General features: G+C 42.3%; 3 protein-coding genes and 1 long non-coding RNA gene across 19 annotated transcripts; 2 read left to right on the forward strand and 2 right to left on the reverse strand.

The window, feature by feature from the left end:
• Window positions 1–7,029: 7,029 nt before the first annotated feature.
• SRSF11 (serine and arginine rich splicing factor 11) lies at window positions 7,030–41,633 on the reverse strand. Of its 3 annotated transcripts, none has more exons than XM_030574142.1 (12): window positions 41,261–41,633; window positions 30,302–30,435; window positions 26,217–26,326; window positions 24,597–24,689; window positions 22,323–22,372; window positions 21,489–21,616; window positions 20,284–20,365; window positions 11,704–11,835; window positions 10,941–11,030; window positions 9,868–9,963; window positions 9,197–9,335; window positions 7,030–9,086 (listed from the first exon to the last, which is right to left on the reverse strand). In XM_030574142.1, the coding sequence occupies exons 1-12, from the start codon at window positions 41,386–41,388 to the stop codon at window positions 8,892–8,894; spliced, it is 1,377 nt and encodes a 458-aa protein (XP_030430002.1). In that variant the 5' UTR covers window positions 41,389–41,633; the 3' UTR covers window positions 7,030–8,891. The 3 variants fall into 3 exon arrangements, with proteins under 3 accessions (XP_030430002.1, XP_030430001.1, XP_030430003.1); XM_030574141.1 differs by having other exon boundaries at window positions 7,030–9,089; XM_030574143.1 differs by lacking the exon at window positions 41,261–41,633 and adding an exon at window positions 40,997–41,015 and having other exon boundaries at window positions 7,030–9,089.
• A 6,169-nt stretch (window positions 41,634–47,802) lies between these two features.
• Window positions 47,803–81,718, forward strand: LRRC40 (leucine rich repeat containing 40). Of its 2 annotated transcripts, none has more exons than XM_030571834.1 (15): window positions 47,803–47,954; window positions 50,275–50,456; window positions 51,797–51,870; window positions 53,759–53,888; window positions 54,553–54,676; window positions 55,796–55,938; window positions 58,943–59,115; window positions 59,469–59,559; window positions 63,880–63,925; window positions 66,531–66,639; window positions 68,295–68,402; window positions 70,922–71,032; window positions 73,808–73,885; window positions 76,705–76,890; window positions 80,960–81,718. In XM_030571834.1, exons 1-15 carry the CDS (start codon window positions 47,804–47,806, stop codon window positions 81,063–81,065), a joined length of 1,812 nt encoding a protein of 603 aa, XP_030427694.1. In that variant the 5' UTR covers window position 47,803; the 3' UTR covers window positions 81,066–81,718. The 2 variants fall into 2 exon arrangements, with proteins under 2 accessions (XP_030427694.1, XP_030427695.1); XM_030571835.1 differs by lacking the exon at window positions 47,803–47,954 and adding an exon at window positions 48,022–48,135.
• A 6,047-nt stretch (window positions 81,719–87,765) lies between these two features.
• Window positions 87,766–457,108, reverse strand: LRRC7 (leucine rich repeat containing 7). Of its 13 annotated transcripts, XM_030571833.1 has the most exons (27): window positions 455,744–456,680; window positions 330,236–330,438; window positions 298,244–298,361; window positions 292,147–292,225; window positions 278,192–278,281; window positions 271,958–272,014; window positions 226,582–226,645; window positions 222,151–222,225; window positions 208,398–208,542; window positions 205,901–205,973; window positions 198,538–198,667; window positions 197,433–197,548; window positions 180,597–180,666; window positions 176,757–176,856; window positions 175,764–175,888; window positions 164,380–164,580; window positions 158,065–158,176; window positions 157,640–157,820; window positions 155,069–156,746; window positions 148,344–148,493; window positions 143,266–143,385; window positions 131,031–131,249; window positions 129,059–129,151; window positions 121,998–122,072; window positions 115,529–115,535; window positions 95,935–95,984; window positions 95,016–95,836 (listed from the first exon to the last, which is right to left on the reverse strand). In XM_030571833.1, the coding sequence occupies exons 1-27, from the start codon at window positions 455,766–455,768 to the stop codon at window positions 95,798–95,800; spliced, it is 4,395 nt and encodes a 1,464-aa protein (XP_030427693.1). In that variant the 5' UTR covers window positions 455,769–456,680; the 3' UTR covers window positions 95,016–95,797. The 13 variants fall into 13 exon arrangements, with proteins under 13 accessions (XP_030427684.1, XP_030427682.1, XP_030427686.1 ...); XM_030571824.1 differs by lacking the exons at window positions 95,016–95,836; window positions 95,935–95,984; window positions 115,529–115,535; window positions 148,344–148,493; window positions 455,744–456,680 and adding exons at window positions 87,766–88,291; window positions 371,373–371,447; window positions 457,039–457,108; XM_030571822.1 differs by lacking the exons at window positions 95,016–95,836; window positions 95,935–95,984; window positions 115,529–115,535; window positions 148,344–148,493 and adding exons at window positions 87,766–88,291; window positions 371,373–371,447 and having other exon boundaries at window positions 456,149–456,679.
• Window positions 196,556–207,510, forward strand: LOC115655870. The gene is made up of 3 exons (XR_004001529.1): window positions 196,556–196,642; window positions 203,485–203,490; window positions 207,501–207,510. It is a non-coding gene; the product is annotated as an uncharacterized LOC115655870 (long non-coding RNA).
• Window positions 457,109–576,716: the final 119,608 nt, after the last annotated feature.

Genomic DNA, 576,716 nt, shown 5'->3' on the forward strand with positions numbered 1-576,716 from the left:
TATAGGCTTTGAGTTGAAGGCAAAACATGAGTCTTTTCAGACCCACAGTAAAGATTTAGAGCTTAAGCCTAGTGAAGTGGAAACAATTTTATTGTAAGACTAGAGTGGTGACAGTGCCTGAGGAAGAAAATTATTTTTAGTCACACTGCTTAACTTTTTATAGAAGTAAATTTTAACACTTTGGAGAAAGGCAAGCTCAGGGGTCGGCAACCTTTCAGAAGTGATGTGCTGAGTCTTCATTTATTCATTCTAATTAAAGGTTTTGCATGCTGGTAATACATTTTATTGTTTTTAAAGATCTCTTTCTATAAGTCTATAATATAATTAAACCTATTGTTGTATGTAAAGTAAATAAGGTTTTTAAAATGTTTAAGAAGTTTCATTTAAAATTAAATTAAAATGTAGAGCCCCCCAGACCAGTGGCCAGGACCCAGGCAGTGTGAGTGCCACTGAAAATCAGCATGTGTGCCGCAAGTTGCCTACCCCTGGGCTAGCTGATTCCTTAACGTCTTAAAGGAGCCAGAGGCATTACCTCACACAGAGAGAGAGCAGGCAATTTACAAGCTTTACATCAAAGCAGCAAAAGCAGGGACCAAGACAATCCTCTGAAGGCCAAACACTACAGTAAAATGCTGGAATGTTAATTATGAGAAGTATTTTTTAAAATAGTGAAAAGCGCAACTGTAACTATCCTGAAATTCTTGAAGTTGGATCTTAATCTGAATATTTTACTAGTTTGTGCAAGGTTAGTAAATAGCTCCCTTACATGTTGGCTATCTGTAATAAGCATTTTTATTAACTAGTGAATCCATTTACAGTTTTTCAGCACAGCACTGATAGTTGATTATTGGGAGGGGCAGAACATTTTACCTTAGAATGTGGGCACTGTCAGTTACACATCAGTTCCTGGTGGTGAATTATATTTAATTCAGAATTAGAGCTGTGCAAGAACTAGTTCATAATGTTTGGCTTTGTTTTGAAGCTGAATGGAAACAATTTCCCACAAAATCAAGTGTTTCATTTCAAGAGTTTGAAACAATTTGACTGGCTAATGCTTCCACCACCCCCAACCAAAACTGCTGAAATCAAAATGTTCTAAGTTTTGTTTTCAATGAAATGGCACTTACAGACGTTCTAGTGGAAAATTCAATCAGTGCTATTCAGAATGTCTCAGGTATGCAGCGAACAACTTGACTGTATTAAATATGAGTTAAAGTTGATATTACTGCAATTTTTTGTATTACTAAATGTAAATTTAAGTATATACACTCTTGAGGTCAAGAAGTAAGAATCCATTTATACCATTTTCTTCTACTGAGGTGCATTCAATTTAACTGCAAGCAGCAGCTACTGAAATATCTCCATGCTGTCCAGATAAGGACTGCAAAGGTGTCAAAGTGACATGAAAGCCTGCCATTAATCTAACTCTTATTACAACTGGAGCATTTTGCAAAGCTACCAAGAGGAATAACTGCACGTCTTTATTTATACTATATGCTTTCTTTTAAGCAGAAGACTGCATTTTACTTAGTGCAATGGCATGTGACTTTTGGCACCATGAGGAGGATGCCTCTCCAGTCTTGTGGACAGGAATAGAAGGGATTTTTTCGGGGGGGGGGGGGTGAAAGAGGGGTTACTTATCTTACAAGTAACAAGTTCTTAGAGCTGTTTTGGTCCTATGGGTGCTCTACAGTAGGATATATGCGCACCCATGCTCGGTCAACCAGAGAATGCAAAGCAGCATCCACAGACTTGCAAGTTTGCAGAGCAGCACTTTGTGCCTCCAAACAAGGGCATATAATGAGGCACAGAGCTGCTTCCACTCAGTTACTTCACTACTGCAAAGCAGAGCCTCCAGAGCTAAAAGGGAAAGAGGGTAGGACACATTTCAAAGAATGCAAGGTTACTGTAAGGTATGTAACCTCTCTTCTTGAGTACATGTCCCTGTGGGTGCTTCACCACAGAAGATGCCCAAGCAGTAAATTGCTGAGGAGGTAAGTCTGAGACAGTTCAGAGGACTGCACCACCAAAGATGGTAGTATCCCTGGGCACAGGTAAGATTGTGTAATTCTTGGCAAAGGTATAAATGGGAAACCAAGTTGCAGGCCTACAAATTTATGTTATGGGAACACCTTCAGTAGAGAGAGAGATGTGGACAGCTCTAGTGGAATGTGCTGTCACTCTGTGAGGGAGGTCCACATCCCAGTTTTTTAGCAGGTTAAAATGCAACCTGAAATCTAATTTGATAGTATGAGTGGAAATAGGTCAACCCTTCATCCTCTCCCCTAATAATACAAATAGCATAGGAGGTGCCTGGCAGGTCTTATTCCTGTCAAGGTAGAAGGCAACAGCCCTTCTGGCATCTATTTTATGTAGGCTGGTCTCCTCTCCAGAGGCCTGAGGTTTTGGGTAAAATACTGGCAGATGAATCTCTTGAACAATGTGGTATTCTGAAGACAGCTTTGAGAACAAGTGAGAATGATGATGCACTGTAACCTTGTCCTTATACAAAGTGGTATATGGCAGCTCAGCCATAAGAACACTGAGCTCTGTCGTCTAACTGAAGTGATAGCTATGAGGAATAAAGTCTTAGGAGAGGCTGACGAGAGAACAGGTAGCGCTGGTTCAAATGGAGATTTCCTCAGGGCACTGAGATCCAAACTGAGGTCCCAGTGGAGGGGCTGCTTTCTGTACAGCAGGCAACCTATAGGAATCTAGCTGTAATATGGTGGGCAAAGACTGAAGCCTTTAATGGGGGAGCAGAAAGCTGTTATAGCAGCCAGATGTATTCTAAGCTCATGAATTTAACAAAAAGGCTTATCTAAGAGGTAGTCCAGGATTTTGGAGCACGGAACCACTGAGGCTTCAGAAAAGTGAATGGACAACCAAGGCGTAAAAGCATTTCCTCTTCTGAATGTAAATTTTGCTAGATTTCCTGCTAGAGGATAACTGACTGAACTCCTCCGAACAGGTTAGTTCCATGCTCTCAGGTTCAAAGAGAACGTTGGGATGGATCATGGTCCCTGAGTTCTGTGACAGGAGATCCTTCCGGAGAAGTCTGGGCTGGAGGTTCAAGTACCACACTTGTTTTGGACTGGATGATGCTATGAGGATAACCCTCACTCTTTCCTGACTCAATCTAAGATCTTCAGGATTAGAAAAAGGCAGGTAAGCATCCAGGAGGATAAACGGGGGTAGGTACAATGTCGAGAGTATCTTCCAATGAGTTGCAGACATTTTCTCTTGGAGCAGGACAGAATTTCATGTTGTTCAGATGGCAAAGAGGTCTGCTTCTGGGGAGCCCCAAGTCTGGCAGATGCTAAGGAAGACAGCATTACTGAGCTTCCATTTGTGGTCCTGAAGGTCCTGGACACAATGGGTATTCTGGAGTTCTGGAAGATAGCCAATTCCAAAGCTTAAACAATGCACACACAGACTGGGATCTTGCTCTGACTGTAGCTATGTCTGAAGGCACTTGAAGGGCAGCCTTGAATGAGGCATGATAAATGTGGAGGCATACAAGCTGTAGGCAAGTTCTTGCACTTGTTTGCAAGCTATGTTGTATTGCCAAGACTAAGCTGGATAGAGTAGAAAATCTCTCTTTGGTGAGAGCTCTGGCAGTTAAGAGCCTAGAATGGCTCCAATAAAGTCTAGTCTTTGGATGTCAATGTAGATTTCTTTTTATTGATGCTGATGCCTAGAGATTGAAATAGGGAGTCCTGGAGGTTGCAGACTGGGTCTCTACAGCTGATCAGTCCCTGAGGAGCCAATCAACCAGGTAATGGCTGCTATGCCCCACTGATGTAGGTGGGCCACACTGCTGAAAGGTTTGTAAAGACCATAGAGGTTGGGAAGAGTCTGAAAAAAAGGACTCAGTACTGGCAAGTCTTCTGAACTCAAATCCCATAAATTGAAGTGTAGGAACTGTTTGTGGGATGAGTGGATCGCTACATGAAAGCAGGCATCATAGAGGTCGACGGTGACCAACCAGTCTTCTGAATCTATGAACAGGATTATTGTGACTAGCATCACCATCTGAAATGCTGGGAAAGGAGGTTCAGATTTCTTAGGTTGAGGATTAGTCTCCACCCCTTTTGGGAAGTAGGAAATAGTTGGAATAGAACTTTCTTCTGATGAATTCCGGGGCAACTGGCTTAATCATCCCCAACAGTGAGATTGGACTTTTTGTTTCAAGAGATCTTTGAGAGATGAGTTCCTGAAAAGGGATAAGGATGAAGGGACAGTGTGGATGGAGCATCCCATATTGTTCACCTTCAAAATCCATCTGTCTGAGGTTCTTCGTGCCCAGGCAGGGAGGAAGGGGAGGTGAATAGAATCATTCAACACAGGATCCACATGGGTATATTTGGTTGAGGCCCTCAAATCAGATACCAAATTTATTTCTTAAAGAGAGGTGCAGGTACTGCTGTAGAAAGGGGTAGTCCCCTATTCTGAGGCACAGATCTCCTCCTTTGAAAGTAGGAAGGTCTCAGAAAGCCTGTTGCTGGGTGTACGGGAACAGCCTAGATGGCGGTTATATTTAGACTTACCAAACCATCTTTTTGTTGCAGTAACTCAGATACTCTGACTGTAAGGTAGCTCTTGAATCCTTCACAGTGCATAGGGAGGAGTCCATGTGAGAGCTGAAGAGCTAGGCCCTTTGAAGGAGAGGGGGGGAAGAAGAGGACCTTCAACTGTAACCTGCACCTCTCTTGGGTGCCTGTGAATGATGTGGTATGGGGGTGTGTGTGTGTGTGTGTGTGTCTCTTTCTGGTTAGAACCCTTATAAAATTGTTCCCTGAGGTGACCCAGGAATTCTAGTAAACCCACTGAGGGGATGGAGGGGGGGAAGTGTCCCTCCCCATGGATTGGCATAAGCCCTGTCTCCAGGATGACTGGAGGGGTCTGAATACTGGCTTATTAGGGTGTGGTAGCAAGGTGATGAAAGAGCCCTCTATGAAGGCCTTCAGACTCTGAGAAGTATCATCCCCTGGGCTGAAGGAGGGAGCATCAGACATGGGTACTGAAGGCTGGAGGTCTGACTAACGTTCAATCTAAGCAGTACCAGTAAAGGACCATAACAGATGAGATTCTGGTACCTCTGGTATAAACAATTCCTCTGAGAAAAGAAATCTGGAGGCCTATGATGGCCAGAAGACTGAGCTGGTATTGTGCCTGGCATTGTACCAGTGAGGCTTGTAGAAAAGCTTCTCTGATCCTGAAGCCCTGGTGTAAGAGAGGTAATGGTCCTGTGGCATGCATTGGAGGCCTGTGTCAAGACTTATCTATATGCTGCTTGTTGTGCAGTACCAGTGGCTTGGTACCCAGGCTCAGATAGAGCCTTAGTTGCACCCCTTGAGGGATGTGAGGTCTTAGAGTGGGGTTTGAGATGACCTACCCTCTTAAATTCTCTGGAAGGAGAAAGTCATCTTCTTACATGTCCTATCCTTTGAAGGTGCTGCTGCTGTCATGGGACAGTCCAGGAATTTGAGGCTGATGTACACAAGGGGAAAACAGAGTCCCCCTAAGGCTAGTGAGCACTCCCGTAGAAGGAGCTTCAGTCTAGCCTCTTTCTGAGACTCATCTTTAAACTCCATACAGACATTAGATGCAGATGGGTTATAGGTGCTTCTGAGGCAGGGGAGTGCTTGAACTCCTATCACTACAAGGCAAAAACCAGTGGGCAGGTCTGTCAGGGCTTGAACCCTGGGTCTTTGGCATAAACCAGAGTGGTAGAGGACTGAAGGGGAGAAGAGTAACCCTTTCTAAACAAAACCATGTAACATTAAAGAAATAAAGAAAAAATAAATGGAATACAAAGCAAGGCAGGAAGTTGAGAATCAATAGACAAGCAATTGCTTCATCTCAAGCCGCAGGCAGTAAAGGAGGAACTGAGTGATATGGGGACATGCCTCATTTGGAGGCCTGAGGTGCTGCTCTGCACAGGACTGAGAAAGAACATACAAGCATCCAGGCTATGTTAGAGCACCCATACAGACATATACTTGAAGAATCTATGTTTTCCTATTAACAACAGAAGCACAGTAACTGATTTTGCTAAAATGCTGAATGTTAGCATTTCTCAGTCTTCAAAGCTGGCACTCCATCAAAAGGAGTGGGGGCAATTCATATGTGGCAGAGCTACCAGTGTAGGCTCAGGGAGTTAAAATAATCATTTAGAATTGGTCCACTATACAACTATAAGATCCAATATTCTAAAAATGAGAACTTGGATTCTGCAGCAAATTCCAAAACCTTGGAAAAAACAGAGCCCTGCACAATGAACACTCAACTGATTACATTTTAGTAGTTAATTAAATGTTTTTGTTTTTATTTGAAGCTGCTGCAAAAAAAAAAAATCAGAAGCAGCTGATACCAATCACAGACCTAGTGTACCTCTGAATACATGGGGCTCATTAAAAGCTTGCTAGGCCACATCTCATTTATATTTGTCCCCAGCTGATGAAGGGACATCCACCCCACCCCACACACTAAGATATGATCTAAGCTAATTTCCAAGTATTCTACATTTAAAAGTGAAGATTTGCCAAAATGATCCCACAGTTGTCTGCTAGTGAAAAAATGAACTTAGCACCTGCTGACTTCTGAAAGGCAACTAGGGCTTCTGTGTTCAATTTTATAACAGGTAGAAGCATTCACTCATTGCACTGGTGAACAAATGTGAATTAGTAAATGGTAGTTTGTAAACCATTTTTGTTACTTCTTCTGTGTCTTCAGGCACCTGCACTTGAGTTTTAAAATAAAATAAATATATAGCGTGTGTGTGTTATATACACACACACACCCCCAATTTCAACACACAATGCTCCTATTTCAGAAAATAGTGTAAAATTAATTTATGTAGCGTTTTTCCAAGACTGTACCCACCACACTTGTTGGTTATCAGAGGACTGGATTCTCCTCATTGTTCAGTGCTTATGCAATAGTGTTAATGTCTTTTTTCTTGATTAATGAGATCATCAGCTTGTTTCACTCAACTAGAAAGAAAAGGCTAGGAGAACTCTGTAGTGACATATACCTCTCTGTATTGACAAAATATGCAACAGTTTTTTAAAAGTTACATTTCTACAAATTCTAAAAATGACACTGCATATCTAAATGGCAAGTTTCATTTTAAAACATCTGTGGAAAAGTGACAATTTAAAAAAACAGACTCAAAAATTATAAGCACTTGTGCTAGTTTTAGTTTCATTCCAATACCTACTCATTTAAACCACTGAATTGTTCTGTCATTTCAGGACCTTCTTTAATAGGTTAGCTTTTAGAGTTGTATAGCTGATGCAAACCCTTGCATTTCATTATCCTGTTCCTGCTAATCTTCCATCACCATTCTAGAGAAGATAAAAGGTGAAAGTGTTTATATTTCAATGAAAATACACACTTAATGAGAAAAATATATCTGAAAAGTACTTAACACTTCAGGTTCTCATTCAGGTCTATTACTTTTATCCCCAGTTAAGGTAAAATACGTACTGTACTGAGGGGGAAAAAGGCTTAACTCAGAGCTGAAAGATAGGTTGGCTTAACAGTTTTCTTCACCACATTTACTAGTAAGAGATATGGATTTAAACTGTGATTCTGTTAAAGGAGGTGGATGAGGGGGGAAAAAAGACAACTCTAAATGAATGAGGTAATTTCATACATTCAATAGTGTAAATAAATACAAGTACAGTTTTACAGGAACATAAGCATAAGTTTAAGGGTTTTATTATCAAAGTCTTGTAAAACAATTTCAGAAACTGTACATCAACATGGCACAGACTGTGGCCCACTTTTGTTTTTACCTTGCACAAAAGTAAAAGCTCTGAAACGTCTTTAACTAAGAAAACAGCTCGTCTAACTACTTTGCATAACATGGAATCACTGTATGCATAAGATTACTATTGCAGTGACAGTAAACACAAATGTATTAGTTTATACAACTTGAGATCAAGTAAAAAGTACATTATCAAGTAGACTTGCTTTTAAAAGCATACAAAGGTCAATTTTAAAATGCACTACCTCTTTTTGCAACATGCTCAGCTCATGAACAAATATAAAATAAAAAACTGGGTGACGAAAACTGCACAAAGCAACTTCTACTCATTGGGCACTGGGCAAGTCAGGAGACTTTGCATTACTACATCAGAAAATTTGACCTCCCCAGACCCAAGAGAAGAAGTTAGGAGTTAAACTATACCTCTCTCCACTGCCTGAGATGGATTTTAAATTGACTGAGTAAAAAACCATCAAAAATTAGCCATCAAAAAAGGTTAGTGCATTTTAACCTTGTCAAAATGAAACAAAGCCCACCCTCCAACCCACCCCCAAAATAGCCACATGGCTAAAAAGATTATCTACTTATATCAGAATGCTTATTTCCAGATGTAACTATGAATATTAATTTTGTGTAGCCACACTTAAGACCCTTAAAAAGATCCATCATACACTGTAAAATTTTCTTTGAACATTTAAGATGTTTCTGCCACAATTAACATGCAATCAGTGCATTCCCTATACTGCTCTATTACTGCAATGAATCAAACTCTAGAAACACTATCATAAGTGAGTCAATTTACTAAAGGAGATCATACAACATAAACAACCCATGTCTGCTGTAGATGCATGCAGCTTTTCACTTTTGCTTGAAGCAGCACCAAGTTAGTAAGACCTACTTGGCTACTCAAACCAATGTGGCCATAGCAAGAATGGCAACCAAAGTACCTCTCACTATAAAGCTTTTGATGTAAATTAATATCAGGAGCTTTACAACCATTTATAGGTTAGAGCTGTATACATCTAGATTTAGGATTAACAAGTACAGCATAAAAGAATCACACAGGAATGACACTGATGCATGTCCACAGCTGCATTCACTGCAAAGGCAATATTCAGTCACTCATATCCATGTCTTCTTCATGATGATCATCCCCATTTACTTTGGATTCTCTTGCTGAATCTCCACTTCCCTTATCCACTGGTGATTCCTTTATTTTGGGGGAAGCAGAATCTGCTACCTTCTTTTCTTCCTTTTTCTCTTTCTCGCTGTCATATCCTTGTTCTTCTTCATCATAATCCCTTGTGACCTGCTTTGCCGAGATGAAAAAGTAAAAGTAAAACTTGCCACATGGTTCTTATGGGTTTAAGGTTAATACTACACCAAAGGCAGTGAAACTAAACAAGTTTTTAAACATACTTTTACGTCTTTGTCACTCTCGGATTTTCTTTCCCGATCCTTCTCTTTGTCTTTGCTTTTTTTCTTCTTGCTCGTTGACCGCTCTCTCTCATCTCTGCTTCTCTCTTTGTCTTTATCCTTCTTCTTTTCCTTTTTATGTCTAAAGATTACAGTAAAGGACCTTGCTCAATCTTCGCACATTGCAAAAACTAAGGTTAAGACTTTACTGTAATTCCCTCACAAAGAACTAGCCCCTCATGCTAAAATCCTAGTTTAAACCAGAAGCCACCAAACTCACAAAACATCAGTTCAGCCAAGGTTAACTATTTCTTTAGAATACAGTCACAACCAGGCAACTCCTATCACATCTCAAAGCAAGAACGGGAAGTGAAAAGACAGCGTAGGAAATTTTCTAAACAGGGCAAGGCAGGACATTACGTTTATTTTCAGAATGCAATACAACCTCCCACACATTTATTAGTACCAGATCAATCATCATCAAAAAATCAGGATTTCCCTCTCATGGAGAATTTACAGCAGAGTTCAAGAGATTCCTTGGTTGAAAAGGATAAAACTATACCCTCTACTATAGCTCAAACATTCCAGGTACCAGGACTGTTTCCTCCCCAGATACCCCTTGGAAAATTAGAGCTACAAAGCAACTGAACTCAGAGGCCTGCTAGCACACTGACCTTCTTGGAGATGGGGACCGAGACAGTTTTCTTTTAGGGGACCTGGGCTTTTTAGGTGACCTTGTTCCACTCCTGCTTCTTCTGCGCCGTCGTTCTCTGTAGATATTAAAAGGTAACAGTCCAAAAACATCTCAAAAGTCAGAAGTGTTTAAACTACAGAGTTTATATTAACTTAAATATACTTGTACTGGCACATATCTACAATCTAAAGGACCATTGCTCTACAGAGGCACTCCTCCTTGTTTTACCAAAAAGACATTTACTATTAGCAGCACTGCAAAGCAAATGCAGCTGTTGATATGCAGCATAAGCTGCCCTCTATTCTACATCCACTATCATGAAATAAATTGCCATAAGTTCCTATTACACTAATGTTATAGCAGTCAGGCAAAACAGCTTGATTTTCAGAGACCAGCTAATACCTTCTTAGCATTTAAAATGTCTTTGAGGCACTTCATTTTCCCCTTCATAAGTCCAGGGACATCTCTCTCTCTCTCTCTCACACGTTAATTTAAGAGATGCTTTATTTGAAAGTACATTTTCTCCTATTATTCTTTTATATGTGGACAAAATAAACGCAGATATGTTCCTGTAGTTTTCAAGCTGTCACAGTAAACAATCTCTGAATTGTGATCTTTTCAAGAGTCCAGAAAGACACTGAGTGTGCTAATTTAAGGTTGGTATTTTTTCCTTGTGTATGAGATTTACAGTAAAAAAAACCAAACAAACAAACCCCAAACAAATGAAGAGATGTGCCTAGATCAATAATGCGTTGCACAGATTTCTTTAAATGCTCCAGGTGAGACCGAGTCTCTGTTTCACTTTCCTTGAAGTGGGAGCTGCAGGTATTTTGATAAACGGGCTGTGGTGGTCTTGCTGAAACAGCTCCTGTAAGTCTCTGTAACCCTAGTTGAAGTGCTAATTCATAACCTATAGCAACACACTGCAGCAAATAACTGATTTCTTCAGAGGTGAAAGAGGATAATTGTCACACACCAGGTTAGAACCTTTTACACCAATACCACTATATTATAATCCTTGAAACACAGACTAAGTGACCCAAATTCTGGTACCTGCTTGTGCTTCTAGATCGTCTAGTTGTGCTGTAGCTTTTTGGTGGAGTTTTAGAACGTTTCTTTTCTTTCTCTTCCTTCTTTTTATCCCTTGAAAGGCAATGAAATGTTACATATTCAAAATCAGTCAGTTTTAGGAGACAAATATTTGCATGTCACAAGAATAGGAAATAATACCAGATAATCACAACTCTCAAGACATTTTACAGTACAAACTGATTGTCCCTCTCCAGTGTGAAACTCATTAGTGAGAAAGAGAAAGCAAAGAAGGACAATTACTGAAACAGCAGAACAGCTATTTTAATTCTTCCTGAGACATCCAAGAAGAAATTACCAAGCTTAGATGCTAAAAGTTACATTTAAAAATCAGTTGTAATAAGCATCTGCTGCTCCCATTGCAACTAATGGGAGATGCATGTTTTCAGCATTTATGACAATGAGGCCACATTTAAGTGCCTAAATACATATTCAGAGATGTCTTAACTTCGGGCATCACAGTGGAACACAAACCTACTCTTATAAAGATACTTCCTCAAAGACATTAAAAGTTAAATTCTACAAAAATGCTATTTGTTTAAACCTTGTAGGTTCTATGCTTCAGTATCTAGTACAGTTAAGATCTCCATTTTGTGGCACAGTAATAAAAACTACTTGGTAGTATTTGATGACCTGGTTATTTTCTTTAACAGACGTTAAATTACATATATTTCAGAATTAACATCTGGATTTCTAGCAAATTTTAGGAGTAGCAAGAGGGAATTACTTGGTTTTGGATGCACTCCTAGACCTTCTACCTCTCTCTCTGGAATGAGATCTTCTCCTTCTTGGACTTTTAGATCGCCGCCTGCTTCTTGACTTTGAATGTGACCTCCTCCTTGATCTGCTTCTTGATCGTCTATCAAACAACGCATTAGCCACAGGATTACAAAAATATATTTGACCTAGACATACTAGACTATTGGTTAAACGCGGTTAGCGCATACAGAAAAAATGAAGATGATGGACCCCATAAAGTCATGCCCAGAAAGGCCACAACAGAAAAGCAAGTGCCACAAAGTACAGGTGATGAGTGAGTGATGGAAAACTATCGGCTATGCAACATTATCTATTTTGGTATGTGAGTACACACTTATGGTGGCAGAAGAAAACTGATAGGGTGGCATGGAAGTTTTGGAGGAATTATTTGAAATGGAGAAAGTAAATGCATACTACATACTGATCAGTTGTAGGAGCAACATAGAAGGCATGGCAATGACCACCAGAGGAAAACATATTGGGTAAAGCATGTTGGCAGGCAGATCAGAGATGCAAGCAGCAGTGGAACACTGCAGATCTGAAGGTGGGAACAAGCTGAAACTTGATGCAGAAGATTTAGGAGACCCAGTAGAGTAGTATGAAGACAGGAGGGACATAATTAGCATGATCTAATTGTGGACAGACTATTGGGTGCAAGGTAAGAACTAAGAGGCCAGAGAGATTGTACTGGAACACCTAAAAATATCCTGGTTTTCCATTTAATCAGTCAAAACATTCTTTAAAAAAAAAACCCAAAGTGTTTAAGCCACTAGTATATGGAGTAAAATTTGCTGTTTACCAGGAGCAAACAGCCCAGTGGAATATGCATTCAGTATAAGAAACTGTGTTTCTGGAGTCAGGACAGAGTCAAATGAGTATTTTTTTTTTTTAAACTAAAAGTGAATGTTCTGAAAATATCATCCACTTTGAGATCATAGAATCTAGTCCAGTCCCCTGCACTCATGGCAGAACTAAGTATTATCTAAACTATTCCTGACCTGTCTAACCTGCTCTTAAAAAAATCTCCACTAATGGAGATTCCACAACCTCCCTGGCAATTTACTCTGATGCTTAAATATCCTGACAGTTAGGAAGTTTTTCCTAATGTCCAATCCAAACCTCCCTTGCTGCAATTTAAGCCCACTGCTTTTTGTCCTAGCCTCAGAGGTTAAGAACAATTTTTCTCCTTCCTCCTTGTAACAACCTTTTATGTACTTGAAAATTGTTATGTCCCTTCTCAGTCTTCTCTTTTCCAGACTAAAGAAACCCAGTTTTTTCAATCTTCCCTCATAGGTCATGGTTTCTAGACCTTTAATCATTTTTGTTGCTCTTCTCTGGACATTCCGCAATTTGCCCACATCTTTCCTTAAGTGTGGTGCCCAGAACTGGACACAATACTCCAGTTGAGGCCTAATCAGCACAGAGTAGAGCAGAAGAATTACTTTTTGTATCTTGTTTATAACACTCCTACTAATACATGGCAGAATGATGTTTGCATTTTTGCAACAGTGTTACACCGTTCACTCATATTTAGCTTGTAGTCCAGTATGACCCCCAGATCCCTTTCCACAGTACTCCTTCCTAGGCAGTCATTTCCCATTTTGTATGTGTGCAACTGATTGTTCCTTCCTAAATGGAGTACTTTGCATTTGTCCTAATGGAATTTCATCCTTTTTACTTCAGACCATTTCTCCAGTTTGTCCAGATCATTTTGAATTTTAATCCTAGCATCCAAAGCACTTGCAACCCCTCTCATCTTTGTATCATCTGCAAACTTTGTAAGTGCACTCTCTATGCCATTATCTAAATCATTGATGAAGATATTGAACAGAACCAGACCCAGAACTGATCCCTGCGGGCCCCATTTGTTATGCCCATCTAACAATGACTGTGAACCACTGATAACTACTCTCTGGGAACGGTTTTCCAACCGGTTTTGCACCCACCTTATAGTAGCTTAATCTAGGTTGCATTTCCCTAGTTTATTTATGAGGTGGTCATGTGAGACAGTATCAAATATGTATGTGTCATTGTTGAATCAGAAGCTGGCAGTAGGGCACCAGCACATATAATTGTGTGTGTCTAAATATTTCATAACCCAAATATATGTTGTAACCAAAAAGTTTCCCAGTGTTTGATTTTGAAAACATGGTCAACCTTAAAGAGAATGCTGCAAAATCTAGACATGTGATCACCAAGGCACAGATTATATAACTAAGGATGAAAAATGAAAGGACAGATTTAAAGAAGTACAAATACTTCTTGACATTACTTTGCAGTATAGAGCGGGGATCAGCAACCTTTGGCATGCGGCTAGCCAGGATAAGCACCCTGGCGGGCTGGGCCAATTTGTTTACCTGCCGTGTCTGCAGATTCGGCAGATCGCGGCTCCTACTGGCCGTGGTTCGCAGTCCCAGGCCAACGGGGGCTGCTGGAAGTGGTGCGGGCCAAGGGATGTGCTGACCACTGCTTCCCGGAGCCCCCATTGGCCTGGAGCAGTGAACCACGGCCAGTGGGAGCCGCTATCGGCCGAACCAGCGGACGCAGCAGGTAAACAAACCTGCCCGGCCTGCCAGGGGGCTTACCCTGGCGTGCTGTGTGCCAAAGATTGCCTATCCCTGGTGTAGGTGATGCAGTGGTAGGATGAGTAAAAACATCAAGATTAGCCAAACGATAAAACAGGTTTATTTGTTGAATAAGTTATTTGTTTGAGGAAGGTTAATGCAATCAATTTTTAAGTTGCATTGATAGGAGGTAAAATAACTTGGAATTAGATTATAAATGTTGTGTAACAGTGTGGCAGGAGCAGCATCCCCATGGATGGGGACCTTTCAAGTGCCCTAACTTGGGTCTCCCAGGCAGAGAAATGAGTCCCCCGTTCTGGTGACACTGTAGTAGGGCTCTGGCCCAGGAATTAATTGTCCCTTCAGTCTTAGCCCACTGGAGGTGGGGGGGGGAGAGCAGGGGGAAGGGCATTGAGGCCCAAAACACTTCCAAATAAAAAAGCAAACGCAAGTCAATTGTGGGCCATCCCCCAGTCTTCCAGTGGGGCACCTCACCCTTCCCTTCAGGCCTGTCTCCCAGTCTCTTACTCATGCATGGCCTATTTAAGGTTAAATGCTCCTCCAGTTAGCAGACCTGTTCTCCCACAGCTCTTCAGGCTGCAAGGCAGAGTTCCATCTTTCTTGCTGACCAGCCAGCTCTCAACAGCCAGGCTCTGTCCTTTTATTCCTCCTTCAGGTTTGGCACTGGGTGCAGATATAGCGCAGGGGGAGCTAGCTGAGCCCACAGACTCTCCTTAACTCTTTCTCTGATGGTGTGGGCCTATCTATCCCATCCCACCTCATACCCCCCCAATACTATCTTGGGTACCTCCCTCCCCCACCAGCTCTCCCCCTCCAAAGAAAAACAATCAGAATTTGGTGCTGGATGTGGAAGGCGAAGGGATTGAGAGATAGATACCATCTCAATTTGGGGCCGGGCGTCTTTCATGGCGTGGAGGCAACATAGTGGGGCATGGTTGCTAACAAAAGTGAAATTATTGTCAAGGTAGTATAACAGCGAGTCCATGGTCCACTTCACTGACTACGTCTATTTCTTGATTATGGAATAGGCTCTCTCCACTGGGAATAATTTCCAACTAAGGTAGAGGATGGGAGTGTTCTTTACATTCCACCAGCTGGGATAAGAGAGCCTCTAGTCCCACAGAGGTGTTGCTCTGTAGTGGGAATTTCCTGGTGAAGTTGCAGCTATACGAGACAGGCTCTCAGAAGAGATGAGCCCTATGAGTTTGAAAGGCCTTTTCACAAAATGTTGGTCCACTAGAATTTCTTCGGGCTATTCGTTTTAATGAGATCCATGAGGGAGGCTGCAATGGCCAAGAAGCCAGTCTTAGGAAACAGTGTACCTGTTTCTTGGAGGTTGATGAGAGGCATGTCTGCAGGGCCTGGACCTTATTCACAAGGGTTGCACCTTGCCCTTTCCCAGTGTGCACTCGATGTAGGTTCTCATTTTTGCCAGACAGCATGTAGTAGGGTTTGCAGAAAGGCCAGCCACCCTCAGGGACAGGAACAGGGCAGTTACATGTTTCAGATGGTCTTCACAAGTATGACTACAGATTACAATGTCATCCAGGTATGCAGCAGCATGTTATAGGGCTGGAGGACCTGGTCCTTTAACCTTCTGAATGTGGCTGGGGGCTCATGGAATCCAAACAGCAAATCCAGAATTGAAAAGAAGCAGCAAGGCTGTTTTTTCTCCAGGTCTCGGACATGAGGTAATGTACTCCACCTCATCTAACCAATCAAGAATTAGTCAACATATGGCAGAGGGTAGGCATCAACTTTCAATATGCTGACTTTCCTGAAATCTATGCAAAAGTAAGTGGTCCTAACTGGCTAAGGGACCAGCGTTATTGGGCTCTCCAGTCAGTAAACTCCTCGATTATTCTCAGCACTAGCACTGTGAAGCAGGAGCACGAGTCAGTTTCTCTCATCCTCTGGGTATGGGGTTGTAGACTTTCTTGGATTTAGTGTTCTGGTTTAGTCTGGATGTGATGGGCAATCAGATGAGTTCATCTGGGCTGCATAGAAAAAATGGTGGAGAAGAAGGCAGTGATCAACTGGTGGGGCTGGACCCTCTGTTCTGGAGTGACATTACTCCTAATTTTGATCATCTCAGTCCTCAAGACTGCAGTGGCTTGTGGGACTAATTTGGTTTCCAGCAGGTAGTGGGCTATGAACAAGGCTTTCCATAGCTTTAAAAGATTCATGAGGCAAACTGTGAATTTCTGTCTGCTTGCTGGATCTCAAAATTCACAGGCTCCACTTGTATTACTTCATAAGGCCCCCGAGAGCAGCTTTGATTTCACACTGGAAATAACACAAGAACTTGATCCTCAGGGTGAAACACCTGGAGATGGATTCCTTTATGACAAGACGCTTCCTGCTTGATCTGGGCACCTTGAAGGTTCTTGCTGGCAAATGAGCCTAGAACTTCAGGCTTCTCCTGAAGGCTAAGGACACACTGTACCACAATGTCAGCTTGAGATGACCGTTCTCCCCACATTTTCTGAATGAGATCCAAAATCCCTCATGCTTGTCTCTCACATAATAGTTCAAATGTTGGGAAGCCGGTGGAGGATTGTGGCACTTCACATGGTCCCAGAGGCAGATATTCATAGCTACGAACCTTCTCAGCATATATTTTAGCAACTTGTTAAAGTGTTCCATTAGCCCATCTCTGTGGGGACAGTAGACAGACATTCAGAGAGTCTTCATTTTCACAACTGACACACTTGCTTCATGGTCTGGGAAAAGAGGTTTGTACCCAAGTCCATTATACTTTCCCATGGAACCTAAACCCAGGCAAAGATCTTCAAAAGTTCAGAAGCAGCTACTCTGGCATTCATGAAGCACACAGGTATGAGGTTCAGGATACCAGGTGGCATAGTCTACAAGCACCAGAATTTACTGGTAGCCTGCAGCGCACTTACCAGGGCCAACTACGTTCATTCCTATACATTCAAAGGGTATGCTCATGAGTGGCAGGGGAACCACTGTCTAGAGTGCTGTGAGCTGGCACAGGAAGCACAAGAGTTGGGGAAGTCCGTATACACTGCAGGCCAAAACAAAAAAAACCCCACAAACACCCCAAAAGACTCAGGCTAGAATTTGAGCCAGTGTTTTCTCCATCCCACGGTGCCCATGAAGGGTCTGGTGTGGGCCAGCCGTATGACCTCCCTCTGGTAGGATCTAGACACCAGAAGCTGGTTTCTGATTTCCTTGGTCTGGTAGTCTCTCTCAAGGTGGAATAGGTGGTTTGCCTTCTCTCAAAATGAGGAAAGCTTCATCTTGTCAAGGTTCCACCAATGCCACACTGAAAACCATCACTTGGGTATAGGGTCAGCTCAGCATGTCATCAGTTTTCCGCTCTTCAATGAGGCTGAAAATTTTGTTATGATCTCATACACAGGGGAAGGAAGGTTCTCCGAGATGGGATCATATTGGGCCTTGCTCTGTTTGGCTCTTGCCAATTTGGGTGGAAGTCTCTTCTCCAGGAGCAGGAACATCTCCCACATCAGGTTGACTGGGGTGTGTGGAATTGGGGAGACCTGTTGCTCAGAAAAAGGTCCCAAAGATTCCTTCATCAGATCCCTGAAATATTCCCAATCTCAACCATTAATAACTGGACAGGCAAGTGATGGGGCCAGGCCAACCATTATGCTCTCCCAAAATTAGATTAACTTGGACACGAGGGTACAGTTTCATGTCCCCGTGTACACACTGTAGAAGGAGAGTTCCCCAGGGTGACCCAGGATTTGGGACCACCAAGCTCAACATCAGGATTGAGAATATGCAGAGTCCAAAAGACTCACCACTTCTGTCCCATTCACTCTTATGAGGGTGATCAACTTCATAAGGCTTTGATCTTCAAGCATAGGCTCCCACTATCCAGATATGCCAAAGCTGTCATCTTGGGACCAATGCCCAGGACAGCCATATCAAAACGCAAACGTTTTGGGCTTTGTTGCTGTGATCAGCACCACCTGGGATCCCTGAAAGGTCCCCTCTGAGTTAGGTCCACCTACTTCAGTTTCCATGGTTGTTCCCTTCTTAAGCCCAGGCAGGCTGGTGGTTTCTTGAACTGGGACCCAGGTCAACAGCTCCAGATCTTTGGTCCAGGCTATCCAAGGTCCCTGCAACACACAGGACCTCACCTCATGAGTCCTGGTAAGGGGTCAGCAGGGTGGAACCCCTGCCAAGACATCAACCTCTGTGGCCAGCTCTCTGTGCTTGTCCCTTGGCTTCAGCAGCCCCGTAGCAGATCATCATGGGGATCTTGGTTGTCAGACAGTATTCCGTGAGGCAAAGGGTGTCAGTCATTGCCTCAGGTTGATGCTGTAGGATCCAGTCTTTTCCCTTGGGGGAGGGTTGGGAGAGGGGGAGTATCTGAGTGAACTGAGTAAAATTATCTCTAGCACCTGGGCTCATGTCTTCATCTAGGTCTGAGCCATCTCCAACACATCTCATAGCTTTTGGGCAACTGGAAGGAGCCATGTTCTCAGAGGATACTACTCCTCCAGGAAATGTCATAACACCTCTTCTGAGACATCAAGAGCATTGTGGATGGCCATTCTGACATGCGCACAATCTCAGGCAGTAAAAGGGTCTAAAGTATATAAGCCATTTGCACACTCCAATTTAAGTACAGGGCAAGCAAATCTGCCTGCTGCTCAAGGGGCCAACAAGCTGCTGTGACTATCTGTTCAAAGATTTTGAGGAACGCATTGGTATCACTATTAGGCCCTATCTTTGCTCCTGACAGGAACAGAGTCTGCCACTGGGTCTAGGCCTGCTGGTACCACTGTAGTGGCTGGCTGTATTAGGGTGACCAATTGTTGTACCAGCTGCTGCTGTTGGGCTGCTAGATCGCAGGATTAACTGCTCCTCCTGGTTGGCCATTTGCAGGAAGAGTTGCTGTTGAGCATTCTGCTCAGCCATTCACTTCAGCAGCTAATCCATATTCATCCAGCTACAGGGGCTGGTGGCATTTGTTTAGGGTCCCTCCTTTTTTTAAGGTCTGACCAGCTCCGTTCCACAGAAGAAGGTCGTTGCCTGCATTCTTCATCAATCCATATAGCATGGTGAGAGCAGCATCCTCTGGGGACCTTCTAGGCACCGTAACACAGCCGCAGGTCTTAGGGGAGGTCTCCAACTCCGCGTCTACTGTCACAGGGCTCCAGCACACCAGCTAATTGTCCTTTCTGTCTTATACCCCTTGGGGCACACCTGGGGGGGGCAGGGGGTGGCGGGGAGAGGAAGGAAGGAAAGCACTCAGGCACCAAAAGTGCCCAAACAAAAAGAAAGCCTAACTCAATACTGGGCATCCCCCAGGCTTCCAGTGGGCACCCCATCCTTCCCTTCAGACTTATCTCCCACAGTCTCTTACTTGTGTGCTGCTCACTCCTGGAGTCTAACTGCTCCTCTCCAGCGACTGCCTCATCTAGCAGGCCTGTCCTGCTACAGCTCTGCCCGCAAAGCTCCTCCAGGTGGAGCTCTGTCCCTCCTTCCTGATCAACCAGCCCCAAACAGAGAGAGTCTGGCTCATTTTATTCCCCCTCCAGGCATGGCACTGGCTAAAGGTATAGCAGGGCGGGGCTAGATGAGACCATAAGCTCTCCTTTAGCCCTTTTTCTGCTGGTGTGGGGCATCTGCCCCACCATACAGGGTGAGAAAAAAAAATGTTTCAGTGGACACTTCTAAGGCTACGAAAAAGTTGCCAGTGCAACTCTTGGTGCTGTAAAGTACAGCACTGTCTGTGCTACAACCAGTCCATGGTCCCAAGCCCTCTACATGAACAGGGCTTCACCCACTTTCGTGCTCTGCACTGGTCCTAGTGCTTAACTTAACTGCCCTAAGAAGATTTGCTTTTTTCTCTATTTATACCTAACAGCTGGCATTGCCAAGCTTAACATTTTAAACAAATTTTTGAAGGAACTGTGTAAGGCACTTATTTCTGTTAATATTTATGGAGTGAGAAATCTAACCTGTGCCTAGAAGTAGAAGGAGTTCTCCTCCTTCTTGATCGTGATCTTGATCTTGAATGCCTTCGTTTTTCATCTTTTTTATCTGAAATTAAGAAGGGGAAAGATTAAGTACAAGGACAAAAGTGGTATCTATCTTTAGGAAGACCCATAAAAGAAATTAAGTATGTGTTTGCACCCTCTTCAGACATCATAAAGAAGCAAAAGCAAGCCTGAAAAGTTGTTTTTTGGTGGTGGTAACTTGGTTTTGTTTTAAATATCAGAAATTCAAGTCTGGTTTAGCCTGTTCTTGGAAGATGCTATGGAGAACTGGAAGATTATGACATAACATGAAACTTGATTTAGAGGGGAAGTGATTTTTATTCATACTAGTGAAAACTTTTGTTCACACCTGCTTAACTCAAGCATTTAGCTGTGGGAAGAAAAACTTGTTATGTTAAGGTTTCCGCATTCCCACTCTTTCATATAAGGGCTGAGAAACCCAACTCACTGCACTGGATCCTTAAAAGAGAGTCCTAGAACAGAAATCAAGATGACTAGAGTTAACATTTCTGATCAGTGGAGCTTCTCTGAAGTTCCCTTCTCTCCCAAAATACTTTTAAAGCATTCAGACTTCTTTAACTATCATAAAGCAACAAAATGAAAAAATTAGAATTTGAAAGTGAAAGTGAATTTGCCCAACTCTCCCCAAAACAGAATTTTAATCCCAAATTATGACAAAAATGGACTCCTCTCATTTTTTTGCTACTTTCTAATCTGGTCACATAAACACTAGCAATCAATGAGAATAGCACACTTTACTGACAACCAAGTGATCTGACCACCTGATATTTTCAACAAAAAACTTGAAGCAGAGGTGTCTATAGCAACTTTTCTAGAATTCATTCTGAGGGCGATTTAGGCATTTCATCATCTTCAATTTAATGCACTTTCATAAATGTTATGTCTCATTCACTAATTCATTCTCCAGAGCACTCTTCCAGAATTTACATAACATAGAATAATAATTGTGTGGTCTAACTGAGCTCCAGGAGAATCATTCAGCCACTCTGAAGGATCTTCTGCAGTAAGTGAGACGCTTTGCAACTAAAAATGAACCCATACATAAGGAAGTATGAAAACTACGTTTTACAGTGGATAAGCCCTTTTTAGTGGCTACATTGCCAAAAATTGTGTTTAACCAAAAAATTTTAAAGTAGTTCAATTACCTGGCTCTATGGCTGCAGAAATCAGTGATTGTGCTTCTCTTACTCTTTTCATAGCTTCTTCTATTTCTTTACTGGAGGTATCCGATTTCAGACTTGGCGAGACAAGACCTGCAGCTACATGGTTCAACCTGGAACAAGCCATTAAGTGAAGTGAAAATGAAACTTCAAATTCAAAAAAATTTAGCAAGCTCCACAATGCTGCTCTGTGCTGGAAGTGGTGATACAGAGTACCAGAACATGGGACAACTTGCATCCTCTTAGTCCCTTGGCCCAGTGTACACTATCCAGCCCACAAGTAGCAAGGGGTCCATCTATTGTCTTGTACAGATACCTGTTGCCAATGTTACTTCTCAAATATTTTTGAAAAGGCAGAAATTTTTATTCTGTTCAGCTAAAATGGTAAATCCTTAGAGGAAAAAGTAAACTAATTCAGATTGATTTAACCTCTAGAACACAGGATTCCACTTTAACTTCTTGTTTTTAGAAGTCAATTTGTTCCAGTGCAAGGTGTACACTAACAGACTTGCTCGTAGCTAATGGTTTAAAAGGATTAAAGTGAGTGCACCACAAGTTTCTTTACATAAAGGGCATGAAGTAATGAAAAAACTGAATTCCTCTCGCCACCAAATTAGGAGAGAAAGTCTTTGATGCCTACGGTGAACCACCTTTCCCCCTTCCCCTCACCCCAGGTGGTTTCCACAGGAAGCCAGTTTCCTTCCTTTATTTGGCCAGGTGTGGGAAATGTGTCAGTATTGAGTGACATAAGACATTACCCTCAAGATTAAGTGCACCCCAATATAAACCTAAGTACTGAAAGCTATCACTTCCACTTACTTTGGATCCACTGTGCTCATAAGCTTTAGTAGCTGATCTGCCGCAAGAGACTGTGAAGAGACATTTTAAAACATGTTGAAAAGCATTAAATTTGCTTGAACACATTAACAGGTTAACCACCATGCCTGAATACACATGGAATATAGCTAAAAACAAAAAGCACAGAGTGCTTACAGTTGAGAAATACTAAAGGGTTAATCAGCCACAGCGCCTGCATTGTTTTTAATCCTTGTTTTTGTGAAATCTGTTGACTGCCTGCCCATCCTAGAAGGTGAACTGTTTTTCACTCAGAAGCACGTGAATCTAAATGTTCTCCTTTTAATATATCCCAGTCAATAGCATCTTTCCTGAAAAGGAATAAGGCACTTTCTTTTTTGACAATTCATAGTGCTTACAATTTATCTCCTAATTGTCTTAGGCAGAGGGCTCACCCACCCACCTGTCCATTCAGAGTGCCTATTTTTACATTTGCAGTACAATACTCACAATCCTTCAAGCAGAAGCACTAACGAAGAGTCTTTCTTCCTATAGATTTTCTCTAACCCACCCATAAATTTCAATTTTCCTGCTCTTACTTAAGAAAATCCAGAAGATACTACAGTCAAACCTGTACATAAGGCCACTTGCTACCTACTATCACAGACAGCAAATCTCCTCCATAATAACTCACTATTTCGTAGGTGGCCTCTTGCAGAACTATCCAACTTGTTTTGTAATCAAACTGCTAAGCAGCCAGAAAGGACAGCTACTTAAAAATGAAAGATTTTTCCAGGGTCTAGTTAAATTGTTTATATTTTTCATGTTAAATTGCTTGTTTTAGTTATAAGACACAGTGCCTAGCCAATGCATAAGACAAGTTTGTCCAAATGGTATGTTTCTTATGATGCATTAAAAGGACACTTGCTATAATAGCCAAGGAATGTGGAGTCTGCACGATCACCATTACTTAAGTGGTTCATGTACTAACAGATTATTGTAACTATTTCACTCTGATTTAAGACAGTGTCTAAGAAATCCTACGGTGTATTATAAAAAAAATTAAGATGGAAAGATTATTTCTAAATCTATGGATTTAAAAAGCTGTCTTTAATCTTTGCTTGGGATGTTTAGCACTGAACATGTTTTGTAGTGGTCTATCAACTCAATGCTTTTTTCAAACTATATTTTACATATGATTTCAGCATCTGATCTCTCAAAATATGATAGAGTTGTATATGAGACCTTACTATGGGGGAATTCTGTGCCACTGTGCAATGCAAAATTTTGCAGAAATTAATGCTGTGTGCGCATAATTTCTTTTCCCCCCACAGAAATGGACTGTAGTCCTGCTGGCCACCACTAAGGGCCGCTGGACCCAGCGGAGCCCACCTTGCACATAGAAAACAAGCCCTAGGGGAAGGTGAGAGAGCTAGAGGGTTCCTGGCAGTTGCAGTTCCCCGCATGCCCTGAGGGAAGGAGAGGACAGAGTGCAGGAAATGCCACAGAAGCCTGAGACTGAATTTCAGGTTGTTTCTTCCTCTGGATCCTTGGGCTCCAGGAGGGCAGGGGGGGGTGGATGGCTGGGCTGGAGGGGCAGGTATCCAGGTTGGGGGGGGGGAAAGAGGGGCACTGCTGGGCTCTGGGGGGCAAAGAAAACAGGAATTAGGTTGTCATAGTAGTTTCTTTAACATTTTACTCCTGGGGGAACTTTTGTGTGTGTCTGTATTGTTACAGACATTCTTGCTGACAGATATTTTGAAATAAAATTACCAAAATAATTGAAAATGACATGATTATAAAGTGTTATTTTGACAAATAAAATTTGAAGCATTGTAAAATATTTTGTGCTGAATGTTTAATTTTTTGGCACAGAATTCCCCCAGGAGTCTGACCACTTGAACGCTGGTGTTCCAAGTCTTCAATTGGAATCAAACACTGGGGTTTAGAAACAATAATTCTTTAGTATGCATTATCTCAAGTGGTAGGATTAAATTAAAAAAGAAGCAAGATTGCAAAAGGATTTTTAAAGTGTACTACCACACTGCTAGGTCCATAAACAAATGCACTATATCATATGAAAGATGGGATTAATTTCTACAAATTATTGGACCTTAAAATTATGTCAAATGCTGGTCCCTTGCTACAGCAGTATTCTTTTTAGTATTGGTTCAGGAATAAATATAGCAAGTCCTAGACCTTCAATCAGTCAATTAATATACTGGTGGATCACAATCTACTGATCACAGTCTAAAAGTCTGCCAGAGATGGGAAAAGAATAAAAAGTCATGTATATACCTGAGAGTTTAAGTTTGCTCCAGGAAGCCCAAGAGCAGCTAGGGCAGGATCAAGAGCAGGAGCTCCCAAAGCAGCTAAAGGAACAGCACCAATCTATAACACAGATGATAATTAAAAAACAGGCATTGACACAGTACAATTCCTTTAACACTACCACATCACCTCCTAATTTAAACCCAGTCTAACGAACATGTACATTAATATATCCTTTAGCAAAAAATGCCAGTAAGAGCACTTCGCCTCTCTTACTTGTATATTTGCAAACTGAAGCACATAGAAGATTATACTACAGGAATTCTAAGGGGCGAGGAAGATTCCATCCCACCTACCCCCGGCCCAAGGGAGCAAGAGGCAAACAACCAACCAAAAAGACTTTCCCACTATATTCCATACAAACAACTTAAAAGGACATTCTTTTCCAAAGAAAAGAAAAGAAAAAGTGACTAAAAATATCACTGTATGGTTCTGTGTTTATTGCCCTATTTTCTATATCAAGTATGCTCAGATTACAATTAAAAAGGCAATTTTAACAGCCAGACTACAAACTCTACCAGGATTCTTTCTGTCCCTTTCATCATGCCTAACAAGAGGTTCTGAAGGTGATATTATACCTTCAGTAATACCTGTGCAAACTGACTTATCAGATGTAAGCCATTAGAATTTAGTAAACAACTGCAGATGCTGAAAAGGAAGGAACAGAATCCATCTCACTATTTTAGTTGCAGTGGGTCTGCAATGCTAACCAAAAGGCAGTTTTTAAAATACATAACTCCTCCCCTGCATTTTTCTCACTGAAGTGAGCAATTATGACTGAATACACATGAAAACAGATTTGCACAGTAAGTATGTACCTCCCCTCCTCCTTTAAAGGCATACAAGGATACTCAAACAGATTCTATGAAAACAATAATGGAATTCTGAAACATGCTTGCTGAAGTTATATACCCAACTCCCACTGAATGTGAATGGAAGCCAGGCACCTAACTCCTTTAGATGCTTTTGAAAATCCATATCAGCCATTATAGTTTCTGAAAAAGCCTAAACAGGCATACAAGAAAAGCTATTAAATAAATTCCAAAGTAAAATGCATTTCAGACTGGCACAAGTAAAGTTAAGGATTTGTGTACAATATACACATTTTCAAGAATGTACACAAACCATTTTAAGAGAACTAACCCTTCAAACAAGAACTGTATTTAAAGCCAGTTCAGGACCAAGTTATTTAACGCTTTTAATATAAAGAGATAGAACTGAGAACTTGCTCCAACAGAATAAGGTAAGATCTTCTGAATAATTCAATCCCAAACTCTTCCTTCTTGTGGTTAGGAGTCATTAAAGAAATTATACAGGCTACCAGAAGCACTAATTAAATTTCTGAGCATGCTTGTAAAAACCCTGTCTCCCCACTAACAACCTACAACTGTTATACCATACAGTTCATGGCACATGATTGATTTGCAGTGTGGTTACACTGTTTAACTAAATCACTACAATGATCAATACACAGTCAAATCTCTTCTTGCCATCCAATCCCATTTGCCCAAGTGCATTAATATAGCAAATGAAAGTGTAGCAAAATATGGACAGTATTTCTTTCACTCCAAGCAAATGAAAACCTACCTGAGAAAGTGGGTTGGGAGTAGGCAGGAGACCACCTCCAGGCAGCAGACCTGCCACAGCATTAGCTGGTGCCAAAAGAGATAAAGCCTTAGTCTCATCAGGAATAATTCCTGCAGAGAAACAGCCTTGCATTAGAATATATTCTCTCTCAAGGTCAGAAAACACACAAATACACCCAGAAAATGTCTCCCTGATACACCACCTGAGTTTGTTGAAAGTACTTATGTTGGCTAAAATATAAAGCTTGATTTCTATTAATATTTATCATTAAATTTTATGTCAGAACGAAACTTCAATGTGTGAAAATTTGACTGTTCCTTTTTCTCTACAAATGGTTAAGTTTCTAGCGTAAAAAATAGCACAATACACACTACTTTTTTGTTAACACTGCCAAGATTTCATCACCTGTACTCGATTTTTAAGTCATGAACCAAACGTAAGCAAGCACAGTCGGTTCTCCAGGGGTGTGCTCTCAACTTTCAAAAGCTGTTTTATGAACAACGACTCGTGTCGGCTGCTTCACTATAAAGCACACAGAAAAATCAAGATACACAAGACAAAAAAAGTTTGATTTAGGGGTTAATAATATGGTACAGTTCACTATGATTTTTTACACCTACCATACAAATTTTGTAAAAAATTAAGAGAAGGTAAGGAAATATTTTGTTGAATAAAGCGTAGGGCTTTTGCTGACTCATCAAATGAATATGAAAGTGTCTGCAGATCTCCAAATACACCCTGTGTGTGTATATACAATATATTGTGGCACATTCCTTACCTGTCCAGTAAAATGCGTATGTTCCATTATGTGTCATGCTTACTGTACCAAGAATGCTGCAACATATTGCCATTTCAGAAAAAACTTCTGGCCCAAACTCTTGTAGCCAACTAAGACAAGTGTGGTTGATTTTATTGCCTATTCTGCACACAGAACAATCTTATTAAGGGTCCTACTTTGAAACAAATATGTATGTAGGTAATTTTTATTCTATCCAACAGCAAAAGCCCTATACAGATGGATTAAACTGTTAATGTGCCCAAGCCCCCAAAATGAGAGTTCAATAATACAATTTTACTATATATTTGCAAATACCAGTAGTGTTTATGTAATACATATTGAGAAACTGCATCTCATCATAAAACATACAATATGTACAGGGCACTTAAGAGAAACTGGATAAGCTGCAGAAGAAAACTGTTGGGTGGTATTTTCAGCAGGGCCTGGTATATAGTTCAGGCTGAACCAGGGAAAAGAACTGTAAAACACAACAACAAAAAAGAAAAACCACTGTTAAATAAAGGTAATGGTTCCTTCCACCTATACTGAGAAGTGCCGATAATATAAACAAATGTATAATACACAGCACTGTTATCTTGCTTGTGTCATTGAGCGGTCATCAATTTAGATACCAAAAGTTATGGAGGGAGAGGGGGGGGGGAAAGGTCATTTAGGTATAGGGCATTAATGCATCAATATATTAACATACCTATAAAGATTAGGGGTAATTTTGCATGCAAAATTATGTCTCAGAGGATATTATAAATTATATCTACACATATTTCAAATTAGTGCAAATACAACATTTCCGGCATCTAAATACAACTCCTCTGACTTGAGACACCTCATAGAAGATCTGCATCCATTAAAAAAAAAAGTCATGCATCTGATCCTCTTTTTTTTTTTTTTTTAAAGTATTTAGAAATAAATAAAACTACAATTTAAAAAAAAAAGCAATGAGGCCCCTCACCAGTTAATTTTCATGCGGCAAAGTTTTTTTTTACTGCTGCTTTGTTAGAACCAAGAAATACTGCTTGAATGTGTAGAAATGAAAGAAAAAGAAACAGACAAAAGAAACAAACATTAACCAAAGAACCTACATAACCCCCCAACCATCTTTAATATTACCATTCCTTCCAAATCTAGGAATATCACAGTGAAAATTAAAATTAATACTATGCCTTACCGTAGACTTTGTGTATAGGTCTAACACACAAAGCAACAGCCAACACCAAAAATGTCAGTAAAAGCTAAAACTGGACTCTGTTTGTGATATAGGGGACTATTATCTGTGCAGTGTAATAATTAACATTTACTTTAGCGATGAACAACATTAATACAGAATATCACAATAGAAAGTATAAAGTACTGGGCTCCAGTTCAGCAGACTACTTAAGCATGCGTCTAGCTTTAAGCACTGAGTAGTCTTGCTGATTTCAAGTACCTTCCTGTACTGTGCTTAAGTACCTTGTTGAATTGGGGCCTTACTGATAAATATTAAGAGAAAACTGTGTATTCCAAGTAGAAAACCAACATTTTACAAAAATAAAGGATTTAAATTTCACTTGAAAACAGCAGACTGTACTGTGATATGCCATATCATGTCCAGAATTCTGAATCTCCAGAACTACACACAAGATGCTGCTCATCCCACAAGAAACTTCTTGTTCAAAATAGGCCCACTAAAATGGTAGTATTTGTTTAACTTGTAACATATCATCTTTAGTACATTCTGAACTGAAACTATTGGGCAGATTTCTCTAAATGCCAAGTTTATCCACCATCAAGCAAATCGGTCAGTCATACTGACAAACAGAATCCTATTACCCATCCTAATTCAAATGCTGAGTTTAAAGTTCTTAAACAAGGGCCTATGAAATATTTAGATGCTACTGACAGAGATACTGTTATTATAGCATGCTTTAATAATGTATAAACAAGAATAAGGAAGAAATTCCTTAAGATACATTTTTACCCAGATTAGTGTAAACAAAAGTAACTACTTAGAAAGTGTTCTGTATTCTGAAAAATGACTCAATTACAGATCATGCTACAAATTTTAATTAAGTCTTAAATGTTTAATTTATTTTTTTTTAATTTTCTTTTAACAAGAACCTATGACTGCTCACCAGCCCTGGAAGACAGCTGACAAAATTAAATTGCCTTGTCAAAAGTCTGAACAACATAGGCCTTATTTTAAATTTGATACTGTAATAGGACTTAATCCACAGAGATTTTACTCTATTTCAAAAGGATTTTAAGTAAAAAATTTAAGAGTAAACCAATAATCAGTATATTTGAAATAAATTGCTTCTAAAGCCTAGTAAAGTTTAATGAGACATCTGTAATAAGTGTGGTCTTCTCAGCATATTGTTTTAAAATAAGTTCCAAAAAGCCTGCTCACTGTCTTTCAAATTACTGTAACACCCTAAAATGTAAAAGAAGAAGAGAAAATGTAGTTAACAAGTGGTTACACCAGGAAAACACTTGGGGACTTGAGTGCTTGCTGGCCTTTAGTTAATGTCTAGAATCCCCTGTAGCTGCAGAGGACCCACTGTGTTTCAGTCATCTGGAAGGGCTTTGCATTTGCCTTCTCCACTACAAAAATCACACACACAAATAACAGAGAGAAGAGTTTATTATTCAGTGAAATTCTATAAAATATAGCAAGCCTGAACAAGAAAACTTGGAATAAAATTTAATGCCCAGTGCCCATTTGGCACCTCTTGGAAGATCTCACTTTCATCTTAAAGCATAATCATTCAAACCCTTGGTATACTGGAATTTACAGGGAGGGTGAATTTTTTTTTCAGAGAAGTTGTCAACTAAACAAAGTATCAAGGACATGGCAAAATAACTGCTAATCCACTCCCCCATTCACTCTCAAAGAGGGAGAAAAAACTTGCATGAGGAGATTATATAAAAATACATATCCTGAATAATTCATCTTTAAGGCAATGTTTCTTATGCATATAAGTCAGCATTTTTAAGTTTGGTTAGAAACATGTCTTAGGAACTCTGATGAATTAAGAGCATAATTTTCATATAATTCTGCTTAAAAATATTCACACCTTAAACGTAAGATTTTCTAATATAAAAGATTAACAGGAAAACTTCCAGCTTTCATCGTGTGTTAACAAAACACAAAAATTTGCTTTAATGAAAGACCTAACGACAGTGTACCAAGGGTTTCAAAACGTTAATATCTTAGATATTTTACAGGTTACTAAACCTCACTCTACTGAACTATACTGGGGTAGACTACCATTTTACTGTGGCTTCATAGGTCATTAAACAAATCACAAACCTTCTGCATATGGTACGACTATCAACGCTCTGTCAACGAACACAGTGTTTGTCAGATGCTGGGCCACAACTGCTGAGTCAGGATCATGGAACTTTACAAAACAGACCCGTGATGAAACAGGCAAAGGAGAATCACTAAAAAAAATATATATATAAAAAAAAATTAGATAAGATTAACAATAAAAAGCAGACAAATTCCTTAAAAACAATTAAACATTTGCAATCTGTTCACTGTATTAAGTCTAAAGACTATGTATTTGAATACAAAGCACAATTTTTAAAAAAGTGTTGCAGTGTGGTTTCAATTTTGTACCAGTTCTTACTATTAAACTTTCCTTATCAATCATCGTTAATGACATGTACATAAGAATTAAATGATACTGAACGAAGTTGCTTTGCCGGATCACCAGAGGTCTAACTACAAAATAGGAAATTACTTTTATTCCCCCATTTACAACAGATAAATAAATGCTAATTCTACCACACACAATCATCTCTAAATTAGCAAGTTATCTGAATACAAACTGGTAAGTATGCTTCAAGAGAGTGATCCAGTGGATAAGGGGGAGGGATAGCTCAGTGGTTTGAGCATTGGCCTGCTAAACCCAGGGTTGTGAGTTCAATCCTTGAGCAGGTCCATTTAGGGATCTGGGGGGGAAAAAACAAAACAAAACACACACACTCTCAGGGACAGTATTTGGTCCTGCTAGTGAAGGCAAGGGCCTGGACTCAATGACCTTTCAAGGTCCCTTCCAGCTCTATGAGATAGGGGTGTGTGTGTGTGTCTCTCTCTCTATACATATAATTAAGATGTGAAGTGGTGGTGGCGGGGGTTTCCTCAGGAAAAATACAGAAAGAAGGTATATGCCCCCACAGAAATTCCAAACATAGCGATTTCTACACCCTTTGCTTTTGGGCCAAAATTTGAATATTAATAATTTTTGAAGTTATATTAAGCACAGAGTAAAGATGAAAATAGCACCTTCACTTAGCTATAATTAGAATTTGCAACAACACAGACCCTGCAATAGATTAAACAGAAAGTCATGAAATTCAAGTGGAACGCAATGGGTTTTAAAACTCACCAATTGCATCATCAAGAGTTTTTGAACTCTTATGTGGTGAACTTGAAGGAGATTAGAATGTTCCTTATAGGGGGATCCAGGTCTATGTCTATGCCACAGTTCAGCTGCAGCAACTGTTAGTGGAGCTGCAATTAGAGATGAATGACTACCCAAAGGAAATCCACATGGGCATCATGTAGAACTGTCTGTTGCGGGATCCGAGGGAGGGTGAAGAACCCTGGAATTTCTGGCAGAGAATGGGAAGATCTTTTCCATTCCTCTGTGACAAGGGGTGAAGAGTTGAAGGTTGTAGGGATACCTTGAAGCTGATGGCCCCAAGAGGATGTGTAAAGGTTTGGAATTTGTGTTTTCAGTTACCCTAGGAGGAATGGAGTTTTTCATTTACGCAGAGGAATAAACTACCCAGCCAGTGAGGGAGTCTGAGGCAGCAACCATACTTGCATGGCAGATGAGGCAACACCCCTATCAAAGTTAGGGACACAACCCCCCACAAATTAAAAATATCTCGCAGTTCTGAGAAATAGAAACACTGTGGATGGAAAATAGTCTAGCAAATGAAGGTTTTCTTCATTTAGATACCTGAAAACATGGAGCATATTTTACCTGTCCACAATAGATTACTGGTGCAATTCAAGGTGTTTGAAATAATCTATAAAGGGTTCATAATTTGGAATTAATGTTTTCAAAACAGAGTGGCTAAAAACTGATATTAATTTTTTTTAAACTTCTGATTTCTTTATTTAATAAACCTATTTAAAATTATGATAACTTATGTCAAGGCCTTCATTTACTACAATCTTAAAATCATTAAATAAAAAAATAAGCAGTATCTTTCAAAGTCAAATCACTGGTGCAAGTCACTTGCTAAGCACTGGGAACCAGAATTTGTTGAAGTGCTAAACCCAGCTTCTAACAGCAGTAGCCTCTTCTGCAGGTTCAGAGAGACTATCTTCTTCATTTCAATTCATTCAACTAGTTCAGTTCAATGACTAGTTCATTTAAAGCTAAGAATCTGATTGAGAGTTGAAAAAGCAGGACAGCTTGTTTTCCCCTTCCATCTACAAATAAAAACTAAGCACGAGAGAATGAGACCTTTTAGTTCTACAATCTTGAGAGACATGGTGACCAGAAAGAAATCAGTTCAATTTACTAACGAGACACAACACTTGCTTTGTTTAATAAATCAGTTCATTTTAAATGAAAAATATGTTGCATTTAAACTTTTTTCTTATGTATCCAGCACATTTAAGCTAGTTTTATTTAATAAAAAAATTTAGAATGCACTTGTGCATTTTTCCAAATAGATCTCGACAAACCACAGGTAAAATGTCAATCAGTAATGCATCATTCACCATTTTCTAACATAAAATAAAAGTAAGGAATCTGAATATATGTATGTTAAGGTATACAACTGCTTAAATTAATGCGTATACAGATAGCTTTCTGGTTAACAAAGAGAAGCACCAAATTTAGTATAAAGGCTAAATTTAGTTGCAAGTGAACATGTAATGGTTACTAGCCAGTAAGAATCAACTTATCTTTTGGAAAAGAAGTACAAATACAAAACAAGATTAAAATAGTTTTAAATAAAAGGTTTCCTGCTTGATGATGTAAACGGAGATTAAAATCAGTGATTTAAAGCAATCTACACTGATCAGAAAGTACTACTTCTTATCTTACTTCATTTTTGTCTCACCAACTGAAATCATCCTGAATGTACAATCCCAATCTAACAAAGCAAGGTCTAATCTTCAAGAACTGAGAATATGTCTACACTACTCGCCGCGCTCCCCGCAGCTTGGCCTTAAGTACTTGAGGCATAAATAACCTTGACAGAATCTAACAGCAATAATACAATCACAATTCAGTAGGTTTTAAGACAAAGCCATTCAAGAGTTGCTTTTGACCGCATTCCTCTTTTAAATAAATAGGTAACCTTAGCAGCTCTGCAATACCACCCCCACCCCGGTCATGTCTTCAGTAGTGTCTGCTATTTTCACTCTAGTTTTGCCATGAAGTGATTCTGGCACTTTTTTCAGCAGCCTTTACCTTTTCGGTGCACTCAATTTTGATAAGGAACTTACTAAGCTGGAAAATCACAAGAACTCTACCTACTATTATTCCAAACGTAAATTCGGTAATTCTCAATACCGTTGAATCTGTATTCAAACCCAATGACTTAAATAAGTTACAAAACTAATGTTGTTTAGTTTAAATAGAATTGGTAGAACTGTATAAAGAAAGCCAATAATTCCTGCTGCAAGAAAATGTAGAATGCCGTTGTCAAAGATTTTTAATCTTTTTCCGAAAAGGATTCTTCTATGGAGCCAGAATCTGTTTACATAAATATATCTCCTCTCATCAACCTACCCATTTTACCTGATTCATATCAATAGTTTGATTCCAGGTATTTGTAAAGTTTTCACATCACACAGGCAACACAAACACTAAAGCTCTGATACTCCACAATGACTGGATAGCACATGCTAATTTAATGAAATTTTAGTAAATTATTAGACTGGTAGCAGCCAACAGTTAATTTCATATCCACGTTCAGTCACACAGATTTCTGAAACTCATCTAATGAATCTAAATTTTCCCAGCTTGGTCACCACCTCAAGGTACTTTTCTTTTTTGAACATTTGGGTAAACAGTAATGCTTAAAATTAGAGTGAAAAGTATATATTTTTCCTCTAAAACTTTAAAATTCATCTACACTCAACAGTGCAAAAACCTGAAGTTTGGTACAGAAGATCATCCTCAATAAGTGCTTTTTATTAGTAAGGTGAATATAGATTTATTTCAATGTCATATGAGCCTTTTGACAGTGGTGTTTTTCACTAAAGTTATAATTGTTCCACTAGGAAAATATGTTGTACATGCCATGTAGCTATTCTAACTGCAAACTCAATTTTAGTTCCCCTATCCCTCTTGTCCATCATTGTAGTATCTAAATATATTTAAGTGCTGAAAGAGAACCAACCAGAAGCCCACTATTCAGAAGCAGGACTCTCTGCAGCAAATTGCCTCAAAAAGATTAAACAGTGTGGCTATTCAGCATATTCCATTAAGGATGGATTGGATAAAAATGGCTTCTTGTGCCATAAAGATAGCAAGGTGTAGTTCTGACAGGATCAGATTTCAGAGGTGAGGACCTGACACAGAATGCTTTGTCCCTAATTCTTTCCTCGCTTCATCATGAGGAATCTATCGTAAGTATTCCCCTCCAAGTAGGTGGTCTAAGTTGCCTAGGACAGGCCATTTATGGCTTTGTAGGTCACGTATTTTGCCCAAAAGTGAATTAGCAGATTGTGAAGAGTATGAAACACTGCTAAGATTCTTACTAGTTTACCCCATCTGAAAGGGGTGGTATGTGTTGGCCCTCAAGTGACTGAGATATGACAAGATCTGCATCTGGGAGGAGTGTTCACCAGGCTAGAAATGACAGGTGTCATGCATGGCAACTGGCATCTAAGAGTGTTGAGGAAAACCAGTTTTTTTAAGTACTTCTATCTGCCAACCAATGTCATTTTTCTTATTAGGGCTGAATATAAGCCAGCTAAGTTTTCAACCAGGTCCCTGCTCTTCCAATTACCAGGAGAGTAGGGTAATAGCTCTGTCAGATTCCAGGGAAAAGGAGACAGAGTTCAACACCAGCATATTAACAATACTGTAATGCTTTTACCACTGTATGATTCCTTTAACAGTTTATGGTAAATACAAACGCCAAAGTCTACCACGCTCAAGAATATCCTACCTCAGCCATCAAAGACAGAGGGTTCAGTGTCAGCCCAAGCTTTTCATTCCAAAATTACGTACAGTCAGAAATACTCTCTACAATACACTGCCTTAGCATTCCGTATACAGTATATTAAATCTGAGAGGGGGAAGGTAGAGTGGGAATATTTTCCCAATGGAATCCTGGTTTTTCAGCTATTTCTGCAGCTACAACATTGCTATGAGCAATGGGTCCTTGACAAGTCTAGTTTTAAAATCCCTGAATTGAAAAACAAAAAAAGCATACTTTCACAGATACTTATTAACTGCAGGCAATCTCACTAGGTCATAAATTGGATCTTACTACTGGATAAAGACTAGTTTTCTCAAAGTTTTGTATTGGTATTATGACACTTATTTGACTTCTAAACACAAATATAAATAAGATTACTAGTAAACTTCATAGTCAAATTTTATTAACCAAAGGTATGTATTTGTTATAATTTAATATAGTTTATGTTGACTTGGAGAGACCCACTGTGAATTACTAATACTACAAAATGTACTTTGTCTATTTGACAAGCATGATATAGAATGAAATTGACAATTCATAGCACATCTTACAAAAATAACTGAATCGGTAATTTTGGTTTTAGCCCACGAAAGCTTATGCCCAAATACATTTGTTAGTCTCTAAGGTGCCACAAGGACTCCTCATTGTTTTTGCTGATACAGACTAACACGGCTACCACTCTGAAACCTGACTCAGTAAGGAAACCTTACCACAGAACTCTTAAGATTTGGGTGAGAAATATGGAGAAACCACTATTTGTATCCGTGAATTAAATTCTGAATTATACTACTGAAAGTTTTTGAAACAGCAATCAATTGGGTAAGTAAAATACAACTTTTATCCTTAAGCATAAATTATTATATTTGCTCATACCATTTATAAGCACATTTGTCACAAAGCAGGAAGTGAACCTATTAGATACACAGAACCTGATTACTGTGATAAGAAGAAATTAACAGAAATACATTATGAGAGTATTCTTCATGAGGGTGCAATTTTAAAAAGTTAGACATCAAATGCATCAACTCACATTAAAAACTATTATCTTCTAACCCTATGTTTCTCAATGACCGGTCCATGGACTGGTGCCAGTCCCTGAGATTTCCCTGACACAGTTGAGGAAGGCAGCAAGTTGGTGCCTGATATCAAAAAGATTAAGAAACACTGTTCTAACTGGTCACAGATTTACACAAATTAAATCTGGGTTTGGAACCCACTTTCTGAAGAATAGGAAGGTCACAAAAGCCACCAGCACAGCAAACCTGCATTCTTGATGATGTCTCAGCAGAAGCTGTACTGCACTGACAGAAAAATTTATCCTCTCACTCATAAAGATCAGTCTAGAACAGGGGTAGGCCACCTATAGCACGGGTGCCGAAGGCGGCATGCAAGGCGATTTTCAGTGGCACTCACACTGCCCGGGTCCTGGCCACGGGTCCGGGGGGGGCAGGGGGAGGGGCTCTGCATTTTAATTTAATTTTAAATGAAGCTTCTTAAACGTTTTAAAAACTTTATAAAAACCTTATTTACTTTGCAGACAACAGTAGTTTAGTTATACATTATAGACTTATAGACCTTCCCAAAATGTTAAAATGTATTACTGGCATGCGAAACCTTAAATCTGAGTTAATAAATGAAGACTCGGCACAACACTTCTGAAAGGCTGCCGACCCCTGGTCTAGAATAAAGCGGAGGCACAGTGATAACAGGGTACATAAGCTTGTATTGGGCCCATGACATACAAGTTTCTGTGGGTAAGGTACATATTGTAACCATTAAATGCACTCAATCCCTAAAATAGCCCAGTAGCTCCTTTGCCCTGCCTTCTACTTCTTGAAGATTAATTTAATGCACGGATATCCTCCCTGTATAAAAACAGTTAATGAATCAAAATTGGGATAGATTCAATATACAAAGTTATATGATTCATACCTTCCCTTTTCCAGAGTCTGAAAATCTCTACCATTCTTTTGTCAATTAAAAGGGTGTAGTAGAATGGAATTAAAAAAAAAAAAAGTTTTTTAACAAAAAAAAAAACCAAAAACAATTTTTTTAAAATCAGTCTGTCCATTTTGGGGGGCAGGGAAGGAGATGGGGAAGAGAACGAATGGTAAAAAATCTGAGATTTCCTCGACAGAAATGGTGGACTAAGCCTAAGAAGAAACTCTGTATTCTGTTGTGCCCTCAAAATAATCTTCATTGCCTTGCCTAGAAATACTGCAATTAGCACCACCAATTATTAGGGTTACTCAAAACTTTCCATTATAGTTAGGCAAGAGTTAAATGAAAAGTTAACAGTGAAAAAGAAATCCAGGTAACTAACAAGCAAAAACACGGGAAGCCCAAGGACACTGACAACTGTAAACACTTGATAAACTTGTATGGTCAAGCATCTGCCCAGTAACTCGGCTCTTAGAACACAGCAAACCTTCCCTTCACAGCCCTTCAGATATCTGTAAACACTCACCCCCACCTGACCCCTTTGCTTTAAGATAGTCATGAATAATTGATATAATCAAAACAGTTTGATGCATATGTTCTGTTCCTGCCACTGTCATGCTAAGTACATTCTCTGTCTCTGAAACAAATGTTTGCCTTTGTAAGAACAAGATAAATGCAAATAAAGTGATAAGAAAAAAGGTATATAATTAGTCATTATAACCCCCCACCTTTGAAGCTGCTTGTCATTCTTCCTGGTACCATAAATAAACCCCCTTCAGTATTGTCTGTGCCTGCCTGATTCTTGGGGACAAGAATCTTTTTGCCTAACAATAAAAAACCTGCTTTCAGATGCCAATAGATTTGCCAAACTTTAACTAGGATGAAATTTTCAACGTCAAGTGTCTTCCTCTGGCTGAAGTACTTTTGGAAAACTTGTGCCAAAATGGTTCAGACATTGCTGAGAATTGGGTTAGGGATGAATACTTTGCTTTATCCACGTTAAAAAAATTCTAGTGATCTATATGTCCCATCCACCCCTAGTGCTGTTCCACAGAACATGACAAACAGCTACTGCTATCAGTTACTCTGTTGGCTCAAGGAGCAGAGGTTAATGCACTGATCTAAATGATCCAATTCTGCTGATGCTACGTGCTGGTGTCAATACAGTACCACATGATGGAATTTGTCTTCTGAGCTTGCTTTTTTAAATACTTAGGAAACTACACACAAACAAAATTAAAAGAATGCCAAGGTGACAACCTTAATTCACACACTAAAAAGTCAGGAAACGTTAGTATTCAGTTTACTTGTGCAACCTTAGTTTTTTGTGCATTACGATACAATTTTAATTACTTGATCACATAGTATTTTTTCCACAGAAGCCCTACCTCATTCAGTGCATAGTGTGGATCTGCTCTGGGGATTAATCAGGGTTGGAGAGAGAATGAGAGGGTTACCCGTAGGACCACTTAACCATGAGATCATCGTTTCTATTTCTGCAACCCCATGCCTCTATCACTACACACCTTCCAACTTCTGCAATAAATAAAGATGGAGTCCTATAGACAAAAGTTTCCTTTCATTACAGAATGATGATTCATTCCCAGAGCATATCCTAACTTGAGTGCTTACTTTGCAGTCTTAATAAATATTCTTTCAAAGTCTACTTGTGTACAATGTGCAACTTAAACAGTACATGCCAGAACTGGATTTTAACTATGAAATCAATCTTAAAATGGACAAAATACAGCTGAAACATAGACTGCCAAACTAAACACATTACACACTTCTACTGTAGTAAAGTGCAAATATTCGCTTTTGCAATCTTTCATTTCTTCAAAAAGAAGGCAATGTGTCCCCTAGTGATAGTGCTCTGTCTGGGGCAGATTTTTATCTACCTCTGACAAAGACATAAATATACTGTCTCTAACAATTTGCCAAAACTTGTATAGTTTGTTGTGATAATAATGTACTCTTGAACTGAATTTGGGTGCCTGTGTGAATGAGTGGGGATCAATTAAGAACACATAGAGCCGTATAAAAACCAAACAAACAAGTGAATAGATGCGCTCACCGGTAGGAAAAGGTGGAGCTTCAGGAGTTATTTTAGAAGCAACTACTGTCAGCAGCCCTATCCACAGAAGTAGTAAAAGCTTTAGATTGGTATTTGGGAGACCTAATTTAATATTCAATACCCAGTTCAACCACACTCCCTTGGGAAAGTCACTAAATCTACCCTATACCTTAGGTTCTCATCACTAGAGTGATGGTAACATCCACCTCATACAGATGTTACATATAAATATAAAATATAAAAAGACAGGACTCTTTTTTTAAATGATTGTGAGATGCTCAAATACAGTGAACAGGACCATAACACAGCCTAAACACATTTTTCTTGTTAAAGACAACTAACTCTTTGTTACTTGGTAGAAATGAACTTTTCTGGCACTTAAATATGATTTTCCCACATGTACAAATTTAAACATTCATATTTGACATTATTCAAATAACAAAAATCTGTCACCAACTTTAATGCAATTGTATTCAGTTAGTTTTCCTCTACACTACAAATTCCAAAACAAAAATTGCATTAACATGGGATTCAGATTGCAAATGTCCATTTGAAAATAAACACTAAGACCACAGAAAACCCTGTGTTGGAATATAAGTACATATCCATTTAAGAGCGGTGGAGGATTTTCCTTTTTTTTTTTTTTTTTTTGGAGGCAGAGGGTGGGGGAGGCGAGAAAGAGGTGACAGGATGAAAGAAGCTTTGTGGTGATTTCCCCCACCCCAGCAACTATTTGAAACTAGGTGAAGAAATTGGTATGTTAGAAACCATCTGAGGGGAGACTAAAACAGGCACAGTCAAAATCAAGGTAGTTTGTCACAACTGAAAAAAAAACATATCATATAGACATTACATATTATAGTTACACACCCAAAATTCCATGTGGTGGTGATATCCATGATCTATGTGACATTTATTTTGACCTCACTTATTATATAAGCCACTTTTCTGAGTAACAAAGGCAACCCTGATTCACAAACAACAAAAAAAGGAGTACAAACCGAAGCTTGCAGTTTTCAGTCCTTTAAAAATAGCTTTTCATTCAGTGTTGCACAAAAAAAAAAAATCACAGTGCTGCACAAAAAAAATCACCTGTAATAGTTTATAGATTTTCCTTGCATGGATTTGGGATTACCATTTATGAGTTGGGCAGATTTTGTGCACGTTAACAAGAACATGCAAATATATCATGGACTGTTTAAAACCTTTTGTAAAAAAATTAAAAATTGTTATGAGTTATATTTTCATATAGCTGAGGCCCTTTTAAAAATAACTGCAATCCATTAAAAGTAGATTGGAGGGGTTGAGGAATTACTCCCAGCAACGCAAAGCACTGTTTACTAAAACTATTATTATTGTTCTTATTTTGGATGTATGACCATAAATCAATCACTGGTTCAAGATTTACTATCCACCTTGCACCTTCTCTGTGTATTAAGGAGAAAAAAAATCCCAACTTGGTAAAGAGAAAAGCAAAACCCTCCTTTTTTTTTAAATGGCAGCTGTCCAACAGGTGTGCGGTGCTTCTGTATGTGAGGAACAATCCCACCACAGAGGGGCTATCAGTTGGAGGCCCCTAGAACAGCCAGCATGCAAGATGATGTGCATTTAGCAGTGATAAGGGCACACAGGTTCGGGTCCTTCCCTCACGCGCTAGTATCACGTATGCTTTGAAAACTATTCCTGGAACATAAACCCAGCTGTGAACTAATCCGGCGCGTTGCTAGTCGAGGAGAAGCCGTGGGTGGGAGCCGACACACACAGCTCTCAAGAGCCCCCAGTACCACGCCGCTAGCTAACGCTTACGGTGACTCGCCTACACCAGAGACAGGGTGAGGCAGGCTTCCTGCGCTGCGGGGGAGGTTAAAGCTTCGCCGGGAAGCCAGGTCCCGCCGCACCACCAGCAGCAGGCCCCACGGCCTACAGCTTCACGGCCCAGCGGGTCTCTCAGCACTAGGCGGCGAGGCGCGGGGCATGATGGGAAAGAGGCGGGACGTTGCCCAGGAATGGGGGAGGGGAAGCCTGTATGGCGCGGGGGAGGAAGCGGCGAGGGGGGGCGGGTGAACTCACTCGGGAGGGAAGAGGCGCAGCTCCTCGATCTTGCCCAGGAAACCGAAGAGTGTCCGCATCTGCTCGGAGCTGGCGCTTGGAGAGACGTTGGTGACCTGAATCACGTCGGTGCCGCTGCTTGAAGCCATCGCGCTGCCGCCCACTCCAGTGTGCTACAAACACATCAGGGAGAGGGAAGAGCGCGTTAGGAACGGGGTAGCTTTTTGTTATGTCCCCTGCCGCTTCCCGTCCGGGCACAAGCACGAGCCCCGCGCACAAAACAATCGTTGTCGGGCAATAACTGCCACCAGCTGCCCGCTCCACCAGCTTGCCCGGGCCGCAGACTAGTATCCCACAATCCTTTACTGGTCTTCTCTACGCAGGCGCGAGCTGCGTACTTTGGTGGTCCTGCGCAGACTCACAAGTCGCCTCTCCCACAGAAGCCTTATTCGCGCATGTGCATTATGTGTACCTCTCCCAAGGACTTGCGGCTCTTGCACGTGCGTACCAGTCAACTACGTCTTGCAGCTCTTGCTGCCGCTCCTGCGCACGCCTCATCCTGGTGCCGTGCTAGACCCGCGCATGTGCAGTATGGGGAGCTACTCCGGAGACTTGGCAGGCGAGGCGGTGTCTGGGGGCGGGAGGGATTATCTCCGTTTCTCACTCCGAGCTCGCTACAACTGAATCCCCAGGAGACGGAGAAAGTTCAGCCAGAGCGGAAGGCGTGGGGCCTAGTCTGAGGCCTGCCCGGGGCTATCGGCACAGAGCTTTTAGCTGACGAGGCTGTAGCCTGGGTGGGCGCCCCCTCCCCATCCTTGAGGGTCTACGAGCCCTAGAGCTGCAGGGCGCCTCCTCTGATCGTCCAGGACCAGCAGACCCTGCATTAGCACGGTGCTGAGCGACCCGTTTCTCCAGATGGCTCCAGTGGGACTTGAGTGTGATCAGCAGCTGGCAAAGGCTGCGCCTAATTATTTTACTGTTGTCAATTTAAAGTAGACTTCCCAGGGTAGATATTGAACTGCGAGCAACGCGTGCACCGTACACGAGAAGTAGACTACAGTGTTTCATCTCAAATTTAAAAGACCTGAATAATAATAATTTCCCAGTCGTTTTTCAGTTCTAGAGTAATTCTTTCCTAACTCTTATGCTGAAAACGAAACCAGTCTGCAGCCTGATCTTGCTATAACTGAAGTAAATTTCTTTTAATGGAAGCAAAATTTGCCAACCCCTCCTCAACCTATCGACATCAAGGGTTTGTTACGTTATGTTAGTGATAGTGGTAACAGCTTCTTTAGAAGTTTCTTTTACGTTGATAGTGCAATGCCACTTTATTGCTTCTATAAAATCAATGCACCTTTCCAAGTAATACATTTCAACTGTCAGACTAGGTCTGCTGCTACTTAATTATAATGTTGTTTGCATAATTATTGATGTAGAAATCATTTGTTTTTTTTTTTAAATACCAAAAAACCCTCTACTGAGAATGTGCTTCCACCAGTTTGTTTACAATTTGAGCCCCCAGGTAACCTGGGAAAAATCCTATTACCAGATAGCCAATAGTAACTCAAGATTTCTCAAATATCCAAGAACAAATTTAATTCAGATCACAGTTAAATGTTACTCATTCAAGGTAGATCCTGAACAGAGAAATGTGTTGAATCTGAGATTGCTCTGATTTCAAAGCAGGGCAGCAGTGGGGAGTTGTGTCAATTTCAAATTGCATAGGTCCTGTCAATAAATGGTGCTGGCATTCAGAAGCTTTCAACTAAAATTGCAACTCAATTAACAGAGTATTTCATCCAAAATCTAAGTACCAATGCATCCAGTTAAGCAGAACTCATAAAACTTTGAGTAATAGTGTCATCTGCTGACTCCCAGTAATATTACACAGGTGACAGATAAAGGATAAACAAACAAGATGATAAAAATCAGAAGAAAACTGAAGAAAAAGAATGAATGAGCAAGCAAGAAAAGAGAGCCAGCCTCAAGACCATCATAGTTTAGTAAACTTTTGATTTTCAAGTTGAATCAGGATCAAATGTGAACTATTTTACAAAATGTTAGACCAGTAGAATTTATTTCTTAATTTCAGAGGAATCTTTTTTAAAAAAAACCTTTCCCCTGCAGTGTTGGAAACCCAAAGTGAGCTGGTACCTGAAAGCCAAAAAATGAAACTGACTATAAACAAAAGTTGTAAATGGCTACATTCTTAATTGTCCAAGTTGAGGGAAGTGCAAAAGTAAAGAACATAGGCTATGAAAAGAAAACATTTTTACAGTTCTTTCAGTTTTAGCAATCTAGGAGTTACTAATAGCATAGGAAGGAGATTTAGTTTTGTATACATAATTTTTAAAGGAAATCTGTCGAAGGCGGCTTATATTTTGCTTGCCTGAAGAAAATTCTTTTTAATATTGATAGCAAAATGGATTGAGTTGTTTTCTTGTCTTTTTTTTGTGATGGGATAGGAAAGGGAGAAGCATTATTATGCCTGGGACTAGAACTTTACATACAACACCAATATTTTCAGTACTCTTTCACCTACTAAACAAAAGTCCATTTTAAAAGAAATTAATAAACAAAGGGAAATGAGGAGAAATTGTATTCTAAGGATAAGCCTAAAATAAAGTACTTTATTGTTTGTCTTGCCTTGTTCTCTTCAAAATGTTATTTTCAAAGATTTACATGGTCTCTTTTATTGAAAATAGATCTGGCAGCAGAAGGAAACATGAGCAAGACATGAAAAGCACAGGCTGTCGGGGGAAAGAGGATTGGGGAGAATGAGATTTGTACAATGCCTAGCACAGGGGCCCTGGTCTATGTCTGACATTTTATCATAGAATCATAGGACTGGAAGGGGACCTCAAGAGGTATCTAATCCAGTCCCCTGCACTCATGGCAGGACTAAGTATTATCTAGACCAGTGGTTCTCAACCGAGGGTCTGTGAGCCCTTTCGGGAGGCTGCGTATCCTGCAGCTGAAACCCAGTGCTGAAGCTGGCGCCGCGCTTCCCCCCTCAAGCCGGGAATGGCACGGAACTGAAGCCGGCAAACCTCCCTCCCCCACCCAAGCCAGGACCCCCGGCTTCCCCCCCTGCCCGAAGCTGGAAGCCACACTGGGAGCCCCTCCCAGCCTGTACACAGCCCCTAGCTACTGCCTGCCTGCACATAGCTCTTAACTACCCCCCCTCTGCACCCTGAGCTGCACCCTGCATGCACACAGCCCTTAGCTATCCCCTGCCTGCACCCTGAGCTACTCATCTCACTTCACACAGCCCCTAGCTACCCGCCTACACTCCCTGCACCCTGAGCAGTTTTCAAATTTTTTTACTGACTCCCCCCTTTGAGTTATATGTATATTTTTATTGCGTCCCTCCACAGCCCAGACAGGTTAGGTGGCCTCCTGAGTGAGTCAGGGGGTGGAAGTAGTACATCCTCCCTGGACCCCACTATTCTGAGGTGGCTTGAGCCCTGCCAGCTCTTGCCCCCCAAAGTAGAAGTAAAACTATGCCTATGCCCAAGGGTGTCACTCCCGTCCCCAGAGCCCCGAGTTCCCTCCCCTCCTTTCCCACTGGGCCATGGCATTTTTATAGCATGTTGAGGGGGGCTTCAGCAAGAAAGAGGTTGAGAACCTTGATCTAGACCATCCCTAACAGATGTTTGTCTAACGTGTTCTTAAAAATCTCCAATTATGGCAATTCCAGAACCTCCCTGGGCAATTTATTCCAGTGCTTAACCACCCCAACAGGAAGTTTTTCTTAACATCCAACCTAAGCCACCTTTTCTGCAATTTAAGCCCCATGCTTCTTTTCCTATTCTCAGGGGTTAAGGAGAATAATTTTTCTTCCGTCTCCTTGTAACAACCTTTTATGTATTTGAAAACTGTTACCATGTCCCCTCTGAGTCTTCTCTTTTTCAGATTAAACAAATCCATTTTTTTTTCAATCTTCCTGCATAGGTCATGTTTTCTAGACCTGTAATCATTTTTGTTGCTCTTCTCCGGACTTTCTGCAATTTGTTCACATTTTACCTGAAATGTGCCCAAAACTGGACAAAAATTCTTCAGTTGAGGCCTAATCAGCACAGAGTGGAGTGGAAGAATTACTTCTCATTTCTTGATTACAGCACTCCTGCTAATACATCCCAGAATGATGTTTTCTTTTTTTGCAACAGTGTTACACTGTTTACTCATATTTAGCTTGTGATCCACTGTGACCCCCCGATCCCTTTCCACAGTACTCCTTCCTAGACAGTCATTTTCCATTTTGTGTGTGTGCAACTGATTGTTCCTTCCTAAGTGGAGTACTTTGCATTTGTCCTTATTGAATTTCATCCTATTTATTTCAAACCATTTCTCCAGTTTGTCTAGATCATTTTGAATTTTAATCCTATCCTCCAAAGCACTTGCAACCCCTTGCAACTTCGTATAGTCCGCAAACTTTATAAGTGTACTCTCTATGTCAGGGGTCAGCAACCTTTCAGAAGTGGTGTGCCAAGTCTTCATTTATTCATTCTAATTTAAGGTGTTGCATGCCAGTAATACATTTTAATGTTTTTAGAAGGTCTCTTTCTATAAGTCTATAATATATAACTGAACTATTGTTGTATGTAAAGGAAATAAGGTTTTAAAAATTATTAAGAAGCTTCATGTAAAATTAAACTAAAATGCAGAGCCCGCTGGAGTGGTGGGCAGAACCTGGGGTACTGTGAGTGCCATTAAAAACCAGCTTGCGTGCCACCTTCGGCATCTGTGCCATTGGTTGCCTACCCCTGCTCTATGCTGTTATCTAAATCATTGATGAAGATATTGAACAGAACCAAATCCAGAACTGATTCCTGCGGGATCCCACTCGTTATGCCCTTCCAGCATGACTGTGAACCACTAATAGCTACTTGCTGTAAATGATTTTCCAACCAGTTATGCACCCACCTTCTAGAAAGCCTCTCCCTTAGTAGCTTTCTCCAACTTCTGAAATAAAAAAAGTCTCCAATATATTCCAGTAACTTTTGATAATCTGTACTCTGCTGTATTATTTTCCAAACAGATGTTTGGGTAGTTGAATAATATGTATAATAATAATTAATACCTTCTTAGGTCACTTCTTCAGTACAGTAGAATCAGTTATGGAATTCCAGTTTGTGGGTGGAGAAAAGGATGGGGGCAGTGGGGGAGCCTATCTCTTTTCATTTTTTCAGAGGACCTAGAATGAGAGGAAGACTGTGCTATAAGAAACATCCATCTTTCCTCTTTGAGGAAATGGGATTGGAAACTAGGCATAGGATATTTCTTTGCTTCATCAGGGAGGAAGAGGGGAGGAAGAAGAAAAGGGGGTGGGATTTCATGAAACAGGCCATTGTGTCTCAGGGGGAGAAGAGTGTGCATGGGGGGGAGGGGTCTCAGTGAGGATTGGAGTTTGTTTGAGAAATGGGAAATACAGCATGTGTGCTCAGGACAGATGTCTTCGGGAAGCAGGTGTGGGAGGAGATGAAAATGAATAGAGGATGAGTGTCTGTAGAGAAACATCAAGAGTTAGAAGGGATGTAGCTGGGGGGAGAACAGCCTTCCCATCACAATTGTATTGTCTTGGTGTGGGAGAGTTGTCCACCATTAATCTCCCCCAAATATGTTTGATAGCAAAATGATCAGTGTATATTATTTTAAAACAAGACAATTCCACACACTGACCACATTAAATGTGACCTGTAAAAGAAAACAACCCTTGTTTTAGTGCCCTTTGCGTTTGTTTATGGTATATAAAGAAGTTTTGAAACAGTTTTTTTTTTCTGCTTGCTTTTTCTTAAAAATTTCAGGAATGGCAAATCTCCCGTTTTCATTTGAGGACTTCAGATAACTGAGGGGATTGGGGTCTTTCTCCATCTTAAGTTGAAGATGCAGACATGCTGAATGTTCAACAAAGAGTTTTTCTCCAAAGTATTTGTTAAATAGTTTACAAAATAATTAATGAGCAAAGTTTTAAATGGTCTGATTACATATCATGTCCTACCGCAATCGGACTTCACTTGCCTGGCCTAACATAATATGAATGTTAGCTCTCCTCGTATCCATGGGGTCTCCTGAGAAAAACAGAGTTTCTCTGGAGGGAGCAGGAGCGCTCTTAGACCTATATTTGAAATGAGGTGAATCTTTCACAAAGCTTTTCTCCCCGGTGTTTGTCAGAAGTTTGAGTGAACTAGGTTTTAAAGTGTGGGGTTAATGCTAACAAACTGCGGATGGCTCTGGTCACTGACCCGTGCGTCGCGCTTGGCACTGCTAGGTCACCACCCCAGACACAAGGAGAAGTCTGGGGGCGAGTAAATTGTAGCCAGTGAGGGGGGATGGGGGCAGATTTCCCCGCCTCACTTACGGAGGCGGTGGAGAGGGTCACTCGGGCAGAGAGGCCCACGTTGGGGGTGGAGCTGCGGCAGAGGCATCTCGGAAGCAGGCGGTGACCTTCGCCGGCGCTGAAGGCGGAGGCCGTGGCTGGCTCCGCCCGCCTCCCTGGCTTGGGGGCGGGCTGACGCGGTGGCGGGGAGGCTGGGGGAGCTGCGCGCGGCGCTCCGTGGGGCCATGGCGGCGGCGCGCCGAGGGAGAGCGGGAGATCCTCGCGCCGGCTTCAGGCGGGACGCGGGGGAGCCGGGGCCGGCGGTGCCGCAGGGGCTGATCAGAGCGGCCCGGAAGAACGGCCAGTTAAACCTGGCAGGCCGCGACCTGAGTGAGGGTGAGAGCCTGGGGCCCCTGCCCCGACCCGGTGTGTGGGGCTCCCCGGCAGGCGTGAGGGGCCCGGGCTCGGCCGAAGGCAGGAAGGAGACCGGCGCCTCCCTCGTGCGCTGAGGCCAGGCCCTGCCCTTCCCCCAGGGGCAGACATGCTGCCACCCCGCCGCCCAGGGAAGGGGCCCAAGGCGAGTGCTTCACGTTAGGGCCGTGCGGGTAAGGGGGGTGCCAGGCTGGCCCCCTTGCGGGATCTGAATAACCCGGGGACTCAGGGAGGACACTGTCAATGCAGCGCTGTGAAGATGTGATGCTACATCTTTGTTTTATCGGCCAGGGTAGGGGCCTGGGCTTGTATGTTAAAAGGGGCTCCCGTTGTTGTTAAGGGCTTGTCTACATCACAAAGTTGCAGCGCTGGTGAGGGAGTTACAGCGCTGCAACTTAGGAGCTGTACACATCTGCAGGGCATCACCAGCGCTGCAACTCCCTGTTTGCAGCGCTGGCCGTACTCCCGTTTTGTCTCGGGTGTAGAGGATCCAGCGCTGGTAATCAAGTGTAGACACTTACCAGCGCTTTTCTTGACCTCCGGGGAATAAGCAGGTATCCCAGCATACCTGAGGAAGCCTCTCTGGTAATCAAGCAGGTCTCCTTCCCCGCGGTTTGCTCTGGTGTTCTCCGAATCCACCCCCCAAGCGGGTCTCCTTCCCCGCGGTTTGCAGGGGGGGTTCGGGGAACGCGAGAGCAAACCGCGGGGAAGCAGGTCTCCTTCCCCGGTTTGCTCTCGCGTTCCCCGAACCCCCGTGCAAGTAGGTCTCCTTCCCCGGTTTGCTCTCGCGTTCCCCAAACCCCCGTGCAAGCAGGTCTCCTTCCCCAGTTTACTCTCGCGTTCCCTGAACCCCCCTGCAAACTGCGGGGAAGGAGACCTGCTTGCTCGGGGGTTCGGGGAACGCGAGAGCAAACCGGGGAAGGAGACCTGCTTCCCCGCGGTTTGCTCTCGCGTTCCCTGAACCCCCGTGCAAGCAGGTCTCCTTCCCCGGTTTGCTCTCGCGTTCCCCGAACCCCCGAGCAAGCAGGTCTCCTTCCCCGCGGTTTGCAGGGGGGTTCGGGGAACGCGAGAGCAAACCGTGGGGAAGGAGACCTGCTTGCTCGGGGGTTCGGGGAACGCGAGAGCAAACCACGGGGAAGCAGGTCTCCTTCCCCGGTTTGCTCTCGCGTTCCCCGAACCCCCCTTGAAGCCGCCCAACAGCGCTGCAGTGTGGCCACATCTAACACCACTTGCAGCGCTGGTTGCTGTAAGTGTGGCCACTCTGCAGCGCTGGCCCTATACAGCTGTACTAATACAGCTGTAACAACCAGCGCTGCAAAATTGTAGATGTAGACATACCCGAAGGCTCGTAGATCCGAACTGGTAGGCGACTTTTGCAGAAAGGATTCTCTCTGATAGCTAGGATCCCAGCCACATAGGGCTTGGGAATGCCATTGGCAGGTAGGTCCTAGGTGTAATGTGCTCTCTTTGCGTAAGGCTAACCCTGGCAATAAGCGAGCTGATGGATTCTGCTCTAGCTGAAGCTTCTAGACAGTCCTGAGTTATAGCACATTATAATACTGAACTCAGCTCTTGATGTTACAAAGGCATAGGTCCAGAGCCAAAAGAAAAGGATGTGGCTGTTGCAGCCAAGCACAGATTATTAAAAAGGGTCTATTAGACTAGTGGTCTCCAAACTTTTTTGATCTCGCACCCCCGTCAGTAAAAAGTTTTTGAGCATGCACCCCCTGCTGCGCCGCAGGGCCGGCTTTACTATTTTTGCTGCCACAAGCAAAAAAAAAAAAAAAAAAAAAGTGCTTGGACTGTTGAAGTGGTGCTGCTCCAGTGGCGCTCCTCCTGCCGCGCGCCCTGAAAGATCCTCTTGCGTACCCCACTTCAGAGACCACTGCTTTAGATAAGCAGTGGCAACTGTCTGTTCAGGAGCATCTGGGGATTCTGTAGATTCCCAGAAATGTAAATGCCTTTTTTAAGCCCTTTCAGTTATGAGGATCTGACACCATCCTCCCCACACTCTCCATGATGCTCTGCCAATTCATCTGGTTTAACTACAATTTATGATTACATAAGTACTTTTGTTAAAAATGAGAGCTGATCAGAAAATAGGGGGGAAATACTAGTGAAAGTAGTCACATTTTTGTCCATTTCATTTGGACAAATAGTCCAAGCAGTTCCATGAAGAATAAAGTTATTAAACATTTTTGGATAATCACAGTGACAGTAAAAGTTTAAGGTTAAATATTGGAGACGTTTATTGTACAAATATGCCACTTTTGTATGTGTGTAGTACCTGCGAATGTGTGGCGAATAAATTTGGATATTCCGGAGGAAGCCCATCAAAATCTGTCTTTTGGTGCTACTGATCGTTGGTGGGAGCAAACAGATCTGACCAAACTCATCTTAGCCTCAAACAAACTGCAGTGTCTTTCTGAGGATGTCAGACTTTTGCCTGCTCTCACTGTACTGGATGTAAGTAAAGAACACCTGTTATCAGATTGTGCTTGCATTCTGGAAGGGTAGGGGAAGGACTAGATTTCCTCACAGAGGTCTCAAGTTCCCCTCTCTTGTATTAAATGCTGGATGTATTAAAGTGGTATTGATGTGTTTGTAGGGAAATGTAGGAATTGTTATATCAGATTAATGGTGCATCTAATCTAGTATCGTGTTTTTGACAGTGGCCAGAACCAAATTTTTCATAGGAAGGTCCCGGATACTCCATAATGGACAATTATTATAATAACTTGCCTGTGAGGACCAAAGTCCAGTCCTCCTCGATAGAGATTTGTCTAGATGGTGTCTTTGAGGAGAAAATGCACCTGGGGGATCTTCAGGACCCAAAACAGAATTTTGAGTCTACACTCCTTCCCCACAAACTCTCTAGGTATTTATTTAGCCACTATCATAGTTGTATCTCAGTACCTCAAGTTTCTAGTATATTAGCAATCACAAAAGCACTGCAATAGCACTGTAATATCTTGTGTTCTGGCACCTGGAGTGCTGCAGAGGCAATGTGCTCGGATCCTGTCGGCATGAAAGCATGCTCTGATGCCCTCAACAAGCTAAAACAGTGGTACTGGTTGGTTTTGGGGAAAGTTGTTTCTTCTTTCCTGGAGGAAAGGTTACCCTGGCAATGCCTTTTTCTGGATGGTAGCTAGCGAATAAGGGCATTTAGATAGGGTTCTTGAAGGATCCCTGAAGGAGTGAAAAATTAAGGAATTGATGTACTCAGAATTTGGAGTCAAGTATCTAGGGGTAGCCGTCTTAGTCTGTATCCACAAAAACAACAAGGAGTCTGGTGGCACCTTAAAGACTAACAGATTTATTTGGGCGTAAGCTTTCGTGGGTAAAAAAACCTCACTTCTTCAGATGCATGGAGTGAAAGTTACAGATGCAGGCATTATATAATGACACATGAAGAGAAGGGAGTACCTCACAATATTCACAGTGGCACATGAAGAGAAGGGAGTACCTCACCAGTGTTCTCCTGTCCTCCAGTGGGAGGGAGGGCCTCCCCTGCACCCCACTGGAAGGAGGCTGTTTTTTTTCACTCTCCCCCAGCCTTTTTAGTTTCTCTCACCTCTGCTTCTCACAGCTTTTCCTGTCAACTGAGTGAAGCTTTTGTCAGACAGGTAACTTTGTAGTGTTCTATTAGTAATTAAATTATCCTGACAATTGGCACTTGTCAAAGCCTTTGTACAAAATTTTCTTTTGTATGCATGTAGCATAGTTTGTTTCTTGGCTATAGTTAAAAAAAAAAAAAAAAAGGGTATTGACAAGCAGTTAAAGTTCTAAAACCTTTTTGTTTCTAGGTACATGATAATCAGCTGACATCTATTCCTTCTGCTATAGGATTTTTGGAAAATCTTCAGAAGCTCAATGTCAGGTAAATATGTTTTACAAATCTGAATACAGTAAATATGTGTCGAGTGGCTGAGAAAATTAAAATCTTCCAAAATTGTCTCCCTGTAATTTAAGACAGGCTCTCTAAACCAGCATTGTGTTCAGTGTTATTAAATATATTTGTAGCACTGAGGGAAGAACTTTGTGAGTGTAGTCAGGCTTTCAATTTGATATTTTAGTGTAAAATTCATAAAATGACAAAGTCCCATATTGGTCCTTGATGGTGCAAAGAGAATCATGCAGATAAACTGCTATGCCTAGGCAGACAAATTGCACAGGTATTGGGATCTACTTGCATGGTTCTACTTGCAGGATTGAGGTCTTGAGTTGTCACCTTTTTAAACTGTTATTGGTCAATGATCGTGTTCATTGGTTTTTCTATACACAGTTCTTCTGGCTAATTTTCAGAGTTTTTAGCCCAGTGACATTAATCCTTACTTGTGTAGTGTACATCTCAGACCCAAGACCCTGGATCTCTCAAGTTTCAGTTTTTAGAAGTGTTGTGACTAAGTCATATTTTTATCTGGAATGTGATCCCCATTGCTGACACTTGACACGTGTAAGGATGCTTGGAGAAAACAGCCATCTGAGCATGCTCACATGAGTCATGTAAAATTGTTGTGAAAATTTACTAGCTCAGATACAGAATCTACTGATTTGATTGACTGATAATAGAAGAATGTAATGACCTTCCATTTGCCTGTTGAGGTCTGTGGGTGGGGGTTCTCCCTCCCCCCAATATCTTCTGGGACTAATTAGTGAATAGAATTCTGCCAAGGCAACCCCAAAAACAAACGGACAGAACTTCTTTCATGAAGAAGGCCAACATTATTTGTATTTAAACACACTCGGTGAAAGAGTGGGAGTCTGAGTCTTGGAGATGTCACTGCTCACAGAAAACATATGTTGTCTCTACATTTAAATATTTTTGATGTCATAAAATGTACACTATATGTTATTACTCCTGTCACATGACAAATAAGGATGTTGAAGATTCTGGGCACTAAGGATGGAATTTTTCAAAAGTGCAAAGGGAGCTACGCACCTAATTCTCTTAACTCATTAAAAGCCAACGAGAGTTGGGGATTAAATTTCTTCATTACTTCTGAAAGTCTCGGCCCAAGTTACTATATATAGCAAGGTGCATTGCTTTCTGGTGATTAGGCGCTTGATCTGAAGCACACTGAAGTGAACTGAAGTTTGTCCATTGACTTCAGTGAGCTTTGGCTCAGATCCTGGATTTGCAAGGCACCTCCACAAGCCTTTATGCTCTTTTTTTTGTCTCTGTATTGAGAGAATTTGTTTTTGTACTTCATGAACATATTTACAACACTGAAAACCTCAATATTTGGGTTTTGATATGATCAGGGAAGGCCTTCCCTCAGTCATGTGGTAGTTTTTAGGTTTTCATCTATTAATTCTTCAAAGGAACGTGCGCTCAGTCTAACAGCTTCAGTTTAAAGGATAAAAAGTACTCTTCATAAGGAACGTGTTTGACAATGAAACTTTAAAAGCTTATTCGTGTTGAAAAGTGGTTCTTACCATATGAACCTTCAGACTTGTGGACTGAAAAATATAGGTACAATTTTCTTTAAGATGCTGTCTGGTAGAATAGCAAGTAGGCAAGATTCAGATGAAGTGTAACTTCAGATGGTGGTTTAAAGTTGTCTTGAGCAAATAAACATAGGGGAGGACAACCTAGAAAACTAACCATTCAAAATCTGCTTAATATTTATATCCATTTACATTTGCTCTACTACCTTAACCCTGTCTTGCACAGTGCTGTGTGAAACAGAAATATTTCACAAACAGTTGAGTTTAGAACAGGTTCATACTGATGTATCCCTTCACATTTATTATTTTATTACTAGTCACAACAAGCTGAAAAATATTCCAGAAGAGCTGACACAATTGAGACACTTGAAGAGCCTGCTTCTCCAACACAATGAGTTGAGTCATTTACCAGATGGGTTTGGACAGCTTATCAGTTTAGAAGAGTTAGTAAGTTGCATCTTTTCTATAGATTTTTTTTCTTGGTTAGCTGGTTTATCTGTACTTTGCTATTAACAGTTCAAAAAGCCTGTCTTTGCCATGGCTACCACCTACACCCACTTCATAAGTATTTTAAAATATTCTAATGATGGCTGGGTACCACTGGATGTGACACTGTCTGATTGAAACCATGTTCTTTAGTTTGCCAAATATTAGAGCTTTTTGCAGCATCACACTTAGCTAAAGACAATAGTTTATTATCTTGAAGTTAATATTAAACCCTTTCCAAAGTCTTTCAAATGTATAGCAAAAAATCAAAGGGACCAGGGCTCCTAAGTCACTTAGGCACTTGTGAATAGCCCACCCTTGGTTGTCATCATGGACAGTTCAATGAAATAATCTATCAGTACATAGCAGTGGTTAAAGAAAAGCCAACAAAATGTAAGAATGTTTGAAGCATGGGATAGAAAAACTACCGTAGTTGACACTACTCTCACCACTGCTGGAAAGCCATGTCTTCTGCTCTTGTCCGTAAACGAGGGAAACTCCCAAACATGTTACCCAACTACATTTGATGTTCTCTCTCAGTGATTAACTTTGCACATAGGCTAAACACTCTTCAAAGCCATTTTGTCTACCATGTCTCAATTATTATTTTTTTTCCCCCACCCAGGATCTTTCCAACAACCAACTTGAAACCATTCCATCCAGTTTTGCTTCCCTAACCAGTTTGGTGCGGCTCAGTTTGGCCCATAACCAACTGAAGAACCTGCCAGCAGAGATCAGCGCAATGAAAAGTAAACGAGTTTCCCACAGCATTTTAAATGTCTTACAATAAGTTTATAGTCTCTTATCTTGAAAGATGTTGCTTGCATTTTTATTGCAGCTGAATAAATAGGTATAATGTGAGGTATTGTAAATGGTTGAAATAAGTCATAGCTCGTGGGTTCTCCTGGATATCAAACTTCAGGTTTCTGATAGCTGTCATTTCTTGATAGAATGTGAGGCGTAATCAAAGAAGAGCAAAGATAAACCTTGTCCTGCTTAGAGGCTAGTGTTCTGGTTAAGATTATATAACAGATGAGCCTTTTCCTTATGGCATATGCTGTACGGAAAACCAAGCGCATAAAGCAGGTGGTGGAATTAGAACTGGAGAAAGTATAAATGGATTATTTGTAAAAGTTCAGTCTTAATCTTTGAATCACCTTAAATCATCAGGCTTAATAGCCATTTAAGCTAAATATGGGCCGTAATTGCTGTTGCAGATAAAGAGGAACAGATTGTGTACTGATGGTAGACTGTTAGGCTTGGTCTACACTGGAGGGAATCAATCTTAGTTACGCAATTTCAGCTACGTGAATACCGTAGCTGAAGTCTACGTACTTAGATTGAGTTACCATGGCGTCTTCATCGTGGTGAGTCGACAACTGCCACTCCCCCGTCGACTCTGCCTGTGCCTCTTGCCGAGTTGGAGTGCAGGAGTTGATGGGAGAGGCCTAGACTAGACGCGATAAATTGATTCCTGCTGGATCGATTGCTGCCTGCCGATCCAGCCGGTAGTGAAGACATACCCTAAGTTTCTAAACGGACATAGTTGAAGTGTGTGTAGACCAGCTTGTGATCCCTCCATACCACCCCCAAACAAGGCCTGCTATGTGGCCAACCCTCTGCACTGTCATTGAATACTTAATATTTAATGTGGATAGAGTACTCTGAAAATCTTTGAAGTCTGTTTATAATTAGCTAAACAGAAAGCTTTTGCAAACACTGAAGGTGTAGTAGGTATTTCTGAAATTGACAGCTGCCACACAAAGCTTATTTTAGAAAAGCATATTTCTGTGTACCATCTGCGTCTCTAGTAAAAGTTTTAGAATTTTTGATATTTCAGTTTTTCACCACTGAAATTATTTCTCTAGGCTTAAAACAACTGGATTGTACTAAAAACCAGTTGGAAACCATACCTTCCGAATTGGCCAGCATGGCATCTTTAGAACAACTTTATCTACGAAAAAATAAATTACAGTATTTACCAGAATTTCCATCATGCAAGTTACTGAAGGTAAGTTTTGTTACAGCTTTTGTAATCTAAATGTGTTCAGAGTAAATTTTTTTTCTTAACCTTGCTTTGCTGTTGTGAACATGTAAATTATCACAAATTACTTTAAACATTATCTTAACAATTCTGTGCCTAGCATTATAGTTTATCAGTGTGCACAGTAATAACAGTTGCAAGTAACAGTTAAACTTAAACTGGAAGACAAATCTACAACTATCTTGACATTTGGGAAAATAAAAATGTGGATTAAGGAGTGACTGAAAAAATGGAATGTAATAATATACAGTAGATATATAACACTCCTCTACAGCCAAAATGCTTCTGAAATAAATGTAGTCCAACTTTACTAATTCTGGGTCACTAAGAACGAAAATGATGCTTAAAATTGTTGATTGGCTCTAGTTTTCAAGATATGCAATTGGGTCAGTATATACGACCCTTGACTTGGGAATGGCGGAGGGTAAGTGAGTTATAAAGGGAAAGGATCTCAATTCAAACCAGAAATGACTAAAATACATCTTTGACTTTATCTATGAATAAATCTATGGCTGGGTTTGGACAGTACTTGCTTTTTAGGCAAAATGATGCAATCTGAAGCTGGTATTGCATCATACATGATATGAATTGCATCATGTTATTCCTAGAAGTCATGGATGATGCAATCATAAGGAAGCTTACATCACTATGCTGAACAAATTGCCCTATATCAGCTCTAGAAATCATAGTGTCATGCTCTCTTATTTGTCAGTGTTTGATTTTTGCAAAGGGACACATTTCTGTTTAGCCAAAGTGAGCAGAGATGCCTCGTACTTGTGTGAACAGTGCAGATAACTTCTGCTATGTTTGTGGTGAAGTGACTTTTGGATCACAAAAGCGCAGTATAACCACTATGGTTAAGAAAGCCTATCCCCTTTCTTTTGGCTGCAAAATTGGAGATCAGGACAAGAGGTGGGCCCCACACATATGCAGCAATGCTTGTGCAACAAATCTCTGCCAGTGGTTGAACAGGAAAAGGAAATCTATGCCTTTTGCAGTGCCAATGATTTGGAGAGAGCCAACAGATCATACCAAGAATTGTTACTTCTGCATGGTGCCTCCAGTTGGGAAAGGTGTGTCAAAGAAGAAAAAGTGGACTGTGCATTATCCAAACATTCCATCAGCTATAAGCCCAGTACCCCACGGAGAAGGACTGCCGGTTCCTGATGCACCAGAATCATTCTCACTTGAGTCAGACGAGGAAGAGGATGAAACTTCTGGTCCTGAACCATCGATGTCACAGGACCCACATTTTCTCCCATCCTCCTCCTCTGAACCACACCTCAACACAAGGTGAACTGAATGACCTTGTCAGGGATTTGGAACTACCCAAGAGTAAGGCAGAGCTGTTGGGCTCCAGACTACAGCAGTGGAATCTCCTGGCGGGCTATCAGGGCAAATGGAGCCCATCAATGCTTGCAGACTATTGCTGGACAGTGACAAGAGATGCTCCATTGAATGAATACAAGAGACAAGCCAAGAAACGCCGAGTAGACACTGAATAGGGCTAAACTATGTACATAATAGTTTTTTGCCTTTTGTTTCATAATAAATTGTATTTATATAACCCTTCTGCTGATTTTTAAAGTGTTACATAAACAGGACAGGTGAAATATTATCATGTAAAGCAACCATAAACACATGAAAAGACCTAGGTTTACAATTTATGATTAAAACTCTACTATCTACACAATATACATAGACATAAAATGTAAAAACTTAACTATCTTAGAAACAGTAGCCAATCAGTTGTTTTAATTGTCATATTTGAATTCAGCACATCAAAATACATAATAAATATCACATTTTATCTCTGAAGCAGATGACTTCTCAAAAATTGTAGACCAGTGTAATTTATACTAGTCTCTAGAAATGCTTCTTTCTTCCAAGCATTTTGTAAAATAATGGGATGTCCATCTGATCTATACCTAACAGGAAGATAGACCTGTCTTGGGTAAGAATATTCTGAAAGCTTATATGAGAAGCACATCTCTCCATGTATAGACTGAAAATTCTATTCACATTTGTTTTGTGATTTGAGAACTGCATCTTGAGTGCAGAAGGCAAAACCTAAAATAAATCCCATTGACATCTGCAAGGCCTGCTTTTGTTGCAGTTTGTGAGTCATATAGATATACACAGTCGTATAGTGTAAACCTATAGCAAAACCTATCTGGATCAATATGCTGTGATGTCTGAAGATCCAGATTTACTGAAAAGGAAGTTATTCCTAGCTTTTTGTTGCAAGGAAGATGTACAGTCTTTTTCTGTACATACAAACCCTATACCCAAATGTTCGTTTGTGACCAGAATTCTTAATACTTGATAATGCAGGATCTTGCATATTAGCTGAGTGACAGACTACAGAATGCTTATTGTTTTGTCTTCTGTATGTAAGTGGGGAGCATACAAGGGAACCTACCCCCTTTCTTTTCTACATACTTCTTCTCTTCCTCTCATGCTTTGAGACATGTATGCTTTGAGAGCATATCTGCTTTATTTACAGCTAGCCCCATAACTTTTTAATATTAGTCATCAGTATAAGTGTCTTTGGTAGGTGACAATAGTTTTTTATAATATGAGAAAAATATACAAAAGGGCTATGAAGGAAATGAAAAGAAATTCTCCTCGTTAGTAATTTAGTAAGGCCATGTTCTAATTTTATTGTAAATGAATTATTTGTGTATCTATAACAATGATAGCGTTATTTTTCAATAACAAACCCTTCAGAAATGGGATAAGCAAAAGAGCTTTAAGGACAAAAAAGATTTAAGGCTAACATTTTCAAATGTGGGTTCCTGCAGTTAGGTTTTTAAGGCCAAGATTTTCAGAAGTGACTTGTAATTATGAACATTACCTCCTTCACTTTATCAAGTTGGACACCCTAAAATGGAGGTGCAGTGTCAGAATTGAGATGAGTAAATGACATTTTGCCACAGAAATATAATTTTGATGCTCTCTGCTTCAATAGGAGTTACATGTTGGTGAAAATCAGATTGAAGTGTTAAGTGCAGAGCATCTTAAACATCTGAATTCTCTCTGCGTGTTAGAGCTTAGAGATAACAAGCTAAAATCACTGCCTGATGAAATTACTCTGCTTCAGGGGTTGGAGCGACTTGACTTAACCAACAATGATATCAGTAGGTAAGATTAAAAATCACATGAATCTGTGGTGAGGCATAACTAATGAAATCAATCTTCATTGTTTGATACAGTGAATTATTATTCTAATAATTCTGTCATTATAAACTTACATTGTGCTGCAGTATTTTTGTAAAACAACTAAATTATTCGGTTATAAAATAAAATTGAACCCTGAGGTGGTTCTTCTGATTCACTTTATCTTTTGTGGTCCTGATTCCACTACATCTTCTTTCTTACATGTGATATCCTTGTGTATCTAAGATTCAGAATAGTAGGTGATCTGACTGACTGGTGCTAATCATATTCTAGTTTTGTTGAAGTCACTCTCTGAAATGAGCTACGTCTATTTGCAGCTTGCCTTGTGCTCTGGGGAATCTTCCTCAGTTGAAACTCCTGGCATTAGAGGGAAATCCTTTGAGAACTATTCGAAGAGACATGTTACAGGTAAGTACACTTAGGAACCCAATACAGCTTGATATATCAAACTATGTTAAAGGAGTTTATTAAAATTACAAAGGCAAGCTCTCAAAAGTTAGGTAATGCCAGAATTAAGGTTGATTGTGTAACCTTAATACATGTTGTCTCCTGCCATATGTATGCATTATGATAGTCTTTAGTTACATTATTATATCCTGTCTTTTTCCACAGAACCTCTACCTTATTCAGTGCACAGGCAGGAAGATGATAAATTAATGAGCAGCTATTCAATAGTTCTTTCTCCTCATTCTTCAGTGTGTGGCCTGCATACTATTCAAACCCTGCTCTGAATACAGAATTATTAATTTCCTCGTGGATTAATTTTCTGTGTCACTGTGAAGAAATTGACTCCTTGTGGCCGGGTGCAGGTATAGCAGGCTCTCCTCTTTCTGGGTATGCCCTGCAGATTACTGCTCCAGCCCTGTAATGGTCTGCCCCCTCTTGTGACTCAACCCTCTCTCCAGGTCACATATTTATGTCTGCCCTTTTTCGGATATATAAAGAGTCCAGCAATAGACAGACCTATGGTCAGGTGAAGTGCTCCAGAATTCACCTGGTCGGGGTCTCAGGATCGTGACTCTTCTTTGACTTCAAGGTCTTTTCTTGTCCAGATTCCCCCATATGAAGAACAGGCACCTGCCCTCTCCTAGGGTTCCAATTCCAGGTGCAATAGTAGGCAGCTATATTATGCACCCAAAATACTATGCTGCTGCTTCCCTGGATCACTTCCTACTAGTCCCCTTTTCCCAATGCATAGTCACTTAAAAAGTGAAATCAAAAGTAAAGTCTCAGACCTTCTGCATGTCCTTTTTCTTTGGGTTTGGCAAAGTCACCACAGCCAGAAAGCTCAGGCAGCTGGATCACCTGCAGTGCTTCCTAGGAGCTGCATGTGAAGGTCACTTTATCTCCTTTGTCTTTACCTCCTACAGAGCTGGTCTGTTCTCCTTTTGAGCTCCTCCTCCAAGCCATACATGCTTTGCAGGTGTGGCAGGGTAGGGTTTCCCAGGCCCAGGGTTGGTTCTTAATTCCTCCTTCCTGGCACAGGGTTTGAATACCCCATCACAGGGTCTTATCACTATAGTATCTGAGTGCTTCAGAATTATTGTTTACAATACCCCTGTGAAGTGAGGGTATGGTATTATCCCCATTTTACAGATGGAGGACTGAGAAATTGAGGTCAGAAGTATCCGCTAATTTTGGCTGCCCAGTTTGAGACAGCTAGAACCTGATTTTTCAGAGCACTTAACATTATATAGCACTCTGTGTATTCCTCATTTACTGGTGCCTCATTTAAGATCCTGGGATCTGATTTACGGAAGCGCTGAATCACATAAAACTGCAGCTGAAGTCAATGGGAGTTGTGCTCTGAACATACAATCAGTAACCACATATGAAAAGTTTGGTTTAAATTACTTTCCTAGCATCATATAGAAGCTCTGTGCCAGAGGCAGGCATAGAATCTAGTTCCCCAGAACAGCATTCATCTGCCGTAACCACGAGACCATCTATTTTCTTTCTGCAATTCTCGGCCTTGTTCATTATGCATCTTTCAGGGCACATGTTTACATGGGGTGCGTCAGGTTACAGCTCCTCTTCCAACTCCTCCAAAACCTCTTACTGAGATTCTGGCTGTGCTTCTCCCCTCACCTCTTGATTTTTGCACACCCCATCTGTGGCTTCACAAAATTGCAGGACCACTTTTTCAGCCTCCTGGTGTTGACCAATATGGACACCCATCATACCAGGAGGAGGAAGCTGGATGCGGGGGATGCTCTTTGACTGTGGGGCCTATTTCCGTTCCGTTCTCCAGTCATGCCTTTGAGCAGAGTCCACTGACTCCCTGGACTCCTTTGAGGAGCAGTGGGGGCTGTCGGATTTGCTGCTCGGTGTGCCTCTCTGGATCTCTGATTTTTTTTATTTTTTTTTTAACCTTTGGAAAAACAGGTCATTTGTTGTCCCCAGAAATCAACTGTGGCCTGGGCTTAGTGGTTCATCCTCCTTAATTGAGGGGGCAGGCCTTTAGTTATGAGTGGGCCTAAACCTTTATGCATCAGTACTACAAGTAGTACTTCAGCTTCTGCGATACTTCCAGTTTCTGCAACAAATAGGGCATGGATCCTGTGGGGAAAATAGTACGTGAGCATGGAACTAAAGACTGTATCATAGTGCAGTCATAAGTGTGGCAAATTAAGGTTTCACAGGCAACACTAATTCTGGCACTTCCTAACTTTTGGGTGCTTAACTTAGGATCCTTAATAATGTTCTTTTGATGTATTTTTTATGTAATTTCCTATGTTTTTAAAAAGCAAATTGAAAAATCAGAAAGTCCATCATTTGCTATTATACTGAAACCCACGTTTCATCAGCAGGGTTGGAACCATTAGGTTCTCCACACATACCTCTGCCGCTTGAGCTAACAGAGTAATTGATAATAAGTAAGGTGTCCACCTGGAGTGCTGTCCTCAGAGAGGATGACAGACCCACTTTGCCTGTGGGCTTGACATATATTAGCTCATAGCAGAGGAATGGTGAGACTCAGAAAACTTGGATTCTTCTGTAGGTTCTAGAGGGGAGTGTTCTCTAGTGGTTGGAGATCCTTCTGCCCTGTCTCTTCCAACCTGTCCCAGTCCTGTCTCTTCCCCATCCCTGGCTCCTTGTCCCAGCCCCATTCTTCTTCCCTACATAGTTTGTCTCCACTCCTCAAGCTTCTCACCTCAGTCTCTGTGCCTAGCCAGTCCTAGTCTCTCGCTCCCAAGTTGCCTGTTTGAGTCCCAATTCCCCCACTCCATTCCTAGTTTTTCTTGTTTCTACCCCAGCCCAACATCTTGTCCTCTGTCTTCTGACCCAACCAGTTCCACCTAGCTCCTTATTTGAACTGTCTCATCTGTTCCCAGTTCCCAGTCTCTCACACTAGGTGGTTCTTCATTCCATCTCAGTCTCCCACCCCAACCCTGCCTGGCTCCTTGTCACAGTCTCTGATCTCTGTGTCCTTTTCCCAGTCTTTTTGCCCTGCCAGTCCTAGTACTCTCCTCATAGCCCAGTTCCTTGCCAAATGTCTTCATTCCCCCCACTACAGGTCTGTCACATCTTATGCGGATTTAACATGTGCAAATTCAGCTTTACGCTGTTGGCAAAAACAAAAAAAAGAGAAAAATAACAATTTAAATACTGTTCCTGTAGTGCGGGCGATTCTGCTCGCCATTACACTCAGTGTAATTTTGACTATATGCGGTTTTTGCTTTACGCGCTGACCACGGAACGTAACCTAGCATAAGATGAGACAGACCTGTAATTTCTAATCCCAGTCTCCCTCCAGCTCCTCTGCAGAACTCAGTGATATACATTCTGGTACAAATTTTTCCCCTCAGCACCTTTCAGTCCAAGTCTCCTCCATCACCGGCTCCCAATCCCGGTCTCCTTGCTCAACCAGTCCCAGCTTCCCTTGGACTTTGAATCCCAGTCTCCATCCTCTCTCAACTCCTAGTCACAGTTTCTCTCTTCCCCTCCTCTCCAGTCCCAATCTCACTAGGCTCCTTGTCCCATCCTTTCCCTGCCGCTAGTCCAGCTCTTGTCCCCTCTGCATTCCAGTTAGGTTCCCTTCTCCATGCTGCCTCAGTGTCAGCAGGGAGATGACTGAGAGCACTTCAAGTACAGCCTACATTTCCTAACCCTGCAGCAGCCAGAGATGGCAATTACAGGAAAAATCTGGCTTCACCCCGTATCCTGAGGCAGGCAGAAACATGCCCAGTCACTTTGTGGGGACGAGCTTACAGAAAACTGAACTGATCACTCTGTGAGGAACTCTCTACTGAGCGTGTATAAACCGAGATTATTTTCAAGGGCTTTTTACATTTAGCTGAATCTGGGTGGATGTTCGCAGGAACATCCAAAGGCCCACCCCCTGCCAAATTTCAAGTCTTTGCTCCAAAGCATGGAGGCATTAGAGCTTTTTAAAGAAAAGGTTACCATAATTTTTTAACATTGGCAAAACAATGTGGTTTTCTCTGACTTCATTCTTGGAAATGATTGACATTTCCCCCCCAAAAAATTAGCCTGAGGCAGATACCAGACATGGAAATCTTCAGCCCCAATGGTTAAAGTTTTTGGCAAAATTGATAATCAACTGAAAACTTGATCTTATAGTGGGACGTGTCATGCAACCATAATAACATGCAGTGCTATGAGCTTTCCCTACAATACTGACCCTTTTCATCCATTGTTTCTAATAAAATTTCAGAAATACTGATTGACAAGTGCTTTTATCTTGTGTTTTCTCTGCATTTTTAGAAAGGCACCCAAGAACTCCTGAAGTATCTGAGAAGCAAAATCCAAGGTATGGTATTACTTTGCAATATGTTGAACGAGGAGACTCTTTGCTTTATTTATTTAAATTAATTAATTAATCTGTTGTGGCTTTAAATGCATTAGAAGTTAGAACAGTTGCCCTGGTTATCTTGTCCAGTTCTCCTAATATGATTAGCGGTGCTCTTTTTCCACAACTGATTTGATCTTGGAAGACATAGATGCTACATTTGAATCTAGCCTCTACTTCTCTGGATAGGAGAATCAAAAAGTGATGTAATAGTATGAAAGACCGTGGATAAAATTTCCAAAGGCACCTAAGTGAAAAATAAGAAAATAGATTGGGAGGGATGGGAACTGAGCCCTCTCTAGCCCTAGCCACCCCACTGCCTGTGCTTGTTTCTGCTCTTTTCGAGAGAGAAAATGTGCACCATGAACCTTTCTAACTTGTTTCTCAGGATCTTTCATTTAAATGTCTCTGTTATAAAGCTAATGGAAAAAAATATGGTAGTATGCCTGAAAACAGATTAAATTATCTAGTTTTTATTTAAATGGTAAATAGGGGTGTGTGTGTGTGTGTGTGTGTATATATCCCCTCATACACTTAGGAATTTAGAGAAACTTTCTCCATTTAATATAGAAGGGGCCTTGGTAGCTTATAGCCTGAGCATAGCTGTTTGAATGCACATAGTCAGGACTATTTTTCCTTCTAGTATAATACCTTTCACTGACTATGTATGGTTGTTTTATTCCTTTTTATAATGTGTATCTCTTTGCACCAGAAGATGGCAGTATTAATCAGTTTAGTGCCTTGTACAGGGTTGCACATGGCTTTTGAAATGTCAGGTTCTTCGATATTGTCCTGAAAAATTAAATCCTAGCACTAACTGGGTAAAGTGAGTATGGGTATAGGTAGTTTATCAGACTCAGTTTATATAGAGATGCTATGCTGTAGATGATAAAGTTAGTTATACTTACACTTATTGCAATATCTATCTAGATATTGCACCTGTTATTATGAGGTCTGAGAGCTAGATAAACTGAAGACTGCAGCAGTCCTGTTTCATAGAAATTTGGCTTGAAAAATAATACATGTTGTTGTTTTTGACCCCTCTATAGTAAATGCATGACTGGACGTGTTAAAAGATAGGAAACAAAGGGTAGGTATGAATGGTCAGCTTTCAGAATGGAGAGAGATAAATAGTGGTGTCCCCCAGGGATCTGTTCTGGGACTAATCTATTCAACATATTCATAAATGATCGGGGAAAAAGGGGTAAACAGTGAGGTGGCAAAATTTGCAGATTATACGAAATTACTAAAGATAGTTAAGACCCGGGCAGACTGCGAAGAGCTGCAAAAGGGTCTCTCAGAACTGCGTGACTGGGCAACAAAATGGCAGACGAAATGCAAAGTAATGCACACTGGAAAGCATAATCCCAACTATACATATAAAATGATGGGTCTAAATTAGCTGTTACCACTTAAGAAAGAGATCTTAGAGTCATTGTGCATAGTTCTCTGAAAACATCCACTCAGCATGCAGCGGCACTCAAAAAAGCTGGGGATAATTAAGAAAGGGATAGATAATAGGACAGAAAATATCGTGTTGCCTCTGTATAAATCCCTGGTATGCCCACATCTTAAATACTGTGTGCAGGTGTGGTTGCCCCATCTCAAATAAGATATATTGGAATTTGAAAAGGTTCAGAAAAGGGCAGCAAAAATGATTAGGGGTATGGAATGGCTTCCGTATGAGGAGAGAGTGATAAGACTGGGATTTTTCAGCTTGGAAAAGAGACAGCTAAGGGGAGAGATGATTGAGATCTATAAAATCATGACTGGTGTAGAGAAAGTAGATAAGGAAGTGTTGTTTACTACTTCTCATAACATAGGAACTAGGGGTCACCAAATGAAATGAATAGGCAGCAGGTTTAAAAGAAATAAAAGAAAGTTTTTGTTCACACAACGCACAGTCAACACTTGGAACTCCTTGCAGAGGATGTTGTGAAGACAATAACAGAGTTCAAAAAAGAACTAGATAAATTAATGGAGGATAGGTCCAGCAATGGCTATTAGCCATGATGGCCAGGAATGGTGTCCCTAGCCTCTGTTTGCCAGAAGCTGGGAGTGAGCGACAGGATGGATCACTGGATGATTACCTGCTCATTGCCTCTGGGGCACCTGGCACTGGCCACTGTCAGAAGATACTATTCAGGGCTAGATGGACCTTTGGTTTGACCCAGTAGAGCCATTCTTATGTTAATCTTTATCTGCTCTCATACATTTTTTCGTAAGTCCTGCTTAGTCTGTATAGTTTCCTTTCTTAGTGGAAACTAGGCTTAGAATATAGTTGTACTTTCTGACGGATTCTTATACTAACCCATGGGTACATGGTGTCTTAAAGCCTGTTGCTGCAGCTCCATACACGCACAGTTATAGATTTGGATTCTTTAATCCTCTGGATTTACTAAAGAGATATATTCCAGACTGTTCTCTAACCACTGACACCATATTCCTCAAGATGACAGATAACAAACAGTAGGAAATCTAGAGAGAGGGTACTACATGTGTGCTTATACAAATATTAACATCTATTAAATGCTGTTTTTTACATGTATGGTTATGTTTTCTCTAGATGATATAACTAGCCCAAATGAGGGGTCTCCTGTGACAGCCATGACTCTTCCAAGTGAGTCAAGGATTAACATTCATGCCATAACTGCATTAAAAGTATTAGAATATAGGTATGTGTCACAAAGGCTATCTATTTCTAGAACTATAAGAATCCTTTCTTGTTTTACATTTTCCTTTGTTTTCAGACTCTCAGTGCTAGAGCTGGTCAAAATATTTTGATGAAACATTTTTCTGTAAAAAAAACATTGTTTTATCAAAACTGAAACGTTGTGGAAATGTATCAGTTTGGACAAAAATTTCATCAAGAAGATTTCTTGGGTCAAGACAGCCAGAGAGCCAGGCACTCATCCAGAACTGCCCAGTGATTAGGACACACATCTAGGATGTGTGGGATATCTACACTGCAATTAAACACCCATGGTTGGCTCATGTCAGCTGACAGGCTCATGGCGCTCAGGCTGCAGGGCTGTTTAATTATGGTGTAGACGTTTTTGGCTCAAGCTGCAGCCTGAGTTCTGGAACTCTCCCACCTTGCAGGGTCCTAGGGACCAGTCTCCAGCCAGAGCATGGACATCTACACTTCAATTAAACAGCCCTTTAGCCCAAGTCTTGTGAGACTGAGTCAGCTGGCACAGGCCAGCTATGGAGTTTTAATTGCAGTGTAGACATACCCTCGGAGACCACAGTTCAAGTCCCTGCTCCAAACCAGGCAGGACTTGAACCTCCATCTCCCACATCCCAGGTAAGGGCCCTAACCACCACTTTCTTGTCTATTTTGGTGTGTGTCTGTGTGTCTGTCTGTCTCTCTTGCACACAGGTTTTTTTTTGTGAAAAATTCAGAAGGTTTCATTTTCTTTCCAACTGGGAATGAAAATAAATTCCAAAACCTCTAACATTTTTGCAAGGAAGAATTCTGGTTTTCTGACCAGCCCTATATGGTGCATACCAGACATGCAGAGATCCTAGACTCTTGCACATCCTGGTATTGCTTCTGTATCTTTTTATTTTGTGTGCCCTGTAACAAGCATGGCAGAGTTTCTTTAAAGCTCACTGAAAAGTTAATGCATCAGACACTTTTAGCACCTTTTATCAGATCTCAAGAGTTTTAGAAACATTAAGAAATTACCCTTCCAAAACCCCTTTGTGGTTTGTAAGGAATCTCTTCAACTACTTTTGAAATGTAAGCAATGCTTCAAAGGTTAGGTCAAGAAGTGGAAAAAAAATACCACATCCACTTGAAACTGCAGAGTCTGTGCACAATGTAATTATTGGCGCTGGAATAGGACCAGAACAATAGGGTTAATGCCCTTTCTCTAATGAACAGTGCCACGAGATCTTTAATTACCACAAATGTTCAGAAATTCAGCTTTATTTCTCATCTGAAAGATGAGCACTCCAGCATCAGGGAACCTGTGGCACTATACTGGGGCATTGGCTCTGAGGTAAGAGTGACACCTATGTAGACCCAGCATCTTTTCCTCTGGCACTTACATGTTTGAGGTATTGATTTTGCCCAAGACTGTGCATCTTCTAAGATCTGACAACAGATCAGGATCACAGCATGAGGTGATAAAATTGCCTATGCACGAGATACCATGGCACCATGTTCTGATAGCCTTCTGGTTAAGAGGAATTAAAAAACATCCACATTTCAGTAAATTTTTCTGCTGATTATCTTTCTAAAAGAGGAAGAATGTCCAGTTAATGAACAGAGAATGATTGACATGTTCATGTTACTCTGCTAAATAAGATGCTTTTTGTTTAGTGAGAAACGAGCAGCTGTGATTCCTGATGAAATATTTAATGCAGTCGGAAGCAATTCTGTCACTACTGTAAACTTCAGCAAGAATCAGCTGAATGAAATTCCAAAAAGGTATAGCTACTTCTTAGTAGATGTTGTTCCACATCCTAATGATTCTTTTCTCTCCTGGTCAATCAGCAATATATTAAAACATTGTGTTTTTAACCTTGCTGCCAAGAATATTTATTCCATATCTTAATTTCTACCAAGATGTATTTTATGTTATGATGCTATGAATAAAACAATTGCACCTTTTCTTTAAAAGGACTTTGCTTATTCTGAGTAGTGTGCAGCTATCTTACATAGATGCTAATTGTAAGTGAAAGAAGCTTAGCTAGGAGAAGAGATGGCTGAGTAATACTTTCATTACACACATGCATGAATGTGTGTGTGTGTTTTTATTTTTTTGCTTTGCTAAGAGTTGTTGAAACAAATGAGGGGATACATCATTGACACCTCACATAATAAAAATACAGTACAGCCAGTTGACCGGTTTGGTGAATCTGTAGGATTGTTCATTGTTCTCATCACAAAGTGGTTCACTTTTTCCTATCCAAAGAAATAATTTGTGTGGATCCACTGCTTTGAGAGCTGACAGCTGTTTGCTATAGATGAGGTCCAACTTAAAATGCAACTTTTGCAGGTACTTCAGTTTAGTGTTTCCTGCAAGCATAGATAATTTCAACATTTTCCCCCATCAGTGATAGTCTGGTAGACTCTCCAAGCATAAAGCCCCTAGTACTGTAGCTTCAGATATTATTGGACTTCATTCTACCTCAATGGAAGTCCATGGAAAGTGTTGCAATAACTTTAGTGGGAACAACACAGTCTTTTATTTGTAAAGCACTTAAGAGTGTGCTGTACTAGGTAAAAAGGAAGACATGATCCCTGCCCCAAGGAGCTTACAGATTAAATAGACAACACAGGAATGTGCTTAATTCTAATTTATTTAATAGCACAGTGATATCTTCTTTACAACATGAGTTACTATTTGTGGGCCTCAAGAAAGAAGTGAGTTTTCAGGAGGGATTCCGATGCTGAACGGGGGGGGCTGAGAGCTACTGAAATTGACTCCCCTATCTGGCACAATAGCCTTGTGGCTCAAGCTAGGAGCCACGGATCAGAACTGCCAAGCCACCAGCAGTGAGGCAGAGATGAAGAGTCAGAAAGAGAGCCCACCCAGGGGAAGGAGGAGCCACAATCCTGATTAGGGCCTCTAGGGGCTACAGTAAAATAGAAAATATCTGGTAAAAGGAACCCCCCATCCTTGTGTTCTGACAAGCAGAGTATATAAGCTGCAGTGCTTAGAGACACACACACGTGAACGAAATAACATTCACTCTTGTTTCTATATGTTAGCTAGTTTCTTGCGGTTATACGGTATTTTGCATCCATACCACAGTTTTGATCTTGCAGTCCTTATTCAAACAAAAATTGTATTATCTTAAATGGGAGTCTCACTTGATTAGAAGCTGTAGAATTGAGCCCTGCATAAATGCTTATAAACTCTTCTGGGAAAAGACCATCTCTTCATATGTTTGTACAGCCCTAGCTCAATAAGGTTGTGATCCTAACGGGGGTCTCTAAGCAACATTGTAATATAAATAGGTAATAATCATATATGCCTGCATGTCTAGACATAGACCTGTTATTTATTTGTATTGTAATAGTGCCCAGCAGCCCTTATAATGGACCAGGACTCCATTGTACTAGGCACTGAACAGAAACAAATACAACAGAGAGCGACAGCCATTTTGTGTTATTTCGTAAATGAAAATATCTCTTCAATGCAAGTGTATTCCTAGAATTCTATAGAAAAATCAGTTTATTAAACCAGTGTGTGTGTAAACAGCTCCATTTGTTTAGTCACTGTATTAAAGACTGGGGAAGGAAGGTGTAGGTGAACCGCGTATATGAATAGCTGCTTGACAGGAAGGAATTTCAGGAAAAATCACAATTTGGAGAGATGAGTACTCTGCGTGTTAATTACCTACCGCATTGGTTAAAATAAGGCCTTAATCTGAGGGATTTCAATTAACTTCATGAACTTCCAAATAGTTCACATCGAAGTGTCTCAAAATTATCTCAGTACACTGCTTACCAGAGCAATAAATACAATGTTCTCTGTACTTCACAATAGTGATACAATGAAATGGAAATGAAAGACTGGAATTTAATTTCAATATTGAAACAAGTGATTGCATTTCATTGTGGCTAATAAGAAGAGTGACTCTTTGGTGCCTTTTTAGTAAAACAGAATTTACAATGTGGAAGTTAACAGTGAAAGTCCAGTTCGTTTTTGCCATAGCTTTCTGAAATACTTTGTTTGCTGACTGAGGGCAACCTTAGAAAGTTAAGTGTGAGCTTTTGTCATGGCATTAAAATATAAGCCTCAAGGACAGTCAGCTTTCATAAGTGCATCTCCCATTATTTTCTTCCTGCCAACATGGCCACTGAAATCCCAAAGAGCACAGAAAATACCTGACTTGTAAATGAAAGTCCCATAACAAGGAAGCTGGTTTTTATAAATTACACAATAAAAAGGGAGATGTTTTACTCATGTAATACACTTTATTTGTAATGGGTTGCAGGATTGTGGAGCTGAAAGAATCTGTCTGTGATGTGAATCTTGGCTTCAATAAACTCTCTTCCATTTCCTTGGAGCTCTGTACACTTCATAAATTGACACACTTGGATATCAGGTTTGTGATGTTTTGCTGGATTCCTTTTAGAGTAATTTCTTTTAATGCCATTTTAAACCATCCGTTGGTACAGTATTGCAGTACTGAAATAATCTTTCATTTTCCTAATTGTTTCTATGATGGTTGAACAGTTGGCAGGCTTGGAGTTGGATGGTGATCAGGTGGCCTAGAGCTAACAATTGAAAACTGATCAAGTGGACAAGCCCTAAGTAAATAAGTCATGAACTGACTGCAATGCTCTGCATCAGAGTTGTAAAGGCTGTCATGGAGTTTAAGTGACTCTGAGAAAAGAGCCTTAAGGGCAGTTATGACAGCAGTGCCAGGCAGTTATGCTCTCTGAGAATTACTCCTGGGACAATTCTGCGGGACTGTGTGCCCGCAGAAAACACCTCTGCAGAAAACAGTGGGGAAGCAAATGGGAGCTGCATGGGGGCACGACTGTGGGCACAATTTTGGCAGGGTATTGACAGAACCCCCCCAACAGAGGCGAGGCGTTGGGGAACACAGGGTTACATGCCACTGGCCCTCCTTCCCCCATTTCTGCAAGCGCAGAGCTGCCCAGCTGAAGGAGGCTGCCTCCTGGGTCCTAGTGCCAGTCGAGCTTCTCCTCTCGAGGAACCTTCCTCTTCTCTGTGCAACAGTGAGTGCCCATGGTGGGGTGGGGAAAATGAAGGAAGGGGGGTGAAGGGTGGAGGGGAAGAGGCAGTGGGGAAGTGTAGGGGGGTTGAATAGGGCAAGGGGAGGGGAATGTGGGAGTGAGGCACAGGTGCTGGAACTAGAGGTGCTGGGTGCTATCTTGAAGTGGTTTCCATTATATACAAGTTTGATGGCTTGGTTCAATGGCTTGGTTCAATGGCTCTCAGCACCCCCACTATACAAATTGTTCCAGCACCCCTGGAGTGAGGGCGGGAGGATGAGGCATGAGGTATTGGGGGGAGGGAGGTGAGATGGGGAAGAAAAGATGATAGGGAAATCACAGGGGGAAGTGAGAGACCAGCATGCGGTGTTCCCTGGGCAGCAGCTGGGGCTTCCCCGTTAAGCAGGCCCATCGAACCCTCAGCCTGACAAGCCCTGCCCCCCTACACCTGGACCCCCCTGACAAGCCCCCCACATCCAGCCCACTGAGCCTCAACGAGCTGCACCTGGACCCCCAGCACACAGATTCCCCCCCCCCGACACTGCCCCCCCACCGAGTCCCATCTTCTCACACCCAGACCCCCTTGCTGAGCCCCAACCACCTTCACCTGGATCCCTTGCAGAGTGCCATTGCCCCTGCACCCAGAACCCCTTCTTCCAACAAGCCCCTGTGCATCCAGATCTCCCACACAGAAACCTGACCCCACACCTGGATCCCCCCATACTAAGCCCCTCCACTCTTGGCTCCTGCTGGGCTGAGCCTGCCTGTCTGCACCTGGTGCAGAGAGGCTGGGCTCTGGGATGTTTCTGGGGCAGGCCCAACCCTTGCACGGTGTCAGGGTCAGGTGCAGCCTCCCTGCCAAGTCTCTGTACCAGGGGAAGTGGAGATTCAGGGTGATCTCCCACCTCAATGCAGCCAGTTGCCTGTGCTTCCCACTGCCATGCTGGAGCCACATTTATTTATTGACAAATACAATTTGCAGAATTTTAAAATATAGTGTGTGTAATTTTTTTTTTTTTTTTGGTGCAGAATTTTTATTTTTTTGGCAGAGAATTCCATCAGGAGTAGAGATTAATAAGCTTGGAGTGTGTCCTTGGGCAACTATATTTGTAGTATCTTCAGTAACATCCAGTAGGCTCCTTATATGTATTCATCTGAATGACAATAATCTTCATAACTTCTCAGGGTGTTCATTCAAGGTGGTGGAATTGTCATTGGCAATTATTACCAGGGTATAGTGCAAAGTGAAAAGGAGCCAGGCACAGCAGCTTGCATTGTTTTAGTTACATTTAAGCCGGCTTGTTTGAATTTATGTGCTGCTGAAGAGGGAGAAGTGGGAGGAAGAGTTAGGCTGCAAGTTGCAGGGATGGGTAAGACCATGTGAGGTGGTTGATGGGGAGGGAACGAGGCTGAGTGCTCCAGGAAGGGAGTGAGGGCAGATTTGTTTAGTCTAAGACTGCAACATTTAATGACTCTCAGTGATTAGTCCCCCTTTCTTGGGTACTGTATGTGAAATGGCCCATTCCATCTCCTCGAGCCCCCTTTCTCTTCTCATTTAAGCAGCTCCTGAAAACCTTTTAAGAAAAAGGGTGGGTTTGGGCAACATAGTTGTACCTATGTTCTGTGTTAGAAGTAGGGTGGGGGATGCCAGCTCTTTGCACACTTTGACTGAAATGTTCTCAACTGTAACTACATGTTGTTTTAGTCCATAAGCTCCTTGGGTGGATCTTTTGTATGTCACTCTGACCATGGTACAATGCTGGGTACACATTACAGTGCTATATAAATGCAATATTGAAATTATGGCAGCGACTTAATTAAAGATTTGATTTACTTAATTCCTACTCCATACATACTGAAAGTTATTGTCAAATAAAAGTGATGCCACATTACAAAATGTTTGGGTATGTCTTGATGATAAAATCTGTTCTCCGACTGGCAAAAACCAAATGCTAAAGAAAACAATGATTTCGATGCCCATCTGCACTAACTGTGGTTTGGGCATACCCATGAAACAGTTGACTAGTTTAGCATGTTAGTAACATCAGCTCAAGGACAGACTAGCAAATTTTGCTTTCTGGAAACCCTTCAATTTGCTAAAGGTTAGTAAATGCTGCTTTTCTTTGTCTACAATTCAGAAATAACTTTTTGACATCTTTACCTGAGGAAATGGAAGCACTGATAAGACTGCAAATAATAAATCTTTGCTTCAATAGGTAAGTAACCTTGCAGATAGACCTATTAACATATAATGAGAATGAGGCAAAGACCACCATGTGGTAATCCCGTTTGTGTGTTTGAAGCAGTGTGCACAGGAGAATACTTCTCAATACTACTGTTCATATTAGGGTTCTGATTCTGCTAGTAAAGAAGTTTTGTTTCCAAATCAACTAATGAAAACAATGGAGAATAACTTGAGATGTTAGTTACCTTGTTTCGTTCTTTTTTCAAGAGAAAAACACCTTTTTCCTGCTTTCCCAGCCTCAGTAAGTACTTTAAATGTTCAAAGCATTCTGCAAATATGTTAACCAAAGAACTGGGTTGCACTGCATGTCTTATTAAGCAGGTGCAAGTGTACTTTGGTTCCATCTGCTGATAATTAACACAGGAATATTCTGTCACTGATGCTGGGAGGGGGACACCTGATGGGAAAAATACTCTGTATTTGTGATTTCTTTTTTTTTTTTTTTTTTTTTTTTTAAAAGGGTATCTGTGGGTATTTTTGAGGGTTTCCTGCAGGTCACTGGCTTCATCCTGTTTCCATCTTAGGCATTTCTTGGAAAATCCTGGCCCTACTGAAGTCAATGGAGGTTTTGACATTGAATTCAATAGGGCCAGAATTTCACTCTTCATATTTTACCAGCGATAAAGGGTTTACCGACCTGGGCTATCGACCAAAGCCTTTCACTTTCTTGACTTGTAATGAGCTTGCATCTCCCACTTTTAGTTAGTGGTGGCTCATGGTTTTAGGAAGAAACTACTTTATCATGATTTGGAGCAGGCTTGAACATTTGGCACCATTGCCAAGCAGAACTTTTCAGGGCAAACTGCTTCTTACCAAAGTGTAAATACAAACTCCTGCCTAGCTTGTCGTCTGTTTGGCAAGAAACAATGTGTGAAAGTATGGATTTTGATTCCTTTCTTCCTTTTGCAAATGGCATTGCTCAGTGCTGGTTAGTTTCATATAATTTTCAGCCCATTTAAAAAAGGATCAGTTTTACAAGAAAATATAAGTTTTCCCTTGTGCCTGTGCCAGGTTTTTTCATTGAAACTGTGTGTCAGTTTGCTTGAATGTATCAAAGTCAGCACTTCGCTGGATCAGGCCACTATGTGAACAGTAGATAAGGGAACTTTCTTCAGTAGCAGATACATACCCAGTACCAGGCTGTGATTCATCGAGATGGTAGCTTTCTCTGCCTTTGCTGGTGCCAATGGGGCCAAACTTTAAAAATAGTTAACAGAGCACAATGGGATTTATCGGCATACACTCTTCTGCATGCACCATATGGTACTTATTTTTCAAAGAACTGATTGCTGCAGCAAATGTCTGGTGCTTGCAGGGAGCAATATATGTCACTGGTTTCCTGAGGCATAGTTGTTGTTTAGTAATAATCAGAGCTAGTTATGTATTTATAACAGAGATTTAAATATATTCTGATTGATATTTATTCTTTCTAATTCCCATCTCATTTGGATGCTGCAGAGAATGGCAGGCCCCTCCTGCCTTCGCTAGTGATTCCTTCCTCCAGGCAGCAATACATGTGGCTAAACCCAGTGTGGCTGGCTCTATTGCTCCAATCGAGCCTGCCTCTGCCTCTCAAAAGCTATGCTTAAAGTTTTTTAAAACACAGTCTCTCCCAAAGCACTCCCCTTGTCTCTGGCCACCCTGGCTGCAGCAAGACTCTTGAAAATGTTGCCATTAAAAGAGCAGAATAAAAACTGTGAGTGGGAAGAAAGAGAGGCGCCCCTCCCACCGCCCAAAAAACTCCACCCCATTGTGAACTCTGATTAGAGCTGTAACATCTTAGTGTTTTTCCAACAAGAAAAAAATTAATAGAATTCTTTGGGGTAGAAGTAATTTTCTTTCCGCTAAGACAATCAATGCACATTCTGTTTAACACAGGATTGTGTTAATTGCGTTTTTTTGGGTTTTTTTTTAATAACTAAGTGAAGATCTGTTTTGTTTTAAGCAGTATTGAAGGTTCTTCCTGTATTAATATTTAAAAGGAAAACACTCTTTTTTGGAACCAAATCTTGCCTGTGTCTTAATGAAAACAAACCATGAAAATGGGGGGCTGATTTAGTTTTTTTGCCAAATCACTTGGTGCTATGCATTATGCTAGAAATACAGCTGTTAGTATTTAGCAGAATCTATAAATAGTTTCTAAATCAGTATTTCTGAAACGTTTTTAAATTGTGTGGTGCAGTAGTATTTCAGAGCTGCATTAGTCAGCTGTCACGTTAAGGGAGCAGTGGGTGGATAAAATGCTGGATGATTACAAGTAATGAAGCTTCTACTTAATTTCTTTGTGCCATGGACCATAAACATGGTGTCTATAAATGAAGGGCTCTTGTTTTAATATATAAACTGGTCATAAGTATAGTGGAATTTGGGGTGGGGGGTTGGTATTTGAATGGTGACAATTTTTTCATGAGTATAAAACAAGCAGGATTCAGCTTGGCGAATGTAATGAATGTGTTTACAGGAACTTAGCTCAGACTGTAGGAGGAATGTGTCTGTCTGACGACATTGCTATGCTCAGTTTTACAAAATGACTGCTCAGAGAACAAAAGGCCCGCAGCACTCATCATACAAATTACATTCTGCTTTTATGTTTGTGAAGTAGACTAATCAGTATTATTGCCACCCTCCCAAAAATGCATGTTGAAAATGAACCTTTAATGAGTGATGATTATTAAACAAATTCAGTTAAATCTAGTCTTTCACCTCACCATTATCTGTTTTGTTACCCATTTTGTATATCTGTGTTTCTGATTTGATTCCTTAAGTGAATTTATTTTCATTTTTTGGTAGGTTTAAAATATTTCCCAACGTTCTTTATCGCATCCCAACACTTGAAACTATCCTACTCAGTAACAATCAGGTTGGATCTATAGACCCTCTACAACTAAGGAAGATGGACAAGCTTGGCACCATAGACCTTCAGAATAATGACCTCCTTCAAGTGCCACCAGAACTTGGAAACTGCGTAAATCTTAGGTGACTTTTTTTTTAATACTGCACAGTAACGTGGTTTTGATAACTCTTTTTTTGGCCTTTTTTTAGTCACAAGGAAAAATGGTAGAGTAACAGTGTACTTGTGTGTTGGTCTAAATTCATAAAATGCCTGACCTCTAGTCATCAGCTATGAAGCAACTGCACTTGTTTCATAGTTTCTCAAGACTAATTGAGAATAGAGGACATTTTTGGTTCATGATTTAATTTATCTATTTATTAAACAGAAAATTATATTTCGCGTTAGAGGCTAACTCACATTACATAGGGGTACTTGAATATGGAGTTTGGCCTTGAGCATCAGACTTGGAGTTAGTCCAACTTAATAAACCCACAATTTAGGAAAATTTAGAATTAAGCTACTGGTCTGCTCTTAACCTGCCTTATTTTTACTTACTTCAGGGATTGTTCATAACAGAGGATTGTCCTCAGACTTATGTATAGTGCTCCATTTATTGACATTTGTCTCATGGCCATTTGTCAAAGGCAATTTGTTAAAAGACTTAACAGTAGGCTGCCCAAAGATTCTGGTATTTAATATATTGATCAGTGATCAGGAAGGGGCGGGTTAGTAAAGTGTCATCATTTGCAAAGGACACAGTATTTAGAGTAGAAAATTGGAAAAGCCACTGAGGAATTTCATAACAAAGATAGGGGAATGGGCAATGTGATGGCAGATGAATACAGCGGTGACATCTGTATGATAACCCGTATTGAAAGGAATAATTTGAACTCCTCAACCACATTCATCTGGACCTATGGGAAGGAGACTCTGCAAGAATTCCACCACGATTTCAACAGCGTCCACCCCGCCATCAACCTCAGCCTGGACCAATCTACAAAGGAGGTCCACTTTCTAGACACCACAGTACAAATAAGTGATGGTCACGTTAACACCACCCTATACCGAAAACCCACCGACTGCTATGCCTACCTTCATGCCTCCAGCTTCCACCCCGGATACACCACACGATCCATCGTCTACAGCCAAGCGCACAGGTACAACCGCATCTGCTCCAACCCCTCAGACAGAGACCAACACCTACAAGATCTTCACCAAGCATTCTCAAAACTACGATATCCGCACAAGGAAATAAGGAAACAAATCAATAGAGCCAGACGTGTACCCAGAAGCCTCCTGCTACAAGATAAGACCAAGAAAGAAACCAACAGAACTCCACTGGCCATCACCTACGATCTTCAGCTTAAACCTCTCCAACGCATCATCAGTGATCTACAGCCCATCCTGGACAATGATCCCTCGCTTTCATAGACCCTCAGAGGCAGGCCAGACCTTGCCTACAGACAACCTGCCAACCTTAAGCATATTCTCACCAGCAACCACACACTGTACCATAACAACTCTAACTCAGGCACCAATCCATGCAACAAACCTCGCTGTCAACTCTGCCCATATATCTACACCAGCAACATCATCACAGGACCTAACCAGATCAGCTACAACATCACCGGTTCATTCACCTGGACATCCACCAATGTTATATATGCCATCATGGGCCAGCAATGCCCCTCTGCTATGTACATTGGCTAAACTGGACAGTCACTACATGAAAGGATCAATGGACACAAGTCAGATATTAGGAATGCAATATACAAAAACCCTAGGAGAACACTTCAGCCTCCCTGGACACACAATAGCAGATTTAAAGGTAGCCATCCTGCAGCAAAAAAACTTCAGGACCAGACTCCAAAGAGAAACTGCTGAGCTTCAGATCACTTGCAAATTTGACACCATCAGATCAGGATTAAACAAAGACTGGGAATGGCTAGCCAACTACAAAAGCAGTTTCTCCTCCCTTGGTGTTCACAACTGCTAGCAGAGGACCTCACCCTCCCTGATTGAACTAACCTCGTTATCTCCAGACTGATTCTTGCCTGCATAATTATACCTCCCTCTGAGAGTTTCCCTTACATGCATCTGGCAAAGAGGGTATTCACCCACGAAAGCTTATGCTCTCTGTTAGTCTTAAAGGTGCCACAGGACTTGCTGTTGCTAAATTACTTTGCGCATTCAGGAGAAAGATCTGGATATAGTTGTATAAGCTTCATGAAAATCTCTGCTTGGTATGCTTCAGCAGTGTTTAAAAAGGGGGAAAAAAACCCCAAAATGTTCGGGTGCATAAAGAATGTGATAGAAAATAACACGGAAAAATGATATGGGCACTTTATAAATTAATTTTAGGTCCTCACCTGGCATACTCTGTTCAGTCCTGCTTGTTCAATCTCAGTGTTTATCTAGAGACAAGTGGTTCAGAGATGGGGATTGCAAATTATTAGAGGTATAACAAGACTTCCTGATGAGGAGAGTGTGAAAGATTTGGGACTGTAATGGTTTAGAGAAGAGAGAGTTGAAAAAAAAAAGTCAAAAAATGATTGTTACAGAGAAGGTAAATTGAGAGCAAATATGTACTTTTTTTCACACTACAAGATTGCAGAGAGGGTTGATGAAAGTGGAAGGTAACAAATTTACATTGATAAAAGGAAATGTGTGTACACACTAGAGCTGCTCAGGAATTTTTCTACAAAACAGTTTTTGTCAGAAAATGCTAGTTAGTTGAAACTAAAGTTTTTTTATGGGAAAGGATGGTTTCAATGCAACTTGCATTAGGAAGGTTTCTTAGGTCCACAGTGGGGGAAGTGTGAGAGAAAGGCCAGTGGTTAGACCACTCAGTTGGGATGGAGGGTACATGCCTGGTTGTGGGAGAACCTGGGTCTCCTCCCTGGCAGGTGAGTGCTTTAACTCCCAGTTAGATTAAATAGAGAGCCATTTTGAGAATATAAACTCTCAAGCTTCAGGGAATAATCCAACCCCTTCCATGAAAGAGTTTGAATAGAAACTTGCCCTAGGGGCTGGTCATACCACTGTGATGCTACTGGTGTTGACAAAGGCAAGATATTAGACTAAATGGGTCTCTGGCTGGCAATTCCTGTGTTCCTTCTTGCAATTCATTAAATAAAATTTATTTTTTAAAATTAAGGCTTTGAAGTCATACAGGGACAAATAACCACTCTTCAGCCTACCACTAGCTTTACCAATTTAAACCATTTTTGTGAAGGAAATGGAAATCTCAAGTGGGCAGACAGCTTGTATACCAAGCTTCAGTTCAGCATAGTTAAAAACGGGCAAGTTATGAACCCATTCACTGCTTTTTCCAATAGAAATAGCAGTTTTTCTCTTACCATAGTGGCATAAGTGAGATCCACCTGCTGCACAACTGATTTGGCTTGAGAAGAGGTGCTGAGTCACCCACATTTCTCAGAGTAAACAGCATGCTTGTTTTTCTGACTGAGGAGTTTACAAGTGACCTTGTTTTAGATTTATTGGATAATCACATTTTCAAGAACATGAATGTATGGGCAAGGAGACTCTTGCAGACTTATGGAGTTTAGTTTTCGTGTGAACTCTAAAACTAGCCTCTGTAGCACTGACAAATGCTGTTCATGAGTAGAATTTTAATGTGTTAGTTAACACAACAAAAATGCATCTTTTTTTCCCCTATTTAGACAGGGCCTAAGGGTCTGACCAGTTCAGCAAAACACAGATCCTAGGTCATAGGGAAGGCTTGAAGGGAACGTATGGGAATGTGCTCTGGTGACAGGACTTGTGCTTACCTGAGAGCCTGTGTAAAACAACTTAGTTGGGAAAAGGTAAAGTTGCCATTTAGCATAGCTCAGTGCTACAACCAGCTATTCCCATTGCTTTTATCATTTATTTTTATAAGTGCTTCCTCCCCCCGTCCCAAGCAGGGGTTTTCCTGAAAAAGTATGTTCCCCTAAATGTACAGTATTGCAGGGCACACGTATATTATGCACACAAAACTATCCATCACTACATCACTGTTGGCATACCATTAGCACTTGAATTAGGCCAATATGAAATCGAGTAGCAGAAATTCATAATATAGTATTACTATTCATCTTTAATCAGGATTCTTTTATTTTTTTAAAGAGCCATAAGTGTGCATGATGTATGAATGTGCTGGCACAAGCAAAAGCACTGACAGTATTAATTTTTATTTCTGTACTTCCCCAGGACACTTCTGCTAGAAGGAAATCCATTCCGCACTCCTCGAGGAGCCATTTTGGCAAAAGGAACAGCAGCTGTACTAGAATACCTAAGAAGTCGAATTCCTACTTGATCAGAGTACACTTATTTTTTTGTTAGGCTTATCGATCAAAATACAAGCAAGATTTTTACCATCAGAAACCCAAAGGCCATACACCAGTCTGACTTCCTTCCTGTTTGTCAACTATTGATTAAGCTGGCCTGTGCCATAAAGCATTTTTTGTAATACTGCTTTTATTCTGTTTGAAAAAAATGCCCATCCATAAAATCTCAGATCTTCTTCCAGAGTTGCATAGATCAACATTTCAATTGAAAATACCACAATGCTGATTGTCTTTATTTGTAATGCAGTGATTTCAATGGATACGACCACTAACAATGACAATTTTTTCTACAGTTCAGTTTAAAAAAACCTTAATTTTAGGAACGCTAAAGGGGTTGCATAAAAAGTAAACTTTCTGATGTTCTTAGGTTTGTATTGTCCATAGTTGTGTGGGACCAAATGCTTTATAGCAGGTGACCTCTTAATCAAATAGGTAAGTGTTTCACACTGTCTGCCTCCTGTTAAATGCCTGAAACCTTAAATTACACACCAATGCTGTAATAATGGTAAGGATACAGTATGAACTGTGCTACAAAGAGTGTGAAGAATGTGTTTATAAAAGTGATTGAATTCTACTTGGTTGACTAGTAATGAATAAATGTTTCCTGTTGGATGTAAACTATTACCTTTGTTTAGTTTAATGTACCAGTCACGCTCTCTAGCTCAATAACATTAATATGTGCTTGCCATATTACATACAAATATGTTGATGCATCTTAAGGTGCCATTTTCAGGATGAATAACTCTGGTGATAAATTTGTTGGGGGAATGGGTGCCTCAGATCTGAACTGCGATGCAGATGTATATACATTGCTCTTTGTTGCATGTAAAAGCCTAAAAAATTGTAGCCCGAATCAAAATTGAGCCCATAGTGGTTTGCACTGACTGTTCGTTGAGCACTTCACTTCCAAACAGTATTGAAGACTGACAGCTGCCCTGTTTTTAAGGCTATATTTTCAAGGGAATTCAGTATTATACTGAAGGTCAGATGGCTTTTAATTCTTACAGACTAAACTACAGTACATACATTAGGAATGGGTGAACATCTTCACCTACCTTGGCTTGCAAAAGTAATTTTTAACAAGCCTTTTTCTTCTGAGTGCAACCTGTTTTCTCCACCTTCCTAATTGAACTTAAAAGAAAATGAGGTCTTGTACCTAAAGAGAATCCTGTGTTAATTAGGAATAGAAAAGCCACCTCTTGCCACATTCACTCTGCTCATGCCATTAGAAGACAGCTGAAGTGGATATTATGTATGGTGTGTATAAACTATGCTTTATAGTAGGTGACCTCTTAATCAAATAGGTAAGTGTTTCACACTGTCTGCCTCCTTCAACACTTTTCTTTTTCTCCATTCCCCAACTCCTATTATCAGCAAAATTAAAAAACAATTCCAATTAACTTTTCAACCCAATGATGGTTGAGTGGGTCCAAAATTAAGACAAAATAAATACACCTATCCCTAATGTCTTACATTTAATGAGCACCTTTCATCATAAAACTACCACAATACATGCAACAGCACTGAAATGTAACCCCCTCTGGGGAGGGAGGACAGCAAACAGCTGGCACATAACACTACATAGCAATAGGAAAGGACAAGGAGGTGGAGCATTTGAGTAGATGTGCTACTGTTTTAAGACACAGCCCCATGAAAAAAAACAAAAAAAACCAAATAGCCTTCCCACATAAATACATTGCCAATAGTTGAAGGCCAAAGTTGCCTCTATTTGAATGAATGGTACCCAGCATTTTATAGCTCTATCAAATCTAACAGAGTACGGAGAGACTCTTCCAGCTTCTATACAAAGCACATTCTATATAGACACTGAATTTTAGACCTTCAGGTGCTGTAGCTTTTCTTCATACAGTTGTGATAATTTTACAGTAGAACCTCAGACTTTCGAACACTTTGGAAATGGAGGTTGTACGTAACTCTGAACAAACATGATGGTTCTTTCAAAAGTTTATCACTAACCATTGAGTTAATACAGTTTGAAATTTTACTATACAAAAGAAAAATAAAACATATTGAATGGCAGTTTAAAAGGAACTAGATAGAGACCAACAGCAGTACAATTAATTACCTTGGGATAATTTATATCCCTTCTTTATATTAAAAGATGACAAAAGTTTGTTACAATAATGTGACATTTTTATTATTTGTACAATAAAGAGACTTTTTAATGTTATTCAAAACACTTTTTAAATACTGAAAAAGTTGGTACGCCAAAGCCGAAAAATGGCTCTGCTATACACTGCACAGCATTGTTTTAGTCCCTGTATTTCTTTTATGTACAGAAAGCATCTGCAAAATGCATTCTAAACACAATATGCACCTTACCAATTAGTGTCAATACATAAAATAAAACTGGAAGGATACAACTTGCATGTGCAAATTAACAAGATAATTGATTTCACTGAATCAATAGATTTAAAATATAGTTTTAAAGTACCTTTTTGCACATAAAATGAAGCAGCTTTCAAGTTCAGTAAGTCCTTATACTGCAAAACCATTAAATACATTCACAATCTATGTTAAAGTAGTAAATATTTCTTCATTCAGCTTTATTTACATCAATACTGTAATTAAACTGAAAAGTACAGTTAGTCATCTGTAATATAGCAATCTTTTTAACACATACAAAAATGACTTTTTTGTATATAATTTAAGCTCAATATCACAATTATCTCAAAATATTAATTACAATACAGCCATCTCCATCATAATTAAACATGTCTTTTATAAAATGGTAACATTTTTAATAAAGTAAGCTGTTGGTTTTGAACTGGCTACAGTACTCCCAAGTAGAAAACTTAACATAAGTCTTGGTTTTAACCATGATTTCAGAGTAAACCCACTTAAGCTAGCAAAGAGGCCTAAAAGGCCCCAGCTGATAAATATCAAGCCTCTTGTGCTGCACTGTTGTGGCTTGTGGCTGGTTCTTCATTAAATGCTTTACAAGGGGGCAAGTAACTACTATATGCAATGCAATGGAGTGCATTCATATACAGAATATCTGCTTGAATTGTCTGAGGCTATTAATGCTCATAAGGATTGCCAAGGAATTTTGAAATAAACAAGGAACTGTTTACAATGCTATACATATCAAATAATACCTACTGAGAATTTACTTTTGCAAAGGTGAAATTTCATTGAGGTCTGCTCAACATTCAAACTGCCACTCTGAGGAAAACAAGCTCTGGTTACATTGCCTGGCCGCTGGGTGTCACTGTTGTGCTGCACACATATAGCTGTAAGGCCATTTATTAAGCATAGCAAACCTGGAGTCATAAAAAGGCCAACTCAATTAATATCCAATCCAAACTACTGGCCTGAAAGTTGCATCATTGCTTTTATGTTTAGCTCATATTTACAGTAGAGTGAAATAAACAAATCGGTTAATAAAAAAACACCATTTATAATTTTATTCCACTTATCTGAAATCTAAAATTGACTGGATGACTATTTTAATACTTACATTTTGGAAGTTTTGAACTATAAAAAGCCCAGACACAGAAAATGAAAAGCCAATAAGTATAGCTTACTCTTGGATGTCTAATTCAAAGCCCATCGTTGATGGCTGTAATTTTGTGTCCTTTTATGAAGACTAATATAACCACCTGTTTGCCAGTGTTTACTTTAGTCCTAGCTGGGCTTGCATGGTAATTTCTGAGCGCAAGGTGAATGGAGAATGAACCCAGTACATTCACAAGCTAACTTTACAGAAAGTTGACAATCCCCCTTTCTAGTTAGGAAGATGGGTGACACAGATTACAAAGCTAGTTGAGCTAATGGATATGACCTTAAATTCCCATTGACTTCCCTGGAAGTTGGGACATGTGGCAGAATCAGGTCCTATGCTTCTTTTGAATGTTCACTTGCACAGAATAAGAAGAGAACCTAGGGTTTGTGAAAATGAACTCAACTATCATTTTTTCTTTACTAATACACGAAATATACATCGGACCACATAAGCTGAATAACAGGGATTGGTTAGAGTTACAAGCAGGAGCAAGATGTAATGTGAGCAGTACGTAGTAATAGCGGTGGCAAGCAGATTTCCTAAACACATTACATTTGATTCTTTTAACAATTTATTATGGTCAGATGCTTTTTGAACTGTTAAGAATTACTGGTACTCGGGGAAGTGCTCGTGGTATGAGTTTGCAGATGTAAAAATAACCAAATGAGCTAAAGCAATTTTGTGCAAGTTTCTTCATTTTCAGAAAACCTCGTAACATCTGCCTATACTCTTTCAGCCTGGGAAATTCAACAAACAGCTGGCAGCTTTTTATTTTACCATTTACATGGGATTTAGTGAACTTCCTTAAAATTGTCCCTGTGTATAAAGAGAGTAGAGACACTGTCAAGAACTGCGTTAGTTATAGTCTGAGTAGTCTCTCAGTAGATCAGGCTGTAATATAATTGCACAAAGGAGAAGGATCGTGATGAATAAAGGGACAGATATATTTTTACAAATGTGGCTTTTTAGAAAATACATTTCAGTGAATGAAAAGATACTTGAAATTTTAAATTTTTTAATTACAATTAAAAAAAACCGAATGGGTAAAGAATTCTTATTGAGCCTGGAGGCTTCTTTAGGAAATGAACTGAATCTCCTGTGGTCTTGTCTCTCTAGATATTTCGCCCATTCTGAGAATGACCTGTGGCCAGAGGTTGTTGGCTAGTACTCAATTCCAGCAATGGCATCAACCAGTGGGATGCAGCTGGGGAAAGAAGAGCTTTAGGCTCAGAACAAGCTTAGAGAAACTAACCCACACCCCAAAAATCTGGATGGGGGTTCTGTATAAAACTGAAAACACAAAAGTGGGTTGTGCCCTTTCTTGGATCAATTTTATATATGACTATCTGTAAACAGGGTCGATTGGGGAGTTACTGTTGCATTGGCTAATACAGGTTTGGCTAAGATACAGTTGATACTTTTGTTCACATTTTCATAGTGGTGCTGAGAGTTGAAACCATGATAAATTCTAGTTTCTGTACAGTGATTTGCCATGTGAGCTGTAATAGTAACCATTCTGTGTTCCTTAACAGCTGCTGTAAAACCAGAACAAGGGAATTGTAGCAATGCCCTGCACTTTTAATCTAACCTTTACTTGAGGAGCACTTGCTGAGCTTTGTTATGCAGAAACCTAAAAAGCAGTGTCACAGTTTTACTGCTAGCCGAAGTGTTACCATGGGAACAAATTTAGCACAGCTGAAAGCCGACAGGAAGCTGGAAATTGAAAACGGTAGAAGTTCCAAAGGCAATTTGGAGTTTCTGGTTTTATTTCTAAAACACCATGTTTCAGTCATTGTCAAAAATTCTCTTTAGTAGCTAAAAAAAATTCCTGAGCTTTACGTATTGTGTGCTTGATATGAAAGCACACGGTGTAGTGTGTAGTATCTAATAGCCTGGACCCAGGAACCTATATGCAATTTTGAGATCACAGCTGCCTGCTTCAGAACTCATTGACTAAACATGAAAATAACCACATCTATGGAACATACTCCAGGGTGCCATGTCATATATATGCTATTCCTCTGCTGCCAGCACCTGCCTTAGAATCTCAAGTTTAACAAGATAGCTGAATCGAGGTATCCATGCACATAATATGTGACTTCCTAACTGCATCTATTGAATCGTTCCAGAAAAGACAAAAGGTGTGTTATATCAAAACAAGAACACCACATACTAATTAGCCACAATGAAGACTTCCTTCATTGCTCAAAATATGAGCATCCTCTCTGCCAATTTGTATATAAATACAACAAACTACATAGAGAATCATGCTTGCTTTTTGGGTTGGGGGGGGGAGACTCATCTTGAAGCTCAACTACTGTCTGAATGAAAAGCCTGAACTCCTGCTCACTTACCAGAGCTCTTTTACTTAGCCAAGCTTCCTTTGACTCCAAAATCTGCAGCATCCATGGCACAGAAATTGATTTTCCATGCTGTCAGCTGTAGGAATTACTAAAGCTTGGATTACTGAAATAACACCAATGTAATGTAGTTTTGTGTTGTGTCTACTCCCGTCCCCTTAGACCTGCACTGAGATTTATCTACTGGTATTTATATAGCACACCTCAGAGAGAAACTGTTTTAAATGTCATCTAGTCTTACTAGCAATGTATTGTACCTGACTGAGTAGTCCCTCTGATTTCAATGGGACTGCTACCCACAAAGGGTTAGCTTTGGTCCTCCTTACTCAGGGATATTATGGTCTGGTGGGAGGATTGGGAATCAAAGTTTATTTAAAGGGCTCTATCATTTTAAATACATTAAAAAATCACAAAAATAAAGCATTAGGTTTTCCTGCCACCCACCACTCACTGTTTTTATTTGAGAACCAACACTATCTGAAATTATCAAGTCTGTTTCAACACGTAATCAGCTAAAAAGATCAGACAAAATAAATTAATTTTGCCTAGACTATTATGTTTAGGTCCCAGGCTTGAAAGTATACTTTATGACGTATTTCACCCTGTATTGCAATAATTCAGCTAATTAGTATGGACTCAGCACTAATCACTGTACTTGTACAGTTACTTCTATAAGGCATATATATTTGCATTGAAAAAATCAACACTAAAGTTCAAATTTAATATTTACTTTCTTAGTGGTGTCTATGAAAATATTTTTTCTCTATAATCTTTCTTTTAGTATAGCACTGGTGATAGAAATATTTTATGGGAATTACAACTCAATATATGTTTTTCTTTATAAAGATATATACAACTTGAAGGCAGTATTTTTGATGGACAGCAGAATTCATAAAGAGCTTGTGTGTGCTTCTGTGGTCTGAAGTTTATGAAATCCACTTTGAGAAGTAACTTGATTAAAAAAGAAACTGCACCAATGCACAGCCAGAGGCTGACAATTAAAACTAATACATAACCACATGAACATCATATTTATATAGTTAACATTTTTCAAGAGGCGCAGTACTGACATATAGTATTATACATTTGGCACTAATGTTTGCCATTGGTCCAGCAATTGGCAAAATTTGTTTCCTATGTATAAATTTCTGTTTGAACGTTAGATCTGGCTAGACATATGGTTACTATTTATAAAAAATACTTAGACAGTAAGCTCACGTTGAATAACTAGGTCTACTGTATTCTGGAAACTCTTCAGTAGCAATACAGCTTTCTCATGTTCCATATGTACAAAACTGTGTCCATTTGCCTGTAACACACAAATAAAAACAGGAAACAATCAAATGAAGTTATGTTTAGCACCTTTTCCTTTTTGGGGGGAGAGCTGAAAATTGAAGTAAAAGCAACTTGATGGTTCAAAGATTAAAAAGAACATTGGACTACTTGTGATTACTTTTGATTGGTGGAAATGTGATTCCATACCTTGAAGAGAATAACAATAACATTCTAATTAAATAATAGAGTAACAATTCACTTCTTATAACTTTAAAAAAAAATCCTCCTATAACAGTATCTTCCACAACAGTTAGAGCTATAAAATTAGAGTTTTAACTGGACCATCAAGGGTATAGATTTAATCTCAGGATACATAAAGTAGATGTTACCCCAGCAAGCGTGGTTTGGTGAATGACAAAGCATAAGAAAGTTAGTTCCAGAGGTCTCCAAGCATGCAGATATAGCCAAGTATGTACATGTTATGCTACCATCATCTAGTGTTGACGGAAGAGAGAAAACACAGCAAACACTCAGGGAAGGACTCTATATGGAAAAAGCGGCTATGTCAGTTGAATAACGAGTGAGCTATCTGCAGTGAGAGCCTGGATGGTGAAGTTACTCTGTGTGGAATTCCTAAATGAAGCTATTGGGAGTCCTGCACGCAGAGGGGCTGCAGGCTGAGTCCTATACTCAGGAAGCAAGCCCTCTGAATCTATCAGTAATCTTAGCAATTTATAAAGTGCTTTTTCCCTGTAGTTTCCAAATGACAGTTCCACAGAAGTTAATTCTGCTTAATGCATCATTAACTACTAACAGAAAAGCTGTTTACAATGACGGGGAAAGTGGCAGATGGGTAACTATGTATTATGAGGATAGATACTGCTGAGCAAATTGTTTACATGTAGTTCTATCTAATCTCTACTTTGCCTATCGTACTATCTAGACACTGTAACAGACAGAGCTGGTACTCCCACCTCAGAAGTACAAAGATCCAGCTCTTGAGTTAAGTCTAGGCATATCACCATAGGGGCAGACCACACCAGTTGTCCAGGTGGACAAGCTACCCAAGGTAAATGTGTCAAAGCATAAGACTACTGATTACATGACATAAGCATTTCCAGGTGTATGATCACTCCACATACTGCTATAGGCAGCAGTCACAACATGGCCCCAACACAACACAGTCACATATACTCCTTTGTATGCATGACCTTGCCAGCTAGAAAGGACAGTCCAGAGGGATTTTTTTTTTATTATTATTATTTAGTCCTGCATTCTTTCACATGGCTAAAATGCCACAGTACTCTCTTGCTGCATGTTCTTGGGGGCCATAGAATTTCTGCCTCCTTTCAGTGTTTTCATGTTATGTCCAGAAGATGTGTGACTGTAGATTATTTCAATTTGTGCTATGTTTCAAGTACTTTATCCACTTCTGACTGCTGGTAGGCTGTAGCTCACATGGTGTTTAGGAGAATGTCTTCACTGCACTTTTTCCTGTAGGCCAGTGTTTTAACCATATCTTCTGTTGCGTCCAAGAAATTACACCAAAAAAATTATGTGTATGTTGTATTAGACTAGATTCTGTTCTTATTTACATTAGGAAAAATCAGGAGTAACTGCACTGAATTCAGGCCCATCACAGAAAGCTGAATGGTAGATGTGATAGGGGGTCTGGAATTTTAAAGCATGAATAGATTACTTATAAAAACATGATTTCATTAAGTTTTAAAAAATAATAGGTGATGACTATAAATCCCAAGGAAAAAATGCTATATTTTGACAGAATTGGTGTGAACTAGATGGACCAAATTCTGCTTTTGGTTACATTAGTCTAAATCTGGATTAACTTCCCTAAATTCCAAAAGATGTTGTGTCTCTCATACATGCAACTCTCTACACAAACACTGCACAAACTTGTCATCAGTTGTGGCAGTTTTACTAAGTCACTAAATTAGAATGTCTAGGGGCAAGTAACAGGATCTCTTGATGGAAGATCTTCCACTCTTGGTCTATGCAAGTCCAAGGTACAAAAGCTCATCTGTTTACATGGGCTTTTGTCAAAGATAGGAGAGGTGACTGAAGAAGCAGGTTCCAACTGGTTTGGGCTAGAAGTACATTTTGTTCTGATATTTGTTGTTTTTTCATTTTTGTAAAGAGGCTTGAAATTTAGTGGAGAAGTAAATTTAATAAATTAAAAATAAAGAAATGATAATATGTGAGTGGGACTGCAATTTCTGAAGAAGCTATATGTGGGTCCAGATCCTGTTCTACTTGAACACATCCGTTGCCTTGAAAAAGCAAAGGATCAGGCCCCTACCCATGCTGAATAAATGGAAGAGTCCATTTTATTCGGTTGTTCATGAAACATGAAGATCTCATTTGAGAGGCAACCGCGCAGTTGAAATCTTCATCAACACAAAAATGCATAATGAATGCAAAAGATTCAGGATGCAAACTTCTGACAGTGGGAAAACAGAAGGTAGGAAAAGTGCCATGTAATAACAGCGTAGTAGCCACAGCAGTTATGTACATGTACTTTAAAGGTACAAGTAAAGAAGTAACAGGCAGAAGCATGCTGAAAAGAAAGACAACATTACAGTAAAGAGCAACTCCTTTTATTAATTTTTGTTTTGCTTCATACAGTAATGTAATTTAGCACTGAGAAACAGGGTACAAATATCAGGCAGAAAAAGGTTTCAAAGGTGTGTCAAAAAGCAAACCCCCAAAAGGACACGCTGGCATTCAGGGCTGTGTTTGCGGCCTCCTTGGCCCCTAGCGTTATACACAGCGACCTTATGAGCTGATCTTTGTTACAGCAAAGTCACACAGCTACCTGCAATCTGTTCCATTCACTTAGAATAAGCCAAAGAACTGTGCAATCTCATCCACAAGATGCTTGGTTCTGCAAGTGAGGGTTGCGTAGGACCAGCCATAGTCACTGGAGAAACCCTCTTTACAGAGGGAGTATTTCCCAGGGTGCCAGTTTACCCCACATTAAGAACATAAGTGATCTCTCTCCTGCCATCCATCTCCATCCTCTGACAAACAGAGGCTAAGGACACCATTCCTTACGCATCCTGGCTAACAGGCATTTATGGACTTAACCACCATGAATTTATCCAGTTCTCTTTTAAACGCTGTTATAGTCCTAGCCTTCACAACCTCGTCAGATTGGGAGTTCCACAAGTTGACTGTGCGCTGCGTAAAGAAGAACTTCCTTTTATTTGTTTTAAACCTATTTTAAACCTGCCTACTAATTTCATTTGGTGAGCCCTAGTTCTTGTGTTATAGGAATAAGTAAATAACTTTTTCTTATCCACTTTCTCCACACTCTTACACTTCCAGAGCAGCCGAAACACGCCACAACTGGAAAGAAAATTCTCTGTCAGGTAACATATGGATAAATGACAGTCAGGAATCCTCTATTTCTTTCAGCCTATGTGCTGTATTCACCCCACTCCCTGTAACACATGCTATTAAATCCATGTATATCTAGGATTTATGGGCCTTGCTCTCCATTGCCTTGTAACCTGTATAGTTATTTAGATCTAATTTCTCACAAAAACAGTATGTTAAGATGGAGGCAAGGTTGAGAGTACTTATCAATAATTGACTGTAAAAATATATTACAGGGATGTTGTAATTATCTCCCCCCAAAAACCAATAAAATAAAAACAAAACAAAGAATTACAAATCCAGGAAATTCAGTTACAATTAAAGTTAAAATCCAAACATATTAAAGTATAGAAATGTACAGTGAGGACACCCAAACAACTCTGTCCTACAGGGATGACCATACAATTCAGATTAATGCATTTTAGTGTCCACAGCCCAGATTAAATTAAAGAGATGATTAATGACAAAGTAATTTTGCCCAACCCCCCTCATGATGTCACTGTGGTGTCACGCCTACTGAGAACAATGAGAGATGGCAACCATTTTGAAAGAAGGTAATTCTTCACTGAACGCTCTGAGGAAGATTATATTACAGCTTCTACTGAATGACAAACTTTCAGTTACCAAAAAAAAAAAAAAATCAGGAATAAATGCCTATTAATCCCTACAGTTTTTTTCCAAATGTAGCCCAGGCATTAAATGTCAGTGGGTAGTTTATAGACTTGTATTATTTTGTTACCAAGATCGTTCAAGACCAAAAAAAATCTTACATCCAAGAAAATGGCACTTACATAATGCAAAGTTATTGCAAAATGGGTGTAAAATGTTAACCAAGTGTAAGAGAGGAATTCTGATTTGGTAGTTTTACTTGCATTTTGCCTAGCAGTAACTGACTGCACAAGGAAATAGGCAGTGGGAAATCAGATGCAGTAACTCTATTTTATTCTAAATTCTCTGACATCCGTCAGTTCTGTTTCTAAGGGAGACCTCCTTTTTTATCTGTTACAGAGTAACCTTTGCGCTTCAGAATGCCCAATGTCAAGTCAAACGAAGGCAACTGCATAAGTAGACTAGAAATTTCTCTACACCTGACTCAGTGCACCACAAAAGGCAACAGAAAGAATAGAAAAATCAGCCAAGGAATTGAAGACTCATCTCCACTCATGTTCCTACCACAGTTTTCTTTCCTTACCATCCTTTCTGATTCAGATGCTTGTTGCTGCTTCAGAAGGTACAGCAAATCCTTCCGTCTTAGCTGAAGGAAGACATTTCATTCTGAGAGTATGTCTACACTACAGGGTTATTCCAATTTTACAGAAACCGGTTTTGTAAAACAGATTGTATAAAGTCAAGTGCACGCGGCCACACAAAGCACATTAATTTGGCGGTGTGCGTCCATGTACCGAGGCTAGCATCGATTTCTGGAGCGTTGCACTGTGGGTAGCTATCCCATAGTTCCCGCAGTCTCCCCGCCCATTGGAATTCTGGGCTGAGATCCCAATGCCTGATGGTGCAAAAACAGTGTCGCGGGTGATTCTGGGTAAATGTCGTCACTCATTCCTTCCTCTGTGAAAGCAACGGCAGACAATCATTTCGCGCCCTTTTTCCCTGGATTGCCCTGGCAGACGCCATAGCATGGCAACCATGGAGCCTGTTTTGCCTTTTGTCACTGTCACCGTATGTGTACTGGATGCCACTGACAGAGGCGGTACTGCAGTGCTACACAGCAGCATTCATTTGCCTTTGCAAGGGAGCAGAGACGGTTACCAGTTGTTCTGTACTGTCTGCTGTGCCATTGTAAATTGGCAATGAGATGATGGTTATCAGTCGTTCTGTACTGTCTGCTGCTGTCATGGGTGCTCCTGGCTGGCCTCGCTGAGGTTGGCCGGGGGCGCAAAGACAAAAACGGGAATGGGTCATTCCTTCCTTTATATTTTATCTAAAAATAGAGTCAGTCCTGCCTAGAATATGGGGCAAGTGTACTAGAGAGCCAGTGCATCAGAGAACTAGAGAGCACAGCCGCTCCGTGTCAAATCCTGCAGAAATCATGAGCTGCATGCCATTCTAGGAGGTGCCCCTGCAACAACCCCACCCGTTGCTTCCCTCCTCCCCCAACCTTCCTGGGCTACCGTGGCAGTGTCCCCCCATTTGTGTCATGAAGTAATAAAGAATGCAGGAATAAGAAACACTGAGTTTTTAGCGACATAAAATGAGGGGGAGGCAGCCTCCAGCTGCTATGATAGTCCAGGCAGGACATTAAGCAGTGTGGGGACAGGAGCCCAGCATCCTGCTGCTATGATAATCCAGGCAGTACAGAATCTTTTCTTTACACATGAAGGGGGGGGGCTGATGGAGCTCAGCCCCCAGTTGCTATGATGAGGACAGTTACCAGCCGTTCTGTACCATCTGCCGGGAATAACCGGGAGTAATTCCTATTTTTACCCAGGCGCCCCCGACCTCACCTGAGGCCAGCCAGGAGCACTCATGGGATGATGATGAGGACGGCTATCAGTCCTTTTGTACCGTACCATCTGCCACTGGGGAGGGGAAGGGAGAAGATGCTGCTATTCAGTGCTGCAGCACTCCGTCTACCAGCAGCATGCAGTGACATTGAAAAAAGTCAAGATACAATTTTTTCCCTTTTCTTTCACGGAGGGGGAGGGGGGTAAATTGAAGAGATACACCCTGAACCACCCCGGACAATGTATTTGACCCTACAGGCATTGGGAACTCAGCCAAGAATGCAAATACTTTTCGGGGACTGTGGGATAGCTGGAGTCCTCAGTCCCCCTTCCCTCCGTCCATGAGCATCGATTTGATTCTTTGGCTTTTCGTTACGCTTGTCACACAGCACTGTGCTGTGGACTCTGTATCATAACCTGGAGATTTTTTTCAAATGTTTTGGCATTTCGTCTTCTGTAACAGAGCTCTGATGATAGAATAGATTTGTCTCCCCATACAGCGATCAGATCCAGTATCTCCCGTACGGTCCGTGCTGGAGCTCTTTTTGGATTTGGGACTGCATCGCCACCCGTGCTGATCAGAGCTCCACGCTGGGCAAACAGGAAATGAAAATCAAAAGTTCGCAGGGCTTTTCCTGTCTGCCTGGCCAGTGCATCTGCGTTCAGATTGCTTTCCAGAGCTGTCACAGTGGTGCACTGTGGGATACTGCCTGGAGGCCAATACCGTCAATTTGCGGCCACACTAACCCTAATCCAACATGGCAATACCGATTTCAGAGCTACTCCTCTCATTGGGGAGGAGTACAGAAACCGGTTTAAAGAGCCCTTTATATCGATATTAAGGGTCTCATTGTGTGGACGGGTGCAGGGTTAAATCGGTTTAACGCTGCTAAATTTGGTTTAAACGCGTAGTGTAGACCAGGCCTTAGTCACATTCCTTACAGCAGTTAAGAAGGGGAGTATTTTTAACCTGGAGGCCTTGACTGGAAGCCAAGAGACCACGAACACTCACAAACTTCATATGTAGGACATGAAGCACTGTAGCTCTGAATGGATATTTTCAGCTGCTCCCAGTCAGGACTCCAGAGAAAATGGAAAAGACATTCTTTGTGTTGCTGTTGCTCTGTACACTGTGTCAAATCTGGAGATTTTTCTGACCTAGTGATGGTGAACATTGATAGGGAGCTATTGTACTGAGAACTCAATTACGATCAATCCCAAAGTCCCTACAGCTGAATGGCCTTGAAAAAGAAGGGACACTTCTCAGTAATGAGCAGTTCTTCACCTGCAAAGCATGTGGTTTCCCTGTATCTTTCGCGCTGGCCCAATGTCTTTCCCTGAAACATTCGTAACTTGATTTACTCAGTGGGAACTACTGCAGATTGGGTCTGTATATTTGCCATTATTTCCCCACCATTCCTAAAAAAATTCCATGCTGACTTTTAAAGAAAAAAAAACCCAGGAAGGGCAGGCTTTTTGAGGAGAAATGTTCCCCATTCATGAGCCATATCAGATAGCATGCATGTTATTGCAAAGACCCAACACATTTTTCATGGGGCAAGCTAAACAGCTTCCCCAATACACACACAAAAATCTCACTTTTGATACCTCAGACATTCTAAACATGCTCTACAATGGACTGTGTTATTTCTTCAGGACAGAAGATTGGCAATGAAATGGGATCAGGAAGTATCTGCCTCTTCATGTGTTCTCACTGCCATCTGCAATGAAAAGAAATATGTTTTATAACATTTTTTTCATCTTTTACACCATCTTTACAGAAAAATCCTCATCAAGTCTAATTCAATGGAAGACTTACCAAGAATCCATCCCAAGTTTGTTGGCCAGAATTTAAGCAATGGCCAGGTTCTGAATCTGAAAAAGGAAAGCATAGTGGCTGGGTTCTGGATAATTTGCCACTATGTTATCATTATTAATAACATTATTTACTGAGTGTCAGCTGTGCATTTGGTGCAGAACAAATATTTAAGATGACAGTCCCTGCCCCCAGTTACTTACTGTCTAACTCAGACTCTAATAGTACAGTTCAATATTCATATTGGCTTGTCAGAGGTATTAAGATTCCCTGTGGTAAATAATCTCTGTTGGGATGATTTAGCAGTATCTGGTAGTGAGATGAAATCCAACAGAGAAAGGGAAATTACCTCAAGCACCTTTCAGCTTGATGATGGAAATTTAGCTTCTTCAAGCTAAAATGGGCCACTCTCTGACCCATTACTGTTTGTTGTATACCCATAGGTTAGATACACTTCCTAGCTCAGAGGAACTGGATTAGCCAAATTTGTCTCAAGATGAATGCACAGTACAGCACATACAATCACCTTGGAAACAGAGTGATACTGTAAGGCTCCACGGGTGGGGTGAGGTGAGGTTCTGCGGCCTGCAATGTGCAGGTCAGACTAGAAGATCACGATGGTCCCCTTTGACCGTAAAATCTGAGTCTAGAACCTAGGCCTGTAGAGCTACTAGGCAGCTGGCAGCTCCAGGTTGTCACTCAGCAGGAGCTGTAACTAACTTGTGCTTCACTTACTATGATCTGCTGTGGACCCAGACCATAAGAAGTTCTGTCTCAAGGGTTTGACAGACAGCAACCCTGTGGCTCCTTGCCCTGTATAAACCCAAGCGGTATTCCAGGAAGTATCCAGACAACAGTATGGATCTTCTGTAGCTGCCATAACTGTTCCTTGCACATGAATCACTGGCTTGACTTTGCCTTGATTTGGACTTTGACTCCTGACTCAGACTTGGACCCCTGGCATTGACCCTGGCCGGACCTGACTACAAAATCTTCTCTTATCCCAGCTTTGGTTTTGCCTCTGCTCTGACTGACCTTGGTGGAATCATGACAGATATTGCACCTGATCCTGGAAGGGGCACAGCACTTGCAACATCTGTTGATTTTGGCTGGTATTTCTAAAGGAACTAATGGGAAGTATGCACCCAAATCCCTCTGAAATTTAACAGAAGTTAGGCACCTAACTCCCTTAGACTCCTTTGAAATCCCAGCCTGTGTAAACACTATATTAGCCACAGATCAGTGACAAAGTCCATTGACCTAAAAATCTCCTTCTTCCCATGAAAACTGGGCAAGTGGAGGAGGCCCACCACTGTCCCCCCTTTAGTACTATTGCAAGGTGCAGATTGAGGTCTCATCCTCTGCCATTTCCATGGCGGATGTAACTCCTGCATCCCTCACAGCCCCAAAGAAATTGCACAGGGCTGCTCAGAGGGCTAGGGTGGACAGGAGCTCATTTGCATGACTTGCTCATCCTTCTTCAACAGCTTCTACCTGTAGAGCAGCAGGTCCCCTTTTTTCCACTCTGCTCATCACATTAAACATATTAAGGACTGGTAAGCCCTGTGAGCAGTGGTTTCACATATATACACCCTGCCTTTAGGAGACTATATCTTGCACAACCAACTTTTTCTCCATCTCCATTTTTTGTTTTGAGAGTTGGCAAAGTATGCTCACTTGAGTATGAGCTTTTCTTTCCCCAATCACTTTGTGTACCCATCAAATATAGGAAACACTTCTTGCTAAGTAGCAAATAATCTTGAGGGTCAGCATTCATTCAGGGCAATGTTCTGCCCCCATTAGCCCTTTAGAGTAGTTCCACTGAAGTCAATGGTACTACTTGTAGGATAAGATACTACTCAATGTATGTAAGCGGGAAGAACTGAGGCGTTATTTTTTATTTTTACTTTTTTTTTTTTTATAGAGGAAAGTCACATTCTGCATTTTCTCATATAAATAGCATGAAAATTGTCTGTCTGCTGCTCTCTGAAAATAATACTCTATGTTGATGTTGCTGGACTTGAAGGACAATAACATATGAAAGTAAAAGTTATCTGAAATAACTAGATATTTTTCTTGTCATGTTTTCTGGACTTGTGTAGTATAGTCATTCATCTCTAAAAGGATCTATTAAAATTCCTGCCATTTTTTATAACAATATAAATGTTTCTTACCTGATAAGCAGTTAAATTATCTATGAGTTTATGAGTGACAGAAGAAAGATATGAAAATTCTGGTTCATAATGAGATATTGTTTAATGTTCCACAAAGAGGCCAAAAGGAAGCTACAGAAACAAATGACTTTTCGTCCTCCAAATAATTAACACTTGGCATCAATACAGCACCTTCTACCTGAGGATCTTAAAGCACTCTACCAACATTAATGCATTAAACCTCAGAATAGTTCTGTGTGATATCTGTATTAATATCCCCTTTTATAAGTGGTGATATTGGCATACAGAATGTTTAAGTGATTAAGAGTTGGTCTACACATAAACCGCTACAACAGAACCACTGTAGGACTTCAGTGTAGACACTGCCTATGCCGATGGAAGGGATTCTCCTATCAGTGTAGGTAATTCACTTCCCTTCTTCCATTGACCTAATGCTGTTTACACTGGGGGCTATGCTGATGTAAGTTTCCATTGTAGGCCAACTCTTATTTAGTTAAAGAAGTCTGACACAGAACTGAGAATGGAACAGAGATGTCTTGAGTCCCAGGACTCTCCATATCAAAACCATAAGAAAACTATCTTGCCCTAAAGTTTAAACAGTCATATTCAGCTATGAATTAATAACAGCCAGAGAATTCTGTTATTGTGTTTACTGTGCATATGACAAATTATTCTTAACCAAATACATTAATTAGTACATCTTTTATCCTCATTTCAGTGACTTCTTTATAACAATAGATAGTAAACATCTTCATGGCTTTAAAATGGAGCAAAACCAACCCATTAAAATCCCTGAATTACATTTTCAATATCTTTCAGTTGAACTTTATTGATAATTTCAGAGTACAAAAACTCCAGAATAATTTCATACCGTATTGCATCTTAAAAAGCCTATACACCCACTAAACTTTCTGTGGTTTTAGGATAATAATGCAGCTTTTTACAAGATGTATTCAAGTCAGCAAGGCTGATGAAATTCACCCAGAGTACTTAAGGAACTAGCAGAAGCTACATTGCAACCCTTATTGATTGTCTTCAAGAATTTATGGAAGATGGGTGAAGTGCCAGATGACTGGAAAAAGCAAACACAGTTATCTATTTTGTCCTCTGACAGACTTACAGACCTAGTGGATTGGGAAGAAGCAACAGATGTGATATAACTTGATTTTAGTAAGGCTTCTGACACAGTCCCATATAACATCCTCATAAGCAAACAAGGGAAACACGGCCTAGATAAAATTACTATAAGGTGGGTATACAACTTGTTGAAAAACCACACTCAGACAGTAGTTATCAATTTCTGCACAAATGTACACAAATAAGACAGTGAAGAATTAGGCCCAGGTGGGCCCAAACCTAATATACCAATAAAAACACCTCCAAACTCTGGGTAAGTCTATATCCCCATTCCGATCCAAAGTTTGGACTTGGAATCTGATTGTACAATGGATTGAAACAATACCCCAAATACAAACATTTCCACATTTTCAGATGTTTCTCAACTTTGCCACCCAGGACATCTGTTTTTTGTTTGTTTGTCTTTTAGCAACTCTGATTTCAATCAATTCCTTGGGATGGATATGAGCAAAGAAAGCTAATTTTGTGCTATTCAAGCCAAATACTAATACCATAATAACAATTTTTTGTACCCCATGCTACCGGAGGGCAAGGGAAGTTCAGTCACAGCACACACAATTTTCTCCTCCCCTAGAAAAGATCTCCATTTTAACTTCCATGTTATTCTCTAGTGGAACCTTTTTCCAAAATGCCTTTTGTTGGCCTCACACGTTAAATTTGGCAGAGAGAAGTACCTGTAGCCCTAATGTGGTCATTTTGCTACTAGCTGCTGCTTCCTGTATCTCCATCTATTTCAGCTAATAAGTGTTCTTCATTTCTGATAGGTTCCACACTTATTCCTGAGGAGAAGTTTATGTCCTAGAAGCATGTTTAAAATAATATTAATCTGACTGTTTTATTCAAATAGAAAGTTAAAGTGGGAGGTACAGTTCCAAACTGAAGCACTGGGAAAGATGTTCAGAACAAGAAGTAATGGGTTTAAATTGTAGCCAGGAAGATTTAGGTTAGACACTAGGAAATGCTTCCTAACTGTCAGAGTAGTTAAGTACTGGAACAAATTACCTAGGGAGGTTGCAGAATCTCTGTCCCTTGAGGTTTTAAAGAGCAGGTTAGGCAAATACCTGTCAGGGATGATCTAGGTATCACGTAGTCCTGCCTCAGTGCAGATGACTGGACTAGATGACCCACTGAGGTCCCTACCAATCCTACATTCCTATGAAAATTGGTAGAGGAAGGAGAGCTGACTCAGAAAAAGAGAGAGAGAGAGAGAGATGCAGTTGGTGGTGGGGGTGACACCTGGGCTCTTCAATGTGGCTAGGAGAGTTTCCCCTTGTAATGAGTGAACGTTTGGATAGCTGGAGAAGACTAAAAAGGGCTAGGGTGGGAGGCTATGGAGAGCCCTGCCCTGGGGAAAGTAAGGAGCATCAAAAAAAGTGACCAATTCTGCATTACTGCAATGAAGTTCTCTTTAGTTCCTTGAGAGAGTATTCATGTCTGTATGTTACCCTCAACCCTTCCTTCCAGTCAGAGTACAACATGATACTTCACTTCTGTGAGTGAATGGTAGCAGATCCCAGAGTACTTGGCCTACAGGATGTAAAAGAGTGCTGTCTTGGCACCATACTCCCTTACTTATCCTTCCACATCCTGGTAGAAGCCTCTTTGCAGATGCCCTTTCGGTTGGGCCCCTGAAGTTCTGAAAGGGGCACGCTGGCTACTTCCTACAGAATGTCTCTCACCACACCAACCCTGTGAGCCAAACTGATTTATGTTAACTTTCAAGGGCTCCTCCTCTGTCCTGGGAATCCTCCCTCTCTCCTCCTCCAGGAAGAGATTAGGAGGGGCATTGGCCAATGTGAGATTAAATTGAATCTGGGAAATATGGGGCTGGGGGAATGGGAGGGAAGATGTCTGGTGGCAGTGCAGAGGAAGAAAAGTTCCGCAACATTCCGAGGACCAAACTTTCTTCAAGTTTTGCCTGGGGATAATGGAAGAACTATTCTCCTAATGGAAGAACACAGAGGGAGGAAACTGCATAAAAGACGGTTACTCACCTTTGTAACTGTTGTTCTTCGAGATGTGTTGCTCACATCCATTCCAGTTAGGTGTGCGCGCCACGCGTGCACGTTCGTCGGAAACTTTTTTACCCTAGCAACTCCAGTGGGCCGGCAGGTCGCCCCCTGGAGTGGCGCCGCCATGGCGCCCAATATATATCCCTGCCGGCCCGCCCGCTCCTCAGTTCCTTCTTGCCGGCTACTCCGACAGTGGGGAAGGAGGGCGGGTGTGGAATGGATGTGAGCAACACATCTCGAAGAACAACAGTTACAAAGGTGAGTAACCGTCTTTTCTTCTTCGAGTGATTGCTCACATCCATTCCAGTTAGGTGACTCCCAAGCCATACCTAGGCGGTGGGGTCGGAGTGAGAAGTCGCGGCACGGAGCACTGCAGTTCCAAAGGCCGCATCCTCCCTCGACTGCTGGACCAGGGCGTAGTGGGAAGCAAAGGTGTGGACCGATGACCAGGTCGCTGCCCGACAGATTTCCTGGATGGGCACGCGGGCGAGGAAAGCCAGCGACGACGCCTGCGCCCTGGTAGAATGCGCAGTCACACGGCCCGTAGGGACATGGGCCAAGTCATAACAGGTCCTGATACAGGACTAACCCAAGAGGATACCCTCTGGGAGGAGATAGGAAGCCCTTTCATACGATCTGCTACCGCCACGAAAAGCTGGGGGGATTTTCGGAAGGGCTTAGTCCTTTCTATGTAGAACGCGAGAGCCCTACGGACATCCAGCGAGTGGAGCTGCTGCTCCCTGCCTGAGGAGTGAGGTTTTGGGAAAAAAACCGGAAGGAAAATCTCTTGGTTGACGTGGAAGGCTGAGACCACCTTGGGCAGAAAAGCAGGGTGTGGTCTCAGCTGCACCTTGTCCTTGTGGAAGACCGTATATGGGGGGTCTACCACAAGAGCTCGGAGCTCCGACACCCGTCTAGCTGAGGTGATAGCCACTAGAAAGGCAGTTTTCCAAGAGAGGTAGAGCAGGGAGCAAGTAGCTAACGGCTCAAAGGGGGGCCCCATGAGCCGGGACAACACCAGGTTAAGATCCCAGGTTGGAGCAGGGGGACGGACATTAGGGAATAAACGTTCCAGCCCTTTCAGGAATCTCGACACCGTCGGATGAGAAAAAACGGAGCGACCGTCCGCACCCGGGTGAAAGGTGGAGATAGCTGCTAGGTGGACTCGCAACGATGATAAGGCCAGACCTTGCCCTTTGAGGGACCAAACGTAGTCTAAGATTTCGGTTATCGAAACTTCCATAGGGCGGAGATTTCTCTCTACGCACCAACAGGAGAAGCGCTTCCATTTCGCCGAATATGTGGCTCTTGTGGACGGTTTTCTGCTGCTCAAGAGCACCTCTCTCACAGGCGTGGAGCAGCGCAGCTCGGAACCAGTCAGCCACGCAGGAGCCACGCCGCTAGGTGCAGCGACTGCAGGTCTGGGTGACAGAGGGTCCCGTGGTCCTGGGTAATCAGGTCCGGATGAAGGGGCAGGGGAACTGGGTCGGCTATGGCCAAGTCCAGCAGCATGGTGTACCAGTGCTGCCTGGGCCAAGCCGGGGCCACCATGATCACGAGAGCCCTGTCTCTGCGCACCTTCAGGAGGACCTTGTGGACCAGAGGGAACGGGGGAAACGCATAGTACAGGTGGGTCGACCACTGGATGAGGAAGGCATCCGCTATCGACCCCGGCTCCCTGCCCTGAAAGGAGCAGAACACTTGGCACTTCCTGTTCCCCTTGGACGCGAAGAGGTCCACCCGGGGATAACCCCACCTCCGGAAAATGGAGAGAGCGACGTCCGGGCGAAGGGACCACTCGTGTGACAGGAAGGATCTGCTCAATCGATCCGCCAGCGTGTTCCGTACTCCAGGGAGGAAGGAAGCCCTGAGGTAAATGGAGTGGGCTACGCAAAAGTCCCAGAGTCGTATCGCCTCGTGGCACAGGGAGGAGGACCTGGTGCCGCCCTGCTTGTTGATATAGTACATGGTCGTCGTGTTGTCCGTGAACACGGCGACACAACGACCCTGAAGCTGATGACAGAACGCTTGACAAGCAAGGCGGACCGCTCTCAACTCCCGCATGTTGATGTGTAGCCCCACCTCCTCCTGGGACCACAGGCCCTGTGTCCGCAGGGCCCCTAGGTGGGCCCCCCAGCCTAGATCTGAGGCATCCTTTGTCAGGGATACCGAGGGCTGAGAGGGGTGGAAGGGAAGACCCGCACATAATACGGACTGGTCTAGCCACCAGCCGAGAGAATCTAAGACCTTCTGGGGGATTGTGACTAACATGTCTAACGGTTGCCTTGCCGGCCTGTAATGACTGATAAGCCACAGCTGGAGAGGCCTCATGTGGAGCCGAGTGTAGTCGGTCACAAAGGTGCACGCCGCCATGTGGCCTAACAGGGTTAGACATGTCCTCACTGACGTCAATGGGGCTGACCGCAAACGTTGAACGATCGCCGCCATGGTCTGAAACCGTTGCAGAGGCAGGGAGGCCCTGCCCACAGTGGCGTCCAGGACGGCCCCGATAAATTCCACCTTCTGCGTGGGCCTCAGGGTGGACTTGTCTGTGTTTATCAAGAGGCCCAGACTTGCAAACATGCCGGTGATCACGCGGACATGGCTGTTGACTTGCTGTTCCGACGTGCCCCGAATCAACCAGTCGTCCAGATAAGGGAACACGTGGACACGGTTGCGCCGAAGATGCGCCACGACAACTGCCATGCATTTTGTAAACACCCTCGGGGCCGTGGACAGGCCGAATGGGAGGACTGCAAACTGATAATGAAGAGCCCCCACAACGAAGCGGAGAAAGCGCCTGTGGCGTGGCCAAATGGCAATGTGGAAATACGCGTCCTGCATGTCGAGGGCGGCGTACCAGTCTCCCGGATCCAGGGATGGAATAATGGTCCCCAAGGATACCATGCGGAACTTCAACTTCACGAGGTATTTGTTGAGTTCTCGCAGGTCGAGGATAGGCCTGAGGCCCCCCTTGGCCTTGGGGATCAGAAAGTAGCGGGAATAAAACCCCTTGCCTTTCTCGTTTTCCGGAACCGCCTCTATAGCTCCTTTGCTGAGGAGCGTCTGCACCTCCTGCCGAAGGAATTGCTCGTGAGAGGGGTCCCTGAAGAGGGACGAGGAAGGAGGGCGGGAAGGAGGAAATGAAACAAACTGCAGGCGGTATCCCGTCTGCACCATGCTCAAGACCCAGCGGTCCGATGTTATTTGGGACCACGCCGGGAGGAAAAATGAAAGGCGGTTGGAAAACGGGGGGGAAGGATCCATAGGGGAAACTGTTACCGCGCCCTCGGGCGCACCTTCAAAATGAAGGCTTAGGACCAGGCGGGGGTTTTGAGGAGCCTTGGTTCTGCCCCCCTTGGTTCCCCGACTGTCTGCGCCTTCCGTTCCTGCCGCGGCGCCTGTAAAGGTCCTGCCGCTGGCGGAACTGGGAAAACGGCCTACGTTGCTGCTGTTGTTGCGACCTAAAGGGTCTACGCTGCGTCACGGGGGTGTGCATCCCGAGGGACCGCATAATAACCCGGTTGTCTTTTAGACTCTTGAGTCTGGGGTCTGTCTTATCAGAAAACAGGCCCTGGCCTTCGAAAGGAAGGTCCTGTATGGTATGCTGGAGCTCCGGCGGAAGTCCGGAAACCTGCAGCCAGGAGATGCGACGCATCGTAACTCCTGACGCGAGGGTACGGGCAGCCGAGTCCGCAGCGTCCAAGGAGGCTTGTAAGGCCGTGCGTGCGACCTTCTTGCCTTCGTCCAAGATGGCCGTAAACTCTTGGCGAGCATCCTGTGGCAGCAGCTCCTTAAATTTGTCCACTGCCACCCAGGAATTAAAGGCATATCTGCTCAGCAGGGCCTGCTGGTTGGAGACCCTGAGCTGCAGCGCCCCAGCCGAATACACCTTACGGCCAAGGAGGTCCATCCGCCTGGCTTCTCTGGATTTGGGGGCTGGAGCCTCCTGGCCGTGACGCTCCCTATCGTTCACTGATTGCACCACCAGTGAACCCGGAGTCGGGTGTACATGGAGATATTCGTATCCCCTAGAAGGGGCCATGTACTTCCTCTCGACTCCTTTCGCTGTCGGAGGGATGGAGGCCGGGGACTGCCAGATGGTATTGGCGTTGGCCTGGATGGTCCGTATGAAGGGCAGGGCGACCCTGGTGGGAGCATCAGAAGAGAGGATGGTTACAATTGGATCCTCTATCTCCGAGACCTCCTCTGCCTGCAGACTCAGATTTTGAGCCAAGCGCCTGAGGAGGTCTTGGTGCGCCCTGAGATCCAGCGGGGGGGGACTGTTGGAGGAGGTACCCGCCACCGCCTCATCCGGGGAGGAGGAAGATGAGACCCCAGGCACGAGAGTGTCTAACTGAGGGTCTTCCTCAGCCCTCGCCTCTGCCTCCGGAGCCGCAGCGGAGTCCTGCTGCTTGGACCCTTCCTCCCCTTCCGGGGAGGGAGGGGGGCGAGACAACGAGGCTTCAGGGGCCCTACGCTCCGCAGTCGCCGGTCTAGCAGGGAGCTGCTGGGGGCCCTGGGCCTGATGGTATGCCCAGGGTGTCCAGAATCCCCACTGTTGTGGGCCTTGGTCCTGCAGCGGCGGATCACCGAACAGCGCCGCCTGCCTGTCGGTGCCCAGCGCATACCCGCTGTCCGTCTGGGAAGATACGGACGGCTGTCTCGAGGGCCATGGTGGGGCCGACCCTGGATGGTAAGGGTCTGCGCGGGCCGGCACGGAGGATCGTCTCGGTGCCGGGGACCGGTGCCGGGAGTCATATCGGTGCCGGGACCGGGATCGGGACCGGGATCTGTCACGGTGCCGGGATCCTGATCGGTACCGGGCGCCGCTTCGGTGCCGGGACCTGCCACCAGCTCGGTGCCGGGAGGTCGACCGGGACCTGCCACCAGCTCGGTGCCGGGAGGTCGACCGAGACCGGGACCTGCCACCAGCTCGGTGCCGGGAGGTCGACCGGTGCGGCGAGTAGCGTCGGGACCCGCTCCTGGAATCGCGGTGCCGGTGTGGACGACTGGAGCCTGACCGCGACCGTCTCGATGCCGACCGGTGCCGCGAGTGCGACCGGTACCGCTGAGGGGAGCGGTGCCGGGACTGCGAGCGGCGTCGGGATCTGGAGCGCCCAAGACGTCGGGACCTGGATCGTGAACGACTGTCTCTGGGCGGTGCCGATATCATGGGCTTGCCTCTGGACACGACCCGCACCGGAGGTACCGGGGGTGGCAGCCGAGTGGGCTCAGTCAGGGCAATAAGGTCCCGAGCCGAGGCGAAGGTCTCCGGTGTGGACGGGACCACTATCTCAACCCCAGATCTCATGGGGGAGCTCGGCGGTACCGGACTCAACGGACCCACCGGGCCCGGAGTCAACGGTGCTGACGGTGCCGGCGGCGCCACGGCCGATGTCGAGGCCGGGCGCTCTAGCCGGGTCTTCCTGGCCGGAGTATCAGACTTCGACGGCCTTGGCTCTGACTCCAGTGCCGGAGAGGGTCGGTGCCGAGGAGTCTTCTCGGTGCCGGAGCGATCCGGTGCCGGTGCCGATACCACGGCCTGCGAAGCCGTCGGGTCAAGTGCCGCCTCCATTAGGAGAGTTCGGAGCCTTTGATCCCTCTCCTTCTTTGTCCTCGGCTTAAAGGCCTTACAGATGCGGCACTTGTCGGATCTGTGCGATTCCCCGAGGCACTTCAGGCACGCTTCGTGGGGATCGCTGGTAGGCATGGGCTTCTTGCAGGCCGCACACTGCTTGAAGCCCGGCGAAACAGGCATGAGCCTGGCGCCGGGTGCCGGGAAGGGCTAAGCCCCCGGCGAAGAACTACTTAACAACTATTTAACTTAACTATCTACTTAACCAACTAATTAACAACTATAATGGACTAGAGATGAACGATAGATAAACGATAGAGAACTAGGAGAGCTAGGGACGTGGAGGACAGCTATGCCGCGCTCCACAGTTCCAACGACCGACACGGCGGTAAGAAGGAACTGAGGAGCGGGCGGGCCGGCAGGGATATATATTGGGCGCCATGGCGGCGCCACTCCAGGGGGCGACCTGCCGGCCCACTGGAGTTGCTAGGGTAAAAAAGTTTCCGACGAACGTGCACGCACGGCGCGCACACCTAACTGGAATGGATGTGAGCAATCACTCGAAGAAGAACTAACAATTTGCAATTTCCTTAACTACATGGGGAAAATCCAAACAGGTAAGCACCAGGCCCTTACATTTTTAACACGTACCTTTTCTCCTGCTTGTGGCACCCCACAAAAAAACCCCAACCCAGAACAATAAAACATTCTTTGATTAAGAATAATACAGGGTAAGCATATCATGTTAGAAAATGAAGTAAGCATTGACCATTCCATTCTTGCTCCACACTACTTTGTTGAACGAGTTCATATTTCAGACAATAAAAGTGACTTTGAGAGCACTGCCATTAATTAGGTGCAGATTTAGGGATGTATGATGGGCTGAGTTAATCATTGATTCACTTTGCATTGATTCACAAAGTAGTCAACATATTATTTTCTCCAGTGTTTTTTGTGTCAGTACAAGTTTTCATCACTGATCCACTAAAACCAAGTCAGATTTTAAAAGGGCAGCAGTATTAAAATCAATAAATATTTTGGAAAATTCAGAAGCCACAGCAATTATTTCTTTAAGCTGTTTTGGATGATATATTATTGATGTTTAAAAAGTTAAAAGGACACTCTGCCTTACATGCAGACTAAAGCACAGTTTAATTTCTACTGCCTTCAGTCCATTTTAACAAAATTACAGCAGATGGCATGGAATAAAGTACATTTCTAACACATTTAACTAATTTCTCTTACATTCGGATAGCTACAATCAATTAACAAAATCTGTTGAAACTGAGGGAAAACAAAATATGAATCTAACATATTTTGGATTTGATTTTCTGTATTCCTATTTTAGGAACTTAATGGTGAGCACTACAGTTTAGGTAAAGTTGCCTTAATCTAATATTTGTACTTTTTTGTTAAAATTATAAACAATGATTACGTGTAGCAGTAAGAAATTACTTAGGAAGGGCCAGAATCCAGCATGCTTTCTAATCCTGAGTCGTAGCTTACTTCTTAAGTAATAAAGTTCTACTCTACATGAGAAAGGGTGGCAGAATATGACCTTAAGGGGTAGAGTTCTTGTGGTTGTGCTGGTCCCAGTATACGAAAGAGAACAAGGAGAGTGGGGCAACATCTTTTATTGCACCAACTTTTGTTGGTGAAAGGGATAAGCCTCTGAGCTTCACAGAGCTCTTCCCGGCAGACCTGACCCGAGGAAGAGCTTTGTGAAGCTTAAAAACTTGTCTTCCACCATCATAAGTGGGTCTAATAAAAGATATTACCTCAACTGCTTTGTCTCTCTCCAAAGGACTAGTCACAAAGGGACTGAGGCCTTGTAATGCTCAGTACTGTGATGCTTAGGTGGCCTGCCACCAGGGGTGGCTCCAGGCCCCAGCACGCCAAGCGCGTGCTTGGGGCGGCATGCTGCGGGGGGCGCTCTGCCGGTCGCGCGGCAGGCAGGGCTCCGGTGGACCTCCCGCAGGTGTGCCACCGAAGCCGCGGGACCAGTGACAGGCAGAGCGCCGCCCGCGGCATGCCGCCATGATTGAGGTGGCAAAATGTCTGGAGTTGCCTCTGCCTGCCACTCTGCGGAGGGGAGAGGTAGGTGCCTAAGAACGGGATTCAGAAAATCCAGCACTCTGAACAGGGAGCTGCCTCACATAGCCAGTAGGAAATGCTGAGGAGACAGGTGCAGTTTAAGCTCCACTTCTCAAAGGAAAAGACGGTTACTCACCTTTGTAACTGTTGTTCTTCGAGATGTGTTGCTCATATCCATTCCAGTTAGGTGTGCGCACGCCGCGTGCACGCTCGTCGGAGACTTTTTACCCTAGCAACACTCGGTGGGCCAGCAGGTCACCCCCTGGAGTGGCGCCGGCATGGCGCCTGATATATACCCCTGCCGGCCCGCCCGCTCCTCAGTTCCTTCTTGCCGGCTACTCCGACAGTGGGGAAGGAGGGCGGGTGTGGAATGGATATGAGCAACACATCTCGAAGAACAACAGTTACAAAGGTGAGTAACCGTCTTTTCTTCTTCGAGTGCTTGCTCATATCCATTCCAGTTAGGTGATTCCCAAGCCTTACCTAGGCGGTGGGGTCGGAGCGAGACGTTGCGGACTGCAAAACCGCTGCGCCAAAAGCGGCATCGTCTCTAGCTTGCTGTACCAGCGCATAGTGTGAAGCGAAGGTGTGCACAGAAGACCATGTGGCCGCACGGCAGATTTCCTGTATGGGGACATGAGCCAAAAACGCGGCCGAGGAAGCCTGAGCCCTGGTAGAATGGGCGGTCAGGGGTCCCGTTGGCACACTGGCCAAGTCGTAACATGTCCTGATGCAGGACGTGACCCAGGATGCGATACGCTGGGAGGAGATTGCCATGCCTCTCATGCGCTCTGCTACTGCCACAAACAATTGTGGTGAATGCCGGAAGCATTTTGTTCTCTCAATGTAGAACGCGAGAGCTCTTCGGACGTCCAAGGAGTGGAGCTGTTGCTCTCTTCGGGATGAATGCGGCTTTGGGTAAAAGACTGGCAGGAAGACGTCTTGGTTAATATGGAAGGCGGAAACGACCTTAGGGAGGAACGCCGGGTGCGGTCGCAGCTGTACCTTGTCCTTATGGAACACCGTGTACGGAGGGTCCACGGTCAGAGTCCGAAGCTCCGAGACTCGCCGGGCCGATGTAATAGCGACTAGGAAGGCCACCTTCCAGGATAGGTACAGCAGCGAGCATGTGGCTAAGGGCTCGAAGGGGGGCGCCATGAGCCTGGTTAGAACCAGGTTCAGGTCCCAAGTAGGGGTAGGCCGTCTGACCTGGGGGTAGAGCTGCTCCAGGCCCTTGATAAATCTTGACACCATTGGGTGAGAAAAGACGGACTTGCCAGCCTCGCCTGGGTGGAAGGTGGATATAGCCGCGAGGTGGACGCGTAGAGAGGAGATCGCCAAGCCGTGCTGCTTGAGAGACCACACGTAGTCCAAGATGGTGGGGACTAGTACGGCGAGTGGATCATGGTCGTGTTGACTGCACCAGCAGCAGAAGCGTTTCCATTTCGCTAGGTAGGTGGAACGCGTGGAAGGCTTCCTGCTGCCCAACAACACTTGTTGTACTGCATCGGAACAGAGCAACTCGGCTTGGCTTAACCAGCCAGGAGCCATGCAGACAGATGGAGGGACTGTAGATCCGGATGGCGCATCCTGCCGAAGTCCTGTGTGATCAGGTCCGGCCAAAGAGGTAGGGCAATCGGATTTGCCAGGGAGAGATCGAGCAGCATGGTGTACCAAGGCTGCCGCGGCCACGCCGGAGCGATCAGGATGAGGTGGGCCTTGTCTCTCCGGACCTTGATCAGGACTCGATGGACGAGAGGGAATGGTGGGAAGGCGTAGCAAAGGCGACCCGTCCACGGTATGAGAAACGCGTCCGACAGGGAGCCCGGGGAGCGGCCCTGCAGACAGCAGTACACCTGGCATTTCCTGTTCGATCTGGAGCCGAACAGGTCTATCTGGGGAAACCCCCACCTCTGGAAAATGACATAGAGGACGTCCAGACAGATGGACCATTCGTGGGACAGGAAGGATCTGCTCAGGTGATCCGCCAGGGTGTTCCGCACTCCCGGGAGAAAGGAGGCCACTAGATGAATAGAGTGGGCTATGCAAAAGTCCTACAGACGTATTGCTTCCTGACACAGCGGGGAGGAACGAGTCCCGCCCTGCTTGTTGATGTAATACATGGCCGTTGTGTTGTCCGTGGATACCGCAACACAACGACCGTGCAAATGGCGTTGGAATGTCTGGCATGCTAGGCGAACGGCCCGTAGCTCTCGCACATTGATGTGAAGAGTCAACTCTCTCTGTGACCACAGGCCCTGTGTACGCAGGGTCCCCAGGTGCACCCTCCAGCCCAGCGATGATGCGTCCGTTGTTAGGGACGCTGATGGCTGTGGGGCGTGAAACGGGAGGCCTGCACACACTTGGGAGGGCATTGTCCACCAGCCTAGAGAGCCTAGAACATTCGGTGGAATCGTTACAATTGTGTTTATGGCATCCCTGCGTGGTCGATAGACCGACGCGAGCCACGTCTGCAACAGGCGCATGCGGTCTTGCGTGTCTGGTGACGAAGGTGCATGCGGCCATGTGGCCCAGGAGAGCGAAGCACGTTCGAGCAGATGTGGTCGGGAAGGCCCGCAGGCTTGTGACCATGGACACTATGGCTTGGAATCGGTGCCGGGGGAGGCTGGCTGTCGCGAGGTTGGAGTCCAGCACTGCCCCTATGAATTCTATGCTCCGCGTAGGCACCAGAGTGGACTTGCCCGGATTGATGGTCAGGCCTAGGCTCGCAAACAGCTCCATGATGATGGCGATGTGTCCGGTCACCTGCTCTTCCGACGTGCCTCGGATGAGCCAGTCGTCGAGGTAAGGGAAGACATGGATACGACGACGTCGCAGGGCAGCAGCGACGACCGCCATACATTTGGTGAACACCCGGGGGGCCGATGAGAGCCCAAAGGGGAGGACCGTGAACTGGTAGTGGTCCTGATTCACCACAAAGCGGAGATACCGTCTGTGCGGGGGGAAGATCGCAATGTGGAAGTACGCATCCTTCATGTCGAGAGCGGCGTACCAATCTCCTGAATCCAGGGAAGGAATGATGGTTCCTAATGTTACCATGCGGAACTTGAACTTTTTGATGAATTTGTTCAGGCCTCGCAGGTCCAGGATAGGTCGTAGGCCCCCTTTTGATTTGGGGATTAAGAAGTACCGGGAATAAAACCCCTTGCCCCTTAGCTCCCTTGGCACTTCCTCTATAGCCCCAATGGACAGGAGCTTGTGAACCTCCTGGACGATAAGTTGCTCATGAGAGGGGTCCCTGAAGAGGGACGAGGAGGGAGGATGGGAGAGGGGTGGAGAAACAAACTGAAGATGGTAACCAAACTGCACCGTGCTCAGGACCCAACGATCCGAAGTCAGCTGGGACCAAGACGGTAGGAAGTGGCGGAGGCGGTTGAGGAAATGGAGTGGATCCAGAGAGGGGATTGGTAAGCTGCTCTCAGGCGCACCTTCAAAAGTTCGCCTTGGGTCCCTGCGGTGGCTTCTCGGACCCGGAAGTGTTACCCCTTTGAGGACCTGACTGTCGTCTGCGATTTGGCCGGCCTCGCCTCCGGTTGAAGTCTTGTCTGGGGCGAGGCGGGGGGTAAGTGCGCTGATGGTAGGGGCGGAATGGCCTTCTCTGAGTCTGGGGCGTGTGCATTCCCAGAGAACGCATGATGACCCGGTTATCCTTTAGGCTCTGTAGCCTGGGATCCGTCTTTTCAGAGAAGAGACCCTGCTGGTCGAATGGCAGGTCCTGGATCGTGTATTGCAGCTCCAGCGGTAGTCCGGAAGACTGCAGCCACGATATACGGCGCATGGCTACGCCCGACGCCAGAGTGCTCGCTGCTGAATCTGCGGCATCTAAGGACGCCTGTAGCGAGGTTCTGGCGACCCTCCTGCCCTCTTCCAGGAGAGATGAAAATTCCTGGCGTGAGTTCTGAGGGAGCAGCTCTGCAAATTTGCCGACAGCCTCCCAGGTGTTGTGGCTGTAACGGCTCAGGAGGGCCTGCTGGTTTGCCACACAGAGCTGAAGGCCTCCAGCAGAATAAATTTTACGTCCCAGCAAGTCCATGTGTCTGGCTTCCCTGGATTTTGGAGTAGGAGCCTGTTGGCCGTGGTGTTCCCGGTCACTGACTGACTGTACCACCAAGGAGCAGGGAGCGGGGTGTACGTAGAGGTACTCATACCCCTTGGATGGTACCATATACTTCCTTTCCACGCCTCGAGCAGTGGGTGGAATGGAGGCCGGAGACTGCCAGATTGTGTCCGCCTTTGCCTGGATCGACTTAATGAAGGGGAGGGCTACCCTGGTCGGTGCCTCCGCCGAGAGGATGCTTACTACCGGGTCCCCTACTTCCGGGACTTCCTCTACAGGAAGGTTTATGTTTTGGGCCACTCGCCTCAACAGGTCCTGATGTGCCCGGAGATCGATCGGCGGGGGCCCTGATGAAGACGAGCCCGCTACCGCCTCATCCGGGGACGAGGACGAAGACACCCCAGGGAGAAGCGGTTCTTGCACTGAAGCCTCGTGCAGAGGGGCCTCCATTTCCCGGGAATCCTGCTGCCCCATGGTATCCGTGGGGTCTTCCTCCGTACCTGAGGGGTGGGGGGGTGACTGATTGTGGCCTCTGGTGCACGACGCTCCGGTGGGTTGGAGCGAGCTTGTCCCGAAGGTTCGCCCTGGGCTTGGTGGTATGCCCAGGGCGCCCAAAAGGACCATTGAGGTGGACCCTGGTCCGTGTGGGCGTGCACATCTGAACCCCCGTAAGAGGCCCTGTCCATATGGGACGAAGCGGACGAGTGCCTTGAAGGCCAGGGAGGAGCCACCGATGACTGTGGCAGGCCTCTGTGCATCCCGACTTCGCTGCGCGGTGCCGGTGAATGGTACTGGGAGTCATGGCGGTACCGTGATCTAGACCGGGACCTGCTACCGGCTCGGTGCCGGGAGGTCGACCAGTGCCGGCCGCTGCCGTGCCGGGATCGGCTGCGGTATGAACGGCGGTGCCGCGATCTAGACCGGTGCCGAGAGTAGTACGACGGCGACCTGGATCTCGAACGGTGTCGTACTCCCGGTGTCGCAGGTAGCGGTCCCGGGACTGCGAGCGGCGTCTAGATCTTGAGCGGCGACGCTGTGAGTGGTCCCTTGATTTAGATCGGGACCGCTGCTCGGTAGTGCCTGGCGAATGCGGCCGTACCATGGCGGGCTTGCCCAGCGATTGTATAACCCGCACCGGCGGTTCCGGGGGTTGGGGCAGCTCGGGCTCTGTCAATGCGATGATGTCGCGTGCCGCTGAGAAGGTCTCCGGCGTGGAGGGCGCGACGAGCTCGACCCCCGTCCTCACCGGGGAGCTGAATGGCACCGGACTCAACGGCCTCTGAGGGGCCGGAGTCGACGGTGCGGCGACGCTCGGTGCCGTGGCAGATGACGGTGCCGGGCGGTCAGATTTTGAGGCACGCTCTGACTGTGGTGCAGTTGCAGGCACCGCAGGAGCCCTGTGCTTTTTGCTCCTCGGGGAGAGGGAGCGGTGCCGGCTAGGGTGCTGGGCGGGAAGTTGGAGCCCTCGCCGGCGCCGGGCGGTCCGGAGCGGAGGCGACACTTGGTCCCGGTGCCGGAGTCGGTGCCGACGGTGGGGGAGTCAGCGCTGCCTCCATCAGGATCTGCTTCAGGCGACTGTCCCGCTCTTTCTTAGTTCGGGGCTTGAACGCCTTGCAGATCCGACACTTGTCCACAAGGTGGGACTCGCCTAGGCACCTCAGACAGGAGTCATGCGGGTCTCCTGTTGGCATTGGCCGATGACAGGCCGCACAAGGCTTAAAGCCGGGTGAACCGGGCATGGGCCCTGGCACCGCGGGGAGGAAAAAGGGGCGAACCCCCAATCCTCAGTATAACTATTTACAACTATGCTTACTTAACTTTATAACTACAACTAACACTATAATAACTAAACTATATACACTAAACTACAGAAGAGTGAAACGCTAGGGAGGTGGAGAACGGCTAGGAGTGCTCCACAGTTCCAACGACCGACACGGGCAGTAAGAAGGAACTGAGGAGCGGGTGGGCCAGCAGGGGTATATATCAGGCGCCATGCCGGCGCCACTCCAGGGGGCGACCTGCTGGCCCACCGAGTGTTGCTAGGGTAAAAAGTCTCCGACGAGCGTGCACGCGGTGCGCGCACACCTAACTGGAATGGATATGAGCAAGCACTCGAAGAAGAATTTAGCTGTCTAAATCCAGGCCAAAGGGAGATGCGTATCTCTGCTTGGAATTAACAGCCATGAACCCTCTCCTGGAGTTAGGTGCCTAAGCCCTTTCTTGGGTTGGAAAAAAACCAAATCAAAACAAAAAACAGGGGTTCTGGTGCTTCCCCCCACTTTATTACCTTTTGCCTAGTGGTTATAGCAGTCAGTCAAGACATGGTTCAGTTCCTCCTTCTGTCTGATGTGGAGCAGGAATTTGCACCCCTCAGAAGAGTGCTCTAATCACTGAGCTATGGGCTATTATGGGGTGTCTCTGTGTCCCTCCTGTTGAAATTTTTCCATTGTGTATAACCAATTAAATAGAGATTTGAACAGAAAATTGAATTTGGGTCACCCATATCCTGGGTGACTGTGCTAACCGCTTAGCTAAAGATTATAAAGGTACGACCATCACTTCCCTCCTCTGGCCTTCGAGAGTACATCTACGGATCAAGCCCTGCAGGTGACAAAAGTAGGGCAATGCCTAGTTTTACAATCCCGCCACGGCTTAGGCATGAACTAGGCAACTGAGATCAGCACTGAGGCAGATGTGCGCATGCTCAGCAGCAGATGTTTAGGTGCCTATACTGGCAGAAAGCTAGACTGAGAGGCCTACAGAATTAGGCAGCAGCTAAGTGGTGAATGCCAGTGGTAGCTAAATGTTGGAATTAAGCAGTTAGTGGCAGTTAGGCACTTTAATCCCTTTGTGAATCAGGACCTAAGTGTATATGAGTCCAATCCAGCAAGCCCTCTACATGCAGGACTCCAGTTTAAGCACTGAGAATTTTGTGCACTGAAGGGTTGGGTGCATATCTGTCTTTAGAGAAATCTTGAAATACACAACTTACAGCAAGCAACATTTATATCTCAGATTTGACACAGCTAGTTAGCTATAAGTGGCAATAGGGCTACTAAGAATGAGCATGCTCCAAGAATCCACCAGCATTTCACTGTGAGGAAGCAAGCTGGTCTTGTGGTTAAGATATTGGACTGGGAATCCGAGTTCAATTTTTGTCTGTGATCGCAGGCAAGTCACTTAACCAGACTTAATTTCTTATTTGTGCAAGAGGGGTGATAATACTTTGTCGGTCTTTGTCTATTAGAGTCTGCACTCTTCAGGATAAGGACTGTTTCTTATAGTTTAACTGTGTATCTAGTGCTTAGCAAAACAGGACCTCAATCTTGGGTTTGGGTTGCGCTAGACATTTCTAGTCCCCAGGTGTCACTCTGCAAAGTGCAGTTTGGGCCTTCTCTAGCTGACAGCTCTGTTCTAGATGTTGTCCAGGAATACAGCTGGTTAAAAAATTTAAAAGTTTGGAATGTCAACATAAATATGGTGAAATTTTCATGAAAATAATGTCTTGTTTTTTGCCAGCTATAAACGGGAAGAGGGGCAAGGACCATACAGCTGACAAAGTAAAAAATGACGTGCGACTGGGACAAGGGGATAAGGGTGATGAGGCAGGAGCTTTTCCTGTTCTTTCCCAACAACACCCTTCTATAGCTGGAGAAGATCCAAACTGGTAACTGGGGTGAGAACAGAACACAGAAGCAGCTTTCATCCAATAATACCTTTTGATTTTAAAAAAACAAAACTGTGGTTCATAGTTTGGCTTGGATCCAATCTGTCCCCACACTTGCAGGAGAACTACTCCAACACTACTAGAGGTGAATGGACAGAAAGAGAAGAACTAATTCCCCTGAAACATAACCTGTGGGTGCATGGAGGGAGGACACATGACTGCATGAAATCTCCCAGCTTGTTTTTTAACATGTTAATATGGATCTGGTTCTTCTGGAGCATCTGTAACAGTCTGACTCTGAATAGGCCACGCTGCTGTGGCGCCAAGATCTGCTTCTTTCTGATGCTTGCACAGTTCTGAAAGCTGTAGATATTTATGTCTGAACAAGTCACATATCATACACAATCACTTGGGTGCTTTCAAACTTTTCGGAACAAAAGTTTGAAAGTACCCACGTTTGAACATACAACATACAATTGTATGTTGGTCTTAAAGGAAAATTCATAAAACGATTAAGGAGACAGATAAAGACATACATGTCATGGAATACTGTATTTAAAATTGTTTATGTCAAGTTATTAACCATTGAGTTTATATACCCAATAATTTTAAGATTATTTAGATATTCAGGTTATTATTTCCATAATTTTAAACTACATTGTAAACATTATCAGAGGCAAGACAATGAGTACTACTGCAACTTGCTGATTTACTGTATGATTAAGGAATTCATGCTGCCTTAAACTGAGGACAAACATTTTGATTTAAGATTGATAATCATTATCTCCAAATCACTATTATGGTTTTTAAAACTCAGTTTCTAAATGTGCAGTCCTACTCTGAAAAGTTATTCTGAAAAAATTGGCATATGGAGTTCCATATTTACTGTCTCACTGATTCCAAATTGAATTTGCTTTGTATAAAAGTAAACAGATTATACTTTGCCAATTCTGCAAATTTACCTGGACTCTGAGGCATAAGTTGGGTTCTCTCATCCTTGCGCACTATTATCAGTAATTGAGGTTCTGCAGGTCAGATCACTCACTGACTTCTGCACAACCCCATTAGCCTTCAATGGCATTGTACAGATACTAGAGAAGGTATAATTGGAAGACAGTAGGGTTGCACAAGGGTAACTGAGGACATAATTTGCCTAGGATGTGTCTGTTACTGGTGATAATGTACAAAAGTAAAACACTGTTTACTTCCCAGCTTGAGTTTGGTACTGAGAAAAAACATATTACATTTGATATGGAAACGGTGAGAAACAAACCTGGAATGCCATGATGCCATTTTTAGAAAGTCACTCTTTAGAACAAAACAGCAATGTAAACTCCCTTGACTTCATTGTGCCTGAAAGGCACTCTCCCAGTGGTGGCACCAACCAGGTAGAGGCAGGTACTGTGACTACTGCTATGCCTCTTCATGAAGTTCAGTTTACTCCTCCGACACATCTAGCCAGCCTTGCCAGGCACTGCACAGAGAAGAGGGAAAGCTAAGCATCACTTTCTTCCCACACCTTTTAAGGGTGCACAGGTGGGGAAGGAAAGACTGCTTGTGTGCTTCCTCTTCTCTCCACATTTCTACATATGGGTCAAATGCAATCCTATTTTATTAACTCGATAAACTTTGCTAAAGTAGTTCACTAACAGGAGACAGTTGCACTTCTTTAATTGTTTTTCACTTGAAGCTGTTTTTCAGTTACCTATGGTAACTGAATGGTGTTCACAGGCAAAATTGGCTCTAAGCTACCACCATGAATCATGTTGTTAGACCTCGCAGTCTACTAGGTACAATAAATATTTTCGTCTAACCTGTTTTTCCTCTCAAGAACAAAGTAATCATAACTAATTGAGTGTCACTGTTCAAATGAGATCAGAAGTATAAAAGGTATAATAAATTAGGCTGGTAGGTAAACCATCTGCACTGTTTTTCAGTTACAGTGCATTCACTCTTGCAGTATGGACAGCATTAAAGAGAGAGAATGCAGTTCCAAAAGTTGCAGATAAATTTATTATTAATACTTGTCACCTATTTGGAATACATATGTTTTGTCTTTCTTGTATTTAATTATATCAAGAAGACTCCTGCCTGTTGATGTATAAGTGAAAGAGTACAGACCAGATTAACAGAAAAATTCCACATAATTTAAAATCGAAAGCAGACATCCCATGCAATTATGTATTGCTGCTATTATACCTCCAGCATTCCTTTGCATCTCTTGATCTCAGTTGCTTTGATTCTAAAGAGCACTGAGTCAACCTAGTGACAAGGGCATTTCCAGAAATTATCTCTCATGGGGTCAGTCAAATTACTGCACTTCTGCAATTATCAGGCTACAATGTAGGAAGTACAGAACAATTTATTACAGCAGTGCCATTAGCATGTGTTACTGTTAATGGTAGATAACTCAATGCCATTCACATGTTGTACTGTGAGTGCTTGTGAACAAATGTCCTTGTTGTATGACATCATGAAAAATCACTTGAGATAACATGACAACTATGAAATTAAACTAGGTCTGAACTGTACACTCTAGATAAAAATTAAATAATGTACAGAATAGTAGAATCCATCATCTACACTTGTATAAAACAGTACAAATTACAAAGGATTCTATCAGGAATACTCCCACAGTTTCTGCACATTGCTTGCAACTTTAGACAACATTCTTATCTCATTATTTTTTGTACTATTCTTTGTTTGTTTGCTTTACTTAACCTACCATCAATGTTCTGCTTTATAATTATAGCTGTCTTTTATTTAAAACACTTAATTTAGATTTGTTAGCTGATTTCTTTAATTCATTGCTCTCTGGAACACTTTCAAGTAATATAATAAAACATAACATAACATTAATAAATTAGTTCATATAGATGTATGTTAACTGCAAACAAATTAGGAACAATGAAGGCCTGATTCAAAGCTTGTTGAAGTTAATGAGATTCTTTCTAGTGCAAGGTGACCTTGGAGAACAGGAGAACAGGTATGATACAGTAGCGTAACTGCAGATTGCCCCACTATAAAGTTTGTAAAATACAATGTACCTCAACCCCAGGATGAGTTCAAGAGGGTTCAAAGTCTGCTATGAACCTTTTGCACAGCTAGAATCATTCTTCCCTCACTCACATACTCACTCCGCCTGAAAATACTATTTATAGTGACAATATATTTTCCAGGTAAAAATAATGGTTTCCAAGATTCTGTAGAAAAGCATCTTTTTTTTCTTTTAAAAAAAAAGTATAGTTATTTGCTATTACTTCTGAGTGAGAAATCTTGATCTTCCACCAGTGGAGAATTTCTAAAATGCTGTCAGGGCAGTTTGCCTTGCCTTTGCCTGGATTACACCAGGGGACCTGATTTAAATAGTTCATACTAAAAGGCAGAGCTTTCATTTGAAATCAATTGACAAAAAAGGCCCCAGGTTTCTTCTGAGGCCATTCAAATGTTTTTGTTCTCCAGCATAAGGGGAGTCAGTTCTTCTGGGGAGAGTATTTCAAAGATATTCACATAGTGAAGGAGAGGCAAAGTACTGCAGTCACATTTCTTTGTGAAAATGTGACTGCAGTGAAATTTGGTCTTATACGGGAAGAAAATGAGACTTAAACATGACTTGAGTTAATAAAATGTTCAAATTCTTGCTTTCATTCACGTACAAGAAACAAGCAAAAGAATAACACAAATACCATGACGTTATTTATTTATACAACAGCACAATTGTTGAGATCAAAAAATTTTGCATACACTTATAGTGACTAAAAGAAGTAAACAATTTTAGAAAGTTGTAGGGAAAACTGCTTTTTATCATCTCAGAGTAGCTCTATTGTTGGCTTTGCATTTGAAGACAATAAATGGGACTGTTATATCTGTTGCCATTCGAAGTATGGGTTTACATATAGTTGGGTCCTTTACAGAGCCTTACCTACATCATCCAGAGAGCCTGAGATCAGGGCTGGCTTTAGGAAGTGCGGGGCTCAATTCAAACTGTTTCGACGGGGCCCCAGCAGGGAAGACAAAAAAAATTAAAAAGAGACACGTAAAAAAAACACGGGGGGGGTTGTACTATCTGAGCGGTGCTCCGAGTCTTCGGCTGCGGGTCCTTCACTCACTCAAGATCTTCAGCGGCACTGAAGAACCCGCCGCTGAAGACCCAAACAAGAGAAGGACCCAGCACCCAAGTGCTGCCGAAGACCCAGAGCGCCACCACGTGAGTAAAAATTAAAAAGGCGCCTCTAGCCAGGGAAGAGATTCTCACTGGGTATGGGGTCCTCTTAGGCGCGGGGCCCGATTCGGGGGAATTGGTGGAATTGGCCTAAAGCTGGCCCTGCCTGAGATTATGCTCCTGCTACTAGATCCATGATTTCAACTCTGCAGGGCAGGTGAAATGGCATTCCCAGTGCAGATCCCTTTCATTTGGAGTGTATTATCCTGTTAGTTTAACAGAGCTGGAATCTGTTGATCTTGATGCAAAGCACATTTACGAGGGTTTTACCTGTGTGAGAGAACTGTGTGGAGGACCATTCTTTATTTTTGGTCAGTCTGTTCTCTGGAACTGATTACAGGAGTATGTGCATTGCACATAGACAGAGGTAATGAGATGGGCACCTCACTGTACATAAAGAGGAGCCCAATGCTTCCCTCTCTGAAAAGTACATGGGAGGGCAAAAACGATGGGGAAAAAACTCTCTATCAAGTTCATCTTGATGCCACAGGCTCATTTCAAAAAGGAGCAGACTGTGGTCTATGGGAGGGAGAAAGGTCACAGTTTCCAGACCCTGTGGATCCAGAGCATAAGCCTACTGTGCTTGAGCCAATCCTGGCAACAGACTTTCTCTCTGAACCATTCTCTGCAGGGTCTAGTAGCTTCCTCTGTGTTGCCATTAACTCTTCCTTCCTGTGCCTGAACACTACCATCCTCTGAGGGAGCAGAAGCCACAGAGAAGAATGAATATTGCTTGGACCTCATGCCCCACTACTGTGTAATGCTGAGCTCTGATCTCAGAGATTTCTCCAGGAGGGTTTCTTCAGCTCTCAGGAAGGTGGTGCATGCCACTGAGACAAGTTGTCTCTTTTCTTCATGTTTCCCATCCCTTCCACACTGGTTTGTTCCCATTCCCTCTGAGAAAGGGAAGAGAAATGCCCACCTCTAAATAAAGTACTATGAATTAATTATAAACTAAATTAATAAACCAAATTAGCTAACAAGAAGTGCAAAATAATCTAGACTAATTGGCAGTGAGGAAAAAAATTACTTGTATATTGTGCAAATTTGATCTAGAACTAAATTAAAACTAAAAACTAAACAAAAAACATAGTTCCCTCTTACCTTAAGGATCTTATCACCAGGCTGGAGCAGGCTGGATGCTGGTCCATCAGGCTGAACCCTAGTAACAAAGATACCCTATAAGTCAGAAGTAACAGAGGTTAGGATTCTATTACCAAGCACTAGCTAAAGGTTCATTTGATATTTTATATTAAAAATGGAGGAACTTCAGCGACAACCCCATGTTCTATGTAGCTCAGTTTCTAAAAGGTCCCATTCACTGAGATTTAAAAAGATTTGATATTGTGCAACAGCAGAAAAACTGCCAGTCACCATGCAATAATAATTTAGAAATATGCATACTTGAACCAGTCACTAAGAGTGATTTGTCCAGCTCCAAAGGATGGTGTTGAACTATATATGCACTATAGAAACTATTTTATTTTAAATCATCTGGAAGCCCTCCAGTACTCAGCTTTTCTGAATATACCCTCTAGATGTGACCCCAATTATCGCATGCACCCTTCAAAGAGGTGTTAGAACTGTTTCTCTCATTGATAATTTTACCTTTTATAAGTTTAAAAGATTTATGAACAGAAGTAGACCAGTGATTATAGACTCTTACTTTAGTAAAATACTGTTTTATCAAGCAAGTACCTGACTGCATGCATTACTGAAGCTTTCATAAAGAACTTTAAAGTACTGATGCTTGCGAAACATCCTGTAAGAGACCAGTACAATCATTTCCTGAAATCTGTCCAACTGCCTGTTTGCTGATCTGAAGGCTTTATATAATCCTGTTAATTCTTTAAAGCTAAAACTTTATAAGTAGCTAAGCAGCAGTCCCAAGTTACAGCACCTCTGTATTGTGCTCTCATGGTGTTTCTCTCCTGATATCAATTTAATTAGTTAGAGGTCATTTGGAGCTAAGATTCTAACTCTCAGAATAAGTCAACGTTTTCATCATTTCTGGATATAAGCGAAAGGAATGGGTTTATTGGGAGGAAAATGAAGCAAGAGCTTGTTAGTTACAGTCTAATTTATGCAGGATGCTTATTTAATTTTACTTAGATGGGGAAAAAAGCATTATGCTCAAAAGCACACCTTTTGTGATTTATTGGCCACCAGGCTCATTGCATAAGTTTCTTTTAGTCCTATGTCTCAGAAATGAACAACTTAAAAGATGGCAAAATTAAATGGAAAAGAGTGGTTTTAGTTCCAGTATTTCAGGGAAGTATAGTGTACAAACTAAGAACTGAAATATAATTTCTGGCTGATCATCACATTTTGAACATTTCACATAAAAACACCCCATGAAACACAATCTCTTCATCGTTATCCTCAGACCTGTTTACTGTGTATCCTGTTTTCTATGCGTCTCTTTGAACTGTAAGATTTTAGGAAGAGGATTGTCTTAACTTCTGGGTTTCATGTTGTCAGTACCAAGAAATTATATTTTTTTCATCATCATTCAATCCATGGTGATTCCACGGCAGTTTACAGGCCTTTTGTAGCTCATCACCTTCCTTCCTGAACCCTCAGACAAGGTTCATTCCCACCATTGCTGTTTTGTCTTGTCAGCACAATAAACCTTCTGAGGAAGGAGGGTGGAATTCTCTTGTGTAGCTTGCATTTGTTCACCCATCTGGTCTATATGCTATCATACTTATGAGACAGATCTGCTATTCAGCACCCCTGACGTGGACACAGAGGCAAAATGAGTACAGACATGCATGGAATTAAGCAGCAGACCTAAACTTTTATTAAACTTTAACATAGGGGAGGGGCACTACCCACCCATTACCCATACTCTCCTATACTAGGCATTTAATTGGTTCCAGTGAGAGGTTACAGGTCTCTTTACTATATAATGGGGGTAGGACTCAGCTCTCACAGAGCCAGAGCACCCTCACCCTATGATGGGGCAGAGGGTGAGCCACAATGCGAAGGACACAAGTCTGACCCTGGCACACAAAAGCCACAAGGTCTCACCTTATCACATGAGCCCAAGGCTCATCACCAAAATCCCAGATCTTCTACTTCTGGGAAACATTCATTTTATTCTCTTAACCACACTGGAAACCAGGTGCAAGTTGTGACAAATAAACAACTCCATCCCAGTACCACAGTTAGTTACTTAACCAACTGTGGTTTGAAGATGCTCTGAAAAAAGGCAAAAAACTCCCTGGATCTCTGCCAATTGGCCCATGGGAGAAATAATTCCTTTCTGAACCCCAAACCGATATTGGCTAGACCAGCAGCATCTCTCAGGCCAGGTTCCCATTCCTAGTTCAGGTGGGTAGGATGGGATATTGGATCGGAGCTGTAAGAGGCTACCCATGCCTCCTGCACTGGGTTAAATTCTGGGAACTGGGGAATGCTGGCCATTCAGCACCCCTCTCCCCCAGATGACCAATGGGTGCCAGAGACTTCTGGAAGAGGAGCTACCTATTGCCCCTTAGTGAATATTTCCCTTCCTTGTTGCTGGGCCTGTCTCGCATTCACCGCTGGACATCAAGTTCCCCCATGTGTTTATGTGGGTGGATGGCATTTTTTATGTTCTCAGTTACTTCTCTGTTCCTTTGGTCCCCCTCTGAATCATTTTGTTTGCACTCTATCGGTCATAACCTACTTCTCTGCTTTTACCTAAATCATTTCACTATGTTTAACCAGCATCTTTGGTTCTTCTCTCCGTTATATAGGTCCTGCTTGGAAATAAAGATTGGTTAAATAAACTTCCTCTTGATTTAGTTTGGAATCTGACCTCTGGGTAGCACACAGAAGGGGGAGGGCAGGGAGGCCAGACCATTTAAAAAACATGATCCAGAAGGTACTGCACATAGGAAAAGAGTTGAGGACTCCATCAAAATAACTGCTAGGTGATTAGGAAACTGAGACAAGGAGAGGTCACTCAGAGTTGCTGTTGGCTAAGGTTATTATGGACTGAGCAGGCAAGATGATCTAGGCAATTCTGAGACAGTGTTACTCCATCAGCACATCTTATTTTAACTATCTATTATTATGAGGATGAATATTCTTAAAGCTATACGATGTGCTATAAGTTTACTGATTTTACATGGAATACAGTAAAATACTGTACATGAAGTTTTATATCTGAATTATTGGAATTGTATGATGAGAAAGAGTTGAACCCCACTGTGACCTTTAAAATATTATAAATATGCAAATAATGATTGAAGCATTAAAAACACTTAAAAGATCTCAAGTAAAAAACATGTAAGGATTTAAGAACAATGATTTGAAATAACCTGAAATAATTAATTTCTTTGATAAAAAGAAATAATGTAGAAATGCAACCCCACACAGACTAACACACACACTCTCTCAAAAGACAATTCTCTGGTCCAATTTAAACTTTTCTTGATTAATTGTTAATCATATTAAAATATATGGTTATAATTTTGCTATATACAGTTGTTACAGAATCAAATTTATTACTTATGCAGATACATTAATGAGGGAACATGGTTTCTTTTTCAAAAGAAAAGCGTGAAGAATTTTAATTGTCAAAACAACTGATACAGAATTTCATTATAATATCATAAGCCAATTTAGGAACCATGACATGAAGTCACATTTACATTAATTATAAAGCACATTGGAAAGACCATATAAAGCAACATTTCAGCCTCCAGGTAGGAGAACCAATACATTTTTAAGTACTACAAGTTCAAATGTCTATTGGTTATACAGAATAAAATGATCTACTCCCTGTAGTCCAAATTCACAGAATCATAGAATATCAGGGTTGGAAGGGACCTCAGGAGGTCATCTAGTCCAACCCCTTGCTCAAAGCAGGACCAATTCCCAACTAAATCATCCCAGCCAGGGCTTTGTCAAGCCTGACCTTAAAAACCTCTAATGAAGGAGATTCCACCACCTCCCTAGGTAACCCATTCCAGTGCTTTATCACCCTCCTGGCGAAAAAGTTTTCCCTAATGTCCAACCTAAACCTCCCCCACTGCAACTTGAGACCATTACTCCTTGTTCTGTCATCAGGTACCACTGAGAACAGTCTAGATTAATCCTCCTTTGGAACTCCCTTTCAGGTAGTTGAAAGCAGCTATCAAATCCCCCCTCATTCTTCTCTTCTGCAGATTAAACAATCCCAGTTCCCAAGCCTCTCCTCATAAGTCATGTGCTTCAGCCCCCTAATCATTTTTGTTGCCCTCCGCTGGACTCTTTCCAATTTTTCCACATCCTTCTTGTAGTGTGGGGCCCAAAACTGGACACAGTACTCCAGATGAGGCCTCATCAATGTCAAATAGAGAGGAATGATCACATTCCTCCAATTCAGTAATTGACAATGTAAAAAATCATCAGAACCTGTCCATATTATATGGGTATCTTCAAAGGCATTTGACATTTTCTGTAAATATTAATTTTCCTTTCAAGTTTAATGGAAGCTGATGGGAAATTTAAAAAAAATGATGGAGTCTAAGTCTACATATGAAGATTTGTTTTTAAAAAAAAAGCTGATCCCATGATTTGCTTAGCATTCTCAGCTCACACTGAAATTTGTGGGCATAGATGGGTGCAGAGATGAGGGTGCTGGCCACCCAGCAGGTTTGGGTCTAATCTTAACAAAGAATACACCATGTTTAAAATATACAAATTTATAGTCTTTTATATGTAACAAGCTCCACTTAGTTTTAGTACGCATCACAGATTAATTCAGACGCCTCAGAGTCCACTTTCTAATCTCTAGACCATTTGAATTTGATAACCCTTTATTGTCACACTTTTATTTGTCCCCATTTTGCTGACTAAAGAGATATATCATTCTCCTAGACTATTTAATATAAACATGCAATAGATCTAGATGTTTATTACCAAAAACTTCACAATCCTGATTACTAAAAGGCATGCTCATTTATAGGGAAACGTGTGGAGAGTCTTCTATAGACCTTTCCACACTATTAATCTGCAGAGTACAGATAGTATCTGTTGTGTTTGGCTGAGTAGGCAAAAGCCTAGGCAACTGAAGCTAGTTAATGACACTACTACTGTTCAAAATACCAGTGAATTTATCCTCCTAATTAGAGACCAATCCAACCCGCACTGAAATCAATTGGAATCTTTTCAACTACATCAGAAGGAGTTGGATCAGGTCCCAGTTTTGTTCTGGAAAAAATATATGCTTACAACTAGGGTGACCAGGTGTTGCTGTTGCCCTCTTCTCCTCATGCAGCTGCACAGTCTGTTGCCCCATCCCCGGCACCCAGGAGTTGAAGGTATGTGAATCCCCATCTCCGAGTGCTGGGAATGGGGCTACACACCCATCCCACTCACTGCATCCCTCCCCATCCCAACCACCTCCCGCATCCCCATGCTCCCGTCATTGCATCCCTCCCCATCTCACCCCATCCCCCTAACTGCATCCCTCCCCTGTCCCATCCTGCCCCCCACACCTATCCATCCCAGTCCTGTGCCCCCACTCTCCCACTCATCTTCTCTACCTCCCACAGCCACCACCCATGTCTCTCACCCCCACACCCTTGCACCCCATTCACCTCCATACACTGCTGCACTCTCATTATGTCTCTATATATCCCTGTGCCCCTCACCTCCCAGAGCCACCACCCCCATGTCCCTCATCCCTCACACCCTTGCATCCCATTCACCTCCATACACTGCTGCACTCCCATTATGTCCCAATACACCCCTGTGCCCCCTACACTCCCTGTAGTCTTCTGCCTCCCCCGCATCCCCATCCACCCCACATACTCCCCCCTCCCCCCTGCTCTTGTCCTTGGCCTCTTTCCCTCCCCATCCTCTCTCCTCCATCCCCATCCCCATCTTTTCCCCTCCAGCCCACCAACCTCCCTTCCCGGCTGGGTGATTTAGGCAGCCCCTGGAAAAGTGTATGAAAAAGTGTCTCTGTGTAGGCAAGTGTGTGAATGCATTCACTGTATGTGTGTAAGAGACTGTGTCTTTGTATAGGGAGGTGCGTGTATTGCTGCATGTGTGTATACCTGTGTGAATAAAATTTTCAGCCTAACTCTCTGATTTTTATTCCTTTTGTTGGCTTGTGGGGAAAAAAATTGATGACATAAAGGTGTGTGTATTCATTTAATAAGTTTTTAAAAGAGCAGGGAACTCTAAAATAAATGTATTATTTCTTAAAAAGTAAATGTTGTTGACTAGTAATTGCAGAAGAGCCAATGCACCACACATTTGTCCCCATCTTTGTCTAGCTACATTATAAACTTTTTGTTGCAGATTCTCTCTTTCTGTGTGTATGTCCAGCATCTACCACACGAGAGCCCGGATCTTAGTTGGAGTCTCTAGGCACTAAACAACAATTGTAATAATAAATAATGTGGGAGTATATGTGCTAGTGCATGCTAGATGTGTACACATGAATACATGTGTGTATCTGCATGTAGATGTGGGAATCAGTTTCTACAGATTTATTTATATAGGTATCTCAACAGGTGTGCATTTCTGTGGTTGTGCTCTGTGGATTTGTATTTGGGCTTCAGGAGTGGGCCTTTAATGGACCCATTGCAACTGTGATAATGTGTGGTCCTAATTCCACACATAAAATTACAATAACTTTAGTGAACAAAAAACGTGGAGCTGATTATGAAAAATGGGAAGAGGAAGGGAAAGAATCATGAAAACCTTTGTGAAGTTTCATTTTTTTTAAAAATTACCCTTTTTGAGTATTTTGCTGCCAGCTCTAGCATCCTGTAACAAATAAAACCTGAACTTAACATAATACGTCTGTCAAAACAATAAATATTTTTTTGTTTGGGCCTTGCAGTGAAAATGAGCATGAGTGAGGGTGGGGGAGAGAGAGCGGGGGTAGGACAATGGTGTTCGGTTTACTGGAATTAGAAAATTGGCAACCCTACTTACAAGAAGTCAAGGGAGTTGGTACTTCGGAAAAAGCAAAAAGCTTGAAAAGATTAACTAGCCCAATAGAGGGAATAGCCTATTTGATTACACCTTTATTTATCAACCAGAAGGAAAATGCCCATTTTTGTTTAAAAAAGTCACATCCTGGACCAATTTCTATTGAATTTCACATGCTTGTATCTGAGGACATTGTTTGGATCGCTGTAATAAAGACTATTGGTAAGAAATTCATATCTTACCTTATCAGAAGGTTTGAATGGATTTCCTTGTCCACTTATTCCACCACTGATACTAAATCCAAGGCCAGGATTCTTTTCTATTCTTACACAAAACTATGTTAAAAAGATATGGAAAGATAATCGAACACAATCATTAAAGCTAATCTTCTAAACAAATGTGTCTCTGCCTGACACATTTTGGTTTATGGTGAACTATTGGAATTGACCATTCTGAATGATATTGTACAGAGTATTAAAAACCATTAAAATTGTTATTTTGAAGTACACAAATGTGATATTTCACCATTTTTAATATGCTGTCACACTTCTGAGGATCATCCAAACAATACCTGTGCCTGATAGGTACTATTTCTTCTTTATTCGTCTAACTGAAGAACACCTTACAAAGTAACTGTTAATCTAACTCAAAAGAAAATAGCCATAAAGGGCAAAATTAAAATAAACCGATGAGGAAAGTTATTATACGCAGTGTCCTCATTTCAGATCACTGCACTTTTGGTGGTTTAAAAGGAACTGAAGGCTAGCTAGAGGCTCTCCCCATTTTATATCCTCAGAATCTTCTATGAGGGAAGGATAGGATAGGGGTAAGTGACATCCATAGACACTGCTCACCAGAAAAATTCCAGAACTCAATGCAAGAGGCACCAGATCACACTAATGGTAATATGCAGAAGTCAACTGAAAAACCGCTGTTTCTCATTTCTCTGAGTCTTACTCCTTAAAAGCTGTTTTTCCTTCAATGTTTTGTTTATATAATGTTCAGACTTCTAAAGTACACACTCTTCCTCATACCTAAGAGCCTATACACTGTTCAATAAAACACATCTAAATGCACATGAATCCTTCTTTCTTCACGGTAGAAAATAGAATCATCCTCCACAACCAATCAATTCCCCCATCATCCCTCTCAAATCAATGCCAGAAAGAATAGATTGGCTTGCATTGTGTCCTAAAGGCCAAAAAACTCTGGATCAGTTGGACCATCTCAGAAAGTGTCAGTTCTTAGATTGACAATGATATTATTAAAATAACTGCAATAATAGGCCTGGTATAGCTCCCGTTAGTAAACGGAAAAATATCAATAGGAATTTGCACTGTGCTGGACTTTAGGTTTTCAGTTAATGTTAAGTAAAACATCACATTTAAATTTAAGCAGTACTTTTAGGAATAAAACTTTAAAAATACATTTATGTATACATCTGTCAGCTGTCCACAACATGGGTACATGTATGACATACTTGTTACTGAAGCAGTCATTTTAATTAGTGAATTGGGAGGAAATCTCAGCAACCTTCCTGATAAAAAGTGGATCATATTTGTCATTGATGCATCACTTGTTTGTTTGTAAGTAGGCTTTTTAGGTTCCCAAATATTAAAAGTATTCAAGTACCCAATTACAAAGTGGACAGAAATGGGAGCGGGTATACATTCTCCAAGTGAAACAAATTGCTACAGGCACAAATAATAAGACTGGAGCTGATTAAGGCCCTGAGACATTTCAATGAATGCTTTTAGAAAAATGGCATAATCAATGGTACAATTTATGTCCATTCAATTTGCTAATACCGTGTTAAGTGCAACCACAGTGGAATAACTCAGCTACAAAACAAAACTATAATGCTTTGGAAAAAATCATGATTCTGTTGCAGACAAAAATTTCTCTTTAAAATCTGTCCATAGGAACTCAAATATAAGTAGGCTCAAAGTTCTGCTCCTTCCATAAAATATCAGACTAATCACTCACATTGCTCAATGTTGTGTATATGGCAATTGCCATTCATAATCAACATGCCTAAGCATGTGCACACAATCATAAAACACTAAACAAAATTCTTGCAAATTGATAACTCTTACATAGACCAAGAATCATAAATTCCTGTTCATGTAGCCCCTCACTCTGCTGCTACCTGACAGGAAAAAAAAACCAAATGTTGCTTCATCAGCATGTTATTTTAGATACACATTTTCTCACCTGCTCCTGATAGCCATCCATACTCCTCTGCCCTTTGGTTTGGATTAAGCACCGCCCCGCCTGAGGTGCCCGAGAGCTCTGCGAAGAAGGGATCTGAATTGGCAGTGGTGATTGAAACTGCTGAATGGTCACTTTATTCATGTTTCCTTCATATTGCTGCTCTCGACTCCGATGTTGTAGGCTTTGAGATCCCATCAAAGTCTGGATATGGCTACCTGCCTGTGGGTAACGTAACCCGTTAGGCCAGAAATTCAGGAAGCTGAAAAGAAGCAATTATTACAACTTACACAGTCAAGTAAAAGCAAACCTCTAAAATAAATATCAGAGGTTTGCCTTTCGACCACAGTTGGAAACAACCGTGATTAAAACCCGTAAGGATTTATCCATTGCATTTAGTGAATCTAGGAGCCATAATTGAGATCAAATGTACAGAGTCTGATACATAAAAGGAAAATACTTTACGTCTTATTTCATGTTATATGTTTCTGCTCAGAAAAATCTCATGAAATGAAAACATATAACGATGAAATAAATAAGCACATTCTAAAGAATGTTAAATATTGGGTAGCATTGAATTTGAGGATAGCTTGGAACAGAGTTTATTCTCTATTGATCACAAATATAAATATTGGCCTAAATTGCATACTGTTTCAGGATTATCTATTTTAAAAAATCACATTTTATAATATAGTTAAAATTCAGTGCTTGTTTATAATCAGGTCACAGGCTAGCAGAAGCCAAGTGGATGCTATTCAGTATCAATGCATTGTCCCAATAAAGAATGTGGTTTTTACATGACCTTATGTTTACTAATGCCACTAATCGTATTATCAATTTTTTGGAAAGAGCTAGTAGTTTGTAATTTGGAAAGACTCATACTTTTCAAAATTATGGAAAATATTGAACTTGTGTTGTTTTGTTCACTGTCTTTTGATATTTATCAGAGAAAGGCCACTGATAACAGTCTTCAATCCCTGCTTATCTGTCACATTTTCAATTTTATTGCTCTAACATGTGGGGTTTGGTTTGTATGTTACTCTATTCTTGACATGGTAAAGTTGCACACTTGCTTACTTTTCAACATACATTCTGTTTATACACATAAATTACATACACATTTGAGTCAAATCATTTAAAAATAAATTAATTGAAAACAATTTTACATTGTTTATGATGACAGGATTGAACTGTTGATGCTTATTAATAATTGCATTGCAACTTAGCCATAAAGGAATGAGTAAAATGAATGCTCCAAGGAAACTTTATATATTACTACCTCCATAAAACATCACAATCCTATGTTACTGGCCATCTTCAGAGTATGTAAACTCAGCAATTTACGATAGACATGTTAGACATCATGTTCCAATTGTGTAAGTATAAGTACATTTTTCTGACTCTTTGGACACAGATGCATAAACCTTTCTACATAGCCCTACATACTGGAATGTCCTGGTGAGCCCTCTAATTGTCTGGTGGAGGCGAGGAACTCTCTGACAACACTGCCTTCTCAAGCAATGAGGAAGAGGAAGCCAACGCTTGAGAAAGTGGAGCCTCCTCCAGGTCTTATATGGGAGTATCACCTGAGCAGATTGCTCCTGTTTGGTACAGAGAGCAGCTTCCTTCTTTTCTTCATGGGACTGATCTCAATGGCTATTAGATGAAGTAGATCAGGGAGGGTGTGGATACAACCTGGAGGCAGGTGGAAAACTCTGGGGGTTTCAAAGTGGCCACCGATATGGTCCCAGAGCCCATGTCCTTCCTAACCATGGATCTCTCCCAGTCAGCCAAGATGGAATTTCTGCTGAGTACAAGGGTGGTAACTTGCTCAGTGGGAAGCAGTGGCTAACATGATGCGGTCAAAGCATATGTGAGCCAACTTTCAACTCTAATGAAGAACTGGACTCCTCTGACCAAGGAGGAGCTGCTCCTGTGGGAACCAGATATCATGCTAGGACTACAGAGAAGAGGGCATTGGTCATATTGTCGGTTTGCCTCTCGACAGCACTGAACAAGGAGGAATCACAGTGAGCATGGAACCAGATGCTGAGCCACCATAGATGGCAAATCATAGAATATCAGGGTTGGAAAGGACCTCAGGAGGTCATCTAGTCCAACCCCCTGTTTGAAGCAGGACCAATCCCCAGACAGATTTTGCCCCAGATCCCTAAATGGCCCCCTCAAGGATTGAACTCACAACCTTGGGTTTAGCAGGCAATGCTCAAACCACTGAGCTATTGTCTGTATAGGGCAAGAAGATTTTTGGTCAGCTGGTGAAACCAGTACTGAGAGACTTGCTGCAGCATATGTTTCAGGAGTTTACAGTATTGGGAGAATCTCCTGTTGCTCTGAACCAGTAAAGACTGCACTGCTGAGCCAGATGGTTCTGCCTTAGGAGTCAGTCTTTTTAGGGCCAATACTGGCTCTGGAATTGATGACCCTGCCTACAGAGATCTCCACCTTCTTTGCTCGCAAGTTTGCTGGACTTTGGTGCCGAGGACCTCAATCTCCTAGGTACTGAGTCTTTCGATGCCTTTTTCTGGTGCCTCCTCCTTAGTATCAGAGAAGGAGACCAGCATAAAGAGTCCTCCAAAATGGGAGGAGCACTCCTGATTGAAGCAGAAATGCTCAGTACATGCTCTGAATGGTGGAGCTGAGAATAGGCATGAGGCTGCTTCCATCAGAAGGTATTTTAGTCTAATCTCTCTGTTCTTGGTAGTTCTTGGTTTAAAGTCCCTGCAGAATTGGCACCTGTCTGATGTGAATCTCTCCTAGGCACTTCAGGCACCTGGAGTGCAGCTAACTAAATGGCATTAGTTTTTTTGAAGGGCCCTGTGATTGAGGCATGCCTTGGTACTGGATATATACATAAATAGCAGGCATCAAATAGTACCAAAAAAGTACTCCAATAAAGGAAACCTACAACTAAAACTATATTAACATTGAAGCTATTAACTATTAAGGAGTACCAACTGTATACAAATGAAAAAGAAGGGAAATTGCAGTAGCAAGATAGAACGTTCCAATAACCATCACAGGCAGTAAGAAGGAACTGAGGACAGTCAGAGGTGTCTCTGCCCTTTATACCACTGCATAGCATCATGGAGGTCAGAGAGGGTGCTTGCGCCATCCTTATAGGTACCACTGAGAGTAAAATCTCCAACAATAGTGCACTGTGTGTGCGCACTTGAAGTGAAATGGACATGCAAAATCACTGGAAGAAGAATTTAAAGTGCCTCAGGCCTGGTCTACACTACGAGTTTATGTCGAATTTAGCATGGTTAAATTGAATTAACCCTGCACCCGTCCACACAACAAAGCCATTTTTGTCAACATAAAGGGCTCTTAACATCAATTTCTGTACTCCTCCCCGAAGAGGGGAATAGTGCTGACATCGACATTGTCGGTTCGAATTAGAGTTAGTGTGGATGCAATTTGATGGTATTGGCCTCCGGGAGCTATCCCACAGAGCACCACTGTGACCACTTTGGACAGCACTCTGAACTCGGAGGCACTGGCCAGTCAGACAGGAAAAGCCCTGCAAACTTTTGAATTTCATTTCCTGTTTGTTCAGTGTGGAAAGCTGATCAGCACAGGTGACCATGCAGAGCTCATCAGCACAGGTGACCATGCAGTCCCAGAATCGAAAATGAGCTCCAGCATGCACCATACAGGAGGTACTGGATCTGATCACGGTATGGTGAGACGAATCCGTCTACCAGAACTACGTTCCAAAATACAAAATGCCAAAACATTTGAAAAAAATCTCCAAGGCCATGATGGACAGAGGCCACGAGAGGGACTCAACACAGTGCCGTATGAAACTTAAGGAGCTGAGACAAACGTACCAGAAAACCAAAGAATCGAACGGATGCTCCAGGGAGGAGCCGCAGACATGCTGCTTCTATGCTGAGCTGCATGCAATTCTGGGGGGACCCGCCACCACTACCCCACCCTGGTCCGTGGACTCTGATGATGCGGTATTCTCAGTCACCATGCCTGAGGATTTTGCGGATGGGGAAGATGATGAGGAGGAGGAGGACAACAACGAGGTTGAAGAGAGCACACAGCACACAACTCTCCCCGACAGCCAGGATTTTTTCTCACCCTGAATGAAATACCCTCCCTACTCTCCCAACGCAGTATCCTGGATCATGAAGCCGTAGAAGGAACCTCTGGTGAGTGTACCTCTGTAAATATAAAACATGGTTTAAAAGCAAGTGTTTTTTAATGATTAATGTGCCCTGAGGACTTGGGATGCATTCATGGCCAGTACAGCTACTGGAAAAGTCTGGTAACGTGTCTGGGGATGGAACAGAAACCCGCCAGGGACATCTCCATGAAGATCTCCTGGAGGTACTCTAAAAGCCTCCTCACCCAGACACCCAAGAACGTGGGGGGAGGGGGCGGATGGATGGACTCCAGGCAACCAACCACTGCACCCCAGTGGCCTGCCCAAGCAACAGAATGCTGTAATTCAATAAGTTTTGAAGTAGCCTTTTCCTTCCCTTCTCCCCGTCTCCCACACCCCACCTGGGCAACCTTGTGAGTTATCTCCCTATTTTTATAATCAATTAATAAAGAATACATGGTTTTTAAATGATAGTGACTTTATTTCCTTTGCAAACAAGCTGTGATCGAAGGGGGAAAGGCAGTTGGCTTACAGGCAATTAGAGTCAGCCAAGGTTTTCATCAAGGAGAAACAAACAGAACTGTCACACGGTACCCTGGCCAATCATGAAACTGGTTTTCAAAGCTTCTCTGATGCGCAGTGCTTCCTAATGTGCTCTTCTAATTGCCCTTATATCTGGCTGCGCATAATCAGTGGCCAGATGATTTGCCTCAATCTCTCACCCTGCCATAAACGACTCCCTCTTACTCTCACAGAGACTGTGGAACACACGGTAAGCAGCAATAACAATGGGAATACTGGTTTCGCTGAAGTCTGAGTGAGTCAGTAAACTGTGCCACCGACCCTTCAAACATCCACATGCACACTCTATCACCATTCTGCACTTGCTCAGCCTATAGTTGAACAGCTTCCGACTACTGTCCAGGCTGCCTGTGTATGGCTTCATGAGTCATGGCATTAAGGAGTAGGCTGCGACCCCAAGGATAACTATAAGCATTTCAACAGCCTCCACAGTTATTTTCTGGTCTGGGAAGTAAATCCCTTCCTGTAGCCATTTAAACAGACCAGAGTTTCTGAAGATGCGAGCATCAGGAACCTTGCCTGGCCATCCCATCTTGCTGCTGGTGAAACGTCCCTTGTGATCCACCAGTGCTTGCAGCACCATTGAAAAGTACCCCTTGCGGTTTACGAACAGGCTGCCCTGGTGGTCTGGTCCCAAGATAGGAACATGTGTTCCGTCTATAGCGGCCCCGCAGTTAGGGAATCCGATTGCAGCAAAGCCATCTACTATGACCTGCACATTTCCCAGAGTCACTACCTTTGATATCAGCAGCTCAGTGATTGCATTGGCTACTTGCATCACAGCAACCCATACAGTAGATTTGCCCACTCTAAATTGATTCCCGACTGACCAGTGGCTGTCTGGCGTTGCAAGCTTCCACAGGGCTATTGCCACTCACTTGTGACCTGTGAGGGCTGCTCTCCTCTTGGTATTCTTGCGGTTCATGGCAGGCAAAAGCAAGACACAAAGTTCCATGAAAGTGCCCTTACGCATGCGAAAGTTTCGGAGCCACTGGGAATCATCTTGAACATGCAACACTATGCGGTCCCACCAGTCTGTGCTTGTTTGCCAGGCCCAGAATCGGCGTTCCACAGCATGAACCTGCCCCATTAACACCATGATGTCCACATTGCTGGGGCCCATGCTTTGAGAGAAGTCTGTGTCCATATCCTCATTACTCTCGTCACTGTGCTGCTGTCGCCTCCTCACCTCGTTTTTCAGGTTCTTGATCTGCACAAACTACATGATAATGCGTGAGGTGTTTACAGTGCTCATAACTGCTGTGGTGAGCTGAACGGGCTCCATGCTTGCCATGCTATGGTGTCTGCTTGGGCAATCCAGGGAAAAGGACGCAAAATGATTGTCGTTGCTTTCACGGAGGGAGGGTTGAGGGATGACATTTACCCATAAGCACTCGCGACAAATTTTTGGCCCCATCAGGCATTGGGAGCTCAACCCAGAATTCCAATGGGAAGCGGGGACTGTGGGAACTGTGGGACAGCTACCCACAGTGAACTGTTCGGAATGTCAACGCTTGCCATGGTACTATGGATGCACACTGCCGAATTAATGTGCTTAGTGTGGATGCCTGTACTTGACTTTATACAATCTGTTCCCAAAAATCGACTTCTGTAAAATCAGAGTAATTTTGTAGTGTAGACATAGCTTCAATGGAGTCTCAGGGAGCCGATGGGCAGGATCCCCTGGGAAAATAACCTGAGGGGGAAAGAAGTCCAAGAGAGCTGGCTGTATTTTAAAGAATCTTTATTGAGGTTGCAGGAAAAAAAATCCCAATGTGTAGGAAGAATAGTAAATATGGCAGGCCATCAGCTTGGCTTAACAGTGAAATCCTTGCTGATCTTAAACACAAAAAGAAGCTTACAAGAAGTGGAAGATTGGACAAATGACCAGGGAGGAGTATAAAAATATTGCTCCGGCATGCAGGAGTGAAATCAGGAAGGCGAAATCACACTTGGAATTGCAGCTAGCAAGTGATGTTAAGAGTAACAAGAAGGGTTTCTTCAGGTATGTTAGCAACAAGAAGAAAGTCAAGGAAAGTGTGGACCCCTTACTGAATGAGGGAGGCAACCTACTGACAGAGGATGTGGAAAAAGCTAATGTACTCAATGATTTTTTTCCCTCTGTCTTCACAAACAAGGTCAGCTCCCAGACTGCTGCACTGGGCAGCACAGTATGGGGAGAAGATGACCAGCCCTCTGTGGAGAAAGAAGTGGTTCGGGACTATTTAGAAAAACTGGACGAGCACAAGTCCACGGGGCCGGATGCGCTGCATCTGAGGGTGCTAAAGGAGTTGACAGATGTGATTGCAGAGCCATTGGCCATTATCTTTGAAAACTCATGGCGAACGGGGGAAGTCCTGGATGACTGGAAAAAGGCTACTGTAGTGCCCATCTTTAAAAAAAGGAAGAAGGAGGATCCGGGGAACTACAGGCCAGTCAGCCTCACCTCAGTCCCTGGAAAGATCATGGAGCAGGTCCTCAAGGAATCAATTCTGAAGCACTTAGAGGAGAGGAAAGTGATCAGGAACAGTCAGCACGGATTCACCAAGGGCAAGTCATGCTTGACTAACCTAGTTGCCTTCTATGAGGAGATAACTGGGTCTGTGGATGAGGGGAAAGCAGTGGATGTGTTATTCCTTGACTTTAGCAAAGCTTTTGATATGGTCTCCCACAGTATTCTTGAGAGCAAGTTAAAGAAGTATGGGCTGGATGATTGGACTATAAGGTGGACAGAAAGCTGGCTAGCTCGTCGGGCTCAACGGGTAGTGATCAACAGCTCCATGTCTAGTTGGTAGCCGGTTTCAAGTGGAGTGCCCCAAGGGTCGGTCCTGGGGCCGGTTTTGTTCAATATCTTCATTAATGATCTGGAGGATGGCGTGGACTGCACTCTCAGCAAGTTTGCAGATGACACTAAACTTAGAGGAGTGGTAGATACGCTGGAGGGTAGGGATAGGATACAGAGGGACCTAGACAAATTAGAGGACTGGGCCAAAAGAAACCTGATGAGGTTCAACAAGGACAAGTGCAGAGTCCTGCACTTAGGACGGAAGAATCCCATTCACTGTTACAGACTAGAGACCGAATGGCTAGGAAGCAGTTCTGCAGAAAAGGATCTAGGGGTTACAGTGAATGAGAAGCTGGATTTGAGTCAACAGTGTGCCCTTATTGCCAAGAAGGCTAATGGCATTTTGGGCTGTATAAGTAGGGGCATTGCCAGTAGATCGAGGGATGTGATCATTCCGCTCTATTCGACATTGGTGAGGTCTCATCCAATTTTGAGCCCCACACTACAAGAAGGATGTGGAAAAATTGGAAGGAGTCTAGCGGAGGGCAACAAAAATGATTAGGGGGCTGGAGCATATGACTTATGAGGACAGGCTTAGGGAACTGGGATTGTTTAGTCTGCAGAAGAGAAGAATGAGGGGGGATTTGATAGCTGCTTTCAACTACCTGAAAGGGGGTTCCAAAGAGGATGGATCTAGACTGTTTTCAGTGGTACCCGATGACAGAACAAGGAGTAATGGTCTCAAGTTGCAGTGGGGGAGGTTTAAGCTGGATATTAGGAAAAATGTTTTCACTCAGAGAGTGGTGAAGCACTGGAATGGGTTACCTCGGGAGGTGGAGGAATCTCCTTCCTTAAAGGTTTTTAAGGTCAGGCTTGACAAAGCCCTGGCTGGGATGATTTAGTTGGGAATTGGTCCTGCTTTGAGCAGGGGGTTGGATTTGATGACCTCCTGAGGCCCCTTCCAACCCTGATATTCTATGATTCAATCTCCAGCCATCAAGTGGTAGTGACTGATGAAATTGTTTCTTACTTTGTAGGCAAAAACAAAATAAAACAAAACAAGTCCTCCTCCTTCCCTTTTATATTACCTGAGGATATGAAAACACTTTTCAGAAATTGCTGAGTTCGGCCTCACACTCAACAGCTTTGTGAGATGGGGGTGTATCATTAATATCCCCTTTTTACAGCAGGGAAAACTGAGACCCTGAGAGAACTTCAGTGCCTTGCCCAAGATCACAGAGGCAGAACATGGCCAGGAGAAATCCGATCGAGTGACTCAAAACAATGTGCCTTAATGATAACTGGCCAGATCCTGAGCGATTTAATGAAGCTATGCCAATTTACACAGGCTGATTATCTGGCCAGACTATATGCGCAGTTCCACATTGACTCTGTATTTGGATTTTCACCAGATATTCATCATAGTGTGCTTGAAAATGAGTAGCGTCTCATTAGCTTCAAGTCACGGCACAAATGTAATCTGAAGTTGTCATTTATAGAAGTCCACAGCAGGTACACCGTCTAACTCAGAGAAAGAAATCTGCTTAAAGGTTTTGCATACAGAAATTGTGGCCCAACACCAAAAAAACTTCATATCTATTTTATTGGCTTGGATCACCTCACGGTTGAGTGACAGATGTACATAATGAAAACAAAACGGAGCACCAGCTCCTCAGCTAAGGCCAAGAAATGCACTCAGCTCAGAAGAGGAGGGAAACAGCAGTTTTAATCACTTTTGCATATTCTAATTCTAGACCACCAGTCCGGTGGTCATGTGTACTAGTACAGACCACTAACTTGCACCAAATTCACCACAGACCAAACGATTCTCCAGGGGCTCATACAATAGCCAGGGTGCAGGGATGCCCTGGCCCACACACCTTTTCCCTAGCCATGTTTCCTATAATCAGCTGCAAGGAGGGGAGGGGATGATATTGGTACTTGTATTCTGGCTCTGTTCCACTGGGGTGATCCTCCTGCAGCCACGTACACCAGGTTTATGTCTGACTATCCTTCTTCCATTTCCCCTCCTTCATTCAACCTCGTTCATCTTCCCCTTGAGCAATCCCTAACTTCATTTTCAGTGATCTTACCTCCTAACACTGAATCCCTTTCTTTCTCATAAATGAGCGATTAACTCGTAAGATAAATATGTAGATGAGTTCGTCAACTAGTTACTCGTAGGCACCACAGAAAAAGTGGGTCTCAAGCAGTATTAAATGAGGAGTTGATTGTTTTTCAGCAAATGAATAGATTTACAGAGTGGCATTCTAAATCAAGGGCAAAAATACCAAACTACTTTTTAATGGAAATAGTCTAGTGATTTTCTGCAGATTACTGTGTAATTGATCACCTTGGATCCAGAAGCAACTGGCATTTAATCTGCACTCTGCATAGTTAAGAGGAGAGAAATAACCACGAATTACTATGTAATTGTATAGTAATTACCATGTTAATGGTTGCACGGTAATTACCACAGTTGCATGGTACAATACATACATACTGCAGTTACATGGTGATTACCCATTGCCTGGTAGTTATCATGTAACTAGTCAACACTGGGCCTACATCAGAGGGGTAGCCGTGTTAGCCTGGACCTGTAAAAGCAGCAAAGAATCCTGTGGCACCTTATAGACTAACAGACGTTTTGGAGCATGAGCTTTTGTGGGTGAATACCCACTTCGTCAGATACATGCATTTGACGAAGTGGGTATTCACCCACAAAAGCTCATGCTACAAAACATCTGTTAGTCTATAAGGTGCCACAGGATTCTTTGCTGCTTTTACTGGCCCCACAGGTATGGATCATTTACATGATATATATTCTGTCATGCAAACCGAAGAAATCAGATTTATTATGGAGAGGTGACACACATGGGGCTCTGCACCAGATTCTGCTCTCATTTGCATTGACACAAACCCATTAAAACCAGTGTGATTATGCTAGTGGGAGAGCAGAATTTACCCCTTATTTATTTTTAAAAAATCACATCATTCAGTATATGGGAATTTACTTTTACAGAAGACTCTGAAATTAATTTCAAAATGATTGCTACATTTAAGCCTTCAACTGGTGGAAAAACAAAACAAAATATTCTAGGTCACGTTCAATGCAAGGGAAATTAGCATTGTCATAAATGCACCTTAAAAAGTACCTATTGAGAATGAAAAGTAAATAATATTCAGAATTCATTCTCTCACTCATTTTCATAGATTTTATTTGCAAAGATTATATCAATGCTTCTTGTGCCTTTATAGCGTGGTTTCTGATAAGTTGAAAATAAAATCCTTTTCTTAGAAACAAGAATCACAAATTCTGCTGAAAAAACATCTCTATTGTGTGGAATGTTTTCCCTTGATTTCATTTGTATTCTATATATTATTTTAACAGCCATCATAAAAGTTAATTATTTGAAGCTGGGAGTCCGTTATTGCCAATGCAATTAAAACTGATGATGATGGCTACAACAATGGATAGTGCCAATGAGTTAAACAGATTCTGATGCATTGTGTAATATTTTTAACATACCACATCTATACAGCAGGATATTGAAATGTCTAATACGGATTTGACTTTGCAGTTTCTTATCACAATAATGTACAAATACATATCATATATTGTTTGAGATGATGAGTCTAATCTTGATCTCAAGTATACTGGACAAAATCAGGTGTAACTCCTCTCAGGAAGCACAATCCTTCTCCCAGCTCCTTGTGCACTACACAATCCCTTTGAGTGGTTCAGCCCATTCTCAGTGCCCATTTCCACAAATGGAAGGCCAGGGCCCCATCTGCCTTCGACCGCCCTTTGTCTCTTGCAATGATTTATGTTCCTGGGGGTGCCAGGAGGGAACAGTCCCTGGGCTGCACTGAGCAAAGTGACTTCTATTGCATCTGGTCCTGATGTTCTACTTGAGTAATTCTCCTGCACATTTATAAATGACCCCTTCTCATTGTGTAATTTTTGTAATGGCAAAGACTGCTGCTTCTGAGACTGCGTTGAATGAAAAAATCTGAAGTCAGTAGGAAAATATTTACCTTATCAATACTTAAAAAGTATTTGAAGTGCAGCATTTGCAAATATATTCATTATGTCTTTGGACCTGACTCTGATTCACTTACACCATTTTTACTCACTTCCTCTGCTCACTTCTATGACTAGTGGAGAGATCAGAACCAGCACATGTGTAGATCAACAATTTAATTATCACTACTGTTTTTACAGTTAGATCTTTTTAAACTTGAGGTTTTTAAAAAATTTTAGTTTATTAAAATTCTTTGTCCTTCAGTTTTATGAATATTCATAAACAAGTTTACCACCAATGGTCAAATTTTCAGCAAGCTTTAAGTTGGTCTCTTTCTTCACACTTAGTTTTAAATTACTGTACCCTAAGAATGTAGGAATCTGAATATTTTGTGCAGGTAGAGTGTGCAGTTATCTGCCCAGCTATCTAGTTTGTGTATGCAGAACTACTGGTACATGAACCCACTTTTGCAAACATAGTAAGTTAACTTGGCATAAGTGAGCTCAAAAAACAGGTTAGGATTGAAAATATGACCCTTATTGATTTACAAACTGTTTTAAGCCTTGAAGAAAAAGTGTATTGTATTGCCCCTATTCTGTGTCCAGTGAAGCCAACTGGTGTAGGAGGGTTGCTGCTGATTTTGGAGGGAGAAGTCGAAAACTGCCAGTACATAAGTGTCAGATTTTATATCGTCATGTTGCTATTGGTTACCTTTTTAGTAATGGTTTCTGGTGGTACATCCCGCCTTCCAAGTGGATACGGATTCCATTGGCTACTAGCAGAAACATCTTCTTGTCCGTTGTCTAGGATGTTGCTCTGCTGTGATGGGGTCTATTGTAAAAATGGTAGGATATACTTTAGTGCCTTGACATATCACTGTATAAAACCACCACTTACTTTTGCCCCAAATCCACCTTGTTCAATTGCACAACATTTCATCTGTAATGGGAATCATTTTATGTTTTATCCCTATATCATGTTAATGTGTAAGAACTATATACCTGCTGCAGTCTTGACTGCACTGTTGTCTATGGACCTTACTTTAAATTGGAGAACTTTAGATGCTCATTAATTATCTTGGCAATAATGAGAGAAGTGAGAAAAATTAACTCAAATTCTGAAGTAATAGAACTGTAAATATTTTTCTGAAATTACATTTAACACAATAGTTTGCTATAGAATTGCACAATCTAAAAGCATCTAACTGTTCATTCAAATTGTAAAGTACATGAAAGAATGTATAAATATCTCACCATCATCTATAATGTAAATATGAAATGTTAAGCTTACAATGCATACTTTAAAAGATTATATTTAATACTGACAATATTGAAGTTATAGTTGTCATACTTTGGGTTACCTTCTGCATTACTCTTACAGATCTCAGTTCAGGAAAGCACGTAAGCATATATTTAAATTCCATTTAAGTCAATGGGACTTAAGCACATGCTTAAAATTAGGCACATCCTTAAGTGCTTTCCTGAATAGGATAGACTTAAGCACATGTTTAAGTGCTTTCCTGAACTAGACACATACTTCTATTATTCTTTTCTGTTCAACTCTCTCCCCCCGACACATTTAATCCTGGTCATTTTCCTTCACTGGTGACTTTACACATCTCTTTTTCAGTTATTTTTGTGGTCTTCGTGTCCTATTCTGTCTTAATCTAAGTTTATTTTCCATTTATTAATATTTTTAGTTAGGCTTAATTAATTTTTATTCATATAAATATAACTTTCTTGTCTGAATCCTTTCAAAATCCTGCCATCACAGGGCTGATCCAGCCACAGGAGGATTTCTACAATGTGGAGGATCCTCTGATGATATTTCTGCTGGCACAAATGCATGGCTAGGAGAAGGAGAGCATGGCTGAGAGTCCATTACCTTTGACTGATCCCTCATCTATTGTAACAGACCCTTGGGACCATCAGCAGATAACATCAATTAAAGCAGATTTTAAACCACTCTAGTTTATGACGGGAACTGGCCTGGTGTCCAGAAGGATCAGCAGAATGCAAAAGTTGCTTAGAGCCATTACCACACCACTCACACTCTACTGTTTTCCTTGTCTGCAATTCAGAATCTAGGCCATTGTTTCAGATTATTTCCAATTTTTTGTCCTCTGTGGAAACCCTTTAGATATCTGAGTACTGCCAATGCCTCCTACCCTGTTTCTCAGTTTGGCTGAATGAGACTGCATGATTGCTATACCCTTGGAGTCATGAAAATAAGACGTGTATCTTGTGAGATTATTCCAGTGAGCAATATTAGAAATAAAAACCTGCCATCGCATAGTCTCTATTTTGAGAATAAAAACACACAGAGAAAAGCAAGTGTGTCATTCTTGCGATGTGACTAATTTCCACTAGTGCCTCTCATGGACTGAAATCCCCAGAGCTGCTCCTACTTTGTAAGACTGATAAGAACATTTAAAACAAATCTGCGCTATATGGTATTCAAAGGACTGTGTCTATATGACAATATTTTCTGACAAAGTAACATACTGTTTGATTGTTCCTAGGGGAGAGAATAATATGCTTTTGATACTGAAGTTCATCTAAGCAACAATCCATACAGTGTAAAAAATAATTATCATATGAACTTTAAAACTGAAGGCATTCTTCTGAAAGAAGTTCCTTTTTTCACTGCAGAGAATGTGGTGCCCTTTTTATTTTTAAAGCTGCAGAATAAATAAAAATGAGGCAGTTATTTACTGTTTTCTGTATAAGAATTGGGAAAAATCTGTGATGATAGATCTTTTCGTTTTTGACAGGAAAATGAATTTGGCTGCTTATAAAGTTATTCATTTGACAGCGGCTGAATGAACTGCACATGAATAGAAGTTTTATACCTACTAAATCTAGATAAAAAGTAAGAAGCAACAGTTCAATGTGATAGTAGATGCATTAGAACCGATTAAGAAAGATAAACACATCCCTAATTGTTTTCTTTGACTCTTGGAGCTGCCATTGGCCAGTTAGGCCTTAATTATGGCTCTTTTGAGTCTGAGCAACACTAGGGAGAAGGAAGAGGAACAAACCATCCAAGTGGTATTGTCTGGATATATTACAGCTTTGAAAAGCATAATGCACATGATTCCTTCTTACTTTCACCAACGGAAATCAGTAACTCCTTTGGAGTCAAAGGAATTATGCTGCTGTAAATGAGAGGAGAAGGCCTGGAGTAAACAACTGATGTAGTGATTCTTGCTATATAACTGCACAATAGGTATAACAGGCATTCTCCCTAGTACAGCAATCCTGGTATATAAGGGGCTGAGGCCCAGGTCCTCTCCTCCTACTCCAAAACACACCATTTATTGGGCCCTTAGCTCTCTGTTGAAAGCACTAGCTGCTTCCCCTCGATTCATAGCACTAGAAGCCAGATTGTATGTGAGTGTGCTGTGGGGACAAACTTCCTGCTGCATCTCCTCCCTTTAATGCACCTACATATGGGAGGAATACTTTTGCTTCTAGAGTTTCTGTCCCTTGCCTGAGTTCTCAGAGTCAAAACAGCAGATCCAGCTGAACATCAATAACTTAAACATAGTATTGTTTTAAATGTGTTAAAATTTGCTCTCCCACCAACATATACTCCAATTAATGTCAGCAGGAATTACATTCATATAGAATGTATCCCTTTCAAAGCTTTTAAGTAGACAAATGTAGAATTGAAAATTAAGAATCCAGTAAAACACTGTAGATGTTTAAACATATGTTTTTTTTCATTCTGTCTAGATGTGGAGACACCTGCAAAATGAAGTAAGGTTATTTTAATAACCAGGATAACGATAAAAAAAAAATCTTAAACAAGTCAGAGAGAACACAGCAAAAGCTGCCACTGTCATTAAATTTGCAGGCTCCATAGGTGTGGATTGCTCACAGGCATTCAGTTTTCAGAAAGAAAAAGTTGATATATGTAAGCAATCTTTTTCCCTGTGAGATATGCATTCTGAAATGTGAGAATTTCAAGCGACTTATGTTTAGTTATAAACATTCTATTGTATTACCCTTCTTTAAATAAAAACCGAATCAACATTTTCTGTGAAAACAGTCTGAATCCACAACACACTTCCAGACAATTCCAGAATTTCCAGTAGATACCTCTCAAAGATCTACACAGTGCCATTGGAAGATTTATAGTTTAATATTTAGTTCCCGAGTTATTTATGTCTTGCAGCCAGAAATGCAAAATGTTCTAGAAGACATCAAGAAATAAAAATAAGCAGTATTAGGAATTCAAAGTATTACACCAGTACTAATTTTGTCTTTGCTTTGCAAATTGTATAGTAAGAGAATATCATTCTTCCACATTTTTTAAGATGAAATTTTATGCTGGCATGTAGCTGATTGTGATTGAGTGCTTAACAGAAGGAATACTAGAGTAAGAGCTTGGAGAGTCCTTAGTTGCTGGTCACATGAATATGCATGTGGGGTCATATATCACCTAGATCCATACATATAACTCCCCATTGACCTGAATGCATTAAAGTCAAGTATAGCATATGATCTAAAATTCTTGATGTGCATGATATATGAGATACCTCATTCTTACATATACATGCATAAAATACTAAGGCTGTCTGGAATGATATGTCAAAGTGATTCCTTGCAATGACCTGGAACAAGAATTAATATATCACCCAAAGATACAGCAACAGTCTTTGAAAGAAAAAAAATATGATAAATGCTGGAAAACTCCTTTTCTAAGTGAGTACCAATTAATATGCCAATTGTCATTAATTGTGCAACACTGGAGATGTACAAGTACAAATATGAAGGTTTGTAACACTCTGGATAAGCAGAGAGTGAGGGGCATAAGAAACTAACCAAATGTGAAAGGATAAGTTACTAGGTGCAGCTTGGCAATACAATGTGTGTATTTGTACTGTTGAAATATACCGGTTTGCTCAGTGGCTGGGAAATACAATACACTATATGTATTAATAGTTAGATCAGGCTGTTAGACTCCAGTTCAGCAAAACTCTTAAGCCACATGGGCTAATGTCAGAGCATGTGAGTAGTCACACTGATTTCATATGCGTATGCATAAATAATAAGACAGTTTGGAATTTTATGTCAAAATTATTCCTTGCAAGGACCTATCCTTACTTCAGTGAGACTACTCACATGTGTTAAAACTGAGACTACAGTCCCTTCTACATAATCCTATGAATATTTTGGCAAGATTTTAATGAAGAGTATTCTACTCTCTCTTTCATGAACCATGTAGATTAGTAGATGTTTATACGTGTGTATGATACATATATACATGCATAAATATATCAATAATAGGTATGACATCAGAAATAGAAAAGTTTGAGAACCCTCATTTGCTTTTCTATATCCCCAACACTTAAAACCAAAATTTAAAAATACTGTAATTGTAGCTAGTAGGGTCTCAAAGCATGTCAGTGCTGTTACAGATAAATTAGTGGAAAGAGGAAAACCTTGGCTCCTGTGATGCAATCTACATACATTCTTAAAAAAAATCTGTAGTACCATTTCTAGGATTAAATATCTACAATATGAAACATAATCCCAGCTCTATTCCCAGAACATATAATCAGGATAACATTCGTCTGCAACACAAGAGCACAAAGCAGCAATGACAGCCATGTGAGCTGGTTAATCCAAAAAGCAAGGTTATTAACTAGGCAAACTATGGTACTAGTATCTTTGCTTTTTGGACTGATTACAGGATACAAGCATGAAAAGCTAAAGCAGCAAAAAGCAAAGGGTATTAATTTATTCTGTGGTGTTGGTATATACTGACTATCCCATACTTACTTTTGGTAGAGGTAGCTCTTGCTGAATTTGGTTTTCAAATTTAGATCTAGTCTGCAAGTTTAAAGTCATGCTTCTGCCTGCATGCATTGCTGACAAACCTCCAGAGTGCAGCATGCCAAGGTTAACAGTGTAGTGTTTGTAAGCAGCGGTCTGAGTAGAGGAAATAACCACGTGACAGGATATGAACACACATGCTCATTGAATTAAGTATCACACAACCATGGTTAACTTCACAGGTTTTAGTTTAGGCAAACAAACAATACCAAGAAAGAAGTAGCTTTTTGATGCATGCACTCAGTTGAATAAAAGCACATACAGTACTGGTTATACATAAAATGAATACCATAAAAAGACTATAACACTGATAGCAAATGAAATATTTTTTTATACCTATAGTCTGAAAACTGTGGTATATTTTATGGTACAAATCCTTTTACGGATATAGGGTCAGGGATGCCCTACACTCCCAAAAATCTGTGTATCCGAAGTCCAGGGAAGTTAATAGCAAGAAAACCCATACAAGAGGTCTCTGTACCATCTTGTGTGCTATTTAATTGATCCCCAAGGCAGCTCTTTGTGCAAGAGAAGATTTTGGTTCTGACAGACACACAGTGAATGGGTCTGTGCACGCATGGACTAAATGGACCAAAATTCCACATAATAGGATCAGCTGGCTGGATCCACTACTGCCCATTTTCTTTATTAGCAGCTACAAACCAGCTGCACAGGCAACCTGATATGTTTGGGTTAAGGATTCAATCAGTTAGCATAATATGTTCTCATTTGGAGCAAAGACCTTCAACATGAAGTTTGTTATACTTCCTACATCTCCATAAAGATTGATCCATAAAACTGATTTTGTGCAAAGTATCGTTATGGTCACAGTATCACTTTCTGACTGCATGCTGCAAATTTACTATATATTAGATCACTTTCAATTGCATTCATCAATATGAACCTAATTTAATCAATCAGGATCTTCACTGCATGCTTTATATGAATGAATGTATTCTTTACACCAAACACAAATATTTAAAATAATTGTGAAGTGTGTCCTAAACCAACAAAATCCAAAAAATACAAAATTTAGACTGAAACCTCTGTCCTTAAGATACCACATTTTGATTAGATATTATGTGGTCTCCAAACAAGGAGTAATTTTACATATCACAAGTATAGCAATGGAGGTAGGGAAGAAGTTTCAGTCTTCAAGATAAATTTTTTAAGTTTGCCTGTTTAAGCCTTAATGTTATTTTAACATTCATCATTCTTTAGTACATGAATAGCAATGGATATCTTGACTTCAGAGTTGTTAAGATCCAGCATAAATTATGTATTTGGATACATTTTAAAAATGCATATAATTTACACATTAAAGCACAGCACTTTTTCAAAGCCACTTTGGTTTATGAAACAAGCCCATACTTATAAAGTGTATTTTTTGCAGGATAGTCAAACCATGCATAGAAATATTATATCATCAGTACCAGATTTTGCATGGAAAATAAACATGCTCATCTTTCTACAGCTAAATGGGTATAACAATAATCTCCACACTGAAAAGCAGTAATTGTGCATATCCAATGCTACCATTACAAGTTAAATAAGCTATAGGTTTAATATTGCTTCCTAAAAACACCAGTAAGGGTTAGAATACACTTTTGACAGTTTACTTATGTTTTTTTCCCTCTCTTTAAAAAGCTATGATGTATTTGTAATACACTATTGCCAAACAGTATCCAGAGCCTTTCAGTGCTCTCTGAGCATTACTGAAAGGGTAGGGTTTCAACAGTACACCCATATCACTTCTGAAAAAACCATCAGCAGTTTCTTTTTCTTTTTCTGTTTCTTTTTTTTTGGTAAGGACTCCTGGAAATCAAAAGAGTTAAGCCTTCTGAGTTAGTTTTTCAATGAAGAGTGCATATTACAGGCAATGGAGTCATATGTGAAGAACTTCTGAAAGCCACTACCATCCCAAAGCTGGAGAAGAAAAGTCATAATGAGTCTGTCTTCAAAACCTCAACCAATCAATTATTTACTTTAATATGACTTCTGTTTGTGATTGTCAGAAGTAGAACTGACTGGAAAATTTTTGTTAAAATCGTTTTCATTTAGAAAATACTATTTTGATTAAACTGATTTTTTTGTGAAATTGTATGGATTTCAGTGAAATTTCATTTAAAAATTGGAAATCATTTTGAAAATGTCAAAACATCCTATTTCAAAATTTTCAGAACAAAGTTTTGATTTTTCATTTCAAAACATCCTTTCATTTAAAATTTACTTTATTTTTATAAAAATAAAAGGAGGATCAAAATTGAAAACTTCATATATATCAAAACAAAACATTTTGAGTGACCCTAAACAATTTTTCCCCCGAGTTTTGTTCTGCAAAAAATTTTGGCTTTATGTCCCAATTCAGAGTGAATTTTTTTCACAATCTGAAAATGTTTTGAGGGATGGAAAATCAATTTTCTGACCAGCTCTAGTTAGTAGTTTTCATTGGTTTGACTTTTTTAAAAAAAAAAAGTGGTGTCATGTTTGAAACCCCAATAAGTCATGAATGATACATTACCAACCACAGACCATATCTGCATTAAATTATACCTCTATTGCACATCTGTAAATGAGAGCAGAATTTGAACCCTTATTACAAAATCATTTCATTTATATAAAAAACAAATCTACTCTCCAGCCATCCTTTATGTAAAGTTAGATTGGTTTAAAAAAAAGGAAGATGAAAAACAGTATAATTTTTTTAATTACCTTGTTTAATTTTATTTTTAAAGGCAATATTGCTTTGGCCTATAGTCACTAGCCCCCAGCAACTCCTTCTTTCTTCTTCCAGCCTGGCTTTGGTGTTTTTCAAATATTGGCCTTGCTTTAAAATTGAACATTTACTTACAAAACTAAACTGGGAGTACTGAATCCTAATCTGGATGGAGGGAAAACAAGTTATTTCCCACAAATTTGGCTATTTGAAGAGTGTTGGCTGTTAGACATAAAAGATAAAGTCTAAGTCTGGTTGCAAAGATTTGGAGGTCCTTGAGCCACTATGAAAGTAGATAATTTACCTTTCATTTGAAAGTAAAAATTCACAGCAGCTAGGGTGCCTGTTTTTCTTGCAGGCCTGTCTGACAAAGGATGCACAACTATCCTTTAAAATGTGACCATCAGGGGTTCAAGCAGTGAGACATCAGTGAGAAACGTTAAATGTTTCTCCTTAGCCAATGTGGCACTCAGCTGTGCTTCAGAGGTAGCTTTGGTGCTATGAAACTTTAGGAACAGATTTTCTGTCTCCCGGCTGTGGCAGCACAGTAGGGCTTAATAAGCACCTTATGAGGTCACAGAAGAATTCCCTGCATGGCCTTATGCTGCCCTCCCTGCAATCTCCAGCACATGGGGATGCCAAGGGTAAGGAAAGGAGGCATTATAGGGGGCAGGTCCATAATGCATGGTACTATGGAGATTATGGCCTATGTTGCAGCACACAGATCATTCAAGACAGGCTACTGTATGTTAGCTATACAATTTATGCTGGGGGTAGGGTAACCATACATCCCATTTTGGCCAGGAGAGTCCCCTTTTTAAGCCCTATCCCGGGTGTCCTAATTTTTGGATCAAATGCCCAGTTTTGCCCCCAAAGTGCATCCTATCCAATGGGGCATGGAAGAATGTTTGGGAAGGCAGGAGTAGGCTTGCCAATTGTGGTTGGATGTATTCCTGGAGGTTTCATCACATGACATAATGTTTAATTAAAGATTAGTCTAATTCCTGGAGACTCCAGGACAATCCAGGAGGGTTGGAAACCCTTGGGGGAGTGAGCGGCAAACACCAGACCCACACAGTGGGGTTCAGGCGAGCTGTGATGCCAGGTGGCTTGGGACAGCCCTGCATGCAGGAGGGAACGCAGGCAAGCAGCTCAGACCAGCTCTGCCTGGGGGGGTTGGATGAGAGACTTGGGCGAGCCCCACATAGTATCCCATTTTACCTTTGGGAAATATGGTCACCCTCGCTGGGGACCATTTTTGACACTAGAGCAGCCAAGAATCTGAAGTATGCTGTGACACAGAGGCCCCTTGGGGGTTCACTACTCTGCGTCAGCAACTCCTGAGAGGCTGGACATATTCACTACATCTAATACTCGTCATGATATATATTTAAAAGATGGCACCTAATACATCTCTGGAAAATGAATAACTCACTGATCATTAATATTTTTGCATGATGTATGCACTGTCAACCCACAAGGGATTACACAGATTTTCTGGAGTTATGACTAAAACGTGTTTAAACCAGGCATATCAGAAGGAGTTGATAAAACAGTCCCTCACACCCCCAGACAAAGGAATGAGGTTGTGTCTGCTTGCATGTGTATTTCATCTAAATTGAGTAAGGTGTGACCAAAGACAAAAACATATTTGCATGCCAGGCAAACAAAGCCACAAGGAGTGCAAGTGGGGAAAAAGCAATCACGGTATCAGCACGAGATGGAGACCGCACCCCAAGGAAGCCTTCCTGCCCTTCATAGAAGGGTTAATGAACCTTGAGATATACTTTTCAAAGGTTTACTGTACTATAAAGAGAGGAACAGAAAACCCCTAAGTTATTCTTCACCTGAGGAGACGAGGAAAACCAGCACCTTGGACTCTGTGGGGATCCTAAGAGCTATTCACTGACTGTTGAAAAAGGAAGCTTATATAAGGTAGTTTCCTCACTGAAGACTGTAGCTTAAGCTACATCTTAGCCATTATAAAGCATATTGTGATTTTTGTTTTTTGGTAACTCTTTCTATTTTTACCCCATATCCTCACTTAAATCTCTCTCTTTCTGATTGAATAAGCTTGTTCTGTGGTTGAAATAAGTGTTTGTCAAACCCCAGTTAGATTAATGAGCTGCAGAGTATAGTCTCTTTAAAAGAGCAACAAACTTAGTAAGAATCTGTGAGTGCTACAGTCAGAAGGACTGGACACTACAGAGCAGATGGTTTGGGGGAAATTCAGGACAGGGAGGGTTTTGGGGTCACTTGGAAAACAGTAACTAAGCAGTGGAAGCCAAGGTCTGACATGCATGCTTGTGGTCAGGCTGTTGGTGTCAGGGCTGTGAACCACCATAGCATAGCACTTAAGGCACCCAGAGTTGCAAGGCAAGTGGTGACACACCTCTTACTGATCTGGGTTGAACCCGAAGTGTCACAGATGCAAAGGTGGGTGGCATAAAGCCATATTTGGTCCCTCCTCCCTAAACTGTGCTGTGCACTTCCTAGAAGTACAGCCAGAGTCAGATCCTTACTCTACTTTTTAAGAGGAGTTCAGACCAAAAGTTGAAAATCTTGGTACCTATACTGCCATCTAAACGAGTTTTGAAAAGTTTCTTCAATTTTTTCCAAAGATACACCATGATACATGAAGATACATCTCTGACAAAGCTGAATTGGGAACTTCATATTTTAAAGTAAAAATTACATTTTAAACCAGATTAGTAGTCTACATAGTATAATAGTTTTTCTGGTGGAGAAAGGAGGACGCTGATGAAGGCGATATGAGGGAAGAAAAAGGCCATTTTAAGGCTCTTTGTTTGTTTGGCCATTCTTCAGCAGTGCATTCTCACCCACTAGCCATTATTAATTTTCACATTTTTTCCATGAAGGTTATAGGGGAGCTGTAACATTTTTGTTTACATTCACCCCCCATAGTTCCATCGAGGTTTGCAGTTTAGCATCCTTCAGTAGGAAGTGAGTTGGAAATGACTACTGGCCACAAACTACTGGAGGAAGGGCATTCAAAATCACAGGGGAACTGAAGAAGACTGTGTCCAATAGTCTGAGAACACAAAAAAGTCAAACAAATACAGCTTTAAAATACATTCACTCAAAATAGTAGGGAAAAGTTTTTGTAATAGTTTCCTTACAATTTTTTGCCTTTGCTGCTATGAACTGTTTTACCTAATACGGAGATATGTTGCATAAACTACCCTAGACAATTTTAAAATTATTTTTGAAATTATGGGGCAAGATTCTGATCTTGGTTAGTAGCATAATTCAATTAATTTACACCAGTGGGATACAAGAGTTATGCTCATTAAATTTACAATAGCAACAAACTAAGCTAGGATTTGAAACCATTGGCCACTGGTGCCCTTCTTGGGTATCCCAGACACCTTGTTGTGGCTAACTGCACTAATGGACTCAGAATGGATTTATTTTCTACAGATTTACGTTGACGGTAATTCCATCCAGATCATCTACTCTCAATCTTATTTCTGTTCTCTGAATTTGTTTTTAAAATTCTTCCTACTTATTGTACGGGTAAAAGTTTAGTGATATCATTTTGGGAAACTGAAAAACAGGAGAGTTGAGATTTTTCCACTAAGATTCAGTCCTTTCTAGTTTCATTTCAGAACCTTCTACTATGGCTGATACTGTTCTTTGATAGAAATTATGGTTGTAGTGTTTCAGACAGTCCTGAAGTATAATAAATGAAGCAGGTTTTTTGGTACCAAACACTTTATACATAAGCCTCCATAAATCATTTACCCAAGAACCCCCAATACTAATTGATTATATATCTTACGTCAACAAAATCTTTCACAAATGAGTTCCCCATAACACAAATACAGGGAATCTCAGAATCAGAAATTTGTATATTCACCACTGTACATGCACATACTTAGAAATATTAAAATATAAAACTAGAGCATTAATTCCAGAGAAATGCCAAACATACCCTGTCTAACCTTCTAGCTTCTATATGTCTAAGTAGCTGTTGTCTCCAGTCTGCAGGCATTTTAGCACAGCTCTCATTTCCCTTCACAGGGGTAGGCCTTGTCTTTATATCACTGTTATCTGAAGGCTTGTCACCATAGTTACCCAAGTTATAGTCCGATGGTATCTTTTCCAATAGAGCTGCCATTGTAGGCCGAGCTGAAACTGGCCTAGTCTGAGATGTACCATAACTCTCTGTACTGTAGCTTCTTGCAGACAATGGCCTCCTTTGTGTAAGATTTTTAACTGGAAAACTTCCAGACTGGGCTTTCACTTCTTGATATGAAGGGTGTTCATCTTCATACCTGCCATTTCTTTTGAGGAACTGGGTTTCAGACACTGAGATACTGCTTTGGCGTTCCATAGCTGCTCTATACTGAGGTCTGCTATACCTATCACTCTGAGGCAGTTCGTGAGGTTCGCTTACTCTTCTATACATTGACATTTCAGTGGAGCTTGCCAATGAATCAGCTCTTCTCAAAAATCCTGACCTTGATCCCTGGGTTGAGAACTGAGCATTAACAGCCTCCTCATTAACTGAAGGCTGAGAGAATGAAAACATGTGCTCCATGGGGGGATAGCCTCTATAGGCTCTTGGACTAACCAAATCCTTGGCAATGTTTTTACTCTGCTGGGGAATATATTCTGGATTGTGTTGAAAAGGTGGTGGTATCCTCTTTTCTGCTTTAACTTCCACTGTTCCTTGAGGATTGAAGCTTTGGTCAAACTGATAGACTTTTTTGGTAACAGAAGGCTTTTGCTGCTGCTGTACCTTAACACTTCCATAACTCAGCAACTCATCATCTAGCATTGGTACAGACTGGCTACGAGACATACTAGACATACCATGCTCCTGCCCTATCATTTTATCTAGTCTTTCATGGGTTCCTGCATTGTCATTACGGGATGCATAGTTTTCTAATGGAATATTATAAACTTTATATGTACCAATGTCTATCTCATCAATACTTTGCGACTTCTTAAATTTACTAGTTTTTAAATCTCTCATCATTGGGGAAAGCCTCTCTGTACTCTTGCTCATTGCAATAACACTTTTAGAAGACTCTGGACGGCAATGAATATGTGAAAAGACATTACTAAGACTTCTGTTAGCATTTGAATCATGATACTCCCAGGTTACTCCTGGAGAAAAAGTGCTAGCTGCTTCAGGAGATTCTTTGATATGATCTTTCCTTTCGGGCAAAGGGCTGGTGGTGGGGGTGCTCTCCAATTTAGAAGGAAAAGCTGTCCTATCTTCAAAAGGACTTGGAGTTCTGGTCCAATTCTGCCAAGGATTGGAAGGAGGCACTTCTGATTCAGGTGTGTCTCTGAGTGTAGGCTGTTCAAGTTCCAGGGGAATGCCAACTATCCTGTCTTGTCTAATTAAAGGCCTGCGTCCATGAGCAGATGTGCTTCTAGATTTAGCGCATAAGAGAGGGTTAGTGCTAGGATTCTCCACTGTGCTCTCCTCTGCAACAAACCCTGTGTTATCATAGTGTGGGGCATCATTCCAGCTGTCAGCAAAAGTGTCACTCATTGGATGCCTATCATTGCGCTGCTGCAGATTTCCCACTGAAGCAGACTCTAGTTGGCTGAGTAATGGCTTTGTCTCAAGAGGCTGTGGAAAAGACTGCGCAAGCCTGCAAAAATTAAAAATAAAATGCAATGAAAACTATCCCGGCCTCTCTTACAATAAGTGAGCAATCAGCAGAAAGAAGTTCTTACAAAACATCCTAATGTTTTCTCATGTATATCTAGCCCTTTGGATTATATTACAATATATATAAATTATGCCAGTGCTTTGTCACGAAATCTGGCATTTTCTAACTTTTGAGGGCTTAGCTTTTCAACTTAAATAATTTTTAATTTTTTTTATATGTAATATAACTTATTTTTCGGCAAAGTGGGTAACTCTGCACATAATAATTCAGCTATAAAATCCTTTGCTGTCATAAATCCAGGAATTAACACAATTCCAGGCTGAAAAACAAAGCTTCTGAAAATTTGGTGCATGATGGCCCTGATCCTCTTGTCCAGTTGGACAGCTTTGTGCTTCTGCAGCAATGCAATGGCATCCCCATAAAGCAAGCTTAACCTGCCTGTGGAGGATTCCGCATGTGTAGGACACATTTTGGTGGCAAAGAACTGCTGCAGCACTTTCTATTTTATGTTTCCTGGGGTAGAGAAGATGTGACTCGGTATCCCTACACCCTGGCAATCTCCAGCTGCTAGAATAGTCCCCTTGAGGCTGTTGATACCCAGTGAAAATTAGAGCAGCTTTCAGGCTTCTTATTTGTGCAGGGGTCCTCTCAGGACAAACTGAGGGCTGGGGGTTACAAGCATTCTGTCAATCCTAAAGTGTGCCAAGCACTCCTCAGCTGCAGCTCAGCATCTAGGCTTATTGTGTGCAAACCTTAGAGCATAGCAATATACTATGCACTTTCAGTATGTGGTTATTTCACTTTAGAAAATATAACAGAGAACCTGACTCTCCACTTCACCAGAGAATCAGACCCAGTAAACATATACACACCTGTTACCCCACAGAGAATTATTCACTGCTTCTTTGGCAGTTGTTTGCAAGGACCCCATTTTAACACGAGCATTAGAGGACCCTGAGGAAGCTTGGGAAGGTGAGTAGTCTGAGTAAGTGCCTGAGGAAACACTGTTATTGAGACAGTGGATTTTATCTGCTTCAGATTCATCTGTTGATTCTGAAATAAAATAGAACAAGCATTATGTGGGGTTGGAGCATTCAGAAACTAAACATTCTGGAAAAATCAATGTTCAAACTGTTATTATGCATATATTTAAAAACATGTTTGTAAGATATCTGCAAATCAGAGTGTAGTATCCAATACATCCCAGCACAATGTATTACTCCTAGCTCATCTGTCTAGCTGCATGCATTAAACATGCCTTCACTGAACACTATTGGGAGTCAAGATACTGTAGTACCTTTCTTTTCTTTACCCAGAAGAACAAGTTTGGGTTGGTACAAGGGAGCCTCAGCCATTGAAGGGCAAAGTTCTGCTATCCTCATGTCATTAGCAGGGTGTCCAAAGGAATCCTGAGACAGAGAGAGAGAATAATACCAAAGTATAAAATAAAATTATAGTAAGGTGGACTTGCAAAAGGCAACGAAGAAACAGCCCCATTTGTCATGAACATGGAACTACATAAACCCAGGAACAGACAGTATCATTCTAATCATGCTGAAACTGTCACTCTACAATTCTACTTATTCATAAAATATATTAACAAAGCAGTAATATTATGATGAGAGTGTATTTATTCTGAACATGCAGATGAGCTAGATAGAACTTATGAGATGTGTTAAGGCCACACACATTCTTGATGGAGTAAAGATTACAAAAATGTAAAATTTAAGTAGAAATTAATGAAAATTTAGAAAAAAACTACTCACTTATTGAAGAATTAAGTATTACTCATGCATTTGCTCCGATTACAATGGGACAGATCTTTACAAAATCAACTGTCCCTACATGTGCACTGAACCAAAAAGCAATCTTGGCTCCAAAAGAATTTTCTATGAATTTAGGCTAATAATAATATCAACCCTGTGTTTTGAGAATAAATGCTAATCTGGCTGAACTTCAAAAGGTTTCCTGCATAATGCAAGGAGCAAACAAGATGTGTGCTGCTAAAATCCATGCTGCAAAGAATTAGACCAGTAAGTCATTTGTTTCTGTTTTTAAACAAAACATGTGCTTTTATTGGTTGAAATATGTGTTCTGACACTTTTGGTTAATTATGACTTGAAAGATTATTTTAGAAATCATAGTTTGCAGCTCTCTTTAATAGAATAATTCATATTAGGATTAAACTGAAAAACATTTTGAAAATCAAAAATCACTAAGTTCACAGAATTTAAACAATAATGTAAAGAAAATTTGGGGTTAAAATGCAGAGAGAACTTTGAATGGTCTGAGAGAACCCCAAAGATTCTGACTCATCTTTGATCTACTTATAAAACCCTTGTTTTATAATACCGAGCATTTACATATTTATTTTTCATACATAATCTCAAAGAATTTTACCAACATAGGTAGGTGCTATTATCCCAACACAGAGATAAGGAAACTGAGGCACAGAGAGATCAAGTGACTTGCCCCAGGTCACACAGTGAATCAATGGCAGAGCCAGGAATAGAACCCAGGTCCCCTAGTCCACCACTCTAGCCATCCATGGTGCTCCTTTAAGTGTTGTTTCTGATATTGTATGAGTTGGATGAAACCTTGTTATGGGGTTGCGGTTCATAGGTGCGAATTCACTCTTCAGTTAACATAACTATAAGCATAAGACAAAAGGGAGTGCATGAACCCACCCAGGAGCTTTTGCTGAGTATTGTTTTGAGCAGGTGTGTGTATGGGAAGACAGGACACAAAGAAACTGAGAAGGAATGAGAGAGAGAGAGCCTGCACACACAGAACGGAGCTATTGAAAGTATGATAGCTGTCCCTGGATGAAGCCTGGTGAAAGGTTTTTGGGTCAGGAGTGCAGGCTGGAAAGAATGCTCCTGGTGCTATGAGCAAAAGAAGCTGTTTCGTGCTATTTCTTTCCTTCTGTAGTCAGAGACAGACGACTTCGTACATTTTTGTAACTAAACAAAACAGCATAAAGAAATATCTGACTACCACCAATTTCTACTCCCAACTGGTACACCAACGGAACCCCAAACTTTGACTTGCTGCTCGGGTCAAAAGGGGCAACAACATTTTGATTTTAGGGGCTTATAAGGAAAAGTAAGGGAAAAGTAACTCAATGGATTTCCTAGAGACTCTGCCCTTTTGCCTTCCTAGTACTGAAATAAATTAAAATTGAGTCCTTAGATTGTTCTAAGATTGAACCCATTTAATTTAAAAAGTAAAGTAATATATGGTTGGGGGGGCCTTCTCATTTGTTCCCAGCTGGATGTGGCTCCTCTTTTTCAGCTGTCATTTCCAGCATCAGATTCTTTGTCCACAGCTCAACCATAAAACTGTCTTGTTAAGTCAACAACCCAACCTCCCATCAGAAATGCTCTAGACTCATCCATTCGTTCATTATCACTCACCCAGCAGCTGCTACTGCTTGATGATCTCTCACTTCACTCAGAACCGTTTAGCACAATTTATCCCTTTGTTTTTCACATTCAACCAGACAGTTGCTGCTTCCCTCCCTGAGAAGCTTTATGATTCCATATATGCAACTGAGCCCAAATGCTGCACCGTCTGACATCTTCAATCTGACTGATTTTCTGTACTAACCAGCTATCAGATATGCTCTGAAAACACCAAGAAAGAGGAAGAAGGGAAATGAGATAGTGGCTTGAACCATGGAGGGGTAATTAAAATTAGGGAATCACAGAACAGGGCAGCTAAGTGAAAAGAATGGAGATATGAAAAAGGATCATTCTCTGTATCTCTCCTTCTCTTCCCTTCCCATCATGACATGGACATGGTTCAGGTGTGAGGAGAAGTCTGCCCATGGAGACCTTGTGAAGGACACAAGGTGGGAACGGAGATAGTGGAAAACACACTATCTAGAGGAGTTACGGGGGGGAGCCAAGCCTCAGGGGAGACTTTGGTGAAGGCAGCTGATGGAACACAGCCATAAGGGGTACTCTGATGGAACGTAGGCTCTGAGGGATTGTCTTGTGGGGGGTACCCAGCCTCAAGGATCAGGAAGGCTGGTGTGGAACACAGCTTTGGTGAGAGACGTGGATGGTAGATGAGTTAGGGGGACAATAGATTCAGAAAAGACATTCTGGGATGGGTGGACACAGGTTGGGGGAAGAGGGGATGATAGTATCGGTCATACGGAGAAGAATGAACATTTGGTGGAGAAGACTTGGTAGCAGAGAGAGAGGGAGAGAATGAGAGGTGTTAGAAGGGAGAGGGAGGAAAAATTGGCATTTATAAGTAGGAGTGATGGAGGGAATGTTGAGGGAAGAGAGGTGGGTTGAGCCTTGCCGGAGGTATACTTGTAGCTGAGCACTTCTGCTACAGAACGTGGAGGGGGCTTGAGGCACTATGAGACTCTGTCCCCCCAGCCTTCGTTGGCAAAGTTATTCCATCAATAGCGAATTAAATGACTTTGTGAGAAGATGAAAGAAAGGAAAGAGATGCACTATTCGAAAATACAATTTCATTAATTAAAAATGAAACTATATTACTATTGCTCTTATTTTCATAGGTTTATAAGATATATACTTTATTAATTGCTTTTAGTAACATGAGTGAAAGCAAAAATAAGTGAGAGGATTGTCCTTTGAGAGTACTATTATACTTCTGTAGTGATATTTTAACATTTTTGCCTTACATGTAGTTATACCTTCTCAAAATTCCTTAGATTCCTTATCAGTTAGTTTAGTCAGTTCCTCAATGTTGGCTAAACAAATATATATATTTGTTTCTTACATATACTCCGTATTTATTGTAATATATTCAAGACCTCAAATTATTTTGATACACCAGTTACAGTTCCTTTATACTATTTTGTATAAAAATACACTATATAAAAATATACTATATTTCCTATACAATATAATAAACACACACAAATTAAAGCTGGCCATTATTTAATAACATTTTGTCAATGCATCAGTCAGTTTCCACTCCAATATACAAACTTATCATCCAATGTCTTCTTGAAAAAGTACGTGTGTAGCATTCTCAAGCTGTGATATACTGTAATGTTTGAAGCACAGAGCATGTTAAGTTTCTATTTGTACCTCTGAACTTTCTGTATGTTCTTCTTTCTTCTTCTTGTTTGGGATTTCCAAAGTCAAGTTATGAATGTTGTCTGATCAGACAGGTGACTTTTTTGGAATGCTTGATTTTCTGTTCCTTGGTCTACACTACAGAGTTAGGTCAACGTAAGCTGCCTTACATTGACTTAATTGTGTCAGTGTCTACACTACAGCCTTGCTCCCACCAATGCAGATGCCTACTACATCAGCATAATAATTCCACTTTCACAAGAGGCATAGGGATTAGCTCGGTGTAGTTAGGGCAACACAGTGAATGGCTTGCCAATTACAAAACCAGTTTCTCCTCCCTTGGTTTTCACACCTCAACTGCTAGAACAGGGCCTCATCCTCCCTGATCGAACTACCTCATTATCTCTAGCTTGCCTGCATATATATACCTGCCCCTGGAAATTTCCGCTACATGCATCTGATGAAGCGGGTATTCACCCACGAAAGCTCATGCTCCAAAATGTCTGTTAGTCTATAAGGTGCCACAGGATTCTTTGCTGCTTTTACAGATCCAGACTAACACGGCTACCCTTCTGATACTTGACAGTGTTCATGTAGACACTGTTATTTACATCGGCTGTTGGCGGTCATGCTTGTCAATTTCACAGCTCTCGGCGGGAACCGTGAAACTGAAAAGAAAGACTGTTAGGCTTCCTGCTATGAACCCCGCACCCGGCTCACAACTCGGGCTGTCAAACTGGGGCGAGTGGGGAGCTTTAGCTAGAACCCGGCTGTCCTCCCCGCTCCTGGCTCCCCGCTGGGCTGCCATCCAGGATGCCCACTTCAGGCTGGGCTGCCGTCTAGGCTCCTGGCTCCCCGCTGAGAGCCCTGCTGACCCCCCACTCCCAGCCAGGCTGCTACCCAGCTCCCTAGCCCCCACCAGGCTACCGCCCAGGCTCTCTGGTTCTTGCCCCTTGCCAGGCTGCCACCTGGGCACTCTGCTTCCCACTGGGAGCCCAGCTGCTACCTGGGCTCCTGGCTCCTGGATCAGGTGCCACCCGGGCTCCAGGCTCCTTGCTGTTCAAAGCTAGATGCTACAATACAAATTTATCTAGTTGATGAGAACAAATGGCACAAATACCGTGACTGAAGGAACAGGATTGTAACAATGTTTGGTGAAAGTTAAATGATTAGAATGTATTTCAGAGAGTTAAAAGAAACAACATTTGGATTCAAGGACTTTAAAGAAAACAGTAAATTATTTGATTTTGAATACTCTGATCAAAGTACCCAGCTGAACCAGTACCTAGGTTTTATGAATATTTGCGGAAGCAGTCCCAAGGGAAAACAATTGTACTAAAGTGTGCTTTAATAAGAACAAGCCCAAAAGAAATGGAAATATTCTCACTGTAAGTGAAACACACATGGCAGTGCAATGAGTAGAGCAATGATTACTAGGACTATTGGATGTGTGAAAACAACCCAATCTGCAGTGGTACACGCACAACGCGTGAAGACAAATTAATGTAATTACACAGCAAGTGCTAGCCACAGGGTGGTACCTTTCAAGGATAATGCATCAACTGTAACAGTTAAATTATAAAGAGGTGAAAAAAAATTTAAGATTGAATGACTTTGTTTTCTAATTTATTTTCTTTTTAAAATTTGGGTTTTGTAGGGGTTTCCAAAACTGTGTCAGGTGCTTTCCATGGATTTCTCCAGGTATATTATAAAATGATCAATAAGTACTACAAGCATCATCACAGCTGTAATTTGTGTTTTTAACTGTAATTAACTGGTTTTAAAAATAGGCTAAATTCAGACTTTGTATAAGTGAGTAAATGTCCACGGAGATCAAAGGAACTGACCCTACTTACACGAGCTCTGAATTTGGCTCCATATAGCTAGTAAATTTTGGAAATAACTTCCAACAATGTTCATGGTAGAATTGCAGCCTTTTACCATATAAGGACTTACCTTCTCTTGGTAAGTATCTATTTTTTAAAAAGCAGGTTCTGCAACTTACTCACAATGAATAGCACCTTACTTCATAAGTAGTCCAACTGACATCTATGAGACTTCTTCAGTAAATACTATTCAACGGGCATGACAAAGTTCACTGAAGTCAATGGAAAGATTTTTGTTGACTTCAGTAACTTTAGGATCAGACTCAACGTGAGTAAAAGGCAGAATCTTGCCCTAAATCATTAGATTTGTCATTACATATACTCATAAATGTCTTTTTGATTCAGATACGACTGAGATGTAAATTATTATATGGTCTATTCTGCTACTGCTATGTACATTTCAGTGCCATTAACATTTAGGAGAGCTATAGACACACATGAACAGCAGAATAGCTACTTATATCAACTACGATTGAAAACTGAGAAAATGAGTCTCAACTAATTTTAGAGAAAAACTAGGAAAAATTAATCTGATTCTAATAAAAAAGTTAAAACCAGAAACAATTGCCTATGATTTTAAGATCAGACAAAAACAATGTCACGTAATGGAGCCAGGTTAAAACCCACCCTGAGCTCTTGAAAGTAACAATCTTGTAATATTACCTCCACTGAAATCTCCTTTGTTGCCATAGGCCACTTGTGCTCATACTTTTCTTTCATAATTTGCTCACTGTTGGCAGCTGGCGTTGAGTTCTCAGGCCTCACTCCATGGCTTGTTTTGCCCACCAGATTTTGAACAGATTTTACCATGTTCTTTAAATCTTCTGGGTATGGAGTTGGATAACGTTTTAGATTTATTTCAACCTAAACATTTATAAAAAGAATTAAAGCAGAAATATGAAATAAAAATAACATTCAAGTTAAATCTATGGTTACAGTACTATGAATAAGTATATAATATACAAGCAGTGAATTAAAATATTTGAGAAATGTGCTACATATATTGTCATTATGAGCAGAGCTGTGTGAAAAACTGATTTTTCAGTTCAGTGGCTGAGTGTTTTGTTTCACCTGACATCATTATTTTTACCTTTTAAAAAAAATAAACTGAAGCAAAATTCAAACAGCAGTTTCAATCAAAAAATGAAAATGATTCATTTTAAAAATGTCAAAATTAAACTCATTTATTTTTTGCAGAAACAATTTAGCAAATTCAACATTAATTCACAAAGCTTTGTTTAAAAAATTTCACCCAGACCTAATCATGAGTTTTTTCAAAGTCTGTGAGCTGGAATCTATTTCAGGTATATTAATGTCAATCTAAGGTATAACTCCTCTGATGTCAATCACAGATCAGAATCTTTCCCTTTATGTTCAATTTTTTACCACGTAAGAATACTGAGGTTCAGATTCTACTCTCAGATCAAGACCACTATCAGATCAGATCACATTCTGTTCTTAATGACATCCATGAAAATCCAGAATTATTTTCCTATATTCAGTGGAGTTATTTTAGATTTACATCAGAATAACTGATAGCAGAATATAACTCATTGTGGAACTATTCGTCCCTTGATATGTACATGTAGCTTGCACTGATGTCAATGAGATCTATTCTTATGCATAAACAAAAACAGGAGAATAAATCCTTACTGACTTAGCAGTGAGTCACACTGAATAGTAACTTACTCCTGATAGTCCTGTATAGACCTGTTGATTTCCTGTACTACTTGTGTGACTCAGGGTGGCATAACTAAGTCTTTAAAGATATACATAATGGAATCTTATTTTCGATCAGTAGAAAATTTTCTAAGTAGAAAATATATCAGAGGTCCCCAAATGCAGCAGACATCTGTTGATATGCATGTCCTAGAAATTAAAAAACATGACTGATTTGAAAACCAAAAGCTATGGGAACTAACATTCAGTTCTTTACTATAATAAAGTATATATTAAAGATGGTATGTTTTGATATGCTCTTTAATACAAAATGTAAATGTATGATTACTATATTGCAAGTTAATATGGAACTCCCACAGGAAAAAGAAATTGGAAATGATGTGTAAAATATAACCTTGGTGAAGCTTTGGTTGATTTACAGTTGAAAGAAATAATATTTATATGTGGTGTGACAAAGTTCCTCCTCTACCTTGGTGGGTCCTGCGCTTATTGGCAGATTTGCTCACCTCAGTGATCACCCCCACAGTCTGGATCAGCTCCTCCTGTGTCTGATCAGGAGTTGGGAGGTTTGAGGGGAACCCGGGCCTGCCCTCTACTCTGGGTTCCAGCCCAGGGCCCTCTGGATTTGCAGCTGTCTATAGTGCCTCTTGTAACAGCTGTGTGACAGCTACACCTCCCTGGGCTACTTCCCTAAGGTCTCCTCCAAACACCTTCTTTATCCTCACCACAGGACCTTCCTCCTGGTGTCTGATAATGCTTGTACTCCTTAGTCCTCCAGCAGCACACCTCTCAGTCTCAGCTCCTTGTGTCTCTTGCTCCCAGCTCCTCACACGCACTTCCTCTCCTCTGGCTCCTCCCCATCTGACTGGAGAGAGTTCCGTTTAAAACCCAGGTGCCCTGATTAGCCTGCCTTGCTTGGCTGCAGGTGTTCTAATCAGCCTGTCTGCCTTAATTGGTTCTAGCAAGTTCCTGACTACTCTAGTGCAGACCCTTCTCTAGTCACTCAGGGAACAGAAAACTACTCACCCAGTGACCAGTATATTTTGCCCTCTACCAGACTCCTGCACCCCACTGGCCTGGGTCTGTCACAGTGGCCTAATTATGCATTTGATTTACCACAAAATCTGGGCCATGATTTAAAAGCAAGAATACAGTATAACCTTGCTTCTTCTGCACTGCACAGTAAAGAGCATCATTTAAACCAAAGTATAGAATACTTGTCCTGCACATTATGTCTTATTTTAAAAAGTGCAGTTTATTCAAGTGAAACATCGTTATTGAAACACATTCATATTGCACTGAAATAGATATGCAAGCTGTGCTTGTAATGTATATAAGTATAAATATAATATGGTGAAATATGTTTAAATGCACTGGAAACAGTTTATTTCAAAAGATGGAGAAAGCACTGGAGGAGAGGTTGTTCTTGATTTGATTTGACAAATAGGGAGGAACTGATTCAGAATTTGAAACTGGAAGGCAGTATGGGTGAAAGTAATTATGAATTGATGGAGTTCATGATTCTAATGAATAGTAAGAGAGAAAATGAAGCAGAATAAAGAATGGATTTCAAGACGACAGGCTTTAGCATAATCAGGGAGTTGGTAGGTAAGATCTCATGGGAAGCAAGTCTACGGGAAAAAGAGTTTGAGAGAGTTGGCAGTTTTTCAAAGAGACATTATTATGGGCACAGAAGCAAACTATCCCACTGCATAGGGAAGATAGGAAGTATGGCAAGAGATCACCCTGGGTTAATCAGGATATCTTTGATGATCTAAAACTCAAAAAAGAATCCTGCAAAAAGTGGAAACTAGGTCAAATTACGAAGGATGAATATTAAATAAAAGCCAGTACAAGCATATAGGGACAAAATTAGAAAGGCCAAGGCATAAAATGAGATTAAATGAAATGAGCTAGAGATATAAAAAATAACAAGATGATATTCTATGAATACATCAGAAGCAAGAGGCAGATCAAGGCCCATTACTTAATAAGGGGGGAAAGACAATAACAGAACATGTGGAAATGATAGTACTAAATGATTTTTTTGTTTCAGTTTTCACCAAAAAGGTTAGTAGCGATCAGACATCTAACATAATGAATGCAAGTGAAAATGAGGCAGGATCTCAGGTTAAAATAGGGAAAGAGCAAGTTAAAAATTACTTAGATAAATTAGATGTCTTCAAGTCAAGGAGCTGACTGAGGTGATACCTGACCCATTAACAATTATTTTCAAAAATTCATGGAAGACAGGAGACATTCCAGAGGATTGAAATAGGGCAAATATAGTGCCAATCTATAAAAAGGGGAATAAGGATAACCCAGGGAATTACAGACCAATTAGCTGAACTTCAGTACCCAGAAAGATAATGGAGCAAATAATAGAGCAATCAATTTTCAGACACCTAGAAAATAGTAAGTAACAGTCAACATGGATTTGTCAAGAACAAATCATGTCAAACCAACCTAACAGCTTTCTTTGACAGAGTAACAAGCCTTGTGGATGGGCGGGGGGTGGGGAGAAGTGGTAGATGTGGTATACCTTGACTTTTGATACCATGTTGTATGACCTCTCATAAACAAACTAGGGAAATATAGCCTAGATTGAGCTACTGTAAGTGGGTGCATAACTGGTTGAAAAATCATTCCCAGAGAGTAGTTATCAGTGGTTCACAGTCAAGCTGGAAGGGCATCTTGAGTGGGGTCCCACAAGGATTGGTCCTGGATCCAGTTCTGTTCAAAATCTTCGTAAATGATGAAGACAAAGGAACAGAGAGTACACTTACAAAGTTTGCGGATAATACCAAGCTGAGAGGGGTTGCAAGTGTTTTGGAGGATAGGATTAAAATTCAGAATGACCTGGACAAACTGGAGAAATGGTCTGAAGTAAGTAGGATGAAATTCAATAAGGACAAATTCCAAGTACTCCTCTTAGGAGAGAGCAATCAATTGCACACATACAAAATGGGAAATGACTGTTTAGGAAAGAGTACTGCAGAAAGATCTGGGGGTCATAGTGGATGACAAGCTAAATATGAGTCAACAGTATAACAATGTTGCAAAAAAAGCAAACAGCATTCTGGGATGTACCTACAGGAGTGTTGTAAGTAAGACATGAGAAGTAATTGTTCTACTCTACTCTGCACTGATAAGTGCTCAACTGGAGTATTGTGTCCAGTTCTGGGTGCCACATTCAGGAAAGATGTGGACAAAGTCCAGAAGAAGTGTACAGGGAGATCCTGGTGGATCAGCAAATTGCTTGGACCACTACCAGTAGCTGGAATATTGATTATCATGCTTATTGCCAAAAACAACCAAGTCAGTAGGCCTTAGCATAACTAAGCCAGGAGGCGAGTAGATTTGAGTGATCACAAGAAGGGAGCCTTTCCTTACATCCTTCCTGATAAGATCTCTGTTGAAATTGCAGAGGAATGTACTTTCAGAAAAGAGGAAGCTTATCTATATTTGCCCTCTGGGTTGTGTTTATCAGGATGCTCAAGCATACAGACTTTGCAAAAACACATCCGTCTAATTAGTGATCTGAGGAAACCTCTGGTTTAACTTTTGAAATTGCTTCCTTAAGTTTTTTGATTGACATTTTATTGTTATACTAACACAATAAATAAGAGTGGAGAAGTTTGGGATAGTTGGATCACTTTGTGGACACATCTTAGGACCCCAACAGCAGACGAAAGATTGGCCATCAGACGAATCATGGCACTCAAAAACTGCTCCAGACTTTGGTAATTATTGAGGGTTGTGGTGTTTTACTAACCTATTGCGGATATGTGTCAGTGCTTAAGACTAAATAAAGTGTAGTTTTAAGTAAGAGCACTCTTGTATTGTACTGCTTGTGTCAACCATCTATTAGTCAGACGGCTGTGTCCCCACTGATTTATTTCCTGCCACTGCCTCACCAAGAGTAAAGTTACCAAGAACTATGGATTCGGAAAACCCTAGGTAACAGGAGAGCAATGAAAATAATTAAATGTCTAGAAAACCTGACCTAGGAGGGAAGATTGAAAAAAATGGGTTTGTTTAGTCTGGAGAAGAGAAGATTGAGGGGGGAACATGATAATAGTTTTCAAGTACATAAAAGGTTGTTACAAGGAGTAGGGTGAAAAATTGTTCTAGTTAACCTCTGAGGATAGGACAAGAAGCAATGGGCTCAAATTGCAGCAAGGGAAATTTAGGTTGGAGATTTGGAAAACATCTTTAACTGTCAGGGTACCTAAGCACTGTAACAAATTGCCTAGGGAGGTTGTGGAATCTCCATCATTGGAGGTTTTTAAGAACAGGTTAGACAAACACCTATCAGGAATGGTCTAGTCATTACTTATTCTTGCATCAAGTGCAGGGGACTGGACTGACCTATTGAGATCCCTTCCAGTCCTAAACTTCTCTGAGTCTATGAATGCTATAACCTGAAAAAAACAATGCCAGTGTTCAGTTATGGAAAGCAAATAGCATATGATGCAATTTAGATTACCCCATATCTTAGAGCTGCAAGTCAAGATTTCGATTGCTATCATCTCTATTATTAACATTTGAAAACTCCTAGTACCCTAAGATTAACATAGTAGTTTTTGTATATATAAAAGTATGTAGCTATTTTCAAATGCTTTGTTCTAATTTAACTAAGTGCATGAACACCATCCAAGTAATAGTAGTAATAATGCTGCGAACATTTTCTGTACAATCATGCTATAGTTATTTGCATCATATACAATGTTAAAAAATAGTTCTGAAAATTCTTTAGGAAAAGAAGGCCCTTTGTATTGTATTGGCAACTCTTATTTTACTGGCAATTTTCTACACTATTGTATTTCTTTTAACAATTATAACCAATTTGTATTTATGTCACACTGTATTTTTAGAATTAGAAGTAATATTCTACTATACAAAGCTAATAGGACTACAAATTCTTCACATTATGAAGCAGTCATACTATGTTAATACAAGAATGGTATTCTGTTCCAGTTCATTTCTAAATTATCAGTATAGGTCAATAGTGCAGTTTTTGGTTTTTTGAACTGATAACATACTAATGGATAAAACTGGCATTTTAATCCACTATTCACTGGGTTTTGTATTTGTACTGAACCAGAAAACTGTGATCAATCTACTGTAAGACTTCAGTGTAACCTATTAATTATGAGTGCATGATTTTTTAAGTCAATTTATTTTCTATTTAGCACCAAATAAACAGTGGACTAGAGTGTATTTAATCTGGGCACAACCAAGTGGAAGAGAACTCATAATAAAACAAAAGAAAAAAAGTCTAAAGAAAATTGAAGCTCCAAATGTAAAATACAAATAGTAGCTCTAATTTTATTACATTTTTGTGTTTCATTTTTTAGAATTTAAAAAGCTGTGATTTTATTGTTACTCATAAGACATTATCTCAGATGTTATTTTCCAATTTGGGTCTCTTACAGTAGTGGTCAGACTTACAACGGTGAAGTATTTAGTCTGTAATAATTCACTGACACTATGTTGAAAGTAGACATTTTTGTCCACATCTGAAAACAGATGGAACTGATGATGCTCTCACACCCATGAAAATAAAAAATGAGTCCTATGACAATGCTGGAGTTACACTCATTTAAAACTCATACTCAGGCCCAGAAAATGGTCCCTGCTCTCTATATAGAGTGCACAAACTAGGAGGATGCTCTTTGCACTCTCCATTCCTTGAATACTTATGGCTAGGGCCAGGGACAACATGGCTGTTTGTATTTTGAGATATCATTTGATAAAGGAAATTAATTAATATTTACATTTTATGTGATCCCTAAAGGCTGTAAGGTAGCAAAGGGAACTGTGTAGCGGGAGTGGGAGAGTGGGGGAAGATTCTGCCACGAGTCACCTACTCAGGGCTATGGCTAAGTGCTCCAAAACAGCATCTAATCCTGTGTGCTAAAAGCTCAGAAACATTTCCACTGGTCAAAGTAGGTAGCCCTGGTGGAAGCTTTCTATTGCTTAGCAAAACCTGTCAAACCTGATCTGAGCAGGGTAGTTCCTTGGAGTTCAGCCACGCAGCATCCATGCCATCAGGAACAGGGAGGCGAGGTTTGAGTGAAGCAACCTGTCATGGTCTTCTGAAGTCAAGTCTGGATGGAGTGGGAGCGCGAGTAGGGCTGCCACTGAGAGGTCCAAAAGTATGTCAAACCAATGGTGGTGTGGCCACACCAGTGCTATCAGGATAACCCTCACTTTGCCCAATTTGATTTTTAGGAGCACCTTGTGAACCAAGGCGACTGGAGGAAAGGTGTACAGCAGATGATCTGCTCACTTGAACAAGAAGGCATCGGAGAGGGAGCCTGAGCTGTGCCTGTGCAGCAAACAGAACTAATGGCATTTCCTGCTCTTCTTGGTGGTGAAGAGGTCAACCCGGGAAGGCCCCCATCTCTGGAAGATGACACTGATGACCTCCGGGTGAAAAGACTACTTGTGGTGAGAGGAAAAGACTCTGTTGAGGTGATCTGCCAGTACGTTTCAGGCTCCTGGTAGATACATCACCTCAAGGTGAATGGCATGTTTCACACAGAAGTCCCACATCCAGAAGACAGCACAAAGCTGAAGATCAAGCTGCTCCCTGCCTGTTGGTGTAAACCACGGATGCAATGTTGTTTGTCAAGACCTATACCATTTGGTCTGAGATGTGGGGAAGTAACACTTGGCAAGCTAAGTGTACCATCCTGAGTTCCCTGACATTTATATGTAGGGAGAGTTCTTCTTGGGACTAGAGCCCTGGGTCCTGAGGTTGCAGAGGTAGGCTCCACACCCTATGTCTGACGTGTCCGAGACTAAAGTGACCGAGAGTTGAGGGACAGTAAAGGGTACCCTCTTCATTACCGATGCTTGGTCTTTCCATCAGGTCATGGAAGTTAGGTCCAGAAACAGGACTGTGATCACTGAATCTAAATGCTGCCTGCTTAGGGAGTAGACTGATACCAGCCACATCTAGAGGGGTCCAAAGTGCATATTGTACCAGCAGGAAGGCTCTGACTTGGAAGCACTGCCCCGATGAACTCTATCCTCTGAACCAGGACCAGAGTTGACTTTTGCTCATTTATCAGCAGGCCCAACACCTGGAATATGGCCCAGACTCTACTGATGCTGTGCTGTACCTGAGCCTGTGACCAACCTTTGATCGCCTTGGCGCTTGAGGAAGACCGATACTACTACTACCACCATACACTTTGTGAAGACCCATGGGGCTGATGATAGGCTGAAGGGAAGACTGGTGAATTGGTAGTGGTGTTGATCCACTACAAACCAGAGAATTTTCTGTGGCCATGGAAGATAGACATGTGAAAATAAGCATCCTTTAAGTTGAGGGTAGCGTACCAGTTTCCTGGGTCCAGGGAGGAAATGATGGGAGACCAAGGAGACCATGCAGAATCTCAGTTAACGGAGATATCTGCTGAGATGACGCAGGCCCACGATGGGCCGTAAACCCCTCTGGCCTTTGGTATTAGGAAATACTGGAAGTAAAACCACTTCCTTCTCAAGTCTCAGGGACCTTCCTTTATGGCCCCCACATGTAGGAGGGATTGCATCTTTGGGGCAAGGAGTTGCTCGTGAGAAGAGTCCCTGAGGAGGGACTGGGTTGGGAGGGAAAGGTGGACACAAACTGGAGGATGTAACCAACTGTTACTGTACTGAAGACCCAATGGTTCAGTGTTATATATGACCACACTGGGCTGAAGGGTGACAAGACAAGACAAAAACAAAAGGGGCTGGATCCAGAGCTGCGACTGGTATAATGCCATTGGGCACACCTTCAAAAGGCCTGCTTGACCCTACCAGGATATCTATGAGAGCTCAACTAGGAGATGGAAGTGGACGAGAGAGGTTGACAATGCTTGTAACCTTTCCCTTTTCTTTTGTGAGGCTCCTGTCTGGGAGGCGCCACAAATTTGGAAGGTTGCTAAGGTTTAAAGTGCTTTTGGGATGCTGATGGCGTATCAAGTCCTAAGGTCGGCAGGGCTGCCCTCGAGTCCTTGAGGGAGTGAAGCTTTGAGTCCTCTCTGCTCCAAAAACAGGGAGGAGTCTTCAAAGGGGAGATCCTGTTGAACCTTGCGAGGGAGGTTGGAGGACTGGAGCCATGAACAATGCCTCATGATGATTGCAGACACCATAGCCCTGGCAGCTGAGTCTGCCGCATCCAGAACAGCCTGGAGGGAGGTCCTGGCCACACTCTTGCTCTCCTCCAAGATTGCTATGAACTCTGTCTTGACTTCTGCAGGATGGAGTCCCTAAATTTGGACAATGAGTCCTATAGATTAAAATCATACCTCCCCAGCAGAGCCTGCTCTTTGGAAATATGTAACTGGAGGCTGTCTGTTGAATAAACTTTCTGCTCCAAAAGGTCTAGTCTTTTGGCATCTTTACTCTTAGGGCTGGCACTCAAATAACCCTGTCTTTCCTGCTCATTTCCTGCTGACACTACCAGGGACCCCAGGGGAGTGTGAATAAAGGTACATACTCTGCGGAGCAGAGAAGACTGGGTTTGCCACTGCGTTTTGACTGGCTCCATCACTGTTTCATTAATAGGCAAAGTCACTTTGGAGGGGGCAGCTGCCACCAGGATGTTGATCAGGCTGTGTGCTGACGCCTTAAGGTCCTCAATCTCCAGACCCAGGTTCATAGTGACTCTTTTCAGGAGGTCTTGGTGGGCCCTGAAATTGACCCAAGGGAGTAAGTTACTGGGTCCTGCCATTGCCTCAGCTGGGGATGATGAAGAAGAGGCTTGTACTGGAGGGGGAGCTTCCTCCTCCTCCTCTGCCTCCACTACATTCATTGAGATTAGTTCCGGAATCAGGGTCCGGTGCCAAGCACATAGGGCTGGTAATGCATCTCTCTGAAGCCACTGAGTGTGAGCAGTGGGAAGGGGGTGCCAGTATCATGGAATACTCCTGGGGTTCAATATGGCCAATGCATTGACCCTTGGCCCGCTGGCCATGTGCCAGCCACAGGACCAGTACCAAAAGTCAGGTGGGTATGGTGGAAAGATTTTGGTAAGGCAAAAGATTCCCCTTTGGACTACGAAGAGGATTCTTCCTGTGGTGACCATAGTGAAACAGAATCCGCTTCTGTCACCAAGTGGTCCCAGAAGTCTGGGGACCAGTGGCAGGTCAGTGACCATTGTGCCAGGATCATGGAAGGCTCTCTCCTATGGGATGCCAAGGTGCCAAGGTGGTTGATCCTGGGAAGGAGCTCTGCGCTTCCTGCTCTCCCCTGTTCCCGGCTGCCTTGGCTGCCGGTGGTCCCTGCAGAGCTGGCAGAATCAGGAGAGACAGAAGTTCCTTTGCTGCCTGGAATGCCTCCAGTGTTGAAGGAAGCCTAGCACTGCAGCTGCTTCCGGTAGTTGGCGGTAGGTCCCACGCTGGACTCAGAGCTCTAATCCATTCCCCACTTATCCCTCTTCTGCACAAGAGAGAGACCTCTCTCAGTGTTTGTTATGCTTTTTCCTCAGCACCAGAGATGGAGAACAGCGCCAAGAAGAGCACGGTGCCGGTGGAGCACTCTGCATGGATGTCAAAGTGCTTGGCGCCGATTCAGAATGGCTTGGTTCTGAGACTTGTCTGAGGGCCACCTCCAGGAGAATGGCCTTCAGTTGAATGTCCCTGTCTTTTCTAGTGCAAGGTCTGAAGTCCCTGCAGATCTGGCACTTATCTTTTATCGTAAGATTCCCCCAGACACTTTAGACACTTATAGTGTGCGTCACTCACTAGCATTGGCTTGTCAAAAGAGGCACATGTCTGGAAGCCTGTGGCATGCCCAACACCTGGGGTGAAAAGTCCCTCGATGACAGGGACAACTATTTACACAACTATATATACTAACTCTAAGAACTATATACACTAACTACAGTAAATTAAGAATAAACTGAGAAAGTCGAAACAACTGGAAGAAGAACTTGCCACAGCAAAAAGGATCAGTCCAGTAACTGTCATGAGTGGTAAGAAGGAACTGGGGTGTGCGGTTAGCGGTACCCCTTATATCTGAGCATTGTCACATGACTCCAGAGGGCACTCTAGAGAGCCCTGTGGATACCACTAAGGGAAAAGTCTCCAGCAACAGCGCACATGGCATGCACACAACTAGCATGGAATGGACATGAGCAAACACTCAAAGAAGAAACTCAAAATCTGATAGTCAGTTAACAAGGGCATGAATGGAACCTATTAGTGCATACTTCAGGGAAAACACACCCCTCATTTTTCATTAATGATTATATTTGGTCTCAAACACTCTCTGCAAGTTTAAAAGATAAAAACATGTTAACATGGCATTTGTGTATTGGATCTTTTGTCCACAATATATAAAGCAAGAAAAAGTGAAAGCTAACTAGTTACCTTAACTTTTCCTGCATTTTCCTCCTCTTCCTTTTTTTCTTCAAATTCAAAGGCTACAGTCATCCGCTGCTGTCGCTGCTCCTCCCATAAAGTAGGGTTAAAGCTATCGCTGTCTGACTGGAAATCTACAGTTAAAATTCAGGTAATAGCTTAGTAAAACTGCTTTGTAACAGAATGTGTAATTAGTGCACCAAGCAAAACAAATGAAATGTTGTTTTTACTCTAAACGACAAAAAATGTATGTTGTGCTGAGGCCTGCACCCCCTTCAGTTTTACACATAAATCATCCAAAGGGTGTGAAAAGTGACAAAAATTTGTCACAACCTATAAACAAGTTACATAATCTTTAATGTAATAAGTTGAAGTTGAAAGCGGTGGTGCAAAAACTGATTGTGTTTGAACTAAATATTGTCAATTATGGGATTTCAAGACTCCTAGTGAGGTCACAGGATTACTGTAGCTGAAGACTAAGATGTATCCCATCTTATTGTAATTAGGTCAGAACAGGGAGGATGGGAAAGTGGTGGAAACTCACTAGATGAGTGCCTCCTGCTGCCAGATCTATGAAAGAGCGCAGCCATCCTCCTGCCTAATGTAAATATCAGACCAAATTCTGCCTTTCATTGGCCCCAGGCAACCCTAATGAAGGGAATTCAGGGCATTTATACAATGTGTCAGAAGGCATAATTCTGATCCTCCTCCCCCCACCATCCCAAAGAAAAAAAAAGAAAAGGGAGAACAAATCTCAATCCATAATTAAGGACTTGGGAAACTTTAGATTTACCATACAAAAAGAGCCTGTTTAGAACACTTTCAATATGACTAAACATATACTGCCTTGTATACACTGTTATATAAACAACTGTAGCCATTCTCATCCACGGAACCATGGTTTCTATATTTAAAAATAAACTCCCTATTTTCTCACCAGGATTTAAATAAGCATTATAAACACATTTTTGCTTTTATAATAAATTGCTGACAGTCTTTTACCTTCATCACCGCGGGGTTGCTGGGGAAACATGTAGTTAGTCAGTACTCTTTGCTTTGTTTCTGGATGAGCCTCAGTTTGCAGAGGGATAAGGGCCTTGGACTATAAAGAAAAAATGAAAGATTGTTCAGAAGAATTCCAAGAAAATCAGATTTTATGATCTGATAAATAGAAAACATAAAACGAAAGTAAGAATAGTGTCCTTGGTTTAAATGAAACTGTTCTTACAGTTGCTAACTGAAAAACCATATTATTCTGATGTGGAATTTTTTTCTTCGATCCCTCACTCTTATTACATGTATTATATTCCTACTGACTTCAGTAGGAATATTTCCAGTGTAAGGAAAACAGAGTCTGACACACTGTAGTGACTGAGTGAAATGAGAAGCAGAGGAGAGTGGGAAGGGGAACAGTTTAAGCACTGAGTGTCTGATTCTAATCTTATTCACGCTTGGGTAAATCAGGAGTAACTCCATTGAAGGCAGTAGAGTTACACTGGTATAAAACTGGTGCAAGTGACTAGAGTTTGTGTTCTAAGGCTCAATGAGTATTCTGATGATACTGGTACATTTTAATTAAATTAATGCAAATTAATCTATGATCTCTTGTAGAAAAGTCCAATAAGTTGAAGAAAATAATGTGTCCTTAAAAGAATATAGGCTCTCAGTTGGTGTGCAAGCTAGATGGGCTCTTGAGCAGGCACTCAATTGTCCACATTAACTTTTCATATTATTATGGGGTGATATTTCTATGTTTGTAAGAGGTCACATTCTGCTGATCAGTTTTTGACAGGTAGGAATAAGAAGGGGAAGAGAAAGAAGGCTCTAGTTTACTGCGTTGAAGTCCACACATTGTTTTCCACCCTCCTCCCGTCAGTTTGTTTGCTTGCTTGCTTTTTACATTCAGGTATATATAGATGTCATTTAAAATTCTGAAAATTAGCTATGTAAGTAAAATAACATTAAGAATGAGTAAAATTACTTGCTATTAACAATAAATCTCCTTATTTGATTAAATTTGTTCTTATGGCAAGCACAGTGATGCTGAACTATTACTTATTAAACAAGAGTCAGCAATATATATACTCTATTTTTGTTGGAAGAGGAACATCTTAGGCCCCAATCCTGCAACTGACTCAGCACAAACAGACCTCTGTATCTGTGCTAAACCTCACTGAAGTCAACAGTACTCAGTACAGGTGCAGGAGACCTCCCACATAGGGAATATCTGCACTGCAATGTAAACCCAAGGTTAGTGGGACTTGAGTCAGCTGATCCACATTAGGGAACCCTGGGCTTAAGTGTTTACATTGTATTTTAACCCTATATTGAGACTTTTCTAACCCATGCTCGAACCCAGGACTCTGGCATCCACACTACAGTGCACAGATCCAGCTCGAAGTAACTACATCCTAGAGTCCCTAGTAACCCTTCCCTCTCAATGTGACTGCTCTAGCCCTAGGACTAAGGTGCACTGTGAGAAAATTTTACTATCTGCCCTGTGTGTTGCAGAAAGTTTGAAGCAACTTGCTTTGCAAAAGGCTTGACTGATTCACTCTCCATTGCAAACCCAGGAGGCTCTCTGATAGTATGCTTGCAGATTGGTGATCAAAAGAGAATGGGTTAATGCTGATCTGAGATGTTGCTGTTGGCAAAGTGGGGGTGGCTTCCATTTTCAACAGAGTGGAATGTAGATTGCTGGGATAGAGAGGACTAAGGAAGTTATCCTGTGGAATTGTGGGATACTTCCAGCTGACTCTTGGAATCTGAGTCAAGCGGAGCTGTCTCTACACTGCAATTAAGCAATAGAGCTCAGACCCTGGGTTCTGGCTTAACTTGAACTCAGACCATCCAGTCCTGCAGGGTCCCAAGAGCATAGGTCTGAGCCCTGTGTTAGTTCAATTGCAGTGTCGACACAAGGAGGGTTAGGCTTCAGCCCAGCTCGAGCATGGGCTTACACTGCAGTGTAGACATACCTTTAGAGGCAGTTGCAGGATCAGGGTCTCAGTGGCTTTTGTACACAAACAGTATGGATTAGTTTACAGTGATAGGAAGTTTGGACCATGCAAAATTATACTGATCAGACCTGAATTCAAGAAGCAACAGTTATCTGCAATAAGTGTACAATTCTAGAGAAAAAAAGAAGAGGTTATTGAAGTTATTGCAATAATGGAAGTATCACTTTCAGCTACATTGAATATTTACTTCTTGTGAAAAGTAAGTTCTTTCCCCTTTAGAGTAAAAGTTTAAATGCCTAAAACTGTAAATTCCTTTTTCTATGAACATTTCTAGTGGTTGATAGGTCTTAATCTACAGATTGTAAATTGGTTGATTGTTATATTGAGCACCAATGCTGGCTGCACAATTAGTTTAACAATAAAGCCCTAAAATACAGACAGTATTAACATATAAAGATGACTGTTAACATTTTAACATTGGACCAAATATACGAGCATTCAAGAAACTCCAACAGAAATTGATGAAAGTTTTCTCTAAAGAAGGACTGAGGACCCTTTTTGTGCATTCTTTACATACCCCAAATTCAAATGGACTTTAGTGGAAGTTTAGGCTATTCAAAGAATGTAGGAATATAGGGGCCAAGTGAAGACTACAAGATTTGGCACTTAGGACTTGACCAACATATTTCTGCAACTCTGGGATCAGTAGTCTCGTGTTAGTTACAGATTTTCATGCTATAGACAAATAATAAGACTCTGATCCTGCAAAAACTTATTAAAGTTCTTAACTTTAAATGCACAAATAATGCATAAATATTTGTAGGATCTGGGCCTAAGGTGGGTTGCTCGTCATGGCTTGGCTGTGGCAAAAGCAAAAAAATTGAGAAGTTGTAATTTTGGGGCTTTTTTAAAAAGAAAAAAAAAAGGTAGATGCACAGAACACCAGAATTTCAGACGATGTAAATCTACATAATTCCGTTGACTTCAACAGAGCTATGCTGATATCCACCAGCTGAAGATTAAACCTAGAACACTTGAAATATTATTGGCTCTGGTTGGAAACTTTTCTAATGACACCTTTATTTAGAAGAAAACCAAGGAAAAAAAACTCTTCATGAATTTTTGTGACTCCCACCTTCCCCATTTTAGACGAGGATTAAAATGTTCAGAAGTGCCTACATTCCCTCATCACTAAGAAGATGAAAATCAATGGAAGTTAGGCTACTAAATGCCTAAGTCAGTTTTGACAATGGGACTTAAGACGCTTATCCTAGTTCTACTTACTATGTTTACTTTCTATTAGCAAGAATTAAAGAGTTGTCATTGATAATTTAAAAGCATAGAAAGATAGCAAAACACCAAATGAGAGCCTCATGTGTAAAAGTTAATGGAAGAATCTCTCTTCTACATGAAGAGGTAAAAAGGGGGGAGAGAAGGAGTAAACAAAAACAGGAATAGATAGGGAATGGGGAGCCAGAAGACAAGAATGGAGGCACAGAAGGATTAAGGGATACAAAAGACAGAGAATATGCCCAATATAAAATCCTTGGGTCCTTGGGTCCCAACATGGGCCACGAGTGATCTCATTCACTAGAGTCCTCTGTGAATATTCTTGGCCTTAACTTATTAAATTTGGTCAGGACGTACAATCCCACCTGATGAAAGCAGTAAATCCCTCAAAGGTGAACTTTCCCAATTAATACCAGAACATTCAGCAGAACATATATCTCGAAGTGTAGCTAATACAGAGGACATGGAAACTGCTGGGACTAAAAGCTTCATAAATCTAACAATAGTCTGTTAAAACATAGGTTTTATCTATGGCCCTTACCAAGATATCATGCTCCTTACTACTAATAAAAAGACATACATTAAAAGTTATTACCTGGTTATCAGAGAGCCACAAAGCTGCAAGTTCTTTAAGCTTAGTAAAAGTGAATGGCAAATTCTTCAGTCTGTAAACAAAATATTGGAACAACATGAATGTCCCATGTATGCAAGAGCCTCTTTTAAAGGGACACTGTCAAGATTTTTATACAATGTATTTCAGCTGGATCATACCGAAATTGGTAGCAGTTTTCATTTTTATTTTCTTTGTTTGGTTTTACAGAAAGATAAAGATATTTTTATAAAGGATATTCTCATTGAATTATTGCATTTAAAAGCGAGAGCCACATTTTGAGCCTGAACAAACTGATAAAATGCCTTTGAGATATTAAAGAACAATTGTCTTTGCCTTATTGTGAACATATGAATTGGTAGCTGTATGAATACTTTCTCCCTTGCAAAATAAGAAGTTATTATTCAAACTTGCCTGGCATTATACAATATCAATAAAGAGCATACAACCAAAATAATGCCTCAAAACACAGTATTTCTTGGCAAGTACTTACATTAAGGGAATTTGTTTATAGATATAACATATCATTTGGCATTTTAATTTTCTATTAGAATATATTCTGCAATAATCAAACACCTTTTTGAAGAGACACTATAATACAGTCATTAGGATTTTTCCCATAAGACAAAATGAAATGTAAAAATAAAACAAAAGTTCTAAATTGCAAAATGTAGTTATATACATGAACAGATGTTTTCATGTAACATCAGTTAGCTTGGTCTGCTAAAAGTGACCTGCAAAAGAAGGATGGGAATGGATAAATTTTCTCTCTCTGCCCCCTTTTTTGTTTTCCTTTTCTTTTTTGTTTGTTTCTTTATGAAGCATAATAAAGGCCTGAAAGTTTTTGTCCCAGGCCCCACAGGAAGACAGACAAGACACCATGATTGTGGTTTAACTAGCCTTCATTAAGTAACATATCTCAATAATTCATCCAGTGCAAGTCATCCTTCCTTTGTAATCTGTACCACCTGGTGGAGAAGCTGCCGTCAGCCCTCCATCTTGACAACCTGTTCCCGCACCATTGCTGATCCCCATCACCTTCCACCTGTAGAAGGGTTAATTGGGGGTAGGTCGGAAAGAGGGGATTGTCTTCAGAGATTAGAGGCCCTAACCCCATTAATTCTTTAGGAGGTGCTTCCTACTAATCTATTTCCAGTTTATCAGGGAACTGGACCTCCTACTGAATGACTTCCTGCACTAAGCACCTGCCAAGTTGCAACAAAATGAATTTTACAGCCTAACATACCCTCTAGGTGTTGGGATTGCTGCAAGGAAGGTGAAAAAACCCACACCACTCTGGCTAAACTGGCAGTGAGGAAAAATATTTCTTCCCAGCCCCCAAAAGGCAACTGGCATAATGCCCAAAACAAGGCCCCCAAATCTCATACTACTCTAATCCCAAGAGAGAAAAGGGAGCCTTTCTTTCTGGTGCAGAATTTATAAGCTCTCCCGTTGCGTCCACAGGAGCCATTAGACTACGGGTGGGAAAATTATGGCCCACTGATGGGCCACATCTGGCCCTCCAGTCAGTTTAAAATCGGTCCTCAAGTTTCTGCTGGGGAGTGGGGTCAGAGGCTGCTCTCTGCACAAGTGCTGAGGCTCCCGGACAGGGCCGGTGCAAGGAAGTTTCGCGCCCTAGGCAAAACTTCCACCCTGTACCCCCTCCCGCAGCCCTGTGACAGCTCCCTGCCCTCCCCTCCGCCCTAAGGTGCCCACCCGTGGCAGCTCCCCCCCTGCCCTGAAGCACCCTCCCTGCAGCAGCTTCCCCCCACTCCCAGAGCCGTGCGGCACCTCCCCACCCCAGCTCACTTCTGCTCTGCCTCCTCCCTGAGCATGCCGCCCCTGCTCTAATTCTCCTCCCAGGCTTGCGGCACCAAACAGCTGATTGGTACTGCAAGCCTGGGAGGCGGGAGAAGTGGAGCAGCGACTGCGCGCTCGGGGAGGAACACTGTAAAAAAAATTGGGGGCACCGCTTCTTGGCACCCCCAAATCTCGGTGCCCTAGGCAACCGCCTAGTTTACCTTAATGGTAGCACTGGCCCTGCTCCCGGAAGGAGCAGCATGCCCCCCCCTCTGTTTAGGGGGCACCGTGTGCTGCCCTTCCCCAAGCACTACCCCTGAAGCTCCCATTGGCCAGGAACTGCAGTGAATGGGAGCTGCAGGGGCGGTGTCTGAGGACAGAGGAGTGCGCAAAGCCACCTGGCCGCACCTCCGCATAAGAGCCGGAGGGGGAAGATGCCACTGCTTCCAGGAGCTGCTTGAGGTAAGCGCCGCCCAGAGCCTGCACCCCTGATCCCTTTCTGTGCCCCAACCTCCTGCCCCAGCCCTGACCCCTTCCCATGCCCCAACCCCCTGTCCCAGTCCTGACCCCTCTCCTGTACCCCAACCCCCTACCCCAGCCCGGAGCCCCCTACCACACTCTGAATTCATTTCTGGCCCCATCCCAGAGCCCTCACCCCCTCCTGCACCCCAACTCCAATTTCATGAGCATTCATGACCCACCATACAATTTCCATACCTAGATGTGGCCCTCAGGCCAAAAGGTTTGCACACCCCTGCATTAGACTAAGTCTCCATCTGTCTGTCCAACTAATTAGTCACAGAGCCCTCTCTCCTCAAGTCCAGGAAAGGGGCTCTATAACTGATTAGTTGGTCAGACAGACGGTCCATCAAGAATGGAAAGAAACTAAGTTTTTGTATCACATTATCACCAAAGAGAAGTATATAAGCTATTTAGTTCAAAGACAAGGATATAAGCTATTTAGTTAAAAAAGGAGGAGGATATTTACTTCTGATAATTCATTTCAAACAGTTATATTAAAAATACCTGAAGGCATTGCATCTGAAAAAGTGAGGCTTTTTACCCACAAAAGCTTATGCCCAAATAAATCTGTTGGTATTTAAGGTGCTACCGGACTCCTTGTTGTTTTTGTGGATACAGACTAACACAGCTACCTCCTGATATTAAAAATACTGGTTTCCTCGTCTATTAGAATGAATGAAATTCCATTGCTAAATATGAATATATATTACCCTGGTGAGATAATCTCCAATTCCTGGTATGTAAAATGGCTCTATGGAGTGAAAAGTGTTATACATTTTAAATCCTATAATTAGTACCACAAGAAAGGAAAAGATGCCTAAACTAGCTGAAATTTAGTTTTCACTATTATGTTATCAGTAAAGTGGATCACAGATTAATTAATTACTATTTGTCTCTGGAACACTGCAGGCTCTGACATATTCCTCATAAAATAACATGATAAACTTGAGTTCTACAAGAATTAATATAAAGATTCTCAAGCAGAGAGAATACCTGAATTTTTCATTCAGAATTTGGCTCGTCTTTGAAGAACTAACATTTATTTTGTGTATTGAGACATACTGAAATAATATTAATATTGAAAACCTAGTCTGACTTGCATTGTTATGCCTAAATATGTAAAATTGCTCACTATACTGAGACAAACTAATTCATGCACACAGCAATGCATGGCCAAATTTTCAAATTCAGAACTGGGTCTAAGAAAGTTTAGAGGGATCTTTAGTTAACATAGAATTTAAACCTTCTCTTGATGCCCCTGACAGCGAAAGCTATACAAACGTAGACTTCCTCCAGACCCATTTAAATTCCCTTTTATTTATCAAAATGTAATTAGACACCCCCTCTATCTTATTTATTGCCCCAACTTTGGGTCCCCATGCTTGAGTATAAGGGAATGTACGTTGGTATATGTTATTCACTGAGAAGACAAAAAGAGACAACTGTAGTATGAGCTTCCAAACAAGGTTTTCCTGCTGGATGTCCAAGCACAGCATCTCTCCCTCATGGTCTTCCATACAGGATGTCCTGGAGTACCTGCTCTATTTGAGGAATCAGGGCCTGGCACATTCTTCCATTAGAGTGTATCTAGTGGCCATCTCTGCTTTTCACCTGCCAATCCAAGGACAGATGGTGTTTTCCCATGGTGTCAGAATCTTGAGAGGGCTTGAGAAACTCTTCCTTCAGGTACAGCTTCCTGTTCTGCAGTGGGATCTTAACTTGGTCCTCTCTAGGTTCACTGGCCCGCCCTTTGACCTCTGGAGTCCTGCTTCCTTCCCATCTGTCATGGAAGGACGCGTTCCTGATAGCAGTGATGCCAGAAAGACAGGTCTCTGAAATTAAAGCCTTGACCTCAGAACCTCTGTACATGGTCTTCTACAAAGATAAGATTCAGTTGTGGTCCCACATGGCCTTCCTCCCAAAGGTTGTTTCCACCTTCCATATGAATCAGAACATCATCTTCCCAGTATTCTGTCCCAAACTGCACAAGACCAGTGAGAAGAGGCATCTTCACGCCCTGGACATCCGGGGGGCCTTGGCTTTCTACATAGAATGTACCATGCCTTTCCGAAAATCGACTCAACTCTTCATTGCTATAGCAGATAGGATGAAGGGTCACCCGGTGTCCTCGCAGAGGATTTCCAGCTGGATCACCTTGTGCACAGGGACCTGTAATGACCTGGTGGGGGTTCCTCCACCACTGATTGTCACACATCTAATATGGAATGGATATGCGCAACACATCTTAACAAACATCAGTTACAGAAAAGGTAACTGTCTTTTTCTAGTTATGACAGAATACTATACATTTTTTATCTTACAGAAAGGTCTTATTTGGCACAAGAAGTCATTTGGATAGCTGGCCTGAATATGTGTATCTACACAGGCTGCTGTCTGCATCTAAAACATATAAATTATTTCCAAATATCAAAGACTCTAAAGACTATTTAGACTCTAAAGACTAAATAAAAGTGACGGTGCAATTCTGAATTTGAAAATGTGGCCATGCATTGCTGTGTGCATGAATTAGTTTGTCTCAGTGTAGTGATTTTTTGGGGGGGATTGGGAGTAATCTGAATGTTGCTCTTTGGTGTAAAGCACAATCTATCAAACAGGTAAGCTTACGTGGATGGTGAAACAAACTGGAGTACCCAAGGAGACTGACTGTTTCTCCATGTTAAGGCTGTTATGGTGTTTGAAGAATTCTCACTTGATAAACGGTTGGTGAAACCTAAGTATAGAACTTACAACCATTTTGGGGTTTGTCTCCTGCTTCATAAATGTCTACCGTGAGGTTGGTACTCATGCTGTTGAGCCACTACAGGCAGTTTGACAACTTCCATCCAGAAATCATGCTGTTAGATGTAGGGAGCATGAGCTGAAATGCAGGATGGCTCCTCCATTCTGGGACAACAGGTCTGAGAATAGCAAAAGTAGTTTCAGAGGATGTCTCAACAATTTCACCAGTTTGAGTACCACAACTGCTAGAATAACAAACATTTCTTGTTTCTCCTTGTCACAAAAAGTATATTGGTGAATGACCCCTTTCCTCGAAAATCAACTGAATCGTGAATTGTCCATTTGTGTTCTGATGAAAAGTGTCTGCTCAAACTGTCCACCAGCATATTCTGCAGATATAGAAGATGAACTGCTGCAAGTGACAGCTGATGCTGAATACGTTAATTCAGTAACTGAACTGCTTCTCAGTACAAAGGAGATGATTGAGCCCTTACCTGCCTGTTTATGTAAAACATGGCAGTTGTGCCATCTGTCATGATCTGAATGGACAGTCATTGTATTAGAAGGAAGAACTCCAGGGAAGCTTGATGAGATGCTCTGAGCTCTAGAATATTCATTTGTGAGTGTGTCTTCTTGGGAGTCCCTAATCCAGGAGCGAAGGGTCCATCGCTATAGTTTTGGTTAGGAGGAGTAGGGGGAAGAAACTCCTATGCATACCTTGTTGGGGTCCCTTCCACCAACTTGGTGAGAGACAAAATGTTGCAGAACCATCAGAGGCATGTCTAAAATGTGCCTGCTTGGAATGTACACTAATTTTAGCCAGCTCTGCATGCAGCATAGATGTAGTCTGGCATGTAAAGTGATAAAAGTGTAGGTGGCATGTGTCCTAGAAAGCTCAGACAAGCTCATATGGTTATTCAAGGATTTCCCTGAAGCTGTGAGAAGATAATGGATATAATCTTGGACATGTCCTGAGGTAGGTAAACTCTGGCTGGTTTTAAGGTATGTCTCAAATGGAGCTGGAGGTGTAATTTCCAGCTCGGGCAGACATACCCACACTGAATCTAACTGGGCTAGCACGTTAAAAACACAAGTGTAGCTGTGACAGTGGGAACAACAGAACAGGCTCAATTGGAGCTAGTTCACGTTATGTCTACCTGAGCTGGAAGTTAAACCTCTACCTCCAGTATAGACTTCCCTTAGATCTAAAATGACCCCTATAAACTCTATGAATTGCGTTGGTGTCAAAAACAGACTTCTCTGTTGACTTTTATGCTGAAGGACATGAATAGCCAAAAAATGCTGTAAATGGAACTCTGAACTTTTTGGCAAGACTTGTCTCTGATGAGCCAGTCATCCAGATATCAACAGACCATTATTCCCGGTCTCCTTAAGTGTGCTACTTAAGTAGCTACTACTGCTATGACTGTGGTAAATTACGTCAATGCTATAGAAAGGCCAAAGGGTGGAACTCTGTACTAGAAGTGGTTTTGATTGACCAGAAATGTCAGAAATTTCTTGTGTACCAAACACATGGCGATATGAAAACAGGCATCCTACAGTTTGAGGGCCATAAACCAATCTTCTGCATCTAGTCACGGTATTATGGATGCTAAGGTGACCATTCTAAACGTTATCTGGCAAATACAGGTACTTAGCACTTTCAGATGCAAAATTGGCCTCCATTCTCCATGGGTATGAGGCAATAATTTGAGTAGAAATATTTAGCTCTGTGTCCTCATCTCAGAGTTCTTGTTCTTCCTCAGAGACTTTCTCTGGAGGCCGAGTATCACAAAGAAAATGCTTGAGGCTGCACTGTTTTCAGTCTCTATGCTGCTCATGATAACAACCTCAGAGGCTCCAGTACAGCCACCCAGGAATATTATAAAGGAAAGAGAGTAGGGGCCCAACAGAAAGGATACCAGGGCACGGGATAGCTCAGTGGTTTGAGCATTGGCCTGCTAAACCCAGGGTTGTGAGCTCAATCCTTGAGGGGCCATTTGGGGAAGTAGGTTAAAAATCTGGGGATTGGTCCTGCTTTGAGCAGGGGGTTGGACTAGATGACCTCCTGAGGTCCCTTCCAACCCTAATATTCTATGATGATAACTCCATACATCTGCTGTTTAGATCTGTAGGAGACCCCCAGACTCCTCTCCGACCCATAAAACTCAGAAGGGGCTTTAGAGGAATAGGTGAGAGAAGATCCCTTTGTTGGGAGTAGGAAGAGGAATAAAAAAAGTCTATTCCAAAAGAAAGGCTGCAGAGACAGAGGTACTAAATTGTAACCCCACAACACAGTGCTTGAGAAAAGTTTGGTACTGTTGTGACAGTGGGCCCATATACTAGTGGAATGTGAAGCCCTACTGAAAGCAGGGATTCAGGTTCTTCAGTGACCTGGAAGTCCTTCAATACCATGGACCCCATTGGTACCAAGGTAGACAGGGCTGTGAACCCTGGGGTTAAAGTATAGTGCAGGAGAAGTAGCAGGAGCTGAAGTAATTAGTACTGATGTACTGAGACAGTTATTGCTGCTGAAATGAGGTAGCAGCTGATGCAGACACACAGAGTACCTCAGCAGTTGTAGTCTTGGTAGTGATCATGGAGAATGTATCCTCAGTGAATGGTACCTGATAGTTGGTACTGTTGAAACTCCTCCAGTACACATTTTGGGCTGTGGAGTCTCCTTAGATTGTAAGTGGAGAGGCAATTTTGACCTCTTTCTTGCAGAAGTCTTTTGAGGAACTCTATTCTTCAAGGCTGAACGACAATCCTTTCTCTCAGCACTCTAACAGGAACAATCCTACCAGTACACCTGGAAGTTGAAGGGTAAGTAGATGGAGCCCTGAAGCTATCAGATGCCAGGCTCAGCAGGGCTCTTCTCAGTATCACAGGCTAACATCCCAGGGGAGTCAGATGGACCCAGGTCTGATGCAGGCACATGAAGTAGTCAAAGAGAAACATTTTATGCCTCACATCTCTGACCTTTAAGGTCCTTTTTTGAAAAGGACTTACACACAGTGAATTTACTGGAGGTATCTCACAAGAAAGGCACCTCATATGCTTATTAATGAGGGTTTCTGCCTCTCCAGAGAGTCAAAATTGATTACTTTTACTTGTACAGTAATTACTGTTCATTGAGATGTGTTGTACACATATACATTCCACTGTAGGTATATATGCACCCAATGCATTTGAGTTGGAGACTTTTGCCAAAAGTACCACTATGTGCCCCAACTATCCTCATCAGGGCTGCTCAGGGTGGGGGGGGCAAGAGGGGCAATTTGCCCCAGGCACCGGGTCCTGCAGGGGCCCCCCACGAGAGTTTTTCGGAGGCCCTGGAGCAGGGTCCTTCACTCGCTGCAGGGGGCCTGGAAAACTCTCATCGGGCTCAGGCCCCCGGAGCTTCTTCCGCTTCCGGTCTTTGCCGGCAGAGGGTCCTTCCGCCCTGGAGCGGAAGGACGCCCCACCGGAGAATTACTGCAGAAGACGTGGCTGCACTTCTGCCATGGGTCCTGCTTCCGCGGCAATTCGGCGGTGGGGGGTCCCCGTCATGGGTCTTCGGGGCACTTCGGTGGCGGGTCCCGGAGTGGAAGGGCCCCCCGCCACCAAATTACCGCTGAAGTGGGGTCCCCCCGCCGCCGAAGACCCCAGGCCCCCACAATCCTCTGGGCGGCCTTGATCCTCATGCATGGAGCTGAGGATACAGAAAGGCATGGATGCCACTGCCTCCCTCTTTGTTCCTTCCCACCACCATCTAATTAATACCCATAGTAGCAGGGAAAGTGGAAGGATCCGGAATCATAGAATATTAGGGTTGGAAGGGACCTCAGGAGGTCATCTAGTCCAACCCCCTGCTCAAAGCAGGACCAATTCCCAACTAAATCATCCCAGCCAGGGCTTTGTCAAGCCTGACCTTAAAAACCTCTAAGGAAGGAGATTCTACCACCCTCCTAGTGAAAAAGGTAACCCATTACAGTGCTTCACCACCCTCGTAGTGAAAAAGTTTTTCCTAATATCCAACCTAAACCTCTCCCACTGCAACTTGAGACCATTACTCCTTGTTCTGTCATCAGGTACCACTGAGAACAGTCTAAATCCATCCTCTTTGGAACCCCCTTTCAGCTGGTTGAAAGTAGCTATCAAATCCCCCCTCATTCTTCTCTTCTGCAGACTAAACAATCCCAGTACCCTCAGCCTCTTCTCATAAGTCATGTGCTCCAGGCCCCTAATCATTTTTGTTGCCCTCCGCTGGACTCTTTCCAATTTTTCCACATCCTTCTTGTAGTGTGGGGACCAAAACTGGACAAAGTACTCCAGATGAGGCCTCACCAATGTCGAACAGAGGGGAATGATCACGTCCCTATGTGCACAATACATCTCGAAGAACAGTTACTGTACAGGTAAGTAACTGTTCTTTCTCCTTCAAGCGATTGTGCAAATATATATCCCACTTTAAGTGATTCATCAGCAGTTTCCTTACAGGTGGTGGGTCTTTGGATTACTTGGAGAGAACGTAGCACTGATTTTCCAAAGTAGGTGTCATCCCAGGAAGCTTGAGTGATAGCGTAGTATCTGGAAAAAATGCATCCAGATGGACATTTGTAAAACAGCAGCATGGTCACAACAGCTATGTTAATCCAGAAGGCTGATAAAGTGGACTGAGCTCTAGTGGAATGGACTATTATCCTCGGAGGAGAAACTTTTGCTAGATCATAGCAGAGCTGGATACAGTTAGAAATCCAATGTGACATGCACTGGGCTGTAACTGGTTGCCCTTTAATTCTTTCAGCAAAGGCTACAAAATTTTAAGAGACAATCTGAAAGACTTTGTGTGATCCAGGTAAAAACCCTCAAAAGAGATCTTTTGAAATTCTTCATGAAACAGAATTTTCTTGGGCTGGGTCCTAAAATTCCAGTGTGGACCTGAGAAACTTTCTAGATGAAATTTTAATCTAATCACGTTTCCACAAAATATATTTCAGTTGTAATGAACTGGCGCTTTTTTGATGGAAAAAAAGTTTTTATGAAAAATTTTCAGTCAGCTCTAACAGTGACCCACATATGCAACTCCAACAGCTATGACAGTCTTCATGTTTATATTCTTAATTGAATTTAAATAGATTTTAATGAAGTAGTCTATATAAGAAATACTATCCACATTCCATGACTTTCCACAACTTCTGTGACTTCCGCAGCTGCAGTAGCTGGTGTGGCAGGCCAAGGGGTGCGTGAGCAGCTGGCCCAAGGGCCAGCCATACCAGCCGCTGCTGGAGCAGCCTCAGGGCCAGCTGCACCAGATGCTGCTTGGGCTGTCCCAGGTAGCACTCCAATAGTGGCCAGAGTGGTTGGCCCTGGAGACTGCCCCAGCAGCAGTGGTCTCAAGGCTGCTTCGGGAACCACCCGAGCAGCAGCCCTGGGAAGTGCCCAAGCATCAGTCCCAGAGGTGGTTCCAGGGACTGCCCTAGCAGCAGCAGTCCTGGGGGCAGCTGAAACAGTGGCCCCGGAGGTGGTCCTGGAAGCCATCCAGAGAGTGGTCTCTAGGGGCCTCAGAGCAGTGAGGCCCAGCAGCAGGGATTTAGTAATGGGTACTTATAATAAAAGTCAGGGACAGGTCATGGACCATGATTTTTTGTTTATTGCCAGTGACTTGTCCATGACTTTTACTAAATATACCCATGACTAAATCTTAGTCTGATGTATGAGAACAAAACTGAATGGACACATTTTCAAAACTATGACTTTGGGTGCCCAGTTTAAGACATCATAATGGGAGCATATTTTCAGGTCCTTTTAAGGCAAGGTCCCCAAACTGTGGGGCATAAACCTTTAGGGAGCCACAGTCAGGGCCAGCTCCAGGCACCAGCCCAGCAAGCAGGTGTTTGGGGCGGCTAACGGAGAGAGGCGGCATGTCCAGCTCTTTGGTGGCGGGTCCCTCACTCCCTCTCAGAACGAAGGACTTGCAGCCAAATTCTGAAGTGGTGGGGCTACAGCTGATCGTGATTGCGGCTTTTTTTTTGTTTTTTATCTCCTCTTTTTGCTGCTTGGGGCGGCAAAAACCCTGGAGCTGGCCCTGGTAATAGCAGGGCCCAGGCCAGCCCCCATGGGGGGGGGGATGGGGAGGGAGTGCCATCCAGCCCCTTCCTGCTCCCAGCTGTGCTCTAGTCCCGCCTGCAGCAACATTCCCGGCTCTGTGCCTGGCTCCATTCCTGGCTCCACTCCCTGCCCCAAATGAACCCCTGTCTCAGCCCCTTTATCCATGTCCTTGCCCCACATCCCTTCAGCCACGGCCCTGGGGAGGCAGGGGATAACAGACAGGGGTAACAGGGGCGTGACCCTCAAAAGTTTGGGGACCACTGCTTTAAGGTGTCTCAAGTTCAGCACCAAAAATACAAAGGCATACAAAATTGGTAGTCATTTTTGAAAATTTAGACCAGAACAATCTGAAATCTATATAATATATCTTTTAGTTCTACAGTGCATGTATTTTGTGAATTTAATAATCACAGTTAAGATGTAAGACATGAAAATGGGGGCCAAACATTTACATATATCTGTTTCAAACATTGTTCATTCTACCTATTGTATTTTCAGCTAAGATGAGACTCTACTTTCTTTTGTGGTCACAATTTTGATTTCACAAAATTTGTGACCTTGTTTTTGTACCTGAATTGAATCATCAGTGCAAATCCGATCATATGAACCTATCTTCTTGATTTGTGCCCTCAATCTAATGGTTAGATATGCTGATAACTCAGATGTGAATCAGCAACTGAACTACTAATATAAATTTTGTATTTCAACCACACTTCTGAAAATTGATCCCATAATACTAATCACAGTTCGCACACTGATTTAGGCTGTGAATGGTGAAGAAATGAGTAAATGTTTTTTCTTGGCTGCTCAGTCAGAATTATGTTACGCTGTAGCTACAAAAGGATGCAACAAAGGCATTGCAATGGTGTTGACTAATTACTGATGACAGACAATGGTCATATCCCCAGCTGCTGTACATCAGCATAGTTCCACTGATTTCATTGAAGCGGTGCTGATTTTCACCTCTAAAAATATGGCCTATATGCATCCTCTACTGAGCAGAATAGATGACATAAAAGTGCACTATGTCCATTAAAATTTTAAAGTGTGTTTAATCTGCCTTGCCTCCATTTATCCAGCATTTCTGAGGAGAACATTCAGAAAGCATACCAACTGCACAAAGAAGTCTAAAGTCTATAAATGTGCTATTCAAGAAAGTGCTTTTCTTTCATGCATAAATGCCTAAATTTCTCACTAGACAGTTTGGAAAATTACTTACATAATTGCTTTTTTGTGTAATACATAGTTAAGGAAAAATGTATTCACAATATTAAGTTATCCTAGGTGAAAGATGAACTGGTACATGGATAATTGCTGAAGGACTTATCTAAACTAAATTAACATATAATTCAAAAGCAAAGTACATGGTACCAAAGCAATCAGTTTCTACTACGGGCCTAAATCTCTTCCTGGCGTGCATCAGGCCTGAGTAAATAAGCTTCTGTGGCTGTCTATGATGTGGAAGTGAGTTGGAATCACAGGCTCCTGTGTGATTGCTCCACACCCTCTAGTTCCTGCCAGTAAGGGGTGGAGGGTGTCTAATGGGTGTCTGTAGTCACAGATTCTGTGGCCATTTCCCAAGGTTAGGAGGCTGGAGTTCACAGGTTTGTACTGTGTGGGATTACCATATCTCTTACTTCTCTACCACACTGAGTAGAGGAATCATACCAGTTTCAATGCATTCAAGGCCTTCTGCTGCCCTTATTTCCCTGTTCAAGCTACAGGATTTGGATTTATGTACAAGCTTTTAATCACCAATAATTAAAATTGCAATCTCTTGGAAAAACTAACTTATTGAAAGAGTTTAACACAAGTGATAACTGATTTTTTAAAACAGCATATTAGTGCCACTCAGATTGTCTGAATTCACATTAATTAAATTAAACAGAACAAAATATAAATGTGAAAATCACAGCAGACATTGATAGATGAAAAAATTGAAATATTTAAAATAAAAAACAGGAAGTCATGAAACAATACTTTGATAACATGCTAAATCCCCAGCTGATTATTCAATAAAACCACTATTTGGAAGAGCCCAGACAAGTATGGAACAATGTGTTCCCTTTTCTAATGTTCAATTTTCATATCAAAAGTGTTTTCCTGTATGACAAAAGATGAGGATAAGTAGAATTTCCCCTGAAGTTCTTTGGAAAGAAAAATATCTTTCTAAATGTATTCCTAGGTCCCAAACTGTCAGTAAGAAATGATTCCATATCAGCAACTAAGTTGAGCTAAAGACTTAGAAGCTATTTCTTTTTATCATTATTATTAGGTTACATTCTAGTTATAAACAGAGATGTACTTTAAGAGACAACTAACATCAAATTTGCCTACCTCTAGAGAAGAGTTGGGAAGCTATCTTAGCTTCAGTTCAGTACTACCCATAGTTTGACAATACGAGCCAAATCACTTCAACCATGAGTCTGTGTTGGTCTATAGATTTAACCTGGATCAATTTTTAAAAGCTTAAGCTGCGTTAAGTGTAAAGTTATTTTAAAATCTGTAGCACTTTAGGAGCTAGTTAACGGATGTCTTGTCCAGGAAAAGAAGCAATGTCTCTTTTGGTTTTAGTCAATTTATTGGATTCCCTCATTTATTCACAGATCAGCTGCGGAGAGCTGCTGTGCCACATTTTCTATTCTTGCCTACAAAGGTGTCTCCTCTGTGAGTTGGAGAGACTGCCTTTAGGAGTAAAAGGGTAGTTTAGCCTTTATTTCCTTACACTGTGTGGCTGTTTTTAAACTGGTACCTGATCTGTAACATACAATATCCCATTAATTAATATCCTCAGTAATTAACTCAAATTAGCATGGCAATATTAAAAAAAACTAGGACACATTCTGATAACGTATTTGTCTTTCAAAATATGGAAAATGTCACTGGGCATCCTCTAATAATGTAAACAGTGTTAAGTGGAATACAGCATGAAATGAGAGCAAAAAATATTTTCTAGTGGGAGAAGGAAATATTCATTTTGGCATTTTATTATAAGTTTGTGGACAGAAACAGCCTGAATTTTTCATTCTTGATGGGTCATTTCTCTTATGCTCACCCATTGAATATTTACAGGTTTCAGAGTAGCAACCGTGTTAGTCTGTATCCACAAAAAGAACAGGAGTACTTGTCTCTAAGGTGCCACAAGTACTCCTGTTCTTTTTCCATTGAATATTGTGCATTCAATTCTGGATTCTGATTTTGCCATGTTCCAAATAAACAAACACAAACAACAAACCCTAAACTTATATTTCTCCAAACCTTGTTTATACCTCTTCCCCAAAAAGGTTAACCTCATAGTATGTGAAACATTTTGTACTGAACATTAGCTGGAGGATTATATTGAAAGACAAGTTAAGTCCCCTAGAGCTCTTAATACACCCAGGACTGTTTTCTAAATTCATAAACCTCTGTACTTATTTTTTGGTGACATTAAAAATAAGAACCCAAATAATGACCAATGTATCTAAAAAAGAGTGAAAATTAAAACTACTGAGTGTTGTGTCCGATTTGACAAAGGAAGTATCACAAAGAAGGCTTCAGCAGTCAGGACCACAGAACAGGGATGATGACCCAACATCTGGGAAGACGAAGATTTTCCACAAGAAGAATATAAAACTAAGCATGTGTTACTGTTTGTATGATAATGGAAGGATGCCAACAGTACTTTTACATATGATTAATATTTTACATAATTTCATGATTAGTGATTGGGAAAACCTGTAAGTCTAAGTTTTGGCTAAACACCAGAACATTAGAATACTTATTTGAAATTTATCCTAACACTTTGGTCTGGAAATCTTGTGAGATCAGGATTTTTCAGGAATTCCTAATTTCATCCAAACTGGAAGTACCATGATAAAAAAGTGTTGTTCACAGTGTTTCAGTAATTCCACACTCAGTCACCACTGAAATCAATGACCACTAAGATGTGAAGATTTAAACAAAAACAAAAAAGCAATACATGTACACCACAGTTTTTCAAATCTCAGAAAAGATGTAAGTTTGCTCTTGCTCCTAATTCCTCTGAACTAGTTCTATCGTCCCATTAAGAGCCCGCTTCTGCTCTCATACAAGGTTTACACTGGTGTAACTACCTTGACTTCAGTGAAGTTACTCCAGTTTTTTGCTGCTGTCAGAGCAAAAAATCAGGTCCTATGACATCTGACTTTCAGAAAAATGTTCCAATAAGTGGATAATTGTTATCAAGTGTATTATAGGATATTTCTGTGTTAAGGATTTATAATGTGTTAGTGAACTAATTTCTGTTAATAGCCCCCAGTAATAGAGGTGCAAAGTCCTTCTCAGTATTGTCTCCATCTACCATTTGCCACACTACCGAACAAACCTGTATCTCTTTTTATTTTGCTGAAAAGAGTCCTATCCAAGTTATTCTTGAAATACATGTATGCATTAATTTTTTGATAAAACCGTCTTTCCCAGTGTCTATATGTGGGGTTAAATCATTCTTATCTTATTCATGCAAATAGCCATATTTTCTTCAATGAGACTAGGTATGTGAAGAAAAGGGTTTGGCCTTAGGTAAATAGATTATAAAGTCAGAAGAGACTGTTATCATTTAGTTTGATCTTGTGTATAACACCAGCCATAGGATTTCCCTGAAATAATTCTGTTTGAACTACAGCACTTTTTTTTAAAAATCCAATCTTGATTTTAAAATATCCAGTGATGGAAACTCCACCACAAACTCTGGCAAATTGTTCCAATAGTTAATTATGCTCACCATTAAAAATGTGCACATTATTTTTAGTATGAATTTGTCTAGCTCGACTTCCAGCTACTGGATCTTGTTATACCTTTGTCTTTTAAACTGAAGAGCCCATCATCAAAGTTTTGTTCCTTACGTAGATACTTGATTAGTCTGTAAAGTCACCCCTTAACCTTCTCTTGGTTAAGCTAAACCAATTGAGTTCCTTGCGTCTGTCACTAGAAGGCATGTTTTCCTATCTTTTAATCATTCCCGTGGCTCTTCTCTGAATCCTCAGTGATTTATCAACATCCTTCTTGAATTGTGGACACGAGAACTGGACACAGTATTGCATTAGCAGTCTCACCAGAGCCAAATATGAAGATAATATAATCTCTCTAGTCCTACTTGATATTCCCCTGTTCATACTTCCAAGGAAAGTCTTTTTCAGAGTTATTGCTTCCCAGGATATAGGTTGGGAGACTAATTATACTCTGCATTCTTTGTTCCTAGAGGTATACATTTACAAGTGGCCGTATTAAAATGCCTATTTTTTGAGTTTTGCCATTGACTTCAATGGAGCCAGGATTCCCCCCTTGATGTTTACATTCTTTTGTGCTTGCACTGAAAGACCTACCACATACAAGTACGTGACCATCTTTTAATCAAGATCATAATATATACCATCATAAGGCTTACCTAAACTTTTTCATGAAGCAAAACATTTATGAACATAAGTGGTCACATTTTCACATGATAATAATAGGAGACATGAGTGGTATCAGGATTTTACTTTTGTGAATCCATTGGCCCCAATGAAGTTTTGATATGGAGTTCAATGGGACCAAAACTAGGTACTTAATGATGAAAGACTACCACCTCAATAGCTATTAACTTTGAATGTTTAAAATCATTCAGCAAAACACTTCTAGGGTGAGATGACTAAATTATGCAACGTATACCTGTTATCACTCAGATTTAACACTCTCAGCTTCTGCATTTGACCAATCTCATCAGGAAGAAATTCTAGCTTGTTAGAGCGCAGGGACATAACTGTTACGTTCTTACAGCTTCCAATCTAAGGGCATAAAAGACAAGAAGTTAGGATTCTCACTTTGTCAAAGTTTCTCACCACTAATTCTCCTTATCTGAGAAGGTGGCCTAATTATGTCTTTAAAATTAATGAATGAGATAACGACTACCTATTGTGTACTTCTGAGATAATACTTTGAGCCAAACTGACTTCAGTGGGAGTAGAATCAGGTACTTTACTTGATAAATGGCTTTTCAAGTTATAATTTAACCTATTTGCTATCAATAGCTTCCTGCTATATTAAGATGTATACATACACATCACACTTCTTCACATAGTTTGATTAAAATGCTTTCTATCATCATAATGTGTGCATTAATGAAATACTCATTTCCAATTCTAGTCTCCCTATTTTACATTGATATTGACATTAATGGTCAAGGGCATAAGCCCTCGGTTTACAATGTAAAACAACAAACAAAATGTGAAAGAGACAAAGTGGGTGAGAGAACATCTTTTATTGGACCAACTTCTGTTGTTGAGAGACAAGGTTTTGAGTTTACACAGAACTCTTTCAGTTAACATGGAGGTGACCTGAAGCAGAACTCTGTGTAAGCCCTAAAGCTTGTGTCTCTCACCCCCAGAAGTTGTTCCAATAAAAGATGTTAACTCACCCACCTTGTCTCTCTAATATCCTGGAACCAACCCAGCTACACCAACACTGCATACAGGCATTAGTAACACATGAGAAAAACAAACAGGGTCAAATCCTGCTTGTCTTGCACACAGGGTCAAATCCTGCTTGCCTTGCTCATGTGAATGATATCACCTGTTCCATGGGAACAAGTGATTAAGGCAAGCAGGACTTGGCCTTCCATCTGGATCATTTATGACCCCATCCTGCAGAGTGAGAAAAAACTTCCATACACCTGCCATAACTTCAGTGGATGTTTTGTCTGAGTAAAGATTGCAAGGTTAGGCCCTTCATGTAAAACATACTAATTAATAATTTAAAAACAGAATCAGTTTCTCACTTCTCTAGGCAATTCAGACAGGAAATTCTCATCCACAGCTAATGTCCGCAGGCTATGAAGGTAACCAATGGTAGAAGGTAGGGACTCCAGTTCATTACAGCTGCAGTCAAATTCTTCTAATAGAGATAAACTGAAATTTTAAACACGTTGTTAGACTTTTTGAAAAAATAAGAACACAAATGAACAGTTTCAAATCTCTGTAAGTATGTAGTGTCAGATTACTACATTTGCAAATCATATATTGAAAAAGTAACATTTATTATTCAGATTCCCCCAGAACAAAAGGTTGAAGATATAAATATATATACATATATATATAAATACACCTAAGGGTATGTCTACACTACCCGCCAGATCGGTGGGCAGCAATTGATCCAGTGGGGATTGATTTATCGCATCTAGTCTAAATGTGATAAATCAGTCCCTGAGCCCTCTCCTATTGACTCCTGTAGTCCAGTGCCGTGGGAGGCGCAAGCAGAGTCGACAGGGTAGCGGCAGCAGTCGACTCACCGCGATGAAGACACCACAGTAAGTTAATCTAAGTACATCGACTTTAGCTACATTATTCACGTAGCTGAAGTTGCATAACTTAGATCTATCCCCTCTACCCCTGCCCAGTATAGACCAGGGCTAAATATAGTAGAGTATTGGTAATACTACTAATATTGAGGTAATCCTATCTATTTATCTAAGGCAAAGCCAGCAAGGTATTTTTAAGGGATACCATTCTGTCCCATACATTATTATTGTTATTTATTATTTGTAGTGTAGAAATGCCTAGACTAGAGGCATCTGTCAAGGATCAGAGACCCAGTGCATTAGGCACTGGACATACGCACAAAAAAAGACGATAGCTGGGAAAAAAACTGTTTGGTGAGAAGAAAGTATCTTTATACACTACTGAAAACAGTATATTTTTCAGCTGATGTCACTGACAGAAACCCTGATACAAAAAGATGGTTAGTGGAGAGAGCCAAACATTGATCCAAATTCAACAAAGCCTGCTATAATTAGCCATTAAAGCAGAAGATGTGTTCTTTGCTTATCTTTCAAAATTTGACAGATTATCTTCTGAGATTGTTTCAAAACGCAGTACGGGATAGCCAACTGTATAGCAAAAATTAATACAAAAGCAAACAGAAATAAGTCATTTTTAAGAGTATTTGGATTCTGAACTTAAAGTACTTCAAGGTTTTCATGCCAAGTCTTTAATATAAAACTGCCTGATTAGTGGAACTGTGTAATGTGCTGAGCACCTAAAGTACTAAATACTAACATGCTCCCTTTATGAAAAAATAAATTATCTCAATATCTGCCCTGGATCCTTGTTGTGCTCCACCTCTAAAAGCTCACAGCAATGTAAAAGACTGTAATGGAGATCAGAATCCCTACTTGCATGCTTCAGAGGTGCTTCACCCATGTCAATCTAGCTATGATTGTAGTGTAAGAGATTTAAGATTTAAAATATAAATAAGAGAAAAGTGAGGCCTAAGAATTTGACCTTCACTTGAGTGAACAGTGCTCACACTCATGGGTACAATTGCAATACTAAAGGCAATGACAGTTATAAGTGAGCAATGGTTGCAGATCTGGACCTTTCAATATTTCTTTAAAATTATTTTTACCCAACTAAATTATTTAAAAAACTCTTCCAGCCTTCGAGCTCTGAGAAATGTAATGCCTGCAGCAGCTAATCTAAACCCAAGGCCCAACTGGTTCTCAGGTCTGAAGCACATCACCCTTCCATGAGCCGTACAGTGATTAATTAAGTGAATTGTGAGGAGAACAGCTGAAAGCTTTGCCAGCTATTTTATTACAAGTTTTGTATCTATCAACCTGTCTTTCAAACCAGACAAAGAGCAATATTTTGCAAAGGTAATATTCAAACGTGTTGGCCTAGTTCATTCAAGGTCTTTCCTGGCAGGAATAGGCATAGGACAGAGGACTCCTGTAAAGGAAAGTATAGCGGAAAGGATGCCCTCCTGGAAGCTGCCCACAATCAGCTAGGGTTTGCCAGGTGATGTGCTGATTTAGCACAACTCCCCTGTCCCTACTTAGACCTAGAATTGGGAACATTACAAACACTATCCTGAAAACAGTAAATGTCATGAGCCACACAAGGGGTGTCACTGAAACCTTAATAGGCAATGTAATTTTAGTTAAAAGATACCATCTGACATATACATTCTCAAACTCTTTCCCTCTTGGTAACAATCAGGACAGAAATGAAGTTTGTGATAACAGAGGGAACACAGTCAAAGTGAGACTGGACTTAAACTAGCTATCCAACAGCTATACAACTTCTGTGCAACTCAGAAGTCTAATTTTCATTGTTCAGAGTTTGTGGAGGGAAGGTAACCTGGCTGCAACAGCTTATCATATGAATTTAGTTAGGGTTCTAATAACCTCATCACTTACTGAGGGTCCACTTATTCTCCCTGGGTGTGCAGAGTATGAAAGCAATGGACCTTTATGGGTCTTCTGTGCAGGGGCGGCTCCAGCCACCAGCGCAGCAAGCATGTGCCTGGGGCGGCAAGCCGCGGGGGGAGGCCTGTCAGTCGCTGTGAGGGCAGCAGTCAGGCTGCCTTTGGCAGCATGACTGCAGGAGCTCCACTGGTCCCACGGCTTCGACAACAATTCGGCGGCGGGTACACTGGAGACGCGGAACTGGCAGATCACCCGCCAGAAATGCCGCCAAATCCGCGTGACCAGCGGACCTCTGCAGGCATGCTGCCAAAGACGGCCTGACTGCCGTGCTTGGGGTGGCAAAAAACATGGAGCCTCCCCTGCTTCTGTGTCCCCTGGAAACCATGGGGCTATGCCCAACACATGCTCTACCTGTACTAGAGAGAAGAGTAATCCATAGCTTAAGAAGTCCTCGTTCTCATGTCATTTTCACATATTTGATCAATCATCCTAAAGTTGGGGAAGGATGGAATTGATAACAAAATGGATACTAGATGCTTGGTGGAAGAAGCCTGTAACTTAAAGAAGCCCTCTCTCACCATGATTTAGTTATTACTTCTCTGCATTGTTTCCCCGTCTTTCACTTGCTGCAGTTTTTCCTACTCTACTTTGATTGTGTAGATCCACCAGGATAGCTATAGATGAGATAAATGAAGGGAAATTAATGCTTTTCAGTATTTCTGAGAGATGCATTTTTCCTCAAGTATTTTCTTAACTGCACCTATCATTTTTAAAAAAATGTATATTGTTTAAAGCAGTGGTTCCCAAAGCCAGCCCACTGCGTGTTCAGGGAAAGCCCCCTGGCGGGCCGGGCCAGTTTGTTTACCTACTGCATCCACAGGCTTGGCCGATCCCGTCTCCCACTGGCTGTGGTTTGCCACTCCAGGCTAATGGGGGCTATGGGAAGGACAGCCAGCACATCCCTCGGCCTGCGCTGCTTCCCGCAGCCCCCATTGGCCTGGAATGGTGAACTGCAGCCATTGGGAGTCGCGATTGGCCGAACCTGTGGACGCGGCAGGTAAAAAAACTGGCTTGGCCCACCAAGGACTTTCCTTGAACAGGCGGCAGACCAGCTTTGAGAACCACTGGTTTAAAGCACCAAAGAATACTAGGAGAGTGGTGATGATATGGTACTGAATATCACCAGGATATTTTTAAAAGTTCCCTCACACTGACGTGTAATTTGCATTAAGGAAGGTAGGTATCAGGCCTGAACCTACATTTTTTGCACACCAAAAACGCTCCCTGAAATCAGTGGGACTTTTGGGTGTGCCAGAAGTGCAGTTTGGGTCCCATCATATAATAAAACAACAAATCTGTTGATGAGTAATCACCAATTTCTTTGATTTTGTGATAAGAACAACAGTGAACAATGTAGCTGTTTCACATATGTATGTTTGTTATAGCAATTGCCAGGATTTATATGTCATGCATTCTGGAAGCCACTCAAACGATATTCATTACATGAGTTACATCAGAATACTTTCTTACAATAGTTTGCATTCTACAGTACGTGTGCTACAAAATACAAAAGCTTTCCTCTGCTCAAGTATTTCAACCATATTGTATATGTGTACTGAGACCTCATAAAAACTGTGTTTCCTGACATTGGAAAGGATGTAACCAATTGCTTCTTTAGCGCAGTACCACTTAGATCCATGCTAGAAAGTCTCAAGCCTAGGTCACTACTGCAGATATATTTTGCCATCCAAGGTGGAGAAAGGGAACCAGACTCAGTAAACAAGGTAAGGCAGCTCTGACTGACAGAGCCAACCAGGAAGAAGTAGTGAAACAAGACTGGAGACCCAACCTAGCCTCATCTCCCTGTCTCCCTCTAACTCTCTATAAAGGGCCAGCCATTCCGTGACACCATCCTTCCTATCTGACAAGTTAATTAGTTTTCGGCTCTCACTATGTCATTTTCGTTGTGAGTTCAATCACTGAGGGGGCCATTTAGGGATTTGAGGATTGGTCCTGCTTTGAGCAGGGGGTTGGACTAGATGATCTCCTGAGGTCCCTTCCAACCCTAACAATCTATTATTCTATGTGTGCAAATGATATCTCCAGGTCATGAATGAGCACATCTCTAGAGATGAGCATTTTTTCTCTCTATGGGCTCAATCCAGCAAAGCACTTAAGCAATGGGAAACCATTGGGGCTATTCAGAGTTCTTAAAGACATGTTTAAATGCTTGTTGGATTCGGGCTACACTGTTCAGCATCTCACAGGATTGAACCCTAAATATCTCTGAGTCTAGGCTGATAGTGACTAATCACCATCACTACCACCTTTTTGGCTCCAACTGCTTTGTTGGCAGTTCTATTAAGGCAAGTATCAAATAGTTGACAGACTGCTCTCTATGTCATTATAACATCCGGCTCTGAGAGAGTCAGTTCTCTCCTCCTCATTGTTGATTTTTATATTACAATAACATGTTCCAGTGGGTACCATGGCTACTACTTTTTGACAAAGACCCAGCAGGAAACTGTCTAAAGTAATGAATGAGTCAGAGAAGGGAAGTACAATTTGAAGTTATAGGTACAGTGCTCATTCTATGAAAGAAAATTACTTCACCTCTAGTGCTGCCAGGCCCCTAAATTTAACAAGCACAATCATTGAGAAATGATGTAGCAGTATTAGCTGTCTAGTGTTCTGCAAATCCACCTCTTAGAGCTGCAGTATCTCTCTTTTGAGATCTAATTAAGGTTTCCTGAGAAACAATATTTAATAGAAAGTTGGCATAAGACCAGAGGATTCCTTTCAATTCTGAACAATTCAATCACCGAGATAATATCTTAATGACAGGATTCTTTTTTAAAAAAAATGCACACTACAAAAAGCCACCAAAGTGCCAACTAGTGCATAAACCATCTGGATAGCGTCCAATATAATTTCTATCATCTTCAGATCTACCTGGCTTTCAATATTTACTGCTATATAAACTTTATCTCATAGGATTCATGAAACCTTCTATTGCTATACACCAATGCACATCACATAAATCCAATGAACCTTCATCAGGTAAGCTATTTCAAGCCAAAATTCAGCTTTCATTGCTTACTGCTGTAATGTTGCAGAATTCAGAATTTTTTTGAATGTCATACCAACAGTTAATTAAGTTATTATTGAAAGATCCTGCAAAAAACAAATACTTGTTAAAGCTCTAGTTATACAGAGTAGAGACTAAAGCAGTTCTATAGGCCTTAATATATTTGGTATTGAGTAAGAATACACTTAAATCTATGTATTTTTGGAGAAGTATAATGAGCTATTCAAGAGAGCTTTAAAATGACATCTTCAGGACAGAGCAGACCTAGGAACACTGTCTGGAGTAAAAGCAGGGTTTGTTGAAGAGGGCTTTACTAGAGTGGGGAGTGTGGGAATGCTCTGCGCACCATACTAAGCTGCAGAGTGAGTTTCCTGTGGCTCACAAGTGGGATCCACTTGCAACATTTTGCTATTTGTTCAAAGGTTCTCTAACTTCATTCTGGTGTGCAGTAGTTCTGTATCTAAAGAATAAGAAAAAAAAACTATGTTCTATCAACAAGAACATATTTGGATTTAGAACTTATCAATAAATGCTTTATTTATGGGCACCTTTATATAAATTAAAATGCTATAATATAAAAATATTCCAATATGACATTTCATATGATGGATATTCAATCACTATACTTACCATCAATACCTACCTAAAAAGAAAGATAAAAGTAAAATAAAATCTCAACAAAACAAAGCAAGCATCTGAATGAACACCATAATTTAGGTATCTATTTGTTTATACTACTGCTTATTAAACTGAGGTTAATCTGGAAAATGCTTTAAAAACAGATCATTTCAAAAGGAACGTGATTTAGCAAAATGCTGATTGTTTTATGTGAATTTTTTTAAACTGTATAGATAGAGCATATTGTCAATCTCTTATACAAGACAAACTATTCATAGCCTGAAAAACTGTATTGCTTGAACAAACTTGTTCTTTAAAAATCCTACTGCATGCAGATGCAAGATTAAATTCTAGTAGACAATATAGTATATTCTAAAATCCCTACAAGCATTCATTTGATCCACATTGCAGCAGTAAAAACAGTAGAGGGGGAAAATGCTTTTAAGACAGAAGTGTCAGCTCTCTATCAGTTTTCTATCAAAAAAGAATGCACATAATTGCAGTCTAATTGAAAAATAGGTAAATCTTTTCACCGTTTTAGAGAGAGGTTTCCATCGGTCTTGAATTTTGTAATGAATTTGAGCTTTAATGCCACAATAAACCCACGACTAAATAAAAAAAGCACTATGAACTCCAGTACAACTGACAGACTATACTGCAAGAACCAAATAACTTCTCATACAACTACAGAGTTAAGGAGTTATAGAAGAACACTGTTATGAGATTATTTACACAGTATTATCCACATTGTGTAATATGTACCTATGAAACTGTCATTCCTTTTGTTTTATGCAATATGTTCTACTCCTTTAAAAATTCTAAGCAATGTCCATGTGTGTAAAGTTTGGCAGCCATTTTGTTCCAAGAATTCAGTGGAGACCATCACTGAAGAGAGACACACCTCTTGAGAGAAGACTTCACTTTTTTTCTTTCCAGTTTTGTTCCTCTATTGATCGGAACTACAAATAATTTAGACTGAAAATATATCTTTGCTCTTTGTATATGGAAAACATAACAGATAATGGCATGTGATTTTCTGCTTATATACACTAGTGTAACTCCTTGACTTCAAACATAAGATGAGAATTAGACCCATATTCTTAAAATTAGTTCTCATTTCAGTAGATTATTTTACTTTTGTCTCTTTCAAAACAATATGCATATGGCAAAGCAAGGCAGGTTGCTCCTAATGTTAGAGATGCTGTAGTATATGAAATTTCTTCTACTTACTTTCCAATTGCATTGGGCAGTACTGTAAGCTGATTGTCATCTACTTTTAGTGTTGTAAGCCTTTTCAACAATCCTACAAAACAGAGAAAGGTATTTTAAATGACAGATATGTGGGTAGAGAGAATTTAGTACAATATGTACTTAGAACAGACTAAGTCTGTATTGCAGTATACATATTATACCTCCAATCCTGAATGCACATGCTTAACTTCAAGTATGAATGGAGTTATTTATGTGCCTCAAGTTAAGCACATGCACAAATATATGCAGGACTAGGGTCTACATTCACAGATGGGGAATGTGAAACTCCTGTATTCCAATGGCAACAATAGCAGGAGATAAGAGAAAAGAGTAATGAACTGACAAAAAAAACAACAAATCAAGAAGATTTTTTGGCTAAATTGGTTCCCTGAGCACCTGTGTGACGCTAAGAAGGCTGCTGCGCAGCTGTGCAGCTTATAGGGAACTTAGGTTGTGACCTAATTAAACCTATCCATGGCCTCCTATCTTTCTTCTAGCGTGGATGGCCAATGCGGGAGCATGTCCTGTAGCATATTCATGAATGCAAGGAGGAAGGTGTCTCTTCCCTGCTGGTGCAGATGTGGGAGGCCTAGCCCCCTCTTATTTAACTTTCCTTCAAATCCTTCAAAGGGATACTTTACTTCAAATCCTTGTCCAATCTATTTTGTGTGAGAACTATATTCCTTTCATAACAAGTACTTGCACTGGACATCTGCCACAGCAAGTCTCCAGAAAAATGCTTGGCTGCCTCCCTGCCACCCTACCTGGATTCCCAGATATCCACAGATTCCTTCCACATTTGCATCCTGTGTCTGCTCCTAGGCTGTCAAAGAGCATACAGGGTGCATCAGCTGGTTCCCATCCTGGTACCGAGTGCCTCTCTGTGGCTGCATGTAAATATCCCACCACTCATCCAGTTAGCAGAAAGGACAATACAGTGACATTGCTTCCTGCCCTCCCTGTCCATCCCTGTAAACTTTCCCTCTTATCCCAATCTGCTGTGAGGGAGCCCTTAAAGAGGCAATACTCCTTTTCTTTCAGTTAGCTGAAAGACTAACTTGCATAACGGTTGCTGTAGGGTGATTAACAAATTGTTTTAATTGATCTTTTACATATAAAATTTCTACATGCTATATTCTGTTTTAACTATTACCAGCATAGAACTGTAGTAATGTTATGACTTCCATGCCTACTTTGGATTTAGCAACAAGATCAGGATTTGTCCCTAAAAATTTATTTTAATTTCAGTGTCAAAGGTTTTTAAATTATACATTTGTAATCTTATATTCAAAGCAAATAACTCAGAGCTAACAAAAGTGTCTCAGATGATTAACTGTGGATTTAGGCACCAAATCAGAAAGCATTTGTCTATTTGAAAGCATAGTCCCAGTGAAGTCAAGTTAGGTATGTGCTTAAGTACTTTGTTGAATCAGGGCAAGACATGAAAAGAAATTATGAAAATCTAATACAATCAAAATGACTTTGTTCTATATTTCATTTTTAATGAAGATAAAATATTTCCATATATTTAACTGAAAATGGCCTTGATTCAGCTAAACTCTTAAGCATGGGCTGAAAGTTAATCATATGCTTAAGCGCTTTGCTGAACGGGGCCCAATATTTGCATTTGGCACTTAAAATTAAATTGTATTTGACATGTTTAAACTTTGTAATACCAAATAAAGATGCTGACCGTGCATAAACAATGAACATACAATACTTAGATGAAAAGGACTCAGCTTGAATGTCATCTGTCTACATACCATATCTAGTACTATGGTCTTTACTATTATCAGATTATTCTAAGTATATGGCATATTCTGATAAAAATAATACAAATCTTTTAGACTGAACAGTTTAAAACTTCTTTTAAAATAGTGGAAAATAAAGTAAGATCGCAAAATAACAAAAAAGTAATTCTTTACAGGTATATGCATATTTGTTTTGTAAGTACATGTAATTGCAGAAGTAATAATAATTCCATTAGAAAATTATATGTAAACCAAATAATCAAAAACAGAAAATAAAATATTTTGACACAATGTCTTCTCCCACTTATATTGGTGCATCCCCATTGATGTCAATTTCGGTTGCACCATTGTAACAGAGCAGGATTTGTCCCTTAGATTTTAAAGCAATTAGTATATATAAATGGACTGTCATAAACACTATCAAATTTACATCGGATTGACTTGACCAATAACATCTTTCTTTACTGTAAAGTAGAGATGATCCAGAACTAGAACACCAGATCTCAGTTCCTCCAAACATGGGGAAAGTTTGTATCTAGATGCAGATCCTGATCTTATCTTTGCAATTTCAACCAGAGCACCAAATATAAACAACTCTTGAACTTGGGGGTAGTTTATATTCAGGTCTGGATTTTAGCTTGGTAACTCAGGCCCATCTCTGCTGCAGAGATATAAATAACACCAACAAATTTAAAAGGGTATCAATCAGCATTTACTCTTCTCACCTAGAGAGTCTGGCAGTTGTTGTAACATATTGGATGACAATAGGAGATCTTCAAGTGCTTCACATCCTGATACATCCAAGTCAATAGTTTCTATCCTGTTTTTTGACATATCCAGGTACACCAACTGCTTTAATTTCCCTATAGACTTAACAACATGGTATAAACAAGGTTAGCTGAGCAGATATGCATTCCATAGGAATCTCTAATGCTTAACAGAAACATGCAGTAGTAGCCCAGGCTTATCTTTTGCTATCTGAATGTTTATTTTTACCCAGATTGCTGTTCCTTCAATAAAATTAATCTGATTTGAGAGCTTTCCTGTTCAGATAACCACAAAATGAAGGACTGACATCTGAGAAAGTTGAAAACAGTTGATGTTATTTTTAAAAATTGTTATTATATAAAGCCTAATAAAATGGTGGTCACCAGCATTACAAATCCTCTAAAATTTGCTATAATTCCAGGCAACTGGAAAATCAACTATTGCTTGTTTTTTGTTGTTTATATGTACAAACCCAATCAACTTTGCAAAAAAAATTGTTTTTTCAAAATAAAAAAAAAACACTAAAGTGTCATTGGTTCTTTAACTAGGAACTAATCCTAGGAACTCTTACTCACACAATCAGTCTATACTTAGGTGATGTCTACACTTAAAACGCTGCAGCTGCACCACTGTAGGGCTTCAGTGTATACACTTACTACAGCAACAGCAGCAGTTCTGCCATCACTGTAGTAAATCCACCTCCCCAAGAGGTGGAAGCTAGGTCTGTCATAACCTAGTCCCAGATTTGGACCTTAGCATCCAAAATATGGGGGTTAGCATGAAAACCTCCAAGCTTAGTTACCAGCTTGGACCTGGTAAAGCTGCCACCACCCAAAAAATTAGAGTGTTTTGGGGCACTCTGGTCCCCCAAAAAAACCTTCCCTGGGGACCCCAAGACCCAAATCCCTTGAGTCTCACAACAAAGGGGAATAAACCATTTCCCTTCCCCCCCTCCAGGTGTTCCCTCCCTATTTCCAGTCCTGGAAACAGAAGTGCTTCCCTCTTCACCCAGAGGGAATTCAAAGTCAGGCTAGTAAATCTAACACACACAGATTTCCCCCTGACTTCTTCCTCCCACCAATTCCCTGGTGAGCACAGACTCAATTCCCTGGAGTTCCCCACTAAAGAAAAACTCCAACAGGTCTTAAAAGAAAGCTTTATGTAAAAAGAAAGAAAAAATATATAAAAATGGTCTCTCTGTATTAAGGTGACAAATACAGGGTCAATTGCTTAAAAGAAATATTGAATAAACAGCCTTATTCAAAAAGAATACAATTCAAAGCACTCCAGCAACTACACCATGTAAATACCAAAAAACAAACCTATCTTTTGGTACTTACAACTGGGAAACAGGAGATTAGAAAGGCAGGAAACAGAAATTCTCTCATAGCCGAGAGAGAGACAGATTCAAGACAAAGAACAAAGGACTCACACACAAACTTCCCTCCACCCAGATTTGAAAAAGTCTTGTTTCCTGATTGGTCCTCTGGTCAGGTGTTTCAGGTTTCTTCTTTCCAGGTGAAAGAGACATTAACCCTTAGCTATCTGTTTATGACAAGGTCAATGGACGAATTCTTCCATCAACCTAGCACTGTCTACACTGGGGATTAGACAGACATAGTTACATCTCCCAGGGATGTGGATTTTTGACACATCAGACAGACAAAGCTATGCCAATGTAAGTTTTCATTGTAGAACAGCCCCAGTTGTCCTTGGCCTCAGTGTGACACTAGGTACGTGAATGAGTCTTTCTAGGCGTGAAGCCGATATGGTCTAAATTTTATACAATTATGGATGCTGACTTAAAATCTGGCTGGATCTTAAAAGGCAATAATTCACTGCCCAAATACAATGTTTGAGCTGCAGCAATACCATCAATGATCAATTTGGTTACCCTAAGGAATTCTGTAGCCTTCTGGGATCTCTCTCAAAATCTGTTTAACATTAAAGTGTAAGTAGCCTAAACTGAAGTTAGGTAATTAATACTTTCTAAAAAGCTGTAGTCCTAGTAAAAATGACAACTATAATTTTAAAGATGTATCCATGACAAATCGCATCTGACAAATCAAATGTAACATTTAGAAAGGAAATGATTTTTGGTCCTCTAGAGTAGCATTGGCACATTATTCACGACATAAAAGTTCACCTGGAAAAATTAACATAAGCAGTGCTTGTGATTTTTCCATAGTTTATATCTATTAAAATTGCATGTATATAAACATATTGAAAAAATAGGCAGAGGTGGACCTACAGTAGTGACAAGATAATTATTTTTCTTTCAAGTGCTGTTACAATCTACAACAGTGGTTTTCAATTTTTTTTCTAGCGACCTAGCTGAAGAAATTGTTGATGCTAAAGACCCAACAGAGCTGGGGATGAGGGGGTTGGGGTGTAGGAGGGGGTTAGGGCTCTGGGCTGGGGGTGCAGGCTCTGGTGTGGGGCTGGGGATGAGGGGTTTGGGATGCAGGAGGGGGCTGAGTTTGGGGAGGGGGCTCAGGGCTGGGGTACAGGGTTGGGGTGAGGGAGGGGGTCAGGGCTCTGGGCTGGGGATGCAGGCTCTGGGGTGGGGACATGACTACAGGTAGGGGCTCTGGGTTTGGAGGGGGCTCAGGGCTGGGGTAAGGGATTGCGGGCTTACCTCCGGTGCCTCCTAGTCAGTGACGCAGCGGGGGTGCTAAGGCAGGCTTGCTGCCTGTCCTGGCACTGCAGACTGCCCTGCGCCCTGGAAGCAGCCAGCAGCAGGTCCAGATCCTAGGTGGAGGCATGCAAGCAACTCCATGTGGCTCTTGCCCGCAGGCACTGCCCCCGCCCCCCGCTCCCATTAGCGAAGCAGCACACAAAGACCTGTGGCTCCCCAACCAGGAACCGGACCTGCTGCTGGCTGCTTCCGGGGCACAGCATGATGTCAGAAGAGGTAGGAACTAGCCTGCCTTAGCTGGGCAGCACCACTGACAGGACTTTTAATGGCCCAGTCGGCGGTGGTGACAGAGCCGCCACAACCCACTGCCTTAAATTCCACAATTTGAAAACCACTGATTTACAGTAATTACTTTGTTCTTACTGCGAAATTAAATGAGGGATATCAATACTCATGTTTAAATACATAAACAAAAATAGCCCCTGCCTTGATTCCCTCATGGACATCCATGAAGGACATGGGAGCTGCCTATAGTATTTTATGAATGATATACGTTCCACCTGTTTATTTTGTTTCTGTGTTCTTTGCTTTATGATTACAAGTAGTTAATTCAAGCACAGATTACTTCCAGGTATGCAGGAAAGGGGATAATAGTTTCATATTTATTAGCATTTAAAAGAGAACTTACATTTGATCATTATTAAAATACAGATATAAAACATGGATACGCAGACCATTGAAAAAATAAATTACAATCCTTTGAATTATGGTATTAGAAGAATTCTGAAAATATCATGGATAGATAATTAACCAACAAAAAAGTATTGGAGATAATAGGAACTAAGAAAACGCTTGCCAGATGAATGAAAACTGTATGAAAAGAAATATTTGAGTTTAGGGCACCTTTTAAGAGATTCAGTGCAAGGCATGTTTATGGGCACTGGAAGAGACAATTGATATACAAAGAACAAGGCAGAAAAAACAGTTACCTACCATTCTTAACTGTTGTTCTTTGAAACGTGTTGCTCATGTCCATTCCATTCTAGGTATGCGCATGCCCACACATGCAGTCGTCAGAGATTTTAGCCTTAGTGGTATCTGTAGGGCCAGCTGTGGCGCCCCCTTGAGTGCCATGCTCATGCAGCGGTATATCAGGCGCTGCCAGCCCTATGCCCTGTCAGTTCCTTCTTGCCAGCAACTCTGACAGAGGATCAGGAGGGTAGGTAATGGAATGAACATGAGCAACACATCTCAAAAAACAACAGTTATGAGAGGTAGGAAACCATTTTTATTTTGAGTGCTTGTTCATGTTGATTCCATTCTAGTTGGCTCACAAGCAGTATCAATGGAGATGGGCTCAGAGTTCATGGTCTTGCAGCTTGCAGCACTGCTCTGCCAAAGTCAGCATCATCTCGAGCTTGCTGGATAAGTGTATAATGAGATGCAAATGTGTGGACCAGATAGTGGCCCTACAGATCTCTTGGATTGGCACCTGTGCCAGCAAGGCCACTGACAACGCTTGTGCCTTAAGTGTGCCATCACAGGCACCTTCACCAGCTCATAGCAGTAGCGGATGCAGGCCGTGATCCAGGATGAAATCCTCTGAGCAGACACCGCAATGAACAATTGCGTTGACTTATGGAATGACTTTGTTCTATCTATATAGAAGGCCAATGCTCTCCTGACAGCCAGGGTGTGTAGCCTGTGCACCTCATCTGACGCATGAGCCTTTGGAAAGAAGACAGGTAAGTATGTCCTAGCCAGTATGAAACTGGGAAATGACCTTGGGTAGAAACACTGGATGTGTTTGCAGCTGGACCTTATCCTTGTAGAAGACCATACAGGGCAGCTCTAAAGTAAGTGCCCTGATCTCACACACCCTGTGGGCTAACATTATCACAGTCAGGAACGAAACTTTCCAGGAGAGAAGCAGGAGAGAGCAGGAAGCCCCATAAGCCTTGACAGCACAAGATTCAGTTCCCAGGGAGGGATGGGATCCCAGGCCTGCAGGTATAGATGCTCCTAGCCTTTCAAAAACAATGCCGTCATGTCATAAGCATAAGTGAAGATCGACCTGCCTTGGAATGGAGGATAAAAAGCCAAGTCAGCGGCCAGGTGGACCTTGATCAATGACAGGGACAAGCCATGGAGTTTGAGGTGCGGCAGATAATCCAGGATCTCCTGCAGCCAAGCCTGCTTGGCCTGAATATGCTGTTCCGAGGCTCAGCACATTAACCTTTTCCATTTGGCCTGGTAAGTAGCTCTGGTGGAGGGTTTTCTGCTACCCGGCAAGACCTGCTGAACATGGGCCAAGCATACCCGTTCGTCCATGCTTAGCCATGCAGGAGCCAAACCATCAAGTGCAGTGCCGCCAGGTTCGGGTGCAAAAGGCTGCCGTGGTTCTGGGACAGCAGACCTGGCCAGTGGGGCAGCTACAGAAAGGCTCAGCACCGTGCCAAACCAGTGCTGGCGAGGCTACATGGGGGCTATTAGGATAATTCTCACTCTGTCTTGCTTGATCTTCACAGCACTGGAAGGAAGGCATATATCAGCACCCCTGACCACAGAATGAAAAAGGTGTCCATTCATCTGGATCCAACAGAACACATGGCACTTTCTGTTCTACCTGGACACGAATAGGTCTACCTGCCGGTCCCCCACCTCTGGAAGATTATGCTGCCCGCCTCAGATACAGCAACCACTCGTGGTGAGATTAGAAAGTCCTACTGAGGTGATCTCAGACATTCCTGGTTTCAGGCAGGTGTGCAGGTATCAGATGGATGGCATGCCACACACAAAAAACCCAAAGGAAGAGAGTTTCTTGACAAAGGGCTAAAGACTTGGCACTGCCTTGCCTGTTGATGTAATACATTGCGGTGGTATTGTCTGTCAGGATCTGCACCACCTTGCCCTTCAGAAGGGGCAAGAAAGCCTGGCAGGCCAGGTGAACCGCTCTGAGCTCCCTGACGTTGATGTGGAGGGCCAGACTGTCCCACAATCAGCATCTCTGGGTGCTTATCTCACCCAGGTGCACTCCCTAGCCAAGGTCCAAAGCATCAGATACCAGGGTCAGCGACAGGGTCGCAAAGGGGACTCCCTCCAACACTGACCTGCGGTCCAACCACCAATCCAGGAACGACTTGATGGGGTCCAGCACCCTGATTACCTAGTCTAGGTTGTCCCTGTTGAGGATATAGACCGACACCAGATACGCTTGCAGAGGCCGGACATGGAGCTGAGCATGGCTGACTATGTATGTACACGTGGCCGTGTGGCCCAACCACCACAGGCAGGTGTGAGCCATGGTGAGTGGGTGGTTCTTTACATAGGAGATCAGATCCAACATGACCTAAAAACACACTTCTGGAAGAAAGCCTCTCGGTTGTACGGAGTCAAGAACCGCCCCAATGAATTCTCTTAGCTGGACCAGTATTAAAGGTGGATTTTTTCTCATTTATTAACAGTCCCATGTTGCAGCAGATGAAACACACCAGATCGAGGTTTCTCTGCACTTGTACTTTGATGAGCCAGATGTCTCAGCTAAGCAGCCATTGGCGCCATACATTTTGTGAACACCCTCGGGGCTAATGAGAGGCCAAAGGGCAGCACTGTGAATTGAAAATGGTATTCGCCCACTATGAACTGGAGGAAACATCTGTGACCTTGGAATATGGAATTAAGCATCCTTCAAGTCAAGGGCAGTGTACCGGATCCAGGGAGACCATGTGAAACTTCAAACTTTCTGAGAGATTTGTTGAGGCGATGCAGGTCCAGAATGGGTCTGAGGCCCCTTTTGCCTTCAGGATTAGGAAGTAGCGGGAATAAAACCCTTTTCCTTTCATGTCCCGAGACACCTCCTCCACCGTCCCAAGGTGCAGGATTTTCTCAACCTCTTGGACAAGGAGTTGCTCATGAGAAGAGACCCTGAAGAAGGATGGGGAGGGAGGGGCAGTCAAAAATTGCAGGGTATAGCCCTGAGATACCATGTCCATCACCCGGCTATCCAAAGTGACCCACGACCAGGCCGAACGGTGGGGATGAAAATAGTCAAGGAAAGAACAAGATGGATCCAGAGAATTGACTGGGGTGTCGCTCTTGAGCATATCTTCCAAATGAGCACTTCTGGCCCTGGGATGCTTTTCAGGGCCAAGCTGCATGGGTGAACGAAGGGCATCTACAACGGAAGCTCATATTTCTATCCCTTCCCCTTGCGGGTCACTGACAAAGCTGCCAAGGCGTTGGTGGTGGGGGTGGCCAGAACTGCTTCCATGCAGACTGCAGCGTATGTATGCCCAGCAAGCAAAGGATGGCCCAAGTCCTTTAACCCATGCAACCTCACATCAGTCTGCTCCAAAAAGAGACCGTTCCCATCATATAGGATGTCCTGCATAGAGGTCTGCATCTCTTGGGACTGGCCAGTGGTATGAAGCCAGGAGCTGCACTTCATGACCACTGCCGATGTGACCACCCTAGCTGCCAAGTTCCACGCGATCTGGAGAAAGCACCTAGCCACCGTGGTGCCCTTCTCCACCAGGATGCTGAATTCCTGGGCCAGACCCTGAGGGAGGGACTCTTTGAACTTATGAAAGGAGTATCATATGTTAAAATTGTACCTGCCTGTAAGCCGGTCACGTCGGAGCTCGCCCCTCTCAGGCACGGCGGGGAGCCAGGGCGCCTCCTAGCACGCCGCAGTCTGGGTAGGCTTAGCCCCTCTGCAGGTGCTGAGGGGGGTACAGTGTCTGCAAACAAGGTAGAGCCCCGGCCCTCTGGCCGGGGTCGGGACTCTCAACGTAAATAAGCCCCAGCCCTTGGGCAGGGCGGGGCAGTAGCAGTTCAAGCGCAGGCCTCTAGCAGGGGCTGAGCAAACACAGTATCAGCCCAGGCCCTTGGCAGGGCGGGGCAGTAAAAGTTCTAGTTAGCCCTGGCCCTTTGGATCAGGGCAGAGCAGTGGCAAAGTCAAAGGGGGCCCAGCCCTTGGTTCGGACGGGGCACCAAACACAAGTCTAGTTAGCTCTGGCCCTCTGGATCAGGGCAGAGCAGTGGCAGAGTCAAAGGTGCCCAGCCCTTGGTTTGGGCGGGGCACCAAACACAAGTCTAGGTAGCTCTGGCCCTCTGGATCAGGGCAGAGCAGTGGCAAAGTAAACGGGGCCCAGCCCTTGGTTTGGGCGGGGCACCAAACACAAGTCTAGGTAGCCCTGGCCCTCTGGATCAGGGCAGAGCAGTGGCAATAGGCGGGAAGAGGGGGAGTCTGCCACCCGGTTACAGGTGGCAGGGGGAACGCAGGCCCTCCCACTCCACTGCGTTCCAGCCCGGGGCCCTAGCAGCGGTCAAGACCCGCTGCGGTCAGTGGGGATCCTGGCCGCAACACACTGACATGGGTTCGGGCTCTTCAGGAGCCAAACCAGGGTCGGCTATCCCACTTCCAACCTCCCCCTCTCTGGGTACCTGGTCCTTGCCAGCATCGTCTGGGGGGTCCCAGACCATGGGCTCCTCCGGGTACCGGTCGTGGGGAAGCTCAGGCCACTCCTCGGGGTATCGGGCACACGGCAGATCAGGCCGACGTTCCTCCAAGTACCGGGTCTGAGGCAAGTCCAGCCAGCGCTCCTCTGGGTAGTGGGAGCGGTGCAGGTCCGGCCAGCGTTCCTCTGGATAGTGGGCGCGGGGCAGGTCCGGCCAGCGCTCCTCTGAATAGTGGACGCGGGGCAGGTCAGGCCAGCGCTCCTCTGGGTAGTGGGCACGGGGCAGGCTGGGCCCGGCGGGAGCCCGGGCACCAGCGACTGTCCTCCCCGGCAGCCTGCCTCCAACTGAGCGCTGGGGCCTGGTTTTTATACTTCCTGTCCCGCCCCTTGACTTCCGGGGGGCGGGGACAGGCAGTGCTGACTCCGCCCACTGAGGCACCTGCTCTGGCTCGTCCCTCTCAGGCGCGGCAGGGAGCCAGGGCGCCTCCTTACACTGCCCAAGAGAGCCTGATGGTTTGCCACCCAGAATTGCAGGCTGGCTGTTAAATAAATTTTTCTCCTCAAAAGGTCCAGTATTTTTGGGAGTTGAATTAGTGTGCCCCTGCTTCTTTTCTGCCCTTTTGGAGGTGGGAGGGATGGACAACGGGGTTTGCTAGAGGGCCTTGGAAATTTTCAAGACCCCATCATGCATTGGTAGTGCAACGTGTGCCAGGGTAGAGGCTGAGAGGACACTGAACAAGGTGTCTGCCTGCTCAGCCATCTCCTCCATCTCTAGGCCCAAGTTCTTGGCCACCCATTGCAGCAGGGCCTAGTGTTCTTTAAAACTGTCGGGCAGGCTAGCTCTTGAGGGTCCCGCGACTGCCTCGTCCGGGGATGATGACAATGACTGTACTGCCAGGGAAGGCATCATCCCCCGTGGGGGAGGATAGTTTTGGAGTGGGCACTGTCTCCTCTACCCCGATCTCTGAGTGAGTCTCACCCACCGAATCCAGTGCTGCCGGTACCTCCAGCTGTTGCTCCGAGGTGGCAGTAGATGAGCGGTGCAAAGGGGACATTGTCATCACCGGCGTGCCCAGGCACTCTAATATGGCCACTGCACTCGCCGTGCTGCCAAGGCAGCGCCAGAGATGCTGGTGCAGCTTCAGGTGCCCAAACGCCGATGGGGTCTTGGCGAGGGGCTGAACTGCCCTTCTGTGCCAGTGGAATCCCCTTCTGGTAACCACAGCAGAACTGTCGACGCCTCTGACTGACTGCTGAGCGTCGATGCCAGAGACCAGTGTTTGGAGTGAGAGGATCGCTGCCAGTATTGAAGGGACCAGTGCCGAGGCAGACCGGAATCACAACGGGGAGTGCTCCCTTGGGGCAGAGGACCGAGATCTCCCACCAAGGCGATGACTGGTGGGAGGGCGAACAGTGCCTGTAGTACGGAGACTTGCACCTCCTCCTAGGCAATCTGCGTCAAGATGGCGGGGACTGCAATTGCAATGCTGGTGATGGAGGGTGAGCCCCAGAGGATCTGGGCTGTGACATCGGAGATCTAAAGTACAGAGATGGAGAGCACTGCCTTGTCTTGGAGGATTGGTGAGGCTCCATAGCCCCCTCAACGGTCTTAGCAGCTGGCTTGCCCTCATAGGGAGCCTTTGCTGCTTCCTGTGGCACACGCTGGTGGAGGCCTCTGCTTTCTCAGCACCGGTGAAGCTTGGGAAGGCATCAATGCCACCAGAAGTTTGGGTCTCTACCACTCCCAAGAGTAGGTGGTGAATCCTTTAAGGGGCTACGGGCCCTGACTGTGGAGGCACGTCTATGTGGCTCCGGAGTGGCAGGGAGGCCCGAACTGGGTCCTTTGCCTGATGCCCCATGCCCTTTCTTGCCCAGTGCTGGGAAGCCATGCTTCTTCGTTTTCTTTCTGGGCACTGGCAACAGGGGGCCAACAGGGAGCCAACATACTTAGGCAAGTCTTGGTGGGACAGCTCAGAAGCCGGACATAAGGCAGCCTCCATGAGACGAGCCTGCAAATGAATATCCCACTCTTTCCAAGTCCCTGGTCAGAAATTTTTACAAATATGACACTTCTGCTTCACAGGTGATTTCCCCCAAGCACTTGAGGCAGCTGCTGTAGGGGTCACTTAAAGGCCTTTTACAGTCCACACAGGGCTTAAACCCTGGAGACTGGGGCATGCCCCACATGGGGCAAATTATTCGCTGGGACTTTAACTTCTGACTCCTAACCACACTTAACAACTACTTAACATTAACTACTATAAACAACTATTTATGAAGCCCTAAGGCTCGAAGTCAGATGAGACGAAACCGCTAGCCCTTGCTACGCAAGGAAAGGAGTTCCGGCTACCCACCATGGGCAGGTAAGAAGGAACTGAGAGGGCATAGGGCCGGCGGCACCTAATATACTGATGCATGAGCGCAGCACTCAAGGGGGCGCCACAGCCGGCCCTAAGGATACCACTAAGGGAAAAATCTCTGAGGACCCCGCATGTGGGCACATGCACACCTAGAATGGAATCAACACGAGCAAGCACTCAAAGAAAAAGAAGCTCTTGGATAGACAATGTGGTATCCTGGGTGGATCAAAAGGATTATTCATCCATAAAGAGATTAGTAGAGGATTGTACAGAATGTCTACTATGGTTGCAAACTTCCAGTAATGGAGATGCCACATAAGAAGAAAGGAGAATGTAGGTGTCACTCATTTTTTAAGTTTTACTTCAGACCATGCTGAGCTACAGGAGTGGGAATTCAGGTGGGAAAAAGTGAAACAAAGAACTCTGAGATACATAAAGGGGCAGTCCCTGAAGAACAGGCAAAGAGTGAGGCAGAAACTCCTGGGGAACAGTCTGAATCCCACTCCTCAGAGGTATGGATGTCTGTAATTAGCTATGCCTACGTAAGCCTAAGAGTAAGACATATGTGTTTAAATCTTTTATTGTGTCTAAATCTCTTATTGTGTTAAAAAACCACCCACAGGGTACTGTAGTCCTGGCCCCAGTCTAAGAGTGGGAAAACTGCAGGATTCCTCCCAGGCATGGGTAAAAGGCTGACTGCTGAGGGAGGAGCACTTGGAAAGGCCAAGGAAAAGGTGCAGAGAGCTCTGCACTATGGCTGCATCTTATTGGATAGTTGTTCATTAATAGAGATTTTACATTTTACTCTGAAACACCCAGTACTGGCCACTGTCAGAAACAGGAAAAGGACTGTGTAGGCCATTGATATGGCAATTCTCACATTGCTAAGTCTGTGAAATGCATTATATGGTAAAAATGGAAGAATAGCTCAGCAAGTTTGGACATAATTTATCTCGAGATAAACCAGTAGGTTTCTACTGAATGTTTCTAAAAATGTATACAGGGTATATTACATTTGATCTCATAGCTGCCAACTTGGTTTTGACTTAGAACCTAGTCTAAGCAGTAAGGTTAATTAGCTTCCTAGTAGAGTCCTGTTAGCACAAATGACGTCCCTGTATATTAAGCAGTTGTGGCTGTTGTCTTGCTTGTTGGAAAAAGTGTGCGCCCCTTTAAGGACTAGAGAACTACAGACCAGGTAGTATGGGGATGCTGACCCAACCCCCTCAGATGACCAGAAGAGAGGGGAGACTATATAGGTTCATACCGGTGCAGGAAAAGCCATCTTTTACCTGGAGTAGCATCTACCCTCCCTCCTGTGAAAGTGGTGAAATACTGGGTTTTGTCAGGATCCGCTGTGGGTACTGCGCTAGTCACTCCTTTCTCAGAGAGCTGGGAAGGAATTTTTCTCTCACCGCCTGACTGGCCAAGATGCAGCAGGGTTGGGGTTTCTTTCACCTTCCCCACGCAGGTTCAGGGGGACTTAGTTGGGGCAAACATGAAAGGAGAGTTAGGCTATGATGGTGCAACTTATTATATAAACATGGGGCAGCGCATGTACTCTGTAATGAAAGAATACAGTGGTCAAATAAAATGGATTGGTAAAGTATTTAAAGAGATATCCTTTAAAGGTAAAGGAGCAGAAACGGGTGGACTCAGAGACCTAAAGCCCCCCTCCTGGAGAGTCCCCCATTAACCCTCATACAAGCGGGGGGAATGGTGAGGTCCCAGCAGCAGGTTGGCTGGGTAAGGGGGAGGGCTGACAGAAGCCACCTGGGGATATACTGAAATGATTATAGAATTACCTGCACTGTACACTTTTATCTGCCAGATACTCACAGACATTTAAGAATAAAGTTGTGACCTAAATAAACTACATCCAGTGTTTCCTGTACAAGCAGGGAAATCTTATTGCCAAGTAACTCAGCTTTGCAACCGGCCAGCTGTTCCTAGGATTGTTGGGCCTAGTAAAGAAGTAGGGGCAGAGGGTAGCTTCCCATCTCTGGAACACCATCATCACTCCTCAGTGTCTCTCACCAGTGTGAGAGAAATGGATTGGCCTGAGGTACAGAGGAGGAAACATTCTCAAAGTCCCTGTTCCCATTCCTGTTTTCAGTCCATTTTAGAGCGGTCAGCTGAGATTCTCTTTTCTGCACATACCATTCAATATCCCTGGATGAAACAATTGGGAATGAAACTCCACTTCCCTCACTGGATTATCTGCATTCATCGTGCCCCAGCTGGAGTGGAGAAGTTGATTTTACAGACTTAACTCTTGGAGAGGTGGCCACATAAAGACTATCTGACTGCACCTGAAAGATGCTCTCTGAGAAGAGACTGAGGTATCTGCAGGCACTGAGTAGATTAGTGCTGTGAGGATGTTTCTGACTCCGAGCACAAACAGACAGGGCCAGATTTTGGCTTAATGGGTACATAGTTTGAATTAGAAGTGTGCATGCAGGATTTGGTTCTCTAGATGTTACACTATATAGTGTCTTTGTGCCACAACAACAAAGCACAGAGTGAATCATGAGGAGATTCAGGCCTCAGATTGTACATGTAAGCCATGGATGTGTCTTCTCCTACATCAGGATGTATGTAAGACTCTGAGTATATTCAGTTTTTTTTTTCCTATGAGACCATTCACAAGTGTCTGCCCACTAAATAGGTCAACTGGGCTAGGTGGAATAAGAGGGGTTTTTTTCTTCAGAAGGTAGCACTGAAAGCCTACTGAGGTATCCCACTAGTAACTAAAGAGGGGATTTTCACCCTGACAAACAGCCTCTGGGGCAGTGCAATCCACAGTGCTCTCCAAGCTTCCATAGCCCATCTGTCATAGAAGTTATTTTCAGCTTAACCAAGCCCAGATGTATCAACATCCATTTTCCTTCCATCTGATAGGAAAACACAATAACTACCCTAGCATTCAAAAACACATATAGTTTAAGAAAATGACAATTTACAAATGTATGACCAAAAAACCAAATAAAGTGGAAATTTTCACATATTAAAACAAAATTCAACAGAATTATACAATGCTACAATATAGAGCAATATTTCCTCATTTCAGTATTATTGTGCAATAATGCAACATTTAAAATGTCTTGTTTTATTTCATAGCACATTCTATGATGGAGATCTCCATCTATTATTAAATGAAAATAATCCCTCTATGCGCGCACTCACGCTCACACTCACATACACATTCATTATATCTTACAAGAAAATAATTACATAATATAAATGTCCATACCCCAGGTAGCATCTGAAGTGAATTATTGTCCATCCACAATTCCTTTAGGTTTTGTATTTGTTCCAGAACTTCAGGCTAGAGAAAAAATAAATAGTGTAATCGACACGCTCATTAATTCTGTATTTTTTTAAATGGTTTCCCTGTCCTCCTTTGTTCTTTATTAATCATCTACATCAGACTTTCAAAAATAAAATTAATTAAGCAGTACAGTTCTTTAATTTACATACATTATTGTTCTTTATCAAATGGTATAGGAAATCTCAGTAGAAATGGATTCAAAGGCCTTAGAAGTCCTTGATGCAATTAGAATATTGTCAGCTGTCAAAATGTAATTTCTGAATGAAACAGAACAGAAGTCAGGACTGTGGAGCTTCAAGATAGATGTGTTGACTTGAAAGACTAGGTCTTAGTTTGGAGCTTAGGTTAAATTTTGCTTTTGGCATAATATACAGTCTTAACAGTGAGGGCAGCATAACAGTGTACACTTTGCTGAGCTACCGGAGCACTTAATGCACTTCTGAATTACCTATATCTCCCAAATCCTCATTCTTAGCAATAATTTTAAGGATCCATTTTTTTCAAGACTAGAAGACTTTAGTGATAGCAAGATCCTCTCTGAATATCATATGTCTCAGACATACTTCAGCTTTTTAGTCAAATTACTGCTTGCGGAAACAAAAAAATCAAGAATCAGCTTTATTAGCAGGCTTCAGATACTTGCATCATGTAAGACTGGGCAACATTTCATTCATGAAACTAACTTCATTAGCCTAATTTTTTTATTACACTTAAAACTAGACTGCTAAAATAGGAAATCTGTCTTTTTGTAGTATTGATTTTTGTACATTTTGCAAAAATTTTCCATCAGGAAAAATCAAAAAGAAATATTTTGTTTTGCATCAGTTCATGATATCGGAATATTTTGTTGCGTTGAACTGACCTGAAATGCTTTACTGCATTGCCCTGTCAGTGCACTGCCTTATGGAAGTTGTCATTCGGGACCCCATTCTCCCCTATTAGCCAGTGTCATAAGACAGGGCTTCTCCCCAGCTTACTACTACCCCTGCAGTCTTCTTTTTAGGCAGGCTTTTATTGTCCCTACTTACGCAAGCAACCAAAATCAGTTCCTCAGCTCATTCTTTGCTTCTCTGGCTTTCACTGCCTCCCACCCAGGGGACTCTGACACTCTTGCTTCCTGGATATGCCTTCTCATATCCAGCCCTTTGCTGGAACTCCCTCTAACCCTTTATAGCCCCAGGTGCAGCAACAAGGCCAGCTGGGAGCACTTCTTCTGCAACAGCAGAGCTGGACCTACTGCATTTACAAAGGCCAGCCACTCAAAATCAGCTAGGCTCCCTGGAAGACCAGGTGCACTATAGAAGTCACAAGAAAAAACATAGTCCAGCCAGGAAGCCTGACCCACAGGGAAGAATGGTACCAGGCCAGGGGCATAAGGATCCTGAACTACAACTCCCATGAGACACTATACCACAATAGGAAAATTATTCTTAATGTTGAGCTGACCCAAAACTGTTTCTGATCAGTTCAACAAACCAAAATAAAACATTTTGATTTTGGGAATGTAGAAATGTTTCATTTCATTCAAAATTCCAATTTTTTTTTAAATTTCCAGTCAGTGAAAAAATTTACAATTACAACTTTTTGTTCCTATTTGAGACAAAAATAAACGTCAAAATGTTGGAACTTCCCATAAGATGGAAATTCTGAATTTTGCTCAGCTCTGGTAGCATGCAGTTTATTTGTTGAGTGTAGATCTTTGGGGGAGGGGTCGGTGAAATTTCCTCAAACAGGCTGATTTTTACAAATTTTTTTTTGAGATGTAAAACCTGTTTCAAAGGTTTGAATCCATATTTTTTACCTGTGGAACTTTAAGAGAGAATGAGTTGTACAAACCACTTTTTTTTTTGCTAGAGACACATTTATAGTACATGAAAAGGTGAGTTTTATCTGAAAATGGATTGGGAGTGGGATGGTTATACAGTTTTGCTTCATCTCAAAGAACTATCTTCTATTAAATATTGTATATATCAATAATCATCAAGATGTTTACAATAATCAAGAAAGAAAATCTAGAATGCTAGAAATCTAGAAAATCTATGCTGCTACATAGGGACATTGGGATGCTAGTAGATATTTCAAATACATCAAAATGAGTGTTTATTTTAAAGTTTTGTTTGTTTTTATAAAATGACAGCAAACGCCATCCTAATCAAAGATGATGGACCTGATCCAGCACCATTAGAGTCAATGGCAGTCTTTCCATTGTCTTCAGTTTGGCTTGGATCAGTCCAGAATGAGGAACCTTAATGACTGTTGGATATTCAAAAGGTAGACAAGTCACCCACAAAGAATAATCTTTGACAGTAGTAGAGCTAGTGTGAAATGTTTTCCAAGAAAGAAACTCCTATTTCCATGAGAAATGTTAGATGATTTCAACAATCACAATCCCTGCAACTTCTCCCCTCCTGTCCCCTTTCCTACAACTATTATTACTTCAAAATGTCTGATCATACATTTAAAAAAATTCTCATATACTATAACTGTTTATATTTTGACCTTTCTTTTTCCATCTCTGTGATTCCGATGATATACCTGATAGAAACTTTCTTCTTTTAAAACCTCCTCCTGTTCTGTGATTTATACAATTATGCAAAAGAGCACTCCATTGTAGTGAAAAGTAATGTCACTAATGCTTCCCAATTAGTTTTAACATATTATGCATGCCAGTCAGAAATGGATGGTTTGCACTGCGGTGCCAACAATATGTGCATACAACTAAACATACAGACTTATAACTCGTTTTCTCTAACAAGAATTTACCTGGATTTATGATTAATGACACTTTTTACTTCACATGCAGTTCCTCAGAAATTATTTATATTGGAGGAAATGGGTCAAATCCTGTTCTATTATACCTGTGCAACCTAATGGATTTTTCATATACCATGAGAACTTCAGACATAGGGTCCTGAGTTCACTTTTACCCATTATATTAAGTGCACACATTTTTCACTCAACCAGAAATTTTCACCATTTCCATCCTAATAGATCCATTTCTTATTTCTGAAATAAAGTACATCTCTTTCAGACAATAATGTTGGCATCTATTTTGCTGCATATTATCCAAATAAAGAAATTTTTCTATGTATATCTTTGGACTTTCTGGAAAGAGCAAACATATCCTAATCAATGACAGTTTCAAAATTGTTTTTGAAGAACATTAAATCTTACTTTTCAAATAAAAAGCTTACAGCTTAATGGACTTCTGTGCTTTCTCACAGATAGGCTTACTGCAGCTAATTCATCATAACACCATACACAAGAGATGAAACTGTCTCCAAAATTTGGTACATACAAACATGCTGTTTTACAAAGGTCTGGACTATGACAGATCTCTGGCAGTTGAAAGTCTGACAGAGGATGAGGCACCAGTGGTACAAAGTAGCCTCAACCTCTCTTGAACTTTAGAACACCAAACACAAATTGCTGAATAATTTGTTATTCATCAGCTCATTCAGAATTTATTGTTTTAATAGATGGAATGTAATATTATTTAGAAGCCCACTGCTGATGACCAAGCTGACATTGTTTACTGTTAAATATTAATGGTTACTTATATAATGTCAATTGTGTGCTAGCTGCTTTACAGATACAGGTGGGAATACATCATACTATAAAAAGTTGTAATTCAGGTATTAGTGTGATGGTACTATAGAAATACCTAAGACAGACTGATAGAAAGAAGGAACTTAGTGCCTGATACATGTGCTGGATTAATAGCTCCTCTATTTATCTACAGAATAAGCATAACAGAAGATCAGTGTAAATTTCCTCACATTGCCCCACAAAAGTGCCTCATCCCTGAAATAACAGAAACACACCCATAGATGATGTTAAATTAGTCCTCTGTCTCTTTAATGAGAGAGTACAATTTTCCAAAACACTCAAGTAACTTAGGTCCCATTTTCAAAAATAACAGGCATTTAGGAGCCACAGTGAAAGTCAATGGGACTTAGGCTCCTAAGTCACATAAGTGCTTTTGAAAAGTTTACCCCTGCTAGTAACTATGCCACATAGTGCCAAATGTGGCGTTAGCTTTGGAAATATTAACACCTGTTCATAAGTAGCTATGATGGGATCACCAATTCATTTCACATATTGGCAGGCCTCCCACATCTATTAGTTGTTATTAATATTCATTGACTTCCAACTTTGACCTGATTTCAAACAGCTTGCTGGAATTGAAAGGTCCTGTAATTCCATTACCAATCCTCTGAGCCATGTCAAATTCATTATTTTACTAATAAATGTGTCCAGTGCCAAAACATCTTTTAAGTTAAAAATTTAATTCTCCATGTCAAAAGGTCTAACATACACACACAAACATTCTACCAAAACATTTTTCCTTACCAGCTCAGAGAATTCATTATTGCCTAGGTCAAGCCTCTCCAGCTGTGTCAGTTTGTGCATTGACCTGTAACAGACAAAGAAAATATGTAAGGTGAGAATTTTACCTTGAAATTTTGGGCCAAATTCTGCTCTGTTATACCAGATTAAGCCTCAGATAAGGCCACGGATTTCAACTGAGTTACATCAGATTTACACTGATATGAGAGCAGCGTCTATACAATTTGTTTCAGATTTAAGGCATATTACTGAAGTTCTTGAAGCAAAAAATATTACTTCTAATACAAAGATAGCCAAAAGGGAGCAAATTGAACCCTGATATAATTTTACTGATTTCACCTGAGTCACTCCAAGAATGAATTTGATCCAAGTATTTTTTTAGTCATATATATTTTCACAATTCTAATTTAAAAAACTTATTTATACAACCCTCAAAAATGAATTAAGGGCTTTATAGAAAAAGTACAAAGACATGGTCCTTGCCCAAGAGGGGTTTGCAGTCTAATTTCAGACATGACACAATGAAATTGAAATTCATCTGTGCGCAGAGGAGCAGCACAGAGTCTATGTAACAATTAATTCCCACTTAAACCCTATTTTGAGGGCTTACGTTGGCCTGAAGTAATGCACAAGCCTGAAACTAGTTCTCTGCTCATGGGCAATTCTGGCCCTGCATACATATAACAAACAATAGGAGGAAATGGAGTCAGAAAAGAAAAGGGATACACAGTAACAACATTACTAGATTACTCTGTTATTGTACATTTACATTTTATTAATAATCTGAAACTAATCATTCATTCCTGCCATAACTAAACAGTTACACTGAAAAATATTATGGATTTTTTCTGATCTATTATCTCAAATAAATCAATGTAAACACTCAAACTCAAGAACACAATTTTTAATTAAGCAATTATGCACTGTACCAAGATATCTAGTGGCGACATTTATTTACGGAGTGAAACCTGAAACCTACTAGATATTTAATGTAATTTGCTATTTTATAACATACAGAGCAACAATGCTCAATAGAGGATTTGATGTGATTAGCCTTGTCCAAGAGATTAACCAAAATGAAAGGAGACAAAACAGCCTAAGACATATACAGTGTTTTAAATGTATCGGTGATTTGCCAGTCCCTAGATAAAGACCCACTTTAATAGTGAAATAATATTCAGGGCCAAATATGGCTGTCTCTCATGTCAAAGTATTGTGCAAGCAACTTCATAATCTTACACAGAAAGAGAGATGATCTTTATTAGATAAAAGATATTGGGCAAGAATTTAATATTCCTGAAGCATATTATAACAGTTTATTCTTTTTCTGTCTCTATCTTTCTACACTAGAAAGTCTGAGGGACATTTTGTCTAGGGATCAACAAACAGCTGGTACATCAGTGAAATGGAGGAAAGTACTAAACATGACCAGATTGTACCCGGATTGTTTATGCTATTCTGTGGGTGCACGAAGGAAGTGGGAAAGCATAATGAGCTCCTCCTGCTTTGAGCTTCTGTTCCACTACAGGGCACACAGATATTTCTTCCTCTGTGCACTCCCTGGCATACACAACATCCAAAAGGGATGTAGACATCCCACATCTGTGTGGGGGAAAACTTGCCGTACTCCCTCAGAGCAGACTTCCTCCCCAGGGTGGTGAAGCTCCTTGCTGCCTGCACTGCAGCACTGTGTAGACATGGAACAGCAAAGCCTACCAAAGCAGCTCACCTTCTTTGGAACACCATGAAATGCAACAAAAAATCAAGAATACGAGGTACGCAGGTCAACCAATTTATGCCTCCTAATAATTAATCAACCACAGTGAGTATGGTAAAGGACTATATCAGGAGGAATCTGAATTTACATCTGTGATTAATCACTATGTAACCATGAAAAACACCTTCTACCTCAGTCAATAAAGATGCAAATTATGAAAGGCAAGAATCTCACTCACAGTAAAATTCTAGATTTGAGGTCAAATTTATCTTGGTCCTGCATAAATCAACTGTAATTCTTCCCCTACCCCTGCAAAAACAACAAATCACCAAAAAAGAAAAAACCCTACTTCTAAAAAGCCCCCATCCTTTACATTCCTGTTATGTGCTACATTGCATTCCTCCCTAGCCCCCAAATAAAAGTAACAAACATCACTGAAATGTATATTTAAACTAAACTATGTGAATTTCACAAAATCAGAAGGAACTGAGTGTGACAAAAGGCAGAATAAGAATGCATTTGGGAGATTTTATTTTCTAGCACTGCATAAAAAAGTTAGGTCACATTCAGGCTATGGAATTTAGAGCTCCATTCTACATAGCAAGAGAATAGAAAAGGTCCAAAAGGTAAGAAGGACGATAACTACCCAGGCTGCTTCCAGTGTCAATGTTCACATTGCTGCTTTAGTGCACTAGTGTGAATCTGTCTACTGGGCTGGGAATGGCACCTTCTAAGCTGTCTTCTAAGACCTACCCAATGGGCTCAGGATTTCAGCCTGAATTGTATTGCTTAGAGTAGAGAGGACAGAGTCATCCCAAGCATAAAACTGACTCTGTTAAAGCCATTTGAATTACATCAGCAATGAATAAAGCCCAAGATACTTAAAATAATATGTAAATGGAGTTTGTAAGATTCTCCAGTGAGGGTAGCAGTATAATCTATGCACCTTTTGGAGTGATATTAAATACAAGGACAAAAGACAGCAAAAAAACCTCAAAACTAGGTAAAAGATTTTCAACAGAAGGTAGAAAATTTTTTGAGTAACTTATGAACAGCAGTGGGAGAAGAAATCAAAGTTATTTTTGGTTATTAGTAGGTGCAGACAATATCTTGGTCAGACCAGATTGACTTAGCATTTTTTCCACTCATTACAGTTTCCACAGGGCCGCTGTTGCCAAGTCCACGAGCATGCCGAGCCAATGCTGGCAAGATCATACCAGGGTGATCATGACAACTCTGGCTTTATCCTTTTTGATCTTCATGATAAGCAGGATAGGCGGAAAGTCATACATCAGGTGGCATCAGAAAGTGATCCACTGTCGAGATCTTGCAGGGAGAAGAACTGGGTCCATGAAAAGGGACGGGGAAGGTGGGGAGAGGGGAACAGAAATAAACTGGAGGTTATATGCTACTGCTACTGTGCTGAGGACCCACTAGTCTGATGTTATAGCAGTCTAAGCAGGGAGGAAAGGAAACAGGTGGCTTGAAAACAAAAGGGATGCAGGATCCTGGCTGCAGACTGGAAAGTTGCCATTGGGCACACCCTCAAAACGCCTGCTTGCTTCCAGGCCGGTAGTGGGCGGAATCCAAATAGGAGGAAGAGGCTGGTTGTTGGCCTCGATGGTGCTTGTAGCCCTTGCCCTTTTTACGGTAGGGCTCTGGTCGGGCTCGGCATCCTTGTCTTTGAGGTTGCTGTGGCTTAAACCTCGTTCTGGCAGAGGCCAGTGTGTAGAGACCTAGAGAACATAAAGTAGCCCTAGAGTTCTAAAGTCCATGTAACCATGAGACTGACTGTTCCACAAACAGGCCTAGGTCCTGAATTGACTACTGGGCCTCCATCGACAGTCCAGAAGATAGCAGCCACAATGCTTGTCTCATTGACAGAGCCGTAATGATGTACCCGGCCGCTAAGTCCGCCACGTCAGAGGCTGTTTGAAGTGAGGTTCTTGCCACATTCCTCTCTTCCTCTAGAACAGCCAGGAACTCCTCCACCATGGCCAAAATGTCAAGGAGGGTGTCAGAGGATTCCACTAGCTCCTCTGCTTCCAATTCCAGGTTCGCCACCACCCGCTTTAATTGCTCTAGGTGTGCCCTGAAAGATTCCTGAGGCACTGTCTTGAATGGTCTTGCCACTGCCTCTTTGGGTGAGGAGGATGAGGAGGGGAGGGAAGGGGGAGGAGCTTCATCCAAGGCCAGGAGGTGCTGGTAGACACCTTGCTCAGATCTTTACTCTGAGTCCGGGGGGTGGGGCAGGAGAGGACGCACAGGTAGGAGATTGTTACCAACTGCCTCTCTGACACCTCCAACACCGATCGTTGCATTTGGGTTTCCAGTGCCTGGGGGAACACTCACGGGTTCCAAAAGTGCCACAGGGTGGGTCCTGGGAGCATGCACTGGCTGGTAGTCCCAGACTCTAAACATCACACTTGACTGAACTGTGCTTATTAAATCTAGATGAAGACACCTATATTCCAGTACATTTTGGGAAAAGACACCTGACAATCCCTCTCTAAGCCTGGAATGTAGAGGACTTTGAGTAGCCAAAGCAGTGTTGTCTTTCTGAGTCTGCACGCAGCCTGAACATCACTATAGAGGTATGAACTCCTTAGCCTCTCATGAAAAAAGGAAAACAACTCACTTTAGACCAAAATGTATTCCCATCCCATAGAAACTTGATGTTATTTCACTGTTTGTTACTGTCAGTTATATTAATCACAACTACTGAATCACAACAGTAAGACTACAGAGCAGTTTGTATGCATTAAAAATTAGATTTAGGGCAGATCTACACTACGGGGTTAAGTCAACATAGCTTAGGTGGACTTATTGCGGTGTCTAAACTCTTCCATCAATTTACCTTACACTTCTCATCAAGTCAACGGGGGAGTGATCTGCAGTCGATTTAGTGAGTCTTCACTAGATCCACTAAATGGACCCCCAGTGGATCGATGGCCGCAGCATCAATCCCCAGTAAGTGTAGACATTCCTTTAGTATGGCCATGCCCCAATACCATCTGTGCAGTTGGGATTAAAGATACCCAAATTGTGGCTCTGGGTTCCCTTTGGTGCAGCCACTGGAAGTAGCTCTCCTCAACAAGTAAGTAATATCAAGAGAGGCAGGCAGTATGTGGAGCCACAACTCCCACATACACTCCACCCTCACCCCAGCCCTGACCAAAATGCCAGCCTGGTGCTAAAGAAGAAGTAAACTACGTTTTGTTTAGGGATTGTTTGCTTACTTCCTGCAACCCTAGGAAACAGGGGGGAGGGAGGGAACGGTGATTCCAGTATGCAGCATATCCTAACATTTTTGTGCCTATGGCTTCCACATTTCCTAAGAAATACTCCCAAACAGGCATCCCTATTCTACAAAAAAACAAAAGGTTACTGAATATATATTTTTTTAATTAATGGGCAGTAAAGTTATAGACCATGGTAATCTACTAATATAGAGCATAATTGGATTATTACATGCATTCAAGAGATAGACCCAGGTCTCGACCTTCATAATCTCCCCAAAGTTTAGAGGTTAGAGAGCCACAGGTTAGTCACAGAGCTGGATCTGAATTTCTCGAGTGTTTAATTCTGGAGTTTTGGTATAAGCTAATTTCTATTTCTTTCTTTTAAAATATATTTGTACAAATGAATATCAATTATATGCTACCTGACATCAATTCCAGTAAATACAGAAATGTTTAGAATAATTCAGATCTACAAATCTAACTGGTAAAATCATCTAAATGGGGTTCCATTACAAGCTTGAATAAAGTATTACACCTGGGTATAATTGTTCTCACTATGATGTTTCAATGGAAATCAAGATGGTATTTTACATTGTGTTTATTTTCTGACAGAACGTGCTGTTGGGTAATCTTGTCTAATATGTGGCAAATGTAAAAGCTACTTATTAAATAAGAGATAAAAGTGTATCTCTATAATGCTTGGTTGTTATAGGAGACATTTACTTTTCTGGAAGATCAATACCAAGTATAAAACAAACCTTTAAAGAAGTAATAGGGTTTATAGTTGGGTACATTTTTTCAGTGACACGTACTACAGCTAAAATGCATAACTCCTATTAACAACAGATGTGCCCATCCTTTTATACCACACTGGAAATTACCACTAAAAGATTATTGGTAATTAGTGGCTAAACTGGAAAAGAATAGAATGATAAAAGTCCTAATGGATAGCGCACTATACTGTCAACATTTTTCACGCTAATTGTGTAAGAAGTGAATTCGATAATCAAAGAGGTTACATCTAAAATATGGCAATCTACCTGACCTTATGCTGAAAGTCAGATAGAAAATATTGATATGAATTTATTAAGATGAAACTTTATCTCATTTTTAAGTTCTTCAAATATAGACAAGGCCTTCTTTTATTTCATAGAAAGTTTTTTTATAAATACTATTCTTTTGTAGTAGAATACAACAGTCACAAACAAATAATAAATCAGTTTTCTTTGAAGAGGTTGGTAAAGTGAGAAGCAAATAGATAAGCAAATGCTCAGCTACCAAGTTTAAGAAGCTATCTGCTTAATTAGATTTCTGTAATTAAGCAGACACTTTGGTTAACCTTCAGCATAATTTCAACCTCATACATGAGGGTCATACATTTAAGTCACTATATGAACACCAGTGTGACAATTCTGATACTACTGTGCACATAATATTATTATTATATTATCTGTACTACCGCAATGCCAATGAACCCAAGTCATGGATGAGGACCCCATTGTGATAGAAGCTGTACAAACATGTACCTGAAGTCAGACAAATCTCTCTCTAACATACAGTAATTAATGTTTTACAGCGAGAAGTTGTTGAAGTGTATTTCTAGCTCAGGGGTGGGCAAACTTTTTGGCCAGAGGCCACATCTAGGTATGGAAATTGTATGGTGGGCCATGAATGCTCATGAAATTGGGGGTTGGGATGAGGGCGCTGGCTGGGGCTCTGGGGTGTGGCCAGAAAAGAGGAGTTCAGGATGCAGTAAGTGGCTCCAAGCTGGGGTTGCGGGCTCTGGAGTGGGTCTGAGAGGTTAAGGGTGCAGGAAGGTGCTCTGGGCTGGGACCGAGGGATTCGGAGGGTAGGAAGGGGAATCAGGGGCTGGAGCATGGGAGGGATTGGGGTGCAGGCTCTCCGGTGCGCTTACCTCAAGCAGCTCCCAGAAGCAGCAGCATGTCCCCCTTCCGGCTCCTACGCGGAAGTGCAGCCAGGCGACTCTTTGTGCTGCCCTGTGTGCAGGCACCACCCCTGCATCTCCCATTGGCTGTGGTTCCCGGTCAATGGGAGCTGCAGGGATGGCACTTGGGGCGGGGATAGCGTGCATAGCCCCCGGCTGCCCCTAAGCGTAGGAGCCGGAAGGGGGACATGCTGCTGCTTCCGGGAGCCATGCAGAGCGAGGCAAGCCTCCGACCCTGCTTCCCAGCAGGAGTTTGAGGGCCAGATTAAACATCTGGAGGGTCAGATGTGGTCCCTGGGCCGTAGTTTGCCCACTCTGCTCTAGATTTTGTGACAAACGCTCCAGCAGCGAATCAAATTAGTATCTCCCCTCACATGTATCAGATGAATAGCTCATGAGCCTTTACATTACGCTTACAGTATAATATATAAATTACAACATTTTAAAATTTAGAAGGAGTTAAGCAAGATAAAGTAATCAATACAAGACTAATTAAACCATTTGTTTGGAAGCCTCAATCTATTAGCCAAATCCTGCAGTCCTTTGACTCTGGTGTTATTGGAATTTTCACCAGAGCAAGGACTGTAGGACGTGTCTCTATATTATTAAATCATCTTCACTTGTTTCTTTAACCTCTGTGCCTTCCATTTGGTTTTCTTCTACGTGTTCATTGTTCTCTTACTGTTTTTCTTCATTTCCAAATTAGTAAAATCTCAGACACCCCCCACCTCTCCTTTAAACCTGCAAATCAACTACATCTTATTGATCACTCAGCATTTTAGGATGTGCATATCACTGTTACAGCTTACATTCTCATTTCTTTCATCTTCCCGCTATGGTCGCTATAGACCCTGCTGGTGTGCACTAAAAGTTCCCTAGTTCCCTTTAACATAGTACTGTTCCAAACAGTACTGCATAAAAGCACACTAGGGAACTTTTAGTGTGCACCAGCAGGGTCTACTGGGACCAATTAATGAGTAACACATTAGTGCACTTTAGAACTCACCCTCCACTCCATACAACACATTACCACACTGTTTAGACAAGCCCTTAGTTACGCAACGGGGTGAGACTGGTTTGTTCTGTGCTGTCCCCCAACTTCCAAGTTGTCCCTTAATAAAGTTTTGTTCTTAAAATGCACATTCGTTAAAACTGCAACTGATTTAAAACCTGAAGGAGTGATGAAAATATTGTACCTTTCCACATTAAACATTTAACAGGTAAGGTTATTTTGACAAAAAGTTGGAGTCATTCAAGACAGAACAAAGCACTAAAAGGTAATGAAATCATCTCGATTAAATGGGTGCTTTAAATCCCCTCCCCAAAATTATTTTGTTCCAGTTTTATTCTGCAGTAAAATTCCATCTAAAATTGCATCCCCTCTCCTCCTCCTGACTTCCCACTGTATTGTATTTCTGACTGGAAAATGTCATGTAAAATCTAACCAAAATCCACATATCCAGGAAAATGAAACTCAATTAAACAAAGGACAGAAAGTTTGAAAAAAGAAAGAAATATGAAAACAATGAACAATTATTACTAGCTTTCTGATGAGTTGTAACTCACTATACCCAAATGTCTAAGGGCTTGTTTAAACTAGAAAATTTGCACCAGTCTACCTAAATCAATTTATAATTGATCTAGTTACGCCAGTTCACACTTTTAGTGTAGATATGTTTAAATCAGTTTAGTTTAATCAAAATTTTGTCATTAGTTACACTGGTGCAAGTTTTCAATACTAATGATAGCATTAGTACCATGAGGAATCCCATTGATATCAGTGGAACTCCTCAGACTAGTATGAGCTACCCTAGCAGAAAGAGTCTGCAAGATTGGAATTAGTTTCTGAATAATGATTACATTTAATTTTCTAGCATCTTGCCAACTATTCCTTTGTGGATGGAAGCATCTTGTATAAATCATATGAAAAAGATTCAGCCCTTATACAGATTATCAGTCCCTCAAGCAGTAAGATACTGTACAAGCTCTCAGAATGACCTTGAAAATGATGAATGCAACCTTTGTGAATTATGAGAGTTCTTTGAACACCTCCCTCATAGCATCTTTCATTTCTTAATATCATACAAAGGCTTTTACTTCCACAGAAACATACTTCAAAACGTAAAATTAGTATCCCAAGGATACAGTTATTTACACTACCTGGTAACATGCCTTTGTTTGCCATTACAGTTTTTCAGCAGTATTATACACTACATGTACATACATAATTAAGTACAATGCCTTCACATGTGAAAAGAGAAAATGCTTGGCTCTTAAATTTTCCATTGACAGTTAATATTACATTCTAATATAAAATTTGTTTCTCACAGGTAATTATTTCTGTACCTTTACCATTCATTATTTAAGGAATTAAAAATTGTGAGTGTTTATGCTCCATCATGTCCTATGCTGACAACAAATGCTCCAAGGAAAAATACCTTTATCATTCCGAAAATACCTGCTAACTTGGCACCAGCAAATAAATAGCAATATGCTATTTTTATATTTTTTTTAATTTATGTTTAACACAAACTCTTCTCAAGTAAGATGAAGTTGATATTTTAAAGGCGCAATTAATTCTACAGTCTAGTTTGTTCTGCAAAAGTATACATAAAAAAGCCTATGTTTATTGTACATTATTTTCAGTCTCACAAAGATGTCTTTGAAAATTGGCTTGTTTTCTAGAACTTTAACTTCTGCATCAAATTATTGCAAAATGTGCTCAGAAATATACCGTTTAAGCAATATTTTGCATAATTAGTGATGACCATAGTCAAGCAAACAACTTAAGAAATTATAGGTTTTTTAAAGAGGTGACAGGACAATTTCCACTGGTTTATAATATATAAAAATATATTGCACAATGCTATATAGTAATTTTATTGCACTTAATGGAATTATATACATTCATTGTACTTTGCAGTATTTACAAGTTATTTTATATAATCATTATATATCTCTTGTATGAAGAATTAATCAAATTTCTAATGAGGGTTACTACATCAAAGATGGCATTGTAAAGGGGCACTCAAGACTAATGCTTAGTTTAATACTCACTGCTTAGAAGATCTCATGCAATTATTGTGACTTAAACTGTATACAAAGGTTTTAGTAAAGTTTTGACATAAATGTTTATCCAGGCTGCACTAGATTTAAAGAGTCTATTCTTCCATTCATAAATAAGTGTCAGATTTATACGAGAGGGCCTGACCCTATGCTTCCACAGTCAATGGAAGTTTTGCCATCGACTTCAATAGGCAGAGGATCAGGCATGTCACTCCTATACACAGCAGTGGGAAAGCAGACTTCTGTAAAATTGAAACTATGTGAAAAACTAAATAAATTAGTACTTTGGAATGTCTGTTTTACAGTTGATGAAACATCAGCAATTATTACAGTGATATTAACCACATTCACACTCCATAAATTATGATTCAAGTGGTAGAAGTCATTGGCATTAAATATAAAATTTTATTGTAAACCTAAGAAATTACTAATCCCCGTGTGAGATTTACTCTGATTGTTATTGTTAGCTTGCACATAGCGGTCATACACCAAACATTTTAAGTAAGCTGCAAACCTGGTCCAGATTTACATTTAATAGAAACACAAACATCCACATTACTGGCCAAATCCTGGTCACTTTAGTCATGATGAGTATTCTCATGGGCTTAAAATGGTGATTATGGCAAGAAGGATTTGGCCCTTAGAACACATACTTTTCACTAGATTCAAGTTTTTCCACATACAAAGCAATATATATTCATGAAAAACAGCAGCATCTATAAATGTGGTAAAATCATGAACGAGAATCAATATATCAAGACAGCTTACATTTATCTGGTAATAAATACTACATAATTGCCATGGAACTAATGCATACCTGCTATATCTTGTCATTTTTGTCAGTTAAAATATACGGAATTAGGGTATGACATACACCATTTTCCTGTCCAGCAGGATACAAGGTGAAATTTTTGTGCTAGATAGTGATAAATGGAAGCCATTATTGCTTGGGAAATGAAAAGCAACCAAAAGCAACCATGTTGCCTTCATTGCTAATGTATTATTTCCAAATAATATGTAAGTTGTTTTCATACCACCTTTGTATAGATTTTAATTTGTTAATGATCTCACAATCAAAAATACATTCCCTTCAGGTCCTTGCACTTTAGGACTTACTGTGTAACTTTATAATTATCTCATGATACAATTTTAAATTTACTTTGTAAAACCTGCAATTTAGCTTACTTTTCCCAATACAGTGTAGTTATATTTTAACTAGTACTAATGAAAGTGTTACCATGTACACCCAGTAAAACTCACACATCAGTTTATTTGCATACCAACTAATGAATTACATGTGAAGCCAGTCTCAGCTATAAAATGAACCTCAAAACAATATATATCATTTATACCAGTGGTTTTCAATCTGTGGTCCATGGACCTCTGGGGGTCCACACACTATGTTAAAGGGGTCTGCAAAAGGTTGTCGTTACCATAGAACAATGATATGATGTCTAAAATTTCCAAAGACATCCGCATCTTCATTTGAAATTTTATAGGGGTTCGCAAATGACAAAAATGAAAACCACTGATTTATACAGTATAAGATGGTGTATGTACTGTATAAAGCTAAGCCATGTGTAAATTAATGCATTATATATTATTGAATATATTTTATCTGGACTTCACAGATAATCCAATATGTTTAATTAAAAATTAATTTTCATCAGATAGAAAACATTCTTACACGTGAATAAAGATAGCTATCACAAAAAAGTGATAATACAACACCCATTTCAATGTAGGCAAATAGGAAAACTCAGGATTTTGTACTCTGAAATAACAATCAATCGAGAATCAATAAATGTCATCAGGGATTATGACAAAATATTAAAGTAAGTGATTTGTCTCTGAAGACTTTAAATAACTCTAGAAGTTCTCATATTAAAGTTAAGTAACTGTCCTCCAACATTAAGTTTGCATAGGTCTCTTATGGCCATTTAGAATTATTCTTATTATAAATATTATTTCTTAGGTCTACACAATCAACAAAGCATAACGCCTGCTTTGGTTGCATGGCAATTAGGAATATTAATCTGCAAAATGCACGGCTGTGCAACAACACATTGCAGAGGTTTGGCCAAGTGTATAATTAAGCAGAGGTTCAAATAAGGAAAGTGGGATTTTCCCCTTTAAACCACATAGGAAAACTACGCAACATTTAATAGAGAACAAATATTTTGCACAATATTCAGAAACAAAGAGGCAGCCTCCATCAGCATGTAGTATACCAAAATGGTTTGGTTTCATAGTATAGTGCAGGAGAACTACCTCAACACAGTCTACTCGTACTGATGCTCCTGATGCTGCCATTTCTGGTGCCCGAAAAGCTGCTGCCTCCACTTCCTCTGCTGTTCGTGCCACTGTACACTCTCAGGCGATGGGGCAAAGGGCACACTCTGGATCTTCACATGCTAAGATGAGAAAAATCAATTTCAATGCCCAAAAGATGGAACTGCTGGTGTAGAAGGTGACTAAACACTACTATTTGGCCTACTGAAGTGAAATCTTGAGAGTTCTAATTTAGTTCAATATAAAGGGGTTTGAAACAACATGTTCTACTTTTCCTAGGGTGTCACAAAGACATATGATTCTAGAAATAGTAAATGGAAACTGTTTTTCCCTTGTATCAGGTGGAATGAAAATGCATGCATATCTGATTGTCAAGGGAAAAAGTGTTTGTGTGTAGTATGTAAAAAAAGAATTTCAAAAAAAGGCCACCCTCTTGATATTTCCTCTTATATATGCTGCTAAAATTACTGTTAGCTTTGTTTATTGTAGAGTTGAACCTGAGCTCCAAAACAAGGTTCTCAGTTTGGGTTCAGGTTTTGAACCCTACTGAATTTAGGGACTGGTCAGATTTCAGATTCTGCTTTCAGAGAGGCCCAAATTGCACAATTTTGACTTGTATTGCATCTGAATTTCTTCCCCTATATAGCTTCCATATAGGGGAGGAGAACTGGATACAGGATTTCGGTTCATGTCCATCTCTGTTTAATTGGTTATATGAGTACAGAATAAATCCCCATTATATAACAAAGTTCTCTACCCTATCATGTTTCTCTCTCAATATTTTTTATTGTGTTTTTCAAAATCTCCCATTTTCCCCCTCTTTTTACTTTACACCTTCCTTTTTGGATTTCTGCACCTTCTTTCTGCACAATGTGTCTTGCACAGCCAATAAATAAATAAATAAAAGCTGGAAAATATATTGCTATCCTCTTTTCTCAGTCCAAATTACATGAAAAACAGCCTTACATGGTGCACAAATCTTGTCAGAATGTCGGCCACAGGGTTTGAGCCCATACAGGAATCCTTCTTGTATATCCCTAGAAGGAAGCCATCTGCTCACTATTCTCACTGAATAAGTAAGCTATGTAACATAGCACTGGCTGCTTTCTGTAGGATACCATGCTGAACAGGACCTGTTGAGACAGTAAGTAGCACTTATCTGCTGCTCCCTAGGTAGCAGCAAAAAGGCCCATGATGTAGTGGCATGTCTGAGTGCACATCAAAGCCCAAATAAATATATTCTGTATGTTGTATTTCCAAACACAGTAAAAAAGCCAATATTTCCAGACAAGGATTAACTACCTTTGCACAGGTTTCAGAGTGGTAGCCGTGTTAGTCTGTATCAGCAAAAACACCTAGGAGTACTTGTAGCACTTAATGGCATGGATACACTTGCAGACGTAGAGCGCTATGAGTTAAACCTGCCTTCGTACAGCACAGTAGCGAAAGTGATGCAGTCTGTTCACACTGACAGCTTCAAGCGCACTGGCCTGGCCACATTTGCAGCACTTGCAGCAGCATTGGGAGCAGTGCATTATGGGAAGCTATCCCAGCATGCAAGTGATTGCAATATGCTTTTCAAATGGGGGGTGAGGTGGAGTGTGACAGGTAATATGTTGTGTGTATATTGGGGAAGAGAGAGTGGGTTTTTGGGGTGCTGAGAGTGTGTCAGCATACTGTCCTGTAAGTTCAGATCCCCCTCTCTCCACCCCACCCCCGCCTCCCTTTCACTCACTCAAACAGTAAATGTTTGCTTTTCTCAGAGCTGATAAGCAGCCGGATATTCCGAAACGGAGCTTTGAAAGGGCATTTCTGCATTCCTGCAGCTGATTTCACAACAATGACAAGAGTGGCCACTTGACTTAAGGGGATTATGGGATGTTTCTGAAGGCTGATCACAGCGCAGTAACGCAACACCTCATTCATACTGGCGCCACAGCACTCCAGTGGGGGTGCAGCAAGCATTATTCCACTTGCTGAGGTGGAGTACCAGCAGTGCTGTAGCTGCAGCGTCAGAGCGCTCTAGTGCCTTGCCAGTGTGGACAGGGAGTGAGCTAGGGCGCCCAGGGCTGCTTTATTGTGCTGTAACTTGCAAGTGTAGCCAAGGCCTTTATTTGAGCATAAGCTTTCGTGGGCTAATGATGAAGTGGGTTTTAGCTCATGAAAGCTTATACCTAAATAAATTTGTTAGCCTCTAAGGTGCCACAAGTACTCCTTGTTGTTTTTGCCTTTGCACAGTTCACTTCTATTGGCAGCTGAATAAATCCTAGCTCCCAAATTCCTCCTGACTGAGCCAGGCTGCCTCATCTGAAGCTACTGACACTCTGGATCAGATTTGGGAAGGGTTCTTTCCTAACTAGTAGCTCCAAAAACTCCATCAGATTCAGGGGATCACTAATTCCTTCGTTTCATGGATGGTATTGGAATATAGTAGTCAGTGGCTCCAGAGAGTGCCTGAATCACTATTATATGTACAATCCATCCCAGGGTCATGCATCAAACCTGGGATCACTTGCAGCTGAACTCTTGGCAGCCTTGCTCAACCAATCCTGTTGCACAGTTATTGAATACATGTTTTCCTGGTTTTACTTTGTTTCTGATATAGTTGAGAGGTTATCTTCTCAATACCTGGTAACATTATTTTCCTGAATGCTTAAATCAAGTAATCTCTCTTATACACCAACTAAAAACAAAACCTTGAAAAAACTATTTCATTTCCAAATATTTATGTGCATCTGCTACCAAGTTATCACCAGCTCCTTATTCTGGAATCCCAGATACTGGGCTGGTGATTGGTGCAGAATACACCACAGGCTGGGGGAGTGTGCATCTCCCCTTGCTTGCAGAGCCCTTTCACTGTAAGAGACTTTTGTATATCAAGCTATTTTGCAGGTACAGGCAGTTAGGAATAAGCATGAGTCCTTGACATTTTTTCAAGTATAAGATTGGGCGCACAGTAGAATGTGCTTTGAATGTTGCTCTATAAAAGACTTTAATTATTGTAAGATTCAGCAGTCAAAGGTAAATGTATTAGCATAATCATGTAATCACAGAATAATCAAAATGTAAGGCTGGAAGGGTCCTTGAAAGATCATCCAGTACTATCCCCTGTGCTGAGGCAAGACCAAGGATACCTAGACCATCCCAAAGGGAGTTTATCTAACCTTTTCATAAAAGTGATTGAGATAGCACTTGTAAGCCTACTTCTTTGCTTAACTATCCTTTATAGTTTTTCCTAATACCTAACCTACATCTCCCTTGCTTCAGATTAAGCCCATTACTTCTTCTTGTCATTTCAAAACTTATCAGGAATTCCCTCACTCTTCTTTTCTCAAGACAAAATGTGCCCAGTTTATTTTTTAAACCTTTCTTCAGAGGTCTAGTTTTCCTAAACCTTTTATCATTTGCATTGTTCTCCTCTGGACTCTCTCCAGTTTGTCCACATCTTTTAAAAGGTGGTGCAAATGGACACATTAAAAAGTCTCATAGTGACAAACAGAGCGGAACAATACCTCACCTCTATTACATACAACACTCCTATTAATAAAGCCCAGAATTATATTAGCCTTTTTCACAACTGCATTGTGCTGTTGACTCGTACTCAATTTGTGAACCACTATAAGCCCCTGATCCTTTTTCAGCAGTACTACTGCCTAGTCAGTTTTTCCCTATTTTGTATTCGTGCATTTGATTTTTCCTTCCTAAGTGTGGCACCTTCCACTTGTCTTAACTGATGTTAATTTCAGAACAATTCTCCAATTTATCAAGGTTGTTTTCAATTTTAATCCTTACCTCTAAAGTGCTTCCAACCTCTCACTGTTTGGTGTCATCCACAAATTTTATAAGCCTATTCTCCACCCTATTACCTAAACCAATTAATGAAAATATTGAACACTACTGGACCCAAACCAACAGGACCCCCAATTAGATATGTTCTCCCATTTTGATAGGAAACCTTTTCTAATTACTTGAGTAACTTTCAACCAGTTTTTCACCCACTGCATAATAATTTCATCTAGACCACATTTCCCTAGTTTGCTTATGAGAATGTCATATGGACCCATGTCAAAAGCTTTACTAAAATCAAAACAGCTCACACCTACTGCTTCTCCCTATCCACTGTCCCAGTAACCATGTCAAAGGAGGAAACAAGGTTAGTTTGGTATGATTTGTTCTTAACAAATCCACCCTGGGTAGTATTATTAAAACCTTATTAACCTTTAGGTGCTTACAAATTGGTTGTTTAATATTTTGTTCCAGTATCTTTCCAGATATCAAAGTTAGGCTGACTCGTCTATAATTCTCCAGGTCCTCTTTGTTCCTTTTTTTAAAGATAGGTACTATGTTTCTCCTCCTCCCATCCTCTGAGACCTCACTCGTCCTCCATGAATTCTCAAACTTAATTGCTAACAGTTCCAAGATTGCTTCAGCTAGTTCCCTAAATATTGTATGATGAATTTTATCAGGCCCCACCAAACTGAACACATCTAACTTATTTAAATATTCTTTAACCTGTTCTTTCCTTGTTTTGGCTTGCGTTCTTTCCCCTTGTCTTTTCAATTTATCTTTTCAGTGAAGACTGAAGCACAACCCAGCTGCCCACTGTCTGCCTTTTTGATGTCATTCATTATTAGCTATGCTTCCTCACTAAGTAAAGGACCTGCACTTTCCTTTATCTTTCCTAATGAATTTATAGAACCTCTTTCTGTTGGTCTTTGTCTCTTGCTAAGAGAAACTCATTTTATACCTTTGCATTTCTGATTTTGTCCCTCCATGCCTGTGCAATTCTTTTGTATTCCTCATTAGCACTTTTGCTGTGTTTCCACTACTTATAGAATTCCTTTTTTATTTTCATGTCACTAAAGAGCTCCTGATGGTGTCATATTGGCCTCTTAATATCTTTCTTAAGATTATTTTCAAAAATCTTTTTGATTCGTACCATGTATAGCAATGAATCAATTTACTATATCCAATCTAACTCTGAAATGAAGTCAAAAGATAATAGATTATAGTTCTGGCTCCTCCCCCACAAGCAAAAATCTAAATTTTCTGGAAGAAACAAGGTGGGTAAGGTAATACCTTTTAGTGGATAAACTTCTGGTGGAAGGGACAAGCTTTTGAACTTCATAGTTCTCTCGTTAGATCTCATATATAAGACTTAGTCATAAGTATTTTTAGTAAAAGTCATGGACAGGTCATGAGCAATAAACAAAAATTCACGGCCTGTGACCTGTCCAAGACTTTTACTATAAATACCTGACTAAATCTTAGCTGCTCTGGGACTCTCAGCTGCTGCTCTGGGGGAGTCCAATGGCTGGCCATTGCTCCGGTGGCGCAGTCTGACTATCCCCAGCTGCCCACTGCTCTGAGGCCACCTGGAACCACTGCTCCAATGGCCTCCGGGACCACCACTGCCTCCAGAACCACTGCTGATAAGGTGGCCCACCTACGATCATCCCAGCAGCAGCCAGTGCAGCTGGTCCTGGGCTGCCGCAACAGCTGGCCCAGGGCTAGCTGGTTGGGTGGTCCTGGGGTCAGCCGCACTGGCCACTGCAGCTGCGGAAGTCATAGAGGTTCCGGAAAGTCCGTGACACACTCACATCCTTACTTATATATTTTCTGTGTCAGTTAATGTAGTTTGTGCATCTAAAACCACTATACGTGATGCAGTGGAAAGTGAGAAATAGTAGTAAATTGTATTGACATGCCTTTGTTGAATGTAATTATTCAGCGGGAACCATCCTGAATCAATTAATCACACTATAAGTAATCTTTAATTATGCAGTGGTCCAACACTCAAAAGTCAGTCACATTTTTTACAGTTAATAACTATTACCCATTTTGTTTATGATTGCTGAATTACTGTATTTTAACTTAAATGAATTAAATAAATCTGACATCTTTCTTAATTAGCAACAAACTGAAAATTAGAGATGCTTAAATAGTAAAACATAAGCATCCTTGCTGTGATAGATATGAACATAACTGTACACCCAGGGCCAGATCCTGGTGTTGCTCAAGCAGCTGTGCATTGCTGAACACATTCTAGTCCCCTGGAAGCTCCCTGTGGCTAGGAAAAGCTTTCAGTGGCAGAGAACCACCGTTGGCACTGCTATACCTTCCTCTCTGCTAGCCTTGAGTGTAGGGGGCATAACCAAGGGAAAAAGAGCACAGCATGCTGATGATCTCTAACCACCAGAATGTCTATATGGGGCCATGGGCTCTAATTTACACTAAGGCCCAGCCCAGCCATAACTTCAGGGTAGCTTAAAGATAGTTTAAAGTATCTTTGGCATAGAACAGATCTGAGGGGGCCAAGTGTAGTTTGGATGAAATAGAGAATTGGGCCCATAATTTTAAATTATGGTTAATGAACATTATTTTGTGCCATTTGTTTTTTAACCTAATAAACTCCACCTCTGCACTTTAACTTAATTAAAAAGATTGTGAGAATTAAATAAATATACAAATGCAGTACACAGTATAAATTGTCATTTTGAACAGTTACTGACTGAAATTTCGCAGCATTATATTGCAAGCATGCTTACAGTGATGAATCTTCACCTACATGTTAGTTTTATAGTTCTTTGTTATGCACATAAAAGAACAAAATGATGATTAATACAACCATCTTGCTTTCCAACTAAAAAGATATAGAAAGAAGATTTCCACTTTAGATCATGCTTTACTTACTCAAGGTACACTTAAAACACTTTACAATCATAAGCCAGGTGGTAGAAAAGCAACTATGTAGGCATTCAGCAATTTCTCACTGGCACTTAGCAATTCATTTTACTGAGAGATGGAATACTGGCCAGAAAATTGAGGTTCACACTGCACATTGTGAAGCTTCTACTTGGACAGCCATCAGATATTGACACAAAATATTTTAGTTTGGTGTCTTATGCAGAGAGACAAATTCTGCCAGTGGATAGGTCTGGCTCCAGGGGTAGAATTTATATATTAATATCCTGGCGTGTGTGCAGTGCCATTCATTCAAGGATCTCAATGTACTTTACTTAAGCCTCTCAAAAATCCTACAAAATTATTTTTATTTGAGGAACATCCTGGTTCATGGCTGATGGAAAACAGTCATGTGACACTTTATATTAGTAAATTTATATTGATTATTTCAGGGAACTCTGGAGTAATGTTATCCAATCAGATCATACATGCATCTTAACTGGCTACAATGACTTAAACTGACCTATTACCCTCTTCCCTAGAGTTAAATATGTTTTTCTGGACCTCTAATAATAGTTTTAGAATGCTAGTTTTAGTGGGAAAAAATGTGACACTTGTGAAATTCACAGCTGTGAGATTTGTAAAGATGTCTAAATAAAGGCATGCAGAATATATGTAAAAATATATACATAGACATACACAAGTCTCTGGATGAAGACAAAAGGGAAAAAAAAGAAGGGGTGACCGTGCTAGGGGATCTACTATGGATCACCAAATCAAGAGGAGAGGGCAGATAAGGCATTCCCAGAACAACAGAAATAGCCAAAACACAAGACATGGTAGTCATGGGGAAATTTAACTAGCCAGATATATTGGAAAAGTAATACAGTAAAACACAAAATGTCAAAAAAATATTCTTGGAATGTGCAGGGGACTTCTTGTTTCAGAAATAACTGGCAGGGCAACTATTTTAAACTTGATTCTGACCAAGAGAGAGGACTTGTTGTAAATCTGAAGGTGGCAGGCAAGTTGGGTGAAAAAGAAGAACAAAGAGGATTCAGGGACTTATAGATTCAGTCAGCCTAACTTCAATACTTGGAAAGATACCCAAATAAATTATTAAACAATCAGTTTGTAAGCACCTAGAAGATAATATGGTGATAAGTAATAATCAGTATGGATCTGTTAAGAACTCATGCCAAACCAACCTAATTTCCTTTTTTGACAGAGTTACTGGCCAAGTGGTTAGGGAGGAAGCAATAGACATGATCTACGTTTATTTTGGTAAGGCTTATGACACAGTGCCATATGACATTTTTATGAGTGGTGTGGTCTAGATGAAATTGCTATAAGGTGGATAAAAAACTTGGTTGGCTGTCAAGCTGGGAGGATGTATCTAGTGAAGTCTTGCCAGGGTCTGTCCTGGGTCCAGTATTATTCAATATTTTCATTAATGACTTGGATAAAGGGGTGGAGAGTAGGCTTATGAAATTTGTGGATGAAGTCAAACAAGCACTTTGGAAGACAGGATTAGAATTCAAAAGAACCTTGATAAATTGGAGAATTGGTCTGAAATTTACATCAGTCAAGACAAGTGGAAAGTGCTACATATAGGAAGGAAAAATCAAATACACAAATAGAAAATGGGGAATAACTGAGTAGGCAGTAGTACTGCTGAAAGGAATCTGGGAAGTTACAGGGGATCACAAACTAAATGAGTCAGTGCGATACAGTTGTGAAAAAGGTTCATATTATTCTGGGGTATATTAACAGGAATGTTGCATGTAAGACAGGTGAGGTAAATGTTCCATTCCACTCGTCACTGGTGAGGCCTCTGATGGAATTTTGTGTCCAGTTTTGGATGCTCCACTTTAAAAAAGATGTGGACAAATTGGAGAACATCCAGAGGAGAGCAACACAAATGAGGTCAGGTTTCTAAACCTTTTATATGAGGAAAGGTAAAAACAAAAAAAAAAACCACACACAAAAAAACCTTGGGTATGCTTAATCTTGAGAAAAGACGACTGAGGGATGATCTGACAAAGAGTCTTCAAATATGCTACAGGTTATTATAAAGAGGATGAGAAGTAATAGGCATAATCTTCAGCAAGGGAGATTTTGGTTAGATAGTAGGAAAAACTTTCTAACTAGAAGGATAATTAAGCACTAGAATAGGATGCCAAAGGAGGTTGTGGAATCCCCATCTTTGGAAATTTTAAAGAACAGGTTGATAAACACCTATCAGGGATGGCCAAGGTATCTTTTGGTCCTGCCTCTGTGCAGGAGGATGAACTAGATGACATCTTGAGGTCCCATTCAAGCCCTACTTTTCTATAAGTTATAGCTTCTTGGTCTATATTTGGCCAATGAAATTAACGTTTGCTTATTCTACCCATTTTACAGATGGAAAAACTGAGGCGGGAAGATCTTACATCACTTTCCCAGAGTGAGTAAGGGGATGATCTAGGTTTAGAAATGCCCTCTGTATGTGTGTGGGGAGGGAATACAGCTCTCCTTCCAAGTGGCATTGCCAGCATGATTATGAGCCCACACCCTGCTGCAGCATTTGAATGCACAATTACTGGAACACAGGCAACACTGTTTTCTCCAAATATTTCAACAAAGATCACATTGGCTTCAACCAGTTCTGTTTAGCAGATGAAGTATTTCTCAAAACAGAATTTATTACTTATATTCTGTTCATATATTGTTAAATTGTAGTGCAGTCTTGCAAGTAAATAGTAAGCTCTGCAATACGGATAAGCATACTGCTTTTGTAATTTTAGCCAGATTTTACATATGCAATAGCAAAAACATTAGGAGCTGATTCTCATTGACATCTACACCAGGGCTTCTCAAAGCTGGTCCGCCGCTCCTTCAGGGAAAGCCTCTGGTGGTCCGGGCCAGTTTGTTTACCTGCTGCATCTGCAGGTTCGTCCAATTGTGGCTCCCACTGGCTGCAGTTTGCTGCTCCAGGCCAATGGGGGCTGTGGGAAGTGGCGGCCAGCATATCCCTGGGCCTGTGCTGCTTCCCACAACACCCATTGGCCTGGGATGGTGAATCGCAGCTAGTGGGAGCCGGGATCAGCTGAACCTGCAGATGCAGCAGGTAAACAAACCGGCCTGGACCATCAGGGACTTTCCCTGAACGAGCGGCAGCCCGACTTTGAGAACCACTGATCTACATTATTCTGATTTGGCAAGGTTTTACACCCATTTTGCATAGTTGTAAATGACTCCACAAGTAATAGGGCAGTGGAGAATCAAGCCTTCCATTTCCTCTCATTAGATGTTGCCTAGCAATAACAAACAGGGTATACAACTATAACCCAACAAACACTGTCTAAAGAGAACGTGATATGTGCTTTGTAACCTGATTTGTTAGTTTTGCCTTTACAGAATGAGCAAGTCTGAGAGACTTGTTTTTAGAATGCACACATAAGGGTTCAATGTTGCAGTCAGTGAGAGTTCTCCCATTTCCTTCACTGGACAGCAGAACAGGGCTTAAGTTAGTACAATGAATTATTAACTAGTATGAGAAAGTTCAGAGAGGTACTACTGAAAACCCAGGGACCAAGGTTTGGCAGAACAGACAGACCTTGGGAAACCCGAGTCTAAGTACTTGGCTCTCATTCACCAGCTACTTATCTAGGAAACAACAAAAACCCCTTTGATCCCTGTTTCTGTTTTTTACATACTCTCATGACAATCAGCATGCTTGTAAAAATCCAGAAGCACTTCCAGAACAAAACCCAAGACCACCACTGGAAATGGTGATGGCTTAGAATAAAATGAAGACACCATTGAAACTGGAGACAATGCATAAACTGTATATGCAGATAGTACGTTATATAGGTCACTGTTTCTATCTAGAAAGAACAAAATGTATACTTTCAGATCAGATGACTTATTTTAGTTGAAAGTCAAAAGAAAAACAAAGTTCAAATAGAAAATCTCATAAGAGAGCAGAGTCTCTTTAGTAGGGTGCAGCAATTCTGCCTCTTAAAATGACTGCAAGTATGTCTGCACTGCACTTGGAGGTGTGACTGCAGCATGAGTAGATGTATCTGAGCAAGCTTTAATCTAGCTAGCTCAGGTACCAAGAGCAGTGAAGACATGGTAGCATGAGATGCAGCAAAGGTACATACCCAAGTATATAACCAGACTCCCTGGAAGGCTTGTACTGGACTAGCCCATATTACAGCCTGTACAGCTGTGGCTATACCGCTTTTGGTACCTAAAGCTAGCTAGTCTACTTTATCCTGCAATCATATCTCCAGCTGCATTGTAGATATAGTCTATGTCTCTGCAGACAGAAGTGTTCTTTGGTACTTAAAGGTGCATTATACAGAAAACAAATGCAACATTGTGATGTAGTTACCTATGTACATAAAGAAATCATCTAGTTACATAGCACGGAAGCTTTACAATACCCATGTAAACAAATTTGCCAAATTTAATATATCGGTACTTTATCTTTATTCATTAGTAATTTACATCTAAACCAACCTGATTTGTATTAATACTACTGAACAAAAGGAATAGGCCCTCAGTCTTTATTCAGTACAAATTAATATCTTGGAGGGCCCAGAGGTGCTAGCCTGCCTGGAAAGGTTGAAAGTAGTAAATAATATTCTAGGAATTTTAGGGGCATCTAAAGCTACGAGACAGTCTAAAAAAATGCATTTTAAAAGATCTAAAGGACAGACTCTGCTACCCATGCAGTTAGAACTTTCTATTTTCATTTTCTTGCAAAAATAACACAAACAGAGTCTCACTGTATAGGTCGGGGGGAATTGGGAGAGAGATGTAAACAGAGATTTAAGGGAAGTGGAGTTGTAATCGACTTTGAAGGTGATGTAAGGGAAGCCACTGAGGGGATTCCAAGACAGGAGTGAAATGGTCAGAGCAGTAGGGAAAGATAATTTTAGCAACAGCATTTAGGAGGTCTGGAGGAGGCAAGACTAATCAATATATGACTACTAATGCATGGATACAATAAGAACAGAGAGAGAAAGATGTAAATTTTAGAGATGTAAATGAAGTGACAGGATTTAGTGACAATCTGTGTATTACACTGGGGAGAAGTACAAGAGTAATCCAAGATGGCACCGAGGTTGCAAGCAAGGGTGATAGAAGACAGTGACATTACCATTCCAGTTATTTGACAGGGATTTGGAAACTCCCCATCAAATTTCTCTCCTATGGAAGCATAAACGGTCTTTCCATCATTAACCTTCCCCAGGGTTTCAGCCGAGAGTAGCTGGCAGAATCTTCAAGAGAATTCTATCTCCTAGTTACTACCTAATTTGTGGGCTACAGTGGCTGCTCACCAGCTCCTTTAACGGAGAGAAGATTGTGGGAACATCGGGCGTCATATGGCATAGCATGAATTCCCTGCTGACTCTGTACTAGAGTCTATACCTGTGGAGTGTATCTAGCTTCAGATTTGCACTCAAGAGCAATGGCTTTAAAAAAAAATCCTACAAGTCTCTGCCCAGTGGGACAGTGCCTCTAGCTCAGTTCAGCTAGTAGAGAGAACTATTGAATAAGGGAAGGACCATTATATTCCATTAGGGAACAATTTTAAACATGTACAAAACTCGATAATCCCAAGTGACAGTTGGTGAGGACACTGGACAAAGTGAATGATGTGAAAGAGAGAGAGTTGGAAAAGCCATTTGCACAAAGGTGAGCACCGAAGAAATGCTGCCAAAGCACAAGTATATGGCATATATAACAGATATGCCTTTTCTACAAAAAAATATTTATACTGCAGTCACAAGCAAACAGTAAGCTCAAAATCTCTCAGACATTCAGGGTATGAAGAAAATCAGGGTAAAAGAAATAGTTAGTCATGTAGGCCACAGCCATATGAAGTGCATAGTACAATTGTGAAATACATGTTGAAGGTTAAAAAGAACTCAGGTACAGTGTACATCGATGCAGCTGAGCTGCTGTAACGTGTCTCATGAAGACATGCTATGCTGACAGAAGAGAGCTCTCCCATCAGCATAATTACTCCACCTTGGCAAGGAGTGGAAGCTATGTCAGTGGGAGAGCATCTCCCATCAACATAGCACCAGTGTGGACAGCACAAAACTTGTGTTGCTTGGGAGGAGGCCTTTTTCACACCCCTGAGCGACATAAGTTAGATGGATTTAAGCGGTAGTGTAGACCTGTCCTTACACTTTTTAGCTTCCAACATAAAGAGATCAGGCAAGTTAACAATTTATTAGGTGGTTGTGTAGTCTGTAGCCAAGTTTTCAAATGTAAGTCAATCACAATATTTAATCATGTATTATAATCTAAGCAGAGATTCATCAAGTGTTGCATGATTTTTATTTTGCTGATTGCTGTTAGAGATAATGAATAAAGCTCTTCAAAACAGAGTGAATTTTTCAAGATTGGAGGGAAACAGATGTAACCCCCTGTGCACCAAGGAGCCATGGAAGTTCTATCTGTGTGGCTACTAACAGGGGATTTTGGGTAGCTGGGAGAACATCTTGGGGCTCATGCTAGCTATGTCATCTTTTACAGAGAGAATGTGGCAGTAGGGGTTGTGGTTATACATCCTGCTACTGGGGATGGAAACAACTAAGAAAGCTCTTATACAAGGTTTTAACCCAGATGAACCACAGTTTGTTCCACTGGGCCAAATTTTGAAGTCCTTAGTCTTTACACAAGCAAAATTACTATTAAAGTCACTTATGGAAGCCACAAATTACCCAATAACACTATGCTGAAGCACTGATTAAATACTGATTCAGAGGAAAGAGGATTACTTACCAAATAACTGAGATCTACTCTATGCACTGGGATTCAGTAGGTTACATACTCCTCTGTGAGTCCATGGTGAATTAATATCTCATCTATGAGGTATGCTCTGCTAGAAGTTCCCTATTTCAGCTGAAAAAAGTAAAACCAAGATCCCATAGTTTCACAGTAGTTAAAAATCCCATACTGTTCTCATTAAAATCCAACTCAAGTAGTCGCTTACAAAAATTCCTTCTCCTGTTTCAATTGTCTACACAAAGGTATAATAAATTAAGTTGAAAAAAATTACTGTAGAGTAAAATAAAGTGTATACGGATTGAAAGTTGACTCATCATGAAATCAGTGACTGATTATGCAGTTATGGATGTTCACTGGCCTCAACGAAGTAAGGAGTTTTGAGGTGGTATTTGAATAAGGAAAGGGGAGTCACTTTTGGGATGAGATGAGGGACAGTATTCCAGACTTAATGGGACTACCTGGAGAGGAGTTTGGGAGAGAAATACAAGGAAGACAGTTAAACAGAAGACTTGAGAAAAGCAAAGGCAGAAGGAACAAGAGGACTTGAGAACAGATATGTGCCACAGGCAGAGGTGAAGTTGTGCAATATGATGAGGAATAAGATGTGAAGCGAGTAAAGAAGTTTGAGGTAGAGGGGGAGGAGAGGAGAGATGGTCAGAATGTCAGGTGAAAGAAATAATATTGCTGCTACTATGCCAGTGAAGAGGCTTAGTTTATGAGCCGCATATTGACCAAAGAGGCGGAATATACTAAACTACTTCCATGTATCACATAAAACTACACCTCTACCCCGATATAATGCGACTCGATATAACACGAATTTGGATATAACACAGTTAAGCAGCGCTCTGGGGGGGGAGGGCTGCGCACTCCAATGGGTCAAAGCAAGTTTGATATAACATGATTTCACCTATAATGCGGTAAGATTTTTTGGCTCCTGAGGACAGCATTATTTCGGGGTAGAGGTGTATATCAGAAGAGGAGGCAAAGCCAGAGGAATCAATTCCTCATTATGACATGAAGTACAAATAATGCTGTGTCAGAATAATCACTGAAGCCAACAAAGATGGCATCTCAAGAAACACATACTCAGAGAACAGAAAGAGACCCTTTGATTTTTGGATCAGCTAAGCACTGAGACCAGTGATGATCTGACAAATCTAAGTACACAGCAGACTTCTTAACATGCTGCAGAGTAATCAGAAAGTAATTAGCTTTATTAACATCCTGGCTAAAAAGGTCCAAACAAAATCTAGATGGTCCATTACAGAGATGGAGTCTGTTCACAAAGTTCAAATCCAAACGTCAACATTAAGGAATGTTCACATTCTGGGTTTTATTAGGATTTAATGTACAGAACCAAAAATATCTTTAGGGAGATCAAACTGACAAAAGAAGTTTTGCACAAAGTCCTTTAAAAAATGTCATACATACCGCTGCAGATCTGATGTAAACATATCAAGCCTCACTAATAAGAGTCATAAGGAATTATTCAGTGCATTTAATTCCAAGTTGTGCTGGAAAAAGCTCTGAATGCTCTTTTAAAATTCCACCACCTAACTGAATGGAAGGAAGGTTGGGATGATTTCCTTGCCTCTGAAATGTCAACTTCCTCTGTGTGTTCACTATATTGTTAAATCCGTGCCAGCAATTATATCCCTGGGACTCATGTAAGAGCAAAATTACTGATTCAGGAATGCACCAGACTGCATCAAATGTTATGTATTTAACTAAATAAAAACAAAACAAAAAAATCCAGGGCAAGGAAACCTTTCAATCCACCCTCAAGGTTTCAACTTTTACTTTCCACTTCCTCTGCCCACCTCACGTGTTAAACAACATAAACACACTGCTATGCTATCAATGTACATAGGGTGCCAGATCCTGGAATCCTGTTGGACAAAGTTCGCTTAAAGTCATCTTTGCTCTCCTCCAATCATAGGACAGATAGGGATCAGTTCATCCCAACTCATAAACTGGAGCAGCCTCTAATTTATAAGAGAAGTATTGGTTCAGAATATTGAAGTCCAAGAAGTTCTGGACACGCCCCCTCTCCACATGCTTATTACTTCAGAAGTCAGAGAACCAGCATTAACTTGCTTTGTGTCAGGCTGGGATTCCCTTCCACAAGGGCATTTACTTTAGGACAGCTTTCTATTCCCTTTGCATCAGGTCTAGCCATTACATTTATCAGGAGCAGAGTATCTCACCTTGAGAAAGCACTTTTTTTTTAATACTAGGAAAACGAATGAATACATTTGCCGGCCCCACTCCTTAGAAGCACATGGACCCCTACTACACAGGATTTATCACAGCTTAACAGGGAGCTGTTTTGAGGATGCCACTTAATAAATATTGGCAGCACATTACTGATCTAGAGCCAAAGTCTTCTAGAAGATGATTTATTAAATTCAGCTAGAGCTGATTTTTCAAGTAAATAGGTCATCAACCAGGATGAAAACATTTGTAGCTTCCAAAGATGGGAAACCAAGTAGAACCTTTATAATAAGCTAGGAAGAGATGTTAAAGGAATGGGCCTACGTGTTCAAAAATAGGAATGTAAGGTTAGACTTCTGAATCCATATATAGACACCTAGGGGCAGATCCTCAGCAGGTATAATTTAACGTAGCTCCACTGACTTCAATGCAGCTATGACAATTAACACCAATTTAGGATTTTTCCTTTAATATGAGATTTTCAGTAGTGCCTAAGTGACTTAAGAGCACAAGCCCCATTAACTCCTATGGGACTCGTGCTTCTAAATCACTTAATTATAACAATTATATTGCTCAATCCACATTTGTAAAGAGCAACTGAGTGTGCAATTACTCTGATTTCTGATTATCTTCTAAACAAAATTATTGAAAAATTCCTGCAGAGATGTAACCAGAAAGATAGGAACGAGACTGCTTAAGGCTAAAGAAATGGATAAAGCATGACGTAATTTATTCCTAAAACATACTTCAAAATGTTTAAAATTCTCTCACAAAGACTCTGACATGTCTCAGAAAAGCAATATACAGAATTGCTACACTAAGGTGTAAGAAAAGAGAGCTGAACTCTATTTGAAAATATATCAATGGGATTCTTTTCTTTTCAGGCATGTTTCATATATTGCATGCAAATTCACAAATATGTATGTGTTTTTACCTATACCAAATACATTAATAAAGTCAGCTAATAATTCCATTTTGTTATCTTATGCAGTGTCTTTAAGATTTACACCTGAATTGTAATACTTATGGTATTTTACCATTAGGAGTTAGAAAGTTGGCAAGATAATAACTCAGAGTGCACTGCTTTCTCATCTCCCAAAAAGAGTTTTTAGACGGAGGTTGTACAGGGTAATAACCTTTTTTTTTCCTGCTTCAATCTGCATACACAAGGTTTTTTCCCCAAAAGTAAAAATGAGTGAAAATTTGGAACTTTATACGGATTTACCCCTATCATTCTTAAAAGCATGATAGTGTGAAAATGGTACTTTCTGACTCAACTGATTTTCTCTCTGTGTGCATTCTTTCATCTATTTACTTTAGTGGCAAAAATATGTTTTGACCACTTTTTCACCTCTTAGCTTAACAAAAAGAACACAGCTACAAAAGTATGAACTGGATTCTATTCCTTCTTGTGCATCACCAACAGATTTGTTTATTCATTTCTAAAAAGTTATACCATATAATACAAGTGTAATTTAGGTCATGGTTTTAAGTCAATGCGGTTGTGCAGGTGTAACTCAGGGCTGATTTGTCCCTGCAGAGCCTTTATTAGTGATGTTGCATGAGACAAAAACAACCCATTTTGACTCTTAGATTCCAAGCTGAGTTTGCAGATAGAAATATGTGTATACTTGCAAACTGAGCTGAGTCAATTTGGACATAGCTGAGAAGGCAAAAACATGGAACCCCACACCACCATTTTTACAGAGAAGATCCACACCTTAAGGACTATTATGGATTAGGCTTTAAAATGAGCTCTCTCAGATGATAAACTTTTTTGAATCAACTATGGGAATAATAAACTGATCTTGACTTTGCAGATACTGTTCTGGTCTGCAGCAACCACATCAGAGAAGAAGGAACGACATCTTGTCAAACGTAAGTTGATCCTTCATCTTATCTTTGTTTTTAAAAATTAAAGTTAATTAAAGTTATCAGAAAGGAGGCAAGATAATTTTTATGGCAGAAAAATAGTACTGGAAACATTTTGCCTTACCTGGGTAGCTATATTGAAATGGATGTGTAAGATCCAAAGAAGGTATATAAAAGGCTATGAAAAGCAAGTAATATATTCCAGCAGCTACTGAAGATCTGGTGAATCAGAAAGACCAGTTTAAGGAATAATTTTAAAAATCACTTGCTGGTAAAACATTATTGTTGTATTTCTATATGGAAAAGAGTTGTAGCATTGAAACAGACAAACAGAATAGACTTGATGCTTTTCATAAAAATCTCTGCAGAGAATTTCTGTGGATAGATGAAAATAAAATGATCCAAATAAGGACAAACCTGTCAGCAATCTCCAGCTCCTCCCCTAGCATAGAGCTTGATATATAAATTATGCACAAGAGATTTAAAAGGGTTTTCTCTCAATCTACAGAAGTATAAGGGTTTTCTCCCAATCTACAGAAGCGCTCCATAATAAAAAATATGGGCTGTAGTGACAGCTGGGGTCCCTGTATGCCCTGTAGCTGAGAATTTGTGGTTATATTATGCCCTGGCACAGCCTGCATTCTTCTCAGAGCTTCCTGGTGCACAGGAGAAGTTGGGTGCCTGCTTGCTTTCATACTGGACAGCATAGTGCATCTATACAGCTCCATGGGACAATATGGAATAGATACAGGGTGATGGTCCCATTTCCTCTCTCCCTCTTCCCTGCCTCCTTTTAAGGAGCAGTCCCTGATCTCTGTAGAACACAATGCTTGCAGTTATGCTCCACTGCTGTACAGCTTCACAAGGCAAGGGGATTCTTTGTATCCTCCACAGAGCAGCAGGATGTGATCTGGCCTCATGCTATGGATCCACATGGTGACATGTCTACTGGCTCCTTCCCTGGCCTATCCTTCACATTCATCTAAAGTGTCCTATTTGCTGCTGCAGAGAGAAGCGAACTGTACAGAGTACAGCTCTGGCCCAAAGAGATGTACAGTTCCCCTGTGTGATAGTTCCATTGCATTTCTGCTGCATTTAGGACTCCCAACCCAACAAAGGAGTCTGGGGAGAGAGGGGCAATATTTTGTCCTAAAATATTAATTATAATCAGTTCTGTAACCAAGCATCACTGAATAAAACAGAATACATTTTCTCACACACCTCCCCTGCATTCTTTCAACCAACGGGTAGTGAGACAATGGCAATGTACTGCACAATACAAACAATCTGAACGTTGTGATTCACTTATCAGAGGGGTAGTCATGTTAGTCTGGATCTGTCAAAGCAGTAAAGAGTCCGGTGGCATGTTATAGACTAACAGACGTATTGGAGCATGCTCCAATACGTCTGTTAGTCTATAAGGTGCCACCAGACTCTTTGCTGCTTTTTATGATTCATGTCCCTGTCTACAATCAAGTTGAAGGTTGCTGAAGGGACAGACCACTCTGAAGTAGAGAATGACTTTAGTTCATGAACAGTGCTACATGGAAGAGTTTAACTGCTAAGACCATCTCACAATTGGATATGAGCTGAATATTCCACCTAATCCAATAAAATTATCCTTCTAGAAACAATAAACAAGCTCACAGGAACACTAAATGCATACACAAAACAGCTAACATAGTGAGATTGGTTAACTAGGCCTTGAGTATTACTGTTTAGCATGTAATAATCTGTTGGGGCAGAGGGGTGAAAGTGGGCAGTAGACTGTATTCTCACAGGTGCCATTCCAATATTATATATACAAAATATGCTTAAGCATCCAGTGTGAATTTGTGAACAGACTGCAGATTGGTACCGTATTTCAGAAATTAAGTAGTCATTTAAGAATAACACAAATGCCAATGCAAATTTAAGTGGAGGAAGTTAAAAAAAACCCTAATACTTAGCGCTCATATAGCCCCTAAAATGATTGAAGTGCTTTAAAATATTAACTAATTTATCTTAAAAAAAAACTTTAATTATTCCTGCTAATGCATACAGGGGAAATGGAACCTTCTGGCCTGGTCTACACTGCTGCTTAAGTCAATGTAAACTGCATTGCTCAGAGGTGTGAAAAAATCCCCCCTCCACCCCGCCTGGAGCAACGCAGCTTACATTGACCTAACACGGTGTCTACACTGCGCTATATCAGCGGGAGATGCTCTTGGGGAGGCGGAGTACTGAAGTAGTCAGGAGAGTGCTCTCTCATCGACTTATTGTGTCTTCCCTAGACCTGCTAAATTGATGCCGCTGCATTAATTGAAGCAGCGCAGATTTAGCATGCCAGTATGGACAAGCCCAGAGACATGAAGCAACTTGCCCAAAACCACATAATTAGGCAATGGAAGAGTTGGGACTAGAAACCAGGTCTCCTAACTCCTACTCCCATGGTTAATCTCCCCTACCATGGCAGAAAACATGTGAGCCAGAAGTTTCTATAATATTCTGGAGAGTTTGAACCTGTTCTATGGTGATATTCCAATTTCTCACTTATTGTATATTTGGTTCAGTTTCAAGCGGAAGTAAATGTCACAAGACTCCCTCATATACCTCTTACTGGATTCACCACTGATCCCTCAATGATCCCACTCTCTTCTAGTTGGTCAAAGTCTTAGTACTCCTCTGTCTGAAAATAAGGGTAAATCCAATGAATGAGGTTTTCATAATATTCCCTTGGCAAGTGGTATAACACGCCTGAAATTGCTTTGCATTCTCTGGCTGAAATCCTGGCCCCACTGAAGTAAAATTCAAAATTTTAATGATAAAAAATTGTCCAAAATAGAATGGATACTTTTTTGCATATAATTTGGTGGAAAATGTTTTTATGGTGCTAGAATATATATGTTCAATTATGTAAAAATAAAACAGCAGCTAAATATAAGGTAAAACAGAGATGTGCTGCAACTTGAGACATTCAAAGAGGCAGATAGAAAATAAAGCAAAATATTACACATATTTTTTAACCTCTATATATTACATATTCACAGGCAAGTCTTAATGATATATCAAGTGGCCTCAATTCCTAATAGAATGTTTCTTTATTAGTAATCCTTCTTTGAAATAAGACTTTGTTGGTGTCAAAAAAAAACAATCTATACTTTTACATCAAGGTATTTTATTACAGTTGAAAACAAATACAGTGCAATCACAAACACAAGTCCTGCATTCTATAGAACATATTTTATAAGCATTAATTCACATTAGAGGATTGAAAGTACATAAATGTAAATAGGCTAATTTACATTGTAAAGTACATCTTAACACAAGGAAAAAACGACTACAGTAATCATATCCTGTACAGTGATTTCATTTTCCCTCCAATTGGTCAGTACAAGATTTCAGCAATGGACAACTGCATTAAAATGATCACAAATCGAAGGGACTGAAATAATATATGAAGTAAAAACACCACCTTTCAAAACTTTCTTAATATGATTGACAAACATATTACAAAGCAACAATATATGTGCTCTTCTCCAAAGAGATATTGAAAAGACTGTTACTATATAAAAGCAATCTCATTTCTCTTAGTCATGATAAAGACTTACCGTTTTTAGAAATTTTTTAAAACCACCAGGATTTTGCCTTGCCCAGAATGTGGATGTTATGTGCTGATCCACCACCCAATTCAAACCTTCAATATTCTGAAGTTCTCCATTTAAGTATAGTATTTCCGCAACATACTACTGACAACAATAACTTAACCATAGGGGCAAAACTGAAATATTTAAAGCTATATTCAGAGAAAAAAACATGTCAGGAAAAGAAGACAAACCCAGGATTGTGGGAAGAACAAGGATGGCTTAAGGCTCCTTGACCACAGTGAAGGATCTGAGCCATATAGTCTTCCGGCTAAATATTTAAAGGGAACTCATCCCTGATCAAAAACTTACAGCCTCAATTTTGCAGAATGCATCATCACTACACTACTCAATTTGTCTGAGCAAATGCAGTTTGGATGCTCAAATACAAGGTGTACAATTTGAATATATAAAAACCTGGATGAGATGTTGCACATGAGAAAACTACTGCAAACAAATTATGCCTGCAATTTTAGAGGCTACTTTTCAGAATTTGTTCCAGTGTCATGGCCTTTTCTAGCCTGCCAGGCAAGTGAATCCTGAGACATAGAGTGAGATATGCAAAAAGTCATCAAGGGTAGCATTATTTTCTAGTTGTCCTGTGTTTCCAACACATGAACCTCTAAACATCTGCATCTTTGAAAATGTCTCCACTGTACACTGTTTCCTGAAAGCGTAACATAATTCCATTACGTCAGTGTCAGCTTCCACTGTCAGGACCATGGAAGCAATAGGAGGATGAGCTACTTTTTTAGGTGGGAAACAGTGACTCACTATGATGAGTAAGAGAAATAAGAATACTTTTCAAAAATTAATAGTAATCTCTATTTCTCAGATTTATTGCTAACGATTCACTATTTGTTCACAATTATATTTACTACCTATCCTATCTGGCATTCTTTAATGTTTAATACTACTTCATCTCTATCTGAAGGACTACCAGGAGACCCTGGAAAAGTATTTTCTCTAATGATCACACACCAGAAAGACCAAGCATCACTCTAAACACATTGCTATCTTTTGCAGAAATCTTTGAGTGCATTAAAGGTTAAACAGATTTTTCTGGCTGCCCAGTCTAGACAAAAGCAAGTGTCACTATGCAGATTATTTCATAAGATGTGAAACACTGATAATTCCTCTCAGAAAGTCAACAGGATATTAATGTCCCCAAACATTCAATTTAGGAGTGACACATTTGTTACTCTAATGAACGACTATTCAGGACAGGATTTTATCTAAGGATATACATAATTCAATGCAAATTAATGAGTTTCTAAAGCAGAAGTATCCAAATCAGGCTTAAATGTGACTGTTAGAAAAATTTATGCCAATTATTATAACATTTGAAATGGAATTTGAAGATTCATTTTGAACCATGTTGTAAAAGTCTCCATCAACTCCATTTGAAGGATTGATGGAGATTACCAGGTATGCATAGCAACTCAGCAGTGTCTTGACACAAGTAACAGAATTTTGCTTAGGCGCACATGAACAGAATGCAGAATATTGATGGAAGACCTTTGAATCTCTGGATTTTGTTTATTTCCTATTATACCTGAAACACATTCCAAAGAAAAATTAGGAATCTATTCATTTAGATTTGGGGCTAGACCCAGCCCATAGCAAAGTGCAGTAAATTATTTCGCTGCTACAAGAGCAGACTGAGGTGGTTATTTTGACAAATTCCCTCTGAGATGCCCCACCACTCTAGGAAAGGAGTAAACATTAATAAGTCTATACTTTCACAGCATACCTTTCCCAACATGCCAGTACAAATATGCCACCAGCCACATTGGGGAGGTGGAATAAAGGCTTCACCCACTCCCTGCACTCTCCTGCCCATCTGTGTAAGGGGACTATGTAGTAGTTTTGAGTAGCTTGTTTCCCCCTGCAGAAAATGATGTTATAGTTCTCCGGTACAGGAGAGTAAGAGGGTGCCTTATGTCCCCTGTACTCTCTTCTACCAGTGCCCGGTCATGCCCTTGGAAAACAAAGTTAAAATGGCTATTAAAAGAACATTCAGTAGTAACTCTGAAAGAGGCTAACTGATCAATTTGAACACTTACTGAGACAGGAAAATTAAGAAAATAGATTGTCATATGTTATTTGCCACTAAGAGAGCAAAACCACATCCTTTTTCTATAGTGTAAATTTACACCTAGTTTGAATGCCAATACTTTTGCCTTTCTGTTTTACTAGAGGCAAACTGATCCAAATTGTGGAAGATCTGCTGCCTATTACCTAATGCATTGAATCTAAGTGTCCAAAAAACACACATCCTTCAAACTGCAGGTCTGAGATGACAGAGCTAAATTCAAGATGGAGATTGCCGATGTGGCTCTACAAAGTAAAGTTGACTCTACATAGTGTAAGAGCTGACTTACATAACAATTAGTAGCATAAAGATTTATTTATTATTTAAATATTTGTATCTATAATAAAAATTCATAGAGACAGTGACACTGATTTTATATATATAAAATCTAAGGGTGAGACATATCTAGTAAACTCCACTTCCAAAACTGCAGAAAACCTAATAGGTACATTATGCTATACAGACAGTTCCTCAAGCTCAATTAATGAAATACTTTGTGCACATTAGATTTTGAAATAATCATGCAAATTTGAGAGTCATGATTAGATCAGTCTTCACATGGAACTCCCTATTGGAGTTAGAGGGAGTTCCATATATGGAGCTCTTACAGGATTGTATTCTGTACTTGCAGTCAAAATAATAAAAGGGCTGAGTGTTATGATGAAGTTAAAGAGAGTTTTACCTGAGTAACAAGTGCAGGGTCAAACCTTATTCTTTTAATGGCTGCACTTTTGAGATTCTTCTTTGAAACAATGTTTGGTAAGTAGGTTCAAAAAGATATGAACACAGACAGACACAGGATCAGAGCAGTTGTGCTAGGCACTTTACAATCATATAGATATAGAAAGACACAGGTTCCCTACTCCAGTGATCTTACAATCTAATTTCAGACAAGGTACACTAACTGACGTTATAAATAAGAGGGGAAATGGAGAATAATGGGTAACAGTGAGATGAATAGGCCTTTACATAGGCTAAGAATGTACACAACTGATGGTTACACACACATTTACATAAAATATAACAGCAAACTCCACCTATCAGCACACACCTGGGTATGCTATCTAGCCACTGAGGACCAAATGCATTACTTTTGGTGAGACACTGTCCTTTATTAATAATAATCTTCTAATATACTTTTAGATTTCATACATCAGTATGAATGTCAGCAGTGAAAATGGTCCAGTCAAAAATACCAAGACCAAATTGTGTATGGGCACTATGTAAGTTCACAACTTGGGAGGAGTGGGAGAGGCACTCCCATTCCTTGTATCCCCTCACAGTTTCTGGGCAATAATGGCAATCTCTTGGTCACAAGGAATGCACAAGGCTATTATCCACAGTGACTCTTGCATTTTCAGATTGAACAGATGGGGCAAATAAGGTCACAGAAAAAAAAAGAGTATGCTGAATCTTGTAATTATGTGGCATAATGTTTGCATTCTTTTAGCTCTGCAAAGCATTTTGTCTGATATAGGCATTGTACCTGCTTCATAGCCGAGTGTTGCACCTGTTCATAATCCTTAATGAGGGCCAATGCCTTAAAGGCACAATTGATCCCAAAGTGCTGTAACTATATAATACTGTAGTCTTATAAATGCCTCTTTGTAATGATTAATGATCTAATATGTCTAGTACAAGTTTTAACGTAGACTGAATTAAAAATATTAAATACATAATTCATCTAAAATGTTAACAGCCAGGAGATTGCTTAGTTACATACAAAATATGTACCGCTAAGTTCAATTTATTTTAAAATAATATATTTGACAAAATCTATTTTTATGTGGTGCATCATGTGTTTTATTAGACCGAAGAAATAAAACAGTAAACATCAAGGCTTTTAATAGCAATAATAGCATAGCAAAATAAACCAACGTATTTTTTCTCTGTTTCATGTTTTCATATTTCACATTAATCTTCTGTTGGAAAAAAACCCTATTTTTCAGTTTATAAAATAGTAATAAAGCTGAATCCACTTAAAGGAATATCTATTAGCAGAATACCTAGTTAAAAGAGGAATTTGTATGTGCATCAAACATGGGTAGTGTAGAACAACCCTTTTATTAATAATAATGGACAAAAAAGCACATCAAGGAACCAAAAAGGGAAGCACCTACAATATAAGGGCTATTTGGTCTGTCAGAGAAGTAGTCTCTGTGTGTCAGATATGTACCTATTCAAAAGCAGAGAACTTTTTGCATAAAACCATTCTACCAAGTGTATATGAAAATCACATCTCAATATTCAGACTGTATATAATAAAAGAATAAAGCTACAGTCTCATCTGTATTGAAAACCTTGAACAAAAGATTGCAAATTATGGGATGGATCTGGGGCACTCTAGACCGTAGTTGCAAGGACACACTCCAAACATAGGACATATTTTGTAGCATCTTGTTTCCTAATGTCACATCTTATTCTACATATCAGTCTAAAGGTAAAGCGTTCTGAGAAAGCCATTTTTGCCAACTTCTTTAATTGTAATTGTATAACAATGTTGAGATATAAATTTCATTTACAAAACAATGCACAGTGCCGTACAACTAATCTTGTAGGCAAGCTTTGGTCATGTCGTGAAGTACTTACTCATTGACTTCAATGGGACTGTTTAAGAATATTCAACCTGTTCAGCACTAAAAGATTAGTCCTGACATTTTCTCTGCAAGAGGCATAAAAATCTCTTTAGCCTTTCTAATAATCTGCTTCTAATGCAGAAGTCTTTTCATATGTGGAACTCCCAGCAAAATCAAGGTAACACCTTAGTTTATATATTATACAAAATGCAAAAATATAAATGAAAAAAAAATTGAAAGAGAAAGAGAAGTGTATTTAATTGCTTTTTTCTTTACTGGCTATTACTTCTATACAAATGATATACTACATGTGTAGATGCCTCTCACTTTGCCAGAATATTGCATCCCACTGCACTCTGGCAGTTCTACTCAATTGTGTAAGATCATGTTGCTCACTAAGACCTGGAGGCTCAAGACCCCTAATACTGTTACACAAGTATGAGTGTTTCACAGTTAATTATGTAATTTACTTATATAATAATATCACTGTATCATTCTCTAGAGCTCTGGGTGCAGGATGTACACGAAATCTAACATCATATTAAAATAATTTCCATAATAAAAAAAAAGCACAAACACCCCCACTGCCAAAACTAAAGTAGTAAATAACATCATTACAATCCATAGTTAAGTAAATGCTTGTTCAATAGGACCTGCTCTGCACTGCTGTATAAACAGTGGTAAACTCAGGCTCTGGCAGATCCCCAAAGAGAGTGAGTTCCATTTTAGGAAGCCTCTATTAAAGTTGCACTGTCTCCAGTCCTCAAAAGAGTGCATGTACAGACTGTCAGAAAATTCACCTTAGCTGATCTGAATTGTCATGGTGGATGTGGAGAGAGGCAGTGTTTAAGGTAGCTAGGTCCTAAACTACATCACAATTTACATAATAGAACCAAACCTCCTGAAGTGCACTAAGAACCATATGAGAAGCCAGTGCAGTCTGATTAATGTGCTGCTACATTCTCCTCTAGCTAAGTCTGTGACTGATCTCCGTGATGGGTAGGACCAATAGAAATCATCGCAATAGTTCACCCTGGAGGTAGCAAGGCATGGACAACTATTATAAGGTCCACAATATCAAATAAAGGCTGTCATCTCCTAGAGCACTATGGATGACAAAAATGTTACAAGCAAGCAAGCATTTACTACCTTGTACTCTAAGAACAGACAATAGCTCAAAAGGCACCTTAAAAGTGCACATCTCTTGATAAAAGTGTTATAATTTTTCCCTAGCAATTCATCAGATTGCTTCCCCTATCAACCTACATTCCTTCCCCCTTCTCCCCCACCCAGACTGAGCTTCAGCCTTCTCACTGTCACATAGTTCCCAGACTCAGCTAGGTACTGGGGAAGCAAGGACACTGCATAATCTTTTCTGATACAAAGTAAGTTACACATTGATGCCACCACAGCACAAAGGATCTGATCCAAAGTCCACAGATATCAACAGAAATATTTCCACTGACTTCAGTGAGATTTGGATTGGGCCAAAACATCTTACATGGGGCTGTCCATAAATTATGTAACATCAATTCTGCATGTTTGTTTCACTGTTACAAGGGGTATATGGGTTTTGAAAAATCACCAAAAAATGTGTTAGTTGATTTATGGAGAGCAGAGTGGCTTCACATACACATTACACAAGAAAGGGTAACAGACTAGAACCCTACAGGACCATATGTGAAAGGGCTGTTGGAGTGAACAGGATTAACACAACCGTTTTGAGACTGAATTTCCAAGGACTGATAAAACAAGGAAAGACTTAATTTATTCCTGGATGGTGATGATTTTGTTAGCCACTGCTGTGCAACGTACAACTTTAGTTGCTGTTTAGGTCACTGTTTCCATTGCCCGGTGTTCTGTATTTACCCCTACCTCTTTTTCAGGGGGTGTGTGTGCTAACTTCTAACATTCTTAGGATGATTAAAGAGGAATTATATCTTTGTATAAATAGAATCAAGAAATAGTTATCTTGTTTATTTTTCTAAGCCAAAAGATGGCCCTGTGAAATAGTTTGTAATGTTGCTTAAAACAGGGAGATAGTTTGAGTTTCATAATTATCGATCAAAACTCAAACTATTCAAAGCATTTAACAGATACAACAAAGAAAAAAATATACTTTTGTAATTTCATTATGTATCGGTTTAGGTCACTAATATAATATTAGAAGTGATTTTTCAGTATTGGTCAATGATTTCTATACGGCTTCCAATCTCCTAATATTTCCACATGTTAAAAAGCTCATAGCAAGAAACATAAATATTAACTAAATAAGCCAAATGAGACAAAAATGAATGATTAATTTACAGTAAAAATCCTGTCAGAATGTTTGTACGAAGTACAATGCAAATTAATTAAACAAGGAAAAAAGATTATATTTTATAAATCTAACTCTGTAATGTTTTCTGTCAAAGAAATTACTGTAGATAAAAGACAGGAACACCAAATACTATCTTTTAAAATGAAAGAAAGATATTTACTAATCCATATACAACAGATCAGTTTCATATATTATTCTGACTGTTCTATAGGCCTGTTAAAAAGGATTATGAGATATATATTATTTAAAAAACACCTTTATTGTACAATGCATCACTAATTTCCATCAGGACAGCATCCAGAAAAAAATTGGAATGTTTGGACATGCTTTTAGACACCATCAGTCCTTCTCTGATAATCTTAAAACAACAGAGAAAAAGCAAGCACTGAGCATTTTCATGTAAATTGTAGTAAATAAGTATGCTGGAGATTTATTGCTTGCATAGAAAGCCACCTTTCAGCAAGGTACAGCAAATACAAATAACTTAATATCCCTTCATAGTCAGTTACCATGGATACTTTTTACTCAATAGAAATCATGAACTGTGAACTTGCATGATATATTGCAATCGTTAAACTACAATAAACAAAAAAAGTACTTAATACTTATCTATGCCAAGAACCAAATATTTGCTTCAAAATACAGTATCAAAGACAGCTGTGAGGACATGCAGAATTTCAGGTATCTTCTACTCTCCTATATCTATACCTAAAATGTTTTTTCTAAATTACATTTAATATAAAAATAGAAAAAAAAACCAATAAGGCAATCCAGCTCCTATTATTAGGAAATCAGTAGAAGCTGATTTAAATGGAAGCGTGGTCAGACAACATGTTTAAAAATATATATTCAAAACTACATTTCTCAAAATGAAATTCTCTTTTCGCTCCTTTTCATGCTTTGCCTTCCATTAGAATCATTCAAGTAATTTCCATCTACAACCAGATTCTCTTATTCAATAGTGTACTCAATCTTGATCACCAAATCCTCTCATCAAATTGCTGAATGAAAATGTTAGCCTTTCAAGTCCGTAGATGAAAGATCCAGATGACTTTTTGTACAGCTGTGTTAAGGAATATTTTGATTTATAATACTACTACTTTTAACGGACAGACATGCCTTTCATTTAGACACTGTATACTGGTCATAATAATGCTACTTTTATTTCCCGAGCAATGCATTCAACTTGAGGCATTTCTCTTTGGCTGTAACACAACAACTTTGAAACACCATTGATTTTGGGGCAAATCAAAACACTAGAAAAGCCTGCATTCCCTTAATCCACCCTTCCCCTGCCACAATTTCCATGTATGCCACATTCCCCAACCCTCTGTTTCACAGACTCCACCAATAGTACTCACCAATTCCCTCATGAAAGGGCCTATTGTCTTATGGTCTTCAGCTACCTGTTATTTTCTATACATACCCCAATTAACTGTGCTGAATTTGAGCAAAGCATAAGATGGAATTCACCTACTAATCTGGAAACAGGACAAAGGGTTGCAGCGTATCCCTCTGGCTGCTACTGCAGCCTATGTTTTAATGGGAGCCAATCCACTATACTGGGACATCTCATCTGTTCCCTTACACAGAAAGCTCTTCTATGGCATAAAGGTGGTGCAAAAGCAACCTTACGTAGCCACCATACCTACAGTCCCAAAGTGAAGTATAAATGACCTTTTGCCAATGTCCTCCACCTCAGGTGAATTTCACCTTATAACATTTCATAATGTAGATTTCCCACTTCTCCTATAGTCTTAGCTACAACCTTCAAATAAGTCATTTACATAGGGAAATAATATTTATTTCCAGCTCTTATTAGCAGGGTATATAGATATTTTCTACCACAGCAAAAAGCAGAGGACATATATGGACAACTAGAATTTCCTCACTGTTTTACAAGAGTCAGTGCAGCATTCACAAAGCCAGAAATGTCTTATCCACATCATTCTGTTTACGAAGCAATTAACTATTGGAAAAACACAGTGTGGGAATAAAACTATACTTATCAACCTCAAAAAAAAAAGTATTGTTTCATTGTTTTGAAGTACTGAAGCTATTTAGTTATTAAGAACACAAGCTACACTGTGAATCTTCTAAATAGAATTACCATCCTAGAAACTAGAAATTTGCCTGTAAAGCATAATTCATTATAGAAATAAATACATACATAGTGATAACTGGCCAAATTTATGAAGGCCCTACACTCAACTTAGTGGTATTTGTCTGTCTGTAATGCAATAACTTTTGAATGCTGCATCCAATCAATTCCAAAATTCCAGGGGAATGTTCTAAGCGTCAATAGCCAGAACTCTATTGATTGTAATGAAAATCAGAAAACCAAAAAGGGAAAAATGGAAGACACACGAAGCCCCTGCCAACTCTTTAGCATAGCCACAGCCTCAAGCATCTCTGTAATAAGACTGGAAATAAGGTGTTCAGACTGGAAATGAAGAACACATTTTTAACAGTGAGAGTAATCAATCATTGGAACAATTTGCCAGGGATCATGGTGGATTCTCCATCACTCACAATTTTAAAATCAATATTAGATGTTTTTCTAAAAGACATGCTTTAGGAATTATTCTGGGGGACTTCTGTGACCTGTGTTATATAGGAGGTCAGACTAGAATGATCATAATGGTCCCTTCTAGCCTTGGAATCTATGAATTATCTATAGACCAAAGAACTTCCCTATTGTACTCATTGCCTCCCAGCATAACAATGCTCCTAACTCATTTCTGTTAATCTTCCCAAGAGAGTTTAACATGTTGATACCCCAAACTACTTATTTCCTGGGCAGAAAGAAGAATAATGGTGGGGCAGGGAGAGGAGGAAGGGAGAATTGGGATTTGCACACAGCCATTGGCATGGGGGTAGAATGGAGGACACTGGTCTGGGACATACAGAACCCCTGAGGGGAGAGATGAGGAAGGGGGCTGACAGAGACGCTAGCATAAGGGTGAAGTGGACATGAGGGTGAAATGGAAATAGAAAGAAAAAATGGGAGGCAGACAGAGCTCTTGCCATCAGGGAGGGGAGGAATGGGAAAAATGAGGATTCACATTGAACCTCTGTCATGGAGTGAATGAGTGACACTGTCATGGGGGGCTCACAGAATCCCAGGTGGGGGAATATTGGAAGACTCCAGTGTAGGGGTACGGGGAAATACGAGGCATGGGGTGAAAAGGGGGGAATAAGATTGCACACAGCATTCCTGTAAGGGAGGGGGATAGGGGACCTTCAAACAGAGAAAGGGAAGCCACAGAGCCCCACAGAGTAGGGGGCAATGGGGCACACAGAATCCCTGGTGAAGAGGAGGTTGGAGGATTCTGGTATGGGAGGATGGGGGAAATGCGGAGCATAGGGGAAAAGAGGGGAAGATTGAGGGAACCTGGTATGGGAGAAGAGGGGCACACAGAGCTCCTGGCATGGGAAGAAAGTTGAAATAGGGGTGCATACAATGTACTGGTATGTCAGGGAGAATGGGGCACACAAGCAACTGTGGTGGTGGATATTGTGGGGTTGCAGGGAATCCCTGAAAAAAAGGGGATGGCAGGACAGTACACAGGGAGTCTGTGGAGACTGGGGGAGAGGAGAATGTGTGTGTACTCCTTACATCCCTCCATTCCCATCCAGGAGCTCCCTGTAATACAATAAGCCCTGGTGTGTGTGATAAGAACAGCCTATACAAGCTATGAAATATGTGACTCCCTAGCATTAATTGTGACAGCACACAATCTGTACCCAATCCTGCTGCAACTGAAGTCAATGGCAAAACTCTCCACTGACTTCAGTGGAAGTAGGACTGGGCCAGAGATACAGACTGCCATTGATAGTATAAGTTCTATTGGAGGGAGCTGATCCTGCATTCTTGAACACTCAAAACAACCACTGACCATCAGTAGCTGGAAAGGATAAAAAACGATAAATGATTGTGTAGCATGTTTACAAGGAGTTGCTGATTGTTACAGGAGTTTCCTGCCTGTTGAAAATTTGCATTTTATTTTAGTCCTTTGTACAAGAGGTTGACTTCTAAAAAATTGGTCTAGTGTACAGGAATAAATGTTGCCTTCCAGGTCATGCAAATCCTCAATGGCTGAACATGTACTTTGCTGGACAGGGCCCATATTTTAATGCCTTCTAAGTAACAGCATAACATCTTGTTTCTTTTACCAAAGTTACATGATTTCTAGAAGAGTGGACACAGTTTATACAGAAAAATTATTCCTAACTATTGTCAAAAATCTCCTTTCAACCTCAGAAAAATGTTACCTTCCTTTAGAAAACACCAAGGACAAATTCTGCCCTCAGATACCTACCCACTGAAAGCAATGAGAGCTGTAATCAGACAAACGAAGGCAAACGTTCCCCTTAAAATCTCTAATGTTCAAAAGGTATTTTGATATGAGCATTTCTTTCTAAAAGTGCTGCTTATAAGGTAAATTAAGTATAATTTACTTATAATGGGACACTAGCAAGGTTTGACAAATACTGATTTTCAACAAATTACTGAACTGTTAGCTATCTTATGAATAAAGTATTGTTGACTAAGCTAAGATCACAAGTGTTTTGCCCTAACTTTTGCATCCTTCATTGGCCAATTTTGTTTAGGTTTTTTATTTTAAAATGATGCATATTGAATTATACATATTAATTTGTGGAGTAATGTTTTACCTGTCTCCATCCCACTCCATATGTGATTTGCTCACCACGTACATGCACAACAACTTGCATGCACAACAACTTCTTGTCTAACATATTCCATAAATATGTAGTTTCTTTACACATCAGAAAAAAAATAACTTACATAAATATAACTTACATAAAAATAACTCAACCAGATTGCACAATTATCAGTGGAAATATTTTACATTGTTTGTGAACTTCAGGACAGAACTTAGTTAAAAAAAAAAACCATTAAGTCTCACTTACTTTGGTAGAGTTTTCAAATGATTTTCTCTTAACTCCAAGATACGCAATTTGACAAGTCTAGAAATATCAATATAAAACAGTATGATTAATACATTCCAGTGAGAAAATACTTCTGAAACCAGTTAGAATTACTGGAGAATTGTTTATTCCAGTACAAAAAGATTTAGCTACATATTTGCATTACATTATTTTTATGTACCTGGCCAGTCTCTGCTGGAAAATACGACCACAGGGGTGGGCAACCTTTCAGAAGTGCTGTGCTGAGTCTTCACTTATTCACTTTAACTTAAGGCTTCACGTGCCAGAATTACATTTTAATGTTTTTTAGAAGGTCTCTTTCTATAAGTCTATATCATATAACTTATAATTGTTATATGTAAAGTAAACAAGGTTTTCAAAATGTTTAAGAAGCTTAATTTTAAATTAAATTAAAATGCTGATCTTAAGCCAACAGCCCACTCAGCCCACTGCCGGCCTCGGGCTCCATTCACCTAGTTTGGCAGCGGGCTGAGCGGGGCCTGAGGGACCCCGGTTGGTAAAGGGACGGCAGCAGAGACCCCAGACCGGTAGCGGGCTGAGCGGGGCCGGCGGCCAGGATCCCAAACTAGGGTTGCAGGTGGGAATGGGGGGGGGAGGGTGCAGGAGCTCCCGTTTGGTGCTCAGGGTGCGGGTTGGGATGTGTGGGGTTACAAGAGTCAGGGCATGGATTGTGGGGGGCTGGATATGGGGGGGGTGCAGGAGTCAGAACGGGGGCTGGAAGTGTGTGAGAGGGTGCAGGAGTCAGGGTGTGGGATGGCTGGGTATGTGTGGGGGGTGCAGAAATCAGGGCTGGGGTTGTCGGGGGTGCAGGGATCAGGGCAGAGGGCTGGGTGTGTGGGGGAGGTCAGGGCAGAGGGCTAGATGTGAGTGGATTCAGGGGTCAGGACAGAGGGCTGGATGGGGGCCGAGGGTCAGGGCAGAGGGCTGGGGTGCTCGGCTCGTGGGGGGTGCCATTAGCCGCTCATGGCACGGGGCTGGAGGGGATATGCCCCGATTCCACCCCTTTCCTCAGGGCCCCATCTGTCCCCACGTCTTCTCTACCTCCTTCCCGGAGCAACGAGCATGCTGTGGCTCCGCTCCCCCTCACAAGGGCGATAGCTGATCGGCACAGGGAAGGAGAGGAGGAGGGGCAGGAAAGAACCACACTGGGGGAAGAAGCAGGGGAGGGGGCAGTTTGTCTGCTGGCAGGACCAAGTTTCTGCCTCCTGCCCCCGCAGAAGAAAGCAGTGGGCGGAGGGGCTGAGTGGGGACAGGACCCCAGCAGACAGCAGGTAGCAGTGTGCCATTAAAAATCGGCTCACGTGCCATCTTTGGCATGCGTGCCGCAGGTTGCCGACCTGTGTGTCAGTTGCTAGAAATAATTCTAAAACAATTTTTGATGATTATTCAAACAGGAGAAATATGGTGAAACTTAATTTACCACAAATATTTCCAGCTCTGTTATAGTAACCGACTTCAGCTCAAGTTGCATCAACCTTTGATTACTGGCAATAGGTTTTGGTCTGGAAAATCATGAATACCCATGTAAAAGGATTAAAATTGTTTAAAATATTTAGAGCACTTACATAGATGCATGGCATTTTGAATGACTGTTCACAAGTTTACACAATTTTTTGTAGAGATCATAATTTCTTTTTGCATTTTTGGGCCTTGATCCTACAACTGACTGCACACAGGCAGACTGTTACCCCAACACAGATCCCCACTGACTTCCATGGGATTGAAGCACAAGCCTACAGTTTGCCATGAGCATAAGTGCTCTGTTGAATTAGGGACTCTGTACTGCAGTAATTTACATCTTCAAAACATTGTGCAAATATTAAATAATGAATACTCATAACACCCTTTGAGGTAGAACAGTAAGTTCACAAATGGGAAAAAACTGAGACAAAAACAGGGACACACAAAATGCGGGATGAAGATCCAGGATTAGAACTCAAGAGCTTTTGGCTCTAAATTCCAGTGCTCAATCATGGTGACCATCAAATGCCACCCATTGACTTCAACGGACTTCAAATCATGCCGTTATTTCTGGGTTCTTTTATCTTAGACCATTGTTAACCGCAGTGGTGAAGGGTATAGGAGCCAAGGGATCTCTACTCCTGACCCAATGTCCTACAATTTCAGCTGTAGAGAATCTGTGGAGTGTTAACTGTAGCAATAATTAGGACTGCAGATAAAGCCTAATTATAGGCTCAACTGTAAAAAGTGAGAGAAAGTTCATAAGATGTCATGGTAATCTATTATAATAAATGTAGATGGGAAAAGGTGCAAAAAAGAGACAAAGACTGAATACGCTCAAACAAAAAGGTCTCCTGATATTATAATTCAAGGACTGTGTTAAAATCATGCCTGGTAGACAAAGAACAATGTGAGACCAGAAATCAATTAACCAAAATTATTGTGTCCGAAATTGGTTCTAATTGGTGGATAAAAGATTGAGAGAATGGGCTATTCCACCTAACACTCCCTTTTGAGGTTCTTTAAAAAATAAGGGGGAGAGAGACTTTCAGGAGGAATACAGATGAATGGATGGAGGCTACTCATGATAATGGCTTACTTAGTCTCCACACCCTCTTACACCAATGTGTCCTTTTCATTCCCTACCTTATTTCTTTTCTTTTCTCTCTCACATTTTCCCTTCTGTCTAGTATGAGTCTGACTTAGCTGACCAGGACTGTACATTTTTCAACACTACTGTAAGCCTGTGACCAGACAGAGGCAGCAAAATGCAATTCTCTAAACAACGGACACTGGCACAAGTATGCCAGGTCTTTGGAGTGGCTGATAAGACTGCATGCTGGGCCTATGTTTCTCAAGAAGTAAGCTGCAAGTGAGTCTCAACACGAGAGACACAAGCTGCACTTTCTATCTGAGCTGTTATTTTCTTTCCCCTTTTGTGTTTGTCTTGTTTTGGCTTCTAGGAAACAGGATTGGAACAAAAACAGCTCCAGTCCATCTCAACTAACTTCTTCTCTTTTCCCCCGAAAAAATTATTATTATTACCATTTTTAATACCATCTAAGAGACTGTCAAACAAGGGGATTTTTCCTTCTAAAAACTCTTCAGATAAAGAGAAAGGGAACAAGGGATTGTTAAAATTAAAGCCTTATTTAAAACTTTACATTTCAAGTGCTTTAATTGTCTGTCTTCTTTTCTGCATCCTTAATAAAAGGTTAAAAAAAATGGTGCATTTGCCAAGGTACTATGTGGGCTGAAGTCTCTATATACCAACCATAAACTGTGTTTAAAACTGTAATGTTGGACAGTTTCAGGGTCATGTTAACACCTTTGACTCTTTGGGCCCATATGCTAAATTGAAACAACAGAATTCTCTAAGTGATTTGGGAGCATGCAAAATTTGTACCAAGCATTGTCTTCCCATGACTGACTGATTCCACTCTGCTCAGGCCTGAACTTAGTAAAGGATTCTGTTAAACTGAGTTAACCCGCATAAGTCTTTTGCAAGTTTGCCACTCCTAAGTAGTGAGGCCATCCAAAAGCCATGCCACTGAAATCTTTAGTTTACGCCATGCTATCCTTTCTATATATGCGATGGGAAGATATTTCAGAAAATTTTAGAGGGTTTTTGAGTGATTTTGTTGATATTTTTATACCCCTCTACCTCTAAAGTCAGGCTCCCTAGATACCATGAGTCTAACTGTACAGACCTCTGAGGGAAGGAAAACAATCAAAGTGCATGATAAATGCAATATATACCATATATTGAGGGGATATCCCTGTGGTAAACTGCAGAAGCATGCCATGCATTTATTTTCCACTGATCTTTGACCACATTGCCTGCCCTCCACATAAAACCATCTCCCTTGAGATTTACTCAAATATTTCAAACTCAAGAGTAAGCTAAAACAGCCAACATTTTTCTTCCTGTTTCTCTTTAAGTGGGAATTTTTTCTCGGATTACTCCTGTCCAAAGCCCAGGACTGGTAAGATTCAGTTCCGGGTCAGTGTTTTGAAGTAAAAAAATGTAGCAGCTTAAAATTCAATGCCTCATTATCCCGCAGGGCTAGAAAAAGGTTTAATACCATTGGAAAGAGAAATTCCCAGATTACCAATGGGACCCAGCATTTACTTCCTAAGATAGCATACTCTGAAGTAATGACTTTTTTATGTACAGAAAAACTATTTTAAATTATTATCAAATCTTTTATGGCTCCCTCTGAGCCCTGTACAATCGGACTCATGGTAACTAAGGCAACCAGCTTTATATGCAGAAGGTTAAAAGAAATACTACCAATACATTTTTTTTAAAAATAAATCTAAAAAGTATTCCTAAAACTTTTTTTCTGAAACATATTTTGCAGCTTACGAAAAACATGAAAGATTTTGTCAACATTCATCTGCATAATTAACCTGTGGCTTAACCACTCATGAATAGTATGATCATCCCAAACCTATACTGATAAAACCTTTATACCACACCACCATGTATGACAATTTCTATATTGGGGTGGGCAAACTATGGCCCAGGGGCCACATCCAGCTTTTCAGATATTTTCATCCAGCCCTTGAGTTCCCAGCTCCTGCGTGTAGGAACCGCGGCCAATGGGAGCTGCAGGAATGGCGCCTTCTCGTAAGAGCCAGATGAGGGACATGCTGCTGCTTCTGGGAGCTGCTTGAGGTAAGCACTGTCCAGAGCCTGCACCCCTGACCCCCTCTTGCGTCCCAACCCCCTGTCCCAGCCCTGATCCCCCTCCTGCCCTTGAACCCCCTCGGTCCCAGTCCGGAGGACCCTCCTGCACCCCCAACCCCTCATCCCCAGCCCCACTCCAGAGCCCACACCCCAAGCAGGAGCCCTCATCCCCTCCCACACTTTAATCCCCTATTTCATGAGCATTCATGGCCCGCCATACAATTTCCATACCCAGACGTGGTTCTCAGGCCAAAAATGTTTTCCCACCCCTGTTCTAAATCCTCAACACATAAGGTAAGTGTACTTTACATATTTACTGTACGTACACAATGTATGATAATACAGGGTGAAATCCTTCAATCCTTAGTCAAGCAAAACTTCCCTTGACGCAATAGTTTTATTTAAATCTGGACTTCAGGATTGGGCCTACAATTGGTTACATTGAAGTGGAAATCCAAACAGAGATGCTGGCAATATCTTGAAATTAGCCTGTCTCTTTCAGCAGTCATTGGAGTGGCCACACTGCACACCCAGAGAGCAGAACAGAAAAAAGTGAAATAACAAACAGTGATGATTTGCTTAGTCCAAACACCATTAAAATTACTGTGTGGTCAATCATAGCTAGTGCTGTCTGCCATCTACCACAAAGCATTCAAGAACTGAGCAGACACTGCTGGGTCAATGAGCTAGCCAACTTCAAGACAGTTTCCAAGGGCAACGTGTGCAATAGTGCATTTCCAACATCCTTATTGCCAACACTCAAACTGTATTTGCTACCCTGTTTCTGCAGACTCAGCTTTTTTTTTTTTTTTTGTATGTATCGCCTGCTTCAACTTCTCTTATTTCTTGTTTTTCCCCCCCTGCTCCTGGGTTTTCTGTTTTTCTATTTTCTCAGCTTTGTCTTCTTACTACTCTGTTCATTTCTTCTCTATATCTATCAATCTCTCTACATTCCCTTTTTCCTCTCTCTTTGGCTCTCACTTTCACATCTCTACTTTGGCTCACTCTGCCACACACATTTTTCTCTTTCTTCCTGACCGGCAGCCCTTGGATTCCTCACCAGAGGAAGCAACCAGAAATAAACCCTACCAGAACAGACCTTACTTTGTTCCTTTTGTCCTTTTGGCCAAAAAATAGCAGTCACTTTTGGTCAAGGACAAGCAAAGAGAAGCACAAACACTGGCCACTGAGAAGCTGGATCAAAGTATTGTAGTAAACCAAGTTGCTTACACAGTGCTGGCACACACTAGCTAGTTCTGGCGGTCATCAGTCTAACTGCTTTTATTCTACTGTCCTCTAGCTTGGCACTATTCCTCTTCCCACATCCATCTCTTCCTAACTCATTTAATGGCTCCCCACTACTCAGGATCTCTTCCCCAACCTCCCAGCTGAAACCAGATCGACGCCTATCATTCATCAAAACTGGATTGCAGAGACTAACAATCATATTTTTTGTTTTTCATGCATATTGCTTCTAAATCATCTTTTAAAACTAAATTAATTGCTTGTGAAGTGGTAATGTGGTTTAATAATTAACTTACCTTCCAAAGTTAGCTGGAAGAAACTCCAGAAAGGCATCATTTAGGTAGAGCTGGGTCAAGTTTAGAAGCTGCGTGAAACCATCTGGCAGCCTAAAAAGAAGTTAAAGATTTAGTCCTTGAATCTGAGTTGCTACAGAAACAATGCAAATGTAAATCTCTACGGAGAACATGGTAAGTTCTCCACCCTCACACCCCTTAGCTATGCAGCTTATGAAAAAGAAGAATTTATTGAGAAACTTGTTACAGATGGCATTTTTGCTTGTTATTAAAACAAATAGCAAACAACTCCCTGTTACTGTCACAGGATTAAATATATGTGCCTGACACGTTAAAGCGGCTTCATCCTTCTCTCTTGTCCTATTTTAAGCTTTTTATCAGAGGATTTTTTTTTTTTTTTACTGAAATGGCAAGCATATGCTGAGTGCTTCACTTTTCATAACTTCTTGAATGGGGCTCTATTTCTCTATGACATAGCATGTCTTTTGATGATAAAGGTAGTAATGTAATTGTATATACATTAGGGCCGTCAAGCGATTAAAAAAATTAATCACGTGATTAAATCGCACTGTTAAAAACAATAGAATACAATTTATTTCAAATATTTTTAGATGCTTACTACCTTTTCAAATATATTAATTTCAATTACAACACAGAATACAAAGTGTACAGTGCTCACTTTATATTTATTTTTTATTACAAATATTTGCACAGTAAAAAACAAAAAAATGTATTTTTCAATTCACCTCATACAAGTACTGTAGTGCAATCTGTTTGTCATGAAAGTTGAACTTACAAATGCAGAATTATGTACAAAAAAACTGCCTTCAAAAATAAAACAATGTAAAACTTTAGGGCCTACAAGTCCACTCAGTCCTCCTTCTTGATCAGCCAATCACTCAGACAAACAAGATTGGGTACAATTTGCAGGAGATAATACTGCCAGCTTCTTGTTTACAATGTCATCTGAAAATGAGAACAGGCATTCACATGGCACTGTTGTAGATGGCATTGCAAGATATTTTAGCCAGATGCACTAAAGATTCATATGTTCCTTCATGCTTCAACCACCATTCCAACCATGCTTCCATGCTGATGACGGGTTCTGCTTGATAACAATCCAAAGCAGTGCGGACTGATGGATGTTCATTTTCATCATCGTGAGTCAGATGCCACCAGCAGAAGGTTCATTTTCCTTTTTGGTGGTTTGAGTTCTGTGCTTTCCGCATCAGGGTGTTGCTCTTTTAAGACTTCTAAAAGCATGCTCCACATCACGTCCCTCTCAGATTTTGGAAGGCACTTCAGATTCTTAAACCCAGGGTGAGTGCTGTAGCTATTTTTAGAAATCTCACATCGGTACCCTCTTTGCATTTTGTCAAATCAGCTGTGAAAGTGTTCTTAAAACAAACGTGTGCTGGGTCGTCATCCAAGAGTGCTATAACATGAAATATATGCAGAATGTAGGTAAAACAGAGCAGGAGACATATGTTTCTTCCCCCCAAGGAGTACAGTCACAAATTTAATTGACACATTTTTAACACGCATCATCAGCATGGAAGCATGTCCTCTGGAATGGTGGCCAAAGCATGAAGGGGCATATGAATGTTTAGCATATCTGGCATATAAATATGTTGCAACTCCAGCCACAAAAGGGCCATGCGAATGCCTGTTCTCACTTTCAAGAAGTGGTCTGATCCTCTTGCTGCTGAGAACTTTGGGCTCATTACTGAGCTGAGTCATACTGAGAGGAGGGAAACGAAGGTGGCTCACAGACAAATCTCCGAACCCTGGGCCATTTAAGGTGAACTCAACTGGCCCTCTGCATAACTTAGAGCAGCCACTGGGCTGCTGGGTAGAACAGTCTCCTAGGGTAAGTCTACACTGCAATAAAATTCTTGGAGCAGTAAGTCTCAGAGCCCGGGTCAACTGACATAGGTTTAAGCTCATGGGGCTCAGGCTGTGGGTCTAAAAACTGCAGTGTAGACATATCCCTAGAGACCTTTCAATTGACCCCCACCCACAAGCAACCTCCTGGCATCAGATGAAATCAAGAGAGACTGGCACAAAATAAACTATGCTTGCCAAGGACTATCCCTATTGGGGGAATAAGCATCCACTCCTATATGGCAGCTTTAAAGCTGCAACACGTTGAAGAATGCATAACATTTTCAACCTGGTGGCATGCAAACCCAGTCACTGTTTGGGCAGAATGGAGTTATCTAGGAATATTTGCTAGGCAACCCAAGGAAATTCCATACAACAATACATTATTTAGATAATACTGAGGTGGGAAAATTAAGCATTTAGCCACTGACTTTAACGAGATTTCAATTGTTCTGTTGGATTGAGCCATTGTACTCAACACCATGCAGAACTGAGCCCATTAAATAGAAGGTTTTATACCTCAGAATAATTAAAAAGATGGTACAGATGCCAAGCCAAACAATGTCACATCAAAGAGATCAAATATTATATTATCTCTTACAATTTTTTATTATCACACTATAATCTGGCAATTATTCAATGAACACTAGCATACGTTTTAAAACAATCTACCACACCATATATTCTGTATGAACTAGGAGCCTGATTGGAGAAACCCTTATTCACATGACAGTCCTTACATAAGTCAGGGTTTGCAAGATTAGGCACTTATTTTTCAAACTGTGATCATTTAATTTATAACCAGTTTTAGGTTTCAGATTAATACAGGAATGAAATTTGAGTCCTTGGATAAATAACTCAATTAACACAAGATTTCATCTTTTCTTTACATCAGTGTTTCATTTCGAGTGTCTTCATAATACGCTATAGGGCAAATCATAATACATAGATCAATAACTCAGTAAGCTCCATTGCATTTTCTGTCGAAGGTTAATAACCTGAAAGCTACATTTACAGACCTTAAAATCCACAATCATCAAAAGAACATATATGTACATTTAAAATGGCTCTGTAATTTTAGAACAAAACATTGGACAATAAAATTTACTGCAGGAAACCACACAAATATACCATAAAACAAGAAATTACATTTAATGAGCACCTGAAACAAATGCTATTACCAACATTTCAGCCATCTCTTTTTTTCTAGCTTGCACAATATCTATATGATAATCTTAGACCCTGCTTTTGCAGTTGTGCTTGTGTATAAAACCCATTAATTTGAATGTCACATGTTATTAAAGAGCTCTCTGCTTATCTGTTGCATCTATTGCATACTAACTAGTAACTCATTACCACAGCTGGTGTTTTAAAATGTTTAAACGTCCATTTTGAATGTGTGTGTGTGTGTGTGTGTGTGTGTGTGTGTGTGTGTGTGTGTGTGTGTGTGTGTGTGTGTGTGTGTGTGTGTGTGTTCGAAAATGACTTTTCCCTTTACTCATGCTTCCAGCAGGCATCAAAAATAGTACGATACTGCATTGCTTTATTGCTTGGTATGTTGAGGTTATCAGTTTTTACAGGGGAAAAGTAGAAAATCTTAAACTCAACACTTGGGTCTTGACCCTTCCAAAGACCTATGAACATATCTGTAAATATTTGCAAGATTGGGACCTTGGAAGAATAAAAACAGAAGGTTACTTACTGTAACTGGAGGTTCTTTGAGATGTCTGGTCCCTATCTGGATTCCAAACGTGGGTGTACATGCATGCCATGTGCCGGAACTGTTCACAGTAGTGTCCACTGACCCGCACATGCATCGACCACATGGTGCAGCAGATGCTTTAAGAGGCCATGAGGGTCAACGCCCTCTTACCAGGCAGTAGCAAATCCCAGAGCAGAGGGGATGGATAGTGGGATTGAAATCCAGATAGGGACCACACATCTCAAAGAACATCCAGTTAGAGAAAGTAATCTCTTCTTCTTCATGTGATGGTCCCTATGTGGATTGCAAACAGGGGAGAGTAGCGAGCAGTACTCAGTACGGAGGCGGGTGCAAGGGCTCTCCAGAAGTCACAGTCAGAAGGATGGCACAGCAAACAGCCGCATCTGCCACCACGGTGGGGTGAGGCATAATAAGTGGTAAAGGTTTGGACGGAGGACCAAGTGGCTGCCTGGCACCTGTCCTGCCATGGGATGTCTGCAAGGAAAGCTAACGTGGCAACATGAGACCACATGAAGTGGGCTGAAACTCCTTGCAGGAGGTGAGGGGGAGCCAAACGGAGCATAACAGTCCACAATGCAGCTGGAGATTCAGTGGGAGAGACGTTGCGATGAGAGAGAGTGCAGCCTCAAAAGCGGTCAACGATGGCGAGGAAGAGACTAGGGGAGGCACAGAAGTCACAGGTGTGCTGGAGGTAGAAGGCTAGTGCTCAGCAGACATCGAGGGAGTGCAGCATGCACTCCCTAAAGGAGGCATGTGCTTAGATTAGAAGGTGGGTCAGTGTATACACTGGTTGAGGTGGAATGGGGAGACCATTTTGGGAAGGAATTTGGGATGAAGGCATCCACCTTGTCACAGTGGAAGATGGTGAAGGGCAGTCCCACCATCATGGCTACCAGTTCACTGATGTGCCATCTGGAGGTGATGGCAACCATTGCCCAATCCCACCAGATCTTGCGCAGGACCTGGGGAAGCAGGAGAATTTGCGGGGGGGGGGGGGGGGAGGAGACATAACAGAGCACATTGGTCCAGAGAATGAGAAAGGCATCTCCCTGGCAAAGAGGTCCCATCGAGGCATGCCCCATTGGTGAAAGATGGAGCAGATCGTGGATTTCCTACTCATGATTGGCATGGAAGAAATGACTGAGCTCATCCATTAGGAAGTTGCTCATGCCGGGAAGGTGTACAGCATGGAGGGTGATGCTGTGCCGGAGACACCAATTCCAAAGGTGAATGCCCTCCACACAGGGAGAGCGGGACCAGACTTGCCCTGCTTGTTGACACAGACAACCGCCACCATGTTGCTGGACAATACCTGGATATGGCAGGAACAGAGGAGTGGCAGAAAGGCCCGGGAGGCAAAGCGAATGGCACTTGGTTCCAGGATGTGCATCCTTGCCTCTTGGGATGACCAGAGGCCCTGGGCCTGCAACTGTCCAAGTGGGCTCCCCAGCCCACTAGTGAGGCATCAGTGGTGAGAGCGGAGTGAAGCATAAGAAGTGCGAACGGAATGCCCGTGAGGACTGTAGATGGGTTACACCACGAGGACAGGGAGGACAGGGCGAGAGGGGGAGATGAGCGAGCTTAGTGAGAGCGTCCCTTTGCAGGTCGTAGGTTGAGCATAGCTACAGTTGGAGGCAACGCATATGCAAGCGAGCAAACGGAGTGATTGCACTACAGGCAATCATCTGGCCTGAAAGAGAAGCATTGGCAAACGTGCATGCATGATCAGTGGTGTAGTTGTGCGATAAGAGCAGTAAGGGCAGCAAAGTAGTGTGAGGGGACTGGTAAGTAGCACAGGGGCGAGGTCAGAAAGACGACCAGTGCCACCTGTAGGTAGGGGCGGAGGTATAGAGGCCCAGCAACTAGAGGGTGACCCAAGAGTCCGTCCGTCTCTCCTTAAGGATTCATCAGTTTGGTCACTGAAGAGTTTTTGGCTATCGAAAGGGAAGTTCTCAAGTATGGTTTGGACCTCCTTCAGGGAACCGCTGGACTGAAGCAAGAAGTCACAGCAGAACACCAGTCCAGAAGCCACGGAGTGGGAGGTAGTGTCAGCAGTATCGACCGCAGCTTGAAGGACTACCTTGGCCACTAATTTGCGCTCATCTCAGAGGTGTTGAAAAAAACCGGTTACCCACTTTTTCATAACTGTTGTTCTTTGAGATGTGCTGCTCATGTCCATTCCATTCTAGCTGTGCATGTGCCCACGTGCGCAGTTATTGGAGATTTTTGCCTGACCCGTATCCATAGAGTCGGCCATGGTGCACTCTGGAGTGCTGCACTCAAGCGGTGGTACATCAGGCACTGCCAGTCCTACACCCTCTCAGATCCTTCTTACAGACAACTTCAACAGAGGGGCAGGAGGATGTATAATGGAATGGACATGAGCAACACATCTTGAAGAAAAACAGTTATGAAAAGTTGGGTGACCGTTTTTTCTTCTTTGAGTGCTCGCTCATGTCAATTCCATTCTAGAGTAACTCAAAAGCAATATCCAGAGGTGGGCTAAGAGTTCACAGTCTTGCCGCTTGCAATACTGCTCTGCCAAAGCCAAGGTCATTTCAAGCTTGCTGAGTAAGCATGTAATGAGATGAAAACATATGGATAGATGACCAGGTAGCAGGCCGACAGATTTCTTGGATTGATACCTGCGCCAGGAAGGCTGCACCCTGATTATGCCAGCACCCTAGTTGAGTGAGCTGTCACGATCATTGGCAGAGGCACCTTTGCCAGCTCATAAGCAACAAACAACTGCATTGACTTACGGAACGGCTTCATTCTGTCTATGTAGAAGGCCAGTGCCTGCCTGCAGCCTCATTCTTCATCTGACACATGAGGCTTGGGACAGAAGACTGGTAAGTATATGTCCTGACCAGTATGAAATGGGGAAATGGCCTTGTGCAGAAATGCCGGGTGTGGGCACAACTGGACCGTATCCTTGTAGAAGACTGTATAATGCGGTTCCCAGGTGAGCGCCCTGATCTCAGGCATCTTGGAGGCCACAGTTACAGTGACCAATAAAGAAACCTTCCAGGAGAGAAGCAGGAGGGAGCAGGAAGCCAAGGATTCAAAAGGAGGACCCATGACCCTTGACAGCACAAGATTCAGGTCCCAAGGGGGGACTGGGTCCTGGACGTGTGGGTAGAAGTACTCCAGACCTTTCAAGAATTGCTCCGTCATATGATGGGCGAAGACCGACCTGCCTTGAAACAGAGGGTAGAATGCTGAAATGGCCATCAGGTGGACTTTGACCAAAGAGAGGGACAGACAAGTTTAACGTGCAGCAAACAGTCCAAGTTGTCCTGCAACGGGGCCACTTCAGCCCCGTGCCAATCTGAGACCCAACACGTGAATCATTTCCATTTCACCAAGTAGGTTGCCCTGGTGGAGGGTTTCCTGCTGCCCAGCAAAACCGCTGGACACCAGCAGAACACGCCTTTTCGTCCAAACTTAGCGATGCAGTAGCCAAGCTGTCAAGTGCGGCACCACCAGGTTCAGATGCAGCAGATTGCTGTGGCTCTGGACAGCAAATCCAGCTGAAGAGGCCGCTGCAGCAGGGCAGCTGCCAAAGACTTAGCAGCATGATGAATCAGTGCTGGTGAAGTCATGCTAGAGCTATTAGGATGTAGTACAAAGCAAACGTTTTCACCTTTATCAGGACCCTGAGGATTAATGGAACCGGTGGGAAGGCATACCGCAGCACTCCCGACCACAGATCGAGAAAGTGTCTGACAGGAAGCCCTTGTCCCTCCCTCAGAGAACAGAATGCATGGCATTTTCTGTTCCACCTAGACGTGAACAGCTGACCACCTCCAGATGGAGCGACCATTCATGACGAGACAAGAAGGTCCTGCTGAGGCAATCTGCCAAGACGTCCTTGCTTCCAGGTAGGTGGGCTGCTACCAGATGAATGGCATGCCACACATACAAGTCCCAAAGGCTAAGCGCCTCCCGACAAGGGCCGAAGACCTGGCACCGCCCTGCCTGTTGATGCATTACATCATGGCAATATTGTCCATCAGGACCTGCACCACCTTGCCTTTCAGGTGGGGGCAACAAAGCCTGGCAGGCCAGGCAAATCACTCTGAGCTATCTGATGTTGATATAAAGGGCTAGGTCATGTCAAAACCAATGACCCTGTATGCTGAGCTTGCCCAAGTGGTTCCCCCAGAACTGATGCCTCTGAGACCAGGATTAGTGACAGGGTAACAAAGGGAACTCCCTGCAGCATTGACTCAGGATTCAGCCACCAGTCCAGGGATGAAAGGATGTGGTTCGGCACCATGACCACTCGGTCCAGGGTGTGCCTGCTGGGGACATAGACCGAGGCCAGCCATGCTTGCAAAGGCCATAGATGAAGTTGAGCATGGCTGATCAGGTACGTGCAGGCAGCCATCTGGCCCAGCAGTTGCACACAGCGTAGGCTGTAGTGAGCGGGTGGTTCTTTACATGGGAGATCAGGTCCAACATGGCCTGAAATTACACTTTCAGAAGAAAGGCCCTGGCTTGCATGGAGTCGAGAATCACTCTGATAAACTCTATGTGCTGGACTGGCATTAACATGGACTTTTGCATGTTTACCAACAGATCCAGATCGCAGCAGGTGGAATGCACCAGATCAGGCTCCTTTGCACATGCTCTGGAGATCTGCCCTTGATGAGCCAGTTGTCGAGATACAGGAAAATTTGGACCCCTCATTGTCTCAGATAAACTGTCACTGGTGCCACGCATTTTGTGAACACCCTATGTACTGAAGACAGGCCAAAGAGCAGTACCATGAACTGGAAATGGTGTCCAGCCAATATAAAATGGAGGAAACATCTGTGCCCTGGGAATATGGAGACGTGAAAATAAATGTCCTTTAAGCCGAGAGCTGTGTACCAGTCTCCTGGATCCAGGGAGGGGATGATGGAGGCCACGGAAACCATGCAGAACTTCAACTTCTTGAGAGACTTGTTGAGGTGACACAGGCCCAGGATGGGTCTTAGTCCCCCCTTTGCCTTCGGGATTAGGAAGAAATGGGAGTAGAATCCTCGTCCTTCCATGTCCCAAGGAACCTCCTCCACAGCCCCCAGGAGCAGGAGCTTTTCGACCTCCTGCAAGAGGAGTTGCTCATGAGAACAGGCCCTGAGGAGGGACGGGGGTGGGTGAGACGGACAGGCAGCCATAAATTGCAGAGTATAGCCCTGAGATATTATATCCAGGGCCCAATGGTCCAAGGTTACCCACAGCCAAGCTGAATGGTAGGAGCAGAGACAGTTGAAGAAAGAACACGGAGGATCTGGGTAACTGACTGGGACATCACTCTCGAGCGCACCCTCAAAATGAGCACTTCTGGCCCCCTAAGTGCTTGGCGGGACCTGGTTGCACAGGCAAGCAAGAGGAAGAAGGGCGGTGACGACTGAAACTAGTGTCCCTTCTTCTTGCAGAGGCCTGACGAGGCTGCCAGGGCTTTGACGGTAGGGGTGCCAAACACCTGGGCCAGACCCTGCGGGAGAGATTCCTGGAACTTGCACAGAGCATCCCAGAGATTAAAAATATATCTGCCCAATGGGGTCTAATGATTCACCACCCGAAACTGTAAGCTGGCCACTGAATAAATTTTTCTCCCAAAGAGATTGAGTCTTTTGGCCTCTTTGTTCTTGAGAGTCGAGGAGGTGTGACCCTGTTTGTCTTTTTCATTGGCCACAGACACAACCAGCGAGCCTTGGCGTGGGTGGGTATATAGGTATTCAAAGTATCTCTTTTCAGCCCTTTTGGAGGTTGAGGGATGGAAGAAGGGGTTTGCAATAGGCCCTTGGCAATTTTAAGAACTCTTTCATGTGTGGGTAGGGCAACCCGGGTAGGCACAGGCTGAGAGGACATTAAAGAGGATATCCTCCTGCTCCATCATCTTCTGCACCTCCAGGCCAAAATCCTCAGCCACATGCCGAAGTAGAGCCTCATGTTCCTTGAAGTCGTCCGGCGTGCTAGCCCTTGAAGGCCCCACACCCGCTTTGTCCATTGATGGCGAGGAAGATTGGACTGCTAGAGGGAGTCCCAGGGGTTCTACCACCTCCAGAGCGGGAGACTTAGGGGTGGGCACAGACTCCTTCGTCAGACCGCTGAACAGGTCCCCTGCACCAAGCCCAGTGCCATTGTTGCCGCCAAACGATGCTCCAAAGCAGCAACCAAAGAGCGCTGCAAAGGGGGCATCATCATCACCAGTGCTCCCCATGAGCTCCAATAAGGCCACTGTGCTGGAATGTCCGTGCTGCCACTGCAGTGCTGCAGACAATGGCCCAGGCTCTAGTGCCTAATCTCACCAATGGGACCTGGGCAATGGGCTGAACTGGCCCTCTGTGCTGGAGGAATCACCTTCCAGTGACCAAGGAGGGGCTGTCGAAGCCTGCATCTGCTTGCTGGTCATGGCTACTGGTGACCTATGCGAGATGGGTGATGGTTGTCGGTACTGGGGAGATCAGTACCACTGCTGGGGGGACCGGAGCCGAGACGGGGAATGCTCCCACTGCACTGGCGATTGGTTGTCCTCTCAACGTTGGTCCCAACAGGAGGATGACTGATGCCAGGAATAATATGGGAAATGACGTTCTCATGCAAGTGAGTAGTGCTGAGGGGTTCTTGACACTGGTCTGGGTGACCGAGGGCAAGTGTTGGACCTGTCCCGGGATCCACAACATGATTGGGAGGATTACTGCCTCTTCTCCAGTGACTGGTGGTACTTTCCTGCCCCTTTAGGGGCCTTAGTGTCTGGCTTGCCCTCTTACGGAACCTGAGCTGAGTCCTGCGGCACCCGAGTCGTTAGTGGCGGAGGCCTCTGCATTCTCTGCACCTTGGAAGATGACGCTGCCAAGGGTGTGGGTCCCATACCACTCCTAAGAGTCACTGGCAGACTTTTGAGGGGGCTGGGAGTCCCAACCGGGAAGGCACAAACATGTGGCTCCGGAGTGGCCTGGCAGTTTGGCGCAGGTCCCTTGCTCGACGATCCTTGGACCTTTTTGCTCAGCACCAGGGAGCGTTTCCTGGGGAGAAGTCCCTGCTGCAACCCTAACTGCTAATTAACAATCACATTTAAAAACTACTTAACTAATACTATAAACAAACTATTTACAAAGGCTTCAAGGCATAAAATTGGTTGAGATTAAAAACTGCTAGCCCTTGCCAAGCAGGGAAAGGCTTTCCGACTAACCACCATGGGTGGTAAGAAGGAACTGAAAGGGCATAGGGTCAGCAGTGCCTGATATACTGCTGCACGAGCATGGCACTCCAGACGGTGCCACAGCTAACTCTATGGATACTGCTAAGGCAAAAATCTCAGACAACTGCACAAGAGAGCACATGGACACCTAGATTGGAATCAACATGAGCAAGTGCTCCAAGAAGTGCTGCTGCTCTTCGGGTGGTAGGAAGGCTTGAAAATCCGCAAGACTGGTTTAGGAAAGAAAGTCATATTTTGCCAGGATGGCCTGGTAACTGGCACTGCAGAAGTGCAGGCCCACAGACCAGTAGACCTTATACCCAATAAGACCAAGCTTCTTCGCTGCCTGGTCCGAGGATGTGGAGTGAAGATGTTGCTGGTGGGCACATTCCATGGTCACCTGGATCACCAAGGAATTTGGTGGTGGGTGGGAGAACAAGTCTACATGGTTGGCTGGCACACAGTATCTGCACTTGGATTGTTTTGGGGTCAGGACACAGGAGGCCAGAGTGTGCAAAACCGCTTGCGCTAGTTCAAGGATGGCATAGTGTATCGGCAAGGTGGTACGGGAAAGTCCTGGGGGGTAAAGGATGTCCAGGAGCTGATCATGGGGTTCCTGTACATCTTCCATGGGGAGGTTAAGGGCAGCTGCCATGTGGCGGACAAGGTCCTCATACTGGATGTGTAATCCGAAGGTGAGAAGAGGAGAAGGAATGGGCATGTCATCCGGTGAGAAGAAGTGCCAGTGGGGACCGAGGGAGCCAATAGTGCCGGCAGCAGAGGGCACCAGAAGAGCAAAAGCATTGTGTGGATCCACAAAGACAGAGGGATCAACGGGAGGTGGACATGGGCAGTGCTGCAGGCATGACGAGAGTCCGCAGTGGCAGTAGAGGTCCCAGACAGACCAGTAGGGCCGAGAATAGGGGTCATTGGGCATCAGTGGTCCCAGTGGGTAGGCAAGCCATGGACTGGCCGCTGGATCCTAGGGGGACAGAGAGGGCTGGCTGCAGGGGTCCAAGCTGTAGGAGTGAGTCAGGAAGAAGGTTGGGTGCTGTTTGGAAGACCAGTCTAACTCTAAAGATGGATCTGGTAGAGACAGACCCATCAGTGTGGGGCTGAATGATTCAGGGCAGTCCATGAGCAGGAGAGGTGTTTCATAGCCAGAGACGGAGGACTGAGATTAACCAGTGGTCCAGAATGTGGAGGAGAGCCAGCATGCAGCAGCAGCAGCAGTTCAGCCGTCAGTGTTGGGGGGACAAACGTCCCAATGTGTGCACAAGACCAGATGGGCAGGCTGGATGGTCTTTGCAGTGTGGACAGTGCCAGAGGTGATGGTGGCGGGATGGGAACCATGGCTAAGGATGGTGCCAACACAGCATGATGCTTTGATTTATGCTCCGAACACGTGACCCAACCTGGTGCAACTTGGGGAGGTTGTATTTAGCAGCAGTCCCAGTCAGGGAGCCACCCTTGTTTCCAGTGAGCGTCCTTCTTATGCACACAGTGGGATTTGAGCAGAGGTGGCGGTACCGCTGGCACTGGGTGGGAAGAATTAGGGGAAGCGCCTGCTGCCGGTGGGCACTCTGACAGATCCACCGGTGCTGGATCCAAAGGGCCACATTGCTTCTTCCATGAGGAACTTATGGAGGTAAAGCTCCTGAGCTTCCTGAGTATGGGGCAGAATCAATCAGCAGCAAGTGGTGATATGGACTTTGCCCAAGCAGTAAAGGCAACATTGGTGCTTGTCACTCACAGAGAAGGAGTGAGGGCACGAACCACAGGTCTTAAAACCTGGCTTGCCTGAAAGAACAAGGAGCAATGGTCTGCAGTGGGAGAGGTCTAGGTTGGATATTAGGAAAAACTATTTCACTAGGAGGGTGGTGAATCACTGGAATGGGTTACCTTGGGAGGTGGTGGAATCTCCATTCTTAGAGGTTTTTAAGGCCCAGCATGACAAAGCCCTTGGTGGGATGATTTAGTTGGAGTTGGTCCTGCTTTGAGCAGGGGGTTGGACTAGATGACCTCCTGAGGTCTCTTCCAATCCCAATCTTCTATGATAGTCCCCAGGCTGCAGAAGAGTCTCACAAAGGGAGGGAAAGTCCAAAACAGTAACAACTAGCAACTATCTGAATGGACAACTAACTACAACTAGAGAAGAAAAAACTATGTACAAGGAAAAAAGGTGAAAAAGGCAGTACTTATAGCAAACTAGGAGCACCAAGGAACAGGGGTTCTGATTCTGGCCATGCAGCCGTAAGAGGGAACTAGACCAGCATCGACCCACATGGCCTCTTAAAGCCTCAGACATGTGATGCAACTGACACTACTATGAACAGCTCTGGCTCTGGTGCACATGCACACCATGTTTGGAATACACATAGAAGAAGGAAAGGTTTCCAAATATGTTATGCAAAATTGGAAAATAAGTATCTGTATATGTGTAATCTACACACAGTGCATTTTTTTAAATCAGAATTCACCCCTCCCATTAAAAATCCAGGGTGATCGGACTTCGTGCAGGGCATTAAGTGGATGACTGGATAGAATTCACACCCATCGACATGCAAGTAATGATGCTACAGCACAGCTTCTCTGTGGCTTTTGTTTCAATTTACTGGCACGAATAATGGCTGCAGAAGATTCAACCCAATGGATCCACATAAATGAAGATCCAGAGTGACCCCTTTCCAACAACCTGCACAGCAAGTTACTGAACAGCAAGCGAAGACATAACACTACAACACACCAGCTTTCCATGCAGTAACATCCACTAAAGCGCAGTGAAGGTCCCAAAGTGTGGCATGGCATATTACTACTTGAAAACATAGCACACTAAGTAGATTCACATCCTCGTTGTACAAAAAGCCTTTAGAGTATTAGGTTAGACCGTTATGGGGCAAAAGTCTAGTACATAACTACTCTGCCAATGTTTTTTTCTCTGTCTGCAGAGGCATTGCAGGTCTTGAGTGGTGTAGAGAGCTGTGCACAGATGCATCAACTTGGGTGAAAATCATCCTTAATTTGGGATCTTAATTAAAAAAATAATTAAATTAACTTTGTACATGGGCTTTGCAGTGCACCTTTACTTTTCACTTCCACATCTATAAAATATCTGCAGTGATAAATATAAACATAACTCTAATTATTGATACTCACTTAGAAATTGGATTGACACTGGCTTCAATAATTGTTAAACACTTACAGCACTTTATAGTTTCTGGAAAATCTTGAATCCCTAGAAAGAAAAAAGTTTGAAAGGTATTATAAGGATGTCCTATGAAAAACTGCTAAACTTGCTTTGCTTCTAGATATTTAATTTAGTCAAGTTAGATGTCTAAATGAACAGAGCCTGATGAGATACATCCTAGAATACTTAAGGAACTGGCTCAAGAGATCTCTGGGCACATTAGTGATTATCTTTGAGAACAGGAGATACACCACAGGACTGGAAAAGGGCAAATATAGCACCTATTTATAAAAAGGGGAATAAGGACAACCCATGGAATTATAGGCCAGTCAGTTTAACGTTGGTACCAAAACATAATGGAGCAAATAATCAAACAGTTTAGGTAGTAACAGTCAATACAATAAGAAAATAAGGTAGTAACAGTCAATACAAATTTGTCAAAAACAGATCATGTCAAACCAATCCAATATTCTTCTTTGACAGTATAACAACCCTTGTCGATAGTGGGAAGCAGATGATGTGATATATCTCAACTTTAGTAAGGTTTTTGATACCATCTCACATGACCTTCTTGTAAACAAACTTGAGAAATATACTCTAGATCAGTGGTTTTCAGCCTGTGACCCATGGACCTCTGAAGGTCCATAGACTATACCTAGGATTTCCAAAGGGATCTGGCACTCCATTTGAAATATTTTAGAGGTCCACAAATGAGAAAAGTTTGGAAATTACTTGTTTAGATGAACCTATTATAAGGTGGGTGCATAACTGGCTGGAAAACCATAATCAGAGAGTAGTTATCAATGGTTCACAATCAAGCTGGAAGGGCATATCAAATGGGGTCCTAGAGGGATCTCTCTAGGGTCCAGTTCTATTCAGTATCTTCAATAAATGATTTGGATAATGGCATGGAAAGTACACTTATAAAGTTTGTGGATGATATCACCTTGGGAGGAATGGCAAGCACTCTGTAGGACTACAACTCAAAATTATTTTTACAAACTGGTGAAACAGTCTTAAATAAATAGCATAAAATGCAATACATCAGCTACACAACTACAAACCGGAAAATGACTGCCAAGGAAAGAGTACTGCAGAAAGGGATCTGGAGTTACAGCGGATCGCAAACTAAATATGAGCTAACAATGTAATACGGTTGCAAAAAAAGCGAACATCATTCTGGGATGTATTAGCAAAAGTGCTGAAACCAATTAATGAGAAGTAATTTACTCACTTTACTCAGCACTTATAAATCCTCAACTGGAGTATTGTGTCCAGTTCTGGATACCACACTTCAGGAAAGATATGGACAAACGGGAGAAAGCCCAGAGGACAGCAACAAAACTGATTAATGATCTAGAAAGCTTGACCAATGAGGAAAGACTGAAAAAAATGGTTTCTTTAGTCTGGAGAAGAGAAGACTGAGGGGGGACCTGATAACAGTCTTCAAGTACATAAAAGGTTGTTATAAAGGGTGATAAACTGCAAGGGTCCGGCAACCAGAACCCCAGACCGGCAGCGAGCTGTGCGGGGCCAGTGGCCGGGACCCCAGACCGGCAGTGGGCTGAGCAGCTTAGCCCGCTGCCACTCAGGGGTTCCATCCGCTGGCTCCTGCCAGCCGGGATCTCGGCTGCTAGACCCGCTCAGCCTGCTGCCAGTCTGGGGTGAGAAAAACTGTTTGATTCAAATACTGCATAGTCTAATATAATTTAAGATTTAGACGGAGCACTTACCTTTTATTTTCTTCGGTCACTATCTCTAACCTTTTGTGCCTGCCACTTATAATCATTTAAAATCTTTCACTAGTTAATAAATCTGTTTTATATTTTACCTAAAACAGTGTGTTTGGTTGAAGTGCCTGGGAAATCTCAGCTCAGTTTACAAAGGCTAGCAGGTGTCCTCTCCACTTTGAGGGAGGAGTGGACTTGGTAATAAACTTACACTGGTCAGGCTTCTGAAGAGGGCAAGATGGTATATTCCACAAGTGCAAGGCTGTGGGCTTGGGAGATTTGTTGGCGCCTTTTTCTGTGTGATTTGTGAGTGGTTTAGGGAGCATTCACACAATTAAGCTGGGTGTGGGGCTGGTCACCAACAAAGCATAGTGAAAGACAGTCCAGGCTAGAGAATTAAGAGGGCACAGCGGTGCCCCTGCTGCAGATTGTACCCCAGGGATCCTGTTACAACTATACTGGACATTTCCTTAAGAGGTTAATTTCACTCCTATTCCATGAAATAACTTTCCCCTAACTAACTACACTAAAATTGTGAGAGAAACCAAGAGAGAGAAAGAAATGGCTCCCAATGGTCTATGTAAGTGTAAGAATCAAGCATGGATATCAAAAAAGAAACAACTAATAATTATAAATGTATGTGTCAGGGTGCATATCAAAGCCTGACTGATTTGTTCAATGAGTTCTATCTATTTTGGTTTAAAAACAATAAAAAGACTAAATGAGAGTGGAAATGAATTCCTTCTCACAATCCATTTACCTTTCTGAGAATTTATTATGAATGCTTACATTAACTACTTGCTTCTCTCCAGGAGAGCATGACTGGAATAAATACAATTTTGATTTGGTAAGTAAGCAAGAAAAGTATATCACAGATAGTTAAAAATGGAAGAACACATAGATGACAAGAACTCTACTTATGTTTATAATGTGGGTACAAATATAGAAATTAATGTCTCAAAATCCAATTCACTAATATCTTAACCTAAAAAGTCTATGTATAGCTTATTGTGTTCCTAAAGTGCCAGGACTATGAAAAACATTTGTAGCGTCACATCTTGCCATTGTTCCCTGTGCAGAACTGCCACTGAAGCCAGTAGGAAATTAACTTTTCCATATGTAGCAGGACATAGCTCAAAAAATTATAATCATGGCAGGGTTAGCAGACTTTTAGGTATGGCTACTGGTGTAAGCAGAAATGCACAACAACATTACTAGCAGCAAGAACTGCTGACATTTTTTATTCACTGACCCTCCTTCCTGACTTGTCAAAATATTCTATGTGTCTTTATGTGTACTTTATGTGTCTGTATCAGTATGACAACTGTCTGTATTCTAAGTATTGCAAGTTGAAGTTACTTATGTTAATTTTTTTTATTAGACATGACATGGAAACAGCCTCTGGCTGTTTACTCTGTGAACGGAGTGAAGTAACCCACGAGGTGACAAACTCAAATGCATCATCAGCTATAGAGTGCTGACACAAAAAATATTACATCTGAGCATGCCACCCAAGGACTAGGATAGGGGTAGGCAACCTATGGCACACGTGCCGAAGGCAGCACACGAGCTGATTTTCAGTGACACTCACACTGCCCTGGTCCTGGCCACCGGTCCAGGGGGTTCTGCATTTTAATTTAATTTTAAATGAAGCTTCTTAAACATTTTAAAAACCTTATTTCCTTACATACAACAAAAGTTTAGTTATATATTGTAGACTTATAGAAAGACACCTTCTAAAAATGTTAAAATGTATTACTGGCGCGTGAAACCTTAAGTCAGACTGAATAAATGAAGACTAGGCACACCACTTCTGAAAGGTTGCCGACCCCTGGACTAGGAGATTACAGTCTGATGCTGTTAATGGAAACTAGTAGCTTTGTGCCATTTCCCAGCCACATTCTAGTTTTTAAAGTAAAGTCTATCCTTTTTCCATTTAAATTTTAAGTATAATCTTTTATTTTGGGGGAAGATAAATACCCAAATATTAGTAAAGTACATTCTAACACACTATATCAGGTATGGACATTTTGCTTTTTATTCCCCAAAATAAAGATAAGATTTATTTTCTACTAATGCTTTCTGCCTTTCAATCATTTTTGAACTGCTCGTCTTTCCTACATGTACTGCCTGTCTTCTCTGGCCTCCTTGTTTATAACTCTAACCTTGACCTTGGGTAAAATTTTCAAAAGCACCTGAAGACCAGTGATAGAGAATCCACCACAAACTGTGATTAAAATGTGCGCCTTATTTCAAATCTGAATTTGTCTAGCTTCAACTTCCAGCCATTGGCTCTTCCTATACCTTTGTCTCACAGACTGAAGAACTTTCTATTACCAAATTTCTGTTTCCTCTGTAGGTACTTTTAAACTGTAATCACGTCACCCCTTACCCTTCTCTTTGAGCAAGGAAAGTGGACACTGAGGTTAGCTGTCCTGCTGCACTCGATGGAGACGAGCAGGGGACCCAGGTGCTGATTTTATTCATTCATTTCATTATCAGTAGTTTATCCCCATAACCTTGCTTCAGACAAGAGAAGGAAATTGAAAAATTTTCCAAGAAATCTTCAAGCAGCAAGCAATTTCCCTCCTCTGCATGGGTTCTCTCTGAGTCTCTCAATGAAGGATTTGGTCTGGGACTCAGGGACCGGTTTCCCAGAAGCTATACCCTCTCTTGAATGTAATCCATTGGGCTAGATAGATGTTTCCTTTGGAGGTCTCAGCCTTGGAGCCTATTACCCCTTTTCACACTCTCTGGTGTTGGCAATGCCCATGGTGTGCCCAGTGCCCCTCCATCCACGACCCATGGGGTAGAAGAGTGAGAGACAGAGACTGAGTTCTGTAGTCAGAGGCATGGCTGCTTGTTCAGGCTAGAGAGACTCAGGTGCAATCTTCTCTCTGGTGCACTGCCCTTCTGGTTTCACACCTCTCCTGGAGACAGGGGATGGGTGGCTGCTTGCCGCTGGACCCAGCTCTTTTCCAGTCTTTCTTGGCCCCTGGCCTGTAGGAGGATGGCACCAATGCAACCCCTCAGGCTTGGGCTTCAAGGGAAGCTTTATCCCTGGCTTTATCTTCACTATAAAAAAAGGTGTATTCTTAACTCAGAATAGCATGTCTTACTAGCTTGTGCACAGACTATAACCTGCCTTGTCTGTCTTCACTAGGATTTTACATCAAGTTACCTAAGTTAAGAATAGGCCTTTTTTGTAGTGAAGACAAGCCCCCTGAAGCCTGCAGGGGCAGCAGCCATTGCAAACACCTCAGAAGAGGAAGTGGAGCCAAGGGGACAATCTCCCCAAAAGGTGAATGCAGCCCTGGGACGTGGCTGGAAGTTTAGACAGAAATTTATGAACCAAATTGTTAGTCAAAATTTTTTTTTAAAGTTTGGAATTTTTCTCTGAAAAGCTCTACAGCAGAGAGGTCTGGCTAGGCCATGGGCCACTTTGGAGACAGAATAAAATGGAGGGAACTTAATGGGACAGACTATCCTCCTGCTGCTAGTGACTGACAGGTCTAGTTCTGCCCCTAAAATGCAAACAGGATGAAGAAATGAATATGTGGACCTTAGCACAATGAATATCTACTCTAGTCACTGTAAGATTCACAAGGAAGCAGGAGTAGGAATCAAAAATTTATTTTAATAACAGTTTTGACTAGAATAAAGTGAGTCAGGTGTACAGTGCTAAAGACTACTTGTCTGGGTTTTGTTTTTGGGATCTTCACCTACACCAATAATGAAAATCAGCCAGAAGAGAATATCCAATTAGGCAATATTGTTATTTCAGTGAAAAACTGAACATAAACAAATCCATGCTATAGTACTGTCATCTATCTCTTAATCACATCATATTTCATGCTGAAACTTGAATATCATTAAGATTGTTTTAATTCCAACATTCAGATTCATTGCTGACTTGCTAAATGGTTAAACTATTTGTCATGTGATTTTATTTATTTTTAAATCTCACTTTATCTGCTACTGTATATTGTGCATTGGGAACATATTAATCCTTATAAAACACAAAATTAATTTCAGGTTCTATAGCTATTATACACTATAAAGGCCAAATTCTGGCAGGTATTGCACACAGATGTATATTGGAGGATGGGGATGAAATCTTTACTGACCATAGCGTAATGTCAGAGAGCCCACTAAAAGAAGTGGAACTACTCTGGATGTTAACAGAAAGCAAAATTTAGTTAATTTGTTTTAGAGTTTTTTTGGAAGAGTAACTTTTTCATTCATTTAGCATTACAATCTTATTTCAGCAACACTATGCAAAATGTTCAAAAATTTTGACACGTAATTTCAAATTATTTTATTGTTGTGTTCTTACCATTTTTACTGATGTCAAGTTCCTTGAGATTAACTAAACTAGCAATAGTGGTTGGCAGGCTTGAAAGGTCGTTGTCTGGTATACTCAGTTTACGTAGAGCTTGACAGTTGAACAATTGCTACAACATGAAAAAGAATAACTGCAATTAACATGTTTTAGTAAAGTTCAGTATAGCATTGTTATTTACACACAGATGCAATAATAACTATCATAAAAATACTTTCGTTACTTTTAGCCTATTATTTTGCTGTCCTCAATCAACCTATATTAAAACTGTTTGGGATGACATACTTATATATTACATTACACTTTAAACAAGGAAGATTACTCAAAGATAAATGTGCTGCTTACAAATAATTCCTAATGAAATATAGTTTTAAGATGGACCTTTAAAAGTTTATGAATGTGATTATATGATGGGGTTGCTCATGATAGCAGGGAACTGGTCTTGATGATCCACGAGGTCCTTTGCAGTCCTATAATTTTATAACAATAATAGAACTATTTGAACATTTTTCAGCAGAACTTTTTCCCCCCATCAGAAAATGCAAATTCTTCAAAATTCAATATAAAAAATGTTTCATGTGAATGTGTCAATTTTGATGAAATTTTTGATGGGAAAAAGATGAAATATTCATTTCAATAATGACAATAAGGTAAAATGTTTCATTACAACTTTATAATTCAATTCAGTTTGCTTCAATTTTTATATTACATTAAAATATTCATTTTAATATATTACATTTTTCATAATTTTCACTCCATAGGAAATTTTGAAATTTCTGCTTTTTGTTCCAATTTAAAACAATTCTTTTCCAAGTGCTGGAATTTCCCATGGAACAAAATTTCATTTACTGACTAGTTCTAATCAATATATCATATGGTAACCATTTATACTGCTGCTTCTTCCATATAATAGCAGTTGTTATCCAACTAGAGCAACTTCAGACCCAAGATAAATACTAAAATAATGGAGACAATACCGTACTGAGCAAGAGAAGTCTCTAGAGCTAGAATATGACATTTAGACACAGTGCATTGTAAGGGGCAAGTACAGAGCTTTTTTATGAGGAGGAAGCAAGCTTCACCTTTAAGATGGGGAAACCTGCTCTCCATCACTCAATCCATTCCTCAAGCTGGTGCAGGTGTGGGGGTGAAGCCGTGGCACACCCTCCTCCCTTGGAGGTGTGTCTCTCCCCCATGGATGCATGCAGGGAACAGGTACATGCTCTCCAAACACAGGGACAGTGTGAGCCTATTAGCAGAAAGGACATATAATGGAAAAATAGACTGGAAGAGGGGAGGACAGGGAAACTCAGTCCATGGCTGGCTGGCCTGACTATTAAAAAACTGATGTTCCCAGGAGCAACACTCTGCATACATCTGGCTTCAGGTATCTGCGAAATGTCCTCTCCCCTAGCCACCTATCATACAGACTGCATATATCTTGCAATGTGTAGGTGCTTTAACCCCAACCCCTCATTTCTGTACTGCAGATTTTTAAGCTGTTACTTTGTAAAAATGAGTTTGTTATTTCTAGTCACATTAATATAATTAGAAAACAAGTTTACTCAGTGGTCTTTGAATGAGTCTATGGATTCCAAAAAGAGCTTACTCTCCTTTGGAAGAATCTTCATGACTCTTCAGAAGTTAATGGTATTTTCAAAACAGCTTTGATATCTCTTTTTTGCAACTTTCATATCCGAATGACGTTTAACTTTGTACCCAAACGTCTATTTGAGAATGTAGCTTGATTTGATTACCAAACTGAGCAAATAAAGAAAACTAGGTAGCAGGGAATTAATTCACAAATGATGCTCAAAAGCTAATGTGAACTAGACAAGTCATATAAAGTAAATTTGAGCTCATTTTCAGGCTTTCACTTTTTTTGAAAACACTATAACTTTACATCTGAGCCTTTTAATAACAAGAACCCTCTGAGTTGCTTTTCAAGGCAATATACTTTCTCCAAAACTGGAAGTCCAAAACAGCTTTAACCAAATGGGAATCACATTAATAGAATATAGGCAGAATGAAACATATAGGACAATGACCACCACAAATTTCTAATAGGAGTGGTTTTTTTAACTGAAAGAACTCCTCTAGACTTCCTCTATGCATTCACAGACTTTTGCTGTTAAGCCATCTCTTTTCCTTTCAAAAAAGGCATTATCCTAAAAACTGCTTTTATGTTTATTACAAAAAAAAATTAGGGCTGTCAAGCGATTAAAAAAATTAATTGCAATTAATCGCACTGTTAAACAGAATACCGTTTAGTTAAATATTTTTGGATGTTTTCTACATTTTCAAATATATTGATTTCTATTACAATACAGAATGCCAAGTACTCACTTTATAGTTTTGATTACAAATATTAGTACTGTAAAAAACAAAAGGACAGTTACCTGTTCCATAACTGGCGTTCTTCAAGATGTGTTGCTCCTGTCTATTCCACAGTAGGTGTGTGTGCTCACCACATGCACCAGTGCTGGAAGTTTTTCCCTGAGCAGTACCCGTATTAGGGGAGCACCGTGGCGACCCCTGGAGTGGCACCTGTATACCGCACTATAAGGGGAGCCGCGGGCTCCCCCCACCCTCGGTTCCTTCTTGCCGGACAACTCCAACAGAGGGGAAGGAGGACAGGATGTCGAATAGACAGGAGCAACACATCTCGAAGAACGCCAGTTACAGAACAGGTAACTGTCCTTTCTTCTTCCAGTGATTGCTCCTGTGTATTCCTGTCATAAACAGATAAGAAAAGTTAATAGCACAGAAGCACTTTATATCTCTTTGACTATAAAGGGTTAACAAGTTCAGTAAGCCTGGCTGTCACCTGACCAGAGGACCAATCAGGAGACAGGATACTTTCAAATCTTGAGGGAGGGAAGTTTGTGTGTGTGCTGTTAGAATTTGGTTGTTGTTCACTCTGGGGGCTCAGAGGGATCAGATGGGCAACCAGGTTTCTCTCCAGTCTCCCTGATACAGTTTCTTATAGATCCAGAATAGTGAGTACGAGGTAGATAAAGCGAGTTAGGCTTATGTTTGTTTTCTTTATTTGCAAATGTGCATTTGGCTGGAAGGAGTTTTAATTGTGCATTTGGCTGGAAGGAGTTAATTGTGTACTTGGCTGGAAGCAGTTCAAATTTGTATTTTTGCTGACAGGATTTTAAATTTGTACTTGAATACTTAGGCTGGGAGGGTATTCCCAGTGTCTATAGCTGAAAGACCCTGTACCTATTACATTTTAAATTTACAAAGATAATTTTTACTGTTTTTCTCTCTTTAATTAAAAGCTTTTCTTGTTTAAGAACCTGATTGTTTTTTTATTCTGGTGTGAGACCCCAGGGGACTGGGTCTGGATTCACCAGGGAATTGGTGGGGAGAAAGGAGGGAAGGGGGAGAGAAAGGTTAATTTCTCTCTGTGTTAGGATTACTTTCTCTCTCAGGGAGAATCTGGGAGGGGAGAGAGAAGAAGAGGGGAAGGTGCATTTTCCTCTCTGTTTTAAGATTCAAGGAGTTTGAATCACAGTGATCTTCCAGGGTAACCCAGGGAGGGGAAGTCTGGGAGAGGCAATGGTGAGGGAAAGGGTTTACTTTCCTTGTGTTAAGATCCAGAGGGACTGGGTCTTGGGGGTCCCCGGGCAAGGTTTTGGGGGGACCAGAGTGTACCAGGCACTGGAATTCCTGGTTGGTGGCAGCGCTACAAGTACTAAGCTAGTAATTGAGCTTAGAGGAATTCATGCTGGTACCCCATCTTTTGGACGCTAAGGTTCAGAGTGGGGAATTGTACCATGACAAATCCACAGTAGGTGATTCTAAACAATATCCATTGGAGGTGGGTAGGCATTCACGATGGTTCGGGACGAAGTACCGCCCTGCCAAACCCGGCATCATCCCTACAGTGGGAGACGATTGCGTAATGCCAAGTAAATGTGTGAACTGATGCCCAAGTGGCCGCCCTACAAATGTCCTGGATGGGGACATGGGCGATGTAGGCAGCTGAGGAGGCCTGAGCCCTCGTAGAGTGTGCCCTGACGATTGGTGGTGAGGAAATCCCTGCCAAATCATAGCACATGCGTATGCACGAGGTGATCCAGCGGGAAAGCCACTGGATGGAGATAGGTTGCCCCCTTGCCCACTCGGCCGAGGCAACGAATAGTTGAGACGATTTTCGGAATGGCTTAGTCCAATCCAGGTAAAAAGCCAGTGCCCGACATACGTCGAGCGTGTTGAGGCAGTGTTCCTCATTAGAGGAGTGAGCTTTAGGGCACAGCATGGGAGGAAGATGCTCTGCTCCATATGGAAGATGGAGACCACCTTCGGGAGGAACGCCGGGTGTGGGCAGAGCTGGACTTTATCTCTATGAAAAACCGTATAGGGGGCTCCGAGGTTAAGGCCCTGAGTTCTGAGACACATCGGGCCGACATAATTGTGATGAGGAAGGCCACTTTCCACGAGAGGAGCGACCAGGAACGTGGTCAGGGGTTCAAAGGGAGGCCCTGTGAGATGGGACAAGACCAGGTTGAGGTCCCATTGCAGCACGGGGGGCCTAGCGTATGGGAACGAACGGTCAAGGCCCTTCAGGAAGCAGGAGGTCACTGAGTGGGAGAAGACCGAGTGGCCTTGCACCAGCAGGTGAAAAGCCGATATGGCTGCCAGGTGCACCCTAACTGAGGCAGGTGCCAGTCCCTGGGCTCTAAGGGATAAAAGGAAGTCCAGGATAACCTGGAGAGGTGCAGTGGCGGGAGAGACTCCCCACTCACTCGCCCACCTAGTGAACCTGGACCACTTCACCATACACGTTCGACGAATGGACGGCTTCCTGCTTTCCAGGAGGACTTGCCTTACCTGCTCCGAACATCTATTCTCCTCCTCATTCAGCCATGGAGCATCCACGCTGTCAGGTTGAGTGTGGCAAGTTTGGGATGGAGGAGGCACCCTCCATCCTGGGAGAGGAGGTCTGGACGAAGCGGTAGCGCCCTTGGGGGGGCCGCTAAGAGGCGTAGGAGGGGCCCGTACCAGTGTTGGCAGACCCACACTGGCGCTATGAGAATGACTTCCACCTTGTCCGCTTTCACCTTCTAAAGGATCATGGCAATGAGAGGGAACGGAGGAAAGGCATAGAGGATTGGCCCGACCAGCTCAGGAGGAATGTGTCGGAGATCGCACCTTCCCCAACTCCTCCCCTGGAGAAGAACCGGGGCCAACGCCAGTTCTGACAAGTTGCAAACAGATCGATCTGGGGAGCTCCCCACTCTTGAAAGAGCCGGAGAGCAACCTCCGAGTGCAGCGACCATTCATACTGGGGGGAGAAGACCGAGCGGATGCCCTGGAGGTAAGCAGCCCTTAGGGAGATTTCATGGGCTATACAGAACTCCCATAAGTTCAGGGCTTCCCAGCAGAGGCCTAGGGATGGAGTCTCACCTTGCCTGTTGATACAGTACATGGCGGCAGTGTTGTCCGTGAGGACTCTGACCACCTTGCCGTGGAGATGCATGAGAAAAGCCATGCACACCAATTGAACTGCCCTGAGCTCCTTGACGTTTATGTGAAGGGGCAAGTCCGGGGCCGACCACGTTCTCTAGGTCTGCATATTCCCTGTGTGCACTCCCCATCCGAGGTCCGAGGCATTAGACACCAGGTCTATGGATGGCTGGCCTCTCTGAAGGGAACCCCTTGCAGCATATTGGTCGGGCAGGACCACCAGAGCTCGGAACCCAGTACGAGGGGCGGAACCGTGAGAACCTTGTCCATACCATCCCAAGCTTGGGAGAATTGAGAGGCCAGCCATATCTGGAGAGGCCTCATACGGAGTCTGGCATGGCGGACCACGTAAGTGCACAGTGCCATGTATCCCAGAATCCGGAGACACGCCCTTGCCATGGTCACTGGGAAGGTCGTGACCGAAGCAATGAGATCCCTTAGGGTCTTGAACTGGTCTAGGGGAAGAGGGGCTGTGGCCCTGGAGGAGTCTAGCATGGCCCCTGAATGGGCACGAATATTGATTTGGTCTCGTTCACGACCAGACCTAGATTGGGGCATGTCGAGAGGAGCAGTTCCACGTGGGCCTCCACCTCGAAATGAGACACCACCTTGAGGAGCCAGTCATCCAGAAAAGGGAAGATCTATACCCCCTCCCGCCTGAGGTAGGCCGTCATCACGGACATACATTTTATGAAGACTCTGGGAGTCGTGGAGAGGCCAAAGGGGAGGACCGCAAATTGGTAGTGGCCCGTCCCCACCATGAATTGGAGGAAGCATCTGTGCCCTTCGAAAATATGCGTCCTGAAGGTCCAGGGCCGTGTACCAGTCCCCCGTGTCCAGGGAGGGAATAATAGAGACCAGGGACACCATGTGGAACTTGGAAGGGGTTAGGAACCTGTTCAGGCCGCGCAGGTCCAGGATAGGCCTGAGACACCCTTTTGCTTTAGGGATCAGAAAGTATTGGGAGTAGAACCCTTGCCCTAGAACTGAACCGGTACCCTTTCCACCGCCCCCAGGTGAAGCAGCCGATCCACCTCCTGACCCAGGAGGCGGACGTGTACCAGGTCCCCCAGGGCTATCTTGGCGGTCGTGAGGTGAACTGCAACACGTAGTCCTTGGAAATGATACTGAGGACCCACTGGTCCGAAGTTATATGGGATCACGCCCTGAGGAAGGCCGACAATTGGTTGCAGAACACACACTTTATTAATCGGGGGCTCTCCTTGGCAACAGGCCCGGTACCCCCCTGCAAATAGTCAAAACCGCCTCTTTCCCTGCCTCTTGCCCTTAGAGGGTCCAGGCTGTGAGGCAGAGCGGGACTGCTGCTGAGACCGATGCTTCTGGTTTTGGGGTCTTTTGTACGGGGGTTCATATCTGCTCCTCACAGGTTGAGCCACTGGGAGCGATTTGGCCTTGTCCTTAGCTGGAGGGGGGGAAGTAGAGGCCCAAGGTCTGCAAGATGGTGTGGGAATCTTTCATCCCATGCAGCCTGACATCCATCTGGTCTACAAAAGTGCCTTGCCATCGAACGGGAGGTCCTGCATCAGAGACTGGGCCTCCGCCAACAGCCCGGACAACAAGAGCCACGATGCCCTGCGCATGGCGATTGCGGAAGCCATCGAGCGGGCTGCCGTGTCAGCAGCATCGGACGCCGCTTGCAGGGCCGCTTTAGCCGACGACGGCCCTTCTTCCATGAGAGCCTTGAAGTCCTTCCTATCCCGGTCTGGGAGGAGGGGCTCAAATTTAGGCAGGGACTCCCACAGGTTGAAGTTGTACCTGCTCAGTAAGGCCTGGTGGCTGGCCACCCGAAGCTGGAAACTAGCCGACAAATAAAATTTTCTGCCAAAGGATCCAGTATCATGTCATCTTCTTTCTTGGGGGTGGGCGCAGGCTGGCCCTGGCACTCTTTGTGGTTTACCAATTCCACTACGAGCGAGTTGGGTGCTGGATGGGAATAGAGGTATTCATGGTCCTTCACCAGCACAAAGTATTTCCTCTTGGCCTTTTTTGAGATTGAGGCCAGAGAGGTGGGAGTTCGCCACAGGGAGGTAGAGATATTGGCAATACCCTGGTGCAGAAACAGGGTCACGCGGCCCGGTGCCGAGGGAGATAGGATGTTAAAAAGGGTATCAGACAGACCCTCCATCTCCTCAGCCTGCAACTGGTGGTTGGATGCTACCCGCTTTAGCAGGTCCTGGTGCGCCTTGAAGTCCTCCTGCGGGACCGGTGGCAGAGGCGCCGCTATGGTGTCGTCCGGTACTGGAGAGAGGGCCCGCACGGAGCTGGGCACCTTGGTCAGTGCCGGGGTGTTGAGACCAAGGTCAGAGTCCTGGCGTGGGTCCGCCGACTCGTAACCCACAGACTTGTTCCGTGGGTGACCAGATGAGGTCGATGGAGCCTGGGACACTCCGGCAACCGAGAGGGCCCCCACTGGGGCTGGCACCGATGACCACGGTGCCCAATGGCACCACTGTCCTTGCCACGGGGTCCCTTGTCATTAGTTCAGCTGCACCCGGGATGGCAATTTGTGTCCCGGCGGAACAGAGCGTGCCGAGGATGGGTGGACAGGTGCTAAGGCCAAGGTCACCGATGAGCACTCAGTGCCATGGGAGCAGTAGGAGCAGCGTCTGTGACGTCATCCACCTCAGGACCAATGGATGTCAATGAACGGTACCCAAGCGACAAACTGCTTCAGTAAGTGTGACGGTGATGCAAACCCCAGTGCCCTGATGCTGAGGTACCCCAAGAGGAGCCTCTGGCGTGATGTCCAGACGAGCAGGAGCTGGAATGGGAACAACGGCATCTGTCCCATCGAGAATGGCTCCGGTAGCTATGTCTAGCAAGGGAGCGCTCTCGGTGCCTCTCTCAGTGCTTACACTCGCTGGCAGGCAGCGGAGATGGTCCCCACAACTCCCGTCCCGACGGCGGCCCGGACTGTCTGGTTGGCATCAAGGGTGGCCGGGAGCTGTCAGAAGAGCGGCCGCTGCACGCCGAGCAGTGCAGGGAGTGGTCCTCGGAGCTGGAACTGCAGCTGCTCGGAAAGATCTGGTGGGCACCCAACAGGGGCTTGCCTCGCGACCTAGGGCCCGTGCCCGTTTGTGAGCTTGGGACGGGCAAAGACATCATGTCTTTCGCAGCCTGCACTGCCTCCAGCACCGACAGCATCCGTACCGGTGGGAATGCCTGGGCCGACGGTACCGGGCTGCTCCACTCCATGCGAGTTGGAGCTTTCGAGCCCGGGGGAGATCTAGGGCTGTCCAGTGCGGGACCAGCCTCCCTCTTATCCTTGTCACGGCATCGTTGCGAGGCCAGGCTCTTCCCTTGCTTTTTGGAGGGAGAGCAGCGCCGACTGGTTGAAGGGGCCTCGCTACGTACCGATGATGTGGCGGCTGGCGCCAAGTCCGATCTGCGTACCGGCGTTGGGGTCAGCACCAACTCCATCAGGAGAGCTCTAAGTCTAAAGTCTCTCTCCTTCTTGGTCCTTGGCTTGAACGACCTACAGATCTTGCAACGGTCGCTAATGTGACTATCAACCAGGAGCAAAGACACTCAGAGTGAGGGTTGCTCCTGGGCATGGAATGGCGACAGGAGTCGCCCGACTTGAAGCCAGGGGCATGTCCCAAGCCCACTCTAACAACTGAAGGACGATCTATCAGTGGTACCACTAAGGTTGAGAAGAAGGGCTGCAGCAGGGCTGGAGCACAAAGTTCCAACTACCTTCACTGGCGGCAAGAAGGAACTGAGGGTGGGGGGAGCCAGCGGCTCCCCTTATAGCATGATATACAGGCGCCACTCCAGGGGTCGCTGCGGTGCTCCCCCAGTATGGGTACTGCTAAGGGAAAAACTTCTGGCACTGGTGCACGTGGCGAGCATTGACACCTACTGTGGAATACACAGGAGCAATCACTCGAAGAATAATATTTTTCAATTCACCTAATACAAGTACTGTAGTTCAATCTCTATTATGAAAGTTGAACTTACAAATGTAGAATTATTTACCAAAAAAAAACTGCATTCAAAAATAAAACAATGTAAAGCTTTAAAGCCTACAAGTCCATTTAGTCCTACATCAGCTAATCACTTAGACTAACAAGTCTGGTTACGATTTGCAAGAGATAATGCTGCCTGCTTCTTGTTTACAATGTCACCTGAAAGTGAGAACAGGAGTTTGCGTGGCACTGGTGTAGCCAGCATCGCAAGATATTACATGCCAGATACACTAAAGATTCATATGCCCTTTCATACTTCAACTATATTCCAAAGGACATGCATCCATGCAAATGACGGGTTCTGCTAGGTAACGATCCAAAGCAGTGCAGACCTACTCATGTTCATTTTCATCATGTGAGTCAGATGCCACTAGTAGAAGGTTGATTTTGTTTTTTGATGGTTTGGGTTCTGTAATTTCTGCATTGGAATGTTGCTCTTTTAAGACCTCCGAAAGCATGCTCCACATCTCGGCCCTCTCAGATTTTGGATCACACTTCAGTTTCTTAAACTTTGGGTCGAGTGCTGTAGCTAATTTTAGAAATCACACATTGGTACGTTCTTAGCGTTTTGTCAAATCTGGCTGTGAAAGTGTTATTAAAACAAACATACTGGGTCATCATACAAGACTACTATGACGTGAAATATATGGCAGAATGTGGGTAAAACAGAACAGGAAACATACAATTCTTCTTCGAGTGATTGCTCACATCCATTCCAGGTAGGTGTGCGCGCCGCGCGTGCACGTTCGTCGGAAACTTTTTTTACCCTAGCAACTCCAGTGGGCCGGCAGGTCGCCCCCTAGAGTGGCGCCGCCATGGCGCTCTATATATACCCCTGCCGGCCCGCCCGCTCCTCAGTTCCTTCTTACCGCCGTGTCGGTCGTTGGAACTGTGGAGCGCGGCTTAGCTGTCCTCCACGTCCCTAGCTCTCCTAGTTCTCTATCGTTTATCTATCGTTCATCTCTAGTTCCATTATAGTTGTTAATTAGTTTGTTAAGTAGATAGTTTAGTTAAATAGTTGTTAAGTAGTTCTTCGCCGGGGGCTTAGCCCTTCCCGGCACCCAGCGCCAGGCTCATGCCTGTTTCGCCGGGCTTCAAGCAGTGTGCGGCCTGCAAGAAGCCCATGCCTACCAGCGATCCCCACGAAGCGTGCCTGAAGTGCCTCGGGGAATCGCACAGATCCGACAAGTGCCGCATCTGTAAGGCTTTTAAGCCGAGGACAAAGAAGGAGAGGGATCAGAGGCTCCGAACTCTCCTAATGGAGGCGGCACTTGACCCGTCGGCTTCGCAGGCCGTGGTATCGGCACCGGCACCGGATCGCTCTGGCACCGAGAAGACTCCTCGGCACCGACCTTCTCCGGCACTGGAATCAGAGCCAAGGCCGTCGAAGTCTGATACTCCGGCCAGGCAGACCCGGCTTGAGCGCCCGGCCTCGACATCGGCCGCGGCGCCGCCGGCACCGTCAGCACCGTTGACTCCGGGCCCGGCGGGTCCGTTGAGTCCGGTGCCGCCGAGCTCCCCCATGAGATCTGGGGTTGAGGTAGTGGTCCCATCCACACCAGAGACCTTCGCCTCGGCTCGGGACCTTATTGCCCTGACTGAGCCCACTCGGCTGCCACCCCCGGTACCTCCGGTGCGGGTTGTGTCCAGAGGCAAGCCCATGATGTCGGCGCCGCCCAGAGACAGTCGTTCGCCATCCAGGTCCCGACGTCTTGGGCGCTCCAGATCCCGACGCCGCTCGCAGTCCCGGCACCGCTCCCCTCAGCGGTACCGGTCGCACTCGCGGCAACGGTCGGCATCGAGGCGGTCGCGGTCAGGCTCCAGTCGGCGACACCGGCACCGCGACTCCAGGAGCAGGTCCCGACGCTACTCGCCGCACCGGTCGACCTCCCGGCACCGAGCTGGTGGCAGGTCCCGGTCTCGGTCGACCTCCCGGCGCCGAGCTGGTGGTAGGTCCCGGTCGACCTCCCGGCACCGAGCTGGTGGCAGGTCCCGGTACCGAAGCGGCACCCGGTACCGATCAGGATCCCGGCACCGTGACAGATCCCGGTCCCGATCCCGGTCCTGGCACCGATATGACTCCCGGCACCGGTCCCCGGCACCGGGACGATCCTCCGTGCCGGCCCGCGCAGACCCTTACCATCCGGGGTCGGCCCCACCGTGGCCCTCGAGACAGCCGTCCGTATCCTCCCAGACGGACAGCGGGTATGCGCTGGGCACCGACCGGCAGGCGGCGCTGTTCGGGGATCCGCCGCTGCAAGACCAAGGCCCACAACAGTGGGGATTCTGGACACCCTGGGCATACCATCAGGCCCAGGGCCCCCAGCAGCTCCCTGCTAGACCGGCGACTGTGGAACGTAGGGCCCCTGAAGCCTCCTTGTCTCGCCCCCCTCCCTCCCCGGAAGGGGAGGAAGGGTCCAAACAGCAGGACTCCGCTGTGGCTCTGGAGGCAGAGGCGAGGGCTGAGGAAGACCCTCAGTTGGACACTCTCGTGCCTGGGGTCTCATCATCCTCCTCCCCGAATGAGGCGGTGGCGGGTACCTCCTCCAACAGTCCCCCCCCGCTGGATCTCAGGGCGCACCAGGACCTCCTCAGGCGATTGGCTCAAAATCTGAGTCTGCAGGCAGAGGAGGTCTCGGAGATAGAGGATCCAATTGTCACCATCCTCTCTTCTGATGCTCCCACCAGGGTCCCACTGCCCTTCATACGGACCATCCAGGCCAACGCCAATACTATCTGGCAGTCCCCGGCCTCCATCCCTCCGACAGCGAAAGGAGTCGAGAGAAAGTACATGGCCCCTTCTAGGGGATACGAATATCTACATGTTCACCCGACTCCCGGTTCACTGGTGGTGCAATCGGTGAACGATAGGGAGCGTCACGGCCAGGAGGCTCCGGCCCCCAAGTCCAGAGAGGCCAGGCGGATGGACCTCCTTGGCCGTAAGGTGTATTCGGCTGGGGCGCTGCAGCTCAGGGTCTCTAACCAGCAGGCCCTGCTGAGCAGATACGCCTTTAACTCCTGGGTGGCAGTGGACAAATTTAAGGAGCTGCTGCCACAGGATGCTCGCCAAAGGTTTACGGCCATCTTGGACGAAGGCAAGAAGGTCGCACGCACGGCCTTACAAGCCTCCTTGGACGCTGCGGACTCGGCTGCCCGTACCCTCGCGTCAGGAGTTATGATGCGTCGCATCTCCTGGCTGCAGGTTTCCGGCCTTCCGCTGGAGCTCCAGCACACTATACAGGACCTTCCTTTCGAAGGCCGGGGCCTGTTTTCCGATAAGACAGACCCCAGACTCAAGAGTCTAAAAGACAACAGGGTCATCATGCGGTCCCTCGGGATGCACACCCCCGTGACGCAGCGTAGACCCTTTAGGTCGCAACAACAGCAACAACGTAGGCCGTTTTCCCAGTTCTGCCAGCGGCAGGACCTTTACAGGCGCCGCGGCAGGAACGGCAGGCGCAGGCAGTCTGGGAACCAAGGGGGGCAGAACCAAGGCTCCTCAAAACCCCCGCCTGGTCCTAAGCCTTCATTTTGAAGGTGCGCCCGAGGGCGCGGTAACAGTTTCCCCTATGGATCCTTCCCCCCCGTTTTCAAACCGCCTTTCGTTTTTCCTCCAGGCGTGGTCCCAAATAACATCGGACCGCTGGGTCTTAAGCATGGTGCAGACGGGATACCGCCTGCAGTTTGTTTCGTTTCCTCCTTCCCGCCCTCCTTCCTCGTCCCTCTTCAGGGACCCCTCTCACGAGCAATTCCTTCGGCAGGAGGTGCAGACGCTCCTCAGCAAAGGAGCTATAGAGGCGGTTCCGGAAAACGAGAAAGGCAAGGGGTTTTATTCCCGCTACTTTCTGATCCCCAAGGCCAAGGGGGGCCTCAGGCCTATCCTCGACCTGCGAGAACTCAACAAATACCTCGTGAAGTTGAAGTTCCGCATGGTATCCTTGGGGACCATTATTCCATCCCTGGATCCGGGAGACTGGTACGCCGCCCTCGACATGCAGGACGCGTATTTCCACATTGCCATTTGGCCGCGCCACAGACGCTTTCTCCGCTTCGTTGTGGGGGCTCTTCATTATCAGTTTGCAGTCCTCCCATTCGGCCTGTCCACGGCCCCGAGGGTGTTTACAAAATGCATGGCAGTTGTCGTGGCGCATCTTCGGCGCAACCGTGTCCACGTGTTCCCTTATCTGGACGACTGGTTGATTCGGGGCACGTCGGAACAGCAGGTCAACAGCCATGTCCGCATGATCACCGCCATATTTGCAAGTCTGGGCCTCTTGATAAACACAGACAAGTCCACTCTGAGGCCCACGCAGAAGGTGGAATTTATCGGGGCCGTCCTGGATGCCACTGTGGGCAGGGCCTCGCTGCCTCTGCAACGGTTCCAGACCATGGCGGCGATCGTTCAACGTTTGCGGTCAGCCCCATTGACGTCAGTGAGGACATGTCTAGCCCTGCTAGGCCACATGGCGGCGTGCACTTTTGTGACCGACTACGCTCGGCTCCACATGAGGCCTCTCCAGCTGTGGCTTATCAGTCATTACAGACCGGCAAGGCAACCTTTAGACATGTTAGTCACAATCCCCCAGAAGGTCTTAGATTCTCTCGGCTGGTGGTTAGACCAGTCCGTATTATGTGCGGGTCTTCCCTTTCACCCCTCTCAGCCCTCGGTATCCCTGACAACGGATGCCTCAGATCTAGGCTGGGGGGCCCACCTAGGGACCCTGCGGACACAGGGCCTGTGGTCCCAGGAGGAGGTGGGGCTCCACATCAACATGCGGGAGTTGAGAGCGGTCCGCCTTGCTTGTCAAGCGTTTTGTCATCAGCTTCAGGGTCGTTGTGTCGCCGTGTTCACGGACAACACGACGACCATGTACTATATCAACAAGCAGGGAGGCACCAGGTCCTCCTCCCTGTGCCACGAGGCGATACGACTCTGGGACTTTTGCGTAGCCCACTCTATTCACCTCAGGGCTTCCTTCCTCCCTGGAGTACGGAACACTCTGGCAGATCGATTGAGCAGATCCTTCCTGTCACACGAGTGGTCCCTTCGCCCGGACGTCGCTCTCTCCATTTTCCGGAGGTGGGGTTATCCCCGGGTGGACCTCTTCGCGTCCAAAGGGAACAGGAAGTGCCAAGCGTTCTGCTCCTTTCAGGGCAGGGAGCCGGGGTCGATAGCGGATGCCTTCCTCATCCAGTGGTCAACCCACCTGTACTATGCATTTCCCCCGTTCCCTCTGGTCCACAAGGTCCTCCTGAAGGTGCGCAGGGACAGGGCTCTCGTGATCATGGTGGCCCCGGCGTGGCCCAGGCAGCACTGGTACACCATGCTGCTGGACTTGGCCATAGCCGACCCAGTTCCCCTGCCCCTTCATCCGGACCTGATTACCCAGGACCACGGGACCCTCTGTCACCCAGACCTGCAGTCGCTGCACCTAGCGGCGTGGCTCCTGCGTGGCTGACTGGTTCCGAGCTGCGCTGCTCTACGCCTGTGAGAGAGGTGCTCTTGAGCAGCAGGAAACCGTCCACAAGAGCCACATATTCGGCGAAATGGAAGCGCTTCTCCTGTTGGTGCGTAGAGAGAAATCTCCGCCCTATGGAAGTTTCGGTATCCGAAATCTTAGACTACGTTTTGTCCCTCAAAGGGCAAGGTCTGGCCTTATCGTCGTTGCGAGTCCACCTAGCAGCTATCTCCACCTTTCACCCGGGTGCGGACGGTCGCTCCGTTTTTTCTCACCTGACGGTGTCGAGATTCCTTAAAGGGCTGGAACGTTTATTCCCTAACGTCCGTCCCCCTGCTCCGACCTGGGATCTTAACCTGGTGTTGTCCCGGCTCATGGGGCCCCCCTTTGAGCCGTTAGCTACTTGCTCCCTGCTCTACCTCTCTTGGAAAACTGCCTTTCTAGTGGCTATCACCTCAGCTAGACGGGTGTCGGAGCTCCGAGCTCTTGTGGTAGACCCCCCATATACGGTCTTCCACAAGGATAAGGTGCAGCTGAGACCACACCCTGCTTTTCTGCCCAAGGTGGTCTCAGCCTTTCACGTCAACCAAGAGATTTTCCTTCCGGTTTTTTTCCCAAAACCTCACTCCTCAGGCAGGGAGCAGCAGCTCCACTCGCTGGATGTCCGTAGGGCTCTCGCGTTCTACATAGAGAGGACTAAGCCCTTCCGAAAATCCCCCCAACTTTTCGTGGCGGTAGCAGATCGTATGAAAGGTCTTCCTATCTCCTCCCAGAGGGTATCCTCTTGGGTTACGTCCTGTATCAGGACCTGTTATGACTTGGCCCATGTCCCTACGGGCCGTGTGACTGCGCATTCCACCAGGGCGCAGGCGTCGTCGCTAGCTTTCCTCGCCCGTGTGCCCATCCAGGAAATCTGTAGGGCAGCGACCTGGTCATCGGTCCACACCTTTGCTTCCCACTACGCCCTGGTCCAGCAGTCGAGGGAGGATGCGGCCTTCGGAACTGCAGTGCTCCGTGCCGCGACTTCTCACTCCGACCCCACCGCCTAGGTATGGCTTGGGAGTCACCTACCTGGAATGGATGTGAGCAATCACTCGAAGAAGAAAAGACGGTTACTCACCTTTGTAACTGTTGTTCTTCGAGATGTGTTGCTCACATCCATTCCACACCCGCCCTCCTTCCCCACTGTCGGAGTAGCCGGCAAGAAGGAACTGAGGAGCGGGCGGGCCGGCAGGGGTATATATAGAGCGCCATGGCGGCGCCACTCTAGGGGGCGACCTGCCGGCCCACTGGAGTTGCTAGGGTAAAAAAAGTTTCCGACGAACGTGCACGCGCGGCGCGCACACCTACCTGGAATGGATGTGAGCAACACATCTCGAAGAACAACAGTTACAAAGGTGAGTAACCGTCTTTTCTCCTCTAAGGAGTTCAGTCACAAATTTAATTAATGCATTATTTTTTAACAAGCATCATCAGCATGGAAGCATGTCCTCTGGAATGGTGGCCAAAGCATGAAGGGGCATACAAATGTTTAGCATATCTGGCATATAAGTACCTAGCAACACCAGCTACAAAAGTGCCAAGCGAACGCCTGTTCTCACTTTCAGGAGACACTGTACATAAGAAGCAGGCAGCAGCAGCTCCCATAAACGGAAACAAACTTGTTTGTCTTAGCGATTGGCTGAACAAGAAGTAGGACTGAGTAGACTTATAGGCACTACAGTTTTGCATTATTTTGTTTTTGAGTTCGGTTATGTAAAAAAAAATCTACATTTGTAAAAATCTACACTTTAACGTTAGAGATTGCCCTCCAGTACTTGTATAAGGTGAATAGAAAAATAATATTTCTTTTGTTTATCATTTTTACAGTGCAAATATTTGTAATAAAAATAATATAAAGTGAGCACTGTACACTTTGTATTCTGTGCTGTAATAGCAATATTTGAAATGTAGAAAAACAGCCAAAAATATTTAGTAAATTTCAATTGGTATTCTATTGTTTAATAGTGCAATTAATCACGATTAATTTTTTTGAGTTAATCGCTTGAGGTAACTGATTAATCGACAGTACTATACCATACATATGTAGATGGCCATTTTAATTACAAAATAAGAAAACTTGCACTTCTACAAAAAAAATATTGCAGAGCTGGAGTCTAGGATAGATACTGTTTACCCCTGCTCCCAACCTATTTGTGCAATTCTGCTGCCTAGACGCTGGTACAAAAAGGAAACTGCTCTCAGGAGAACAGTGTATTTCTTAATAACACTATGTACAAAAACACACTCTTCTAGAATGCAGATAACAATCAGCAACACAGCATTCTCTGTTTTCAAGAACTGCAGCACTTCTAAAGAGGACTATGGAGCCACATAAATATAGAAACCATATGGACTGTAGCTACCATTTCTAGCCACTAGAGGACTTCATTACTTCAACACTAATATAACAGTAAGCTATGGTATTTTCACTAAATCATAGAAATGTAGGGCTGGAAGGGACCTCAATGAGAAGTCATCAAGTCCTGCCCTTTGCATTGAGGCAGGACCAAGTAAATCTAGACCATCTCTGCCGCATATTTGTCTACCTGTTCTTAAAAACCTCCGATGATGAGGATTCCGTAACCTCCCTTGGAAGCCTATTACTAACCACCCTTTTAGTTAGAAAGCTTTTCCTAATATCTAACCTAATCTTCCTTACTACAGACTAAGCCCCTTACTACTTGTCCTAACTTCAGCGGACATGGAGAACAATTGATTACGATCCTCTTTATAACACCTCTTCACATATATGAAGACTATCAGGTCTCCCCAAAGTCTTCTTTTCTCAAGACTAAACATGCCAAATTTTTTTAACCTTACTTCATAGATTAGGGTTTTTTAAGCCTTTGATTACCTTTTGTGATAAATTGGACTCTCTCCAATTTGTCTACATCTTTCCTAAAGTGTGGCACCCAGAATTGAACTATACTCCAGCTGAGGCCTCATCAGTGCTGAGCAGAGTGGGTCAATAACCTCTCATGTCTTACATACAACAAGCCTGTTAATACACTCCAGAATGATATCAGCCTTTATCGCAACTGCACTGCACTGACTCCTCATATTCAATTTGAGATCAACTAAAAACCCCAGATCCTTTTCAGTAGTACTACTGCCTAGCCCAGGGGTAGGCAACCTATGGCACGTGTGCCGAAGGCGGCACGCGAGCTGATTTTCAGTGGCACTCACACTGCCGAGGTCCTGGCTACCCATCCGGGGGCTCTGCATTTTAATTTAATTTTAAATGAAGCTTCTTAAACATTTTAAAAGCCTTATTTACTTTGCATACAACAACAGTTTAGTTATATATTATAGAAAGAGACCTTCTAAAAAGGTTAAAATGTATTACCAGCAAGCAAAACCTTGAATTAGAGTGAATAAATGAAGACTAGGCACAGTGCTTTGGAAAGGTTACCGACCCCTGGCCTAGCCAGTTATTCCCCATTTTGTATTTGTGCTAATATAACTACTCTTTGAGTATGGCCTTTCAACTAGTTGTGTACCCACCTTTTAGTAATTTCATCTAGACCACATTTCCCTACTTAATTAATGAGAATGTCATGTGGGACTGTGTCAAAAGCCTTAATAAAATGAATAAAATTCACATCCACTGCTTCCTTCCTATCCATTAGGCTAGTAATCCTGTCAAGGAAGGACATGAGGTTGGTTTGGCATGATTTGTTCTTACAAATCCTTGCTGGCTATTCCTAATAACCCTATTATCCTCTACATCAGGGGTCGGCAACCTATGGTATGCGTGCCAAAGATGGCACACAAGCCAATTTTTAATGGCACGTGGCTGCCTGCTGGGACTCCGCGTGCCATTAAAAATCCTGCCAACACGGCAAGCTGCAGGGTCTGCAGTCCGAGGCCAGAGTCCTGGCCCAAGCGCAGCAAGCCTTCACCCCCTCGCTGCCTTCCTCTAGAGCCCTGCTGCCGCGCACACAGCGCTCTGGGGGCTGGGGCTAGGCGCTCCCGCGGGGCAGCGTTTGGCTCCGTGAGAAGGGAAAGACGCTCCCTGCTCATCCGCAGCCCTGCTGCCAGGCACACAGCGCTCTAAGGGGCAGGGCGGGGCAGGGCTACGCGCACGGGTGCGGTGGAGGCAGGGCTCCGGATGAGCAGGGAGCCTCACGGTAAGGGGGCCAGGTCCGGGGCTGGCGGAGGGGGGGGGTTGGGTAAGGGGTGGGGGCAGTCAAGGGACAGGGAGCAGGGTGGGTGGGATCCCAGGGGGTGGTTAGGGGTGGAGGTCTCTGGAGGGGGTAGTCAGGGAGCAGGGGGGTTGGATGGGACATGGGAGTCCCGGGGTCTGTTTGAGGGGTGGATAGGGGTCAGGGGACAAGGAGCAAGGAGGGTCCTGGGGGAGCAGTTAGAGTGTGTGTGGGGTCTCTGCAGGGGGTGGTCAGGAGACAAGGAGCTGTGGGGGGTTGGATGAGTCGGGAGTTCTGGGGGGTCCTGTCAGGAGGCAGGGATCTGGAGAGGGGTTGGGGCAGGCAGGGAGCGGGGGGCGGGGTTGTATGAGTCCAGAGTTCTGGGGGTCCTGTCGGGGGGGGGAGCAGTTAAGATAGGGGAGGGGAGTCCAGGGGGTCTATCTGGGTGCAGTGGTGTGGATAAGGGTTGGGGCAGTCAGGGGACAGGTAGGGGGTAGGGTCCCAGGGGGACAGTCGGGGATAAGGGGTAGGGGTCCCAGGAGGGGGTAGTTGGGACAAGGAGTGGGGGGCTTGAGGGTTCGGGGGGGGGCAGTCACTCAGCCCTCTGCCCTGAGCCCTGACTCCCTCCACCCAGCCCTCTGCCCTGAGCCCTGCACCTCCACACACCCCCAGGCGCCTGCCCTGAGCCCTGTACCACCCAGCCCTCTGTTGACTCTTTCAGCCGCCCCATAACCCCAGCCCTCACTGGCACCCCCACACATACCCAGCCCCCCTACCCTGACACCTGCACCCCCTCACATGCTCCCAGCCCTCTGCCCTGACTCTTGCACCCCCCACATTGCCAGCCCCCCCCACATCCCATGCACCCCACACATCCCCATCCCCATCCTGAGCACCAAAAGGGAGCCCCTGCACCACCACTCACATTCCCACCTGCACCCCTCAAACCAAATAGGAGCTGCCCAGGTGAGTGCCCACACGCTAAAACCTCCTGCCCCAACCCTGAGCTCCCTCCTTTGTTCTAGCTCCTGGTCAGACCCTTCACCCCTAGCCCTGTGCTCAGTCCACTCCCACTCTCAGCTCGGTGCAGAGAGAGGAAGAGAATGGGCCAGAACCAGGGAGAAGGAAGGTACCCACTGTATGTGGGCAGGGCTGGGACCCCAGACCGGCACCAGGCTGAGCGGGTCCAGCAGCTGGGATCCCGGCTGGAAGGAGCCGGAGGATGGAACCCTTGAGCAGCAGTAGGCTGAGCCGCTCAACCCACTGCCGGTCTGGGGTCCCAGCTGCTGGCCCCACACAGCCCGCTGCTGGCCTGTAGTTCTGGCTGCCAGACCCTTCCTAGCTGAGGTCCCGGCCGCAGGCCTCACTCAGCCCACTGCTGGCGTTGGTGAACAGAACCTCAGACTAACAGCAGGCTGAGCGGGCCGGTGGCGTAAGATCAACATTTTAATTTAATTTTAAATTAAGCTTCTTAAACATTTTGAAAATCTTGTTTATTTTACAATACAACCCTAGTTTAGTTATATAATATATAGATTTGTAGAGAGAGACCTTCTAAAAAACATTAAAATGTAAGACCAGCACGCGAAACCTTAGATTAGAGTGAATAAATGAAGACTCAGCATACCACTTCTGAAAGGTTGCCGACTCCTACTCTACATGCTTACAAACTGTTGTTTAATAATTTGTTCCACTATCTTTCCATGTATCAAAGTTAAGCTGACTGGTCTATAATTCTCCAGGTCCTCTTTGTTCCTCTTTTTAAAGATAGGTACTTTGTTTCCCCTCCTCCCACCCTCTGGGATCTCACCTGTCCCCCCTGAGTTCTCAAAAGATAACTGCTAATGAACCTGAGATTGCTTCTGCTAGTTCCTCAAATACCCTATGATGAATTTCACCAGGCCCTGTCGACTTGAATATATCTAACATGTTCTTTAACCTATGTTCTTTAACCTATTCCTTCCCTGTTTTGGCTTGTGTTCCTTCTCCTTTGTTATTAATATTAATTGTAAGTCAAGTCTGAATTTACCATTATAGAGAGGACTGAAACATTAGGCATTAAACACCTTCCCCTTCACCTTCAACTTCTCAGAATATAGGCAAATAACACAGGAATGCAGAGGCAAGATTAGAAAGGAAAAGGCACAAAATGAGCTCAAACTAGCTATGGGAATAAAGGGAAACAAGAAGACTTTTTATCAATACATTAGAAGCAAGAGGAAGACCAAGGACAGGGTAGGCCCACTGCTCAGTGAGGAGGGGGAAACAGTAACGGGAGACTTGGAAATGGCAGAGATGCTTAATGACTTCTTTGTTTCGGTCTTCACTGAGAAGTCTGAAGGAATGTCTAATATAGTGAATGCTTACGGGAAGAGGGTAGGTTTAGAAGATAAAATAAAAAAAGAGCAAGTAAAAAATCACTTAGAAAAGTTAGATGCCTGCAAGTCACCAGGGCCTGATGAAATGCATCCTAGAATACTCAAGGAGTTAATAGAGGAGGTATCTGAGCCTCTAGCTATTATCTTTGGGAAATCATGGGAGACGGGGGAGATTCCAGAAGACTGGAAAACGGCAAATATAGTGCCCATCTATAAAAAGGGAAATAAAAACAACCCAGGAAACTACAGACCAGTTAGTTTAACTTCTGTGCTAGGGAAGATAATGGAGCAAGTAATTAAAGAAATCATCTGCAAACACTTGGAAGGTGGTAAGGTGATAGGGAATAGCCAGCATGGATTTGTAAAGAACAAATCATGTCAAACTAATCTGATAGCATTCTTTGATAGGATAACGAGCCTTGTGGATAAGGGAGAAGCGGTGGATGTGATATACCTAGACTTTAGTAAGGCATTTGATACGGTCTCGCATGATATTCTTATAGATAAACTAGGAAAGTACAATTTAGATGGGGCTACTATAAGGTAGGTGCATAACTGGCTGGATAACCGTACTCAGAGAGTAGTTATTAATGGCTCCCAATCCTGCTGGAAAGGTATAACAAGTGGGGTTCCGCAGGGGTCTGTTTTGGGACCGGCTCTGTTCAATATCTTCATCAACGACTTAGATATTGGCATAGAAAGTACGCTTATTAAGTTTGCAGACGATACCAAACTGGGAGGGATTGCAACTGCTTTGGAGGACAGGGTCAAAATTCAAAATGATCTGGACAAATTGGAGAAATGGTCTGAAGTAAACAGGATGAAGTTCAATAAAGATAAATGCAAAGTGCTCCACTTGGGAAGGAACAATCAGTTTCACACATACAGAATAGGAAGAGACTGTCTAGGAAGGAGTATGGCAGAAGGAGATCTAGCGGTCATAGTGGACCACAAGCTAAATATGAGTCAACAGTGTGATACTGTTGCAAAAAAAGCAAACGTGATTCTGGGATGCATTAACAGGTGTGTTGTAAACAAGACACGAGAAGTCATTCTTCCGCTTTACTCTGCGTTGGTTAGGCCTCAATTGGAGTATTGTGTCCAGTTCTGGGCACCGCATTTCAAGAAAGATGTGGAGAAATTGGAGAGGGTCCAGAGAAGAGCAACAAGAATGATTAAAGGTCTTGAGAACATGACCTATGAAGGAAGGCTGAAGGAATTGGGTTTGTTTAGTTTGGAAAAGAGAAGACTGAGAGGGGACATGATAGCAGTTTTCAGGTATCTAAAAGGGTGTCATCAGGAGGAGGGAGAAAACTTGTTCACCTTAGCCTCCAATGATAGAACAAGAAGCAATGGGCTTAAACTGCAGCAAGGGAGATTTAGGTTGGACATTAGGAAAAAGTTCCTGTCAGGGTAGTTAAACACTGGAATAGATCGCCTAGGGAAGTTGTGGAATCTCCATCTCTGGAGATATTTAAGAGTAGGTTAGAGAAATGTCTGTTAGGGATGGTCTAGGCAGTATTTGGTCCTGCCATGAGGGCAGGGGACTGGACTCGATGACCTCTCAAGGTCCCTTCCAGTCCTGGAGTCTATGAGTCTATGAGTAATGTTCATTATTAGCTCTCTTTTCTCACTAAGTAGTGGACCTGCACTTTCCATAATCTTTCCTGAGATATTCATAGAACCTCTCTTCCTGTGTCATTTTATGTTTCTTCCTAGGTGTATCTCATTTTGTGCCCTAGCCTTTCTAATTTTTTTTCTCCTACATGATGGTGCTATACTTTTATACTTCTCTTCAACAATTTGTCTATGGCTCTACTTTTTGTAGGATTCCTTCTGGATTGTCAGGTAATTAAAAAGCTCCTGATGTTACCATATTGACCTCTTACTATTCTTCTAAAGTTTTCTTTACCCTGATTTTGTTTGCCATTGTGCCTTTAATATTGTCTCCATGAGAAACTGCTAGCTTTTCTGAACTCCTTTTTCTCAGGGGACCTCATCTACCAATTCTCTGATTTTGTTAGCATGCTTTTTTTAAGACAATTGTCATTATTCTGGTGTTCTCACTCCTTTCTTTCCTTAGAACCATGAAATCTATCATTTCATGATCACTTTTGCCCAAATTGCCTTCCAGCTTCAGATTCAGAACCAATTCTTCCCTGTTGGTCAGGATCAAGTCTAAAATGGCTGCCCCCCATTCAATTTTCTGAAACAAAAAGTTGTCCCTAATGCATTACAGGAACTTACTGGAAATTCTGTATTTTACATATTACCCAGATGTCTAGGTAATTACAGTCCCCCATTACTATCAGATCTTGTGTTTTGGATATTTGTAAAGATAGCAGACCCTTCCCATGATGTCACCTGTTGTTTTCCTTTTATCTTTCTCCTGATATTAGTAATATTATAAAATACACAAATTGTTTTCTTCTCAGTTATATTTATACAGACTCATTTGACCAAGAGTGAACTATCTTTACAAAAATTAGAAAAGAAGCCCAGAGCTTCAGAAATTTTGAGACCCACTGAACTGTGATCAGGAATTTGGATTGGTGAATAAAGAAGCCTAGTGAAAACTGATTTCCATTAAGAAAATTATTTGTTCCAGAATAATTCTACAATGTAACACTCTCAGAAAGAAATTATAAGTAATAGCAGCAATAAGGCAAGAGTGGGAATACATTTGAACAGGGCACAACATTACTTTAACAACCATTTTAAAGCCTTCTTAAAAACTTTTAGACTTTTATAATCGTGCCATTAGGACTCAAACTTAATTATCAGACAATATGTCCTTATAGAATCACAGACTCAAATATATGTAGGGCTGGACTGGTCACTGGGAGGTCATCTAGTTCAGCCCCCTGCAGTGAAGCAGGACCAGATATACCTAGACCATCCCTGATAGTTATTTGTCTAAGCTAGTCTTGAAAAGGATTGGGATTCCACAACCTCCATTAGACACTTATTCCATTGTTTAGCTATCCTTACAGTTAGAAAGGTTTTCCTAATATCTAAACTAAATCTCCCTTGCTGCAGATTAAGCCAATTACTTCTTGTCTTACCTTCAGTGGATTTCGAGTACAATTGATTGTTGTTATCTTTATAACAGCCCTTAACATACTTGAAGACTGTTTTTATTTCATTTAGGCAGAAAAACAAGTGATCCTAATGGTGCTGTGATTTAGGTTACACAGTGGATTATTCTACAATTCTCAGCTTCTTGGTTTCATGAAAATAGATCTTGAAGGCTCTCAGTGCAGCTATAGTAAGGTAAAAATATTGCTCTTTAGATTCCACAGATATAGACATAAATTAAGTCGACATAAAATGAATTGGTTAATGGAATAGAATGGGAAAATTAAATGTCAGGATGACAAAGATATATCACTTTTTTTTTCAAAAGCGCAAACAGAGCTCATTGTTGGGCAGATTTACAAACTATCCAACTCCCCCTGCTAAAATAATTATAACCAGATGGAAAATTCAATCCAGAGGATTGCAAGTAATTTATAATGACTACACACTTATGTACATGAGCTGTACTTCACCAGGGCCCTTCTCGCCTTATTAGACATAGGATTGCATATTTTCATGGGATGATCAAGTCTACTTTGAATATTCAATTTCAATGCACCTTTTAGTGTCACTGATCCACTGTGTACTTTTTTTCAACTAAAGAGGACATAGCCTTTTAAATGAAAAATATCTCCAATTTATCACATACATTTCATCTTGTAACAGGACAGTCTGCTCCTTTAAAGGCCTATGTGAACAGGGAGCAGGGGCCTTTGTTCTGGAAGGAAGCTCAACAAGCAGGTACAGAGAATTGGGGCTGATGATTCCCAGCTAGGGGATATAAAGACGAGCTCCAGATCCATGAGAATAGGGAGGACCAGGTGAGGTCTTGGAGTGCACTCTCCTGTAGCTGCAGCAAAAGGCTGTGAGAGGGAAGGAAAGCCCTGCAGACCCCTAAGCTGGGGAAACGTCAAGTGCATCAAGTTAATGGTGGCCTAAGGGCCCTACAATCTTAATTGAAGAATAGAACCATTTTTTATTGCTTCAGTTTCTTTTTTGTATTAAAGAATAAACAAAGTCCCAAAGAAAAGGCCACAGAATGAACTGGTAGTGACCAATTGTTAGTCCCCTGCACTTATATTAACTTAAGATGAATTATTTTTCAGTTCTACATTTTTCCAGGAGACTAGAAGGAACTGAAAAACTACTTCATTTTATATACAGGTTTCAGGATTTCTCCTTAATCTGTCTACTTCCTATGCAATACAATGGAAAATATGTTCTTGCAGTAAAAAATTCACATTTGGATAAGTTACATCCCTATATTACTGAAGAAACAATACAGTGTTATGTCCCTTTCAATTTCACTAAGTACATAAAGAGGATGTCAGCCTGTTCAACTACATTTTGTACAAAGACTTCACTGAATCACTTTGTCCTTTTGAAGTAGCTACCCTATTTTAGGATTTTTCATCTACTACAAATTAATGTGTCACCCAGCCAAAACCTAAAAGCAAAGTGCTCTCTGCAGTGACAAGCTGACTTACAGCCCCCATTCATTTCATACAGGCTTCCAGGTTCCCCGCAGTCAAGAACAGTGAGGAAAGAAACAAAGAAAGCACAGCTTGTCTTCGACAACTACACATTTTAATATTGATTGGGAGGGCTACTTGAAATTGAATGGTCTTTAGCACAAGATTGATATTTCCAGAGTGAAGTACAAATTTATGAAACCCCTAGAATGGTTGGAAAGGAAGAGGCAACAAAATTAATGGCTTACAATAAATGTGACCTCATGGGGTTTTCCAGTTGTTTATGAGTTCTGCCAGTCTTTCCCTGAAGAGGCAAAGGACTCATGAAAATATACTCCCAAATGCAACAACTACTCCAGGGCATTAAAGTGAAAAGTGAGAAAATTTAAATCCTTAGATTCAGCATCAAGACTACCAGAGCATAACATTCGAGGATCATAGAAGGAATGGATACCCAAAAAAAACAGAGAAGCAGAAAAATCCAGAGAAAAGTATACTTAAAGGGCAAGTGTAAGAGGTCATTCAAGCAAAACAAATGACTATCAGAAATTGGTAAGAAGCCTTCACAATAACTGGTGCAGCCTGCTGGATGGTCAGGGAGTAAAGAAAGCAATTAAGATGGATAAAGACACTACAGAGAAGCTAAATGATTTCTTTGCATCTGTTTTTTAATCTGCAGAAAACCACAAAATTCATGGCTTTCTCTAGTCTTGATTAAGCCAAGTAGTCACTTCAGAGGCACTTAAACCTCAGTGAATGACAGACAGAATTCAGTGTTAAAAATAAAAAGTAATTCTCTCTGAAAGCAATAATTTGCATTCCTTATGTACACTAATGGACAAACTCAATGAAAACTTTTGCTCAATGTGTTCGGTACAAGGAATGTAAATGAAAGTACTGAATATACTACAATGTCATTATATAAAACAATGGCACACTTTCACTTCTAATATTGTTGACCTTAACTTATAATATATAGAGCAGAAACAGGCAAGGTTCAGAGATGAGTGATAAAAATGGATCTGAAGCATGGAAAGACTTTCATCTGAAGAGAGAATATAAAGACTGAAACTTTTGAGTTTATGGAAGTGAGTATTAAGAGAGGACATAACAGAGCTATTAAAAATAATGAATAGTATAAAGGAGGCAAATTGGGAAGTCCTATTAATGTTTCAATATGATACAAGAACAAAGAGAAGTTCAATAAAACAAATACAACGAATTTAAAATTGATAAAAGGAAAATTTTTATAATTTGATAAATCACAAAACACCATTGAGGGGAAAGGATTGAACATCTATAGATACATTAACTAGGATTATTTTCTTGAAGGTTCTGCTTGTTTGTTTGTTTTGTTTAGAAAGAAATATAAGCTCCAACATTTCATATAATAAAACCACCACTAACTGATAAAAGTTAATAAGAAAATTCTGCTATGAGCAGGTTACTCCATTATCCGTTACCTGTTACTCAAGTCCACTATCATTTCCCCCTTAATCTGTTCTGTTTCAATCTAAACACACCCAGTTCCTTCAGCCTTTACTCATATGGCTTGCATTCCATCCCTTGGATCATCTTTGTCACTTGCCTTTCCAATTTCATTACATTCTTTCTATACATTGGTGACCAAAATTTGACACAGTACTCCAGCTGAGGCTTAACCAATGCCGAGTAGAGTGGTACTATCACCTCCTGTGACTTACATGCTATCCCTCTGTTAATGTAACCTAAAACTGCATTTGCTTTTTTAGCAACAGCATCACATTGTCGACTCATGTTGAAGTTGTGATCCATCACAACTCTCAGATCCTTTTCAGCAGTACTGCTGCCAAATCAGTTATCCCCCATTCTGTACTTGTGCATTAGGTTTTTCCTTCCCTTACATTTGTCTTTACTGAATTTCATTTTGTTGTCTATAGCCCAGTTCTCTAATTTATCAAGATCCCTCTGAATTTTAGCTCTAGCCTCCAAAATGTTTGCAACCCTTCCAGCTTTGTGTCATCTTCAAATTTGATCAGCAGGCACTCTCTATTCCTACATCCAGATCATTAATAAATATATTACACAACACTGGACCCAGAACAGATCCTCGTAGAACCCAACCTGAGACTCCCTTTCGATCTAACATCATTTCATTAATAGCTACTCTTTGTTTACGGTTGTTTAACCAATTACGTATCCACTTAATAGTAGTTCCGCCAAGCCCTCATTTCTCCAGCTTACTTATCAGAATGTCATGTGGGGCTGTGTCAAAAGCCTTGCTAAAGTCCAGGTATATTATGTCCGCTGCATTCCCCCTATCCATTAAACCAGTCACTCTGTCAAAGAAGGAAATCATGCTGGTTTGGCATGATTTGTTCTTAGTAAGTCTATGCTGGCTGCTAGTGATTATGCCTTCATCCTTCAGATATTCACAAATTGAATGTTTTACACATTGCTCTAGTAGCTTCCCAGGTATCAAGGGCAGACTGACTGGTCTATAGTTCCCTGGCATCTCGTTTTTAAGATGGGTACTATATTAGCCCTTCCCCAGTCTTGTGGGACCTCTCCTGACATCCATGAGTTGGCAAATATTACTGCTAGTGACCAGTTGAGAGTGCACAAAACCTCTCCAGATGAGCTCATCAATTAGCAGCTCTCTCTTGCTCCCCTCTATCCTTTATATTGATTTGAGTATTTGCATTTTTATCCTTAGTGTTTAATAGACTGCTCAGTGGGATGAAAAAGCTAATGTGGTCTTGAAAGCTTGTCTGTAAACTCTTCTTTCAGTCTGTTAAATGCTATCTCTCCTCATCACTGATTCATCACTCAAAATGCTGAGAACTCCTGTGCCTTTCATTCACTACCATTAATTAGCTTTCTAAAAGTTAATATTTCCTCGCAGCTTCTGTCCTGCTTCTGCTGTGTTTCTGGAGACTGATACAGCTTCAAGAATCCAGTAGATGATTTTCTAATTCTCTGTTGCTTGTTCATATTTTGCCATCCATAATGTGTATAAGATAACTGATATACTATCTCACTGTATTTGCTATCATGCTGATTCACTGCAGTTCCACAATAATCTTATAAAATGCATTGATTCAAGGTAGTTCTTCTCATCAAAAAGTGCAGATAAAATAATAGGGTCCAAATTGTGACAGATAGCCAGTGACCCAACGAGGGTGGCAGTCAGATACAAGGCATCTCAATTAGGCACCCAAAACCTGAAGCAATTATTGAACAGTTCTGAATATTTTGGCCTTAATAAGCAATTCTGTTGATAGGGCACATAAGAATTACCAGACTGGATCAGATCCAAGCTCCATCTAGTCTAGTATCCTGCCTCTGACAATGGTAAGAACCCAGAGGTTTGAGAGGAAGGTGTAAGAACCTTGCAGTATGTGGGATAATCTGTCCCCGACCTAGGCCTCCACCTGATCTCTAATGGTTAGAAATTTGCTTAATCCCTGAAACATACATTTAATATCCCTTCAAAAATTTGTATTGTCATTTAGCATGGCTAAGATTTTGTCATAGATATTTTTAGTAAAAGTCATGGACTGGTAATGGGCAATAAAGAAAAATTCATGGAAGCCATGACCTGTCTCTGACTTTTACTAAAAATATCTGTGACAAAATGGGGATCTATGGTTGCCAACACTGCCTGCAGTCGGATGGCTACACAGTGACTAGGTGCTCCAGGGACCTGGATTGTGTGCTGGAGCTCCAGGGTCCCCCCTTCAAAAACATAGAATATCAGGGTTGGACGGGACCTCAGGAGGCCACGTAGTCCAACCCCCTTCTCAAAGCAGGGCTAATCCCCAGAGAGATTTTTGCCCCACATCCCTAAATGGCCTCCTAAAGGATAGAACTCACAACCCTGGGTCTAGCAGGGCAATGCTCAAACCACTGATCTCTCAGCTGCAGAACCCCTGTTGCCTGCAGCACCTGAGGACTACAGGGTCCCCTCGGCCAGCCGCAGTGGCTGGAAGCTGTATTTCCTTTTCAGGGAGAATAAAAACAATGATTTAAAAAAATGGAAGATTTAAATCAGATTTTTTTTTGATAAAATGTTTTTTGAGGAAAAAACTTATCTAAAGATAGTTTTAATTAAGACATATTATACCTCAAAGATATCTCATCATGTAATAGGGATAATAAATTCTAATTCTATAGTACAAGACTATATATTTATGTAATGTTTGAGAAATTTTTTGCAAATGAGTTTCAATAGTTCATGGATTAGGGACGCAATCTTATGCAGTTCCGTGGACTTCTGTATTGATTATATAGGTTAATTTTTCTATCTACTCAATGGGACTCAGTTTTCAATCTAGAAGATACCATCAGAGATGCTTAGTTTTGCAGTTCTCAAACTGTGGATGTGTGTATCCAGAGATAACATGCTTGTTAACAGCAAAAACGTTTTTAAATAAACAAACAATATATAGAGGTGAGAAATGAGACCTCAACCCTATTGTCCCTCTTCAAATTTATGTACACAGTTCCTTACCTCTCTCTAAAAATGCAAAGTTTCAAAAAGTTCAGTGAATAGAAAATTGTTGGGGAGGGGGGGAAATAGATCTGGACAAGGAGAAGAAGTCTTGAGATAAATGTGAGATGTGAGGGATTATGAACAAACTGGAAAATGAAGGTGAGATAGCTGAAGAAGCCAATATTTTAAGTTTCTCATGTTGACCTGGCTGACATACTCGATTTAATTTTTGTTTTTTAAAATATTTCATTTGGTTAAAAACAATTTAAACAAAAACAAACCTGATTTTAAAAAACGTGAATGTTCAACTAAATTCAAAAATTCATATGCTTGTTTTGTTAAAATATTATGTTTGCTGTTGAAGAAAAAATCCAGAAAACATAACATTGTTATTTTAGTTAAATAAAACAATTCAAATGTCTGTCTGGTGATGATCTCCTCCTAATACTGCATGGCAAGAAAATCCTCCAAATATTAATGATGAACCTGTTAAATTGGAGATATCTATGAAGTCACTAGGAGGTGAACTATCTGCTTCAATTACCTTTGGTAAGTGAAATAACCAAACAATCATTCACTTTCTGATATAGCTGCAAAACTAATCTAAAAAGTTTTTAAAGCGATTTATTTTGAAAATGTATAGTGTGTACCTTTTAAAAACAAAACCTACATCTATCTCTGAGTTGTGAAGAATATGTGTTAAGGTTATAACAACCAACAAGAATGCACTTTTATATAGAAATCTATGATTAAATCAAGTGTTCCTGATTAGTGATTTTAAATCAAATCCACCATTCCTTTTATCAGTTTTGAATTTCCCACTTTTTTATTTCATTGAATGTATCCTTAGCAGGGCTGGCTCTAGCCATTTCGCCGCCCCAAGCACGGCGGCACGCCACAGGGGGCACTCTGTCGCTCACCGGTCCCGCGGCTCCGGTGGATCTCCCGCAGACGTGGCTGCGGAAGGTCTGCTGGTCCCGCGGCTCGGGTGGACCTCCCGCAGAAGTGCCTGCGGCTGCTCCACCAGAGCCGCAGGACCAGCGGACCCTCCGAAGCCATGCTTGTGGGAGGTCCATCTGAGCCGCCTGCCACCCTCCCGGCAAGCGGCAGAGCGCCCCCAGCGGCATGCCGCCCCAAGCGCGCACTTGGCGTGCTGGGGCCTGGAGCTGGCCCTGATTCTTAGTATCACTAAACAGGGAGAAAAGATGCTCCCAATCTACATTTTCTGTACTATGCACTAGAAGGAATAGAATCCTATTCAATCTCTCTTATCCATGTTGGCTCTGAAGAAAGCTAATGGAAGAAAAATACATAAACAAACCAAAACAGTAAAAACATATTCTAAGAGTAAAATCTGTTATATCAGAAGGTGTTATTTTTATATAGACCCTCTTCAAAATCAAAGTTCATTTTAAATGCTCATTTAGTAACACACCTTGTATTTCTCTATTACAGAAAGAACAGTATTTACCTTAGGCAGATCTTCAATTTGATTGGCATCTAGGTAAAGCTCCTCTAATGTCCGTTCTAAGTTGAAAACCTCCTTTGGCACCTGCTGTAGGCTGCAATGGGAGTAATCTAGCACAGAGATGATTTCCTCTTCACCCCGGAAACATCGGCATGGCACCAGACGGCCAATAATTTTCCTTTTGGTTGTCATCTCCAAACACTGCACTAAAGGAAAAAAAAATTACCGTTTTCTAAAATCATCACCATATGTGATAATGTTTATATTATTAAACTATTGTCTTAGTAATAACACTAATCCTCTCACATGCACGTGCAATCCAAATTATATATGTCCTAGAGTCTATTTTTCCATCCTTATAGGGTTAGAGGAGGGGGATTTATATATGTCTGCATAAATCCTGTGTCCATAAACCCCTTCACCTGGAAAAGAGTCAATGGCAGACTTTGTATTTTATGCTTTGGTCCATTATCATCAACTTAATTAAAACTAGCTGTGGTACTAGTTTTAATCCTGACCATCTATGATTAAAATATGTAGTTAATCCATGCAATTTTTTCTGGAGTTCAAGAGAGCATATGACTTTTTTCTTTCTACAGTCGCTTGTTGGGTCTGTTTGTTTTTTGCACTTTCATCAAAATGATAAAAACCCCATACAAAACAATTGGTTACAAAACTGCTAATATGCAAACAATCTTTACATTGGGTATCTTAGCTCTCATTCCTGCCTTTCAACATTCTTTGTTAATGCAAAAGATTACTTTGAGTTTCATACCATTATTTTTTGTGGAAGGGAATACAATATATACATTTGTGAAATTTTATCAAATTACACCTCTAGGTGTAATACTAATTACAAATTACACCTCTAGGTGCAGCTCCTGAAACCCTTACTTACATAAGTAATCTGTCCATTCAAGTAAATGGAACTACTCATGTGAGTAAGGGTTTACACAATCATGCCCTTTTGTTTTTCAACTGATCAAAAATATTTAAACTAATCTGCTGTTTCATGCACACTATATTCAGTAACCAGATACACTGGTACAGTATCTACATTTGAGGCTGATATTGCAAACATTTGTTTTTAGAAGCATTATTTGAACATGACAACATAAATCAGGCTGTTATGGGACTTGACATAGCATTCCCAGTCTTCTAAATCATTTGGAAAATTTGTTTGTGTGTTACTTTATGGGAAAGTGCAGCAAAGTAGATTAAGTACCCCAGTGGTACTTAAGTACCCCAGTCAGACTGCTCATCTTAGAGAACAGCTGTACATCCATGAAAATATCAATAAAAATAAAAGACACTTATTTCTTAGAAAAAGGGAACCATTGTTTCTGATACATGGGGTCACACTGTGCTTTCATTTACACTCATGTCAATTTAGAGTAGCAATACAGACTTCAGTGAAAGAACCCTTTGAAACATGCCCCAGACAACTCCACCACACATCAAAGGGAGTTACATCTATATCTGAGTAACGACAGAACATTCACACTACCTAAACAATGACTTAATTGAAACATAACAAGTAGTTAGTCCATAACATGAATTTAGTGGGCCAGATCCTGTTTTCCAATGTGCTTCTTTGGCTTCACAATACGCCACAGAATACATACATTTTTCTGAGGTAAATACACACTCAGATGTTAAACTCTAACAAGATTCAGACAAGGAAGTATATCTGACTCTAGCAATCCCATTTAATTAACATATGAAAGCTGTCAGAACAAATATCTATTCCAAAATTTCTCAAGATGTGAAGAACAAGAGAAAGATGATGAAATAAACATCAAAGGAAGCAAAGTGCACCTGGTTTCTCATTTGGCAGTGCCAATAACAAATTTTCTGTTGACTGATTTTGGCCGAAGGGTCATAGCTAGGAGTGAGAGCAAAAAGTAAAGTAATTTTATATTTCAACTAGACTAGATGCTGAGCTTTTATGCATAATAATCAAATTGCATTTTTAGTTAATATCAGCTTTTAAAATGAAAGTATTTTCACATCATACACGTCTACCCCAATATAACGCTGTTCTCAGGAGCTAAAAATCTTGCTATGTTATAGGTGAAACCACGTTGTATCAAACTTGCTTTGATCTGCCGGAGTGCGCAGCCCGGTCTCCCCCCGCCCCCCGGAGCACTGCTTTACTGCATTATATCCGAATTCGTGTTATATTGGGTCGTGTTATATTGGGGTAGAGGTGTAGTTTACAAAAGCATATGAAAAATTTAAAGTAGACTGGACAAAACACTAGTAAATATGCAAAATGGGGACAATTCTTCATTGACACAGACATGGACTACATAATCTAACAGCCTTTCCCCCACCCCCAGAGTCTATTTTATTTATTTATATATTCCTAATGCACAGGAGAAAGGCAAAAACAAATTACACAATCTAAATTGTACGGTATGTCACTCATTCCAGAACGGTATTTAGCTAAGTTACCCACAAACTTAGACTTTTTAATACCTTGTTATTTCAAATTTTTCATATAAAAATACTGGATCTTAATCCAAATATCACATGCAATACTATAAGTTAATGCTGGATATTCTGTTTATCCAAAATTCCCAATGAAATCAAAAAATTCAGGTTCAACGTGTTAAAGAAACAATCATTTAAAGATTGCCCTCATCTCTGTTTTTTCTTGCATCATTTGCATTTTGGGTGTTTGAGAATGTTTTTTTTTTTTACAAATATTTGAGATATAGCAGAGTAACTCTGTGGCCTCTCTTACATAGACTTAAACAGCACTTCAGTGGAAACTATTCCAGGGTAGGTGCTCATTCTGGTCTAGAAGGCATGGAAAGTAAATTCCACATGCTCTCTTTACAGGTTCTCTTATTATGGGCCAGATTCTCTGTTAGTATAAATCAGCACAGCTCCACTGACTTCAGTTGAATCATCCTGAAGTACACCAACAACCTGGCTCTGTATGTGTCCACCCCTCTCCTGCCCTGTATTCTCTCAAGTTTTGCTACCATGAAAGAATCATGATATTTTGGGGAGAAAACTAAGCATGGCTCAGCGAAAACAGACTTACAATAGATCCTAGGCTGTACCTATAGTTGAGTGTCACCTATGTTTTAATTTTAAAAAATAGTTTTGGTCTAAAGTACACAAGAAGTAAGCCCCCTCTCATCTGGTACTACTGCAAGGAGCAGGTGGGACATGACACTTAGAACTACAACCCATATAGTATCTTTCTCTGCACCCTCAAGTCACACTCATTTGTAGATCTTCATGGGCTTGCGTGACCACATCACTCCCTTCCCTCGGAATCCCTTCACTCCCACTCCTCCCCTGCATCAAGAGCAAGCTGCTTTTTCTTACCTTCAAGACCCCACATAAGCCCTGCTCCTCCCTACTTAATAAACTTTTTCAAAAGTGGCCACTAATTTTGTGCCTCACTTTTCAGGCGCTCAATTTCAATCACTGTCGCCTGATTTTCAGCCACAGCTTCATGGAACTTCAGGCAGAAGTAGGGAGTGAGGAAAGAGGTGTGGAGACCATTGTGGGAGAAGTAGAGAAACAGATGTCAGTGCTGGCATCATTTGCAGAGGGGAGAAAAACTGAGAGGACACAGTAACAGCCACATTTTTAAAAGTGGCCATTGACAAACCTGAGACTGCCTTGACTTTCCTTCCCAATTGCAAGGGCCCTTCCCCACCCCAAGCATCATCCCACAACTGCCACAGAACTTTGTGGATCACCACATTCCAGCTTCCCTTGACCAGAATTAAGGTTGTCTGTGGAATCTTTTTTTCAGCCCCCAGTGCGTATGACCACTACCACTTAAGATAAAAGAATAACTAGTAGTAGCAGGCTGTTACCCTCTGAAACATGGCCTCTCACTGTAAGGATGGAAAAGAGGTTGGACAGCATTCATATGAAGCACTTTGGAATGACTGAAAACATCAAATGATACAAATTAAAGTTGAATGAAGAGATGTGTTTTCTAACTAAACAGATCCTGCTCCCTCAAAGTCACTCAACACTCTCTCCTGCACTCCCCAGTCTGTCTCTGCTCTTCCTTCTCCACCCCCACACCCAAGACTGCATTCCCTCAGCCTGCCTCTGTCCATCCTATCACACCTGTGCCTATGCTTGTGCCCCCTTTCCTCTCCCTGCTCCTCATCCCTGTGCATTCAAGTCAGGCTGCTTCCCTTTTCTTCTCCACATCGCCTGGGCACCCACAATCTCCCTGCTTTTTGTTCCAGTGCCCAGCACCATGGCAGTCACCAACAGCCAGAAGAAGCAACTGCAGGGAAAGATCTGCTCAGACTTGGGTTGGAGCAATCTTAGTGAGCACCATATGGTGAAGCCTCTAACAAAATTTCAGCCCAATTAGCACAAAATATTGCACTGAAGTAATATTACTGTTCACAATTAAAACCACACAGATATACACACAGAAAATAATTCAAACTTAAATATGCACTCAGTAACTTTGTGTTTCATCACTGGCTGGTGCTTTGTTAAATTATCCCCCTGAAGAGGGACAAGGAGGGAGGGTTGGCAGGAGGGGTTGAAATAAACTGAAGACGGTAGCCATACTCCACCGTGCAGAGGACCCAATGGTCCGAAGTCAGCTGGGACCATGCAGGGAGGAATGCAGCAAGGCGGCTGGCGAACTGAAAAGGATCCTGGGAGGTAATCGGTATGGTGCTCTCGGGCGCACCCTCAAAAGTTTGGCTTCGGTCCCACCGGTGGCTTGGTAGGACCAGAGTTGTTACCCCCCTGAGGTCCAGACTGTCGTCTGCGAGAGGTACGACCTCGCCTTCTGGTGAAGTCCTGCCTTGGTCAAGGTGGGGGGTAGGGGCGCTGAGGTTGCGACCAGAAAGATCATCTCTGAGTCTGCGGCGTATGCATTCCCAGCGAACGCATAATTACACGATTGTCCTTCAGACTCTGGAGGCGAGGGTCCATCTTCTGGGAGAAGTCCTGTATGGTATACTGGAGTTCAGGTGGCAGGCCTGACACCTGCAGCCACGATATACGCAGCATGGCAATCCCTGAGGCAATGGTTCTAGCTGCCGAATCGGTGGCATCCAGCGAGGCCTGGAGGGAGGTCCGTGCAACTTTCTTCCCTTCCTCCAGGAGAGCTGTGAATTCCTGGCAGGAGTCCTGCGAGACGAGCTCTACAAACTTCCCTGCTGCCTCCCAGGTGTTATAGTTGTACCGACTCAGGAGGGCTTGCTGGTTCGCCACCCTGAGTTGGAGGCCTCCCATGGAATAAATCTTCCTACCCAGCAAATCCATGCGCCTGGCCTCCCTTGATTTAGGCGCAGGGGCTTGCTGGCCATGGCGCTCCCGTTCACTGACGGACTGTACCACCAATGAACAAGGAGGAGGGTGTACATACAGGTACTCGTACCCTTTGGATGGTATCATATATTTGTGTTCAACCCCTTTGGCTGTGGGTGGTACAGATGCTGGGGATTGCCGGATGGTATCCGCTCGCGCCTGTATTGAGCGGATGAAGGGGAGGGCCACCCTGGTTGGAGCCTCTGCTGACAATATGCTTACAACCGGGTCGTCCACCTCAGGAACTTCCTCAATGGGTAAGTTAATGTTGAGGGCGACGCGACGCAAGAGGTCCTGGTGCGACCTGAGGTCAATGGGGGGCGGTCCAGATGTAGCCGTCCCCACCACCGCTTCATCTGGTGAAGAAGAGGATGAAACCCCGGGGACCAGCGGGTCTTGGAGCGACTCCTGGTCTTGGGGGATGTCCTGCGGATCTTGTGGGTCTGGTACGTGGGTTGTAGATTCCTCTGTACCAGCCGGGGGAGGTCTGCTCACAGTGGATTCTGGTGCCCGATGTTCAGAAGGGGCAGAGTGCGGTGGAATATGCGGATCACCTTGGTTCTGACGGTAGGCCCAAGGTGTCCAAAAAGGCCACTGATGAGGCTAGTGGTTATCCGAATCCCCGTATGATGCAGATTCTGCATGAAAGGAGATCGACGGATGGCGGGGTGGCCACGGTGGGGCGGAGACTATCTGATGCGGGTCTCTGCATTCATTCGGACCGTCTCTAAGCGGTGCCGGAGAACGGTACCGAGAGTCGTGACGGTGCTGGGAGTGGGACCGGGACCTGCGACCAGCATGGTGCCGGGAGGTCGACCGGTGCCTGGAATCACCATGCCGATATCGGCTGCGAGAATCACGGTGCCGCGAGTGGTGTCGAGACTGGAGCGGTGCCGGTAGTATCTGGACGGCGACCGGGACCTCGAGCGGTACCACGAGTACGACCGGTACCTCAATGGAGAACGGTACCGGGACTGCGAGCGGCTGCGGGACCGGGATCGATGGCGGGACCGGGAGCGCCTGCGGGACCTGGACCGGGACCGGCAAAGCTCCGTGGCACTGGGCGAAAGTCTCACGAGGGCCGGCTTGCCTATAGACTGAGGGACCTGCACCGGTGGTGCCGGGGGTCGAGGCAGCTCAGGCTCCGTCAGGGCGATCAAGTCTCGTGCCGCGGAGAACGTCTCCGGAGTGGATGGCACGGTAAGCTCAACCACGGCGCGTGCTGGGGTGCTGGTAAGCACCGGACTCGACGGCTCTTATGAGGCCGGAATCAACGGTGCGGAGGACGTCGGTGCCGCGGCAGTTGATGGTGCCGGACGATCCGACTTGGCTAAGCGCTGGACTGCGGTGTGGATATAGACGCCGCAGGAGGCTTGCGCTTCTTGCTCCTTGGTGAGAGCGAACTGTGCCAGTTGGGAGCTTGGGTCAATGATGGCTGATGTTGAGGAGCCTTCACCATTGGCGTGCGCTCCGGTGCCGAGGAGGTACTTGTTCCCGGTGCCGCTGATGGTGCCAAGGACTGGGGAGTCAACGCTGCTTCCATCAGCAGTTGCTTTAAGCAAATGTCCCACCCTTTTTAGTCCGGGGCTTGAACGCCTTACAGATGCGGCACTTGTTTGTAAGATGAGACTCACCCAAGCACCTAAGACAGGAGTCGTGCGGGTCTCCTGTGGGCGTCGGCCTATGGCAGGCTGAGCACGGTTTGAAGCCCGGTGAGCCGGGCATGAGCCCTGGTACCAGGGAAGGGGAAGGGGCTAATCCCCAATCCCTCCAAACTATCTACAATAACTATTACAGAACTAATAACTAACACTAACTATACTTGAAGAAATCGAACTATATACACAATTAGAAGAGAAACGAGCGAATCGCTAGGGAGGTGGAGGTCAGGCAAACTGCACTCCACTGTTCCAACGACCGACATGGGCAGTAAGAAGGAACTGAGGAGTGGAGGGGCCGGCAGGGGTATATATCCGGCACCATAGCAGTGCCACTCCAGGGGGCGCCCTGCTGGCCCACCGAGTGTTGCTAGGGTAAAAATCTCCGACAAACGTGCACGCGGTGCGCACACACCTAACTGGAATGGATATGAGCAAGCACTCGAAGAAGAACCCAAAATTTTATTTCTTTTGTGGTTCTGCTTGAGAAACTTTAGTATTATTTTAATATATTTCTATTTAAGTCCCAACAAAATGTATTATTCAACAAGGCAACTCAAAGTAATGGAAAATAGTATAAATTTTATCCTTTAACAAAAGCCTAGAAAATTGCGATAATCTGTATTGTAAATGCTTTTCTCTTATTTCTCTTTGAATTATATTACGTCAGAGAAAAACTGCAGCAGAAGAACAAATATAAACAATGCAATTAAATAGCTTGGTGCTGGAACTGTTTATAATAATCTGTACGGTTTATTTTCTTAGAAAGCCTTTAATCTTGCAAAAACATTTGTTGTACATAAATTAATTAGAACAATCTGATCTCTGCTCAATTAGAGGATTTTTTGTGAAGCAAAATTACTAATCCCTGTCTCTCACTAATCATGAGACAGGAATGCTTTCGCCTCAATTTAAAACATAGAGAACGTAGGAAATTATGGTTTCAGATATAGCTCATTAAACTTTAATTTAGAGATAGAACAAACTGGATTGTCAAACTTTAGGTACCTCCAAACCACAGGATCAGTAATTTTTTTTCTACCTGCTCACCACTTACTCTCCAAAGCATAAGCAAACCTCATTTTTATTTTAATTGCAGAAGTCTCTTTTGCTATTACCCTGTATGAATAAAAGGCAGCCATTTTCCTTTGTTCTGACTGGCAGACAACATGGGTTTGAAAACACAATTCAAAGAGATGTGTTTAACTTAAAAAAAAAATCACACTTCTGTCTCACCTTATAGACTAACAGACATTTTGGAGCATGGGCTTTCGTGGGTGAATACACGACATGCATCTGACGAAGTGGGTATTCACCCACGAAAGCTCATGCTCCAAAATGTCTGTTAGTCTATAAGGTGCCACAGGATTCTTTGCTGCTTTTACAGATCCAGACTAGCACGGCTATCCCTCTGATACTTGACATTTCTGTCTGACATTCTTAAGATTACATCTGAGACAGAGACAAGGTGGGTGAGATAGTAACTTGTATTGGTGAGAGAGACAAACATTCAAGCTCCACAGAGCTCTTCTTCAGGTCTTGGAAAGGTAGAGTGTCACAGTTAAATACAAGGTGGGACAGACTGTTGCAAGAAACCATTCAAAATGAAGTGGGCAGTTAACACCTCTGCAGCTGTAGGACCAAAGAGAGTTAGTGGGTTACAGACTGTTGTAATGAGAAACAAAACCATTGTCTTTACTGAGTCAATAATTTTTGGGTCTAGCAGAGTAATGAATTTAAGCTCCCAGTTTTGTCTTTTGAAGGTGTTGCGCAGGTTTACTCTGAGAATGAGAACTGGGAGGTCAGATATGGAGAGAATGTTTTGTGCAAAATATTTCTTCACAAATGATAGGATTTGTCTTTTATCATTTTTCTGGAAGAGTTCATTTGAGAGCATATGATTGTAACTTGCAGCCATCTCTCCACTGCTACTATGACCAATACCTCCCCTGCAACACATCTATCAAGATCCATGGGTCCTACATATGCTTATCACAACATATGATGGACCTCAAACCGTACATCAAATCTCCCAACAACTCTGGGAGTGAAACCAGACAATTACTATACTTTCATCCTTGAGCCTTATAACAGCTTGCATTGGATCCCCTTATGTTGACATGTCATCAGTAATGCTGATCATGGCCAGCATTATTTCAAATGCCACACAGTTTGAGGACTAAGAAAGCATTTGAAAAACTTCTGAAAATGCAAGAAAATGTAATTATGAAGCATTTAATGCAATTTGTTTTTAGAAGCAAATTATAATCCATTGCCAATCACCTTCAAAAATAGTAAGTAGCATGGCATGCCACAAGAAGCGGGGGGAGGGGGCGAATCAAATTAAAACAATATTATAAATGAACATAGTTTATCTTCCTGTGGTTATATTTAGATTGTGTGGCTTTTGTTGGCTTTTCATTTCAATATATCCATTGTTTAAAACAGATTTGTTATGGATTTTACCACAAAACCACAAGCTATCAATGTAAGCTTGCACTTTCTTTAAAATGTTTATTTGTGTGTGCATTATTTATCTCAGTGAAGTCTTATCTCCCAAGTGCATGGCCATAGTTTATTAGCCTGGGGCAAAACTCAATATCCATCTCAAATAGAAAAGAAAACAATCAACTAACAAGAGCTAAAGAACTAGCTTGTGTTTCTTGCAGGAACACTGAGCATTAGAGTAACTGTACCCTTGTAATTCCATCCAGAAAAGCCCTTCATGAAATTGTGAGGAAGGTTAGAGGAACCTGATAGTGTCTCAAAATCATTGAGTGATAGTGAGAATTAGGACTACATAGTTTTAGAATAAAAATATTTCAGATCTGAACAGAGAAATAATGTTGCCATTTACTATAGTATCCAGAAAACATTTAATCATATTCACAGCAGCAGACAGTCCACTTCACTGAGTTCCTTTTCACACATTCATGTCCATATGCATGCTAAAATAATGTGTAATCTCATAAAATCTGAGGGGCATCGTGTGCTCAGATAAGTGGAACAGTGGCAATTACATGGTTGATTACATGTCTATCACAGCACATTGGATACCATCAGAAAACATACAGCACTGACAATTCTGAAAAGACCACACTGAAGAGTACAATGGTCTTTCAAGCAAAGGCATAAAATTGCCAGCCTGACTCTCTGAATCCTCCATACGTTAAGCATTTAATCTGTCCTTGTTTGAACATGCATAGATCCAGTAGAGATTAACACACAAAGTGAAATTCTGGCCTCCTTGAAAATAATGGCAACAGTCCCATTGCTTTCAATAATGGTTGACTCCAGAGACTGGAGCTGGAGTTGGTGAAACTTGGCTATAGGAAATATTATAAAGGCACAATGACCACTCAGACCATCTCATCACTAAAGTATCACAGCATCTTGCAATCAGTATCACAAACCATACCATATCATATTTCTCTCCTTTAGTTCTCTTCCCACTCTGATATGAATTGGCAATTTGTGTGTGGGGGAGAGGGGTTATTTTTCTTTCCCTTTTTCATTTCTATCTTATTAGCGGCATCATCATTATTCATATCCTTGGATCTATTAATTATTAAGTATAGTATGTGGCAATAATTGAGCCTGGAAATCAAGTGTATGGATCACTGTGGCCAGGTCACTGTATGTCAGGAGAGGTAAAGACCTCCTAGACAGATATGGGTGGAAGACAATCTTTCTAACATCTCTTGCTACCTGTGCAACTAATAGCAGCAAGGAATCCAGAAAGACCCCACCATCCTGATGATCTGGAGCAGATAGCTTCAAAAGATGTTTCCTTTGCTGTTCGCTAAGTCCTTGAACTTTCTCCCCTTATTGCACCAACATCACCCCCAACTGCTCTTCAATCGAAGCACTACTCTCACTTACACACTGGAACAGCTGAGATGATATAAATTCACTTGAGGACTTGAACCTGAACCTCCAAGGTTTCCTTCTACTCTCCAGTTACTCCTCCCTTCCAACGTCTTCCTGTGAATCCTTTCCCAATGTTATGCCTTCCACAACATACTCTGTTTTCCATCGATCAATTTCTTCCTTCAAACTCCTTAAAATACATCTGTCCGGAGGGCCTTTTCTTGGTATTGTAGTTGATTTGAGCTTGCACCATTACTCATACTATTATGCATGTATCTCTGAACCACAAGTAAAATCCTTCCCTTATTGAAGTTAACGGGAGTTCTGCCATTTACTTCAATGGACCAGGATTTCGCCTGGTATTTTAACTATTTAATTATATTTCCACTCTTTGAGATATGGACTGTGTGAGTATAAAGATGAGCACATGGCTGTAGTTAAAAACAAACCAAAAACTCTCTAAATTCCCCCAAGCCAAAAGCCCTCTTCCCTAGGAGTACATTCCTGGCACCTAATAACCATGACTTTCTTGCTTTGTTTATCCTTTTTATTTTTAATTGAGTAGGTTTGTGCTCATTTAACTGAGAACTTCATTTACAAGTTGGCCATTCCCAGACTGGTAGTTACGAGATATGCTGACCTACTGATATAATTAAGGAGCCCAGAGTTCTTTAGACATGACATACTAACCAGTTACAATTATTTTTTATTATCAATACAATAATATTACACCTCTACCCCGAAATAATGCGACCCAATATAACATGAATTCGAATATAACGCGTTAAAGCAGTGCTCCAGGGGGGTGGGGCTGCACACTCTGGCAGATCAAAGCAAGTTCAATATAACGCGGTTTCACCTCTAACATAGTAAGATTTTTTGGCTCCCAAGGACAGCGTTATATCAGGGTAGAGGTTTATTTAATAATAATAAGTGTGTGGAAAGATATTATAACTACCCGTTTGGCAGCCAAGACTATTTTGCAGTCTAGCCGCTTCTGTTGGCTTTTACTGTTTACATGTACTGTTGACCTTACTGTCAACTGTATCTCACCATGGGAATCATTTCAGTTCCATGGTTTTAGCCAAGTCAGCAGAAAAAAGTACCTGAGTTCTCAGTAGAGTATTTCTTTGCTTACACACATTGTTTTACTTTGTGAATATAATCCATTTTTTGTCCCTGAAACGTTTTTTTGTTTTTAAAACCTAGGCAAGATTTTTTATCTGCAGTCACAGCATCATGCTTGTGATGCTAGAGTTATGGGTAAGGAAGCGCCTTCATCATAAACTTCTATGTATTATTCAAGTTCTTATAACCTTCCAACATAAATTAGAGTTTGTGCTGAAATTTCTCCTGTTTATACTTTACCTGATGATAAGCAAATCTTTTTTTTTAAATATAAATTAATCTGGAAAAAATCTAATAGGTAAATTAGAAATATCAAAGGAGGGAGGGAGTTTTCACCAATAAATATACTTTTTAGAAACTTCTCTGGTGTTCATGTAACTCAAACTCCTTTCAACTAAACTTCAAAACTTGTCATGCATTTATTCCCCCTGATGACAAAACCCCAGAAAAGTTGCCTTTCAACATACCTACTGCATAAAGGAATTCACAGCTGCTTTCCCCAGGGGTTCCATCAGGAAGGACAAATATAGTATGCAGTGAAGCAGTACATCCCAGAATTTCCTGTCCACATCCCAAGTTCCACCCAGCACTGCCCACTATTGAACTTGTCAGCTCTAGGCCACTTCTAGGAGCCCTAGGGAGATATTCTGGCTGAAGCTAGGGCTAAATAAAGCCCAGTAAAGAAAATGCATTATAAAATTACATAGAAGGCATATGAATAGAAATTGTTTAACACTGCATGGAGGTGAGGCTCCATACATACCCCTACACATGCACATGTATATGGCTAAAATATTACCCACTGAGACAGAATGTAAGCTGGTTAAGACACATTTAAAGCCTGATTGATCCATATTATCCTTGATTACTCTGGAGCCCCCTGCACTTTGGCCAGCCAGCAATCCCTTTCACATCCCCATGAATCTGCCAGCTTTAGTGGAATGCACTATCATCATTAGAACAGATATGCAAGTCCTTTATCTTCAGTTACTATACACTGTTATAGAGAAGATACAAACACTATGCTCTCTCTTATGGAGGTTTTTAAAATTTCTCATAATTTCCCTTAATTTAAATATAATTGTAGACTGAATTATATGGACGCTCTTTGGATATAGAGAAACATAGCTTCATTTCTTTATAGAAAAAAGATGATATAGTTGCATGCAGGGAGAGAGGCAAAGGTAAGAAGCTATAAGAAGGATGGAATATACACAAGGAAACCATTCCAGTTATAAATATTCTGAAAACTAGTATATCTTATCCAGAATTAATATTAAAATTCATGAAAATAGAGTCCATTTAAAATGATTAGATCATTAGTGTATTAAAGTTCATCTTTAGAGTCTGCAAATCCTACAACATAACTGATATTAGAACATGAATAATTAGATTGCAACTTCTCTGCCTGACCCCCAAAGACCCCCCCCAAAATAGTTGGAGGTTGTCACATCATTAGAAAGGTAATTTTATCTATAGTTGCAATAAGATCTGGGACTTCATGCACAACTTGAGTATTATTAAATTTCAGGCATTTACAACAAAGATGAGTAAAAATCCAGGGTGGTATTAATTTTGCAAAGTCCGAAAATTAGTTTTTGGGCTTGCCAGATCCCTGTTTCATTCTAACCTAGGAATCAATCTACTTCCCACTGAAGTCACTGCAAAGACTCCCAATGATTTTGGTAGAAGTTTGAGCAGGTCCCTAACTCCTGAATTTCAATGTGGAAATTTCTGGAAAAATTGGTTTTGGATTTTGGTTCGCCTTCATTTCAGACAGTGATGGACAGAAGCTGGGACAATTTTGAAAATTCAGAAAAGACGTGGTTCAAATTTGCATGGCATTCTACCCAAATACCTAAAATTTGTGCATGCTCATATAAAAGATTCTAGTTTTGGGCAGTTTCTTTTTATACAGAAATTAGAAGAGTTTGAATAATTAGTTATGTATCAACAATTCAGCATAATCCATATTTAAAATTACTTACGATTTGCACCTAGAAATTTCAATCAGCTTAGGGGCCCATTATGCAAGATGCCACACAAAAATATAGTAAGAGATAAGCCCTGCCCCAAAAAACTTGCAATACAAGGGGGAAAAAAATCAATCTTTTTCAGAAAGGGTGCTTAAGTACATTTTTAACTGTAAGTTAAGCATATGCTGAATTGCTTTCCTGAAACTGGGCCTAAATTAAAACTTGGATGCCGTCTGATTTGTACCTGAAGTTGTCCTTCAGTTTAAAGAGATTCTGTATGAATTAAGAATAAAATGCTGTATTCCATGACCCCACACTAAAACATTGTTTAGTGTTCTATACAAATGAACAGAATTTGTACCCATAACAAAACACAGAAAACAATTTACCTGCCAAGGTATTATTATTTGAATAAACTGATATTTAAACATACTGTAATTTTCAGAGTGCAGATTTCTTCCTATCACAGGAAAGACGCTTTAGAGAATATCTAAATATTTCAGTGATTTACACCACAGTTTTTCTACATTATCCTTACTAAAGGAAAACTATGCCCATTTTGCTGAGTTCATTTTAATCTGAAAGTTTCAGAGATCATAGGAAGCAATGAAAACACTGAAGCACGTTTTGAAAATTAAGTTTTTAATTACAACCAACAACGATGAATTACCCAAGACAGATACTTTGCTTAAAAAACAATTATTTGTGACAAGGACAGCACGGGAGACCAATGTAAGCAGACAAACTTATTTCTATAGTGAGTAACTAACATGTTGTCTTGGCAATTTATTACATATATACGTTGCCTTTGCCAGGAATAGATACTTCATAGATGTCTAAATAAACAAACATTAAGGCATGTTAGAAATAAGTTTGTTTGCTTACACTGGTCCCCCATGCTGTCCTTGTCACAACTAATTGTTTATTAAGCAAAGTATCCCCATATCAAAGCAAAGTAACCCCACATCCAGACATCATATAGTCCTCAGCCCACTCCTTTCCCAAAATGTTGTCCTGACTTATAACAAGATGGCCTGCCCCGTTAGGGGCCTGCACACCCATGGCTGTTCAACTATTTAATTAACCCTGCGCTGCTAAACCAGTGCTGGGTGTAGGATTTAAAAAGAGAGGAAACCTGGAAGTTTGGAACTGGCTGAGGAAGAGAGCAGTTGAGCTGTATTATGGCTGGAGAACTAAGTTGTTGTAAACATTTACAAAGCTACCTCATTATCATCCTTCAAATCCCTCCTTATAACTTTTCTTTGCTGTGATGCCAACTTTTTTCTTTTTTTTTTTTTACAATTGCTAGACTGCAAATGTGCTGAGGCCACTACCTATCATGCTGACTAATATTTTCTCACTGTTTCCCTGTACTCCCCTGTCTATATCCATGTGTTGTCTTTTGTCCCGTGCAGCAGAACCTCAGAGTTACAACCACCTCGAGAATGGAGATTGTTCATAACTCCAAAATATTTGTAATCTAAACAAAACCTTATGGTTGTTCTTTTAAAAGTTTACAACTGAACACTGATTTAACACAGCTTTGAAACTTTACTATGCAGAGGAAAAATGCTGCTTTTAACCATCTTAATTTAAAATGCAATAAGCACAGAAACAGTTTCCCTACCTTGTCAAATATTTTTTTAAATCTCTTTTATTTATTTATTTGCTTGTGTTTAACACAGTACTGTACAGTATTAATTTTTTTGTCTGGTCTCTGCTGCCTGATTGTGTACTTTGGGTTCCAAATGATTTGTATGCCTGACCAATCAGTTCATGATTCTCATGTTCATAACTCTGAGATTCTATTGTACTTGGATTGTAATCCCTTTGGAGCAGGATCTGTCCTTTACTCTGTGTTTGAACAGCGACTAGTACAACTGTGGTTCTGGTCCCTGACTAGGGTTCCTAGGTTCTATGGTAATACAAATAATAATAATAATATAAAAACATTTAAGTGATATTAAACACTATGTACTTGATCCTATCATCTAATATTCTGGTATTTGTGACAGACAAATCATCAAAGACAATTGTGTCAAGGTACAAAAATGATGCACAAGTGCAAGCCTAATTTATGTGTACAATTCTCACAACTGTGCATGCAAACTGGGTATTCATATATTCAAATGCACAGTTAGGCATCTAAGTAGTCATTTTTGTCCTCAAAATAACTGGTACCTGCAAACACATGGATTATAATGTCTTATAAAATTACCTGTGTTGTGCTTCTTCTGGATTTCACAGAGCATGCAATGGTTCTCTCCTATATATTGCTGGGCAGGATTAAGCCACAAGATGTTAACAATCCCTTTACTCACAAATAATTAAAGAACTGCTACTGGAGTTTTAAAATAGAGATGTTCCACACCGAGCCCCCCGATTTGAAAGTCCCCAAAACTTTGGGTAATTTCACATCTGAACTTGAAATATCTTCACATTAGAGAAAAGTTCCTCTCATGACAGGAAAAATCATTGTAAAATCTATATTTTCTTGAGGGAGAATTGAGGCTACGTCTATAATTGTAGCTGGGGATGTGATTTCCAGCTTGAGTAGACATACTCATGCTAACTCTCACTGAGGTAGTGCGCTAAAAATAGTACTGTAGCTGCATTGGTGCATAGTCCATGAGTATGTACTCAGAGATGGTAGTTCCTGCCACTGTTGCTCATGCTATTGCCACTACACTACTATTTTTAGCACACTAGATCAATGAGAATTAGCTCAAGTATGTCTGTCTGTTTAAGCTGGGAATTTCACCCCAACTCCAAGTGTATATGTAGCCTGAGAGATGTGACTCTCTCATGTGGATTTGTAGAGGCATTTCAACAGATTATTTTCCTTTTCTCTAAATATATTAACCATTCCACTTAAAATCAAGCAAGTTTCAAATTCTAAGAAAAAGGAATATCTTAGGCTAATCACCTACGGAAGAGCCAGCTAAAGAAATATCACAAGTCATATGGCAGGAAAAAGAGTTGATATCACTATTGGCCTATAAAGTAAACATATACATAATGTCCTTTGCAAACCAAAATTATTGTCTTCAGGAAATCACAATATAAGATTATACCTCAAAACTTGAAAAAACCCACCAACATAGCCATTTTTATTGAATATGTACCTTAGCTTTTTAAACATACAAGCTCCATTTTCAATTAAGTTAATGAAACAAAGAGGACCCAAAAAGTCACGCCCCCAAAATAAGATGAATCCGTTATTGGATTCCTTCCACATATAGTTACACCAAGAAATTCACAAAATGAGCATAGCAATGAGTTTTAATTTTATTACTATACAGTCATACCACATAGTACTGAGGAATGACTTGTTTTGATTCATTTTTGCTTCACTCAGTAAACCTACAGACAGCATATTTCAGTTTTCTTGCTTTTTACAGCCCTGTTTTCCCATGAACATATGTTTCACCATTTTGCATTTTTCGTCTTTCACTATTTAAGCAGTTCTTGCCACCCTCAATTTCCCTAGCAATTTTGGGATAAATTAAGAAGAGCATCACTGGCCAAAAAAAAATAATCTTTTTTCCTTTATAGAGATTGCTATGTCTTTTATTTGCATGCATCATCAATCATCAACCCATTGTGGAAGCTGCTGGGAGCTACCGTTTCCTATTATGCTGGTCAGTTTAGTATGAGAACTGTAAAATTTCCAGGATACATTAGCTGTCCATTTTACTACCTGCAAAATGCCTGGAAGGTCTCAAAGTAATAACAACCACTATAAAAGAGAACAGGGAATTAGAAACCGAACCACCACCTTTGGTTGCCTGAGATGCATCTATATTGCCACTATAGGGCTCTATGGGATCACTATTAAAGTAGGGCAATTGTCTATGTCATTAAGGCAGAAAAATGTCCCTTCAGCTGTTTATGAAATTGAACTCTACATTAAGAAAAATGCATGGACATTATTGTCAGCTTAGATTAGTCATTTAAAATGCCAGCCCTGTATTCTGCACCCTGGGACACTCATCAAAAATAGGTCTACTGATTTCCTTTGCTATGCAACGAGAGCAGGAAATGTGCTGGGGGACACCTCAGAGAGGAACGTTGGCTATGTAGCATGCTCCCTCTTCATGCATAACTTCCAGCAGCACCTCCACACCAACAATGCATGGTTTAACAGGGACATGTTCAGCCACTGGCGGTGTGGAAAGAAAAAGACAGGGAGGTAGGTTGTAAAATAAAGTGTGTGCATGCACACTGAGGGAGAGGACAAGTGGTTTAACTTACAACCTCCTATTGGTTGCTTTTCCAGCAATGTGCCTCTTCCATTCACACTCCACTCCATCATCTGTCCTTATATTACCTCTCTGAATACCAAATTAATCAAGTTATACTACCATTTATTTCTGACCAATTTAGATATATACATTTTATCACCATTTACACCACTACACCATTTACACCAGTGACATACATCTGTTTACCCCAGGTTTGCAATTTGGCTGAATGGGCCAAATTCAACTCAGGTGAAACACTCCAGTGGTGTTATATCAATCATGAATTTACCCCGCTCTGATGGAAAGAATGAATTCTCACTAATCTTATTATGATCATCTTTGCAGCTATGGAAAAAGCACAGAATAAATACAGTCAGTCACATAAAATCACCAGAGTTAATTAGGCTAGGCAAAATTCAATTTTTGTATAATTTTGACCAATTTATTTTTAAACATTTTAAAAGATTTATTTATTTAAATGTTCACAATTGTGCAAATTATGGAGTATAGGCTTTTTCATTTTGATCAATTTAAATGTTCACTGCTGTGGGAAATTATGGGGGGGTCAGACAATAATTAATGATGATAGACATTGCAATTCAAAAACAAGCTTCATAACCATTAAAACACAAATTGTCAAATCACATGTCAAAATATACAAAGTAAATATCCATAAATCAACTGATTTATCAAGTAGCATTTTTCTTACTTTGTCTATCTATAAATTTTTATCATCATCGATGGAAATATTTTTTGTTGTGTTGTGCATATGCTGAAATTGATGTTTACCAACATTTACTGATAAAAATCTAATCTTTCCAAGCCTAAAAATGATGACTTCTGAAATCTGTGAACCCAATGGCAAGGAGTCTAAAAGAGTCATTTTCACCGAAGGCTGCAGGAATTAAGTTCATTTCCCATTCATGGGATACAAAAAGTGATCCTGAGTATTCAAAATAGCAACTTGCTTATTAATCTAACTTTAAAATAGTTATTGTTTTTCCCACCAGCAGAGACCCCATACCTACATTTTCTTAAATATCATGCTCCTTCTCATAATTAATCTGTTCAAATGGTGTTTAAATCAATCCAGATGCTGTTCTTATGGTACAAACATTCAGTTTTTTCTCACAGCTGAGCTATCAAATGCTGAGATTTAGAATATTGGAATGTCAAGCTTTTTAAAAGGTCCAGGAATTTGTAGAGTATAATCAATCCTTCTATGCCCAATTATGCAGTCTCTCTTAGCCTTATCTTTGGTGACAACTTTTGTCATTTTCATCATGGGTTGGACTTACCAACCAAAGTTGATGTCTAGTTATCCAGTTGAGAAATACAGTAGTTGCCTGATGTGGTAGGTCAACTGGCCTTTTAGTAACTACTGTTTCCAGGATAATTCTGGAAGATACAGTCTTGCTTGTACTTCTTCTCCCAGCAAGTATGAGTCCTTTTTGCTTCTACAGTATTTCCATTGCTCATTGGTGTTTTTGTCCAGGGGTCACAATTTTAATTGCTAAATTATCCACTCTTATTAAATATACGGCCCTTCCCTTGTCTCAGCTCATTTAGATGACCAGGCATTCTTCAGCTAGAGATTGCACATAACTAGACCAAGATACTTCCCTTAAGCAATTACCATAAATACTAAAAGTCAGAGTAATTTCTTGCTGTATGAAACAAGACAGAGAAGTACACAGACAAACCACAGAGTAAGATTTCAGCATCCACCCACTTGCTTAATTCTTAGGTATAAGAAAACTGAGATGGCCCGCTGGCATCCACTCATAAATACACACAAACTTCTGGAGTAGTACTGTCTACTCTGGTGACAGTAATTCCAGATGTTTATCAAAGTCAACGTTACTCTTTCAAATATAGCCCTTGATGATAACTATAATTGTTAACGGAAACTGACAGAATATGAAATTTGCTGTACTCAATCTATAAGTCCTCTTATGAATACTTTTCCTGAACTATGTGTTCACTGTTATTATTTATTTGTATTACCTTAGTGCCTAGGACTAGGAGCCCTAGTTATGGATCAAGACCTCATTGTGCTAGGCAATGTACAAGAGATAGAACAAAAAGATGATCCCTACCCAAAAGAGCTTACATTCTAAGATACTGTTTACACTGGTGGTGGCATGTAGGATATGTGTTCCTACCTGCCAGAGTAAAAAGCAGGCTGCATCCATGTTACTGAGCATAGCTACATGCAGCAATGAATGACACTGGCAGCAGGAGCTGCCGGAGCTGCAGCCTTTCACTGTGGCAGGGCAAAACTCCAGCCGCAGGACACAACACCGTAAAAACAGAGAGTTGAGTCGGGTATATACCCTAAAATTCTGGCACGTCTTTAGTTGCCTAAGCAGTGCCTTATTGTGCACACTCTTATTTATACCCAACAGAGACAGGCAGATGAGAAAACAGGAAAACAACGAGATGCTATCGACCACCAGCAACCTCACCATTGTCAACTTTGAGGACCCTCTGGAGAAAGAGTTTGAAGGAGGGATTTGAAGGAGGATAATGATGCAGCTTTGTGGATGTTTATGGGAATCTCCTTCCAAGTTGGGATGTGAGGGCAGTATGGGAGAAAGCACCAAATTATAGTTAGTGTCAACGACTATACTTGAAAGAATAACATTGGCTTTAATAAAGAAGCTAAGGGACAAATGTCAAGAAGAGCATGGTTTACAGTGTCTAAGGCATCTAGAAAGGTCTTGAAAATGTGACCTATGTGGAAAGATTGAAATAAATGGGTTTGAATAGCTTGAGGAAGAGAAGACTTGGGGGACATTGCTACAATCTTCAAGTACATAAAAGGTTGTTATAACTAGCATGATGGTAAGTTGTTCCCTTATGCACTGCAGACAGGACAAGAAGTAATGGGCTTAAATTGCAGAAAGGGAGATTTAGTTTAGATGCTAGGAAAAACTTCCTAACCATAAGGAAGTTAAGCTCCGGAAAAAGATACCAAGGGAGGATGTGAAATCTCCATCATTGGAGGATTTTAAGAACAGGTTAGGCCAGGGATCAGCAACCTTCGGCATGCGGCCTGTTAGGAAAATCCACTGGCAGGCTGGGATGGTTTGTTTACCTGCAGTGTCCCCAGGATCGGCCGATCGCAGCTCCCACTGGCCACGGTTCGCCATTCCACACCGGGAAGCGGTGTGGGCCAAGAGATGTGATGGCCACTGCTTCCTGCAGCCCCCATTGGCCTGGAACAGCAAACTGCGGCCAGTGGGAGCTGCGATCGGCCAAACCTGCAGACGCTGTAGGTAAACAAACCGTCCCAGCCCACCAGCAGATCTCCCTGATGGGCCGTGTGCCAAATGTTGCCGATCTCTGGGTTAGACAAACACCTGACAAGGATGGTCTAAATAATACTTAGTCCTGCCTCACTGCAGAGGAATGGACACTAGAGGAACTATCAAGGTCCCTCTAGTCCTACATTTCTATGATTGTATGACAACTTAAGGAAGGTGAGAATGTAGTACTGGTTCTGAGCTTCAGCTAGGAAAAGATCATGAGAGACTTTGGTGACAGTGGCTTCAGTGGTGTGAAAGGGGTAGAAACCACATAGGAGAGGATCTAGAATGGAACTGGAGGAGAGGAACTCCAGACAGTGACTGTACACAAGGCATTCAAGGAGCTTAGTGATAAAAAGGAAAAGGGAGATGGGGACTATGGACAAAGACCAGTTTTTAAAGATGAGAGATACTAAATATGCTTGTATCATAAGGTGAAAAGCCAAACAGTGGGAGATTAAGGAGAAGAGTAAGGGAGGGAATGACTGTGGGTTGCAAGGGAAATCAGCAGATGGGATGGGGTCTTTGGGGCTGAGGAAAGCAGACAAAATGTTTGCATTTGTGACAGGAAAGAGGAGGAGAGAGTTGTAGTGGGGGAAGAAGGAAGAATGAAAAGAAGGTAAGTAGAGAGGAGAGAGAAGTTCACGTAATATTTTGTCAATTTTCTCTTGGAAGAAATCAGCGAGAGAAGTGGAGGCAGGAGATGGGGAGGATTTCAGGAGTGAATCAAAGGTGAGAGCTTCATCTTGAAGATGTCACACAGGGGGACTGGCCCCAACTGGTCAGCTGTCCCCAGTTAGGTTTAAAGGAGAGCACGCTGAGCCTAGAGCAGAGTGAGACCTAGTGAGTGAAGCAGGAGCAGCAGGAAGACTGCCAGAGTCACCTGGGGTGGGGAAGCTGTGGGAATCTGCTAGAGGACAAAAGCCTCCAAAGAGAAAGCCTGGCATGAGGGTGCTCAGTGAGCAGAGCATGGAAGATTTCTGCAAGAAGCCCTGAAGCAGGAAGGACAGAGTTAAAGGGCATAGTGCCACAGGAGCTGTAACCCAGAATGGGCTGAGGAATTGATTCTGTTAGTTTTACTTATGTTGGGAAAATAAAACTGAGTGGAAAGACACTGGGTGTGGCTGTGGCTCCTTTTGTGTGCTGGGGAGAAGGCCAGCTAGTTACAATGTCATATTACTTCAGTTGCAATTCGGGCTGTCAAGCAATTAAAATTAATACTGATTAATCATGCTGTTAAACAATAACAGAATACCACTTATTTAAAATATTTTTGAATGCTTTTTACATTTTCAAATATATTGATTTCAATTACAACACAGAATACAAAGTATACAGTGCTCACTTTATATTATTATTATTAGGGCTGTCAATTAATTGCAGTTAACCCACACAATCAACAAAAAAAATTAATCACACTTAGAACAAAAATACCAATTGAAATTTATTAAATATTTTTGGATGTTCTTCTACATTTTCAATATTGACTTCAATTACAATACAGAGTGCAGAGTGCTCATTTTATGTTGTTATTTTTTATTACAAATATATGCACTGTAAAAAAAGATAAACAAAAGAAAGAGTATTTTTCAATTCACCTCATACAAGTACCGATGTGCAATTTCTTTATCATGAAAGTGTAACTTACAAACGTAGATTTTTTTTTGGTTACATAATTGCACTAAAAAACAACACAGTGTAAAACTTTAGAGCCTACAAGTCCACTCAGTCCTTATTCTGCCAGTCACTAAAACAAACAAGCTTGTTTACATTGACAGGAGAGACTGTTGCTCGCTTCTTATTTACAACATCACCTGAAAGTGAGAACAAGCGTTCATATGGCACTTTTGTAGCCAGCACTGCAAGGTATTTACATGCCAGTTATGCTAAACATTCATATGCGCCTTCATGCACTGGCCACTATTCCAGAGGACATACTTCCATGCTGACGACGCTCATTAAAATAATAATCAATCAATCACATTTGTGACTGTACTCCTTGGGGGGAGAATTGTACGTCTCCTGCTCTGTTTTATCCACATTCTGCATATATTTCAAGTTATAGCCGTCTCAAATGATGACCGAGCACACGTTCATTTTAAGAACACTTTCACAGCAGATTTGGCAAAACCCGAAGAAAGTACTGATGTGAAATTTCTAAAAATAGCTACAGCACTCGACCCAAGGTTTAAGAATCTGATGTGTCATCCAAAATCTGAGAGGGAAGAGATGTGGAGCATGCTTTTAGAAGTCTTAAAGGACCAACACTCTGATGCAGAAACTACAGAACCCAAACCACTAAAAAGAAAAATCAATCTTCTGCTGGTGGCATCTGACTCAGATGACGGAAATGAACATGCATCACTCCGCACTGCTTTGGATCGTTATCAGACAGAACCCATCATCAGCATGGAAGCATGTCCTCTGGAATGGTCTTTGAAGCACGAAGGGGCATATCAATCTTAGCGCATCTGACACGTAAATATCTTGCAATGCCAGCTACACCAGTGCCATGTGAACTCCAGTTCTCACTTTCAGGTGACACTGTAAACAAGAAGAAAAGACGGTTACTCACCTTTGTAACTGTTGTTCTTCGAGATGTGTTGCTCATATCCATTCCAGGTAGGTGTACGCGCCGCGCGTGCACGTCTGCTGGAAACTTTTTTACCCTAGCAACTCCAGTGGGCTGGCAGGTCGCCCCCTAGAGTGGCGCCACCATGGCACTCGATATATACCCCTGCCGGCCCGCCCGCTCCTCAGTTCCTTCTTGCCGGCTACTCTGACAGTGGGGAAGGAGGGCGGGTGTGGAATGGATATGAGCAACACATCTCGAAGAACAACAGTTACAAAGGTGAGTAACCGTCTTTTCTTCTTCGAGTGATTGCTCATATCCATTCCAGGTAGGTGATTCCCAAGCCTTACCTAGGCGGTGGGTTCGGAGTGAGAGGTTGCGGCCTGGAGTACTGCAGAGCCAAAGGCCGCATCATCTCTGGACTGCTGTACCAGGGCGTAATGGGAAGCGAATGTATGGATCGATGACCAGGTCGCCGCCCTACAAATCTCTTGTATTGGCACGCGGGCGAGGAAAGCCAGCGATGACGCCTGCGCTCTGGTGGAGTGAGCAGTCACATGGCCCGTCGGAACTTGGGCCAGGTCGTAGCAGGTCCTGATACAGGACGTAACCCATGAAGATAACCTCTGGGAGGAAATCGGTAGCCCCTTGACCCGGTCCGCAACTGCCATAAATAACTGAGGGGACTTGCAGAAGCGTTTGGTTCTATCCACATAAAATGCTAGAGCCCGTCGGACATCTAGCGAATGTAGCTGCTGCTCCCTGCGGGACGAATGGGGCTCGGGGAAGAAGACTGGGAGGAAATCTCTTGGTTGACATGGAAAGCTGAGACCACCTTGGGAAGAAAGGCAGGGTGAGGCCTCAGCTGTACCTTGTCTCTGTGGAAGACGGTATATGGTGGGTCCACCGTGAGGGCCCTCAGCTCTGACACTCGTCTAGCTGAGGTAATGGCCACCAGGAAGGCGGTCTTCCACAAGAGGTGGACCAGGGAGCAGGAAGCTAATGGCTCGAATGGAGGACCCATGAGTCGAGTTAGGACCAGGTTGAGGTCCCATGAAGGGGCCGGAGGGCGAATTTGTGGATAAAGCCGCTCCAGCCCCTTCAGGAATCTCGCCACCATAGGGTGAGAGAAGACGGAACATCCGTCTACTCCGGGATGAAACGCGGAGATGGCGGCTAGGTGGACTCGGAGGGATGACAATGCCAGACCCTGGGCCTTAAGGGACCAGATATGGTCCAAGAGAGTGGTGACGGAAGTCTCCATAGGGCGAAAAGCTTTCTCTGAACACCAGCAGCAGAAATGCTTCCACTTAGCTGTGTAAGTCGCTCTGGTGGAAGGCTTTCTGCTGCCCAAGAGAACCTTGTGAACCGGGGTGGAACATCGCAACTTGGCGTCTGTCAACCACGCAGGAGCCATGCTGTAAGGTGCAGAGACTGAAGGTCCGGGTGACAGAGCCTGCCGTGGTCCTGAGTGATCAGGTCCCGATGCAGGGGCAGGTTAACTGGGTTGGTCACCGAGAGGTCCAGCAGCATGGGGTACCAGTGCTGCCTGGCCCATGCTTGAGCTATGAGAATCACCTGGGCTCTGTCCCTGCGGACCTTGATGAGAACCCTGTGAATCAGCGGAATGGGCGGGAAAGCATAACACAGGTGGGCTGTCCATGGGATCAGGAATGCATCCGCTAGAGACCCCGGCTCCCGACCCTGGAAGGAGCAGAATGTTCGACACTTCCTGTTCACCCTGGACGCGAAGAGGTCCATCCGGGGACGACCCCACCTCTGGAAGAGTGAGAGGGCGACGTCCGGACGGAGGGACCACTCGTGTGAACGGAAGGATCTGCTCAGCCGATCCTCTAGGGTGTTCCGCGCTCCCGGGAGATAGGAGGCGGAAAGGTGAATAGAATGGGCTATGCAAAACTCCCAGAGACGTACTGCCTCGAGACAGAGGGGAGAGGACCTGGTGCCGCCCTGCTTGTTGATGTAAAACATAGTCGTCGTGTTGTCGGTGAACACCGCAACACAACGACCTTGAAGGAGATGGACGAATGCTTGACAAGCAAGGCGGACCGCTCTCAGCTCTCGCACATTGATGTGGAGGTTGATCTCCTCTGGAGTCCATAAGCCCTGAGTTCTCTGGGTGCCGCAGTGAGCCCCCCAGCCCAGATCGGAGGCGTCCGGGGTCAGGGATGCCGAAGGTTGGGGCGGATGGAACGGGAGCCCCGCACAGACTACGGATTGGTCCAGCCACCAGCGAAGAGAGTCTAGTTCCCTCTGAGGGACGGTGACGACTGTGTCCAACGACTGTCTGGCCGGCTGATACTGTGCAAGGAGCCAGGATTGAAGAGGCCTCATGCGGAGTCGGGCATGTGCCGTTACAAACGTGCTGGCTGCCATGTGGCCTAGGAGGGCCAGACATGTCCGTATTGAGGTCAACGGGGCCACTCGCAACCGTAGAATGATGCCCGACAATGACTGGAACCTGGGCAAGGGCAACAAGGTCCTGGCTAGGGCAGAGTCTAGAACGGCCCCGATAAACTCTATCCACTGCGTGGGGAGTAGAGTAGACTTGTCCATGTTGATTACGAGGCCCAAGGCCGCAAAGAGGGTGCTGATCCTGTCTACATGGTCGCGGACCTGCAAGTCCGACGTGCCTCGGATCAGCCAGTCGTCCAAGTAGGGGAAGACGTGAATGCGGCAACGCCGAAGGTGTGCGACGACGACTGCCATGCATTTTGTAAATACTCTTGGGGCCGTGGAGAGGCCAAACGGAAGGACCGCAAACTGGAAATGTCGGCAGTCGGCTACAAAGCGGAGGAAACGCCTGTGTTGGGGGGCAATAGAGATGTGAAAGTAGGCGTCCTGCATATCGAGGGCGGCGTACCAGTCTCCGGGATCCAGAGATGGGATAATGGTTCCAAGGGATACCATGCGGAACTTCAACTTCACGATATACTTGTTGAGTTCCCGCAGGTCGAGGATGGGCCTGAGGCCGCCCTTGGATTTGGGGATTAGAAAGTAGCGGGAATAAAACCCCTTGCCCTTCTCGTTGTCCGGCACCGCCTCTATGGCTCCCTTGGCAAGGAGCGCGTGCACTTCCTGACGGAGGAATTGCTCGTGAGAGGGGTCCCTGAAGAGGGACGGGGATGGTGGATGGGAGGGAGGGGGCGAAGAAAACTGCAGGCGATAACCAGCCTGCACCGTACGCAAGACCCAACGGTCCGACGTTATACGGGTCCACGCCGGGAGGAAAAAGGAAAGGCGGTTGGAAAACTGCGGGGAGGGATCCGGAGGGGAAACTGGTACTGCGCCCTCGGCGCACCTTCAAAATGAAGGCTTAGGCCCTGGAGGGGCCTTGGTGGAGTCTTGGTTCTGCCCCGTTTGTCCACCGGACTGTCTGCGGCGGTTGTTCCTGCCACGGCGCCTCGAAGGGTCCTGTCTCGGGCAGAACGGAGGATATGGCCGCCGTTGCTGCTGCTGATTTTGCTGCCTGAATGGCCTGCGTTGCGTCGCCGGCGTATGCATGCCCAGCGACCTTATGATGACTCTATTATCCTTCAGATTTTTGAGTCTAGGGTCTGTTTTATCTGAGAACAGCCCCTGGCCTTCGAAGGGGAGGTCCTGGATCGTGTGCTGGAGCTCCGACGGAAGGCCAGAGACCTGCAGCCAAGAGATCCGGCGCATCGTGAGCCCCGAAGCTAGGGTCCGAGCGGCCGAGTCGGCAGCATCAAGGGAGGCCTGTAGCGATGTTCTAGCTAGTTTCTTGCCCTCGACCAGGATGGTGGAAAATTCCTGGCGTGCCTCCTGGGGCAAGAGCTCTGTAAACTTCTCAGCCGCTATCCAGGTATTGAAGGAGTATCGGCTGAGGAGGGCCTGCTGGTTGGATACCCGGAGCTGCAGCGCCCCAGCTGAATAGACTTTTCTGCCCAGGAGGTCCATCCGCCTCGTCTCCTTTGACTTGGGCAATGGGGCCTCTTGCCCGTGGCGCTCCCTATCGTTCACTGACTGGACCACCAACGAGCAGGGGGTCAGGTGAACGTACAAGTACTCGTATCCCTTAGAGGGGGCCATGTACTTACGCTCCACCCCTCAAGCGGTCGGAGGGATGGAGGCCGGTGACTGCCAGATGTTAGTGGCATTAGTCTGGATGGTTTTAATGAAAGGTAGGGCCACTCTGGTGGGTGCATCTGCTGAAAGGATGCTCACCACCGGGTCCTCAACTTCCGACACCTCCTCCGCTTGTAAGTTTAGGTTCTGTGCCACTCGGCGGAGGAGGTCTTGGTGCGCCCTCAAATCCAGTGGAGGGGGACTGGAGGACGAGGTACCCGCCACTGCCTCATCCGGAGATGAGGATGAGGACACCCCTGGTACCAAAGCGTCCATGGGGGGATCCGTGAGGGGCTGCTCCTCTACTTCCGGAGGGAGCTCTGGGTCCCGGTGAGTCCCCTCTGTTTCCGGGGAGGGAGGAGGTCGAGACACTGTCGCCTCCGGAGGTCTGCGCTCCGTTACAGGGCGGGGGGTAACATGTTGCGGACCTTGGGTCTGGGAGTATGCCCATGGGGTCCAGAACCCCCACTGTGGAGGCCCTCGTTCTTGTGATGGATCTTGGAACAGGGCCTCATGTCTGCCCTGTGCCAGGGCATAGGCACTATCCATGTGGGACGAGACTGACGGCTCCCTAGAAGGCCAGGGAGGCGCTGAGCTTGGATAGTATACAGCTCCATGCGCCGTGACTGATGTTCCCCTCGGTGCCGAGGCTCGGTGCCGTGACTGACCTCGGTACCGGGATTGGGACCGAGAACGGCGTGATGCTCTGTGCCTCGAGCCCGACCGGGATCGGGAGCGATGTCGGTGCTGGGAGCGGTACCGTGATCTTCATAGAGTACGGTGCCGGGACGGCAGCGGAGACCGGGACCTACCACCAGCGCGGTGCCGGGAGGTCGACCGGGTTCGGGACCTGCCATCGGTTAGGTGCCGGGAGGTCGACCGTGGAGCCGAACGCCGAGGCGATCGGCTCCTGGAATCTTGGTGCCGGTGGTGAGATGAGCCCAATCGGGACCGTGCGGATGGTGATCAGTGCCGTGAGTACGACCGGTACCGTCTGGGCGACCGGTGCCGGGACTCCAAGCGGCGCACCGAGCGAGAGCGTTCACGTCTCCGGGGTGATCGGTGCCGGGACTCGGGAGACGGCGCTCAGAGCATCGGCTTGCCCGTGGAAGTTAAGCGTCCCAGGGGTGCCGGCTGAGGCTGAGCTGGCTCTGTCAGCGCGATTAAGTCCTGAGCCGAAGCGAAAGTCTCCGGCGTCGATAGGACCCTGAGCTCAACCACCGATCTCATGTGGGAGCTAGGTGGGGCTGGACTCGACAGACCTTCCGGGCCCGGAGTCGACAGCGGTCCTGCAGGCGGTGCCGCGGCTAAGGTAGGAGCCGGGCGGTCCCCTCGGGCCTGCCTTGATGGTGTCGCAGACGCCGAGGGACGTAGATCTGCTCCCTGTGCCGGAAATGGTCGGTGCCGGGGAGTCTTGCCGGTGCCGGTGCGGTCCGGTGCCAGTGTAGAGCCGGCCGACTGCATTGCCGGTGCCGGAGACAGAGCCACTTCCATCAGGAGAGCGCGGAGTCTTTGGTCTCTCTCCTTTTTAGTGTGAGGCTTAAAGGCCTTGCAAATGCGGCACTTGTCACTAATATGCGATTCCCCTAGGCATTTGAGGCACGCGTCATGGGGATCGCTCATGGGCATCGGCTTCTTGCACGCCAAGCACTGCTTGAAACCTGGCGAGCCAGGCATGGGCCCGGCCGTGTGCCGGGGAGGGCAACGGCCCACCCGCCGGACTATCTACACTTAACTATTAACAACACTTAACTAAGAACTATCTACAAGTTAAACGACAATCAGGAGAGCTAGGGACGTGGAGGTCAGCAAGCCGCACTCCACAGTTCCAGCAACCGACACGGCGGTAAGAAGGAACTGAGGAGCGGGCAGGCCGGCAGGGGTATATATCGAGTGCCATGGTGGCGCCACTCTAGGGGGCGACCTGCCGGCCCACTGGAGTTGCTAGGGTAAAAAAGTTTCCGGCAGACGTACACGCGCGGTGCGTACACCTACCTTGAATGGATGTGAGCAATCACTCGAAGAAGAAGGTAGCATTATCTCCTGCAAATTGTAAGCAAACTTGCTTGTCTGAGTGATTGGCTGATCAAGAAGGAGGACTGAGTGGACTTGTAGGCTCTAAAGCTTTACATTGTTTTATTTCTGAATGCAGGTTTTTCTGTACATAATTCTACACTTATACATTCAACTTTCATGATAAAAAGATTAGTGGGCCATTTGCTCCCTCTCTTAACTGCAGAGGTAGATGAGGAATGTACAGGGAGGGACACAGAATGGGTGGAGCCTTAAGAGTACACCCCAACTCACTGACTACTCCAGCTAAGCCAACGTGGGGGTACTGTAAATTTGTCCTGTTCATAGGTCACCTTCCTCTTAGTAAGGCAGGGTTCTGAACTGCAGGGGCTGCAGTCAACTCCAAGTTTTGGGTGTTTTGTAATTATGTAATGTACAAATAAAAACAACAGAAGTGTTAAATACAATTGCTCCATACCCTATTAAGAATAGCACCACACGGTATAGATATATTTAAGAGCAATCAAAGAATTTCACAGCGATTCCAGATACCTTAACTACACATATAAACCCACTAAGGAAAGACAGCTGGAAACCTCCACCAGGAGCAAGGTTTGGGGGAAATGTGGAGGAACCATGGAAGTTTTTGAAACAGAAATCCTTGTTGCATGTGATTGAAGTGGATGCAGATAAAATGAATAGTACCAGCCAGTGAATTGGCCTTATTATTGACTGTAGTTGGTGCAGAGGCACTAGATATATTTAATACTTTTGTAAAGAAATGTCTAATGAACTGTTACTAAATTTATATTAAATAATCTTACAGAAGTAGATGTTATAAGAAAATGTAAAAGGGAACTTTTCTGCTTTCTGTGTTTCTTGTTGACACAGGTTTCAAAGATTGTAAAAAAAGGAGAAAGCTTGTTTGTGTCTTTATCTACAGTAGATCCTCAGTCTGTGCAGATAACAGGGCGAAGCAACCAGACAAAAGTGTGAATTACTAGCTAGATGTAGAGCTCCCTAGTAAAACAGACTACGGAGGACTAGCCAGCAACTCCGAGGACACAAAAAGATAACTGAGATAATAATAGAACAGTTGTAAGAAATAATGAATATATGAAAGCAGTGGTTTAAAAAGAGAGAGAAGGAATATCAATTTGAGTTTTAGCAGGATAAGTAAAAGTGTATTCAAAATATATTTAGAATGAAATATTTGTAGATGGGGTAGCTTTAATAATTTGTATTTGCGTGATGTTATGAAACTAGGTATGAAAGGATATGTTTAGCAAAGTGGGGGAGGGTGGGAAGCAAGGCAGAACTTACACCAGATCAAACCAGCACGGATCTGACAATGATAGAAACAGCCTTCATGCACCCCTGGACTGAGTAATTGATTGCTATATCCCAGGGGTCGGCAACCTTTCCGAAGTGGTGTGCCAAGTCTTCATTTATTCACTCTAATTTAAGGTTTTGCGTGCCAGTAATACATTTAAACATCTTTATAAGGTTTCTTTCTATAAGTCTATAATATATAACTAAACTATTGTTGTATGTAAATAAAATTTGTAAAATGTGTAAGAAGCTTCATTTAAAATTACATTAAAATGCAGAGCCCCCCACAGGGCTCAGGCAGTGTGAGTGCCACTGAAAATCGGCTCGCGTGCCTCCTGCGTCACGCATGCCATAGGTTCCCCACCCCTGCTGTATCCTGTTCGATCTGCTTTACTTATGCTTTATGCTTGATTAAGATGGTAATATATTGTCCTAAAGTTTCCTTATCAAAGATTTAAATTAGTTAAGCTTAGTAACTGGTGTGGACAGCGCTTTTCACCCAAGAGTTCCCTGCTCTCATCTGTGAATAGAGTCTGCACAATATGTGAGCCTGGAAAGAATGGAAACTTTGAGAAACTCCTTTTCCACACAAGAGTGCAACTCCCACAGGGATGGGTAGGTGAACACAGCATTGTCAGCTAAGCAGAGTATGGATATTGGCTGCTCAGATTTCAATGAACTCCTTGCCACTGAATCCACATCAGGGACCGAATGTGAAATTCTCAATTTCAGCCTGAATGAGAAAAAATAAAATTTGGACACAGTTTGGCATGAAGCCCATTTCTCCTTCTCATCAAGGGAAGCAGATGATATAACAACACCCTGAAAGCTATTTTGCTGCTTCTAAAGGAGGGACTAGAGATCACCTACCAGACAGTTGGGAATAGACATAACTTCAGAAGGAGCAATAAGGAGCATTAAAGAATATTCCAAAGCAGTCAAAGCTAGAACCATATTTGCAGCACTGTTTCTATACACATGGTTCAGTTTACAGTAAAATGTCAGTTTAAGAATTAGGTGCAGTACTACTACATTGGAGAGACCAAGACTAGGGCTTTGAAGCATACATATATGCAGTTTCACAGTCTTATTTTTTTTAAATTATTATTAAAATAGAAGGATGTGTGGAATAGCTGCTTTTATGTAAGGATGAGTTTATCTGCAAAGAGCAATGGTCATCCTCCATTTTGGAAGGCAGAGTTCTGGACCATGGGTTGCAATCAACACCAGGACTTAGTTGCTGTTGTGTTAGCTATGTAAACATTTAATTAAAGTTATTTTGTTGTTAAATGGAAGACCTCTAGGGCCTACTGAAAAAGAGTACCACGAATTATCTTCCTAGAAAATTTTAAATTGTAGCTGGTACATGTTTGCATAATGCCCATTTTCAGACTAGATAGGCATTTTAAAAAAAATCCTTAAGACAGACTATAATGTCAGCAGAACTCACTTTATGGTTTAAATCTGGATGATGATAATAAATAATAATAATAATAATAATAATAATAATACTTTTCAATCAAAACTTCAGATGAATGACCTTATTAAGAAACAAACACTCAGGTATGTTTAAAAGGGCTCTTAACCTGACTAATAAAAGATTTGAAAAATCCATTGTTCTCTCACCTTAATCAAATTAAGCCTTTATCTTTTCTCAAATTCACCATTAAGGTAGCTTGTTTTTAATCTTATCTTTTCAGTCTTATGTTAATCTGTTCATAATTTTAGAGTTTAGAAATAAGGTATTGAACATGTTCATTAGTGACTTTAAAAAGTTACATGCCATATTGCAATTTATTATACTAACAGCATATTACATAATATATTATGTAAACATATTTTGCTTCTTTATATTAAGTTTCCTCAAATTGAAAATGGGGTCAAACTCCCAGTGTGAATTCTTTTAAAGTTATACCGTTACTACTACTGGTGAAATCTAGCTGAATCTTCCATGCATGTCCCTTTTAGTTATGCAGGGAAGGTGGCCTTGTGAAAGAGGTGAAAAGTGGGTTCTACTGTGTCAGTATATGTAGGAGATACATGAGAAAGTTTGCACTCAGTTATGAGAATCAAGAAAGATGTGCAGAATATACATCTTTTCACCAGAGTTCCCTTCCCCTTTGACATCATGGCTAGCTCTGCCATGCTTGCATTTGCTTCCTCTCTCTGCTTCTTAAACTGAAGGTTTTACACCATTGCCTCCTTTTTGTCAGTCATTATATTTAACTGTTCTTTCTAATCACAGAAAGAGTGCAAGGGCAAGTTTACAGGTTATCAGTTTTTATTTATTTAATGATCATTGGAAATTTGGGATGATAATTTGGAAAACAAAAATAAATTTTAGCAGATGAGAATCAGGAGCAGCTACTATATAGTCCAGGTAATTGTTTATAGTCACATAATAGCCATTTACAAACTTTTAAAATAAAGAGCTAGGCAGAATTTCCTTACTTAAAAGGAATGTAAAAAGTTGTACACTCCTGTCAATTCCAGGCAGCAAAGGGCTTTCAAATACTTCCCCGCCTCTGTCACAATGAGTAATCCACAAATTAACAACAGATGGCTTGAGAGGCAAAAGTGAAATGTTAGGTCCTCCTCCCTCTGCTGGGGTGGCAGAACGGGGACTGGACACTATGGTGCCATTACAGTGACTCTCTTTGTTATCATGCTATGAGCTTCTGCTGCAGGACACAAGCGTAGGGCACAGATTGAGTGCCCTATACTCTAGCTATCCTGAGCTGCTGGATCAGCCATGGGGAGCCATTTGCAGCTATTGTAATTTAGAGCATTAAGTTACAGCTTAAAGAGGCTAAGGCTGCTCTAAACTATGCCAGGGACTGGGACTATACAGAACTGGCCTCAGGTTTGCGGAGGCCTAAACAGCTCCTTTGTACTCCCTCCTCTCTTTAGCTGTAACCAGGAAAATCGGACGCTTAGATCTGAAACACATAAATTCCTGGGCCTCAATTCTCCTTCCACTTATACTGACGTAACTTCATTGACTAGTGGAGTTACTCCAGATTTACACCCAAGTTAGAAAATAATATGGCCGCTGGTTTCACTAAAAAAAATATTTTTGTAGCTCACATATCAAACTCTGCAGGCAGTCAGGTAGAGAAACAAGTAGTCAGAAAGGGAATCTTAAAACATTTAAAGTTTAGTAATTTTTTTTCATCCACACTGGATGCAATTACCTCAAAATGCAAATATTTTATAGGCAACTAGAAAAATACCTCCTCTGATATTTCTTTCTTGAAAATTTTGCACTTTGTACACTTTGCATATGGCTAATTAAAAGGAAGACACAAGTATCTCTAAGTTGGTGATTGGTCCAAATGCCAACTGACAAGAATTAACATGGCCAGTGCTATTCATGTTCTAAGTATGTATATACATACTTCATTCATTACTTGTGTTTTAGGGAACAATACAATAATAAATAACGTATTAATGAAAAGTTAGTGTGTTTGACATACCAGAAAAAAAGACAGCTGTTTTAATATTACAAAGCTGTACAGTTGCCCTACTTACACTCTGAGTACCTATGGCAGACTCACTTTTTTAGTCTATTCATTGTCCTAACTACTCCTTACTATTTCCTATGCTCAACATTGCTCAGGGAGTAAAAATAAAAAAGGGTACCATTATTCCCTTTAAATTTGAATCCTGTATTCCTGTGTGAACACACAGACACAATCTACAGACAAACAGGCCAATTCTGCTGAAATTAATGGACCTACTGCAGATTTACACTGGTGTAAATGAAAGCTGATTCTTCCAATATTTAAAAAGCTCTTACCCTGAATTTTAGAAGGGAGATGGTTCTGCTTAGGGGCATTGGCTGATTTCTTTTTCATTTATAATAAAGGACTTCATGCTTAGCCTACATGTACAGTCATCCTCTCAGTGGGAGCTGTCTAAATTTTTTTTGAAGGAACAAGAGAATGTAAGTGAATCAACAGAAGCGTTGGCAGCTGAGATATCAGTTTCAGATGAGAGAAGATAAGTTATTTTCTTCCCTTAACGTTTCATCCTACTGTTCAAAAAAAAAATCAGTGAAAACAACAGTGCCCTATAAAACCTGGTATAATTATGACGACTTATTTGTACTGCGTCAGCAAACTCATTGCAGCAGGCAATATAATTTAAAACACGATGCATCAAGTAGGCATAACAGAAATGGAGGGAGTGGGAAACTGAAAATAAGGGCAAAAGTAACCAGAAAGAATAAAAAGTTCTTGTTAGTAAGAGAAACATATGCAGCGTACTTGTAACTGTGTCAGTCCCAGAATATTAGAGCAACAAGGTGCGTGAAGTAATATTTTTTACTGAACCAAGTCTGTTGGCGAGATAGAGCGAGAGAAGCTTGAAAGTCTCACCAACTTAAGTTGGTCCAATAAAAGATATTACCTCACCCACCTTGTCTTTAACCAAAGAAAAAATTGTTTTGGTTAAAAAAAGATATTAACGTTATTAGTAATCCTTACTGGTCACATGCCTGGTCTTTATCCACTGGCAATTTACTGTGAGCATCATAGTAAAAATGGGTCTTAAGGGAGGATTTGAAAAATGACAGAATAGAATGCAGAAGACATTTCATGTGTAAGAATTACATGCCAGAAAGTGTGAAGGTGGTTATGGGAAAGGTTGGCGAATACGGCAATAGAAGATGGCATCTCATCTGAAATCTCAATCCATCTTATTATAATTTTAAAGGAGCAACAAAAAAGGGCTTAAATCAAAGTTTGATTTCCCTTCAAGGCCCTTTTATCGTGAAAAGCAGTTGATCTCATAATATAGCAGAACCTCAAAGATAGGAACACCAGAATTACGGACTGACCAGTCAACTGGACACCAGGTGAAAAGTAACCAATCAGGCAGCAGCAGAGACATCAAAAACTGTACGGGTCCTATACCGCATCTTAAAGGTAGGCACATCTGGGTTACCCCAGGGCACCCACTTACAACTAGGAATTGAAGATGCTGAGTTTTGCAGGCAAAGCTGTGAGCCCCTGCTGCCAATCCAAGGCAGACAGCGCAGGAACAGCATTAGATCCTAGTATCAGAGGGTAGCCGTGTTAGTCTGGATCTGTAAAAGCAGCAAAGAATCCTGTGGCACCTTATAGACTAACAGACGTTTTGGAGCATGAGCTTTCGTGGGTAAGCCATGAGTGTTGTTTTCATCTCCTCTCCACAGACCGGTGGGGTGGTACTGTTCTCCTGCCCACCCTTGGGGTTGCACTGTTTTCACCACCATCCCCCCTTCCACCCTGCAAGGAAGCTGCCTACCTGCCTTCGGAACCTGGCCCGGAGTGTTAACTGCTGGAATCAGAGCTGCGTTATGTTCAGTTACAGACAACTTCCATTCCTGAGGTGTCCATAACTCTAGGTTCTATTGTACTGAGTGCTTGTCTACATTCACAGCACGGGAGAGCTTCTCCCATTGGGTATAGATATTCCATCTCCCTGAGAGGCAGTAGCTAGAAGCCCTCCCATCAATACATTGCTCTCTACATTGGGAGTTCAGTCAGTATAACTGCGTCGCTCATGAGTGTTTTAACCTATACTATACAGATTTCACGGAGGAGACCAGCAAATGGATTCTAAACCAAAAGGGAGTTGCAAGGGGATCACAAGGTTATTTTAGGGGAGTTGCTTCTGTGCTGCCTTCAGGTCTGGGCGGCAGGAGAGTCGTGGCTGTTGGCTGGGTGCCTAGCTCTGAAATCAGCACTCTGCCAGCAGCAGCACAGAAGTAAGGGTGGCAATACCGTACAATTCCACTCTTAGTTCTGTGCTGCTGCCTTAACTGGGCAACTGGAGAGTGGCGGCTGCAGACTGAGGGCTCAGCTCTGCAGGCAGCAGTGCAGAAATAATGGTGGTAATACCATACCGTGCATCTTTACTTCTGTGCAACTACTGGTGGTGGCTCTACCTTCAGAGCTGGGCTCCTGGCCAGCAGCTACTTTTCTCCAGCTGTCCAGATCTGAAGGCAGAGCAGTCACCAGCAGCAGCGCAGAAGTAAGAGTAACAGTACCACAACCCTCTATAATAACCTTGCAACCTCCCCACAACTCCTTCTGGGGTCAGAACCCTTACAGTTATAACATCATGAAATTTCAGATTTAAATAGCTGAAATCATGAAATTTATGATTTTTAAAATCCTACAACTGTGAAATTGACCAAAATGGACCATGAATTTGGAAGGGTCCTACACGTCTAATAGTACATTTATATTTCACATTATACACAGTCATCAATATTTCTTTAGATATATTTTGATAAAAAGTCACACACAAACACACCCACGTGCATACCCTACAAGTTACAGTGTAGAGCAGGGATGGGCAAACTACGGCCCGCAGGCCGGATCCAGCCCATCAGGGCTTTGGATCTAGCCTGTGGGACTGGCACCCTTGTGGCGCCACGGGGCTAAGGCAGGCTGCCTGCCTGCCCTGGCTGCTCCTGGAAGCGTCTGGCACCAGGGCCCTGCGGCCCCAAGGAAAGGTGGGGGGAGGGAGTGCCAGCAGAGGGCTCCGCGCACTGCCCTCGCCTGCAGGCACTGCCACCGCAGCTCCCATTGGCCAGGGATGGGGAACCACAACCAATGGGAACTTCGGGGGCGGTAGCACTGCGGGACCCCACACCCTGAACTCCTCCTCCAACCCCCTGCCTCACCCCTCCTGCATTCCAACCCCTTGCCCTGATCACGCTGCCTGAACCCCTCCTGCATGCCAATCCCTTGAGCCCCCTGCCACACCCCTCCTGCAACACAACCCCCTGCCGAGCCCCCAACCCCCTGCCCTGAGCTCTCATCACACCCCGCACCCCTCCTGCATCCCAAACCCCTGCCATTAGCTCCCAACCCGCTGCCACGAGCCCCCCATACTCCATCCTCGTCCCTGTACCCCAACCCCCTGCCCTGAGCCCCCTCCCACACTCCGTACCCCCAGCCCTGAGCCCCTCATACATCCCACACTCCTCCTGCACCCCTTGCTCTTGCCCTGAGCCCCTTCCTGCACACTGCACCCCCCACTCCCACACCCCACACTCCCTCCCGCACCCCAACCACCTGCCCCAGCCCTACATTCATGGCCCTGCATGCAGTTTCCCCACCCAGATGTGGCCTTCAGGCCAAAAAGTTTGCCCACCCCAGTGTAGTGGCAGATCCTTGTTCCTATCCCGAGACCTACAGACATTGTAACTCACAAGATTAAGGCCTAAATTATTTCACAGGTTCCCTGGATTCCTCCTCCACTTTCAGAAGGAGAAGGATGCCCATGATATTTCATCTTTCTTATTTTGTTTCTCCAATTATAAACAATTTCATCTGATCCAAGATAAAGTATACAGATAAATGGTAAAATAACTAAATCTACATCAATAAATTAATCTATATAGTTGCAGGTTGAATTTGTATTGCTTCTTAAAATGAACTGTCATATTCTGCATATTAAACAGAATAGCTTATATAAAAACTCATGATAAGCTCAGCGTAGCTGGTGCAAATTGCCCTAGCTCTGTTAGATCTGGCCCTAAGGCTGAGGAATAGCAGGCTTGATTACGCACTGCCTCACACTTTGTGTGTAGTCATTTACTCTTGTGCAAAATGAATGAAAAAGGGATATAAACCCTATATAAGCAGGATATTAGTGTTTACATCCACTTTGCATAAATGTAATAACAGCTCTGGGCCTGATTCACAAATGAATTAATTACTCCAGTTTTAGGCTCGTTCTAGCCATTGGAGTTACATCAATCTAAACCTGAAGTAATGCAATGGGGAATCAGGTCCATAAGGTGCAAAGCAGTGTAAAGTGTGGCCATATCGTCTTAAATGTTGATAGGCAAGCCTAAAAATGCAATTCCATTCTCAATTGCAAAAGCAACTGTCAAAGTTCTGCTAAGAGCAATACAGGTCAGATATTGCCTAACTTACACTGAGATACGAGTGGAGTTAACTATATCCAAGAGGCTGTTCATTCCCTCTTCTGAATTAAGTGGAATTACCCAATGCCACTGAATTCAGTGGAGCAGAATTTCACCCTGATGTCAGGTTCACTGGGCAAGGCCTAACTATGAAGTGTGATGATGGTGGCAGCAGTTCCCTCAATACAGGACATCTGACTTGTTGATGGAGCCTAACTAAAAAGTCCAGGCGTGGAATTAGGAGAACTTAATGTTTTATTCTAAAAAAAGGAAGTACCTCACTGGGAGCAGATTATACAGCTTCAGTTACATTTCATAGACATGAAACTGGTTCGACAAACTAGGGTAAATCAGCAGAACTTCACTAACTGCAGTAGGCTATGCCGATTTACAACAGCTGAGAATCTGGCCCAGTCTCTTTATATAGCCGTCATTAAAATTGCTGTATAAATAAGCCAAGACATATTTCCAAAGTTAATCTGATTTTTCAAGCCTATATAGAAGTTTACCACTAGAGGAATTCCCTTTGCGAAACAAGGTGTGTTGAACAACTTTAATACTAAAAATGCAGTATGCATATTTTGACATCTGACACAAAAGTTTCCACTGTATCTAGAGTTTATGTTTGAGTATAAAACTTTATCATATTTTCTTAGATCACCCATTTTTCACAGTTTGGATTACAGGACATTTGAACTACAGCTATTTGGCCAAATTCATCCATGGGCTAATTCTACAAATTCTTCAAGTTTTTGAAAATTAGAAACTTTAAGATGAGGTAAAGACATACCGATGCTGCCACTTAAGATAATTATCACAGCACACAGATCACATTTCAGAAAGAAAAAAAATATAATTGCACGAAAAATAAGTCTAAACATATTACCAGGATCCAATAAAGATAACTGAAAAGGTTTTTCTGACAAACTGTTACATATTCTTGCTTATTGTTCAATGAGGCAGTTTCCTAATTCTCTTATTCCTACTCATCTAAATGTCATATGTTCTCTAATAACCCCTCATATCTCACTCCTTGAAAATGTCATGAAGTAATGATAAAAATAAAGCAAATCCTTTTAATATGTTGGTATTGTTTGTCTGCACTGAGATTTATTAAAGCTTAACCTTTCAAAATATATTTAATGTTTACTAGCCAAGTGAAAAAAGCACATCTTTGCAAAATGAGCATTTGTGGACATTTCAGAGGTGGTCCTGTTGGTATTTATGTACTTAAAGATATTTCTTACTCTCTTCCACAAAATATGTCTTCTCAGATCTGATCTGAGAAATAGTAATTGATACAGAGAAAAAATTTAATCTCAGTTATACAGATATAAACCTGGGAATAGCTCCAATGACTTGAGTGGATTTAACTGGGTTTAAACAGTAAGAAAGAGTAAAATTAAGATTAAAATAAGCAGCGATGTCTTGAAAGAAGTTGAAACTTAACATTCTGCAACACAGAAAAAGACACGTCATATATTATATAGCACTAAAATGATGTTATCAATTCATTTATTAAAATTAATCATTAATGTTTTCTCCCCTCTGTTTAAATATTAAAATGATAATGTTTATCAAGCACAGTTTATCAAGCACCATTTCAGAATTAAACAGGTATGACTGCAAAAATATTGTTAATTTTCAAATAAATACTTGTGAAGAGCAAAATAATGCAGTATCTACTTGCTAATAGTTCCTGTAGCTGCAGATGTCTAGGTAGCGATCATTTTGACTCAAGGTTTTTCACGTAGTGCGTTCCTTTAAAAAAAAAAAAAAAGTAAATTTTAATTAGTCATGTTTAAAAAGGCCCCATGTGAGTATAACTAGGTCAGAATTTGTGCTGAAAAGAATACTGTGAAAGAACCTGCTCGCCTGTTAGGTTACATGCATCACTGTTTCACCAAGGCTACTCAGTCTAAACCAGCAAACTTGGGGGGAAGGGCAGGAATGTGGGTTGGGAGGAAGATATTTTCTAAAAAAAATGGGAACACTGATGGCCAAATCTCAAATTCAGTGCAAAATTGTTCAATTAGCAATCTTTTCCTCAGCTTTCTGTAAGGCCCACGATCTAGTGTGTTACACTCTTGTCTCGCCCATCCACTCCAAACTCCTATGCCATGACAACTGAGAAGAGAGAAGATGGAATATTTAAAGTGCTGGGCATGTGTATGAAAGGAGTTGGAAAAATGGCAGGAACAGTACTGCCAACCTCCAGAATCCAAAAAAAACATAAGCCTGGCTTAAAATATTATGAGAAAGGAAGGGGGGGAGAGGGTTTAAAAAGTTTCCAGTTTTGAAAAAAAGCTGGTTTTGTTTTCTTTTTTTCCCATTAGAAAAATATTAAGAAAATTTCAAAAATTAAACTTTACACAAAAATACACTGTTTCTTAAAAAGAAAAAAAAAAGAAGAAATTAATTCCTAAGAAAAAAGTTCTGAAAGAAAAAAATCAACCCTGTTTAGTTAGCATTTTGGCAGCTTCTTTGGTTTGGTAACATGCCACTACCTGAATTTCTGGGCATGCAGATTCCACATGTGAACAGAGAATTCCAGGAATTCTGACTTCTGGTTTTAAATTTTCCAATGCAACATTTTGTGAGAAAATGCCATTTCACTGAAATCAACTTTCCAAGTTGATTTTAATTAAATTCCATTTAGAAAAAAAACGAACAAGGCATTCTGATAAGGTTGAAATATTCTGTTTCAACCATAGAGAGACAAAGTGGGTGAGGTAATATCTTTTATTGGTCACCCACCATGTCTCTCTAATATCCTGGGACTAACACGGTTACAGCTGTACTGTATACAACTGTTTCAACCTTATCAGAAGGCAATGTTTTCATTTTTTTGCTTTTGAAACAACTTTTCACTAAGAAATTTATTTTATATTATATTACAATAAAGAAACAAAGTCAAAATCGAAATAAAACCTTTCAAAATGGAGAATTCTGTCCAACTCAAAATGCATTATTTATGTACATTTTGTTTCACAGGAAATGAGAAATTTAGACTTTTTTTGGTTTTGGTCTGACTCAGTTGAAAACAAATGCTGAAAGGTCAGAATCTCCTGTGAAGCAGAAATGCCAGTTTTGACCAGCTCTAGTCTCAAGGCAATAAAGTAATTCCTGCTACAAATAAGAAAGGGTGGAGGCACTGTCTTTTTAGGCTTCAAAAACATACCTTCCTTAGATACAAGTGAATCACATACAACATCCCCAGAGAACGCTATACCTAATATGAACTTTACTGATGTATTTAACCCACAACACATTTGGGGAGGGGAGAGAGGGATGAGAAGGGACTGCCCAGCTATAGGAAAACCTAGAGACATTCAACAACTCAGCCACTGGAATACTGAAAGGGCTAAAAAATACAGAACCAGCCAGACAAAACTAAACCAGTAACTAAATCCAGGATGCTGTTCATTTATTCTTTAGGATTCTTTAAACTAACATTTGATAATAGCCCAATACATATGTAGCCAGTTACAATCATCCACATCTCAAGTCAAATACACACCCTGAAAATAAAATACATCTCAAGCAAATAAAATAAAATAAGTATAAGCATTAGGGTTTTTTTGTTCTGTTTGTTTGTATTTCAAGAATAAAGTGGGTAAGAAAAAAACAGCAACATTTAAAATTTTTTTTACAGATGCTGTCCCATTTTTGGTATAGTACATTGTTGCTCACTAGTGCACCTCCAGGGGAAAATTACTCTTCGAAAGGCTTTTAAAGAATGCCTATACGTATAGTCACATTATTTGAAAGCCTTTTGAAAAGCCAGCGTTGTTGCTCTCCACTATCAATCTTTGTGTTCTATGCCCCAGCCTGAATGACAAAATGGCAGCATGTGATTATACTTTTATCAGCTTCCATAAAAAAATAAAAATAAAAAAATAAAAAACTGTTAAAAGAATGTTGCAAAGTCAAGAACTTAAAAGTTAAGAAATGCCAAGGAAAGCTGCCTTGCACAACTTTAATTCTACCACCTTGTGTGTCTACATTATGCTAAAGTTTTTACTTACATGATCACATCAGTGGGGCCCGGGACCACTCTGAGTGCAGCTGGAATACTCAGAAAATTAATTCTATGGAGCATGTACAAATGGTGATTTTCCTGCTGCATATAACTCACTCTAATCTGAACAGAATTTCACCGGGATAGCAAAAGTTACTACTTTGATGTTATAACTAGATCCTTGACAAGTTTCAACTTTACACAACCCCCCTCCTCCCAAATCCTCCCAGATGCTAGAATGGTTCAAAAATATGGTAGGAAATATGTTTAAACACAAGCACAATGACCTATTTTTCACCAGTCCCATTCTCAGACACAGTTGCAACAGATCTGCTCAAAACTTGAAACAACAATTTGAGGCAGAGACCAAGCACTGAATAATTTCAGTGAAGGTTACACAACTGAAAATAGGTTAAAATGGAAAATGTTAGACCCAAACTTAACTATAGGTATCACTACTGCTCCTCCTATAAATTAGCCTAAATAGATGCTGGCAAGGAAATTCAGCAGCATACCTGTAAAGTTTAGAATGCCAGCTCCAATTTGTGTGCTACAGGCAAGTAGTGCTCTTTTGTTTACAACTTTTAATTAATGTAAATTGTAATAAGGGAAAAAAGAGAAACATGAAATAAAGAAAATAGTGAGCATTCACAGATTTGGAGCTGTATCCATTACAAGTACTGTGGTACCGTGCAACAAAATGTTAGTACACCTCTGCCCTGCTATAACATGACCCGATATAACATGGGTTCGCATATAGCACGGTAGCAGTAGGGTTCTGATGGCGCTTTAAAGGGTCCGGGGCTCTGATTGATTCCCAAATGTCTCCTAGAAGGAGGGGTCAGAGTTCAGTGGGTCACTGACCACAACACCGCTCTACCAAATGCTGCATCATCTCTGGCCTGCCGCATAATGGCTTTGTGTGATGTAAATGTATGAATCAACACCCATGTGTCTCCCCTGCATATATCATGGATGGCGACTTGTGCCAGGAATGCCGCTGAGGATGCCTGTGCCCTTGTGAAGTGTGCCGTCAGCGTGGAAGCAGGTATCTTTGCCAGGTCATAGCATGCTCTAATACAGGCTGTGATGCATGAGGAGATTTTTTGGGACAACACCGGGAGCCCCTTTATTAGCTCTGCAATTGCAACAAAGAGTTGAATTAATTCCCAAAACAGCTTTGTCTGTTCAACGTAAAAAGCCAACACTGACATCCAGGGAGTGGAGCATTCATTCCCAGTTGCTAGCATGTGGTTTAGGGAAGAACACTGGAAGGAATATGTCCTGGTTCGCGTGAAATTGCAAATCTGCCTTTCAGAGAAAAGCTGGATGTGGACACAACTGTACCTTGTCCTTATAAAAATGGTATGGGGGGGGGGAGGGCTCAGAATTCAAGGCCTTAAGCTCAGACACCCTCCTGGCTGAAGTTATAGCCACCAAAAACACTACTTTCCAGGAAAAGTAGAGGCGAGAGCATGTTGCTAGGGGCTCAAAAGGAGGGCCCATCAGCCTTGAGAGCACCAGGTTGAGATCCCATGGGGGGATTGTCTGCCTTACTTGGTGGTACACTCAATCTAATCCTTCGAAGAAGCAACCAACCATGGAGTTAGCCAAAACTGACCGACCAGCTAAACTGGGATGGAAAGCCAACATGTTGGCCAGATGCACCTTTACTGACACCAACAGGCCTTGCTGTTTCAAGTGTAGTAAGTAGATGAAGCGAATTGATGTCTGGAAAGGCTGAGGGCCCTTTCGTAGTGACCAAAGCAGGAATCCCTTCTACTTGCCAAATAAGTGGCTCTAGTGGATGGTTTCCTGCTGCCAAGGAGACACACCCCCCCCAACGGAGTTTGAGCATGAGAGTTCCAAAGGATTTAGTCACAGAGTTTCCATGCTGTGAAGTGGAGAGACTCCAGATTGGGATGCTGGAGGTGACTGTGGTCCTGAGTGATCAAGTCTGGGATAAAGGGCAGAATTATAAGTGTGTCCACCAACAGATCTAGAAAGGTAGTGAGCCAGCGTTGACACAGCCACACTGGTGCTATTGAGATCACTGATGTGCCATCTCTTCCGACCTTCAGCAGGACCTTGTGTACAAGTGGGAAGGGCAGGAATGCATACTCAACAACTGGAGGAGTAAGTATGATCAGGAACAGTAAACATGGATTCACCAAGGGCAAGTCATGCCTGACCAACCTGATTGCCTTCTATGATGAGAAAACTGACTCTGTGGGTATGGGGAAACCAGTGGATGCAATATATCTTGACTTTAGCCAAGCTTTTGATATGGTCTCCCACACTATTCTTGCAAGTTAAAAATGTATGGATTGGATGAATGGACTATAAAGTGGCTAGAAAGCTGGCTTGATCGACGGGCTCAACGGGAAGGGATCAATGGCTCGATGTCTAGTTGGCTGCCAGGCCGTTAAATATCTGGTCACCTCCGCATAGCACCTGTAGAATGTACCAACTGTAATCCCAGATTGGTTATTTGAAAAAGGAAATGTTATGTTAAATAAATATGGAATTGGCAAGGACCTCAGTGTTAATCTAGAAACTCTAATGTTCCTATAATATGACATTCTGCTAGCCCTGAATTTTCCAGCTTTCTACTAAGCAAATCAGATCCACCGGCAGTGTGACAACAGAAAAGTTTTCCCCGCTGCTCCATTCACCTCCTGAAAAAGCAACAAGCCACAAAACTGAAATAATCATTTTAGTGCATGAGGATAAAGCAAAGTTAAAATACCTGCCACAAGTACACGTCTACCTCAATAAAACGCTGTCCTGGGGAGCCAAAAAATCTTACTGAGTTATAGTTGAAACCGCATTATATTGAACTTGCTTTGATCCACCGGAGTGTGCAGCCCCAGCCCACGCCCCCCCACCCCCAAGCACTGCATTAACATGTTATATCCAAATTCGTGTTATATTGGGTTGCGTTATATCGGGGTAGTGGTGTATTAAGTAAAACATGAACCACATGGCTCAAAGAAAAGAAATAACTAGACTCCTTATTAAAACTGGAGCTACACATGTAGAAAAACTTCAAACTATCCATATAGTGGATGCATGAGGAACTTTTAACATGGAAGATCAAGGGAAAACCAAATATGAGATCTGTACACAGATAACTGAGAATGTCTAGCCAATGACAAGGGAAATTAAAAACATTTTTACAGATCTCTTCGGAAAAGTAGTACACTGATCACAGTTACTGTTCTTCCATTTTGAAAAATTCTACTGGTTTGAAAATTATTCTCTGCATTAAAATTAGGAATATTGGGGGAGGGGTGGAATACTAATTAAACCAACAGAAATGTTAATAGCACAACCATTGTATCTTAGTCAGATTTTAGAAACTGGCTTCCATTTTTGCTCCACAAATTATGGGCAGAAGTCATTGTTGGCACAATTTTTAACCTACAGTTATTGACAGGCTCAATTTAGGACATCCGGAGGTCTAAGTCCCTACCTGTGGGTCTAATCATAGATCTAGGCACCTAAATCAACTAAATTGTTGGCACAAATAATTACATCTACAATTATTTACCCCTGAAAACATGACAACAAGGCCATCAGTGAGGAGTTCCCATTTAGAAAAAATAGACATGGTAAATGGAGGAAATGACAGCAATATTATCAAAAGTTTATTCTCTTGTGACTCAGGATGACAAAGGGACCAGTCAACTGGAACTGATAAAAGAGATTCCATCATAAGAATTAAAACTCATGTGTGGAGTAAACCATGAGAGTTATCCAAAGAGATTTTTATTAATATCATACCCCAGATAATGCACCAAATTCTGCTTTCAGTTATACTCATGCAATATCAGTAACGAGCTTGAAGAACAAACCAAATGTAGATTGTATGGGACTTCACAAGCTCTTCTACACCTTTTTGAATCTGACACATTTGCCAAGTGATTGTCAAACAAAGGACCTTAAGCACAGGATGCATTCCAAGCTTCCACCATAACTACAGACCAGTCTTTGCCTTCAATTGTGTTTCAGAATGGAACAAGATACACCACTGTACAATTTAGGAATTATGTTAATTTTTATTTAATTTGATATTTTAGCACTAGTCAGGTAAACAAGGTTAATAAGTCTCTGTCAAGATGTAATAGGTTACAGACTCGAAATACGTACACTTAATATAAAAAGTAGAACAATATTATTTAATAAAGGTGAACTACAAAAAGGTGACTTTTGACTATGAGCATATGGAAGTGCTCTGCATCAGGGGTGGGCAAACTTTTTGGCCTGAGGGCATCTGGGTATGGAAATTGTATCGCGGGCCATGAATACTTATGTAATTGGGGGTTGGGGTAAGGGCTCCAGAGTGGGGCTGGAGTGCAGGTGGATGCTCTGATCTGGGACCAAGGGGTTCAGAGGATGGGGGGAGGGGGCAGAAGAGATCAGGGCTGGGGCAGGGGAGCAGGGTCCAGGCAGCGCTTACCTCAAGCAGCAGCAGCAGGAGGTCCCCCCTCGCAGCTCCTATGCGGAGGCGCAAGCAGGCAGCTCTGTGCACTACCCTGTCCTCAGGCACCGCCCCTGTAGCTCCCATTGCCTGCAGTTCTCGGCCAATTGGAGCTCCGGGGGTGGCACTTGGGGCAGAGGCAGCGTGTGGAGCCCCCTGGCTGCCCCTGTGCATAGGAGCTGGAGGAGGAACATGCCGCTGCTTCCAGGAGCTGCAGAGAGCAGGGCAAGCCCCGAACCCCATTCCCTACCTGGAGCGCCAGAGCCAGGTAAACCCCAGACTCTGCTCCCCAGCAGGAGCTCAAGGGCCAAATTAAAACGTCTGGAGGGCCGGATGTGGCCCCCAGGCCATAGTTCGCCCACCCCTGCTCTACATTCTCAAAAGCTCATGAAAGTAAATGTATAGGACTATTACCCTACACAAATACAACCCTCTGCCCCAGCTGGCTAGTGTTCCCCCGGAATTGAGAAAGATCCTTATGGATTGTTATGTTTCCCATTCTATAAAGAGAGCATACAGAAAAGAATACTCAACTTTAATGCTGAAGTACCCTAAATGACTAGAGTATATGTATTGCAACTATCAAATGTGTTAATATGCCATATTCGTTCCCTATTTTTTGCCTCATCAAACCCCTGAAGTGTGAGGAGCATCTTGTCAAGAAACTTAAACACTCTTCAAAGAACTATTTCATAGAAAATGTTGCACATAGCAAACTAGAACTTACCTAAATATTGAGGAAGGGAAGAATAGATGCCACCTTGATGATCATCTCTGATCATTATCACTTATGCTGGGGACTTTGGCTACCCCTTTTCTCTCCTCTTTTCTCCTGTGCTAGGAACTGGGAAAGAGCATTAACTGAGGCCAATACTAGGAACTGGTGACTCTGCTGAAATTGTTTTGCATTCTTTCATTTTGCAAGTGGTGTTTCAATGGTAATACTTCAGTACCCCGTGTAATCAGTTACATGTCCAACCAATGATGAGCAACAGTTAACATGCCTCCCATCTTCCAAATTTTCCATTTGAAGCTCAACAGCCAAATGTTATCATTCAATGTATGGTTGTGGCTCTTACTCAAATGAAGTTGAGCTGCTCACCTGCTTCACCCCAATAATTTAATTTCATAAGCTGTATACTTCCAAAGGGAATACAATTTTTTTCACCATATGGATGCTCATATCGATAAAAACAATCTGTCACTAGAAGATTAACAATGGTGCATTGGTTACATATGTCAAATGGTGTCTGCTGTCAAGCCCTCTCATGGAGTGTTAATGATCCTTTAAGGAACCATTTATATGGAGAATAATGGAGTTATCTATATTATTTTTATGAGTATCATAAGTGTCTCAGGTAAATGTTGTACTGCCATGTACTTGGACTTAAAGGGTTAAATCACAGTTGAGCTGTGGTCTGACCCTATGTGGAAATTGAAGACAATGACTTAAAGTACAATCACCATTTTAAAAAAAAAAAACAAAACCATGTGAATTCCTTTTAAGCATCATGTCCTATCAAAGTTTGGCTACCAACCTCAGATGGTCAAATATTGTCAGATATGCCAGCAAGAAGACTCTCATGTAGGTGGTAGCCTACCTTTTTGATTGCATCATGGTGCCGTCTGTTAGCAACCCTATTTAAACGTCTTGATCATTCATTTTATTACATGCTAATGCCACCTGCTGGGAAAAAGGTGAAGTGACAGTTGAACATTTTGATTGGCTGCAATTTTCTAGTATAAACGTGTGTGTATATATGTCTTTATTTGTATACCAGGACACCAGCATACATAGTGGTTTACAAAGCACATTAAAACGAGATAAAAGACGCAGTCCTTGCCTTGAAGAGCTCACAAACTAAAATGATTAGACAAGCAGAAATTTGTGTTATTGTTCTAATAAATTAGCGCTTTAAATATTTGACATTATCTGAAAATATATGATCCACAATTAACTGGTCAAATTACTTATTTTTTGACCAGTGGAATAGCAAACCCTATGCCTGGCCATTGTCATCAAGCAGCCTCCTGCTTCAGATTTAACCTGTCCATATGGGACATCAAGCAGGTGGCAATTGTCAAAAAATGCTCAGTATCATAGACACTACTGGAGGATGTGGACACTTGTATAACAGCAACTGCTGCCGTGTTTTGAGCCCCAAGCTCACCATTGTTATACCAACTCTATTGTATGACACTGAAACACGGACACTGAGGAAGGCTGATGAGCAGTGCATTGATGCCAGCCCCGGAGCTGCAGCTGCTTCAGAGGTTGGTGGGGAGCAGCATGGCCAAAAGAGGAGAGATTCTGGCCCTGCCTCTTCCTTTCTGGCTCCGCTGCCTGTCCTTGCCCCTCTGTTGGGGGGAGGGGCTGCATCCTACCTCTCTTCCTCTCTATACCCGTTCATAAGCCAACCCCCTTCTCTGATGCTTCCCTTTTTTACTAAAAACTTCGGCTTATGAACGAGTAATTAGAATGGATGACCAATGAATCAGGAAGCATGTTTACCAAGGAATGCTGCAATGTGGCCAGTGAATCACAGCTGCCAAAAGCTTCAGTGATGCCAGTGATAGACATGACTCAAATAGACAGGCAGACCACATTAAGGACCTAGCTACAAATCAATCCAGATGGCATTTGATCTGCATGGAGGATATGTTCCTTTAGGATTTGTCATGATGATGATGAAGAATTTAGAGCAAAAATTCAAACATGCAATTAGACACATTATGTCAGTCTCACATATAAAATCACACTACTGGATATTTGTGCTGGAAGCCAACTAAGGGCAAAATTATTCTCTCAGAACTGCTCATTAGATTTTGACTGCAATATTCTGCTCTATGTGCAAAGAACTTTCACTCACATCACTAAGGGTCACATCCAGCCCTCTGGACATGTGTGAGAGAGACCTAGGGGTGAGCACCTCTTCTGTGGATTCCAAGACTAAAAGAACTACTGGCCTTGGGACAGTCTCCCAATGGGAGCTGAGTTTACATATGCCTTGTTTAATTAAAACTTAAATCAAAATTGACTTGTAATTAGATGCACACCACTCATCAGCAGATATCAGTAACTAAACTAAACCATTATATACAAATATTCTGAATAAAACTGTTATTCGGTTTGACAAGTTAATTTTTTTTTTATTTTTACAAGTCATAATTGCAGAAAGATAAGAAACTGCAACTATATAACCATGCAATGTTTTATCAACTGAAAGAAGGAGTGCACACTTGAAATCCAAGTTGGATAATTTTGAGCCTGAGACTATTTTCCTCTCATGTCAAACCCTCCCACCGTTACCAACAGAAGTTTCATGTGATCAAGGAATGTGCAGAATCAGGTTACTTCAGTTACATTTTTATCAATTCCAAAAACTGAACCAGAGGTTAGATGATGAGCCAGTGACTATACAAAAGCTTGTGCCTTGACATCAGCCCAACTAGCTAGAAAACTGCTGAGTTAGCAATGTTACAGGGTATGTCTACAGTGCAACTGTAAGCCCAGAGTTAGTAGAACTTGAGTTAGCAGACCCTCGATTTGTTAGCCTATGGCTTGAGCATCTATATTCATTTGTAACCCAAGTTAGGAACTGTTGACCCCTGGGTCTCAACTTAGCGGGCCAGCATCTATGCTGCATTATGTGGCCTGAGTTCAGGGTCCTCGCATCCTGCTGAAATGTGGCCACTCTAGCGCTTTGTCCATGGGGGAATGTGGGAATACTTGACCGTCCACCAAACATACACCATCCAGAGGACAATGTATGTCAGCCCATGAGATTGTGGGATACTTTTGGAGGACTCCCAGAGCATGAGTCCAGTGGGATTGTATCTACATTGCAAAGCAGTATGGCTTAAATACCAGGTCCTGGCATGACTCAGGCTTCGACTCTCCACTCTGTGGATTTCTGGGACCTAGGGTCTGAGCCCTGAGTTTGCATGATTTGTCTGTAGGCAGAAGGGAGTTTAGGCTTGAGGAGCCTGAGTTCAAAACCTGGGCTTATACTGCAGTGTAGACATACCCACAGAGACATCAGCTCTGGAAGAGTGGTGCTGAACCAGAGATCCCACACGGACCCTTAACCTCAGCAAGGCTTGCAGTGTTGCTGACCAGAAGTTTTTAAAAATCAGGAGGCAGATCTCCTCCCCTTCCCAAAAACAAAATAAAAAATAAAATAAAGGGAGAGGGAGAAACATCAAGATTAAAAATAATCCCAAAGTAATAGACTGTGTATTGTTTTTATTTGACTTCCAGTGTGAGTATTCAGGGGTCCCCTTTTCAAACTGTCTGAAACCATGAAGACTAGGAATTTACTCAGAAAACGAAAGTGGAAATTCTTGCATAACTTCATGATTCCAGGAGCTGGGGCTTTAACTAAATACTGTATAATGCAAAACTCAAGTTTTCAACAGTGGATTTGTACCTTAACACTAGCCTAGCAAGATATAAGTATTGAGCCAAGAACTTCAATACCAGGTCTTATTACTACCAGAACAAGTCAGTTGTACTTAGTGTAAACCTCACAATAATCTGTGATTTGACATCAGCGTAGCAATCTAGTTATTAAGCAAGTGTTAAATTCAAGGGGAGTGCATGTGACAGTGCAGCTGCCCTTCTTCAGTTAATGTCGAGAGAGACAGCACGTGTTCCTCAGCCTCCCTCTCTTCGAGGGCTGAGGCAATACAGCTTACCCACTTCCTGCCTCTTCACTGGTTGGTCTGAGAGCAGCAGGGGTCATGCCCTTGCTGGGGAGTTTATGGAGCTCCAAGATTTATCACTAGTAGGTAGAGCAGCACCCACACCTAATGGGAGCAGAACAATTGTCCAAGCAGGGAGTCTATCAGCCTTCTTTCTTCAAAACGAAGATCTGCCTCCTATGCTTGTTCCCTCAGAGGGACAGAGTGGGTAGGAGGCACCATCTGCCACCCCACTCTTCCTCCTCTCCAAGAGGAAACACAGACCCAGTCACCTGAAGTGGTGAGCTCTCTTCCTACTTAACCACTGAAAACAGTGCTGATGTAATCCCCTGGTACTCAAGCAGTATCCCAGGGAATGGGACAGTTTGTTCTTATGAAAGAAGCCAGGCAGGAGTGTTCTGGTCTGCAAGTCACCAGGATCCAGCAGTTAGACTAAAAAAGATTGTACTTTCTAAAGATGTGATACATAGAAGATTGTATCCTACACAGATCCCTGACAAATATCCTTAGAAATATTTAAAGTTTGGTGTTATTTGGATGTAATAAGAAATAACAACCAAGGCTCTATTCCATCAGCAAAAGCAGTTGTCGATTAATAATTTACAATAAAATATTATAAAACAGCAATTATCTTTGATTAAACAAGTGTGAAGATTAACTTGGATGATTACCCTTTATTTATCTTAGATAAGAAAAATGAAATACCTATTCTGAATGGGTTATATTTTAACTCATATACCTATAAACAAGGTGTCTAATTTTGTAAACAGAGATGACATTGAAATGAATAGGAGTTCTGATCACAAAGCCTTACAGAATCAGGCTTTTAGTTAACTGCAGCAAAAATAAGTATTCTTAATTGAGGAGGTAGAGACTAACTTGGCATTACCAAAACTCCGATTTTATTGTAAAAGCATAAAAAATCTAGACTCATATGAAATAGCAAAAGGCTAAATTCTGCCCTAGGATTTAAAATAATAAATCACTGAACCTGTAATTTACTATAAATCTGTACAGCACCTAGGCCAATAGGGCCCAATCTGGCTGGCCTCTAGGCAGTACCACAAATATTAAATCATTATCACCACCAATGCTTGTACCTACTACATCTTTTAGTACTCAAAAATAAATGTATTCAATGCCACTGATATACACAGTGCTTTACAAAATGTATGTCAGCTTTTCTTTTCTTTTCTTTTTTAAATATGGTTCCCCTGACTAACATGGGATTGAGCACACACATCTGAGGGGAGAATTAGGTCCTAAATCCTTTCTTACGCAAGCGCTAGCATGCACCAGCAATCTTATTCATTCAATATAAACTTGCCTATCTGCACGTTTATCAGCAACAGCGGGCAAATTTTATAAATGAGGAAGTAATTCTCTGTAGCTTTACACAAGTGACACAACTTTTGAATTTTCCCTGACATATGTGATCTCTACCTACACTATGCCCTAGATCTATAAGCAATTTGGTCACTGAATAAAATAGGTCTTTTCAGTTCCAATGTCAAGCTATTGCTGCCACAACATGGGGTTAAGGAAACTAAGTTGAAGTTAACCCCTTCTTACCTACATAGTGCCACTGCATGCTGTCACATACCACTAAAAGGTATGCTGGGTAATAATTTCTATTTCTCCTTTGTTTTTATTAGGCTCAATTGTTAAAATTGTTCAAGTCACAGACAAACCACTGTGTTTGTAGAAAGCTAATTTTGCTCCTAGAATTTAACTGGACATGTTTGCAACACATTTAAACTGTATCCATCATAAAATGTTATTGATAAAATGGCAGGCACCTATGTACACTAAACTCAGTCCAAACAGAGGAGTCAGTAACTTTTATAGACACCACCACTTCCCACTTGCCACAGTAATGCTGTCATGTGTTATTATAGGCTTTCTACAGCAACTTGCAAAAATACTGTGACTCTGCCACGGCAGGAGCCTTTTCAAACTTCATCAATAATCATTTGAGTCAGATTCTTCCTGTCTCTTACTCATCCCCCCTCCTACAGTGCACCTGTGGAAGGAGCTTCTCACCTTGCTTGTCTAGCCCATGGTAAAGCCTAGGCAGCACTCCAATCCCTGAGCCCAAGCCTGGACTGATCCCTTCCAGCTTCCTGTATGAGCAACTAATACCCCAGATGGGGCTGTGCCGCCACACAACTCCAGCCTGCAGAGCTGGCTGGCCATTCAGGATATATTACACCCCTTGAAAGGGGAGCACTAGTGCAGAATGCCCTGGGTATCTTGCTACAGAAACTAAAATGTGGTAAGTGATGAGTCATAAGAAGACATAAATTTAGATCATCAGGAGAAACTCCCTCCTGGCTTTAACCGATTCTCATGGACACAGATCTCATTGTAGTTATCCATGCCTTTGTTCAGGCTACACAACTATAAAATACTTCTTAGCCCTCTTTTCTGAAATTGATCTTGTCATAAACAGATAGCTAAGGGTTAATGTCTCTTACACCTGGAAAGAAGTACCTGAAACACCTGACCAGAGGACCAATCAGGAAACCAGACTTTTTCAGATCTGGGTGGAGGGAAGTTTGTGTGTGAGTCCTTTGTTCTTGGTTCTTCTGCCTGTCCCTCTCGGCTATGGGAAGGATTTTCCTATTTCCTGCTTTCTAATCTTCTGTTTCCAAGTTGTGAGTACAAAGATAGGTTTGTTTTTTTTGTAATTACATGTATGTAGTTGCTGGAGTGTTTTGAATTGTATTCTTTTTGAATAAGGCTGTTTATTCATATTTCTTTTAAGCAATTGACCCTGTATTTGTCACCTTAATACAGAGAGACCATTTTTTATGTATTTTTCTTTCTTTTTAAGACCTGTGGGAGTTTTTCTTTAGTGGGGAGCTCCAGGGAATTGAGTCTGTGCTCACCAGGGAATTGGTGGGAGGAAGAAGTCGGGGAAATCTGTGTGTGTTAGATTTACTAGCCTGACTTTGCATTCCCTCTGGGTGAGGGGGGAAGAGAGATTAGCTCTCGGTACTTCTGTTTTCCAAGGCTGGGAACGGGGAGGGTGGAATCCCTCTGTTTAGATTCACGGAGCTTGCTTCTGTGTGTCTCTCCAGGAACACCTGGAGGGGGGAAGGGAAAAGGTTTATTTCCCTTTGTGGTGAGACTCAAGGGATTTGGGTCTTGGGGTCCCCAGGGAAGGTTTTTGGGGGAACCAGAGTGCCCCAAAACACTCTAATTTTTTGGGTGGTGGCAGCTTTACCAGGTCCAAACTGGTAACTAAGCTTGGAGGTTTTCATGCTAACCCCCATATTTTGGACGCTAAGGTCCAAATCTGGGACTAGGTTTATGATAGATCTGTAGTCTATAACAACTGCAGAACTGCTACTTTGCTCTTTAGGATAAGCATTCAGGATGTGGCTGCATAGTTGTCATTAATTTATATTATGCTAAAAGACAAGGATTCGTCTATTTAACTAGCAACTAAGCAAGCACTTAAAAAGGAAAATATAATACCAAATACAAGCACAAAGCATTGAGAGTACACAAAGACTAGTATATCATAACAGTGTTTGCACTCAAAGATTATATCCTCCATATGTGGTATGCCCAACATTTTAAAATGGTGTGATGTCTAAAAGTTATGTGATATCTTTTAAAAAATCCTTTTAGAATACAGTATGTTATACCCATTACAAAGATGAATTGACAAAATAATCCTACTCATGTGCTATCAGAAATGAAGGCTACATTGAGAAGTTCAGGGAACTGATGGGCAGGATCCCCTGGGAGACTAATATGAGGGGAAAAGGAGTCCAGGAGAGCTGGCTGTATTTTAAAGAAGCCTTATTGAGGGCACAGGAACAAACCATCCTGATGTGCAGAAAGAATAGCAAATATGGCAGGCAAACAGCTTGGCTTAACAGAAAAATCTTTCGTGAGCTTAAACACAAAAAGGAAGCTTACAAGAAGTGGAAACTTGGACAGATGACTAGGGAGGAGTTTAAAAATATTGATTGAGCATGCAGGGGTGTAATCAGGAAGGCAAAAGCATAATTGGAGTTACAGCTAGCGAAGGATGTGAAGGGTAACAAGAAGGGTTTCTACAGGTATGTTAGCAACAAAAAGATGGTCAGGGAAAGTGTGGGCCCCTTACTGAATGAGGAAGACAACCTAGTGACAGATGATGTGGAAAAAGCTGAAGTACTCAATGCTTTTTTTGCCTTGGTCTTCACATACAAGGTCAGCTCCCAGATTACTGCATAGGGCAGCAGAGTATGGGGAGAAAGTGAGCAGCCCTCAAGTGGTGAAAGAACGGGTTAAGGATTATTTAGAAAAGCTGAACATGCACAAGTCCATGGGTCTGGATCTAATGCATCAGAGGCTGCTGATGGAGTTGGCTGATTAGATTTCAGAGCCATTGGCCATTATCTTTGAAAACACATGGCGATCAGGGGAGGTCCCAGAAGATTGGAAAAAGGCAAATATAGTGCCCATATTTAAGAAAGGGAAGAAAGAAAATCTAGGGAACTACAGCCTTCCCTTAGTCCCTAGAAAAAGTATGAAGCAGGTCCTCAAGGATTCCATTTTGAAGCACTTGGAAGAGAGGAAGGTGATCAGGAATAGTCAACATGGATTCACCAAGGGCAAATCATGCCTGACCAACCTGACTGCCTTCTTTGACGAGATAACTGGCTCTGTGGATATGAGGAAAGTGGTGGACATGATACATCTTGACTTTAGCAAAGCTTTTGATATAGTCTCCCACAGTATTCTCGTCAGCAAGTTAAAAAAAGTATGGATTGGATGAACAGACTATAGGGTGGAAAAGCTGGCTAGATCGTCATGCTCAACGGGAAGTGATCAACAGCTCAATGTCTAGTTGGCAGCTGGTATCACGCGGAGTGCCCCAGGAGTCAGTCCTGGGGTTAGTTTTGTTCAACATCTTCATTAATGATCTGGATGGTGGGATGGATTGCACCCTCAACAAGTTTGTGGATTACACTAAGGTGGGGGGAGAGGTACATATGCTGAAGGGGAGGGATAGGGTTCAGGGTGACCTAAACAAATTGGAGGATTGGGCCAAAAGAAATCTGATGAGGTTCAACAAGTACAAGTGCAGAGCCCTGCACTTAGGATGGAAGAATCCCACGCACTGCTATAGGCTGGAGACCGACTGGCTAAGGTGCAGTTCTGCAGAAAAGGACCTGGGAATTACAGTGGACGAGAAGCTGGATATGACTCTACAATGTGACCTTGTTGCCAAGAAGGCTAACGGCATATTGGGCTGCATTAATAGGAACATTGCCAGTGGAGTGAGGGAAGTGATTATTCCCCTCTATTTGGCACTGGTGAGTGCACATCTGGAGTACTGAATCCAGTTTTGGGCCCCCACTATAGAAAGGATGTGGACAAATTGGAGAGAGTCCTGCCAGGGGCAACAGAAATGATTAGGGGGCTGGGGCACATGATTTACGAGGAGAGGCTGAGGGAACTGGGCTTACTCAGTCTGCAGAAGAGAAAAGAGTGAGGGTGGATTTGATAGCAGCCTTCAACTACCTGAAGGGGGGTTCCAAAGAGAATGGAGCTAGGCTGTTCTCAGTGGCGGCAGATGACAGAACAAGGAGTAATGGTCTCAAATTGCAGTGGGGGAGGTCTAGGTTGGATATTAGGAAAATCTATTTCACTAGGAGGGTGGTGAAGCACTGGAATGGGTTACCTAGGGAGGCAGTGGAATCTCCACCCTTAGAGATTTTTAAGGCCTGCTTGACAAAGCCCTGGCTGGGATGATTTAGTTGCTGATGGTCTTGCTTTGAACTGGGGGTTGGACTAAATGACCTCCTGAGGTCTCTTCCAACCCTAATCTTCTATGAATCTATGATATTACAGCTAAACATTTGGGAAAACACAATATTTTTATTACTGGTGCCAACGTGCTTGGTTTGTCATTATTCCATGATCCCAAGAATACGAAATAACTTTATTTTGATATAAAATATTAGTTTTTTTCTGGGTCTAATATCGTCTCCATTTACCTTCTGTACTACTAATGACAGTAATGAGAGTTACATAAGCATTTTATACAAAGAAAAGAATGGACCTTTTAGTTAGTTTACTCAATACATTTTAGCCCCTGGTGATTCCAGGGGATAATTTTTCCACTATCACAATAAAAAGGGATTCTGAACTTTACAAAGATGTAGATAAAGAAAAGATCAAACCATAGGAAGCAAAATTTTTCTATACTGAAAGTCAAACAAAAATATTCTAGTTTTAGGGCTAGACCTTCAGCCAGTATAAGTCAGGGTAGCTCCACTGATTTTGATAGGGCTACACTGATTTACGTCATCTGAGGATTTGGCCATTTCTCTCAAGTTTCATCACTGCACTCTCAGCTTTCAAGCTTCACAACGAATTTCTGGTGTGCCACTTTCATTCAAGTCATAAGGAATAAGGCAGCTGTAGCTGTTTGGCAAGGTATCACACATAAATTAACAGAACATTATTGAAATATAGGAAGGTTTTTTGTATTTTTTAAATAGAAAAATTATAAAATTTATAATGATATAAGGAGGCAGGACATTGGCATAGAAAGAACATTTATAGCATTTGTGGACGATACAAGCTGCGAGGAGTTGCAAGTACTTTGGAGGATAGAATTAAAATTCAAAATGATCTACACAAGCTGGAGAAATAGTCTGAAGAAAAAAGGATAAAATTAAATAAGGACAAATGCAAAGTTCTCCACTTAGGAAGGAACAATAAGCTGTACACATACAAAATGGAAAAGACTTCCTAGGAAGGAATACTGCAGAAAGGGATCACAAGTGGATCACAAGCTAAACATGAGTCAACACTGTTGCAAAAAAACAAACAAACGCGCACACACACACTCTCTCTCATTCTGGGATGCATTAGCAGGAGTGTTGTAAGCAAGACAAGTAGTAATTCTTCCACTCTACTTCATGCTGATTAGGCCTCAGTTGGAATATTGTGTCCAGTTCTAGGTGCCACATTTCAGGAAAGATGAGAATAAATTGGAGACAGTCTAGAGAAGCGCAACAAAAATGATTCAAGGTCTAGAAAATGACCTATAAGGGAAGATTTAAAAAAAACTGGGTTTGTTTTCTCTGGAGAAGAGAAGACAAAGAGAGGACAGGATAACAGTTTTCAAGTACATACAAGTTTGTTACAAGGAGGAGAGAGAAAATTTGTTATCCTTAACTTCTGAGGATAGAACAAGCAGCAAGGGGCTTAAATTGCAGCAAGGCTGGATATTAAGAAAAGCGTACTAACTGTCAGGATAGGTAAGCACTGGAATAAACTGCCTAAGGAGGTTGTGGAATCTCCATCATTGGAGATTTTTAAGAGTAGTGTAATGGGGCAGCGACTCACCCCTGTGGCACCTCCTGCTGGTCATCCAAGGAATTAGTGTTTCCAGTCTCCGGAGCGCCCTCTGCAAGCCAGTGTCCTGCTTGCCACTAGGCCCGAGTCCCTCCTGGACCCTGGTGCTCCTTTCAGGCTTGGGTGCTGCCCCCTGGAAGTACCCGCACAAATCTGGGTATCCCCTTCCCAGGGAACCCCCACCCTCTATCCCCACCTCTCCTCAGTCAATAGCCACTGCCAGTCATCAACTAGGCCCCGTTCCCTGGGGAAGACTGCACTGTAAGTGCCACTCATCACTGGCAAGGCGGGGGGTTGGACCTGCTGCTTCTGCCTGCCCTTGGGCTGCCCTCTGCAACCCCAATACCTTCTTTGGAGTTTAACAAGGCCTGAAGCCTAGGGAGTTTCTGACCGAGCTCCCCAGCTCCTCGGGCCTTCCTCCAGCCCCGCTCCAGTCTTCCAGCTTCCAGGCAGCCACGCCCTTCCCCCTCTACTGCTAGAGAGAGACTCTGTGTGCTCCTGGCCCACTGCCCTCTTAGAAGGGCCAGCTAGGCCCTGATTGGGGCATGGCTGCATCTGTGGCTGCTTCCCCAATCAGCCAAGACTTTCTTCACAGCCATAGCCATTTACAGGGCTGCTTTTAACCCCTGTTCCTCAGGAGTGGGGCAGCTGCCCCATTACAAGCAGATTAGACAAACACTTACTAGGGATGGTCAGATAATACTTAGTGCTGCCAGGAGAGCAGGGGACTGGACTAGATGACCTCTTGTGGTCCCTTCCAGTCCTACAATTCTAATTTAGCTATTAATGTATTGACATATAGGCAAAATAATCCAACAGCAGACAGTATGCAAGATGAAAAATGGCACAAATCTAAACATCAGTTCTATTATTTCTTTGTCCTCTATTTAAAAATATCAGTTAATGTCCCCAACACATTCTCTCACGGCAAAGTGTACATTTAAAAATTAGATTCAAATGTTAAAAATTAAAAGGGAATTACGGAATATTAGAAAATCTGGGCGGTCAGTTGTCTATAGAAGCAAAATAAAGTTAAATTTGTACAGTAACATTGCTTAAGTTTATGGAGATATCACTGGTTCTATTAATAAATTGAATTCACTCAGACCTCTGTTGTCAAAATTCACCATTTCACATCACACAAATTTATGTTATGATTACTTATATTTGACTCTTTGTTCCTCCACCTCAGTAAAGCTTGCAAAACTGAACTAACAGCTGCAAATATTTGTTTTAATTAAAAAAGTTTAAAGGCATGAATTAACATTCTCTAGTTGGCTGTGAAAAATTTATTGACAGAATATAACAAAGTATGAATATGCCTAATACATGAGAAAAATATGCCTGAGATCCAAGTTAGACAATAATTAGTCTATTTTGTTGCTATTGTATGGTAATGAACAGGAAGCAATGCAAGACTCTTTATTTGGATTTCTCTAGACTAAAAACATACTAAAGGTTGTAGACATGCCTGAATATCTGTCAAAGGATTTTGTTTCAACTTATTGACGTTCTCCAGCTGCACATAACAAGGCACCAACTAGAAATTATGGGTTTGATCAAAAGCAAGAATTACTTTTATACTCGGACTTCAATGCCTTTTCAGTTATACATGTTTTCTAAAAAGTTATGTAACATTTACTCCTGGGGGAATTCTGCATCAGTGCGTTCGCAGAATTCATGTCCTCCACAGATTTCTTTGTTTCCATGCAGAAAAATGAATTCTGATGGGGAAGCAAAGCGAAACCACAAGAGTGGTCATGTGCTCCACCCCGGCAGTGAAGGCAGGTCACTTTGAGTACCTGAAGCAGCTGGTAGAGATGTAAATCACTGCTCAGGGGGAGGGGGCAGTCATGCATGAGACACACTCACACACACAGTCCCTCCCGCTTGCTATTGTGGCATGCTCAGCATGGAGGGGTAGGGCATGGGGTGTTTCTGAGGAGGTAGGTGTGGGGCAGGCTAATAACTAGAAATAAAGGGTCAAACCTAGCTACATTACTATTAAGCAAAGGAGTTTGGGGATTTTCTCCAATGCTCCCCACTCCCATTCTCTATCCATTGTATTGTAGTTTAAATAAAGTACCATACCAAAATAATTGAAACCAGCATGATTATATTGCATTATTTTAACAAATAAAATATGCAGAATTTTGCAGAATTTTAAAATATTGTTTGCAGAATTTTTTAAGTTTTGGCGCACAATTCCCCCAGGAGTAAACATTCATGGTTGCTAACAGTAATTAACTACTTGCTGCTCCCATAAAGGATGTTTCTGGGATCAATTCAGTTGGCGCCAATTCAATTGCCAAAAGATCGGGATAGTGCATGTGAAATGGGGGCAGAGGGAGAGAACCTGGCTGACCATTCTAAGTCATTCACATGAAACAACTTTTCTTGATTAGATTAAGTCTCTTGCCCCTGGTCTAGAACAAGTTCACAAGGAAGATTTAGGTTAGACACTAGGAAAAACTTTCTAACAGTAAGAGTAATAATACCTAATAGGTTATTAAGGGAAGTTGTGGAATCCTGGTCACTAGCAGTTTTTTCAAGAACAGGTTAGCCAAACCCGAGTCAGGGATGGTCTAAGTATATTTGTGGTCCTGCCTCAGCACAAGGGGATCGGCTACGTGACTTCTAGAGGTCCCTTCCAGAGTCAGTGTTACCTTCTAGCCTCAGCAGGAGCACTGGCACTGGCCCACATCCTACCAGCTCCTGCCTTGCTTTCTTAAGACCATGGAGCATGGCTTCACTTGTTGATCCTTTCTTTGCAGAAAAGAACAATCACTACTTTGGGATCTCCTGCAACACCGACATCCAGGATTCACCCCCAAAAAAGATGACATTTCAGCAGCTGCATCTTTGGACCCAGTGTCCTGGACCAGCTCCCAAGATTGCGTCCCTGCACAGTTCTTTTGACCTCCCTCTCCTTCTGCAGTCCTAGGGTATGTCTACACATTTTTGAACTTGAAAAAATTGATAGTAAGTTAACTTGAGCTAACTAACATGAATGTACACACTAGTCTGGACACTCGAGAGTTGTCTGTGGTTTACCCTCGCCTGGGGTAAAAATGGACTGACTGGACTAGCACCAGGAGTAAAGCTGGAATGATCCAACTTGAAAAGAAACCAGCATATCTGCTGCAACCATGAATCATAAGGAACCTCCCAAGCAACTTCCATGCAGAAGCTGAGATCTCAGTATTTCACATCTGTAACCCTTACCACTACAATGGGGTGGGCTCGTCCTATTGCACACTCATTCCATAACCACTGATCCCCTTAAAGTAGATTCACACAGTGAAGGGAAAGGAGAGGGATAAGGACTTCCACAGCTCCTATGCTGTTGGATGCAATTCACCTAACTAGAGTATTCAATTCAGAATTCTAACTAGCTGATACAACAAATGAAGAAACAAATAACTATTTAAATGCCAATATCTTCATAAGATATATATAACTGCAAATTAAACATGGTATCCTTGTAAAAACTAAAATATGGGGTAACAGCTGTGTTTAAACCAGACATCTCAATTTCCACTTCTTATAAAACTGCAAGCAGCAGCACTTAAGGACTGGGAAACCAAAAGTGAGTGTTGCACGCGCGCGCGCACACACACACACACACACACACACAGTATTGAAAAAAAACACTTGTTGAAAATACTGGATCTGTCACTCATGCTTCAGACATATTGACCAATCTATCCCTTCTATCATAAAATTAGTGGCTTCTATGAAAACACGATGTGGTTGAGCAGAAAGTGCTACTAATACCACACTTAGCCCACTAAGACCATGAATCATCAATCTTGAGCCACTTTCTTATCCATTTTCCTTCTGCCACTTATAGTTTTTACACCATTTTTTTTAAACTGTCACCATATAAACACTACTTTCTGCCCTAATATTCAAGGGCAATAGCAAGTCACTCAATTATCTGAGCCAAAAGCATGCTTGACTTCTGGTATATTAGACTAATACCATAAAAACATGATGAAACTCAAATAAGACTTTTAGAGGCAAGAATCTACAAGAAAAATATAAGCCTTTAATGCCAGGAAGTTCATCTGCTTTCACAAACTGCTCAATTTGAAGGATGACCACTCATATGATTTCGTGCAGCATTTCTCAAACTAAGGTCTGCGGTCAACAAAGGTACACCAGGGGGTCCGCCGGCCCCACTGATCAACTCCTTCCTCTCCCTCCCAGAGCCTCATGAATGCCGGGGAACAGCTGTTCAGTGGCATGCAGGAGGCACTGGGAGGGTGGGGGAGGAGCGGGGACAGGGCATGCTTGGGGGAGGGGTCGTAAACACAGGGAAGAGAAGGGGCAGGGGTTGGGTGGAAGGAGCCTTGGGGGAAGGGATGAAGTGGGGGCAGGGCCTGAGATTAAGCTGGGGACTTCGGGGTCCATGAAAATTTTTAAATAAAAATGGGAGTCTTTGAGTTGGTAAAGTTTTAGAAACACTGTTTTAGTGGGATACAGCGCCTCTCTCACTAAAAGGATTAAAATCCAGCTCTCTCAAGGGTTACCACCAAAACAACAACAAAAATCAGAAGGAAAAAACACTAACAGGTCAGGGAAAGTATTGTCAATTAGGTTAAGAGGAGGCCACCTAGCATTAAAAAATTAAAAATAAACTTAAAAAAAACACCAAAAACCCACATGCCTCAGTAGGACATAAACATTGGAATAACAACTCAATTTTGACTAATTAAGAGGCCTTTCATCCCTTCTTTTTGGATATCACTGCATAAAAGCCATTTATAACAAAAGCTTTACTTTAAGTAAACACAGTAATAATGACAATGTAGTATGGACAATGAGCTAATGTTTTGAAATACATTCTACACTGGCACAAACAGTGAAAATGTATCTCTACCTGATTATTTGTGTTTTGAATGTTTTCAATTTCAAAAAAATAAATAAATAAAATAAATCACTTTTTTCAGCCTATTCCAATTTAAAATAATATGAGTTTAGTTTATAATCTTGTCACTTCTACAGTAAGTGGTGCTAAAAACAGGAAGAGGTGGAATACAATAAATATACCATTTTATGATTGGGCATTCTTTCGTATCACACATCCAAAGGGTTATACTATATGACTATTCATAATTTGGAGTTAGAAAACCAGAATGTGCATTCAATACTACTGTTTCCAGTGTTTAAGGAGTTAAAACTTCTATTTAACACTCCCCTGCAACCCCCACAAAAAAAAAGTTGAATGTACATAGAAAGGTCAATCAACTTGAAATTAGGGTTCTCAAGTGATTAAAAAAATTAATCATGATTAACCGTGCGATTAATCGCACTGTTAAACAATCATAGAATACCATTTGTTTAACAAACTGGATGTTTTCTACATTTTCAAATATATTGAAATATATATTTCAATTACAACACAGAATACAAAGTGTACAGTGCTCACTTTATATTTATTTTTGATGACAAGTATTTGCACTGTAAAAAAACCAAAAGAAATAGTATTTTTCAATTCCTTAAAGAGGTTGCACTATAGTACTTGTACTATCATGAAAGTTGAACTTACAAATGTACAATTATGTACAAAAAACCTGCATTCAACAATAAAACAATGTAAAATTTTAGAGCCTGCAAGTCCACTCAGTCCTACTTCTTGTTTGTCTGAGATTGGCTAAACAAGTTTGTTTACATTTGCAGGAGATCATGCTGCCCGCTTCTTGTTTACAATGTCACCTGAAAGTGAGAACACTGTTGTAGCTGGCGTCACAAGATAATTACATGCCAGATGCGCTAAAGATTCATATCTCCCTTCATGCTTCAATGACCATTCCACAGTACATGCATCCATGCTGATGATGGGTTCTGCTCGATAACAATCCAAAGCAGTGTGGACCAGCGCATGTTCACTTTCATTATCTGAGTCAGACGCCACCAGCACAAGGCTGATTTTCTTTTAGTGGTTTGGGTTCTGTAGTTTCTGCATAGGTGTGCTGCTCTTCTAAGACTTCTGAAACCATGCTCCACACCTCGTCCCTCTCAGATTTTGAAAGGCACTTCAGATTCTCAAACCGTAGTTTGAATGCTGTAGCTGTCTTAAGACATCTCACATTGGTACCTTGTTTGCGTTTTGTTAAATCTTCAGTGAAAGTGGTCTTAAAATGAACAAGTGTTGGGTCATCATCCAAGACAGCTACAACATGAAATATATGGCAGAATGCGGGTAAAACAGCAGGGGACACAAATTTAATTAAAGCGCTTTTTTTTTTTAAACAAGCGTCATCAGCATGGAAGCATGTCCTCTGGAATAGTGGCCAAAGCATGAAGGGGCAGATGAATGTTTAGCATATCTGGCATATAAATACCTTGCAAAGCTGGCTACAAAAGTGCCATGCGAATATCTGTTCTCACTTTCTGGTGATATTGTAAATAAGAAGAGGGCAGCATTATCTTCTGTAAATGTAAACAAACTTGTTTGTCTTAGCGATTGGCTGAACAAGAAGTAGGACTGAGTGGACTTGTAGGCTCTGAAGTTTTACACTGCACTCAAATAAAAAAGTTATGTAATAAAAAATCTACATTTGTAAATTGCACTTTCACTACAGAGACTGCACTATATTACTTGTAGGAGGTGAATTTAAAAATATTATTTCTTTTGCTGATCATTTTTGCAGTACAAATATTTGTAATAAAATATGCACTGATTTCAGTTACAACACAGAACACAATATATATGAAAATGTAGAAAAATATTTAATAAATTTAAATTGGTATTCTATTAACAATGAGATTAAAACTGCGATTAATAGCGATTAATATATTTGAATTAATTGTGAGTTAACTGCGATTAATTGACAGCCCTATTTGAAATGTATGCACTGTATAAAAGAGTTCTATTTTAAATAGTGATTTGTAACAATGATTTAAGTGCCTCTTTTCCTCTTCCTGGAAAGTCTTTAAGACATGAAATCCATTAATCTGCCCTCCTACCCAGCACCAGTTCAGTGAGCCAAGAGGAGAAATAGTACTTGAAAATCCCTGCTCCCTTTGCCCAAAGATTTGGGGTGTCAGCAACATGCAGCTCAACTGACCTAAGAATGCACTGGGGTCAGTGTGCATATCTCACCATAACTGTTACATTTTTGGCCTTTAATAAGAATAAAAATTCTGGGAGCTGTAATTCCTCTGTATGGGCTAGATGTCCTCAGTGGAGATTATCTCCCAGAAAGATCACATGTTTAGGGGAATCATTCTACTAGCACTAGTCAGACCATTATTGCAGAGACCAAACTAAAGCTTGGCTCACTCCAGCCAAGCTCAGAAGACTTCCCCCACAGCTCTCCCCTGTTCTCCTCAAAGCTCCTGCCTTCTTTATAGTGAGATCTTACTGCCAGACTGCTCCAAATTCTCCATAACACTCCCTCCCTTATAGGGCCCAGTTCTGCCCTCACTTAAAAATTGAAAGCAAAACTCCTGTTGGCTTCAATGGTAAAAGTATGGGGTTTATGATGTGCTGAGAGGAATTAATTAATTTCCATCGCTATTACCCTGAAAATCCCTACACAGCTAAATGCAGGGAAGGGTTAACCCCTGCTAGCCAACGGGGAAGGTTAACCCCTGCACTGCTAAATGCAGGATGCCAGATCCTTGGCAGAGCAGTCCTGCTGTATCAATACATCTGTCACCTCTCCCTCAGATAACCACATCGGAGGAACATCCCAGGGAAAGGGAACATGGCATCTGTATACCTTGGCAATCCTCAGCTCCCAGAACGGCCCCTTTGGGACCATGAGCAGTTAGCATAAATAGAGGAGATTTAAAGTACATTATGCCAGCACACAAGCCCAGACCCCCAACTTTGCACCATCTCCCTCCTAGGGGGAGCCAGACAGAGGCCAGACTGGAAAACCTGGCCCCGGTTTTTACTGGGTAAGGCAAAAGAATGTCAGGTCAGTCCAGTGTTAGCAAGGAGATTGTCTTGCAAATACTAAACAATGTTTGTCTTTTCCATTTTTAGATTTTTTTATCCTGTAATTCTGGGAATGGTTCCAGTGGTTCAGCAAGACAAAAAAAAGGCCCATAAATACTTGAGAAAGCATAAATTTTCATTCAGTTGAGGACTGCTGTATACACACATACAGATAAGCCAGCTCATTACACTGCAATTCATATTTGGACCATTTATAATTTGGAAGATAATAATTTTCTGACAAAATATATTAATAGCCAAATGCTAGCTCAATCTTCATTACTGCCTCCTTTACTGCTCAGTTTTTAAGCATTGCTTCAAAACAAAAAGACATTGCATGACTCTGACACTCTAAATTTGTAAATAAATTACATTTTTATATGTTCCCTTGAGATACAATCCTCTTTTATTGCTGGTGTGTATATTAAAAGTGATCTGCAGCATCCTAAATCATTGTTTAAAAAATAAAAAGGCAGCCTTCTGCAGTAAATCTGAAGTTCTAGAAATGGATAAGGACAGTGTAGCATGTGAACAGGGAGCATAAGTTTGGAGTGGTTTCCAGTATATCTGACAAAAGGCATTTTGATCTTGATTTCATGCTACAGTCTTCCTATTCACAGTGGTTAGTACACCACAACAAGTTACTCGCCACCTTCAATATGTTTAGCAGAAATTAACTTTTTAAAAGTGAAATGAATAGACTATTTCTTGTGACAGGATCTCACTGACAGTTCTGTGTTTGGATCCTGGTGTAAGTGGTCATAGCTCTACTGACTCAATGAAAATTTACAGCAGCCAAGAATCTGCCTCCTGGAGCCTATTTGGACAGGTATTATCAAGGCAGGGCAGCACAATCATCCTTCCCTACCTCTGACCTACCAATGCCCCTTATTCCTCTCCTGATGGCATTGTCTCTAGAGGTTTGGTCTCCATACCCTGCAGTGTTTGGCCTCTTTACTGAGACTACCAACCAGCTGGTAATTAGCATCTATTATGATTGTAGCTTTTGTGATGTATTTTAGGTCCATGACACCTACAAACCAGACTGGAACAATCAATCAAACTTGTGTTAATATTCAAAAAGAATAAACAGGATGACTCAGGTAATTATAGGTCTGACACTGATCCCAGAATTAAAAAAGGGTAACATAATTTATGACAATCATCCTGAGTTTATGGAAAATAGATTTTGTCAAACTAACTTGACATCTTTGTTTTTAATAAGAGTTCAAGTTTCATTAATAAAATATAGTGTTGATGCAATAGATCTGTGCAAGGCATTTGACTTGGTACCACACAATATTTTGAGTAATAAACTAGAACCAAAATAGTTCAACACGGCCAAAATTAAATGGATTAAGATCTGGCTAAATGATAGGTCTCAAAGTTTAATTGTAAGCAGGGGATTATCAAGTGGGTGTGTTTCCAATGGGATCCCACACGGACCGTTTTTTAGCCTTATGCTATTTAATATTTTAAGCAATGACCTAGAAGAAACCCAAAATCATCATTCAGAAAGTTTGCAGAGGACACACAGATTGGGGGAGTTGAAAATAATGAAGGAGACAGGCCACTGGATCACTTGCAAGCTGGATGCAAGCAAACAATATGCACTTTAATACAATCAAACCTAAATGTTTACATCTATAGACAAAGAATGTAGGCCATACTTATGGGATGGGAGGACTCTATTCTGCAAAGCAGTGACTCTGAAAAGGACTTAGGAGTCATGATGGCTAATCAGCTGAACAAAAGGTCCCAGTGTGATGCTGTGGCCTAAAAGAGCTAATCCTTGAACGTTTAAATCAGGGAATTTCTAGCAGGATTAGAGAGATTATTTTATTTCTGTATTGGGTATTAGTGTGATCATTGCTGGAAGACTGTGTCCACTTCTGGAGTCCACATTTCAAAAAGGATGTTGACAAATGGAGAGGGTAAAGAGAAGAGCCACGAGAATAATTAAAGGTTTAATTTATTTAGCATATCATAGAGAATGTCAGGGAGTTATTAATCAGTCTATAAGCACTCACATGGGGAATAGAAATTTGGTAATAGAGGACTCTTCAGTCTAGCAAAGATATAACAAGATTCAATGGCTAGAAGCTGAAACTAGACAAATTTATACTAGAAATAAAGCAAACATTTTTAAAATTAGGGTAATTAACTACTGGAACAATATAGCAAGGGCTGTGGTGGATTCTCCATCACTGGAAATGTTAAAGTCATGTTTTTCTAAAAGATACGCTCTAGTTCAAACAGGAATTAATTCAAGTCAGTCCTATGGTCTGTGTTATCCTGGAGGTCAGACGAGATGATCACAGTGTCTCTTCTGGCCTTAAAAATCTATGAAAAACAACACATTCTCATGAATGCCTAAATAAGAATCTAATAGCTCACCTTGAGGGAGGTTAACCAAAACTTTTCAATTTAACTTTGCAGGGCATGTGTAATCAGCTAGCTAAGAACATAAGGACCGGGGATGAATTGGAGAGATTAAAAGTATAAATATGGGAAACCCAAAGGCGAACACCAGTAAAATTTAAGCATAAAGATGTTTTCAACAAAATAATCATGCAACTAAGGTGAATTGACATAAGAAAGTGAATACAAAAAAACTTGTATAGGAATGGAAATTAGGTAACATATAAAGTAAGAGATGGAATAAGGTATTCAGCAAGAATGAAGGCTTAAACAAGAGTTGTAATATAACAAATATTGTACATAATACTAGCTATTTCTCAACTGAGTGGCAGTTAAAATTAATAAGGCACACATTAAGTGGAAAAAATAGATAACTGATAGGTCTGCAATTTTAACTGGGGAATTATTATCAAGTGTGTATGTTTCCAGGGGGGTTAACAGGGGCTGGTTCTTGGTCCTCCACTATTTAACTTTTTTTTAAATCCATGACCTGGGAAATCATCACTGATTAAGTTTGGGGGAGTGGTAAATATTGAAAATGAAAGGTCATGGATACAGAGCAATTTGGAGCTCCTGGTAAACTGGGTGTAAACAAACAATATTCATTTTAACACAGCTAACTATAAATATATACATCTCAGAACAAAGAATGTAGGCCACACTTGCAGGATGGGGGACTCTATCCCAAGAAGCAGTGACTCTGAAAAAGATTTGGTGATCGTGGTGGATAATCAGCAGAACAAGAACCCCAGTGTGGTCCTGTGGCCAAAAGAGCTAATGTGACCCTAGGATGCATGAACAGAGGAACCTAGACTGGGAGTAGAGAGATTATGTTACCTCTGTATTTGGCATAGGTGAGACCACTGCTGGAATACTGTGCCCACTTCCAGTGTCCACAATTCAAGAAAGATGTTGATAAACTGGACAATGTTCAAAAAAGAGCCATGAGAATGACTAAAGGATTTCAAAACATGCCTTATAGCAGAGATCCCCAATCTGTGAGGCGTGCTTCCTTAGGGGGGTGCCAGGGAACATTTGGAGGGGGGGTATGTCTGGAACCTGGGCCAGCTTCCAGCTGTGGCCCCAGCCACTGGCCCCCTTACCCATCTGCATCCCTCCTCCCAGAGCTACGGCCTCACTCCCAGCCCGAGTTCTGGGAGGCTGGGGGGTGCAGACTGGGGCAAGGGAGGGGTGCAGGAGGTAAAAAGTTTGGGGATTACTGCCTTATAGTGATAAACTAAATAGATTGAGGTCTTGGAGTCTAACAAAGAAGGTTAAGGCACTGACCTGCTATGTGACTTTGGGGTAGCAGCCATGCTGGGGACACTACACCACTCTGAAAAGTGAGAATATAAAATAAGAATAAAACAGCATATATGCAGCTCAACTCTTGTGTGCCATTCCCAGCTGTTAATAGGTCTCCCAGAAAAGGACTCCATGTGAAGAAGCTGCATGGCATGCCAGAGTCTGTATTGTGCACACATGCATATTCCAGTAGCACTGCATTCCAAATAGCTCTAGAAATGTTCTTCTAAATTAGGATAAGATTCAAAGGGTGCCAAGCCAAGAAAGTCTTTCTAGCTTCTACAGCTCAGTATTTGCAGAAGCCCTAATTTCTGCTCAATAAAACTCTAGAAGATTAAACCTCAAATACAAAAATGAGAAAGAAATACTCAAAATACTGCAAACAAAGTAAGGCTGCCCAATCCACCAAAACAAACTGAATGCTGGATTATAAGCAATAAAAACCTCAATTGTGCTAAACAGGCTATAGGCTTTTCATTAAACATGATAATATGATAGATAAGACACAGTCACTGAAACTGAGAAGAAAGTGAATGAACATTCAAACTTAAATACCATTCCCAGGCTGATTATCAGTGTCATTTCTCTAAAGAAGAGCTTCCCCTCTAATATGCTTTTTGTCCAGATATCTTTCCTGGGAGTGACAATTGTGCTTCTCCTTAGCTGTATGTAGTATTGTTCCACAGCATCAGACAAAAAGTTTTGATTCTTTAAAAAAAGTTCTTTAAAAAAAATCACTGACTGAAAAACAAATTTTACAGAAGTTTTTCATCTATTATGTTTAGAAGTGACACATCTGATTAGTATAAGAAAGAAATTAAAGAAACGTTTTCCCACTTTACTATGTGTATTTGACAACACTTTGTGTATAGTTAGCTTCACTGTTTCCACGGTGTATTCAATTCGTCAGTCCCCTTTTATTTTTTACAAAACAGATGAGGAAAGAGTTGTTTAAAAAAAAAAAGGAAACGGTTGCAAAATCACCAAAATTAACAGAGGGTTTCAGAGGTAAATGCTGTAGCTGAAATGCCTAAGTTATTTTTTAAAATCAGCTAGATGCTTCATAACTACTACTACTTATGGTCCATTAAAAGTCTTTACCAAAATTCAGCTGCTATGTACCCTACTCTAGATCATTTATTCCAAGCTTAAATTAAAATATCCCAATACCAGACATTAAAAAATGGTAATTAAATCCATCATGAATGTGCTGTACATGATGTCATGGTATAATTCCCCACTCTGAACCTTAGCGTCCAAAAGATGGGGTACCAGCATGAATTCCTCCAAGCTCAATTACCAGCTTAGTACTTGTAGCGCTGCCACCAACCAGGAATTCCAGTGCCTGGTACACTCCAGTCCCCCCCCAAAACCTTGCCCAGGGACCCCCAAGACCCAGTCCCTCTGGATCTTAACACAAGGAAAGTAAACCCTTTCCCTCACCGTTGCCTCTCCCAGGCTTCCCCTCCCTGGATTACCCTGGAAGATTACTGTGATTCAAACTCCTTGAAGCTTAAAACAGAGAGGAAAATTCACCTTCCCCCCTCCTTCTCTCTCCCCCTCCCAGACTCTCCCTGAGAGAGAAAGTAATCCTAACACAGAGAGAAATTAACCTTTCTCTCCACCAATTCCCTGGTGGATCCAGACCCCGTCCCCTGGGGTCTCACCAGAATAAAAAAACAATCAGGTTCTTAAACAAGAAAAGCTTTTAATTAAAGAAAGAAAAAACAGTAAAAATTATCCTTGTAAATTTAAGTGGAATATGTTACAAGGTCTTTCAGCTATAGACACTGGGAATACCCTCCCAGCCTAAGTATACAAGTACAAATTAAAAACCTTTCAGCAAAATACAAATTTGAACTCCTTCCAGCCAAATACACATTTGCAAATAAAGAAAACAAACATAAGCCTAACTCGCCTTATCTACCTAGTACTTACTATTCTGAATCTATAAGAACCTGTATCAGGGATATTGGAGAGACACCTGGTTGCACATCTGGTCACTCTCAGAAGCCAGAGAGAACAACAACCAAAATCCAACAACACACCCCAAAACTTCCCTCCCTCAAGATCTGAAAGTATCCTGTCCCGATTGGTCCTCTGGTCAGGTGACAGCCAGGCTCACTGATCTTGTTAACCCTTTACAGGCAAAAGAGATATGAAGTACTTCTGCTCTATTAACCCTTAACTATCTGTTTATGACACATGCTTATTCAAATTTTTTTTTTAAAATTGGGACTACTGGGCTATGTCTGAAGCTCAGTTTCAACTTGAGTGAGAATTTTGCCTGAGTAAAAAAAAAAAAAAAAATGAACTGAGTAAGGACATTAGGATTTGGCTCAATATTTTTAAAACCAGTGAATGGACAAAGGATGACATCGCTGCATTACTTAGGGCGAGGCAATTGTACTGTGAGCTAGATCCTGCCCACAGCCTAGGGCAAGAGACCATGGAAAGTCTCTTACCTCCCCTTCGTCCTAGTGTAATCAGTGGGAGGAGGGTCTACACAGGAGTACTATAAAGAGAACCAGTGAATATGCAGACCCAATCATCACGTGCATGTTCCCCTCCAGCCAGCAGGCCACGGTGATGTCTGGCCCCAAGTGATCCACTGTATGTGCTTCAATCAGCACAGAACGTTAATTAGAAGTTGCATATTTGTCCCATTTAGAGCTGCAGTGAAATATGCCCACTGTATGTAATCCCTCCAACATTCCCTATGAAAAACTGCCCAGGCAGGGATGACAGGAATCCTGCAGCAGAGAATACAATGGTCATCAGTTCCTGGTAGATCCCAGAAGACATACAAGTACCCTCAGGATAAATCCCATATTTACAACATTATCTGTTTAAAAGGGCTAGTCAAATTATTATTTAAGCATCAAGTACCCACAACATGCAGCATATGTTCAATTTACAACAAACTCAGGGTCAGTTCTCCTGTCACTTATGCCAGGTGAATATTGGCATAATATAAATGGGACATCAGCCTCACCACATTTCTCTCATTTAAGAGTACTCAGATTTCCAGGGGTTTTGAGTTTTTTTAAAATGGCAATCAGAGCAAACTGGCACATTGAATAAAAGAAGAGGTGATAATTTGGGATGCATCTTGGACACAATTCACCCAAATTAGCTGGTTCCACACATTTGCCTTTGCCACATAATAGACACTTTTCAAAAACAGAGCCCTACATACATGTAACCCACTACTCACTGTATAATATGCATCCAACTCTGCCCAACACATAGAAGATATGGGTCTTTTACACACTCCAGCTACAAGACCTGGGCTGTTTAACTAAAGTGTAGAGACTCATACTTTTTGCTGTGGTCCAACAGGCTGGCCAAATTGGAGGTCTTCACATACACACTGGACCTGGTTTCCATTCCTCCCAATCTGTCATCCCTTCCTAAATACATTTTAAGACAACATAAAAAACAGCAATAAACACAAGTACTTTTAATAGACCAAATTCTGCCCTGCCATACCGAAAGAGCACACAACTCCACTTGATTGCATCGCCAGCTGCACCCTCTGAAGCCAGACTGAATTTAGGCTCTATAATAAATCATAATAAAGATTATAAAACATATGTGCCCATGTCTATTCAAAAGGTTTTGCTTTATTTTCCATATGCAAGTTAACACTAGGTAAGATAAAAGCTTTTTTATGTAAGAATCACCTAGTGAAAGGTATGCCTTATGTAAATACAAAAGTAAAATATACGGGCTAGATTCTGATCTCAGTGATGTTGGTGTAAATCTGGAACAATTCTACTTAAATCGGTGGGATTACAACAGTGTAACCTCAGTCTTCACGGCTGAGGATGTTGGGGAGATTCCCAAACCTAAATCGTCCTTTGTGAGTGACAAATCTGAGGAATGGTCACAGATTGAAGTGTCATTACAGAAGGGTTTGGAATTAATTGATAGACTTAACAGTAACTAGTCACCTGGACCAGATGGCATTTACCCAAGAGTTCAGAAAGAACTCAAATGTGAAATTGCGGAATTATTAACTATGGTTTGTAACCTGTCCTTTAAATTGGCTTCTGTACCCAATGACTGGAAGATAGCAAATGTAACGCCAATATTTAAAAAGGGCTCTAGAGGTGATCCCGGCAATTACAGCCCGGTAAGTCTAATGTCAGTATTGGGCAAATTACATGAAACAATAGTAAAAAGAATATAAATTGTTGAGCAAAAGTCAACATGGTTTCTGTAAAGAGAAATCATGTTTTACTAATCTATTAGAGTTCTTTGAAGGGGTCAACAAACTTGTGGACAAGGGGGATCCAGTGGACGTAGTTTACTTAGATTTCCAGAAAGCCTTTGACAAGGTCCCTTACCAAAGGCTCTTACATAAATTAAGTTGTCATGGGTTAAGAGGGAAGATCCTTTCATAGATTGAGAACAGGTTAAAAGACAGGAAATGAAGGGTAGGAATAAATGGTAAATTTTCAGAATGGAGAGGGGTAATTAGTGGTGTTCCCCAAGCATCAGGCCTGGGACCAATCTTATTCATAAATGATCTGGAGAAAGGGGTAAACAGTGAGGTGGCAAAGTTTGCAGATGATACTAAACGGCTGAAGATAGTTAAGACCAAAGCAGACTGTGAAGAAGTTCAAAAAGATCTCATAAAACTAAGTGATCAGCCAACAAAATGGCAAATGAAATTTAATGTGGATAAATGTAAAGTAATGCACATTGGAAAAAAAAAACCCAACTATACATACAATATGATGGGGATTAATTTTGCTACAACTAATAATGAGAGACCTTGGGGTCATCGTGGATGTTCGATATCATTAAAAAAGGGATAGAGAATAAGATGGAGAATATCTTATTACCCTTATATAAATCCATGGTATGCCCACATCTTGAATACTGCATACAGATATGGTCTCCTCATCTCAAAAAAGATATATTGGCATTAGAAAAGGTTCAGAGAAGGGCAACTAAATTAGAGGGTTGGAACGGGTCCCATATGAGGAGTGATTAAAGAGGCTAGGACTTTTCAGCTTGGAAAAGAGACTAAGGGAGGATATGATAGAGGTATAAAATCATGAGTGGTGTGGAGAAAGTGAATAAGGAAAAGTTATTTACTTGTTCCCATAATACAAGAAACAGGAGCCACCAAATTAAAATTAATGGGCAGCAAGTTTAAAACAAATAAAGGAAGTTCTTCTTCACACAGCGCATAGTCAACCTGTGGAACTCCTTGCCTGAGTAGGTTGTGAAGGCTAGGACTATAACAGGGTTTAAAACAGAACTAGATAAATTCATGCAGGTTCAGTCCCTTAATGGCTATTAGCCAGAATGAGTAAGGAATAGTGTCCCTAGCCTCTGTTTGTCAGAGGGTGGGGATGGATGGCAGAAGAGAGATCATTTGATCATTACCTGTTAGGTTCACTCCCTCTGGGGCACCTGGCAGGAGCAGCACATGGCAGTGGGAGGATGGACACAGCTGAACTGCAGGCAGCTGCTGCACAGGGAACTTAGGGGAGCGGGGAGCTGATAGGGGGCTGCTGGTCCACCCTGGTTCCAAGCTCCCATCAGCTAGCTACAAGAGGCTGCTCTTCCTGCAAGCAGTAGACAAAGCAGGCAGCTGCCAAATGACATTAGACGGGAGCATTACACAACTTTAAACGAGCATATTCCCTAATTGATCAGCATCATAACAATGAAACAATGTTAACCGGGGACAACTTTAAGTGAGGAGTTACTGTACTACCTTTTCCTTAACTTCTTTATTCCCAGTGAGGATTTGGAGAATGAGACAAGCACCTACACTGCCTAGTTGAAACACTGGTTTGCAGGAAAGACTTTATACATAATAAAAATTGCCCATCCAAGTGGCTCTAGACACATTTTACATAACCTAAACATCACATCAAGCTGTGTCTAAGTAACCCTGCAACCTGCCTTTAGTTCTTTGGGACCACTGGAAGCATTTGTCCTTTTGAATCATGGAAAGAGCTGAAAAACAGCTAAGGGACAGACTGTGCAATTAATACAATGGCCCTGCCCTGCAAGAGGAGCATCCTCACTGAACAATGCCCTTGGATGATACAGGCTATTTCCACCTGCCTGGCTTGTTAGCCTTTATAAGGGGGGTGGAAAGAGGAGACAAGTCATTGCCCTGCTTTTTCTTTACCCCTCTGGACTGTTTTTCACACTGGTGGGAGCAATAGGCAGGGCTGAAAGGACTGAGATTATATCTGGCCTTGGTCTTCGCACTGTATTTACAAGGCAATCCTTAAGTAGGTTAAAATATTTTTACATCAGGATTACTTACCACAAACAACAATAAAAAAATCAGTATTTTAAAATGTGCATCATTTTCTAACGGCTGGGATCAGGAAGCTTCTGGCAATAAGAAGCAGCTTTCAAGTACACTGTGGCAAGTAGTTGAGGCTTGAACTTTGCCCTGCTTGTACTTTAACATTGCCATGTTCTACTGTGGTTGATTACTTTTTTCCGCCTACATGTCATAATATTCTAAATTCAAGTTGTTTTTAAATTATCACTGTTTATGCAGAAGCTACAATGTATTTTTGCTCTCATAGTGGCAGAGATCCAGCCAGCTAGCAGAAGGAACACACATTAAAACACTCTTTTCACAGATTTTAGTGATGGAAACACTGATGTTGATAATAAAACTAATGTTTGCCCAAATGGAAAAGGACAAAATTGTTACAGCTAAATTAATCTTTAAGCTTCAAGGGTTATTACATACAATGGAGAGTAAATATATAGGCAGTGTGAGTGTACAGACACCACACACCAGTAAACTTAACAGAGAAAAAAATTCATGGCCACACCCATATAGACACTACTGAGGTTTGTGCTGTTGTGTAAGGTTGGTGGGCTAGAGAGGTCAAAGCAGTCACCCTCCATATTAGAGGGTAGGGCCTTGGACAGAGAGTGAACTGCAGGTTCTCAGTATTATTATGTAATGAATACATAAAATAATTTAAGTGTTACACACATAGCTCTGGGTTTAATGCAAAGAACACCACAACTACTACAATGGATATAAAACTCAGGATATTTGGCCCCAATTCAGTGGTCTGTATCTTAAAGAAGAAATCCTACTGGCTAATATGGGGGAAAGTGATGTAGACACAAGCAAGTTTTCCTGTGGAGGAGAAGGCAGTGGCGCACATGCAGACAATACAGAAAGCTGCCCTTTTATCACTCTCCTGACAGGCACACTAATGACCAACTATGGGGAAACGTTATAGCCATAGCAACAATTGGTATTCTTTGTGGAACACACAGGATTTTCAACTATTTGGATCCCCAGGAAACCCAGACTGGAAAAATAGTTAGCCGAATGATCTTGAGGACAAGAATAGTCTATTGATCTACCTTTCCCCTGTAATTAATTTTAGATTACTTAATAGAAATAATGCAATCTCTCAAAGCAGCCTCATTACAGATTTGATCATATGCTGCTGAACAACAAAAGGCTGAGAGAAGACAAATTGCTCATCAGATTTTACAGTACCCAAATTGTTTCTCAATCTAAGCAAAAGAACCTGCCATATGGATTCATATGCCAATTAACTCCTTGTGACCAACTAGGAAAGTTATGACAAGTCACATACAAAAGAGATACATACATTTTCTGGATGGGAGAGTTGGGGGCACATTACAGAAAAGTTGCTGTATGATTTATATAACCTTGCACGGAAACAAAATTTGTATCTACATAAAATCTGCAATCCACAAAAATAATCTGTGGATGCGGACACCCGTGGAATTTCAGGGTTCTAATGATTTGTTGATATCAAAATCCTACAAACAAGAGGAAAGTGAGACCTCATACTCTAACTGAAGTCAGTGAATTTTACTAACAAATTCAAAGAAACATGATCAGGCCTGAAGGCAGGAACAATCCTTGAATCAGGCTACAAGGAGTTTCTAGAGGGCTGAAAGTAAGAGGCAAAGTAGGCAGCAACAGTTAATGGCTTCCAGCTGGCTATCTGTGGTTGTGGGCTTCTCCTGACAAAAGATATCAAAGATTCCTAAGTAGAAGAAATACAAGAGTCTATCTGGTCACTGAGGCAGGAGAACTGAGAGGGTGAGTTCCACCTTGTCCTGTGCCTGACTGTTTTGAGAGGACTTGACATTTTGATTAATTTGGGAACCATTCAGCTGGAATCCATCCAAAACAGGAGCGAATCAAGAACCTTTCCAGGTTATACACAGTTGACTTATTTCTATACTCATCATAGGACATTGAGGAGTTGCATTCCCCAGTTCCCAAAAATTAGATATAGATAGGCCTCAACTGCAAAGTTTACATCAGAACTGGATTGGGAGTGCTCCGATCCAGGATTTTGGGTCTGCCCATTATAAAGACACAGGGATTGGATGTAAAGTTAGAGGAAAGTCAATTCTGCATGCTATGCGTGACAATGAGTGAAGCTGGGGTGTTGGTCCAGACCCAATTATAAAATTGACCCTGCTCTACCATCTCCCATCTGGTTCTCAATTAGTGGTATGTGTAACCCTGGGGACACGCTGAGGTCTTTCAAGGGGTACATCAACTCATCTAGAAATACGCCTTGTTTTACAACAGGCTACATAAAAAGCACTGGCAAAGTCAGTACAAACTAAAATTTTATACTATTTGTTTATACTGCTCTATATACTGAAATGTAAACACAATATTTACATTCCAATTGATTTATTTTATAATTATATGGTAAAAATGAGATAGTAAGCAATTTTTCACTAAGTGTACTCTGACACTTCTGTATATTTATGTCCAATTTTGTTAGCAAGTAGTTTTTACGTGAGGTGAAACTTGGAGGTACGCAAGACAAATCAGACTCCTTAAAGGAGTACAGTAGTCTGGAAAGGTTGAGAGTCACTGCCCTATCCAACCATAAAGCTTCACTTATCATGTAGAAAGAAGTATTTGAAAAGAAAAAGCATTCACCCATAACCCAGGTTTTCTAAGAATGCTCTTTATGAAAAAAATTATGCTGGTTTAAAACAAATATGCACACTCTGAGCTCCTGAGTACTGGCAGCTTGCGAACATAGCTCCTAATCTATTGACAGACCATGCTTGTTCCTGGGCATTATGGAGTGCCTTCTGTCCCTAATAAGTAAAATCCCTCTGAAACCACTAAAATAATCTCTCACATATTTGATAAAAAAAGGGGAATTAGCAAATCCTTATTGACCATCATGATCCCCACTATACTGGCTCACACGTTACCTCTTTCATTTAATCATCTTCATAAGTTATTTATTATCTCACCCTAAATCTCAACTTCTCTGGGAGCCAGCTAGTTTATCTAGGCACTATCCCAGATGAAATGAAGCTGCAAATTAGAGCAGCATGAACCACAGTAAGTGTCTGGGCTATTATTAGATCTGGAGGACAAGGCTTATTCAAATAATCAGTGAAGAATTTGGGCCACATTTAGCATAAATGAAAAATTAAAATAAGGTGACATATTGTCAGTCACCAAGCCACAAGCATTCATCTTTCTCATACTGCGGATGCATATCTCTCACTCACAGGAAGAAATAGCAATTGCTTTGACGCACTGCTTCAAAGACAGAACTGGGATTGAGTAGTCCCTTATTTTCCAGGAAGTTCTAATGATTATTCATGGAGTTAGGGATATTCAGCAGGAATAAGGATATCAAAATGGACCACTGAGATTTTATCCCTGAGTTCCCCTCCCACAGATGGAGGATGATTAGGCCCATACATTCTATTTTAAATGAATCCCTAGAATGTGCAAACTACTGGAGAATGTACTCTAAAATTGTAGGAGTCAAGATTACTTAAACACACACAAGTTTCACCTGTCACCTGTCTCAGGGTTTTGATCACTGAGATCTCCCTCCCTCATGCAAATTCTGTCAGCCGAAACAGCCCCTTTTCTTTTTAGTCTCCAGGTCTGGGAAGAATACACACTATTATAAAAGTCTAAAAACCTCCCTCAGGCAACACAGTGTTGGTTGCACTACTACACAAACCTGACTAGATTAAGGAACGCTTCATTAGATGGTGCTAAAAGTTTCAGCAGTTGCCCACTGAATTGGGTCTGAAGTTATTTTTTTTTAAATTGCTTACAAGTTGATTTTACTTTTTTTCCTTCCAAACACACAAAAGCATTGGTGCACGCCAGATTTCAAGTTACAGGGCCAGATCTTCAAACTGACTCAGCGCAACTTCACTGTCATTAGAAGAGCTAATTCAGGGCTTTGGAGAGGAGCCCAGAGCTGGAGCGCGGAGCAGCTCCAGAGCAGTGGAGCTGCAGGTTTTTCCCTGGAGCTGGAGCAAAGCTCCAAAGTCCTGGTTATTTATACCAACAGAGAATCTGGCCCATAAACTTCATAAACTGCTTTTGCTGCAACTCTTTTAATAAAAATCTGGTATAATGTTCCTCCCCACAATAAGAAAAGTGGCTGAAGAGATTTTACTGAAAAACAAATTTACCATCAAGTAGAACATGGAAAATTTCATCCCCATAGGTAAATATTTCAGAAGTTAGGTGTGTATGAAAACAAGGGATTATAATGCAATTTATTTTACAATTTGCCAATCAACTGCCACAGCTACAACCATGCTGCAGTACAAAGAAGGGTAATATGCAGTACTACTATATGAATAGTTGTGCGTATAAAGGAAGAAGTACTGCTATTACAAAATCTCACTATCAGCCTTTATAATATTGGAGCAGAGAGATTTCTTTAAAAGCATACCTGCAAGGAGAGGAGAAAAAGAAGAACTGACTGACAATCTTTCAGTAGATAAAGGAATTTGGAAAGACGACTGATTAAAGGCCAATGTAAAATGCTATAGGAAAGTCACAAAGTTTTTTTTTTTCTTGTGAGCCCAGTATTTGTAAAATGCCAGTCAAGCTGCCAATCTTCTTCATGGCTCAGGCTTCCATGACCCTACCACACCCATGCTCGTGTCCCTCCCTGGGCTCCCAGTCAGCTAAGCCTGGATCTTAATTTTCCAAGCAATTCATAGATCAAGCCCCAGTTATATCAAAGAAATACCGATTTATGAACCACTGTGACAGCTTTGCTACTCTGGGACAATGCAGATCAAAGCCTAGGTCAATGACAGTGAGAGCTTGGGGACAAGGCATTCTGTTATAGAACCAACATCCAGAGGAAATCAGGGAAATACAGAATCTGACCCTTATTAGGCAATGCTGTAAGGAATCCTTTCCACCATAATAATGATGCTCAACACCAACATTCCCTTCTATCTAATAAACATGTACCAAAAACAACCAAAACCCTACCGAAGCAGAAAGACTTCACTACTGCTATTGGATTTTACATGGAAGATACTCAGATATTATAGCAATGAGTGGCTGTATAAGGTCCTAAGGTGGGGGTGGGCAAACGTTTTGGCCCGAGGGCCACATTGGTGTTGCAGAACTGTATGGAGGGCCGGGTAGGAAAAGCTGTGCCTCCTCAAACAGCCTGGCCCCCGCCCCTATCCACCCCCTCCCATTTCCTACCGCCTGACTGCCACCCTCAGAACCCCCAAACCATCCAACCCCCCCGGCTCCTTGTCCCCTGACCGCCCTGTCTCCAACCCCCTTGCTCCCTGTCCCGACTGCCCTGACCCTATCCACATCCCCGCCCCCCCAAGACTCCCACCCCCTATCCAACCACCTTCTGCTCCTCGTCCCCTGACCACCCCCTCCCGGGACCACCCACCCCTAACTGCCCCCCAGGATCCCACCTCGTTATCTAGCCCCCCCTGCTCCCTGTTCCCTGACTGCCCTCCCAACCCCTATCCACATCCCCGCCCCCTGACAGGCCCCCCAGGACTCCCACTCCCAACCCTCATTGACTTTAATGAGCTTTGCATCAGATTGTAATTAATGTGTGCCCAGGATTTTAAAAACATGAAGCACTTAATTTTCAGAATATTTTCACTACAGAATGCACAAGAATCATCCTGTTCGGGGGCAGGGACAATATTTTTTTTTATGTTCCTAAAATGTCCAAATATGTGGGCACAACCAGAAACAAATATTAGCCAAATCATAACAACAGAATTAACAAATTTATTGTACTTGTATCCAGGTCCAGAGAGGGTAACAAAAGTTGGATAGAAAAAAAAGTCATTTTGACCACAGTCATTTGAATTCTTAATAGTAGGTTTTTGAAGTGCCAAATGTCAAGGGCTGAACACTGACCCTTTCATCTTAAGAGACCTGTCCTTACTTGTGTTTATTCCAATATCTATAGACAATCTAAATTCCAGGAGTTAATAAAAGAGCCCAGTTCAATCCTCTTGGGATGAAATATATAAGTGGCCTCCATTAATGTATCATTTCCTGGGGCAAAACCCTGCATTTTTGTGAGTTTAGTGGACAAACTATGTAACTGAGTCCAAACTACAAATATACACAGGTAAATGAGAATTTTGTGCATGGACAAATACAGCAAGTCTCACACTGTCGTCTGTGGAACACCACAAGCAGTGTAAGAATCAGCATGTTGGCAGAGTAAGTACATCTCAGAGAATTTCTCTCTTAGATTCATAGATTCAAGGGTCAGAAGGGACCAATGTGATCATCTAGTCCGACCCCCTGCACAAAGCAGGCCACAGAACCCTACCCATCCACTTCTATAACAAACCCCTAACCTATGCCTGAGTTATTGAAGTCTTCAAATTGTGGTTTGAAGACCTCAAGCTGCAGAGAATCCACCAGCAAGTGACCCATGCCCCACGCTGCAGGGGAGGCGAAGAACCTCCAGGGCAGATGCCAATCTGCCCTGGAGGAAAATTCCCTCCTGACCCCAAATATGACGATCAGCTAAACCCTGAGCATGTGGGAAAGACTCACCACCCAGCACTCAGAAAAGAATTCTCTGCAGTAACTCAGATCCCATCCCATGCAACATCCCATCACCAACCACTGGGCATACCTATCTGGTGATAATCAAAGATCAATTGCCAAAATTAGGCTCTCCCATCATACCATCCCTTCCATAAACTTATCAAGCTTAATCTTAAAGCCAGATATGTCTTTTGCCCCCACTACTCCCCTTGGAAGGCTGTTCCAGAACTTCACTCCTCTAATGGTTAGAAACCTTCGTCTAATTTCAAATCTAAACTTCCTAGTGTCCAGTTTATACCCATTCGTTCTTGTATCTACATTGGTACTAATCTTAAATAATTCCTCTCCCTCCCTAATATTAATCCCTCTGATATATTTATAAAGAGCAAGCATATTCCTCCTCAGCCTTCTTTTGGTTAGACTAAACAAGCCAAGCTCTTTGAGTCTCCTTTCATATGACAGGTTTTCCATTCCTTGGATCATCCTAGTAGCCCGTCTCTGAACCTGTTCCAGTTTGAATTCATCCTTCTTAAACATGGGAGACGAGAACTACACACAGTATTCCAGGTGGGGTCTCACCAGCGCCTTATATAACGCTACTAACAACTCCTTATCTTTGCTGGAAATACCTCGCCTGATGCATCCTAAAACCGCATTAGCTTTTTTAACGGCCATATCACATTTGCGGCTCATAGTCATCCTGCAATCTACCAATACCCCAAGGTCCTTCTCCTTCTCTGTTGCTTCCAACTGATGCATCCCCAATCTATATCTAAAGTTCTTATTATTAATCCCTAAGTGCATGACCTTGCACTTTTCACTATTAAATTTCATCCTATTACTATTACTCCAGTTTACAAGGTCGTCCAGATCTTCCTGTATGATATCCCGGTCCTTCTCTGTGTTAGCAATACCCCCCAGCTTCGTGTCATCCGCAAACTTTTTTAGCACATTCCCGCTTTTTGTGCCAAGGTCAGTAATAAAAAGGTTAAATAAGATTGGTCCCAGAACCGATCCTTGAGGAACTCCACTAGTGACCTCCTTCCAGCCTGACAGTTCACCCTTCAGTACGACCCGTTGTAGTCTCCCCTTTAACCAGTTCCTTATCCACCTTTCAATTCTCATATTGATCCCCATCTTTTCCAATTTGACTAATAATTCCGCATGTGGAACCGTGTCAAATGCCTTACTGAAATCGAGGTAAATTAGGTCTACCGCATTTCCTTTGTCTAAATAGTCTGTCACCTTCTCAAAGAAGGAGATCAGGTTGGTTTGGAACGATCTACCTTTAGTTAAACGATGTTGTACTTTGTCCCAATTACCATTGACCTCAATGTCCTTAACTACTTTCTCCTTCAAAATTTTTTCCAAGACCTTACATACTACAGATGTCAAACTAACAGGCCTATAGTTACTCGGATCACTCTTTCTCCCTTTCTTAAAGATAGGAATTACATTAGCAATTCTCCAGTCGTACGGTACAACCCCTGAGTTTACTGATTCATTAAAAATTCTCACTAACGGGCTTGCAATTTCATGTGCCAGTTCCTTTAATATTCTCGGATGAAGATTGTCCGGGCCCTCTGATTTTGTACCATTAAGCTGTTCTAGTATGTCTTCTACCTCAGATGTGGTAATATCCACCTCCATATCCTCATTCCCGTTTGTCATCCTTCCATTACCCCTAAGCTCCCCATTAGCCTTATTAAAGACTGAGGCAAAGTACTTATTTAGATATTGGACCATGCCTAGGTTATCCTTAACCTCCTTTCCATCCTCAGTGTGTAGCGGTCCCACTTCTTCTTTCTTTGTTTTCTTCTTATTTATATGGCTATAGAACCTTTTACTATTGGTTTTAATTCCCTTTGCAAGGTTCAACTCTACTTGGCTTTTAGCCTTTCTCACTTTATCCCTACATGTTCTGACCTCACTAAGATAGCTTTCCTTGCTAATCCCACCCTTCTTCCACTCCTTGTAGGCTTCCTGCTTTTTCTTAATCACCTCTCTGAGATGCTTGCTCATCCAGCTTGGTCTACAACGCCTGCCTATGGTTTTTTTTCCCCTTTCTTGGGATGCAGGTTTCCGATAGTTTCTGCAGCTGCGACTTAAAGTAATTCCAGGCCTCTTCCGCATTTAGATCCACAAGTTCTTCAGTCCAATCCACTTCCCTAACTAATTTCCTAAATTCTTTAAAGTTAGCCCTTTTGAAATCAAAAACCCTAGTCCCAGATCTATTTTTGTTTATCTTTCCATTTAGTTTGAACTGAATTAGCTCATGATCACTCGAACCAAGGTTGTCCCCTACAACCATTTCTTCTATGAGGTCCTCACTGCTCACCAAAACCAAATCTAAAATGGCATCCCCTCTTGTCGGTTCTTCAACTACTTGGTGAAGAAATCCATCAGCTATGACATCCAGAAAAATCTGAGCCCTATTATTCTTACTAACTCTTGTCCTCCAGTCTATATCTGGGAAGTTAAAGTCTCCCATGATCACACAATTCCCATTAGTGTTTACTTCATTAAAGACATTGAAGAGGTCTCTATCCATATCTAAATCAGATCCCGGCCGTCTGTAGCACACCCCAAGCAGTATCTCAGGGGAGGCTCTAGTAGCTTTCTTTCCCAGTGTGATTTTTGCCCAGACAGACTCTGTCTTGTCCATTCCATCACTTCTTATTTCTTCACAGTTAACCTCCTCATTGATGTACAATGCTACTCCACCACCTTTGCCTTTATTTCTATCTTTCCTAAACAGCACATAGCCTTCAATACCTGTACTCCAGTCATGACTACTATTCCACCACATTTCCGTTATCCCTATAATATCTGGTTTCACTTCCTGCACCAGTAGCTCTAGTTCCTCCATTTTGTTCCCTAGGCTCCTCGCATTAGTGTACAGACATCTTAATTTTTGCTGTTTGGCTTCACTCACATTCTGTACCCTGTTAGGCACAGACATTCTACCACCAACATCACCTGTTAGTCTATTATCTACACTACCCTTCCTCCTTATGCCAATTCTTCTGTCCACCGCTGTATCCCCTCTTACTTTGTTTACTTCCCTCTCAAGGTTAAATTCCGGCGTGGAGATCTCCCGAACATCTCCCAACCATCTCCCCCAAATTTCTAGTTTAAAGCTCTCTTAATCAGGTCGGTGAGCCTCCATCCTAGAAGTCTATTTCCCTCCTTGCTCAGGTGAAGTCCATCCCGAGAGAACAGTCTTCTGTCTGTAAATGCTTCCCAATGGCCGTACATCCCAACGCCCTCCTTATAGCACCACTGCCTGAGCCATCTGTTGATCGCCATAATCTTGTCACACCTTTGTCGCCCTTCTCTAGGAACTGGCAGAATCCCACTGAAGATCACCTGAGCCTCGATTTCCTTAAGCGTCTTCCCCAGTCTGGCATAGTCTCCCTTGATACATTCCAGAGAGTATCTAGCCGTATCATTCATTCCCACATGAAGGACAATCAATAGATTCTTCCCCGTTCCCGCTAGTATCCTTTTCAGCCTCAGGTCCACATCCTGTATCTTAGCACCCCGCATACAGCACACCCTTCTGTTCTCCCAATCAGCTCCAGTCACAGGCCTGTCTATTCTTCTCAGTAAGGAGTCTCCAATCACGTAGACCTGCCTTTTCCTGGTGACAGTGCGCTTCTCCGGTTTATCTCCTGCACCCACCAGCTGCAAGTCCTCTCGATTCCTATTCCCCCTCGCAATCCTCCTGGGGCTCATATTTGGTGTTGCCTCCATTGACTCCTCCCCTCCTCTTGCAGGACTATCAGCTCTTCTCTTTTTCCTTGCCCTCTCTCCTTCAGCGACCACCTGCTGTGCCACTTCTTCATTTTTCAACTCTGCAAACCTGTTCTTGAGTTCTATTTCTCCTTCACTGGCCCGTCTTTTCCTCTGCCTGGTTCTCTTAGTCACATGCTTCCACTGTCCACTTTCCTCCCCCAACAGTCTCTCCTCTGAATTCTTTGGTCATGCTTCCATCTGCACATCTGAGCTTATCCCTTCAGCCCCCTTGTGTCTGTGCTCCATCGTCTGCTCGAACCCCCTTCTGAACTCAACCAGAGTTTCCACCTGCATCTCCAGTCCTCAGATCTTCTCTTCCATCAGTCTATCAGGCGGCACTTCATGCAGACAAAGCTCTTTTCAGGCGCCCCCTCCAGGATCATGTACATGCTGCAGCTTCCACATCCAGTCATCCTCATTGTGTCTTTCACTGCTGCCTCTGTATCAGTCATGGCCTTCACACATGACGCCTGGTAGTCAACCCAACACAAGCCCCCAGCAGGCACCAGACCACCACCTTATCCCTTGACTTGCTTGTTGGTTCCTCTGTCTTAGTCTCCCTTGCAACCTCCCCCTGGAAACACAATACAATCTACAAACTACAAACTACACACTACACAATACAATCTACAAACTACAAAAACCTGCTCCTCCAACAGAACTCTCACTGAAACTCCCCTGTTTACAGCTCTGTTTGCTGGCTCCTGTGCTGCTGCAGCTATCTGTGCTGCTGCCTGACTGGCTGGCTACTTATATAGGACCCCTAATCAGGTAAGCCCCGCCCCCTAATCAGGGCTCCGCTGCTCTCCCAGCACACTGCCCCTAGCAGCCTCCACACACACACACACACACTACACTCCACAAACTACACAATACACAATACAATCCACAAACTACAAACTACACACTACAATCCACAAAGTGGTCTATAAAATGAAGAGGTAGGAGCAGGGCCAGCTCTAGGTTCTTTGCCGTCCCAAGTAAAAAAATTTTTGGCTGCCCCCCGTCCCAGCCCTAGGCTCCCCCCTGCATCCTCCTGCTGCCCCAGCCCTGGGTTCTCCACCCACCCACCCACACCCCCTGCTGCCCCAGCGCTGGGCTTCCACCTTTCCCCCCCACCAGTGCCCCACACACACACCCGCTGCCACAGCCCTGGGCTCTCCCCGCCCCGACTTACACCTTCCTTCTGCCACAGCCCTGGGTCACTGGTAACTCGCTCCCAGGGCAGGAATTTTGGATGTGCACAAAACACAGACAGGATTGGTTCCCATATGGTTACAGAGCTGCAGTAAAGTGGAACAATTTTCAGCTTGTCTGATTGGAGGATATCTGGATCCATATTATAAGACTATCCTCCATAAATGAGGAAAAGTTGAGGTGCCTTTATTGTTCTTTTGTTCCACTCTTTCTTTCTATGGGGAATTTGCTAATGCAGTATCACTGTCTTCCTTTTAAACAAACAAACGAACAAACAAAAAAGGCAATTGCTGTTGAAAATAGCAATTCCAGTCCTATAACCACTTTTTATCCTATTTTTTCTGCAGCAAGTTACAGTGGATCAGTATATTTGATTTGGGAGAACTGAACTAACAGCTGCCCAAACTGAGCTTGAGCACTCCTGAATTTTGAGGTGTTCAAATCTGGAAGGCAGGTGCTGGGTGTGGGGAGGGGGTGCTGTGGGTTCCGCGGGGGAGCACAGCAGCATTTATGCAGCAGCGTGTCTGGTGCTGCGCTGAGCCAGACATGCTGGTCTGAGTGGCACGGTAAGGGGGCTGAGGGGTTGGAGAAGGGGTAGGGGGTTCGGGGGGGCAGTCAAGGGACAGGGAGCATGGGGGGTTGGATGGGGCAGAGGTTCAGGGGGAGCAGTCAGGGGCAGGAAGAAGGGGGGGTTAGATGGGTCAGGGGTTCGGAGGTAGTCAGAGGACAGGCAGTGGCTGGATAGGCATGGGAGTCCCAGGGGTTTGTCAGGGGACAGGTAGGGGGTGGAGTACTAGGGAGTTAGTTGGGGGGGGGTCTCAGGAGGGGGCAGTTGGGGACAAGGAGAAGGGAGGCTTAGATAGGGGGTGGGATCCCAAGGGGCAGTTAGGGGCAGGGGTCCCAGGAGGGGGCAATCAGGGGACAAGGACCAGCAGTGCTTAGATAGGGGGTGGGGTCCTGGGGGGCAGTTAGGGGCAGGGGTCCCGGGAGGGAGTGATCAGGGGACAGGGAGCAGGGGGGTTGGATGGGTTAGGGTTTCTGTGGGGGGCAGTCGGAGGGAGTGGATGGTGGCAGGGTGGTGCTACACTCCCCATAGAGTGTCCTGTTTTTTGAATGTTAAAATATGGTGCAACTCTCCACTCACAGCACGCTGCCGCATGAGGTCCCCCTCTTTCCTTTCCAGTTGGTAGTGGCCAAAGGAATGCTGGGAAATGTAGTTCTTTCCCTGCTCCAGGGCTGGCTCTGTAGGCAAGGAGCTAACCAAGGAACTACAGCTCCCAGAGTCCCTGTTGGTTCTCAGCTCCCATGCTGGATCCTGGCCGTCCCTGCAAATGGACTGGCCCAAGCAGGTGCTTGCTTTGCTGGTGCTTAGAGCCTCCCTGGGTAGGAGAATGGCTAAAAGATCTATACACTAGCATGTTAACAGTGGACAGCTAAGTAAATGGTTGTTGAGTTCTCTGGTAAAACTATTAGGTTTCACTCTGTCCTCAGATCCCCAACAGCAATGTGCATATCTAAGAGTAGAATTTGAGCTTTTGGGTCTGACCCTGGGAGTTTTACCATGGGCTTTGATAGTAGCAGAATTTGTATCTTACCTACCGAACTTAGAAAGCAATGAACCCAGTTCTGATCCCATACTGGTTTTACGCCTAGCCTTCCATGGAGCTATTCCCACCTTGTAATGGAAATCAGAATCCAGCCCACTGCATTATAAGTAGCAGTTGGTTACTTGTGAATTTAAGTAATCTATCTAAATACTTTACATAAATTACTGAAAATCACAAGTATTACTATGAAGCCTATTATACCACAATCTTCTCTTTTGTTAACATTGTATCTGCATGTACTTGACTTCATCATGATTCTAACTACATTACTGCAAATCAGCAGTGACGCCAATTAAATAAATGGATTTATGCTAATAGAAAATAGGGATAATTGTGAAGAGAACAGGGCCCACTGTGCTTCTAGCAGTGAAGTCACCAGGGTCAATACAATATTAGCAGCCACCCTTCCAATAATATATTCATGCAATACAACCAGAGTCTGTAGAAATAATTTCAGAGAGTTTACTGTACAGTGTGCAATTTCGTTACCTTTAATGAGGCTGCATGTAGCGCAAGCCAGGATTGAATTTGGCCTTCTATCTGTGACACTTCATCAAAATTATCACTGTTATAGGAGTCCTAAAGCAATTACAAATAAACCAGCTTACACTGATCTTGTTTATGAGATCACAAAGATACAGGAAACATCACAGAAACATGAAATACTAATCACCATGCTGCCCTGGGTAATAAAACACAAAACCAAACCAATATTGAGATTTCAATATACTGAATATTTCTTTCGATGCCTTTCTTTAAAGGGTCATATTTACTGCATGTTCAATTATTTAATTTTAAAGTTGTTTTATTTAAATAAAATATTTAAATGTTACTTTATCTGTTACATGCTGTATGTAAGTAAACTTTTGAGAAAACAGCATGGAAAACACAGGGCATCCCTCATCCACATTTTTTCCATTTGCATCTGGTTTTTAAACATACTGACACTAACATGGAATTCATTTACCTTTGTACATAAGACAGTGATTCAAAATGACTCCCAAGAACAACATAAAGTCAATTGGCTACATCTTTTGTACTTTAAAAATAAAGTTACAGAAATAATGGTAGTCCTGATACTTAGAACCTGATTCTGATCTCACATTGGTGAGAATCAGGGGTAACTCCATTGACATTAATACAGTGCTAAAAACATCTTAGTTAGAGGTCAGAATCAGACCAACTCAGCCTCAGTCCTGCTCAAATTGATGTCAATGACCAATATCTTCAAGATCGACCTTTTCACATGGCCCGTGCTCCAGGTTAAATCTCTGAAGCTGGAGAATCAGCACCTCCCCTACAGATGGCCACTGGGTGCCAGACACACTATGAGGAAAGGAGAGGAGATACGTGGTGTCCTTCATTGAACATTATCTCCCTCACTGCTGCAGCTTGTCCCCTTTTGCTGCCAGACCATTCACCTTCCCCCATCTGTTGGGGCAGATTTCTGTGCCCAACATAGGCATCAGGTTTGAATACAGCTTTAAGCGGATCTAGTTCTGAAGCACAACTTAGAGCAAACATATGGCACACTTTGCCCTCATTTTACACAGCTATCACTGACAGCACAGTATACAGGAGAACAGCGAGCCAGGCCCTGTGTCATGGAATAAAGAATAAAATGAAGTAGATGCCAATATTGAAGAACTATGACTATATGCTGCTTGAATAAGATGCAAGGAGAATGGCCAATGCATGTTCTGTGTTCACAAACAAAGCAGGAAATAGTAGATTACACTTATTATCAAGTCATCTGGACATAGTCTTTCTGCAGCACCCTATGTACCTAGGCCCACCTCACCTGCTGTGCATGGAGATATGGAACCAACCTCTGCCCTTAGACAGATAGACTTAATGGAGTCATATGAATGCAAGTCAGAGCAGAATTTGATCCAAGGCAATTTAGAAAGATAAAGAAAATGAAAAAGTCAGAATAAGGGAAATGAAGAAAAACCTTAACTGGTGTTAATGTATAGATTTTCCTCTTCTTATGGAATAATTTTAATATCTGAACAGTTAGCCCATCTCAAGAGCAATATTGTAATATAGTTTGCTATTAAGCTCTTTTCCCCCTGTGATTAGTACTAAATTGTTCACATTATTAACATCCCCAGTTAAATTTTGTCAGTGGTTATTACCAATCTCCATTTTAACTCTACTAACTAAATGTTAGCCACTCTCGGTTAAATTTTGAATTTTTAAGACTAACAGTGTTAACTGTCTGCCTCAATTTGCTAAATGTCATTAGATGAGAATGCATTCACATAGTTTCAAGAGGAAAGGGAATGCCTGCTGGTGAACTTAGTTACTTTTTGAATTTTGTTGTCTTAGTTATCCTTTTTTAATAGCTTTCTTAATTAAACAATACATTTTCACTGAGATGACAGTTTAATTTGAAATACACTTTTACAAAATAAGCTTTTTTATGATGTTAAAAAGACATTTAAATAGGATGCTACAATTTAGTCAGAAAATTGGATATATTCAACCGCCTTATAATTACAATGTTATGCAAGCAACTAAACCACCAGTGCTGCAAAGCAAGAAGTGTCCCTGTGGGTGCTCCATTCCAGGTGTCGGTGCGCCCCTGCACCTTTGATCGGAGATTTCTGTAACAGTACTCGCACCAGCCACGCATGTACAGAGGCTGCCCCCTCCACTCTGAGTATACCTCTTATTGAGCATGCGCGGCCGGTTCCCTCAGTTCCTTCTCTACAACGGAGGCTACCCCAACTCCGAAGTAGAGGGGAGGAGGGTGGGTAGTGGAGCACCCACAGGGACACTCATCTCGAAGAACGTCCGTTACTGCACAAGGTGAGTAACCTCCTCTTCGAGAGAGAGATGTGCCTGTGGGTGCTCCACTCCAGGTGACTTAGAAGCAGTATATTTCAAGGAGGTAGGGACTTCGGATGTAGTAGGAATGCAGTAGATAATACTGCTCTACCTAATCGTGTGTCAGAGAGAGGGCCTTGAGTAAGGGCATAGTGTTTAACAAATGTGTGTTCGGAGGACCAAGTGGCTGCTTTACAGATGTCAGTCAATGGCACTTTATGTAAGAAGGCTACAGAGGTAGATACAGATCTAGTGGAATGGGTTCTGATGGATGCTGGAGGTGTAACGCTTTTTATCCGATAGCAGAGTCGTATGCAATCGGAGATCCAGTTTGAAAGTCTCTGGGTAGAGATAAGCATGCCTTTGGAGTGCTCTGCGATGGAGACAAAAATTCTAGAAGAGTTTCTGAAGGGTTTGGTCCTGTCCAAATAGAAGGACAAGGCCCTGCACACATCCAGCATGTGCATTGTGGCTTTGAAAGAGTTTGCATGTGGTTTCAGGAAGAAAGTTGGTAGATGTATTGGCTCATTAATGTGTAATGAGGCGTGAACTTTTGGAAAGAATTTGGGGTGTAGCCTTAGGGTAACCTCGTCCGTGAAAAAGAGCATATATGGTGGATCTGCCATAAGGGCTGCTATCTCACCTGCCTGTCTGGCGGAGGTAATCGCCACCAGAAAAGCTGTTTTCATGGAGAGGTGTAATAGAGAGTAGGTGGCTAAAGGCTCAAAGGGTTGATGAGTTAGACAGGACAAAACTAGGTGAAGATCCCACGGAGGGGTAGGTGGCTTAATGTCTGGGTATAGGGTTTGGAGTCCCTTAAGGAAACGCTTGGTGATGGGATGAGTGAAGACCAAGGTATTGTTGATTATATCATGAAAGGTTGTGATGGCAGCTAAATGGATTCTGATGGAGCTGAAGGAAAGGCCGGCATGCTTGATGTCCAATAGGTAGTTGAGTATGCGGGGAAGGGGTGTGGATGTAGGAGACAGTTGTTTAGTTGGAACACCATTTTGTGAATTGCTTCCACTTTCAGAGATAGGTGGTACGGGTGGATTGTGTTCTGCTGTGTAGGAGCACTCTTTGAACTTGGTCGGAACAACCTAGTTTGTTTTGAGAGAACCATGCAGGTACTAGGCTTTGAGATGAAGCATGGAGAGATTGGGGTGAAGAAGCTGGCCATGTTGCTGTGATAAAGGGTTCGAGATGAGAGGCAGTGAGATTGGTGGTCAAATTGACATTCTGGTGAGGAAAGGGAACCACAGTTGTCTCAGCCATGAAGTTCAATAAAGTCCATGAATTTGTTATAGTTTCTGTGGTCATACTTTGCAAGAACTGCAGTATAATTGGGAATTCGAAATTGTAAAATTGAAGAGGCATACACTTTGCGACGAAGGAGGTCCAAGTGTTTGCTTTCCTTGTTGGCTGGGGTGGAGCGGAAATATTGTTGTTTGTTCCTTTGGTTGGCTGCGTCCACTACCAGTGAGTTTGGCACAGGATGTGAGAAAAGGAATTCAGAGCCCTTAGAGGGAATGAAGTATTTACGGTCCGCTTGTTTGCAGGTAGGCTGGCTTGTGACTGGAGCCTGCCAGATGGACTTAGTGGGTTCCAGAAAGGCTGTATTGATTGGTAAAGCCACACTGGGCAAAGAAGAGGGTTGCAGGATGTCCATTAACTCATGTTGTTGGTCCAGGACTTCCTCTAAGTTGATTCTAAGCTCGCTGGCAACCCTTTTAAAAAGATCCTTACAGGAGGAGCAGCGCTTACAGCCTGTGGAGCCAGGCATGTCTGAAGCAGCTGCAGCTGAGAGAAAAAAAAATATTTTTTTTAAATGGTAGAAAAAAGGTAACACTAACTAACAAGAAACTAGCTAACTACAAGTTGTTTTAAGATGAGAAAAGAAATTCTTTAACGAGTCTGCTGAGCTCTGTCTCAAGCCGGGGACGACAGAGAAGGAACTGAGGGTACTGGCCGCGCATGCTCAATAAGAGGTATACTCAGAGTGCGGGGGGGGAAGGGACAGGCTCTGTGCATGTGTGGCCAGTATGAGTACTGCAGCAGAAATCTCCGATCAAAGGTGCAGGGGCACACCGACACCTGGAGTGGAGCACCCGCAGGGACATCTCTCAAAGAAGAATAAGAAGTTACCATTTAAAGCTTGAAAGAGAAATTATGTCACTCCACAAAACGCATAGTAAAGACAATATGAAAAAACTCTTAATAGCAGTGATTATGGACTCATTTCACACTAATGTTAGGGCTTGACCATGCTTCCACTGGAGTCAGTGGTAAAGCTCCCTGCTTCAATAGGAGGCCAACAGGATCCTTAAATGGTTCTTCCCTCACAGTAACAGATTGTTGCTAAGTGTTTTAGACCAGTGCTTCTCAAAGTCAGGCTGTCGCTTGTTCAGGGAAAGCCCCTGGCGGTCTGGGCCAGTTTCTTTACCTGCCGCGTCTGCAGGTTCAGCCTATCGTGGCTTCCACTGGCCACGGTTCGCCATCCCAGGCCAATGAGGGCTGTGGGAAGCAGCGCGAATCCAGGGATGTGCCGGCTGCCCTTCCCACAGCCCTCATTGGCCTGGGGCAGCGAACCACAACCAGTGGGAGCCACAATCAGCCGAACCTGTGGACATGGCAGGTAAACAAACTGGCCTGGACTGCCTGGGGCTTTCCCTGAATAAGCGGCGGACTGGCTTTGAGAAGCACTGTTTTAGACTGTACTACAGAAAATAGGATTGTATCAGTGTCCACTTTCCTTTCAGCTCTCCAGAAATTACTTTTAAAAGTTCTAATGTATCAGGCCTTTCTGGAGACCAGAAAAACCCAATCCTCCACTGCTTTGATTTCTGATTAACATATTCTTGGTTTAATTCTGCTCTCAGTTACACTGAGGCCCTCCGCTGACTTCAGTGAAACGGATGGAGTGTAACAGAGGAAAATTTGGCCTCTTGTGTATAGCCTCCTCCTAACGACAGCTTTGGAGCCTCTTAGCATGGGGCTTCATGTTTGCGGTCACCAACATCTCCCCACAGATAAATCAGATCTAGTCTGAGCAGCAATAAAAGATCAGAACAATATGGATGTTCTACTACTTTAGTGTCAATTTATTGTTGAAGTGAGTCCCACATAATGCATCATAAATTGATGTAAAATATTTTTTAAAAGGATACAAACAAATTACATTTCATAACTGGAAACAGTAGAAAGTATTCATCCCATTATGGTTGATTCTACCATCAAATGTCCAGATTTCTAATAGATTATTGACACTTGTAATGGGATGACTTATTGACAATTTTATGTTTCTATTGAGATGGATTCTTGAAATTTGATGTACCCTCATTATAACGTACTAAGTACACAAGGAAAGAGAAATCCACACTTAAACTCTGACCTTTCCAAGGGTCACCAATATGTTCATCTTTGTATTGAGCGTTTTTGTGCCATCATCTTGAAATGTGATTTATTTGTTCATTATCAAATGCTATGTACGTAAAAGAAGTTTTAAAATGGACATTTCTGCCACAGGAGATCAAGAGTTCAGATTAACTATTTACAAAAGTTATCTTAATTTCTGATGTAAGGCTAATCTGTGGAATATGAGACTTCCACTTTGTAGAATTTAGGGTCATCTGCAAGTCACCTCCAGCTTACAATTATTGGGTTCAGCCAAAAAAACTGAAAAGCAAAGCAAGGGCATTGCAGACTCTAGTGCTGCTAGCCAAACCCATCTGAAGGCTGAACTGCCATCTACAAATGTATAAAAATATTCCCAAGCTATGTTCAGAAGAGACCAATCCATTAACTCTTTCTAAGAGCAACAGTCTGCCTATGCTCCTGGCGAAAGTCACTATGTAATGAAACACGTGCCTTAGAAGTTAAGATAATAAAATGCTTTCAGATATCTCATCATTCCTTTCTTGGGAAAAAGAGTGTGGGTTAAAATGAAAACACAAAAGAAGGTTGGGTGGGAATCATTAAAAGCTCTAATACCAAATCTGGTTTGCACATTAGTCTGCAATTGACAATTTAATAGCCTGCAGTTCAGTCAATAAAGTATCAAATGTATTGTTAAACACTGTAATTAAAAATAACCCAAAAATATTCTGGATAATTAAGCTACAGACAATGGAATAGTGAACCATAATTGCAGCAGTGAAAATGTATATTTTTTAAAAGAAATGCAGATAGGAAATCCATATAGATTTCATAAAATCCCATTCTATATTATTACGAAAAACTTTGTTAAAAGAACATTGAAGTTGCAAAACCAAGCACTCAAAAGTTAGGAAATGCCAAAATAAAGGTTACCTGTGCTGTTTCAGTCTCCTTGCACTGCCAGTCCCAGTTCCTCCCTCTCCTGACACTTCATCTACTCTCCTCCCACTCCCACCCCGCTGCCCATCCTGGCCCAGCCACCCCCCACCCATGTCCTTTGTCCCCGTTGGCACGCTGTCCAGTATCCCTCCCCAAGCTCCTTGTCCAATCTCAGTGTCCATTTCTCCCGCATCCCAGTGTTTATTCCCAGTCACTTCCAGTCTCCCTGCCCTGCAACTCCCAGTCCAAATTTCCCTCTCCCACTGTCAGCCTCGTCTCCGTTTCTGTAGTCCCCTTTTGCAGAGATATGGCTCTTGTCCCCTCTGTATTCTAATTAGGCAGCTTCCTCCTCCATGATGCCTACATCCAGCAAAGTTTCATTGAGAGCATAGGAGAGACAGGCTTCCCATTTTTAAGTGCCTAGACCTAAACCCAGCATAGGTGCAGGACAATTGCAAAATGCCAGGAAAGTCCTCTTGTTTTTTGCCCTAGGCCAATGCAGACAGAATCTACGAGGAATTTATCTGCTGAAATCTCAAGTCTCTACTGAACATGTGCAAACCTCAATTTTTAAAGGCTCACAACTTTGTCAAATTTAGACAGATTTTCACCAGGAGTGCAAAAGGTACATCCCTGACACAACAACCACCCCTACCAAATTCCAAATCCCAGCTCCAAAGCATAGGGGTGCTAGAGCTTCTCAAAGAAAGGTTTACTAGATTTTTTTTTTAAACATGGACAAAACATATTTTTCACTAGTCTCATTCACAGAAATGACCAAACACTTGCTTTGGCTGAAAAATAAATAAAAATAATAATAAAATAAAAAATGGATAGTTACCCAGCATGAAAAATTTCAGACAAAACAATTAGTGTGGCAAAGATATAACCATCTGAAAACAGTCTTATGTTGAGAAGAGTCGGACAACCTTAAAAGGCAGTGGTGCTACTGGCCATCTGCAACAAAATTATCATTTGTATAGATAGTTACTGTAAGGTGCTGCCCCAAAAATTTTACCATACCAGACACTCACATAGAGGTTTTAAATAATGCTTGTAGCACCCTGCATAAATCATAAGGAAAGAGTTTGGAGGACACACCAGGAAATTAAACTATATGCCCATGGCTTGAAGGTTAGCTGCAGCTGCAGCATCTCTGTGAATAGTTCTCTTAAAAAGCCAGTGTAGTTTTACAAGGAGACGTCATATTATTATCCAGCACATGCAACAATGTGCCTTGCACAGCTGTAATAGAGCACACACATCCCCATTTTATTCCCTAGACTTATAAGGCAATGGGTATCAAGGGAGATTAAAACATACTATCACTCAGTGCAGAAAACTATAGCTACTGATTATCTTGGGCTCATGCAGACCACTGTCATACGTACTAAGCATATCCACCTTGCACACACTGCTACATACCACACCATGTCTTGCAATATCAAGACTACAGCAGCACGACACGTTAGGGCCTGATTCTGAACTGAGTTCTACTACTGTAAATCACAAATAATACAACTGAAGTCAATGGCATTACAGTGGTATAAAACTAATGTCAATGAAACTAGAATCCACCAAGTTTCCAGGAAGGCTTGTAGGTTTCCCACTCTTAAACTAATAGCTCATGCAGCTGAGAACTGTCACCTTGGTCTTGGAAGATATACTTGGAAATATAGTCTTGATGAAGCTACCTTACTATGTCAAGTAAGGTGTCTATAGAAAGGTTATGATTTGCTAAATATGATTGCCATTTGTATGCATGTATCATTTTTGTATCTGAAGTTATGAATATTAACTTTGTGTCTGTATTTCAAATGATTGCTCCTGTTGTAACACCCACAAGGTATTTAGTACACACCAACACTCCCTCTCTATGATACATAGTTCCCCACAACACACAGAACACCAGTGCTCCCAGCATCCTGGCCAATTTCCCCACCTGGGCTGTGAGACATCTGAAGCTGTTACTCTCCTGCCCTCTCCTTACGTACCCCAGGCAGGGAAAGTGACCTGGATGCAGGAAACCCTGACATTGCTCCTCGCTCCCACCCCTACAGCTTCCTAGGGTGCGCAGCGTGGAGCAGCAGCAGTCCAGTGAGGGAGTGAGCAGCAATGCCAGCTGCTCCATCCATGCATCCAGGTCAGTTTCTCCACATGGGTGCAGCAGGGGGATGCAGAGGTTAGGGGTGCAGGAGGGGTGTGCAGGGCTGGACTGAAGGGGGCACAGTGCAAGAATTAGGGGAGCAGGAGGGAGGTGCAGGGGCTAGGGATGAAAGTGGTGCAGTGCATGGGTTAGGGGTGAAGGGAGAGTGGGGAGCCAGGGGAGCCCATGAGGTCCAGGGGAAATGGGGGAGGCACACCACACCACACCTCCCGGGGAACCAAAATGCAAGTCTGCCCAGGGTGCCATTTTCTCTAAGGCCAGCTCTGCCAAGCTGTCAAAACTGATGGTTTGAGGCGGGTGGTTGTGAAGAGGAAGACTTAGGGCCTGATGGATTATGCTTTGAAAACCTGGATATTTTTTTTCCTTTTTGGCTCAGAGGAGTGCTGAGTTGGAAAGTATGCTGTGCGGGATTTATGTTGAGGTTGAGGACTAAATTTTCTTTTTCTGTCTGGGTGTATAAATCCCTAATGACTGAAAAGTAGCCCCGGAATATGGAGGGACGCATCAGTCTTCTCGGCAAACAATTTAGTGAACTTGAAGGGGAGGTACTCTACTGTTGTTTGCATTTCCTTAGGGAAGCCAGAGAGGTGCAACCATGATTCTTGCCACATAATGACAGCAGTGCAGATGGATCAGACTGCTGGGTCGGCTGCATCAAGTGCTGACTGGAGTGCTGTCTTGGTCACTAGTTGTCCTTCAGTAAGAATGGAACAAAACAGTTGACAATGTGACTCTAGGAACTGATCAATACATGCTTTGAGCTTGGAGTAACTGATGTAACTGTATTTTGTGGTCAGGGCCTGATAATTTACAATGCTGAATTGCAGTGTGGCAGATGAATAGACTTTTTTTTCAAAAAGGTCAAAGCACTTTCAATCACAAGATGGACTTCGCCTGGTGTTGACAACCTCGGGAGTTCACTGCATCTAGAACAATCAAATTATGGAGGTGATAGGAAAAAGAGAAAATCTGTATCCTACGCCAGGACATAATATTTCTTATCAGCCCATTTACAGATAAGTGTGACAGATGCTGGAGTTTACCATATAAGCTGGGCTGGATCCAGAAGGGCCTCATTGATTAGGAGGGCTATTCTGGAGGGAGAAGAGGCGTATAAGATGTCCAGGAGTTTATGGTGAGTGTCTTTTACCTCCTCAAGAGGTCTCTGCAATGCATCTGCCACCTGTTTAGCCAGATCCTGAAACAGCCTGAAGCTGTCTGTGAGACATGGTGGAGTGATCATCACTGCCTCGTCTGGAGAGGAGGAAGAGATGTTGGTCTGTGGTATGACCTCCTTCTCAAATCCATCCTCCTGTTCCTCCATGATCTCTTTGAGAGAATCAGAGACTCTGGATACGGTGGCTAAGGGAGAGTGCCTCAAAGGCTCACGGTGGGCCATGCTGGATGTTCAGAAGGTGTGGAGTCTATATGTCACCCAGGGATCCCAGTAGGACCACTGGGGTGGCGAAAAGAGCCCCAGTGATTGGGCCTATGGTTGACCATACCAAAGTAGTTGAGGAACAGATGATGGGTATAACTGAGGGGGCCCAGGCTGGTAACAGGCACTATAAGGAGTACAGGAAGAATAATAGGAGATAATTTTGTGATGCTGCACTCCATATGCTTTATGAAAATATGCCTGGAATGTGGATATGATGCAACTGGAATATGTTTTATACAAAAGGTCACTTGTAAGGTATCATTACAAAGCTTATAATCAACTAAGTGTGGTCATTCTATTTGTATGAATGTATCATTCTTGTATCTGAAACTAGGAATATGAAATATAACTCTAAGGTCCTATTGTAATTATGCAAAGTGTGGGCCATTAATGGTGGTTTGGAATTAACTAGGACAATTGGCTGTAAATGGCTGTGTTTACTCACAAACCTTCCTGGGTACATGCAGGCCAACCCTGAAAGAATGGAGAATGAGGTCTTACAGTGACATGTGATCATGTCTCCTGGTACTGGAATCTATCTTAAACCTGGTGCTTTTCCATTTAGAAGGAAGGGTGGGAACCCAGAGAGAGATAAAGGATTCCTGCCTTGTGCCAAAACTATAAAAGGGGGTAGAACAGATCAAAAGGGGTTGCAGTCATGAGAAATCTCCTAGTTACCACCTGAGCTTGAACTAACAATGACTGTACCAGGGGAAAGGATTTGGCCCAGATTAAAAAGGAGTCTAGTCTGTGAAAGAAGCTTATTGAAAAATCTCTGAGGATGAGATTTACTTGCATTCAGTTTCTTAAAACATATTAGGCTCAGACTTGCGTGTTTTGTTTTATTTTCCTTGGTAACTTACTTTGTTCCTTCTGTTATTTATTGAAATCACTTAAAACCTACTTTTTATACTTACTAAAATCACTTTTTGTTTATTATTAAGTCTAGAGTAAGTGATTAATACCTGGGGGAGCAAGCAGCTGTGCATCTCTCTCTATCAGTGTTATAGAGGAAGGACAGTTTATGAGTTTACCCTGTATAAGCTTTATACAGAGTAAAACAGATTTATTTGGGGTTTGGATCCCACTGGGAGCTGGGTGTCTGGGTGCTGGAGACAGGTAACTTACTGAGTGGTTTTCAGTTAAAGCCTGCAGCTTTGGAGGCATGCACCAGACCTGGGTCTGTGTTGCAGTGCAATAGCATGTCTGGCTCAACAAGACAGGGTTCTGGAGTCCCAAGCTGGCAGAGAAAACGGACTCAGAAGTCATTTCAGCGTGTCAGGTGACAGTCCCAATGGGGTCTCTGTGACCAAACCAGTCAGAGATTTCCTCCTAGATTTTCCACTAGAAAATGGAGGTGCGTGACACGGTACTGGTGAAGATTCCCATGTTTGATATAAACGCTGGTATTTCAGATACCTCAAGGTTCTTTGAGTATTTGAACTCTTGTGGTTCCATCATTATTCTGTACTGATGGCAGTCATTGGTGCTGGTTGATAGCACCAAGGGGACCAATGATCTTGGCCATACCAGGCACTCCGAGGCCTGGGGCAAAGCAATTTTGGGGGACCCTTACATAAAAAAAAGTTGCAATACTATAGAATACTATAGTCTCGTGAGGACCCCTGTGGGGCCCAGGGCAAATTGCCCCACTTGCCCCCCTCCTTCCCCATCCCCTCGGGCAGCCTGCTGGATAGTATGCTGTTGACTGCACCAAAGCTAATGTCCATACTGGCAACGTCTTTCCAGAGGTAGTCCTATCCCTGTCCTTGTCTTTCTCTGTTGGTACCGTTGCTTCAGTGCCTGTGCCTGTCAGGTCTTTAGGTGTATAAATGGTACATGCCACACTGGATTCTCATGAGCTATGGACACCACATCTGGATGGCTTCAGTGCCATTGGTGCCAACAATACCAAATGTGCCGAAGATCTTTTTTGGCTAGTCCGGGGCTCATTCTGGGGACTCACAGCGCTCTTTTTTTTTAAGCCTTACATGAGGGGTCCATGGTTGTTTTCTTTGACTCACAGTTCTTAGATGTCAAGGGCTGTGGGAAAGATGCACACTGCCTGGGTGACTCTTGGTGCAGTTAGAGGACAGTTAGAGTACTGCTTCCATGAGGAAGAGTTTAAGTCTCAATTCTCAGGCCTTCCAAGATCCAGACTTCAGTTGATGGCAGAGACCACATCTTTGGGAAATGTGGCTTTCCCCAAAGCAACAGATGCAGCGAGAACGTCCATCCACTACTGGGATGGCTTCTTTGCCTGAGATAACTGGGCATATCCCATGCTGGGGCAATCCCCAGACAAGGGGGAAAGTTTGTTTCTTTTTTGTCATTGTTTTGGGAAAGAAAAAGAACTAGAGGAACTCTAAGACTTAGAAAAGGACTAACTAGCTATTTGAATTCTAGTAGAGTTAACAATCCAATGAATGGACTGCTAACAGCTCTGTCTCTAGCAAGGGGTGGCTGATAAAGAACTGAAGGGTTTCACCTGCACAATGCTGGGGGAACAGTGTATGTGCGGGCCAAACGGACACTGCTACCAAACTTCTCTGATCACCAACGCAGGGACACAAGGACACCTACAGTGGAGCATCTATAGGACCGCTACTCAAAAGAAGAATGCTTAATTGTTTTCCCAATAAAGATTATGGGAACACAGGACATAGGACTGGGAGGGACCTTCTAAGTTGACAGTCTGCACAAGACAATCTGTTCTATGATATCTCCAATATATTCATTAGCTTTCACACTTCATGTAAGCATTTACCAACATCAGGTGCCAAACTTACATAAGCACCCTAAAATTTTACTAGATAGGCTGATATGAAAAAACAACCTGCATGCACAATGTACAATTTAAATCACTTTCAGAACACTAGTCTATGGCACAGCATCCTTATCCTTCAGATGGAACTGACAACCCACAGGGGAAAAAGTGGTTCCTAGATCACAGTATGCTGAACATTTTTAAAAAGATGTTTAACTCTAATACTGATCATCTTGCTTGCTGCTGGAAATTGAGGTCTGCTATACGAGATTTTAATTGTGCAATCTCTATTAATGTGAATTCAATTGGGGGAGTGTGTATGTTCGTTCTATTTTACAATTGAGGATGACTACACAGATTGTTACACTGAATAGTAATGTGGATTCTCCAGTACCTAGAAGAAGTCTGGCCTCAAAAGAAATGAGATCAAGTCATATAAAAGAGGACAAACCACATAAGGATGGTAAGAAAAGGATGAAGGATTTAAAAAAACAAAAGGCAGTTTTGTGGGTAATTTAATTGTTCAGATTTATCTATTCTTTGGTTAAGCTATGATTTATCCTTTTTGTGCATTAAAAAGTTTCCTAAAAACGGATGTTATATTGCAGTGTAAGTATTTATTAGAAAGAAAAATTCTTAACTAGAATGCATTTTTTTAACATTAATTGCTTTGAGTTTTTTTAATTTAGTCACTCTGATGTAAAAAAGTCATTCAACTGATACTACCAAAGTTAGTGGATTGAGGCAATGAAATTAGCAGAAAACCAGGTGGAACAAAAAACCCTTTTATGTAGCATTTCTCAAAACCATTCTGGAAGTATAGCCAAACACACACACACACACACACACACACACTCTTATCTACCGAAAATGAGAGTTAAGTATCAAACTATGGAATTAAGTGTGGGTCTCCTAAATAAGGAGTTTGCTAAAAACCAGACTTCTATGCCCGCAGATCTGGCTCTTGAGAACATACTGATGGACCTCCATCTTGCAGTCCTATGCTAGTGCAAGCGTCATGCTTGATGATTCCTACAGTTTGCTCTTGCTCTGTCCAAAGTGCCCTATTTCCTCCTGGAAGTGTACACTGCAACTGTCCCTCTAGTAATAGAAATGAACTTAAATCAACACCCCTTCCATACCAGAATTTAACACTTTCAAAACAGGAAAAGTTGAGATCCAAAGTCCATAGCTTTGACCTATGCCTATTTTGAAGCTGCCACAATTACATAAAACAAATAGTCTGCCATCTTGCCAAATTCTGCCAACATTAACTAAATGTTCAGTGCCCTCCTGGCAACAGAAGAATTAAGATCCCCTTTCTTTCTAACTGTGACCAAAAGGCTGGGTAAAATTAATGAAAAATTATTTCTTGATCTCTGTTAAACTTCCTTTTCACTTTTTTGAGTAACTTGTGCCTAATATAAGAATTGGATCAATGGTCTAGGAGGGAAAATATAGGGAAGACATTAGTTCCATTTAGAGAAGGGATATCAAAATATATAAAGCCAAGTAAAATCTCTTTTGGCAAAATTCTGAGGGACATGCAGGGGAAAGTCACTGATCTGACTGATTCTTAAAATTGCATGCCTATAATCTTATTTTTAAATCACACACATTTTATTGGAAAAACTGATTTTCAAGTACCTGTACTCACAATAGTCAAGGCTGGTATGACAGGGAGTGCAGAAAAACTGCACTATTGCTCCACAGTCTGATTTCTTACCAAAAAAAAATCTTACTGCAAAATAATTGTTAGAAGTATAAAATGAAAAGTAAGCCAACTTGGGGGAGGGAGAGAGAATGAGCTATTCCTATCTGCATATGAAAACCTGGAGGTAACAAAGAATGAACAGATAGCCCAAAATTGGGGGTGGGGTGGGAGGTGGCTGTTTCAAGAGTTTCACAATGGACATTGAGTTAATTCCAGATGAGCTCCCCATTCCCTTCCAGACTCCTGGCTCTCCCTCTTAAAGGGACTGTGGAGGCTTCTCCAACCCTCTGGGCCTTATGTGTCAAAAGAGTATAAAGGAACCACCATTGTTGTACACCAGCAACCAGATCTGGCAAGCCCAACACCCTTATTTCTTACTCCTAATAGAACTTCCTGTTATGTTTGTCTCCCTATCACACTATTGGATTTGACTACGGTTTGGGGTATTTTTTTAATTATTAAGGGGTTTGCTGCAATTTTTTTTAATAGTTCATCTAAGCAAAATGTGTTTAGCAGCTTTGGCAAGATCTAACCAAAAGCACACCCTCTCTATCCTGGCACTTATACCCTCTCCACACTCTCCACTGCCAAGTACTATCCTAATGCAGTTATGACTAACTCATTATCATGAGTGGCCTGCTTTCTATCCTTGTCCCTTTAACAAAAGGTTAATATAAACTTTTTTGAAAAAGAAATGTTTATTTAAAATCAGGGAGAAGGAGCGTTAGAAACCATATATGTTGGGTAGTGGTTTTATTTTTGAAGTGTCTGATCTTCAAACTGTCATCACTGACCAAACTGCCATTAATGTCAATAGGAGTAGAAGCAGGCTCAAACTGTGCATCTCTGTACTTATAAAACTCAGCATGGGGCAGGAAGACCTTTCAAACAGCAGAAATACTGTATTTCTGCTACACAGATGATATGAATGGATGGGCCAAAATCTGGGAGATACTGAGTAGCTGATGAGTAGCTGCATATCCTGTTGAAGTCAGTGAAGGGTTGTAGCTGCTCATCACTAAGGCTTTGACCCCAAAATAGATAGATCATGCTAGAGTACTCCACATCTCCCCAGTAAATCTCACAACAGAAGGAGTTGTGGGCACAAGATCCACTGGCTCAAAATGGCATCTTAGAGAAGGAACAGACCATTTTGAATGTCTTTCACCCACTCTGTGACTTTCAATGTAAAGCTGGACCAGCTTCATAGGTCTCAAAACAGGTTGGGAATAAGGACTCTGACTCCAACAGAGGAGAACCCTTTCAGCTGGTCTCTACTCTATGTCTAGGATTGTACCCTAAATAATTACACACTAGCTGAATGGTTCTCCTACTGTGCTACACAGGGTATTGGTGTTCTGCAGAGCACCTCCCAGTGGCCCATGGAACTGCTTTGGGCAGAAGGCTGAAGCACCTACCAATAAAGTGAGGCTTCCTGATACCTATAACACATTCTAGGCTTCCATTGGTGATTTCAGTGGAATTTCTATCTCTACACTCTAAACAACAAATCCCTGTGTACTCTCTGAAATTGCTCCATGTCTTTCATAACCAAGAAAAAATTGGTACAGTAATATATATTCTGCTTTGACCAGATTTGCTGATGATACCCAAACTGGAACAGTAACACCACATAAGAGGCCAGAATTAAGTTACATAATCAACTAGAGAGAAAAGAATAGTGGAAGCTGCAGGAAGTGAGAGTCCTAATAAACATTAATTTCTCCACCCTATGATACAAAATATAAGCAAGCACCCAGATACATCACCTCAAAGTGAATCTTTTTCATTGTGCCTCACTATTGTCTTAAAATTATTTTCTCAAGTACCAAATTAATACAATTGCCACAGCATAGATGCAGGATTGGAGTTGGGAGGGGAGGTGGTCATGAAAGGACCTCTCCCTTAAGAAACAATCCACAATATAAGAAAGTCTGAGAACCACTGTATTAGTGACCCAATGTACTTTAAACATGTTAAAGTGCTATCTGAATAGGAATCTTAGACCTGACAACTAATGCCAATCAGAGGCCTGATCTAATGCTCACCGAAATTAGTGGAAAGATTTCCATTTGTTTCAATGGGCTTTGGATCAGACCCTAGTGCTATAAATTGAGTAGCCCTTACACAGAAATGAACTTTAGAAACAGGGCTAATTAAATGTTTTTCAGTATATACAGCTATTTACTATGACATCTCATACAAACTCAGATAAACTGAAAATAAAATGGCAGAGAAGATGTGAGTTGTACAGTGAATGGTTTTTGGTTTTTCTCCCCACAAATGGTATTTGTATAAAATTAAGAGAGAGAGAGAGAGAGACTTTCTAAAAATTAAGATATCATGGGCAAGGACTGAATAGAGGATGACAGTTTTATTGCACCTATTTATGTTAAATCTGGTCCACATACAAATAGCACTGATGATTACAGTGTTGCAGCAGTCCTCTACTTCTGAGAGACAGTCTCATGACTTAATTTTTTAACTTGTCATAGTTTATACATTATCACCATTATAAATGGAAATAATCATTCTACAGCCATGTATTAATGCTTATTTTTAAAAGTACGTTTCCCTATAATTTTCTTAGGAGCATGTATGAAAACGTTTAATCTAAAGAGCTTCCAGAGCACAGATTTTGAACCTCCATAAGGTAACAAGTCAAGCCTTTTGACATTTTTATATTTATATATTTTATGTATCAAATATATCATCATGACTTCTTTCACATATACTCCCATAGAACTATTAAGCATGGCTTTGCCAGGAAAAAGTCTTTCAGTATTTATAAAATTTACTGCAACGTCAAATGTAACCCCAGAAAAAGAACAAAAACAGTTGCATTTTCTGACACAAAACAAAAAATCTTCCTTACAGAATACATACTAACTACTTCTTTATTTAAAAGTGATAAACATTATTACTATTAAACTGACACGGTAAAGAAGTGCCTACTTTGTTTGATGTTCATGACATTCTTATGAAGTTTACCTTCATCCTGGCAGTAGCTCTGAATCACACACATTGCTCAATGGATGACAGTTACAAACCAGTTTATTACATACAGCACATGTGTGGTTATACATACAACATATCTGTGCTCTAACATTTCATGCATAAACTAAATGTGTATGCTGTTGCTACTGCCTTAGATCAGTGCTTCCTAATGGGAATATATTAGTACTACAAGTGAAAAGCATTACAAGTGAGATGCCCTTTGATGACATTTCTTTCTTTGATCTGATTAGCCTCCTTTATACATAAACAATAATCTAAAGAAAATTCCAAGCATTTTATTATGTAAATTAAAACCCAATTGAGCTACAAGATAATTATTAAAGAAATGAACAAAGCTTGGAAAAATATTAATATTTATCATAAATTGTAGGTAAGATGAGTAGAGTTCAAAAAGTAACTCCTTTCCATAGTATACACATAGGTACGCAATTTTAGAAAATTCACAGATGTACAAATCCATATTAGATGTACATATAATAACTCTTTGTTTACACTGAAATTCATCTCAGGATGCAATATGCTCCCATTTAAGTGAGAAAGAGCTGTACCCAAATGCAGCGGGGAACAGAATTTGCCCCTGTATGTTATCCATCAGATCTAAGGGAGGCCATCAGACTGGGAGCATGTATCTAACAGGGTTCTGCAGGGGGTTTATTCTGCGTCTGGTACTATTCAACATTTTCATTAATAACTGGGATAATGGAGCAGAGAGTATAATAAAAATTGCAGGTGACAGCAAGCCTGCAGGGGTTGCAAGCACTTCAGAAGACAGAATTTGAATTCAAACAGATTTTGATAAATTGGAGAATTGGTCTGAAATCAACAGGTCAAATTCAATAAAATGCAAAGTACTACACTTTGGAAGGAAAAATGTAAATCCATCAGGGCTGGCTCCATGGTTTTTGCCACCCGAAGCAGAAAATTAAAAAAAAGCCCGATCACGATTTGCGGGGCTTTGGCTCTACCGCCGCTGCTTCAGTCTTTGGCGGCAATTCAGCGTCTGGACCTTCGCTCCGAGAGGGAGTGAGGGACCCACCACTGAATTGCCGCCAAAGAGCTGGACGTGTTGCCCCTCTCCATTGGTCGCCCCAAGCACCTGCTTGCTGGGCTGGTGCCTGCAGCCAGCCCTGAAATCCATGAATACAAAATAGGGTGTAGCTGGCTAGGCAGTAGTACTGCTGAAAAGAATCTGGGGATTATAGTGGATCACAAATTGAACATAAAACAATAATGTGATGCAGCAGTGAAAAAGCCTAATATACTGGGGCATATTAATAGAAGTGTCTTATATAAGACAAGTATCAGAAGGGTAGCCGTGTTAGTCTGGATCTGTAAAAAACAACAAAGTCCTATGGCACCTTACAGACTAACAGATGCATGACATGGGTATTCGTCAGTCTAGCATCTGTTAGTCTATAAGGTGCCACAGGACTTTAACGAAGTGGGTATTCACCCACAAAAGCTTATGCTCCAATACGTCTGTTAGTCTATAAGGTGCCACAGGACTCTGTCGCTTTATATAAGACACGGGAGGTAATTGTCTTGCTCTACTCAACACTAGCCAAATACTTGTAAAGAATGTTCTAGGTTTACTTGGTCCTGCCTCAGTGTGTTGGGGGCAGAGGGATGAACTTCCAGCCCTACATTTTTATAGTTCTATAACTGTGTTCCTCATATAAATCAGACTGGATTCTGTGATGATCCCAGAATGATCAGGACAATTCTACATCATTAATATTTTAGGCTCACAGAGGTCCAAGAAATTCCATAAGGTGAACCTGACCTGAGGGATCAAAATGTTTTCCTATATGTTGGGGCAGGAAAGAGGGATGGAGGAGGCAAGGACAGAAGAACAAGGTTTGGGGACAACTAGGGAGACACAGGCTGTGGCTTTCAAATCAAGTAAATCTAGTGGATCCAGATTCAACTTTGTTGGTTTTCCCTCCTAAGTACTTTTCAGCCTCACTAGCTGCATCTTCCAGTCCCACAGCAGATCTCAGTATTAACATTTCCAATTACATCTGTGCAAACTCTCCTTCTCTGAAAGGTGCAGATGTGTAACAGAAGTTGAAAGGCATCATTAACTTTCACACAGATACACATCTAATTCCCAGAGAAGCATGCTATGGAGAGCACCAGCCTCACCCTGCTCCAGCAGTGCCATCTCCCACTCCAGAGCTCTGACCATATAGTGAACTTCCATCAGTTTTCAGTTACATCATCCAGGCCTCACTTGCAAGTATCACAGACTAGACCAGGTATCGTCTACACATTTGGAAAGCAACAGAGTGCTGGCCCTTAAAATTCCTCCTGTATACAAGATGGAAGTGTTTTTAGGGTTGAAATCTGTTTTAGTCACTGGAATTCACCCTGCAGGATTGGAGGTCAAGACTGTATGCTGTCTTTACAATAATTTAAACATGTTTTCATATGACATGACAGAGGTTATCATAATCAAAGAAATAAGACATAAAATCACTGCAGTGTCAGATCATTTAGTGCATCCACTGCAATTCTGGTGTTTTATCCGTATTCTAGTTATAATGTCTCAGAAATGGAGACTAAGACATAGTTTTAGAAGGCAATTTCACATCTCAACATCAGGATCCTTTTCGTAATACACAACCTAATTTTTTCTGTTCTTGGGCCTTGGCTACACTGGCACATTACAGCACTGCAACTTTCTCGCTCAGGGGTGTGAAAAAACACACCCCTGAGCACAGCAAGTTACAGTGCTGCAAAGCGCCAGTGTAAACAGTGCTAATCCCCACGGGGAGGTGGAGTACCTGCAGTGCTGGGAGAGCTCTCTCCCAGCACTGGTGCTGCGACCACATTCGCACTTCAAAGCGCTGCCGCGGGAGCACTCCCGCGGCAGCGCTTTGGAGTTTCGACTGTAGCCAAGCCCTTAGTCTCAACTCTTTACTCTTAATTATTTCCCCATAGATGACTCTAAAGAATGCTTGATCCTCAGTGCTATACTCTTCATATTCTTGTAGTCAATTACGTCTCTCCTTAGTCAGTGCTGACTACATATCACCACAAAAAACACTAGTTGGTCCTATAAAAGATATGCCCTCATCCACCTTGTCTCTCTCAAATACCAGACATTTACTTCACCAGACATACTGTGTGACATGAAAACGAAGCTTCTTGTATTACACCTCATGCAATATGTCACTTTATCAAGATATACAAAAATCTTAGCTTGTCCTACATTACTTCATTGGATGTATGGTCAAGAGACCACACATTTGAAATGTCAAAGAGGCTGTACTCCAGGAACGGTACCTACCTCCAACCTAGAGAGAAAAAAGTAGATAAGAGCCACAATTCAAGGCCACAATAGTCAGAGGGCTCCCTTGTTGACTTTACTTTAGGTGGCTACACCTATTGGTATCTGTCCTCTGGTGTGTCCGTGCCTTGTCGTGGTGGGACGCTTGAGTGCTCTAACGATCCCCAGAATCTGTGTCTGTGGGTGCTTTTTGCGCCTGTAGGTTCAACAATGCTGGATTGGTCTGTGAGGGAGGGGCCAGACAAAACAAACACCCTGGTCCTCCAGGTTGAGGATTAGGCACAGGGCTAACAACCCTGTCCCATAAAAAACAAAATATGTTACAGAAACAGTGACGGAGCAGTTGATCATTAGTGTGTGTGATGGCCTTCAGGAGTCAATGACCTGTATGATTGCCAGTGGTGAAAGCCGAAAGGAAGCCACTGGCATGAAGACTGAAGTGATCAACACCAAGAAAAAAACAAACTTGTTTTTTGGAATGTACGGACAAGTATGAAACAGGGAAGCTCGCTCAGGTCACAGCAGAGATGAGATGTTACAATTTACACACACTGGGTGTCAGTGAGAGCAGATGGATAGGATCAGGAAGATTAACAAGAGACTCAGGAGAAACTTTGCTGTGTTCTGGATGGGATGATGGACAACACCATGAGGGTGTTGCCATCCTTTTGAGCAAGGGAGTGGAACATTCCCTGCTTGAATGGAAGTCCATCGGCAGCAGACTAATGAGAGCCAAACTGAAAGGGAAATATAATAATATCACCTGATTCAGTGCTATGCTCCGACAAATGGCAGTGATGAAGTAGTAAAGGACAAATTCTACCTTGCACTACAGGCAGAGTTAGAGAGAGTACCATGCCACAATCTAACAATCATCATGGAAGACCTGAATGCCAAGGTCCGTAAGGACAACACAAACAACAACAGAGCAATAGGAAGACATTGGTGTGGCATGGACAGAGGCTTGTTGATTTCTGTAATATGAATTACCTAGTCATCAGTGGAACCCTATTTCACCACAAGCTGACACGGTGTTCTCCAAATGGCAAAGATAAAGAACCAGATCAACCATATGATTATCAAAAGCAAATGGTGACGCTCACTGACAGATATGAAAGTGAGAAGAGGTGCAGATGTTGGCAGCGACCACTACCTTGTGACAGCATCCATTAAGCTAAACTGAGAAACGTGGGTCCACCAAACAAGAGACATAGACTTTATGACATTGACAAACAAAAGTCCCCTGAAATACAGAAAGCCTTCACACTGCAGTTAAAGAACAGGTTTCAGGCACTTGCAGACCTTGATGAAGAGGAGGGGAATGCAGATGAGGAGATTAATAAGAAGTAGGGCAAAGTAACAGCAATTTATAAACAGAGCAGTGAAACCTATTGAGGCTACAGGCAGAAGAGAATGGAGGAGTGGATTACACTCAACACATGGACCACCACAGAAACCAGATGACCCCTGAAGAAAAATGTTTTAGAGACAAAATCCCAGAAGCTGAAGGACAAATACCACAAGAAGTATAGCAAAGCACACCAGGAGGTCAAATACCTTGTGAGAGTGGACAAACATCATTATATTGATAATTTGGCAACACAAGCAGAGGATGCAGCTGCTCGTGGTGAACAAGGAACAGTCTAGAAAATGACACTGCTTATCAGTGGTAAACACCAGACACCAACACACACTCTCATCAGGGACAAACAAGACCACCTACTAACAACAGAAAAAGAACAAGAAATATGCTGGACAGAGCATTTCAAAGAATTGCTGAACAGAGAGCCACCTAAAGTGGAAGCAAACATCCAGGAGGCAGAAGAAGATCTTGATAGCAACACAGACACCCTACCTAAGTAAGAGATCATTCAAGCCATCAAATCTTTAAAAAATGAGAAAGCTCCTGGCAAAAATAACTTGAATGCGGAATTGTTCAAGGTAAATCCTGAGTAAGCGGCATCTATCCTGGAGCCTCTATTTACATCAGTCTGGGAAAGGGAAAAAGTGCCAGATGAGTGGACCAATGGGTTTATAGTTATGATACCAAAGAAAGGAACTCTTAGTGACTGTAATAACTGGGATGATATCACACTTTTATCTGTGACAAGCAAAGTATTGTGTAAGATCATAGTCCAGAGTACATCAGAGGCAATTGATAGCATTCTCAGAAAACAGCAAGCTGGTTTTTGGAAAGGGCGTGGATGCACAGACCAGATCTTCACTCTATTAAACATAATAGAACAATGCTTAAAATGGCAACAGCAGCTCTACATAAACTTAACAGACTTTGAGAAGGCTTTTGATAGCATTCCATATAATCATCATCAAAAGCTTTTATTTCAACTTTACATGCAATGTTAATTACAGTGAACTCAGTTTTGAAGTCAGAACAGGAGTACGTCAGGGGTGTGTCATGTCTCCAATCCTCTTCAACATTGCCATTGACTTGGTAATGCAGCGTACAACAGAAGATATGCCTAGAGGCATTAAATGGACATCCTTCTTATTCCTTAAAGACCTGGACTTCGCAGATGTTCTCGCTCGCCTATCACATACCCAACACCATATACAAGAAAACAATTTGACTCAACACATTCAGCCAGAAAACTGGACTGAAAATCAATTGCAATAAGACAGGTATCATGACCTTTAATATTACCTCACCAGTACAGATAGAGGATTATGTTCTCATCAATGTAGAAACATTCACATATTTGGGCAGCACCATCAGCCAGCATGATGGAACAAGCCAAGACATTCACAACAAAATCAGCGAAGCCAGGAACACCTTCAGGAGCTTAAAAACAGTCTGGAAATCATCAAAATACAACACCAAAACCAAACTCAAGATTTATCAGAGCTGCGAACTTTCAACATTACTTTATAGTACAGAATGCTGGGGAATGAGAAAGTATGACATGTCCAAACTGTCTTCATTCCACACAACCTGCCTCAGAAAAATCCTCCGTAACTTTTGGCCCAGAACAACCTCAAACCAAGATCTATTGACACAGGGCAGCCAAGAAGATATGAGCATCATCATTGCCAGGAGGTGCTGGAGATGGACTGGCCATGTGCTTTGGACGGAAACTGATTCCATTACCAGAGCAGCAATAAGATGGACAGCTGAAAGCAAACGAAAAACAGGCAGCCCAAGAACAACATGGTGAAGAGCTGTGGAAGCTGAGCTGTAAAACCTGGAGCACAGCTGGTGAACCATTGAAAGACTTGCCAGAAACAGACAGGAGTGGAGGAGCTTCATCACTGTCCTAAACACCAGAGGCATAATGGGAACATGATGATGATGACCTATTGGTATCTGAGCATCATTTCTCCCAATGATAGTAGCCTGTACAATATGTATGACATAGTAGGTCATATTGTAAGCTATTTTCCGCAGAAAATAAATGAAGAACATTTCACATCTGATTCATAACAAATATATAGCACACAGCTCATCAGGAAGATTAAACTGCAAAATAGCTGCAGTAGAGAACATTCATGGGTATGAAAAAAAATCTCTTGCCATAGAAGGACTGTGAAAAAATTTCCCATTTTAAAAAAATGTGTGGGATCATATTCACAGACATAGAAATATGTTCTGTTCCCTAACACCCACAAGCCCTAGAACATTAGGCTGAAGTGCTGGCATGAATAAAAACTGTTCATTAAGCAAAAAAACCTCACAGATTAGAACACTGTTGAAAACCACCAATTTAGTACTCAGCTTCTTTTCAAATTTAATAATTTTATTGTAATGAAAGTTACAGTTTGATTATGACCAAAAAAGTGGAAATGCACATCACATGAACAATACAAATTATCAAGCACAGAGTCAAAATTAAATACGAAGACAAACAAAATTCTGTCACCTACCACATAACATCAGCAGAAACTACCATAACTATAATATGGAAATGGCTCACCATGCAGTAAAAAGGCAACTTTCTCCCTCTTCATTACCTAAGCAATCAGTACTTTCAACTATTCCAGTCTCCAAGACTATCTTTATAACTAGGTGACAAAGAGTCCTGTGGCACCTTATAGACTAACAGACGTACTGGAGCATAATCTTTCATGGGTGAATACCCACTTCGCCAGACGCACGTGGTGGAAATTTCCAGGGGCAGGTATAAATATGCAGGCAAGAATCAGTCTAGAGATAACGAGGTTAGTTCAATGAGAGGATGAGGCTCTCTTCTAGCAGTTGAGGTGTGAACATCAAGGGAGGAGAAACTACTTTTGTAGTTGGCTAGCCATTCACAGTCTTTGTTTAATCATGAGCTGATGGTGTCAAATTTGCAAATGAATTGAAGTTCAGCAGTTTCTCTTCGGAGTCTGGTCCTGAAGTTTTTTTGCTGCAGGATGGCTACCTTTACATCTGCTATTGTGTGTCTAGAGAGGTTGAAGTGTTCTCCCATAGGTTTTTGTATATTGCCATTCCTTGATATCGCTACACTGATTCTTGCCTACATATTTATACCTGTCCCTGGAAATTTCCACCACATGCATCTGACGAAGTAGGTATTCACCCAAGAAAGCTTATGCTCTAATACGTCTGTTAGTCTATAAGGTGCCACAGGACTCTTTGTTGCCTTTTACAGATCGAGACTAACACAGCTACCCCTCTGATACTTTATAATTAGGTAGGCACCTATGTCTCCCTTCTATCGTAGTTCTGTACCTGTCAAACTGCCCTTTTATTTTTGTTTAATTATTAAGGAGGTCAATAAATGTTTGCAAGGTGTTTTACACAAATGAAAACAGTCCCTGCCTGAAGTAGACAAACACAGGAAATGAAAACAGGAAAGATGGAGTCAGGCAAGATCTAGAATGTATAGTACTTGAAGCTTGACTGAATTTTTTTTTTTTAAATCTGAGAATAAGGTGAGGTAAGAGAAATAGAGAGTATTAGAGGGTTCAATTCCTGCTCTGTCAAAAGTTTCCTACATGACCTCAAGCAAGTCACTTAAGGGCCTGAGCCAAAGTCCACTGAAGTCAATAGAGAGAATCTCAACAACTTCAATGGGCTTCACATGAAACCTTTGAACTGTGCTTCAGTTCCTCATTTGCAAAAAGGGGATAATATGTCCCCTCTCCCTGCCTTTGTCTGTTTCACCTATTTAGAATATTAACTCTTCAAGCAGCTTCTCTCTCTTACTAGGAGTTCCATTTGGTACCTTGAAAAAAACAGTAACTTACTCATCACTTGAGCCTCTAGATGCTATCATAATACAATAATAAATTAGTACCACAGTGGCCAGTCTGTAATTTATCACACACTACATTTTAATTAAACTAATGTACTAATGCTTGGGTTCTTTAATATATTATTTTTATAATATTCTTCCATAATATTCTATGGCATGCCACATTTCTTACAGATATCAAATATGCCATTTGAATTCACTAAAATTCTAATAAAATTAATTATAGTAGCAGAGAAACAAAAACAAAAAGAAGTATTTAACTAAAATGTTAACAGATCAGGCTGTAAACTATAAAATAGACAGACTAAAGTAGACTGAAGTTCTAAATTAAATCATAGAATCATAGAAGATTAGGGTTGGAAGAGACCTCAGGAGGTCATCTAGTCCAGCCCCTGCTCAAAGCAGGACCAACACCAGCCAAATCATCCCAGCCAGGACTTTGTCGAGCTGGGCCTTTAAAATCTTTAAGGATGGAGATTCCATCACCTCCCTAAGTAACCCATTCCAGTGCTTCACCACCCTCCTCGTGAAATAGTGTTTTCTAATATCCAACCTAGACCTCCTCCACTGCAACTTGAGACCATTGCTCTTTTTTCTGTCATCTGCCACTGCTGAGAACAGCCTAGTTCCATTCTCTTTGGAACCCCCTTTCAGATAGTTGAAGGCTGCTATCAAATCCCCCCTCACTCTTCTCTTCTGCAGACTAAGTAAGCCCAGGTCCTTCAGACTCTCCTCATAAGTCACGTGCCCCAGCCCCCTGATCATTTTTGTTGCACTCTGCTGGACTCTGTCCAATTTGTCCACATCCGTTCTGCAGTAGGGGGCCCAAAACTGGACACAATACTCCAGACGTGGCCTCGCCATGGCGAATAGAGGGGAATAATCACTTCCCTTGATCTGCTTGCAATGCTCCTACGAATGTAGGCCAATATGCTGTTAGCCTTCTTGGCAACAAGGGCACACTGGTGACTCATATCCAGCTTCTCATCCACTGTAATCCCCAGGTTCTTTTCTGCAGAACTGCTGCTTATCCAGTTGGTTCCCAGCCTGTAGTGGTGCAAGAGATTCTTCCGTCCTAAGTGCAGGACTCTACACTTGTCTTTGTTTTACCTCATCAGATTTCTTTTGGCCCAATCCTCCAATTTGTCTAGGTCACTCTGGATCCTATTCCTACCCTCCAGCATATCTACCTCTCCCCGCCCAGCTTAGTATCATCCACGAACTTGCTGAGGGTGCAATCCATCCCATCATCCAGAGCATTAATGAAGATGTTGAATAAAACCAGCCCGAGGACTGTCCCTTGGAGTACTTCACTTGATACAGGCTGCCACCTAGACATCGAGCCATTGATCATTATCCGTTGAGTCCAACAATCTAGCCAGCTTTCTATCTACCTTATAGTCCATTCATCCAATCTATACTTTTTTAACTTGCTGACAAAAATACTGTGGGATAGGCATTCTAAAGTCAAGATATATCACACTCACTGCTTTCCCCATATCCACAGAGCCAGTTTTATCATCTTAAAAGGCAATCAGGTTGGTCAGGCATGACTTGCCCTTGGTGAATCCATGTTGACTATTCCTGATCACCTTACTCTCCTTCAAGTGCTTCAAAATGGGTCCTTTGAAGACTTGCTCCATGATTTTTCAAGGGACTTATCCTCTGCCTTTGACTTATGCCTCAACTCCATGAGCTGAAGTCAGGAGGCCACATGCTGCTCAGTTACACAGCTGTAAATCCAGAGTAATAGCTACAGAGTTAACGGAATTACTCAGAATTTATATCAATGTAACTGGGCAGAATGTCTTATGTCAGACTTGCCTTTCAATTTCCAAGTTTGTGAATTTGTATTTAAAATACACTTTTTAAAAAAAAAAACAAATTATACAGCTGCAGCAGTGAAACCTTGAAGGGAAAAACAGCACTGGAGCAGTGGCAGATTTACGGTTAGTGGGGTCCAGCTTCATTTTCAGGACCCCCCCCCCCCGTGAAGTGAAGTAAATGAAAATAAAGTGAGGTACCTTGATTGGGGCAGGGGGTTGCGGTGCAGTAGGGAGTGCAGGCTCTGGGCTGGGGCAGGGAGTTGGGAGGTAAGGGGGCGGTGCTTACCTCAGGCAGCATGGCTCCCAAAGTGACTGGCATACACACCCCTCCGGCAGCGGCTCCTACGTGGGGATGTGGGGAAGACAACCGGGGGAGTCTCCGTGTACCACTGCCCACAGGTGCCGCCCCTGCAGTTCCTATTGGCCACAGTTCCTGGCCAATGGGAGCTGCGGAGTCGGCGCTTGGAGCAGGGAAGCACACAGAGACAGACAGACAGACACACACACACACACACACACACCAGGGGCCACAGGGATATGCAGGCCACTTCCAGGAGTGAAGCGGTGCGGAGGCAGGGAGGCAGAGTGAGCAGGGAGCCACCTTAGCCCTGCTACTGGCATATCTCTGTGTGCCCCTTTGGAAAAGGCGGGCAGCGGGCCTCCTTTATCCTTTTTTTTTTTTTTTTTTTTTTTAGAAAAAGCTATTCTTTTTCTAAGCACAATGGAAGACTGTGGTAATCTCAGAAGAAATTACTGGTAAGTAATTTTGTAATAGCTTCCACATTACCTTCTTCAGTGAAGGCCAAATTCTGCCACAGAGAATGGCATCATTGTAGTACGGTTACCAGATATAAAGATGCACATCTTCTGTGTGGGATGGAGCCCTGCTCAGTGAAGTTTACACTGCTGTGCCATGTAGGGTGGGCTGCATCAGAGCAGGACAAACACAAACCATCCAAGATGTTGCACATCTGAGAGGGGATGTTTGCATGGTTTAAAAATAAAATAAAAACAAAAAACCAAAGTATTATATGCCAAGTGTTGGTGAAGGGTGAAAACTCAAATGGATCTAAAAGGAAATTTCCTGTAATTATTACAATTTGAAAATGAACCCTCTTTGTGCATATCAAGATGACATGGTCATCAACTTAAATTCATTCAGATCTTAAAATACAGGATATGTTTGAAAACAAAGTAGCTTCCTTTTGTTGGAATCACATGAAAGAAAATTACTAGGGCTGTCAATTAATTATAGTTAACTCACGCGATTAACAAAAAAAATAATCGCAATTAATCGTAGTTTTAATCACACTGTTAAGCAATAGAATACCAATTGAAATGTATTAAATATTTTGAATGTTTTCTACGTTCTCATATATATTGTATTCTGTGTTGTAATTGAAATCAAAGTGTATATTATTTATTACAAAATATTTGCACTATATAAACAAAATAAATAGTATTTTTTAATTCACCTCATGCAAGTACTGTAGTGCAATCTCTGTCCTGAAAGTGCAGCTTACAAATGTAGATATAACTGCACTCAAAAACAAAACAATATAAAACTTCAGAGCCTACAAGTCCATTCAGTCCTACCTTTTGTTCAGCCAATCACTAAGACAAATGAGTTTGTTTACGTTTAAAGGAGATAATGCTGCCCTCTTCTTATTTACAATGTCATCAGAAAGCTAGAACACATGTTCGCATGGCACTTTTGTAGTTGGCATTGCAAGATATTTATGTGTCAGATATGCTAAACATTTGCATGCCTCTTAATGCTTCAGCCACCATTCAAGAGGGTATGCTTCCATGCTGATGACACTTGTTAAAGAAATAATGCATTAATTAAATTTTTGACTGAACTCCTTGGGGGAGAATTGTATGTCCCCTCCTCTGTTTTACCCGCATTCAGCCATATATTTCATGTTATAGCTGTCTCAGATGACCCACCACGTTATTTATTTTAAGAACACTTTCAGTGCAGATTTCACAAAACACAAAGATGGTAACAATGTGAGATTTCTAAGGCTAGACACAGCACTCGACCCAAGATTTAAGAATCTGAAGTGCCTTCCAAAATCTGAGAGGGACGAGGTGTAGAGGGCAACACTCTGATGTTGAAACTACAGAACACGAACCACCAAAAAAGAAAATCAACCTTCTGTTGGTGGCATCTGACTCAGATGAAGAAAATGAACATGCGTCGGTCCACACTGTTTTGGATTATTATCAAGCAGAACCTGTCATCAGCATGGACGCATGTCCTCTGGAATGGTGGCTGAAGCATGAAGAGACATATGAATCTTTAGCGCATCTGGCACGTAAATATGTAATGCCGGCTACAACAGTGCCATGAGAATGTCTGTTCTCACTTTCAGGTGACATTGTAAACAAGAAGCGGGCAGTATTATCTCCTGCAAATGTAAATAAACTTGTTTGACTGAGTGATTGGCTGAACAAGAAGTAGGACTGAGTGGACGTGCAGGCTCTAAACTTTTACATTGTTTTATTTTTGAACCCAGTTTTTTTGTGCATAATTCTACATTTGTAAATTGCACTTTCATGATAAAGACATTGTGCTACAGTACTTGTATTAGGTGAATTGAAAAATACTATTTCTTTTGTTTTTTTACAGTGCAAATAACATGTAATCAAAAATAAAGTGAGCACTGTACACTTTGTATGCCATGTTGTAATTGAAATCAGTATATCTGAAAATGCAGAAAACATTCAAAAATATTTAAATAAATGGTATTGTTATTAACAGTGCGATTAATCATGTGATTAATTTTAATCGTGTGACAGCCCTAAAAATTACTCTACTTTTCCCTTTCCTTTTCATCAAAAAAAAAATAAAAATTAGTGTGAAACCAAAATTTATTTATAAGAAAATTAAACTTAAAATTTGTGAAAATAGATCAGTTTTTCAACATACTCTATTCCCTTATTTATTGATATATGTACTGAAATTAATTTGATAGGTTAGTGTTTTTATTTCTTTAAGAAGATGCTGCTATTTCTGAAACAGAATACATTCAGTAACATTTGATGTAGGAGTTGCCATGGTAAGTATACATGTCTTGTTGAATTCCAGATGAATAGATGCATAAAACAAACACTCACATAGCTAGCCTTTGCAAGTTACTTTCCTTGTCTGATCATTTAATGTTAGTGTTAAAATGCAATTTATATAGTTCAAATTACAGTCTTCTGCACATTAAAACTATCCAGAACAGTTCAGATTAAAAATAGGAATAAAACTGGGATAACTAAAAATAGGAATAAAGCTTTTTAGCTGAAAGTTATGGAATAAGAGAATTAAGCATTTTGCCATGGGAACACGCATGTTAAAATTCCCAAAATAAAACTACCACCTACCTCCCCCACCTCAGGGAACTTTTAATAATACATTCACTGTTGTTATAACCTTTCACTAGCCCTGCCTCACAGAAAAAAAACCTAACTCAACCAGACTACTCCTTAAAATACAACAAAAGCCTGATTCTGCTTTCATTTGCCCCAGGGTAAAATAGGAATGCCACACCTCCCATTTAAGCAAATGGTGCTATGCCAATATTAGAGGGAGAAGATCCAGGCCCATTGAACCAGCATGTAGGGCCCCATCCTGCTCTCACTGAAATCAGTGGAGTTTTGCTACTGATTTTAACAGAACTAGGACCTGGTGCATACTTATTCTCAACCTCCTGGAGTTGTAAGAAACCAAGTGTTTCAGTGAACTTATATCCCTAACACACCAGGCTTCCCCAAGTTGGTTACTGTTTAAAAGTACCATGCTTTAGAATAGAGGTGAGGGAAGTCAAGGCATACAGAGAATAAATTAAGCCCATCTTTCTGGAAAAATGGCAATATTAGTATTTCAAAATGGATCAGTATTTGTTTCTAATCATTAGAGGTTCAGTAGAAGTTAAGATATGAAGATTGGAAAGGACACAGACCTTTCCAGGAGGATTGCTAAGCTTAATATCTTTTTTCAGAGGGTCAAGAGGTGGTGACAATGAAAATACACCATCTCTGCAAAAATACATTTTACTCTATAAACTTACCCTTTTTAAATGCACCCTGGGGGAGAAAAGGATACATACATTGTCTATTCATAGGCTTGGTCAGAAACAAAATAACTCCCAAGGTCTTCCCTTAATATACCCAGTAAAGCATTTAACTGTGTCCAGAAAGTTGGCTTTGATAACCCTTTACCGTCCATTCCTTAGTAAGAACACTGGAAATACTGAGCCAATTATTATGGCCTACAGAGACCTTACAAGCCCCTCAGGGATTTATTCTGATCTTATTTACATAGGTGTATGTTAAGAGTAACTCATGGTCCAAATTCTTCCCTGATGTTACGGTATTCACTGAGCCAAATGCATTCCCCAGCATAACTGACAGTGAAGTTAACTTACATCAGTGTAACACTCCCCCCGCCCATATCTTTATCTAAATCTTGAACAAACCCAAGCACACTGTCAGCATAACGTTGGAATGATGATTAGGAAGGAATCAATAAGTGAAGTTGGATTATATATAATCAATCTCTTTACTGATGTTCCTAAAGAAGACATGCCTGAATCAAAAATCATGTTGCTCTAGAATCAGAAAATAATTTAATTGGTGGGATGAGGTGAGATGCAAGTTGGGTGATAAAGATTTCCAATATTTTGACTTGGTCATAATGAAGCAACATGGTCAACAATTTTTATATTAAAAATAAAAAACATTTTTACAACACAGCAACTACAAAAAAAGGGCTGTCTTTGAAATAGCACTTCAGACTCCTTGAGGTTCCTGAGATCGCATATGGGATCACCAATGTAAGGCAATTTCCTTATTAAAAAATACCCACCTTACTGTGCCATCATTTTTGCGTTTCCCTGCCTCCCACCCTATTCTTCTTGTGTAGTACTAATATAAATGCCCCTTCCTCTATCTAGGGGTGGAAACAGAAGGAAGCAGCAATGGAATTTCAGAACAGAGAGCTCATCAGCTTCTACACATGGCACACAAAGGCAGTTTGGAATCACTGAAAATGGACCTTTTATGCCTTGAGGGGAAAAATACACACACACGTATATCTATATCTAGATATAGATATATATACACACACACACACACTCCTTTTCCTTCTCCAAACAAGAATGTGCTTAATCAATCTGTCTGTTTCCCCCACAGTCACGATCAAGCAGGATCTTAAGAAAAGAGGCATGGAGAGCGGCAGCAAATTTCCCTCTCCACAAGTGTCAGTGGTGACTGCAGCCAGGGAAGAGCTTCCATTACCGATTGACTCCCCCTGCCGCCACCACCACCGCAAGAGACTGCCCAGCACTTCCTTTCCATGCTAAGCCCAAAAGGGGAAACCCCGCTCGGGAGCAGGATCGTCCCTTCCACACTCTCCCTATTCTCTGCACATGGGGTTTTTTGGGGGAGGGGTAAAGTGTTACTGGGGGTGCACACTAGCAGAGGTATTCACAGCCATCCTTCTTTGCAGTAGCTACTTTCCTAACGCGATTTAATCTGGTAGGTACCATCACATCCAAGGACACCGCTTCCCTTCCATCCCACCATCCCCGCAACCGGCAGCAGCACATCCAGCGGGCAGCGAAGTCACAAGGAGCTGCTCCCTCCAGGTTCACGGCTGCCCATGCAGGAGACTGGAGCGTTGTGCGCTGCTGCTTGCATGTCGCTGGTACACCCCCCCACACACACACACGCCTCCACAAGGGGAGCAGCAGGCACATACTCACATTGCAGAGTGGAGTAACTGTCCATCAGTCTCCGCTGCCCGGAGATAAGCAGCTGGAACGGTTATTCCTAAGGTCTGGGGTCCGTTGTTTGGGGGTGGGGGAAGGAGTTAGAGAAAAGGGAGGGAGAGCTTTTCGTGGGAGATCCCTCGCTAAACCATGATGTAAATGCCCTTCAGATGAACAGCTGGATATTTCCCCACGAGGCAGAGAGTAACGCGAGGGAAGCTCTGGAGCACAGGCACCGTGTCAGCTGGAGTCTCTCTCCTTTCCCACCCCACAGACCGACCAGCAACCAACCAACCAAAAAAAAAAACAACAAATCTTCATCCAATAAATCCCTGGGAAGAGAAGGCGAGAGGAGACACACGCGCACGGAGGGGCCAGGCTGCCCCCGCCCCACAGTACCTGTCAGTGGGGGGTGCAGAAGTGGGCCTCCACACGGGCATGCGGGGAGATCCTCTTCGGCTCCCGCATGGAGCAGGTTTGGGCGGTCAAGGCCGAGACCCGCGAGATGATCAGGACCCCTGGAGCCGCTGCGTGTCTTTCTCGGCCCTCCTCAGTGCAGCAGCTTCATTCCCTCACAGGTGCAGTCATTGCAGACGAGGAGATGCATGTGGCTACTCCCGCCAAGCTCGCCAACCGGCCCGCCCCCCCGTCTCGTAAGGCCGCCGGGAGTCACCGCGGCTGGACAGCGACAGACGTTGGCGGGCGGTTCACAGGGAGCAGCAAAACCACCTCGACAGGAAACCACCGTGTACGGCAGCGCTCTTCCTTCCCGCGGCAGGCGGGCTGCGGGACCCCGCGCCCGGCACAGCCCAGGAGCAGCAGGCGCTGGCTTGAGGGAGCAGTGCCCAGAGCCAGCTCTCCGGCGCAGGAGGTGCACGGGCGGCAGCAGCCTCCTGCCAGGGCTGAGTCAACGGGAGAAGCCCCAGCGCTCAGCAGCTGTCGCCGCCAGCTCCTCTCGCCCCCACAAGACCCGCGTCAGAGCTCGAGCGGCAGCCGTTGCTCTAACTGGCAGGCTGCGCCCGCCTCCTCGCGCGCGGTTAGCCCGAGGCTGCGCTGAGAGAAGAGGGTTTGCCCGCGACCCCCTCCCCCCCAGCCTCGCTCTCCCCAGCGCGGGCAGGCTCCTGCTCCCCAGCCCCTGCCCGTCCCCTCCCTCCCCCCAGCCCTGTTGCGTCCTCCCACAGCCCCTCCTCGCTGCTGTCTCCTTCCATTCTCTCCCCATATACTGCTTCCCCCAGTCGTTCCCCCCACCCACACATCCCACTGCTTCTCGCCCACTAGCGCCTCCTCACCTGTGTACACGGGTTGCTTCCTCTCACCCTGCATCGCTCAGGGGTCCTATCCTCAACCCGCCTTTACTACTGCTACTACTTCCTCTCACCCCCTACATCTCCGCTGTATCTCTCCTTCCCCCACTGTGCTCCTGCTCACCCTCCTCTCACTGCTGCCTCCCACATTGCTCGCCCCCTCCCTTCAAACCTCACACCTTTGCTGGTGCATCCCTCCCTCCAACCCCCCAAGAAAGACTATAAACCCTCCTGCACCAGGATAACCTCTAGCATTATGAAGAAACTTTAGCCTAAAGGCAAGTTTATTCTGTAACTGTCCACTGCAGTGTTTCTTGTGACAGCTGAGGCTTTTATTACTGGCTGCTGCCCAAAACAAGAGACTGGAGGAGATGGAGTTGTGCTCTGGTCAGACAGGACCCTCCCTATGTTCTTCTCACCTGCGCCCTTCCCCACACCTTTTAAAGACAGGACCCAGCTGGAAGACTGAGCTGGCTACGGTCAAGCCCTGTCTATTATATTCAGGGCCAACCAAGAGAGCACCTTCCCCAACAGAGGGAGTTTCCATATGCAGGAAACCCTAGAATTTAGGATTGGAGCCTCACACCTCAGGAAGTTAGTCTAATAACAAGGGCTGAGCAAATCTTTTCTTTGTCAGTTCAGGAGCTGGTAGATGCAGATCATATCCTAACCCTGTTCTCTCCCACTGATCTTTGTAAGATCCTATAATGGCACTCACTGCTGTAGGATCTGAGCATCTTCCAATAGACCAATTGTCACATTTTCCTCCCTACTTTCTTGAGGGAAGTAGAGACTACATTTCAAAAGAAGTTTCCTTCTCTCCCTCTACTTTACACTCTTTTCTGAAGGCACAGAGATCGGTGGCTGTTTTAGTCACCTCTAGGCTTATGCTCCAAAACCTTACTGCATAGAAAATCCATCTCCTGCTCTCACAAGCTCCACAGTCCTGAGGAGCATTGCTTGTTATGCAGTGAAAGTTTCTCCTCTGAGGTATCATGGATCAGTTTCACAGGGTACGTCTACACTGTGGGATTATTCCAATTTTACATAAACCGGTTTTGTAAAACAGATTGCATAAAGTCGAGTGCACGCGGCCACACTAAGCATATTAATTCGGCGGTGTGCGTCCATGGTCCGAGGCTAGCGTCAATTTCTGGAGCGTTGCACTGTGGGTAGCTATTCCGTAGCTATCCCATAGTTCCCACAGTCTCCCCCGCCCCTAGGAATTCTGGGTTGGGATCCCAGTGCCTGATGGGACAAAAATCATTGTCACAGGTGGTTCTGGGTAAATGTCGTCAGTCATTCCTTCCTCTGCGAAAGCAATGACAGACAATCATTTCACACCCTTTTTCCCTGGATTGCCCTGGCAGACGCCATAGCGTGGCAACCATGGAGCCCGTTCAGCTTTTTTTTACTGTCACTGTATGTGTACTGGATGCCACTGACAGAGGCGATACTGCAGCGCTACACAGCAGTATTCATTTGCCTTTGCATGACAGCATAGACAGTTATCAGTTGTTCTGTACTGTCTGCTGCTGTCATGGGTGCCCCTGGCTGAGGTCGGCCGGGGGCACAAAGACAAAAATGGTATCTAAAATACCATTATGGATACCATTAGATACCTTTATGGTATCTAAAAATAGAGTCAGTCCTGCCTAGAATATGAGGCAAGTGTACTAGAGAACTAGTGTATCAGAGAGCACAGCCGCTCTGTGTCAGATCCTGCAGAAATGATGAGCTGCATGGCATTCTAGGGGGTGTCCCTGCAGCAACGCCACCCATTGCTTCCCTCCTCCCCAAATCTTCCTGGGCAGTGTCCCCCCCATTTGTGTGATGAAGTAATAAAGAATGCAGGAATAAGAAACACTGACTTGTTACTGAGATAAAATGGGGGGGAGGCAGCCTCCACCTGCTATGATAGTCCAGACAGGACATTAAGCGGTGTGGGGGAGAGGAGCCCAGCATCCCACTGCTATGATAGTCCAGGCAGTACAGAATCTTTTCTTTACACATGAAAGGGAGGGGGCTGATGGAGCTCAGCCCCCAGTTGCTATGATGAGGACGGGTACCAGCCATTTTGTACCATCTACTGGGAATGACCAGGAATCATTCCTATTTTTACCCAGGCACCCCCGGCCAGCCTCACCTGAGGCCAGCCAGGAGCACTCACGGACTGATTATGACGACGGATAGCAGTCAAATTGTACCGTCTGCCACCGGGGAGCGGAGGGGAGTGGATACTGCTCTTCACTGCTGCAGCATCGCGTCTACCAGCAGCATTCAGTAGACATAGGGTGACATTGAAAAAAGTCAAGAACTATTTTTTTCCCTTTTCTTTCACAGGGGCGGGAGGAGGTACATTGACGAGCTATACCCTGAGCCACCCCGGACAACGTGTTTGACCCTACAGACATTGGGAGCTCAGCCAAGAATGCAAATACTTTTTGGAGACTGCTGGGGACTGTGGGATAGCTGGAGTCCTCAGTACCCCCTCCCTCCCTCCATGAGAGTCCATTTGATTCTTTGGCTTTCCATTACGCTTATCACGCAGCACTGTGCTGTGGACTCTGTATCATGGCCTGGAGATTTTTTTCAAATGCTTTGGCATTTCGTCTTCTGTAACGGAGCTCTGATAGAACAGATTTGTCTCCCCATACAGCAATCAGATCCAGTATCTCCCGTATGGTCCACGCTGGAGCTCTTTTTGGATTTGGGACTGCATGGCCATCCGTGCTGATCAGAGCTCCACGCTGGGCAAACAGGAAATGCAATTCAAAAGTTCGCAGGGCTTTTCCTGTTTACCTGGCCAGTGCATCTGAGTTCGGATTGCTGTCCAGAGCGGTCACAATGGTGCACTGTGGGATACCGGCCGGAGGCCAATATCATTGATTTGCGGCCACACTAACCCTAATCCGATATGGTAATACCAATTTTAGCACTACTCCTCTTGTTGGGGAGGAGTACAGAAACCGATTTAAAGAGCCCTTTATATCGATATAAAGGGCCTCGTTGTGTGGACGGGTACAGCGTTAAATCAGTTTAACGCTGCTAAAATCGGTTTAAACGTGTAGTATAGACCAGGCCACAGATAGTTATAGTCTTCAAGCTAAGACTTCTACTCTGAAGGACTATTCTTTGGTGAGCCCGTGCATCAAGCAGATGTTACATTAGGGGGAAATATACCCTCTCAGTGGTTGGTATTGCTGAAAACTAACAGAAGCTCATTTAAAGGTGAAGCATTCATACCTAGAGTGAGTTGAAATAGTCCAGCCTGGAGGTTACAAAGCGTGGATCACACTGCCCATAATCCACGCTTGATAAAGTGCATGGTCTCTTGGCAAGTCACACAAAAGTGATGGCTTTGGTTTGGGTTTTTTGCAGCTGTTGTAATCTGAGTGTTCCACAGCAATGAGGAGCCATTTGACAATCTGGAGGCAGATCCCTTCAGGAGAGGGTGAGATGTTAGGTCTTCAAACCATATTCTTCTTCCCACCACTACCATCATCTCTACTGCCTGAATTCAGTTTCAGCCAGCAGGTTGTCTTGTCAACATAGAATAGTGTCTGGGAGTTGATGCCACCTGTGCTGGAGGTAAAGGAGATATAGAGCAGTATGTTGTCTTCATACTACTGGCATTAGAAACCATGGTGTCTCATACTCCCCCCGCAGTGGTTTCATATAGAACTTTAAAAAGATGGAACCCTCCAGGTGAGCAATCTAGATGTAGAGGAGTTGCCTGTTAACACTTTTGAAATCAGTGCTTCAAGGAAAGATCAGAGTCATTTCAGTTTTCACATAGGCTCCCATTCTATCTGTGAAGAGAGTCAGTAGGATGTTCTGGCTGATAGTATGAAATGTTCCAGGTGATCCAGGGGAAAGAATATGAATATCCTGCCTCTGTGTATGGATAGGAAGAGGACATGACTCATCAGCCCTTGGGACATCTGATTAATACATACAAGAAAAAGACAAAAGCCTAGTGTTTGTAGTTACTTAAGAGGAGATAGAAAAGCAAAGCTATGGAAAGTTAAGAATGGTGATGCTGACTATTTTAATGGTTCTAATGGACTTTATATATGTCTGGCAGAGCATTTGATGTGGGTTGTAGCATAGACAAGTTTTCAGAATTGACTACAGAAAGGCTTTTCTAATCACTGCTCCACTGTGGGAGTCACATTACACTAGCAGCAGTTCCTGGAGCCATTCTGCCTTTGGAAGAGAGTCACAGGCAGATTGCTACTAGAGATGATGGCTGCAAGTATACAGGGGAGCAGACATTTTCACTAGGTGCAGAGTATCCACAGATCCTCTTTTGGAGTGATTAGCACCTCCAGTGGAGTTACCCCCCTCCCATTGCCGGTGTTCCCAGCAATCAAGCAGTGGAATTATGGAGACCTCCTGCACCAGCGCACACAACAACAATAAAGAGCTCCCTATGGTCTCTCCTCACACACCTGCATGATAGGAGCCAAAATCTGGCCTACAGTAGCCTTGTGCCAACCACATTCTGTGGAAAAAAAGAGTTTGGTCCTAGCAAACAGCTAGACGGAGAGAGAGTGTCTCAAAAGGTGATTTCCCATGTCAACAATAATGAGTTGTTAACTAGCAGAGATAAGGCCTCATAGAATCTGTTTTGTATTGCTCATGAGGTTATGCTTGGATAGGCAAACCAGTGTGTGCCTGCCTCCATCAGACCATAGTCACCAACACAAAAACAACTACTGAACAGTCTGCTACCTGAAATATGCTTCCCTAGGCAACCATCCATTCTGTCTGTAGGGAAGAGCCAGGCTTGATTCTGCACATGGCCTGGGATCCTACTAGAATTACCAACAATGCACAGCTAAAGAAATGACTAACGGTACATAAGATTTCTTTTCAGCAACAGTGTCCACTAGAGAAGGAAACAAGCCTTTGCCTTTTTTTTCCTGTTATACATGATCTTCTATATGGCTATGTGGAATCACTGGACCTCCTCCAGCTCCATTCTCTGAACCTGTGCCCTGAGATATGCAGAATTTAAGACTTCCACAGGGTAGATGCCTGCTCTTGGGGAGGTGGTGGTGAACTGCAGAAGACCATGGCTGTGGAGCTTTATGTTCTCATGAGAAACTGGCGAAACATTTTTTTCAAAACCACAATGGCAGAAACAAGGGTCAAAAAGGCCTATGGAAGGAGGGAGGAAACAAGTTAACATGGGGCTGCCATGGCAGAATGGTTCCCTGAGGAGCGATACAGCAAAATAGTTAATTTTTAAATGTTTACAATAAATTCCTTTATTTTTATTCAGACTCCAGCCATGGTTTTCCGAGGGCTACAACTCTGACTCTGTTTTAGAAATGTATGCCTTTATGCAGCTCTGCAGCACAGAGGGCTATGAAAGTTATAGCTTTTAATAAAAAAATACAGTGCAGAGAAGAAACTCATTGACACCAAGAGTAATAAAAAAAGAGTCTGGTTTAATTGTTGGGTCTGCTTTGTACGGTATATAGGCAAAATAGGATTCAGTAGATAGCACTAGGGATGGACAAAATGAGTCTGGTATTTGCTTGAACTTAGAATTTCACGGTTAAAAATGGAAGGGTGGGGAAATGTATACTCATGGGGTATCCACCTAGATTACACACTTAGTTCCAAGCTAGCCAGTTTCTGAATGTGTCTGATATTAAATACAGTATCAAGGGTCCTGAAAGATCATTCATTCAGCATAATAAAATATGACTTATATAAGTTCAGATGTTAAGTTTTCAGGTTTCCAGCACATCTCTAGGCAGTTCCTGTTATGTTACTTATGTTAAGTGACAGTGATACGTTACATTGCCTTACTGTATTGCTGGCCCTGGCACCAAGAAGCAAATAAAAGAGCAGTTACGGTAGCCTAGTGTAATTCTAAAACTTTGCTGTGTCACAAACAGCTGTTGCATTACATTATGTCAAAGAGTGAAAAGGATACATTTGCAATAAAACCACATTCTTTGACAGTAATTAATGAAATAGCATATGGTTAACTTGAGATATTGTATCCCACTGAGTACAAAGAACATTAAAAAAATCATGCTTTTGTTAAATCAATAGCACTGTATTTGTATTAGTACTTTTGCCTGTGTATAACATTTGAAAGGTTGAATACCAACAAAGAAACATGCTCAATCCTGAATCATTGTTAGATTAGCAAGCGGATTATGAGATGGAATTATAGCCTGTCTTTGAAAAGTGTGTTCAAATGTATTTTTCAACAGCATGCATATGTAAAATACACAAATTTGTCAATTTAAGTACCTTCTTTGGGGTATTTGGGCTGTGAAAGTTTTAAAGCCATGCAACTTTTTGGTGTTTTTTATTGGAAAGCTAAATACATACATAAATAATTGAACTCTGATTACACCAGTTTCTAATGGAGTGACACGAACCTACAGCTGGTGTGACTGTGCTGAATCAGGGCCTATACACGTTTAAAGAACATGTATATGTTATTCATATACTTGCACTAATAGTTCTTGAAAAACTATTTGAAGAATGAATAGTGCTGATGTTAAGTATTTTGTCTGAAGACTGAACACTAGAAATATGCAAAGCAGCAATAACCATTAGGAATGATGTTCTTAATATATATAAATAGCCATGCTACAGTGGTTTGAGTTTTCTTCCCTTTAAAGCTCTTGTATTAATCTATTTTGTTTGTCAGATCACATTTCTCTCAACCTCTGCTTAACACATCTCTGAACAGTGATTTTTTTCATTAACATATTACGATTAAGGGGATTGGATGTCTCAGAGGCCTATAATGGATTATGTAGATATTCACTTCTAGGTCATTGGTAGGACCCTACCAAATTCATGGTCAATTTCACTGTCATGGGATTTTAAAAATAATAAATTCCATTATTTCAGCTATTTAAATCTGAAATTTCACGTTGGTGTAATTGTAGAGGTCCGGACCCAAAGAGGAATTGTTGGGGGGCAGGGTCACAAGGTTATTGTAGGAAGGGTTGCAGTACTGCTATCCTTACTTCTACGATGCTTCTGGTTAGAGCAGCACCTTCACAGCTGGGCAGCTGGAGAGTGGCAGCTGGAGAGTGGCAGCTGCTGGCCAGGATCCCAGCTCTGCAGGCAGAACCACCGCCAGCAGCAGCACAGAAGTAAGCATGGCATGTCATGGTATTGCCACCCTTACTTCTGCACTGCTGGCAGGGCGCTGCCTTCAGAGCTGGGTGCCAGCCAACAGCCTCTGTTCTCTGGCCTCCCAACTCTGAAGGCAGTGCAGAAGGGAGGCAATCCTGCAACCCTCCTAAAATAACCCTGTGACCCCCCACAATCCCCTTTTGGGTCAGGACTCTCAGTTTGAGAAACGCTGGTCTCCCCTATGAAATCTGGTCTTGTGTGTGCTTTTACCCTATAATATACAGTTTTCATGAGAGGGAGACCAGATTTCACAGTATGTGATGTATTCTTCATGGTCGTGAATTTGTAGGGCTCTCGTCATTGGGTCTGATGCCCCTTAGATGACTAGTTGGGGCATATGAGAAAGGAGATCTCAATACAATTTCTAGTAGAAAAGTATCCACATTACTAAAAGTACCACCACAATTGTCGTTAATGGGCACTCTTGTTAGCAGAGTTAGAAGAAAAGCAAAGATTTTAAGGAGTCTCACCCATGTAGATGTTTTCCTAGATTGAGACACAGGGCATTGCTAGGTCAGAATGTGGAAGCCTACCATACCTCTACCTAGGCTATACCTGTTCTGTGGACAAAGTACTCCAGTTTCCAAAGCAGTCGGTCTGGCACTCACTACTACATTTATATTAAAACAAAAACATTAAAGGTAGAGTAGAAACTAACAATCTTCCTAGTATGTTATCATTCCCAACATGTTTAAGTGGAGGATAAGAAAGCTACCTTCAAGCAAAAATCAGAGGTAATAGAGGCAGAGAAAATATGTTCAGTACATTAAAGGCAATAGTGTAAACAAGCCTTCCAAAAGTAACTGAGAAATAAGCAAAAGAAAACAAATATGGCAAAGCTTTAAGTAGAACTTTTAAGGGCCACATGCTGTTGACCTTATACAGCCAGAGTCACACTGACCACTGTCATCCAAGCAGGATTTAGTCCTGTATGTTAATATCCCCATTACTTCACAAAGATGAATAGTGCAGTAGTCCTTATGATTATGAAACATCTAATGAACTCTATTTACAGAAGACAAACAGTACAATACGATGGGCTACAGTGACATCAAGTGTATAATCATAAATATCTTAATACCCGGAAAGAGTTTTCCAAGGGAATTAATTGTATAAAGGATAATGGTGATGATAATCTCTACAGTGTCTTCCTGACAATCAGATCTATTAGTCTTTAGAAAAGAATCACTAGTAAAATGATAGAAGCCTTATACATAGGACCTTTAAAACTAAACTAGACAATACAGAGTACAGGGATGCACCATATGACCTAATTGGATGGATGGGAAAAACCTATTTCTGTAATACATTCAAATACCGTGAGGTGAAGACAAACAGAAAGGAGACATTGTAGGGACATGAAGAAAAAAAAAAGTTTTGATGGGAAATGGAAAAAAGGTTTGATTAAAAACAAACTGACTAATGATTCTCGATCAAAGGCCTGGTTTGTTCCACCCTGCCAGTATTTTTCCTGTTAGGCTAGTAGAAATAAATACAGTTGACCTGCAGCATAATAGTGCTAATCTTTGGATCTGGTTCTTTTCAGCATTATAAAATAAAGGGAGATGGAAACCATGCAAAAATCCTTTGGTCAAGGTGATGGCAGGTCTTGTATCAACATACTGTGAATTCTTTGCACCCAGATCTAAAGTCAGACTGAAAAGATAAACTTATGAATTATTGGTATTCCAAACTGACTGTAAATGGAAATGAAAAAGGCACAGATGACTGGAGTTTATGGATTAGATTTTGATCTCAGGACTTCATGGAGTTATTCTGGATGGCCTCCACAGCTGAGGTAAGTAAGATTCTAGATCTATCTGCTCATGTTACTTTAAGAAACTGACCTTTTCACTTTGTCCAAAACCAGTTTAACTCTTCTTGGGTGTATGAAGTCATCAATTACTGTAACACTTTTTAAAAGTGAAATAACTCATTCTGTATATTTAATAGCAAGATTAAACAATCAGTTAATAAGCACTTAAGAACCTTTATTATAAAATATGAGCAGTCTTACACTGCTCATTCTTCTCCACTCAATGAACTCAAACTGCTGAGGTTTCTTTATAAAATGTTTTCTTAAATTTAGTCAGCAGCATTTTTTAAATGGTTGAGATGTATGGGGTTATAATGGAGAAACTGACAAACCTTTAACTGTAATGGCATGAACAATGTTTCAAGAATTGATTTTTGATGACTGTATAGCAAAAGGCTAGAACTCCCCCATGGTTCAACAGCACACCAACATTGATGTTCTTCCCAAATTATATTTCCCAAAAACAAATTAATCTGCTATTACTACTTGTTTTTGGCTGGATCCAAGATACCACGAGAACTGATATTTCTCATGATATTTCTGCTTCTAGTCTCATCCTAGCCTGAACAAAGCAGAGTGACACATGAACATTAAAACAAAAAAGTTTACCTTGCTTTTCTCAACCATAAAATATAGATTTGAGGAAGAAGTTTATAGTCCCAACAAAAGAGATGATAGGGGACAGTGTAGTGGCATGGACGTGGGGAATTGTCACAGCTACACTATAATAGTTCAGTCCAAGGCAAAGGTTTAGATTTGTTCTCATTTTATCTCAAACTATTTATGTAGTGTTATAACTGTGGTTAGATTTTTTTAGTACTATCCTTTAATGCAGCATGGTTGGGGTTATGAGGAAGAGGGAATAGCTCAGAGGTTTGAGCATTAGCCTGCTAAACCCAGGTTTGTGAGCTCAATTCTTGAGGGGGCCATTTAGGGATCTGAGGCAAAAATCTGTCTAGTGATTGGCCCTGCTTTGAGCAGGGGGTTGGACTAGATAACATCTTGAGGTCCCTTACAACACTGATATTCTATTCTATATTCCATGATTTGTGTTGCTGGGTGCTACCACAATGCAAACAATAGCATAGTCAGAGCTGTTTATAATGGAAGTCACTAGTTCTGTACCTTCCAAGGATTTTTTGTTTTTACTCCCATCCCTCTCCCCTGACTCTCATAGCTTCCTCCCCATGGCAGCCATCAGATAGTGAAAAAAACCTTCTGCTCCCACTTGGTCTCCATTCTGAAAGGTGCTAAGCACTCTGCCCTCTTCTAGCAGAGCACTTACTGAACTTTGTGCATTAAATTCAATGGGGTTACTCTCATGCCTAAAGTTGGACACATGCTTACATGCATCACTGTAGCAGACCAAACTGCTCAGCACCTTGTAGAATGGAGCCCTAAAAGAGAGGTTTGCACACCTGCCGCTCCCCTCTTTTGCCTCCCCTCAAAGGGAAGTGAGGAGACCTGCTGCTTATTCTCTTGGCACTGCTTTAATGGTGTGAGGAATAAACTTGCTTCTCTTGACTCCGCTATGGAGGATGAAGAGAGATGGTGCTACTGCTCACGTAGCAGCAGGGCCAGGAGAAGTGGAGGAAAATTTTGGAAAAAACAAACAAACAAAACTAACCATACAACTCACAGCTGAGTCACAAATCCATGGTTTAATCTGAATTTACCAGGTCTGATTCCCATTGATGTCAATGACAGTCTTTCCACTAGCATCAGTGGAAGGCGGATCAGGCCCCAGGTTTACTCTAGAGTTTGGGTTTCAGGCACAATGCTGGAATCAGGGCTGGGTTGGAGCCAATGGCACCGAAATCTCCTTAACTGTTTTCACAAGAATTATACCCCAAAGAACAAAAGCCTCAGGAATCAAATCAGCCACTCATCAGCTTAGACTGAAGTCTCATGAGAATAGCCATTCTTACAAAATTCTGGCTGCATCTCAACTAGTATTAGAAAAGAGACTCCCTTCCAATATTTAATCTAGCATGGAACAAAAAAAAAACAACCCACACAACACAGGCAGGTCTGGAATCAGTGGAATTGAATCTGAAGATCTTTCCTAATCTCCGAAACTCAAAGTGGTTCAAATTCAAAATTCTGTAGCTAACTGGTCTGTATCTAATTTACCATGAAGTGTACACTGTCAGTTTAAACATCCATGGCCTGACTACACAATTTCTTACAAGCTAAGCTCTTCTTTTGTTAGTTGATGTCAGTGATCAATGAACTAAATTAAATAAAAGGAGGAAACAGAGGACAATATAGATTAAACATGTTCAGCAGCGTTAAAAGATTGGTGGTTGGAGCTATTTTTACAGATGTATGGCTGGTCTTGATCTTCCCGGTAGTAAACGCTGCCGCAATTGATGCAGCAGGGATCGATTTAGCAGGCCGAATGAAGACCTACTAAACTGATGTCAGAGCACTCTCCGGTTGACCCTGGTACTCCAGCTCTCTGAGAAGACTAAGAGAAGTCGACCGGAGTGCATCTCTCATCAATGCAGCACAGTGAAGACTCCAGGGTAAGTAAGTCAACTTACTCCCATAGCAAAGACAAGTCCTTAGGCTCTAATTCTGTAATGAGGGCTAGGCAAGCAGGCAGAGCCTGGAGCCTGCATGGAGTGCCATTCATTGTTGGGGAGTCATCTATTTTGAGCTCATTGCAGGACCAAGATCTTTTGATCAGTCTTCCCAGTAATGGCCCAGTTCAACTCCCTTCAAAGTCAACAGAAATCTCTACATTGAATTTGAAGGGAGTGGATTAGGATCCAAGTGAATTCTAGAATCCCTCAATTCAGTGGATACTGACTTCTGCCATGTGATAAGGATATGAATCTTTTGTAACCTTGACTCAGCTCATGTGATCAAGGCCAGGAAATAAAGATTACTTTCTTACTAGCACCCCAAAGCATCACTACCTTGTTAAACTCAAGCCCAAATCCCGACTGATAACAATTAGTAGCACCTAGTATAAACCAAAGCCACAATATTTTGGTAATGATGTTCCACCAAGTTGTATCAAATGTCTTCTCAGCTTTTAAAAGCTATAACTGTTACTAGGGAATGGCCATATGGAGAGAGGTACAGCAAATAAGAAGCCGCCTATGAGTTGGCACATGCTTCACATTGCCAACACAAACATTCACAAATCAAGACCCCAAAAATCACAAAGTTGGCTTACAAATCCATAAGATTTTGACAAAAGAATACAGTTAGGGATTTTATTTGCCTTCTGGTTTTGAGTCCTTTAGACACACTTCTGTTACATTTTCAAGCTGAGGACTGCCCAGGCCACACTCTAGATCTGAGGACTGGTCTACACTACCGCAGTAAATCAATCTAAGTTACGCTACTTCAGTTACGTGATTAACGTAACTGAAGCTGATGTAGCTAGATCTACTTAGCGCGCTGTAGACACTGCACTATGTCGACAGGAGATGCTCTCCTGCCGAGTTCTCTTATGCTTCTCAGGGAGGTGGAGTACAGAAATCGATGGGAGAGTGCTCTCCCACTGATTTAGTGTGTCTTCACCAGACCCGCTAAATCGACACCACTGCACTGATCACAGCAGTGTCAGTTTAGCTGGTAGTGTCGATACCCCCACCTGCCCCATATCCAAGTGGGCTAAGCCTCCTGCTTCAATGAGTCAGTTAGACCATAGCTACTTACTACAGGATACCTGGATTGGGACCCGTTTGAGGCACATACTGTGGATACAATATGCAGCCTTATGTTATCATCCCTACACTACTGTCCAGATTTTGTGAATCCCATTAGATTACAATATATAAGCGCAGGGAGATGAATCTCCAGTTTGGTGACTGACATTTTTGCTAACATCTTACAACCTACATTAATTAAACTTATGGGGTGATAAGTAGAGCAAGAATCCCAACTACCTAGTATCAGCTAAAGGAAAATGAAGGCTCTGCGCAGTGGGCAAGAGAACAAGGATTAGTGTTCAGTACTTTAGGGTACTGTAGGAAAGAGATAGATGCTTCACAGAATGCAGAACAGAAGTCATTAATGCCAGCAGTTGTACAAACTCAGCTGAATCGCTCTTCTTTTAACTTCCCATTTTGTTACGGAGTTAATTTAAAGAAATCAGTTAGATTAAAATATCTAACCAGAAAAGATTTATTGGCAGGTGAATATTGCTTATGAATATCATAAAAACCCATCTTTGCTCTGTTACCATCTGTGGCAGGGTGGATCCCTGCTCCTGCCCTGAAGGAGTTAAATGCAGCCCTGGGAAGGGGCTGTAGCTGGAGCCAGAAGCCTGGGCTGATGGCAGGAGTGGCTGCAGCTGGGGGCTACGCCCCAAGCTGAGCCACAAGGTGGTATAAGAAGGCCAGGGGAGCCAGAAGCAGAAGTCATCTCTCTCTGACTGGAGAGGGAGACAGGCCTGGCTGCTGGGGAACTCACCCACGGGACCTAGGGGAAGGCAGAGCTGGGGAAAGGCCTTAGGAGCTGGGAGGCCCTAGGCTAGCAACTCCCCAGGCTGCAGGGCCTAGCTCTAGGCCTCCCAGGTATTGGGCTTGCAGAGGGGCAGCCGGAGGGTGGGTAAAAGCAGCCAGTCCAAACTCCTTGTTGCCTGTGATGATTGGCTAATACACTACCATCTGCCCCAGGGTGCAGGGGCTAAACAGAGACTGGTAATAGCCACGACTGAGGTGATGTGGGGATAGGGAGTGGGGGTTCCCTGGGGGAGGGGGAAACCCCAAAGAGAAAGGGGTCACTGCCGGGGGCGGGCAGAACCTCATGTAAAAAGTGGCACTGGGGTCCAGGGAGGGACATGGGGCCAGTAGCTGAGAACAAAGTGGATCACCAGCCTGCAGAGGGTGCTCCTGGGTCAAAGAGCTAATTCCCGAGGACGGCCAGTAGGAGGCGCCGCAGGGGTGAGTCCGCCCGCTCATTTACACCATCTCACATGGATCTGCAATTCTAAACTCCCCCCCAAAAAGGAAACCTTGTTTAATGGGGACAATTGTTCTAATCTATACCGAATGACAATTTTCACTGACTTCAAATGAAACCCACTAAAATGAAGTTTTATTTCACATGATGCCACTGTGCAGCTGCATTCCCCCTATTTACCACTGCCTATCTGCATGCAGTTCCTTACTGACATTTCACAGGAGCGAGGATTGGAACACCTAGTGCCAGCACAACACCCTGTTCTTACTTGAAGGACTCCCATCCAAGTATTGAACCTTGGTCTAGTCTTCTAATTCTTGTTCAGGGAAAATGCTATTGAGTCCAGTTTGTGGAGGAGTGGGAGGTTGCTTGGGTAAAAAATGCACCTAACTCAGCTGTGTTAAGTATAACATGATTAGAATATGAAATAGTATGGTCACTATAAGCCTCTTTATGGGGTAAGTATATTTAATGTGCCTTACCACATTCACTCAACAGATATAGCTTGGGATCAATAGTGCACGTTCCTGAGTGAATGGAGAATAAATCACAGGGATAAACAAGAGACTAGAACAGTGACAGAAGGAAACGTTGATATTTCACATGCTGTAACCACAGCAAGAGGAAAACACCATACCAATGAGACTCCATAACCTTTATGAAAACAATCTCCATACTGAAAGGCTTATGGAGGTAAACAACTAGAAAGAGACTCTGCAAGAGGGATTAAAATCATTTGACATTTATCTTTATGCCTTACAGCATCACCCAGTAGGCCTGATTCTCTTCCCCATTCACACCAATATAAGTCAAGAGAAGTCAATGGAGTTGCAGCAGTGCGAGGCAAATCTGCCCCTATACGTGCAGTAATCATCTAGGATTTGTCATTGCTTTTTGATTGACCACTGTTCCCTACTTTTACAAAAACATGCTGCTAAACAGAGATGTCTTTCATACACAAAAAATTAGAAGTGCACTGCATAAGTTTATATCTTAGATCACACGCTGTGTGGGCATATTCTCAGAAGGTGCAAACCAGCACAGATTAACTAGAGTACACTGATTTACACCAGCTGAGAATCTGGCCCCAATGTGCCTTTTACAAAGCTCTTAAATGTAACAATGAGAGGGGGACAAGGTTATACATTTTATTTGTCTAATAAAATGGAGCACCATATTCCTGTTTTATAAGTCATATCTTAAAAGCAGCAATAAAAATCTACAGATTGAGGTAAGACTTTGGTTACTTTATTAATCTTCCTGGTTTTTGTGACCCAGTGCTCTCAGAATTGCTTGATTTAGCATAGCCCTATTATCATTAACAATGGAGCAGAAGTAGCTTCTTAGGTTATACTAGTGCTGCATCATTACCCATCTGTTTTGCAAATCGGGGAAGGAATGGTTGTGGGTATTTAAAAGAGGCATTGACCAAAATCTAGATAACTGTACAGATGTGCATTTTTACAGAGTAGTTATCAAACAAAAACAAACACAATACTAATTTCTGAACTTTTTCTTCTTCTCTCAAGATAACACATATAATCTTTACCATCCTGGACCTAGTTTGCTCATGTTTGCCTCAGAATCCTCCTTATTTAAAAAAAAGTAAACGAAAAAGCAAAGACACAGAACTGTGGGTGGATTCTAATCTCAATTTTACTGGTATAAAGTCCATACCAACTTCATGGACCTCAGTGATGTTCTTTGGTTTTAGGCCCTGATTCAGGACAGCATTATTCCCATGCTTAATTGCAAATGACTTCAGTTGGACTTAAACCCATGCTTAAGAGATAGCCTCAATAGGGATGTGTAGAAAAGTGACTTACCAGCTGGCACACCCTCTCATGTTGGGCGTGGCATAGCAGGCTCTCCTGCTCTGGTGTCCCATGCTGACAGCTTCTCCATCCACCTCCTGCCAGGTCTTTGTCCCAAATCTGGGCTCAATGGTCGTTACAGCCCTTATATCCATAGGCTTTCACACCACCTTCTTTGGTGGCTGGCAGGGGAACCCAGGCCCTCTGTCTTCTCTAGGTCCCAGTCCAGGGATCCTGTAGCAAGCAGCTATGGTCTGCTCCCTCAGACTCCTTGCTGTCTCCCTGGACCAGTTCCTTCCTCACCCTGTCTTTAGTCCATTTTCACCAGCCTCTTCCAGGGCTTACTCCTCCTAAGGTTTTTGATGCCTTCCCAAGCTCTGCAGAGTTTTCTCTTGCTCTTCCACAGAGCAAGGCCTTCCAGAACTCTTTCTTTTATCTGTCTCTCCTTAGGTTCTTTTGTGAAGTCTGTCCTTCCTGGGATGCTTCCCTGATGTCCAGCCCTTAGGTCAAGGCTTACCAGAGGAGTTCACTCCACTCTCATCCTTCCCCCAACCCCAATTCTCTTGCCAGAACTTCCTTCTGAGGAGAGGATTCCAAAGCCTACTCACTTTCTCTCCCTGGGCTTCCTACCTCCTTTCTTCTTCCCTGAAGGCCTTCTTTTATCAGTCACCCAGTTCCTCCCAGCCGGGCCTCAACCTATGTTGGGCCTGGCCTGCCCTCCAGGTGCAATAGAGTGCACTAAATTACTCTCCAGCTCTAGTGAGCTCTGCCAACAGCGGGTATATACTCCATCACAGGATGCTTTCCTGTATCACTATTGTATTCAAGATTAAAATGTATCCATTAGGCCTTTCTGCTTGGGAATTCAAGAATTCAGCATCAGCAGAATGCACTAGGGAATCCTCCATAATTGTGACAATATCTCAGCCTTCACGTATGGTTATCAAGGCGAAGAAACAATAATATAACCACTGGTCTATAGATTGGTATCTTAGGCAGCTCCTCAAGATGAGATTTAGCTTTTATTATTTGGAATAGAGCTTTCAACATTCTCTCACTTAATTTACAGTATATGTGAAGTGAAGAAAGTCAGTTTTCAGCCCAATTGTTTCTACATCTGAAATCAATTATCCAGATTTGCATCACTCTCACAGTACTGTAAGAGTATCTGAGCTTCTATTGGTACAACAAAAAACAAAAGGAAAAAACATTAACATAAAAAAGAGGGGCTCACAATACAAAAAGGCACAAGTGGGTGTAAACTTATTCAAAGTGAAATTTTAAACAAGATATTTATGATTATGCTAATCATTATAGAGGTTACTGTGGCTTGCTCTTTGTTGTGAAAAGCAACAAAATCCTTAACACTGAGTCCAGCATGCACAGTAGTATACTGTTTATCTATTAATTAACATTTTGTACTCAAGGTGAGTCTCCTTCAAGGTAGCTCAGGAAGGAGGATTTACATATATTATAGCATTACACACTGTATGGTCTTCAAGAAGTATAGTGCATGGTCTGTTGCACATTCTATAGCAGAGGTCGGCAACCTTTCCGAAGTGGTTTGCTGAGTCTTCATTTATTCACTCTAATTTAAGGTTTCGCGTGCCAGTAATACATTTTAATGTTTTTAGACGATCTCTTTCTATAAGTTTATAATATATAAGTAAACTATTCTTGTATGTAATAAATAAGGTTTTTTAAATGTTTAAGAAGCTTCATTTAAAATGAAATTAAAATGCAGAGTCCCCCAGACCAATGGCCGGGGCCCGGGCAGTGTGAGTGCCACTGAAAATCAGCTTGCGTGCCGCCTTCGGCACACGTGCTATGGGTTGCCTACTCCTGTTCTATAGAAAGCCCTTTTAAAAATTCAGTGCAAATTGAGAACATATTTATTACAGAATACTATAGTATACCATTATTCCTCTGGCCACTAAAATTACTGGCATTTTCTTAACCTAGATAGGTTGGCTGTAAACACTGCTTAAAAATTAAACTCTGCAACAACAAAAAATCACAGTATAGTACATTTTTAATATTAAATTTCAGAGAAAATACATTTGGGTTTTTTCAAATGAGAACAACTTGGACATCTAATTCTGTCCACACATTAGTGGTTCTTTAACTATGAGCCACAGGAAAGCACTTGTAAAGGGGCAATGGAATTGCACTGACACATTATAATAGTATTTATCATTAAAGTGACGTTTCCTACTAGTTGCAGCGTAGTCCAGGTTTGTTTTCTCACAGGTAAGTTTGACCACTGTTCTCAAAGAAGGCAAGTCCCTCTCTATACATTGTGCAATTGTGTCATGGCTATTTTTTTTGCCAGCAGTTTCTGATGTAAATTCAATCATATTCACACCAGAACTGGAGGCATACCAAACACACAAGAGGATAGTACCCTGGAGAGGGTAGAACAGTGAGGGTAGAAGGAAACAGTGGAAGAATCAATGTTAATACACTTTTACGTTTATGCTTCCTCCAGGGGGAGGAAGTAAATAAAACTGATGCAAAAATGGAGGAAAAAAATACAAGCAGCCTTCACCTCACTGTAAATTTGTTTTCATACTGTTTCCTTAATATGATCCGAAAATTACTTTGTCATGCAACCAAGCACTCTAAGTGCTGCAGAGAAGGTATCAGCAATTCGATCTGAGAGTGGGTAGGGTGCATGAGAGAGTCAGTGCCTAGGCTTTGCGATAGTCACAAATAGCCCTAATTCAGCAACTGATGACCATTAATTGGTGTAGTTGCACCAGTGCTTGCCCCAGAGTGTAGAGAAGGGTTAGCTGAGGTCTGTACTAACTGAGATAGTTGGTCCAATAGACCATCTACTTTCAGCTAAGAAGAAATGGTAGGACTTTCTTCCAAATCCATTACATCCACCTATCAACAAAAACCCCTCACAGGCAGCAATAAGGGAGGAAAGCTACTTCCCATTCCACTGATCAAGCAATTGAATTCTCAGAACCAGTTATAATCAGTAGTGTAGCTAGCTACTGCAATTTTAAACAAGTGTATACTAAAAATTGGATAAAATATCCAGGTTTTAACCAAGCATATCTATTATATTTTGTATCTTCTAATATAGCAAATTATAAGATAACCAATGTAATTATGGTTTGAAATAATGTAAGTGTCAAAATTGCACATTCTAATGACGTTTTCACATGTTAACCACACTAATTGCAAGACAACAATTTTCCATGACTTATTTTAAAAAGCACGGAAAAACAATCAGAAGTAAGTATTTTTACTGTTAGGAAATGGTAACGTGCAAGACGTCCTGAAGTTAATGTTTCCATAATCAGCCATATTGTGTATTCAAACTGTAGTAACTACTGCTGTTATCATAAAGCATTTGTGGCTTTGTGAATCATACTACTGCCAATTTACTAAATATCACAGAATCATAGAAATGTAGGGCTGAAAAGGACACTGAGAAGTCATTAAGTCCAGCTATCTGTACTGAAGCAGGAGCAAGTAAATCTAGACTACCCTTGATATCCTTTGTCCAACCTGTTTTAAAAACACTCCAGTGATGGGGATTACACAACTTTCCTTGGAAAACTATTTGAGTTTATCTACCCTTTTAGCCAGAAAGGATTTCTTAATACCTAATCTAAATCTCTCTTGCTGCAGATTAAGCCCATTACTTCTTTTTCCTTCCTTCAGCAACAAGAATGATTAAAGGTCTTGAGAACATGACCTATGAAGGAAGGCTGAAGGAATTGGGTTTTTTTAGTTTGGAAAAGAGAAGACTGAGAGGGGACATGATAGCAGTTTTCAGGTATCTAAAAGGGTGTCATCAGGAGGAGGGAGAAAACTTGTTCACCTTAGCCTCCAATGATAGAACAAGAAGCAATGGGCTTAAACTGCAGCAAGGGAGATTTAGGTTGGACATTAGGAAAAAGTTCCTAACTGTCAGGGTAGTTAAACACTGGAATAGATTGCCTAGGGAAGTTGTGGAATCTCCATCTCTGGAGATATTTAAGAGTAGGTTAGATAAATGTCTATTAGGGATGGTCTAGACAGTATTTGGTCCTGCCATGAGGGCAGGGGACTGGACTCGATGACCTCTCGAGGTCCCTTCCAGTCCTAGAGTCTATGAGTCTATCTTATCTAGATATTCTATAACTTGTTTTTTCCTTATTTTGGGTTGCAAATCTTGCCCTTTTTGTTAATATTAATTGTGAAAATTATCTGGCCACTATTAACCTTTTTAGTGAAGACAGAACAAAATAGCATTACATCCCTCGGCCTCCTTGATGTCATCAGTTAATAGCTCTTCTTCTCTGCTAAGTAAAAGACCTACGCTTTCCTTCATCTTTCTCATGCTCCTAATGTACTTATTGCCTTCTATGAGGTACATCTAGCAAGGGACATTTTGTGCCTTAGCTTTTCTGATTTTTTTCCTATATGCTTGTGCTATTCTTCTGTACTGCTCCTTAGCAATTTGTGTTTCTCCACTTTTAATAGCATTCCTTTTTTGATTTTCAAGTCATCAGAGTGCACGATTGAGCCATATTGGCCTCTTACTATTCTTCCTATATTTCCTTCTATTGCAATGCAAATACCTTTAATATTGTCTCCTTGAGAAACTTCCAGCTGTCCTGAACTCTTTCACCTCTTAGATTTTCTTCAGCTTTTGTCACCTGCCACCAGCTGCCCCCTTTGGACCTAGTTCAAAGCCCTGTGCACTAGGCTGGCAAGTACAGAATATACAAAGATAAGAATCATAACAGACACAGAGAGCACAGTTAGACACTGATTACAGAGGTTTGGCATGAAGGATGAGGGATATATTCATTATTATAGTTTGCAAAGGAGAGCTTGCTTGAGCATATGTATGGTCTAAAAATTAGAGAGCAACATTTATCATATTCAATTACAATAGGTTATGAAAAACTGGGTTATTTTAAAGTGTGCATATTAATATCACTTATGGCTCAGGTAACTAGACTAAACAAAGGCCCTAATTCAAAGCCCACTGAATTCAATGAAAATCTTTTTTTTTTTTTTAAATTGAGCTCAGTAGGCTTGGATCAGGCACTAAACCTGTAAAGAATCAAGTACCTTATTTTTACAACAACATTTTCCCTTTCTCCTGATGGGGAGAATCCAGGGAACTACAGACTGGTTAGCCTCACCTCAGTTCCTGGAAAAATCATAGAGTAGGTCCTCAAGGAACCCATTTTGAAGCACTTGGAGGAGAGGAAGGTGATCAGGATCAGTCAACATGGATTCACCAAGGGCAAGTCATGCCTGACCAATCTGATTGCCTTCTATGATGAGAGAACTGGCTCTGTAGATATGGGGAAAGTGGTGGACACTATATATCTAGACTTTAGCAAAGCTTTTGATAAGTCTCCCACAGTATTCTTGACAGCAATTTAAAAAAGTATGGATTGGATGAATGGACTATAAAGTGGCTAGAAAGCTGGATAGATCGTCGGACTCAATGGGAAGTGATCAATGGCTTGATGTCTAGTTGGCAGCCGGTATCAAGTGGAGTGCCCCAGGGGTTGGTCCTAGGGCTGGTTTTGTTCAACATCTTCATTAATTATCAGGATGATGGGATGGATTGCACCCTCAACAATATCCGGATGACACTAAGCTGAGGGGGGGAGTTAGGGGGATAGGGTCCAGGTTGACCTAGACAAATTGGAGGATTGGGCCAAAAGAAATCTGACGGAGGTTCAACAAGGACAAGTGCAGAGTCTTGCACATAGGATGGAAGAATCCCATGCACTGCTACAGGCTGGAGACCAACTGGCTAAGCAGCAGTTCTGCAAAAAAAGACCTGGGGATTACAGTGGACGAGAAGGTGGATATGAGTCAGTGTGCCCTTGTTGCCAAGAAGGCTAACAGCATATTGGTCTACATTAGTAGGAGCATTGCCAGCAGATGGAGGGAAGTGATTATTCGGCACTGGTGAGGTCAGATCCGGAGTACTGCATCTAGTTTTGGGCCCCTCACTACAGAAAGGATGTGGACAAATTGGAAAGAGTCCAGAGGAGGGCAATAAAAATGATTAGGGGGCTGGGGCACATGACTTACGGGCTTATTTAGTCTGCAGAAGAGAAGAGAGGGGGGATTTGATAGCAGCTTTCAACTACCTGAAGGGGGATTCCAAAGAGGATGAAGCTCGGCTGTTCTCTGTGGCGGCAGATGACAGAACAAGAAGCAATGGTCTTAAGCTGCAGTGGGGGAGGTCTAAGTTGGATATTAGGAAAAACTGTTTCACTAGGAGGGTAGTGGAATCTCCATCCTTAGAGGTTTTTAAGGCCCAGCTTGACAAAGCCCTGGCTGGGATGATCTAGTTGGGGTTGGTCCTGCTTTGAGCAGGTTTTGGACTAGATGACCTCCTGAGGGATCTTCCAACCCTAATCTTCATGATTCTGTGATACTACAAGAACTGAATGTTAGAAAGTAAACCTTTGCTGTTACATTCTCCATACCCTGGAACTACTGATTTTAAACATACACATTTAGTGGTGCAGCATCTTCACAGAATGAAAGAATGTACTAGAATACAAAAGTTTTCCACAGCACAAATACTGAATACCCCTCACTTCCAATGTTAGCTATACAATAGCAGAAGTGTGGCTAAATATCCTGCATCAACACACAATGCCTTCATTTTCTAAGTAACTCATTTAATTCAAGTACCTGATATATCATCATCTAAACTACCAGGTAATTATTTGATGCATTAAGTGCACAAGACCACTTTGGTTGCGCTGATATCGAACAACTGTAACAAAACACAATGGAAGTTATATACTTTTCTCTGATCACCTCAGTACTTGACTTCTGGTACTTCTATTGACAGTCACTTAAAATAAAGCTCATTTGTGCATCTGTATGGTGACTTGAAATACATTTTAAAATTACTGAAGTGGTCTCAAGTGTCACTGAGAATAACAGCAGAACCAGAGTAAAAGGAGAACAGAAATTTTAGATTCCATTCTGCAAAACAGGTCAACAGGTATATGACTATTGCAAAACAACTGCCTGAAGTATGGATAGCAAGATCAAGAGGTTAATGAGCTAAGCATGACTCAACTAGGCTAGTCACCTTAAGGGAAAGAAGGAAGTGACAACCTCTGTACAAATATATTTTGCTTAGACAAATGCAGTGTAAGCTTGTAAGGACTCTCATTGGTAACATGAAATAAATTATACTGTGTTGATTACAAAAAAAATGTGGTATGTGTGCAGAAGATTAGTGATAAAACAAAACAAAACATATCAGCCTGTGGTGCAGATTCCCCACAAGTCTATCTCCCAGTCTGTGCAAAACAACCAGAGGAAGCAAAGTCATCATCTCATCTCACAAACTAAGATGAAGGGAGCAGAAGCTGGTAACTGACTGCTTTTTCAACAATCTTCTCTTCCTTCTCCTGTTGAACTCTGAACCAGAACACCAGACACAGCTAGGATTTTTAAAAGAGCCTCAGTGATTTACAAGAGTAAGTCCCCTTGAAAAAATCAATGGGAGTTGTACTCCTAAATCACAGATATTTTTGAAAATTCCAATCCTAGTTAGTATGAAAAAGGACCAGCTAATCTAATAGAAAGGCCTGTAATACACGAGCAAGTCCCTAAACATACACACAGTGTGTCTCAATGTGACTATGTGTTGAAGAATTCACATTCCACAGCATTAAAGAAATAATGATACTATTGTAATATTATAATGTTACTCCCCCCCACCCCAAATTTCTTTCCTTGTCTGTATCCATTCTTTGCTAGTTAAGTGGCCATTCTTGGATGTGGCTGAAAAAAATCTACGTCTTGAAAAAGGAACAATTGGGTGTTCCCATCAGACTGTTTCCTGAACCTCCGCTGGAAATGATTCTCAGCAAAGACAAAGAGCTATAAGAAGGCAGAGCAGATGCCCCGAATTATTTCCCTCTCCCCCCTACTCATGGCATCCACAACACTTGAACAAAGGAAACAGCATTGGACTGAGGGAGTGATCCTGACTGAAGGAGATTCAGACAGTAAGACTTCTGAAATACATGGTAAGAGAGACCTTTGCTTTGAATTTGCTTAGCTTGTTAAGTATTAGTTGTGTTTTACTTCTATTTTCTTGTAACCAGTTGCAACTTCTATGCCTCATTGCTCATAATCACTTAAAAAAATCTCTTTTATAGTTAATAAACTTGTTTTATCTAAACCAGTGTGTTTGGATTGAAGTTTTTGGAAAATTCATTTGGGATAACAGAACTTGTGCATATCATTTGCTATTACTAAAATGGAATTTTTGTGAGCTTTGTCCAGGAGAGCGCTTGGCAGTACAAGAGGTACATTTCTGGAGGAAAGTCTAGGACTAGGAATTTGCTGGTGCTGTTCTGCACTGTAATCAAGGGTGGCTGGCTATAGCACTCATAAATTACTTCCAGATACATTGTATATGCTGTAGACTGTGTTTGAGTTGAAGAAGAGCAGTAGCTCTCACAGAAAAGCAGCGTAAAATGCAGTTCAGGTTGGAGAATTGAGGGGATACAGCTGTTAAGTCCCAATTGTACACTGGGTATTGTCACAAAGCTACCCTCCATGAATGTATCTAATCGTTTTTTTAACTCAGTTATACATTTGGCCTTCACAATAGCCCATGGCAATGAGTTCCATGGGTTAATTGTTGCATGAAGTAGTACTTATTTGTTTGAAACCTACTGTCTATTAATTTCATCAGGTGACCCCTAGTTCTTGTGTTAAGTGAAGGGGTAAATAACACTTCCCTATTTGCTTTCTCCACAGCATTTTGATTTTATTGACCTTTATCATATCCCCTCCTTACAAGTCTCTTTTCTAAGCTGACCAGTCCTAGTCTTTAATCTTTCATATAGAAGCTGTTCCATGCCACTAATCATTCTGCTGTCTTTTCTGTACATTTTCTAATTCTAGGTGTTTTTGAGATGGGATTAACAGAACTGAACACTGTTCAGGGTGTGGGAGCACCATGGATTTATATAGCAGTATTTTCTGTTTTATTATCTATCCCTTTCCTAACTGTTTCTAGGATTGTCAGCTTTTTTGACTGCTGCTGCACACAGAGAGAACTACCCACAACAACTTGAGTGGTAACAGCTAATTTAGACCCAATCATTTTCTGAGTAATTACTTTGCAGCACCTGTCAGGGATGGTCTAGATCAGCGGTTCTCAAGCAGGAGTATGTGTACTCCTGGGGGTACAGAGAAGTCTTTCAGGGGGTATATCAACTCATCTAGATATTTGCCTCGTTTTACAACAGGCTACATAAAAAGCACTAGCGAAGTCAGTAGAAACTAAAATTTCATACAAACAATGACTTGTTTATACTGCTCTATATACACTATACACTGAAATGTAAGTACAATATTTATATTCCAGTTGATTTATTTTATCATGGTAAAAATGAGAAAGTAAGCAATTTATCATTAACAGTGTGCTGTAATAGTTTTGTATTTTGATGTCTGATATTGTAAGCAAGGCGAAACTTGGCGATACACAAGACAAATCAGACTCCTGAAAGGGGTACAGTAGTCTGGAAAGGTTGAGAGCCACCAGTCTAGATAATACTTCATCCTGTATCTCAAAGGGACACTATTAAGGGCCCAAAAGCAAGCTATTCTGCTGGGTAGGAAAGATAGAAAATGTGGCAAAAGACCAGCTTGGCTTAATCATGAGATCTTGCATGATCTAAAAAATAGAAAGGAGTCTCAAAAAATGGAAACTAGGACAAATTACAAAGGATGAATATAGGCAAACAGAGGAATGCAGGGGCAAGATTAGAAAGGCAAAGGCACAAAATGAGCTCGAACTAGCTACAGGAATAAAGGGAAACAAGATGACTTTTTATCAATACATTAGAAGCAAGAGGAAGACCAAGGACAGGGTAGGCCCACTGCTAAGTGAGGAGGGAGAAACAGTAACAGGAAACTTGGAAATGGCAGAGATGCTCAATGACTTCTTTGTTTCAGTCTTCACCGAGAAGTCTGAAGGAATGCCTAACATAGTGAATGCTAATGGGAAGGGGGTAGGTTTAGAAGATAAAATAAAAAAAGATCAAGTTAAAAATCTCTTAGAAAAGTTAGATGCCTGCAAGTCACCAGGGCCTGATGAAATGCATCCTAGAATACTCAAGGAGCCAATAGAGGAGGTATCTGAGCCTCTAGCTGTTATCTTTGGAAAATCACGGGAGACAGGAGTGATTCCAGAAGACTGGAAAAGGGCAATATAGTGCCCATCTATAAAAAGGGAAATAAAACAACTCAGGAAACTACAGACCAGTTAGTTTAACTTCTGTGCCAGGGAAGATAATGGAGCAAGTAATTAAGGAAATCTGCAAACACTTGGAAGGTGATAGGGAATAGCCTATGGATGTGTAAAGAACAAATCATGTCAAACTAATCTGTCTTCCTTGGACTTTACAGATCTTAGAAATTCTGTTGAATATCTTGTGCCACTGTACGGGTGTATGCCAGTTCTAAGACACATTCTCCAGTGAATATGGATTCCAACATCTAATTTAATATATTCAGTGTCCACAAATCTTCAGAATATCAGCCAAAACCAAACAAAACCTCAAATATTTTTGTACTTACAGAAAAGAACTACACTTGATTTTCAGGCAGTTTGAAAACGATGCCCCCAATTCTACAAGGAGCTTCAGGTTGTTATGTATTTTTATTGTAGCAGTGTGCAGGACCCCCAGACATGGATCAGGACACCATTGTGTTAGGCACTGTACAGCCACAGAATAGGCAGTATTTGCCCCAAATATTTTAAAGTCTAAGTAAAGTGGGCAATCCATCTGTGCCTATAAAGTGCCTCTGTGCAGTTGACTGCCTGCATGGAGCTCATTGCAGTAACAAGGCCTTGATTTCTAAACAATGTATGCCATAGCTATAAAAACAGCATGTGGCAGGGAGCCATTATCTGGACATTTCCTTATACCACAATATGGCCCTACAAGTGCACTGCCCTCAGCTTTCTCTGTGGCTCTTGTAAGATGTCAGTTCCAGGCCAAAATACTTCATACTAAGATTCCGCTGTGGGAGGTCACATTTACTAAATCTTACAACAAATCAAATTACTCCTTCACCTCTCAAGTCCAACTCTTCCTCCCCCTGATTCAGGGATCCCACAGCCCTCCTCTGGGGTCTCTTCAATACTTCAGGTAGATTTCCCCTCCTTGGATCAGGAGGGGAACTGGCCTCCTTTCCAGGCTACTAATTCAGATAGGTTTCACCTCTTCAAGTCAAGTATCCCACAGCCCTCCTTCTGAGATCTTTACTGACAATTCAGGCTAACTGCAGCCACCACTCAGCTTCTCTAAGCTGGCTCCTTTTAACTCACTCCCTTCCCTCTCCACTGGAATGGTAAACTGTCCTCCCCTTAAAAAGAGAAGCCTCCAGGGCAGTTATTTCCAGGCCCGGACCAATTTAACCACATGATGTACCCATCCTGTGGCTACACTAAATTTTCCCCACCTGGAGAGTAGATCTGAATGAGTCACAGATGAGGCCGGATCCTCTTAAGGCAGGGCTCATGTCATGCAAGAACACTTCAGAATGTCATTGGGTACTTCCAGTACTAGGAGTGAGAGAAAAGAGCATTCTGGCAGTTCTTTTCTTTAGGATTCCAATGCTGCTTAAGTAGCCATTCAACCTGTGACAGTGCTATCCCAATAACAGAAAGTACTAAGTGATGTTACAGGATTGACGTTCTTTTCTACAACAGAAATATTTGTGTTAATTTTTAGGCAGATATACTGAAAGTTTACAGACACTGAACACATACTACAGGGTAGTATAATGTACAAGATAAATTCATAATGAAAGGTTTTAAAACAAGTATTTAACCTTTCACGATGAATAGCAATTTATTTAAAGTGTGTTATAACAGTCTATGTTTGATGGCATACCATCAAATAAAGCCGTACATAATTTTCTGCAGCTGAAAAAAATTGCTGTCATGCTTACATCTCACTTAAGGTCAGACCTAGGTGTGCTAAGCAAGGCTGCCAAGCACTGCCACTTCCTGATTATCTATCTATGTTATATTGGCCCCATTGCTTTGTCAGACCCTTTTGCAGCATGTACTCAGCCCACTCCATGGTCACCTCAGCCTCACAAATGAACAATGAAGAGTCAATTCTGAGGTACCAATCTCCTTGGCAGTTGCCAAAACATCCCCTGCCTTTCTATTTTACAAAATCCTTCTGATCACCCCACAGTGAAGTACCTTGAACCCCTTCATTAATGGTTGAAGCTTTCCCAACACCTGACTCACCCAACTGCCACACCCAGAGTGCTATGCATATTACTGAAGCCCACATTAGGTCCTGCATATCTTGCACAAGGCACCCGAAACTAAGGGCTGATTCTTGCCCACACAACACACCCAAGGCATATGCAAGAGCCTTTGTTACCTATCTATCTATACACACACTATTCTTCCTATAAAAGGATTCTTCGGAGTTATGTAATGGGCATTGATGGGGATTAACATGAGCTCCAGCTTGTGCCTGTAGCAACTAGCACCACAGACCCAGGAAGTTACTGAACAAATTTGTTCAGTAATTTCCTGTGCTTTGTTTTTCCTGTGTTTTCTCCATTTGCATTGCGAAGCTTCTCTCTGCAGCCTACAGCCAGAAGCTAATTTTCTCCATCTGTGAATCAATCTCTCACACACAACTGCATACAGGATGGCTGCCGTGCTAAGCAGTGGGTGTCAAAAAAACCTGAAAGAGTGGGTTTCAAAAACTAAAAAGCTTAGGGCTCTTGTACTATTCACTAGAGGATCAAATACAAATTGACCAGTTTTATATTCCGCCTCAGATTTGGAGGATATTGTAGTGCCATGCAATCCTCGCTGCTTGGCGAGGGCCACGTGCAGGCATAGAGAAGAACCCTGTTAAGTTCTTCAGGCCAATAGATTTCTCAGGGAAATCAACTCTCTCAAAAGATGTCAAGATTCAAGCTCTTTCTGCTGCCTTGGCTGGAACAATATCAATGTCAGCCTTCCCAAAGGCTATTGTATCTTTGCCTTCTCTGCCATAAGTAAGATTCCCAAACACGCTTGGGAAAGGGTGGTGGGCAGAGAACTGAATTGAAAGGGTTGGCTGATAGAAAAGAACCACTAGGGTAAATGGTGGATTCTCTGTAACAAAATCTAATCATGATTTGAGGACTTCAGTAACTCAGCCAGAGGTTAGAGGTCTATTACAGGAGTGGGTGGGTGAGGTTCTGTGGCCTGCAGTGTGCAGGAGGTCAGATTAGATCATCATGATAGTCCCTTCTGAGCTTAAAGTCGGAGTATGTTTGGGTCAATATTTAAGTGCCTTCTGAGGCATAGGGCAGTAAATACTAAATACAACATGTAATAAATGATCTTGATGCAGGAATCACTGGGTGAAGTTCTATGGCCTACGTTATGCAGGTCAGACTACTAGGTGATCACAATGTCAAGCCTTGTGACCTGGAATCTAAAAATCGGGAAGCTCACTGTTTGGCTATCTAGGGTGTAATTGCTTGGTAGTCAAGCATATCATTAAAAAGATGCTTGCAAAGTAAACAGTTTTTATAACTTTGAAAAAACACCCCTGTGTTTGGTCTCTGGAGCATATTCAAATTTGAATATAGGAGTGAAGCAAAGGTTAACAAAAAAAATTAGAACATAAATACTCCTTCACCTGCCTCTGGCAAAAGAGAATGGCTTTGAAGTGTTATATTAATTATTAATAGTATTTATTACCTATATTACAAGAGTGCCCAGAAGCCCCACACAGCCTCAGGGCCCCACTCTATTAAGATAGTGTGCCCTTCCGAGACGAGACCCTATCTAAAAAATATTAGGAAAGGGTATATTATATAGGTTCACCAGGTTCTTTTCCTCTGAAAATACTGAAGGATAATTTAAAGAAAAAGCATCTGGTAGGCAACACTATTAACATTACAGCTCAGAGAATTCACCTCTCTATTTACTAATTGATACATTAAATTCTACCCTAGGCAAATATGTTTGGTTGGGTAGAAAACAAGGGAAATCAGTCTTAGCATATATGGGGCACTTATATGAATATATACTACCAATTCTGTGCAAAACTTTTAATTATTTGTTTTACTGCAGCATCTCAGGGCCCCAGCTGAGATCAGGGCCTCATTGTATTAGATGCTGTACATACAGATGGTTTCTGTCCCAAACAGCCTACAAGGTAAGTAATATTTTATTTATACTGCAGTAGTGCCTAACAGTCCCAATCAGAACTGGAGATCTAAGGGGTTATAGCATATGACAACAAAGGGAAAAGAAATAGATTTGTCTGAGAATCAGTCAATTTACATTAGGCCAAACACAAATGTTGTGTCAAGAAAGCATTTTAATACATGAAGGCAAGTTGAGATATTTCTAAACTAATCATGGCTAGATCACATTAGTCTAAGCGAAATAAATATTTTCGATATCACACAGTGATAGAGCCTATCCAGGACAGCATTTAATGGTGTAAGGTTCATTTGTTTTGCATGTGTAGCACTTGAATCCAAGCAGCTTTGTCTGTCATTTTTTTCCAGCGCTACATGGAGTTGTTCACCTCACCCTTTAGAAACCATCAGGGTGGGTGCCTAGAGGTTAATACAGCTTTGAGGTTGAACAGAGCATCCATGTATTGTGGAAATTACTCCCACTTCCAGTATATAGTGGTATCTAGTCAGGGCCGGCACTACCATTTAGGGAGCCTAGGCAATCTCCTAGGGCGCCAGGATTATTGAGGGGGCGGCATTTTGCCGGGGGGGGTGGCAGGCAGCTCCGGGACCTGCCGCAGGCATGCCTGTGGAGGGTCCGTTGGTCCGTGGCTCCGGTGGAGCTGCCGCAGTCATGCCTGCGGATGGTCGGATGCTCCCGCGGCTCTGGTGAATCTCCCGCAGGCACCACTGCGGCAGCTTCATCGGAGCCTCAGAGCCACGGACCAACGGACCCTCCACAGGAATGCCTGCGGCAGCTCCACTGGAGCCGTGGGATCAGCATGGAGGGCGGCGAAATGGCCGTCCGCCTAGGGCGCGAGAAACCCTGGCGCCGGTCCTGTATCTAGTGAAACTCCCACAGGAGTTGGAGAACCTTCAGGGGTCAGGAGAAAGTTCTGGCTTCCAAAAGATCTTGGGGATCCAAGCTGTAGGGGACCCTGGAAGACTTTGTCATGGCCCAGTTAGGGCTTTTCGCTTTCTCGAGGATAGGTTATTATAGGACACAGCCTGCTAGCAGAGGCTGCTTCTAGCCGGTTAGAACTGCCTTGTGTGGGAAGCCCCAGTGTTTATAAGGAACTGCAGAAAACCCCTGGCCATCGGCCAAGGGGGGCGGCCATTGCTGATGGAAAGCCCCAAATTGCATATGTATGTGCCGCTTTGCATAGGATTAGCACGATGTTATGATTGCTGCGGGCCATTGGTTGCGTAGTTGGACTCCGTACCAGGCCGAGCTTTTTCGGGCACTGGGTTCCCCATCCCAGTGACAGCAACGCTTGGAGTCCCCGTTGAGGGTGTGTCACTTAACCTTCATTAATGCCAATTAATTCACCGTGTGTGTGTGGCTCTCATCCTTGCAGAGCATCCAGGCACACAACACAAGCATTCCATCTTTTGGGAACTTCATAAGGGAAAGCACAGTTTTCTTTCACCTTGGGTCCCTGCCCTATGTAATCGATAAACAAATGTATCTGTCTATTAGAAAGCATGTACAACAATAATTAAGATTAAAGAAAGCAATATTGTAAGAAAGGGCAAGTGAAAATGAAAAGGCCATAAATCACATTTCCAGTAGTATGTTCTTGAGTCACACATCACCATTGGGATCTTCAGCATTCACATTTACAACAAGGTTAGCTTTAGTGGGGAATCCACTACCGAGCACTGAGTGGGAAGCCATTGTTATAATATCTTACAATTATACAGAGTCCTTCCTACTTAAGAATCCTAGAGCATGTTACAATCATGTGCCAAATCCTGTAACCTTCAGGCAAAGCTCCCATGGAAGTTTCTGACTTTGCCTGATTAAGGAGAGCCAAGCTTGGCCCAAAATACAGATACAAGAATCACTTCTCCCACTACTGAAATGCAGCCACTTCTAGGCGTCAAACAACGGTTTAGCTGTGCACAGTACTGCTAAAAGTTAAGAATACTACATGCATTGAACTGGATGGGATAAGTTTAGGTAGACAGAATGCAATTACCCATACTGGAATTTGGCCAGGTCACTGGAGCCAATACCCATGTAAAAAACACCATGGGCTCTTTAACTTAATTTTATGACTTGTATAAAGTAACACTACTTAAGAGTAGGCTTCATCCTAAAGCCAATAAGCCATGCTGGGTTATTGGTTGAATACACAAAGGTAAGGTTGCTATTGCTGAATCACCACCTTTCTTCAGATCTCTTCCCTGTGCAAGTGCTGATTACTCCTGACCTGGTTTAGCAAATGAGCTGACAAAAAAATCCTGGTTAGAGGGGATATTTGACTGTTGTCTGCAGCCATATTCTTCTCTTTTCCTAAGCGGTATGAACACAACAATTGGGCAAAGGAGGAACATGGTATGTTGGGAGAAATCTATCAATGGCAACATTTTCAAAATGTCAGGGAGGCAAAAACTCTTACTTGGGTGCCTATTTAGGGGCTCAAGTTAAAGCTGAAGACTCTTAAAGGGGATTTTTGGTTGCATGCATGTTGTCTGAGAATCCTGTGGCATGAACACCGCATGTGCAGGAGAAATGGCACAGCTGGTTCTGGAATTCTTCCCTTGTGTCTCCTAATTCCACTAAAAATTGTTGTTTTGGTTGGAAGTGCTCCTTTTCTCATTCCCAAATGCAACACCATGTTACATTTCTGCCTTTTAGAGTGTACAGGAAACCAAGGCCAAGTTAAAAATTTAAATACCAACCTATAACAATGGAAACTCTAAAAATCTTACTGTTTATAGAATAAAATAATGTAAACAATATGTAGGTAAGGGAATAATTCTCCCAACCCAGAACCTTCATCCATTTCTAGTATTAAACACACACTTAAAGGAATATTTCTGAAGTGAAGTCCACTTTCCCCCCCCCCATGTTGTCTTTCAGTTTCACATTCAGTGGCTTTGCTTCATTTGGCTGGGACTGGAACCAGAAGTGTCTCAATGCTGTGGGTCAGATTATGACTTTAGGCACAGCTTTAAGCAAGAAGTAGCATGTGACCACCACCACCCTAGAAGTAGCCACAAGAGACTGTGTGACTCAGATATACCTCTGAGTCATAATTCCTCCCGACTCTCAGGGGGGTAGTAATCCACTCCTGATAGAGGTCAGACACCTCTACCCCCAAGCCAACTGAGCTGCAATGGCAAACATATAGGCAAGATAGAAACAAGGTTCTGCCTATTGCCCACCTCTCCAAGGAGGTATTAAGTGGACATGCAGACTTATTCCTGCATGTGAGAACCAAGGTCTGGCATAGTCCTGTATGGAAGATTCTTCTTCCCTCTTCCTCTCTGCATTGATGTGTAGCCAGGACATAATCTAGCTTTGTGAAGGGCTGTGTGGCCTTTCCACCCTCAGACAAAGCACCAGGAATCTCATAAGAAAGCTGATTCTCATGAGATCCCCAGCTTGGTATTCTGGGGCTGGTCTACACTACGGGGGGAAATCGATCTAAGATACGCAACTTCAGCTATGTGAATAACGTAGCTGAAGTCGAAATATCTTAGATCGAATTACCTACCGTCCTCACGGCGCGGGATCGATGTCCACGGCTCCCCATGTCGACTCCGCTACCGCCATTCGGGTTGGTGGAGTTCCAGGATCGATAGGAGCTCGTTCGGAGATTGATATATCGCGTCTAGATGAGACGCGATATATCAATCCCTGAGAAATCGATTGCTACCCACCGATATGGCAGGTAGTGAAGACGTAGCCATAGATTCCAGCAGTTCAGAGAGTACAGATAGAGCATCCAGATTTTGGGGAAATTACATTACTTGAATACCTGCATTTTAACAGTCTGCTCCTAATTAAACTAAGATTAGAGAGGCATAAAAAAATTCCACCCACTCAGGGACTCCAGCCTATATATCAGAGGTTCTATCTATTCTCCACCTGTCAATTCTCAGAGAAAGGATTTTCTTTAATCATAGCAAATACCCTCCAACCCCAAGGTGGAGATTTCTATATATTCACTATCAGGCTTTCAGGTTGCAGACCTGAATAAACAACAGTCTCTACATTCTCCTTGATCTTGCATCAGAGAGAATCTTCAGGCAGGAAATCTGTGCCATGACTAACAGTAGTAACTCCCACACATGACTCCCAAGGTAAAGCTTATGGAGCTGCAACTATAACAAGAAGAGGTATCACTAGCTTTACCGCTGAGTGACAATGCTTTTAAACAATCTTTGCTCATTGAGTTAAGCTTTGTCTTGATTGATACACGGCCACCCCAGAAATTAAAATATTTTGAGAAAAAGCAGCTTCAGGAAAACAGAAATAATTACATATGATTTTAAAAAATGAAACAGTTCCCTAGCTTGGAGAAGGAGATGGATGGTTGTGATTAAGACACTACACTGGGATTCAGGAGATTTGGGTTCAAACTCCTAGTTCTGCTACAGCTCTCCTGCGCAACCTTAACCAAGTCACATCATCTCTCAGAGCCTCAGTTCTCCATCTCTAAATTGGGGATATACTACTTTGCTCTCAACTTTGGTAGGCTTAGATAAACTTTTAGTTCACAAAATGTACATACATCAACACTATGGGGTCTTGATCTCCATTGAGACCTCTAAATGTCACTGTAATAAAACTACTACTAAGATAGGAATACTAATACTGATGAGAGAAAGCAAGAGAGTTCCAGCTAAGCTCTCACTCTCATTCTTGTGCACACACACTTTTTGGGCAAACCACACACCTCACTTAAGCTGAGCTTTCCTAATTGAATACATTTTGATTTATAAGTGTCTGTGCAAAGGCACAGACACCACAAGAGCATTCCTCAAGAGAACATATGTTCCTTTTGCCATTTCTTTTTTCTTTCATATTAACAGGTCAAATCATTTAAGAAATTTGTTATACTCTTAAAAGAAAATTTAAAAAGTCTATTATAATTTTCCCCAGGGTATTGATTCCCCATTTTCTAATTGTCTGCCATAAGCAATCTTTGGTAGTAAGCACTGTACAACACTAATGGGCAATTCATCAGATTGAGCACTTAAAGGGAGCAATTTTTCATTATTGGCAGGTAGAAGAGGATAAACCTTTAGGATATTTCAAACCACACACATCTTCATTAAAAGATTTTGATGCAATTATAGCACCCTATAGCAAATGCAGTTTAAGGCAAAAGGTAGGTGTATGTGGTCCTTTTGTTAAGTAAAATCATAGGACTGGAAGGGACCTCGAGAGGTCATCTAGTCCAGTCCCCTGTACTCATGGCAGAAGTAAGTGTTATCTAGACCATCCACGACAGGTGTTTGCCTAGGGAGATTGTGGAATCTTCATCATTGGAGATTGTCTAACCTGCTCTTAAAAATTTACTCCAGTGCTTAACCACCCTGACAGTTAGGCAGCAGGTATAATAGGCAAGGGAAGGCAAAGCCATCCCTGGCACAACCAACCCCAAGGGATACCTGGGCCACAGTGGCCCCAGCCCTTCCCCACAGCCCTCCCAACCCACTGCCTACTGCTGCTGCCATCTGCGATTGCCTACCTGCACTATACCTTCCCCACCCCAGGTCCCCACTATTCACCGGGTCACTTCTCCTCCGGGCAGTGAGAAGAGATGCTGTGAGCAAGTGGCAGGCACGGGGATCTGGCAGGGGAGTGAGGCGACTTGGCTGGGCATTGGGACCACCCGTTCTACCCAGCACTCAAGCAGTGTCCCTTGCAGGTCATGTTTTCTAGACCTTTAATCATTTTTGCTGCTCTTCTCTGGACTTTTGCCAATTTGTCCACATCTTTGCTGAAATGTGGCACCCAGAACTGGACACAATACTCCTAATCAGTACAGAAGAATTACTTCTCATGTCTCACTTACAACATTCCTGCTAATGCATTCCACAGTGATCGTTGTTTGGGGGAGGGAAGGAAGGAGGTGGAAGGAAAGCCATGTTAAACTAAATATGAGTCAACGGTGTGTGATCCACTATGACCCCCTAGATCCCTTTCTGCAGTATTCTTTCCTAGGCAGTGCAACTGATTACTCCACTTCAGAAGAAGTAATATCAGTTGCACACATAGAAAATGGGAAATGAATGTCTAGGGAGTAGTACTGCAAAAAGTATCAGGGAGTTATAGTAGATCACTGGAGTAGTGTGTCCAGTTCTGGGCACCACACTTTGGGAAAGATGCAGACAAATTGAAGAAAGTCAGAACAGCAACAAAAATGATTAAAGGTCTAGAAACCATGATTTATGAGGAAAGAGGGAAAAAATGGGTTTAGTACAGAGAAGGGGAAACTGAGGGGGGGCGGAAGATGGTAAGAGTCTTCAAATGGGCAAAAGGTTGTTATAAAGAGGAAAGTGATCAACTGCTCTTCTTAACCACTGAGGACAGGACAAAAGTAGTAGGCTTAAATTTCAGAAAGGGAGATTTAGGTTAGACATTAGGAAAAAAAAGTGTTTTCTAACTGTAAGGAAAGTTAAGCACTGGAGCAAATTATCTAAGGTAATTGCAGAATCTCTGTCAGAGATTTTTAAGAACAGGTCAGACAAACACCTATCAGAGATAGGCAGGTCTAAATATTATCTGCATTAGATGACCTATCAACATCCCTTCTAATCCCACATTTCTGAACTAGGTTTTAGAACACAGTAGGAGAATTTTCCTATTTTTTTCTGATCCTTTCTGAAGATGAATACAGGATTCAGAACAGAGTGAAAACAGCTTTTAGTAACTTTACTAGGATATTACCCTAGGTTTATACTTATCTATGGTATCATGGTTAGTTGACCCACTCTTCCTGTGATCATTTTTAAAGAGAGAGAGAGAGAGGGAGAGTGTGTGTGTGTGTATGCGTGCGTGTGCACACACCACTAGATGGCACCACCTCCTGGTAGTTCTGAAGATTAGGTCAGTCAGGCTGATGCCCTTCCCAACTGATTGCACCCCAGTTGCTCCTCTGCAGCCCCTCTCTCACTCCAGGAACCACAGCTTCCTTGTTGTGACTCAACCTCCAGCCAGGTCACTCAATAGGTTCCCCTTCTGCAGCAGTCTTTGAAAATCTCTTCTGTCCACAAAGTACCAGATAACCCTCATGCCCTTTGCCCTGACTCTATTACTCAGGCAATCTTCCTGTTCACTGCCCCAAATAGTACTACTCTACAGTGGCTGGGAGGGGAACCCAGGCCTGCCCTCTACTCTGGGTTCCAGTTCAGGGAAGGTGTGTATCTCTACCATCTTACTGCTCTCACCCTTGGATTCCTCCCTACCAGCTGCTACAGCTCCCCTGCCTCAGAAAGGGAGATTGTAGGTTTCTTCCCTGCAGCCCTCCTTGTTTCCAATTTTCTCTTCTGTAGAAGCCTGGCCTATCCCTCACAGGTGAACTTCTCTCTAATTTGCTACTTCCAGCTTAAAACTCCACTATTTGCAGCCTAATTAGTTGATTGGACCCACCTAGTCTAATTCAGCTCTTGCAGGGCCTGTGTGGAGAACAGACTCTATCACACTTGGCTAATTTGTGCCTACGGTTATACGAAAACAAATTTTGCATATTAGCAATAAAAATTTTTTTAAAGGACTCTGTCAGCTGGAGCTAATCACTACAGAAACTTGAAGTCCATAACAACTGGGCCAAAGTGGTATCAAAAAGGTTAGATTAAGACAAGACTTGTCCATGAAAAACGTATATGTAGGTGTTCCTTGCTTAAGCAGCGTGACACTAATTCTACTCACACTTCCACCAGTTCTGAACCAGTGTGATATCACTAAATTCAGTGGCGTTATCCCTGATTTGCACCTGTGTAACTGAGCAGCCTCAGGTCCTATGGCTTATCTGTTTGTTAGGCTATTTATAAAAAAAACCCTGGCTTTATATGCCATTGGAATACTGAGATTGGCCATTGTTCTGAGTATTCTATGGGAAGCTTTACATGAACTCGGCAGCAATCTCTCCAGAATAGAGATTCTGTAACAGTTCAAATAAATTATAAAGTGAAGTAGTTTCAAATAAATTATAAAGTGAAGTAGTTTCATTATGTATGCAAAATAATTAAATAAAAACATAATAAAATAATATAATCCAAACAGTATTTAATCCTTGTGTTAATCTCTCTATTATTGGAATGCATTTTCTGCTGTCCCTAAATTTTTAATTTAAAATGTGCTGCAGAATACTCCATTGAAAATAAATAACAAAATGGAAGAAGTTTTCATGAAGAAAGCTGGAACATTAGGAGCTGGAACTTTTGGCTTCTAGGAAAGCAGGGAGGAGATTTGGATGAGATCTTGACTCCGTTAAAGTCAACAGCCAAACTACAATTGATTTTAATAGAGCCAGGATTTCATCCTTGGTATTATGGAATATGCATATTATCTTGGTATGTCCACTAACTCTAGCCAGCCATGAAATAGTGAATGATGACATTAAAACTCGATATCATTAGACTTCAGGATCAACACCCCAGAGATATGGTTTTAGGATGTCTGCAGACCCCGGCAAGCAACAATACATTAGTTTATTCATATTCACATTTGGAATAATTGCTTGCAACTGTAAGGATTACAAACCTAGAAATTAAAATAAAAAATGCAATTAAATTAGAAGTTAAATGCAGCAAGTTTTGAATTTTGAAGTAAATTCTACAGCTACAGGACCATGATGTATATGGTATTCTGTTTATTGTCAATACAGGGCAATGCAATTGCAGTTTTTATACTCATTTCACAAGTGGTATGTAAAATAATTTGTGGGATGGCTTAAAATAAAAATATAAAGGACTTGTATGGAATATGGAAATTGTGGTAGATTGCTATTTTACTATAAAATGCTTTGGTAAGCTCTCATGAGTAGGTGATCATCATAACTATGTTACTCTTAATGGAGATAAATTTATATTTTTAAAGGTGGCTCTCATAAAATAAAAATCCAAATTGGGCTTGTACTCAATTTTGCTTGTTTTTGGTGAACAAAGAAGGCCTGAAAGGTTTATAAAATATTCTGTGTGTGTTTTACCCTAAAGTCTCAGGAATGTAAATCTTCCTTACTTTTACTACTTTTCCCTCCTGAGAACTGTATGTTTGTTGTGAATCCTAGTTAATTAACTGAAAAGCAAACAAAAAACAAAGAAACAAATAGAACTCCTCCCTCCAAAAAAACTCTTCAGTCCTTTAAACAAGCATTAATGACTCGAAACAATTTTTTTCCTAGGTAGGTCACCTTTAAAATCTTTGGTGTGTCAAAGATAAATGATGTTTAACAGGACCAATGAAGAGCCTTCATTGCAGTACTGAGTTCCTGTTAGTGCATCACACATGATTTAACCATGGGAGATGAATACTGTAATGGAGACAGAGCCCAGCTTTGGGTGAAATTAACCAAACAATCAAAGGTCACTGGTGGAACAATATCTGCAGTAACTGTTTATCTTCTGGGCACACAGAAGACATTAAAAAGGTGGTAGGAAGTGCTGCTTACTTTGAGGTCCACATCCTCAACGTATAAGAGACCCATATACTATCCTCTTTCTTAGGAGATAAGAAAAGGCCTTCCCATGCCTTTTTTAGCAGATAAGTTCTCCCTGTAGCGCTGATAAACAATCCTCCAGACCTGGCCATATGTCTTAGAACACTTCACTACAGATTCTCTATCCTCACTGTTAGAAGTTCATCTTCTTCCCCCAATGGAAGAAGGGCAGCCCCCTCAAATCCTCTCTTTTTATGACTGTCTCTTAATGAACCACACATTGAGGTCCTTCTCTTCTGGCTTTGTAACTAAAGCAATCTTCATAGGGAAGGGCAGTTTCCCTCTCTCCTGTGAAGGAATTTAATTCTTTTTACTGTGCAGCTGAGGGTAGGTCCTACTGTCATCCACGGTGCCTTCACTGACATTCAGGAGACATCAAATGCACAGGATGCTTATGAACAGAATGGGCATGGCTAGCCATCTATTTGCATAAAATTTTAGTGACACTTCAGTGAAAAGAGAATACTTTAGATATCAGTTAAGTGGCGAGATTTTTAACAAGTCAAATACTCTTAAAAATACAGTTTTCCAACTGAAATACTAAATTTTAACTTAAAAGAATCAAGAGCATTCCTGAAAACCCCACCCCCTTTCTCATTCTCTCTTTTGATACGCAAAACATGTTAATAAATGCTGCAACACTCCAACAGAATATCTTTTGTCCTCCACTGGGAATGCATGACAGATTTAAACATACGCCTACATACAAAATTAAGCAGACTACTGCACTCCAGAGACCCCTAGTCCTTGTTAATTACTGTTATAAAGGTACAATCAAGGAGACATTGTGATCATGCTCAATTTAAAAATAACATAAAAATTGAAGAAAAGGAAATTGTTTTTCCTGTTTTACTGAATTTATCTATTTATTTATAGCTCTAACGTGTTCTTACATTTGGTTTCAGTTTAGTCAAAAGGTGGATTTCCAATACGTCTTCTGGGAATATTTAATTGTATTTGCCCCACTGAAACGACATGTTTTGTGCTTTATTCTCTGTCAGCTGTTAGAAATACAGGAAACTGCATCTGCATAGTACTATGGGTCTAATCAGTTTTGAGAAGGCTTCACTGCACTCCATATTAATACAACAGCAAGGTCTTACACACGATTACAAACAGCCATGTTCTCAGGAATTAATTTTGTCATCTCTGAGATACCTAGAGCTAAGAAATAGGCGAATGTTTCACTCAGATCCTGAATTGTAATAATCAGCAATCTGTTTGCTATTTTATCTGTTGTGTTAAAGAACTTTGGTAGCCATGGAAACATGCTACAGTTCAATCTGTTTCCCTTTTTTTTTTAAATGCCAACTTATTTTTTCTTTTATTGCTCCATTTGTCCTTTTGCTACCAGTCAGTAAACTACGTTTTCCCTCAGTCAAAGAAACTCATTATCCGTTGGATGAAATGTCAAATGAAAGGAATTTATAATAATTCAGCTCTAACCCCTCGCAGGAGAAAGGTTTGAGTCTCTGGAAGGTCATTGCCCTTGTGCGCACGGACATGTGACCTCACATGTTTGACTTAATTCTCTAAAATATCAGGCACACTTATTTCAATTATTTTGAAACAAGCCAGCCCGCCAGCCAGCCATTCACAAACCCACTCCCCTTTCCTGTCACAGGGAAGTGTTAACAAATGTGACAGTCAATCAGTAAAACACTATATGCAGCAATTTCTTTTAGAATTATGGCATTGAGAAAGCCCATGCTCCACTTACTCATGCTACTGTTTGCTGCTTTTCACCTTCTCCCATCCCTCTCATCCCTCTGTCCCTCAGTTTTACAGATAGGGCCATATCCTCGGCTGCTGTCAATCAGTTGACACCACTGACATCAATGGAGCAATGCCATTAGCTGAAAATCTGGCTCATATACTTAGAAATTAATGATTACAAGGTCATTAACCATTGTCATCCACACACAAAAAAGCCCTTGACATTCACATACTGGAAGGATAAAGAATGCCATGTTGATAAGAAAAGTATAACTGACATTCACACTGGGTTACTTGAAGGAGTATCTGAAGTTTAAGTAAAACCATTAGTATGAAGACAGGGAAAAGACAGAAAATACAAAAAGAGAGACAGACAGGAAGTTAGAGAGAAGGCAGGAAACAGGAAAGTGGATAAGCAGAGAGATGTGGAGAGGTTATATAGCTATTCCTTGGCAGGTGATAATCATGGCCTATGTCGCGGTCCCCAACGCGGTGCCTGCGGGCGCCATGGCGCCCATGGGGGCATCTAAATGAGCCTGCATCCTGCCCAGTGGTCAAGCATCCGCCAAAATCCCACCAAAATTCGGCAGCATTTTGGCGGTGGCGCCTCTGGATGATGCTGCTTGCCACCGACAAGCAACGTCATCCAGAGGCGCCGCCACCGAATTTTGGCAGCATTTCGGCAGCATTTCGGCGAATGTTCGACCACCGCCACGGTCCTTCGTCTGGCGCCTGCCAGATGAAAAAGTTTGGGGACCACTGGCCTATGTGATGCTTTGTATCAGCTCCCTAAAAAGCCAGCCTATTGTTTCTTGAGGATAATTTTTTCCGTGATAAGTTCTGAGGATATATGCTACTTCCATTGGTGCTGCAGTTCTTTAAGGTGCTGAACAATCCTGTGCAGCAATGAATGCTCCCAACTTCAGTAAGCTTTGGTAATACACTGCACCTTACAAGATTTAGAAGAAGAGCTTTGGTATTTCCAATGACACAGGAGAGGTCTTTTTCAGAGGGTCCTCTAGAGCTGAGCAAAATATTTTGAACAAAACTAAGTGAAAAATTAAGATTTGGCACCAATGAAACATTACATGAATTCATGTGGATTTCACCAAATTGTTCTGGTAAAATAAAGAAGCCACCAGATTATTCTGAAAAAAATCAAAACATTTTGTATCAACATTTTCTAAAACAAAATGTTCTGATTTTGTTTCAAAATTTTCTTTAATTTTATTTTTAAAATATTTTAAATGTAAAAAGATGCACAATTGAAACAAAATATTTAGTTTGACCCAAACCAATTTTTTTTGGCTTTTCAATTAGCCAAAATTTTCAAAACATTCTGTTTTTGGTTTGACCCGAAATAAAACTGTTTTCTATTTTTCAGAATTGCCATTGAACCAAAAAATCTGTTACTCACCTACCTCCAATCATTGCTGCTAAAGCCAGATAGACCTAGAGATTATCTTATTAGATAGTAAGATCTATGTAGGTTGTCTTCATGCCTGTCAGTAAAGTCATGACAAGAACATTGTTAAGGACTATACAAGTTTATGGAGGGGATGGTATGATGGGACTGCCTACAATGGCATGTGGCCCATTGGCAACTGCCCGGAGCAAAAATCTCCAACTGCTTGAGATGGGACACTAGATGAGGAGGCTTCTGAGTTACTACAGAGAATTCTTTCCCAGATATCTGCCTGGTGGGTCTTGCCCACATGCTCAGGGTCTAACTGATTGCCATATTTGGGTTTGAAAAGGAATTGGCTAAGGCACGGGGCGGGGTTTCGCTTTCCTCTGCAGCATTGGGCACGGGTCACTTGCAGGTTTAAACTACTGTAAATAGTAAATTCTCTGTAACTTAAAGTCTTTAAATAATGAATTGAGGACTTCAGTAACTCAGCCAGAGGTTAGAGGTTTATTTCAGGAGTGGGTGAGGTTCTCTGGTCAGCAATGTGCAGGAGGGAGGTCAGACTAGATGATCACAATGGTCCCTTCTGATTGTAAAGACTACGGCGTGTACAAGTTTATTCAAGCTTGAGAAAATGTGTGAAACCCTGCTCACCTTACTTACAAAAACAGTCCCAGTTCCTTCAGTGGGACTTCTCATGGGGATGTGAACAGTGTTCTTTGTTAAAATTCAACCAACATCATCTTCTCTTGACAACTAAAGGAGAAATTAAGGCTGAGAAATCCACATCACTGAGTCATTCACATCCCATTCTACAGCTGAGTCATTTAAGGTTCCTCGAGAAAAAACAGGCAAGATAAGACAACATTATTGTATAAAGTAAAAAACAAAAAGTAACAGTCTATCTTCAGAACAAATATTATAAAGAAACCTGAAAGGGCACAAACTCATTTTCCCCTCTGCAGGTCCCAATTAAATAGCAAGGCTCGACTGAGTCTAAGCTTTAAAATGTAGCCAGTGCTAAGAGCAATCGGTACTTGGTACTAGATCCAAAGTTCACTGATTTCATTGGGAGTCTCTTTATTGACTTCAAGCGAATAGATCAGGCCACTGGATGGGACACCAATGGAAAAAGGTATCTACAGAGTATGTGTAGTTTGTGAAAGAGACTGCTGCTTTTAGGCCTCACATACTATAGAGCTACTAACAATAGAAAACATAATCTCCTTTATCTTGATAGATAGCTCTGCTGTTTCAGATGCAGAGGTCTTCTGTTTAATTTCTTGCTGGAATTAATTCTTTACCAGTAAGGATTATTCTTCTTTGTTGTTTGCTCACTTGGATACCTTCCTGTATTCTGCATTGTCCAATGAGGCTTTATAATTTTTGTTTATTCTTGCCAGAATATATGTATGCATTAGCTTTTATTATTGTTAACACTTTCATTCTACAAACCTATTTTTGGTGTCTTATAATTTTCCAGAGCAATTTTTGTTGTAGTGGTTGTTTTAGGTTTTTATTTGGGGGTGGGACAAATTGTAGAAATTTGAAGAAAGTCCATTGATCAATAAGTAAATATATATGTAGGTGGTTTTCTGTACAAAATATTTATTGAAATATATTACTTTTCCTCTTGGAAATTGAATTTTATCTTAAAAAATAACCAAGGAAATGAAATGCAGGGGAAAAAACCCTATGTGAATAGGATCTAATCCTACAACAGTTTTGAGTGCACAAGAAATACAGGAGCAGATCTCTATGATTTAAATCACACAGAAGGCACATCTTAACTCTGCCCCCTTGCATATTTTCATTACTTTATGGTGTTTTATTATATTGATGACATAACAAAAAGCAACACTGAAGGATTGCCTTTCTCCCGTACCATACTGACACAGCTGCAGTCAGCAGGGATGATTGAGCTGGATCCAACTAATAAGAAAGGGCAGGGTGTTCTCTGTAAGGACTTTGAGACTCTGGAATTTGCTTTGAATCTCAGTCTGAAGTACTCCAAATTTTATCAGTCTTAGCACACTGGAAAATACATTTATTTGATAGGGTTTTTGGAGAGGGCTGGGTATGCTTCCTACGTGATGAAAGGGAGAAAGGAGTTTTTGTAGGTGGAAGGCCGAGTTCCTGTTGAACTAATGACGTAATGATGCTGATACTTAATGGAATTGTTAGTAGTGTATTGGGACTCCAATGCTTGGGTTAAGAGTCTCTGTAGTTATTTAAACTGAAATGAAGTAAAGTTATATAATATGACAAATTCATAATTCATCAAATTTTATTATAGAAAAAAATGAGTTTTCCTCTATACTGCTATATCAATATGATTGTAAGTAAGCTGAATTGTGAATTGCTTTGCATCTAACCTTTTTTCTATAATTTTAGATGCATGTATGATGCCTGTATGTTATGATTAAAGAAAAAAAATCTGAAAAGCAGCCTCAACCTTTCTTCCCACCTCCAGTTTTTAGCATGTATTTTATTGTAGTCCCCTTTCAACATGCACAAGGGAACTTTTAGTTCATGCCAGCAGAGTCCACATGGGCAAGTCAGTGGGCTATATTTTAGTGTGCACTACAATTTACGGTCCTCTAGTGTGGACTAATGCACAGTATGGACAAGCCCTTAGTTACCTACACATAGACGAAACAACCAATATCATGAAGTCTATGGTTGCATTTCCTACCAGATTATGAGAATATGTGGTTCATGTATTCCGGCATTTTTTAAAAAATGGATGTATTGAAAGGTTACTTAAGTAGACTGAAGTGCTGGATGCATCATCTTCTTCTCTATCACTATTAAGTTGCTCCTGTCAGAATGCAGTTTACAGCACTTGTTTTGGTATTAGGAACCCATACCATGCCCATGTAAGTCAGTGGGAGTCTTTCAGTTTACTTCAATGGGCATTGGATTGGGTCCTTAGAATCAAATGCTCTGGCCTATGTAAGGGCTGTCACAGTCCCTGAATACAGAGGAGCAAGTATATCCCATCACACTGAAGATGGGGATGAATATAGGCCATGCAAAGGAATTTGGGAAATGGGCACACTAGGCTGAGACTGGAGTGTGGACTTTTTGTATGTGTCACAAGTCAATTACTAGATAGGCCGTCTTTCTGCTGCATTACTGAGGATAGCAAGGTGTTGCAGTCCATCCTCTAACCTTGTAATTGTGCATTCCTCCACCACACGCTTGACTATCTGCATTGCTGCCCCACAGTCCCCACTGGGGACATTGGGGCTAAGACAAATACCTGCATTATGGCAGCCACTCTGGCCATGTCTGAGGGACGTTTACTGCTCTCTCATGATGCCCTTGGTCAGCAGTGTAAAGAAAAATGAACCAAGACAAAATGGGGAACACAGGCTTGCATTCTAAGTGACAATCAGCCTAAAAGAGCCATTCTCCAATGGGCCAGTGCCACAAACCTAGCACTGGGCCAGTTCAAGATGCTATATTTCAATATTGAGGATTTTGGCCTTACAAAGGGATATCCTCCACTACAAACACTGAGGCATGCATAATCTTGCTTCAGGAGACACACCACCACGGATGTGCAACTTTCATTTCCAGGCTACATTGTCATGACTCATCACCATCTAAGCTGTATGGGATGGCAACTCACATTAGAGAAAGGCAGTCGTCTGTCACTATATCAACATCTGCTCCAAATGACATAGTAGAATGACAAACAATAAAGGTGAATGAGCTGATGCTGATCAATGTCTATAAGCCTCCATCAGTTAAATGGGATTCCTGCACTCTGCCCATCTTCCCAGGTCTTTCCATCTACTGTGGCAATTTCAGTTACCACCATGTCAATTGGGAATACCCTGACAACAACGCAGACAGAGAAATAGAGTGGGGATCAGTCACTAACCCACAACTCCTGTATAGCCCAAAACAAATTCCCAGCTTTCACAGTAGCAAACGGGCAACAGGCTCTTCATTCAATATAATTAGGGCTCTACCAAATTCACAGCCATGAAAAATGCATCATGGACCGTGAAATCTGCCCTCCCACTGTGAAATCTGGTCTTTTGTGTGCTTTTACCCTATATTATACAGATTTCATGGGGGAGACCAGCGTTTCTCTAATTCTGCCCAAAAGAAAGTTGCAGGGAGTCACAAGATTGTTTTAGGGGGATCGTGGTATTGCCACCCTTACTTTTGCGCTGCCTTCAGAACTCGTCAGCCGGAGAGCAGTGGCTGTTAGCACGGTGCACAGCTTTGAAGGCAGCACCCCACCAGCAGCTGCGCAGAAGTGAGGGTGGTAATACCATACCATGCCACCTTTACTCCTGTGTTACTGCCTGAAGAGTGGACCATCAGTCAGCAGCCACCACTCTCCAGCCACCCAACTCTGAAGGCAGCAGTGCAGAAGTAAGGATGAAATGGTATGGTATTGCCACCATTAGTTCTGCGCTGCTGCTGGTGGGGCGCTGCCTTCAGAGCTGGGCTCCCGGCTAGCAGCCACTGCTCTCCAAAGACCCAGGTCTGAAGGCAGCGCTACCAGTAGCACAGAGTAGAACTAAGGGTATAAGTACTGAAACCCTCCCTACAATAATCTTGCAAGACTGCACCCCCCCCACACAACTCCTTTTTGGGTCAGGACCCCTACAATTACAACACCATGAAATTTCAGAATTAAATAGCTGAAATCATGAAATTTATTATTGTTAATATCCTACCACTGTGAAATTGACCAAAATGGACTGTGAATTTGGTAGGGCCCTAAATATCAACTTTCATTTTCTGAGCAACTGCTGACAGTGGTCAGAGCAGAAGGTGCTTGAAACTTCCCAAAAATCTCAATATAGGCCATCTTTGATCACAACAACAAACAGCTTTCAGAAGATCTGGTGGAATTTTCAGAAAGTTTGGTGGGAGACCTTTCAAGCAGAACTAGAGACATCTGTCAGCAAAAAGGTTGAGTTCCACCTGGCATGTCCAGCTATCTAAATGATTCCTACCAAATTTTGTGTCAGTTAGGGAAGGCAGCTGCTAAGAAATCAATCCCTAAAGGCTATTGCCAACAATAATCCCAGGGTGGTTATCACAGACAATTAAGCTCTACAAGCAATTCAAATCTTCTGGTAATGAACAATTAAGTAGAGAAATGATTTTGTTCGACTGCTAGATCAAACCAGGCATGATCCATGGAGAGAAAGAGTCACAAAGATGGAGTTGATTGATTCTAGCCAGAGAGCCTGGAAGATCATCCAAAAACTTTCAGAAGATTCTAGCCTTGGCAAAAGGATTTTCCAGTCACCACAAATACTGTTGCATCCCAGCTAGTGGATAATGGCTTACAAAGAACTTGGATGAGTCTTTCAGCTGTGCAGTCAAAACTGAGATTACAGAGAGGCAGCAAGCTCCAAGTGTGGATTCAAACCCGATTACTCAAGAGCTGGAGCAGGCCATAAAGATTATGAAAACAGGAAAGGCTGCAGGCTGGATCATATCCATATACAGTTCCTATTTCATCTAGGCCTAAAGTTGGCTGCTTCGGTTCCTCAAAAGGTGTTTCCAGGACAGCTGTATACCAAAAATCTGGTGCAGGGCAAATGTCATAGCTACTCTGAAATTACAAAAGCCTCTGGGGGATCCCAAGAGCTATCAACCAATCCCTCTCCTTTGTGTCACATACAAATTTACTGAGAGACTGATTCTCATGTGCAGCAACAAGATTATTGAACCACAAGTGCCCTTTGGCTTCAGACAAGGACACTGCACCCAAGATCAGGTCATTCACCTAACACAAGACATCAAAGATGCCTTTGAGAAGGGCAAGAAAGTTGGCACCATTCTGGTGGTTCTGTCTGCTATATATGACGCTGTTTGGCATATGGAGCTGACCACCAAGTTGTTGCAAACTATTTCTTGTAAGTCCATGATGCAGTTCATCATGGAAATGAAAATGAACCAGAGCTTCATCTTGTAAGTTGGAGACAAAATCAGCCATCTTAGGCATCTCTGTAATGGACTCTCACAAGGATCCATTCTAGCTCCTCTCCTTTTCAAAATACATAATTGCAACCTACCAACAACCAAGGCTAATAAGTATGTATATGTGGATGACATATGTCTCACTGATGTGGATAACAATTTACATGACATTGAAAGCTCACTCAGCCAGGACATGAATACTCTGGCCTCTTACCTTCATCAGTGAAGACTCACATTAGGATAGTCTAAGAGCATGGCTAAACATTGCATCTGAACAATTACCTGGCAAATCTAAAGCTTCCAGGCTGTCTTGAAGATCATCCACTTCCTTTCTAGCCTATTGTCACTTATTTAAGAGTCAAACTGGACCATAATCTAACATTGCAGTCCCATCTAGAACACAAAGAAAAAGATCACCTCTTACATGGCCTTGATCCAGAAGCTTACAGGAACCTCTTGGGGAGCAAAGACAAATGCTCTGTGAACCTCAGTCAAGACATTAGTATTCACTCCAGCAGAATATTGTGCAACAGTTTAGAGCAGAAGTCAGCTTGCACATCTAGTTGATTAAGTGCTAAATAGAGCCACCTGTATCATTAAGGTTTGCCTTAGACACATATTTACATCTAATATATGTGCTGGCTTGTATAGATCCCCAAAACTTTGACAAGATGCCATCACCCTTAAAACTGCCTGCAGGGCTATAATGGATGAAAACACACTACTGCACACAAGGCTGACAATGGCTCCAGCAGGTGTAAATAAACACACTTCCCACAAGAAGATCTGCCTCCCTTTAGAAGAAAACACCTACATCTGCAGTTCATGCTGACTTGCCATGATTGATTTCACAATATCTTTTTGCTGCATCCATTCATGCATTTAAGTCCAGTGCTGCCCATCCAGTGCCAGTCTTGGATGAACAGCGGCGAATCAGGGACAACGGCTATGTCCTTGGAAAATAGCAGCAACTCTGGGATGGGGATGGTGGTGGTGAACATGTCCACTGGGTCTATGGCTAAGCAAATTTGCCACACAACACTCTCATAGAGGTGAGGGAGCACAGGGCTGTGGAAGCTACCTCAGTCTTGGGTTTAATGGGCCCTAGGACTGTATAGGATTGCCATGGTAGTGTGGAGTTCTGCCATAACCACTCTCCTGTGTTAGGGCTGAGTACAAGTATAGGGACAGGCAGTGCCATAGACAGGTCAGCAGGGGATTGCCCAACACCAGAGGAACTATCTGCTGGTGATTTGTGGCAGGATTACATCCCCTTTCTGAGACCTGAATAGCACAAAAGGATTAAGACTGTGGCCTTTTGGCTCTACATACACTATTAACAGAGAAATGTAAATCAAATACAATTATGCTGGTCTAAAAATAAACATTAGAAATTATTCAGCGTGCTGAATAGCATTTTGTTTCCTCCTTACACTTTGTCATAAAATTCTTTAATAAATATTAATGTTATAAAACTAAGCACAGAGTATAGTCCATAAGGCAAATGTAGTTCTTTATAAATACTCTATTTTTCTGAGGACATACAGTACTGCATGCTGCTTTAGTTGCCATGGTAAGTGTTCATTTTCTCCCCTTTGATTGCAGAGTAAGTAGTTTCTAAAAACCCACATTAATTGCTGCCATGCATTGTAAGAAGCTGAGCAATTCTTCCCAGGAGATAAGGCTCTCTCAGGCTGCAGTAAGCTAAAACTTGTTAACAGGGAAGGGTTCAAGCCACAGAATTTGGATCCATATTGTTTAAAAAATGGTGGTTGTGATTAAGATCCAGGGTTTTGGTTGGGGCCAATTTCTAAGTCTGCAATGGGTCTGTTTTGTATTTTATGTTAGGTCCTATTCTACTTTTCCCTATATTTCCCATATCATAAATGTGATGGAAAAGTACAGTAATATCAGTACTAGTATTGTGCTAGGGTTCCATCCTGCAAACGTTTGCCACTGGGCATAGTGCTTACTAATATGAATAGTTCCAGCAACTTCAGTGGGATTATGGGTTTAAGCCTGCACTACTTAAATCACTGGGAATTTTGCCATTGACTTTAAAGGAAGTCAGATCAGGCTCAACATGCTGTAGCCAGCACTATATGAATTAGTATCTATTTATAGAATTGGATACTTTCTTAATAATTTCTAGTCTTCACTTGGTGTTTTATACAGAGCCAAGCATACCATCAGGGTTCAAGACACACTATGTAATAATAATCATATGAGTGAAGAGATGGGGAAACAGGGCCAGACAAAATAAAAACTAACCAAAAGCTTTCAAGAAATATAAATGAATCTGAAGTGGACCTTTCTTGAACTCTGGAAATGCTTAGCTTAACTTCTATGCAATATTGTTGTAGCAGTGTTGGTCCCAGGATATTAGACACATAAGGTGGGTGAGGTAATATCTTTTATTGAACCTACCTCTGTTGGTGAGAGAGACAAGTTTCTGAGCTTACACAGGACTGTTCTTCAGTTCTGTGTAAACTCGAAAGCTTGCCTTTCTCACCAACAGTTGGTCCAATAAAAGATACTACCTCACCCACATTGTCTCTCTAGTTTAATTTTGGTTTATTCTCAGTTTTCCACACCTTTCCCTTTAATACTTTTGGCTAAGAGTGTTGTAAATCAGCATAGCTCCATTAAGATATGTCCAACAGTAACTGGCAACTTGCTGGAAGCTAGTACCAGAAATCTCATGCAAAGGCCTGTTCCTATGACCTATCCTGCCTGATTTACAGCCCAAGGACACTTTGAATAAACTGGGATGATAAGCACTTGGGACCATAATCCTCTGTGATATAACTCCACTGACTGCAGTGTATTTGTACCTGTGGATGCTTTTCCTAAGCCAAACCTCCTAGGTTCTGAAACATCACTGATTCCTCTTTCATTTAAATGAGACAACATTTGGTGGTCTGCTCTTAAGTACATATGGTACAGCACAGTTTGAAACAGTATTTTCTCCCTCAGTTGCCAGAAGATTTGAAGTACAGGAATAGAGGGGCTAGTGCACACCAAATTCCAGTAAAAGGATGGTATGATGGTTTAGACACTGGAGAGGGACACAGGATACCTGGATTCAGTTCCCAGAATTTAATCACAGACATTCTTTGTAACTGACAGCTCTCAAAATGTAACTGTCAATGGGGGGTTGTCATGGAGAAGGTGTGATTTACTAGGGTCCCACAGGAATTTGTTCTTGGCCCTACGCTATTTAACATTTTTATCCATGGTCTGGAAGGAAACAAAATAATGCACTTAAAATTTGCAGCTGACACAAAGATTGGGGGAATGGTAAATAATGAAGAGGACAGAGGTCACTGATACAGAGCAAACTGAATCATTTAGTAAGCTGGGCCCAAGCCAACAATATGCATTTCAATACAGTCAAATGTAAATGTATACATTTATCAACAAAGACTGTAATCCGTACTTACCAGATAGGTAACTATCCTGGGCAGCAGTGACTCAGAAGAGGACTTGAGGGTCATGGTGGATAACCAGCTGAACATGAACTTCCAGTGTGACACTATGGCTAAAAGGGCTAATGATCTCTCTGGATGTATAAACAGGGTAATTGTGAGTTGGAGTAGGGAAAATATATTACTTCTGTTTTAGGCACTGGTGCTACAACAACATGAATACTGTGTCCACATCTGGTCTCCACACCAGGAAGGTTGGTGAAAAATTAGAGAGGATTCAGAGGAGAATCACAAGAATGATTAGAGAACTGGAAAACATGCTGATAGTAACTGACTCAAGGAGCTGTATCTATTTAGCTTATCAGAAAAGCTTAAGGAGATTGTGCCACTAGCAGACCAGGTGCCAGCTCTTGTCAAAGTTGCCATGTCTCAACTGAGCACTGAAAAATACATAGCTGGAAGCAGTCTGGCTCACCTGTGTGCTAATATTGTTAAATAAATATTAGAATTATAAGAGTGTGTTTAGACTTTATGGAATGCTTGTGAGTTGCTGCATGTATTAACCTCACTTATAACCTCGGCATCCCATATTGTAAGGTAATATTTGAGTGATTGTATTGTGAGCCTCTGTGACCGTGTAAATTAACAGACAGGAGAGAGACATCAACTAGTGTGAAGAGAAAGTGTTACATCCTTTCCAACAGGAAAGGTCAATCAACACCAGATGGACTATTGTAGGACATTAAAGGGGACAAAAGGCATTGGTTGTTCTGCCATCCTTGCCCCTTGAAGATGAGTCATGCAAGTGGGTTCCTCCCATCACCTGAGTTTGCAGTTCAGAGCACAAGGGAAGAGGGGAGTAAAAATCCCTAACAAGAAGGGACTGGATCTCTGTTCTGCTTGGACTGTGGGGGGCAAGGTTTTCTGTGCATCAGCAAGAGATCCTCAGCTGCTCAGCCTAGGATAGCCCTAAAGAACATATAGAGTTTGCTTATTACAGAAAAATCTATTAGCTTTTGAAACTTAAGATTGTAACTTATTTGTGTATATATGTTTATCTGCTTTAACCTTGTAAATAGCTCTCTGGTTTCCTTTTCCTATTTAATAAGTCTTTAAATAGCTTATTATAGGATTGGCTACAAGTGTTATCTTTGGTCTTAGATCTAACATGCATTTGACCTGGGGTAAGTTACTGGTCCTTTGGGACTGAGAATAACCTGAATATTGCTTTGATCCTTGGTGTAAGAGACCATCTCTCACAAAGGTAGGCTTATCTGGGTGGCAAGATAGATAAACTCAAGGGGACTGTCTGTGACTCTATCATTAGGTTGTTATAGTGCCTGAGGACTATACATTTGAGAATTGGTTGGTGAAATCTAAGTATAGAATTCACAATCAATTTGGGGTTTTTACACTGGTTCTTAACAGTGACCTGAGGTTGATACTCAGGCTCTTGAGTCACTGCAGGCAGCATTACAGGAGTGACTTAATCACAGTCTCTAAGTACTTACATGGGGAACAAAAATCTGGTAATAGAGGGATTTCAATCTAGCAGACCTGAATGAAGCTTGAAAGCATATCCAATAATGTGACATTTCCTCACCTACCTTGACTCACTAATGGCATAACAAGATCAAATGACTGGAAGTTTAATGTAGACAAATTCAAACAAAAATACAGCAGACATTTCTAAAATAATTAACCATTAGAACCATGTGGTGTATTCTCCATAACTGGACATTTTAAAATTAACATTGGATATTTTTCTAAAAGATATGCTGCAGATCACCAACAGCTATTGAATCTGAAACAGAAGTTAATCCAGGGAAGTTTGATGACCTGTGTTATCCAGACCAGATAAGATCATCACAATGGTCCCTTCTGGTCTTAAAGTCTATGAGATTATGAATCTTTGGGCAACTCACTTAATCTCTCTGTGACACAGTTGCCCATCTGTAAAATGGGGCTAACGGTACTTCTTTTCTCCAAGCTCTGTTTCTCTTGCCTGTTTAGAATATAAAACAAATGAGGGACTGTCTCTTCCTATGCGTATGTACAGAATTTAGTACAATGGGACTTTGATTTTGGTTGGATTCTAGATTCTATTCTCCTACAAATAATTTTTATATAATTACTACTACTAATGTCACTTTCCAAAAACTTTTGTTGTGAACTATGGTTAAAATATTCTGCAAGATGATGCAGCAGCATAAGTAATATGCATCACTGCAATGTGACATTATTGGTATAATCAACAGTTATGTTAAAAGGATAAAATTTGATTACGTACACTTCCTCTCAAGCTGTTTGCTAGATGCTTGTGGGTTGCTATCTTGACAAGTGTGGTCACAGTGGTTAAATCATTTCAGTTCCAATGGGACATCAAGAAATATTTCTTAAAAGGCAGTGCAAAATGTTAAAAGTCCACTATCTGGAGCTTGTGTGGATAGTTTTTATTAAATTCAGACCACAAAAAATTATCCTGTTTAACAGAGGGAGAGAGAGAAGGGATAGTAGTAGGCCAGGCTATTTAAATATCCATCTGCAAATCCTGAAATCAAGAGAAATTAACACTAATTAAAGATTACAATGGTTATATCCAGGGGTGGCTCTAGGTATTTTGCCGCCCCAAGCACAGCAGGCAGGCTGCCTTCGGCGACTTGCCTGTGGGAGGTCCCCTGTCCCGCGGATTCGGCGGCGCGCCTGCGGGAGGTCCACCAAAGCCGCGGGACCAGAAGACCCTCCGCAGGCATGCTGCCGAAGGCAACCTGCCTGCCGCCCTTGCAGCGACCGGCAGAGCGCCCCCCGTGGCTTGCCGCCCGAGGCACGTGCTTGGCGTGTTGGTGCCTGGAGCCGCCCCTGGTTATATCTCTTAATTCTACCGTAATAATGTAAGCTGTGGATCTCACTGAAAATTTGCCCCCAAAATGTAATTTTTCTTGAGGGCCTAATCTGAGAAAAAACAGTTACTAACCTTTTGTAACTGTTGTTCTTCGAGACGTGTTGCTCATGTCCATTCTAGTGTAGGTGTGTGTACTCGCCACATGCACTGGTGCTGGAAGTTTCAGTGGTATCTATAGGGGACTGGCTCTGGAGTGGCGCGCATATGTGCCAGTATAAGGGAAGCTGCCAGTTCCCTCCCTCCTCAGTTCCTTCTTACCGCCCCTGTCGGTGCTGGAATGCTCTCCTTGCTTTAGCAAATAGCTTTTCTTTCAGTGACTGAATAACTAAGTACACTAGCACTAAAGAACACTGATAACTATTTACAACTATTTACACAGTAATAGTTCAAAGAACCACTGAAAGGAAAGCCATTTGCTAAAGCAAGGAGAGTGTTCCGCACCAATACTGGCGGTAAGAAGGAACTGAGGGAGGCAGGGGCTGGCAGCACCTCTTATACTGGCACATATGCGCGCCACTCCAGATGGTGCCAGAGCCGGTCCCCTACAGATACCACTGAGGGAAAAAACTTCCAGCACCGGTGCATGTGGTGAGCATACACACCAACAATGGAATGCACATGGGCAATCACTCGAAGAAGCCCCCATTCAGGTGAGTAGACTCACTGAAGTCAACTGAATTATTCAGGTGAGTAAGGGTTTTGTTGGCTCAAGCCCACACACTGGATTTGTAACTTATACAGACATGTACACTAAATCGTATTTTTGATGAGTACAAAATCTAAGAATCAATTTCATAGTCATATTAAACAGGTTATGAATAAACTTTGGTTTCATTACAATTAATTTTTTTATGTTAAGACTTACTTTTACCAGTGTACAGAGTATTCTACTAAAAATGTAGGAAGTCATGTATCAACAAGTTGCAGTGTTAGTACCTGAGAATAATAATACAGGAACTGTTTTCTCTATGTCCACTGTTGGTGATAAGAAATCAGAAAAAGATAAAGCTAGTCCAACTTTACATTTTTGTTATGTAATCAATTTCCTTTGCAATCCAATGAATTGAGAGAGAGATGCTATCAAAGAGTGACAGTTCAGCAGATAAACCCTCAAGGGAGTCCTACTTCCTATTAAGTCTTAACTATAAAGCTGTTTCTTCTGAATGGTTTAAGTGATTTATTACAGCTCAGTGCTGCAAGATTTAAGGTGTTTCTTGGAAAAACCAGTATTGTCTCAGTTGTGATATTAAGAGATCAGTGTCCCCAAGTCCTCACTAATGATTTATTGGTCTACCGAAGCAAATGAAAATGGTCCAACAGGAGTAAATATAAATGTCACCCTTAACAAAATACCTCCCTCTCTGTAAGAGGCTACTGAGAAAGATTGATCAGTTAGGTGGCCAGCCTGATAGCACAAATGTGAGATTTATTTCTTACCCTGTAAAACTGAATTCCTCAAAGCATTTTTGTCTTTAATATTCTATGACAGTTATGTCATCACTTTGCATTCAAAGTCCACTTTTTACATGTGATAGGAACTCAGCTCAGCACTGAGATTCCACTTGTGTTCAGGGGTGGCAGGTTTGTATAATTTTTGGTGATGCCCAGAATGGGTCCAAGTCATTCCCTACCCCCGCCTCCCACCTGCCTAAAGCCCTGGGAGGGAGTTTGGTGAGGGAGGGGTGTGGGCTCTGGGAGGGAGTTTGGGTTCTGGGTGCAGGCTCTGGGCTTGGGCACTGGGTTGGGATGCTGGAGATGGTGAGGGGTGCGGCGCTTACCTTGGGCAGCTCCCGAAAACCACTCGCACACTCATCTGGCAGCAGCTCCTAGGTGGGGTGGCCAGGGGGGCTCCATATGCTGCTGCTCATGGACACTGCCCATGCAGCTCCCATTGGCCACAGTTGGAGCTGCGGAGTTGGTGCTTGGAGTGGGGCAGCACGCAGAGACACCCCCCACCCCTTCAGCCACAGGGATATGCCAGCCACTTCTGGGAGCAGTGTGGAGCGAGGCCAGGCAGAAAACCACCCTAGCCCCACTGCACTGTCAATGGTCGGGGGCCCCTGGCCCTTTTAAATTGCCCAGATGCGGCAGACGGGCCCAGGACACGCTCCAGGGGAGGTGTGCAGGGACGGCAGGTGGGGCTGGAGGAGAGACCTGGCCTCAAACAGTGACGGAGCTGGGCCCTGAATATTCCTGGAGCATGGGCATCATGGGCCCATATAACTCGCCGCCCCCCTTGTGTTACCTAGTCACCTGCTTTGGGATTCCTTCATTCTTCAAGGCCTCAATGCTACACTCTACGTGCAACCAAAATTCCCACTGAAGTCAATGACAGGGGAGGGTTGGCAAAAAATGCAAAATCTGGTTTCAAAGGGTCTATGTCCTCCAGCTGTAGGTTAGATGAAGTGTTGTTATTTATCTATATGCAGATCAGCCAAGACCATTGTGCTAGGCACTCAGTATTGCCAGCCCCAAGCATTCAAAAATTATGAGCCAGCCCCCCAAAAAACTCGAGGCACATTTGAAAATCCTGAGATTTTTTAAAATAGTAAAACAGAAGGTTAATTAGAATCCAAAACTTTTCAGTCTATAGGAGTCATATTTTCCAGTTTTTCTCCAGAGCTATCAGGGATAGAAACTTAAGAAAAGCTGATTTTCCTCAAGTAATTACTTGACTCCAGGAGCTGAGGCTTTAAGAAAAAATACCAAATACCAGGAGATTTGCAATAAAATTGCAAGATGTGGTAATGCTGGGCACTGTTTAGACACACAGTAAGAGAGAGTCTCTGCCCCCAAAGAATTTACAGTCTAAATACAAAAGACAGAGAAAGGGAACATTACAATCTCCATTATACAGATAGGGATGTGTCATGGTTACAGGATGCTAAGTTGTCCATAGTTCACACAGTCTGTCGCTTCCATTTGGCTGCAGGCTTTCGCCTCAAGTAAGGGAGTAAGAAAATAGAGCGATCTCCAGGGCCTATCTGCTTTAAGTCATATGCCTTCTCAAAGGCGGTGAGATAGGCATCTATACCCCATACCCTCCCAGTTAAACCTTAGGGCAACAATTTAATCTCTTTGCTCTTTGCAGAGTTGACACTCCCTATTCTGTCCCAGTTTACCAGATTTATCAGGCCTTGGTTCTTCAGCTGCATAAGGTCCAGATCCTGCTGTTGCTGTATCTGCTTGTGCTGGCACTGTTTCTCCCAGTCAGCAAGTTGCTGGCACTTTAGTTGCAGCATCTCTTTTGAGCTACAGTATTTTCCTCATCAGCTGCAGCCTCTGTCACCCCTGAGCCAATGGATTTAGGGAACCTGGTAGGGATGGAGCCTGGCTGCGACTCCAGCTGCTGCATATGCTCTGATTTTGTCCTCCACATCTTCTGCTAGGAATTCATCCTTCTTGGTCTTTCTGTCCCACAGGTTCATTTTTGCCTCTAGCGCCCCCAAACTTTACTGCCGAATGGTGTCTCTCAAGTCCTCACACAGTTCTGGACCACAATTCCTTCGCTGGTTGTTGTAGTACAGTAGGTTCACCACCTGTGGCTTTTCCAGCATTTAAGAGGTTATCTTCCTTTCTCTGCACAACTTTGCTAGCTGCTTTTTCATGAACAGTTCATATTTAATTCTTCCAGTCTATCTTTTCCTACTTCTTCCCCAAAAGACGACATGACACTTTTTTTCTTCTACAACACTTTTTACTGTGGTTGTCACTTAATGGAAATTTACCACTGTCACATTCATCCCACCACACTACCATCAATATTGTCAGGATTACAGGGTTAGCTTAGTCTCTGACCCCTCTCACTGTGTGCACACCATCAGGTATCTCTTGCCTTTACCTGTCCTGGGGTGTCATCATGAGATTCTCCCATTCTTAGACCAGATCATGGGCTTTACCACCTGGGATTGTGTACTCTGTAGACCCAGCTGGGTTTAGCACCTGGAATTCTCTCCTTCAAGATCTTAATACGGTTGACCAGGCAGCTTTCTCAAACCAAAGCAATGTTTAATCTTAACAGCAGGAACAAAGAGAAGTAGTATTTTAATTCAACAAAAGGCCTACATGCTTGTCTGTCTTATCCTAAGCCACAACACCCTGTATTAGTGGTCAAGGTAGAATTTGTGTCCGCAGACCAAGTGGATCTATCTCTGTCTGTGCTCCATGAACGCCTGTGACATCTATCTGTCCTCTCTAGAGAGAGTCTTAACTATTTAGTGTCCTTTTGATCTTTTGACTCCAGACTTTAGACAAACAAGTCTTATAACTTTGGTTGGAGCTTAGAAGTAGCATCTTCGCAACTTATAGCTCAGACATTGTTTCATTATGAGCCCTGTCTTTTTTACTGGGATGTTGTTACTCTGGAGCAATTGTATTGCCTTTCTGCTAGTTTCCCAACAGCCCCGCTGTCAACTAGACCAACCTGCATACCTTAAACTTTCCAATAACCCAGTAGAGTCACTATTTTGATAGTCAGTTTACATCCAGTGTTCATACGTTATTAGAGATCAGCCCCTCATCGTTTGCAGAGAACAGAGGCAGAGTGTGAATAAGTGACTTTACCAAAAACCACACAGAATGTCTGTAGCAAAGCCAGGAACTGAACCCACCACATTTGGAGACCAGTCCAGAGCCTTAATCACAAGATCATCCTACCTGACTACGTCAATGCTGATGCTCTTTATATGTGCCAGTGTTTGCTGAGGGGTAGCCTATTTGCTCTGGGTATTATTTAACATTAGTATTTGACAACTATTAAAAGAGTGCTATAATTTTTCATTAATTATTGTATGCTGAATGTAATGAGTAGGTTGACAATTTCTTTTATCTGCTCATAAGCACCAGTAGATGATAGTTTAGCGTTAAAGAAACAGTTAAATAGTGTAATGTTACTCTTCATAACAGAACACTACAAATACACGTCTGTTTAAGTGAAACTAAAATATATAGCAAATGTGTTACCATGGAACAGATACCTGAATGATTTTGGGGTGAAGTGGGCTAGTGAGTGGACCTGCAAAGCCTTACTGCATTTCTTTATTTACTATGACTACAAGCAGTGAGGCCACTGATGCCCAGAATGTTGCTGAAAAGTAACGTTAGTTATGACAACAGCAGTGTTTGGGCACAATTTCATAGAGGAGAAACTACCTTCCATTTAGCTTTAATTGACAATGTCATGACACAGCTTGGAAATGCCTGTTGTCAACAGCCTTCAGATACTCAAACTGACACAAAGTGTGTTTGCCCATCTATAGAGATGTGCTGTCAGACCCTAAAAGCCCTATATGGACACATTGTTGTCCTCTCAGAGCTTAACCCATCATCCATGTACAGCACTTTCCACATAAGAGGCACAGAGAACACAGCAGCAGTTTTGTCAGAATGGAGAGAATTGCTGTGGACAAGCTAAGAGACTGACTACAGAATGAGAGAAAGAGATTATTCTTCATCAGGAGAATCAGGCATATGCTTCATGGTGCTGTGCTATAGAAGATCACTGAGTTTCCAAAGCCAGCATCTGCATTAAATTAACTTCGGCTAAATAGGACTCAAAGGCACCAAATATTTTTTTCCCCTGTTCCTCAGATCATACATGTTAGTGTATCCAGGGTTAGTGTTTCCACTTAAACTAGCATGGGAGTTTGGTGGAATGCTGCCTCAAAGAACATTAGGCAGAAAGATGGCACAGTACAGAAACACTCAGCATTTATATAATTTTATCTTTTAACATGTTTAGAATGAAGGGTTGTGGTTTTTTTGCAAAGCATTAGTATTTGAATAAGTTTTCAAACAACTTTTATGGGAAGCATAATGGGGGGAGAAGAGACTTAACCCAAAGGAACCAAATTCAGACATGGTATAAGTGAATGGCAGTGAAAATGTACTCCTTTACAAACGTGTCTCACTACTACCCAGCAAGTGCAAAAAGCCAAAAAAATGCAGAAAGTTCATATTAAATAAATATACCTTAAGATAACTGCAGAAGATTTAGGACCTCTAAAACAGCATAGACCAAATATTCAAACATCCAAAAACCCAACTGAGTTGTCTATGCAAACCCTAACTTGGGATATTTGTAAACGTAGCTATGCATATCTGTAAATTACAAATGAAATGTGCATCACAATATTTGCAACCCCATACCAGACTCCACAAACAAGTGTTTGCGCACTTTTGCATCCATTTGAAAATTTAGGCTCCAATCTGGCAAACACTTATATCCATGCTTAACTTCATGCACTCTGAGGAGACCCTCCGAAGCCATAGGGCTGTTCACAGTGTTAAACACATTCTTAAGTCTTTGCAGGATCATGGCCTTAGTCTTCTGTTTTTAAATGTAGCTACAGTATAAGCATAGTAGCTTTTTCCTACATTTTTACAGCTGAATGTAACTTTTATTGAATTGAATAAGGAACTATGTTCATTACCTGTAATGGGAATTTATATCACAAGTGTTAATTAAAACGGCATTCCCAGACTGAGTGGTGGCTTGTTGATAACTGGAAGTTTCTAAAACTTTTATTGGCTTTTACAGTTTTAAATACGAAGTCTAGTTAATACATTTAGAAAATGAGTTCTGAATATGTCCATGAAAATTCTGAAAATAGAGAAGGAAATGATGGCAAGATTTTGTTTTCAGGAATAACTTTATTTGAGGTAACAGATATACTCTGTTATACCAATGTAAATCAAGAACAAAATTTGGCCCAAAAGCTAGTTGTGTGTGCACACACATGCACAATTCCATTTAGCATAAATACAATATAAGGATGTAAGAACTCTTAAGAACCTTTGGGACTAATTCTGATCCCACTGACTGATATGGGAGCAGGATCACACCTTCTACTGACCTAGCTCATCACAATCCAGTCCTGCATTCCTTGCACATTCACTGAGGCTACTCATTGAGAAACTGGGGTATGGCTACACTTGAAGCTTCAAAGTGCTGCCGTGGCAGCACTGCCGTGGCAGCGCTTTGAAGTGTGAGTGCGGTCGCAGCGCCAGTGCTGGGAGAGAGCTCTCCCAGCGCTGCACATAAACCACATCCTCTACGGGTGTAGCTTGCAGCGCTGGGAGCCACGCTCCCAGCGCTGCGGCACTGATTACACTGAGGCTTTACAGCGCTGTATCTTGCAGTGCTCAGGGGGGTGTTTTTTCACACCCCTGAGCGCGAAAGTTGCAGTGCTGTAAAGCGCCAGTATAGCCATGGCCTCAGGCTTCTATGAGCTGGGAATCACACCTCAAGCTCGTAGTGTACATGTAGCCTGAGAGTTCTGTTGCAAAAGAACCCATGGAACAGGTCTGGTATCATCTTTGAGGTCCTCTCCCTTCCTTTTACCACTTTGGTTCCCTGACAACCTGTCCTGAACTTGGAATACTATTTCACTGAATTGCACTTAATGGAGGCATAAGACCCAGTTTTGAGTTGATAAAAGGAAGCATTTTATTTAAACAGACTCTTTTAGTGAGGGCTTATAAGTAACAGAAGCAAGTGCTTCAGTCTTCCTGCCTCCTCCATCACAGCAGGAAGCAATAGCAGAACATTTCTTGCGGTTACAATCCTTCAAATTAAGAAGGCAGAATACACGGAATTTCCCGATCTGGTCATATTTTGTAGATTCCTCACTATACCCTCAGATCGCATTGATATTCACTAGCTATAAGAATTTTCAGCAGTTACTCAATATGGAGATTAATTTGGTGTGATCTGATTACGTAGAGTCCCAGGCTTAGGAGAGTTTTATGCCGAATGTTAAAACAAAAAACAAAAAGTCAGTCTAATAAAGTATTTCAATTTGGCAGATATTCCTGCTTTATATTTACTACAAAGATACAAAAATGAGGAGTCCCTGTGGCACTTTACAGACTAACAAATGTATTTGGGCATAAGCTTTTGTGGGTTAATACCCACTTCATCAGATGCATGCAGTGAAAAATACAGTAAGCAGTATATATATATATGGAAAGATGGGAGTTGCCTTACCAAGTGGGGGGTCACCTCAAAGTAGCCCCCTGGAACCCCCATATTCATCTGTGATATAATTATGATATATTTCATACAAAGCTTGCCATGTAAGATATCATATGAAAAGTCATGATCTGCTGAAACCCATTGTTCTGTCAAAAGATGCATATATCATTCGTGTGTATGAAGTTATGAGACTTTTCTGTATGGTTGTTATGGAAATATGTTGTAAATTGGAGAATCTCCACTGCTAGTTACTCAGTGACAACAAAGGAGGTGATCCACTCCCAGGAGGGTGTTAACTAACCATTAGTCAGCAGGGGAGTTGTAAACACGGGACTTACAATGCTGTAAGAGTGCTACACAAGCATCACACAATGGAGGATTGCTCAATTTTGTGGCTGAGCAAAACCCATGTGTTTGAGCTAGTGTTTTCCAGGCACATGAACTGAAGACATAAAATAGGGGACTGAGGCAAAATCATGATGCCATTCTCCTCCCCCACCTATGCTGGAAGCAACAAAAATGCTGGGAAGACAAAGACTTGAACTGAAGAGACTGGTCCCAGGCTTAAAGGAAAACCCTATTATTAAGAACTGTAACTTACCTGAAACATGCAGTTAGGTGAGAAAAACTGCTTGATCCAAATACTGCCTATTCTAATAAGGTTTTAGATTTATACTGTGCATTACCTCTTATTTTATTTGATAACTATCTCTGACCTGTTGTGCCTACCATTTATGTAAAATCTGTCTTTCTGCAGTTAATAAATCTGTTTTATATTTATCTAAAACAGTGTGTTTTTGGTGAAGGGCTCGGGAAATCTCAGCTCAGTTTACAAAGGCTAGCGTGTGTCCTCTTTACATAGAGGGAGGGGTATACTGGGTAATAATCGTACACTGATGAAGCTTCTCACCATGGCAAGATGGTATATTCCAGGGGTGCAAGGCTGGGGGCTTGGGAAATTTGCTGGTGCCTTTCTCTGTGTGATTCATGCATGGCTCAGAGAGCATTCATGCAATTTAGCTGGGTACGGAGCTCCACATGCTGTTGTGCTAAGTGAAAACAGCGCCTGGAGGGGTTTGCTGCTTGTCACTAGCAAAGCACTGTGAGAGACAGCCCAGACTGGAGATGTAAGGGGGCACAGCAATACCCCAGTTACACATTGTACCCCAGGGTTCCCATCACAATAATGCCATTTAAGTCACTTTACTGGATAAAAGGCCTGCAAGGCACTCAGATACAAAATAAATCCAGATTGGCAGATTCTTTTGGGAAAAACCTCTATAAAAAATATTCTTAATTTCCTCCTTTTAACCTGATTTTCAGTCCAATCAGCTAACTTTTCTCTTATTCTGAGATTTGCCTTAGATCTAGTATGAAACTGTTATGCTTGCAGAAAATATAACTACATGGTACCACTGTGGGCCCTCCTTTGCCTACTCTGGATGAAATATCTTCAAAGAATCTCCAAGAGTCACTAAGATTTCCTTTTCCCTAAAACCACGTTGGCTATCCTTGATCAAACCTGCGCTTTGCTAGCTGCTCTCTCATTTGATGCCTTAACCTAGTTTCTAAAACTTTTCTCAAACCAGAAGTTCAGCTGAATGCCCTGTTATATCCTGCTGATTCCTTAGCTTTATTCCCTTCCAATAATGGCACATACCGTAATAAGTTTGGCCACCTGTGAGACTTCAGAAACTTCCTCTGAGCTCTGTGCATTTGTGACAGTATCTCCTGCATTCACGAGTCTTTTTAAGATATATACTTCTTTTTTCTGATTCTAAAACCTTTACTGGGTTTTAAGAGCTGTCAATGGCCATTTAGAGGATGATATTGCTTCCTAGTTTCTCCATTTCTGCCTCCTGACAGTTCTATTTTTGATTTAGGACAGAGGCCATCCTTTTCATTTAAATATCTTAACTATTTTCTCAACCCCTGAATTAATTCTCCACTTTTGTTCTGAATTTATCCTTCTGTATTTGTCTGTTGCTTTCTATGTTGACACAAACCATTTCTTCCATTTAAATGTTCTACATGATTTAGGCTGATTTTTCACATTTATATAACTGATTGTGCTCAGGTTGTCAGAATAGAGAAAACTTAAAAATGAATTTGAAGTTTAAAAATTAACATTTCAGCAACAGGTAGTGAGGAATAGTTGTTCAGATATAATGAATGCCACAAGATATGGACTTTATTTTGGTAGTTTGATTCTGCAACATCAGAGCTATTGGCAATTTTAGGGGCTATTTGAGAATGAGCAATGATAAAGTGAACATTGTGATAAGAAACTCCTTATCACCATCAATATTCTTCAGCCTGCTTTCTCATCTTGCTTATAAGTTTCATTTTTAACCAAGTTTGTCTTTCACATCAATCTAAACCTAAAGCCAATACATTATACTATTCCTATCTTCAGGTGTAATATTGTTCCTCATCCATATTGTAACACCCTCTCCTGTCTTGTTGAATCTCTTTTTATAGGTTTCATTCCTGCACTTTAATGTCTCACTCATCATCCTGATTTAGACAAACTTCAGCTACTTGGTGATCTATGTCTGCAGTCCTGACATCTCACTGCTTATTCTTTTTGCCTTTGTCAGAAAAGGAGAAAGGGAGTCTTAATTTCTCATTACTTTCACTCTTCTTTGTGGAATAATAATAATTTTCCCATCTTTCCACTTATTATCTTTTCTCCTTAGTAATTATCTCTGGTCAACACTCACCTACCAGAAGCTTTCATCAGAGTAGCTGTTGCTGTCTTTTGCATCCTCTTCTACTGCACATATATTCAGTTACATAATTACTTTCATCATGTTTAATGGAAGCACCTCTTCTCTCATTCATTTTCCATGCAAATCACTACTTTTGGTTCATTTGGTAGACTATAGAGCAGGCAGCTAAGCACTAACTGCAGCCTTTCAGTTTTGTTCCCTATCTCCCAGGTAGCAAATCCTATTCAGCTACAGCTCCCATTCTCCCCCTATGAATCTCACAGAACCAGTAAGCACAATTGGTCTGATTAAAGTACAGAACTGAGGCCTTGTCCATGATCCCATCCCAATATCATGCCTGTTTCCCCTTCCCCGAGTATGAACTAGGGCAAACTAGCTTTTCCTTTCAAGAAACCCCTTGACCCAAGGGCTTCCTTTACTGACAATGGAAATTAACACAAGTAAAGCTTACATTTAAAACCAGTCCTAGCCTCTAGTCTTGCTCTTCTCTCCTCAGAAGCCTCCACAAATCCCTTGCCTTCTAGCCCCAGCTACTCTCCCTCATTTGACCTGGGTTACCAATCTTTTCTTCAGAGTTGTCCCTCAACTGGCTTCTCCCACCCTGGGAGCATACTCCCTCTGAGTGTCCTTCTAGTTTCTGCTCACTCCCTAAGAGCCACTTTTTTGTTACAGACCTCCTCTTATTCTAGAGGCATTGCCTCCCTTCCTGCCTAGGGAACCCCCCTTTAGACTGCTCAGATAGCTGTCTTGTAGGGATCAGATCACCCCTAACTGGTTAATAAACTACCTGGAGTACCCAGGGATGCTCGAACAATTTTTATATTGGGGTTGCTGAGAGCTATTGAACCAAACTGTAAACCCTGCATATGATGGAAACCACTTCAAGCTGCATGGTGCAGCCACACCTCCATCACACAGTGTCAGAAGCTATGGGAAAACCCAATTGGAGTTCAGAGGGTTGTCATGGGTAAAACAGGGTCTCAATCCCATTGAAGGGCTGTTTGCTCCTTGACAGGGCCCAATTCAGCACATGCCTAAATCCATCTCTATTCAGTGTAACAATTGAGCATTGTCTTTAGCACTGTTCTGAATCAGAAGCTCTGAATACTATTCCTGACTGCTCCAGCCTTCATCTGGAATCTTGCATAAAAAAATAACTTTACCTCTCCATATTTCAGGTTCATCATCTCTAAAAACAGGATAGTAATACTTAGTGAAGCTGATTGAATATTGAAAATAAAAATGAAAGTTTATAATTGTGAATATAAAACTGATGAATAGTATTTGACCAACTGAACATTAACTGGCATCATGGAGTGGCTGAAAGGCCTCATTCATTTATGTTTGTAAAGCATATTGAGATATTCAAATGGAAGATGGTAGAGAAGTGAAAAGCATTTTTATCCCATTCTCCATGGGATGTTTCACTGTCAGGTTTTAAATCTTTGTTTCTCTATGCAGCTAGTTTCTCTCTTGTCTGTTGAATATTGTTTACTAAATAAAATCAGTGTTTTTGACCATGGCTCTCGCAGTCAAATCCCCACTACATTTCTTCATATCCTTTGGGAGAACAGTGTCTAAAAAGCAACACTAACTTTTCAAGAACTGTCATCTTCCTGCTCCTCCTAAATTCTATAGTCTACTTCCTTATCCTTAAATATAACCAACAGGGTTCTCTTTGATATTTGGAAAGTCAAACCATCACATTTACCTTACCCTGCCTCAACTATTTACTCTCTTTTCAGATTTTTTTGTCTCCTATAAATTACCTAATTCCTTCAGCCTTTCCTCCAATTTAGTAAATAGCTATTACACTTCTCTTAATTGTCCATCTTCTTCCAACTGCACCTGCAGTAACTATCAAGTCCCTTTAATCAATTCTTCTATTATAGTGGGAGATTTTTCATTTATATTTAAATATAACCATTAGCATAGCCAGCAATCCAATTTGCTTCTCTTTGTTAGCCAATGCATCACAGCCCTGAGAGCAGAGCATTCCATACATGTTCTCCAGCTAACAGAACCTAGCACACTATGATGCACTCAGTCATCTTAAAGACACACAGTGGCTTTTGCCACTTAAATTTCTTATCAGTATGCCTCTTGTTTTAGAGTAACTACAGTTTCAGTTGCTTATGTTAAAGATAAATATGGTGTTAAATGGAATGCTATGACCTACATTTTATGCATATCAAGTCTTTGATGCTGACAGTGAACTGAGAAACCCTGATATATTATCACTTACAGTGCATTACTTTTCACACCTTTTCAACTGCAAGCTGATCTATGTTATTTGTGTGCAGAGATATATTTTCTCTTAATTTAGCTGTAACATCCATATCTCACAGAACATTCATATTTTTTAAGTTTATCAGTGCCCATTCTTTGACTCACACCTTATTTTATTTTAATTACAAAGTGCTTAGAGCATTGCAGACATTCATATGAAATGCAACTAGTATCAAATTAAGAGGAAGTGTATTCAACAATAACAGAGGTGACCATGTGATCCCTCTTTATTATTTAGATTGTGGTAGTGTCAATCAGCCCCAGCCATGGATCCGAACTGCACTGTACTGGGTGTTGTACAAAAACAGAACAGAAAGACATCCCCTGCTTCAAACAGCTTACAATCTAGTGGGAGCAGCTAAAACCCTGCACACTGCTTTAAACGTTTACCTGATCTCCTTTGGTCTCTCTTTTTTAAATCTAAGTAAAGTCTGAGGACCTGATCTTGCAAACTGTGCAGTTGGGGATGGGGGAGGGCTCCACATGGCAAGGATTTATAGGCTCAGACCCAAACTGGTGTTGAGTACCTACAGACCTCAGGCTGTGTCTAATGGAGAGATGGAAGAGAGAAACACTTCCAGTCCACTTATACTCCTTCAAAACATCTCACTTTTTAACTTGGGATAAACTGTGCACTTCTTAACACTCTTGCTGTGCCCCCTACACAGTGAGGAGGCTATGTCAAAATTTTACATAGGGCACTGAGACTCATTTTAGCTGCAGATGTAATTAACAGAACTCCTCAGACCACTTTAGCTGCTAGAATTTGTGCAACTGCTGTTTTGGCACCCCATACTGGAGTGCGCACTATATGGCCTGGAGCACTGAACCACGTCTGCAATGGATCTTTCATCTGGAAAAATAAATCTGTTCAGATTAGCACACTACTATGAAATCAAGGTAAAATAAATGTTTTTTCCCCCTCATATTCTCTGAGTGCCCCAATGGCATATTAACCACTATTGCATGCACAGTCACTTCCAAATTTGAACTGGGGGAAAAAAAAGTGTTTTCCCTTTACCTCTACCTTCCTTTGTATGAAGATGGCCTCAAACTACAAACCAACATTCTGCTTGCTTGTTATATATTAAAAAAATCAAAGCTATTAGGCCCTGACTTACCTCTTTGCTGGAAGAACATAGGGAGGCTGAAATCTGGAGGACTTAAACAGTGATGTCATACATCAGGTCTCTCTCCCCTCATGTTAGCACTGATGAGTGGAGTGTCTAATATTTATCATTCACTGAAACAAGGATCACCATATTGCACAGAGAAATAGATTGAAAATAAAGTAATTTAACCATTATTTTGACATACGGTAAGGAGGGCTATTTGCAGTTTGGGTCTACAGACTTAAACAAAATGGAACAAACAAACAAAATGGAAGAAAGAAATCAAAGTCAGTAAACCTGTACTAATGCAGCTGCAATCAGAATAAGATTGATATATTTCTCTATTATAGTGGGAGATTTTTCATTTGAACCATGCCTTGACTGACACTCAGTTTGGGATGGTCGTTTATAGGACAAGATAGTTTTGAGAATCAGCTTGTAGAATGATGGAAACAATGTCTTTCCATTTGAAGAGAACAAACAATCTCTGAACAGCCCAATTCATTATGAAATACATCTCTGCAATCCCCGATTATTCCCTTCCTGAACTTCCTTAATCAGGAATTACTTCATTACGTTTATTTATTTATTTTATTCTGAGTTATATGGTGCCTATTCACAGTCTTGTCCCCTAGTCACAAAGAAATTATTCTCAGTATATGGATTTTACTAGTTGAATCTACATGTGCTATCCCATGCGCTTTGTTTTTCTTTGTAATTTAATTGTAATTTAAAGTCATTCATCTGGCTTTTGAACTCCATTTTGCTGTGCCCTATTTATCAATACCTGTAATCAGAAGAAAGATTCTGTAGTTTATGCTATAATTAATGGGTCCAATTCCTTTCTTTTTTTTCCACTGAGAATCAGTCCCATTAACAATGTCTACACTAGCATTTTTTCTTCATGCTTCCAACCTTTGCACTGTCACCAATGCTATCAACAATGGGAGAATTAGTGTAGGCTGGCTGCTGACGTTCTAGCCATCATGTTATCTATTGATGAACAAGCCTAGACAAGACAAGGGTTAAAATGCAATTGATTGTGGTTCCTATTTACATCAGTGCTCCCACTATTGCTGCATCAAAGGAATTAAATTGGTGCTAGTGAAATTTGAAGAAAAAATGTGATTAATGAAAATTATGGAAAGATAATAAAAAACCCCACACTGCTGTTCACAAGGCCGAAGAGGTTAAACTGCTATAAAACTAGCATGAATGAGAGTAGAATCAGAACCAATAGGCAGTGATTTTGTGTAGCATTTATACGTGTTCCTGTCCATGTCTAGTCCTACTGTATTCTGAAGGGGATGTAACTAGTACGTACTAGATAAATGATCAACAGTGCAGAAAACTGCAATTCCCTATTCATTTCCTGATGCATATTAAAAAATAAGATACCCACTCAACATTTTTACATAAATATATAAATACATACACACACACACACACAAATAAATAAATAAATAAATATCCTAATGAAATGCTTTGCTTTTTTCTTTTAATCACCAGTCAAGCATACAACTGTTTTAAAAATTGAATTTTAAGATCAACCGTGATACTGAAATGTCAACTACACTCCGGGCAGGGGGAAATCTGTTCCCTGGAGATGAAAAGTCCCTTCATTCCTTGAAGTCAAATACTACAGGGTCTTTCTGTTCAACATATTCAGTGCTGCTAAATGCCATAGGATTTGCATTAGAAACAACTTCATCCTCACCATTCTCTCACTTATCCTCTTTCCGCATCCTGGAGAAGGGAGTAGGGGGAATACTTTTCAAAGGATAAAGCAGTATTACCATGCAGGAGTTGAATATCTTTTCCTCAGTGGACTGATTATAAAAAATCATCACCATATCTATTTCTGCTCACATGCATGTTAATTAATGCGACCAGTTATCTAAAACAGCAGTGAAGGAAGCAATACATTTTTAAAACAGCACATACATGAATACATATATTTTCTCTGGCAATGAGAAAAGCGAAAAGTCGGGTAGGCAATTCACAAAAGCAGAGTCTGGAAGTACCTGCTGAAACCTAAATCATTTACAATTTCATTTCTAGTTCAGAAGAATGGCACTAGCATGAGATATTACATAATGTTTCATACTAAAAATAAAGATGTGTGAACATTAATTCCCCTAAGTGCCCGGAAGATTCCCATAAGTATTGAACAGAGTATGAAGCAAAATGTAGCATGGAAGAGCTTGGTAATGAAGCCATTCAATCAAATCCTGAGGTAAGAAGGATTTGAAAGACTTTATTTAGCACATCATGTGCCCTGCTGTAAGTCAGGAGTCTCTCTCCTAAAGTCTATGGAGTTACACTACTGTAAAACAGTTAGTCCCTAGGTTTTATATTTATCCAAGCCTCAAACAACTGCAGACTAGGTGCAATCTTGACTTCAAATTTCAGATATTCTGCAGAAGACAAGAGAGGTGCTACTTTGTGTGTCACAGTAACCCCTCTGTTTTGGAATAAAGCCAGAGTAACACATTTCCTTAACTCTTTACTTGACTTTAACAATGAACTGACTTTGGCCAGGCTCATATGAATTTGGGATTTACTTTAGGTATTATTGTGTGAATTTTAATCACACAAAATTCTCTCAATGAGCTAGTCTTAAATTTGCACACTCAAGCACACAGCAAATATAAAACTCTTACACATGAATATTTGCACAGAAGTGATCTATTTCCTATAGTATGAGGCTCGGTTTGAAAAAAGCAGGACGACAGGAGTGGCAGAACCCTGGAGAAGGAGCAATTGTACAAGCCTGCCAAGGTTCCCAATGCCCCCTTCACAGCTACAATTGCACAAACCTGAGTTACTTTGTATGAATGTCACAACGTTATATGTGTATTCTACAACCAGCCTGCAAATTCTGCAGAAGCTTAATTTCTCTAGAAATTTTGCCTCAGGCAAGACTTCTATGGTCCAGAAAAGGTTTAACATTTTCTAAAATCCCGTCTCCTCATCCACTACCGCTCCCTGAGTGAGGCAACGATCCATTACATTAGTTTCTTTAAGTCATCCTCTTGATTGTGGGATTGATCCAAATCCCATGGGAGTCTTTCCACTGACTTTCAGTCTGTTTGGGTCAGGACCTTTAAGAGTTGTATTAATTCAATCACAAAAGCAGTATCAGGTGACAGTTCAGCTAAATCATAACTAACACAGATTTAATTTTGAATATTAAATAAGAAATACACAAATGAATTACTTATAATCAATCCCTAGAATAAAAATAAATGTCAAAATATCCCCCAAACTAGTAGAGCAAATTGAAACAACAGCTGGGGACATCTCAGTTTGTTTGCAGGCAGTCCTTGAGCAAAAAGAAAAAGTACATTTTTTGCATAAGTTATTTGCTGTGAATTATTTACTCAATTGTATTTTGGATCCTTTTCAGGGGTTTGATTTAACTCCCCCTGAAGTCAAAGGAAATCTTTCCATTGGATTAGGCCCTCACTTAAAAAGGAAGAAATTGAAGAAATAACTCAAATAAAACTTTGAACTTAAAGACAGTTGTTTATTTACCTATAGGAAATCATTGGAAGTAAACCAATTATCCACACTCTGGCTCTCAATTTATGGGGAATAAACAGGAAGAATTGGAAGTCTCAATAAATTAGCTAAATGATGATTTAATTGGCCTCACAGAGACTTGGTGAGATAAGCCTCACTCCTGGACTACTGGTATAGAGGGATATAGCTTGTTCAGGAAGGACAGAAAAGGTAAAAAGGAAGGAGATGCTGCATTATACATCAAGAATATATACTCTTGTTCTGAGGTCCAGAGGGAGTTAGGAGGCAGACCAGTTCAGAGTCTCTCTGGGTAAAGATAATAGGAGTGACATCAGGGTAAGATCTACTATACACCACTAAATCAGGAAGAGGGTGGATGAGGCATTTGTAGAACAAATAACAGAAATATCCAAAACAATGTGGAGAGTCCAGGAGAGCAACAACAACAACAAAAAATGATAAAAGACTAAGACCTGACTATGAGGCAAGGTTAAAAAAACTAGGCATGTTTAGTCTTGAGAAAAGAAGACTGGGGATGGATCTGATAACAGTCTTCATATATGTTAATTGCTGTTATAAAGAGGATGGTAATCAAATTGTTCTCCATGTTCACTGAGGGTAGGAGAAGTAGTAAATGGGCTTAATCTGCAACAAAGGATATTTATGTTAGATATTGGGAAAAACTTTCTAACTGTATGGGTAGTTTAGCTCTGGAATAGGCTTCCAAGGAAAGTTGTGGAATCCCCATCACCAGAAGTTTTTAAAAACAGGTTGGACAAACACCTGGTAGGGATGGTCTAGGTTTACTTAGTCCTGCCACAGCACAGGCGGCTGGACTTGAGGACTTCAAAGTCCCTTCCTTCTCTACATTTCTATGATTTTTATGATAAAGTTGGTGTCCTTCCAGAAATCGCTTCCACTGAGATGATGTGACACTTATATTGGACATACCCTGGGTGGACAACTGAAGTTCTTGGATGACGGAATGCCTTCTTTCCTGGGGGGAGGGATAGCTCAGTGGTTTGAGCATTGGCCTGCTAAACCCAGGGTTGTAAATTCAAGCCTTGAGGGGGCCATTTAGGGATTTAGTCCTGCTTTGAGCAGGGAGTTAGACTAGATGATCTCCTGAGGTCCCTTCCAACCCTAATAATCTATGACTCTACTTGCCTCTGTCATTTGCATTGAAGAGAGAAAGTTGCCTCCAGACTTCCTGAAAAATGCACCTTTGAGTGCATCATTCATATGCTGAAAGAGTTTCCCTTGCTTCCAATGGATACATTTTAGGGTGTCATGCAGACCCTGCATGATCACATTCCACTATATACATAAGATTTTAACCTTGGTGGAAAAGGACAAAATACCCTTTGCCCCCACCTATCTCTCGCCAGCTCTCAGAGAATCTTGAAAGACAGCAGTATGTGCAGTTACACAATTCTCCTCATCTATGAAACTCACTTCCTGAACAGACGAAGTTCTATACATCGGTTAGCAGCATTTAAATCAGGCCTGAAGATTTTATTTAGCATTCTCTTTTTAGAACATGTTATTTTATTCCAGTTGGATTTGCCTCTGGAAAGCTATCAGATGTTCTCAAGAAAGGTACTATTGCAGTTTAAAATGAGTCTGATAGAAAATGGGCCTGACAGAAGTAATGTAGTGACTTCTAGACATGTTTAGTTAGTGATCTGAACCTTGAAGCAACTACACAATTCTCTAATTGACTAAACACACAAATCCCAAATCCTGAAGTCCTTATTCAATCTCTACTCAGCTCTTACTCTGGAAAAATTTCCATTGATGTCAAAGGGGGTTTGGGCCCATTATTAACAAAAGTGGGAAGCTCCTGAATTTAAACCAGTAATGTTTTCATCACACTTACGTCAGATTTATTCATAATGGGCAAAGTAGTCTTGGAATGACCCACCATGAGAAGAAATTTTACCCCAGCACTTGCAGAGTCAAATTTTCTGTGATGTGCCTATGACTTAGGTGTGCAAATCCCTGATGGACACACACTACTCCAGTTGCACATGTATCAGTGGTTTGTGTATTTAAACTGGGCACAGAGGTCCTTGAAACTTTTGGCTTCAGTGTCTCAGACATCTCTTGTTTTGCTCACTTACTCTGCATAGTAGTTGCTATTAAAAAGTGAGATGCCACCATGAATTTCTATAAAACTATTGGGGAAACTATGGTTTCTCAGATAACACTGTGTGGTGACTCTTGACAAATTATGAATATTGAATGGCAACAACTATCACAAATAAAGATAAGGGAAAAATTGCCAAACATAGGTGCCTAAAGTTAGGTACCTAAATCCGTATGTAGGCATCTAATTAGGTGGCCTGCTTGAATAAGAAAGATTCTGAGCTCCCCCGGCTTCAGATGACTTCAGTGATGCTGTGACCTTTATACTGCATGTGAATTCAATGGGAGCTGTAAGTGTTCAGCAACTGTGAAAATCAGACCACTTATTTAGGTGCCTAATATGGATTTTGTGGCCTGATTTTAGGCTTCCAAGTTTGATAATTCAGGTCTACAACATTCTGTCAGATTCATAAAGCAGTAAGTAATAACTGCCATCTGACACTCTCCCCTCACTATTAGGCTTGTTCATGAACTGTTTTTTAAATTATAAATGCATGAGTTGACTGATGTTTTAGGAAAAGCTAATGAACTCATTTCCATAGAAATGAAATCACTTGCTGCAATGCCAATTATTGATCTCCTCTGATTACAGGCTTGAAGTCACAAAAAATGATTCTGCAGTCAAGCAAGAAGTCATAATAGTCCAATAAAAATGTTTTAAAAGCAGCACTGTACAGGCTCATGGGAAAGATTCCGGGTAGGCTCTCTATAGGCAACCTTACCCAGGACTAAAGAAGGATTTGCATCTGAGACCTTCAGCACTAAAACCATGAACCTCTGCTACTCGAGGTAAAGGGGCTACATCCTGTAACTGCAGCAGGAACAGACTTATGAACCTCTGTGGATCAGCCACTAGATGGAGACACACATATGAAGCTGTGGATTACATGTGCATATTTCAAAGTTTCATTTAGAAAACTGTATATTATTTTTCACTGCTATAGATTCACCTTCAGCAGCAGCACTATGACAGGCTGTACCGATGCCTCGTTTTTAACCTTTGCTTTCCTCCTTTATTATCATTAGGCAATGCATAAGTTCCTGACTCAGATAGTAAGAGATGTCCCCCAGCAGTGAAGAACAGGATGGAGGTAGATGTTACAGCTGTATCACTTCCTAACCTTGCTTCAGGGTCTTCAATTTTCTCTTTTATACTTACAGAGACCAAGTTTCTGATATGGAATTTTTCCTCCCTCCCCTCACCTCAGTTCATCTCTTTCTGACCTTCCAAAATCTCCTTCTGGTTGTCCAACTTCATCTCCAAATCAAACATAGCTAAAATGGAGTTCCTCGTTTTTCTTTCTCAACCATCTCCTTATCTTTCACTGCCACTAATACCACCCTCCTTATCTCCTCAGTTCACAACTGTGGGGCCATTTTGGGGGGGCACCCAGAAATTTTTCACACAGTATGCACAGGGCCTCTGGGGGTTCCAGCCCAAAGCTTCTTCTCCAACAAAACTCCCACCCAGAGCAAGAAAACAAATGGAGTTACCTACCAAGGAATGGTGGTTGCTGAGTCCAATGCAAGGGATGGAGGGAGATTTCCAGGCATCACCATCAAATCTGATGAAGCTGGTTCTCCCTCAGCCACTGGCCCCAGTGCCTCGCCCATAGAGTCTGCACCATGTTCAGCCCCCATCTTGCAGCCTGACCCACCACGGTGCAGTGTCATTCACCATCCCTGAGCTCCTGCAATCACTCACCATGCCTAAGGGGGCTGAGGCCTATTCAGGAGCAGCTGGAGCTTCTACCCTCCCTACCTGTGCCCATCCTCCCAATGCTATGTATCATGCGTAATGTGAATACGGCCGTGGTCATCATAGGCTATTTTGACTCTTCACTCTTCTCCCCACAATTCCAGATTGTTACCAAATTGTGCCATTTCTTACTCTGTTATGTATCAACTATCCATCCACTCCTCACTCTCCCTTCAAACTAAAATCCTTCTCTGTGCCTGGGTTATTTCTTTGCTGGACTAATACAGTTTCCTCATCCCTGTTTCCCTATCTCACTCCCCTCCAGTCCATTCACAGTGTCATAGCCAAAACTCTTCCTTGCCCTACCATGCACCTTTAGACCATAACACTCACATCTTTCACTGGCTTCCCTCACATATCAAAGCAAATTTTAGAACTGCCCTTGAGATCAAGGCTCTTCCTAGCTCCACCTCTCCCTATCATTCTGCTCTTATTTCTTCTCCTACTGCCCATGCTTCTTTTGCTCCAGTCAGCAACAACACTCCCTTTGTCTTGTTCTTGTGTCTTCTTTCATAATATATCCTATCGCTGTAATGAATTCCCACCCCAATTTACTAGGTTCACACCATCCTGAAAAGCCACTTTTACTGTGAGGATGTCAACCACCTGGCTTTTTTGCTACCCCCGAAAATAAATTAAAAAAAAACCAAAAACCTGCTGGGTAGCCAGAGCGGCAAAGCAAAAAAAATAAAATAAAATAAAAAATTTAAAAAAAAAACGTGCAAGGCAGCTGGAGCCAGTGTGCAAACTCTCAGTGCCACTCTCCTGGCTGCGCTGACTAGCAGGACTCCCTGCACTGCAGACGTGCCCAGGGCAGCGGAGTGCGTGCCCCAGCTAGCGGGGGGGGGGGAGAGAGAGGAAGGAGGGGGAGGGAGGGAGAGAAGGGGCGGCCATGGCTTCCTTCAGCTGAGGTGCTCCCCACTTGTCCCCTCCCACCGCACTGCCTGCTGGCAGGGCTCCACGCCACTTCCACCTGCAGGTGAAGTGAAGGTCGCCGGGGAGCGAAGGATGCGGGCTGCTGGGCTTGCTGCAGACATAGCATTGGCTGGTGCCATTCATTTAGTTTGTGGCACAATTCTGTTTAGATTAACTCCTGCTCCCACCGTTCCACAGGTGTTTTGTACTTTTACTAACATGACAATAAAAAAAGTAAAGGAAGTTGGGCTGTCAAGTGATTAAAAATATTAATCATGATTAATTGCTCTATTAAATAATAGAATACCTTTTATGCAAATATTTTGGATGTTTTCTACATTTTAAAATATATTGATTTTGATTACAAAATACAAAGTGTACAGTGCTCACTTTATATTTATTTTTGATTACAAGTATTTGCACTGTAAAAAAAAGTCTTTTTCAATTCACCTAATACAAGTACTGTAGAGCAATCTCTTTATCATGAAAGTTGAACTTGCAGATGCAAAATTATGTACAAAAAAATAACTGCACTCAAAAACAAAACAATGTAAAACTTTAAAGCCTACAAGTCCACTCAGTCCTACTTCTTGTTCAGCCAATTGCTCAGACAAACAAGTTTGTTTACATTTGCATGAGATAATGCTGCCCTCTTCTTATTTACAATGTCACCTGAAAGTGAGAACAGGTGTTAGCATGGCCCTGTTGTAGCCAGCATAGCAAGATATTTATGTGCCAGATCTGGTAAAGATTCATCTGTCTCTTCCTGCTTCACCCACCATTCCAGAGGACATGCTTCCATGCTGATGAAGGGTTCTGCTCAACAACAATCCAAAGCAGTGCAGTCTGACCATTTTCATTTTCATTATCTGAGTCAGATACCACCAACAGAAGGTTGATTTTCTTTTTTGGTGGTTCAGGTTCTGTAGTTTCTGCATCAAAGTGTTGCTCTGTTAAGAATTCTGAAAACATGCTCCACACTTCATCCCTCTCAGATTTTGGAAGGCGCTTCAGATTCTTAAACCTTGGGTCGTGTGCTGTAGCTATCTTTAGAAATCTCAAATTGCATTTTGTCAAATCTGCAGTGAAAGTGTTCTTAAATCAAACAACATGTGCTGGGTCTTCATCTGAGACAGCCATAACAGAATGCAGGTAAAACAGAGCAGGAGACATACATTTCTCCCCCAAGGAGTTCAGTCATGAATTTAATTAATACATTATTTTTAACAAGCATCAGCAGCATAGAAGCATATCCTCTGGAATGGTGACCAAAGCATGAAGGTGCAGATGAATGTTTAGCATATCTGGCACATAAATACCTAGAAACACCCGCTACAACAGTGACATGTGAATGCCTGCTCTCACTTTCAGGTAACATTGTAAATAAGAAGCAGGCAGCAGTATCTCCCGTAAATGTAAACAAACTTGTTTGTCCTAGCGATTGGCTGCACAGGAAGTAGTACTGAATGGACTTGTAGGCTCTAAAGTTTTACATTGTTTTGTTTTTGAGTGCAGTTATGTAATAAAAAAATTCTACATTTTAAAGTTTTATTTTCACAATAGAGATTGCACTACAGTACTTCTGAGGTGAACTGAAAAATACTATTTTGTTTATCATTTTTACAGTGCAAATATTTGTAATAAAAATATTATAATGTGGCAAGGCACCCCTTCTGCCTTGCTGGACGCAACACTCTCTCCTCTGGCAGGGACAGGGCCTGGGGTAAATCAATCCCCCACTCTGGAGCACATCTGTCTTCCCTCTTCTGGGTTTGTTTCTCAGAATCTTCCCAGTAGGCCTGTTGTCTTGTCGCTGGCCTTGGGGTGTTAGTCCTTCATCTAAACAGGTACTGGGTTTGGGTGTCTCCCTTGTGGGAAGGAGCACAGTCTCCTTCACTGGAAAAGCCTATCTCCCTGCTGCCTCCAGCCTTGCAGCAGTTTGTCTCCCCCAACCCCTCATCGGGAGAGAGATTTTAACAGGTTTCAGGGAGCCCTTAATTGGACTCAAGTGTCCCTAACTGACCTGAAGTAACCCCTTCCCAGCTATTAGGAAAAAGGGCCTTTAGCATTCTAGGGCTAATATACCTGTTTTCCCAGACCCTCCTGCAACCATCCAGTCTGACTTTGTCACAATAAAGTGAGTACTGTACTCTTCGTATTCTGTGTTGTAAATTGAAATCAAATATTTGAAAATGTAGAAAAACATCCAAAATATTTAATAAATTTCAATTGGTATTCTACTGTTTAACAGTGCAATAAATCTGTGATTAATCGTGATTAATTTTTTTGAGTTAATCGCATGAGTTAACTGCGATTAAACAACAGCCCTAACAGGAAGCAATTTTTGCTTATTAATGAGAGATTTTTCTCCCATCTATCTCCTTTTCCAACCTCTCCCTGTTATATATGTGCTCAATATTGAGTCTCATAAGCTGGCAAAGACTGGCAAACATCCACTGCCTTCAGTGCAGCTACAATGATTTACAGCTGAAAATCTGACCGCATAGCTTTTGTGATCAAAAAGAGAAAAGCAGGCTTTTTTTGCAGGTGGATTAAAGAGTTAGTGTGTGTGTGCTGACTTTGCCGGACTAGCAGTTAAGACATTTTTCTACTGGTACACTGATCATATTTAGTCTGGACACTGTTGACTGATAATAAGCCTGTAACCTTACTATGCCATTTTTCCGTCACTTTTCAGAGTTAAACCGTACTTTAAGCATTGTTGATGGAAGTCTTAGAATTCACAGCTGAAATGCTTGAGGGACAAATGACCCCTCTTCTGGTTAGGTCCACAACTCTGATTCCTTACCTAATTCCAATTTCAAATGGTACAGATGCCATTCATTCAAAGTTGACATGATTTTGTCAGGCAGCTTTTTGTGTGTCACTCACACTGTCCTAATTTCCTGCCTGGAGCAAAGTAACTGGAAATCCTGGGTGCCCCATGCAGCTCTGTCTACAACAGGACTATCAAGAGTACCATTTTTCATAACCTATTTCCACAGGAATTTTGTAGCAAGATATGTACTGTGATTGGTGCATACACATTATATCTTCATGTGTGAGCCATTAATTCTCCCATAGGGACTGCTCCTGGGTGTAACTACTCACCAGTGTAAGTAAGGGGGTTACAATCTGCCCTTTGCTATTATATTGTTGAAATAATGTACTTTTGGTTATTAAATCCCTAATTCACAGTCCTGTCTCCTCACCCCACATCACATTACCACTGGGATCATCTGGGCCAATCCCAATCTCTGCTGATTGACTGAAACATACATAGCTGATTACAAGACATTTTAGCATCAATGCAAATAATACATATTCACCTACTGATCCAGCCAACATATGTGCACAGCCCAATGCAAGGATCAAGAGCCTCACCACACCGTTATGGGTTAAAGTTAGCCATTGATATCAAAGGGCACTTCTGATGGCAAAACCTGGCCTTTATCAGTTTTCGCTCCTTTCATACACAGCAGATTAATCATAAGATTCTGGTAAGGTGTGATTATGTACCACTTGTGAGGTACATGGAATGAGTTCAACAGGTAGTACCTCTTGTATAGCAGATAGCTGTACCCATAAGGAGTGGTCTGCTTGCAACTGATCCTGGTGATATTTCCTCAACTCTCACTAGTGGCTCCCAGTAGCTGCATGTGAACTGCAGTGCTACACCCTGGGACCTTGCTTCAGCTGGCATGCTAAACCTAACGAAGGTAGCTAGCAGCAGCAATCCTAGTGAAGGACACATCCAGCTTTTCAAGTGCATGCCCAGGGGATCGTGGTCAAATACTTATTAGAATATTAGACCCCAAAAACCAAATGAAGAATGAAAAATACTTCTGTTGTCCTATTGTAATTGAGGAGATGGTGGATGGGAATCAAAGATGACACTTGTATTTATTCGTTTATTTTGAAAGTGAAGCAATGGGGTGGTACATCTAGGCTCTAGCAATCAATCTGTCCACAACCATCAATTCATTCCAACTTGTGTCTTCTGGATCTATACAGCTTGATCCCCATTTTCCTAATAATTGTGTCATCTCTAGAAAAAAGTTTTACTGCATTCTACTTTGAAAGTACATGCAAGTAAACTGACAGATAATCTTTCAGCTCAGCAAACCCTTTGTAGTTGGATTTACTCAACGATTAACAGTTTGCTATGTGAAAGTCAGATTAATACTTGAACTTTTTCTACATTTCACTCAGTAGCTGTGTGGGGGGAGTGTCATTTCTCCTCAGAATGCAGAACTCCAGACTGAATGAGAAGTTGCTTGATGAATGTGTTCAGCTATTAAAAAGACTATAAAATAATCAGGGAATCATGCTCTTGTAATGGATAGGACACTAGGCTAGTGAGCCAAAAGACTTGTAGTCTGCACCCACCTCTGCCTCTGCCATGTTATATGTCATTAGGCAAGTCACTTCACCTCTGTGCCTCCGTTTCCTTATCTGTCAAACATGGACAGTTAATGATATTTCCCAATTTACCAGGATTTAGTGAAGCTTAGTTCATTAATGTTTGTAAATGCACATAGACCCTTTCATGGAAGATTCTAGAGATGTGCAAATTATTGTGACTAATTGCAAACCAGGGGACTTCAACTCTCATTGGCTCCATTCCCACTCTCCCCTAGACATCCCCTTCCTCTCACTAAGCAGGTCCTATGTTTCCCATCAGGCCCCTAGCCACTACAACTCCCCTTCGCCTGGCTAGGTAAGGAGAAAGGTCCTGAACCAGGGAACGACAGTGTTCTGTTTGGGAGTAGCAGCAGGGAGCTGGAGAGAAACCCCAGGAACTGTGGACGAAGCCCCATGTGGAACTGGCTGTGACTGCCGGATATCACAGCTGAAGCTCTGTGTGAGACTTCTAGGGGAGCAGCAGCAACTGGACAGGGAAGCTGGGCAGTGGGGCCCCAATGAGAGACACTAACTGAGCCTGGCTTGGAAACTCCACAAATGCTTATTTGCTTGAATAGACTGGCCAGGAGAGGGCACCCCAGGAACTAGGCCTAAAGAGCACTGACTCTCAGCTGGACTGCCCCAGGGACTCAAACAGAAACTGCTATTGCTCATTTGAACTGTAACAATTTAAGCCTCTGTACCTAGGGTATTTGCAACCTTTCCCCCTTTCCTGCCAGCCCTAGTAAAAACCTTCCCTTAGCCATAAGAACATAGCATAAGAACAGCCATATTGGATCAGACCAAAGGTCCACCTAGCCTAGTATCCTGTTTTCCGACAGTGGCCAATAGTAGGTCCCCAAAGGAAATGAACAGAACAGGTAATCATCAAGTCATCCTTTCCCTGTCACTCATTCCCAACTTCTGGCAAACAGAGGCTAGGGACATTATCCTTGCTCATCCCGGCTAATAGCCATTGATGGATATTTCCTCCATGAATTTATCTAGTTCTTTTTTGAACCCTTTTATAGTCTTGGCCTTCATAACAACCTGTGGAACTCTTTGCCAGAGGATGACTGTGCGTTGTGTGATCAAATACTTCCTTTTGTTTGTTTTAAACCTGCTGCCTATTAATTTCATTTGGTGACCCCTAGTGTTATGAGAAGGAGCAAATAATGCTTCCTTATTTACTTTCTCCATACCAGTCATGATTTTATAGACCTCTATCACATCCCCCCTTAGTCATCTCTTTTCCAAGCTGAATAGTCCCAGTTCTATTAATCTCTCCTCATACGGAAGCCGTTCCATACCCCCAATCATTTTTGTTGCCCTTTTCTGAACCTTTTCCAATTCCAATATATCTTTTTTGAGATGGGGTGACCACACATGAATGCAGAATTCAAGATGTGGGTGTACCATGGATTTATATAGAGGCAATATGATATTTTCTATCTTATTATCTATCCCTTTCTTAATGATGATGAACATTCAGTTTGCTTTTTTGACTGCCGCTGCATATTGAGTGGGTGTTTTCAGAGAACTATCCACAATGACTCCAAGATCTCTTTCTTAAGTGGTATCAGCCAATTCAGACCCCATCATTTTATATGTATAGTTGAGATTATGTTTCCCAGTGTGCATTACTCTGCAATTATCAACAGTGAATTTCATCTGCCATTTTGTTCCCCAGTCACCCAGGTTTGAGAGATCCTTTTGTAGCTCTTTTTAGTCTGCTTGGGACTTAACTATCTTGAGTAGTTTTCTATCATCTGCAATTTTGCCACCTCACTGTTTATTTCTTTTTCCAGATCATTTATGAATATGTTGAATAGTACTAGTTCCAGTACAGACTCCTGGGGGACACCACTATTTCCCTGTCTTCATTCTGAAAACTGACCATTTATTCCTACCCTTTGTTTTCTATCTTTTAACCAGTTACCAATCCATGAGAAGACCTTCTCTATTATCCCATGACAGCTTACTTTGCTTAAGAGCCTTTGGTGAGGAACCCTGTCAAAGCTGTTCTGAAAATCTAAGTACGCTATATGCACTGGATCCTCCTTGTTCACATGCTTGTTGACCCCCTCAAAGAATTCTAGTCGATTGGTGAGGCATGATTTCCCTTTACAAAAAATATGTTGACTTTTCCACAACAAATTATGTTCATTGATGTGTCTGACAATTTTGTTCTTTACTATAGTTTCAACCAGTTTGCCTGGTACTGAAGTCAGGCTTACCGGCCTGTAATTGCCAGGATCACCTCTGGAGCCCATGTGTCTGAGTGGCTACTGGGGGCCTATGAGAGCTCACTGCTGAAACAACTACAGTGCTTGCCTCCAAGCTATAGTACACCTGGCATGCTACTGTCATCCTAGAGGTTTGGGGCACAGAGTAACCTCAGGAATTACACTATTCTATTATTTCACCATTTCATAAACACAACAAATTCACATTTTTCTCCTCATATTGTGCTTGTAATAAGCCACTTTACTTATACAAATTATGCATCAGCAAAGGTAAACAAGTGTTAGGCCCAGTTTGAGGTCCTTCTAATACCAGACAGAATAAGAACCTTAGGATACGGCCCTTTGTGTGTTACAAATTACTTTGTTGCTTGTATTTTTTGCAACCTGGGAGTGAGCATGGCAGACTCTTGGCTAATTCTAAGTGCCATTTGTAATGGAATGAGTAAACTGCTTCCCCCATGACTTTTCTGGAACAAACAATTTTCTCTTTTCAGTATCCCAATAGGAGAGAAAAGGGGAAAAAATATTCTAAGGAAATAGTATTGTGTGTTTCTTCACTGAATCCATTCAGTTCAAAGTCAGTCTGTTTCTTTCTTCTAAGAATATATAAAAAGTTTCCTAGCTACAAAAACATAAAACTGCTTATCAGGTAATACATATTGAGCTGTAGCTCCTCACCTAATTTCACTGGTTTATCTTGAAAGCAGACCTGAGGACCATTCTGTTCCATTCAGTCTAACAAATGTCATTTTCCTCAGTGAAATTCTAACAAGTTTCAAAGTAAGTGAGTCTTTTCCCATACCATGGTATGATATACTCTCTATAATATTCTCTCACACTGAATAATACCTTACTCCGTCACTATTCCCATTGGCCTCACAGGAATGGTCCTGGTGTAAGGTACAGTTCAGCATGGGTAAGAGTAACACGATCTGGCCCAAAACACGGACACAAAAACATACATAAATACTCCAACAGTGATTCCCCAGCACTTCCTCTTATACAGCAATAATTCTTTATTTTCCAGTTTTCCATTAGATAACTAGATGATGTTACTGTCAAGGGGCACACGCACATCTCATGAGTTCCTCCTGTCCCCTTGGTGTAGTGCTGCAGTCTCCTTTTTCTCCCGGAGCCCCTACAGGATGCTGATCTCACTAGGCAGGTCTTGAGTGGCCCTCCAGCAAAGTCACACACCGTCAACGGGAATGAAAAGACGGTTACTCACCTTTGTAACTATTGTTCTTCGAGATGTGTTGCTCACATCCATTCCAGGTAGGTGTGCGCGCCGCGCGTGCACGTTCGTCGGAAACTTTTTTTACCCTAGCAACTCCAGTGGGCCGGCAGGTCGCCCCCTAGAGTGGCGCCGCCATGGCTCTCTATATATACCCCTGCCGGCCCGCCCGCTCCTCAGTTCCTTCTTGCCGGCTACTCCGACAGTGGGGAAGGAGGGCGGGTGTGGAATGGATGTGAGCAACACATCTCGAAGAACAACAGTTACAAAGGTGAGTAACCGTCTTTTCTTCTTCGAGTGATTGCTCACATCCATTCCAGGTAGGTGACTCCCAAGCCATACCTAGGCGGTGGGGTCGGAGTGAGAAGTCGCGGCACGGAGCACTGCAGTTCCGAAGGCCGCATCCTCCCTCGACTGCTGGACCAGGGCGTAGTGGGAAGCAAAGGTGTGGACCGATGACCAGGTCGCTGCCCGACAGATTTCCTGGATGGGCACACGGGCGAGGAAAGCCAGCGACGACGCCTGCGCCCTGGTAGAATGCGCAGTCACACGGCCCGTAGGGACATGGGCCAAGTCATAACAAGTCCTGATACAGGACGTAACCCAAGAGGATACCCTCTGGGAGGAGATAGGAAGACCTTTCATACGATCTGCTACCGCCACGAAAAGTTGGGGGGATTTTCGGAAGGGCTTAGTCCTCTCTATGTAGAACGCGAGAGCCCTACGGACATCCAGCGAGTGGAGCTGCTGCTCCCTGCCTGAGGAGTGAGGTTTTGGGAAAAAAACCGGAAGGAAAATCTCTTGGTTGACGTGAAAGGCTGAGACCACCTTGGGCAGAAAAGCAGGGTGTGGCCTCAGCTGCACCTTATCCTTGTGGAAGACCGTATATGGGGGGTCTACCACAAGAGCTCGGAGCTCCGACACCCGTCTAGCTGAGGTGATAGCCACTAGAAAGGCAGTTTTCCAAGAGAGGTAGAGCAGGGAGCAAGTAGCTAACGGCTCAAAGGGGGGCCCCATGAGCCGGGACAACACCAGGTTAAGATCCCAGGTTGGAGCAGGGGGACGGACGTTAGGGAATAAACGTTCCAGCCCTTTAAGGAATCTCGACACCGTCGGGTGAGAAAAGACGGAGCGACCGTCCGCACCCGGGTGAAAGGTGGAGATAGCTGCTAGGTGGACTCGCAACGACGATAAGGCCAGACCTTGCCCTTTGAGGGACAAAACGTAGTCTAAGATTTCGGATACCGAAACTTCCATAGGGCGGAGATTTCTCTCTACGCACCAACAGGAGAAGCGCTTCCATTTTGCTGAATATGTGGCTCTTGTGGACGGTTTCCTGCTGCTCAAGAGCACCTCTCTCACAGGCGTAGAGCAGCGCAGCTCGGAACCAGTCAGCCACGCAGGAGCCACGCCGCTAGGTGCAGCGACTGCAGGTCTGGGTGACAGAGGGTCCCGTGGTCCTGGGTAATCAGGTCCGGATGAAGGGGCAGGGGAACTGGGTCGGCTATGGCCAAGTCCAGCAGCATGGTGTACCAGTGCTGCCTGGGCCACGCCGGGGCCACCATGATCACGAGAGCCCTGTCCCTGCGCACCTTCAGGAGGACCTTGTGGACCAGAGGGAACGGGGGAAATGCATAGTACAGGTGGGTTGACCACTGGATGAGGAAGGCATCCGCTATCGACCCCGGCTCCCTGCCCTGAAAGGAGCAGAACGCTTGGCACTTCCTGTTCCCTTTGGACGCGAAGAGGTCCACCCGGGGATAACCCCACCTCCGGAAAATGGAGAGAGCGACGTCCGGGCGAAGGGACCACTCGTGTGACAGGAAGGATCTGCTCAATCGATCTGCCAGAGTGTTCCGTACTCCAGGGAGGAAGGAAGCCCTGAGGTGAATGGAGTGGGCTACGCAAAAGTCCCAGAGTCGTATCGCCTCGTGGCACAGGGAGGAGGACCTGGTGCCTCCCTGCTTGTTGATATAGTACATGGTCGTCGTGTTGTCCGTGAACACGGCGACACAACGACCCTGAAGCTGATGACAAAACGCTTGACAAGCAAGGCGGACCGCTCTCAACTCCCGCATGTTGATGTGGAGCCCCACCTCCTCCTGGGACCACAGGCCCTGTGTCCGCAGGGTCCCTAGGTGGGCCCCCCAGCCTAGATCTGAGGCATCCGTTGTCAGGGATACCGAGGGCTGAGAGGGGTGAAAGGGAAGATCCGCACATAATACGGACTGGTCTAACCACCAGCCGAGAGAATCTAAGACCTTCTGGGGGATTGTGACTAACATGTCTAAAGGTTGCCTTGCCGGCCTGTAATGACTGATAAGCCACAGCTGGAGAGGCCTCATGTGGAGCCGAGCGTAGTCGGTCACAAAAGTGCACGCCGCCATGTGGCCTAACAGGGCTAGACATGTCCTCACTGACGTCAATGGGGCTGACCGCAAACGTTGAACGATCGCCGCCATGGTCTGGAACCGTTGCAGAGGCAGCGAGGCCCTGCCCACAGTGGCATCCAGGACGGCCCCGATAAATTCCACCTTCTGCGTGGGCCTCAGAGTGGACTTGTCTGTGTTTATCAAGAGGCCCAGACTTGCAAATATGGCGGTGATCATGCGGACATGGCTGTTGACCTGCTGTTCCGACGTGCCCCGAATCAACCAGTCGTCCAGATAAGGGAACACGTGGACACGGTTGCGCCGAAGATGCGCCACGACAACTGCCATGCATTTTGTAAACACCCTCGGGGCCGTGGACAGGCCGAATGGGAGGACTGCAAACTGATAATGAAGAGCCCCCACAACGAAGCGGAGAAAGCGTCTGTGGCGCGGCCAAATGGCAATGTGGAAATACGCGTCCTGCATGTCGAGGGCGGCGTACCAGTCTCCCGGATCCAGGGATGGAATAATGGTCCCCAGGGATACCATGCGGAACTTCAACTTCACGAGGTATTTGTTGAGTTCTCGCAGGTCGAGGATAGGCCTGAGGCCCCCCTTGGCCTTGGGGATCAGAAAGTAGCGGGAATAAAACCCCTTGCCTTCCTCGTTTTCCGGAACCGCCTCTATAGCTCCTTTGCTGAGGAGCGTCTGCACCTCCTGCCGAAGGAATTGCTCGTGAGAGGGGTCCCTGAAGAGGGACGAGGAAGGAGGGCGGGAAGGAGGAAACGAAACAAACTGCAGGCGGTATCCCGTCTGCACCATGCTTAAGACCCAGCGGTCCGATGTTATTTGGGACCACGCCGGGAGGAAAAATGAAAGGCGGTTTGAAAACGGGGGGGAAGGATCCATAGGGGAAACTGTTACCGCGCCCTCGGGCGCACCTTCAAAATGAAGGCTTAGGACCAGGCGGGGGTTTTGAGGAGCCTTGGTTCTGCCCCCCTTGGTTCCCAGACTGCCTGCGCCTGCCGTTCCTGCCGCGGCGCCTGTAAAGGTCCTGCCGCTGGCGGAACTGGGAAAACGGCCTACGTTGTTGCTGTTGTTGCGACCTAAAGGGTCTACGCTGCGTCACGGGGGTGTGCATCCCGAGGGACCGCATGATGACCCTGTTGTCTTTTAGACTCTTGAGTCTGGGGTCTGTCTTATCGGAAAACAGGCCCTGGCCTTCGAAAGGAAGGTCCTGTATAGTGTGCTGGAGCTCCGGCGGAAGGCCGGAAACCTGCAGCCAGGAGATGCGACGCATCGTAACTCCTGACGCGAGGGTACGGGCAGCCGAGTCCGCAGCGTCCAAGGAGGCTTGTAAGGCCGTGCGTGCGACCTTCTTGCCTTCGTCCAAGATGGCCGTAAACTCTTGGCGAGCATCCTGTGGCAGCAGCTCCTTAAATTTGTCCACTGCCACCCCGGAGTTAAAGGCGTATCTGCTCAGCAGGGCCTGCTGGTTAGAGACCCTGAGCTGCAGCGCCCCAGCCGAATACACCTTACGGCCAAGGAGGTCCATCCGCCTGGCCTCTCTGGACTTGGGGGCCGGAGCCTCCTGGCCGTGACGCTCCCTATCGTTCACCGATTGCACTACCAGTGAACCGGGAGTCGGGTGAACATGTAGATATTCATATCCCCTAGAAGGGGCCATGTACTTTCTCTCGACTCCTTTCGCTGTCGGAGGGATGGAGGCCGGGGACTGCCAGATAGTATTGGCGTTGGCCTGGATGGTCCGTATGAAGGGCAGGGCGACCCTGGTGGGAGCATCAGAAGAGAGGATGGTGACAATTGGATCCTCTATCTCCGAGACCTCCTCTGCCTGCAGACTCAGATTTTGAGCCAATCGCCTGAGGAGGTCCTGGTGCGCCCTGAGATCCAGCGGGGGGGGACTGTTGGAGGAGGTACCCGCCACCGCCTCATCCGGGGAGGAGGATGATGAGACCCCAGGCACGAGAGTGTCCAACTGAGGGTCTTCCTCAGCCCTCGCCTCTGCCTCCGGAGCCACAGCGGAGTCCTGCTGTTTGGACCCTTCCTCCCCTTCCGGGGAGGGAGGGGGGCGAGACAAGGAGGCTTCAGGGGCCCTACGCTCCGCAGTCGCCGGTCTAGCAGGGAGCTGCTGGGGGCCCTGGGCCTGATGGTATGCCCAGGGTGTCCAGAATCCCCACTGTTGTGGGCCTTGGTCTTGCAGCGGCGGATCCCCGAACAGCGCCGCCTGCCGGTCGGTGCCCAGCGCATACCCGCTGTCCGTCTGGGAGGATACGGACGGCTGTCTCGAGGGCCACGGTGGGGCCAACCCCGGATGGTAAGGGTCTGCGCGGGCCGGCACGGAGGATCGTCTCGGTGCCGGGGACCGGTGCTGGGAGTCATATCGGTGCCGGGACCGGGATCGGGACCGGGATCTGTCACGGTGCCGGGATCCTGATCGGTACCGGGTGCCGCTTCGGTACCGGGACCTGCCACCAGCTCGGTGCCGGGAGGTCGACCGGGACCTACCACCAGCTCGGCGCCGGGAGGTCGACCGAGACCAGGACCTGCCACCAGCTCGGTGCCGGGAGGTCGACCGGTGCGGCGAGTAGCGTCGGGACCTGCTCCTGGAGTCGCGGTGCCGGTGTCGCCGACTGGAGCCTGACCGCGACCGTCTCGATGCCGACCGTTGCCGCGAGTGCGACCGGTACCGCTGAGGGGAGCGGTGCCGGGACTGCGAGCGGCGTCGGGATCTGGAGCGCCCAAGACGTCGGGACCTGGATGGCGAACGACTGTCTCTGGGCGGCGCCGACATCATGGGCTTGCCTCTGGACACAACCCGCACCGGAGGTACCGGGGGTGGCAGCCGAGTGGGCTCAGTCAGGGCAATAAGGTCCCGAGCCGAGGCGAAGGTCTCTGGTGTGGATGGGACCACTACCTCAACCCCAGATCTCATGGGGGAGCTCGGCGGCACCGGACTCAACGGACCCGCCGGGCCCGGAGTCAACGGTGCTGACGGTGCCGGCGGCGCCGCGGCCGATGTCGAGGCCGGGCGCTCAAGCCGGGTCTGCCTGGCCGGAGTATCAGACTTCGACGGCCTTGGCTCTGATTCCGGTGCCGGAGAAGGTCGGTGCCGAGGAGTCTTCTCGGTGCCGGAGCGATCCGGTGCCGGTGCCGATACCACGGCCTGCGAAGCCGACGGGTCAAGTGCCGCCTCCATTAGGAGAGTTCGGAGCCTCTGATCCCTCTCCTTCTTTGTCCTCGGCTTAAAAGCCTTACAGATGCGGCACTTGTCGGATCTGTGCGATTCCCCGAGGCACTTCAGGCACGCTTCGTGGGGATCGCTGGTAGGCATGGGCTTCTTGCAGGCCGCACACTGCTTGAAGCCCGGCGAAACAGGCATGAGCCTGGCGCCGGGTGCCGGGAAGGGCTAAGCCCCCGGCGAAGAACTACTTAACAACTATTTAACTAAACTATCTACTTAACAAACTAATTAACAACTATAATGGAACTAGAGATGAACGATAGATAAACGATAGAGAACTAGGAGAGCTAGGGACGTGGAGGACAGCTAAGCCGCGCTCCACAGTTCCAACGACCGACACGGCGGTAAGAAGGAACTGAGGAGCGGGCGGGCCGGCAGGGGTATATATAGAGCGCCATGGCGGCGCCACTCTAGGGGGCGACCTGCCGGCCCACTGGAGTTGCTAGGGTAAAAAAAGTTTCCGACGAACGTGCACGCGCGGCGCGCACACCTACCTGGAATGGATGTGAGCAATCACTCGAAGAAGAACAAACCCCTTCCAGGGTAACAAGGTTAAACAACTGGCTTACTCTTTCCAAGGTCTTCAGCCCTCTTTTTCTGGGCCTAGTCAGCCCTCACTGGGGTCTTCAGCCTCATCTCTGGGCCCATCTGAATTCCCGCCCCGTTCTTGGGCTTTTAATAAAGAATTGTGTCCCCTATTCAGGACTCGGGCCACTTCCCCACTGGCCGCTGGAGGAACCTGGGCCCACCCACTACTCTGGGTCCCAACCTAGGTACCCTGTATACAGCAGCCACAAACTGCTTCCCTTAATAGTTGCTGCTGCATTCTCTGGTCTGCTTCCCAGTCGGTCCCATAACCTTCACCCATTACCTTAGGGTTACAGTCCAGGGGCTCTCTGTCTTATCCCTGCTTGAGAGCAGGGTCTCTCTACAGACTCTTTGCCTGGAGAGTTTCTGTGTCTCCCAGTCTTCCTCCCCCTTCTGATCCCAGACAGCAACTGACCTGCTCAGGCCCTGCAGCTCCTTTTATCTCAGCCTGCTACACTCCGATAGTCTGCTTCACTGCAGCCTTTCTAGGCAGACCTGGAGGACCAACCCTCACTGCTCCTTTCCTGGGATAGGGTGTGGTAGGACCATGAGGCTTCCAGCGGGGGCCTCAAAGGGTCTGGTATAACTCATCACAGTTACCTGAATATGTCTGTTAGAACTAGTCCCTCCCCCACCAAAAAAAAAATGGTCAATGTTTTTTCCCATGAAAAATGGCTTTTCAATCATATTGAAAATTTGTTTGGAAAGTTTTCATTTTGATCAATATTGTTGAATGAAAATTTTCAAAAAAAAGCTTTTCTTTTTGGTGGGGAAAAGCCTCCTCAATTTTTCCCCCTTTAAGGAAAAAGAAAAAAAAAGGTTTAAAAGTGAGAAAATCTTTTTCTCTGTCAAAATGAAATTTTTCTAAATGTTTTGAAAACTTTGATTAAAATTTTTTTTGTTTACTTATTGTTGAAAAAAACAATAATAAAACAAAAAAACATAAATTTCAAACAAAAAATTATTGTTTAAAAAAAATCATGAAATATTCTCTTTTTAACAAGCTCCTAAATGCAATATTCTCTGAAGAACACTGCTAATATTCATATATTATAGATGCATCAAAATTCATAGATCTCATGAACACCATCCAGCCCAGAGATCTTTGGCTGAATTGGCATATGCCTTTTAGAAAGACATCGAGTTTTGACTTAAAGATTCTAAAATGTTGATTAATTTGTCTAGTTAATCAAATCAATTAGAAAGTGAATTTGAAATATTGGGCATACACTGCTTATAGCAAACTCGTATTATTTACTCCTTCTCATAACACAAGAACTAGTTTCACCAAATTAAATTAATAGGCAGCAGGTTGAAAACAAACAAAAAGAAGTGCTTTTTCACACAGTTCATAGTCAGTCTGTGGAACTCTTTGCCAGAGAATGTTCAAAAAAGAACTAGATAATTCATGGAGGATTAGCCAGGATGGTGTCCCTAGCCTCTGTTTCCCAGAAGCTGGGAATGGGCAACTGGGGATGGATCACTTGATGATTACCTGTTCTGTTCATTCCCTCTGGGGGCACCTGCCATTGTCCACTGTCAGAAGGCAGGATATTGGGCTAGATGGACTCTTGGTCTGACCCATTACGGCTATTCTTATGTAGTTATACTACTATATCCTTTTCCTTGCCTTTGCACAGGGGGCTGGGAAGAATTATTTCCCTCCAACCTACTAACTACATACCTGGTTCATCTGTCCATAACCCAGGCCACTCTAGCCTCAGGTTTTATTCAATCCTGGTTCAGACAAAAATCCTATTGATTTCAGTAGGCGTTTTGCCGACGTGGGACTTCAGGACCGGAAACCAAATTGTAATTACCTTTCAACTTAAGTGACACATCCTTGAGTACTGCACAAGAGCAAAGGGTACTACAGTTAAGGGCACTTTAGATATGATTAGACAGATCATTACATCTATCTATGTATGTAGATAAGAGATTGAAAATCCCTTAGTTCTTTCCACACTGGAAGAGATATATGTCTCATCTCTCTTAGATTCAGGATGAGGCTCAGATGCAACTCTGATAAATCTGACAAATTCAGATGCAACTCTGAGGCAGTCTAAGCTGGTGTGACTTACATGCCGAGGTCCAAAAGAGAGAAGTATATCAAGAAAATCAAGTAACAGGAGAGCATAAGAAGGTGTAAGTTAGACTTAGGCCCTTAGGGAACCGCAGAGAACTTGTCTTCACCTCAACAGGCGCAACTACCTTCTCTGCTGGATGTGAGCCTAAGGGGTCTTGCGACACTGACGAGCAGCTCACTGCAAGAAGAGACACTAAAAGGCAGCTTGTCTGATCCCTTTGCCCACATGTACCACCCTTCTTCCTCTTACTGTTAGACATGGTGTGATCTGTGGCAATGCAAGCTGAGGCTTCTTCATTATGAACTCATTCTTAATGTGAGACTGTTAGTGTTAATTGCTCCTTTTAATATACATTTTGCCACTTGGAAGCTAAAACTGCCAATATGCATGTTCTGACAACTTGGTCTTCACAGAACCTTCCATTATCTATTTGCCCTCTGTAGGGACACAGAGGGGTGGGGAAGTCAAGAAAGCAAATCTCACCTCTTACCCTCTCACAAAAGCAGGAAGTAATATGAGCTCAAGGACTACTGGTGGCTAGTGCTGCTGCAAGTGCTTGACTCCCCAAAGTGGGCAGGGAAGGAATGAGGCTGCTCTAAGCTTGCTAAAGAGGCTGTACTCCCCCTCCAGTACTGGAGGTATTGCGGCTGTATACAGTATAATTCCTCTAGAAGCCACCTGTGGGGTGGAGCACCTTACATCCTCCTCTATCACAGAGGTTATTATAACTGAGCCATGACTGTGTAATGATTCTGCCATAATTAAGAATACAGCTCTTCTCTGAGCATTGACTACACACACAGCAGCTTCTTGCTCAACAGATCTGATCCCTGTGTGCACCAGAGTCAGTCATACTGACTTTAGTGACAAAAAATTAAGTTTTTATTACAGTCTACTCCTGTTGGCCATGTGGAGTTAAGGGAGGAGCCAGATTCTGCCTTGGTACATGCATCACCAAAAGAATTGCTAACTCATTTCCTAGTGTGGGGGCCAAATACTCCCTTTATTGACACCTGCATAGCTGCATTGAAAACAGTGGGATAAAATGGCCTATCCATACCTGACATCTTTTATTTACTATCAGATTGTCAGCTCCCATCTCAGATAAGCCAATGTTCTCTTCTTTCATCCGACACTTGTTCAATTTTTAAACAAGCACCTTTGTGCTTTCCCCAGTCCTGCCATTCATGCTTTGAATGAGCTCCTTGTAAACAGCTGCAGAACTAAGGCATTATCCTCCTTCAAGACCTTTTCCATGATGTCCACTAAAAACAACAGTTAGGTTACTGATGTACTGAGACCACTGCCTGTCAGGATGACCAGTACTCTCTCATTGTTTTTTTTATACTCCTCCATTTGTCTGCCTCCATCTGTTGTCTCATAATTAGATCGAAAGCTCTCTGGAGCAGGGACCGTCTTTTTGTTCTGTGTTTGTACAGCACCTGGCACAATGGGGTCATGGTCTATAACTAGGCTAGTAGGCACTACTGAAAAACTAATAAAAATAACTAAAGGGAGAATTCAGCCTAGATGCTCTTTTTATATTGGTGGCAATGCACGAGCCAGACAGCCGTATTTTAGATAGCAGAATAAATTTGCAGGGCTGGCACTTAGAAATAAATGTCTTCTCACGTGTAGAAACAAGCAAGAAGCTGGAACCTCACTGTAACATTCTAATACAGTCATTTCTCAAAGCACTTTGAAAACCAGGAATTTAGGATTCCAATCCCTCTACTTACTGTGTGCAATCAGAAGGCCTATTTCTGCAGCTGTTTCAGTTCTGCAACTCCCAACACAGTCACTGAGAGCTATGTGCATGCAGCAGTAGTAGCATGAGACCCAGGACATCTGTCAATGTAGAAGGAGTTAAAAGGAGAGTGAGACTACTCTGGAAGAGCATGCATACAACAGTAATTTTCTGCAGATAGTTACCTAAGAATGCACCCAGTTCTGCAAGCCATCATACACAGAATTCCTATGGAAGACTGGGCATGAATGCTCAGTCCAAGGAGGTTACTGAAAACAAATGTAAATTTGTGATGTGCACTTGTTCCCTCCCCACTCTAAACTCTGGGGTACAGATGTCGGGACCTGCACGAATGACCCCTTAAGCTTATAGTCCACCAGTTTAGGTTAAAACTTTCCCAAGGCACAAATTCTTTCCTTGTCCTTGGACGGTATTGCTGCCACCACCAAGTGATTTAAACAAATATTCAGGGAGGAGCACTTGGAGCCCTATCCCCCCCCTCCTGCAAATATCCCCCCAAACCCCTTCACCCCCTTTCCTGGGAGGACCTGAGAATAATATACCAATCATTAGGTTAACAAAATGAGCACAGACCAAATCCCTGATTTTTAGGACACTGAAAATCAATCAGGTTCTTAAAAGAAGAATTTTATTTAAAAGAAAAAAAGTAAAAGGATCACACCTGTAAAATCAGGATGAAATATAACTTTACAGGGTAAATAAAAAGATTTAAAACCCAGAGGATTCCCCTCTGATTCTACTTCCCAGTTACAAAACAGGAATAAAATTACCTCTTAGCATAGGGAAGATTCACAATCTAAACCAAAAGATAATCTAATGCATTTCTTTGCTATTACTTACAATTTTTGTAATCTTAGATGCTTATTCCAGGTAGTGTTTTAGGAGAATTTTTTTTCCTGCCCTGGTGCCTCTCTGTCTGAGAGAGAACAACAAAGAGCACAAACAAAAACCTCCCCCCACAGATTTGAAAGGATCTTCTTCCCTTATTGGTCCTTTTGGTCAGGTGCTAAGCAGGTTATTTGAGCTTCTTAACCCCTTACAGGTATATGTTTATGAAAGCACCAAAGCCACAGCCATTATAATCTAATGCTATCCAGAATACACTAAAAGAAACACCATAACTATGTCACTACAGGGCACTAAACTTTTAACTTTTCCTCCAGTTTATCAAACCATTTTGCTTTCCTGGAGCTTTCTGCAATGAGCTGCCTGTTTCCCACTACCAGGATACAGAGGCTATGTCTTGTGGCAAATGGCTGACACTACCGTGGTGGGTGCCATACTTTTCCTTGGTGTCATGGGTCAGGGCGCCACCCCAGCTCCTATTCTTGGGCGTTGACAGCTCCACTAGTGCCCTGGTGTGGGAGAGGAGAGCAGGGAAGGGACCTGGGTCCGCCCCCTATTCCAGGTCCATCCCCTTCAGCTTTGCAGGCTTCTTATCCTCTTTCCCTGTGGCCAAGGTTCCTCTTGGTCCTCTGTGCCTAGGGAGTCCCTCCGCTATGTTTGGGCAGGGTTTCCCTTCCCCTAGTACTCTGATCTGCTAGTCAATAACAGTACTCCTCCAAACTACAGTCGGCTCTCTGTCCCTTCTCCTGTCTGACTGAAACAGGTTTCTTTTATTAGATCTCTGGCAGGACCTTAATTGGCTCCAGGTGCTCTAAGGCTATGTCTCCATTACGCAGCTTTCAGCGACATGGCTGTGTCGCTACAGCCTTGCCGCTAAAGGTGCACTGCTGTTTGTCGACCAGAGAGAGCTCTCTTGCCGATAAGAAAATCCATCCCCAGCAAGTGCTTGTCATTGACAAAACTTTTGTCCTTCAGGGGTGTATGTTTTTTTAACACTCTGAACAACAAAAGTTTTGTCTTTCATTTGCCAGTGAAGATAAAGCCTTATTAACCTGTAGTAACCTCTCCTCAGTCCACAGGGAATAAGGCCCTGATCATCCTGGGGTTTAAAAACCTTCCAGCTATCGCTCTCCTGCTGCCCTCTGGTCCTGCTGAATTACAGTCTATACTGACACACATACACAATTGCTGGATCATGTTCATGCTTGCTTCCAAGAGTCCACACATGCTGTGATGAACATGGGTAAAATACTGCCTATATGGTGATACCCATGTCAATACTATCTCTCTAGATACACAAGTTAGCACTACCATTTCAGGGGTGGTACCCCGGGGTCCTCCCCAGATTCATCATCGGGGGCTTCTGCAACCTGGACCTCCATATAGAGATGAAGAATAACTTGCCTCCTGACCCTGGCCCTCATGACAGTCTGGTCGGACAGGGAGACCAGCTGGGTTTATAAGAACATCATGAGCCATAGGAAGCTCAGTACTGGGGCCGCTGTCAGCATCCAGTCAAGCTCCCCATAGAAGGGGCATGTATGATGAGCCCTCCCAGACCAACTGCTTGAGTCTTTGGCTTTCCTGTGCAGGAGGGTCACATGCTTCATCCATTCCTGGCACTGCCACCTGCTCTTGCCACTGTGAAACTTCCTGGTAGAGATAAATATTCCTGCTGCTTTGGCTGAAATTGTGGAGGACGGTGTACTCCCCACCCAGATATTGATCAGCACATTGGTATGAGTACTGGGCCAAGCAGCTGCTCTTGCAGCTTAATTCATTGTCCCCTCTACTTATCTGTAATGAGTGCAGCAGAAAGTGATATGCTGCACTGACCACATCAGAACAGCTATCAGTGCACAAGGAGACAGGGACCTTTATAGACTGTGTAAGGGTCAGAAAGAACATGAGTTGTGGGAAAGAGGGTGGAGAACTATTGAAACTCGAGACCTGGTACCCATCCCTTGCCCCCGTCCACACAGCAAACTGGCATGGGTATGGTCCGTGCCACAGCTAACACATGTACTTACCCATACCTCTCAGGTGTGCTATCTTGCTCATCCTCTACTTGATTTGAGACATGTGCGTCAGGGGGTTTCACTGTGGACAATGGGGTGTGGGGGGCATGCAGCAAGCTAACACGTTGACTCCTGTACAGTTGCTAGTAGTAGACCATACCCAGAGAGGACTGAGAAAGGTAAGGTCATGCATTTCCAACTGTGGTTCTCAATTGCACTGAAGGTTATTTTAAATTGTGCCTTTCTAACGTGAACCTTGATGTAAAGCAAAAAATTCTTAGTTCACAAGATTGCCAGCCATGTAAACAGAGAAAGAGCATGACACAAAAATCCTGCTATGGAGAAGGAGAACTGAAATAAATCAGTCTTAATATTTTACATATACTAGATGAAAGAAGGAAACAAGAACACTCTTAAAATTCATAGAGCCAAATCCAGCTGTCCTTTCAAACGCAAACTCCCTTACACCTTCTGTCTGAGTAACAACTGCAGAATCAAGAAGTCTTATTTATCCAGCCGGGGAAAAGACAAACAGAACTAGCCGACATTGAAATTATTGCTTCAAAATCAAGGAATTGCCATTTTACCCCTATTCAAAAATTGATGCCTGCAATAAACCCATATTTATTTTGTCTCATTTTGTGAAAATGTAATGTAATTACTGTGGTGTGATAATGCCAGGCTGAATAGGAGAAAGCAGAGAGACATTTTGTACTGACTCACACTGCAATCACAGAAACATTATCAAGAGTTTAGGAGTCAGAGCTTGCAGCCTACCCTAAGAAAGAAAATTAAGTGCTCCTGTGCAGCCACTGCAGCTTTTGGCTCTGTCTAATACCTTAATCTTCTTTTCTGAAGCCCAACTTCTAATTTTTAATTATGTCTCCATTTTTGCCCTGATTCTTTCTGCCCCCCTGTTCGTAACACTTGCAATAGGAGACTCTTTGTGTAACAGTTGTTTGAATTATAATTGCAATTCTCTTGACCTAGTCCAGTAATGAAAGGATTAGGAGTGATAGTCACAGGATGTAGATGGGTCACCTCACAGAATAGCAGTCATGGTGGGAAAAACACAACAAAACCTGTCAGCAAAGGTTCCCCAGTCCTTTTAAGATCCAAGTTGCACTACTTCCATTTTCTTTTTCCTTTACAAATTAAAGGTACCTCTTTTCATGTAATACACAATAGAATCATCCTGCTCATTCTGCTTTATAGGGCCCATGTTGCACAGGAATATGTTTCCCTATGTGTCCCTAGAATGCATCATCAACAACTCATTTGGGTTGGATGAACTTGTTTATGTCTGTCTGTGAATCTGGAAAGAGACAGATTCACCAGCTCTTACAACTCCCCCTTTGGCCTGCACCTCAAGCTCAAAGGGGACCTCAAATTTACACATTTGTTGACAATTTTGGCATTTGATTAAGTTTTGCAACTTATTTTTATGCAAATCCCTATCGGACCAAAATGTGACACACACTCTCAGCTTAGAGCTGCAAATTTAAGCAAACAAGGGATGTGATTTGGTAAAAGACATAATTTTTTTGTTAACTGATATAAATTTTGTCATATTAAAGAGTTAAAAATGTTCATAAATATTAATTAAAATATATTGGTTCTGATGGCACAAGATTAGATCATGATGAATGTGTCCTCTCAGATCAGCTGATTATATAAACAAACTACTAGTAGTGGCTGGTGCTGGATCAAATGCATGTTGAAAGGTAGAGAATTATTACATTTTAGTGTCTTTATAGTTTTACATCTAGTTGACGAATGAATTATTTATGTTTGAAAATTCCTCATTATTATCTTCATATGGTAGCTAAAAGAGGTGACTGGTGGGTTGGTTGAGCCCTAGCTTGGTAGCTTGGCCATCATGATAGGCTTTTGTAGTCTATAGGCCCAGATTTAAGGTGAACATTTGTGAGGACAATCTTGTACAGTGACTTTCGTGAGGATACATGTTTGAAATTTTTGGACATTATCCCTCTGTCTATATCTGTGTCTGTGTTCACCATGTATATGTCATTCTTTTGTCTTCAGCTCAGCCTGTTATATTATACCTTGCGTGCTTGAGTTTTGATTCAGTGCTAAGGATAATAACCTGTCTGACTCTTTCCTTTTGTGGTCTTAATTAGTATTTCTTCATTTTAAGTCTTTTCATCATTTGTGTATCATTCAGCATTTGTGTACATGTTTACAGTAGAAATCTTCTACTGTAAATAAGCAACTTATTTACAGCAGAATATTTCAAGTGTGGACAGGCTACATATTGACCAGATAGATCACTTTGAAGAGGAGATTTGAAAGTGGTGCAAGCAAGAGATGGTGAAAACAAGTAAGTGAAGCAGCAGCTAAGAGCTCAAAGTCAATAACTTCAGTTTTCAAACCACTGGAAAACACGCCTTACCCAACAAACAATGCTACAGATAATGAAAACTCTGCAACTGCAACAGGTGATCTTTCAATGCCAATACCTGAACATGAGGACAGTAGTCAAGAAGGACATGTGCCAACAGTAACAGATGCAGCTGAAGATCCTTGTACGATCAAGACACTCAACAGCAACAGGAAGATGTAGATCTTACGCAGTAAGAGCAATTCATGAGTACTACAGGTTTAACTGTGACTGACACTGGAATTATTGACAAGAGCAATGCTGCCCAAATGCAATCTTTTCTTCAAATTAGTTGTTTTGAAATTCCAAGTAACATTCCATGAGATGCTGATAATCATGCTTTCCCTGCTTGTGTTCTGGCAAAAACTCTTCCAAATGGTGAGACCTGCACAAGAGACTGGTTATGCTGGAGTACAGAAAAACAATCTCTGTACTGTGCATTCTGCTTCATTTTGAACAAAAGTGCTGCAAATGCATCATTACCTCTGATGAATCACGATGGAGCATCAACAGACATTGGAGGAAGTTGAAAGACTGAATACCATCATATGAGAGATCAATGTCAAAAAAAGAAAACTAAGTTGCATGGAAATCAGCCAGTAGGGCAGCATCACCTGAAAGTTCAGTTGAGAATTTACTCTTGACTGAACTCTCTACAGAAACTAATAACTGGAAAAAACTTCTTGAGCACATCTTGAATGTCATTCTTTTTCTTTCTGAGCAGGGATTGGCTTTCTTTGGTTTCAGTCAATGTATTGGTGGTCATGCAAATGGAAACTTTCTAGATGTAGTTTAGCTCCTCAGCAAATATGACCCACGTTTATCAGAACATGTTAAACACGTTCAAGAACTGCAAGAGAGTCAAAAGTGCATGTAAGTCCATTATCTCTCCACACGCATACAAAACAAGTTTATTGAGCTATGTGGATCATTCGTACAAACAACAATTCTTGATAAAGATTTGAAATGCCAAATATTTTTCAGTCATCGTTGACGCCACTCCAGACTGTTCTCACAAGGAACAGACTACTATGGTTATTCAATTTGTTAAGATTGTAGACAGCTCAACATTTTCAATTAAAGAAAGGTTTATTTTGTTTGATAATTTCATGAGAAAAAATGGAAAAGAAACTGCTGCTTGAGTACTAGCAATTCTAGAAAGTTTTACATTAGATTTTAAGTCTGCATTGGTCAAGCCTATGACAACGTATCTAATATGGCTGGGAAATACAAAGGTGTACAAGCAGTTCTGTTTGAGCATAATTCAAACTGTATTTTCTCCAGCTGTGGAAACCACATACTAAACCTTGTAGATGTTGACTGTGCTGAATCATGCAAAGAGGCAATTACTTACTTTGGAACTGTTCAGCAAATGTACAATCTCTTCGGTACCAATCCACAAAGGTGGAAAATTCTGAAGGAATATCTTCCTGTTTCACTGCATGAGATGTCCAAAACTAGATGATCTGCACGGATTGATGGTGTTCAACCAGTTGTGCAGCATTTGAATTCAGTGAGAAAGACTTCAAATGAGCTTGAATCTCTTAATCTCACTGTAGAGGCTCAAACTGAACTTCAGTCTATTCAGAAGCACATGTCCAAATTTGAATTCATTCAGATGTCATCTTTGTGGATAAAGCTACTTACAATGATTCATCAAACTAATCTGGTAATTGAAGCATGCAATACTACACTTGATGTTGAGAGGGATAACATTAAAAGTCTTGTCAATGATAGTCAACAGATTTGTGAACAATGCAAAGCGATCCTGATTGAGTCCAAATTAGTAGCACAGAATATTGGCATTTCATTTGAGTTCTTTACCAATTGCAACTTACCTACTGAATCTGATGCCAGGCAGCATTATAGAGTAAATGTCTTCTTTGTCATCATTGACTCTATTCAATCAGGGTCTTACATGTCAATTTGAGTCACTGTGTCTAATTTGTACCCTTTCGGGGTTTCTTTGGCAGTTCAACAGACTGAGTAATGAAGACCTACTTTCTGCAGCTGAATAATTTCACCAACAGTACAACACAAAAATCTCAAAAGCTCTCAGTGACAAGGTCATCTTCCTCAAACGAATATATTCCACAAACTTTAAATTGGATTGCAAGCCAAAGGAATTGCTTCAAGAAATACTCGAACTTGGACCCTCTTGGGTGTTTCCTAATATCACAACTGCATTGCATATTTTTGTCCATTAGCCTGCATCAGTGGCTTCAAGTGAATGCATCTTCAATGTGTTGTAGCAGGTAAAGAACTATCACTGTTCAACTATGGGCAGGAATGGCGCCAGGGTTTTTGGCGCCCTAGGCCGGGGTCCTTCCGCTCTCCCGGTCGTTGGCGGCAATTCTGCGGTGGGGGGGCTCCTTCCATGCTCCCGGTCTTTGGTTCACTTTGGTGGCAGGTCCCGGAGTGAAGGACCTGCCGCAAAATTGCTGCCAAAGACCTGGAGCGCGGAAGGATCCCCCGCTGCCGAATTGCCGCCAAGGGCGGCAAAATGCTACCCCCTCAAATCCTGGTGCCTTAGGCAATGGCCTAGGTCACCTAAATGGAAACGCTGGCCCTGACTATAGGACAAGAGCATTTGAATGGGCTCCCCATGCTTAATATCAACTGTGACATTGCATGAAAGCTAGATTTTTCCTCAGTAATTAGTGCATATGCAAAGAAAAAGGCTAGAAAAGCATTTGTTAAATAAAAAATATTCAAATTATGTGTCACTTTTTTTTTGGTGCCTTATTTTGTTTTCATGTGTTGTCATTTTTAATTTTTATTATGGCTTGGGTCTCAAAAGCTGGAAGTGGCCCGGGCCACTCTAGATCTCTGAGAGGGCCTATAAAGCAACATAGAAAGAGGTGTTTTCTTCAAAAATAAATTAGAAATAAGGAAAACAGTACTATCTCTAAACTTACTGCATCTGTGTGTCTCTCTGTTCTATGGTATCTCTGCTCCACAGATCTTTCTTCAGAGCCCACTCCTGATACATTTAAAGGAACAGTACGCATATTCAATCCAACCACCACCATCTGAGAATGAACAGGTCACTATTGTCAAACAGTGGGCCAACACACTGTAGTCCTTACCCAGGGAAAATGCCCATTGAAACCAATGGTTTAAATATTTTGCCTAAATAAAAGGCCTTGTAAGGACTGCAGAATTTGGCTTTTAGGTTGTAGGCTCTTTGGGCCAGAGATCATATCTGAAGACTGGCATGTTACCCTATAGTGCTTCATCACCAACTAGTACCAACATTCATCCTGTGTTCTAGAACTCTCAGAATTCCCAGCTAGTGATGTGATCTTACAGTGCTGCTTAGGTGGCATTCCTTGATTACCTTACACTTTTGGATGAATGTGTCCACATTTTACATAAATCATTAGACATGTGATAGAAGTGTTCAAAGTAACTTAAATTTTATGTCCTTTTTTATGCAGCTGCCCTCCTAGGCCTCAAGTAAAGCCTGAAGCTAAGTCACAAGCAAAAGATCATTCCAGTAAAATATTCACAAGACCCATCCACACTTTGCCCCTCGCATAAGTAAGAGGTAAGCATGTTAATAGGTATGTTATACATTATGACCAAAGGCCTGCAGCGGTCACCATTAAGACAGCAACACTTACCTACCGTTTAGCTACTACAAAATAGTAAAAATACTGTGATATCTTCATTACCATCCAGTGTGATGTTTTAAAAAAAACAGTAATTTTTTTGGGTTTTGTTTGCCTTCTTTCTGCTTTTTATTTGCCTTCTGGGTTTTGGGCCTTCAGCATGCATCTGGGTCATGTTTTCAAGTTTTTCTTTGCAATCAAGAGGTCTAGAAAGTTAAAAAAAAACAAAAAACAAACAAAAGCTAAGATTCAATAGATGCCAGGAGAATCTTAGCTTTTTTTTTTTTTTTAGTTTCTAAATCTATTGAATCCAGGACATAAAGAAAATCACTGTAAGGAACCAGGGCATAGGCAGACTGGCCTAATGGCCAGGGTCAACGTTGGAGTCAGGATTTGAGCCAAGGATCAGAGCTGGAGTCAGATTTGATGATCAGGAGTTATGTGCAGGAACCAGGGGGTAAGCAAGGATCAGGTACTGAGCAAGAGCAAGGCAGGAACCAAGATCAGGATGGGCACCGAGCAGGAATCATGTTGGAGCCAGATTGCAGGAGACAGGCAAAGAGTCAGGTCCAATGCAGTAGCAAAAGGATGTCTGCACAGTCGCTCAGACAACCTACCCAGTTCACTTCCTGGCTTAAGTAGTGGGTGCAATCCAATTAGGTGCCCCAGGCTGTGGATATCCCAATAGGACGTCCTGTAGGATCTGATCTTCCAAGATTACTGAGGTGTTGCTTCATCTGTATCCCTTGCTAGTAACAAGGGAGTGTCAGAGACCTCAGGCCCTTATGGTCCCAGACCTGCTGAAACCAAGGACCTGCACCCTCAGATCAATACAATCACTAAATATTGCAAGGCTCATGATACAACTGTTTGAGTTAGTAACACTGAAAAATTAAATAAATGATCACGCTCCCCAAATAATTTCTTCTCCCCCCTTGTTTTGTCACCCTACAATCCACCTTCCCAGCATATGCTATTGTCTTGACCCAGTGCACAAGTTCACAGTTGGTATATGCAGGTGGCCCTTCTCTGATTTCAGTAGAATAGCGCCTAGTTACAACAGTGGTGAACTTAGCCTACAGCATAACCTGTACTTTAGACTCTAACCTACTCAGAGCAGGGACCTTGTTTTATTCTGTTTGTAAGGAGGAATTCAAAGGTGCCACACTATAGAAATAACAAACAGATATTATAAACATAACAATGATGTCAAATGTCTCACTTAAAACATTTTATTGTAAAGCTGAACAAACTATGGTATAGAAACAAAATCCTATAAAACAACTTTTTGGCAAAATGCTTGTCCTAATGAACAAGGCTAGAACCGCCATTTAAACATTTGTCTACAAATCTTTGTTTCTTTAGTGTTATGAATGAACACAAGAAGATCCCTCTCTTTGTAAAAGACATGCAGATATAAATATCTGCAACAACACTTATGTTGTGGCAGCAAAGAGCACACAAAGTGTTTTCAATTTGCTTTCTGATTTGCCTTAAGAAATAGCCAATGTGATTATAAACAAAGCGCTGACAAGAGTACAATGGCTTCCACTTCCTTTTTCAAGTAATGTATGTTTTTTTTAAAATAGATCTACAAATGTCAGTAATAAACAAGGACTGAAGAAAACAGCTTAGCTAACTGTACAGTTTATCCCCCTGCATTCACAGAGTGGAGCAGAGGAATGAATTAAACAAAAGCATGAGCAATTTCATTTACACCACCTTGCACATCACCTCTGAACTTGGCTCTCTGATTTCTATGGGTTTTGCACCAGAGTCAAATTTGGCCCCTGTCAAGGCTGATTCCCCACTCTGGCACTCAGGCTTGTACTAAACTCCCAAGATTACAGCTTCTCTCTTACCTTGGATGGGTAGATGCTGCCACCACCCAAGTGCAAGTGAGAACCCAGGAAGGCGCACTTGGGAATTTCTTCCTGTGGGGTACCCTCAAGCCCTTTCACACCGCCGCCTCCCCTCCCCCCAACCTGGGGAAGAGCTGAGAAAGAAAACAAAGGAAATCAGCTGTTGCCACCAGCTAATTAAATAATGTGCACAAATCTCTTAGGACAAAAAATCCAATCCTGTTCTTAAAAAAGGTAAATTTTATTAAAAACAAAAGGAAAGAAAATACATTTGAAAAACTTGGGCTATTGCTAGATTTAAAAAACTCACAAAAATTTAGCATCAAGAATAACCTTCTTGAGGACCAGCTTAAAGGTTACAAGCAAAACAAAAGCATTTGGGGTTAGCACAGAGGAATCCACAAGCCATAAAGAAATAAAAGAAATACACCTATTCACATCTTCCTAGACATTTCCTGATCTACTTACATATCTGGGGTTTCAAATGAGTAGTTTTTAGGTATGATCTGATGATTTTTCATACCTGGCCCAAGCTTTTTACAGCATAGTTCTGCCCTGTCTGCCTCTCAGACAGACCAAGGGGAAGCTTTTTCCAATTTTTAAAAGTTCTTGCCTTCCCATTGGCTCTTTTGGTCAGATGCCCACTCCCTTCCTTCTACCTATGCAGGCAGACTTCTTAACCCAGGGGTAGGCAACCTATGGCACGTGTGCCGAAGGTGGCACGCAAACTAATTTTCAGGGGAACTCATATGCCTGGGTCCCGGCCACTGGTCCTGGGGGCTCTGCATTTTAATTTAATTTTAAATGAAGCTTCTTAAACATTTTATAACCCTTATTTACTTTACATACAACAATAGTTTAGTTATATATTAGAGACTTATAGAAAGAGACCTTCTAAAAACATTAAAATGTATTACTGGCACGCAAAACCTTAAATCAGAGTGAATAAATGAAGACTCAGCACACCACTTCTGAAACCCCTGTTTTAACCTTTTACAGGTAAAGCAAGTAAACAACTAATAAGAGGGATTTTTATAGCTAACTGGCTGGCTGGATGTCCATAAAAGGGAGCAACTCCCTACCCTTCATTTATCACAGCCCCATTAGTATGATCCTGTTGTATTTTAACTGTGCCCAGGCAGAGTTTACAAATCTCAGTGAGATTAATGGAACAGCCCTGGACCCTTCAACTGGTGCTTTCAGTTCATTTATAATTTCCTAGAAACTTTAGAAGGATTAGCTTTAACTGGTGGTTCACATTAGATATGAAAGGCCTGTCTGAATCATGAAAGATGCTGAAATTCCATTATCCACATGCATGCCATCAGACACTGACCAGATCAACTCACAATTGTCAGTACTGCAAGCCATGCTAGGGCAAGAGAGATTATAACATCATTGTAACATCCTTGGAATGGAAATAAGCTCTTTAGTGCATTAAAATGAAGATTATCCTAAATAAGGAGGTTACTTACTTATAGAGTAACAGATGTTCTTTGAGATGTGTGGTGTGTATATATGTTTCGCAGCTGATGATTGCATGGCCAGTGCACATACATTATAGAACATTTTAGTTAGCAGTGATTGTAGGGGCAGCGCATGCGTCCTTCACTCCCTCATGCATTCAGTGAGGGTATAAGGAACAGAGAGCTGCCCCACTACCCTCACTTCCTTTGCCACTCCTGGAGCCCATGACTTGTGGACTCACAAGTGATGGGGACAGAAGATGGGTCATGGAATATTATACAGAACATACATCTCAATGAGCATGAATATTGTATAGGTAAGTAATCTCCTTTTCTTCTTTGAGTGACAGTCCATATTATTTTCCACTGCTGGTGATTCCCAAGCTGTAGACCTTTCTGGAGGATGGTATAAGGAATTCACACCAACAGGGGCTGTACTATGGATCTGTCAAACTTGGCATCATCTCTTGCTGCCTGCACCAATGCATAATGCTTTGTGCATGCATGAACAGATGACCAAGTTGCTGGCTTGCAGATGTCCCTGAGGGGTAGGCATGCTAAAGATGCCACTGAGGCAGCCTGCATCCTGGTGCAATGTGCTAGCAGTGTGCAGCCAGGGACAGGTGTCTCTGCCAGTCAATATGATTTGATGCACTGGGCTATCAGTTGAGATTTCTCTAGGTGGATGCCACTTGTCTCCCAGCCCACTTGTCTCCCAGCAACAAAGAGCCCATGGGATTTCCTGAAGGGTTTAGTTTGGTACAAGTAGAACAGAAGACCCTTCTCACATCCAGCATATGCAACTTCTGTTTGGCTTTTCCTGCATGAGGCTTCAGGAAGAACGCAAGTGGATTGATGATTCTGTTTATGTGAAATTCCAACACCACCTTAGGCGAGAATCTAGGATGGAGTCTCTAGATAACTTGTCCTTATGTATGATAGTCTATGGGAGCCCCACCATCCATGCCTGCATCTCTCTCACCCTCCTGGCCAATGCAATTGCCAGGAAAAAGGCAACTTTCATGGAGAGATAGGGAAACAAACATATTGCAAAAGGCTCAAATGGGCTTCCATAAGCCTGTCAGGAATCAGGCCCTGCAGAAGAGCTAATCTCCAGGAAGCCTCATCAGTACAGCATGATGCCTGAGTGGCCACACTACCTGATTGGCTGCAAGTTCACTTGCTTCTCAGTGCTTATGCCCACCGCTGTGCCTGCTCCTGTGTTACTTTGTTCTTGGTGCTCCTGCCTTGAATGCAGACTTGCCTCTGCCAGCCCTGCCTTGAACTCTTGCTTGCCTCTTACCCTGCTTGCTCCAGTTCCTGCCCTCCAATTTGATCCTTGGCTCCGGCTGCTGACTCACTGATTCCAGCTTGACCCTCGGCTCTGGCATCTACTTCCAGCCCACTGGTTTGACCTTTGGCTCTGACTACTGACTTTGGCTGTGATCCCAGTCCTTGGGTCCTGACGCCCATTTTGACTACTGGGCCTGATGCCTGCTCTAACCACTAGGCTAGACTGCCCTTGGCCCAGTCAGCTGACAAAGTCTGGTGAGGACCAGATTGAGGTCCCACGCTGGTGGAAAAAGCCTAGAGATGCCATTCGTGAACTCCTTTGCCATTGGGTGTGCAAAAATGGAAGAGTGGTCAAGTTGGTGGAAGTATGGTCAAATGGCTGCTAGATGCACCCATGAGGAGCTTAAGGAGAATCCTGCCAGTTTCAGTTGGTACATGTACTCCACTATATCCTGGCTGCTCACCTGATCCTGAGAAACGTGGCACCTGCTAGTGCAGCTGGAGAACCTCATCCATTCTCAGAGCTAAACAGCCTTTGCCAACACCTTCCTGGTATGTATCAGTATCTTGTGCACTGCCTTTGAGCATGATCTCCACCAGTATCAACCAGTGAGGATCCACACTGTTAGCTGGAGAGAATGGAGGTTTGACTGCAGTAGCTTGCCCTCATTCCAACTCAGAAAATTCAGGACTACCCGAAGAGTGACTGGGGGTACTATGGAAAAGTTGTTCAGGTCTGAGTACCAGATTTGCCCTGGCCGTGCTGATCAGCTTTGCCATTTTACACTGCACTTCTGCAACATCTTTGGGGGCAAGAGAATGGGGGGAGCTCCGACAAGCAAAACAAGAGAAATGCCTCTGTCTCCCCTCGGAGTACCTGCAGCACTTCCCTGTTGTCTGCCATTGCAAACAGTTCTATGTGTGGCGTCCTCCATTTTGCAAAAACCTTGAGAACTCCCTGGTGCACTGACCATTCGTGATTCCCTGTGAAGCACCTGCTCAGATCATCTGCCAGCACAAGGTCTGCCCTGGCAAATGGACTGCTGACAAAGTTATGCTATGCCTTCTGTGAAGTTCCACAGGTGCACTGACTTTTGGCAGAGCTGTACTGACTTGGCCCCTTCCTTCTTGTTCAGGTAAAATGTTGCAGCCATGTTGTCAGACATCATCTGGATAGAACAGCCTTGTGTGTATGTTAGGAGTGCTTTGCAGGCATTTCATATGGCCATAAACTCCAGTACACATTTGTGTATACCAACCTCTCCTCTGCAGACCATTGGCCCTGGGCCAGGCAGTTGCCTATGTGTGCCCCTCATCCTGTCACAGAAACATCTATAAGTAGGATCCTGGATGGGGGTCCAGAAAAAATTGAACTCTCTTCCAAGAGTTGCGGGGGTCCTCCCACCAGTTCATGGATTGGAGGACTGATGGTGGAATGCACACTAGCGAATCCAAATGCTGTCTTTAGCAAGCCGTTGGTATCCATGCTGCAGCTAACAAAAGTGGAGCCTCACATGCAGTGTGACAAAGGTGAAGGCTGCCAGAAGGCCCATCAGCCTGAGCCAGGTACTTATCTGAGTTTGAGGGTTGGACTGCCGATGAGAGCACAAATCCCAACAGGTCCCAAACCTGTCAGACAGCAAGTACTCCATGTCCATAGAGGTGTCCAACACAGGCCCTATTAACTCTATCTGCTACGTGGGCATAAGGATCAGCTTCTTTACATTTACCAGCAGATGTGAATATAGAAAACAGCTCTGGGGTGTCCTGAAGCTAGCCTGCACTCCATGACTCCATACTTGCTAATTAGTGCAAATGAAACTAAAGCTATAATGCAAGTAGGAGTAAGAAGAAACTTTATTTTAAAATAGGTTTTGTGGTGGATCTGAGGTCTCATATTTAGCTTGAGGCCCAGTAGTAATAATAGTTAACATAAGGCCACATTAGGCTTACTATAAGGTAGCATAAGTGACCAACTTGGGGTCAGAAGATTTAGCAACATGTTTCTCGTGAAAGACTGTTAGACTGCAAAGGCTTTATTTAGCCTGACTTTCCTAACCACATTGTCTAGAGGGAGAATCACCTATCTGTGCAAATGCTTGTGACAATAGTCAGAACCCCAAAAATGGACAGCAGAAGTGACAAATATGGACAAAGGACCAAGACTTACTCAAATATGGTATTGGAAATAGGAACAGGTGCATAAAAGGGAATCAAATCCGACCCTCAGCGGAGCCTCGGGATGTCAGGATGATGGCAAACTCAACGCTTAACTCATCTTATGGGGAAACCACAGCCCCATGGACTCGTGAGTATATGTGATCCAGATTCTGCTTTTATACTTATCTTAATTTTTTTATTCTGTGATTTTGCTTATATTAATTATGGTGTTAATAAAATCTCTATGGTGCCTCACCAATCATCTTCTCCATAATTTATCTCTAAGTAGTCACCAAAGAATGAATGTGTTGTTAGTGACAAGTGCATTTTGCATCCCAAAGTTATCAGAAGACCAATCCCCCTTAGGTCCAGAATAGCTCAAAGCCCAACTGTCTTCTTATAAATCAGGAAATATCTTGAGTAAAATCCTTTTCTTCTTTGCTCCAAAGAGACTTCTTCTGTGGAGCCAAGAGCAACAAATGACTGAACTTCCTGATTTAGTGCGGTCTTGTGAGATGGGTCCCCGAATAGGGATGGGGAGGATAAGGAGTAGGGGTAGAGAGAAGAACTGAATTGCATAGCCCATCTCTATGACATCCAATATCCAACAGTTGAAGTGATGCCGACCAGGCATGATGGAAATGAGCCAGACAGTTGCCGAATAGGGTATGCTGTCTTTGGGGATAGGATCAGATTTGTAGCCTTGTTGCAGAGGAGGAGGGATGGTGGGATGTGGCAGTCCCTCTTAAGGGCTTTCACCTTTAAACCTTCTGTCCCTTCCTGACATACTCAGGTGGTCTGTATTGGTAGTACAGCCTGTCTGTAAAACAACTGAGACTGGAAATGCCATTTCTTGACGGCTGGAGTGGAGATCCCCAGGCCCTGAGTGTGCCCCTAGAGTCCTTATAAGGGCGTCAGGTCACTTGTCTTGCCATGAAAACAAGGGAGCAACACTGAAAGGGCAGTGCTCGACTGTGGTCTGTAGTTCTTTTGAAATTCCAGAGGAGGACAGCCACAACAAACACTGCATCATCACTGCCATTGCCCTTGAGGCTGCGTGGGCAGCATCTAAGGCCACCTGCAGGGCCATCTTAACGACCAGCTGCCTTTCAGACACAAAAGTCTGCAATTCACTCCTGAATTACTGCAGCAGGCTATCCACAAAGTACCCCACTGGACACCATTTGATATGATCATATTTTGCTAGGATGGCCTGGAAGTTGGATATCCTTATTTAGAGGCTCAAGGTAGAATATCATTTTTTACCAACCAAATCCATGCACTTCTGCACCTTATCCTGTGCTGTCCATCACGCTTTCTTTCATTTGCTGCAGTAACAACTAAAAATACCAGCACAAGGTGAAGAAAGAATTGCTTATAGCCTGTAACTCGTACCTAGTACCACCTGTTGACCTGTTTTAAGGTTGGGGCTACTGATGCCAGTATTTCACACAAGACATTTGCCAGTTCCAGCTGTCACTGATGAATGCAATATATCAAACACCTCTTCCATAGGGATCGCTAAAGTTACTACTTCTCATTGCGTAAGTCCTGGAAGACTTTATGATCTTCCAGAATAGTTGATGCCGAGCCCAGCTTCATTTGGTAAAGACACGAAGGTGTTGGCTGGAGCCATCTGTGGGTTCTCTGATTCTCCTGCTCCCATTGTCCTTCATCCTGGACTCATGGAGGTGACAGAGACTCTCTTGGGCAAGGAGATTCTGACCTGTGCATGGAGTATGCCAGGGAGGCAGAGTCCATGGCAAACCAAGGTGCTCACAGAGGCCACATACTCCATAGTTTAAAGTCATATGGGGTTGAACACCGAGGGGGCTGGTACAATGGTCACAGCATCAGTGCAGTTTCCAGGATCATGTCCCCCCTGTGGCTGTGAGCCCTTGGCGATCCTGCTGAGTCCTGGGACTGGCAGGAAATATCAGCAAGTTCTTCCCTGAGTCACATGATGAGTAGCAGTCCTCCGGGAGCAGGAGAGTCCTGCCTGGTATTGATAGTACCGATGGTGTTAGTCTCATAAGGTACCAAGACCTTCCCACATGAGACACTAGATCCAGGAATCTGGACAGTGGCAGCAGCGATGGTGCTGGGACCCTGGAGGGGCCTTGGGCCATGAGACTTCATTCCTGTAGATGCAGAGGGGAAGACATTGACCACTGGCTAAAACTGCTTTCCTGCCTGTGCTGCTGTTGCTGCTTCACAAGATGGAGACAGTCCCAATACCAGTGGCCACTCAGGTGTTCGTCGTATCCATGAAGACAGTATGGCTGATCCAGTACTAAGCTAGACCTGTGGTACATCTGAGTCTCCTCAGCTAATGCTCACATCAGGGAGCTTTCTCTAAGCTTTGAAGCAACCTTGATATCAGATGGCCTTGTAGTTTAATGAGGCTTAGCATCTGAGCCTGGGGAAGGCATTCTACGACTCCTCTCCCTTGAGGACTTCTGCTCAGTGTCCCAGACTTCTGCTCAGTGTCCTAGAGTTTCCTCAGCACTGAGGTCAACTAGGAGGGTGCCTCCAGCCATTTTAGAGATGTCTCCAGCATGGACTTCAAAGACCTTAGATCTCCTGAAGATCTGAAGGTCTGGCATCCGGGGTTGGTGTCTGGATGCATGGACCGCACCAGAAGGAAGGCCTCAAGTGAGACTCCCTTGAATGCTGACTCCGCTTTGAGAAGACGCTGCAAATCTCACACCAGTCTGGAACGTGCTCCTCACTGAGGGGCAATGCTTGTAACTGGGGGCCATGCAGTCCGCTATGCAGAACCATCAATGGTACCAGCCCCACTGACAAATGATGGTCCTGACAGCCATGGTCCAGAAAATGTACTGTAGCAACTTACTAACCACAGAGCTAAACGGCTCTAAATTTCACATCCACAGTGGTAAGAAGAAACTGAGAGGACTGGGGTGGCTCCACCTTTTACACTCTCGCTGAACACAAAAGGGAGAAAAGGGTGCATGAACCATCCCCTCCCCCAACCAGGCACTGCTAACTAGAAAGCCCTCTGATGCATGCACACTCAATGGTCGATCACCAGCTGTGGGATATGCTATGGACTATCACTCGAAAAAGAACTGAAGCCTACTATATGTACCACTAGTTATCAGAGATGGGATGAAACAGAAATACGCACTGTAAAAATGCTCACCTGTACTGACAGATGCTCCCACTAAAATACCTGCATACCTCCTAGGACTGGGATGCTCAGAGTTGACAAAGGATAGGTTGCCTTTCACGTACAGGGCACCAGTGCCATGGATGGCCCAATCTGGCCAAAGTAAAGTGCTTCCTGGCCTATGTGAAATGAAGGGGATGTCTCAGTCTAGCTACTAATGAACAGCTGACCACATCACAGTTGGAACCTTATTAGCAATCTCTAAGAGTAGCTAATAGTATGAATGGGCATGGAAAATGAACTGCCTGTGTTGTTGTACTTATAAAAACAAGATGAGTTTGTAATAATCAGTTACACAGAGCCTGGCAGCTGTGCCACAACGCCGTTCAGGACCGGCTGGTGAAGGCCATTGCCCCACACCTGGGTGAGATCGCAGTCAACCACACCATCCCCGACACCAACAGCCTGCTGCGTCCGGACATCCTCGTCGACATGATGATCCCGTTCGAGAACAGGACCCCAGGCTTCCGTGAAGCCCGAGCCCGTAAACTCGAAAAATATGCCCTCTTGGCGGACATCCTGCGGGCAAAGGGCTACGAGGTTTACACCGACGCCCTGATTGTCGGGGCACTGGGTGCCTGGGACCCCTGTAATGAATGTGTACTTAGGGCCTGTGGGGTGGGCCGTCGCTATGCACGGCTCATGAGATGTTTGATGGTCTCGGACACTATCCGGTGGTCTAGGGACATTTACACAGATCACATCACCGGCCACCGCCAATACCAAGAGTGAGCTGGCGTGGCTCTGTGCACTCACGGGGGGAGGAGGCCTATAACCCCCCCCCCCACTGAACCATATCCCCTAAGCCCTAAACCCACCGAACTAGATTCCACCATGCGAGGGTCATCCTGTCCCCTTTACCTGGCCCGCTTACTTATACCCATGACTACGTGTAACCCACTGGATGAGCGATGTACCCTCACTGCTTCCTTACTGCTTCTTGATCCCACCCACCATACACCCCGCATTGGGGGACCTTACAGACTGTATATGTTATGTGCTAACCAATTCCCAAATACCAGCGTCCCCCTATACTCTGTATGTTGCCCCCACTGACCAACAACTGACGCTTTGAACTCTTTGTATCATCTTTATTTAAATATTCTTTCTTAACATCCTCCTAAGAGGACACAAACCAGAGTTTGCTTTCAGCTACAGCATGCAGCTCTCTGTTCTGATCAATCCGTGACTCAGTGTAAAGGGCAACCCTTTGAACTCTCCAGCCACCTCCAACATACTTATATAACAATAGCAGGCATCCTCTAATCCTGAGCAGTGGCCCCTCCTGGTTAAGGTTGCAGTGTTTTGGTTGGGTAGTGTGGGGATGCTTGAGTAGCCACTGCCAATGTTTTGCCTGTCCTGTGAATAAACAGAAGATTTCATATTCCATATTGATCTAGGAACTTTATACACATTACATTCACTAAAAAAATAAATATCCATAAAAACCTAGGTGTTTGAATGCCTTTACAGCATTGCAATTTCACTCCCTTACATGCATCCTCCTAAAGATAGATTTAACAGCATTAACCAGTCAGCATTTTCAAAACTAATTTTCATATGGACAATTTAAGGGCCACTACTTTTCAGAATCATCTCACAATATGTCGCTCAAGCAAGGTTTGTTTGGCAAAATATGTGTGTTTTGTGAGCCCCTTCTGCTACTTGTATGCTTGTTTACAGATTCCTCCTATTTTCTGTTATAAACTCTGTTAATAGTTGTGTCATTTGAAACACTATTCTACATCCTTGAGTAATCATAATAATACCACCTTGCACTTCCATAGCTGCTTTCAACCATGGATATCAATGCACCGTACAGGTGTTATTGCATGAACTCTCAAAAATCCCATGTTGGGTAATTACCAGTGAATATTATTTTTCTCATTTTAATTATGGGGAAAGTGAGGCACAGAGATAATTAGTGGCTTGCCCAAGATCACCCAGCAAGTCACTGGCAGAGTTGGGAAAAGAATCCATGTGTCCTGATTCAAAGTCTTCTTTTCATAAGGAGATGAACGATGCAATGCAAATTAGAAGTGCTGGCAAATCTGATGGCTTCCAGTCATCATCAGATCATAATAATGACTACTTCTTTCTATTGTACCAGAAACAATGAGCCTGATTCTCCATTGTCAAATACTAATTTTAAACACTGACCTCCTCAGAGCCACACTGGCATATAACTGGTGTACTAGAAGAATCAGGTCCACTGGGTATAATTGTCCTTTCAAACACAGCAATTTTATAGCATTGCATTGGATGCCAAAGGGCCATTCTGCCAGCTGGAGATTGCTACAGTGTAGATGTGTCCTGGCCATGCCTCCTAGAGATGCCTACATGGGATGCTGGGAAAGGCATCCCTTAGGAGTTGCTCTGGTGACTTCATGCTTGGGGAGTCCTTCAGGGCAGATCTTCTGGCTAGGATCTGGCCCATTTTGTTCTGTTTTTAAGCATCTCTGGGATTTAGTTTATGTTTCCTATTTATATTCTGATTGCTTCGTGAGGTTTGTATAATATCTTGCACAGTTTGCCAGCTGGTAAAGCTCCAGTATCAACAAATAGGTCATTAACTAAACCACACATATTTTCCCCTGAAGAATTTGTTCAGATGCAGACAATAGAAACTAGGGGAGGAATCTGATTACAACAGTGAGTGCAGAAATGGTTTCCACTGACATTTTTCTTTCAGAGAGACTAAGCAAAATTGCAATAGAGTTTAACAGTACCCTTCTTAACTCGCTCTAGGTTACCATGGAAACTAGAATCTCAGTGCAACGTGAAAGGCAATCAGGGAATCTGTTAGGCTTTACTATTAGCATGATCTAAGCCTCCTGTACACCACTAACAAGTCTAGTATCTTCTTCAGAATATCATTAATACTCATTAAATTTCTCTGCATGGGATTTCTGGACTCTTCATGCTACAAAAAATATCTTATTTTCATTACATTTTCATAGCGATGGAAGCTTTCTATATTGTCTAATTATTTTTACCTGTCAAATATGTATAATATTTTCTTCTCTCTATAGAACAACATTCCCAGGAGATAAGTAGTTGGGGGATGTAATATGGTGGCCGCCACCTGAGTGCCCCCTAATGGCCACAGGTTGCTTTGCACACACCCTGTCTCTGTTAGCCCCTTCTTGCAGGCCCCTTAAGAACTCCACAGAGTCTCTCTTGTGGCTAATAGCACCCCACCTGGGCTTGTTCAATAACAGAAATTATTTAAACAATCAATAAATCTAAAATCATAGCACAAAAGTTCATACTCAGCCTTGATTCTTCTGTCATACATAGAGCTCTTTCTCTGTCCCAGGCTGTTCCCTTCTCAGCCAGCTCCCTTCTCACAACCAGCTCTCATTCAGCCAGCTCCGTTTCCCCTTCTAGGACACCAGCCCCAAAGCTCTCTCTCTTAGCCGCTGGCCCCTATTCCAGGGATCCAACCCTGGAGTTCCTTTAAGGTACCTCTACTCAGATACAGCCTGTCCCAATCACACCTCCTTTGCCTACTCCCTGAGTGGCCTTTATAGCCTGAGCTGTAGCCATGTCCCCTTTAATTGGCTCAGTTGGGCCCACCTGCTCTGACACAGGGGAGCTGGGGCACTGGTCTACTTACTCTGTGACAGGGGAAAATTCCTCACTTGCGTAGGAGGGCACAACTTCATTGATTTTGATGGAGTTGCACCCAATTTACACCCATGATGAATTTCACCAAGTGAGTTTTGAAAGAGGTGTTTTTGTGAGGATAACTCTGCTTTTCCTACTCATACTGAATAGCACCTTACTCCCCAATTAGTCTCAATAAAGTAGGGTGACCAGATGTCCCAATTTTATAGGGACAGTCCCGATTTTTGGGTCTTTTTCTTATATAGGCTTCTATTACCCCTCTACCCCTGTTCCGATTTTTCACACTTGCTGTCTGGTCATCCTATATTAAAGTCAAAGGGACTATTCATGGAGGAAAGTCCTAATTACCATGCTGGTAATAAAAGGCTAGATTCTAACTCTGACTATGCACCTATTCTACAGAGTAAGCGCCCCCCCTATTGAACATTATGAAGGCTACCTGGACCTTGGGTCGGACCACATAGGATTAAGAGGGGCCATTTTCCCCCTTACTCCTTTGTGGAGCAGGTGAATGAATGGATGAGTTTTAGCACCGTCTCACCCCACACTTGCTGGCCAGCAGAGCATGTGCTGGCACAAAGGCATTGCAATTGGCTACTAGTGTAGGCCATCAGTAAAATATGACACTGCACACCCACAAGCAAAGAGGGAGCAGGGGAGGAATTGTGAGTCCCAGCTATATAGCTGAATCACAGGCTACGCCTAGGTTGGTGCAGTTTCTACACTGCTCCTTGCTCTGGGCTGTGTAAAGTCATAATCTAGCCCTAAGAATGGATCTCAGTGGACAGAGCGATGCTTTAAAACTTGTAATTGCTTCAAATAATGAAAAGGTCTAATTACTCCTGTGAGTTTAAAGAGAGGTTGCAGAATCAGGCTATGAATAAGTATTTGCTGACAGACACCTTTCAATATTTCCAGTACACAATATATTTCCCATAGAAAGTCAAGGAAAGCACAAGGGAATATTGCAGGTACTGAGGTAAAATTGTATGCTTTTTTAGGTAACACTGGCACATAGAACTTTGCTGAATGGTTAAAAAGAAAGAAACCTGGTATAATAGTGTAATAACAGAGTTCTATTACAATAATGGACTATAGTAAACTTTGAGCTAATTATCAATTGCTTAACAACAATACATCAGTCACATATTATAGTAGGTTTTTGACTCATGACACAGATACAGTATAATTACTATTTATTTCTGCTATAAAAATAATTAACTGTCTAATTACTTAATGGTATATAATATTTATTCTCTAGTAAAGCTGGACCCATTTCTTGCAGGTGCAGTGTACCTCAGAGTTTTTAAGTGCCCTCAGGTCCCACTGGATGCATTTAACACCTCACAGAATCAGGCTCACATTTTGTAGCACCTGTCTTTATAAGTATTTTCCTAAGACAAGGTTCAGATTTAAGGAGACATTCCAATACATTTTATTCAGATCTTCTACTCCAGCCTGGTGTTCTCTATTTTGTAAAATAGCCCAGGAGTCAAATTAGGATCTCAGCTCCACTGGTGTAGAAGCAGAGTAATTCCACTGAAGTAGGGAAAAGCAGAATCCTGTTCTGTGACAACAGAAGTTCTTTGAGTGATTCTTCATATTTCCATGTATGGATATTGTGCTACTTGGCAGCTAACAGTAGAACCTTTCCCAAGCAGTGCCCATTAGAGCATATGTGCGCCTCCTCCTGTCCTTCCCCTCAGCATTTCTGAACGTTCTGAGGGTAAGGCTATACACCATTTACAGCCTCAGTTCCTTCCAACCATTGCCCCGACAGAGGAGAATCACTCCAGTCCTTCGGATCTGTTTTTTTAATCCATTTACAGTTCCTTGATAGTTTATAGTTGTTGTTCTTAGTATAGCCTTTAGTTTTAAGATACTTTAAGTATACTTTGTAAGGCTAGTG

Source organism: Gopherus evgoodei, chromosome 8 (assembly GCF_007399415.2).
Source record: "Gopherus evgoodei ecotype Sinaloan lineage chromosome 8, rGopEvg1_v1.p, whole genome shotgun sequence".
NCBI lineage: Eukaryota > Metazoa > Chordata > Testudines > Testudinidae > Gopherus > Gopherus evgoodei.

What these genes read in the sequence shown, in the direction of transcription:
- SRSF11 (XM_030574141.1), bottom strand. Translation starts at nt 41,388, where the DNA reads ATGGCTTCAAGCAGCGGCACCGACGTGATTCAGGTCACCAACGTCTCT. An exon ending in ATGAGCACAGTGGATCCAAA is followed by an intron (nt 21,617 to 22,322) that starts GTAAGTGGAAGT and finishes GGCTTGTTCCAG; the next exon opens with GTTGAACCATGTAGCTGCAG. An exon ending in AGGAGTGCATCCAAAACCAA is followed by an intron (nt 11,031 to 11,703) that starts GTAATTCCCTCT and finishes TTGCCTTTCAAG; the next exon opens with GGATAAAAAGAAGGAAGAGA.
- LRRC40 (XM_030571834.1), top strand. Translation starts at nt 47,804, where the DNA reads ATGGCGGCGGCGCGCCGAGGGAGAGCGGGAGATCCTCGCGCCGGCTTC. An exon ending in AGGCCGCGACCTGAGTGAGG is followed by an intron (nt 47,955 to 50,274) that starts GTGAGAGCCTGG and finishes GTATGTGTGTAG; the next exon opens with TACCTGCGAATGTGTGGCGA. An exon ending in TTGACACACTTGGATATCAG is followed by an intron (nt 71,033 to 73,807) that starts GTTTGTGATGTT and finishes TCTACAATTCAG; the next exon opens with AAATAACTTTTTGACATCTT.
- LRRC7 (XM_030571833.1), bottom strand. Translation starts at nt 455,768, where the DNA reads ATGGACAGTTACTCCACTCTGCAAT. An exon ending in CAGTTACTCCACTCTGCAAT is followed by an intron (nt 330,439 to 455,743) that starts GTGAGTATGTGC and finishes TTTTTCCTTTAG; the next exon opens with TGCAGTGTTTGGAGATGACA. An exon ending in TCTGGGTAAAGAAAAGAAAG is followed by an intron (nt 157,821 to 158,064) that starts GTACTACAGTAT and finishes ATTTTATTTCAG; the next exon opens with AATCAACAGATGAATCTGAA.